A 576,716-nucleotide genomic window follows, 5' to 3' on the forward strand; every position below is an offset into this window, starting at 1 on the left:
GTTGCAAAATTCAGACTTAAATTGAAGAAAGTAGGGAAAACCACTAAACCATTCAGATATGACCTAAATCATATCCCTTATGATTATACAGTGGAAGTGACAAATAGATTCAAGGGATTAGATCTGATAGATAGACTGCCTGAAGAACTATGGGCAGAGGTTCATGACATTGTACAGGAGGCAGGGATCAAAACCATCCCCAAGAAGAAGAAAGGCAACAAGGCAAAATGGTTTTCTGAGGAGGTATTACAATAGCTGAGAAAAGAAAAGAAGCTAAAGGCAAAGGAGAAAAGGAAATATATATTCATTTGAATGCAGAGTTTTGGAGAATAGCCTTCCTCAGTGATCAGTGCAAACAAATAAAGGAAAACAATAGAATGGGAAAGACTAGAGATCTCTTCAAGAAAACTAGATATACCAAGAGAATATTTCATGCAAAGATGGGCACAATAAAGGACAGAAATGGTATGGACCTGACAGAAGCATAAGATAGTAAGAAGAGGTGGCAAGAATACACAGAAGAACTATACAAAAAAGATCTTAATGACCCAGATAATCACAATGGTGTAATCACTCACCTAGAGCCAGACATCCTGGAATGTAAAGTCAAATGAGCCTTAGAAAGCATCACTATGAACAAATCTAGTGGAGGTGATGGAATTCCAGCAAAGTTATTTCCAATCTTAAAAGATGATGCTGTGAAAATGCTGCACTCAATATGCCAGCAAATTTGGAAAACTCAGCAATGTCCATAGGACTGGAAAAGGTCAGTTTTCATTCCAATCCCAAAGAAAGGCAATACTAAAGAATGTTCAAATTACCGGACAATTGTGCTCATCTCACATGTTAGCAAAGTAATACTAAAAATTCTCCAAGCCAGGCTTCAACAGTATGTGAACATCTGGAAGATATTCAAGCTGGATTTAGAAAAGTCAGAGGAACCAGAGGTCAAATTGCCAACACCCATTGGATCACAGAAAAAACAAGAGAATTCTAAAAAAAATCTACTTCTGCCTCATTGACTACACTAAAGCCTTTGACTGTGTGGATCACAACAAACTGTGGAAAATTCTTCAAGAGATGAGAATACCAGACCACCTTTCCTGCCTCCTGAGAAATCTGTATGCAGGTCAAGAAGCTACAGTTAGAACGAGACATGGAACAATGGACTGGTTCCAAATGGGGAAAGTAGTACATCAAGGCTGTATATTGTCACTTTGCTTATTTAACTTATTTGCAGAGTACATCATGCGAAATGCCGGGCTGGATGAAGCACAAGCTGGAATCAAGATTGCCAGGAGAAATATCAATAACCTCAGATATGCAGATGACACCACCCTCATGGCAGAATGTGAAGGGAAACTAAAGAGCCTCTTGATGAAAGTGAAAGAGGAGAGTGAAAAAGCTGGCTTAAAACTCAAATTCATAAAGCTAAGATCATGGCATCCAGTCACATCAGTTCATGGCAAATAGATGGGGAAATAATGGAAATAGTGACAGACTTTATTTTCTTGGACTCTAAATCACTGTAGATGGTGACTGCAGCCATGAAATTAAAAAATTCTTGCTCCTTGAAAGAAAAGTTATGACCAACCTAGACAGCATATTAAAAAGCAGAGACATTACTTTGCTGACAAAGGTCTGTATAGTCAAATCTATGGTTTTTCCAGTAGTGATGTATGGATATAAAAGTTGGACCATAGAGAAGGCTGTATATTAAAGAATTGATGCTTTTGAACTGTGGTGCTGGAGAAGACTCTTGAGAGTTCCTTGGACTGCAAGGAGATCAAACCAGTCAATCCTAAAGGAAACCAGTCCTGAATATTCATTGGAAGGACTGATGCTGAAGCTGGAACTCCAATACTTTGGCCACCTCATGCGAAGAACTGACTCATTGGAAAAAGACCCTGACGCTGGGAAAGATTGAAGGCAGAAAGCGAAGGGGATGACAGAGGCTGAGATGGTTGGATGGCATCACCGACTCGATGGATGTGAGTTTGAGTAAGCTCTGGGAGTTGGTGACGGACAGGGAGGCCTGGCGTGCTGCTGTCCATTGGGTCACAGAGAGTCAGACACAACTGAGCAACTGAACTGAACTAAACTGAACTGACATTCCCATGCTAGGTTCCCATTTTGTGGAATCGAGGAGACATTATTCCCTTGAGTCATTTTGTGAGCTGTTTAAAATGATGCAAGAATTAAGTAACCACAAATCTGCATGTCCTGAGTGACCACTTCCCCACCCCAACCTCCATGCATGCCCTTCTCCTTCCTGAGGCCCTCCATCTCCTGGAGGTACAGGTACAGAGATTGGGTTCCCACTTGTCCACCACTGCTTACCTGATTGCTGGCCTTCCTTCTCCAGGGGCAAAGGAAAGGAACGGAAGAAGGAAGAGAGGATATGAGACACAGGGGGCTTCTCAATGAGGGGAAGTGAGACAGGCTCCCTCCCTCCCCAGAGCAAACCTTTTCCTGGGGCCCCAGATAAGGTACAGCTCCTGCTAAGATGCTACTGAAGACAGCAGCCAAGTTTCCTCTCATTTTCCAGTGTAAGCCCCTTCATCCAGGCTGGCTTAAGGAACGACATCCGGATGAGCTGAGCTGAGGGGCCCAGAGACCTCAAATTGCTGATTGTTTCAAGTCTGTTTGTTAATTCCCTAAAAAAATAAATAAATACATATTGAGGAACTACTGTGCACTGGAAATCATTGTAGGCATGAGTAGGAAGTGACAGACATAGTCCTCCCTGTCCTCGAGAAGCCCACATTATTTTGTTTTGTTTTTAATATTTATTTATTTATGTGACTGCCCGGGAAGCATGCAGGATCTGCAGTCTTCATTGAGGCATGTGGGATCTTTAGTTGTGACAAGCAGACTCTTAGCTGTGGCCTGTAGGATCTAGTTCCCTGACCGGGGATTGAACCCAAGCCCCCTCCCTCGGGAGCACGGAGTCTTAGCCACTGGACAACCAGGAAAGTCCCAAGAAGCCCACATTGTAATGAGGAAAGACCAATAAGAAAGGAATGCACAACTAAATTAACAAGATTCTGTAAGACTGTGTACAGAACTACACACAGAGCCCAACTCAGGGGGTGTGTCCACCATCACCGGGCAAGACTTACTGTAGGTCAGATGACTTGGGAAGCCCTCTCTGAAGAAATGACCATTGACCTGAATGACAAGAACGTGTCTCAAAGCTCAATGTCAACCAGACAACGCTTTCCTTGGAACCCTATCGACCAGGCACCCCCTCACCCCACGAGGAGACAAGTGCAAAATTAGATGCTGGGCTGAATCAGGAAGGGTGTGGGACCGTCACAGCCAGGAGGCCTTTCTGCCCTCCCGCACCCTTGCCACAGCGGGACTGACAGTTCTCGCTGCCTCCCCAGGAGCTGCCGTCGGTCTTCCGTCCTGCCTGGTGACTCTCTCTGTAGAGCAGATACTAAAACTGTAGTAAAGCACGCCGTGTCGTCCCATCGCTCCAGTCAGTGTCAGCCAGACCGTGCCCTGTGGACCCCACTTGCAGTGTTCTCGCCATCACATGATGAGTCTGGTGCTTGCACGAGAGCCCCGTGCCTTTCAGCATCACTAGAAAGGGAAGGTACTTCACAGGTGGTAAACCTCAGCTTAAAAAAAAATCTGACACGTAACCCAACACCAGAAAAAAATGGAAGATTCAGCATGAGCTTTAGCAACTCCACCCAAAGAGAGCTGGCCGAACCGTAGATGTCTTTGTGTCCCTCCAGATTCTCTCTTGGTCTCTGTTACTTTGGACGAACATAAATCCATAGGTCTGTAGCTTGTTTTTCCCACTTTACAGTTTTCATGTACATTTCCACTCATTAATGTTGTTCTTGCCTGTCGTTTAACAGCTTTATAGAGTCCAAGCATGGTGAAATTCATTATTTGTTTATTTTTGCTTCTTTTCCTCCCATTTTTGAGGGTTAAGGTTGGTTGAAATTTTTGACTTGTACCAGGCCCTGCTAAAAACATTTTGGTAGATTCAGACCTTTCTCCCCCTCTTTCGCCTTGTAGAAATATTCCACAGAGTGAAGTGACCACGTCATGGGTGTGAACAGTTTTATAATGCCTGTTAAATTTACTAGACAGCTCTCAGGAAAAATGCAGCCAGTTTATGGCCCCGGCCAGCTAGTGGGTGTGGGCCTCTTTTCTTAGATCTGGTTTTTAAACTGGGCTTCAGCAATATAAAGAGATAAAATTGCTGCAAACGATTTGAAGGAATTCTTGTTTTATTTTAAAAAATTCTCAAAGCCATTTTTAACCCCCTTTAGTAGGTATAGTTAACCCTGCTGCTGTAGTAACGGACTGCTGTTCACACCCGCCTCGGGACTTCATTCTTACCTCACCTTCCTACGAAATGCTCTTTCCTGAAATGTGCACGGCTTGCTTCTTTGCGTCAGCCAGGTCTCTGCTCAGGTAAAATCTTAACCGAGAGGACTTGCCACTTTACTCCCCCTAAAATGCCCCTCCGCCCCACCTTGTCACTCTCTCTCCTCTTAACTTGCGTGGCCCTCAGCACCATCTGACATAATAGATATCTTCTTTTTTATAGATATTATCTGTGTCTTTCAACTAGTATGTACATTTCATGGGAACAAAGACTTTGTCTCTTTTATTTGTTTCTATATTCCCAGTGCCTTAAAGGTGCCTTGTGCATCATAAATGTTCAGTAACTCTTGCTGAATGAATGAGGGGACCAAGGGTCTGATTACATTATCACAAACTGCTTGGCATTCTGAAAATAAGTGCTGGTAACATGGTAGGTCTTAAAAGTTTGCGAGTCATGGGTTCTTAACTTTGCCGAAACCTGTAAGTCCTCTTCCCGTAAAATGTATACTCACAAAACTTGGTGTGTAATTAACGGGGAATTTGACCTGCTGAAGCTCTTGGTGGGTCAGAAATCCTGACTTTAGAATTGCTGCTCCAGGGACCCAGAAACAGTAAGTGGGCCGCCCTACAAACCAAGCTTGCGGGGTTCAGCCTGTTCAGGATTCACTGGCATCAGGTTTTTGGGAAAGATTTGAATGCTGCTGCTGCTGCTGCTAAGTCGCTTCAGTCATGTCCGACTCTGTGCGACCCCATAGACGGCAGCCCACCAGGCTCCCTAGTCCCTGGGATTCTCCAGGCAAGAACACTGGAGTGGGTTGCCATTTCCTTCTCCAATGCATGAAAGTGAGGAGTCAAAGTGAAGTTGCTCAGTCGTGTCCGACTCTTAGCGACCCCATGGGCTGTAGCCTACCAGTTGCTTCCAAATCTGAAAATAGAAAATTTCACAAAAGGAAAACATCCATATTTCTCAACTGTGTTGAAAATGCAGAAGGCCTAGTGGCACTTGGCGCACATTCCTCCCTGAAGATGAGCAGTGGCAGCCCCACCTGGGAGAGGCCTGGCGTCTGCAGGCACCCCCAGTTCCCGCTGCTCCCTGGAGCTCCTCTGGTTTTGAAGCTGAGTGATGGTGACCGTTGATCATTAGGCTTACATTCTTGTTTTCCTTAAACCTGAGTTCAGAGAAAAGCAAAGCAGACCTCTGCTTCTGATTTTCTTAAGCCAAGGTCCACTTCACCTACTTGTGTTATGTGCCTAACCACTGCAGGAATTTGACCTAAGACCTACCATAAAGCATGCAGTTGAGGAAGCTGGGCTCCAGAATGACTGAGAGAGTTGCCCAAGAGTACATGGGGGCTGACTTGAACTCCAGCTTCCAAACTCAATGCTCTTTTTCAGCTAAATGAAAAACCAAGTAATCTGTAGAGTCCATAGGATCCATGGACACATGCAAATCTATCAGAATTGACCAGGCTTTTCAAGGTCATCACTGTAGACCTGCCAGTGTGCAGAGTCATCCAAGCAATGCTTGACCTAGTGAATCAACAAGCAAATGAATGAATCATTTTCAAATTACAGTTTAATTGGGGAAACGTAAGCTTCATTTAAAAGCCACTTTCCACTAGCAACCGAAGGCTTCGTTTTTTTTCCGACCACTCATCTTTATTTTCAATGGAATAAATTCTATGGTATGAAATAACAGCTCTGACCCACCATGTGAGGTGGGAGCCCAGCAAGATGAGGAAGGATTAGACGCTCAGTCTCTGGAGGACACTGTTTTATTACCTCAATGTGCTCATCTGATTTTAAACTGCAGGCTCCTTTAAATTTTCCATAGCCCAAATTTCAACTCATCAAACCATGATTTGTCCTGATTCCAAGAGATAAGAATCAGGCGACCTGAGCAGCTGGAGCTGGGAACTGCCGTAGAGCAGGCTGTGTCTCCTCTGTCTGCCCACTGACGCTAACCAGGCCAGACAGCGGCCCTGATTCTGTTCTGAAAGTTCATTCTCCCTGCCTCCAGCTAGCATTGCCTCTCTTTGGGCAGTTATTCTCCATTAAGGCTAGTGGCAATGTTATGCCCTGTAGTAGTAAATGAAAGTCACTTGACCTTTTTAGAGGAGTCAGAATCATTATTACGGTATAATTTTAAAATGCACTTCCTCCTGAATATTTATATCATCTAGCTCCTGAGGTCCCTAACTGCCACTCCTAATGGCCCCTATATCTGTTTTCTTCTTTTTTTAGCAATAGATGGCCTGCTCTTAGCTAGATACATAGTCACAGAATAAACAACAACTTCCCTTGTAGACAAAAGTAGCCATATGTCTAAGTTCTAGCCAAGGGGATGAAAGTGGAAATGTGTATAATATCCAAAAAGGTCAGGCTGCCTGGAACATTGACTTGATGACTGGATCTCAGCAGTCATTTCAGACCATGGGGTTGAGGCCCGTTCGAGGATGGCAAAGCAAGAGACTGACCAGAAGGTACTTGACTCCCTAATGGTGATAAAGTTTCCTGTCATTTTCAGCTGAGTATAAACCTAATGAAAGTGACTAAAAGTTGGTCAAAGAGATGGAAAGCCATTTTTGGTGAGTAGGCAGTTAATTATGTATAATTTTAAAAATTGGAGCATAAAACCATTTTTCATCATTTCCAATGTGATACTGTCACTTCTGTGTTTTGGATATGTGAAAAAATATCTTTCCATTTATATGTAAACAGACAAATGGTTAAAAATTTTTGAAGCAATTTTTATTTAATGGAAGTTTAATTGACATATAACATTATATTGGTTTGGGGTATACAATATAATGATTCAATATTTTTATTTATTGCGAAATGATCACACAACAGGTTTAATTAACATCTATCACCATACGTAGTTATAAAGTATTTTGTGTTGTGATGAGAAATTTTAAGATTTGTACCCTTAGCAACTTTCAAATATGCAATATGATATTGTTAACAGTTGTCACCACGCTGTACATTATGTCCTCCTGAGTTAGTTAGTTCATAACTGGAAGGCTGTACTTTTGACCCTCTTTGTCCATTTCACCAACCCCAAACTCTGACAACTACTACTCTCTTCTCTGTATTTACGAGTTTAGCTGTTTATTGTTTGTTTGGGGGTTCTGTTTTAGATTACAGATGTAAGTGACATCATATGGTATTTCTCTTTCTCTGTCTGGCTTATTTCACCTAAAGCATAATGCCCTCTAGGTCCAAGAATGTTGTTGCAAATGGCAAGATTTTCTTCTTTTTATGGCTGAATAATATTCCATTATACATACACATGGGGTCGCAAAGAGTCGGACACGACTGAGCGGCTGAACTGAAGACACACCCACACACACATAGACATATGTGTGTAATGCATGGTATAAGGTTGCGGTCCAGTTTTATTCTTTTACATGTGGCTATGGTTACATAGCTGGTTTCCCAGCCCCACTTTCTCCCACTGTATATTTGTGGCTCATTTGGTATAAAATAATGTGTCATATGTGTGTGGATTTATTTCTGGGCTCTATATTGTATTCCATTGACCTAGGTGTCTGTTTTTACCTACTGTTTTGATGAGTATATATTTGTAATACACTTTGAAACCAAGGAACGTGTTACCTCCAGCTTTGACCTTTCTTCTCAAAATTGCTTTCACTATTTGGGATCTTTTGTAGTTCTATACAAATTTGGGGATTGTTGTTCTATTTCTGTGAAAAATGCCTTTGGGATTTGGGATTGCACTGAAGCTAGAGATTGCTTTGGGTATATATAGCAATTTTTAATACATGGTTAAAATACACATTTTTCATACTCTTTAAATTAAAAAAAAAAGAACCCTGCCCTACTTAAATGATTGGGAGCTAAACCATGGCCCAGAAGGCCTTTGTTGACTTGTTATTTTCTGATTTTAACATGTTTGAGGAGTGATAGAGAACCACTATTTCTACACCTGTAAGCTTCAAGCTGCCATAGACTCACCGTCTCTTGTGCTCACTCTCATGTGCTAAGCTCTGATCTTGAAATTTTTCACTAATTCCAAAAGGGCAAGGGAGACCATTCTTTATCACAGCGGTCATGGCTGGGTAATGCTAATACAAAATAGTTATGAAATAGTTCAGCTAAATACATTGCTCTTCCTTCCAACCTGAAAAGTTTTTTTTCTTTAATAATTTTATTTATTTATTTCTGGCTGTGCTGGGTCTTTGTTGCTGTGAGGACTTTTCTCTAGTTGTGGTGAGCGGGGCTACTCTCTAATCACGGTAGCAGACTTCTTATTCCAGTGCCTTCTCTGGTTGCGGAGCACGGGCTCTGGGGTGCACTGGCTTCCGTAGCCACAGCCCATGGGCTCAGTAGTTGCGGCTCTGGGCTCTAGAGCACAGGCTCAGTAGCTGTGGGGCACGGGCTCAGTTGCTCCATGGTATATGGGATCTTCCCGGATCAGGGATCAAACCCATGTCTCTTGCACCCCTGTCTCCTGTATTGGCAGGTGGGTTCCTTACTACTGAGCTACCAGGGAAGCCTCCCTAGTGAAAAGTTTTGAAGTAAATTCCATCTCTCCTGCACTGTTTCTGGTGCTAAGTCGCTCGGTCATGTCTGACTCTGTGCAACCCTTTGGACTGTAGCCTGCCAGGCTCTCTGTCCATGGGATTTCCCAGGCAAGAATACTGGAGTGGGTTGCCATTTCCTCCTCCAGGGGATCTGCCTGTCCCAGGGATTGAACCCGCATCTCTTACATCTCCTGCAGTGGCAGGCAGGTTCTTTACCAGTAGCACCACCTTACCAGTTTCAGTTAAATTCATGAAGCTTTAAAGCTAATAGAACCTCACAATATGATTTAAAAATGTCAATAATTAAAATGTGGTGACGCAAAACTAAAATGTTAGCAGACTTAGAACTTTGAGAATTTATGAAATCTCAATGAAAATGTTTTCTTGAGTCTTCACACATGCTTTTTGTAAGAGTTAGGATACAAATAAAACTGCCAAAACAAAGAGATGCAAAACTGCAGAGATTCAAATAGGATAGAAGTGTATTCTCTCAGATGACAGTGCTGAGGAGGGAGGGTCCAGGTGGGCTTCCAAGGGTCACTTCTGTCTTCTTGCTTCATCATCCCTAGACCCTAGGACATGGACCCTATCCACTCGGTAAAACTGACTTCCCACACATCCGGGTTCTAGTTTAAGGGAGGGGATCCGATCGCAGATGCCCAATCATTTCAGTGGCAAAATTCAGAAGTAGCACATGGCCCTTCCCTTCAGGACTACTGAACACATGCGGCATGAAAGGAGACTGTGAAATCGGTCTTTAACTGGGACACCAGCGTCTTACTGGGAGAAGGCAGTGGCACCCCACTCCAGTACTCTTGCCTGGAAAATCCCATGGACGGAGGAGCCTGGTAGGCTGCAATCCATGGGGTCGCTAGGAGTCGGACACCACTGAGTGACTTCACTTTCACTTTTCACTTTCATGCATTGGAGGAGGAAATGGCAACCCACTCCAGTGTTCTTGCCTGGAGAATCCCAGGGACAGCGGGGCCTGGTGGACTGCTGTCTATGGGGTCGCACAGAGTCGGACACAACTGAAGTGACTTAACAGTAGCAGCAGCCAGGGTCTTACTAGGAAAGGGGAAATGTGTTTAAGGGCAAAAGTAGCAAGCTTCCACACATTCTAATTGGTTTTCTGCTTCCTACCCAGCCCTTTCCAATCTAGTCTCTGAACTTTTATAAAATGCGAGTCCGGTCAAAGCACTCCCATATATCATGTTCCTGGAGAGCACCGGATGGCCTTCAGGAAAAAGTTCGAGTGAGTCCTTGGCTGAAAGCACAAATTCCATGGCTGCCTTGTGCCTACAAGCTTGGCCTTATTTTCTGCTATTCCCTAACATTAGGGCTGCCAGAGTTAGCAAATAAAAACATAGATATCAGTTAAATCTGCATGGCACATACTTATGCTCAAAAAGGATTTATTGTTTCTCTGAAATTCAGATTAACTGGGTGAGCTGTATTTTTTATGTGGCAACCCTACACAACATTCAAAGTTACTTTAGTCATAATGAAAAATGCATGCTTGTGATTCCCCAAACCGGTCATGCCTTGTCAGCCCTATGTCATTCCCTTGACCTAAAAAGCCTTTCCCTGCTCCTTTATCTGCTGAATTGCAGCTTATCCTTTGAACTCTGGTCAAAGGTAACCTTTGCTAAGACATTGTTCTTGACTATCACTGGGCAGCCCTTGAAGTCTGATGTAGTGGCCCCTCCTCTGAGCTCTTAAGACACCAGGGCACACCTCTAGACTATCACTTGCCACTCAGTTTATCATCATTAATGCTCCTGTCTGATTCCTCACCTTGACCACAAACCTCTTGAGAACAATTTCGACTTAAATTATATACCTCCCCATAGTAGACACTGTCTGATATATATTTAATGAATAAAGAGGCAGCACAGTGTAGCAAAAATGCTGAAGGAAAAAGGGAAGAGACTGGGTTCGGGTGCTTAGTCTGTCTCCTGCACGCATGCATGTGTGCTAAGTCACTTCTTTTGTGTCCAGCTCTTGGGGACCCCCGGACCGTAGCCCACCAGGCTCCTCTGTCCACGGGATTCTCCAGGCAAGAATGCTGGAGTGGGTTGCCACTTTTGGAAAGTAAGGGCTAACATCCTTCACACACAGCTTTCTCTCTTCTCCGTATTGAGAAAATTAATTGTATTTGCTTAAACAGTGAGTTAATCTAATACTCAAAACATGAGTAAAAGAAAACTGGTAGAAAATGGAGAAAGCCCCAAAAACTTTGAATCTAAGGCTGTAACCCAAGCAATTGGTGTAAAAGTGAAAATTTAGCCAGATGTCAGATGTCAAAGCCCACTTTGTGGAGTCTAGCTCTCCAGTGGTAAGAAGCAGGACCTAGGAGGTGAGTGAGATTCATTGTAAGGGATCTGTGGAGAGACAGGAAGACAGGACCCTCGACAGCACAGCCAAGCCTCATGGAGGTGGAACTGTCTTTGGGGCCCAGAGGACACTGCAGCAAGCTTTGGGCTTCACACGCAAGGGTTTCAGCTTTGCGTTGTCTTGGCAACTCCCTGCCTCTGTTTCTCCCACTTCTGCTGCTATTGGCCAATTTTGTGTGATGCGTCTTGTTCAATAGCCCCTTTAAACAAGAATTCAGATTCTTACTGGTTCATGCATCACCATGTAGCACAGGCTGCCTCTGTTTCACAGAGCTTTTGAAACAGGCCATTGCATAGCCCCCTGACAAGACTAAACACTGGCCTCTCTGGGGTCAGGCACCCCTCCTTGGACAGGGGAACTGGCCTTCAGGACAGACGACATGGCCAACTTTTCTAGATGAACTGTGGACAGGGACAGACACTCAGAGTATGGTCAGCTGTCTGTCTATTTGCTCTGAACTGGTAAAACCATTTGTCATGCAGAGTTGGGGAAAGGGAAGCTCATGTGATTGTTGAATGCCACATTCTGGGGGGGTGTGAAGAGCAAAGCTTGTTCTGTTTTTCCTCAAAATGTATTTAACGTCTCTCACCGCTTCCATCTTCCTGTCTTCAGTTTAGCCACGCTGCTGCTAAGTCGCTTCAGTCGTGTCCGAGTCTGTGCGACCCCATAGACGGCAGCCCACCAGGCTCCCCTGTCCCTGGGATTCTCCAGGCAAGAACACTGGAGTGGGTTGCCATTTCCTCCTCCAGTGCATGAAAGTGAAAAGTGAAAGTGAAGTCGCTCAGTCATGTCTGACTCTCAGCAACCCCATGGACTGCAGCCTACCAGGCTCCTCCGTCCATGGTATTCTCCAGGCAAGAGTACTGGAGTGGGGTGCCATTGGACTTCTATATTTCTTTACACCTATCTCCTCTCTCTCTCTTTCTGTCTTTCCTGACCTACAAATACGTTCCTCTGTGTTTCCACACCCTCTTTCTACACCCTCTTTAGTAGGCTAAAATACCTGCTCATTCTTCCATAAAGTTTCTTCAGACTCCAGCCTAGTCCAGTCTCCACTGTGATAAGCTCCGGTAGACTCTTGTACTTCTCCTTTCATAATATCCCCCTGTTTATCATTACCTGTTCACTACTGCCTCTCCCGTTGACAGAGGCTCAGGGAGCGCAGGCGTTCCTGTCTCGTCCCTGCTGTTTCCTCCACTTCTGGTCCAGCGCCTGACACTTAGTGGAACTTCATAAATATTCACAGAACAAATGAGCTTTTGTTATCATGCCATCTGTTCAGAATGTTTTCCATTTAAGAAAAAGATAAGAGCCCCAACAATCTCAGTGTTAAGCAGAGCCAAAATAAAATGTTTTCAGAGTTGTGCTAGCAATTCTAGAAAAATTGGGCTTCCGTCGGGGTGGACGGGCAGATTTCCACAGATGTCCTTGGGAAATGACGCAGGAAGGTAACCGGCAGGCAGAGGGGAGGGCCCGGGCCCTGTGACAGATCAGGTAACAACCGAGTGGGGATGGGGGCAGGGGTGACGCTCCTTGCCCCACACCATCCACTGCTGGCACCCCGCGCCTCACCCCCCAGCCTGCCTCAGAGGAGCCGCTCCAAGGACACCCTGGAACAGCAAACATGGGATTTTGTTTGCAGACTTGGCTGAGCAACAAGGCCTCTCCCTGACCTTCTCCCTGCATAGTCATAAAGGGAAAGAGCCTGTTTAAAGTGCAATTGCCTGAGGTCCCCCTCCATATTGCCACCCTGAGGGAGCAGCTCAGCTGGGCCTCGCCTCCAGGGAGGGGCAAGGACACTCCCCAGAGCTCAGCCCTCGGCACTTTACCCCAGGGCAGGCGCCTTTCCCGGGAGGGAAGGCCAGGCCCTCTGGGTCACTAGGAATCCCTCCCCGGACAGGGGCTGGGCTGGGCTGGGCAGCAGCTGCCTTTGTGAAGGAGCCTGGGACCCGCCGGTTATCTTAGCTGATGGAAAGCTGTTTGGAGGATGTGCAGAGAACGAAGGGAAGCCACCTAGGACATCACCCAGGGTAGAAGAGTAGCTCTCCCCAACCCCGTCCCCACCCCATCTCACCCGGCGTTTCCCGAGTCCTTCTCTGGGATTATCAGACCCGATAATCGAGGTTTCTCCATCGTGACGGTGACGCAGCTCTTCCCTGTCTCCACTCCTGTTACTCCCCTGCCTTGAGCGTCTGCGGCCTTGTCTCTGTGGCTCTTTGCTTCGGTCTCACCCTACTGTAGTGTCCCTCCCCGTGTCTCACAGCGGAGTCTGATGGGGTCAGCCTGTCAGCATGACTCTCATGCCAGACCCCCTCCAAGGCCATTGGCCCAGCAGTGGGAAGCTGCCCCGGAACTAGGGACTCATTCCTGGCTCAATCAATTATAACTGGAGCCACACGTGCAGAACGGGTCAACCGTTCATTCACTGGACACGTGGAGCACATCTTCTATGGAGACTACAGCAACGAGATAAAAACCACACAAGCCTCTGTCTTCATGAACCTCATGTTTTACTGGAGGCTGGGAGGACTGGCAAGAAACGAAAAGGAAAACATAGGATAGATATTGATTCAGCTGGTGGAGAAAACAAAGCAAGACTGGGGTACAGGGAGTGAGGGAAACAGGGGCATGTGCCACTTTCAGATGAGGTGTTTGGGAAGGTCCATGTGGGAGAACGGCGTCTGAGTCATTAAGGACACAAAGAAAGTGAGACTTCCGAGAAGGAGCACTCACAGGGCCCTGGCAGACATGACAAGTCCCTGGAGACATGGCTGTGACGCTTATAGAGACACGGTCAGCACCTAGAATCACAGGGAGGCCGGGCCGTCTGGGGCCTCACAGATGACAGGGCAAAACCTCCAGAAAGTACACAGTGCGCTCTATGGTGCTTGCTTGAGTCTGAGAAGGGCCGGAGCACAAGGGGTGTTTCAGAAGGGAGCCTGAGGGCCGGCACCCACACTCTGTCTCTGCCCCAAAGCCCCACCTCGGGAGCAAGGATGCCCCGACTTCCAGTTAGGAATGCTCCAATTCAATGGGCCTTAACGTCTAGGGAACGTCAGAATCGCCTGCACTGCTTGTTAAGTCGTGCAGGTCGCAGGGCCCATCCCCAGTGGTTCCGATCCAGTAGGTTCAGGTGTGGGGCCGGATCATGGCATTTCCAACACTCCCCTCACGTGATCCTTGTACACCTTCCACACTCTGAGCAGCGCTGCTTGCATTTGCCCTCTCATGACTAACTCTCAGCCCCTCCAGCTTTGCTCTTCCCTCTGAAATGACCTGCCTCCTCTTCTGTTTCTCCTTCAAAGCCCAGCTGGGGCCACTTCCTGGAAGACGCCTTCCCTGACTTCCAAGGCAAGGCCCTTGGTGCCCTCCTCCGAGTATTAGCCCCTTAGATTTTTATCATGTCTAATTGCTGCACTCACATCTATCTGCCTTTTGGATTACAAGCCTCTGAGGACAACTTCTCCAGTTCCTACTTGCAGGTATGTGTTCAACAAAGCTTTCTGAAGTCCCGTCTTGTTTTTCCGTGATGTTTGTGAAAAGGAAGGTCGTCTGGGGAAAGAATTCCAACTCGCCCCACCCCTGGGCTGCCCTCACCATCGAAACCCCATTTCACCCGAAGTCCTGCTTTCCCCTGAACTTCCTGGTTCCAGCCAGTCCAGGCCCACTGATGTAATGACATCTGGCTACTAGGGAAGTTGAAATTCTTTATCTGACAAGTGCGGTTTGAAATTTTTAGAGAGCTGTTTTATTAAGACTCAAATACACACAGTCAAGGATCAGAATGGCAAAGCATGCACGGCTTGGCCGGAGGATCAGGAGCCTCAAAGAGTGACCTTGGGCAGAGCACTGGCCCCTTCATGTGTCAAAGGATGGACCTGGATAAAAGGATTTCTCAGGTCCTTTCCAGCTCTCAAATTCCGGGATTACAGAATCTTGAGTCCAGTTAGATGCTAAACAAAGATATCCAGATTCTTAGCATGACTGTGCCAAGTCTGGTGGGAAATTTGTCCTTCTTACAAGCTGTTGCCTAGTTTTATCTCTGCATGTGGAGTCATAAGAACTCCCTAAATATTCCACATGTGTTATAGAGTGAGGCAGCTGCAGGAGCAAGCTGTGGAACTAAATTGTAACATAGAGAAAGGCACATAGACTAGAGTTTGAATCTTAGCATCACTACCGTGTGACTTTCAGCCAATTCTTTAACTTCTCTGAGCCTTGGTTTCCTCATCTGTAAAATGAGAGCAAGAACAGTCTCTACCTTATAGGATCACTACAGAAATTAAGAGAAAATAATTAACAACAAGGCTTACAAAGAGGCTAGTTCAGCAGGTATTAGCTTTCAGGGGCTTCCTCTGGACCATTTCAGTCCATCTCTGCTGCCAACTTGGCCCCTAAATGAGGAAAACATTGTGTACTCTGAGCTCCAAAGTCCTTCTGATGAGCTTCTGGTTACCCCTCACGGCCTTGCTGGGTCACTTATTCATCCAACCCATATCTATGGTTATTGTTGTTGTTGTTCAGTCACTTGGGCGTGTCCGACTCTTTGCCACCCCATGGACTGCAGCACACTAGGCTTCCCGGTCCTTCACCAACTCCCAGAACTTGCTCAGATTCACGTCCATTGAGTCAGTGATGCCATCCAACCATCTCATCCTCTCATCCCCTTCTCCTTCCTGACTTCAGTCTTTCCCAGCATCAGGGTCTTTTCCAAAGAGTCAGTTCTTCGCATCAGGTGGCCAAAGTATTGGAGTTTCAGCTTCAACATCAGTCCTTCCAATATTCGGGACTGATTTCCTTTAGGATTAACTGGTTTGATCTCCTTGCTGTCCAAGGGACTCTCAAAAGTCTTCTCCAACACCACAGTTCAAAAGCATCAATTCTTTGGTGCTCAGCCTTCTTTATGGTCCAACTCTCACATCCATACATGACCACTGGTAAAACCATAGCCTTGACTGGACGGACCTTTGTCAGCAAAGTAATGTCTCTGCTTCTTAATACGCTGTCTCAGTTGGTCATAGCTTTTCTTCCAAGGAGCAAGTCTTTTAATTTCATGGCTGCAGTCGCCATCTGCAGTGATTTTGGAGCCCAAGTTTTATCCAAATGCCAGGTATGGGATGAAGAATAGATACTGATAGCTAAGACACTGTCTCTATCCTCAAAGACAAGGTACTTTCTGTAGTTCAGGATATTAAAAAAAAGTCGATAGTTATCATGTGGTGAGTAAATGCTATCAGGGTCCAAGCACATAGGAGAGTTCAGAGGAGAATTCCTGGGCCAGGTGACACTGCGCTGAAGGGTAAGGAGAACTGGCCCAGTTGGCTGGTGGGAGGGATGAGGATTCTGGGGGGAGAGGGACAGTAGTCCGGAGAAGTGAGCAGGACCGTATCACCAAAGTCTGTGTCCGTCCATGTAGACATTAGTCTTCGATTTAGGATTTAGCAGAGGCACTGCAGGGTTTAAGCAAGGGAATGGCAGGATCGGCTTTCTGTTTATAAAGATCTCTCTTGCTGTCGTGCAGAGAACCTGGGGGAGGTTGACAAAACTAGAAAAGGAGAAAACCACCCCAACAGCGCTGATCCAGCGTGAGGATGGCTGAAGGTGGTGGCAGAGGAGAGATGTGACGTTTGAGAGGCATTTACAGGGTGCCAGCTACAACGAGGCAATGAATTGCATGACAAAGTGACTGAGAGGGAGGGGCCAAAAACGATGCCGAAATTTCTGCCCTGGCCATCCAAATGAATGCTGTCAGTACTGAGATGGTGAACACAGGGGAGAAGATTTGGGGGTAGGGTGAGGGATGAAATCAGTTTTAGCAGATTTAGGGCATGTGAAGCTAGAGAATTGTTAGATAGGCCCACCTAACCCTATTCACTCCAGTGTTCTTGCCTGGAGAATCCCAGGGACTGGGGAGCCTGGTGGGCTGCCGTCTATGGGGTCGCACAGAGTCGGACACGACTGAAGCGACTTAGCAGCAGTAGCAGCAGCAACCCTATTCACAGATCACTGAGAAGGAACTGATAGATGAAAAAGTTGAAGATGGTGAAGAAAAGAAGACACTAAGCATTGCTTCCAGAAAGCTCTAGAAGAGACCAGAAAGCATGCAGCCTCAAGCACGGTGGGAGGATGAATCTTAGGCAGGAGTGTAGCCCACCCCAGCTCTTGGGATGGCAGGAGGGAGGCAGGCACAGGTGTGCTCCGGGTCCCGGGGAGCCCTGCCCTTCTCCTTGCCCAGAGGTCTCTGACCTGTTCAGTTGACCCTCGCTGCCTGCCTCAGCCAGGCGCTGAATTAGTTCTATGAGTAGAACCAACAGTACTTAACCAACCTCTTTGAGCACAGAGGTGGGCTTGCCTAAGTGAGTGCGCGTCCGGTTCCTCGCCTGTAAAATGGAGCTGGATGACATCAGAGGGTGGTCGTGAGCATGGCAGGAAACTGTGTGAATGTGCTCGGGGTCTCGGAGTAGTGCCCGGCCCAGGGATACTCCTCACGATAGAAGCCGGTACTCCCAGGCTCTGGATGCGTGCTGACGGCCCCGAGGCTTACCTGGGCTGCTTCAGGCCTCCTGCTCAGACTGGCCTCCTCTTTCCACCCCTCTCCTCTCTCCGTTAAATTCCTGTTTCCAATTTTTAGTTCACTTGAAAAATCAAAGATAACAAAGAAGCTGTGACTTGGAAATTCTCCAAGCTGCCTAGCACTTAGAAAAAAATTCCTGGCCAATAATCAGAATCTGTGGAATTTAGGGATTTAGGGCCATGGAATTTTTATTTTGAACACTGGTCTGATGAGAAGAGCACAGAATCTGTAGTGAGTGAAACTAAATTTGGGGCTTCCCTTGTAGCTCAGCTGGTGGAGAATCTGCCTGCAATGCAGGAGACCCCAGTGCAATTCCTGGATCAGAAAGATCCCCTGGAGAAGGGATAGGCTACCCACTCCAGTATTCTTGGGCTTCCCTGGTGGCTCAGCTGGTAAAGAATCTGCCTGAAACACGGGAGACCTTAGTCCTGGCTCTGTATTTAAGCGGGCAGACTTGGGGCACCTCTCTGAGTTTTCATTTCTTCTATAAAACCTCTTCACAGAGTTACCGTAAAGAGCAAATAAGCTCACATCGGGCAGTGCCCTCGGAGAGCAGTCCAGTGCTGTGTGGGCATGTAGGATGGTCTCCGTGTCTGAACATGGAGCGGCCAGCCCAGATACAATCTGACGACTGAGTCCTCAGAAGCCCCCAGGGAGATGGGTTTCCTAACTCTGCCATCATAACAGGTAGACTTGATGAACAATAATGTTATTTGTTTTTAAATGTATTTCTTTTTGGCTGCACTGAGTCTTCTTGGCTGTGCACAGGCTTTCTCTCACTGTGGTGAGCAGGGACTACTGTTTCTTGTGGTGTATGGGCTTTTCACTGTGGTGGCTTCTCTTGTAGAGCACACGCTAGGGTGTGTGGGCTTCAGTAGCTGCAGCTCACTGGTTTAGTTGCCCCGAGGCATGTGGAATCATCCCAGACCAGGGATCAAACTCACATCCCTTGCATTGGTGGGCAGATTCTGAACCACTGGACCACGAGGGAAGTCGAACAAGAATGTTCTAAACATGTATCATTATTTTTCTACCATACATTAGTAGTAGTGTTATTATTACTAATAATGGCTCCTGTTTGTTGAGCACTCATGGTGCACCACCCACCTTGCTAGGGTTTACCATACATTATCGCGTTTAATCCTTTCTAGGACCTCGTGAGCTGATACTGTTATTATCCCCTGTGAACAGTGAGAAAACAGATACTTAGGCTGAAATTACTCACAGTTAGTACAGGGTGGAACCACAGTTTGCATTTTAACCACCACCCTTGCTACCTCCCAACCGAGTGCCTGACGGATCTTCCCCTTGCCCAGCACGTGTTCCATCTTGCCCCTACCCCAAAATAACTAAACCATGTGCCTCCTTCCATACATTTGATTTTTAAACAGAAGTATTTTGGTTAGGGAGTGGGGATGGTTTGCTTTTTTGCATCATCTGATTCCCAGGAGCTTTCAGGGGAAGGAGTGGGGCAGGAGGGTCTCACTGCATTCTCCAGACCACCCCACACAGACTACCCCCTACCCAAGTCTGCCTGCCCAGCAAAGCCCCTTCACCTTCCGGCCTCCATCTACAGGGCCAGAGACAGCCCTGCTCCCCAGACTGAGAGAATATCCCTGGAAATCAAGCCTTCTGGGTTGAGTGAGCAACGTCATCTTTCGTGGCTGCAGAATTTCTTAACACCCACCCCGCCCCACACACACACACTTCATAAGAGAAGCAAACTAGCTTAACAGTGGAGCTCATGCAGGAGAAGAGATGGGGACGTGACCAATTACCTGGACTTTGTACTGCTCCATTTTGAACCTGTCCACTTAAATCTCTCTTTACTGATAAGCTCGTGCTCTTTACTTCACTTACTTCAATGGCCTGCTTCCAGCGAAGCAGAAGGAGGGGAGAGCCGGGCCACAGGGCACCAAGACAGTGGGGCAGCTGCCAGCAGAAGGCTGCCCGGCGTTGACCTCAAGGCTTAACCCACTCCGCCCTGATGCTGGGTGTGCTGGGAGCCACCGGGCCTGCTCTGGGGAGCAAGGGCCCCCCAGCCAGAGCCAGAGTCCTCAGGATGGTTCTCCTGACTTGCCATGCCAGTGGATGTTGCTCCAGAAAATTCCCTTTATCCCTGAACACACTTCTTTTAAAGTTGGAAAGAGAAAAACCGAATAAAGTTTTGAAAAAGTAGATATATTCAACATCTTGTAATAATCTATAATGGAAAAGAATCTGAAAAAGAATAGATATATCTATGTACAATTGAATCACTTTGGCATGCATCTGAAACATTGTAAATCAACTCTATTTCAGTTTAAAAAGAGATTATTTCATTACTAAGGATGACATTTATTTCATTTAGTTTATTTTTTGTAAAATTGTTTGTGTGTGCTCAGTCACACGCAACTCTTTTTGCCACCGAATGAACTATAGCCTACCAGGATCCTCTGTCCCTGGAATTTTCTGGGCAAGAATACTGGAGTGTGCTGCCATTTCTTCCTCCAGGGGATCTTCCCAACCCAGGGGCTAGACTCTAGTCTCCTGCTTAAAAATGTGGGCTGCATATAAAAAGAAATAAAAGTAATTAGAAAAGTCTCTTAGGGCAGGTAAATGTGTAATTTTCTTATGTGCAAATTAGGATGCGTTGTACAAAAGCAGGTTCATTTGTATATGTGTCGTCATAGCACCTGGGTAAGAAGTTGGTCTGCACTGTCTCCTATGAAGTGGATTTTCCTTGACAGATGATGGTGCAGGGACTTGCCCAGGGTCCAAGGCTGTAAGTCGCATAATTGCTATTCCAGGCTTGTGCTGTCTTGGCAAATATGGGGCAGGCTTGTGACTCTGACAAGCATCTGCTTCTCCTGGGAAGTATGCCCACAAGGAATGCCTAAAAACAGTGGAAACTGTCTGCTTTCTTTACCTGAATTCATTCATTCACTTGTTCATTCAGCAAGCATGAATTCAGGGCTTATTCTGTGTCAGCATGTTCCAGGTGTTAGAAATAAGATATAGCCCCTGTCCAGCCAAGCACTAAATTGACATTGTGTAGAAGGTAAAACATTGCAAATGACAAACTTAGCAAAACCTTTCTTGATGGATTTCATTTTCCCTTTGTCCTAAAAACTCGTAGCACTGATATTTGCTAAGAAATGCCATTCCTAAACCTTCTGACTCTGTTTAGCAAACATTTTTATCACACCTTTCCAAAATTCATGCCTTCTTAACCCAGTTAGACTGCAAACTCTTTGAGAGCAGAGGTATGACACTTATCAGCCTCTCGGAATATGTGCTCTGATGTCATGCAAATCATTTCTGACACCTAATAATTTTGCTATAGAATCAAAATGTTCATACTTAAGTAAATTATCAATTTTATTTTTAAGTATTGAGTTGCACACTCTCAATTTAACCTATCACTTTTTTCCCCCCTTGGATCTAAATCTGGACTGTGAATCCATGCGTGTAGAGTGATAATACATTATATAATTTGAAATTAAGCTCTTTAAGTCTCCTGTTCCTATGAATCTGGAGAAATTGCCAGGGATACATTTGCTTTAAGAACTCACTTCCAAACTTTTTTGTTCTCTCTCCCCCTTCCCTTGCAGTCTCCCACATGACAATATGATTTTTCCAAGTTCATGCCGTGCCTTCTGGGCTGTGAACAAAGGCTAGGGGAGTCTGAGGGAGGTCATTGCCCCCTGCCTATTGTTCCTGAGAGTTCTCAGGCCCCTGCCATGTTCTCGTTTAAACACAAGACCTGTTAAGTACTTCCTAAAGCTAGGAGTTTGGAGAAGGAGAAGGAAAAGCTGTCAGAACTAAACCAGCTGCCAGTCTGATGACCATAGTACAGAACCGATCCAGGGCCAGCTGTGGGGACAGGAGAAAGGCTGGGGCAAAACTGTAAGTTCAGGAGCCCTCCTTCTCCCTGGGCTGCGGGAGCCCTGCCCTTCCTCACCTCGGCCACCCTCCAGCCAGGTGCGACCTTGGCGCTGTACCTGCAGGAGAAGGCGGAGACGTTTGCTTCCCTAAGCAGTGCCTGACATTTTGCCAGGAGGCCCGGGGCCCCACAGGTGTCACAGGTGGCTCAGATGGGCTTGAGCGTCCTGTTCCTAGTCGAGGCTGGGCTGGAGGGAGGTTCCTTAGAGGGAACCTCTGGAGATGGATGTGGGGGTGGGAGGCCTTCTCTCTTTTCTTGGGAAGGATGTAAACTGCTCCATCACCCTACCATCTAATTACAGTGTTCCAACCTTGTGGTCCCACTCTCAAGAAAAGACAGCAAACCCCTAGGCTGGCATGACCAGGAGCTCACCTGTACCCAAATCCCTCCACTTCGCCTATCCTCTGGCCTAAAATTCGTACTACTCTCTCCAGTAGGTCCAGGAAAAAAGACCATGGGAAAACGAAAGAGTGCTGTTGGAGAGTGAAAAGTGTAAGCACTGCCGTAATGGGCCTGTAAGACCGACTTGTTAGCTGACGCCACCTGGGAGAAGAGGCTTTGAGACACAGAGCAGGATCAGCGGGGTGAGTCTGAAAGCAGAGGTGGGTCAGGAGGTCCCTTGGCACCAGCTGCTTGTGACAAAGGGGCAGGAAGAAGGAAGCCAAGGAGGGAAAAGGAGGTGAGGCCAGAACAGGCAGAGCAACATCTCTGGCTCAGCCAGGGGTGTGCGCCCCAAGGGAAGAGGCAGCGGCCTCGCACTACCCCCAGCCCTTGGCGGCTACAGGGGAATATGGGCCTCACTGGCCAGACTTTTTTATTTTTTATTTTTGGATAAACCAACCAGCTTTTTTGTATGTCAGCAACAAATTTAATAATTTTTAAACACTCGTGGGCCTGCACAGTACAAGCTAAATGAAATATCTATGGGCCCCCTTCAGCCACCAAGAAAAATGAAGGAAGAGACTGCCAAGGCCATATTTGCTTCCGGGGCAGCTAAAACCCTGGATTGCCAGCTCAACACAGAGTATTTAAACAGTGAGAGGGCTTAATCAAACCCTTTGAGTTCCACCCACAATAGTAATAGCCTCTTTGCAGCTCAGTTCCCTAGCTTGACCTTGAAAACAGTTTAAAGTTCAATCCATTCTTTTCTCTTTTCCCTCTTCTTCCAGCTCAAACAAAACTAAATCACAAGTCTTCCTAGGAAACTCTCTCTGCAGAGGCAGCACTTAATTCTAGAGAAGACCTTTGCCTCCATGTCATTAGTCAAGAAGGTTCCAGATGGGTTCCCGAGCCAGCAATGTTTTGAACTTGGACAAAAGCCCTGAATGACCGTGGGCAAAGTATCTAGCCTATCTGATTTCCTTCTTTTCCTAGTTAAGAAAAACTATTATACTGGATGGGGGAGGGGGCAGAGCACAAAACCAAGAGGGCCAGATCACTCATCTTCCAGATGCCATGCGCCTCCGTTTGCTCCTCCGTGATGTCAGGGGGTCAGGCTGCAGGCACTGGGTGCGAAGGGTCCCTGACACCACTCTCCTCTGCGGAACACAGGCAGACCCTCTGGCAACAATGTGAAATGGGTAACATTTGACTTCTTCAAGCTTCATCCCACCTCCCTTTACCTGTTGCCCTGGAGCTGAACTCTGGATGCCCCAGGACACTTGAGAAAGAATCCTGGTGTTTTACTAACTGATATAGCAAGGTATGCATGTGTGTGTGTGTGTGTGTGTGTGTGTGTGTGTATGTATACATATATAAAGCTGGAGAATATTATGGACATATGAACAACACTTATACCAAAAACTATATGAGACATTTTTGCCCTTTTGTCTGTTTGTAAAGGTTAAGAATGTACTAACCCCTGATTTTACAGATCACATCCAGGACTTCATGCTGAATGTCAGTAAGTGTTCAGTGTTTGGAACTGCCTGCTCATCCTGACTTGGAAGCAAGTTTATTTATTCAGCATAAAAGGAAGTATTTGAACTCACAGAGTGTGATTCTCTGCAACTTTTAAAAGCAGCAAGACTGGGCAGACAACTTTTAGGACAATAAGACATATTTCTCTGTTCTGAATATTTTTTGCTATCTTAACTAAATTCTATCTATGTAGGAGCTCAACAATAAAAATGACTTAGTTTTGGCTAATACAGGTAATAATTTAGATGACAAAAATGAGCCTGTTTTGTTTTTTTTTTTTGCCTAAAATTCCGTCTGTTGTCTTCTCCATTCAACTGTTTCATTTTTGAACCATTCTTTTGTGAAACGGAACATGTAAACAACATTTTCATGAATATCACCATATCACCTAGGTGAATAGAATAAACTCTACCCAACCCACTCTTAGTTCTTTGCCTTGGTGTATTAGATCTAGCTGGCCTTTTGGAATGAAAGATTTGCATAAAATCAGGCAAAAGCAAAATGGAACTGTCCTTTGCTGACTGGCAGGCACAGATCATGGTTTCTATTCCTTTCTTTCTCTCTTTCCTCAACGTTTAGCATGGTTTCCACCACAAAAGAGAAATTATGCTTGGGAATTGACTAAGAAGTCCAGCAACTGCTTTATGTTTAATCAAACAACAGGTAGCTGACAGGTTGTCCACAAGCTGAACCCCCACTGGTCCAGCTCTGGGCACGTCGTCCTGCCTCTGACCCAAGTTTCACTTGTTGAGATGGAGCTTCTTTCACAGACACTCTTTTCAGGGCATGGTTTTGTCATGGTTCCCAACTCATTTTCCCCTCCCCAAGTGAAAGCGGGGCTCTCCCAGTCGCATCCTAAGAAGCTGGATGATTCTCCTAAAGGTCCCATCCTGGCCTCTTTTCCCCCAAGCAGCTAACCATGTTGATCATTTCTCTTTGGCTTCTCCTCCGATACTTACAGCTTTGCCTGCTGTCATTTAGAAGCTGCTAACAGAGAAGGTCGCAAAGAGTCGCACACGACTGAGCGACTGAACTGAACTGAACTGAACTGAACAGAGAAGGACACAGGACAGTGAATTCCATCAAAGCTCTCTTCTTCCAAGCCACCAAGTGGAAACCAGTATCACACTCTGCCCGGAGAGAGTATTTTCTTGATGCTACACTCATCTCAACACCTGCCATGATCCCTATGGGCTTGGGAGTGTTTTCTCTTTTTCTGTTATGAGGTGTAACCTGTCATTCTTCTACCTTTATTTCTGTGGCTTGGGTTTTTCCTGACCCCTCTTCTCTTTCGCCCTGGTCCCTAGACAGCAGAGCGATTAGAACGGTAACGTTTGAGCCCTACTGCCATTCCTGGAGCCGCTGCACAATGACCTACTGTTACCACAGGGCTTTTTCCAGGGTCCTGTCCATGATGGGCAGCTCTCAGGAAGGACAAATGCATACTTTCATTTTGTTTCATGAGACTATTGCTGGCAGTTGAAATGGTTGGCTGGTTGGAATGAATGGCCTTGCATTGAAAGCCATTGCGTTTTTCCTTCTCAGAGACATCACAGTTGCCCACCTGCCCTCTGAATCTGTGCTAGTATTACGTATACTTTTGTGATGCTGCTGCTCTTAGGGGAGAGATTTCGCAATGCATGCACTTACTACTTTACATAGAGGTCTACTACCAAGGTTTCACTCTCTACCAAAGCCAGGTGCTGCTTAAAAGTGTGATCATTTGTCAGATATGGGGTTTTCCTTGAGTTTCCCTTCACTATAGGGTTTGTTGGCATCAAAGACTCAGAGACTGGCAAGAAATTGATTTCAGGACCCCAGTTTGAGAGAGGCAAGTGATGAGGATGCACTAAGACATTAATTTTGGATTAACTTTTGAAGTCAATCCATGGATATGACACATATTTATCAGGACTGCCCAGGTGGTGCTGTGGTAAAGTATCCACCTGCCAATGTAGGAGACTCAAGAAACATAGGTTCGATCCCTGTGCTGGGTAGATCCCTGGGTTGGGTAGATCCCCTGGAGAAGGAAATGGCAACCCACTTCAGTATTCTTATCTGGAAAATTCCATGGACAGAGAAGCCTGGTGGGCTATAGTCACAAGAGTCAGACACGACTGATCACAGCTCATCTATCTAGCCATCTCCTATATGCAAGTACCGTGTGTACAAGCAGTGGAAAAAATTGAAGAGCTGTTAAACTAGAACAACAGATGATTTTTTTTAGGAGCCACAAGTCATAGAGACCCAAAATCTCTTTGAAGAATAAATGAAAATTACCTGGAAATAGTACCTTTATATATCAGCTCTTCTCTTTCTTTTTTTAAAAAATGTTCTAAAATAGAACCGTCATCAGAGGCACCAATGAAGCCTGCTAGAGGCATCATAGGAGAAGAATTGGTGCCAGCGCCCTCCTGGTGTGAGGTTACAGAGGAGGAGGAGAGGGGAAGTGTGACCTCTTCCCTTTGTGGGCTCTTGGCCACCATATCCTGGGGATTTTTTTAAGGGACTGAACAACTCAATCAAGGGAAGTTAACAAGAGTCAAATTCCAAAACCCAATTTTTGAGGCCAAATACTATAAAACTGCTTAAGACCCTGCCACAGAGTGGATACCCAGGCTTAGCTGAATTAAATCTGTATTATCATAGAGAAGCACTAAAAAGAAGAACTAGAAAAAATTCCTACTAATGTTAAAATAGAATGAAAACTGAAAAAGTCATTTAGATTTAAAACAGGTATTTGTAAATTTGTTTACAAACTAATTAATGTAAAAGTTACAAAATTAAAATGAGCTCAGATCTTCTGGTCCATGAGAAGTTTACCATCCTAGGTACATGTTTGGTAATGTTGGAATGGATTTGCATGAGAATTGGGGCTAAATTTTGAAAAATTTTGTCATCAAAGGTTTTGTTGGTTATTTGAAAAGGGCTCTTCACCTACTGGACAGATCCTTCTCTCCAAAGCATTTCTAGCTAGAGGCAGCTAACTGCTTTCTTTCTTCTTTGCAAAGCACCTCACGTAATTTCAAGGAAACATTATTTTAGAACTCAAGTTTATACTAATTAACAGATATTCTGAGAAGATATAAACTCCAGACGTTCAGAAGAGCTTAATTCACCACATTTAAAAAAGACACTTGAAGTTAACGTTATAGTTTGCAGAAGATAAATTCCTAACTCTGTCTATTTTGTTTAATTTTGCTGCTAAGAATGTCCTTAATTCTTTCAAGTGTCTGTAGAATTCACTCTCAAAGTAAAAACAATTTAAATTCACCTTAAGATAATTTAAATAAACACCACTGGAGTGTGTGTAACACTTGGGGAGAAGGGCTGAGGGCTTTGTGAAACCTCATGCTGAACAGTCAGAGCTTAAAATGACAGAACATTAGGCAGTGTTTTTTGTCGTGACTGTCCTGCCTTCCCTCCCCTCCCCCACTGGACCTTGTGGCTGACCAGCGGGAGGTTCCTGCCTTAAGCTTCAACTCTGCCTACGTGGTCTTCCTTCATAGTAAATTCTCCCAAAACTATAGAAGATGAGATCTGGTAAAATAACTGTGACACTCCAACATACTTATAGACACTTTAGAAAAATGAAAAAAGGTACCATGAACTGAATGTGTCCTTCCCGTCCAATACCCCAAATTCGTTAGTTGGAGCCCAATGTGATGGAGTGGTGATATTTGGAGGTGGGACCTTTAAGGAGGAAATTCGTGCCCATGCTCAGTCCTGTCTGACTCAGTGAGCCCGCCAGACTCCACTGTCCATGGGATTTTCCAGCCAAGAATCCTGGAGTGAGTTGCCATTTCCTACTCCATGGGATCTTCCCAACACAGGGATCCAACCTGCTTTTCTTGGGTCTCCTGCATTGGCGGACAGATTCTTTACCACTGAGCAACCTGGAAGCAAGGAGGAAATTAGAGTTAAATTAGGTGGGCTCTCATGATGGGAACAGTGACAGACTTTATTTTCTTGGGCTCCAAAATCACTGCAGATGATGACTGCAGCCATGAAATTAAAAGACACTTGCTCCTTGGAAGAAAAGCTATGACCAACTGAGACAGCGTATTAAGAGACAGAGACATTACTTTGCTGACAAAGGTCCGTCTAGTCAAAGCTATGGTTTTTCCAGTGGTCATGTATGGATGTGAGAGTTGGACCATAAAGAAGGTTGAGCACCAAAGAATTGATGCTTTTGAACTGTGGTGTTGGAGAAGACTCTTGAGAGTCCCTTGGACTACAAGGAGATCCAACCATCAATCCTAAAGGAAATCAGTCCTGAATATTCATTGGAGGGACTGATGCTGAGGCTGAATTCCACTACTTTGGCCACCTAATGTGAAGAGCCAACTCACTGGAAAAGACCTTGATGCTGGGAAAGATTGAAGGCAGGAGGAGAAGGAGACAACAGAGGTTGAGATGGTTGGATGGCATCACCGACTCAATGGACATGAGTTTAAGCAAGCTTCGGGAGTTGGTGAAGGACAGGGAAGCCTGGTGTGTTGCAGTCCACGGGGTAGCAAAGAGTCAACATGACTGAGTGACTGAACAATAACAACTCATGATGGGATTAATGCCCTGCTGAAAAGGAAGCTGCAGGAAATCTCTCCCTCCTGTCTCTCCCTCTCCCCCGCCCCCTCCCTGCACTCATGTTCCAAAGGGCCACGTGAGGACCTAATGGGAAGATGGCCGTCTGTCAACCAGGAAGAAGCCTCTCGTCAGGAACCAAATCAGCTGGCACCTTGATCTTGAATTTCCCAGCCTCTAGAAGCGTGAGAAACAAGGTTTGTTGTTTAAACCTCCTGGTCTATGGTATTTTGTTATAGCAGCCAGAGCCAACTGATTTCAGAAGCCTTCCCCAGCTAGCTGGTTTTACTGACACGGCTTAGAAACTGTAGAGATCATATGATAATCTTTATGTGTAGTAGGCAGACCCTATTTGTTGATGTCAGCACTTGCCCAGAACCAAATAGATTTCTACTGTGATTGTCTACTGTGAACACCTACTGTGTTCAAAAGGTCAAAAGCTTCATGTTAGACAAAGGTCAAATTCCACCTCCATGAAAGCTCTCAATTTTTAGACTGTCAAAGTCTCTAGGAAAAAAAAAAAAAAAATCCCAGCTTGGAATTAAACACCTGGAAAATCAGCAGACTTTCAACAGCTATAACTTTCCACACTGCTATCTTCAGCCCTCCGGGGTTACTTCTTTCATTTACTATTTGGGAACTAAAGTTGAAATCTGGGTTTCCCAAGTGCTAACTTTTTTTTTTTTTAATCAAGACAACAATAAAAACATAAATAGTGACTAGAGTAGCATTTGCTAAAGGCTCAAAGGAGAGTACAAATAAAAATATTTGATATAGGAATTTAGAGGAAGGGGAAAAAATGAAGTTAAATTGCAAGAAGGAAAAAAACTGATGCAGGACTAGCCATCGATACAGCCCAGCTGAGAGATTGCACCAAAGTGGAGTGGTAGTGGTGACTATGTGAATAAAAAAAAAATGAAGATGCATTAATAAGCAAGAGAGATATTCACACACACAAAACATCACACCTTAGTGCCTAACTGGATACTGAGCTGTGATCCTGGAGGAATCCAAAATGATGGAGATCAAAACTTCAAAAATCTAAGTGACTGGAAATGTTTGTATTAACAGAGGAAGGTAGAAAGAGAAAAGACCCATTGGTAGATGGGGGGAGACACGGAATTGGGTGATTCTGATTTTTTACCTGCTGAGCTTGAGGTGACAGTTGTATTTATGACAAAAGGCAGGCGCTGGTCATGTCTGCCTCCCTTGCTATGGTATTCCTTGGTTCTCTGTTGGCTTTTGCACTCAGCCTCACACTGACTAGATCCAGATGTGAAGTTAACTCTTAACAAGCTGAGTAACTGAGCTTTAGCAGCTGGTTGACTAATCCCCCCCCAACCCTCCTCAAAAACTTTAAAGTGGAGGCCGCCCCACCAAAATATTTAAGCAGTGCTTTGTCAAAGTGTGGCAATTTCTGCTTACACAACAGACCAGACCTAGGGTCAACCCTCCCCCCATTCATGAAGGCAAGAGCTGTCCCTTGTTCTGTTTGAACCGGAAGACCAGGAGTCATTAACCAGTCCTCAAATGGAGAAGCTGGTCACCAGGAAGTGGGTCCCAGCAGCGCCTTAGGGGGCAGCTGAGTTTTGGGGTGGGAGCCACAATCCCTTACCCAGATAATAAGTACCTTTCTTGAAGGATATGTGTGTTTGTTTATTCAGATTGCCATCATCAAAAGGTTTATCTCAATGAGGCTTTATTTTGAAGTAGTATAGATTTGCCTTACTCAAGAAAATTAAGCTGAATTTCAAAAAGCAGTAAACCGACAAAGACATTAATTCTATTTGACTCTACTAACAAAATGCTTGTTTCTTTTTAAAAAAATATCTTGAAAAGCATTCCAAACACAGAGAGAGATTTTAATGTTTTAATTTAATACATTAAGAAGGTGCATACATACCACCTGGATACAACAAATGCCATTTTTGCTTCAGTGTTTTAAAAGGAAATTAAATGTAATATATATATTTGATGTTCCTTGTCTACCTTTTCAGCTTCCATCCCTTTCCCTAATTTCTCAGAAGTTATTGCTATTCTAAAATTGGCATATTTTGTGTGTACATTTGTTATACTTTTACCAAAGGCATATGTCTCTATGTCTATTATGTAATGTTATTTTGTATGTTTGTTAACTGCATATAATTGGCATCACATGTTTATCATTTGCTATTTTTATGTGTCACAATGTATTTATTCTGCCACTAGATGACCTTTAGGCTGTTTTTCCCTGGAATGACCATTTTGTATATGTTTCCCTGTATGTGGGAGTTTCTCTAAAGGATCTTAGTAGACATGGAATTGCTGGATTTCACAAAATGTACCTCTTTAACCAGAGAGGACCAGCTTATACCTAGAAATAATTACCCAAAGGACACTTCTCCCAACATCATATGAGAACTCCTAACTCTCCACATTTGTTATACTTTATCATTTTGTCACCTAATTGAGACAGGATGCGACCTGGGACCCTTTACTGGAGGGTCAAATGTCCTGGACAAACATCTCCTAGAGCAACAGAATGCAAAGAAATAATGAGGGGCTGGAAAAACCTGCATGCACGCATGGCCGGGACAGTTATGAACAATAAGAGGCAAAAAGGCCAAGTGCCATTTCCGAGGCGCCATGAGCAAAAGCAGGGTACCGTGCATGATCCCTGCACACAGCTCCACCAAGGCAGTAGGCAGACCACCCAAACCACCCTTTTCCGCCTGATCTACCAATCCGCCCCTGCCCTCATCGCATTTTAAGGAACCACCCCACCCTCCTCAGGTAGCGCTATGAACAAGGGCACCTGTTTTTGGTTTTCGTTCTCTCTTGCTGCAGCATGAGTCCCAACAAAGCCTTGCCTGAATTTCTCATATGGCCTCTTATCGGTCTCTATTGATTCAAGAATCCAAGAGTCCAGGTTAGTAACACAATGGGTATCTTCATGTTCATTCTCTGATAGTCAAGCTTCTTTCAAAATGGCCAAGCTCTCCTAGGTCAGCTAGAAGTTTACCTGCCTCTCATCTGCCAATTAAGACTGTGTTCCACAAAGGGATGTAAGAGTCAGGCAATGGACAGAGACTGTCAGAAGACTTGACTTGTCACTAAGCTTCTTTTCTTCTGTGGAAACCATGCAACTTTTCTATGCCTCTCTGTTTCCTTGGCCATAAAATGATGCGTAGAGGCCACCTGTTCTACAGTTATCCCCTACCCTGATACTACTACCAGGCTTTTGTTTTTGAGAACTGAAACACTGGCTGTTACACTTATTTCTGTTCATATTCTTCTTCTTCTTTTTTGAAATCTAATTTGGACTGTAACATTCCCTTTTTAGGTACAGAGGTCTCTTTTGCAATAAAACGCAGATCCTGCTCCTGCTAAGCATCTTTTTCTGGGACAGGGAATAAGTTAGAAAATTTTAACAACCCAAAGTCTTCTAGGACTTTGAGAAAGGCTGGAATGATTTCTTTCCTGTCATTTCTTCATGACTTACTTCTTTGGGTGATGCTTTTGAAAACACATTGGTCACTATTCGGTAAAAATGTTAAAATGATCCATAACATGATATTATTGGAAAATGACCAGATCATTTCAAAGGTGGCTGGAATGTTAAATGCCATGATCTTTATTCAAAAATACTTTTAAAATCCTGTTTGATGCTCTTGATGTGAATAGTCTGTTTTGTTATAAAAACAAAGTTGCATTTTTTTTTCCAGATAACTCATTTCAACTACTCCTGAGACAGATGGCCTCTGAAAACAATCATTTTTAAAATAATGTTGAGACTTCCCTGGTTGTCCAGTGACTAAGACGCTGGCTCCCAATACAAAGGGCCTGGGTTCGATCCCTGGACAGGGAACTAGATCCTGCATGCCTCAACAAAGACTGAAGATCCCATGTGCTGCAACTAAGACCCAGCACTGCCAAATGAGTAAATAAAAAATATTTCGAAAAATAAAATAATAGGCTTAAAAAATTGTTTTACCAGGTCTAGTAGTTTTCCAGTGTCATCTTTTGTTTTACATGAAAGAAAAAACTCTTCTTGGTTTATTAAAAAAACATTTTTCATTAGATGGCCTCAGTTTTGTTTTAATATTTGCGTAAGCATAGTCAGATGGCAAAGTAAGCCGGCACTTTGCCTTGTGTTTATTTGAATCACTCTCCTCCAGGGTCAAACCCTAAGAGAAAATAGCCCAGAATTCTGCAGACAAGGTTTCTTTCCTGAGATACTGCAGAGAAGCGATCTGTGAGATAGTACTGTTACCCAGTGAACGCAGACTGAAATCCAAAAGACTAATTTCAGCACTTGCAAAAAAAATCAAGAGCATTTGCTTTTACAATTTCTTCTTAGCATTAAGTTTTCCATAGAAACGTTAGCCATGACAGAGCTTTGAAACCTCCCCAGAGCCTTCAGAGAAGAGCTGACAGCTGGAATGTGAACTCAGAACCACTCTCCTGCACACCACATATTTTTGTTTTAATCTTCACCTTCTACCATTAACAGATATTTACTTATTACATTTGGTGATATTTATATATTGATGGCACCAACTGCTTTGTATTAAAACTCTCTTTTTCAGTCTTGCTGGCCTCAGATCAACCTCACTGAAACTCCTCGCTTCCTTCTTCCAGCTCTGCCACAGCCCCTTCCACCTGGTGTCAGTACCTCCAGCTGCCCCACTCCAATCCATCCTATTATCTGCTGCAAGATTCCTCTTCCCTAAATTCTGTTGCATCATGCTGCTCCCACGCCCTAAAACTTTGAGCTCTCAATTACTTCTCTGATAATATCCAGTCCTCTTATGCCCACCTTCAGTGACCTCTATGATCTGAAACCAGCTTCAAAGTTCCCACCCTCACTCAGCCTCATGTACCACCCCCATTTCCCTTGTTCTTGCCTGTCCTTCAGAAATAGACATTCTGCATCCAACTCTTACCCATTTTTTCAAGGTCCACCTCAAACCATATGTTCAAATGCTATCATCTTCCTTGACCATTCTGGTTTACAGTGATTTTCCTCCCACCTCTAAATACATTAAAAAAAGAAAAAAAAAAGTCCCTCAGTCATGCCTGACTCTTTGTAGCCTGCCAGGTTTGTCTATCCATGTTGATTCTCCAGGTGAGAATACTGGAGTGGGTTGCCATGCTCTCCTCCAGGGGATCTTCCTGATCTAGGGATCAAACCCAGGTCTCCTGCACTGCAGGTGCTGAGCCACCAGCTGCTGCTGCTGCTGCTAAGTCGTTTCAGTTGTGTCCGATCCTGTGCGACCCCATAGACGGAGCCACCAGGGAAACCCTTAAATACATAGACTACCCACTTATTTGGGTCCTAAATCATACACTCATCCTGAAAATTGATAATGTGTGAGTAAGGGCTTAATTGTTAGTACTTAATACATGGAATCATTGAGATGAAATGAACTTGAAATATCCAATTCAGCATGTCCAGAAACACAGGAAATTCCCCTTGAATATGCCCCTGTCTGGCTGAACGCTGACGGAGTGCTGTGCCTCAAAATGTGATTATTTCACCTGTGAACTGCTCTTATAAGAAGGGGCCTCTGCTTTTTAGGGAGAAAGCTCCCACTCAACCCATTCTAACCCGCTGAGAATCTCATGACTCCAGGGGAAAAAAAAGAGAGAAGAGTGGGATAGAATCCCCTTGCTCTTCCATCAGAACACATTCCCCTGAAGCCAACTGAGATCCCTCCTGCTTTTTTTCTACCATCACAGGGCAGCTTGTTAGAAATGCAGATTCATGAGCCCTGTTCCAGACCCAACTGAACTGGAAGCTCTGAGGATGGGGCCCTGGAATCTGAGTTTCCACACGTTTGAGAAGGAACCAGCTGGCCACCCTGATCTTCGCAGACTTAAAAACGCTTAGTGTCACTATGCCACCTTTTCTCCAACAAAATCATCTCTTGTATCTCCACTTAGGTTGTTTTATTTGACCAGCCATCTGGTCAACCCATACATTCCACGTTTGACAAGCACATGAGGTCACCAGTATAGAAGAGTTCCACATGCCTCCAAATCTTTTCACTCCGAGACACACAGAAAAACAGCTCCAGGTGACTGCATTTAAAAAAAAAAAAAAACAAACACTAAAAACCAAACTTTAAAAACTGCCACATGCAGTTTAATTTCCTTAAAAGCTTAGCCGGAAAAGGTTTTTGTGGTGTCGACCCCAGCTGGGCTGGGCCATAGTTCTGTACTTGGGGGAGGGGAGCGGGCCGAAGGTGAGCCCAGGATGGGCTTTTTTTGTGGTTTTGAGTGGTTGCTCGGGGAGTGTTTATCTTTTCCCTCCAACAGACACACACTCTCAGTTTCTGGTCATGAAAGGGGAACCCTGTATTTTATAGAAAAGGAGTCACAGAAACAACGTTTGCAGCGAAAAAAAAAAAAAAGTCAAGGCGCAATCTCCCCAGAGGAAAAGGAACCACGCTGTTTGTCCCTCTGTAACTGAGCAACACCCCGGACGGCTGGGGCTGGCTGTATCTTCTGCGGTTTTTCTTGCTCTTTTCCGCGGAGGTTCACTTCCACCCTCTTAACGCTCCACAAGTGAAAAAGCAGGCGGGGCGGCCGCGGGCCCCAGCTGCAGGGGATCCCGGCCCAGGAGCAGCGCAGCCCCCTCCTCCAAGCCCGGGGGCCGGACGGGGGCGGGTCCAGGCGCCCGGGCGCTGCGCCCCGCGGGCGGTAGAGGTCGCTGCGCGGCGGCGCGCGCTCTCAGCGCGGTGGATAACGGGGTCGGGCTGGAGGGAGAAAGGAAACCTGCCCGGGAGGCGGCGGCGGCGGCCCAGAGCGAGCGAGGGAAGAGAGTTCACTTTTGCCCGGGTGTCAGCGCGCGGCGGCGGCTGCGGGCGCTGACGAGGGCGCACCGAGCCAGCCGGGCGCCTATCTCGGGCGGCCAGGCGGGCACAGCGAGAAGCCGGATACGAGCGCGCCGGCGGGGCGCGGAGCGGCGAGCCTGGCCAGCGAGGGGAGCCGCGGGGGGCGCGCCCCGGGCGGGCCCCCAGAGCCTCGCAGGATGCCCCACGAGGACCAGCCGTCCCTGCAGAGACCTCGCTATGGCTGTAAGTCCTCTGGGCGCGCGGGGATCCGCTGACTTTGGGGGGCTTTCTCCCCGAAGGAAGGCTTAGAAGCCGGGGGAGCCGAGTGCGCGCCGCAGAGGAACAGGGGGGCAGCGGCTGGGTGGCTGGCAAAGTTGGGAGTTGGAGTTGCAAAGGCTGGTGAGCGGCGTCCTCCGGCTCTCCCCACAGTCATAATACCCAGCTGGCACCCCAGTCCCTCCCCCCTGCACACTCCACCGTGGCGCGAGGCAGAACTGGGTCTGCGCCCTGAAACACACCGAGTTGGGGGTTTAGGGGTATCAGGTGAGGATCCCGCGGAGCTCCCAGCCATTGCTGGCTCGGGCCAGGGGGTGGCGTTAGGGACCCGATTCTTCCAACTCAGAAGGGGAGGAAAGTTTGCTTGTTGTGGCTACAGGTGGGCTCCGTTAGTAGTGTGCCCGCGCATCCTGCTAGTGGCAGCGTCAGCGTTCCTGGAAGGCCTGGCATCTCCTTCTACGGCGGCTCCCTAGAGCTTCACCTGGGCCGCCGGAGCTGGGAGTCCTTTCCTGCTGCAGCTTAAAGCTGCACCTCCGGTCCATTCCTCCCACCCCGCCTTCCGTCCCCCGCCTCCCCTGGGCCCTGCGGGGACTGTGCGGCGCGCGGGAGGATTGCAGCGCCGACAGGACCAGGACGCGGCGCTGGGCTCCCTGGGATCCGGTTGGAGCCGCGTGACTTGAATGAGACCCTGTCGATTACCCCGCCAGGGGCTACCGTCAGAAGGACGTTGCTTTGGCTGATCGTTCAGTGGATAGAGCCAGATTAGATCCAACCACGTGGCTTCATGTGCAGAGTTCAGAGTCTTTACCAAACATGTGCCAGGAAGTATTTCCTTTAAAACAAACAGAAAGTTGGCGCGTTCCCTCTTTCTCAACAAGGTTGGTGAACCCATGGTCGCGGATCACAGGTTAATCTTTTGCCCGGGCTGGCCTTGGTGGCAGGGGTAGCAGGTTTGGGTTAAGGTGGTGATTCCTGCTGCAAGGTTACCTTTTGTGGTTCTGACTTGTCGTGAGGGCCACAGGCTTGCCTCATAAAAAGGGAGTAGTCGGCCTGCTTACCCTGGCTTCTCTCCTCTGGGGCCTTGGAAGGGAACATCAGAGATGAGTTTTCCCAGGTGACCTTTCCTGTGTCAGCCAGTGAGGAGTCAGCTGCGGCCTCTGGCCTCTAGGGAGATGCATTTAACACTTAACCCCAGGCCTGCCCTCTGCAGCCTGAGTTTGCACTTTGCTAAACCACTCAGAGGGCAGAGTTCCTTGAGCTGGGATGTGTTCATCCAGAGGATGTCAGCCATTCATCAGATTGGTGAAAGTCCTGGATACATCAAGCTCCCAGAGTGTCTGGCAGCTTCATTGTGTCAAATTATAAGATGATCACAATGTGTGGAAACTAGGCGAGTATGCATTGAAAAAGGGGTTTTGATGTCATATCTTAAACCATGATCTGTTCGGTGTTGTGCCTTGCTAGTTGAGTGTGCTGGGCAAACGTACAAGAACGCAGTGCGTTAATGCTGCATTTCCACCCATTTCCCTACATGAGCATCTGTGATGACACTTGGTTTTCATTCAACGCACCTGCGGTTTTAGAGTGCTCCTAGACTTGGCTGTCAAGTAGGTTGAGATCCTGTAAGTGTGAAGAGCATTCTGTGTAGCCACTTGCTTTGGAAATCCTCGTCTAACTTTACTTAGGAGCTTGATGTAATGAGTGGTGTACCATCTATTTGGAATCCCCCCCGGAAGGCATTCTTTGGTCACATGACATAGTAAAAAATGGAAAGTAGTTGCCAATTTCCAGACTTTATGACCGCCCTGAACTCTTAAGGCTTTAACACAATAGCCTATTATGTCCTTAAAATGAACACTTCTATGAGTTTGATACCAGATTCATAAATGGTGTATGTTCATGGATTCTTTTTATTGCATTAAATATCATTATTTTGTTTAAAAGGTACAACATCAGCTGAATGAAACCTCAGATCAACAGCTACACTTAGAGATCTCCTGAACTAAACGGCACTGTTTGAGTTGAGTGTCTTGTTAGAGGAGGTCACTTGCTGTTACCACCATTTTCCTGCAAGTAGGTCTAGAGCTGAAGGTGGTATGTGTATAATGTGTCTGCCTGCTCAGTCGTGCCCTACTCTTTGCGACCCCGTGGGCTGTAACCTGCCAGGCTCCTCTATCCATGGGATTCTCCAGGCAAGAATACTGGAGGGGGTTGCCATTTCCTCCTCCAGGGGATCTTCCTGACCCAGGGATCAAAGCCGAGTCTTTTGTGTCTCCAGCATTGGCAGGCAGATTCTTTACCACGGTGCCACTGGGGAAGATTTGTATCATACACATCGTATATTTCAGACGTTCTCTTTCATGGAGAAGTTAGAAAAGCAAACAGGCTTTTCTATTTTGTGTGAGGACAAATACCACTTAGAGACCACAGCCTGAATGCTTTTGACACGCAAGGTGTAACTCACAGGGAGCTTACTGTGTTGCTATGTTCCTTCATTCAGGATAGTCCGTGTACTTACTCCAACGATACTAGTGCTGGTCAGATACTATTTGGGGCTATACTTTTGGGTTTTCCCCTCATCAGATGCAGACTGAAGGAAGTAATTGTTCAAACTGGGGGATGGGCGATCACAAAGCAGTGAAATAGTTTTCCTAGTGGACAGATGGAAAAACGACTTCACAAATATATGTATGTATATATTTTTATTAAATACAGTTAATTTATAATACGTTAATTTCTGCTGTACAGCAAAGTGATTTAGTTATATATATACATTCTTTTACCCACTCCAGTGTTCTTGCCTGGAGAATCCCAGAGACGGGGAAGCCTGGTGGGCTGCTGTCTATGGGGTCGCACAGAGTCGGACACGACTGAAGCGACTTAGCAGCGGCATACATTCTTTTTTGTGTTCCTTTTCATCATGGCTTATCACAGGATATTGAATATAGTTCCCTGTGCTTTACAGCCTTGTTTATCCATATATATATAATAATTTGCATCTGCTAATCCTAAACTCTCACTCCATCCCTCCCCCACCCTCCCTTCCCCTTGGCAACCACAAGTCTGTTCTGTCTGTCCTCACAAATATTTTTAGTCATAGCATCATTTATATAAAATGATGCAAGATCTAAATTCTTATATGTGTGAGGATGTTCATAGTTTATTTTAAAAATGATGTCTAGTGGAATACACCTTAGTGTTAATAGATACTACCTAATCAACTATCCATGCAAAAGGGGACGGCATAATGTATTAGAATATACGGTTTCTGGCTTTCTGGGCCTTCTGTCAACACAGGACTGAAAATAGTGCTTTGGGCTTTTCACAGAAAGAACAGAGGAGAATACAGGATTGTATTTGCTGTGTTGTGTTATACGGCAGTGCTTTTTCTTGTTTGTGGGTTTGGTGAGTTATGGGTTCAATGAAACCTCGAACTATACCAAGCCGGGTTCATCCCCAACATTTAAAGATAAGCAGACTCCCTATTGGGATATATATATTCTCAATATATACATCCTATATATATTGTAGTAATTTAAATTCCAGTGCTGCATATTCCTAGTAAAACATATTTGAGACTGGTCTTTAAAAACAGCTCTTTGGTAGTTTGAATTAAGCTGTTATATTTGTTTTAGATCTGGGCTGATGTTCTGCCATTTCTCCTCCCCTTGAATTGACATTTATTTCAGTAATTCTTGTACAAAGTAAATTAACTCAGTTCAGGGCTGTTATGATGTCTCTCTTCTCTACCAGGCTGAGGGTCTGTGAAATACCACATCGTGTGTTGTTCTTGAGGGATTTCTCAATGAGTTCTTCTTCAAGGTTCCCTTCTCAGATTTCTGACATGAGAGATTGCTAAAGTGTTCCTGATTTGCACATTGGCGCACTGAATTAAAACTAAATAGGCTTCTATTTGATCCTTGCTTCTTCCACATTGGCCACTTCCTTTGGCAACCTATGAAGTTATTTTTTGAGATGTTGTTTAGTTGCTAAGTCATGTCCAGCTCTTTTGCAGCCCCTTGGATGTAGCCCACCAGGCTCCTCTGTCCATGGGATTTCCCAGGCAGGAATACTGAAGTGGGCTGCCATTTCCTTCTCCAGGGAATCTTCTTGACTCAGGGATAGAAGCTGAGTCTCCTACATTGGCAGGAGGATTCTTTACCACTGAACTACCAGGGAAGCCCTTTAAGACGTTACTACAGAACTAAACTGGAGTATTAGCTCCCTAACACAATTCTGTAGAGGTGATGTGGAAACGAGAAGGGCGAAGCCGCTATACTAATTCAGACGTGAGTAGAACATTACAACCAGAGAGTCTTTCTACAGTCAAAACTAAATTTAAGTGGAACTTATGCTTAGATAATGATTTGCAGATAACTTTCATGCTCTTGTAACAAACTATGATGTATTTGCTGGACACGCTGCCACCATGATCTGTCAAAAGTTTTCTTCCAGTTATTTGACAGTTTAAAAGACCAGCCATAGCAGAGAGGGGTCTTGTGACTAAGATGATTTTGCTCATCACTGATGATCCAGTCAAAGTTTAAGTGCCTCGTGTGGGTCAGTAATCAATGTATCTGTGCCAGGAACTGTGGTTTTCTACCCTCTGCAAAATCATGAGAAATGTTGTAAATGATCAGTGTTTCACTCTTTGCTTCTCTTAAAGAAGTGTAACATAAGCCCAGCATGGGTGTGTTTGTGTGTGTGTTGCAGGAGAAGGTTCTGGCTGGTACTTTTAGTGTCTGATGCTCTTGTCCGCATGATGAGATTTCCAAATCACCTGGTGACTGGTGTGTTTCGGTGGTCGGCACTACTAAGCTTCTTATTGCTTTCCCAGTACTAGAAAGTTAAGTTCTGAACTATTAATCTCAGGTGTATAAAACAGGATTGAATACACCTGTGTTTAAGGAGTTCCCTGGTGGCTCACATGGTAAAGCGTCTGTCTATAATGCGGGAGACCCAGCTTTGATCCCTGGGTCGAGAAGATCCCCTGGAGAAGGAAATGGCAATCCACTCCAGTACCATTGCCTGGAAAATCCCATGGACAGAGGGGCCTGGTAGGCTACAGTCCATGGGGTCTCAAAGAGTCGGACAGGATGGAGCGACTTCACTTTCACTTTTGGGCAGCTTGGTTCTAACAGTCTGTCTGTGTTTTTCTTCGAAGATGGAGGAGGGGTGTATGCACTGTTGCCCTGAGATGCAGTCTGTAATAGACAAAAAAATGAAGTTCCTCCTACATGCACTAATGTGGTTAAGCTTTTCAGAAGGTGCTTTCAGGTCACCAGCTAAAGTGTTCTTTTAGTATGCTTTTAACTTTAATCACATATGTCCTCAGCCCCAGTGACTTGTTTGGGAGCATTTAAGCTCGTAATACCCAGTTTGTTGGAGAACTTAGCATTGTTTCAGGCGTTAGCGAACCCCTTTTTTCTCAAAGGAACCATTAGTTTGCTTTTGCCCCTCACCTTCCCACGGTATAAGCTTTTCAACAGCTCATTTTCTTTACAAGGCTAGTGTACAAGCAAATCTGGTGCCTACCAAGTCTACATGGCAACCAAAGACAAACAAAGGCTATTCGACTTCTGATCTGAGTTGGGTAAGCCCTACAGGGTAGGCACGCCAGCACCTGGTGTGGAGTTGAAGTTGGTGGAGTTACCAAGTGCTTGTGTGCTTCGTGTGCCATTGTTAGCATTCCTTGTTATTACCTCCGAGAGGACCAGTGGTTTTCCCTAAGCCGAAGCCCATGACACTGTCTCAAAACCGCACAGCTACCCGTGACAGGGGGTAGGGGTGCGGGGGTTGGAAGCTGATGCTTCCAGACCCGTCCGTCTTTCTCACCAGCTGCTGCCAATTTGCCTTCTCTGACTCGTCCAAGGACGTGTCCTTCCTTCTTTCTGTCTGTTTCAGGTGTTTGTCCTGATTTTATCAAACTGCAGAAACCTGTGACCATTTGGATAGTGTGCTCTTTTAAAAGTACTCTTTTAAAAGGTGGGCAGGATTCTCTCAAGTTTATTTTACTCTTTAACTGCCCTCCCCCCACCCCCCCAAGGAAAAGCATCAAAGAATACATGGGCTTTTTATAGAGTATATCCTGGCTTCATCCAACCAATTTATGTATATGTAGAGACATGCCATCTCATCGTGAGGCACTGAAATGAAAGAAAGGCTTTTCCGTAATATAATGGTATGCTCCAGTGATTCCAAATAGGATAATTTGTAAAACACTTTATTACATGTTCTGTGTTAGTCGCTCAGTCGTGTCCGACTCTTTGCAACCCCATGGACTGTGGCCTGCCAGGCTACTGGCCATGCGTTAAAGTCTAGGGTTGATGAGAAATCAGACAGAGGTTTGTAGTGGGTTGACTAACCAGTGAGCTAGTGCTGTTTCACTTTACCATTCCATTCTGTTTTTCTCCCTTAAAAGGCAGAACAATGTCAGTGAAGTGGCACAAGGTTTGGTATTGAGTAGATGTGAGTTTAAATCCTGACTTGGCCCTTAACTGCCTGAATAGCCTTGGGGTTTTCTCCTATACCTTGAAGGATGATGTTTTGCATTCCTGTGACAGTGGCCAATGTTCCTGGCAGTACAGTTCAGTTCAGTCGCTCAGTCGTGTCTGACTCTTTGCAACCCCATGGACTGCAGCATGTCAGGCTTCCTTGCCCATCACCAACTCCCAAAGCTTGCTCAAACTCATGTCCATTGAGTCGGTGATGCCATCCAACCATCTCATCCCCTGTCGTCCCCTTCTCCTCCCGCCTTCAGTCTTTCCCAGCATCAGGGTCTTTTCCAGTGAGTCCGCTCTTCGCATCAGGTGGCCAAAGTACTGGAGTTTCAGCATCAGTCCTTCCAGTGAATATTCAGGACTGATCTCCTTTAGGATGGACTGGTTGGATCTCCTTGCAGTCCAAGGGACTCGCAAGAGTGTGCAGTCTGGCACATAGTGCTAAACACACAGTGGTGATTTCAATAATCGAGTATCTGACACGCACAACACCCTGGGGATGAAGGAAAATGGTTACAGCCTTACACTTTATAAGACAGTCTGGAAGTTCAAGAGTAATGCCTCTACTTTTATTGGTGTGCTTCCAAGTTCCGTGGAAGCGAAGACACAAGTGACGGATTTGGATGGGGAAATGGGGTGCCTCATGAAGGTTGTGACCACAGCCTTGAGGGAGGTCAGGAAGGAAAATGGAAAGGCATTCCAGTGGGCCTGTTGCGTGGCTGTTTGGTGGGGTTGATGTTTAGGTGGTGTGGGTAGGTCCTGTGGAGGGAGGGGTAGCCAGAGGGGAACTTATCATGGAAGCCTTTATTTGTAGGCAACAAAAGACAGTTAGTGCTGTCTTGAGGAGAGCAGCTTAATCTAGTCTCTCCCTGAAGAATCTTTTTGTTCTTTGAGAGTTTCCATTAGGTTTTATGGGCAGGTGACCTGGTGAAGTGGGGGATGGTGTGAATGTGGGTGTGGTTGGAACGCACAGGGCCTGGAGCAGCAAGAGGGTGGGTGAAGTTTGGGTGTGTGTGTGTTTGCGTATGTGTTGGGGGGGTGCCCTATCTCTCGTTGCTCAGAGGCCCCTTTATCGCGCTCCTGTTTATACCGGTCAGGTTTGTCTTATAGTTTCACTTAGGATACGATGGACGTAAATCCTGATGACGGCTCTGGAACGGGTGGCATCCAGCGAACCCAAAGAGAGGTAGATCTGGAGCCTCGCTGGTGCCCAGGAGATTCCAGCCAGGTAGACAGCTAACTCTAAGCCATTTCAGAAGGCAGATTCTCTAAATTCTCTGAAAACAGGTGTTGTTTTTTAAAGAGAATGTAGTTATAGCCAGGCAAGGACCTTGACAACCAGACTATCTAGGGGGTAGGGCTTCTTCCACCTCTCCCCAATTTATACAACTCATCCTCCCATGACTTAACGATAATTTTTCTTATCAAATTTCACTGGAGATTTAGGGCATCCACAAGATGAACATCTCAGTTTGAAAGTGGCAAATACCGTGTTTCCAGTTCATGAGCAGGCCCTCCCGTTTGACACCGCTCTCCCTGGACTCTCGCTTAGTTTTACAGTCATGGGTTGTGTGTGGCCCTTCTTTCCAAGGTGCCCAAAGGCACTGACAGCTATTTCTGCGGTCAGTGCAGTGGTTTTCCTGCCGTGGCTGCAGAGCATCCCCTGAGAACCTGAGGGAAAGGTGAAGTCCCTTCCCCACCCAGACCTTCTAAGTCGTTTTCCAGAAGCCCTCCAGGCACTCCTGATGTAACTCCTGACGCACTGGTGCTCCAGTGCAAGGGTGAAAAAGCATTCCTAATACACAGATTACCCTTTCCACAGGGCTGGCAGGTTTTTGTCAAGTAAGTAAAAACACATGAGCACGTTACTGAATGCTTTGTTTACAGTATTCCTTGAGTGTTTGATTTTGAGCACACACAAGCACCGCATACAAACCCTGGCATTGATTTCTGTCCAGGTTTGTGTTTACTGTATAGGATCTGTTTCAGTGTGGCTTTAAGGTTGCTTTTCTCCCTTCTGGGAAACAAATGTGATTTAGATGATAAAGTCCCAAATCTCCACTGACTAGGGATTAAGTGACGTCAACTCCCCAGAGATGCCTAAGGGTAGGTGGTGCTCTCTGGAGCCGTGGGGAAGGCTGAGTGAGCTGGATAACCTGTTTGTGTAATAAGGAAGGTCTCAGCCCTGGCCATTCTGGACTGCAGTCCTTGTAGGTGTGGGTGGGGCTGGACAGTAAGGGTTGGAAGATGTCTTCTTGTTCTGTTTTTTTTCCCCCCCTCCAGGACAACTTAAAAGTGTTTTTCATTCATTCCCAACTTTGAGATCAGTTGAGTATGTTAGCAGAGATACTGTTTGATAGGAATTAGTTCATTCAGACCATGCCCCCATTACAGGAAACTATTGGTCTGGGTTTTTTTTGCTCTTGATTAAACATAGGACAGTCCTCTGATTTTTTGCTTAGGATCCCCAAAGAGGACGACTTTTAATTGTTCGTCTTTTCCTGTTCCTCCTGAATCTCTAAAGAAAGACGTTTTTATGTCTTTTTTTTTTTTTGCAAATTAAGGTATATTTGTTGTTGCTCAGTCACTAAGTCGTGTCTGACTCTCTGTGACCTCATGGGCTGCAGCATGTCAGGCTCCTCTGCCCTCTGCTATCTCCCCAAGGTTGTTCAATTTCATGCCCATTGAGTCGGTGGTGCTGTCCCACCATCTCATCCTCTGCTGCCCCCTGCCCCTTTTGCCTTCAACCTTTTTAAGGTAGAATAGTTCCCAATAATTTCACTTCACTTCTCTTATTTTATTGCCTGATTGTGAACTCAGTCTTACGTAATGTTAAGGCAATTCCTTAGTCGTCTTCTTATAAATGGACTTGATTTGCATGTTATTGAAGCAGCAGATCTTTGAAATACTTAAGTAATGCTTAGGTTTAGTACCTAACTGGTAACCTGGAATCCTGGTACCTAGGAAGACACTCAGACTATATTTGCTGTTATTACAGGTTTTGCTTTAAAGTGTCAGCATTGCATTGCTGGTCTGAATGAGGAACTTGTTTCTATTATCTTTAGTTCAATTAAAGGTAATCTCAAGAATTTGACTGCCAGGCAAGTATTTAATGTTGAGTTTAGACTTGCCTTCACCCTCTGTGGAACCTAGGCAAGCTACTTTAATTTCTCTGTGCCTCCGTTTCCTGTCCTGTAAAGTGCCGATGGGAAAGTGTGTGCTCAGAGGGTTAAATGATTTAATGCTCTTTCAGAATGTGTCTCCATGGCATCAGCACTTGAATGTCAGGGGAGGGGTATCGCCCTCATCTCTGCTGCCTCTTGCCTGCCTTCCCACCTCATTGCCCTCATCTCAAGTTAACAGAAAATGGATTTAAAATCTTGGCTCCACACACATTTTTAAAAATTTACATATAATTAATGCTATAAACATCCTGTGCTTTCTTGAATGTATAAACTCACGGGAAATAATTATCTCTGTGGAGGCGGAGTTGGTCTGTCAATTTGGAGACCAAATTCTTCTTCGTGTATACTAAAGACAAGCAAAAGCAAACCTAACATGCTCTATTGTTGAATGTTACCAAATAAGGTTGGATGCTGGGTTGGATTTTTGCACTGCATTTTTTTGTCATCTTAAAAGTGGTTGTGGAATTGTCACTAGCATACCGGAGTGAGGGATTGTCGCTCTGCAGTTACTCGGCATCCTGCTATCCCCTTCAGGGTTATGTTGATCGTTGCTGTGGGTTGGAGAGCCCAAACGTTCGTGACAGTATTGAGATGGGAAGGAACTGCTTGAAATAGTGTTAATCTTTATGCCTAATTCACATCGTGGAATCTGACTTCAATGAGAGGGTCCTCCAACCTTCTGGTCTACCTAGTGCTGTGGGGATTTAGAAGAGGGGTTGAGGAAGAGGAGGAGGAAGTATGCTGGTTCATTAGACATCCCTTAGGCCTTACTGCCTCTAGAAGGGTAATGAAGCTTTAGATTCATGGGCCTAAAGTTGAGGTGAAGCTCAGCCTATGGGCATAACTGGGATGCTGGAGGCCTTGGATGTAGAAAATCTTGGCTGCTTCTTGTGTGGCCCCACAGTCAGATTACTCGTTCATTCTGCCTTCCCTGCTTTCTTCTACCAGTTTTTGTGTTTTTTCCCCCATACCAATGTTTCCTATTGACCCTTCTGTATTAGAATTAGCCAGACTTGACTGCTTCCTCCCTGGGTCCTTGGTATGTCCATCACTTCCACATTCTTTGCCTCGGCCCGGGGCTGGCCAGGCAGGCTTCACAAGGTTGGGGTAATAAGTCAGTCACATCATCAGTGTCATGGAATATGAATTCTCCTTTCACCCACTCCCTAAACTCTGCTCCCCTCCCCATATCAAATCCAAAGCCTTGCTCATACTGAACTCTTAGAAAGTTTTTCTGAGAAATGATCATTACACAGCCGATACCAGTAGGCTCTTGGTTTTGTTCTGTATCTACTAATGAGTTTTATTTTCCAAAGGAGAAAATATTTAAAGAGAATGTATAAAGAGACAGTCACCTGTTCACAAGAACCAGGGACATAAGAACCCTTTCCTTGCTTTGGCATTGCTTCTGGGGACAGTTTCAGAGTTCTCCTCCGTTCTGCAATAGAATATATGGTGTTGTCAGTCTGAATCAGCCTGCAGTTGGGAGGATTGTGCTTATGTGTTATCCTTCAAAGTAGGCTCCGATTGTGACTCTTCACATTTGACTAGTGACCTTTGAGAAAGAAATGGAGCTTATAGTGTGCTTCTCTGTAGTAGTTTTGAAATCTCTGCAAATGTGCACCTTTGATCTGTTGAGTAGGACAAACAAGACCCAGCAACCAAACAGGAAGACGGACTTAACCTGTGTACTCGTGAATACCTCTGGAAGGTTATGCAAACATGTTTTTAGAGGTTGCCTTTGGGGAGAGAAACTGAGGGCAAGGGTGAAAATGAGAATGGCAACCCACTCCAGTACTCTTGCCTGGAGAATTCCATATGGACAGAGGAGCCTGGTGGGCTACAGTCCATGGGGTCGCAAAGAGTCAGACACAACCGAGCAGCTAACACTACACTATGGGAAGAGTGGAAGGCAGGGCCGCTGGGATCATTTGGGACAGAAGAAATCTCCCAGGGCCGCTCAGTATCAACAGTGGGGCACCCTCTTAGGTTAATTGCACATCTTTTGATTGTTGTACATGCTGTATCACATCTCAGTTGAGAGCTCATCTAATTCCTAGTTGTCAACCTCACTGCCCATTATAATCTCTAGGGGAGCTTCACAAAGAAAACACTCTTTCTCTGAATCCTGTGCCCTAGATATTCTGTTTGTTTTGGGGTAGAGCAGTGGCATAGATATTTTTATTTAAAAAATCTTTGAACCCTCAAAACCACAAAGAACAATGTTTTGAAAGTCCATCTCTTTCCCGTGGCTTCACCAGCTATCCACGTCTTGCCGCACTATTGCATCTGCAGTCTGACAGCATAGCCCTAAATACCTCACCCCATCACAGGCCAACAACAAGAATATTCTCTTCCACAGCCCCCTCCTCAGTACCACCAGTACCATGCCTTCAAGTCCACCATCCACTTTTAAATTCTACATGAAGATTTTCCTCAACTGAACTTAATAGCCTTTTTTGGGGGGGTGGGTGGGGTGGGGAGGATCCAGGGTCTGGTCAAGTTTCTCATGTTTGTTTCCTTTGGCTGTGATCCCCGCACCCTGTCTGTCCCCCAGCCTTGCCCATGCTGGCACTGTGCTGTTCCCTATCACTTCAGTGACGTTGAATCCCCTAAGAAGCACAGGCGCATTTCCTGGCATGAATGCCTCCTGAGTATCAGTGTTGCCCCCCAGTACATCAGAGGCCCACTGTGTCCACCCTCTTACTCCTGGTGATGAACAGATATTTTGAAAGATCTCCACAGGAGGTTTCAGGGTGCAACCAAGATTTGAAATTCATTTAATTAATACCCCTTTCTGTGTCTGTGCATTTGCCATAAAATACACTAGTTAAAGTTTACTATTTTTAAGTGTAAATTCAGTGGTATTAAGTGTATTCACATTTTTGAGTAACCATCACCAAAACTTTGTCATCTTCTCAAGCCGACACTCTGTCCCCATTAAACAGTAACTCCCTCATCCCGCCTCCTCCCGCTGCCTGGAGCTCCTCTCTCTCTCTCTCTGGTTTTGACTACCCTGGATACTCCATATAAGTGGAATCATACAGTCTGTTTCCTTTTGCAGCTGGCTTGTTTCACTTTGCTCGGTGTCCTCAAGATTCATCCAAGTTGTACCATGTATTAGAATTTCCTTCCTTTTTAAGGCTGAACAATATTCCATTGTACATGGGCAACTGAGTGGTTTCCACCTTTTGGCTATTGTGAATGATGCTGCCATGAACATAGGTGTACAAGTATCTGTTTGAGTCCGGCTTTCATGTCTTTTGTGTGTATACCCAGAAATGGGATTGCTGGAACATGTGGTACTTCTATGTTTAAATTTTTTGGGAACTGCCCCACATCTCTCACTTTTCAGTTAAGTGAATTGAGGAAGCCTCAGCAGGGTCACGTATCTTCAAGTTCAAGGGAGAGCTCGGTGAGAATTCAGGCCTCTAGGCTCCTGTTCAGATCACCACCACAAGGGCATGATTGGGTCCTTGTATTCTTCATAGGGGATAAAGACCAGGTCTGGCTGGGGCAAGATTTATTTCTTTGCAAGCGCAAGTGGAATGCAGGACAACGGTTCACATGTAGTATTTCATTTACATTATGTCTAACTTTTAAGAGAGTATAGTTTTTGATTGATAATTTAAATAGTATTAGTCCATAGACACGGAGAAGGCAATGGCACCCCACTCCAGTACTCTTGCCTGGAAAATCCCATGGATGGAGGAGCCTGGTGGGCTGCAGTCCATGGGGTCACTAAGAATTGGACACGACCGAGCGACTTAACTTTCACTTTTCACTTTCATGCATTGGAGAAGGAAATGGCAACCCACTCCAGTGGTCTTGCCTGGAGAATCCCAGGGACGGGGGAGCCTGATGGGCTGCCGTATCTGGGGTCGCACAGAGTCGGACATGACTGAAGCGACTTAGCAGCAGCAGCAGCAGTCCATAGACAAGAGGCTGTCTTTGAGCTCTTAAGTAGTGTATAACTGGTTGCCTCTCTGGGATGTGTAGGATTTTTAAAATAGAATATTATTTTATTTTGTTAACCTGGCTCCTCCAAATACCGTTTACCCTTGAACAACACAAGTTGAACTGTCTGGCCCCCTTGTCCCTGGATGTTTTCAAATAGTAAATATTGCAGCAGTACATTGTCCTTGGTTAGTTGAATCCATGGATACAGAAGGGCTGACTGTGAGTTACATACGATTTTTCAGGTGCAGAGGGTTGATGCCCTGATACCCATGTTGTTCAAGGATCAACTGTATTAGCTGTGTGACCTGGGGCAAAGTCATAACTTCCCTGATTCATGGTGTTCAACTGTAAAATGGAGATAATAATAATAGTCAGACTTGAATGAATTAATCTACATAAAAATTCTGTGTCTGGTACTGCGAAGGGGCTCATTCAGTGCAAGCAATTAATGTAACATTTCTTATCAATTTCAATGATGCTATTTAGATAATTGCAATCATCCTTGCAAGTATTATCTGGAATGCTGACATTTTTTAAATGCATTATGACTATTGTACTAGACTTGGCGTCTCCATTTGGCTGTCTTGTGGCTAGCAGACAGCGGCTTCTAACTTGGTGATTTTTACCCAGAGCGGCAGGAACCTGGGAGTATGAGGGTTCTAGAACAAGTATGGGCTGAAAGTAAGGGAAGCCATTCCCTAAGGGCTAGTGTCAGTCATTTTTATACACTGCTAGGGCCATGGAATCCAGAGTAAGAAAGTCTTCCTGGAGGATCTGGCTTAGGTGGAGCCAGGACTAGACAGCCTGCTGTTTTGGGAGACTGGTCCTCTCTGCTCTCTGGTTGGAGATGAGCTGAGCATTACAAGTAGTCTACCTCTGTGTAACCAGGTTGCTGTGTTTCAGTGATTAGTTTGGAATGTGTGCTGAGTATCGTTTATGGAGTTCCTAGGATTATTTAACAAGAGAAAATGTTGGCTTTGCAGATTAGTGTGGAAAGATTGAAACTTGGACAGTCTTATTTCAGCGGACAGTCTTATTTCAGCGGAAGGTCCTAATTTTAACCCTGGTCTCTGGTTGCCGTGCATAACCCTGAGAGAGATATCTCCCATGGTTTTTTGTGCCTGCGATAAGGATACAGGACCATGAGAGGTGCGTGTTGTGTACAGCTCTAAGTGACCAATTTCTACCTTTTTTTGTCAGTTTAACCTCTAATGATGCTGAGAATAACAAATACATGGGGTGCTTGTATGTGTCAGTCATGACTTTTGAGCACTTTCTGTGAATCACCCAATTTAATCCTCATGACAACTCTCTGAAGTTGCTAATGTTATCCCCATATTACAGGTGGGAAAACTGAGGTTCAGAGAGGTTAAGTAACTTGCCCAAGCACCCCCAGATAGTAAGTGGCAGAATCAGGGCTTGAAACTAGGCGGTGTGCCTCCTGTACCTGTGGGTAGAAGTTAAAAGGTCAGTCTTGCACAGTTGGTACTATATCTTCTGGGTGAAGCATATTCATCATTGTACTAGTGTCCTTTTGTGACAAATTAACACCAACTGTGCGGCTTAGTACAACAGACATTTATTGTTATAATTCTCTAGGCTAGAAGTCTAAAATCAAGGTGGTAGCTGGGCTACACTCTCTCAAAAGGCTCTGCTGGAGGGTCCTTCCTTACCTCTTCCTAGCTGCTGCTTGCTGCCAACAGTCCTTAGAGTTCCTCGGCTTATAGGTGTATCAGCCCTGTCTCTGCTTCCATTGTCATATGGTGTTATCCCGGGGCATCTTTTCTTTTCAGTCATTGGATTAGGAGCCACTCTAATCTACTGTGACCTCATTTTAATTTATTGCATCTGCAAAGACCGCATTTCCAAAGAAGTTCACATTGTGAGATTCTGGGCAGAAATGAATTTTGGGGGGATACTGTTCAACTGCTCAACCCGATATAGCCATTACATTTGGGCAAAGGAAGAATTTCACACATACGAATTTTTTAGCACAGCTACTTAGGCTAGTTGTGAACCGTGATGGGTAGGAAATTCCCTGGGATTCAGGTGGTTAGGATTTGGAGCTTTCACTGCCGTGGTCCTGAATTCAATCCCTGGTCAGGGAACTAAAATCCCACAAGCCATAAGTCATGGCCAAAAAAACCCAGAACGAAAAACAGTGACTTATACAGCTAAGAGAGGCAGTGGGTTAGTGGGGTTGGCTGGCGCCTGTTATTAAGTCCATGCTTGGTCATCACCAAAACTGAGATGTCATCACGAAAACAGATGAAAGAAGGAAAAGTGAAGAAGAAGCAGAGATCTAGGAAAGGACTTGAAGCATCAGAAGGCAGTGGTGCTGGGATGGGCCCTCTCTAGTGAAAGACAGCAGTTTATCACCATGTGGTTTAGGAACAAGCACCTCATAATGGCAATTTAAACCCTCTCTCAGTGACTTAAAATCTATTCAGTGCGTTCTGAATAAGAGAACTGGGAAGCGTGTGGCTCTTCTTAGAGGTGTTTCTGTTGCGTTTACTTTGCCATGCCTGCAGGTTTAGCCAACAGGTAAGCAGAAAATAGGCTCATTTAGAAATCCGTTGATCAGGCTGGATGGCTGAAACATACATCGCTTCCAACATAATTTCTGTGGCAATGAGACTTTCTGACATAAATCCATAATAAGTTTACGGATATCCACTTCCTCTCTGCTTTGACCGATAAAAGGTCAACTTTGGAGCTTATCTGTAGACTTTGTGAAGGGCATGTACATTGCTTTTGGTATATTTATACCCTTCTGCCTTCATCATTCTTGTCTGCTTTTATTTTTCCCTTACCTGACTTCATTTCTTGGTATTTATAGATTCCCCACCCCCACCCCAACATAACTTTTTGTTAACCTGCTCAAATCCTTTTAGGAAGAAAGCAAGATGCAAGTGAAATGTTCATTTGATAAGTGAGCCCCTTGGGCTGGGCTCTGCCCTCAGAGAGGTGACCTTCTGATGGGGGACATGGCGCAGGGTCTCAGAGCCCTGGCGCTATCGCTCACCGCCAGTTAGCTCTGTAGAATGGGGTAGTGAAGCAGTGGTACCTATCTGATGGCATCATGAGAACAGAATGGGATGGCAAATATAAAGTACTTAGCATAGTAGCTGGTGTGTAAAGAGAGCTCAGTGGGTGGGAAAAGGAGCATTCCAGAAGAGGGGGTAGTGTGAACTGAGCCTTCCCCTACCCACCGGAGTAATATGCCTCATCGCATGTGGGACTGATTAGAGGGAGGAGACCAGAGCGATGGAGTGTCTTGACAGCGAGGAAGTCAAGGATTCTTAGATGCTGAAGAGGTACCAACAGTTGGACCGTTTCTGCTGCTTCCTCCTCAGCATTCCTTCTCATCTCCGGTGACTCCAAGCCTATGCCTGCCTTGCTGTTTCATCCCCTGTATTTGATCTGTCTGAAGTTTATACAGAGCAAGCTTGTTGACTGATTCCAGCAGAATTCCAGGAAAGGCTTGAAACTCATAACCCTGGTGACCAAGACAATTTTGGAAGATGGATTCTTCATTAGAATTTTACCGCTTCAGTTTCCTTTTTCTTCCCCATCCCCTTTATTTACTACCTTCTGTTACACATAAACTTTTGAAGTCTGAATAGCAGACAGCTATTAATGTTGTCATTGGAGAACCACAGACAACCTAAAATAAACCGATTTTGAGTGATGTGGAGGAATGCTTATAAAATCAAGTGAGTAGGCAGGATACACGATAGGGAAGTTAGAACTTAATGCCTGTGGGGGATAACATGGGAAGGAAACACATCACGTTGTTAACAGTTGTTTTAGCTGGCACTGGTTCCCACTCTGTGGTCTTCATTTTTTCCTAGAGAGATGCTGTAATCATTAAAAATGAGGGGGGGGAACCCCAGCATTATAGTTTTCATATGACCCCTGTTGACTGCGAGATAAGTAGTAGTTCTCCGTCTGGACTTCACTGACTTGGGATAATACCCTCTGGGGTGGGAGCTGTTGGTGTCAGAGAATGAATTGCCGGTGAAAGCACCTTGCTGGCCTGGCTTTTCTGCCCCTTTCCCCCGATCCTGTGGGGCTCCAGCCAAGCATCTAGGCCTCGTGGGGTCGGTGCCCGTGTCCCACACGGAAGTAGGACATCTTCGCGTGTGCTGGTGTCGGGAGCTGGAGGGTGGACTGAGTCTGAATTGGAAACTGTTGTGTAACTCCCTTTGCTGGTCAGATTGAGAGCAGGTTTTCCCATGGCCTGTGCCAATAACCTTGCTCTTAAGACCCCTGAGTCACAAGATGAGAGCGTGGATGCCCAGTTCTGGGTTTCCCTTCATTGGCGTCCAGTCGTGTCCAGTGGGCAGAGTTTTGGTCAGCTGGCGCGTCACCAGCGAGGGCCAAATTAGACATAATTGCTCCTGAGCTTCACTTTCAGGTCTGTGGCTTACTGTGCTCTGCAGAAGCATGCCAGGCCCGGAGCTTTGTTCTCCCTGGGAATAGCATGCCCCAGAAGAAAGGTTACAGTGTAATTCATCACCCCAACCTAGACACCTTTATTGGCGGCGGGGGGGTGGGGGGGGGTGGGGGGTGGGGGGGTGGGGGGGGTGGGGGGGTGTGGCTGGGGAGGGGGGTGTGGAGGGAGGGTTCTAGTCATTACACCAAAGCCTCCCATGTCAGCTGCTGGGCCATGTCTGGGCAAACCAGGATGGATGGTCCCCTGGCTAGTAGGATGGCTCTTGATCTGTTCTGTGAAATGAACTTCTCTTTCCTAGACAGAGTCTTCACAGCAACCCTTGGAGGAGACGGGAAGCCAAAACTGTTGGAGAGGATGCCGGGCATTCAAGAAAAGGGGAAGCAGGGAGCCTTTTCAGGAAAGTTGAGCTAAAAATAGAGCACTGCCATTCAGCAGTGGCTCGGGGCACTTCAAACGCTGGGGTCCGTGCCATTGTTTCTTTTCTTTGCATTCCTTGTGAGTCCCGGCTCCTTTTTCCTCTGTGTTATAAAAGAATCCGTCTGTGGGCCGACTCGTCTGGGACGCAGCCCCTTTAATACACGGAGGAGCTGGACCAGAGGCTCACTAAGCCCCTGCTCGCTCTCACAGCCTGTGATTTTATAATAGATGATCTCAGGCTGGGGCTGCATGGCTAATGAGCAGGGGACAAGCCGGGCCCTTCCTGCTGAAAGCCTGGGGCCCGGCTCCCTGTCCCCAGCTGTCACACACTCAATGGCAGGCTCCTCTCAGAGCCCAGGGTGGAAAACCTCTGAGCGAGGGGAGTGCAGGCCTTGACTGGAGAGTGGGTTTCTTGATGAAGCGAGGAGTAGATGATGGGGTAGCGAGAGGGGAGAGGAAGCAGCACTCCAGATCAGCATCCCCCAACCTTTTTGCCACCAGGGACGTGTTTCCTGGAAGACAGCTTTTCCACGGATGGTGGTGGGGGTGGGCACAGGGTGGGAGGGGAGGGTTTCGGGATGATTCAAGTGCTTTACCTGTCCTGTGCCCTTTATTATTGTGACATCGCCTCCACCTCAGGTCAGCAGGCGTTAGATCCCGGAGGTGGGGGACCCCTGCTGTGGACAATCCCATAGGTCAGCGTTTCTCACCTCAGTACTTCTGACCTGGACCAGTCTTGGATGGTCCAGGTGCATTGTAGGATGTTCAGTGGCATCTCTGACCCACCAGCTGCCAGGATTGTCCCCCGTCCCTGGTGACAGTCCCACGGATCTCCAGGCATTGCCAGATGTCCCCTGTTGAGAATCATTACCATAGGTAAAACAGCAGGACTGTTTTCTAGATGTTTCTTTTTTGCATTGCTGTGTTTTGTTCTGGCTGAAATCCCATCTTAAGCTCTTATAATACCATTTACTGGCCCAATTAGCATTTGTGGCGGTGGGTGGTGATTTAAAATGAAATAGCCTCACTTTCATGCTCCAGGATTTGGCTCTGAAATAAAGTGAGCTGAGCTCTCTTACCTCCCCTTTCAAGACTCTGTGAATAATGAGGTCTTTTTGCTGGAAATGAGATTATGCTTTTTCCCCCCACCATTTAAAACAATTTTCCCCCCTAAATTTCTACCATCTAGTGTGACAGGTTTTCATTACTGACAAGTACGTTTTTCACGAGGGCTCTCTGCCTCAGCCCTTCTCTCACTTTCCAGTTCGTCGTCTGAGGATGGAGTCAGGCTGGGATTCAGGTGGGCTGGGCGGGGCCTGAGATTCCGGACGTCTGACAAGCTCCCAGGTGACGCCAGAGTGACTGGTTTGTAGCCCACACATGGAGTAGTGAGACTCTAATGAGCACCGGCTCTTGACAGTTAAAGCAAAACCGGCAGATAGATCCAGGAGGATGCCAGAACACTCTGAGCGGGGGCAGCCTAAGATTTTGGCAATCTGCTGCCCACAGACCTTTCTGTTGAGGGATGGGATTGGCGGAGCCAGTCTGCAGCTTTTCAGGCTGTCAGGCAGCAGGAGGCCCCATGCTCCCAGCCTCTTACCTGATGCTGTGAGAAGCGATTTAACAGGACAGCCCAAGACAGATGGCTGCACCCCCTGAATCGGCACTGGAGGGGCAAGCCAGCTCCAGAAAGGCAGCAGGTGGGACCAGGGTAGACTCTCCGCTGTTGGCTGGCTCCCTGGGTGGGTCTGGACTGAGCAGAGAGAGTGGCACAAGAGAGCAGCCCCTAAGAAGGGCTTGGACACCACTTTCCAGGTGCTCAGCTCTGCAGGGAGGATGGGCAGCCAGGCACACGCTCTTCTGGCATGGGAGGCTCTCCCAGGGTAGGGGGTGATGTGACAAGCAGTTGGTGCTGCTCTGGTTACCTTGAAACCATTGTTTCTGCAGGTGTGGGAGTGGGAGGTGGTATTGAGTCCTGTAGGAAGTGAGTAAAGCATTTCAAAGTGGTGATGGATGCAAAGGACTGTTTGCACTCACTGTTCTGTGTCAGGAGTGGAATTTCGCTATCAGTCAGCAGGTATACAGCATTGTCTTTACATTGCTTATTAAACCAACTTACTCAAAGAATTATAGAAGTAATTATCCTAGCAAAAAAACCCGAAACAAACATAAAGGCAAAACAACTTTTAATCTCATTTCTCAAATATAACCATTGTGACAGCATTTACAATTTGTGTTTCTCGTTTTCTAGTTTGTGTTTCTAGTTTTTATTCCCTTCTGTATGTTTTTATTTTTTAAATAAAAAACGTTATTTGATGTGACGTTAAAACCAGTTAATATTTCTGATGAAGAATGTTAAAGTAAATTTGTGCTATTTATAATTTTTCAAAACTAGAATGACAGTCTGTTAAACTCTTTGTGGGAGAACTGAATTGAGTTCTTTCGGTCCCTGGAAGTCCAGAGATCCTGAGTAAATCTTAGACCCCAAGTTTATTGAGGATTTGCATCTGAATATCTTTGCTCCAGCTGAATGAATGCTCTTTCTCTCTGTCTCTCTCACACACATACACACACTATTTTGATTGTATAGGGTTTTAACACATTTTTTTAGTTCTTTCTAGCATTTCTCCAGGAATAGAGAGTAACTTTCTCTAGTTTATATATGGGGACAGGAGAGTTACAATGATTTAAAGAATAATTAGAGGTCTTAGTTCAGATCTCAGTGTCTTTAGACTTGTCTTTACAGCAAGCAGTAATAGAATAACAAGATTTGGGTTGCGAGAATGGTCACCCTACCTGAGTTAGGCAGGCAGACCTATGTTACACTGACTTATTTATATAGTTCTCAATAACAAATCACCCCAAAACTTTATAGAATAAAGCTACCACCGTCTTATCATGGTTATAGACTCTCCGAGTTGGGAATCGGGGCAGGGAACCGTGGGGATGTCTTGTCCCAGCTCCATTTGCTAGACCAATCAATAAGCCTCAGTGAAAGCCTCAGCCTTTTGGGGGCCACAACTGTCTGGAAGCTTCTTCCTTCACATCTATGGTAACTGGGTTGGGATGACTCCAGGACTGGACTCAGCACCTATGTGTAGACTCTCCATGTGGCTTGAGCTGCTCCGAGAATGATGGTTAGCTTCCACTAGAGAGGATTCCATGAGACAGGGAGGAAACTGCATGGACTTGTACCACCCAGCTTCAGAAGTTGGACAGCATCCCTTCTGCCCGCTTCTATTGGTCAGAGCCACTGTGAGCCTGCCCAGATTCAAGAGAATAGGACACAGACCCCACCTCTTAATAGAAGGAATCAGAATGTATGGCCAATTTAAAAAAAAAAACAAAAAACACATAAACTAATTTAGCCCATACTACATCATGGCACCAATTCAACAGAAAATTAACTTGAGTAGAAGTCAGCAAAACTATAAAACAATGAGCTCATTGTAAATGGGGTGGGGGGAGATGAGCTGTGTATATTGTGAATAACTAATGAAAATAAGTGAAGTCAGTAGAAAAATTGAAATTAACCTAAGTACCTAGCAACTGGGGAGTGGCTTAAATAAACTAAAAACCTATTTATACTAGGAATACTGTGCAGCTTTTAAAATAAATAAGGTAGCTCTGTATGGACTAACATGGGAGTATGTCCATTTATTAAGTGAAAATTATTTACAGAAAGCCATGTATTCAGTGACCCATTAGTATTTTAATGTAACATATATATGCTAAAATATAGGAAGCAGTCTTATAAATTGCACCAAACTGTTAATGGAGGTTTCTCATGGGGATGAGAATAGGACTTGGTTGATTGTTAGTATGAAGGAGAACTTACTTGTTACTCTCTCTAGTTCTATGCTGTTTAAATTTTTTAATGAGTTAATATTCCTATATTGCTCTTAGGAGTTGCTATGTTGAGATTTTAACTTTTGAACTATGTGAAAGTTAATTCGGTAAACATCTATAAGTGAGCAGAGGGAATTGCTTTCTTCCTGGGCCTGTTATTGCCTCGTACCTTCCTTGTATTTTATTATATGAACATCTACAGCAGGTATGGTATTTGCACAAGTGGGCATTAGTCTGCTTAGCGTGCACTGTCGTTACTGGAGAGGTTTGAGAAAGGCAGTCTTTTTGTTGTTGATTTGTTTTGTTTTGTTTCTCTTCTCTTGACTGAGAAGTCTCCTTGGTGACAGTACAATTCCTGAAATGCGTGGTAATTCCAAGTGACCTTTGTATAATGGCTTTAGTAGAAATGAAGAGTAGACATATTCATGTTGGGTTGAAATATTTAAGCTTCTATTATTTCCCAAATGGAATCAACTATGTTCATATAATCAAATTGGGGAAATTCATTAGCATTGGGAAAGATTTATGGCTTTAATGAGATTTAAACTGATCTAAATCTGAGCTGATATTCTGAGGTGGGTATTTTTGGAGCATCACATACCTCTCAGGCTCATAGAACAAGGATGGAGATCCATGTCTGTATTTTAAAGGGATGAGCCCTCTACTTATTTTCTGTGTTAAACAGTAACTGAGTGCTACGTCAACAATGATATTATTTCAACTAGTATCATAATGAGAGCTAGTAAGAGTGACTTACTGTGTGTTGGTGACTGAGCTGTGCCCTGGCCTGGCAGTAAATTCAGTGGATCCTTCCTGCCCTTATGTGGCAGTTACCACTGACGGAGACATCCAAGAAGTGATTGGCAGAGGACTGGCCCACAGTAACTTGGTGTTTACCCCTCTGATCCATCACGCTCAGTGCCCTGGGAGGTAGACCATTATGGCAGTCATGTGGGCTCCCTTGCACTCTGGCTTTGGGGAGATAAGTTAGGGCGTTTATTTGCCTTGTGCTCTCTCCTTCCGCAGGCTCTGGGTGGAGGCGGTGCTGGGTTCCTTTGCTGAAAGCCGTAGTTCCCGTTGGGGATACCTCTCCTGCTGCTGCTGTTGCAGCCCAATTCTTGCTACAACTACTCCCTCCTCTTGACCCTTCAGACCCAGGGAAGTGATGGCTCTCTGATGTTGCTAGATTCCAGGTGCCCCACAACCCTTAGCAGATAATACTTCTGTTAAAGTCTTCTCAGCTACCTGTTTGAGTCCCATGTCTTCCTTCCTGTACCCTGACTCATCAGATGACACCCCATCTTACAAATGAGGGTTGGAGGGTTAGAGATCCGTAAAGAACTGGGATTAGAATCCCTGCTGTTTTATGTTACAGCCTGATTCTTGGTGTTTTACTGTTTGCCTGTAGTGATTAGGAGATTCTCATCATTCTCCTCAAATTAAGGAGAAACCCGAGCGAGAAAAAAAGTCTGTTTGATAAAACTGTGGGGTTGTGAAGTTAACAATCTAGCTCTTACACATTTAAATAAATGGCATCTTTAGTTCACAGTCTTCCATTTCTTTCCTTTGGAATTTCCACCAGGATCATTTTATCACTCAGGAAGGAGAAATAATTAATGGAAGCAACAAAACATTCAATTCGCCACCTTATATTCCTGGTTTGACTCAAGTTGGTTGCTAGTTTTTGTGAACATCTTTGCGGACCAAATTTCTGGGTATTTCAAAGAAATACCTGATTGAGTTGAAGAACATTCCTAAAGAGGCAACTAAAAATGTGCTCAGTAATGACAGCCAAATTGGAATGAACATAGAGATTCTCAGGGGGCTATTTTGAAAGACAGAGGATTGATTCTGTGTGTGATCTCTTGACTTACAAATACCAGAACGTAATCATGTTACCCAAGCCTCATCCCAGAGCATCCTGACTCTGTATTAATTTCCTTGACCTGCAGAGGACCTCAAGGCTGACTAGAATGACCAGGCTTGAGGGCATCCCCCCCACCCCACCCCTTATTGCCTTAACTTGGCTGTCTTTGCGGCAACACAGCCTAATAGTTAAGAGCTAAGTCCTCGAGCCAGGCACGTTGGTGCCAATTCAAGCTCCACAGATGACCACTCTGTGGTTTAGTTTTCTCATCATAAGTGGGAATGGTAGTGCCTACCTCTCATAGCTCTTGTGAGGATTAAATTCTGTGAAGGGCTTAGAAGAATGTCTAGCACAATTTATATGAGCTCTGTCTTGGTGAGTGTGTTTTTTATTACTGTGATTATCATTGCATCATCTTCACAGTTTGGGACTCACATTGAGTTCTTCCTCTCTGTGATTACATTTATCCAGCACATTTCAGTAAACTTGTTTTTTACTGGGAAGAATACAGAGATTAATTCCCTGAAGTGCCTACTTTTGACAAGGTTGTGTCTAAGTCGTGGACTAATAGGAAACAACCCAAAGGAGGAAGAAGGAATTAAAAGCTTGGTGTGAAAGGGAGCATGCTGGGAAAAGAAGGTACCACTCCAATAATGCTGCTTCTTAAAAAAGCCAGTACCAGTGAGGCTCAGATGCATGTTTTGGCTGGTTTCTGTGGGTCAGGTGTTAACTAGCCAGGTACCCTTTGTCCTTCAGCCACTACCTTTTGTACCTCTGTGTCTTCACTTGCAAAGTGTTGTTAATGCTTGTTGCCTGTCTAGTTTCTGGTTCACTTGGTGGACCAAACTATTTCAGACAGACAGTCCTGTGTGCGCCACAAAGATGGAGGGTATTCAAAGCCTGTGTGTTGAGTAGGAGTTGCCTTAGAACAGTGTGTGTGTGGAGTGAAGCTCAGGCCTAGGGAGGGTAGGGAACTGCACCCAGCTCTCCCTGTATTAATTCCAGGAATTGAGCAGAGCTGTTCCACCCAGAAAACAGGGAGTGGCAAAACCCTACGCATTGGCTACAGAATGGCCAGTGGGGGAAGGGAAAGAACTGGTGAAAAATGGGGTTCCAAAACCTGCATTCCTCATAGATGAGGTTGTTGAATTCTTAGGTATGATCCGAGCCATGGACACCAAGTTGTCTAAAGCCAGTGGAGAAGATGAAGGGAGCTGTAGTAAGGGATTGGACTGTAAGGCCTTCCTTGATGATGTATTACTCTATTTGTCAAATTTTCTGTAGAGGCTATCATTTTTTTGTTTTTGATCATTTCATTTGTTTCTGTTTTTTTTCTTTGTGGGTTGGCTGTGTCTTTGTTGCTGCTTGCGGGCTTTCTCTAGTGGCAGCAGGTGGGAGCTACTCTTCTTGCGGTGCGTGGACTTCTCACTGCTGTGACTTCTCTTGTTGCGGAGCAGGGGCTCTCGAGCTCAGCCTCAGCAGTTGTGGCCCACCGGCCCAGCTGCCCCGCAGCATGTGGGATCTTCCCGGACCAGGGATTGAGCCCGGGCCCCCTGTGTTGGCAGGTGGATTCTTAACCACTGGATCACCAGGGAAGTCCCTGTAGGGGCTGTTGTTAATTTTCTTCTTCCCACCCTTCCAGTGAAAAGAAAATCCTATGGTATGACTTACTAGAAGAAGTCTTTCTTAACTTCCAACAGTCTGATTCTCTTGAATGAAAATAGTATAACAGTAAAACTGTTGTGACATTTATAGTCTTTGCCATAATATAGACCTATGGACTGACTTAACCCTCTGACTAGCTCTAAGGGAGAGGAAGCAAGCTGTGGGGGGGTGTAGGGGGGGAGGAGTGTGAATCCTTTCTCACACGAAGTAAACGGACTGCATGGTGTCATTTTTGAGTCACAGGGCAGGTCTGAGAACACACCTGGCCACTCGTGCTACCGTCACTTGGGGTGAAGAGTTTGCACCCTGTGTGCAAACACCTTCTCACATTTCCTCACCCAAGTCACTACTCAGCTATAGCCCCTCTTTCTTGTTTCTCTTACAATTGTCTAGCAATATGATTACAGGAATAAAGACTGAATTCATGCTACCTGAATCTAAAGACACATGCAGTGGAAGCTTAAGTAAACCGTGTCAGTCTTTTCTGCAGGGACTGTTCAGGGAGAATGTCACTATTTAGAGTGAGAAGACATACACAAGTTAATAATTTCTGGAGTTTTAAATCATCTGCTCCGTGTAGAACTTCATTTCAGTATAATAGTTATATGACTGGAAGCAAAGGTTTCTGTGATACATGAACTTTAAAGATCAACTGTGGTTCAACTTTGTCCTCTTGTATATATATAAGGGGACTGAACTGTTCATGAAGAGCATGTGGTTTAGAACCACAGCTGAATCTGAGCTGCCTGGCCCTAGAGCTTTGGGCAAGTCCCTAGCTCTCTGAACCTTGTTTTCGGTGCAGTTCAGTCGCTCAGTTGTCTCCAACTCTGCGAGCCCATGAGCCACAGCATGCCAGGCCTCCCTGTCCATCACCAACTCTCCAAACTCATGTCCATTGAGTTGGTGATGCTATCTAACCATCTCATCCTCTGTCGTCCCCTTCTCCTCCTGCCCTCAATTTTTCCCAGCATCAGGGTCTTTTCAAATGAGTCAGCTCTTTGCATCAGGTGGCCAAGTATTGGAGTTTCAGCTTCAGCATCAGTCCTTCCAATGAACACCCAGGACTGATCTCCTTTAGGATGGAGTGGTTGGATCTCCTTGTAGTCCAAGGGACTCTCAAGAGTCTTCTCCAACACCACAGTTCTAAAGCATCAATTCTTTGGTGCTCAGCTTTCTTTATGGTCCAACTGTCACATCCATATATGACCACTGGAAAAACCATAGCCTTGACTAGACGGACCTTTGTTGACAAAGTAGAACCTTATTTTACTCCTAGGTAAATTAGGTCGTCTGTCTAGCACAGTTGTTGGTGAAGTTTAGTAACTCCGTGTCAGACCACTAGCACAAAACCTAGTCAGTTAACATATAAATGCCAGCCGCTACACAACCCAGTATTCCATATCTGAAGTGCACGTAGGGCTTTGTCGTAGAGCAGGTGATCAGCTGTAGGCTTGATGGCTGAAGTTTTAACACATTGATTGGACAGACTCTAATTTTATGAGATATAATTTATGAGATACTTGTATAAAATTTTAATCTCTTCTTGACACTTAAGAAATTTTTTCAAAGTTCCTTTGGTATTTTTTCCTTATATGTCAAATTTTTAAATATAGATACCAAATTGAATATAAAATTCAAAACAGATATAAACAAATAAGAAAGGAAGCTCTTTCTTACTGTAGATGGCTTCAAGATAGAAGGAATAATGGAGTTAGAAAATCCTCAGCAGATGCTGACCTTGGTGGACAAAGTTTTTATGAGGAAAGGATATTTACATAGTCACAAAGTATCTCCCCTCAAGTCAATTACTTAACACAAAGGGAAAAAGAGTGAGTATTCAGTGGAGAAACCTGGCATACATCGTCTTCACCAGGTGATTAAAGGCAGCGCCACTCGTGCAAAGAGTCAAACGCAACCGAGCAACTTGGCATGCTCGCAGGCACACATATTGAGACAATCCAACGTCACATGCCTCCTGATCTGAGTCTCTTAAAAGCGTACAGTTTGAGTTTTGTTGTCTAAGTGCCAGAGGTTCACAACCTGAATCAGGAGGAAACATCAGACGAATCTGGTGGACGTTCTACCGAATTAATTGTCTGTAATCCCCTCAAATATAAGATCAACAGAGACAAGGACTGATAACAGTTCCAGATGCAAGAAGGCTAGAGAGACAGGGCAGTGAAACGCATGGGACAAAGAGAAATCTGTAAAGGACATTACTGGGACAGGGGTGAGACTTGAATATAGACTGTGGATTGGATGGTCGTGTCATATCAATTATTGAGTTTCGTGATTCAGATAATTATGCCAAGTTCATGTAACAGAATGCCCTTGTTCTTAAGAAATATACACATAATGAACTATAATGAGAGGGAAGGTAGAGAAACCGTAGCCCTGGGCTAGAGGGGTTCACGTTGGTCATGATGTGCTCAGCTCTTTAGTTGGCTTTACTCTTGCCCACTGTGATATTGGGAGAGGTGTGCAGAATGCTGACAGTAAGGGAAACGCATTTCCCTTGAAAAGAGGTGAAATACACTGAATGTCATACCTTTAGATGGATGAATCACATTGTGTGAAGAACTGGTGGGAACTCTAGGAACAGTGTTTGAGACCTGGATGTGATCTTTATTGACCTATTAAGTACTTTATTTCAATATTGTTTTTCTTTTGAGCAACCTCCAAGTGGATGGGATTAGGATAAGAGTATTTTAAATATTTGGAAGTGTTTTTATATAAATTAAACTAATATTAAGCCATTAATACTATTAAAGAGACGATAGATTTAAAAGCACTCCCATTGGGCAGACAGGAAGTAAAACCCAGAGATTAAGTGACTTGCCCCAGGTGGTTTCTCCCAGACTTTGAACTTTCATCTGTTTGACCTCCTACAGTTGGCTTCTTTTGTAGACCATAATTCTGTGTACTTTCTAGGAATAAAAGAAAGTATAAATATAAGAAATAGAAGAAAGAAAATGTCTCTGTTGTAGTTTAGCAGTAGTTTTTGTTTTGAAAAGAAAATTAGACCAGAGAGATGCCTTTGCTACTTTGAAATTTTGTGGTTCTGTGAAATTACCTCTTTAGGCCAAATTCAATTTAAGATCTGTTCCTGTTAATCAGTAGGGGTCTGCTGTCTTTAGGACTCTCCCAATGATCTGTGACCATAGGGTCTGCTCTTCTGTACCTGTGTGAGTTGATGGGTGAGTTCCCCAAACCCAGCTCTCTGTCTTGCTGAGAAGCAACTGAGCAGCAGTTTAAGGGTGAGGTGATGGAGCTGGAACGCCAGCTTAAGTCTCAGCTCTGCCTCTTGCCAACTGTGTATGCTGGGCCAGGATAATGACGATAACAATTATAATCCTCAGAAGACTGTGAATATTAAATGTGTTACCATTTGCAAAGAAATGAGAGCAGTACCTGGCATATAGAAAGTGCCATGTAAGCATTTGTTTTCAATCGTCATAAAATATACACAAATGTACCTTATGTACAAACCCTTTTTAAATATACAGTTATTTTATTACGTGCATTCATATTGTTGTGCACCCATTGCCACTGTCCATCTGCAGACCTTTTTCAGCTTCCCAAACCCACCCTGTGCCCATTCAACACTAGCTTTGCCTTCTCCCCTCTCTGCAGCCCCTGAAAACCACTGCTTCCGGTCTCTATGATTCTTGACTAAATACCTTGGCTCATGCCAAGTACTTATTTAGAATCAAAGAACTCTGGGGGTTTACATGCCAGAGTGTGTACATAACAGGTTTGCTCAGTGTTATCTAGCAAATTGGTATAAATTACCTTCTAAGGGCACTGGACAACTTGAATGTCAAACAGAGTTGGAGCATCCAGCTGAAAACCAGCCCACCCCTGAAAAAAAGATGTGGGAAACCAGATGGAATGAGAAAGTTCTGGTTTCTCTTTGCTCTGCATTTTTTTCCTCCTGACATGCTCCCCTGCTTCAGGAGCACAGTGGCAGTGGGTCTGCAGGCGCTGATGGGTTAAAGGGGTCAGGTTGTTGTGGGTCACGGCAAGGGGTGGTGATATGGGGCAGAGGCAGACTCCAGTGCTGCAGGAATAGTGGGTGGAGGGCCTCAGAGGTCGAGATGCTTCCCAGGCCTGACACCTCCTCTTCAACAGGCAGCCAAGCGTGAGCCAAGCTGGCATCAGTGTGGGTGCCAGGGAGCCTGCCCTGCTGCCCACGCTGCCCTCGCTGTGACACCCGGTGCCTGCAGGGTACACATCTGCCTGGAATACCAGTTTCACTAAGTTTAGAGGTGGGGACTCTTATATTTTAAATCCTGAACCACAGATCAGTTGGGGAGTAGAATGCAAAATAGATGGTTATCTTTAAGAGCGAGTCTGAAATGAGACTATTCATGCTTTTTGGGCTTCGAGCCATGCCCCTCTATACCTGTCTTTATCCCCAGTTCTTTCTGTGTGTTTTTTTCCCTTCTGCATCTAGGGTTATTTCTCTGCAGAATAGCTCATTAATATGCAGTGGAGAAGCCTAGGTTTGTGTGCAGGTCAAGAGAGGAGGGTTCAGACAGGCAGGTCTGCCTCTCCTGAGAGCAGTGTGCGGCAAGGAGCGCACGACGCAAGACTGTGCTCTCCACCCATCAGCTGTGATCCGGGACAGATGACTCAGCTGCCCCAGGTCTCCCTGTCTGCATCTGTAAAGTGGGAATCACACTAATATCACAGGATTGTTATGGGTTGGTACTGGGGAAAACTGTATCATGGAAATTTCTCTGGGGCCGTGGAAGTATGGATGTTTAGAAGCCAAAGCCTCCCCAGCTGCCTCTCCAGCCCCTCTGCTTATCCCTCTTCTAAGTCATTTGTGTAGCAGAGCTTCAACTACACAAGACTCTCGGGCTTCTTTCTTTTCTTTCTGGACCTCTTCTCTCTGCCTTTCCTTCTGGCATGCCACCCTTGTGAAATCATGAGAGAGGGAAGACTGGCGTAGAGAAGAGTTTGGAGCTGCCCAGGGCCATTCCAACGGAGCCCACCTCAGCGGGCAAGCAGCCATGTGAGCTGCTCAAGGCTCTGACGTGTGGAGCGTTCAGAACGGTAGTGGATGGATGGAGCCCTGGGGGAGGGAATGGCGAAGCAAGGACGCTGAAGAGCAGATCTAGGGCTGTCACTTGAAACTCCGTCCCTGCTTCCCATGGATGCAACTCTGCATGTTCCAAGAAAATGCCCTGTTGTTGGCTCAGAATACTGGTGAACTGGTAAAATGAGGACCTTGGTTTGAGGGTTGTTTTTTTTTTTAATTTTATGTATTTATTTATTTTTTGTGGCTGTGCTGGGTCTTTGTTGCACAGCACAGACTCTAGGGTGCGTGGGCTCAGTAGTTATGGGGCCCAGGCTTAGTTGCCCCTCAGCATGTGGGATCTTAGTTCCTGGACCAGAAACTGATCCTGTGTCCCCTGTATTGGCAGGTGGATGCTTAACCATTGGACCAAGTCCCTTATGTATTTAAATGAACAGTCATTACAGTGATTGAAGTCACAGATTTGACAACTGATGTCCAATGAGCTATATGTGGAATCACATATACAGTTATGTGTATGTGCCGCGTGGACCTTGTTGAAAGAGCTTTTATCAATAGAACGAAAGTCTGCCCAGCTCCTGGATGATGAGCTATCATCTGGTCTTACCACTGATAGCTGTACAACATCCTGGACCGTCTCCCTGTTCCTCTCCTTAAAAAGTTCGGATTGAGAAGGATGAGGGACTGGGCAGGAGTGGAGACTCGGAGGGCTGAGGAATGGGAGCAGAGACAAAGCACGATGGTGCCTCTTGAAAGTGCAACTTGTTAGCCTTCTTGTCTTCTCTCGTTGTGTTTCTGGTCCAGCTTTCTCTTCCCTCCTTCATCACCTGACTTCAGACTTGATCTGGGAAACTGGCTCTGAGCGGTCCTAACATTGAATACTCTCCTCCCCTTGGCTTTTCTTTTCTTTGTCCCGTCATTGGTTGGTCCTTTTTCCAAAGGTTTTCCCAACTTCTCTCCGATGTTACGTGTTCTCTGTTAGATGACCAGCCATCTGGGGCACAGAATTCTTTCTAACACGTCATCCAGTGCCTTCCCTGCACTCCTGACGTGCTCTGCGACTGTTGAACCACGTTAGAGACTTTGCCACTTACCAAAAGAAACACATTCTGTTCTTGTTGTATTTATTGGTTTTAATTATAAGCCGCTTGGAAGGCATTTGAAGACTGCATCTCTCTAATTATCTGCCAGCACTTTGTACCTAGTGGATCAATTGCAAGAGTAAATTTCCATCCTCACTTGGCTTCATAAATGTGGATGTGTCTGCTGCCCAAATGCTAGCAGGGTTTTCCTCTCTGGAGTGGAAACAATGACTTAATTCTGAAATTGTATTCAGGTCCTCTAAGGATCTAGTGCTGGTACACAATTCGGCTATCTCCTCTGATCCATGTTAGACCTGTGGTGCAAGGGCATTCACATGTAGAACAGCGATCCAGTCCCCAGGCAGAAAGGAAATGCCAGGGAAGCTCAGTTATTCTTTTAAATCTAAAGCAGAAGAACATGAATTATGTTTAAGGTGGTTACTGTCCTGGCTGCTGTATAAAGTTTTTGGAGTTTTGGGCTAAAGAATTGTAATTTCTAAAAGCCGTGGTGTCTTTCATGATGTTTATAAGTACATCCACTTTTCTAATCTTGGTCCTTGTACTTTTCTGTGAGCAGTAGTTCTGTGTGTTGGAACAAAAAGCACACAACAAGCCAAAACCAAAATGTTTTCAGCTTTGTTGCCCTAGTGGGGTAAATTCTTTCCCACAAGAGAGACGTTCCCAGGGTATTTCATCCACTTTCCAAGTGGTTTACAAAATCACGGTTTGTATACATTCTCTTCAGCCTGCAAGCTTGATATTGGCTTCACCCCCTCTTGCCAACTCAACTCCCTTCCCACATTGGCCATTCCATTTCCTCCTACTGCTCCCTGTATTGTTGACCTAAAAGAATAAAAATATGTTTGCTCTAATATAATAGGGTACCTCCAAAAGTTCAGTAAAAACTAAATAGAAGCCAAGAGTTTGTTTTAAATACAAACCAGCTCTGTAACCTACTAGCTCTGGGGTCTTGAGCAAATAGCTTAGCCCATTTAACACTTAGTCAAGTGGAGGAGATAATACTTGTCCATCTATCGGATAGGGCTGGGTCAGTCATTTGAGCTAAGTGATGTGCTGATTGTTTGCAGTCGCTCAGTCGTGTCAGACTCTTTGAGACCCCATGGACTGCGGCATGCCGTGCTCCTCTGTTCTCCACTATCTCCCCGAGTTTGTTGAAATTCATGTTCTTTGAGTTGGTGCTGTTATCTAACTCTCTCATCCTTTGCCTCTCGCTTCTCCTTCTGCCATCAATCTTTCCGAGTATCAGGGTCTTTTCCAATGAGTTGGCCCATCAGATGGCTAAAGTATTGGCGCTTCAGCATCAATCCTTCCAGTGAACATTCAGGGTTGATTTCCTTTAGGATGGACTGGTTTGATCTCTTTGCAGTCCAGAGGATTCTCAAGAGTCTTCTCAAGTGCCACAATTTGAAAGCATCAATTCTTTGACGCTCAGCCTTCATTATGGTCCAACTCTCACATCTGTAAATGACTACTGAAAAACCATAGCTTTGACTAGACTGACTAGTCAGTCTAGACTAGACTAGCTTTGTCAGCAAAGTGATGTCTCTGCTTTTTAATATGCTGTCTAGGTTTGTCGTAGCTTTCCTTCCAAGGAGCAAGCGTCCGCAGTGATTTTGGAGCCCAAGAAAATAAAATCTGTCACCATTTCCACTTTTTCCCCTTCCGTGATGTCTATGAAACCAAAGTGCCTGACTGAAGTCCTGCTCTTTGATGGTGGCTTCATCTGCAACGCTTGATGACGTCTCACAAATCCAGTATTCCCCAAGCCCTTAATGTGTGAGCTGATGCTGACTTTCATACCCCATTTAAATGCCATTAAGACCCTCTTGTTCATTAAAACTAGCCTAAACTGCTTTAGCCCAAAGTCAAGTTGAAATGTATTCTGCAGCCATGACTGTGTTGGCAACATACCTCCATTTGCATAGTATGATCCACTAGAGAGCTGAATTTTTGGCATGCTTTAAAAATCGACTATCCTGAATCATGTGTTAATTCACACTCACTAACAAACAGCATATGCTTGCATTAATAGTACCCTTCTGTTCTCCATCCTAGCCTTCTGATTGAGTCTGTTTTATTAAACTCCTCTGCCAAATACATGTGTAGATTTAACGTTCACTCCTCGTATATCCCACAACAGTGGGACGCCTCCATGATGTTTTCCTTGTTCGTTACACAAACTTGACTTTATGGAAGTTGGCGCAGGAAGGGGTGCCTTTCTGGTGCTGGGCCACGTGCAGTTTCCACCTCCACCGTCTGAAGTCACTGAGTGAGTTGGCTGCTCTTTGTTGGCTTCCTTGTCCTTCCCCCGTACCAGGCTCTTCTTCATCCTGTTCGTTCTGTTGCCACGCTGTGCTCTTGTAAAGCGTGGCCGAGGTTCTCTTCTATTCAGACTTACAGGGTTTCGAGTCCCAGAGGTTCAGCACTGCCTTCACTGTTCTCCAGCTTCAGTCCCCTCCTGTTCATTCCTCTCACTTACCTCTTTCCCCGCCTTCTCTCTCCTTAGCTCAGCATACCTTCCACCAGAGTGGTGAGGTGCATCATCTTCCTCTCTGCTGTCTTTGAACTTCTGTGTGTGTGTGTGTGTGTGTGTGTGTGTATGTGCTTCACACCTTAAAGCTAAGTATTCATCACAAATTTTAATCCCTGTGATCCCTTTCTTGAAGCTCAAATGAGTCAGCTAGGTGCATGAAAGTTATCTTTCTCAATGGAACTGGCATGAAGGCTTAGTTCTCATCATATTTTAAAAATCTTTGTGTAACTGAACATTGAAACAAATAGAATCCTTTCTTATTTTTTATATAATTAAAGTAATACACATCAGTGGGGTAGAGTATTTGGAATATGTAAGAATCAAAAAGTGAAGGAAGAAACTCAGAGCTCTCCTTTTGGAAACAAATGCTTTAGCATTTTGATGTTTCCTTTTAGGATTTTTTTCCCCTATTATAGTTTATATAATAACAAAATGTTATATAATTATTGTAGCAGTATATACACACATATATATATGTATACAGTATGTGTATATGTGTGTGTGAAATTAAAATGGTGCTTTTAAAAATTTATATAGCTTCAAATACATTCAGTTTGCAAGTTACATGGGAGACTAAGTGAGGGAAAAATTGAATATAATCAATTATCCTTGGAAAAACTATCCTATTATCTGTTGTCTTTACTATACTTATGTTTATAAGTTTTCTGTCTTATATAACATCACCAGCTCAATGGACATGAATTTGAACAATCTCCAGAAGAGAGTGAAGGATGGAGGAGCCTGGCATGCTGCAGTCCATGGGGTCGCAAAGAGTCAGACACAGCTTAGCAACTGAATGACAACAGACTCATTTAGTAATTGATTACACAAGAATTTAGCTATTAAATAGTTTGAAATATACATTATGATAAAATGTTTCTAAAAAACACTCATACAACAGCTTCGTGGGGTTAAGTGGCATTATTCCCATTTGACATATGAGGACACGGAGTATGACATTGTTACAGGCTCCCAGAGCACTGCTCTTCCCTCTCAGCCACACCCCTTTTAAACAATCAAGTCTTTGCAGACGGATAAATTAGGAGGTTGGGATTAACATATAATCATTGCTACTGGATAGCACAGGGAATTATAGTCAATATTTTATAATAACCTATAAGGAGAAAGAGCTGACTCATTTGAAAAGACCCTGATGCTGGGAAGGATTGAAGGCAGGTGGAGAAGGGGACAACAGAGGATGAGATGGTTGGATGGCATCACCAACTCAATGGAGATGAGTTTGGGTAAACTCCGGGAGTTGGTGATGGACAGAGAGGCCTGGCATGCTGTGGTCCATGGGGTTGCGAAGAGTCGGACATGACTGAGTGACTAAACTGAACTGATAAGGGGAAAGAATATGAAAGAGAATTTATATCTGTATAAGTGAATCACTGTGCTGTAACACCTGAAACTAACACAATATTGTAAATTAATGTTTGTCTTCTTGTTCCTGTTTAGTCACTAAGTCATATGGACTGTAGCCCACCATCTCCTCCTCTGTGCATGGGATTTTCCAGGCAAGAATACTGGAGTGGATTGCCATTTTCTACTCCAGGGGATCTTCCCAACCCAGGGACCCAACCTGTATCTCCTGCATGGCAGGTGGATTCTTTACTGCTGAGCCACCAGGGAAGCCCTGTAAATTGGCTGTACTTCAGTAAAATAAAAAGTTAATAAAATAAAAATAAAAATCTCATAAAAATCAGGCATGATTGACAAGTTAGATAGAAATTAACCTTTTGTGAGGAAAGAGGAGTAAAATGCAGATGGGTGCCTCAGAGAAAACATGGTAAATTTTCTCAAATGTGTTCTCAGCATTTATTGACCATATCATTTTGCTTATGACGTGACATAGTGGTGTCATTTAATTTTTTGTTGGTTTTCATTTTGGTCTTGTTACAACTCTTGCATTCCTAATGTAGTCTAACTTGGCAATACTGAATACTATCTTAATATTTTTTCCTTTGCTGGACTACATTTGAGGTTTCTACATCTCTGAGAAATAAGCCTGTAATTTTACTGTCTGTACTTTTTCAAGATAATAGCATTAATTTATATGGTTTCCAGCAGGGAAAATTGTGTTTTTTGTTGTTCAGTCCCTAAGTTGTGTCTGACTCTTTGCAATCCCATGAACTGCAGCACACCAGGCCTCCCTGTCCTTCACTATCTCCCTCAGTTTGCTCAAACTCAAGTCCATTAAATCAGTGATGCCATCCAATGATCTCATCCTCTGCAACCCCCTTCTTCTCTTGCCCTCAGTCTTTCCCAGAATCAGGATCTTTTCCAATTAGTTGGCTCTTCACATCAGGTAGTCAAAGATACTGGAGCTTCAGCTTTAGCATCAGTCCTTCCAATGGATATTCAGGGTTGATTTCCTTTAAGATTGACTGGTTTGATCTCCTTGCTGTCCAAGGGACTCTCAGGAGTCTTCTCCAACACCACAATTCCTAAGCATCAATTCTTTGGTGCTCAGCCTTCTTTCTGGTCCAGCTCTCACATCTGTACATGACTACTGGAAAAACCATAGCTTTGACTATACGGACCTTTTCCAACAGTGTTGTTTCTTTTTAATACACTGTCTAGGTTTGTCATAGCTTTCCTTCCAAGGAGCAAGTGTCTTTTACTTTTGTGGACTTAGTCACCATCTGCAGTGATTTTGGAGACCAAGAAAATAGAATCTATCACTGTTTCCACTTTTCCCCCATCTATTTAGCATGAAATGATGGGGACAGATGCCTTGATCTTAGTTTTTCGAATGTTTAGTTTTAAACTGGCTTTTTCACTCTCCTCTTTCACCCTCATCAAGAAGCTCTTTAGTTCCTCTTAGCTTTCTGCCATTAGAGTAGTATCATCTGCATATTTGAATTTGTTGATATTTCTCCCAGCAATCATGGTTCCAGCTTGTGAGTCTTCCAGCCCAGCATTTTGCATGATGTACTCTGCATAAAATAAAAGTCATGTAAATCTATCTGCTGATTAATGAGATATCAGTAATAACCATTAATAGCACCCTCAGAACAGTCTAATGGCCGCTGGGCCAGTTATCAAACATTTACATACAGGGAGGCAGTGGCACTTAGGTAAGGTAGAACTGGAATCCAGAGATTCCAGAACTTTGGAGTCAGGGTTGTTTCAGATCCCAGCTCTGCCACTGAACTGTCCTTGTGATCTTAGAATTGCCTAAGCCAGAATGACCCAACCTCTCTGCATTTCTTTCCCATCAGAAAAGTGGAGGTTCAAATTCCTGTCTTAAAGGGGGATAAGCGATAATATATGTAAAGTATCTGGCATGCGGTAAGTGATCATTAGGTGTTAATCCCTTCCGTATGCTACTTTCATGCGTGTATCACGAAGCGCTCACGTGAATGAGAGAAATATAGCATATGCGCCTGAAACAGAAAAACTCAACCAAGAAGCTCTTTTGTTTTCCTGCTCTTACCTTTGAACTGTTTGTGATTTATTTTTTCTTTTCTGCTAGTAGTCAAGGAGAAATGAGGCCACGCTTTCCTATTCTATTGTCTTCTAAGACTCCTAGCTTTGTGGCCGTATTCTCTGATATTCTAGGTCATTTGGAATAGTTTGAGAGGGCAAGGACAGAAAGTTACCAGGGACTGACTTCTCCTTGAGAACAGCCCAGGAGCCATCATTACGTAACCTGCTAAGTCTGTTTAACAGTTGTAAAATATCATTCCATGAAGTATCAAAGTGTAAGTAAATGTCTGTGTCCTTAAAATGTTCATTTTCTATGGAAAGCAGGGAGAATCATTTTAGGACTAGTTGTAAATTGGAGTGTTTTTGCACTGACCATCTTAAGGATAAAAAATTCATATCCAAGTGAGATAAGTTGAATTCCTTTCCCCTCCTTTAAAAATACTAGAAGCTCATCTAGGCTTAAGATTTTTATAATTCCTTCTGTAATTTTAACAATCAGGGTTAAAAAGTCTTATATTGGCTTTGGAAACTTGATACTCCATTCTTCCTTACTGAAATCTGTGTAGGAGCAGGTAGAGAGCAAATGGAACTTTCCCTGTGCCTATTTGGTAGCTAAAGAGGTGGTTTTGTCCCCAAATGCTTTTTTGCCATTATAATTGACTACAAAATACCAAATCTAGCAATAATTGCTTTTAATTTTTTTCCCAAATTGAGCAAAGTCCCAGACAGACCTGCTCGACTTCAGGTTGGCCACTTCTGTGTATGGATCTTAACATCTTCATGGTCTGCTTTGAGTTTCCATGTTATTTAAAATAGAAAAAAGACATTCTTGGTCAAATTTGCACAGTGGACCAAAATTAATTTTCTTCCCATGTGTGAGATGTAGAATGAGGTCCTGTTCTGAAAAGTTGTCCTGGGTTTTGAGATCTCGGGCTTGTTAGAAACAGATTGGCATCTTAGGTACTCAAGTATGATCACGTTCTTGGGAAAAGTTTGGCACCTTTTGCATCAAAGTGGGATCAAATAACTCTTTTTCATATGTTGATCTTAAAGCTATATATACTTAAACTGTGTTTGCAGAAAGGGATAAACGTTTCACAAAGCCTGAAATGTTTCTCATTTTTCTAAGAAATTATGATGAAAAATCTATCTCTTCTGAGCCTCAGTAACCTCACTAGAGGGCTTCCCTGGTGGATCAGTGCCAATGCAGGAGACCTGGGTTCAGTCCCTGGGTTGGGAAGATCCCCTGGAGAAGGAAATGGCAACCCACTCCATTCTTGCCTGGAGAATCCCATGGACAGAGGAGCTTGGTGGGCTATAGTCCATGGGGTCACAAAACAGTCGAACATGGCTCAGTGACTCCACAACAAACCTTACTGGAAAAAGCACACATGGGTAGCTCATCAGAGACCCTAACACTTGTAAGGAAACTGTAGTTTGTTGGTTACCCTTCTTTCCACTAGGAAATTCTCCTTGGAATGCTGAACTTGAAGATTTAGGGCTTTCTGGGAAGTGGCCACAGCCCCTTACTGCCACGTGTACTTTGAATATCCTCTGAAGTTGTGTGTGGATTTATAACTCTGGAGAGTCCTTAGAAATGGCTGATGCATGAGAAGTTCCAGGGTAGGCTTCAAATTCGTTCCCCCTCCCTTGGGATCTGAACAGTATGGCTGTATTAACATCAGGGCTTGGACTTAGTAGGACTAAGCTTGTGAAGGACGTAGCATCTCTGTCTATCAAGCACAAAACTGCATACATGTGTGCTGAGTCGCTTCAGTTGTGTCCAGCTCTTTGCGACCCTGTGGACTGTAGCCTGCCAGGCTGCTCTGTCCATGGGATTCTCCAGGCAAGAATACTGGAGTGGGTTAGCACAAAGCTGAGTGCACACCAATCAGCAGACTTTACTGAGCACCTACTATTTACCTGGCACTTGGTGGAGATGTGGAGATGGATGAACTGTCAGCCTGTGTACTCAGGGTCTCATAATTGTCATGGCTTGGTGAAACTCAATGTCTGTAACAGGTAGGATGGCAGTCTCTATTGTCGTTTCAATTTCTTTGGAGTGCCTGGGAATGTGTTTCAGGTTGCTAACAACTTCAACCCCAGGTTTGCCTGTTTTTCAAAAGAAACTTCAGTTTAGGGAAGTTTGATCATGTGGTCCTGTAAAACTTCAGATTAAGTAGCTGTGAAATGCTTCAGGAAGCTGGTAGGAAGCCAGAATATATCACGGGTCAGTTTACTGAGTATCAGCTTACTAGAAATCTCAGACTTGGGGTGCTCTCATTTTTGGTATCCCACCCCTTTTCCCAGTTTGAGGCTTTCAGAATCAGTTCTCTTCCTTGGGGTACACATTTCTGGTAGCCATTCTCTAAGTTCTGAGAGTGAGGATTTACCCATTTAAGTGAATCTCCCATGTCAAGGCTTTGGGTCTATCACCCAGGTGAGCTCAGTCTTAACTCTTACAAGATGGTTCAGTACACATTTGAGTCGAATGATATACCTGAGGATATTCAGAGTTCCTTACAGAAATATTGAGTCACGCAAAATAACAGTGTGTCCATCAAACACTAAATTGTGGCATGTTTCTATGAACTGATGATTCATATCATATTCTCAACCTGTTTTTCCTTAATACCATTTTGTAAAATGGGGGTTCCCATCCCTGGTTTTGTGACTCTTGCTAATGCTCCTTCCAGTATATCCCCACTTCTCTAAGCATCCTGTAGTTATGCCAGCAGTCGGGAAAGAATCTGCCTGCAATGCAGGAGACCCGGCTTTGATCCCTGGGTTGGGAAGATCCCCTGGAGAAGGGAATGGCTACCCACTCCAGTATTATTGTGGCCTGGAGAATTCCATGGACTGGGGAGCCTGGTGGGCTACAGTCCATGGAGTCAAAAAAGATTGGACTGAGCACTAACACTTTGACTTTCAGTTGTTTAATAAAAACTTCATGAGGGACTTGGTGTGTTGTTCCCTAGAACAGACTGGCACAGAGCAACCCCTCTAATATTTGTTGAACAAATGAATACATTTTAACGCAAAGGAGGTGGTGGCCTTGGTCTCCTGTGTGAAGGGGCAAGTAGAGTAGCTGAAGTGAACAAGTGACCGTGCCAACTCCTTCATGAGTCAAGACGGTCTGGGTCTCTTTTCACAGTGGATTTTGTGGGTGTTCTTAGGAAAATAAACTCTTTAGGGTTCCTTCTGTTTCTGACTTCATAGTTCTATTTCGAAAGCTTTTCTACCAACTCATTCTGTTCCTTAAACCTCTGAATAAACCCTATAATGTTTAGAAAAGGCAGAGGAACCAGAGAGCAAATTGCCAACATCCACTGGATCATCGAAAAATCAAGAGAGTTCCAGAAAAACATCTATTTCTGCTTTATTGACTATGCCAAAGCCTTTGACTGTGTGAATCAGCACAAAGTGGAAAATTCTGAAAGAGATGGGAATACCAGACCACCTGACCTGCTTCTTGAGAAACCTGTATGCAGATCAGGAAGCAACAGTTAGAACTGGACATGGAACAACAGACTGTTTCCAAATTGGAAAAGGACTATGTCAAGGCTGTATATTGTCACCCTGCTTATTTAACTTATATGCAGAGTACATCATGAGAAACGCTGGGCTGGAGGAAGCACAAGCTGGAATCAAGATTGCCGGGGAAATATCAATAACCTCAGACATGCTGGAATCAAGATTGCCGGGAGAAATATCAATAACCCCACATATGCAGATGACACCACCCTTATGGCAGAAAGTGAAGAGGAACTAAAAAGCCTCTTGATGAAAGTGAAAGAGGAGAGTGAAAAAGTTGATTTAAAGCTCAACATTCAGAAAACGAAGATCATGGTGTCCGGTCCCATCACTTCATGGGAAATAGATGGGGAAACAATGGCAACACTGAGAGACTTTATTTTTGGGGCCTCCAAAATCACTGCAGATGGTGACTGCAGCCATGAAATTAAAAGACACTTACTCCTTGGAAGGAAGGTTATGACCAACCTAGACAGCATATTAAAAAGCAGAGACATTACTTTGTCAACAAAGGTCCGTCTAGTCAAGACTATGGTTTTTCCAGTAGTCATGTATGGATGTGAGAGTTGGAGTATAAAGAAAGCTGAGCACCGAAGAATTGATGCTTTTGAAGTGTAGTGTTGGAGAAGACTCTTGAGAGTCCCTTGGACTGCAGGGAGATCCAACCAATCCATCCTAAAGGAGATCAGTCCTGGATGTTCATTGGAAGAACTGACGTTGAAGCTGAAACTCCAGTACTGTGGCCACCTGATGCAAAGAGCTGACTCATTTGAAAAGACCCTGATGCTGGGAAAGATTGAAGGCAGTAGGAGAAGGGGACGACAGAGGATGAGATGGTTGGATGGCATCACCGATTTGATGGACATGAGTTTGGGTAAACTCTGGAGCTGGTGATGGACAGGGAGGCCTGGAGAGCTGTGGTTCATGGGGTCGCAAAGAGTCGGACACAACTGAGTAACTGAACTGAACTGTGATTTCCATAGAATGTGCTTGCTTTACCATCTTTAGCCAATGTTGGCTAACATTACAGCAAGTGTTTTGTGAGTTGCTAATACTTCAGGAAGTAGTTTTTCACGATATCCTGTGTTTCTTAGTGTTCAAGGCAGCAAGTAAAGATGGACTTTAGAGGAAGTCTCAGTTAATCAATTTAAAAAGCAGTTTTGAAGGCACTTTAGTGATCTTCCCTTGGGCTTGACAGTGACAAGGCCCTTTCAACTTCGGCAGCAGCAGCGTGGCGCTGGGCAAAGAGCAGGGCCAGGGTACTGGGGGCCCTCAGCTGCAGCCCTGGCTCCGCCACTGACCCAGCAGTAACCATGGCAGTCCCTTCCCCTGGCTTGACCCTGTTCTCAATTGTAAGAAAGAGATAACGCCTGTCTTTCAGGGAGATGACGAAAACCACACAATAATATGGAAAAGTGCTTTATAGGTGGGAGTGTCATGCTGAGGTGTATTTTATCAGCTCTGTGAAGGCTCTTTAAATGGCAGGGTTAGTATCCACGCCTGTGTCCCTTATCAGAAGTTGCTACTTAGTAAATGTTGAGTAATGCAGAAATATTTGCAGGCAACCTCTGTGGCCCAGAGAGATCTGCTTTTGTTGTAATTAAGACGTTCTCACACTCGTAACCTTGGTGTTCACTTTGACACAATAGGTCATGAAGGAAGGAAGGTGAAGTTGAAGTGTGTGTGGTTGGAAGAGGAGTGGCCAGGGATGTGGGCCAGGTTAGGAGGGAAGGAAGGAATGTGTACAATGTGCCATGAGGACATGCAGTTTTTGCTTTGTTCACTGCCCCGTGTCTGGTGCTCTGACTCTTGCTTGGCTCATAGAATCTGTGAATTGAATGTTAGTCGAGTGAAGTCTACAGAACAGTGCTGTATTTCCTTCATCAGTGACCACATCCTTTATTCAACATAAATGGGCAAATAAGAGTACCCCAGGTAGATATTTTAAAGCCCGTCAGTACTTTCATGGAGTGTGCAGCGTCTGCAGGGAGGTGTGCTGACACCTGGAGGACACACGCCTGTCTCCTAGGATTTACTGTTAAAGCCGTGGAGGCGGCACGGGCGCAGAATGCAGGTTCATGCGCACAGGAAGACACACAGCGAGCCCAGACAAACCCAAACCTGAGGGTCTGGAGCAGCGAAAGGGCCACGCGCGGAGATTGGGTGGCTCATGCTCGGCACCCTGACATTCTCTCATGGTTTTCAGGGAGCAGTTTTTATGGGCAGAACATGGGGTGAGGGCTGAGGGGCATGTGGCTTTCTTCTGATTGGTTGTTGATGCGCTACTAGGGCGGTGCTTCGGGAATCTTGTTCTCTGCCTGAAGTTATCCTCTTGAGCGAGGGCCTTGGTTCTGCAGAAGAACTCAAATATATTGTTAAACATATTCCTTGAAGAGAAACCAGGATCCTGCCCTATAGATGCATTATTGGTTCTTGACTGCTCCTTTTTTTCCTGCTTCTCCTCCATTCCCTGATTAGTGACTGTTGGAATCTGTCCTTTGGTACTCAGGGAAGAAAGGTCTAGGAGGCTGAAACCTTTTCCCTGCAAACAAGAAACGAAAGACATGTAAAGAATTTGTCCCCAGGAGGCCCCCACTGGGTCCTGCTCAGTTTCGGTACCAGAAGAGAGGACATTGTGAATAGAATCCATCAGGGGAGACTTTGGGAAGGAAGTGGTCCTGGAGTTAAACCTTAAGGATGGGTAGAATTCCATCAGCTATAGCCAGTACATTGTAGTAGCAAGGTAAAGCTTTGTGGCGAGTGTGTGTTTTAATTCAAATATGAAGTCACATCTTCTCTTTGGGTGGTGACCTCAGTGTTTGAGAGCCCCCCGTAGCCCTGGGCTGGTGGGATCTTGCATGGCTTATGGAGGCAGTTGGGGGGCAGAGGTCTGAGCACAGTCCTGCTGGTGCTTCTCGCCTCCTCCTGGGTGGGCTGGTTGAGGCGGAAGGAAGGTGGCAGGCAGAGTGCCTCCTTTTGAAGGCGACCCCTCCCTTACCCCCTGAGGAGGGTAAAATGAGCAGGTGGACTCTGACTAGGAGTTTGCTATTGCTTTCAAGCTTTTAACATGTATGAAGGTACCAAAACATGAAAATATCCTGTGAGAAGTGGGAGGCATTCTTTAGACGGAAATTAAAATACGAAACTAGTAGTCATGGGGTGTCCTGGGAATGAACTGTTAGGAATAGTGAAGAGAGAGGACTAGGTGATGCTGTGTGGGCATGCGAGGTATCCTCTAAGGTGACCCCTAATGAGGAAACCATAATTTTGAAGTATATTCTTTTCGGGATGATGGTTAGCCCACTTTGTGAAGGTTCACTGCAAAGTGGTTGTTCACGTAGGGGAGGAGAGGAAACATGTTCTCTTCCAGAGCTGTGTTCTGTAGGAAATGAAGATCCATCGAAGGTTTGGAGACAGAGAATAACATCAGTAGGACTGTGTGTTACAAAGGGGCTTTTGGTAACAGTGAGGAGAATGGGCGGGGGAGGGACGTTGTTGTTGTTCAGTCGCTAAGTCATGTCTGACTCTTTGCAACCCCATGGACCGCAGGATGCCGGGCTCCCCTGTCCTTCACTGTCTCCTGGAGTTTGTTCAGATTCATGTCCATCGAGTGGGTGATGCCATCCAACCATCTTATCCTCTGCTATGCTCTTCTCCTTTGCCTTCAATCGTTCCCAGCATCAGGGTCTTTTCCAGTGAGTCGTCTCTTCACGTCAGGTGGCCAGAGTATTGGAGCTTTAACTTCAGCATCAGTCCTTCCAGGGAATATTCAGGAATGATTTCCTTTAAGATTGACTGGTTTGAGTTCCTTGATGTTCAAAGGACTCCCAAGAGTCTTCTCTAGCACTACAATTCAAAAGCATCAATTCTTAGGTGCTCAGCCTTCCTTATGGTCCAACTCTCACATTTATACCTGACTACTGGAAAAACTATAGCTTTGACTATACAAACCTTTGGTTCATCATAGCTTTCATTCCAAGGAGCAAGTGTCTTTTAATTTCATGCCTGCAGTTGCCATGACCAGTGATTTTGGAGCCCAAGAAAATGAAACCTGTCACTGCTTCCACTTTTTCCTTTTCTATTTGCCATGAAGTGTTGGGACTGGATGCCAAGCTCTTAGTTTGGGGAATGTTGAGTTTTAAGCCAGCTTTTTCACTCTATTCTTTTACCCTCATCAAGAGGCTCTTTAGTTGCCTCTTCTGCTGTTTCCTTTTCTTCCTCACCCATAAACAAAGACATTTCCTGAAGTTCTCTACTCGCTTTTTTCCCTCCCAGACTAATATTTCTAGCTCTAATATCTCTGCTCTTCATTTGGGCAAATGCCTTCTCAGGCTGTTTGCTCAGAGGTAAAGTGTGATAGATTACATACCTGCCTCAGAGAGAGTCCTGAGACTTAAATGAGACACTGCATACTAAATTCTGCCTAAGCCTTGAAGGAAATTAAGTGCTCAATAAGTAAGCATCTAGTACATATTCCCATGCTTATGGTATTCTGTCTTTTATATATTTGTGTGTGTATTTTATATATGTATATTATATATATATATGTTTATACATATCTATATCTATATCTGGGCTTCCCTGGTGGCTCAGAGGTTAAAGCGTCTGCCTGCAATGCAGGAGACCTAAGTTCGATTGCTGAGTCAGGAAGATCCCCTGGAGAAGGAAATGGCAACCCACTCCAGTATTCTTGCCTGGAGAATCCCATGGACGGAGGAGCCTGGTGGGTGACAGTCCACGGGGTCGCTGTATCTATATCTACATATTGATGAAAACATAATCTCCCCTTTCTTTTGAAGTCTTTGAGGATTTGGTTATTATTTTTAGATCTTAAGTGTTGAGCATTGTACTTGCCCAATAAGAGTTCAGATCTTGCTCCTAACTCCTTTTGCCTGCCAGATTGATGTTTCAGGTGCCTCATTAGTCGGATGTGTGCTTGGCCTTTCTTGGGGAATGAATGAGTGACCTTCATATCCTCTCTTCTGCTTGGGAGTGAAGTGAAGTAAAAGTCGCTCAGTTGTCCAACTCTTTGCGCCCCCATGGAGTATACAGTCCATGGACTTCTCCAGGCCAGAATACTGGAGTGGGTAGCCTTTTCCTTCTCCAGAGGATCTTCCCAATCCAGGGATCGAACCCAGGTCTCCCGCATTGCAGGAGGATTCTTTACCGTCTAAACCACAAGGGAAGCCCAGGGGTCCCGTTTAAACGGCTGATTGGAGCTGGCGACTGGGGAACAAAAGAGCAAACCCCGACGGTCCTGCCCCTTGTGCTGCTTACACACATTGTCTTCATTAGATGAGAAATCTAACCAGCGAGAAACCAAATTCATTTTACAGCCATCAGAATGGACACTCAGGACCGAAGAGGGGGAAAGGATTCTTTTTATGAGAGAGAAGTGTTGTCCTGTAAATAGGCAGCCAAAACTTGGCTGATGTGACTGTTGGCGGCTGCCGGGTACTGTTGAGGCCACAAGCAGAGGAAGTGCAGTCAGGAAGCAGGGAGGCTGAGTCCTCTACAGAAAAGCAGGGCTGAAGTGTGGCAGTTTATAAACTAGGCTCGTGTTGGAATAAAGGGTGTGGGCCTGAAGACTCTGCTCCCTGGCTGTCTCCATTGCATTTTTCTTTTGGGTACCTGTTGACCATGAAAGCCTCGTAAAGGCCAAGACATAAGCAAGGGAGGGATTTTAGTGACTTTGTCATCTGTAAAATAGGATTGGGATTGAATGAGATGCCTCAATCCCCTCTAGGAGTGGGAAAACACAAGTCCTTGCAGATTCTTTGTTCCACCCCAGAATTTCCAGGACAATCTGATTCTCTGAGCCACTGGACCAGTTCTAGAAGCCTGTTGAGGACAGTTGCTGGTAGACCATCCTCTAGTTGGTTTGAGGCTGTCTAAATCCTGTGGCATCACATCTGTGAGGTCTGATCGCTATTCTCTTTCTGTTGTGTAATGTCCATGTATACTTCAGAGGGCGGGAGGAGAAGGGGTGACAGAGGATGAGATGGTTGGATGGCATCACCGACTCCACGCACATGAGTTTGAGTAAGCTCCGGGAGTTGGTGATGGACAGGGAAGCCTGGCGTGCTGCAGTCCATGGGGTTGCAACGAGTCAGACATGACTGAGCAGCTGAACAGACTGATACTTCAGTATTGCAGTTTTTGCTAGAAATAATATAACATTGTAAAATCCAAAGGCAATTCTCTTTCTGTGGTTGATGTTTCAATACTCCCATCTCTCAGTGTTCAGTGTTGAGCTGCATGTGAGTTTTTTCTAGTTGGTCGTCTCATGATTTGAACACTGTTCTTCCAAGTGATGTGATGTTATCCTCTCTTTCCAGCTATTGTAGATGATGAAAGACTCTCTGCAGAGGAGATGGATGAGAGGAGGCGGCAGAATATCGCTTATGAATATTTGTGTCACCTGGAGGAAGCCAAAAGGTAAGAGTCAGACTTGGTCTATTTGTGCCCCTTCTCTTAGAGATGAGCTTTGGGTACTATATTTTTAATAACTCATTTGCAGCCTTGTTAGGACTAAGGTAATGGGAGAAGAATCAACCTGTGTGTTGTCAGTGGAAGAATTGAGAAAAAGTTGCTCCCACAGCCAGCATCAAGGCACTAGGGAGGCAGCTGTTCCTTTTTCTTCCTCAGAGCCTCCCAGGAAATCTCTTGGAAAATTACAGATTATTTTAAAATTTCTCGTCTCTCTGGTATGGATGTTGGGGGAGCTGCAGAGACTTAAACCAACTTCCTTTTCCTCAGAGTATCCTCAGATCTTTTTCCCAACCCTACACCAGTGATTATAATTATTACTATTATTATTAATTAATGTGTAATTATATATTCCTACATGCCCACAGCATGTTGGACTGAAGTCCATTGCTCACTAAGCTAGATGGCAGGTTTATGACAGCAGTCTCCTTTTTAACTCATGGGTGTGTGATCACTGAAGGTATGTTGTCTCTGAAAATTGCACTGACTCTTTTAGACTTTTTATGTTACAAGGAAATGTTGGCTTCTCCAAGGAGAAAGTGGAGATAAAGAAAGTATTTACACTTAGGCCTCTGTATCAGGGGAATCAGAACTTTGTCCTTTGCTGGATGCATACTGCAATGCCCGGATGCCTTGAGGTAGATTCTGACTTAATGCTTTGCACTGTGATCAAGCAACAGTATTGTTCCATGGACTGATATGTTTCAGCTCTCTTATCTCTGTAGAAAATAAACCTGGAGTTAATGGTCGTTGGTGTTAATTATCTCTGATCACTTATACATAACTACCTACAGAGCTCAAAGAATGAGGATTTTCATCAGTACTTTGTAGAAGAACATCCAGTGACACATGCACTAATTTGGCCTCAAAATTGCTTAAAAGGGGGTTTTCCAGGATTGTTTAATGTTTTCACAGTGCCTTTTAGCTCTAAGCTCTAAAGACTAAGTTTTAAAGGTTATTTAACATGTCTGGAAGTTGACAGGTTGCAAGTCACTGAAGACTCACTGTATGTCTAAGATTATTAAAAACATGCTTTTAGCCAAATTGTGGCTCCAGTTAGATAAGGATAGGGATTCACAGACATTCAAAATAAGCATACTTTCAATGAAAAAGTTTCAGGAGAGTTAGTGGAAACTTCTTCCTGATACACACTGTCCGTTCTAGGTTTTTGCCTCCAGGCTTCTAGAAGTGGGGAGCAGTGTCACACAGAGGAAAAGCTGTCTGACTGGGAGTCAGTAGACTGGATTTTCTGGTCTCAGCTTCACCATTTCTGAACTCTGTGACCTTGGACAGGTCAACCCTGTGGGAAGTTCAGTTTTGTCTCCTCTGTGCTGCTGCTGAGGCTAAGTCACTTCAGTTGTGTCTAAGTGTCCAACTCTGTGCGACCTCATAGACGGCAGCCCACCAGGCTCTGCCGTCCCTGGGATTCTCCAGGCAAGAACACTGGAGTGGGTTGCCATTTCCTTCTCCAGTGCATGAAAGTGAAAAGTGAAAGTGAAGTCGCTCAGTCATGGTCGACCCTCAACGACCCCATGGACTGCAGACTTCCAGGCTCCCCTGTCCATGGGATTTTCCAGGCAAGAGTACTGGAGTGGGGTGCCATTGCCTTCTCTGTGTCTCCTCTCTAATGGGATGATAAAGATGTTACCACTACCTGCCCTACTTACTTAATGGATTTTTTTTTCCCCTAAAAATCAACTAAGAAGGTTGTAAGTGTTCTTTAACCTGTAGTGCCAGTCAGGTGTATGGTGATAACAAGCATAGTTTTCTCCTGAATGTATCAAAGTGGTATCAGGATAGCTTGGAAGCTTGTCATCTTCTTTACTGTTTTCAGAATTGTGTACTTAAATTTTAGTTTCAAAAAGTCAGCGTAACAATTAGCCTAAGTTCTTTGAAACTGAAAGAATAGATGGTAAAATACACAGTTTTTCCTTTAAGATGGTTTTCCTAAACTTACCTTGCAAGTAGAGGTTTAGATGTAATATGTATTTATGAATCTTTTATTAATATCTGAACATTTCTTGTGACTTTCTGGGAAGTTGGTTTTTGGTTATGAAGTATGTAAAAATTATGTGCCTAGTAATACATGTGCTGTGATTTCAGAAAGCAGAGTATACAGAATTCTGATGGCCCTAAACTCAAAACATAAATGGAGTGAGTTAGTCTCTGTTCAAAAAGTTATTTATTTGAGATAGTTTATTGCCTGATTCTCTTACACTGTTAATGCATTAGGCATTTATTATATTGGATGTATTATAGTGCGTGCATGTGTGTGTTCCTGTGAGTGTAGTTGCTTTAGAATATTGAATTTCCATTGAATGGTGTACTTAGAATGTGAAAATTTAGCCAGGAACTGTTTCTTGTTTATTTCAGTTGAACTGACTTTGGTGTATTTTAACTAGAAAGGTGTTGGGTTCTGTATTTTTGCCTCTATTTTTCTTTCCAGAGGTGAGAACGGGTAGGATATTTAGCTTATATGTCCTGTAACTCAAAATTTTTTAAATTTCAGAATTGTTAGAGTCCAATAGATATATCTTCGATTTTAGTTTTAATAATTTCAAGATTCTATAATTGTTAATCTCAGACCATTTAAAAGTGCTTCATTCAGAGGGGATATCACTGCCAGTCTTATAGAAATAAAAAGGATGTTGACAGAATGTTATAAATGATTATATGCCAATGGATTGGTTAACCTAGATGAAATGTACTGTCTCCTAGAAAGACACAAACTACTAAAACGGACTCAAGAAGAAATTTTAAAAACTAAATCTTAGATGTAAAACAAGTAAAAAAAAAATTGAGTTAGTACTCAAAAAAAACTTCCTACTCTTTCAAAAAATGTGAGAGGAGGGAACACTTCCTAACTCTTTCTGTTGAGACCAGTATTACTCTGACACCAAAACCAGACAAAGATACCTCAATAAAACCTTAGACCAATATCCTTTATGAATACAAATACAAAAATTCTCAACAAACTCAAACTGAGTTCAGCAACATATGAAAAGGCTTATATACCACCAAGTGGGATTTATCCTAGGAATGCAAGCCTAGTTCAACCTAATAACCATTTGATCAAGACAATTCAGTGGGGGAAAAAAAGCAGTCTTTCAACAAACGATGCTGAGACAGCTGGATGTACACCTGCATAAAAATCAATGTAGATCCCTACCTCACACCATACAAAAATTATCTTAAAATGGTTTATTATGATAATTAAAATGTTATGATAATTATAATGGTTTGTTATGATAATTAAAATTTACCACAGCTGTAAATCTCTTAGAAGAAAACAGAAGTAAATCTTTGCAACCTTGAGTTTTTGAGTCAGTGGTTTTTGAGACAACACCAAAAGCCCAAGCCAAAAAAAAAAAAGAAAAAAGATTAATTAGACATCATGAAAATTAAACCTTTCTTGATTCAAAGGGATACCACCAAGAAACTAAAAAGACTACCCATGGAATGGGAAAAAATATTTGCAAATCATATACTTACTAAGTGACTTATATTCAGAATATATAAAGAATTCATAACTCAACATAAAAAGTAAATAGCCTAGTTTAAAAATGGCCCAAGTTTCTGAATAGACATTTTTTCCAAATCAGATACACAAATGAACCATAAGAACAGGACAAGATGCTTAACATCAGTCTTTAGGGAAATGCAATTTAAAACCACAATGAGATACCATTTCATGCTAGGATAGCCATAATCAAAAAGAATTGTTTGCAAGGATGTAGAGAGATTGGAACCCTTATACATTTCTGGTTGGATTGTAAAATGGTGGAGCTACTTTGTAAAATAGTCTGGCAGCTCCTCAAAAAATTAAATACAGAGTTACCATTTGGTCCAGCAATTCCACCACTAGGTATATCCCCAAGAAAATTGAAAACCTTTACATAAATGTTCACTGAAGTGTTATTCATTAGAGCAGAAAGTAGAAACAGCTCAAATGTCTATCTACTGATGAAGGAATAAACAGTCATCCATAGAATGAAGCATTCTTCAGCTATAAAATAAATATGAGCAAATCAGATTTAACAATGTATAAAGAGAACTATATGAATCACAACCAAGTGGGGTTTATCCAAGGTTTGCAAGGCTGGTTCAGCATTTGAAAATCAATTAAATGTGCTCTATCACATTAACAGTCTGCTGCTGCTGCTAAGTTGCTCCAGTCGTGTCCGACTCCGTGCGACCCCATAGATGGCAGCCCACCAGGCTCCGCCATCCCTGGGATTCTCCAGGCAAGAACACTGGAGTGGGTTGCCATTTCCTCCTCCAATGTGTGAAAGTGAAAAGTGAAAGTGAAGTCGCTCAGTTGTGTCCGACTCTTAGCGACCCCATGGACTGCAGCCTACCAGGCTCCTCCATCCATGGGATTTTCCAGGCAAGAGTACTGGAGTGGGGTGCCATTGCCTTCTCCGATTAACAGTCTAAATAAGAAAAATCATGTGATTATATCAATAGATGCAGAAAAAGCATTTGACAAAATCCAGCGCCTATTTATGATAAAAATTCTTAGGTAAGTTGGAATATAGAGAAACATCCTCAACTTGAGAAAGACTATTTACAAAAAACCCTACGGCTAACATCAGACTGCTTGGTGAGAAGCTTACAACTTTCTTACTAAGATTAGGGGAAAGGCAAAGATATTCCCTCTAACCACTCCTTTTCAGCTTTATAGTGGAAGTTTTAGCTAATGCAATAAAACAAGAAACGGAATAAAAGGTATAGGGTTTGAAAAGGAAGATTAAAAACTATCTTTGTTTGCAGATGACAAGATTGACAGTATAGAAAACCTGAAAGAATAATAAAAGAATCCTGGAACTAATAAGCAGTTAGAGAAAGCTTGCAGGATACAAGGTTAACATATAAGTCAGCTGTTTTCCTATGTACCAGCATTGAACAACTAAACACCATTTACATTAGCATCCCCCAAAATGAAATGTTTAGGTATCAGTTCAGTTGCTTAGTTGTGTCTGACTCTTTGTGATCCCATGAACTGCAGCAGCCCAGGCTTTCCTGTCCATCACCAGCTTCCGGAGCTTGCTCAAACCCATGTCCATCGAGTTGGTGATGCCATCCAACCATTTCATTCTCTGTTGTCCCCTTTTCCTCCTGCCTTCAGTCTTTCCCAGCATCAGAGTCTTTTCCAGTGACTCAGTTCTTCACATCACATGGCCAAAATATTGGAGTTTCAGCTTCAGCATCAGTTCTTCCAATGAATATTTAGGACTGATTTCTTTTAGGATGGACTGGTTGGATCTCCTTGTAGTCCAAGGGAGTCTCAAGAGTCTTCTCCAACACCACAGTTCAAAAGCATCAATTCTTTGGCACTCAGCTTTCTTTATAGTCCAACTCTCACATCCATACAGGACTACTGGAAAAACCATAGCTTTGACTAGACAGACCTTTGTCAGCAAAGTAACGTCTCTGCTTTTGAATATGATGTATAGGTTGGTCATAGCTTTATGTTTAGGTATAAATTTAGCAAAATATAGACAAGATCTATATGAGGAAAAGCACAAAACTCTGATGAATGAAATCAAAGAACCAAATAAACTGATAGTCCATATTCATGGATAGGAAGACTCAATATTGTCAAGGTAGTTCTTCCCAACTTGATCTATAGATACAATGCAGTCCTACTCAAAATCCCTGAAAGTTATTTTGTGGATATCAACAACCAGGTTCTAAAGTTTACAGGGAGAAGCAAAAGATCTAGAATAGCCAACACTATTGAAGGAGAACAAAGTTGGAGGACTGATGCTCCGTGACTTCAAACTTAATGTAAAGCTGCAGTAATCAAGACAGTGTGGCACTGGTGGAAAAAATGGGCAAATAGATCAGTGGGCTAGAACTGCGAGCACAGAAATGCCTGTAGATGCAGTCACTTGAACTTTGACAAAGGAGCAAAGCAGTACAGTGGAGCAAAGATGGTCTTTTCAACACATGGTGCTGGGACAACTGGACATCCACATACAGGCAGTGCGTCCAGACACAGACCTTGCATGCTTCACCGAAATGGGCTCAGGTGAATCAGATGTGCATGTAAAATGCGCAACTGTAAAACTCTGAGAGGATGATGGAGAAAACCTAGATGAACTTGAGTATGGCAAAGGCTTTTAAGACATAGCACTAATGTCATGATCCATGAAAGAAAGCATTGGTAAGCTGGTAAAAATGAATTTAATTTTAAATTCATTGAATTTAAAAGTTTCTGCTCAACAACAGACAATGTCAATAGAATAAGAAGATAAGTCACAGACTGGGAGAAAGTATTTGCAAAAGACATACCTGATAAAGGAATGTTATCAAAGATGCATAAAGAACTCTTCAAGCCCAACAATCAGAAAACAACCTGATTAATAAATGGCAAAAGACCTTAGATGACACCTCACCAGAGAAGATACACAGATGGCAAATACACATAGGAAAAGGTGCTCCACAGCATATGTCATCAGGGAAATGGAAAATAAAATGACAGAACACCCCTACACACCTACCAGAATGACCAGAATCTGAACAACGACAACACCAAATGCTGTCAAGGATGTGGAACACCAAGAACTCTCGTTTGTGGAAACGCAAAATGGTGCAGCCACTTTGGAAGACAGTTTCTTGCAAAACTAAACATTCTCACCATTTGTTGTTGTTCAGTTGCTAAGTCATGTCCAAGTGTGACCCCATGGACTGCAGCACGCCAGCTTCCCTGTCCTTCACCATCTTCTGGAGTTTGCTCAAACTCATGTCCGTTGAGTTGGTGATGCCATAGAAACCATCTCACCCTCTGTTGTCCCCTTCTCCTCCTGCCCTCAACCTTTCCCAGCATCAGGGTCTTTCCCAATGAGTCGGTTCTTCTCATCAGGTAGCCAAAGTATTAGAGTTTCAGCTTCAGCATCAGTCCTTCCAATAAATATTCAGGATTTCCTTTAGGATGACTGGTTTGATCTCCTTGCAGTCCAAGGGACCCTCAAGAGTCTTCTCCAGCACCACAGTTCAAAAGCATCAATTCTTTGGCTCTCAGCCTTCTTTATGGTCCAACTCTCACATCCATACATGACTCCTGGAAATGTATGTCTAGCTTTGACTATTACAGACCTGTGTTGGCAAAGTGATGTCTCTGCTTTTTAATATGCTGTCTAGGTTTGTCATAGCTTTTCTTCCAAGGAGCAAGCATCTTTTAATTTCATGGCTGCCGTTACCATCTGCAGTGATTTTTGAGCCCAATAAAATAAAATTAATTCTTACCATATCATCCAGAAATTGTGCTCCTTCTGTGTTTGCCCAGTGGAATGAAGGCTCTGTTCACACAGAACGCTACACAGGGATGTGTATAGAAGCTTTTTTCTTAATAGCCACAACTTGGAAGCAGCCACGATGTCCTTCAGTTGGTGAATGGATAAATGAACTTTGGTACATCCAAACAACAGAATATTATTCAGCACTTAAAGAAACTATCAAGCCATGAAAAGTCTCAGAGGAACTTTACATGCATATTATGATGTGAAAAGTGCTTATCTAAAAAATCTGCATACTATATGACTCCACGTATATGATATTCTGGAGAAGGCAGAACTGTGGAGACAGTAAAAATATCAGGAAAATGAGTATGGGAGCACAGAGGACTTTTTAGGACAGTATGAATATTCTGTGAGATACCACAATGGTAGATAAGTGTCATGATTTGTCCAAAGCCACAGAATGTATAGAAACAAGAGTGAACTTTAATGTTACTGTGAACTTTGGGTGGTTGTCAGTACAGGTTATTTTGTGGATATGAACTTGGGTGATTGTCATTATGAAAGTGAAAGTCGCTCAGTCGTGTCCAACTCTTTGCGACCCCATGGATATACAGTCCATGGAATTCTCCAGGCCAGAGTACTGGAGTGGGTAGCCTTTCCCTTCTCCAGAGGATCTTCCCAACCCAGAGATTGAACCCAGGTCTCCCACATTGCGGGCAGTTTCTTTACCAGCTGAGGCACCAGGGAAGCCCAAGAATACTGGAGTGGGTAGCCTATCCCTTCTGTGGTGGATCTTCCCGACCCAGGAATTGAAGCGGGATCTCCTGCATTGCAGGTGGATTCTTTACCAACTGAGCTATCAGGGAGGCCTGATTGTCAATATAGGTTCATCAATTCAAGTGAATGTTCCACGCAGGTGGAGGATGGTGATACTGTGAGGGGCCTGGGGCGTGTCTGGGGGCAGGGGATATGTGGGAAATCTGAGTACCTTCCCCTCAGTTTTGCTGTGAACCTAAAACAGTAGTCTTAAAAAACAAAGAAGGAAGTATTGCTACATATTTACAGCATGGGTGGATCTCAAGACTATGCTGAATGAAAGAAGCCAGACCCAAAGGGCCACATCCATTGTTATGATTCCGCTTATATGAAATGTCTAGAATCGGCACATCCTTAGAGACAGAACGTAGACTTGTGGTTGCCTAGGGCTGGCAGGATTGAGGGGTTTGGGGAGTGATGCTCATGGTGTGAGTGTTTTTGGCCAGGACTAAAATCTTCTAAGGTTGATTGCGGCGATAGTTGCACAATGCTGTGAGTGTACTAAAAACCACTGGATTGTTTTCAGTCAATTGAAAGAGTCAAATGTATGTAAATTATATCTCATTAAAGCTCTTGTTAAAGAAAAGTTCCCTTGCTCTGCCTGGCTTGGAGAGGTCCTTAGAAAACTGTGAAATACAATATTTAGCAGATAAAATGCACACAGAAGGTACTCCAAACACACATGAGATGTCTAAACGCTATTCATTTTTCAGGTTTTTTTTTTTGAGCATCCATTGTGTACAAACAGGCAGAATAGGGTCACTTCGAGAGATGGGAGCTCACACAAGCTAATAACACTTACTCGAAAAAAGCTCACTGCTGTGAGGTTAAAGCTTTTACTCATGGGTTTGAAATTCTGTCCTTCACTTATGTTCACTGTATTCATCTCTCTTTGTGTGTGCATAGGTGTCTCCCGATATTTAGCCCACTGTCTTCCTAAATCCCCCTCACGTATTCACGTCTCTGTTCCACCATCAGTCCACTGCCGGCTTCCAGAATCACTTGCTAGATTACTATGATGGTCTCTGACTGGTTTCCCCACTCCTCTGGTTGCTTCAGTCCTTTATCAGATGAATCTTTTCAAAATTCTGATTAGTTTAAAACCTTCTAGTGGTTTCTTAATACTCTGAGGATGAAACCCAAACTCCTGTGGGGACTCACAGGCTCTGCATAGTCCAGTCCTTACAGCGTCTCCTGTTTGATCGTGAGCCCATTCCCTATTGCTGTATCTTCCAGCTACATTCACCCCCCTTCATTTCAGTGTTCTCTCCTACACAGGATGTTTGCACTGTGTTAATCCTGTTTCCTCTTCTGTATCGAGTGAGACTCTGCTCTGTCTTCAGATGGTGGTGATTGTTGGTTTAGTCGCTAAGTCATGTCCGATTCTTGCGACGCCATGGACTGTGGCCCGCTAGGCTCCTCTGTCCATGGGATTTCCCAGGCAAGACTACTGGAGTGTGTTGCCATTTCTTTCTCCAGGGGATCTTCCCAACCCAGGGATTGAACCTGGGTCTCCTGCATTGCAGCCTGGTTCTTTACTGACTGAGTCACCATGGCAGCTCACTTTTTTCAGGAAATCCTTCTCTGACATCCCCATCTCTGACATCTGAATCAAATAACCCAGTTACAAGCTCTCAGTGACATTGTATCTCCTCCATATTTGAATGAATTACTTAGTGCCCAGCACTGAATTTTTGTTACTGATGAGGGTTGATTGTATTCTATTTCCTGTATGTTTTAGTTCTCCTAGAGGTAACAAGTAAGGTATGAATTAGATTCATGGTAGATAGGATTATAGATGATTGGCTAGACTGCCAACCTGGAGGTCAAATTTGGTATTTGTCTCAGTGGAAAATTCTCTGTTACAATCAGATGGTACAAATTCTTCCTGCCCTATACGTGACCTGCTGAATTACGTGTGCCTGAGTGCCAAGTTGCTCAGTCATGTCTGACTCTGTGTGACCCCATGGACTGTAGCCCGCCAGGCTTCTCTGTCCATGGGATTCCCCAGGCGAGAATACTGGAGTGGGTTGCCGTGCCCTCATCCAGAGGATCTTCCTAAAACAGGGATCAAACCCAAGTCTCTTAGACCTCCTGCATTGGCAGACAAGTCCTTTACCATTAGCACCACCTGGGAAGCTCCTACTGAGTTAAAAGACTAGCAATTCGAGTTAATTTAATGCCACCACAGTAAACTAGAAGGTATCCAGAAAAGAGTAGAGGGTATTTTTCAATGAATGAATGAATGAAGAGACGAAGAGTAGCTTGTGTATTAAAATGATTGTGTGTGGCTAAAATTTTTGCTCATAGTTTATAAAATTCTGAAGTCTGTACATATAGACTTCTTAAGTTTAAGAAGTTAAAAGTTTAAGAATTTATTAGTATTTTGAGACTTAAGTTTAAATGACTAATATTAATGGCAGTGAAGGGAAAATGAAAGATATTTTTAGAGCATATCTCAAAAAAGAGAGATGATTCCTTTATGAAGTGGCTCTTCCCTCCAGGAGCTATGTTTCTGTACAGGCTAAAGGATTTAGATGATGTCTTGGAGAGCTAACCCTAACTGTGTCAGGAGGCAGAGGATGTCTGGCATATGCATTAGTTATCCATGACTGTGTAACAGCTTACTCTCAAACCCAGTGACTTAGAACAGCAAATAGTTATCTGCATTTTGTGTGTATGTGGCTGCATTTGGTAGCATGTGGGATGTCAGTTCCCTCACCAGGGGATGGAACCTGTGCCCCCTGTAGTGCAAGCACCGACTTTTTACCACTGGACTGCCAGGAACAGCCTTATCTCACAACTTTTGGGAGTTAGGAATCTGCAGAGCTTCCTGGGTCCCCTGGCTCTGTGTCCCTGTGGTCCTCTTGGGATTCAAGCAGGGCAGACCCTCTTCCAAGCGCACAGGGTGTTTCGACGGCATTCACCTAGTCCTCCTGTGCTTTGCCAGAGGCTTCGCTTGCCCTCCGGGCCCTCCCTAGGGCAGCTCACAGCCTGGCACTAGCTTCCATCAGAGTGAACGAGCCAGAAAGGGCACGTACAGTGAAAACCAGTCTTGTAACCTGTTCTCAAAAATGATGGCCTGGAGTTTGCTGTATTTTATTCATTAGAATCAAGTTACTAAATCCATCTTGTGTTCAGCGGGGGAAGGATTACACAAAGGGATGAATTCAAGAGGGTGAAGATCACTGGGGGCCCCCTTAGACACTGCCTTCTCCAGGGTATGTACATAGCCTTTTGAAACTGACCCTGGAAAGGGTACTTTGGAGGGGGAGGATAGATTTTGTTACTGTCAGAAACCCAGTCGGGACTTAGATGATGATTTGGTCTAAATGATTACGGTACCAAGGTGATTTATGCTTTGATTTTTGGGAATTGTGAGCCATCTTAAACTAAATTGTACATTCCTCTACCATATTAAATAATACTATATGGATTTTTAGGTAAGCCCTAAAAGCTAACTTAATAGCTTCTTTGCTATGTGAATTTTGCTGGCATGGGGTTGTGCAGACATGCACAGGCTTTGAAAAATTCTCTCTGGTGCTGGAACATCTCACTGTTTAAAGGAGTTGCTTTTCCAAAAGAATACTGCTGAGTAGATTTCATATTAATCTCTGCAAAATACATTTGAATATTTTTGAAAATAAGTCTATTTTACAAACTTCAGTTCTTCAGTTTTTTAGGACAACTGTGCAAAAATTTAAGATGGTGGATTCTCTTTGGGGATTGAGGAAGGAAATTCAGCTGGAGCTGTTATGAAGGTCAGGAAACAGAGAGGGAATCTTGGCAAGAAATGGAAAGGGAGTTTGCAAATTGCAGTTGAGCAAGTAATTATGAATGGGGCTGCTATTCTGTTTCCCAAGAAAAGTTCCTGAAATATAATATTCCTTTTTTAGGGAAAAGAGAAAAATGCATACAAATCTTTTGCCGTGCTTACTTTTTCTGTCTTACCTCTGAAAATAAACAAAGCAAAAAAGCCTTGCCTCTGTGATGGGCTTGTTTAGAAATATTATCTTCAAAGAGCTCTTTCTGTGAGCTAAGCTGTTCTTTGTATTAGCGAGTCTGGGACAGTTTTGTGTGTGCCCTGGAAAGGAAACAAAACACGGGTGTGATTCCTTTTGTGTCAGTGCTTACAACTCAGATACCAAGAGGACACCTCATTGATTAGATCAAGCCTCTAGTGCTGGCCTTACCTAGTCCTGAGCTGGAGAATCAGCTCTGAAAGGAGAAATGTTGCAAATGTTGAAGCAAGAGAGAGCCTTGAGTTGGGGATTGTTTCACTCTGAGTATATATGATTACATATGGGAAATAGATGGGGAAACAGTGTCAGACTTTATTTTGGGGGGCTCCAAAATCACTGCAGATGGTGACTGCAGCCATGAAATTAAAAGACGCTTGCTCCTTGGAAGGAAAGTTATGACTAACCTAGACAGCATATTCAAAAGCAGAGACATTACTTTGCCAACAAAGGTCTGTCTAGTCAAGGCTATGGTTTTTCCAGTGGTCATGTATGGATGTGAGATTTGGACTGTGAAAAAAGCTGAATGCTGAAGAATTGATGCTTTTGAACTGTGGTGTTGGAGAAGACTCTTGAGAGTCCCTTGGACTGCAAGGAGATCCAACCAGTCCATTCTAAAGGATATCAGCCCTGGGTGTTCTTTGGAAGGACTGATGCTAAAGTTGAAACTCCAGTACTTTGGCTACCTCATGCGAAGAGTTGACTCACTGGAAAAAACTCTGATGCTGGGAGGGACTGGGGGCAGGAGGAAAAGGGGACGACAGAGGATGAGATGGCTGGATGGCATCACCGACTCGATGGACGTGAGTCTGAGTGAACTCCGGGAGTTGGTGATGGACAGGGAGGCCTGGCGTGCTGTGATTCATGGGGTCGCAAAGAGTCAGACACGACTGAGCGACTGAACTGAACTGAACTTTAAGAAAGCAAGCTCCGAGGGTTGGTGATGGGCAGGAGAGCCTGGCGTGCTGCAGCCCCTGGGGTCACAAAGAGTCAGACACGACCGAGTGACTGAACTGAACTGACTTTAAGAAAAAGAATCTTTGGACTAGAGATGCTTTAGAGAATCCCCTGGACTTTCTCCGCTCTTTTGGACCTTACTTTCTTTATTCCTAAGGGTGCTGCCCATGACTGTGTTCATAAGCAAAGCTAATAGGAACTTGGAATTGGGAGGGCAGGATCTTTCTTGGTAATCAGTTTATTAAGAGACATGTTGTTGCTCTATACAGAACATTAATGAAATTTTAAGGAATTCTTAATTGTATTTTCAAACCATAAATAGCTTTCATGTTTCTGTGGTAATTCATTCCTCCTTCATCCTCCTTATCCTCTCCCTGGCTCTACCCTCACCTCCACTGTCCAGGGGGTCAAGATGAAGTTGCTCCGTGCAGTGGTTGGCAGGCTAGGGGGCTGGGGGCTGGGGGCTAGGGGCAGGCACAGCTGAGTTGAGAGTAGGGGCCCTTTTCAGGGTCTGTCTTCTAGGAGGGGAGGGCCTGCCTCTGAGGACTGATCTGTTTGGAGCTGCTTTCTAACCAGCTGACCTCAGAAGTCAGGCTGGAGAGACTCAAGACCTTTCTGGTAGGCCAGGACTGGTCCCACCAAGGCACATCCTAGAGGTAGGGAGAGGGAGTAACCTGTGAGAAGAAGGGGGTCGTCAGGGGTAGCCTGGGAGACACTGAGACTCAGTAGGGTGTCTCCTTGGAAGCGCCCTCCCTAGAGAAGGAAATGGCCAACCACTCCAGTATCCTTGCCTGGAAAATCCCACGGACCAAGGAGCCATGGTCTTTGCGACCATAGAGTCACGGAGAGTCGGGCATGACTGAGCGACTAATACACACACGTGGAAGCTCCCTGGTGGCTCAGGTGGTAAAGAATCTGCTTGCAAGGCAGGAGACACGGGTTCTATCCCTGGGTGGGGAGGGTCCTCTGAAGAAGGAAATGGCAACCCACTCCAGTGTTCTTGTCTGGAGAAGTCCATGGACAGAGGATCCTGGTGGACTACAGTCCATGGGGTCACAAAGAGTCGGCCACAACAGAGCAACCAACACTGGAACGGAACCAGAGGAGTCAGGGTAAAGGCAGCCCTGCCTACCAGGGTGTGGAGCTTGCGCTGGAGCCTTGGGGACTGAGGTTCAGCTGGGCGGTGTCCAGGGAATGTGGAGCTGGAGTTGGAGGCACAGACTTTAAGGTTGTAAAGGGAGAAGCCGAAGGCTTTGACGTGTGACTGGATTTAGGGATCAGAGGAGCTCAGAGGTCAAATGCCTTGGGGCAGACATAGGCGTTGCTTATCTGACTCAGCAGGAAGCATTGTGTGGTTGCTATCAGCCAAGCCCAGGGTTGGGACCCAGAGCTGGGAGACTTTTTTGCTTTTAATTTCACATATTTTGTGCTCTAGCCTTGGGTATATCTTGGAAAGGTGCCAGACAGGTGTGATCTGACAAGTGAAAGGATACTTTCTCAGAGCACAGGTATTTTTTAAATACAAATAATCAATATGAATCTTCTCCAGCCAAGGAGAAGTTTAGCAACTGACATCTGATCCCAGAGTTCACATTTGGTTCTCAGGCTTTTGAAGTTGGAAAGCTGGGAGGTATTTGGAATTCTCCATGGTCTCAAACATTCCTTCCTGCAGGGGTTATCATCACACAGAGTGTCCAGTCACCAGGCGTGGTGCCCGGAGCACTCAGTTTACACGGGGTTATCCCCATTTTATAGGTGGAAAAACTGAGCCCTGGAAGAACTTAAGTAATTTTTCTAAGGTCATGATCAGCTGGCGACATAAACTATATTCCAATTCAGATCTGTCTGACTTCAAAACCTGTGTGCTTAAAAAAACAAACACTGTCTCATGTCTTTATTTCTTAATGTGTTTTGATCATGTCCTCACTGTAAGTTCAAAACTTTGGTTTGTGTGATCTTGGTTTCTAGGTTCTATGTGGACTAACTTTGTTCTCACTCTTGATCACTTCTCACTATCTGAGTTTAGGTAGAATTATCAAAATATAGCCATTGTCTTTATGTTTTCCTTTTTCTTTCTCTTCCCTTTTCTGTTGGCTGCTTGCTTGCTTTTGTTTTAACTGTGACTACTGCCAGTAGTTTGTTCTGGGGAGAATTTACCTTGTGGTCTCCACCCGTTCGTCCTTGTCTTTTCTCTGTCTCTCTTCTATCCATCTTCTTAACGTTTTAGTAGGAATTTACACTTTTCAGTGGTGTAGATTTTATTCTCACTCAAGACAGTTTGATGCATCTTTCCTCTTGGTTATGTCTGGATTCTACATTCAACTTATCATTCGTCTTCTTGGTTCTGCTACTGTTTTGACTGGTTTGAGAGAATGCTTTGCTTTTTTTTGAGACATCAAAAGGTATGAAGAGCCAACACCACTGAGGTCTCTTCCTTCCTGTATGAACCTCCCCACCCGAGGCTGCCTCAAGCTGTGATGCTCAAAAGTCAGAGAACAGTGTCATCATTCAAGAGATAGAGGGACTCCAAGCAAGGCCGGTGGGGGCCAAATAACAGCACACCCTTGTTATAGAATGATTTTTTTTCTTGCATTTTTAAGACAGTCTTCCATTGCCTTTTGGGTCTGAACACTTGTTTTCTTCTAAGAGTGCAAATCCTGATTTTGTATTCAGGGACCCTGAGGTGCAGAGAAGTTTGTCAACTCATTATTCTATGGTAGAATTAGTGGCAGATTTGAGATTAGTATAAAGATGTCCTGGCTGTTGACAACTCTTTTCTCCCATGATTCTAAGTCATATTGATCAGAAAAAGTATTCATTGCAAGTTCAGTGGTAAAATACATGGAAATAAAGTTGAATATTAAGCTTGTTGTTTGGTAAATTCAGTTTGTTTTTAGTGAAACATTGAATTCTTAGTATGGAGGAATTAGCTGTGTGTACATTTTTGTCATATATCTTTCATTTTTGCTAAGAAACTTGAACCTGTTTAGGTGCTAGAATATGAATTCAAGAATTCACAGTTCTTGTCATTTCCATACTCTCCTCTTTCAGTCTTGCTTGGCTTAAGTGTTGATTGATTGGTTTTTTTTTTTTTTTTCTTTCAAATAATTTGTAATATCTAGCTGTTCCTTCTTCCAGCATTTCACAGGGCAAAAGAAGAGGCAGCTCCATCATCTGAGTGAGAGAATGAGTTTGGACAGTGATTCTAAATTCAGTTACCACTTACATTGGGTTCACAGAGGTATGCGTGTAAATTCAGGCTTCCGAGGTTTGCTCCAGACCCTGTAAATCCATCTCTAGGGCCGTGGAGTCTACATTTTAACAAAGCACTCAGGTAACCTATAATGGAAAAGACTCTGAAAAAGAATATATATATATGTATGTGTATGTATATATGATGGAATCATTTTGCTGTACACCCGAAGCACTGTAAATCAACTATTCTTCACTAAATAAATAATTTACACAACAGATTAAGAAAACCAAATCACTCAAGTAAAGGTTGATGTGCATTGAGGTTCCAGGATTACGCTCTCATCTCTGGCCGAAGCAGCTCCAGCTTTCCCATCCCTGCCAGATGTAAAGAACATGGACATCCTTTCCTCTAATCAGATGGGACGAGGAAGTGTATTGGGGGTCGTCATCTGCTTATGTGAGAAAGTTGGGAGAATAGTGGAATAAAAACAGCTGCTGTAGAGAAAGTGATTGTGCATCAGCCAGGGTTGGAAAGCCTGGGCAGTTTTGAGGAGCCAACAGAAGTCCTCCATTTTCCCCAGAGAACCAATCAGCGTGTTACTGGGACGTTTTCCAAGATGAGAGAAAATGGATGGGGTAACTAGGCTCAGGGACTGGCATGTTGCTTCTGAGCAAGGCATAGAAAGAGGGACCTCAGGGTCCACGTGAGCATCACTGACATTGTGGCCTTGAGGTCCCAACTCATCAGGGAGGCTCACGAAGGCAGCATGCGTAAAACGGAGGGCAGTTAGCAAGAGTCACAGAACCATCTCTGATGAGAATAAAGAAAGTGAAAGTGTCAGTCCCTCCGTTCTGTCCAACTCTTTGCAACCCTGAGGACTGTAGCCCACCAGGCTCCTCTGTCCATAGGATTCTCCAGGCAGGAATACTGGAGTGGGCAGCCATTTCCATCTCCAGGGGATCTTCCCGACCCAGGGATCGAACCCACGTGTCTTGCATCTCCTGTATTGGCAGGTTTTTTTTTTTTTTTTTTTTACTACTAGCGCCACCCTTGGAAGAAAAGCTATGACCAACCTAGACAGCATATTAAAAAGCAGAGACATTACTCTGCCAACAAAGGTCCATCTAGTCAAAGCTATGGTTTTTCCAGTAGTCATGTATGGATGTGAGAGTTGGATCATAAAGAAAGCTGAGCACCTTAGAATTGATGCTTTTGAACTGTGGTGTTGGAGAAGACTTGAGTGTCTCTTGAACTGCAAGGAGATCAAACCAGTTAATCCTAAAGAAAATCAGTCGTGAAATATTCATTGGAAGGACTGAAGCTGAAACTCCAATACTTTGGCCACCTGATGCAAGGAACTGACTCATTAGAAGAGACCCTGATGCTGGGAAAGACTGAAGGCGGGAGGAGAAGGGGACAACAGAGGATGAGATGGTTTGAGGGCATCACTGACTTGATGGACATGAGTTTGCGCAAGCTCCAGGAGTTGGTGATGGACAGGAAAACTTGGCGTGCTGCAGTCCATGGGGTCGCAAAGAGTTGGACATGACTGAGCTACTGAACTGAACTGAGCACCCCCCAGGGAATGAAGGGCAGAACCTAAAAGAATCAGGAAGTGGAGAAGTAGGTAAATAGAAAGCCACAACCAGGGGTTTGGAAGTCCAACTCTGAAAGGTGGAGTGTTTCTGGGTAGTGATAAGCTCCAAGGTGTGGTGGGGCTTGTGTGCAGCGTAAGTAGAATGGAGGTGAAGTCCTTAGGTAGAGGAGGAAGTCTCTGAACTGTGGCTTTGGGTGTTCCCAAGATCATCCACCTTCTTAAAGCCTCCAAGCAGAGGACGGTGTGGGAGGTACACAGTGATGATATCAAGAAAGGAAAGTCCTGGATTAGGAGGGAGAGGAGTTGAGGAATGAGGTGGGGGAGAGGTCTTATAAACAGAGATGATGGACATGGCCTGGAAGAAGGTTCAGCAGGAATGGTGATGAACGACCCTCCCTTTCTCAGTCCTGCGAGTTAAGGAAATTTGGGGAACCGCCATCTGCTGTCCATGAGGTCGCAAAGAGTTGGACATGACTTAGTGACTGAACAGCAGCAACATCCCCGGTTATGAGAAGTGGCACTGTGAGGGAAAAGCCACATTGTCACTAAGACAAGTAGTGGCGAAAGTGTAAACAGAAAGTTGAGGCTATAGGAGAGTTAACATTTTTATAGCAGATTGAGAGTTCCAGAGACACATGTAAAGGAATATGTATAAATTAGATTAAAATAGATTGGGCCTGTGCATAAAGAGGACTGCTTAGTAGAACTCAGGCAAATGACTCACCTGGAGCCTTTCATGGGGGGAGTCCTTCCCTCCTGGGGTTTGCCTTGGGTCCTGGTCCAGCTCCAGTTGCACTCATTAGATTGATAGTTGATGGTGACTTTTAACGCCCATTGTCCTTTGCCAACTAGCCGGAAACTCCTCGAGGAAGATGTTCTTGCTCTCAGTAGCCCCCCAGGCACAGGGTGAGGTGAGGTTGGTTTACCTGCATGAATGATGCAATAATTTCAGGAGTCCCACCTTGGGTTTCTTCTCCAATGTGATTTGGCCTAGAGGAGCCTTGTGAGGGGCACCAGTTCTCTGTGTTAAATAGCTCTTGGTAATAATTGACTTGCACTTCTGAATTGTATGGGTCCCCTTGGGAAACACCAATCAGTTGACTGTGCCTGGGTATTTTTTTGTGAAAATGGTGGTCCCCCAGTGATGATACTCGTGTTTGATCTGTTACCCCCAGATGTTTAGTGGAGCATGTGCCACACCTCTCACAGTTCTGCATTCTCTGGGATGGGGTGCCGCTCACCTTTCTGTCTCCTGAGGTGGTTTGTCTAGCGGCTGCTGTGTTCATGAGGTGATGGGATGGGAGTTTTAAAGGGCCTCTGTGCAGATAGAGCTCCCCAGCCCTGATGATGCAGTCTGCACCGACATTGAAATAGACCTTTTGTGGATCAGCACTGCCTACAGTCTGAAAGACACCAGCAAGGCAGACTTGAGGATGAATTAGCAAAGGTTCAGCAAACATGAATGATAAATGGGCCCGCTTGGAAGTCCAGCGGCTACATCAGACAAAATAAATTCATTCGTGTCGTGTGGAGCTGTGTGTTGGTTTTGAGACTCAGATAGATGATAAATAAGGGGTCGATGGAGTGTTATTTTCTTGTTCGTGATGTGCCTCCCAGGCTGGATACAGACAGAACAAAGGGGACATGGGCTCAGAGGCTGGCGGGGGCAGGGTGGGTTGGGGAATGGCAGGGTTTCTAGTTCCCACATTAAAACATCAATGGAAACAGGTGAAAGTAGCTTTAACATATTTTATTTAACCCAACTATATCTAAAATATCATTTCAATATACAATCAGTGTACATAGTATTAATAACATATATCACTATCTTTCTTCTCCCCAACATCTCAGTTCAGACTAGCTGCATGGGATATGTTCCTTAGATACGTGGCCCAGGGGCCACCACATTAGACAGGACAGGCTCTGTACGCTTGCTGCTTCAGTCCTCGGAGGGAGGTCAGTGTGCAAGGGGGGATCCTGAAGGAACTTCTGACCATGACAAGTGAAGACAGGAAAGGGTGCAGAGGTGTGCTGTGTGTGCAATGGAAGCAAAGGAAAGCTTTAAGAGAGTAGGGATGGAGAATTCACCAATGAAGTGACCTTGACATTTTCTCCCTTGGTTTCCTTCCTGCCTTCACATTTTTTAAATTGAAGTATAGTTGGTGTACAATATTATCTAAGTTACAGGTGTACCATATAGTGATTCACACTTGTAAAAGGTTATATACTCTATGCTTATAAAATATTGCCTGTATTCCCTGTGGTGTACAATTATCCTTGTAACTTGTTTCATACACGATAGTTGGTGCTTCTTAATTGCCTTCCCCTATCTTGCCTCTCTCGCCTTAATCACTAGTGTGTCCTCTTTATCTGCAAGTCTTCTTTTTTTGTGTTAGGTTCACTATTTTGTTGTAATATTTTTTTTGAAGATTCCACGTATAAGTGATATTATGCAGTCTTGGTCTTTCTCTGTCTGGCTTATTTCCCCTCCACATCCCTCCATTTTGTTGCAAACCCACATTCACATTTAGAGCAGCAATGAAGTTGTCAGGATGCTTATAAGAATACGTAGTGGCATGCGACGAATTCTCCTTTTCTGGTGCTTTTCGCCCCGGTGCAGCTGCCTCACCGTTTCCCAGAGTGAGTGGATAATATCACAACAGCTGTGAGGGGGAGAGCTGGTGGAGGAAGAAGCGTGATGTACCAGCCCCTTGACTTCAGCCTCTGCTTCTTCCAGTCCCTGGCTTTGCCCATGATGTTAAGTAACCAAGATCGACACTGATAAGGTGGTGATTGGAAAGTCACCTGTTAGTCAACAGGCCTCTCTGTTGGCAGCAAATCCATGGCACTTTTGCCCTTGTCTCTTACTTAATGAAGAACTTAATGATGGACTGTAACAAAATTGGCCACCTTATTTTTAGGGTTAAATTAAGACCTGTCCACAATGGATAATATTACAAGGATGGTGATGGAGGGAGGAGGTAGAGGTTAAAAGAAGCATGGAGGAGAATAGGCCCAATATTGACATTTTAATACCTGGAGATAGAAACAAAGTCTGTACTGTTAAAAAGGCCAGGAAGGATGCTGTCTTTCTATCCAGGCCAACGTTTTCTAAAATTTTTTTTTTGTTTAACAGGACAAGTCATTGTGTATAGCTGCAGAAGCAACAGAAAATAGTCTCTTAGTTATCAGAGCAGCTAAATAAAATGAGCAGACTCAATGTTTAATTCGGCCTCAACTGAAAGTCAGTTGTGGAGGTGACATGCTGACTTTGTTCTTCTTAGTGTATGAATGAGAGTTGATGGCTTTTCATTAGTCCTGGTTCTCTTAGCACCTGAGTGACCTTGAGCAAAGCACACTCTCAATGTCTCAGGCTCCTTATTTGTGAAATGGGTCCCGGCCCCCAGTCACACCTACATCATAGTATTACGATGGGAAACGCAGGCTGAAAGTCAAGCACTGTATTGGTGTAAGTTATAAAGTGTTGAAACACAGAACAAAGTACCTCTTAAATGCCATTCTTTATTACAAAACATTTTCAAGAGTAGGAGCAGCTGTGAATCATGCATCCCAACTTAATTAGCCAAAGAATGTGTGCCTTCAGCTGCTTTTTATTGATGCTGTTTGCAGATTTACTTCCTATCTAGCATAAATAGAGGTGGGATAGGTTTGTGTGGGGATGGATGAGTATGTCTGGACAGCCTCACAGTGGAATCTACCTTCTGTAAACAATATTTTCAGTACCACATACAGGCCCCTCTTTGATAGCAGCGAGAGACTAGGAAAGTGCTTTTTAAACCTGGAAATATACATCTGGTGAATTATACCTTTTCATAGTAAAGCATCCATTGAGGAAATACTGATGTTGGCAGAGCAAATCCAGTTTTTAAATATCATTCTTATGAGACATGACAACCCACTCCAGGATTCTTGCCTGGAGAATCCCATGGACAGAGGAGCCTGGGAGGCCACAGTCCGTGGGGTCGAAAGACTCAGACAGGACTGAGCGAGTAACACTTTCACTTTCTGTAGGTAACTTGGGCAGCAGGGAAACCAGACTTCTTCAGGTCAGGTGCGTATAAAAGGCTGCATGTTTCCTCCTGGCCACCTGGAGCAGTGCAGCAGGGCGGTACCTTTTCTGAAATCAAGCTCATTTAGGCTCAGCTCCCCTACTGCCCTGAATCGGTATCAGTGCAGTAGCTCAGTCGTGTCTGACTCTTTGCAACCCCATGGACTGCAGCATGCCAGGCTTCCCTGTCCATCACTGACTCCCAGAGCTTACTCAAACTCAGGTCCATTGAGTCAGTGATGCCATCCAACCATCTCATCCTCTGTCGTCCCCTTCTCCTCCCACCTTCAATTTTTCCCAGCATCGGGGGCTTTTTCAGTGAGTCAGTTCTTTGCATCAGGTGGTCCAAGTATTGGAGCTTCAGCTTCAGGCCTGTAGATGATGATAGGTGTGCCCCTCTCTTCTCAGGCCCCTGTCGTAATATCCTCCTATGCTTGTCCCAATGCCTCTCCTTCACCTCAATCCCCACCCCCTACCTGCCAAGCGGAATTGAGAGGTTAGGCAGAAGACTCCAGATAGGTAACTCCTTAGCCCCTCAGAAGCCTGCCAGAAGGAGCCACAGGATAGGCAAGGATCAAGGGAATAATAATAATAAACGCTTTGGTGTTGTGGTTACTTAATAAGTACCTGGGAGCTGCAGTGTGAGGAGAGGGGAGACGCCTGCCTGACACTGGGATGTCAGGGTGCAAGTTCTTTGAGGGCAGAGGCCATCTCGTTGGTCATGGTTACTTATTTCATCATTCCATTGGACACCTGGTTTCCAGCAGATTCTTATCAAAGGTGTGGTGGTTAAGAGGACTTCCAGCTCCAATTCCAGATATTCCATTGGTTGGTTTCTTGCTTTAAAATGTAAATGTAAGCTTAGTTTAAAAGAAAGAAACCCCAGAGCGGAGCATGTAATTTCATGTGCTATGAAGGCTTCAGGGCGTTGCTTCAGCCAGGTGCCAACATGTCCTTGGTTGATAGGAATAATCTAGCCCAGCTGTCTTTACAGATGTGGGAGGGGCTGGTGTCAGCCTGGCTCTGGAAAGCCCCTCGGGTGGGGAGGGGTGGCTCCAGCACTAACTGGTCTCCCTCCCTCTGCTTGATGCTTTCCTTCCCAATTCTGAGCTCTGCACATTTGTTCCTTTCCAGAGTATTCTCCGTCTCCCCTGGTAGGCATCTCTTCTGCTCCACTCTGTGAAGCATTGGATCCAGGTATCAGGCGTATAGTGTTCTTAATTTTTGTTTTAATATCTGTTTAGCTGCACTGAGTCTTAGTTGCAGCACATGGAATCTTTAAGTGGTAGCATGTGGAATCTAATTCCCTGACCATGGGGTCGAACCTGGGCCCCCTACATTGGGAGCATGGAGTCTCAGCCATTGGGCCACAAGGGAAGTCCTATGCGCTTAAATTTTTAAAAATTGTTTGGATCCTGCCTTTCCTTTAGCACTGTAAGGTAGGATGCTGCTGGTGAAAGGGGCAAGAAAACTAATTTTCAGAGCCCAGTTCAGAACCAGTTCTCCAGATGATGGTGTTTCCTGTGTAAATATCTTTTTGTGGAGTATTTTGAGCCCTCTTGACGTGTAAAGATTTATTAAATAAATACACACAGAGACATGTGCAACAAAACCCTGTCTACAACAAAACCCTATCTGGAGTAGCTTTGAAATGCTTTTGCATTAGTGGTAGGTTCTGATTCCCCTTGGGTGGTAAGGAAAGAATACTTCTGCTACAGTTTAGTTGCATTAAGGAGTAAACAAATCTTAGAGTTTCCATGTAGTAAAGACTGCCTAGCATTAGTTGCATTTGGTTAGTTCTTAAAGCCCTGAGTGGTGTCCTAGTGTTTGGAGTTTTTACAGAAATCAGTTCTTGGTGTAATACAAGCGCCCACTGGGGGTTGAATGCTTCCTCTGCCTTTATGGTCAGAGGAGAAAGGGGCAGAGTTGGGTGTCAGAGCAGCCCTGGGCGGACCCCTTGCCCTGAGCACCTCCCTGTCCTCTCCGGCTTCTGCTCAACCCTGGTCTTGACTCCAGTGAGACAGCGATGTACACTATCAATCACCTTCTGTTCGCTGTACCTTCTGAACTGGGCCATGCGGGAGGCCGATCGTTTCCATTTGCGTTTTAGATAACTAGCACACTTAAAGTACATTTTAACCTTGAATCTGTAAAGTGTACTTTGAGTATGTTAAATATCATCTGGCTTCCCAGGTGGCTCAGTAGGTAAAGAATCCTCCTGCAATGCAGGAGACTGCCTATATTGCAGGAGACTCAGGTTCAATCCCTGGCTGGGGAAGATCCCCTGCAGAAGGATATGGCAACCCATTCCAGTATTCTTGCCTGGAAAATCCCATGGACAGAGGAGCCTGGCAGGCTACAATCCATGGGGTTGCAAAGAGTTGGACACGACTAAAGCACTGAGTTTCTCAAGCCTAAACGGGAAGATTTATCAATGATTCTTCCAGAATATACACTTTTTCTGCTTTTAATCTTTGGTGGTATGATATTTGTATGAAAATTTGGCCCTTAATATTTATCATTATTATTTTGGCCACACCTCGAGGCATACAGGATCTTAATTCCCAGACCAAGGATCAAACTTGTGCCACCTGCGCTGGGAACATGGAGTGTTAACCACTGGACGGCCAGGGAAGTCTGGTCCCTAATATTTAGGCTCATCATTTTCTCCTCTCAAAAATCTAGACAAGGCCAAAGTAGCAGTGGTTGCTATGGTAACTTTGGAGCAATTGAGAACGTGTACTATTGCAAAGACCAATGTACTTGAAGGGCAAATTGCTTTTAAACACGGAGGAAGAATTAGCTTTGGAATAAAGACATTCTGCTGAATCTTCATGGGATAAGTTGATAAGGACTAGAAATACAAAAAGTCTATAGTTTGAATAGTTTATCATGGGAGTTTTAAGCTATCTTTTAAATAAAATAAGTCTCATATGATTACAACATGTCTGTCCTGTACAGGAGTAGTTCAGTGTAGATTCTGCTCAGGTCTATGAAATGTAGATTTACATCTCAGCCCAATTTATCTTCCCCCATCCACAGGATTTTACCCATAAAAGATCAGCTTACCTTATATTTCACGCTTATATCCGTGTACTGTTTTACGTTGAGATAAACTCATATTTTCCCCCTGTGGCTCAGTTTTCAGAATGTTAGATGCTTCTGTTTATCTTTGGCTAAGTATTGCTGAACACCTATCAAATGATTAAGTGAAAATTTTCTAAATGAATATTTGCCAGTTATCTGAAATTTTGATGTATTACTGATCTTGATAGTACAGAAGAGTATTATAAGTCAGTTTGTTTGTTTTTAACAGGCATTCCCTTACTAAAATGAATATTATCACAGTCTTAGAAGTGACAAACACCCATCTAAAAGAAGCTGATGATATATATGAATATCATATAAAAGATGACTGAATTTAAACTTCCTCCAAAGTAATATGCTATTTTGCCACTGTAACCATTTACAAGCTCAGTTATAAGTGATAAGTGAGCTGTTCCCTTCTGTTCCTTGTTTTTCCTTCTCGTACAGGTCTCAAGCACATTTTCTCACTATCAGGCTAGTAATCATTTAACCTGAAAGCTCTCTGGAATACAAGATGTTTAATTTTTTAATTAGTCACAAGGTTTTATCTTATTGAGTGCTTACTCCATACCAAACACTGTTCTATGCACCATAAATACAGTGGTGCTGTTTTTATTCACCATGACTGGTGTGTGTGTGTGTGTGTGTGTGTGTGTGTGTTTATATTTAGTATTGTCAGTTGGAAGACAGAGCAGTTAGCTTCGCTCTAAGATAAAGGTTTAACTTTTTAATATTGATATCATGTATTAATTAGGGCTGTCTTTTATTTATGTACCATATGTAGATCTGAAAGGGAGGGTATTGTGCGTGGGCTGTTGTAGGGTTAGAATTGCTAGCCTCCAGCGCATGACAGCCTCCCACCTCCCACTTCTCCATGCCCGACTCCAGCCCTCCACCCAGCTTTGTGTGTGGCACTCAGGCAAGGCGGTGCACCTTCTCTGAAGGAATCTCACATTCTTAAACTGAACTCTGTGTAAAGACTGCAAGCTAATTGAAGGGAAATTAGGTGAAAATCCTGATTTCCTCTTCTTTCTGAGTTTGGTTGAGGTAAGCCAAGAGATAAGGAAGCAACTTAGAATAGAGGTAGGGCGGTGAATATATTTTTACAGTAATGAACATTATGTGTTTATATGTAGTATATATCTGTGATGGCTGGAAACCTAACAGTGATCTTGACTGGAAAATGTATCCTTGGTTCTCAGTAGCATTCAGTTCAGTCCAGTTGCTCAGTCGTGTCCGACTCTTTGTGACCCCATGAATCGCAGCACACCAGGCCTCCCTGTCCATCACCAACTCCCAGAGTTCACTCAGACTCACATCCATCGAGTCAGTGATGCCATCCAGCCATCTCATCCTCTGTCGTCCCCTTCTCCTCCTGCCCCCAATCCTCCCTGCATCAGAGTCTTTTCCAATGAGTCGGCTCTTTGCTTGAGGTGGCCAAAGTACTGGAGATTCAGCTTTAGCATCATTCCTTCCAAAGAAATCCCAGGACTGATCTCCTTTAGAATGGACTGGTTGGATCTCCTTGCAGTCCAAGGGACTCTCAAGAGTCTTCTCCAACAGTAGCATTGTGCTCATTTAAAAACTACAGTAAGTCCCTATACGCGGACCAGTACCATTCTGAGAGCATATTCATAAGTCCAACAAAGTTGGCCGAGGTACCCAACTAACGTAATCGACTGTATAGTACTGTACTGTAATGGGTTTATAATACTTTTCACATAAATAATACATTAAAAACACAACAAAGTAAGACTTTTTAAATTTTACAGTACTGAATCTTGAAAAGCACAGTAGGACAGTACAACAGCTGGCGCACAGGGGCTGGCATCAAGTGAACGGGCAAGAAGAGTTGCTGATTGGAGCGGGGAGAGGCTGGCGGAGCTGACGGATGCGCAGCGGTAGGAGACCGAAGGCCAGGGGCAGCTCTGCTTGCGCTTCTGTGCGCGGAAGGCGCATGCGTGTGTGTGGAGGTTCGAGGTTTTAAGGCTCGTATGTGGGGGACTTAAGTGCAGAGTGTGTTTATTGAGCAAGGGAGCAGATAGGTATTAGGTAGGCAGTTAGCTCTGCCTGGTCGCGCTCTGCGCCTCCAGGTGCCAGGGCTGAGGCCGGGTGTTCCGTGCACAGCATGCATGGCCCGCCCTCTCAGACCTCACTGTGAACAGTTGACCAGATGATTCAAACGAAGGGACGATTGAAGGGGCTAAGTTATTATGAAAATTAGTCTGAAGACTCGCAAGATTAGTGTGCTTCGATCAAAAAGCGTGTTTTTCAACTCTGACTCGTACTTGGACGTTTAAAAATTGATGGCTGGTAGGGGTAGGTTCGAGAGATGAGCCCCTGAGATGCTCGTTAACCCACTACCTCGCATGTTACAGTCACACCCACAGCTGGCTTCTATAGTGCAAAAACAGAGCAGGCCCGGGTCACTTGGATGTAATAACTGCAGTTTGTAAAGAGCTTTATGGTTCATTTAGTCCTCAGAGAACGCTGTGAGCTAAAACAAGCGATTCTTCAGTTAGCTTATGTTCTTAAAACAAAAGAGAGCTCATTTAGCTGCCCTGAATTGGTTTATATGCATGACCTTGTTTTCTCTTAAAGTATTACCAATCCAGCCTTCTCATATTTCAGTCAAATATGTCAGTTGGAACACTTTTCAGCTGGATGTACAGACATAAGAGTGTGCTATGCGGATCCCTGAGTCTTCAGGATTCACTTGGCTGCTGATGTGTGAAATAAGGATGAAATTTGCCCTCATTGAGATGTTGGGAAGATAGAGAATTTGGAGAAGCTGTGAGCTGGAGAAGGCAATGGCACCCCACTCCAGTACTCTTGCCTGGAAAATCCCATGGCCTGAGGAGCCTGGTAGGCTGCCGTCCATGGGGTCGCTGAGGGTCGGACTGGACTGAGCGACTTCACTTTCACTTTTTCACTTTCATGCATTGGAGAAGGAAATGGCAACCCACTCCAGTGTTCTTGTCTGGAGAATCCCAGGGACGGGGCATCCTGGTGGGCTGCTGTCTATGGGGTCACACAGAGTCAGACATGACTGAAGTGACTCAGCAGCAGCAGAGATGAGAATAGTTTGCAAGCATTTCTTAACTGGTACTGTGTTATCTTTAGGTGAATTTTACTTTTAACTGTTAAAAACATTTTTTTCTTTGAATAATATTTTAAATCATTGGTTAGTATGGGTGTACAGTGGACTGAATAATGGCTCTCAAAGATATCAGGTCCTAATTCCTGGAATCTATACATGTCATGTTATTCAGAAAAAGGGTCTTGTGAAAGTGAAAGCGTTAGTTGCTCAGCGGTATCTGACTCTTTGCAACCCCATGGGCTGTAGTTTGCCAGGCACTTCTGTCCCTGGAGAGTCCTATGAACAGAGGTACCTGGAAGGCTACAGTCCATTAACGGCTCTCACGGATAACAGGTCCTATAGGTTCCTGGAACCTATACATGTCATGCTATTCAGAAAAGGGGTCTTGGTTGTGAACTAAATGTGATTAGATTAAGGATGTTGAGAGGTTTTCCTGGCTCGTTTGGGTCAGCCGTAAATGCAATCACAAGTATCCCGTAAGCAGATGGCAGCTATGCACAGAGAAAGGGACTCGAGTGATGTGGTCACAAGAATCTTGGTTGTTCGTAATTCCCTCCTTTTCAGGAATTAAGTGTATGGACTTGCAGGTCTCAGAAAGTTCAGGATTGTCCCTTGTGTAAGAGGGCTGGGAATGGGGAAACTGGGCTGGGGTCGCTGGGAGCGGGGGGGAGGCGGGAGCGGCCATTTGCTGGATCCATCTGTTTTTCCCTCAGTCCTGGTGAGGAGACGTCATAATGTGACTTCCTCGGGAACAGAAAACCCGAAGCTGAACTGAAGCAGTGATTTAGAAAACACATTCAAACACTCAAGCACATGGAATGTGTTCAGTGCTTTCAAAAATCAGAATGATGGCGCCATACTGGGGGTCCTGAGTCTAGAAGGGAGGAAGCTGTATCAGGAACTAAGGGCAGGCTGAAGGAGCAAGGAGGTGAAGCTGCAAGGAGACAGGAGCCCGGCCTCACTTCTGGGAGTCACCCTTCTCTGGCCATGCCACCTTGAGGGGTGACCAACCCTCTTAACAGTTTCCTCACTGGAAGTGAAAGTTGCTCAGTCATGCCTGACTCTTTGTGACCCCATGGAATGTAGCCCGCTAGGCTCCTCTGTCCATGGAATTCTCCAGGCCAGAATACTGGGATCTCCTGCATTGCAGGCGGATTCTTTACCGTCTGAGCCACTGAAGTGGGGATTAAGAGCTATGTCACAGAACTGCTGTGAGGACCGGAAGTGACAGCAGATATAAAACAGCTCTGGCAGTTTGTACACAGTTTCCTCAGAGACTTTGTGTCCAATGCTTGTCAGTTCCTCACCCCATTTAAATTACTATAAATGTGAGGTGAAAGGAATGAGAAATTCTTGGTAGTGAGTAATGTGTTTACTCTTCAGTATCAAACTATCCATGACACTGGTTGCTTGTCTGTTAATCACAGCTAAAGTCAAGCCTTTACTCTTATAAACTGAGCATTCTTTTTTTTTTTTAATTAATTAATTTTTAAAAAAAAAAAACTTTTTTTTCTGGTTGTGCCATGAGGATCTTAGCTCCCTGACCAGAGATCGAACTTCACAGCCTGCACTGGGGGCACAGAGTCCCAACCACTGAACCACCAGGGAAGTCCAGCCTGAGTATTCTTTTTAGGAATCAATGACTGAGAATCTCAGAAGAAATCAAAAGGAGCACCTATGTCTTAAGACTGGCCTAAGGAGGTAGGGTAGGCTTTAACTTGATAATCGCGCTACAGAGGAGTCTCAGGTTCTGAATCACAATAAAGGGTCAACTTCCTGAAAGAAGCTGGTCTGAAAACATTCCAGTTTAGGGCAAGGAAAGAGAAACTGAGATTCAGTAATTCATCTTTCTGGAATCCATCTTATTTGTATAGAAGTCATTTAGGGGAACAGTTTGATGAGGTTTTTGCCTCCGCAAGGGAGGTGTGAAGGGATGAGGGACAGATTGCTTCAGAGGAAGAGGTTGCAGGTTTGCCCTGCCCTGCAATGCCAGACTAATCCATCAGCCTATATTAGTAAGATTAGCCATCTGTTAGCCTCAAAACCAGAGGCAGTCTTTGTTTCCAGTGGTGTGTGGGCTTGGGAAGAACAGCCAGGAACTAATAAATAGCACAGACCTTGAAATGCCAGGCACCCGGCTGGGCTTCTACAGCCACTGTGACGTTCAGTCCTGGCAATCCTGTGATGTGGGTGTCATTCCTCACTTCAGTTAGGAACTGATGCTGAGAGGTTCTGCTGTCATTCAAGGTCACATGACTGGACAAGAGTGACCCCGAGATGTGAGGCTGGGCTTCGTCTCCTAGCTCTTCCATGGTGTCCGAAGCTCCTTTTCAGCTTGGGCCTCATCCTTACAGCTTCATCTGCCCCTGTCTTTGCCTCTTAGTAGCAGACTTCAAGAAACCCACGTCTGAACAGTTTAACTCTGGATAAGCTGTTCTGGAAAAGAAAGACCCGTTCGATCCAACATCATACGGTCCTCTCTGGGAGTGACGCCTGCTTCTCTGCTGGTTTAAACTATACAGTTTGTCCATCAGCCTTCTGTGTTGTTTTCTCCCGCTTCCAGCTCAAGAAGTAACTTTTAGTAGGAAAGCATCTTTTGCCAGTGGAAATGTCCTTTCACATTTTTCTCCAGCCTCTTCCACATATAATTTCTGAAAATAACACCCTACCTTGAAAAAGTTTGGTTGAGCTGTTAGAGGTTAAATCAAGCTATTGTTTCCAGGAGAATTATTTCTGAGCCCTCCATCTCACAGCTCTTATCACCCCTGCTCCCATCCACAGGCATGCACCACGGACATGCCACATACACACCCAACACTCTGTCCCACCCACCTTCAAGATGAGTCGCTGTGAAAGGAGGTTGCAAGGACACTTCTTAGCTCTTCACATCCCTTTAGGAGGCAGCTTTTTTGGCAGTCTGCCTTAGTCTTTCTGCTCTGTGCCTTAAACTTTAGCGGACTGCTTGAAAAGTAACAGTTCACTCTAAGCTGCATTCTTCATTGAAATGTAAATTCCCTTATACTCATTCTGTTTCTTCTAGAATTCCCAGAAAGAAAACAAGTTTTATGTTGCAAACATTGAAGAGGAAAACTTTCTCCCCACATCTCTTTTTTTAAAATACACAGTACGATTGAAGATGATTGATTTAGGCAGCTCTGGTCCACTATAGAGTTTTGTATCTCTAACTAGATAAAATATTGTCAGAAATTTTACCATTGTAGGATTGTTGGTAATTTGAGGGAGAAAAGATGATTTTGCTGCCTTTAATTCCTCGGTTAATAAGCTGCTGTCACCGAGGAATACATTAAAACACTTATCAAGTAGTGATTTAAATCTAAAAATTAGTGCTGTGGAACTTAATGTCCTGCCTTTGGAGTGCTTTTAGGGAGCATTAGGATTTGTAAGCAATGAGGTGGACATGAAGGGAATGAAAGATTCAGTAATGGCCACATAAGACCTCAGCGTACCACTCAAGTGACCCAAAATCTGGCCTCAGGCATGAAAGAGGCTGTACAATAAAAGCTGTTTTGTTGTTATTGTTATAATAGCCAAAAGGTACTGTATATATTTTAGGTCCTTTTAAAACTTTGCTACTGAATACTACTTTATTCCTCTTCTGACTTTCAAGCAGGCCATTCTGTTTGAAAAATAGTATTGAATCTTTGTGGCAGAAAATATTTAAGATGCATGGATCACATTAAGAAGGCTCTGGGACCAAACAGTGTTACAACAGCCCTGAGCATTTTTCTTTACAGGAATAAGCTTAAAAGTAGATTCAGGGACTTCTCTGGTTGCCCAGTGGGTAAGACTCCACACTTCCACTGCAGGGAGCGGGGGTTCAATTCCTAGTTGGGGAACTAAGATCCCCAATTCTGCTTGGTGCAGCCAAAAAAATAAAGAAAAATTAATTATATTCCTTACCACCCTTGAAAGGAAAAAGCCCAGCGAAAGGAATATGACATTTAGGAAACGTAGCATCTGAGATTTTTCTCTTTTCAAGACCTTGGGTTTTTCAGTTGGAAACTTTTGGCAGCATTATCATGTATTTATACGGTAGTGAGTATGGTGTGACTAGTATGTGCTTTAACAATGATCTCATTTCTGTGCTTGCTCAGAGTTTGCTTTCTCTCTTGTGTGTTGTATGTCATGTTTGCGCAGACATGAGAAAACCACCCATGTTGTTTTCCTGCTTCCCCGAGAGGTCAGCACTGAATCTGTGTGTTTTTGTTGGCCAAACCTCAAAGTCTTGTTAGATGGAATATAATGGGAGAGACTGGGAAAATGAATTTTTTTCCCTCATATTTCCTTTGTGAAACAATTTGATATAACACAGTTTCTGTGAGTTGGATGAAGTAGTCAGTCAGTCAGTCAGTCAGTTAGTTCAGTCGCCCAGTCATATCTGACTCTTTGCAACCCCGTGAACCGCATCACGCCAGGCCTCCCTGTCCATCACCAACTCCCAGAGTTTACCCAAGCTCATGTCCATTGAGTCAGTGATGCCCTCCAGCCATCTCATCCTCTGTCGTCCCCTTCCCCTCCTGCCCTCAATCTTTCCCACCATCAGGGTCTTTTCAAATGAGTCAGCTTTTTGCATCAGGTGGCCAAAATCCTGGAGTTTCAGCTTCAACATCAGTCCTCCCAATGAATACCCATGAAGGAGAAGTAGATGAAGTAGAATTGGTCACAGTGTCACAGTTTCCTAGAGCTTTTCCTCTCTTTGAGAGGTTATGCATGATCCCAAGACTGTAAGAGTGTTGCTCCTCTTTCCTTACCTTGGCTCTGTCTCCTGAAAGGCCCTCGAGCCTTCAACTCCCGTCAGTAAATACCATTCCCTTGGATGGTTCACCCCTTTCCTACTCTGCCCCATGCCTCCTACCTCCAGGCAATGGGAGCTCCTGGTGTCCTCCGCCTATGTTGTCCGTCTCTAAACGCACTGTTCCCTCTGCCTGGAGTGTCCCTCCCCATCCTTCTTGCAACACGAATGCTGCTACCTCCCTTAGGACTTTTGAGTTGGGTCCCCGCCTTTACCCTGATTTGCCTTTCCTGCCTCCTCTGTGACTCCTGGAACACCTGCTGCCCTTTTCTCACCCTTCCTGCCCTGGACTGTCCCTGTGGGCTTGTTCCCGGCCATCCTTCCCCATTCCCGTGGGCCCTGCAACTCAACGCAGGGTGAAGTCTGCAGTCAAACCCAGCCCCATCCATCACCAGAGTAAGAACCTCACAAGAGCAGGTCGTGGAGATATACTCACCATGGGAATCGGTTGAGCTGTGATGAGGGATTCAAGGAAGTATGAAATGGCATTTGGGAATCAAGCCTTTCCTGGGGGAAGGCTGCCGTGCTGTGAAGTGAGTCAGGGCGGCCTGATCCTGGGGACTGCGTGCAGGCTTGCTCTCTCTTGTGTGTGTGCCCTGGGAGTGGCTCCTGCCTCCTGTCCTATCCCCGGAGGGCAAGGTAGGAGCGGTCACTTCAGTAGCAGAGGTCACCTCGGTAGCAGAGGTCTGAGCATGAAAGGGTGGTACTGGGGTCCTGCCTTGGTGAATGGGATATTTTTACACCGGAGGGGAGGAGAGGAAGGTGCACAAGGAAGAGATCAGTGTTGAGAAAGGGCAAGGTAATATGGGCAAAAGGTTGGAGCAGAGATTTCCTGTTCTAGAATTAGTAGTGGAGGGAAGGGACAAGGTCTGCAAGAAGCCCATCCTGGAGAGCCTTGACTGCTAGGCTGAGATGTTTCCGTGTTATCCTGTGCATAGAGGTGTGTGTGAAGGTTTTCTTGTTTTTTTTTTTTTTGTATTGGAGAAATTTGAGATTTAATTTTGGGATTCCCTGGTGGCTCAGATGGTAGAGTCTGTCTGCAATACAGGAGACCTGGATTCAATCCCTGGGTCAGGAAGATCCCCTGGAGAAGGAAATGGCAACCCACTCCAGTATCCTTGCCTGGAGAATCCTATGGATGGAGGAGGCCGGTGGGGTCCATGGGGTCTCAAAGAGTCAGACACGACTGAGTGACTTCACTTTCACCCTTTTTTCTCAAAATTTAATTTTAATTTTTACCTTAAAAATTTTTAATTTTTAATTGATTTGCAATGTTGTGTTGTTTTCTGCTGTACAACATCGTGAATCAGCCATAAGTGTACATGATTCCCTCCTTCTTGAATCTCCCTCCCGCCCACACCCCATTCTACCCCCACCGCCCCCCAGGTTGTCATGGAACACCAGCTTGAGCTCACTGGGTTGAACTCCCCATGTTATACAGCACCTTCCCACTAGCTATCTGTTTTACATATGGTAATGTATGTGTTTCAGTGTGAAGGTTTTGAAGCTGCAAGATGAAAGAAGCAGCTTTAGTGATGAGAGGGGAGGGAGACTTGGGGCAGGAAAGGAGACTGTTCATTTGAAATAGTCTTCGCAGCCCCAGAAAACCCAACACTGTCCACTCAGTTCACAAAAGCAAGTCCTGTGTGACAGGCAGTGGGGATTCAAAGGTAAGGAAAGTAGGGTCCCTTCACAGGCAGAGGGTCTGAGCTGTCACATGGTGGTGAGACATGGCAGCCTAAAGGAAGACGCACCAGTGGCAGTAGGTATTCCCGGCTGGTAGGAGCTGTAGCCAGGCTGCAGGGTGCTCAGATCACAGCGGTAGGGTTGGTCTCTGTTCACTATGAAATGAACAACGCCCTCTGTGTGCTGCCACAGTAGCTTCGGCCAGAAGCCTTTCTGATGCTATCAGCTGCAAGCCCTTTCAGCTGGTCTCTCTTTTAGCTGGCCTCTCTGCTTCATCTCTTGTCCCCACCATATTCCATCCTCAACCTGGCAGCCAGGGTGATCCTGTTCAATTACAAGTTGTGCTGCATGCTAAGTCATGTCCGACTCTTTGCGACTCTTATGGACTGTAGCCTGCCAGGCTCCTCTGTCCATGGGATTCTCCAGGCAAGAATACTGGCGTGGGTTACCATGCCCTCCTCCAGAGGATCTTCCCAACCCAGGGATCAAACTTGCATTTCTTATGTCTCCTGCATTGGCAGGTGGGTTCTTTACCAGTAGTGCTGGGAAGCCCAAATTACGAGTCAGATCATGTTATTCTCTTCACCAAAACCCACAGTGGCTCCCATCTCAGATAAAAAAGTCCTTAGAGTTGTCCAAAGGCATCCCACCTCTCTGGTCTGATCTCCTCCTGCACTGTCCGTTCCCCTCTGACCACACTGGCCTGCTGGCCGTTCCTCAGAACAGCCGAGATGCTCTCCTTGATGCCCTGACCCTGGCCCTATGACTTCTAGGCTAACTTCTCACCTCCTTGAAGTCTGCTCAGAGGTCACCTGACCATCCTTTGAACATCACAGCCTGTCCCCAAACCCTACCCTTGACTCTTTCCATCCCCCTGACCCTACTGTACCTTTTTCTATCTGTGAACGCTAATTGCCTTCCAACAGGATACATCAGGGACTTCCCTGGTGGTCCAGTGGTTGAGAATCCACCTTCTAATACAGGGGACCTGGATTTGATCCCTGCTCAAGGAACTACGATTCCACACGCCTCAGGGTAGCTAAGCCTGCACCACAGCTAAACTCAGTGCAACCCAAAATAAGTATTAAAAAAACTGGATACGTCACTTATTATTTCTTGTCAGACCCTTTCACACTGTTCTCCCTCTACCTCCAATTAAAAGCAGGAATCTTCATGTTTTGTTAACTGACACGTCACAAGTGCTTAGAACAGTGCCGAGTACAAAGTAGAAGGTAGTAAGTGTTTTTCCAGTGCATTCTGATATATCTGCTAGGACTCATAAGGCCTTGATTTCTTTTTCCTATTAAATGGGTTTTGGCCATGGGAGGACGAGTTGATGCTGTCACAGCCTAAATTCTCTACGTGTTTTACCCAGTTTTTGTTTTTCTTCAAATGACCCATTTTCTCTGAGATTTTTGGTGCAACGTTTGATGAAATATGTACGATAATTAGGAAAAAACATGAAGGCATCTTTTCAAATAAAAGAAATTTACTCAGCAATTGGGTCTAAGCATGTTGTACCATAGAGGATTGATTTTATTTTACTTTATTTTATTTATTTATTTTTGGCTCTCATGGGTCTCCATGCTGTGTGGGCTTTTCTATAGTTGTGGGGAGCGGGGGCTACTCTTTGTTGCGATGCTCGGGCTTCTCATCGCAGTGGCTTCTCTTGAGGAGCACAGGCTCTAGGCCGTGCGGGCTTCAGTAGTCTTGGCACTTGGGCTTAGTTGTTCTGTGATATGTGGGATCTTCCCGGACCAGGGATTGAACACGTGTTTCCTGCATTGGCAGGCAGACTCTTTACCACTGAGCCACCAGGGAAGCCCCACCATAGAGGATTTGTGATTGGCAAGGCTGAAATCAACTTCACTTGAAATCTAACAGTGCTAACAAGTGAGCACCTCCATTCCTCTGGCTTAGTTTCCTGGTTCAGTTCAGTTATTCCTGACAACAGTGATGAATTCTCCATCATGTCTTAGGGAATATTTCAGTTTCCCATCCAATTATATATGCCCCTTACCATTCATTTCATTACTTCCTTTTTTGAAAAATAAATACATGCTAGAATACAAGATGAGGAAACAATAATTGCATAAAAGGATCACGAGAGTTTTAGGGGTTTTTTTGTTTTTGTTTTGTCACTTAACCTGTTTTTCTCCTATGCATATACATATTAACATGCTAATACACACCCTCCTACTCCATCCAAAAAAAAAAGCTGTTGAAGGAAATATTAGAAAGTCTAACAGTTAACGTCCAGAGGGGAATTGGGACCTCTTTTAGATTCCCAACTGGAAGGGTTCCATGAAGATGATGGAAGTGGTTTGCTTTCTCTCCCCAGGGAATGTTCCTTTTTTTCTAAGTGCGATTTTTAGACGTTTTTATCATAGAACTCATTTCTCAATGGGATTTTATATATCCAGGGGATAAACATTGGTTCTTGGGAGGTCAACAATATCTTTTAATGCCCAAAGGACAGATATACGCATAGTACATAAATAAATAGGCAGAAGAGCTATACTTTTAAAATTTCATGGAAGGGCAATGAGGAGGAAACATCTAAGAAAACTCCTAGAGGCGGCTGCAGTAATGAAATTTTGGTTGTCTAACCTATCTTCAGCGGCACCAGCCTAGGGCATGAAGGGTGTTCTGAACTTTGTGCTTTCACGCAGAGAGAATAAAAGTTGTTTTGCTTGTCGAGTCCTAGTGAGCTGTGTAATAAGGAGCTCCAAGGGCATGAATCCGTTAGGTGGAGCACACACCATCTGATCCGTTTGTCAGGTTCTTTATTGAAGGGACAGAATTGCTCAGGGTACCTTGGATCCTGGAGGGTTAAGTAGAGAATTTCTTGGGGTCTGGTGGTTCAGAAGGTAACTAATCTGCCTGCAATGCAGGAGACCCAGGTTCGATCCCTGGATTGGGAAGATTCCCAGGAGAAGGGAGTGACTACCCACTCCAGTATTCTTCTCTGGAGCATTCCATTGACAGAGGAGCCTGGAGGGCTACGGTGCATGGGGTCACGAAGAGTCAGACACGACTGAGTGACTAACACTTTCACTTTTAAGGACAGTAGGCAGGAGCAGAGTTTGGGGATGTGAAAGGTATTGGAAATGTCCAGCTTAAGTTACCTTCCCTAAGGCAGTGTGTGTTTTTCGCTTTTTATTCTAGACCTCTGCCATTAATTCAGCCTCCGTTGATCTTTTATGATTCTTCCTGCTTTAGTTCCTTCTTCGAACTCACCAGTGTTCTCCCCATTTCCATTTCAAAGTCCTGGGAAAGACTCAAGTCCTGCATCCTCATTTAAGCAGAGCTGAAGGCAATGGCCAGAAGGCCTCTGGCCTCATAGACAAGCAGCCCTGGGTCAGCTGGGTCAGACCTCGTTAGGGACTGGAGGGTGTCACACATGATTTGGACACAGCTGCCTGTGCCTGAGGAGTTTCCCAGGGTCACTTCTCTGAGGGCTGTGGTCAGAATTCGCTCAGAAGATGGCTTCTTGAGGGTGAGGTTGGCGTCCTGAAGTTTCACCTGCCTGAAAGTACGAGGCTTACATAACTGGTGTGTTTGACCTAGTTGATCATCACTGAAGGTTTTCCACTGGGGCTTCTTTCATCATACTTGAATAAAGAATTTTAAAACTTGTCTTCTGATAGCTTGTCTAATGGCATAGCATCGGGAAAGGTAAAGTTGGCCCAGACTTTCAGTCTCAGAGATGGTCTCTCTCATGAGACTGATTGTTGTGCAAACCTTGTAAGAGGAAGCAATTGTCTTCATCTCTGTTTTCTCAGCACTTAGGACTTAGTGCGTCTGACACATGGGAATTTTCTAGTCAATTTTGTGACTTGACAGATGGTCTTCACATGGAAGAGATGATTGGTAAATCTGAAAATTCAAACATCATCAAAAGGCAAATGCCATGAACTTCTGTTTTATCTCAAGTCAGGAGAGTTGTTATCTTAAGCCTCAGTCCTGTACCTTGATATTTATGAGTTGTTTTTTTTTTTTAATCTGAGCATCAATTTTGAAAGAAAAGATAGAGTGGAGAGAAAATTGCAACATGTAAGTCAAGTATTAAGCTCCTTAATACATAAAGAGCCTTTTTCAAAGAAGTAAATAAGGAAAGAACCTTCACTTGTAACATTCTTTTTGGCCTACTTTAATAGATATTTCACATTCTAAGAAAACATGAGCAGCAAACATTTTTAAACTCATTAATCAAAGAAAGGCAGATTATATAATTTACCTTATCAGATTGACAAAAATGAAAACATTCATCACCACTTCTAGGCTTAAGGGAAACAGGCATTCATATCTTTTATGTGGGAGTATAAATAGTATTTAATGTTGGGAGGATGATTTAACAACAGGTATTTTTATGAGTTAGCAAATTCCTTCACAAGAATGTTTATTGCCACAGTGTTTGCAAAAGTGAGAAAGTTTAAGCAACCTGCATGACTTGGAATAAGTGACTGTTAAGTGTTGTAAACAGAAATGATGAATCTTGGGGTTTTGGGTCATTAAAAATTTGTGGAGTTTGATGATGTTGTGTAACTGAAATAGAATCATATCAAATAATATCTTCAGTATATGTATTGTATTCAGAAAAATGTCTATGAATTTTCTTAATTATATGTATTGCTGGATCAGAAGTTACAGTTCTTCTTGATACTTTCCAAAATTTCTTGAATTTTTATAATAAGCTAATAGCATTTCCATAATTGGAAAAAATATTTGGTACAAAGCGTAGTATATGGAAGTGAGAGGAAGTCTTAGTTACTTAATAGAATACCCATCACTGTAATGCCTTGCTGATAATTTTCTTTTGAAGGTCCTTCCCAGTGATTGAACAAGGGAAAGCAGTTCGATTAAATGCTTTAATGTTAACATATACTATTTTACAGGTTATTAAAACAGAAACAAACAGAGGCAGCATGGAGCGGTCGGAGCAAGAACATTTCAGTTAGATGGTCCTGGGTTGGGTTCATGGCTGCTGTTGTGGAACCTTGGGTGTTGAACCCGCAGTCTCCTCACCTGTGAAATGAGTATATTCACAGTCCCTCTCCTCACAGGCCCGCTGTGGGGAACACTGAGGGTCGTGTGTACACAGCACTTAGCACCACGTGTGACTAAGCGCACAGATGGCTCTTCTTAGGAGGAGAAACCTCTCAGGAGGGGCGTAGCGTTTCCTTCAAGAGAACCAAACTTGAAGACCATTAATTAGAAGTTGCTGCTCACTGTAGAAAGAATGACTGTTGTGGTGGTATATTCGTTTTTATTACCTAAACTTAGCAGCTTAAAATAACACTTGTTTAAGCTATGATTTTCCAGTAGTCATGTATGGATGTGAGAGTTGGACCATAAAGAAGGCTGAGTGCCAGAGAATTGATGCTTTTGAACTGTGGTGTTGGAGAAGACTCTTGAGACCCCCTTGGACTGCAAGGAGATCCAACCAGTCCACCCTAAAGGATCAGTCCTGAATATTCATTGGAGGGACTGATGCTAAAGCTGAAGCTCCAGTACTTTGGCCACCTGATGCGAAGAGCCTACTCATTGGAAAAGACCTGGATGCTGGGAAAGATTGAAGGCAAGGGAAGAATGGGATGAGGTGGTTAGATAATATCACTGCCTCAATGGACGTGAGTCTGAGTAAACTCTGGGAGATGGTGATGCACAGGGAAGCCTGGCCTGCTGCAGTCCATGCAGTTGCAAAGAGTCAGCCATGACTGAGCGATGGAACAACAACAGATCATCTAACACTTTCCGTGGGTCTGAAGTCCAGGCGTGGTTTACCTGTGTACTTAGGGATTCTGGAAGCTGCCATCATGGTGGTGACTGGGGCTGGTTCTCAGCTGGAGCCTGGCTCGGGAAGCATGTGCTTCCCTCCTCGCGTGGTGGTTGTCAGTGGTCAGTGTCCACGGGGTTCATGGCAGTTTGGTGCTTTAACGCCAACAGGTGGGGAGAGGAAAGAAGAGAGCACAAACCTGCTCGCGAGATGCAGTGTAATCTTCCATAACGCAGTGTGATCTCGAAGATGACAGTCTGTCCCCTTTGGCATATTCCAGGGGTTAGAAGCCAATCCCAGGTCCTACCTGTGCTCTTGGGGAGATTAAGCATCTAAAGTATGAACCCCATGAGTGGGGATCGCTTGGAGGGGGTCTGTTGGCCACAATGGTGTTCACATTCATGTGTGTTGTGTTTCAAACTCAGAGGCCAATTACTGTTAATATTTTAGGAGGTGATTTGGTTGAGAAAAGCGCTGGTTTATAGCTTAACAGCACAGATTGGAAAGCAAGATGAGGTGACACCGTGCTTCTTCAGTGTTAACTGGGAAAGGCCCACAGGCTGTCTTTGGCACTTTGGAGCTTGAGGACATAGCTCTCTTCCTGGTTAATCTGAGATCATCCAACTTGGGGAGCTTTTCAGGGACTCACGACTCACTTTTCTGTAAGTAATGGGTTATGGAAATATCCCTTCAACGGTGATTTTTCCCTCCATCTCTTCTAAAATGTAGTACTGCTTTCTTTTATTATTTGTGCTGTCTTCATGAGAAGTACTCATTTCAGTGAAAATAAATAGTTCTTTGTCTTGCCCAGATTCACTGCTGAGCTTTAAATTTTCATTTGTTCTCTAGACTGAAAAACGCCATTTGTTTTAACTTCTCAACTATTTCATATGAGAAGTGTGGCACTCCGTGTCCTCTGCCAAGCCCCCCGCCTTACACTCACCCAGAGTTATTGTGACTAGTCAGCTCTCCTCTGAATAGAAACATGATGATAAATATTGCTAAGAATTCTCTGGGTATCATAAAAGCCGTAAGGCTAATGTGATTGCTCTTTGAGATGATTATAGTCAAATGCAATGCTGTGATGTTTTGGAGGTACGCTTGTAATCCAGAAGATGGGGAGAAGTGATTGATTACGCCCTTGATCAGGGATAGAAAGCTCTGATGAACATCGGAACTGTTTTCATGCTGTGAGCTGACATACCGGCTCCCACTTTACAGTACTTCTAGCGGCTGCAGTTGGAGATTCTGGAATGTTCTATCTCTTCCACTTACTTAGCATATCCTGAGTGGCTGACTGACCAAACTTAGCAAGGCATTGTTAAGTCAAGGGCTGTCTCACAGTGTGGAACTCTTGTATGAAGAAAAACCAAACCTCCCAACTCTTAATAAAGAGACTGTGTAGTCCTCATGATACACATTCTGATTGTGCATGGTGTACAAATTCAAACAGAGACCGGAGAGATGCCTCAGTATTCTCCTAGACCAGCTGTTTGCCAGAACCCTGGATTGGGTAAATAAGTATCTACACATTCCCATCCCTCTTAATGCCACACATTTGTGTAGCACGTAATAACTTTTCGGAGTGTTTTTATATCTCTTTTTTTTTAAATTTTAAAAAATTTATTTACTTTTGGCTGTGATGCGTCTTCGCTGCTGTGCGGGCTTTTCTCTAGTCGTGGTGAGTGGGGGCTGCTCTCTCATTGTGGTGGCTTCTCTTGCGGTGGAGCACGCGCTTTAGGGTGCACGAGCCTTGGTAGTTGCGGTTCCCGGGCTGCAGAGCACAGGCTCGGGAGTCGTGGCGCACAGGCTTCGTTGCTCCATGGCATATGGGATCTTCCTGGACCAGGGAGAGAACCCAGGTCTCCTGCATTGGCAGGAGGATTCTTTACCACGGAGCCACCAGAGAAGCCCCATATCTTTTCTTAATTGAATGAATGCATCCAAGTTGTGAAGATGAAGTAAGTAGTACCATGTCCATTTGACAGAGAAGGAAACCAAGGCTCAAGGACTTGACTTGCCAGGATGGTGTTATGCACAGACCAAAGCAAGTCCTTCTTATTCCAAACATCAGGCACCTTTTATTAACCAACTGTGATGAGTAGCAGGGAGTCAGTTTGAATCCCAGATCTTCCACATTTTGACTTTGTAACCTTGGGCTATTGCCAAAATTCAAATCCTAAGTTTTCTCATGAAGGTAGAAACCTATCTTCTCATAGATTTGTTTAGGGTTAAATGACAATTTACACATAGTCCCTAAACCTGGTAAGCTCTCAGCACTTGGTAGTTATTGATATAGTTTATGCTGGATTTGATACATTGCTCTTCTTCTCACATCTCTGATGCTTGTTGGGCTCACCTGGTGTACCTTCTTCAAGCACTGGATCTGGTTGTTTGAAATCAGTGAAAGAGAGAATGTTGGTGAATTCTGAAGGTTAGTACTGGTTAGTACTTGATCTCTGGGCTCCTAGGTCATACCCTTACATCGGAGAGTTGCTGTGATATCAATGAGAAGCTCTGAAGGCAAGATGATGAGCAGAGAAGAGAAGAAAAAGAGGAAGGTGGCTATGTTTTTATTACATTGAAATATAGTTTATATAATAATTATTATTATTACAGGTATACAATGTAGTGGTTTAGTATTTTATAGATTATACTCCATTTAAAGTTACTGCAAAATAATAGCTATATTCCCTGTGCCGTACAGTATATCCTTATTGCTTATCTTTTATACATAATACTTATACATATCTAGTGGAGTGGGTTTGGGGCAAATGCTTGAATTTGCTGCTTAGATATATTAGCAAATTGTTTAAAGAAAAATGGAGTAGGGATAGGTTTTAGTGTGGCATCAGAAAGAGATGTGAGTTCTGACCACATGGGAGGGAACTTAGATTCTAATTTGCCATTAGAATGGATCATAGTCATTATTGTGCTAACACAAGAAGCCATCTCTTCTTAGCCACTCTCAGAATCGATCTCATGATGCCGGCAGATAGCCTGCTGTGATGAGGGTCAAAGCCTTTTCTATGTATGTAAAGGAACGTTTCTTTTGGAAATAAAACATCTGGGTGCTCATCCTGGCTCTCTGTGAGTCAGAAAGAAGCTTTACCCCGTGACTTTGAAGCAGATGTATTCTTAAACCACATGAAAAGCATAGTTGCCCTGTATCTGGATCTTCTTTTCCTCATTTAAAAACAAAACAACCCCTTTAAGGGGAAAGAACCCTCTCCCTTTTTTGCCTGAGATCTGAGACATGTTGCATAAAATAAAATTCTCTGTGCTCTTCTAAATTTTAATACTGGTATGTTATGTGTGCAGTTTATATTAAAGGCATGGCATCACACATGTACACACATGCCCACCAACATTTAATGAAAGGCTGTAATTTCAAGATAAGACTGTATCAAGATATACAAAGCAGTCTGCTTTCTCACCTAACTGAACTCACGGACAAGTTGCTTGCACTTTCTAAGTTACCTGTAAAATAAGAATAAGAAGAGCTGCCTCACAGAATTGTTGCTGAGACATTAAACTCACAGCAACTCAAATATTAATTTCCTTTAAAAAAAAAAAAATGGCTGCCCTTGCTTTACTTTCCTCGGTTGCACGCCCCGCTTCCTAACTGTGGACAGCTCCTGATTAATTGGAGGTGACTAGATGCTGGTTAGAGTGGCTGCATTGGCTCACTGGTGGAGGCAGTGGCTTGAGAAATGGGAGTGTGTCTTCTTCCCACAGCTAGACTGTGTCTCGAGCTAAGGACTTGTCGGTGTAGCGTTGTCATAACAAAACATTTTTTTCCTGTTATAGAAAATGTAGAAATGCTTGCAAAAGAAAATAAATTTCATTTACAACCTTACTTTATAGAAATAATACATTTTTATGTCTTCTTCCTCTCTTTTTTAACTAGCTGTTTTTGTGTAAACATGTCTTGCCCCCCAAAATACATAGAACATACATGCACAGTTTAAGGAATAGTAAATATGTGGGTGCCCATCACCCAGTTGAAGAGCTAGGACATTACCAGTATCTTTGAACCCCTGTGTGCCTGAATCTTGATTTATTTCTTTGTGTTCTAGTTCCTACTGTATCATGAGCATTTTCCTATGTTGTTGTCGTTTTAGGTTGCTTTCTTCTCTTTGGAGCTTAAAGTAATCAGAGATCATGGGCTAGCCTTACCCTAATTGCTACTGGCTAATATATGACAGGCACCCTGCCTTAAATATCCATCTTATTTAATTTCATAGCACCCTATGAGCTGCAGTATTTGCTCATTTTATTCATGGAAGAAATTGAGTTTCGGAATGTTTTAAGTAAGTCCCAAGGGAGTAGACTCACCAGAACTGAGCCCAAGTCTATTTCCAAGTTCCTTGCCGTGTCCACCCCTGCTGGGCTGCCTTCTGGCTGTGCATTGGAAGTGCAATGCACATTTAAGGAATTGGTCATTAAGTGTAGCGCCTGCATGCGTGCTAGTTGCTAAGTCGCGTCCAACTCTGTGTGAGCCCATGGGCTGTAGTCTGTCAGGCTCCTCCGTCCATGGGATTTTCCAGGCAAGGATACTGGAGTGGGTTGCCATTTCCTCCTCCAGGGGATCTTCCCGACCCAGGGACTGAAACCACATCTCCGGTAGTGGCAGGTGGGTTCTTTACCACTGAGCCACCAGGGAAGCAGTAAATGTAGTATTTCTGCCTAATTCTAAGCAAGAAGAACACAGGTGACTGGCTCTAGATTTTAGGAGTGCTGGTGCCAGAAAAATCCAAACCAGCGCAAACTTCAACAAGAATTGTGAATAAAAGAGGAGAATTTGATGATCTGAACGGTAGTGCCTATGAGAGGTCTGCCTTTCTCTGGAGGCGCCTGTGGTGTTGGGTTGTCTGGTCATTCCCGCTCCTTCCCCACCACCGCCACACTGCGGTGGTCAAGTCAGAGCTCTTGTGTTTGGAGTAGCCCTCCCGCTGTGTTTTCTCCAATTGTGTATCTCTAATTATGGCGCAACCTGGGAGACCTTGCCTGGTTGAGTCCCAAAGAATGAAATGGTTGCTATGGTTGCTGTGGCAGCGACAACGTGGAGCTCCAAGTTGACTCGAAAGTCGGGCTGCTCCTGAGTAGAAAGAGCAGAGGCTCAATTTGGCAGAGATCTGGTTGCTCCTTATGTTCTGCAGGTACAGTCGCCGTGGCATCTTGGTTACATGCTGTGAACTCTTAAGAGGTATAGAGCAGTAGAATGTGCATAAAGGGTTGTGTGTGTAGGTAAAAAGGCATTTTTCCTGTAAATAACTTAGTTCTTAAGTGTGGGGGTCTCGCTCTTGTTCCATTTAGTGTAGCAGCTGTGATTCAGCTTGATAAATTGCTCATCTATATAAACATAACCTTCAGGTTTGCCACAGTGTCTTTCTGAGGTGTGGAAATCCACTGCCTGGGACAAGTGAATTGCAAAACATGATTAGGATGTCCCTAAGTGGCCGTTCAATGCCATCAGCCACCACCACTTGCTGGGGACAATAAAAGAAGTGGAGGGATGCGTTCACCACTTGTATATATCTTTGAATTCTCACACTGTGGGTGTCCAACCTAAATGATGCTGTAACCAGTTTCGGTTTAGTAAACCATGCTTGAATTAAAATATTAATAGGTTTTTTTCAAAACTTTGTTTGTGAGACCAGTGCAACATAAAAATAATGTTGACTTCATATCTGAAGTAGGAAATAATTTGTCTTATTTTAGAAAGTTGGAGAATTTGCTTATTCTCTTTCTTGGGAAAGGTTACTCAAATAGGATATACCTAATGTGAAGTTCAGATTGGCTTCCATTTCTTGTTGTTAAATTTTTTATTTTCTAATTTAGATTTTTTTTTTCCCTTAATTTCAGTGTGGTACAGATTGACTTTTGATACCAGACCTTCCTTTGTTGGCATAGAGTCTTAGAAAGCCAGGAATTCTCAAGGGTTGCTTTTCTTTCCACTTGGACTGGTATTCTTTCACAGTGGGACAGGCATTCTTCTGTTGATTGAAGCTCTCTGGAAATGACTGCCTAAGATTCTTGCATCCCGTAAGATGCATTTCGATTGCCAGATTGTTTCCGAATGCCTTCCCGGCACTGCTGAACCCCTGAACCATTAGAGCTGGCCCTGACTTTGGCTGTGGCCTTGAAGCAGGGCAAAGACTAATAGAGTTTTGCCAAGAAAGTGCACTGGTCATAACAAACACCATCTTCCAACAACACAAGAGAAGACTCTACACATGGACATCACCAGATGGTCAACACCGAAACGAGATTGAATATATTCTTTGCAGCCAAAGATGGAGAAGCTCTATACAGTCAGCAAAAACAAGACCAGGAGCTGACTGTGGCTCAGACCATGAACTCCTTATTGCCAAATTCAGACTTAAATTGAAGAAAGTAGGAAAAACCACTAGACCATTCAGGTATGACCTACATCAAATCCCTTCTGATTATACAGTGGAAGTGAGAAATAGATTTAAGGGCCTAGATCTGATAGATAGAGTGCCTGATGAACTATGGAATGAGGTTCATAACATTGTACAGGAGACAGGGATCAAGACCATCCCCATGGAAAAGAAATGCAAAAAAGCAAAATGGCTGTCTGGGGAGGCCTTACAAATAGCTGTGAAAAGACGAGAAGTGAAAAGCAAAGGAGAAAAGGAAACATATAAACATCTGAATGCAGAGTTCCAAAGAATAGCAAGAAGAGATAAGAAAGCCTTTTTCAGCGATCAATGCAAAGAAATAGAGGAAAACAACAGAATGGGAAAGACTAGGGATCTCTTCAAGAAAATCAGAGATACCAAGGGAACTTTTCATGCAAAGATGGGCTCGATAAAGGACAGAAATGGTATGGACCTAACAGAAGCAGAAGATATTAAGAAGAGGTGGCAAGAATACACAGAAGAACTGTACAAAAAAGATCTTCACAACCCAGTTAATCACAATGGTGTGATCACTGACCTAGAGCCAGGCATCCTGGAATGTGAAGTCAAGTGGGCCTTAGAAAGCATCACTACGAACAAAGCTAGTGGAGGTGATGGAATCCCAGTTGAGCTATTTCAAATCCTGAAAGATGATGCTGTGAAAGTGCTGCACTCAAGATGCCAGCAAATTTGGAAAACTCAGCAGTGGCCACAGGACTGGAAAAGGTCAGTTTTCATTCCAGTCCCAAAGAAAGGCAATGCCAAAGAATGCTCAAACTACCTCACAATTGCACTCATCTCACATGCTAGTAAAGTAATGCTCAAAATTCTCTAAGCCAGGCTTCAGCAATATGTGAACCATGAACTTCCTGATGTTCAAGCTGGTTTTAGAAAAGGCAGAGGAACCAGAGATCAAATTGCCAACATCCACTGGATCATGGAAAAAGCAAGAGAGTTCCAGAAAAACATCTATTTCTGCTTTATTGACTATGCCAAAGCCTTTGACTGTGTGGATCACAATAAACTGTGGAAAATTCTGAAAGAGATGGGAATACCAGAACACCTGATCTGCCTCTTGAGAAATTTGTATGCAGGTCAGGAAGCAACAGTTAGAACTGGACATGGAACAACAGACTGGTTCCAAATAGGAAAAGGAGTATGTCAAGGCTGTATATTGTCACCCTGCTTATTTAACTTGTATGCAGAGTACATCATGAGAAACGCTGGGCTGGAAGAAGCACAAGCTGGAATCAAGATTTCCAGGAGAAATATCAGTAACCTCAGATATGCAGATGATGCCACCCTTATGGCAGAAAGTGAAGAGGAACTAAAAAGCCTCTTGATGAAAGTGAAAGTGGAGAGTGAAAAAGTTGGCTTAAAGCTCAACATTCAGAAAACGAAGATCATGGCATCTGGTCCCATCACTTCATGGGAAATAGATGGGGAAACAGTGTCAGACTTGATTTTTTGGGGCTCCAAAATCACTGCAGATGGTGATTACAGCCATGAAATTAAAAGACATTTACTCCTTGGAAGGAAAGTTATGACAAACCTAGATAGCATATTGAAAAGTAGAGACATTACTTTGCCAACAATGGTCCATCTAGTCAAGGCTATGGTTTTTCCAGTGGTCATGTATGGATGTGAGAGTTGGACTGTGAAGAAGGCTGAGCGCCGAAGAATTGATGCTTTTGAACTGTGGTGTTGGAGAAGACTCTTGAGAGTCCCTTGGACGGCAAGGAGATCCAACCAGTCCATTCTGAAGGAGATCAGCCCTGGGTGTTCTTTGGAAGGAATGATGCTAAAGCTGAAACTCCAGTACTTTGGCCACCTCATGCGAAGAGTTGACTCATTGGAAAAGACTGTGATGCTGGGAGGGATTGGGGGCAGGAGGAGAAGGGGACGACAGAGGATGAGATGGCTGGATGGCATCCCTGACTCGATGGACGTGAGTCTGGGTGAACTCCGGGAGTTGGTGATGGACAGGGAGGCCTGGCGTGCTGCGATTCACGGGGTCGCAAAGAGTCAGACATGACTGAGCGACTGAACTGAACTGAACTTAACTTGACTTTTAGAGCATGGAGTGCTGGCAGAGGAGTGGGCCTCGCCAAAATCACATCAGGATGATGTTCAGGCATCAGGCCCACTCCGTCCTGCCCACCCTTGCATCCCCCCAGCCTTCTGCTGCTGTCTTTCCTTTGACAAGCCTTATTCTCATAATGGAGGGCAGGCTCGGCTGAGTGACTTTGAAGTGAGCGAGGGCCGGGGAGCTATTACTGTCTGTCCCAGCTGCTTGGGTTGCCCGCCCCTGAAGTCCTTTGCCATCCTAATCTTTGTTACCACTACTGTTCTGCCACCACTCTCCCACCATTTGTGTGCTACTCTGGGTCATCAACATTTAAAGGCTGAAATTATCAAGACTCAGTGCGAAGCTTTCTTCTCTCCTCAGTCTGTACTTTCTCACTGTGGTATGAATGGATGTGGGTGCGATTTCCTGACGACACTTCAAATGTAAAATCTCTGGCCCAGGCTACTTCTCGGTCCTGGATCTGTCACTGGTCAGCATTCTGGATTTCTGTGTACTATTTCAAATGTTCAGATCTAAACACATGACTTTGTAACAACTCCCAACTAATACCTTTACTCCAACAGCAAAATCACAGGTTTGGTCTCCTCTGTGTTATCTTCGACTTCCCAGTGGCATTAGAGGTAAAGAACCTACGCCAGTGCAGGACATAGGAGACTTGTGTTCAATCCCCGGGTTGGGGAGGTCCCCTGGAGTAGGAAATGGCAGCCCACCCCGGGATTCTGGCACATGAATCGTGCGATCATCCACTCAACACACAGCGCAGGAGCTCCCACCGCTCTGCCTCCCTCCCGCTCTCTCTTCAGTAGCATCCACGTTTCATCAGTTCTGACTGTTAAATCTCTGTCCTTAAGATGGTTCTGAAAACGCATCGTGATCTGACTCTTGCCTCCCTCCCTCATCTCCAGCACCTCCCCTTTCCCCCAGCCATACTGGTCTTTTCTGTCCCTTGGGTGGACCCATCCCACCTTAGAGCCCTCACATAAACCCCTAGTTGCTAAAGTGCCCTCTTTCTGTCTACTGCCCACCATCCTTTCATGTTAAGGGCCATGTCCTTAGAGCAGCCTTCCCTTGATGCTCATATGAGGTCCTTCTCCGTCGTGTGAATTCTTAGGGTCTGCATGGCTCTCTCAGAAGAGCTGTACTTCATCAAAATAAGGACTGTGTCATTGCTCAAAGTACATGCTCAGTGGCTAGAGCAAGACCCAGCTCAACGGAATCACTTGACAAGTGTTTGGTTTGTGAATGAATGAATGCATGGTACGGTGTCAATCAGTTTACATATGTCACCTCATTTAGTCCTCAAAACAGTGCTCAAACAGCTTAAGGAGTTTACCAAGGCCACTCTGGACACAAGGCACAGTGGGGAGTCACCCCAGGGTTGGAGGGGTCACCCAAGTACAAGCTCTTTGTGCTCCCATCGTTGGCTTTCTTAAGGAGGAACCTGTAGGTGCTGCTGTTATATTTCATTAATAATACATTTGTGATGATAAAAGATGAAAGGAGCAGGGCTTTTTCTCATAAAAGAAACTGAATAGGGAGGGAGAGGTTTGAAGAGTTTGCATTTTATAGGTGCTGATTTCCTTAGGGTAATTTCGTTAAAAAAAAAAAAAAAACAACATATCCTATTAAATAATAAACTTGGGAAACTGTAGAATTATATCAGCATATTTTGTTGTCAAGCCTCTAACTGGCATTCTAGATTCATCTTCTTCACTTCCTCAGTGGTCTGTCCTCCAGAGTCAAACAGGTTTATTCCTGACCTCTGAGCTTGTAACTTTTGATCAAACTGCTTTGAATTCCTTTCCTCTGTGCTGTTTTAGTTTTTTAGAGTCTATTTGGGCACTCAGGAAATGTTCACAGACCAGCATTATATTCCGAGCACTGTACTGGACCCAACTTTGTTCCCATCCCTTGTAAGCACGTCCTTACCCTTGCTCCTCTGTCCAGCAACTCCACGCTTTGACCAGAACCTGCTATTAGTTATGTAGTGAGGTTCTGAGACGCACATGTGCAGATCCTTAGTATTAGTTAAACGTGAAGTAAGCGGAAGCCCAGGCGCTGTGCTAGGCTGACAAGTTTAAGAATAGACACACTCAGTGTCTTGCAGTCTGTTTATCCTGCCAGCAACCAGGCATAAGCGGCAGATAACTAGTGTGAAGTCAGAAAGTGTCCAAAGTTTTCTGTGATCCACCAAAACGCTGTAGGTTTTCAAGTTCCTAGACACCTCTGAGGTCTTCATTCATTCTTAGCCCTAAGAAAATAAACTAAGAGACGTCGTGTTCGGGGAGGAGGAAGGATTAGTTTATTTCCTCTTTCTCAATCTCTCTTTCACCCTCATCTTCACCCCTTGTCTAAGTACATCTAGTTCACTGTCAGTAAGTTCCTTGTTCCCAACACGTGAAAGCATTTAGCACTTGTGCTCAGTCGTCCAGTTGTATCCGACTCTTTGTGACCCCAGGGACTGTAGCCTGCCAGGCTCCTCTATCCATGGAAATCTCCAGGCAAGAATACGTGGGTAGCCATTCTCTTCTCCAGGGGGTCTTCCCAACTCAGGAATTGAACCCAAGTCTCCTGCACTGCAGGCAGATTCTTTACCATCTGAGCCACTAGGGAAGCCCTAGGCATGATCCAATAAAAAAAAAAATAATAATAAACTGGACTTGTCACAAAGAGTCGGAGACGACTGAGTGACTGAGCATGGAATTAACATTAAAAGCTTCTACTTTGCAACAGACAGTGGCAAGAGTGAGAAAACAAGCCATAGACCTGGAGAAACTGTGTGCAAAAGACATGTCTGATAACAGACTGTCATCCAAAATATGCAAAGAACTTTTAAAACCCAACGATAAGAAAAAAAAAAAAATTTAAAGGCCAAGGAGCTTAATAGACACCTCATCAAAGAAAATATGTAGATAGCAAATCAACATATAGACAGATATCCCACATTATGTGTTATTAGGGAATTACAAATTACAACAAGGAGATACCGCTGCATACCTATAAGAAAGGCCAGAATGTGGAACACTGACACCCCAAATGCTGGCAAGAAAGTGAAGCTTCGGAAACTCCATTCATTGCTCTTGGGAGTTAAAATGGTTCAGCCACTTCGAAAGACAGATTGACAGTTTCTTACAAAACTAAGCATACTTTTACCATACAACCCAGCAGTTCCACTCCTTGGTATTCCCTAAAGGAGTTAACAACTTATGTCTACACAAAAATCTGCACAGTGATATTTACAGAGCTTTTTTTATAATAACCAAAACTTGGAAGCCACCGAGATGTCCTGTAGTAGGTGAATGTAGAAAGTGTGGTATTTCCAGCTAAAAAGAAATTAGCTATCAAGTCATGAGAAGACATGGAAGAAACTTAAGTACATATTACTAAGTGAAAGAAACCAATCTGGAAAGTCTAGATGCTGTGTAATTCCAACTAGATGACATTCTGGTGAAATCAAAACTCTGGAGGCAGTAAAAAGATCAGTGGTTGCCAGGGAGTGGGGCAGGGGCAGAGAGATGGAGCACAGAGGATTTTTAGGGCAGTGAAAATATGTCCTATGATACTATAATGGTGGATATATGTCATTATACATTTATCCAAACCCATAGAATGTGCAATACAAAGAGTGAACCCTAAAGTTCAACTGTGGATTTTTGATGATAATGATGTGTCAACATAGGATTATTTTTCTTAAAAAACTTATTTGTGTTGTGGTATAGCCAGTTAACAATGTTGTGATGGTTTCAGGTGAACAGCAAAGGGACTCAGCCATGTATGTATATATATAAGTGCATCCATCGCCCCCAAATTCCCCTCCCATCCAGACTGCCATATAACACTGAGCCGAGTTCTCTGTGCTATACAGAAGATCCTTGCTGATTATCCATTTTAAATATAGCAGTGTGTACATGCAAACACAAGTTCTCAACACAGGGTTATTGATCGTAACAAGTGTACCGCTCTGGTGGGGGAATGTTGGTAACGGGGGAGACTGCATGTGTTGGGACAGGAGACCGATAGGAAATCTGTGCCTTCTGTGAAGCTAATACTGCTCCAAAATAAATAGTCTGTTCTTTAAAATGTAGACAATATGAGTATGCAGTAACAGCACTTAAGTTGCTCTATCAGGCACTGTTCTGAGCTCTTTATATATATATTAGTTAATTCTAATAAAAACCTAATGATCTCCATTTCACAGATAAGGAAACAGGAGGAGAGATGTTTGATAACTTGCTGATGTAACTGTTGAGCGGTAGGCTGTCAAACCCAGGGATTCTGGGGCCAGAGCTGTGCTATAAATCACCCTGATAAGCTGTATTGTACATATATAATTTGTAAATTAATGTACTAAGGATACTTTTACTAGTATTAGTATGTGATCCAGAAAATTTAGAGACCATTGTTTGAAGAGATCAGATGCAGAATAAATAGTCACCTTTCTTCATTGCTGCTGATAAGCATTGGTAAACAACGGAATTTGCCTGTGAACAGGATTTGGGGAGGAGATAGCTTCTTCTTTTGTAGAAGAAGGGTCTTAACCTTTATCGGATTATTATATAGAGAAGTGGGGAGGAGAATGGAAGGAAAAAACAGGTTCTATTATACATGTAAGATATTATCAAAATAAACCTTGGATGTGTCTGGTTTTTGAGAAACCGCACACAGGTCCAAACCAACCCAGAGAGGGGATGAAGGAAGAACGGCACAGCATACAAGGGCAGGGGCAGCCTTGGCACCAGTTTGTGTTAAGATGGAAACAGGTTGGGAATTGAAGAAAGGGAAACCTGCACAGTGCACTGATACAGGGGTGACTTCCGAGTTCCTCCAGCAATTTACAGACCGAGTCCTGGAACTGAAAAAGACCAAGTGGGATGCATACAATTCATAGGAGAAAAACTAAAAACTTAGTAGTTATATGGACAAAGAACAGGCCAGAAAATGGGCCAGTTCACTGAAAATTAATAAGCTTCCAACATGCTTAGACCTACAAAATGACATCAAACCAGCAAGATGCCTTTTGTACTATTAATTTATTAAAACGAACTGTAAACACAGAAGCAGAAAGCCTCCACCTGCCCCGCTGATCCCCCTGCGGTTGTGGGAAACTCTTGGTAAACAGTTTGTGTGTGTGTGTATAGATGTATATACACACGTGTATGTGTGTGTTAGTCGCTCAGTTGTGTCTGACTCTTCGCAACCCCATGGGCTGTAGCTCACCAGGCTCCTTTGTCCATGGGATTCTCCAGGCAAGAATACTGCCGTGGGTTGCCATTTCCTTCTCATATGTATTTTAAAATATTTATATTATATGTATAATGCCTTAATGTATCTTTTTAAATTCTCTTTACACTCTTTTACAGAAAGAATCTCAGATTCAATAAATGCCACATGCTTGTCTTAGCATAATATTGACCATATTTAATCTAGCCGGGCGGACATCACCAATGACTATATATTAACACCAGAAAATGTATAGGATTATAATGTTGAGTGAGAAGAGTGAAGTGAAGTCGCTCAGTCGTGTCCGACTCTTTGCGACCCCATGGACTGTAGCCTACCAGGCTCCTCCGTCCATGGGATTCTCCAGGCAAGAATACTGGAGTGGGGTGCCACTGCCTCCTCCAGGGGATCTTCCCGACCCAGGGATCGAACTCGGGTCTCCCGCATTCCAGGCAGACGCTTTAACCGCTGAACCACCAGGGAAAAACAGAATATGATTGCACTTTATCAACTACCTCTCTTGGCACCTGGTGTTGAAATTCCTTGTCCTTACTTGGCCGTCTTTCTGTTTAGACTTCAGAATGCCAAGGGCGGAGATGGGCGGATTCATACGACAGTACATGAGAATTGTATCCATAGTGCTTTGCCCATGGTAGATATGCAGAGGAGAATAAATAAACTTTCTCCCCACTAAGAGCTGCTAACAATCTTTTGTATCTTAAAATTATGGGAAATGGTTATTTGGAGAGCTCTGTTTTTTACATTGAAGAGATTTACATTATTAATTATGTAGCTCTACCTGATTGAATTTTTTTAATCTTTATTTTTATTTATTTGGCTACACTGGGTCTTGATAGCACCATATGGGATCTAGTTCCCTGACCAGGGATTGAATTTGGGTCTGCTGCATTGGGAGTGCAGATCTTAGCCACTGGACCAGCAGGGAAGTCCCTGATTGAATGAGAAATGAAATTTTAAAAAATTAAAAAAAAATGTTTTTCCCAATGTAGTGTAGGTAACTGCGATTAAGTGCCCACCTTGAATGAATGTATAGAGATGATTGGTTTGTTTTTCTTTTATAGAAATGCTTGGGGCAAAAGCATAATACATTTCAGACCCTCCCTAGGGTGCTTTGGAGATGCATTCTTCTGATTCTCATTCCCATTGTCTGTCCAAGTTAGAAAGACAAACTATTTACAGACAGAAACTTTAGTGGAACATGGCCATTAGTCAAAAAATTTGCTGTTAATGCATACAGTCTTGAATCCTACTCTGAGATACTTACTATGATATCCACAACACAGAGAATGTAAGACAGGTTCAAAGAATAGAACTCACTCTGTGCAAGGCTTTTGTATCATCAAAGGAAAACTTACAAATATCTAGGCACCCCTGGAGCTTCCTGTTCCCATCTCTTCTCCCTGCTGAGCAAGCACATGCTAACCTTTCTTTTCTAGAATCTAACTTTCCATTCTATGACATCAAACACTTTTAATTACTCTTGACTGGTGACCTTTAAGAGATAACTTGGGTGTCAGTCTCTAAAGAAACCAAACTCTAAGGTGTGTGATATCATCTATTAAATTAGGGAAAAGGTTCATTAAAGATACAATGAGTCTGGGATGCTTCTCTCCTATTATAACATGAACTGAGGATGTGGTGATTCACAGATTTTTAGACTCACCAAGAGTCTATAAATCATAATTTTCAGTGAAAAGTGTTTTTTGTAATGACTGTACTGTTTTGCCTTTAATAGCTATTTACTGTGTTTATAAAATATTACCTTTGAACTGTTATAGCCTTGTTGCTGTTCAGTCATGCCCAGTCGTGTCCAGCTCTTTGCGACCCTGTGGACTGCAGCGTGCCAGGCTTCCCTGGCGTCCTTCACCATTTCCTGGAGTTTGCCCAAGTTCATTTACTTTGCATCAGTGATGCCGTCCAGCCATCTCATAGCCTTAGTTAGTTCATAGCCTTGGCTAGTTTTAATGCTCCTTCATTGGTAGAAAATTTATACAGAGATCATGAAATATTTAAAGTTACTGCTTATTGAGTGCTTCCTCTGTATCAGGCACTGTTTAAACATATTTAGATATATTATCTCAGTCCTTATAGCAGTCATTTGAGGAGCATGGTATTGTTCCCAAAACACCAGGGTTTAAGAATCCCGGAGTTTCCAGAGATTAGCTTGCTCAAGATCAGAGCAGACAGGGAAGGCTCTGCTGCTCAGGTCTGCCATCGAAGCATCACTCTTAATAAGGTGATGGTCTGGAATAGAAGAAAACTCTAACTCCAGTACTTTGGCCACCTCAAGCAAAGAGTTGACTCATTGGAAAAGACTGATGCTGGGAGGGATTGGGGGCAAGAGGAGAAGGGGACGACAGAGGATGAGATGGCTGGATGGCATCACTGACTCGATGGATGTGAGTCTGAGTGAACTCGGGAGTTGGTGATGGACAGGGAGGCCTGGCGTGCTGCGATTCGTGGGGTTGCAAAGAGTTGGACACGACTGAGCAACTGATCTGATCTGATCTGATCTGATTAAAGCACTTGCATTAGTGAGCATATGTAATGTGGAGATTCTAGGAGTTACTTACACAGTAGATTTGTGATACTCAAGTTCATTAACTTTCCATCTTTCAAAGAAGCCACAGAGTTATTAACTGCATAGTGAAAGTTAGTGAAAGCTGTTGGGCAAGTTGGCCTTGAAAATAGCTAAGCCTGCAAAGGTTACATATTCTAGCTAGATGGCATTTTGGAAAAAGCAAAACTATGGAGACAGTGAGCTCAGTGTTGCCAAGGGCTCGGGGGAGGGAGGGCGGATTTTTAGGGCAGTGAAACTATTCTATATGGTGTTGTTAGTAGAGAATATATGGAGAAAAATTATACATTCTGTGGTTGGTGTTCAGTCACTAAGTCGCATCCGACTCTTTGTGACCTCATGGACCATAACACTCCACTCTCCTCTGTCCTTCACTATCTCCCAGAGTTTTCTCAGATCCGTGTCCATAGAGTAGGTGATGCTATCCCACCATCTCATCCTCTGTTGCTCCCTTCTCCTCTTGCCCTCAATCTTTCTCAGCATCAGAGTCTTCTCCAATGAGTCGGCTCTTCGCACCAGGTGGCCAAAGTATTGGAGCTTCAGCTTCAGCATCAGTCCTTCTGATGAATATTCAGGGTTGATTTCCTTTAGGTTGACTGGTTTAATCTCTTTGCGTTATACATTTATCAAAACTCATAAAATGTGCAACACCAAGAGTGACCCCTAATGTAAACTGTGGACTTGAGTTAATAATGATGTCTCAATGTTGGCTCATCAAATGTAGTCAACGTGCCACTGTAACTCAAAATGTTAATAATAGGGGGAACTAGGAGGTGGGGTGGGAAATCTCTGTACTGTTCCCTTAATTTTCCTGTGAACCTGAAACTGCTCTTAAAAATTGTCTTTTTTTTTTCTTTTAAAGGTAATCCTCAAGACTTTCCTTCCAATTTCAGGATTTTCTCCATTTTTAAAATTACTGACCCAAGTGCTAAAACATCAGTCATACTTCACATTCCAGTGTCTTTCACCCCACACCTGGTCTTTGACTAGCTCTGTGGATGAGCTTTTCCATGTATACTTTCTCTGTCTTCGTCCAACTGCTGCTATGCTAGCTGCTTACACTTGGTGCCCCCACTCTCAGCCTGTCCCACCTGCTGCCTGCTGCCATGAGATGAATCTTCCAGAAACACTGCCCTGATCGTATCCCTCCCCGGGCCCCACACCTTTTTCTGTGCACCTGCTCCATCTCATTTTCTCCATCATCTGCATGAGGAGCCTGTAGACCATGAAGTCTTGTTAGAAGCCGTTGTTTCTTGAAGTCAACAGGGAGCTCTGTCAGCACGCTGTAACGTTTTGTTGACACTTGTTCTCACAGTCCCGTATTCCACACTACGTTGTACTTGCCTTTCTCCCCGCACAATCGGACCACGTGATGTGATGGCAAAGACAATGTGTTCCCTCCACCAGTTTGCAAGTCACTGTCGAGCTTTGAATACAATAGGCCCTGGAAGAATGCATTCAGCTGAACTCGGTGTATCTGTTTCCAGTCTCTTTATCCAAAGCCCCACTGTTAAGTATAATGAAAGAGAAGCCCATTACCCATGCGATAGGCATGTGAATCACAGGAAAACAGCTGTTTCTGACATGAGAGTGTTGTACTGGTATTGGATCAGTGACAGATTTATTTGGGGTTTATACTCACTTTCTTGGCTGCCCTACTATGTCTTGAATAAAGAGTTTTGATTGGCATTAGCAATTTTTAATCAGTACATTTTGAACCAAAAGCCCACATGCTTTTCCAAAAGAAACCCTTGTTGCACAATAAATGAATACCTTTGCTATCTTTCCTCTTAGAATATTAAAAATGGTGTGTAAACAATGCTGTAATAACTATTTGCATTCTTTGAGAACTAAGGAATCTTGTGGGTTTGCCAAGTAATTCTTCTATCGATAAAACTTAATTTTTTTTTAACCTCTTGTGGCTTAATTCCAGTAAAAGATTTTCAACTGAGTGAAAATCAATAGTCTATACCTCTTAGGTCTTTTTCTTTATCACAAGTAAAAGGTTGTTGTTTTGCCCCTAAGTCATGTCCGATTCTTGCAACCCAATGGACTATAGCCTGCCAGGCTCCAATGTCCATGGGATTTCCCAGGCAACAATACTGGAGGGGGTTGTCATTTCCTTCCCCAGGGGATCTTCCCGATCCAGGGATTGAACCTGTGTCTCCTTCATTGCTGGCAGATTCTTTACCACTGAGCCACCAAGGAAGAGTGAGCTAGAAGAGCTTATTAGTAGCTCAGTTATTGCCTCAACATTTGAGTTCAGCTTGAAGAATCTTGGCTTGAGGGCAGAGGTGAGAGGGAGATAAAGAAGTAGGCATTTATAGGACCAGATTTGTGTCTTATTTGCTTTCCAGATTGTTTAAGCAAAGCACATTTCAGCAAGTTAAATTTCAACTTGAGAGTTGTCCAGATGTTAGATGGCAGGACTCCAAAGAATGAATGTGCTGTGCTTTTAGAAAAATGGTCTTATTTTGTTTTGTTTTGTTTTGTTTAAAAATAAAGGTCAAGAGAGATATCAGCAGGAAAGTCAGAACAAGAAGTGGATTTAGAGATAGAAATGTTCCCATTGAGGAACAAGAAGGGAAAATCTTCTCAAAAGGAGATACAGTTTAATAGTATGTAGGAAATGTACTTAAGATTTTAGTTGACTGTAAACTCAGTGTAAATCAATAATGAACTTTGGCTGTCAAAAAGTTACCAAAATATTAGGTTGTCTTATTATATGTTTTATTGTCTTGTGGAAATAAAGGGTTAGGTTGTTAGGGTTTCGGGTGCTACATATTTTTTAGGCTACTGTGTTTGTTTGACTCTCCAAAATCATAACTTTAACAAAAAAAGTAGCTTAAGATGTTTGTCTCTCATTAAATTTAAGGTCTACATTGGATTCTAGTTAATTAAAAGTTATTTTGTAATTCTCTAGGATGATAGAAATACAAATTGCAGAAACAGTATTGGGAAAGGGAGGACATGAGTGAGATGGGAAGCTGTCCATAGGATTCTCAGTGCTTTGAAATAGCGCAGAAAGTAGCCATGGAAGATGTTGAGTGTTTGACATCTGTAAACTAGATCTTAGAACATTTACAATTGGGCTTCCTTCACAAGTGACGTTTCTCTATAGAGAAGAAAATTATGCGATCACTTCTGTTTGTACACGTTGCCTTCCCGAGAAGAATTGCTCTCCTACCTTGAAAATATTGTTTTCAGTGCCAGAAAATACTATATTTTAAAAATAGACAAGAATGCTTCCATTTGTAAATCCTTTTTTTTTTTTTTTTTTCTTAAAAAAGGAGAAAAAATACAAGGACTTCTCTGGTGGTCCAGTGCTTAAGATTCTGCCCTTTGACTGCAGGAGGCAGGTTCCGTCCCTGGTCAGGTCCCACACAGGCCACTTGGGAAAGGGCATAGGCATGCCAAGTGGAGAGACAGGTGAGATAATGGCTCCTTTCTCTGTGAATGTGGGATTCCTGAGCAAAGAGGGAACAGTTGGTCAGACAGCTGGTCAAGAAAATGGCAGCCAGGGTGAGAGATGGGAGGGAGGTTCACGACAGAGTGACATGAATTTGCCCATGGCTGATTTGTGCTGATGTGTGGTAGAAACCAAACCAACGTGGTAAAGCACTTATCCTTTGGTTAAAAATAGTAAATTTTAAGGAGAGAAAATGGCACCCAAAGGCCAAGGAAAGATGGTGGTTTTGTCAGTCGTGTCTGACTCTTTGTGACCCCATGGACTGTAGCCCACCCGACTCCTCTGTCCATGGGATTCTCCAGGCAAGAATACTGGAGTGGGTTGCCATCCCCTTCTCCAGGAGATCTTCCCAACCCAGGAATCCAACCTGGGTCTCCCGCATGGCAGACAGATTCTTTACCATCTGAGCCACCAGGAAAGACTAAGTAATGGTTGTCAGTCATGATTTCAGTGGTCTGTTTAATCTATCAAGGACAATACAATAAGTTTTTCCCCTGAGGCAGGTTAATGCTTGAAGGATATAGGAAATACGTTAGAGATATCATATGCCTTTATTCCAGAATATTTCTTTATTTCACATATCACTGAATGCATGCACAGATATGCTGCAGTCATGAGATGTGATTTCAGGGAGGTGAGTACACACACTTACATATTCCTTCTGAATTTGCTTACTGCTACCCCAAATATAGTTCCTTCTAACTGGAGTCATCTTTTCATTTCATAATTACAAGGTTAAACTTGTAAACGGCAGTAATGGACTTACTTGGTTTTACACTCTAATAACTCTCTCAGTGATCAATGCAAAGAAATAGAGGAAAAAATAGAATGGGAAAGACTGGCGATCTCTTCAAAAAAAATTGGAGATACCATGGGAACATTTCATTGCAAAGATGGGCACAATAAAGGACAGAAATGGTATGGACCTAACAGAAGCAAAAGAGGTGGCAAGAATACACAGAAGAACTGTACAAAAAAGATCTTAATGACTCAGATAATCACGATGTTGTGATCACTCACCTAGAACCAGACATCCTAGAATGCGAGGTCAAGTGGGCCTTTGGAAGTGTCACTACAAACAAAGCTAGTGGAGGTGATGGAATTCCAGTTGAGCTATTTCAAATCCTAAAAGATGATGCCGTGAAAGTGCTGCACTCAATATGCCAGCAAATTTGGAAGACTCAGCAGTGGCTGCAGGACTGGAAAAGGTCAGTTTTCATTCCAATCCCTAAGAAAGGCAATGCCAAAGAATGTTCAAACTATCGTACAATTGTACTCATCTCACATGCTAGCAAAAATAATGCTCAAAATCCTCCAAGCCAGGCTTTAACATACATGAACCATGAACTTCCAGATGTTCAAGCTGGTTTTAGAAAAGGCAGAGGAACCAACACCCATTGGATCATCAAAAAAGTAAGAGTTCCAGAAAAGCATCTACTTCTGCTTTATTGACTACGCTGAACCCTTTGACTGTGTGGATCACAACAAACTGTGAAAAATTCTGAAAGAGATGGGAATACCAGACCACCTGACCTGCCTCCTGAGAAATCTGTATGCAGTTCAAGAAGCAACAGTTAGATCTTCTGGACATGGAACAACAGATTGGTTCCAGATTGGGAAAGGAGTACATCAAGGCTGTTTATTGTCACCCTGCTTATTTAACTTATATACAGAGTACATCATGAGAAATGCTGGGCTGGATGAAGCACAAGCTGGAATCAAGATTGCCAGGAGAAATATTAGTAACCTCAGATATGCAGATGATGCCACCCTTATGCAGATGATGCCACCCTTATGGTGAAGAAGAACTAAAGAACCTCTTGATGAAAGTGCAAGAGGAGAGTGAAAAAGTTGGCTTAAAACTCAACAAGTCTGAAAACTAAGATCATGGCATCAGGTCCCATCACTTCATGGCAAATGGATGGGGAAACAATGGAAACAGTGACAGACTTTATCATTTTGGGCTCCAAAATCACTGCAGATGGTGACTGCAGCCATGTAATTAAAAGATGCTTGCTCCTTGGAAGAAAAGTTTTGAACAACCTAAACAGCATATTAAAAAGCAGAGACATTACTTTGTCAACAAAAGTCCATCTAGTCAAAGCTATGGTTTTCCAGTAGTCATGTATGAATGTGAGAGATGGACTGTAAAGAAAGCTGAATGCCAAAGAATTGATGCTTTTGAACTGTGGTGTTGGAGAAGACTCTTGAGAGTCTCTTGGACTTCAGGGAGATCCAAACAGTCCATCCTAAAGGAAATCAGTCCTGAATATTCATTGGAAGGACTGATGCTGAAGCTGAAACTCCAATACTTTGGCCACATGATGCGAAGAACTGACTCATTGGAAAAGACCCTGATGCTGGGCATGATTGAAGGCAGGAGGATACAGGGACAACAGAGGATGAGATGATTGGATGGCATAACTGACTCAATGGACATGAATTTGAGTAAGCTCTGGGAATTGGTGATGGACATGCAAGCCTGGTGTGCTTGTAGTCCATGGGGTCGCAAAGAGTTGGAGTGACTGAGCAACTGAACTGACAGTCTAATCTGTTATAAGGAGATTAGATGCTTGCTCCATGGAAGGAAATGTTTCATTTCTTTTTACGTCACTGGAGATGTTCAGGATTGGGGAAGAGTTGGAACGTAGCGATAATCAGAAGTTATACCTATCGCTTACTGAATTGTGTGATTACACAATTGTTCCTCAACTGGAAAACAGACTGTTGTAAGGGTTAAATTGAAAGCTTCTAGTTTATTGTAGACATTAATCACTAAAATGTTAGTGCTGCACACGTGGGAGAAAGGACATAACTAAGGAGAGTTTTGCATTTTGACTTAAACATCCATTCACCTGCTGATTCTTAGTATTCTTTGGGCAGAGGTGATTTGCCCAAACTCATCTTGAATTTGTTAGCTACCTACCAAAAAATATTAGTGGAGTTGATGGAACCCCAGAAGAAATTCACTTAGAATATCTCCATCTGATTCTCAGTTTTTAGGAGAATAATAAAAGTTCTTTGGGAGAGTTTTAAAATTTTGCACTTGAATATAGTTAACCAGAATGACACTTGGATCCAATGTGAATTTAGTAAATTAAAATAATTGAGTTTCAAGTTTTTGATTTACACATGTCTAAACCTTTGTAAAGCAGGAAATTCCTATTAGGAATTTATTATTTTACTTAGGATCTACTCACATACCAGAGGACATAAGATATTGTCTATTAGCCCAATAAACCTGTTTATTATCTCTAATTTATATACATAAAAATTCACTTTTTTAGTGTAAAGTTCTATAAGTTTTAGCAGTTGTGTATATTTGTGTAATCACCACCACGATAAGGATACAGAACGGTTATATCACCCCCCAAAAGTCTCCCTTGTACTGCTCCTTTGTAATCAAGCCTTCTCCCTACTCCTAACTGTTGACAAGCACTGATCCATAGTTTTGCTTTTTCCAGGACACCATGTGAATGGAATCATAAAGTAGTAACTTTCAGAGACTGGCTTTTACTTTGAGATTCACTGATGTTGTTGTGTGTAATGATGGCTCATGCCTTTTGTTGCTGAGAAGTACTCCACCGTAGGGAGGTACCACAGCCTGGGGAACACGTGAGATATCTTTGGTTGTTGGCATTATGAATAGCGCTGTTATAAACACTCATGTACAGAGTTTTGTGTGAATGTAAGCTTTTTATTTCTCTATTATTATAATAGCATGTAAGAGTGAGATTGCTGGGTCATATGGGAAGCAGCTGCTACATAATTTTCCAGGGTGTACCATTTTGCATCCCTACCAGCAATGTATGACAATATTAGTTCTTCTGCCTCTTCCTTAGCACTTGATATTGTCATTTTCTTGTTGTTTTGTTGTGCTTTTGTTTTAGCCATTCAAATGGCTGAGTGGCAGTAAGTTGATGTGGTTTATTATTTTGTGTTTTCCTGACGGCTAATCTTATTCCATGCTCTTTGGTTCAGTATCTTTTGCCCATGTTAACCATTAGGCTTCTTCTTGTTGAGTTTTGTGACTTCTTTATACATTTTGATACAGTCCTTTTTTGCACATATGATCAACAAATTTTTTTGAGTCAGTAGCTTATCTTTCCACCCTGTTTAACAGAGTCATAAGGTTTTTAATTTTGATGAGGTCCAGTTTATTAACTTTTCTCGTGTTATGTTTGTGTTTCAGTGTCCTACCTAAAAACCCTTTGCCTAACCCAAGGTCACAGAGATGCTCTTTGTGGTTTTTTTTTCCTAATAGTTTTATACTTTGATGTTTTAAGTCTGTGAAACATTTTGAGTTAATCTTTGTATAAAATTAAAGTTCATGTTGAGGTTCGTTTGTTTGGTTGTGGATTTCCAGTTGTTCTACCACCATTTGTTGGAAAGGCTACCCTTTTCCCATTGAATTGCCTTTGTGCTTCTGTCAAAACTCAGTTGATCCTATTCTCCTGCCTTTGCTTCTGAATTATACTCAGTTCCATTGATCTGTGTGTCTGTCCTTCTGCTAATATTACAGAAAGTCTTGACACTGGGTAATCTGAGTCCCCTAGCTTTCTTTTTTTTTTCCAAAATTGTTTTACTACTTGAACCCCCTTTCCTTTCCATATAAAGTTTATTATTGACTTGTCTATACTTCTAAAAAATCCTGAAATTTTGATGGGGCTTATGTTAGATCAATAGATCAGTTTGATAATTGACATCTTGACTATATTAAGTCTTCCGGTCTCTGAACGTGAAAGGTCTCTATCCATTTATCTAGGTCATCTTTGGGTTCTTTCCTCAGTGTTTTGCAGTTCTTACCTATTTTTAAAGTAGAAGCATTCATTGATTCTGATGCCCCTTTTTCAGGCATTTTTAAATCTTTCTTACTAATAAATTTTGTAATCCAATTTTCCTTTGCTACAGTAGTAACACCAGGAGATTCAATCATTAGTCCAGATTTCCATCTTACTTAGTGCTGGACCTGAGCCCTTAATGATAGAATGTCCTCTTCAATAGCGCAGAGCCCGTGTGTAACCAATTGTATCAATCAAACCCACTTCTCCTAAGTCACAACACAGCAGACAGTGAGCTCATGGCACTATATCGTATTTCACTCCTCTTCATTTAATGTTGCAGTTTCTATCTTTGGGGAAAAGCAGGCGAAATCTAATTTGTAATGGTTAGGACTAGTTGTCCACTTAAACAATAGAAAACTGAGTCATAAATTCTGTCTTCATAAGACTCCTCCATACTTTTGGAAAATGACTCATTTTTAGGCAGCGTCTGCCATAGATAGTTGCCAGAAAATGATCTAACTTGGATAAGCTTGATGCTTTGCACAAGTTTCAGGGCCCCTGTAGAGAGAGCACTGAGAACTAGAGACCATCATATGCATGTCTGCGCGCCAGGGTCATCAGGCCGTCAGCACAAGTCAGTGGAGTGTTTGGGATGTTCTGATTCGGTTTTCTCGAACGTTGCTTCAGAATCACCTGGAGAGCTTATTGAAATACAGATTGTTGTGTCCCACCCCCAGAGTTTATGTTTCAGTAAGTCTGGGATGGGCTGGAGAATTTACATTTCTAACAAGTTCCAGGAATTACGAAAGCTGTTGGTTTGGGGAGCACTCTGAAAACCATTCTTCTGGATTATCTTGTCTGAGTCACTCAAAAGAATTGATGATTTTTAAAAACACAGCTGACTGAATCTCCCTGAGATGCTACATGTTTACAGTGACATCATTCTCCCATGTGATGGCATGGGTTTGTTGGGCTATTAATGGGAACGGAAACTTCTCCACTTAGGAGCTTCCTCTGTTGCCAACACAGAGGGAAGAGAGAAGGCTGTGGCCTGTCGTGTTCTACTGTCTCCTTTGGTCAACACAGGATGGGATAGAACCTTTGAAATTTAACAGATGGTTGGATGACTCAATGGATATGAGTTTGAGCAAACTCAGGGAGATAGTGAAGGACAGGGAAGCCTGGCTGCAGTTCATGGGGTTGCAAAGAGTCAGACATGACTTAGTGACTGAACAACAATACTTTAAGAGTCAGTCTCAGGTGCTTTTGCCAGTAGGAGGATGTTTGAATTTGTTCATTTGACTTAGTCAAAGAATGTTATGCTAAATTTTGTAGGTTGAAAGTTTGGATGTAGGGGAAAGAATTCATCAGTATTCAGAAGGAATTTGCAAGGTAAACCTGTGGTTCATTCTAAAATGTTTATCATTGACTGAAAGATTGACTCTTGTATCCCTTGATAGAGCATTGATAGTAGGGTAGAATTGAAAGATCAGTCATTAACCAAGGAAATCTGCATTCCTAGTGCCTTGGATATCAGTAAACTGGCCTTGAATAAGGCGTTTAACGTTTCTGAGTGTTTAGTCAGGAAACAGGAGTTTGGGGGATAAGTGACCTTTTAAGTTCCTTTCTGACCTTGAGGTTTTATGTTTTTTGGTTCCTATTTACATCCAACTTACATAAATGATGCTATTTTTTTCTTACTACTGTCCATCCCCATTATAAACTGCATACCTTTCTGAGAACTGTGTAATACCCTGGTATCAAAAGGAGAAGAAATGTAATTAGCAAACCCATGAATTTCCTTTCAGTATTAATTTTCAAAGGAAGGGATATTTGAACCATACTCTATGCTCTGCTCATTCGAGATCTTATATCAAATGTTTGCAACCTGTCTTGAAATAGAGAATTTGCACATCTTTCTAAAAAGCATACACTTTTGTCTGCAGATGTCAAATAGACTAGACACAGCTGAAAAGGGGATGAAACTGTAGCTGGTTGCAAGTATAATACATGGAAGGAGTTTCTAATCACTTACTGTCCAATCAGCTCTGCAATAATAGCTCAGCTTTCATCACCAAGCCCTGAATAGAGTGGGAGAGTCACCAGCAGTCTAGTCCAGAACCTACTTTTTCTAAAGTGCTTTGTTTTTATTTCCAATATTCTGGGAGGTGGGTCATAGAGGATCCTGCTGTGATGTATGTCGGAGAGTGTTTTGCCTATGTTCTCCTCTAGGAGTTTTATAGTTTCTGGTCTTACGTTTAGATCTTTAATCCATTTTGAGTTTATTTTTGTGTATGGTGTTAGAAAGTGGTCCAGTTTCATTCTTTTACAAGTGGTTGACCAGATTTCCCAGCACCACTTGTTAAAGAGATTGTCTTTAATCCATTGTATATTCTTGCCTCCTTTGTCGAAGATAAGGTGTCCATATGTGCGTGGATTTATCTCTGGGCTTTCTATTTTATTCCATTGATCAATATTTCTGTCTTTGTGCCAGTACCATACTGTCTTGATAACTGTGGCTTTGTAGTAGAGCCTGAAGTCAGGTAGGTTGATTCCTCCAGTTCCATTCTTCTTTCTCAAGATCGCTTTGGCTATTCGAGGTTTTTTGTATTTCCATACAAATTGTGAAATTATTTGTTCTAGCTCTGTGAAGAATACTGTTGGTAGCTTGATAGGGATTGCGTTGAATCTATAAATTGCTTTGGGTAGTATACTCATTTTCACTATATTGATTCTTCCAATCCATGAACATGGTATATTTCTCCATCTATTAGTGTCCTCTTTGATTTCTTTCACCAGTGTTTTATAGTTTTCTATATATAGGTCTTTAGTTTCTTTAGGTAGATATATTCCTAAGTATTTTATTCTTTCCGTTGCAATGGTGAATGGAATTGTTTCCTTAATTTCTCTTTCTGTTTTCTCATTATTAGTGTATAGGAATGCAAGGGATTTCTGTGTGTTGATTTTATATCCTGCAACTTTACTGTAGTCATTGATTATTTCTAGTAATTTTCTGGTGGACTCTTTAGGGTTTTCTATGTAGAGGATCATGTCATCTGCAAATAGTGAGAGTTTTACTTCTTCTTTTCCAATTTGGATTCCTTTGATTTCTTTTTCTGCTCTGATTGCTGTGGCCAAAACTTCCAAAACTATGTTGAATAGTAATGGTGAAAGTGGGCACCCTTGTCTTGTTCCTGACTTTAGAGGAAATGCTTTCAATCAAAAAATGGGCCAAAGAACTAAATAGACATTTCTCCAAAAAAGACATACAGATGGCTAACAAACACATGAAAAGATGCTCAACATCACTCATTATCAGAGAAATGCAAATCAAAACCACTATGAGGTACCATTTCACGCCAGTCAGAATGGCTGCGATCCAAAAGTCTACAAATAATAAATGCTGGAGAGGGTGTGGAGAAAAGGGAACCCTCTTACACTGTTGGTGGGAATGCAAACTAGTACAGCCACTATGGAGAACAGTGTGGAGATTCCTTAAAAAACTGGAAATAGAACTGCCTTATGATCCAGCAACCCCACTGCTGGGCATACACACTGAGGAAACCAGAAGGGAAAGAGACACGTGTACCCCAATGTTCATCGCAGCACTGTTTATAATAGCCAAGACATGGAAGCAACCTAGATGTCCATCAGCAGATGAATGGATAAGAAAGCTGTGGTACATATACACAATGGAGTATTACTCAGCCATTAAAAAGAATACATTTGAATCAGTTCTAATGAGGTGGATGAAACTGGAGCATATTATACAGAGTGAAGTAAGCCAGAAGGAAAAACATAAATACAGTATTCTAACGCATATATATGGAATTTAGAAAGATGGTAACAATAACCCTGTGTACGAGACAGCAAAAGAGACACTGATGTATAGAACAGTCTTATGGACTCTGTGGGAGAGGGAGAGGGTGGGAAGATTTGGGAGAATGACATTGTAACATGTAAAATATCATGTAAGAAACGAGTTGCCAGTCCAGGTTCGATCCACGATACTGGATGCTTGGGGCTAGTGCACTGGGACGACCCAGAGGGATGGTATGGGGAGGGAGGAGGGAGGAGGGTTCAGGATGGGGAACACATGTTTACCTGTGGTGGATTCATTTTGATATTTGTCAAAACTAATACAATTATGTAAAGTTTAAAAATAAAATAAAATTTAAAAAAAAAAAAAAAAAGAAAGCTGAATAAAGTGCTTTGAAGACAAAAAAAGTTCATCTAGTAAATAGTGAAGAGCTCCTGCTTAGTAACTGCATTTCTTTTAATTGGCTTAAATTGGGATAATTAGGAGCAAACAAAGTTGGGGCAAAGATTCAGAGTTTTAGAGACTTGTTACATACATCCTGATTTAGGTGATTATACCTCCAGTGCGCATATCTACCTGCTTTTTGAGGCAGACAAGATTAGATAGATCTGACTGCCCTTTGCTTAATGATTTTTTTATGTATAGTTTTAAGAAATCTTTAACTCAAGCAGGACCCTGCACACCATACTATCATTTTAGGAATCTATAAATCAGGGGGCACAGCTCTGAGGTAGGTGTGGGCCTTGTTGGGTCACTTACTGGACTGGAGGGTAAGGCACAGGACAGCCCACTCTCAGATTCACCTGGGTGTCCAGCAGAATTCTGGCCTTGATAATGTAGGGAATCAGTCCTTGGAATTGGATGAAATAAAAGCACCTTAGCTAAAAGCCTGCCTCCCAGTCTGTACCTGACTTCCTGGGACTTTACACTATGCGTCCTAAACGTTTTTTAAAAAATTCACAGAAGTTGGGCTAATTCGTAAGTCTTTTCATAATAATCCAGGGCTCCTGCGAGGGCTTCTTTTCTCCAATGGCACCCTGTTTGGGGGAATTGATTAATACCAATCCGATGACGTACAAAGTACAGCTCTGTGATTATGGAAAAGCAGAAATGAAGGCAGTGTCGACCAGTCAAGCCCACGTGTCTGGGCAGAAAAGAGGCCACAATTTCTCACTCTGCTTGTAATGCAGAACCACAAAGAATCTCTTTGTTAACAATCAGAAAATGCAGTTCAACTAGCTAGAGGAAGATATGATATCATGGCCCAGTTGAATCAGCTATGAAATACTTTTTATTAAAAAGATTCTTTACCCTTATAGCCGTAGCGCTCACATTCTTGTGGGTATTGAATGGAAAATTCACTTGAAAAGACAGTTAACAGAAATGGCCTCGTTCAAGAGGTAGGGACAGTTTTACAGTATAAAACTCACTATTAAAAGTGTGAGATACGTTAGTTATTCTTTCCACCTCATCTTCTCAGGTCTTGTGGTAACATCAGGACGATGCCGTCCTGTGATTGCACACCAGCCCATCACAAATGCATGCCCCGTGCCAGCATACTCAGTGAGGAAGCGCTCACTTCCTGTGCCTTATTTTCATCGAGGAAACCCATGCCTGTCCGTTATGCGTGTGAGTCTGGCATCTTGAGTGCATTCCCGTGAGACTGCCCCGAAGTCTGGATTTGGGGGAAAACTGTGTCTTTCTTTGCATTTTCAGTAATGAGAGAGATGTTACCTGATCCTCAGAGAATCTTGGCGGCAGTCTAACAGCCATCTCTGGATTCGTTTACTGTTGTTTTATAAGACTGCCTTTTTTTTTCTTTGTTTTAACCAATTGTTTCATTGTTTGCTAATGGAAATGGTTTCGTGCTAGCAGGCAATTGTTAGGCAGTTCTAGGATTTCTGATACATGTGTCATTCTTCATGGCAGACGAATGATACGTTGGTTTTTGGCCTATCATACTTAAAGTTGATTTGAGACTAAAACTTTGGAGCCATGAAAATTTATAAGTATACGTACTCCTTAATAGCAGACAGTGCCTTAGTTGATTTAGTGGTGGAATCTTCAATGAAAGATTTTTTAAAAGAATTCTATGTGTGATACGGGGTGGTGGTGAGCATTTTAAGATACTCTGGGAAAGGAGAGAATCAGAGAAGAAAAGCATGTGAGGCAGGCTGGGTAGGAAAATTAAGAGAGATATAGGCTCTGGGGTAAGAGAAGGGGTTCTTGGGGTTTCTGTCTGCCAGGAGCTCCTTTAGCAGTCAGAGAAGTCTATCAAAGTCTATGGAACTCCTATCATAATTGTTTTACATAAGACACATAGGACTGCAAAGGAAGCCAACTGTATTGAAAAGCAGTTATGAAAATATCTGAGAAAAGAAATGTGTGATAGGGTAGTATGTGCTTCTTTACTAATGTATAAAAAAACTCTAGGGTCTAATGACCACTGTAATTTTTAAGTTATGATGAGCATAAATAATATTTTTTAATTGATAGCAACTGTATGGAAAATATATTTATTGGTGACAAAGTCAGGTTCTGCCAGCAACTATTGTGGTGGGTTGCTTTTATTCATAATTGAAAAGTTTTACTCACTCAGTGGTGTCCAACTCTTTGCAACCCCATGGACTGGGGCCCGCCAGGCTTCTCTGTCTGTGGAATTTTCCAGGCAAGAATACTGGAGTGGGTAGCCATTCCCTTTTCCAGGGGGATCTTACCAACCAGGGATTGAACCCTGGTCTCCTGCATTGCAGGCAGATTCTTCACCATCTGAGCCAACAGAGTAGCCCATAATTCATAACTGAAGGAAAATATTAAATTTCAAGTGGAAGTGGACACAAAGTGAAATGTAATTATGTTCCTGTCCCAGTCTCTAGAGAGAAGCCTGTGGATCTCAGGTTAAGGTCCTCCTGGTGAGAGGGACTTGGCTCAGATAGTAATTTGGCCATTTACTGGCCATGTGACCTTGACCAAGTTCACCTTATACGGTCTGTTTCCTCATCTATAAAGGGTGGATGTACCTACTTTGAGTTACTGGAAGGTTTCAGAAGAGCCTGACTAGCCCAGTTCCTTGTGGAAACAGGGTGACTTGAAGCATGTTGCTTCCTCTAACTGGCTTTCTTTTAGCAGTTGTATTATGAACTTACTGCATCTGCTGACAGACTAAGACAGACTTTCCACTAGGGAAGAACGCTAGAGACCAGATTTTATAGAGAACAAAAGACTCCTTTTACCTTTAGTTTTCCTTAAGGGTTCTTGAACCTTAAGGGGTGGGTTATGGTATAATGTAAGGGAGAGAAAGCATTATAAAATATAAAATATGTGAGAAGGATCTGAATAGGAAAGATCCTCCTTGCTTTGTAATCTGAAGCCTTTCCTTGCAAAGAGATGGCTTTGGGCTGGTTGTAAAGATTTCATCTAGAAGTAGTCTTGCCTCCCAGGGCTTCCCTTCCTGTGGCTCAGCAGTAAAAGAATCCGCCTGCATTGCAGGAGATATAGGAGACTCGGATTCTATCCCTGGATTTAGAAGATCCCTGGGAGGAGGGAACACCAACCCACTCTGGTATTCTTGCCTGGGAAATCCCATGGACAGAAGAGCCTGGCAGGCTACAGTTCATGGGGTCGCAAAGAGTCAGACAAAGAGCAACCAAGCACGCACACACACACACACCCACACACACACACACCCTTGCCTCCCAGCCCATTTGGGCACCAGTAGGTCCCCTCATGATTAATCTCCTGAGGATATGAGCATGTCTTGGCTGCTTCTAGAAAGGGGAGTGTCTATCACATTCTTGGGTCACACACTCTACACCTACAGAGCCCCCCAATCTGGTCACACTATTATATTCTGGTTTTATGCATAAGGGCTTCTCTGATAGCTCAGTTGGTAAAGAATCCACCTGCAATGCAGGAGACTCTGGTTTGATTCTTGGGTTGGGAAGATCCGCTGGAGAAGGGATAGTCTACCCACCCCAGTATTCTTGGGCTTCCCTTGTGGCTCAGCTAGTAAAGAATCCATCTGCAATGCGGGAGACATGGGTTCGATCCCTGGGTTGGGAAGATCTGGAGAAGGGAGCAGCTACCCACTCTGGTATTCTGGCCTGGAGAATTCCATGGACTACATAGTCCATGGGGTCGCAAAGAGTCGGACACGACTGAGTGACTTAAACTTTTCATTCATAAGATATGGTCTAGCTTTATTACTTGACTTGAGGGGGAACTCAGAATGGTGGGAAGCCAGTTCTGAATGACTGTTTTCTTAAGCAAATGTGCTTCCAGGGCACACAGGTGAGTTCCTTTGCTGGCAGCCGCAAGCTGGCGTGTGCACCACACCACGTAAGTGTCCATTTTCTCTGATGGCTTTGAAGGCAGGAGACTGTAGCGTTTGATCCCTCCCTTCGAGTGAGGCGTGAGGTCTGTGGGGCAAGGCCGTTTGAGTTTTCCTGTCCCTTGGGTAATACTAACACCCCATTTAAATTCTCCTTTTCATCAAAACCAGATTCGTCGTCTCCCTTATTTCCCAGTGTCTGGCCAAGATAGTGATCTTTATGAAAACAAACTGGCAGTAACTCAAGCCAGATAAGAGGGGAGAGCTTCGCCCCAGCAGAAGGAAGCTGTTCCTGGGAACAGACAGAGACAGTGTCTCAACAGCTCTGAGAAGGTGGGCTCTTGCTTGTCTCACGGGCGCATCCTGCCTCCTGGGGGCGGCTGGGATCAGGAGAGCCAGGGGACCTGAAGCCCTCCCCACCCCGCCGCGGACCCTGCTCACCCTGGGCACCCACAGTCCACCTCTCTGGCTCGTCTGTGACCTTTCTGATGCAGAAGCAGGAGTGGGGTAGAAACAGCAAACGTTGTCAGCTTTACCTGGGGTGATGAGAAACACAAGGTGTGCAGTTTATGGGCAATTGGCAAATGCATTGTCCATAGGCTACTAATTTTCAGCATAGAGTAATTTATTAAGTCACCAAGCCAAACACCCTAATTTTCATGTTAGCCTCTGAAGGTATAAATAGAACCCCAGGAGGCTTCTGTGCATTGGCCATTGTGGTGGTCATTTATTGTTATTGACCGGTTTTCTGGCTGCCTATGGGTAGTTAGCATTATGGGCAAGGGGAGGAAGGAAGTAGCTTATCTGTATTCACCACAGGTCATATCTTGGCTGCTTGCAGTGTTTTACTCTTGTCTCGTGTTCAGGGTACCTAAGCTAAACTTCAGGGTACCTAAGCTCGTGCTTTATCATGTAGCAGCTTGCTAACTCACCTCCTCGTCTCATGGTTTTTCCTCCTCATCAGAAGGAAGATAGTGTATTCCTAAAGGCTGCTTCCATAATATCATTCTCTTGTTTAAAAACCTTCCCTTTGCTTCCCTATCAAGTCTCAGGTTCACTGGCCTCAGGAGAAGCCCTTTCATCTTAAGTCACCTTGTTCTCTGATCACCAGTGTGGATCACTGGCCTCAAAATGTGGTTTTTGTTTTTTTTTTTTAATTATCAGGTATCCCTTATTCCTTCCTATGCTTTCACTTGGGGGATTCTCTCTCAGCCAAATTCTGTCCATTCTCCCAGACTTGGTTCTGTTTTTCTTCTTCCTGCCTGGCCATGAGAACTTGGCCCACATCCTTCACCAGCATCCTTGTATCCTTCTCTCACTGCTTCTCCCACACGTTGGGATTATTTGGTAGATTTGGTGTTACGTTGGTCTTGAGTTTTTTCACTTACGGTTTGTTTTCCCTGCAAGTTAACACTCCTCAACAGAGTGGACTCTGCTTTACTTACTTTATGTATAACAATTCCTAGCAACTCACCAACATGCAGTAAGTGTTCACAAAGTATTTAGAAACAGACAAAAGATGCCGCAAGTTAGACATTCTGTAGGAGGCGACGGAGCCTTGATGTAGTCACCAGCATTAGGTGTATCTGTTTTGCAGAACCAGAAACTCAGTTTTTCCCTACTGTATTTCGCATTGATCCAGGCTCAGGGAACTGATTCATAAAAATCAAGCCCAAGTTAATGATCGCCCATTCATTCACAGTGAGACTCCTATCTTCTGGGCAGCTGGAGTGTCTGTCAGCTGCTCGGCACATTCTTCTCCTTGGGGCAAGGTTTCCAGAAGGTTGTTGTAGGGCTGTGGATGGCCAGGATAACGTGTCTGAAGCAACTCTGAGACCCTGGCTTACGCTCTCTAGACTCAAGGGATACTGTGCCGTGGTTTTGCTCTTCATTTTCCTGTCTTCTATAGAAGATTCTTTGCTTTTAAAAATTGAAGGCCTGATCTGCAGACTTGGGAGTGAAAACTGGACAGTGACATTCTCAAGGTCAGATTTGATTTGCTGGAGAAGCAAAGGGAAGGTAATTTAGACACAAGTAGAAGAACCTTCAAGAGTCTAGGGAACAGAATTGCCCAAGATGTAACTGGGGATGTGACTCAGTGATATGCAAGGACCAGATGAATGGTATCACTGAGCTGAAAGAAAGCGGGCTTCTCAGAGCAGGAAGAGGACAATTTCAAGATGGCAGGTGGGAGTATTGAGTGATACTAAGGGGAAATCAGAATCTTAAAAGCTAAGTATGACCGATGTCTGATTAGTTTCTTTATTTTGTTGTTCCCGAAGCTAATTTGGCTGACAGTTTACACATGAATAAGGGTTGCTGCAGATAACTAGTTTTCAAACTAAATTAACTGAATAATTTTTACATGGGACTGTACAGTATACAGAATAATAATACAGAGTAATATGTATAGGTGTAAAATGCTTATTTTTAAAGTATCATTTAATATGAAATTCATAATACTCTAAACCAGTAGATGCTGTGGGGGATTAATTCCTAAGGTAACTGCTGATTGTCCTTTTCACATTGATGAGTATTTTTATGAGCTGAGAGCTGTGTATTTATTAGGAGCGTCTTTGTCCCACGGACGATGTCAAAGGGTGTTTTGAAGTGGCGTGAGCTTGGGGAAATCTGGTTGAATGCACACTAATTAATGGGCTAGTATAGACGAGTTTGCCATGTCTGAGCAACTGATATTCACTCAGACATGAAAGGAGCTGGATGGTAGTCCTTTGCAACTGTCAGCCGTGACGTTTGCCTAGGGTACATGGGAGGATGGAGAGCTTACTTGGTCCGGGGCAGAGGCTGCACACCTTTTCAGTGAAGGGTCGGAGGATTTTGAGGCCACTGGGTCTCTGTTGAAATGACTCAACTCCGCCTGGTAGCATGAAAGCACTTACAGACAATACGAAAACCAGTGCATGCAGCAGGGTTCCAACCAAACTTTATTTATGGACACACATTTGATTTTCATATAAACTAAATATCATGAAATATTGCTCTTTGTTCGAAGTTTTCCACCCATTTGAAAATATAAAAAATATCCTTGCCCCACCGGCTGCGATCCACCCATTTCCAGCGTATAACATATAGTGTAGGTTTAGGAGAGAAACGGTGCAGAGTAAAGGCTGCTATAGGTTTGCAGTAGAGTGAATGGTTACTTCATTCACTGTTTTCTTGGCGACTGATCATTCATTCATTTTCAAAAGTTGTTGTCAAAGCTGGTGAGTTTCTCAGCTGGGTTCTTCAAAGTGATTATCAACTTTGCTAAGATATTTGGTCTATAACCAAAATACTGTTTTTGTCAGATTTCACAGGCTGTGGCTTAGTACTTGGTTTCTCCTATTTCAAAACAAATGGTGTATGTACACAAATATGTGTATTTGCACGCATACGCACACACACACACTCCCCACACTGGAGCACCCTTTATCTTAACAACTTCAAGTTTTCCTGGTTTTCTTTTTCATTCACCACTTTGGGGTTCTTCATTCTCCAGTGTTGGTTTATTTCTGAATGTACATCTTAGTTTTCTTAGTTTCTCTGATGAAGTCCTGTTTCTTCCTATTCTCACTGCCAGAGGAAACCACAAAAAAGGATTTCTTAAAATAAAATTAAGAAAACAAAGTAACAAGCTGTGGCCCTTGTCCGCTTTGAGAAGAATCAGAGTTTGAGGTCCACAGTTTTACGTGCAAACCCCAGGTGCAGAATTCACTCGAGTGGGAGCCTGTGGCAGAGAAAGCCAAGTGGCACTTGGACATTTACAAAGAGCCCAGAAGTGCACTTGTGTCCTGATGACTAGAACTAACCCAAGGTTAGTAGGTTAAGACTCACAGATGGACTTCATTACTGGGAACAGTGTCTTTTTTTAAAATGCATTTAATTATTCAAGAAATATATGAACTTGTTCTTGTCTTTTAAAATAATAGGAATAAATCAAACTTTCCATTTGCCCCCTGCCCAGTACTACTGTTTTTTCAAATACTTATTTATTTTATTTATTTGTTTGGCTGTGCCAGTTCTTAGTTCTGGCACGCAGGATCTTTACTGGTGGCATGCGGGATCTAGTTCCCCGACCCGGGATCGAACCCAGGCCTCTGGATTGGCAGCATGGACTCTTAACCACTGACCCCCAGGGAAGTCTCAATGTTATTAATTTTTTTTGTTTGTTTTCTAAACTATTTTGTATGTGTTTATATACATAATTGTTCCTAAAGCGTTTCTTTATGCACTAAATCCATGTAGATCATAATGAAAGTTGCTTTTTTTTCCTTTAAAGGTCTTGGAGAACACTGATGAGTAACTTCTTTTGCCACATCTCCTGGGAATGGGGGTGAGAAGATGGCCAAGGGGACAGGAGTGTCTCTGTGTAATGCGAGGGCCACCATTGTCTAGGCCCAGTGGGGAGTTAAAGCCGACTCTTGGGGGGTGCCCATCGGGGCCATCCCTTACTTCCTCCTGGCCCCTGGGAGCCAGTTCTGCCTCCTGAGGTCAGCTTGCCACTCTAGACAGACCTAGAGGTCTGAACTGAAGACAAGCTCCCAATGGGCTCATTCTTGCCTGTACTTTGGCCCATGAGAACGCCTACCCTTCTGCTCTGGCAGACTGAGAGGATGAGCCATCCTAATGCTGGCAGAACTTTTTTCCCTCACTGGCCACAAGGACCGTCAGCCCCACTCCTCTCGTGGCCCAGGTGCCCAGGGAAGGAGGCAGACAGCAGCTCACGTGCCCCCTCACTGTGGACAGATGACTTCTCTGAAACTCGCCAGCTGGTCTTGTTGAAAACCCCTCTGTGAGGCCAGAAGGTGAAAGTCTCATCCTTGCGCCAGTGCACAGAGGGGGCTGTGTGTGTGTATGTGTGTGTGTGTCTGTGTGTGTGTGTGTGAGACTGGGGTTGGAGCGGGGGTGGGGGTGCGGGTCTCAGAGCAGCTCTTTCCAAAGAAATCCTCTCAGACTTTCTCCAGGCCCTCGTTATGGGAGAGATACTCACGTCGGTTTTTCTGATATCTCGCTGTGGCGCATTTTCCAGGGGGGACTGGTGGATGCTGCACTGTGATGTCCGATACTGCTGGTGTCTGGTGTTAGAGTCAAAACTTGCGGTGCAGTGTCCTAGTCACACGGATTTGGCTCTTCCCTCGAGACAAGGGTAGTCATTGGATCGAACTGGTTGTGTGATGCGACACCGTCAAATTGCTCACCAGTGGGGTCTCGGGTACACATCACACACTTGGCAACACTTTATTAAGTTGACCTTTAAATTTTTTGACAATATTTTTTTAACTTTTTAAAAAATTGAAGTATAGTTGATTTACACTTGTTAGTTTCAGGTATACAGAAAAGTAGTTCAGATATATACACACACACACACACATATGTATGTACATATATTTTTCAGATTCTTTTCATTATAGGTTATTACAAGATATTGAATGTAGTTTCTGGTGCTATACAGTAGGTCTTTGTTATTTATTTTATATTTAGTAGTGTGTCTCTATTCCCAAACTCCTAATTCATTCCCCCACTTTCCACTTTGGTAGCTGTAAGTTTGCTTTCTATGTTTTTGACGATCTCATAAAGAAAAAAACTTAGCTCACTATTTAATCTTTTTCTTTACTAAGCAGCTCTTGGGCCTTTTTGTTATTCTTTTCTGTCCATGAGTTGCTTCTTAATATCCTTTGCTCAATTAAAAAGCATATCTTTAAAAAAAAAATTGGTTGGTTATTCTTTGTATTTTTGGAATACTAATCCTTTGTTATGTGGCAGACATTTTCTCTAAGCCTGGCCTTGTCTTTTAAGTTTGGGAAATTGGAGTACATTAAAGGCACCATAAATAATTTTCCTCCCTAAGACCTTTGCTGGTGTTGTTGTGTCTGGCTTAAGAAGGCCTTCCTTCTTCAAGGTTATAAACATAGTCCCCTATATATCCTTCTAATGCTTTCATAGTTGAAATTTTTTAATGTTAGAGCCTTAATCCATCTGGAATATTTTTGTGAACAGTAGGACTGTAACAATTTTTTTCCCCAAATGGAGAGCCAGTTCCCTCAGTACTCTTTCTGTGAAAAGCCCACAGCATGTTCCATGGCCATTGGGTTAAGAGCATTCAAAAAACTCGTTAAGGATGTTGGGCCTGAGCGAGAATGACAGATTCTTGCTAAACATCCTGCAGAGCACGATTAGGTGGCTTCTCTGTCCAGAAGATACTGCTGTTCTGGAAAAGTTCCTTGTAGCAGTGCACACCCAAGATCCCGTGACTAGTGTCCCGTCAGGGCATTTAACTAGAGATAGACTGAAATTTCACCGTCTCTGGATTCGTGAGAAAACCATTGCAGGGACCTTGTTCACCATTGTCCATTTCTTTCTAAGCAACGGCAATTTTTTACTTAAACATATTCTGTGTGAATCTTTTATCAAGTCTAAATAGTTAAGTTGCTTTGAAGAAGGTATATTAGATATTTTCTTCTAAGTGAGCCTCTCATTCATCTCCATTAATACCTTTTCTAAAAAACTATGACTTTGTTTTTTTGGAACAGTGTCGCGTTCATGGCAAAATTGAGCGAAAGGCAGAGATTTCCCGTGTTTTCCCTGCTCCCACAGACGCGCAGCTTCCTTTGTTATCAACAGCTACCCCCCAGCATGGAACACTTGTTACGGTTTGTGAACCTGTACTGACTCCATCATAACCACCCAAAGTCTGCAGTTTAGCTCCACTCCGTTCTTGGTGTTGCACCTTGTATGGACTTGGCCAAGTATATGATGACCTGTATCCATTATTTAAGTACAGGATGCTCCTATCAGAGCCTCATACAGAGTGCTGTCACTGCCTTTAACAATCCTCTGTGCTCGACCCATTCGTGCCTCCCTTCACTCCTACCCCCAGCCTCTGGCAACCACCACTCATTTTACTGTCTCCGTAGTTTTGCCTTTCCCAGAATATCATATGGTTAGAAACATGCAATATGTAGCCTTTTCAGGTTAGTTTCTTTTCACTTTGTACTATGAATTGAAGGTTTGTCTATGCCTTCTCATGGAAAAGGAAATGGCAAGCCACTCCAGTGGTCCTGCCTGGAGAATCCTATGGACAGAGGAGCCTGGTGGGCTACAGTCCATGGGGTCGCAAAGAGTCGGACACGACTGAGCAACTAAACAGCAACAGCAGGCCTTCTCATGGCTTGAGACTCACATCTTTTTAGCACTGAATAATATGCCATTTCACTCAATATGCCAGTAAATTTGGAAAACTCAGCAGTGGCCACGGGACTGGAAAAGGTCAGTTTTCATTCCAATCCCAGAGAAATGCAATGCCAAAGAATGCTCAAACCACCACACAATTGCGCTCATCTCACACACTAGCAAAGCAATGCTCAAAATTCTCCAAGCCAGACTTCAATAATATATGAACCATGAACTTCCAGATGTTTAAGCTGGTTTTAGAAAAGGCAGAGGAACCAGAGATCAAATTGCCAACATCCACTGGATCATCAAGAAAGCAAGAGAGTTCCACAAAAACATCTATTTCTGCTTTATTGACTATGCCAAAGCCGTTGACTGTGTGGATCACAATAAACTGTGGAGGATTCTTCAAGAGATGGAAATACCAGACCACCTGACCTGCCTCTTGAGAAACCTGTATGTAGGTCAGGAAGCAACAGTTAGAACTGGACATGGAACAACAGACTGGTTCCAAATAGGAAAAGGAGAACGCCAAGGCTGTACATTGTCACCCTGCTTATTTAACTTCTATGCAGAGTACATCATGAGAAACGCTGGGCTGAAAGAAGCACAAGCTGGAATCAAGATTGCCGGGAGAAATATCAATAACCTCAGATATGCAGATGATGCCACCCTTATGGCAGAAAGTGAAGAGGAACTAAAAAACCTCTTGTTGAAAGTGAAAGAGGAGAGTGAAAAAGTTGGCTTAAAGCTCAACATTCAGAAAATGAAGATCATGGCATCTGGTCCCATCACTTCATGGGAAATAGATGGGGAAACAGTGGAAACAGTGTCAAACTTTATTTTTGGGGGCTCCAAAATCACTGCAGATGGTGATTGCAGCCATGAAATTAAAAGACGCTTGCTTCTTGGAAGAAAAGTTATGACCAACCTAAAGTGAAGTGAAGTCGCTCAGTTGTGTCCAACTCTTTGTGACTCCATGGATTGTAGCCTACCAGGCTCCTCAGTCCATGGGATTTTCCAGGCAAGAATACTGGAGTGGGTTGCCATTTCCTTCTCCAACTTAGCATATCAAAAAGCAGAGACATTTGTCAACAAAGGTCCACGTAGACAAAGCTATGGTTTTTCCAGTAGTCATGTATGCATGTGAGAGATGGACTGTAAAGAAAGCTGAGTGTTGAAGAACTGATGCTTTTGAACTGTGGTGTTGGAGAAGACTCTTGAGAGTCACTTGGGCTGCAAGGAGATCCAACCAGTCCATCCTAAGGGAAATCAGTCCTGAATATTCATTGGAAGGACTGATGCTGAAGCTGAAACTCCAATTCTTTGGTCACCTGATGGGAAGAACTGACTCATTGGAAAAGACCCTGATGCTGGGAGGGATTGAGGGCAGGAGGAGAAGGGGACGACAGAGGATGAGATGGTTGGATGGCATCACCAACTTGATGGACATGAGTTTGGGTGGACTCTGGGAGTTGATGATGGCAGGGAGGCCTGGCATGCTGCAGTCCATGGGGTCGCAAAGAGTCGGACATGACTGAGCGACTGAACTCAACTGACCTGAATATTCCATTGTCTGGATGTACCACAGACTGTTTATCCATTGGCCTCCTGGAGGACATCTTGGTTGCTTCAGAGTTTTGGCAATGATGAATAAAGCTGCTATAAATATCTGTATGTAGGTTTTCATGTGGCCATAAGTTTTCAACTCCTCTGGTACATACCAGAGGGGGGCAATTGCTGATTGTATGGTAAAAGTATGTTTAGCTTTGTAAGAAATGACCAAATTGTCTACCAAAGAGGCGGTACCATTGTGCATTCCCAGGAAAGAATGAGAGACACTTTTGCTACCATTTGTTACTGTCAGCATTCTGAATCTTGGCCATTCTAATGTACGCGTATATTATATCAGCATATAGCCGATTCACTTTGTTGTACAACAAAAACTAACACAACATTATAAAACAATCATACTCCAATTTAAAAATTAATTATTTTAAAAAAGAAAAAAAGAACTGACCTTCCCTAGATCTCCCCATCATTGTTCCAGGTTTCATAGTTAGATTGAGGCTCATTATCCTCAGCACTGAGAAAGTGGTCCAAGGTACAGTGTGAGTAAAAAGCGTATTTACTTAGGTTTTGTGTTTTGTGTTTCTTTCCCAGTATCAAAGACAGTAACGGTCGTTGGTTAGAATCCAGAATTTTTCCCTGGTTTTATCTAAATCCTTGGACATAGAGAGATTGAAATATTTGACCTTAGAGTAGAGAGGATGGATGGCAGGTGCAAAGGTTAGGAGAGGGAATGGAGGATGGAACATGCTAGAAGTTGAAAAAAGGCCCCAGAGGCAAGGAGTAGGGTGAGGCCAAGCAGTAGTCAGAGGCTGGGGCTCAGGGCCTTGTGGCCACATGCAGGCTTTGGGCCTGGAACTCAAGGCAATGGATGTCACTGAAGGGTTTGTGGCAGAGTGACAAGATCAGGCTCGTATTAGACAAGAACTTTGACTGCACGGAGACAGAGTGGTGGTAGGCAAGAATGGATCCAGGAAGGAAAAAAAAAAGCAGTTTAGGAACCTTTTGCAGCGATCCAGGGCAAGGATACTTGAATACTTTACCTTAATTGGATTTGGGAGTAGAAAAATATTGACATCTTTGTTTTTGAAAGTAGAATAAAAGCCTATAAGCTACAAGTACACTATTTGAAAAAAGGCAAAAAAAAAAAAAAAATTTTTTTTTTTCTTCAAAGCTCAGTGCCATTAAAAAAAAAAAGAAAGAAAGAAATCAGATCTGTGCAGGATGAGTTCCTTGGTTGGCAGAATCCCCTGCAGAATGGCTGTATGGACCCCTCCTTCAAAAAGTAAGAATTTCAAAATGGTGACAACAGAGTGTTAAACCGAATGTAGGGCCTTGTCTTCTGACTGCCCTGGGTCTATGAGACAGTAAGGCTTCAGTCAGTGCCCAAGAAGCTTCTCTTGGCCTGTTCCAGTTACAGGCTGGTGATTCCTGTAGTACAAGCAGAGAGGCAGCTTGTGCAGCTCAAAGTCCTTGTTATCCTAAGCTGTGGTGACTGGTCAATTGCAGAGAGTGTTGGAAGACAAACGGGTAAGTATTATGACTAGATGAGATCAGTAGGAAAGATGGTGATATTATTTTTATTCACTGTGGTTGATAAAGACATAGCTAAGAATAAGAAGAGTGAAAAATGATAACTTTAAATCTGTCCCTTAGAACTATTCCTTACCAGTATGTACGCATTTAACTGGCTTTCTTTTGAATAGTTTTAGGGACCACTGGCTTGGGCAAAAAATTTTTCTGTCAAATCGTGGGATTGTTTTAATTTTTTCTCATGAGGAATTTGTGGGATACCGTTTCTAACATCCGTTTTAAATATTATGATCCTTCTTCATTTATTATGTACCTTTAGAAAATGGTTTGAAAAACTAGCTAAGCTTTTCATTAGAGGTATCAAATTTTCAAAGTTCTTGGACTATGAAAACTGAAAGCATAATGCATATATTTGTGTGTGTATATATATTTATATATGTATAATATATTTAATATATATTTTAACTTGCTGATGTCACAGCAGGAAGAATAGTGGCTGTGGAACGTGATAATTTGAGATATTCTGAAATCGGATCCTGTCATTTTCATTTGTATTACATTGACGTGCTGAGTCTGTACTGGAGATAACTTGAGGGCAAAGTAGTTTCTAGGAAAAAGAGCTTATACTGACTACACTTAAGCTGAGTCTCCTTCAGCAGTTTTCAATGACTCACAGCCCTGATATTTGCTTAGTGATTCAACCAGCAAGGAGATTGGCTGCTGAGATAATTTGGTTCCCGTAAATCCTCAGGTTAATGCTGTTAAAAGGTTAATAAAGGCCTTTTCTAAGTAATGTACAGTAGTGGTTTCCAGGGGCTTTGGGGCGATCTAAAATGCTACCTGTAGCGGTGGGTCTTAAGGGTAATATTAATACATTCTCTCAGCCCCGCAAGGCTAGTTCTGAACAGTTGACATTGAACACTGCAGAATTCCAAAGTGCAGACAGCTTGGCAAGTTTGAATTCTGGTGCATTCTGTTCAGAACTAGAATTTTTTTCTCTTTTTTCAATAGTGCTTTTGTCTTTCCGCTAAAGGTCAGACTGCACTTGTCCAGTCCTGGCGTTCCTTTGTGAGCACTAGTAGGGAGGGGGTGGACATATTGACTTAGTTTTTATGTTTATAATAACCTATCACAACATCAGGTTTTATAGATTCAAAAATGTAAATTAAAATGTTTGCCCTTTAAACTGCCAAGGAGCTGCTGCCAACGGGACATTCATAGCTCTCCGTTTGGTGGTTCATTTCATGCCTTTTAGTGCTTTGGTGCCTTGGGGAGAACCAGCATGAGTGTTTAGCGTCAGGCTTAGTTAGAATCCTGGTCCCATCGCTTGGACCACTGATGGAGCAACCTGTGTAATGCAGGGGTCACCCCGCACCTGGCAGAGCTCTTGGGTAAAGCCCCTGGCATGTTGCTGCCACACAGTGATGGGAGCATACACGTTCAGTCACCCGGGACAACACCTAGAAGGGGTAAGGCCGAGTGCCGTGCCCTTCTTTCCCTCGGGCTCTGGGGATGGGCAGAGGCCTTTAGCTGAAGCCCATTGCTCAGGCAGTGATGGCGAGGAGCCCGCGCTGGCTCCCACAGTAGGAGTACCGTCCAGCTATACAGGTTTTCAACTGCACACAGTGTGTTTAGGGGGAACTCCTCGTTTGTGTGTATTTTACCCTCCGTGAGTGTGGCTGGACTCTTCGGGAGCCTCACTGTGCTTGCACCCCGCTCGGTCAAATCCCCCATGCCCATCCCCAGCTGATATACTGGGCTCCTGCCAGCATTCCTTAGTCCTGGGAAACCGCCTCACCTCCTGTCTGCTCTCTTCTGATCTCCAGCTTCTCCCCATGTGACAGGACGCAGGGAGCAGGGGTCTGCTAGCTGTGAAGACGGTGTGTCCCTCTGGCTCATTCTGCTGCGGGGAGCCACTGCGTGGATTGAGTGGGGCTCTCTCGCCGCTGGGCTTAGCTTGCCCCTGCCTCCTCTGCACAGGCCTGTCCGGAGGGTGCAGGCTCTCCTGTTGCCATTGCCAGGTGCACCCCCGCCCCCCATCAGAAACTAGCTGCTTGGGGTCGAGTGTTCTGCTCCCTAGGGCTGCCACCCTGCTAACCTCAGCACTCCTGCAGAAGGGACTGTGCACACCATGAGGGTCCTCACCCACTAAGGACTAAAGAACTGGAATGGAAAGGGCATATTCCCACCTTCTTTCCTGGTGTACTGCACCTGGATCCCTTTAATCTCTCTTTGCACGGGGCTCCTGCAGCGGGCCTCCCATCTTCCAAAATCTCTGTGCCAGTCTGTGTTTCTAGGTATCCCCTCAATCCAGATTATGGATGGCAAGTTCTCCCAACTCCCTAACATACTGCATTCTGCTGCAGCTCCAGTCCCGGGTGAGTCTGTGGGCTCTTCTGCAGCTCAGCCAGATGAGGAGCAGGCTGCCCGGTTCCCCTTCTCGCAGGGACCTCGGTCTCTCCTGGAGATTCTCTTCGAACCCTCCCATCCTCTCAACTTGTTGAGGAAGCCAGTAGGAACTTGCACTAGGAACATGCACTCCCCTTCAATTACTCTCCCTTTCCTTGGGGGCTGGGTGGAGGGAAGGGCTGTGGTCAGCCAGTAGGACTGGCCTTGTGACCTCTTGCTAAGCAGTAGGGGACAGTGTCTGTATATACGTGGTCATGGCTTTCTACGTAGGGTACCCCTTTCATGGATCACAGCTTTGTCATGACGAAAGCTTGCATAACTCAGTGAAGCGATGCACCATGCAGGGCCACTAAGACGGACGGGTCATAGTAGAGAGTTCTGACAAGAGGTGGGCCAGTGGAAGAAGAAATGGCAGACCACTCTAGCATTCTTGCTGCGAGAGCCCCGTGAACAGTATGAAAAGGCAAAAAGATACGACACTGGGAGATAAGCCCCTAGATCAGAAGGCATCCAATATGCTACTGGGGGAAAGCAGAGGCAATTCCTAATAGCTCCAGACAGAATGAAGCAGCCATTCTTTCCTTCAGGGCCAAAGAGGAAATGGTGCTCAGTTGTGATCATGTTTGGTGGTGAAAGTAAGGTCCAATTCTGTAAAGAACAGTATTGCATAGGAACCCAGAATGCTGGGTCCATGAATCAAGGTAAATTGGATGTGGTCAAGCAGATGGCAAGCGTGAACACCAACATCTTAGGAATCAGTGAACAACAAAAGGAGAAGAGGGTGGCAGAGGATGAGATGTTCGATAGCATCACCAACTCGATGGATGTGAATCTGAGCAAACTCCAGGAGTTATTGAAGGACAGGGGAGCCTGGTGTGCTGCAGTCCGTGGGGTAGCAAAGAGTCAAGCATGACTTAGCGACTGAACAACAACAAAAAGTAGGCTACTTCACCCTTGTCCTCAGCTGTAGGCCTTGCCTGTAATTCTAAGAATAAAGGGGAAATCCCACTCAACTATATCTTTATACTGGAATGTTCCCTCTCTGTAAACGCCTGCCATTGAGTGCTGGGATGTTTTTCCCGTGCAAGTTTCTACAGAAGCAGGTTAATGCTCTCTCGTGCCTGGTGGAGGCTCTGAGATGTAGAGAAGGGTGTGGCCAGGGTCTCCATGGACATGGCTATGGTGTGAATGTTGCCACAATTCACATGTTGATGTCCAAAGGCTGAAGTGATGGTATTAGGAGATGGATTTGGGAGAATACTGATTTTTGAGAGCAGAGCCCTCTTGAACAGGGGATGAGTGTTGTTACAAAGAGACACGGGAAGAAGATCCGCACCGGCCATGCTGGCGCCCTGGTTTTGGACTTTCAAGCATCCAGAACCAAGCAACGCATCATTTTAATTAGCTCTAGGGACATGACTGAAGCGACTTAGCAGGGATAGGAAGTTCAGGGTTCTTCAAATTTGCTTCCGCTTCAGTCTCCTGACTGCTTGATAGCAACTGGGATATGTAAAGGTGTGTTCTGCTGGAGAGATGATTTGAACCGTTGCTGCTGTTACTTCACACTCATTTAACTAAGAGACAGTCACCATCAACTGACCGTCTCCCTTTAAATAGTAGAACTGACAGTAGGGGCTAGTAAGCTCCTTCCCTGATTATTCAGCACACAGGAGAAAGAGAGATGTGCGAGTGAGCGGTGAGCCCTATCTGGGGAAAATCAGCCTGGCAGCGTAGGACACTGGGTTGTCCAGCTGGGTGGGGGGCGGGGGCTGGAGGTATGGAGGTCAGAGGTCAAGGGGCCTGAATAGGCTAAGTGGGAGTGGAGAGATGGAAAGACAGAGCCCAGAGCTGGTGAAGCCCATAGCTTATCAGAAGGAGAACAGGAAGTGACGCTGCAGGCTCCATCTGGGGTCCATGAGAGGAGGGGGTGTCAGGCCCAGAAACAGGGAGTTAGAAGAGAAGGGCGATTCTAGGGTGGGGAAGAGCAGGGCCTCCTCTAGCCTGCAGTGCCTCTGTGCAGAGGGAAAGGCGTGCCCTCCCCCAGACAGAGGCCTGGCCAGGCTGGCCCCCGAGGCCAGGATCCTTTCCTTGGCGTGCCACCTGTACAGCCGGATGCAATGGCCCTGTCGAAGGTTTCCAAGGAGCAACGAGACTCTGATAGTCACGGCGCTTCCGTGGGGCCACGGCCGGGCTGTGAGAGCCAAGGGGTTGGTGGTCGAGGGAGGTGGGGAGATGCTTGTTTCTGTACCGGTTGCTTAGAAAGCCAGCAAGTAACAAAAGCCATTCTTTTGGACTGTCTTCTCTATGGATATTCCTATTATTCTTTCTTTTTTTTTTAATGTTTAATTTTTTTTAATTTTAATTTCCAACTTTTTAAATTTTCTAATGTTTTAAATTTTAATGTGGTAATATATATGACAGAAAAGTGACCATTTTAACCAAGCTTAAATGGACAGTTCAGGGGCATTAGTCCGCTTACAGTGTTGGACCACCTCGCTGCCTCCCGCCTCCAGCACTGTTCAATCTCGCAGTCCTGAACCCTCCCCCTTGAACGTGAACTCCCCAGTCCTGCTCTGCCCCACCCCGGAAGCCACCAATCCTCTTTCTGTGTGTGTTGTGAGGATTCCAGGTACCTCCTGTCAGTGGAAGGACACAGTATTTGCCCTTTTGTTCGGTCTGGTTTATTTCACTTTAGGAGAATGTCTTCAAGGTTCATCCAAGTTGTGGCTTATATCAGAATTGTATTTTTAAGGGTGCATAGTAATCCATTGTATGGATAAACCACATTTTATTTACACATTTGTTGATGGACACTTGAGTTGTTTCTATCTTTCAGCTGTTGTGAGGCTGCTGCTGTGAACATTGGTAGACAAGTATCTATCTGTTTGAGTCCCTGTTTTCCATTCCTCAGGGGTATACATCCAAAAGTGGAATTGTTGGATCATGTATAATTCTGTTTAACTTTTTGAGAACCCCCAGAACTGGTTTCCACAGTGGCTGCACCATTTTATATCCCCACCAGTAATAATTGAGGGTTTCAGTTTATCTACGTCTTCACCAATATTCGTTATTTTCTGTGTGTTTTTTTTTTTTTTTCAGTGGCTACCCTAAAGGGTGTGGTGGTATAGCATTGTGGTTTCAATTTGCATTTCCCTAATGTCCCGACTTCTAGTGTATTTTTACCATAAATTTAATCATTATATAAATATAATGCCTTGCCTTTTTCTTTACTTCTTTTTTTTTTTTAAGTTCTACTTTGCAAGACCATGCAGAGAAAGAGCAGTTATTAACCCTACAAATTCATGCCTAACCTTCACCCATCTGAAAACATACTCACGGGGCATATTTTCACTTCCCTTCGAGATGTTATAAAAGTTTAAGATGTGTTTCATTAGACATGCAGGATTTCTTTTTTAATTAGTTTTGAGCATTTAAAAATCAGGAGCTCATAAAAACCTGAATTTCCCACTTCTAAGGAAATCCTGCAGGTGGGGCGCCTGCGGTCCAAGTTCCCACAAAGAGCTGGACCAGCCCCAGCTCCCCGCAGCCCACCGCTCCCCCTTGGCAGGACCTGCCTCGTGCCTGCAGGCATCTGTTTGCCAGCCCTGCTAGAGTGGATTTTCTGAGGCTAAAGCTAGTCTGGATTTCTTCCAGTTTATGTTAATAATTTAGGTGATTAGAAGTGACTAACACTTCTGCTCTGCCTGGCTACTTAATACCTCCACTGATGCTTTCTCTCCGGGGAAGTTCAGCAATCTCCTTGTCATCTAGCCTTGCATGCCTCAAGCCCCGCGGGGATAGGTCCTGCCAACAGATCGGTCCCTATTGGTTCACTGTCACTTTCCATTTGAGTGCTTCCTCTTAGCTGCAGCCCTCCGAGATTGTGTTCCTGTGTGGGCAGAAGGCACGTACGCGCTCTTCTTCTGTGTGTTGACCCCTCATTCGGAGTTCCCGCCTGTTGTTCTTGGTGATCATACTTGGAAATCCACTTTTCACCTGTGCAGGGGCTCGATTTCTACGAGTGTGTGCCAGTATTCTGTGATGTGCTAGAATTATGGCTGAAGACATAAGCATAGTTCCTGCCCGTGGTCTGGAAACACAGCATTGTCCGCAGACATTAAATGGTGAAGATGCTAATAGCCAGCTTCAGGGCCTGTGTCTCCCAGATAATCAGGGCTGGAAGGTGCGGCCCTGAGGTGGAGGCCTCGCGAAACCCGAGCCAGCCCCAGAACACCCTCGCTGCACGGCTTGTGACTGCACAGAGCTGACTCTCTCCTGTCGGTCAAGCCACGTTTCCTGAAACCTAAGAACGCCAGGGTGTAATAGTGTTCTCTTATAACCAGCTCCCGTTCCCAGCCCTTCGCGTGACTCACCCTGTGGTTTTCAGCCTGTCTCTTTGTGTGGTCCCTAATGACTTCACTGAAGGTGAAACATCTCAGTGAACGTCGTGGTGGTAGAGAAGAATGTGTCTGGGGGCCTCAGGCTGACTTGCCTCCCAGCCTCCACTCTCTTGAGTTCCTCCTCTGAAACTCTCTTGGCCGCCTGTCCAGCCGACTGAGCTGGAAACGTTCTTGGTCCCGATGGTTTGTGCTTCCCATAGAGGGGAGACCATGGTGTGTGCTTCTCCTGCTTTTCTGCCAGTTTCTTTTTGTGTCCATCACTCTTCCCCTGTCTGTCTACTTTTTCCTACCTGGACATAATACTCAGCTGTAGAGTTTGCATTTTGATTTTCTTACTACATAGAAGTTCATTTTCTGGCTCCTTCTTGCCCTTTCCCCCTAAAAGCTCCACTTGTCTGTTTCTTTTTCCCCAAGGTGAGTGGGACAAGACTGCCTATTATTCCTGTGGACTTGCATTCCCCGAACCCCCGCAAAGGGGAACTTTGCCATAGAAAAAAAAAGTTGTCTCTATTTCGGATGTCAATTTCAATAGAGAACAATGATGAAATTGTTAGTTGAGCGAAACGGCACTTAATTACGTGTCTGGAAACTCTTACACATCTCAGGGATTTTCTTAGCAGAGAGTTCACTGCGGACGGCACTTAGGGTACTCAGCTCCAGAACATGCTGTAGAGATGGTTCCTGCAGGCTCTGCTTTCTAGCAGGTCCACAGTGGCGCTGGCCTGGCCGACACCCCACACACACACTTCCTGCTTCACAGGCCACTGCACCCCCGGTAGGTGCTGTTCTGACTCAGGAGCTAGCTAGTGGGCTGGAAAGACACTGGCTTCTAAGAAAAGAACCTTAGTTGAAACAACTTTATAACATGCCTTGTTTGTTGAGGAGTGGGGATTCTGGAGCCCCCAGCCATGTCTTTGGATCACAGAAGCATCAGTACTGGTCCGAGCCAAGAACTGTAAAGACTTAAGGGTGGGGACAATGTGAGAGACGGCGGTCCCCAGCTGCCTTCAGTCCTGGGAAGACATTCTAGGTGGCCGGACTCGAATCAATTATTAACATACATATAAAATCAAGGAAGTACAGTGAGCACCGCAGGCAAGGCTGCCCTCTGCCGAGCTGCTTCTGGTTTAGCTGGGTCACCAGGATTTGGGAGGCAAGGTATCCGGCGGTGGGAACCTGGGGTGGGAAGCTGGGATCAAGCTTAGAGAGCTGGGCTGGCTTCTTACTGGTTCTGGTATAATTGTGGCATTGTCTCCGCCAGCTGATTTTGTAATATTAGATGTACAGAATAAGTGCATGCTTAAGTAGGTGCTTTGAATTTTTTATTTGGTCAAATTAAAGACAAAATATAAATATTTTGCAATATTTATAGTGCAAATATAAAAGACAAAAATACTAGAAAATTTATATCACAGAGGACTAGCATCTCTAATATACTCCTAAAATCTAATGTAATCCTAAAATCTGACGGTCAGAAGGAACCACCTAATACATAAATGAAGAAAAGACATGAACAATGCAAAATTTTAAAGATCCAAAAAGAGAGTATGCAGTGAAAATTATATCCTTTTTCTACTTGGTTCTCCTTTTCAGATGTAGCCGCTTTTGCTGGTTTCTTTTGTAGTCTACACCGGGTCATTTCGAGTAGTTATAAATGGTTATATTACTACATTTATAATGATACACACATATGTCACTACACAATTGTTATCCAATTTGGCAACAAAATTACGTGCACAATTGGCAACATGATTAAATCGTCTTCAGTAATGATGTTTTCCTACAGTCTTTTCATCTTGTTTTAAGTGGAAGGAAAATTAGAACCTGGAGTGGAAAAGCAGGGCTTCCATATAAAGCAACTACCGTTTCAGAGCATGGGACTCGTCCTGGAGAGGAAATGTCTAGTGGCCTGAAATCATAGCATTTTGTCCCAAACTATGACTGGCTCTGCCTGAGGACCTCGGGTGCGCAGGTTGAGCCAGTCACATTCTGCAGGGTGATTGGTCACAGGGTGGCCCCTGGCTTGTGCTGGACGTCAGAGTTACTTCCTTTTTTACCCTGTCCCCTCCCTGCCATAGGCAACCATTCAAATATGTATCAAGTGCATCCTTTAGGCCTGTTTGTAGTCTTACAATGTATCGCATCTGGTACATACCTAGTTTTAATAAATGCAGATGCTGTGTCTGTGTACTTCCATTGTAGATTTTTCCCCCTGGGCTCTGAAAGTTCCATCCTTGTCCAGTAAATGTCCTTCCAGTTTGTTGCAGCGTAACTGAGGTTTGTGGTGACTTTTACCCTGATTTTTCTTTTGTCTTAATTTTTATTATAAGAATTTCAAGAAAAATTAAGGAACCTTAAAATTCCACCGACCTAGTGTATTGATTTTCTAAAGTTTTCCTATGTAGACACTCCTGACATCATTATAACAAAAAATACATTATGTTTGTATCATTGCGTGGTTCAGTTTATTGCAACAACATCTGTCCCTCTTGCTAGGTTGTCATAATAAATTTTACTTGCTATGTATTTCATCTGTATTATATACCAGAACTTCGTGGTCTTTTCTATGAAATGTTTTTTAGTTGTGTATTTTTTATTATCATTGCAAATCTTCATGTATACAGCTGGTCTTTTATTGTTGCTTCTGTTCTCTTATATTATTTAGCCATGATAGATGTGCTATAGGGGGTTATGGCATCAAAGAGAAAAATTGGCAACGTGATTGTCCTGCGACTTAGGACACAAGTTACCACGCTCTGCCTCTCACTCTATGCCCAGGAATGAATGCAAGTGTCTGCCCTTCATTTAAAACATCCTTTTATTTTCAGAGTATCTTACTTAGAGCTGTTGCCATAGGAATTGATTTCTTAAGTACCATCGTGGTCAGCAGAGAAATAAGGAACTCTGGGTTCCCTGACTTGAGAATGCGTTGAGGAGAGTGCCATCTGCTACCTGTATTGCACATTCTTTCTATCCCACCATCCCTCCTGGCACGGGGTGCAGTCTTGCTGCGACCGTCATTGGTTGTTCACCTCTCTGTGGTCGGGGTTGTCTGTAGCCAGTTGGTATGAAGCCCTGCTTCCGTCTCCCCGGGAGTGCATGAATACAGACACACACAGGAGAAACAGGGATGCCTCGGAAGCTTCTACCAACTGCTCCTTATCCATTTCCACTGGAGGCCTGTGAACAAGTGACTGGCTGCTCATTAAGATTGTCTCCCGGTGAGGAGGAGGAGCAGTGGGAGTAGAGAGAGGGAGCATTTGTGAAAACATATGTTGGATTCTTTTCATTTTCCTCTGGTGACAATGATTGATGGCATCTAGTGAGTCCCCATTCGTCGCTTCCTTGGTTCAGCTGGTAGTGGGGGGAGGGGGAAATCAATAAGGGCTGGGCCAGGGAAGGAAGAGGCTCTTGATGTGGTCATGAAATGTGGTTTCTTACAGTTAAACTTACCATGAGTGTCTTCTCATGCTGTACTGGGATACTAAGAGCCACTCTTTTAGACTCTACAAGAACCAGCCTTCATACCTGTATCGTATTCCCCATTGCCAGAAAAGGGTTCACTTTGATCACAAGATACTTATAGTTTAAAGGGAATCAGAGAATGAAGGAAATCCATACTGGATACCGTTTTGGCCAATTCTGTGTCTTATATTTTGAAATTGGGCTTGGCTTTAGCTATGCAATTCTCTTGGTGAGAACTGAATATTGAATATTTAGCTAGGAAGTAGAAAAACGCTGTAAAAAGCGTGGTAAATTAGCTAAGTTTACAATGATCTTATTAAGCTTGTTGCTTTCATTTTCCTGCCTACGTTGGGACAAAAAAATGTTTAAAAGTGCAAGAACAGTGATTATTTTGTGGTTAGATCATGTGCGCAATGCAGCCAAGCCCAGGAAGGAGAATCTGCTTCATCAAGTCTTTAGTCTGTTACTTTGGCCAAAATTTGTGCGGAAGCCTCCGATGAGGGTAGACTTGCCAAGAAACTGCTGCTGCGTCCTTCTGGTACTTTCTTCTTTACTTTTCCTCTGTTCCCAGCTCATGGTTATCTTGCAGAATGGAAGGTATTTTTTTTTTAATATACATAATTTTATTACAAGATTAAAAAAAAAAAAGCAAAATTGTAACGTTCTCATTCTAGAAAACCCAAAATTTGCTATCAATACTAATTTCTAAGAGTTTGCTTTGCTGCCATAGACAAGTCAAGAAATTAAAGAAACCATGACATATTTTGAAACAGAAGCTTTAAAATCTAACTGTATGTAGTAACCCCTCAAAAAGCTACAACCTGAATTTTAAAAAAGTATTTTCTCTAAAAGGATCATACCAGCTATACAAAAATCTGTACAGTTTTTATACTGAAGCTCATACTGAGCTGCACTTGAATCCGCGTTCTTAGCAAAACAATTGTCTGAGCACACAGGCAGACTCCACACACACATCATTACAGGATAGCCATTTATTTCTCATCTTCCTCCTCACATTCATCTTCCTCTTGCAGTTCATTCCTTTTCTTGGAGCCCACTGGCCTGCCAGGGCTCTTCTCTCCCAGTTTGCTCTTGCCCTTGACGCAGTACGCAGCAATATCCTTTTCCTTATTTCTTTAGCTTAGCCGCTTTTCTGTTCATGCAGCTGTTTATCTTTGGCTGACTGCTCAGACCACATTTCATCTGATTTATTTGCAGTATCCCCAATGGATAAGCCAGGGTGTTCGCTTTTGATCTTTGGGTGGCGTTGGGAGCAAATGACCACGCCAGCTTCGTCTCACCTGTAGCAAGTTCTGATGAAGCCAGGTGACAAAGTCCAGTTTTTGAGTTCGGTTCTCCACGGCACTTTGATCTCTGGTTTTGCTGCAGGCTGGTTGAGGGCCCCAGATGCCTCCATCCAGAGGACTCTGTGTCTTACATGTTCAGGTAGGTGTAGCCAGGCTGCTTAGGTGTTCAGGATGCAGCTTGGAGAACATGTGGTATCTGGGATCCTTTGGAACATTACACTAAACAGACGCTCACCTGCCTACCTCCTTTTTCTTCCTTTTGGCCAACATTTGTTTCTTGAACACCTATTTTCTACCAGGTGATGCCACAGATCTGGCTCTCCTGGTGGCTCAGATGGTAAAGAACCCACCTGCTGGATGCAGGAGGCATCAGAGACTTGGGTTCAATCCCTGGGTCGGGAAGATTCCCTGGAGGAGGAAATGGTAATCTACTCCAGTATTCGTGCCTGGAGAATTCCATGGACAGAGGAGCCGGGTGGGCTACAGTCCATGGAGTCGCAAAGAGTCGGACACGGCTGAAGGACTCACCACCACCACCACTCACTTCACAGATGGTATCTGTTTTCGTTCTCATGAGATCTCTGTGGGGCAGCTGGAGTTGTACTCAGTTTTTGAAAAGAAGAAACTGTGGCCCAGGGAGATGGTTGCACACAAAGGTGATCACAACGAATTGTAGAACCAGGTCTGAAGCCAGATTTTTGGGAGCCCACAGTCCAGGGCACAGCTGCACCCCATAGACATGTCTGAAAGGGCGAGCAGCCTCTTCAGCCAGCCCCAAAGAAGGTGTTCACCTTCATCTTGTATGATAGCAGCAGAGTCTATGAAGATCTGAACTGGCTTGTTTTAGAAAAGGCTTCACTGTGAGTTTCCCCTTAAGAAATGAACCTTCTGGGACTTCCCTGGTGGTCCAGTGGCTAAGACTCCACACTTCCCAATGCAGGGTGCCTGGGTTTGATCCCTGGCCAGAGAACTAGATCCTCCATGCTGCAACTGAGAGTTCATATGCTACAACTGTAGATCCAGCATGCCAATGAAGATGGAAGATCCTGTGCGCTACCACTGAGATCCAGTGCGGCCAAATAAATAAAAAATGAATAAGAAATATTTTAGAATGAACCTTCCTGGACAGTGAATGTAGGCCTTGTTCACCGTGTTCATCTCAGACAGTTTGTCAGAGCAGATAGGGTTGTGGTGGACATGTGTGATGGAGGTCACAATCTGGATGAGAATCTCAGCTGTGTAGCTGTGAGCACGTTCCTTAACTCTCTGAGCCTCTTTCCTTCCCTGATAGAGGGGAATCATCCTGATCAAATCAGGCTAGTGTGTGAATACATTCATGTAAAGGCTGAACATTGTGCTAATCCCATGGGATCTGCTGTTGTTTGTGATTGGCATTATTGGTATGCCTGAAGCCCTATTAGAGTGGAAACCTGGCTTGGGAACACGTATCAATATTTGTAGCTGCTGCTGCTAAGTCACCTCAGTCGTGTTTGACTCTGTGCGGCCCCATAGACGGCAGCCCACCAGGCTCCCCAGTCCCTGGGATTCTCCAGGCAAGAACACTGGAGTGGGTTGCCATTTCCTTCTCCAATGCATGAAAGTGAAAAGTGAAAGTGAAGTTGCTCAGTCGTGTCCAACTCTTCGAGACCCCATGGTCTGCAGCCTACCAGGCTCCTCTGCCCATGGGATTCTCCAGGCAAGAGTACTGGAGTGGGGTGCCATTGCCTTCTCAGCAATATTTGTAGAGCCCTCCTTAAATACCATGGAAGCCCTAACTTGTGTAAGGCAATAACAGAGTATGTGTGTTGACGGGCTGGCCTGGGAGGTGGATGGCTTGGATTCGTCACAGGAATGCTATAGACTGTCACAAGAGGAGAAGGCGTGTTTGACATGGCAAAGTGCTTGCTTAGCTGCAGCCCCGCTGAAGTGTGCTTGGTAGTCAAATAGTGCTGAAGGACAGATGCGAACAATGACTTGCGTTGGCAGTTGGGCAGAATAGTCTGGGATATAGCACTGAGTAATAAAAGCTGTACTAGCTACTTCTCAGGGTGTTTATTTTGTGCCAAGCACTGTTCTCAGGCTTTCTTCCAACAACTGACAACAGCCCTCTGAAACAGTACTACTACTATTCCCAACATTGTCGTTCAGTCACTAAGTCGTGTCCAACTCTGCAACCCCATGGACTGCAGCATGCCAGGCTTCTTTGTCCTTCACCATCTCCCAGAGTTTGCTCAAACTCATGTCCATTGAGTCAGTGATGCCCTCCAACCATCTCATCCTCTGTCATCCCCTTCTCCTCCTGCCTTCAATCTTTCCCAGCATCAGGGTCTTTTCCAGTGAGTCAGTTCTTTGCATCAGGTGGCCAAAGGATTGGAGCTTCAGCTTCAGCATCAATCCTTCCAATGAATATTCAGGGTTGATTTCCTTTAGGATGGACTGGTTTGATCTTCTTGTTGTCCAAGGGACTCTCACGTATCTTCTCTAGCACCCCAGTCTCCAACATATAGATTAGGCAACTTGAGATGCAGTCAAGTTTAATCAGTTCCTCAAGGGATACAGCTGGTAAGTGGCCGAGCTTGGGCTCTTTCTCAGGCACTGGTCTCCAGAGCTGGTACTTGGAACCACAGGACTATACGCAGGCAAGGTCCTTGCTTTTACAGCATTTACGGTCTAAGCAGGTGAATCTGTCAAACCAATAAATACGATATAATCTGCCAGGTAGTAAGAAATGCAATGAAGAGAAATAAAGTCGGGTAAGGAGTTTCAGAAGATGATGGGGCTTGATGGCTTGGCTAGTGTGTTATTTGCTTGGACTGCTGTAACACAATACCACAGGCTGGGTAACATATACAACAGGTCATTTTCTCATGGCTCTGGAGGCCTGTGGAATTGGCTTCTTCTGAGGCCTCTTTCCTGGACGTGCCAATGGCTGCCTGTTCACTGTGTCTTCGTTGCGTTTCCCTCTGTGCGTGCAGATCCCTGGTGTCCCTGTCCTAATCTCCCCTTCCTATAAGTATTCCAGTCATTGGATTAAAGCCTCTCCAAATGGTCTCATTTAAACTTAATCACCTCTTAAAGGCCCTTCTCTGGATACAGTCACATCCTTGTGTACTGGGGGTTAGGGCTTCAGTATATGAACTTGGAGGAAACACAATTCTGACCACAACATTCTTCTCCAAATGTCTGTCCTTCTCACAGTCAAAATACATTCATCCACATCCCAGAAGCCCCCAGATCTTAACCCATTCTAGCATCAACTCTAAGTCCCAAATCTCATCAGAGTATCCAAATCAGGTATGCCTGAAACTTGAGATATGATTCATCTTGGGGCAAAAATTCCTCTCCTGTGATCCTAGGAAGCCAGGGAAGTTTTGTGCTTCCAAAAGACGATGGAGGGACAGCCATGCAATATACAATAGACATTCCCATTCTAAAGTCAAGAAATTAGAAAGAAGAAAGGGAGTGATGGATCCCCAGCAATTCTAAAGTGTACCAGGACTCATTCTATCTGATTTTAAGGCTCTTGAATAATCTGCCTGGTGGCCTGTCCTTTGGGCTCACTAGGCTGGTAGCCCTGCCTTCCAGACCCTCAGAGGCAGCAGCCTGGCTCACCAAAACCCAGGAAGAGATAGTCTTTCCCTTTGCAACCAAGGAAGAGACGGCGTCTGGGCCTGTCGTCGGGGAGCCAGCTCTGTGGATCTCTGAATCACCATCAGGATCCTTCTTCCTTCTTGTGACGGGTAACACGGCCAGAAAGCCAGTTCCATCTTCTAGATCTCAAAGGTCTGAGAGCCTCCCCTCCTTGTCACCCTGTCTCTGTCCCCTTTAGTCTAAATGGTATAACCCCATCCCTAGTCCTGACTTTTGCAGAGAGGGCTGATTAAATCAATGAGTTGCATTCTTTATGCAGTAATTGTCCAGCCACACCCTCTGTGTTCGCTTCAGAACACCTTTTCTCATTTTTTGCAATATTTTTTTAAAATTTATTTTTTACTGAAGGATAATTACTTTACAGAATTTTGCTGTTTTCTGTCAAACCTCAACATGAATCAGCCTTTTGAAAATTTTTTGCAATATTGATAAGCTTGCAAATTTTCCAAATCTTCAGGTTCTACTTTTTGACTTTTTTTTTTTTTTTTTGGCTTAATTTTTTTCTCAGTTTTCTCTCTCTACTTTTATATTTTACTATCAGCAGCATGGATGATCCAGGCTGCACTCTTGATTTTTTTTTAAAAAAATTTTTTAGAGTCTAGTTGCCTTACAATGTTGTATTAGTTTCTACTGCATAGCAGTGAATCAGCTCTATATATACATATATATCCCCTCTCTTTTGGATTTTCTTTCCTTTTAGGTCACCACAGAGCATTGAGTCGAGTTCCCTGTGCTATACAACAGGTTCTTATTAGTTATCTATGCTAATACGTGGTAGTATGTAAATGCTAATCCCAGTCTCCCAATTTCATTCCACCCCCACCTTGGTATCCATATATTTGTTCTCTATGTCTGATTTATTAATGTTTCATTTATTTTGTGTATTCATTAATGAGGAGTCCACCTTTACTTTCTAAGCCTTAAAGCCAGGCTGTTACCATGGTTAGAGGTATGTGAAAAAGATAAACATACTTAACATTTTCCTTCCTTTCCTTAACATTTTCTTTTCCTAACATGCTTAACATTTTCCTTAACATTTTATTGGTTGCATGTCTCAACCCATAACCTTAAAAGAAAAAGTTTAGAGTGCCTTTTTGTCTTCTCCAGCTTCTACACCTCGTGATAAACTACCATTTCTCCATCTACACCCATACCCATGTCTTTATCAGTATCCTTTTAATGTTTGCTACTGTAAGACTCTATTTTGTTTGCTACCATAAGACTCTATTTTGTTTGCTACCATAAGACTCTATTTTGACTCAAGTGCTTGGTGTAATCAGCAAACAAGTTCTTGCTTTCTGTACACTGGAAAGAGACAAGAATTTTAGAATACACTGAGTTTCATCATTTTCTATTATTGAAAATACATGTTCATGATAACAAATTAAGATACAAGAAAAGATGAAGAATCTCAGCAACCCACAGGGAAAAACTACTGTTAATACTTTGCTATATGTTTCCAGTATGTGTATATTTATGTAAATATTGTTGTTCAGTCACTTTGGAGAAGGAAATGGCAACCCACTCCAGCGAAGAGTTGGACATGACTGAGCGACTTCACTTTTCACTTTCATGCATTGGAGAAGGAAATGGCAACCCACTCCAGTGTTCTTGCCTAGAGAATCCCAGAAATGGAGGAGCCTGGAGGGCTGCTGTCTGTGGGGTCGCACGGAGTCAGACACGACTGAAGTGACTTAGCAGCAGCAGCAGTTCAGTCACTAAGTCGTATCTGACTCTTTGTGACCCCAAGGACTGCAGCACACCAGGCTTCCCTGTCCTTCACTATCTCCCAGAATTTGCTCAGACTTATGTCCATTGAGTTAATGATGCCATCCAATCATCTCATCCTCTGTCATCCCCTTCTCTTCCTTCCTTTAATCTTTCCCAACATCAGGGTCTTGTCCAGTGAGTCAGCTCTTCATATCAGGTGGCCAGAGTATTGGAGCTTCAGCTTCAGCATCAATCCTTCCAATAAATATTTAGGGTTAATTCCCTTTAGGGTTGACTGATTTGATCTCCTTGCAGTCCAAGGGACTCTCAAGAGTCTTCTCCAGCACTGCAGTTCGAAAGCATCAATTTTTCTGCCCTCAGCCTTCTTTGTGGTCTAAGTCTCACATCCATACATGACTACAGGAAAAACCATTTAAATATATATAATTTTAGAAATAAAATCAGCTTACTATAAAATTTTGTATCCTCTCATTTTCTCTTAACTTACCCCTGCTATTTTTCCATTTTCTTAAATATTCTATGAAAATATCTCAAGTGGCTGTATAATAAATAGTCTGTGCAATGAATAAACATTCTTTTTAGATGCTTGCATTGAGCACGAAAGTCTTGGACCATAGCTGTGCTTAGTAAGTTATACTTACAATGTAAAATGTCTAGGTTGTATACTAAATTTCCTGATATACTCTTTCATGAAGCAGTATAATGAGTTGGTTAATGTGCAGATTCCAGAGTGATATTTGGGTTCAAATTTCGGAGAGGTCAAATTTTGCTTTTCCTATTTATATACGATCTTGGGCAAGATATTTCATCTTTCTTGATATCTGACTCAGTTTTTTAAAGATGATAAGTCACTGGGCTATGGGAAGAATAAATAAAAAAATTTTTTTAAACTCATGTCCTACACTTAATAGATGTACAGTAATTACTGACTACTATATGATCCAATTGGGGAGAAGACTGCAGAGAACCTACAGGTTGGATACTGGACACCAGGAGAGGGCATAAAAGATTAGAATATTCCAGAGGTGTGTGACTTACAGCTTCTCTCATGCTCACCCTGGGTCCCTGGATACCAAAGGCTTCAAGTCTCTACATTTTCCTGCTTAAACATTTCTTTTAAAACATATATATTTCGGTAATAGGTATTGGCTTTCCTGAGTATACTCCTTTTTCCCCCAAGTATATGAATATTATTCTTAAAAAAGTTTAAGTTGAAGTATTGTTAAAGTACTAATAAATATTTAACACTTGAACCACTTGAATTAAGGTATCAGCCAAAAACCATAATACTGAACATTAGTTGTTTATCTCTCTCTCTCCCCACCCAACCAATGAAGTTTATGACTAGTCTTTTGCCTAATGTGCACAGTAATGTTAAAAATAAGCACATGTTCTGGGTTTTTTCCATTTTTTATTTTATAGGCATTATGCAGTGTCTGTCTAGAAATTTTAGCACATGTACACATTTTTTGTCTGTATTTGTGTATCTGTATACATGAACATGTCTATCCAGGCATGTTCTAATATCAAGATGGCACATCACAGGTAGATGACTAATTGGGCCAAACCTAAATAATACAGTAAATATCTGATTTGTGCCTGGAGTTAGGAAGAATTATGAATTGAGCATATATTTTGAGCAACAGTGTAGTCTATGAAATAATGTATTTCAAAATAATTTGCAAAGTTAATCAGACTTATTGCAGATGGGACTACAAAATTTGAAGGCTTTCTTGTATCCATCAGTGCTTCACACCATTCTACTTATTTATATTTTCCTTTTCTCATGTCTAAGGAACATAAAGGAAGAAAGATTAAAATAATGCATTAAATATCTTTTTCTAAGAAGTAACTCACCAAAGATTAAATATCTCTTTCTAAGAAGTTACTCACCAGAGATTCTTTGAATATTTTGTTTAAAGAGAAGGGAACCATGTGAGTGACGTCTGGGTGCCAACTATCTGCTAGGTTCTGTACTAGTGATGTTTCATTTAATCCTCAAAACCTCTTTGAACTAGTGGTTTCCTAACAGTGATGAGAGTCTGAGACTTATTGCCCAAGAAACTGAGGGACTTTACCTGATTCATCACATGGAACCAGGTCTGGAAAGTACTTGATGCTCAAAAATATTAATTGGATTGATGTGAGTGTTGGACCATAAAGAAGGCTGGGTGCCAAAGAATTGATGCTTTTGAACTGTGGCTGAAGAAGACTCTTGAGAGTCCCTTGGACTGCAAGAAGATAAAACCAGTCAACCCTAAAAGAAATCAACCCTGAATATTCCTTGGAAGGACTAATGCCGAAGCTCCAATACCTTGACCACCTGATGTGAAGAGCCGACTCATTGGAAAAGACCCTTATGCTGGAAAAGGTTGAGGGCAGGAGGAGAAGGGGGCAACAGAGGAGGAGATGGTTGGATGGCATCACCAACTGAATGGACATGAGTTTGAGCAAACTCTGGGAGATGGTGATGGACAGGGAAGCCTGGTGTGCTGCAGTCCATGGGGTCACAAAGAGTTGGACATGACTGAGCGACTGAACAACAAAAAATCTGTTAAGGTTACACATCCAGTAAAGGAATAGAAAGAAAAGAAAGTGAAGTCGCTCAGTCATGTCCTAGTCTTTGCGACCCCATGGACTGTAGCCTACCAGGTTCCTCCGTCCATGGCATTTTCCAGGCAAGAATACTGGAGTGAGTTGCCATTTCCTTCTCCAGGAAATATTCCCAACCCAGGGATTGAACCCCAGTCTCCCGCATTATAGGCAGACGCTTTACCTTCTGAGCCACCAGGGAAGTCCAGAAGTCCATCTCTGAGCTTTCAGGACGCTAATGCAAGTTATGAATCCTCCAGAGAGTACGTAGAATGCAACATTTTCTAAGTTCACTTGTCCCTCCCCCTCCCCCACCACCACCCCTGGCCGCAGGACAATATTAGCATCTCACTAAGCCAGTGTTCTGTGCAGCACAGTTCATGAAGTCTGGTAAAGGAATAGCCAGATCCACATTTGGGGACATGCTCACAATACTTGGGGTTAATGTTTGCTGACTCTTATTATGAGCCAGGCACGGTGCTAAATATTTTACACAGATTCTCATTTACTCCTTACAAAGGCCCTCCAAGGGCAGATAGTTTAAATATCTTTACTTTACAGAGAAATCACTGGTATTATTCTGGAACTAGGATTTGAACTGACAAAGTGTCAGCCCAAATGCCATGGTTTTAGTCACCTAATTGTACTGCTTTTACCAGTTACCTGTCTATGCATCATATGAAATATTGCGAAGTGATTTGGGAAAAAGGAGTTCTATGGCCAAAAAATGTGGGAAACATTGAGTTAAAAAGTTAACTTGGTTCTTGGCTTCAGGAATTCTCTGAGCTTTCAGGATGCTAATGCAGTTTATGAATCCTCGAGAGAGGACGTAGAATGCGACATCGGCTAAGGTCACGTGGCCCTCCCCCTCCCCCCCCCCCCAGCGCCCCCGGCCCCAGGACAGTATTAGCATCTCACTGAGCCAGTATTCTGTGCAACACAGTTCACACAATGCTTGCCAAACTCAGTGGAGGGCTGCTGTTTCCTCTCCTTCCTAAAGAGCAGAATGAGAAAGAGGGCCTCAAAAGCCTGCTCCATTCCCATTAGGCCTTGGTGTTCTATACTGCTTCTTTTCATGGTATTGTAAGTCCGTATTTTAAAGAAAATAATTAGCATTATTTTAACATCTCACCTCTTTTTCTTATAATGAACCAACTAAGTTTTATATGAAAGAAGGATGGATACGTGCCTCAGTTTGTGCAATATATATTTCTCTGTATCCCTGTTCCCTTGAGCTAATGATGCTGATAGAATTATGGTGACAATTATTTTTGTTTTTATTTCTTAATTGAAATATAGCTGATTTACAGTGTTTCAGGTGTATATCAAAGCGATTCAGTTTTTTTCTGATATATATGTGTGTATATATATTCCTTTTTTCCTATACATTTTAACTTCTTTTTTATTGGAATATAACTGCTTTACAATGTTGTGTTAGTTTCTGCTGTACAACGTCAGGAGTCAGCTATGTGTTACACATATCTGCTGCTTCTTTGGATCCTGCCTCCCACACTCCCATGCCCCCTAAGTCATCGCAGGGCAGCGAGCTGAGCTTCCTGTGCTGCACAGCAGCTTCCTACTAGATGCTTTACACATGGTCATGTATATATATCCATGCTGCACGCTTAATTTGTCCCCCACTGTCCTGCCCCCACCTGTGTCCACAAGTCCGTTCCGTACGTCTGCATCTTTTTTCCAGCCCATCATAGGTATATAACAGCAAGATACCAAATACAGTTCCCAACAGTAAATCCTTGTTGTTTATTTAGTGTACAGTGGCGTGTCTTTGTTAATTCCAAATTCCTAATTTATTCCCTCCGCTCCTCGTGGTGACAGTTTGACCTCAGCCTCCAGTGAACAGAAAGGTTTACCGTGAGAACTTAATCTAGCACTGACTTCTAACGTTTTACCTCCTATCGGCATAAAAGGTGACCAGTTGCACTGTACACATAAAAAATATCTGGTCTTTGCCTTTATTCTTTTGTAAAATATTTCATAGGCTGATGTTCAAAACATTCAGGAAGAGAAATTGACTTCTAATGCTTGAAAGTTCATGGACCGGGGCACTCCATTAAAGCAGGGTTTGTAAGGAAAAAACACACTTTCTGTTTTTTGGCCAGCAGTTCTACTTTTGGGACATTTATTCCATACAGTGCGGTATGATAGAGACCAAGATTTATAGCTGGTGATTTCCTGAATAACAAGGCAAATAGCAAATGCCTCAGCGAAACAACTTTCATATGTTCTGCAAGGCGCAAAGTAGCACAGTGGAGTGGATGGTGTGTGTCCGGGTTTTTATGAGGTGGCATTTTGGGGAGTTGTGTGTGTGTGTGTGTGTGTGTGTATTTTTTGATCTCTTGCAAGACGAAATGATATTAATTGTTTTTCTTTCTGGATTTAACCTAAAATTGGAAAAATTTCACTGTTCATCCCCTTCATCCTTCTCCCAACATCCTCTCCTACCACCCTCTTCTTCTCATTATGTCACTTGAATCAGATCTTGTACTTTCATACACAGAGCTGCTTATGGAAGCTATCTCAACTCAACTCAAAAAAAAAAAAAAAATTGAGGAGAATATGTTTGAATGATAGAATAAAAATTCCTCTCACCTGTATTTTGTTTTCGATAAGAGATTCAGATTTTCCCTGCATAGTAAAGAGAAAGCAAGCAATACTAATAAGAGAGAGTCCTCCTCACTGGAAATGAAATTGTGGTTCTCCAACCACCTTGAAGATGCTCATCAGAAATTGCTTCACCTTTGGTTGAGGATGAGACGTTCACATATTGGTGTGGAGATTCGGTTATTGTTGTTCAGTCACCAAGTCATGTCTGACTCTTCACAACCCCATGGACTGCAGCACGCCAAGCTTCTCTGTCCCTCACCATCTCCCAGAGTTTGCCCAAGTTCATGTCCACTGAGTCGGTGATGCCATCCAACCATCTCATCCTCTGATACCCTCTTCTCCTGCCTTCGATCTTTCCCAGCATCAGGGTCTTTTCCAGTGAGTCAACTCTTCACATCATGTGGTCAAAGTACTGGACTTTCAGCTTCAGCATCAGTCCTTCCAGTGAATATTCAGGGTTGATCTCCTTTAGGATGGACTGGCTGGATCTCCTCGCAGTCCAAGGGACTCTCAAGTGTCTCCTCCAGCACCACAGTTTGAAAGCATCAGTTCTTCAGTGCTCAGCCTTTGGTGTGGTCTTCATGAGGTTCGGAAGGAGTAACCCATAGAAGGAACAAGGGAGGAGCGACTGCAAGGGCAGCAGGAGATGCTGGCTCGTTCCAGTTTTCATTTCTGTGGATTTTTAGGTCAAATTTGAAGGCAGTCTTTTGATAACATATGAGGTCTTTCTAGGTTTGTTTCATGTGTACATACTTGATATATTGTCTGTAAATAAATCTTGTAAATCAGTTCGTAAAGAATCCACCTGCAATGGAGGAAACCCTGGTTTGATTCCTGGGTTGGGAAGATCAGCTGCAGAAGGGATAGGCTACCCATTCCAGTGTTCTTGGGTTTCCCTTGTGGCTCAACTGGTAAAGAATGCACCTGCCATGCGGGAGACCTGGGTTCGATCCCTGGGTTGGGAAGATCCCCTGGAGAAGGGAGCGGCTACCCACTCCGGTATGCTGGCCTGGAGAATTCCATGGACTGTATAGGCCATGGGATCACAAAGAGTCGGACCCGACTGAGCAAATTTCACTTCACTTCACTTCATTTCATATGTAAACCTTGGGCTTCCCTGGTAACTCAGCTGGTAAAGAACACACCTGCAATGCAGGAGACCCCAGTTCAACTCCTGGGTTGGGAAGATCCCCTGGAGAAAGGAACGGCTACCCACTCCAGTATTCTGACCTGGAGAATTCCATGGAGAGAGGAGACTGACAGGCTACAATCCATGGGGTTGCAAAGAGTTGGACATGTCTGAGTGACTTTCACTTCACTTCATTAAATCTTAGATGTATAAATCATTGAGTATAATTGAGAGTTTAGATGTAATTTTTCACAGTTACAGTCACGTTGACTTTCAACAAGGGTACCAAGGAAAGTTAATTGGGTTCGATCCCTGGGCTGGGAAGATCCCCTGGAGGAGGGCATGGCAACCCACTCTAGTATACTTTCCTGGAGAATCCCGTGCACAGAGGGGCCTGGTGGGCTACAGCCCAAAGAGTCACAGAGAGTCAAACATGACTGAAGCAGCTTAGCATGCAGGCACAGAGTCTTTTCAGCACATGGTGCTGAGATAACTGGATATCCACATTCAAAAGAATGAATTTGGACTCTTACCACTCACCACATACAAAAAATAACTCAAGATGGATAAAAGATTTAAACGTAAGAGTTAAAACCATGAACGTCTTAGAAGAAAACATAGGTGAATATTTATGACACTCAGTTAAACAATGGTTTCTTAAATATGACATAAAAGTACAAGCAACTTGCTTCAAAAGACACTGTAAGAAAGCAAAAAGACAACCCATAGAATGAAGAAATATTTTCATCTTGTGTGCCTGATAAGGAATTGGTATAACAAATATATAGAGAGCTCTTATAACCCAATTTCTTTAAAAAAAAAAAAAAAGGGCTAAAACATGGGCAACAGACTTGAAAAGACATGTCTCTAAAGAAGATGTGTAAATAGGCAATAATAAAAAGATGCTCAGAACAAGACAAGGATGACTACTCTTCCCACTTTTTTCCAACATAATATTGGAAGTCCTAGCCACAGCAGTCAAAGAAGGAAAAGAAACTAAGTTGGAAAGGAACTAAAACTGTCACTATTTGCAGATGACGTGATATTATGCACAGAAAACCCTTAAGACCAAAAAACTATTGGAACTTAAAAATGAATTCATTAAAGTTGAAGGATAGAAAATTAATCACAGAAATCTGTTACATTTCTACACACCAATAATTAACCATTAGAAAGAGAAATAAATAAAACTATCCTATTCACAACTGTATCAAAAAGAAAAAAACAAAAAGATGCTCAACATCATCATGCTCAGATGCTCAGTCGTGTCTGACTCTTTGTGACCCCATGGACTGTAGACCACCAGGCTCCTCTGTCCATGGGACTCTCCAGGCAAGAATACTGGAGTGAGGTGCCATTTCCTCCTCCAGGGCATCTTCCCGACCCAGGAATCAAACCCGTGTCTCTTACATCTCCTGCATTGGTAGGTGGATTCTTTACCACTAGTGCCACCTGGGAAGCCCACTCAATATCATTAGCCATCACAGAGATGAAAATCAAAACCATATTGAGATGCCACTTTGAATCTACCTAGGATGGCTATACTCAAAAAGACAGCTGAGTGGTGGCAAGGAGGAGGGGAAGTTAGAATCCTCAGTGCTGCTTTGGGAAACCGTCTGGAAGTTCCAAAAAAGATCAAACATAGACCCAGCAATTCTTCTCCTACATATATACCCAGAGAAAGGAGAAAATATGTCCGTGCAAAAACCTAAACACTAATGTTTACAGCAGCATTATTCATAGGAGCCAAAAAGTGGGAAAAAACCCAGATGTTCATAAACTGATACATATGATATATATCTATACAGTAGAATATTATTCAGCATTGGAAATGAATGCAGTGCTAATTATATCCTACATAATAGATGAACCTTGAAAGCATGCAAAAGAAGCTAGTCACAGATGGCCGTGTGTTGTAGGGTTCCATTTAAATGAAATAAACAGATCTCTAAGCAAAGAGTAGATTAATAGGTTGGAAATTTGGGAGTAAATGGGGAGTACTGTTAACTAGTTATACGGCTTCTTTTTGGAGTGATGAAAATGTTTGCTGAAAATCACTGCATGGTACAGCTTCAAAGAGTGTATGATGTGTGAATTCTCTCAGTATAAAGCTGCTATTAAAAAAAAAAAAAGCGTATTGCATAATTAGTGTCGTACAGAATTCCATTTATAATTTTAGACTCCCGGACTAAAACTCAGCTTAGAGTTTTAAGTAACCTGCTCCAGGACACCAGCTAGTGATTGGAAAGCCAGACTTCCTGAACATCAGGCCCGTCATTTTCTGTACTGTGATTATGACAGGAAGTTTAACCCCAACAGACCATAAAAATCACACTTACTGAATTTTATTGGTTTGGCTGGGTAACACTAGCTTATGTAACCGGTAAGTCACTGAGGTTGAGGTTGACAGTAGAAGTTTAATTCCTTTTCATGTAAGATTCAGTAGCATAAGGCGAGGATGAGCAGATGCAGAAGGTTCCTTCTGTAACCTACAGAGGTTACTCAGGGACCCAGGGTGTTCTTACATCTTTTCTTTCAAGGTGGCCATGGGCTTTAGCATCCTGCTTGCAGATGGGGTTAGGGGGGTGGGGGTAGGGTGGTGTTTCCCTGGTGGCTCAACTGGTAAAGAATCTGCCTACAATACAGGAAACCCTGGTTCAATTCCTGGGTTGGGAAGATTCCCTGGAGAAGGGAAAGGCTACCCCCTCCAGTGTTCTGGCCTAGAGAATGCAGGGTCACAAAGAGTCGGACGCAATTTTCACTATGTCACATCTGTATGTCTTGGGCTTCCCTGGTGGCTCAGATGGTAAAACATCTGCCTGCAATGCAGGAGACCAGAGTTGGATCCCTGGGTTGGGAAGATTCCCTGGAGAAGGAAATGGCAACCCACTCCGGTACTCTTGCATGGAAAATCCCATGGACAGAGGAGCCTGGTAGACTACAGACCATGGGGTTGCAAACAGTCGGACACCACCGAGCCACTTCACTTTCAGCAGATGGGGGAGGGGAAGCTCCCTGCGGGGCTTTCCTGAGGCCGCTCTCCATGTGATGCATGCCATTTCCTGTCTCATTCTGTGCTCATGACCTGGCTACTTGGCCCCACACAGATAGTACGGGGCTGGGAAATGACCACCCTGGCCAGCAGCCACCCCAGCTGTCTCCTAGCCCTGCGGTGAACCATTTGGTATCTACACTCCAAGTTCTCTCCCCTTTGTTGTTGTTCAGTTGCTAAGTCATGTCCAAATCTTTGTGACCCCATTGCAGCATACCAGGCTTCCCTGTCCTTCGCTATCTCCCAGAGTTTGCTCAGACTCATGTCCATTGAGTTGATGATGTCATCCAAACATCTCATCCTCTGCCACCCCCTTCTCCTGCCCTCAATCTTTCCCAGCATCAGGGTCTTTTCCAGTGTGTCAGCTCTTCATCAGGTAGCCAAAATAGGGGAGCTTCAGCTTCAGCATCAGTCCTTCCAATGAATATTTAGAATTGATTTCCTTTAGCATTGACTGATTTGATCTCCTTGCTGTCCAAGAGACTCTCAAGAGTCTTCTCCAACAACACAGTTTGAAGGCATCAGTTCTTAGGCACTCAACCTACTTTATGGTCCAGCTCTCACAGCCATACATGACTACTAGAAAAACCATAGCTTTGGCTATACAAACCTTTGTCAGCAAAGTGATGTCTCTGCTTTTCAATATGCTGTCTAGGTTTGTCACAGCTTTTCTTCCAAGGAGCAAGCATTCTTTTAATTTTGCTTTAGATTAACATCTGCAAATGGTTATCCATAGCACCTTTCCTTATGAGATAGGCACAAGGATTAAATGATAATCCACATATAGTATTAAATCCAGATTCTAGAATAAAATGTGTTAAGTTGCTTCAGTCATGTCTGACTCTGTATGACGCTATGGACTGTAGCCCACCGGGCTCCTCTGTCTATGGGGTTCTCTAGGCAAGAATACTGGAGTGGATTGCCATGCCCTTCTCCAGGTGATCTTGCTGACCCAGGAAGCAAACTGGCATTTCTTACATCTAACCTGCATTCGCAGGCAGGTTCTTTACCACTAGCACCACCTGGGAAGCCCTCTAGAATGAAGTAGTGCTTAATAAACACTAGTTACCATTGATGGTAACAGCATCTTCTTCAGACTTTCAAGGTAGTGAAATATTAATGCCTAATGTTACAAAAAATGCTACATTTACAAGTCACTGGCAATATCCTAAAAGATTTTATGCTGTGATGCTTGGAAAACTCTTAAGCAGTCAGAATCTTTCACTTAATAACAATCTGTTGAATACACACTATCTATAAACTCATTTGACTGCGTGGATCACAATAAACTGTGAAAAATTCTGAAAGAGATGGGCATACCAGACTACCTGATCTGCCTCTTGAGAAACCTGTATGTAGGTCAGGAAGCAACAGTTAAAACTGGACATGGAACAACAGACTGGTTCCAAATAGGAAAAGGAGTACGTCAAGGCTGTATATTGTCACCCTGTTTATTTAACTTATATGCAGAGTACATCATGAGAAATGCTGGGCTGGAAGAAGAACAAGTTAGAATCAAGATTGTTGGGAGAAATATCAATAACCTCAGATATGCAGATGACACCACCCTTATGGCAGAAGGTGAAGAAGAACTAAAGAGCCTCTTGATGAAAGTGAAAGTGGAGAGTGAAAAAGTTGGCTTAAAACTCAACGTTCAGAAAACTAAGATCATGGCATCTGGTCCCATCACTTCATGGCAAATAGATGGGGAAACAGTGGAAACAGTGGCTGACTCTATTTTTGGGGGCTCCAAAATCACTGCAGATGGTGATTGCAGCCATGAAATTAAAAGACACTTTCTCCTTGGAAGGAAAGTTATGACCAACCTAGACAGCATATTAAAAAGCAGAGACATTACTTTGTCAACAAATGTCTGTCTAATCAAGGCTGTGGTTTTTCCTGTGGTCATGTATGGATGTGAGAGTTGGACTATAAAGAAAGCTGAGCACCGAAGAATTGATGCTTTTGAACTGTGGTGTTGGAGAAGACTTGAGAGTCCCTTGGACGGCAAAGAGATCCAACCAGTCCATCCTAAAGGAGATCAGTCCTGAGTGTTCATTGGAAGGACTGATGTTGAAGCTGAAATTCCAATACACTGGCCACCTGATGCAAAGAGCTGACTCATTGGAAAAGACCCTGATGCTCGGAAAGATTGAGGGCAGGAGGAGAAGGGGACGACAGAGGATGAGATGGTTGGATGGCATCATCAACTCAATGGACATGGGTTTGGGTGGACTCCGGGAGTTGGTGATGGACAGGGAGGCCTGGCATGCTGTGGTTCATGAGGTCGCAAAGAGTCGGACACAACTGAGTGACTGAACTGAACTGAACTGATAAACACATTTTCAGTATAGTGGGATCACAAAAAGAAAAGATGGCTTTTGCCTTTGAGCACTTCATGTTGTGGTAAGCATTAGCAATAGCTCCACTTTAAATAGGAAATAGTTAACCTAAGTTTTTGGAATAATTTGTTTTTTCAGCCATCTGCACATATATTCTAACACAGACAAATATTAATGTGATTATCTTTTTTAAAAAGTAAACCCAATTCTAAAATAGGTCAAAGTTGCTTTTATTTTAGCTTTCTACTTCTTGGTCTCAAATGTTGGTTTATCACCTCCCTCTCCTGCTATAAATTGTCAGTTTACCTCTCCCCGACCCTTCACAATCTACCCCTCAGTGATGAAATTATTATACAGCAGTTATATATTGCTGTGCAAAGAACCAATTTTGTAAGTTTTTTCAAGATAATTATTTGAAAACAGGTTTGTTTTCCTGTGAAAGAGCATGATGCTGTAGTTTGTAGTTTACTTAGATTAGAAACTTGGTCTAGGGCAGTGGCTTTTAATTTGCCCACTTTTTTTTTAATCAAAAAGACAACATTGTTATTGATTTCTCACAGTTTTAAAAATTCATCAAGCCTGTGGTACTCTTACATTCATTTGAAGCAAGACCCGTATAACCAAATCATCCTTATTCACCTTGTGTGTGTTATGTGAAAGTAAATTTCGCATCTCATGTTACTATGGAAAGTTCCTTGTTCTTCCACGTTTTCCCAGTCCCCCTAGGATGTTAGAGCTGCAGGAGGCTTAACATCCTGTCCTTCTCATCTGCCCCTTCAACAGAGGAGAACACGGAGGCCCAGGGAGGTCAGGGGACATGCCTGGGGCCGCAGTGGATGTGGGGCTGCCTCCTGGTACAGAGAGGTCCCTCCACATGAAGCCCCTCTCCCTGGCTGGGAATATCCCCTTTCCTTTGACCCCCCTCCCCACTTTCTAAGCTGTCACCACATCTTGTTACATTCCTTTGAAATGCCTCTTGCTTTCCACCCTTCCCGTTTCTTCCTGTCTCATCCAGTCCCTCACCTCCTTGCATTGGGAAAGGTGAGTGCTTTGTCTTTGGGGCCTCCATTATACAAGATTGAATTTTCTCTAAATACCACTGTCAGCCTGTCCCTCCTCTGCTGTGGGTCTGCCAAGAGCTTCCTGCTTCCTGTAGCAGCAAATGTCACCGCTTCTCTTACAGCAGCTCCTGCTTTCCCTGTGTATGCTCAGCTTGCTTCCTTTCTCCCCATGCACCCTAGGGACCCTGGGTCTTCTCTGGGTTTGTTCCATGCCTCAGCCATGTTTCCTTCGTGATTCTAGTATGTCCTGCCCCCCAGCTCCCAGTGTGCCCCTGCCTTGCCTTTCCATATCTTCCCTTTCCAGCTGAATCCAGATCCCACCACCTTGTCATTTTTTCCCTGCTTCTCCACTGAGCCCAGTGCCCCCTGCCCCCACACTATTCCCCAATTTTTTCTTGTTAGGTACTAATAGTTGTATTGGGCATCATAGCCTGTCTTACATGGCTCTCTGATTTTTTCTTACACTTGTGTTGCCTTCCCAGTTTTGTTAAATGCTCTTTGAAGGCAGGGCTTATATTTATGTTTTTTCTCATCAGTTTGGTTCAGTCTCTCAGTTGTGTCTGACTCTTTGTGACCCCATGGACTGCAGCACCCCAGGCTTCCCTGTCCATCACCAATTCCCGGAGCCTGCTCAAACTCACGTCCATCGAGTCGGTGATGCCATCCAACCATCTCATCCTCTGTCACCCCCTTCTCCTTCCTGACTTCAATCTTTCCCAGCATCAGGGTCTTTTCCAATGAGGCAGTTCTTCACATCAGGTGGCCAAAGTATTGGAGCTGAAGCTGAAGTCCTTACAATGAATATTCAAGACTGATTTCCTTTAAGATTGACTGGTTGGACCTCCTTGCAGTCCAAGGGACTCTCAAGAGTTTTCTCCAACACTACAGTTCAAAAGTATCAATTCTTTGGCACTCAGCTTTCTTTATAGTCCAACTCTCACATCCACACATGACTACTGGAAAAACCATAGCTTTGACTAGATGGACTTTGTTGGCAAAGTAATGTCTTTGGTTTTTAATATGCTGTCCATGTTTGTCATAGCTTTTCTCAGTTCTGTTCAGTCTCTTAGTCGTGTCCGACTCTTTGCGACCCCATGCAGTATAGCCCACCACGCTCCTCTGTCCGTGGGATTTCCCAGGCAAGGATATTAGAACGGGTTGCCATTTCCTTCTCTAACTCCATATTTCACATTGCCTAAACAAGTGGTCAATAAATACTCCTTGCTTATTAGGGACTCTTTGAGCTTCTAAAAAGTGTTGGCCAGAGCTACAGGCACTTGAGACATTTTACAGTGTTCACTGCCTGGATCCAGATCTGTTGTTATTAGTGCAGAGCAGCCCTCTCCTCCCTGCCAAGTGTGATGGAGTCAGTGCTGCTGTGTTACTGGTCTTCTGAGGGGCCTCACTGTATAGGTGTGGGGCTCACACTCAAGTTGCTGATGTGGTGGTGGGTTTGTGGCAGAGAGGTGAGGGCTTGCACCCCTGGTTCTTGGGTCTTACAGTAGGGAAGAGTTCCTCAAGCACGGGGAGGAAGCACAATATCCTGTGAGCTCTGGCAGACTCTCTGCACCCCGGTGTAAAATGTGAACTGGCCTGGCCTTCCTCCAACTGTGTGCCTTTGAGCCAGTAATGACCTTGGTGCTCTCTTTTCTACGATACTGGCAGAGTATCCTAAGATTGAATCTGATCTTTTCCTGAACAACTTCCTCAGTACCCAGAAAATAGCTTCCCCAAAAGGTAAGTGTGTTGTAGTAAGCTCCTGGCATTGGAAAAACGAATGTGTCTTATTTAAGGAAGACTGTGTCTGCTTTCTGGATTTCAATCTCCCTTTTCTGGGCCTTCCTGCCTCTCCTGGTAGTCATTTCCAGACTAAGCAACTGCAGATTTTACCGCACCTTAGACTACACTCTCCCCACGGCATAACCCCTACAAAAATGTCCTCCACTAAGGCTCGTAAACTGGGAACTGCTTTTTCTGTAATGTCAGCAAGACTCATTCCACCCATACAAGCACAGATTGGCCTTTCTCCTCTTTAAGAAACTTGGCAGAGACTCAGATAAAGGTGAAGTCAACAAACTCTGGCGCCGGAGTGAGTTCAGTGCCTCTGGGCTTATCAACCCCTTGTTCCTCTCCTGTTCTGAATCCTTGTTCCATCCAGAAGCTTCTCTCTTCCTGTCCATGACGATAAAGATGTTTCAGATCCCACCCCCTTGGTTAATGCCCCTGCCACTGATAGTAAGACACCACATCTCTTCATTTATAGAAAGATACCAAACTGGATTCACTTTAAGGTTTGTTTTTTTTTTCTCTCTCTTAATCTCTCTAGGTGGATGGAAGTCTGCTTAGTTGAAGAATTGCCACCAACCACTGAACTGGAAGAAGGACTCCGGAACGGAGTTTACCTTGCAAAGTTAGCCAAATTCTTTGCCCCCAAAATGGTATCGGAGAAAAAGATCTATGATGTGGAACAAACACGCTATAAGGTAACTGAAATCTAATTGGTTTGGGCCTCTGGCTCAAAGTGAAATTTGAGTCTTTGCCTTCCTTCCCTTTCTTTAGTGTTTCTATCAGGATTTTGTGGGAGGTAGGGGTATGGGGAAGGGGAATGTCCTTGGTCTTTGAAGCCTGTTAATAATCATTCTTGAGGTGGCAGCAGTTTTGAAAGCAAAGCCCTTTTCTGTTTCTAGGATGAGGCCAAGAGACCTCTGATTTGTGGGGCTTCCAACTCCCAATCCCCATTATTCCTTCATGGAGGTCATGTCACTAGTACCAGTAAATATAAAAGTGGGGGCTCTCTACCCCTCCTCTCTTCACCACCAACACGGTTTATTACTCCCCTTATTCTCATCAAGAAGTAAAGTACCCAGCAGAGACTTGAACTTGTAGCCCTAAAGAGTTAGAGCCAAGGTGATTAAAAAAGAAAAAAAGTACTAATATTGACGAGTCAGAAACTCCTTTCCATTTGATGTTTAAAACAAAAGAGACTAACCTTTTTGTATGCAGCTAGTTTTATGAATTATTTCATAGGTAATTTGAGAAGGAATATAGGGAGGAAAATCAAACCAATATAAACACCAATCTTAATCAAAATAAACAACCAATCAATATAAACACTGTATTCAAAAAATGTGTGTGTTTTATGGATATAATGTTTAAGTATTTTCAGGTAAGGTGATACATCTATGATTTGCTTCAAAATAACTGGGAAGAGGGTTAACAGATGATTCAAGACCAGCCATGAGTTTGTAATTGTTGAGATTAGATGATGGGTACAAATGAGTTCTTTATACTATTCTGTCTACTTTTTTATGTTTGAAAATTTCCATTAAAAAGTAAAGAAGGAAAAAGTAAGCACCAACCTAAAAGACACCTTGATTATATGTGTCTTCAAAAAGCAATTTTTAAATGTGTGCTGTTCTCTTCTAGAATGTGAGATCTCTTCTCCATTTTGGGTCAGGGTTTCTAAAGCTTCTTTGAAACTTGATTTTTTTTTTTTCCCCTCAGTATTTTGTGTTTGGTTTTGTTATATCAGTATTTTTTATCTGCAGATCTTCAAGTGTTTTTAAAAGTTATTTCTCTTAAAATTTCAAGGATAACATTAAGTACAATTGAAAATAGAATAATTTTCCATTTAATGTATGAGTCACACTACCCTTCAGTTGTAATTGAGACAAAATTTATCTTTAAAATATGTATATTGAATTCAGAGCAAATGTCTGAGTAATGATTTAGGCTAACAGACAAGATGAATTGACATCTTTTTTGACAAGTCTCTCTTCATCATCTAATCTAAAAGGGAATGGAGCAAAAGTCTCTGCCTTGAATAATGCTATGAAAAAATATGTTTGCATATGTTAAAATAAGTTTATTAAGTCATGTGTTTATTAACTCTAGATGTTTCTCCCTAGAGTGAGTTTCCAGCCTTTTAGAAGACTTAAGCAAAACAAATGATTTAGCCAGCCAAAATTAAAGTTTCTTTTTTTAATTTTAAGGAATATTTTCAAAGTTCAGAAAAAAATTATTTGTATCCACTGTGTCACAAAATAAATTAACATTTGTCCACATTTTAGAATATGATCTTTCTTTTATTTTCATTGCTTCTGTGATGGTTGTTATCAAGACCTAGACCTATTATAATGGCCATGTAGATTTGATGATACAGATTTGATGATAAAGTGTCATGGGCTCCAACCTCCCCTGGAAAGGGACTGTGGGTGTTTTGTTTTGTTTTGTTTTGATTGGGAGAATCAGGCCGCACAGACAGACCTTTAGTGAAAGTGAGCCTCAGAGCTGCAGGTGGGCTAATTCCCCTCCTGGCACATTTTACGCCTTGAATATAGGTGTCTCTTTCCAGTTCAGCTCTGGACCCCTCATGGCAACTTAAACAGGTACCATTGCCTTCTGACATCAGAGGTCCTATTATTTGAATCCATAGCAACTTCTCTTTGGGATGGGGATGGGGGAAATATTTGCAATCTCTTGTTACAAAATAAAATTCCTGGGGCACCTGGACACGTGCTGATGTCCCTGAGCAAACCATCGTGACAGAAGGAAGTGGTCTGTGTTACTGTCCCCCATGCCATCAGGCCCCAAGTGGGATGCACAGGAGAAAAGATGTTAGGAGAGGTGTGGAAAGATGGGCGGTGGCAGATGGAGGGGAGTTGATGCCAGCTGTGATGTGGGAGAATCATGGGACAAAGGGAAACTACCCCTCTGTTAATTCACTGGAGAAAAGAGGCTTTTCTTTTTTTTCCCTTGTATTAAATCCCTGAATATGACCTTGAATGGGAATTGTTAGTGATTTGCTGTGTCATCGTAAATTTTTATTTTAAGGCTATTTTGTTTCTTCTGCAAAAATGAAAGGAGACAGATATTAGTGGGCAGGAGACAGCTTCCTGTTCATGTGTTTTTCGGATCTAAAGCTTGTCACATGGTCCTCTTCAAGGAGCCTTAAATCACGGGACGGCGGCAAAGATGCTGAAACGCAGGGGAACACTCACTAACCTCGGCCTGTCTCTTGATGGGCCATCTGGAAACCATGAGTTCAGCGAGCCTGAATGCTCTGCAGGGTCTGCTGGGCTGTGGCCGTAAAATATGGCCCACCTGTTGGGCCGGGTGTCCCTGAGCAAAAGCTCTGCCCCGAATCTCAGGGCCTTTGGCCGGGGTGCTCTTGGCTTTGAGCAAAGCAGTGGGCTCTTCCATGTAGCCCTGTCCTCTTTGTCGCCAGCTTGTTGTCTACACCTCTACCCCTTCTTAATTTAGGGTTTGGAAGTCATTCTGGGTATTGAGTTGAACCTTCCAGGGAAGAGTGTCCTTTCCCTGAACATCTCCTCCTGCCCCTCCAGGCTGAGTTGCATGGTCCTGCCATGCACATGTGGACACACCATGCCGTGCTGTAGTAACTATTTTGTCCTGAAGGCAGGAGCGGTGTGTGTCTCACTGTGTCCTCGGTGAATAGTTCGGGTTCCGGCCCAAATAGCTGTTGGGTAAAGGAATGAATGAGAATTTTTTATTTTTTAGAGATTTTTTTTTTAACGTGGGCCATTTTAAAAGTCTTTTATTGAATTTGTTAAAATATTGCTTCTGTTTTATGTTTTGGTTTTTTGGCCATGACGTATGTGGGATCTTACCTCCCCAGCCAGGGGTTGAAACCTCACCCCCTGCATTGGAAAGCCAAGTCTTAACCACTGGAGTGCTGGGGAAGTCCCAACTAGTACTTTCTAGTAAGCCAAAGGGCTCCATTTCTTGTCTTCTGTGCTTTATTCAATCCTTTATTCAATACTTGCTGAAACTCCTCCTCCAAGTGTGACGCTCAGACTTCCTGTGGTCCCCCACGATGGGTGTGTGTAAAAATGTGAACTTTTGGGCCCTCCCCCAGAATCTTAGCCAGGGCCCCAGGAAGCTCCATTCTTAATTATCACCTCAGGTGATTCTTTTCTTATGTACTACTAAGGTTTGAGAATCACTGCTCTAACAGGCGGATACATTAATATAATAAGATTTAATAAAGTTATAGGGAAAGAAGATAAAGCTGTACTAAGATAGAAATACATAAAGGGTAGAACTCATTTATCCATGCAATCCTCATCCATACCTACCAGGTACCAGCCACTGATCTGGGCACCAAAGACAATGCAGAACCAAGAAGACATGATTTTCATGCTGCTCACAATTGGAGAGACAGTCTGTGAGGAAAAGAGACAGTCCTTAATTGTGATTAGTGTATTAAGGAAGAGATTAAAGCCAGAGTTGTTGACAGACAGCCATGCACTTTGCTGAGGAAATGTTCTTACATGGAGTCTGGAAGGAGGAGGGGAAACTCATCCATGAAAGCTAAGGGTAGGGAGTGGGGAGGGTGGTCCAGACGAGGGGCTCAAGGACGAAAAGCGCCTGGCCAGGTTGAGTGGCTGGAAGGCTAGGTGAGGGACAGAGGCGAGAAATGGGGCCAGGAGAGAAGCAGAGAAATCGCTCAGTCCCTCCTGGAGGACCTCGCATGGGGCGCCTCCATCCTAAGTACAGGGGAGCTGTTTCAGTGTTGACAGGGGCACCGGGGGACAGTCTGTGCTTCACAAAGACTGCTCTGCTGCTGTGTGGAGGGAAGAGGCACTCAAGCGCAGGGTGCGATGAGAGGATCCCTCAGCCCAGGTGACCGATGACCGTTGCCTGCAGAGACAGGAAGTAAGAGGATTCGAGACGGGAAATGAAGGGTGAATCCTGGAGAAGGACTGGAAATGGGCGGAGCGACTGAAGAGAAGACAGCTAGGTGGATGGTGGGCGGTAACTGAGTAGAGTGTGGTCAGTTCTAAAGGGGGTTGGACTGACACGGATGCCAGAAAGGTTTCCGTGGTGGGGCAGCCACCTAGGATGACCAAGAGAAAGGAGTGGAAGAAGAAGGGGGCGTTCCTTGGAGAGAATTCAGTCTGATAAGCCACACAGCAGTATCATTCTGGACAGTGCATTGACAGCTGTCCAGATTTGTAACAAATGCTCATTGAACGTTTAGGTGAGCCTTAGACAGGGAAAGCATACACAGTGGTCAGGAGTATGAGCTGCAGAACCAAAACACTTCAGAATCTGGCTTCACCACTGACTTTGACTCGGCGAGCTTCAGCTTCCTGAGATGAAAGTGGGAAAATACTAACAGCATCAACCTTGTAGAGAAATTGGGAGGAACAAATGTGATCATCTATGCCAGGCGCTCAGCCCAGTGCCCGCCTGATAGAGGTGAGCACCCTGTAACTGCTACAGACGGTGTTTGTTTGCTCTGAGGCTCCGTGAGCAGTAAATTGACCAGAATATTTGGACTAGGAGTCAGGGAATTCTGCAACCTGATCTTGACCCTGAGCTCGACAAGTTAGGTCAACTCGAATGTCTTAAATACTTGGGCCCTCAGTTTCTTCCTGTATAAAATGAGCAAATTAGAATAATTACTGGTTTCAAACTACTTCATAGTTCTGAATTGCCTTGATCCTAATATATAAGAAGTTACCATCCACAGAAGGCTTACATAATACCTCATCTATTCAATTTAAACTGCAGTAATCTTGTTTGCTGGTGCTATAGTAGCTCAGCAATAGAAAATCAGCATGTCCTTTCTAGTCTAATACCTGAAAGAAATTAGGTAGACCAACCATAACAACCCTTGACTAAGTATGACTATAGATGTAGCACCTAGTCTAACATATTAATGTTAGTGTGGGATTGCTGAAAAGACAAACTATAAATGTTTATAATGGACTAAGTTTATTTGGAGCCTCTTTAGAAGACCTTTTTTGGTTCTAACTGAAGTAAATCTATAGATTGAAGATGTTAATATAGTTCACTCACTGAAGCTTACTTCTAAAATTTGCAGATAGGGAGCATAGGGTTCTGAAGTCAGCATTCCTCAGGTGTTTAAAGTAGGTGAAGGATTTGAAACCTGTCATGTCATTTTCTATAGAAATATGACCAAGATAACCACCCTTTCCTTCAGTGCCTCTTACATGAAGCACTGAACTTTTTTTGACCTTAAAGGTGAATAAAGTTTAAAGCCCAGTCTCACAGCGTAATAATTACCATAACCAACATTTATTGCATTCTTAGGTGTACTTTGCAACCGAGTGTTCCATGTATAATCTCATGAAATTCCTCAACCCAAAGAAACATACCATTCCCATTTTGTGGCTGAGGAACCAAGGTTCAAAGACACTTGGAACTTTCCTGAGGTTACCTAACTAATGACACCACTAAATGGATGGGATGTTTTTATTGCATAATTTGGATTGTTCAAGGCTATCAACCAAAGATTCTCAGAAACCAACCTAGGGTCAAACAAAACTATATTTATTTAAACTCAGAAAAAAGGCCAAGAAAAAAGGCATACCCGTGGAGCTGTAAGAAAGAGGAAATAGGAGTTTAGTAGAGATTTGAACTTGTACTGAGCGATTCTAATAAGGATTTAGGAAGCAAGAACCAGTTATCTTTGGGGTGTTACCAGGAAAGTGAAAGTGAAGTCACTCAGTCTTGTCTGACTCTTTGCGACCACATGGACTGTAGCCTGCTAGACTCCTCTGTCCGTGGGATTCTCCAGGCAAGAATACTGGAGTGGGTTGCCATCTCCTTCTCCAGGGGATCTTCCCGACCCAGGGATCAAACTCCAGTCTCCCACATTGCAAGCAGACTCTTTACCATCTGAGCCACCAGGGAAGTCTAAAATGTGAAAGTCGCTCAGTCGTGTCTGACTCTTTGTGACCCCATGGACTATACAGTCCATGAAATTCTCCAGGCCAGAATACTGGAGTGGGTAGCCTTTCCCTTCTGCAAGAGATCTTCCCAATCCAGGGATTGAACCCAGGTCGCCCGCATTGCAAGCGGATTCTTTACCAGCTGAGCCACCAGGGAAGCCCAAGAATACTGGAGTGGGTAGCCCATCCCTTCTCCAGCGGATCTTCCCAACCCAGGAATCGAACCAGGGTCTCCCACATTGCAGGCGAATTCTTTACCAGCTGAGCCACCAGGGAAGCCCAAGAATACTAGAGTGGGTAGTTCATACCTTCTCCAGCAGATCTTCCCGACATAGGAATCGAACTGGTATCTCCTGCATTGCAGGTGGATTCTTTACCAACTGAGCCACCAGGGAAGCCCAATACTAATGGTGTTATCAGCAAGTAGGATCAATTTGGTGTCTTAATTTTTAGGAGGTGAGAATATTCACTGGGGGCCAGATTGCCATAGTCAAGAAATAAGTCACCCGTCTTATTTGGAAGAGGACTATGTTAGTCACTTTATGGTGTTGAGGGTCCTCAGCCCTGACATGATTGAGGATTGTCTCCATTTTGGCCTCCATGTTCACAGAGTGGCCGTGTCTGAGAACCGTTTGTGTTCCACAAACGTTGCTGATGCTGAGTTAGCCTCAGACACTACCTCATGGCTGTGAATTCTCTCCCTATGCTTTTCCTCTCTTCGCATGCCCTTCCCCCTCCCTCTCTTCCCCTCCCCGCCTTTTCCTTTCTTCTCTGCATGCCCTTCAGATCCTCTCGCCTCCCTCTAGTTATTTCACAGTGGTTAGCTAATTTCTTTCCTCTGAAGAGTAATCCCCTGGTCATCAGGTCCTGTGCTCTGCCCTTGGCGGGTTATGGCATGGGGAAGGTGTTCAGATCCACAGAGATTTCATCTTGAATCCCAGCTCAGCCCCTCAACAGATGTTTGACTTTAGGCAAATCACTTCATCTTTGTTGCCTAGGGTTCCTCATCTCTCAAAAAGGTGGGAATAATAACTACTCTGCAGAGTATTTGGAAAATTAGAGATAATTTATGTAAAGTGCTTGACACACACAGTCCAATCTCAGTAAATAATGGCCACTATCAAAAACGTATAAATATTTGCAAAATTTTAATTTTCTTATGCTTTATAATTTCTAACAGCAAGAAAAATAGTTTTTGTTAAATCAACCATTAGATTGTAGAAGCTCACAGAATATGGGAAGAGCTAGACTTTGTGAATGTGATAATACACCATTGGGAGTTAATTATGATGAAACTTGCTGTACTTACTTTTCCTTTTATTCAAAGTGAAAAATACGATATATAACATTATGGTATACATTTAACTAATGAAATATATGATTATTTTAAAGCTGTCAGCAGTATATACCTGATAAAACTTCATAAGATAGCAGCAAGAATATTTTATTTATAGACTGTGTAGACAATAATGGCTGGCTAATTAGAACTGTAGGAATGGAAAATGGAGCCTTTTATTATATGGGTAGAAAAAGGTCTTGTAAAATATTTCCACTGAAAGTTTGCTTATTGTACAAGGCCAAGGTTAGCATTAAATTATAGAAGGAATAAATACTAAAATTAGCTCTGAATCATGGAGTGTTTTTTTGTTTTCATCTTTGTATTTTTCTATATTTTCCAGTTTTGTTTTTTTTTTAAACAGAAATCATATTACAGTTGTGATCTGGCAGAACCAGAAACCACACACAAAAAAAGACATCTAGTCTTGTAAAAATCCTTTTTTTCCAGAAGTTACTATTGCCCTCAACCTTGGTTGCCACAGTCTTGACACTGAGTGTGTGTGTGTGTGGGCACACACATGTGCTCATGCATGTGCACACGTCTCATAAAACATCCTTAGGCGTGCTAGACAGTAAATGGTCTTTGGGAGTCTAGTTCAGAATTACCTCAAACGTGTGAATTCTGGAGACTGGACTGGTCCGTCCCAAATGGTTGGAGTGTTGCTGAGAAAGTCTCATCTCCTTTACGGGTTGCTTTATGTGAGCGTTCATGGCACTGTTCTAGGAGAAACAGAATTGAAAGCGTCCTGCTAATGGAAGCAGTGGCCACTTTCTTACCTCCTTTTTGTGTGCTCCCCTCTTCTCCGCCCCATCAGAAGTCGGGCCTTCACTTTCGGCACACAGATAACACCGTGCAGTGGTTAAGAGCCATGGAGTCCATCGGTCTACCCAAGGTAAGCTTGGACTGGGAAGACAGCAGGGCTGGCACGGACACCTCACTGTGGGAGGGGGCTCGCAGAATGGGGTATCTTAACGCTGCAGATGCCCTCATTGCCTCGGGAGCGAGAAATGTGAGAACTAAACAAATACATGGAAAAGCACGCGTAAAGTAACATATGGCAAGAGTTCAGGTTGGGAGCAGCTAGGTAAAGTTCAGCAAGGTCAGAACAGCTTTACCTGGTAGATAATTAATTTAGAAGCACCATCTCCCTCTTTTGTGTTGCTATTTATACCTAAGATTCCAAGTCTCTTTGCATTGTTATATATTGTATCATTATAAATTTAAGTAAATATTATTATAAATTATAGTATCACTTTAAAGTTTAATGGCTAGCGAGTCAGAGCTCTTACTCCTAAAATAGATCTCCCAAATAAAACTCATTCTGCAAATATTCAGAACTTGTTAAATTCAAAGAGCAGATGCCCTTATACCTGTGAGACAGATTAGACAAGTAGAGGAGATGAGAAAATAATTACATGCGATAGAAATTGTAGAGCTATTTCTTAAACTTCTGATTTTGAAATAATTTTACCATCACAGGAAGTTGCAAAAATAGTACATCTTTGTGTAAACTTCATTCAGGTTCCCCTCATGGTGACATCTCATAACTGTAGTACAGAATTAAATTGGCGTTGGCATATGAATGTTAACTAGACTCAGACTTTGTTCAGTGTTCACCAGTGAGCATTCGTGTGTGTGTGTGTGTGTGTGTGTGTGTGTGTGTGTGTGTGCGCGCGCGCGCGTGTGGGTGTAGTTCAATCCATGAACAGACTTCTGTGACCTCTACCAGAATCAAGATACAGATGCTGCAGAGAGGCTGGCCTCTACCTCACTTCCCTTCTCCAGCGCTGTCCCCTGGCAGGCCCCTAATCTGTTCTCATCTCTATAGTTTTGTCATTTTGAGAATGTTATAGAAATGGAATCATACGGTAGGTAACCTTTTGAGACTGACTTTTTCACTAAGCATAATGCCCTTGCCATCCGTAAGGTTTCCATGTGTATCAGTAGCTCCCCTTTTTGAACTGCTTACTTAGTAAGTCCAGCTATTTTAAAGAAATTATTTAAAAATGGTCCAGCAAGGGGATAGACTACTGACTTATTTAGGCCTGTGTTGTTTTTAGTATTAATCCAGGTTTGCAATTAAAAACACCCCCACAATAAAAACAAAGAATTCCTTATGAATGCCTATTTTTAATACATTTGTGCCAATACCTGTTTTAACTCAGTTCATTTTATCTTGCAATGGTCAATGTTGATCTATTTTATTTTGCCATTTTTAATTAAACTACTTTCCCCTCTCCTAAAATGTTGAAAATATTGAATGCTATACCTTTCTGGGAAGTGGTTATCATACAGAATTCATATTTCTAAATTGTGATTTAGTAAGTATTAGCAGAGTGTTGAGTGGTAACCAGATTAAAAAAGAAAGAAATTCAAATGCCGTTTTTCTGTATGAGGCTGTATATGTTAGTTAGGATAATTTTATTATGTTTGAAAGATTTGATTTAAACCTTCTCAAGTTGTGTGTGTTTTGGCCACATTTATTTTGATTTTAAGCCAAACAAGTGATCCATGCAACAGATTCTATTTTAATCCTGATGTTTATTATGAAATCAGTGATATATTACATTGCAGTAATGAGAAGCCAACAGTATACTGAATTGACTTAGATGTATTAATAAATTCCTTCATGCATCAATATGAGCTGCCCACTCTGTGCTCAGCTTCATGTTACACACTGGGGTTTCAATGCTGAAGAAAATGGTGAACTATAAGTTGATCCCATCTCCTTGATAAAGGAAGACATATTCATAATGGTTTTCCAAGAGAGATACCAGTATAAAAGTTTCTTCTTTAAAGAAGAGGGGAAGTTACAGTTGTCCTCTGCTTACCTGGTAGAACTTTTAAACCTGGTCATATTCTAAATGGGGAATCCTCTTCCCATTGATACTTTTACAGCAAATGTATTAAAGGAAACTTAGAAAGACCTTTGAAATTTCATAGACTATAGATATTTCTTGAAGCACTCAGTGACTATACATTTTATAGTTCAAGAAACTTTGCTTTTCTCTTGGCTTCTTTCAGTGTCCAATAGAAAGTGTGCTTGAGTGTCAAGTTCTACCATATGGTATGCAATTTTAGTTTTTATGTCAAATTTTATAAAATATTTACCAAAAGCAAGTAATGCCAATATGCTTCTCTTAGGAGCTTCAATCCTAATTATTCATTTTTGGTGCCATATTCTGAAATCTGTTTCTTATTAGGTTTTTAGTTTCAAGCTCAAAAAGCATATCAAGGTGCATTAAAAGTTTTAGTGTTCAGATTTTTCAATCTACTACCTCCATTCATAGGTGGTTATCCAAAAGAAGTAATCAGGTGCACAGAAAAAGCAGGGATGTTTATTGTAGTGACTATAATAGGGACAAATTTGGGGGAAAAAACGTTCAACCATGGAGAACTGGTTAAATTATGGTTCAAAAATATGAAGGAATCCTATGGATCTAGAAGTAATGTTCTTATAGACTAATGAAGGGAATGGAAAACAATCATGCTCTGTCAAGTGTTTTAAACAGGCTTATAATACTTGCAATTTGGTTTTCAAATACCCACATGCTGCTAAGTCGATTCAGTCGTTTCCGACTCTGTGCGACCCCATAGACGGCAGCCCACCGGGCTCCCCCGTCCCTGGGATTCTCCAGGCAAGAACACTGGAGTGGGTTGCCATGTCCTTCTCCAATGCATGAAAGTGAAAAGTGAAAGTGAAGTCGCTTAGTCGTGTCCGACTCTTAGCGACCCCATGGATTGCAGCCCACCAGGCTCCTCCGTTCATGGGATTTTCCAGGCAAGAGTACTGGAGTGGGATGCTATTGCCTTCTCCAAATACCCACATACATAAATGTAAAAAAAAAAAAAAAACAGAGACATACAGATAAAAGACTTGAAGAAAATATACCAAAATGCTAATAGTGACAGTCTGGAGGTAGGTTTATAAGTGTTTTTCTTTCATACTTTATCTACTGTCCAGATTTTAATCAGTAAAAATGGATGTTTTTTTCTCCTTAAAGTAGTAACATGGATATGTGTGTGTGTTGTATGTATATACATACATGTTTACAGAACTGTGTAGCCAAGTTCTTAACCGTGTAATAAAATGATTTCAAAAGGACACCCTTCTCAGGCCAGGGGACCCCTGGGCAGTCACAGGAGTGACTCTGGTACAGAAAGCAAAGCCTGCACGGGCTCATGCCTTGCGGAGTGAAGCTGCCACCCAGCCCTGTGGACAAAGCCTTCCTGAAGTGGCTGACTGTGAATCTCCGTTGAGCCACTAGGAGGCGCTGTCAGGCAGGGACCTGATGCAGTGATTGGTCCACATGGAAAACATGAGGCACAACTGAGATTCCCCTTCATTTAAATAAATACAGAGCAGCAAGGACAATCAAAAGAGGGTCATTTGGGGAGTTAAAATAATTGTAAAAAGCGGCGCCTAATAAATACATTTTTCCCTTTTGTTTTCCAGATATTCTACCCGGAAACAACAGATGTCTATGACCGGAAAAACATACCAAGAATGATATATTGCATTCATGCACTGAGGTGGGGAAAAAAATACAATTAAAAATCTAGAAAGTAAATTTAAATAAAACCACAGTTTCAATTTTAAAAGAGCTCTTTTTTCTCTTTTTAGAGAGTGCTCTTTAAAAAAATAATAATAATCTGAACTTTTATTTTTAAGACTGAGTTCTAAATTTGCTGGTAAAAAATTAAGATAATTGTCATATAACAATACTTGAACTTGAAAAACATTTTTCCTTTTTTTTAAAATCCCATTTAAAAATAGAAAACCAGAAAAATGAATGAAAGACCTGTGAGTATAATAAGGAGAAAAATTTAACAGAAATTTCTAGGAACCTAATAATAATGTGCTTTCATAGTCTTGAGTTATACTACTTTACAAATATAGCTACTTTACAAACTACTTACTACTACTTTACAAACACATCAAATGAGCAGCTTTAATGGTTATACATTTGATTGTGATACTCTTAAAATCATTAGTTTGGCTCAATTCTTAGCATAGATTAATAAAATGAACTATAAAAAAAAAATCTTTTGAACTTTGGTTCAGTAGAACTTGTACCATAAGGGTAAAGAAGAAACTAAAATTAGTCAAATCATGATACATTCATTTTTTAAAGCATTTGTTTGCTATCTTAACATTTTTGAGGGCTTCCCTGGTGGCTCAGATGGTAAAGAACTACCTGCGATATAGGAGACCCAGGTTTGATCCCTAGGTTGGGAATTTTTTTTTCATGTTAAGCTTCTACCAGTCACAGAGTATTTCTTACCTTACTGGAAGAAATGTGATTTTTAGATGGTTGCAAAAATGATTCTAAAAATCCAATTTGTGGCTGTTGTCTTGAGTGCACACAGGTAATGACTGAAAGACTTCGTGTCTGATTAAATTTTAAATTTCTTTTAGAACATCTGCCTTGTGTTTGTATCACTGAAAGTCATTTTCCTGGCAGAGTATTCAGCCTTGAGATTTATATTAACTTCTTTCTGGCTTCCTTCCTCTCCGAAGGAGAAGATTTTTATAATAATTCATTGCAATATTGGATTACTAAAGATTTTTGATTATGTCAAATAATTTGCCTCCCCCACCCCATCACTTATGAGATTTCTTTGGAAGATGACAGTTGCTTGAAATACAGACCAAATGTAGGTGCCTATCCTATGATTTCTTTTGACTCCAGTGATTTAGAACAACTGCAGGAAAGAATGCTTCTGTGCCTTCCCCCTCTCTTATGTGGCTAGGATATCATTGTTCCAGGTTTTCTAAAAGCTCTTGGTGCCCACGTGCTCGTTTTGATGAATATTATCAAATGCGTTGCCCAACATTCTTGGTCAGATGCTTTTCAGAGCCTAGAATCATTACTTAACACTTTGTGACCTGCTAAGCCAGCCATTAGTTAATCATTATCATATCCATGCATCTGAGGGAAAAGTGTTAGTTGCCCAGTCGTTTCCAACTCTTTGTGACCCCATAGAAGGTAGCCCGCCAGGCTCCTCTGTCCATAGATTCTCCAGGGAAGGATACTGGAGCAGGTTGCCATTCCCTTCTCCGGGGATCTTCCCAACCCAGGGATGAAACCCAAATCTCCTGCATTGCAGGCGGATTCTTTGCTGTCTGAGCCACCACGGAAGCCAATGCGTCAGGGTGCTAACCTCCCCATCTGTAGCCTGCTGTCTGTAAGGTAACACTGATTTCCTGAAATACACACCTGAGGTGTTAAGTAAGCAGCTTATAAAGAAACGGTGCGCTTGGTTCTTTTCTGGTGACGTCACTGTTGTACGGAAGTTACAGAGAACGGCACAGAGGCTTACAAAGTGTGCCTGCCATAGTTTGAACAATGGCTTGAGCAGCTTGGTAAACAAAGAAAAGGCAACTTCTTGCTACGTTGCCAATTGCATGCAAATGTTTTTCTCAAGTATTTAGACTGTCTTTCTCAGGTGTTCAGTTACTCATCATGGAAGACTCCATTAATGGATGTTCCTCACCAGATCTGACCTTAAGTAGGAATTTTTAAAGCAGGATCTTGAAAAGCAATATTCAGTTAATAAACAGCATTCCCTGGGAGACTCTCCTTCACTTTTCTCTGTTATAAACTTCTTGTAGAAAGTTAAAGTGTTAGTCCCAGTCGTGCCCAAGTCTGCAACCTCATAGACTGTAACCCACCAGGCTCCTCTGTACATAGAGTTCTCCAGGCAAGAATATTGGAGTGGGTTGCCATTTCCTTCTCCAGGGGATCTTCCCGATCCAGGGATCAAACCCAGGTCTCCTACATTGCAGGCAGATTCTTTACCCTCTGAGCTACCAGGGTGCTCCTTAATCGGGCATGGAGAAGTCTCAGGTGTATCTAGTAGTTTTCTATCAAAACCCCTTCCTGCCGTGGTTTAGAATGCGGTCAGTTCCTCAAATGAGGCTGATATTCTGTCGTGTTGGGCCAGCCTCTTTTGGAAGCTGGGCAGCAGCGCATTTTCATAAGGACAGTGGGTTTGCCCTCACTGCGTGATTAGAAGTGATGCTGAAAAAGAACCAAGATGTCCTCAGCAGTTATATCCTAGCTGCAGGTACAGCAGGTTGCTGGTGTAAAGGTTGTCATTACCTGCCAGGGAATTAGGCAGGTCAGAAGTTCTGTTATAGGTCGGGAGCCAGGCAGAAAGATTCCCCAGGCCTGGAGGCCTGACTGATCTGCAGAGTTCATCCCTGGCCCTGCCAACTTGTTTTCTCATCTCTGTCTTCTTGATTTGGGTTTAACAGCCTCATTAAAATGCCCTGGGTTCCTGCCCTTGCTTCCTGCTTGTGTCTACTTTTCCCTTTTCCTTCCTGCCTCGCCTTTCACTGAATTTCTGACCCCAGTCCCCAGGCCTCACTCTCTCAGTTCAGCTGGGTGTTCTCAAGCCCAGACTCCAGGCGGTGTTAGCTAGGCAGCCCCACAGGGAGTCCTGAACCTCTGGGTCATGCAGACCTACCTAAGTGATGCATGTCCTCATGTTCTTTTCAAAGAAATGTCTATTATCTTTTCCTTATTTGAAATAAAAAAGTGTTCACTGTGGAAAACATTGGAAAATTTGAAACTGAGTCCCCCTAAACCAAGTTCCTCTGGCAGGTTGATGGTTCACCTCTCTGTATAAAACTTTCTTTTCCTATATACCTGTTCCCCCTTAAGATTAAGCAGTCTCAAAGAAAGGGGAGGGGGCATTAAAGCTGAGCAGGGATTAAAGCCCTGAGGGGCCTTCCTAGACACAAAAGCCCCTCCGTGTCCCCTGTTTCTTGTTGGAAAAAAAAGGGCGGGGGTGGTTAGTTTCCTAGGCCTTCCCCCAGTTTCAAAGAGCAGACTCAAGTAGTAAGTGATTAGGGTAATGGTCCCAGGACTCTTCCTCCTGAAGGAATATAGATCATCTCTGGGTCGTTCTGTAGAAACCAAGACCCTCACCAGATGGAGGATTTGACTACATGCTGAGCACATGCGTTGTGTGTAGACCTCAGACCGACTGGAACTAGAAGGCTGAGCTTCCCAGAACATCACCCTGTTACCTCACCACCAACCAGTCAGTGGTGACCCTGCATCCTAGGTCCCTCTCCCCTAATATTGTCTTTACAGCTCTTGCCTGAAAGCCACTGCCAAGTTTGGGTCTTTTGAGCACAAGCTGCCGGTTTTCCTTGCTAGGCCCTGCAACAGGCTTCTCTGCTCCAGGTGCTGACGTTTCAGTACCAGATGACAAAGACTGTAACTATTTTGGTGTTTTGGACTTAAAAAGTATATGTGGCATGTGGCTTTATTTAGAATATTTTAAATCTATTCAATAAAAGGAGCCACCTCACGGAATGAGAACCTTGCTAACAAGAGCTGATAGTCCCCCCCCCCCCACCCCCCTCTGGTCTGGAGGCCTTCTAACCATGGAGAAGAACACTTTTTACCTGTTATTTATTGCTCAATGTATTGAGCAACTGTTAAATGCTTAAACATTAGCTATACAATTGAATTCCTTTAAGTAAATAAATTTAGTAGACTGCTTTTTTGAATATCTCAAATACCTTAAAACACAAGTAAAATGCCCAGATACATTATTACAAACTTAGTACACTTAAACTTATTCTAAAAGATCCACACTGCATGTTTCACTTGTAGTTTTGTTATTTAGCCTCTGATTTCGATGCATTCTAAGGCTATAGCAATGGCACCCCACTCCAGTACTCTTGCCTGGCAAATCCCATGGACGGAGGAGCCTGGTGGGCTGCAGTCCATGGGGTCGCTAAGAGTCAGACACGACTGAGCGACTTCACTTTCACTTTTCACTTTCATGCATTAGAGAAGGAAATGGCAACTCACTCCAGTGTTCTTGCCTGGAGAATCCCAGGGATGGGGGAGCCTGATGGGCTGCCATCTATGGGGTTGCACACAGTCAGACACGACCGAAGTGACTTAGCAGCAGCAGCAGCAGCCCCAGCAAGGCTATAAAACTTTGAAACCTACCCAGAGTTCACATAGTCACTAGAAACAGAGTACCTCTTCAGTGACCAGGTTACAGATCTGGTTTCTGACCAATCATTGCCGGTCAGAACATGGTATCGGTTTGGGTTCTTCTCCTAATGTGAGTCCAACCTTGGCCAGCAGGAATCAGGCTGAACTTGATTTGCAAAATCAACCAGACCTTGTAGTATTTGGCTTTCAGGTAGGTTTTTATTTCCCACTCAGTCCCCACCCTCTGTCACTCGAAATGGTTTGCTTTCATGTCTCGCTTGGCCAGTGCTCCATAGCCCATTGTCCTGTCTTCATGATGTATTGGCCTGGTCTGTTAACATTATTAAAGGTTAATGTACGCCCTTTGAATATTTTCTTGAAATCAGTTGGGCATTCTAGAGGTTTCTCCCCCAGGAGATGAGGGGTAGACTCTGCCTGATGCTCTTTGGGACCCTTTGGCTGATAGCATCTCGGATCCTGTTTCTGGACCCTCTCTCTGCTTGGCCATTGAGTGCAACCATCAGTACTGTGCCCTCTTTTCGCCTGGCTGTTTTTGTCACGTCCTGTGCCCCTCCGTCTGTTCTTATCTTGGGATATTCCCTTGGTTTTCTCGACTGTTTGTCTTACTCAGAGTTCCTGGTCTTTACTTTTTCCTGTTGTGTAAGAGGTACAAAAACAAGCACATATTTATACACTATAGACAGACATAAGAAAAAACAAAGCACCTGTATTTTAACAACACTTCCTAGCTTGTTAAAATCCATATAAATATTATGCGTGTCTTATTTTATCTCTGCATTACAAATTCCTTTTGGTACACTTTATACCAGGCTTGCCTGCTGGCTCAGGCAGTAAAGAATCTGCCTGCAATGCAGGAGGCCTGGGTTCGATCCCTGGGGCAGGAAGATCCCCTGGAGAAGGAAATGGCTACCAACTCCAGTATTCTTGCCTAGGAAATCCCATGGACTGAGGAGCCCTGAAGGCTACAGTCCTTTGAACATCATTTTGAACTCCAGGCCTTTCTCTGAGTAAACAAGATTTTTTGTTGCTGTTCATTTGCTCAGTCATGTCTGACTCTCTTCGACGCCACGAACTGCAGCACGCCAGGCTTTCCTCTCCTTCACTAACTCCCGTAGTTTGCTCAAACTCCAGTCTTCTCCAGCACCACAGTTCCAAAGCATCAGTTCTTCAGTGCTCAGCCTTCTTTATGGTCCACCTCTTACATTGCTACATGACTACTGGAAAAACCATAGCTTTGACTGTATGAACCTTTGTTGGCAAAGTGATGTCTCTGCTTTTTAGTATGCTGTCTAGGTTCATCATAGCTTTTCTTCCAAGGAACAAGCATCTTTTAACTAACCAAGACGTGTCTTTTTTGATGGACCAAATTGCTTCAGTTTGGTCCTGGGAGCTCTTTCTGGCCAACTTCTTTGTCCTTGTAGCACTGTCCCTGACATTTCTTTGAGATATCCTTGCTGTGTGGCCACAAGCAGATTTTCCAGTCTTTCCCTGATTGTGTGCTCCGTCGAGTCTGACTCTTTGCGACCCCACAGACTGTAGCCCGGCAGACTCCTCTGTCCATGGGATTCTCCAGGCAAGAATGCCAGAGTGCGTTGCCATGCCCTCCTGCAGGGGATCCTCCCAACCCAGGGATCAAACTTGGGTCTCCTACATCTCCTGCAGGTGGGTTCTTTACCACTGCACCACCCAGGAATCCCCTTTAAAGTTGTCACGTGTTTGTAACAATTTTCCTTGCTTAACACATGAGGCTTCTGGATTCAGATTTTCTTACTAAATAAAGTTTATTTGCTGGTTAAGATTCTACTACACTGAGCACAAGGTAAACACATGTCTGCCTCTCCTCTGTGTAAGGATGGCTGTTCCCACTGCAAAGTCTGTGGTTGCTGTCCAGCAGTCATGTCTTCAAATGCAGTGAAGACGCCAAAATAGCACCCATTCAGGGCTTGGATTTATGAAAATGGCTGCAGCAGCCCCACTTCTGGTTGACCAGCCGTTCCAAGTACCCTGCGCAGTTTGTGAAGAAGGGCTCCTGTAGTAGGTGAACTTGAGGAACTGGTTCAAAGGCAGGCTCGTTAGCAAAGCAGCTCAAGCGGTCCAGAATCTTCCTGCAATGCAGGAGATTCGGGTTCAATCCCTGAGTTGGGAGGATCCCATGAAGTAGTATACTCACTCTACTGTTCTTATCTGGAAAATCCCATGGACAGAGGAGCCTGGTGGGCTGCATCAATAGGGTTGAAAGGAGCTGGAGGCCACTGAGCACACAAGCACGCAACACACACACACAGTAGTGATGCTGAAAACAGACCGACACCTACTGAGCCTTCCATTACATGCCTGGTGCTGGTCCAGGTATCCTGTTACAGGTATAATCTCACTTAATCCTCATGACATACGTTTTCTGTACAGTTATTCGTCTCATTTTAAACTATGGCTGGCCAAGATCATACAGCTAGTGAGGGGCAGAGTTGGGATTCAGAACCAGGCGGGATGGCACCAGAACCTACAGTTACTTAGGCAGCCAGTCATTGTCCTCAGAAGGGAGGATATTTCCATCCAACTAGGAAAATTAAAAGAACAGTGGCATTAGACTTGAACTTCAGCACAGGTCTCTAAGCTGTTACATTTAGGGTAGTTTAAAAGGAAGCTTCCCCAAACTTCAGAACGGGAAGGACCTTGAGATGTTGAGTCCGGTTTATTTCACCGATGAGGAAATTGAAAGATTGGTTTATATGAGTCAGAGTCACACACTGCAATGTGGCCAGGCTGGGGCCAAGATCCAGAGCTTCTGACTCCAGTTCCCTCTTCTTCCTAATCAGCCATGAGGCTTTGATTTACAGACATTCATCTCCCTTTTTACAACATAAAATGAACTGTGCATGATGTGATCCAGAAAAGTTGAAATAAACTCAGCCTTTGCCTTTTAAGTTTGCATTTTATTACTGTAGCACCTCTTAACGCATATATTCAAAGTAGTAGGAAAAAAACTGATAGTTTTGTTTTTTTTTTTTTTTTTTTGCTTTTTTGCTTTCTTTATTGCTTCCTTTACTTGAACTGATATTATTAGTGCAAAATAGGAGCACATGGGCCAATGAGGCTTTTGCTACCGAAGGACAGCTCCTTGATTACTGGCCTTTTCTTAGCAACATACATGCACTGTAGCTTTTGATGTGATGAAATGCTAGCCGTTTCGTGCCAAGTGCTTTATTATACATGGAAAGTGACATCAGTCCCTCAGCTGCCTTGGGAATGCTCTTGGCTCTTTGTGTTGGTTGTTAGGCACTAAGGTGCTTAATAAATTCAGCCTTGAAGAGCTCTCAGAAATTGGTGATTAGACAGACTTTTGTTTTTTAAACATTAAGACTGGGTTTCCTATATACTTCAGGTCATGCCCTCGTTTGAATCAAAATGCTTAGAAAGGAGTGGGCCACTGTTGCTGATTCTTTTCAGCATGGGAATCCAGAATAAGTACTTTTCCTAGTAAACATTTGCCCCTTTGACTAATCTGCTAGGACATACCTCCCACATAGAGATTTAGTATATAAACTCCCGCACTGTGAAAAGTTATCTCTTCAAAAGTAATAGTTTAAACTTCAACCTCAAAGATAAAATAAACGCTGAAAATTGAAACCAAATAAAAATATACCTTAACATTAAAAAATACATACTTTTGGTGAAAGTATGTAAATGAAAATGAGATTTCTACCTGATCCTGACTAGCACACGAAAATCTGGTTTGAGATAAATCTGACTCAAAGATTTTTGTATCCAAAAGGTACCTGACTTCTCAGCACCATCTTGTGGTAACTTTTAAACTGGGATGTTTGCTTGTGAGATTTATGTTATACAGCATAAATGGAGAAGTAAAAAGTATAATCAGAAAGTCTTCCAGTCTCTTTAATACCGTAGGGAAACATGAACACTTTTGTTTAGCGTAACTAATTTAGCTCATATTACCAACAAACCTCTGTTTTGTGGAAGCCTGAGTACCTTATAGGGACAGACAGTTGAGAGTAATTAAATTAAAGACCAGATATCTCCAGAAAGGAGATACAGTGAAAACAGTCATGTCAGGCTCATCGGCCATGGGTGTCTTAGTCTCCTTACAAAACTGACATGACGTGACTAAAGTAGTAGGAGTTTCTTTGATATATAATGTTATTATTTATTTTGGGCTGTGCTGGGTCTTTGTTGCTGCATAGCTTTTTCTCTAGCTGCGGTGAGCTCCTCTCTGGTTGTGGTGCACAGGCTTCTCACTGCAGTGGCTTCTCTTGTTGCAGAGCACAGATTCTAGAGCCGGGGGGCTCCAGGAGCTGCAGCACGTGGGCTCGGTAGTTGTGCCTCCTGGGCTCTAGAGCACAGGCTCAGTAGGTGTGGTGCGTGGGCTCAGTTCCTCTACAGCACATGGGACCTTAATGGCTCAGGAATCGAACCTGAGTCTCCTGCACTGGCACGCTGATTCTTTACCACCAGGGGATACCACCAGGGGATCCTGTTGCTTGTTTGTTTGTTTTAATCATCTGTAGTAAGAAAGAGTGCTATCCATTGACCAGAAAATTGAGGTAACTCAGAAGGAAATGGCAACCCACTCCAGTGTTCTTGCCTGGAGAATCCCAGGGACAGGAGAGCCTGGTAGGCTGCTCTCTATGGGGTCGCACAGAGTTGGACATGACTGAAGCAACTTAGCAGCAGCAGCAGCAGCAGCATGACAGAAGGCAAACAGATAGGACAGGATTGACTGAGAAACAAAACAGAGGACCACAGCCCAGACACCGTTGAGTTGTGCAGCAAAGCTTGGAGCTGCTGTGGGGTTTGGGGGTTTTGATGGGAAGAGGCGAGCCCTAAGCCAGCATAATTTGGATTAGTTAGACCTGCTGAACCTACTCATCCTTCCCCAAGACAAGTGTAGATGCTGATGGCAGGGTAGCACACCAGTGCCCAAGAAGACACAGGGAACCCCAGTCTAAGAGGATAAGACAGTGAGCACCCTCTGGGCATCAGCCTCCTTGTTCCTCTCCCATCTCCCTAAGGCTGGCTTCTGTCACGGGATGCTTGTGGTTTAGTTGCTAAGTCCTGTCCGACTCTTGTGGCCTCGTGGACTGTAGCCCACCAGGCTCCTCTGACCATGGGATTCTCCAGGCAAGAATACTGGAGTGGGTTGTCATTTCTTCCTGCAGGGGATCTTCCCAACCCAGGAATCGAACTCAGGTCTCCTGCATTGCAGGCAGTTTCTTTACCAACAGGGCTACCAGGGAAGCCTCTGTCACGGGGACCTGCAGCCAACAGTGACAAACAGTTGCAAGTCTCAGACCTCAAGATGAGCCCCAAATCAGGAAATGCCAGACATTTGAAGGAAACGACAGCTCTGAAAGAGGAATTACATTGAACAAACAGAACCAACACCCAGGGAACAAATGAAAATAGTCAAATACGTGCACGTAGTGAGTAATTCATTTCGTCTACTTAGTAAATATGCTGATAAATAGCAAAACCAAAGATAAAACTAAGAAAGAAGAAAACTGGATACAGATTAAATTAGAAAGTAAACTAATAAAATGTATTTACCTAAACTTTTATTGCATAATCTGAAAATTTAAAAATGCATCTAAAATTCCAGATTATCTCAACATTACATAGGAGGGGAGATAGAAGTGGAAATATATTAAGGATAACTGATATTCATTAGCTTAGCCTTTGATGCAAGAATATAAATTTCAATTATGTTAAAACTAACAATATTATTATAATATACATAAATATACACATTAAATATGAAATTACTTTATGTATAAAATTTATTAGAAGAGATTTGATGGGAGACTCCTAGTTAAATTTTACTGTCACATTTTCAAAGTTTTTCCCATTCAATTACTTTTATACTTTTTTTTTTTTTGGTCAACTTGTTCAGGTGTATTTTTTAATTTAGTTGTAAAAGGGGATAAAACTACAAATCAGGAACCATGAAAGAATGCATACAGTGGTATTTTTTTTGATCATTTATGGATCTATTTTTATTTTTTCAAGTATGGCTTGATTTTACTTTCCTAGAATTCTTTTGTAACTACACCCCTGTCTGTTTAATTCTGTTGAATTTTGTTGTTTCTGTTACAGCCAGAAGTGTGTGACTAGGTTGATATTTTATTTGGTCCAAGTGACATGAGGTCCCTTTTACCTGGCATATTTTTTCTTGTGTAATAAATTGAGAATTGGTTCATAAAATATTATGGTTTGGGAAATGTCAGCATCCTAGTTTTAATTATAATGACTTGCTGCTGCTGCTGCTAAGTCGCTTCAGTCGTGTCCAACTCTGTGCGACCCCATAGACGGCAGCCCACCAGGCTCTGCCGTCCCTGGGGTTCTCCAGGCAAGAACACTGGAGTGGGTTGCCATTGCCTTCTCCATTGTGTGAAAGTGAAAAGTGAAAGTGAAGTTGTTCAGTTGAGTCTGACTCGTAGTGACGCCATGGACTTGTTATATCCCTGATAATCTCTAAAGACCTAGAATTTAAACTAAGAAATGCATCCTGTCTTTCTAGCTTTAAATTATGAATACATAATGTCTATTTTACATTGAACGATGTTCAGAGTCTAATATGTTTTTCCCTTGTGAATAAGATACAAATATATTGGAATTTAGTAGTAAAATTACCGTATGTTTAAAGTGTCATTTGTCCTTTGGTTGTTGTTTTGAGGGAAAAGAGGGGGGAAAAAAAAAACAGAGAAAGATAAATCCCCCCAGAACACAACCTTTAAAATTCAGAAGTTCATTAATATGCATTTCCTGGAAGAAATTGAAATGGCCAATATGTGTATGAAAAATGCTTACCCTCACAATGAACAAAAGGAAATGTGAACTTTAATGACATTTTTGGCTATCAGATTGGTGAGGTTTTCATGGATAGAATCCTCTGCTCTTAAAGGGACACAGAAAATGGCATTTTCACGGATTGATGGTGGAGTGGGGCCATGCCCATCACCTGGGTGTTAGTTCAGTTAAACACTCAGACTCAGGACTGTGTGCCGTAACCATGTCAATTAGCAGATGCTCAGAAGGAAATACAGCCTGCCAGCAGGACAGCATCAAGCGTTTGCTCTGCAGTGGGGGGCTTCTCAACACTCCACGTAGTTGTCCACACAGCCATTTAGAACCTGTTCTCTTTGGTGCCCTGGGTGATAACGTGGGTGTGAAGTTATGAATGAGACTAACAGTGGTGGTTACTGAAGGCTCCCTGGCTGAGCACCTCAGTCCCCAGGAGCCAGTATGTATTATAGCAGCTCCATAGCATGGCTTGGAGAAGGCGATGGCACCCACTCCAGTACTGTTGCCTGGAGAATCCCATGGACGGAGGAGCCTGGAGGGCTGCAGTCCATGGGGTCGCTGAGAGTCAGACACGACTGAGCGACTTCACTTTCGCTTTCCACTTTCATGCATTGGAGAAGGAAATGGCAACCCACTCCAGTGTTCTTGCCTGGAGAATCCCATGGACGGAGAAGCCTGATAGGCTGCAGTCCATGGGGTCGTACAGAGTTGGACACGACTGAAGCGACTTAGCAGCAGCATAGCATGGCTTCCCAGTTTCCTACAAGTGTGCCAGTTACAAGAGTCACTGAACTCAGGAACACCTAAGCTGTGTATAGCCTACTAGGTATTTATGATTCCTTCTAGTCAAGATGCAATTTGCCAATCAAGGGTTATTTTTCTCCTAAGCAATGATGCTTAGTAACATGGTTGTCAGTATACATTTATTGGGCACCTGGGGGAACAGAGCTTGAAACTGAACTGAAGGAGGGCATATTCTGTTGTAGAAGGGAGAGGAGTTTCATTAACTCTTTGCTCACAGAGAATAAATGTATAATCTCTTTTTAAGTAGACAATTTGATAATATATATTAAAAGTTTTGTGTATATATCCTTTCAATTTGATAATTTTCTTTGCAGGAATTTATGTGATGAATAAGATATATGCATAAGTTCAGTTCAGTTGCTCCGTAGTGTCTGACCCTTTGCGACCCCGTAGACTGATGTGCCTATATAAGTAGGTTCACTGCAACATTATTTATCATAGTGGATAATTAATGATCATCTAAATGCTCAGCAATTGGTTAAGCAAAATATGGTACATTCATATTATAGAATACTGTTTGGTGGCTCCGATGGTAAAGAATCTGCCTGCAGTGTGGGAGACCCCGGCTTGATTCCTGGGTGGGAGAGATCCTCTGGAGAAGGGAATGGCTCCCCACTCCAGTCTTCTCGCCTGGAGAATCCCATGGACAGAGGAACCTGGTGGGCCACAGTCTATGGGGTCACAAAGAGCCGGACGAGACTAAGTGATTAACGCTTTCACTTTTTTCATGTAAATTTATGAAATAGATATTTCCAGAAACAATATTAAAATGATTTATATCAAAGTATTTACTGTTTAACTCTGAATGATGGTTTTCTATATATTCTTTTGAAACCATGGATCAGTAATTTTTAGCTTTGATCACATATTACTTTTCTAAGTGATTATTTCTTACAAAGATCGAAAAATTTAATTTCAATGGATACTGCTTACACTGATGAATCATGCATTTTAAGAGTTTTCATTCCATTAAGAAGGCTTGATCTTGAACTCTTTTAATGAAATTTTGTGTTTATAAACTACTCAGATCTGTCTCATATCAACATTTGAAATAAGTCTTGAAATACTCCAAACTGTCAAAATCATTCTCAGTTCATTTTCCCGTATACTGTATTTGTAATTCTAACGTCTAATTAAAATTTCCTAAGTTATAAGTCTATCAGAACTGATATTAAGTGAATACAGAATTTTTAGTCGGGTTGTAGAGTTGATCTTGGGGGGCTGGGAAGGTTAAAACACATGTAGTTCAGAAACTATGGCTCAATGCTTTTGAGGTGAAAAGTCACATAACTAAATATTTTCATCCTCTTTGGTAGAATTTAGATGTCAGACTCTAGCTTCTTTTGTCAGATTACAGGCAGGTTAGTTGTGACCATCATTGCTTCCTATTGAACTTTTTAAAAATATGTACACATTTCTTTGCATTTTCTGCTTTTTTAAATATATCCACGTCATAGTAATATATCCAGTCATAGTAATATATCCACATCGTGGTTTGTCTTTAACATCTTTCCATCTACCAGTAGTCTTGCTGCTCTGTTTATTGGTTCAGAATGTATAAAACAAAAGTTCTCCAAGGGGGTATATGGTACTTGGAGGCATATATAGGTATGGAAAGGAACATATAATTTCAGCTCTACTTTAAGCAAAATGAAGTCATGTAATATCCAAAGAAATGTTTATTGCATTTGTTACTTGCTGTTTTGTGTTGTGTCCCTTAGCCTTCTTATAACTGGATGATTAGGTTAGTTCGCCTGTGGACGTGCTGTGTAGTTCAGAAGACCAGTTTTCCAGACAGTGACTGGGATTCTAGTCCTAGTCCCAGTAGGGGCTGTGTCACCCTGGGACTCAGTTTCCTCATCTGTAAGATGCATGGATTAGCTGAGATGGTCTCTTAGGTGTTTCTCAAATAAAAAGACCCTTAAGATGTATGTAATTTCTAGCTCTAAGATTTATGATGATGAAGTTTCTGATAGTTTTATGGTTTCTCTTTCAGTTTATATCTGTTCAAACTAGGAATTGCACCCCAGATCCAGGATTTGCTGGGCAAAGTAGACTTCACAGGTACTATTCTTTATCTTGATAATCTTTTACAGTGTGGTTATTAAGAACATGTATAAAATTAAAAAAAAAAGAAAATGCAGCGATATTTTTTTTTCATTTTGATATTGATTCTCTTTTTTTCCTTTCTATTGATCAGAGGAGAAAACTTGCTTATTGTCTTTAGGCTCTGCCAAGTGTCTGTTTCCTCACCTTTGTGAAATGAGAAAGGGAGGCTGGCTTCTTTCTAAGGCTCTTCTTTAGAATTGACCCCATGTTCTTGATGAACACATTTCTTGACACAAATACCCTCAGTCCTGCCTCCATCTCTATGGCTTTCATTGATTTTTTTGGCTGTTGTTCTTTTTCAGAGGAAGAAATCAGTAATATGAGAAAGGAGCTTGAGAAATATGGAATACAAATGCCATCTTTCAGCAAAATAGGTGGTATTCTGGCTAATGAACTGTCTGTGGATGAAGCTGCACGTGAGTTTACTTAAGATTCAGACTTGCCAATGGCATGAGACTGACCTCTTCTTGATTTTGGTTATAAGAAATAGGATATTTATCATGTGTGAAACGAGTTGCCAGTCCAGGTTCGATGCATGATGCTGGATGCTTGGGGCTGGTGCACTGGGACGGCCCAGAGGGATGGTATGGGGAGGGAGGAGGGAGGAGGGTTCGGGATGGGGAACACATGTATACCTGTGGCGGATTCATTTTGATATTTGGCAAAACTAATACAATTATGTAAAATTTAAAAATAAAATAAAATTGGAAGAATAAAAAAAAAAAAAAAAGAAATAGGATATTTAGAAGATATTATAAGCACTCTAAATTTTTTTATAATATGTATTATAGGTAATTGACTTGAGCACATCAGAATATAACCAAATAATTGACCTTGGACTCTAGACATCTGCTTGTACAATGCAATTTAAGAAGTTCCAGAAATATCTTTACTCTCCCAAACGTTTCTCTGCGTTCTTTGTCCTTAGATTTCAGCAGCAGGGTACTCACTGCTGGGAATCTTTCCATGTTTCGAGTTAAATTGCAGTCGTCTCTTGAAGACAACATGATACTTTCAAAGTGTCACCCTGCAAACTCCCAGTGGTTGCCATAGTGTTTGATTTACATTCAATGCAAGTTGAATAAATGAATGCTATGCTATGCTAATGCTATGCTAAGTCACTTCAGTCGTGTCCGACTCTGTGTGACCACATAGACGGCAGCCCACCAGGCTCCACCGTCCCTGGGATTCTCCAGGCAAGAACACTGGAGTGGGTTGCCATTTCCTTCTCCAATGCATGAAAGTGAAAAGAGAAAGTGAAGTCTCTCAGTCGTGTCCGAATAAATGAATAGGAATCATATAACAGATGCTGAGGACCTGAGATAAATGCGCAGGGCGGGAGGTTGTCACAGGGATGTGCTGTGATGTGTCTAAGGTTCTATTGTCTGAATTCTTGACTGGACCCCATGGAAGAAAGTAAAACTGCTGAAGTTGTGCCCAGTCAGTACACCTGTCCGTGTTGGCTTTTGCTGATAAAGTTCTTTTTTTCTTTTTACTTTGCAGTGCATGCTGCAGTCATAGCCATTAATGAAGCTATTGAAAAAGGAATCGCTGAGCAGACCATTGTAACGCTAAGAAACCCAAACGCAGTTTTGACTTTAGTGGATGACGATCTCGCACAGGAATATCAGAAGGAACTCTGGGAAGCCAAGAAAAGAAAAGAGGAAAATGCAAGGCTGAAGGTATTCAGTTAGATTCTGAGTGCTCAATACAGTAAGAAGCATGGTTATACATTGCTAGTTTGAAACAGCTTTAATGTTATGAGGGATATTTTTAAAGCCACTGGCTGTGGTCTCTCTAGCCACAGGCTATTGGTTTGGTGAAGTATAAAGGAAAAAGAAGACCATATCCTCTGTAAGGAAATTAGGTTTTCTTTTTTGATGAGTATTACAGGTAGCAAGGATGAAAGATCATGTTGAAAACTTATCAAGAAGGTGTAGAAGGAGCAGTTAAAGATTTTCCCTAGTTGAATAGCACCAGCAGACCTCGTATTACGTAGCTCACCTTCAGATTTATTACTAGAGGCTAATCATTGAGTGTGGTGAGGTTAGAGAAGATGCTTTTGAATTCGCTTTCCTTGTATTTTCTCCATAGTTTCCCCTCGTATTTGAAGAAGTGAGTTCCCTCCTTGGAAAGTCAGCTCCTGACCCTCACTTTATATTTCCTGCCTCCTGTCTTACGGAAAACTTTGCACTCAGATTCCACTTCCTCACCAGCTTTCCCCTCCTTAAAATCTTGCCATGTCAGCTTCAGCTCCGTTACCAAAGTAGCCCCTTTATCTTCGCTTTTTCTCAGGGGATGGCATTGGGCACACTTGCCCCACACTGCCCCTGGCCTTAAACTGCCTGCTTCGCCACCCCCCACCCATGTTTTCTGGGCCTCTCTGCTGCTCTGGACGTCCTCTGCATCTCTTCACATCTCTGCTTGTTCCTCCCCCTAAATGTGGAGAGCCTTCAACATCTGACATTAAATCACTCTTTTCTCTGCACTTCCTCCATTGAGCTCATCTACTTGTTGAAGAACTCAAGCTGTCAGCTTGATGCCCTCATCCCTTTGCCCCGCCCCATCAGGAAGATGCTCATCCCTACCCTACCCTTCTCAGAAAAGTGCCTTATACTGACTTCCCTTTGGAATGACCCCCACACTGTTTCAGAACTCTCTTTATGCCCTCTGTGTCCTGGGCGTCACTACCCTGTGCCGCCTTTTCTTGCTGGGCTGACCTCCATCCGCCCCCCTTCTCGTGTCACCACTCCTGCCTCAGCCCTGCCCCTCCTGACCTTGTCTCAGGGCTCTTCCCCTTGGGTTCCCTGGCTTCCTATCATTTTCCAAACCAAGCCCTCTCCCAAGTTCCAGGTTGCAAAATTGATCTTTAGCTACAGATCTGATGTCATCCCACCAGAAACCTCCCCTGATTCCCTGCTGCCTACTGAGTCAAGCACAGGTCCTTCTGTTGGCCTCAAAAGATTCCAGCATACCCAACCTACCTCCCCATCTTTCTGGCTAACCCAGGACACGCACTCTGACTGTAGCCCTGACACACCAAGCTTTCTCACCGTTGTGATCAAATCCTGTTGCCTACATCCTTCTCTCTCTTCTCTCCCTTGAACATTACTCTCTTCTTCCATAATGATGATGAAAGTCACTCAGTCATATCTGACCCCATGGACTGTAGCCCACCAGGCTCCTCTGTCCATGGGATTCTCCAGGCAATAATACCAGAGTGGGTAGCCATTCTCTTCTCCAGAGGATCTTCCTGACCCAGGCATCAAGCCCAGGTCTCTTGCACTGCAGGCAGATTCTTTACCATCTGAGCCACCAGGGAAGCCCTCTCTCCCAGGCCCTCCTCAGTTGTTGTCTCTTTTTAAAATCTTTCTTTCCACCCGTGTACTTCCCTAGAATATATTTTGTTCTGCTATATTTGTTATTTATGTTCTTGATTTTTCTGTTAGACTGAATCAAATGGCCAATATTCAGCTGGTTTTGATCTACAAAAAAATGGCAGTATCAAGTGGTCCAACCTAATGTTTTCCACATTAGACAATTAGGGCTTTACAGAGAGTCACTGGGTCTGTTGTTCATTTTTGTAACCCTTGCTGGCATAGCTAACCCTGGCTCTTCACAGAGCAGGCACTCTTAAATGCTTGTATCGAGTTCACATGAATATTAACAAATGGTTTTTAGCACTCTTTAAGATTTTGCTTTTGAATATCAAGCTTTGGAACCACTTAACCTCAAGAATCAATGAAGCCTTTGTTTTGCAGAGTAACTGTATCTCAGAAGAAGAAAGAGATGCATATGAAGAATTGCTGACACAAGCAGAAATCCAAGGCAATATCAATAAAGTCAACAGTGAGTAATGGAAATGGATACTTCTATAAGATGCAAATTTTTCTTATCTGAATCTCAGCAAAACTCTTAACATATATCCTTATAAAAGTGCCTTATATGATGACAGATGCACTAAAAGTGTTGCTCTTAATTCTGGTGCATCATCTGCTGGTTTTCTGTGGAGCTTTTCTGGCCATCTTGTCCCCAGTCCATGCAAAGTATCTCAAAACATCTTGAAGCTAGGTTGACTGTACCTTCCTGTTTCATACAGATACAGTGTATGTCATTTTTTGAACCTATCCCTTATTGGGCTATCCTTAAAGTTCTTTGAGTAAAGATTATGAGTTAACGATTGTCATTCCTTGCCCAGGATTATATGATAACATTTTATTGGAATTGTAAAGCTGTTATTGACACCTCTGCTTTTTCTTACTTCTGAATTATTAGTCTGCAGTGTGTAAGAATTGTTCTCTTACTGCTTGTGTAGCTTTGGTGCAAGTGAATATGTGGCAGACCTATAAATCACATCGTGGCAGGTTTGAATCCCATGGCCCTGAGACTCCATGGAGTCCTACAGGACAATTCTCCTTGGTACCTAGTTCAGTTATGTGACTATAAAGAACAAAAAACTGGGGTGATTAAAATAAGCATGTGCAACTTTAGATACACTAGTCTCTTTATTAGTCTTTTTTGGTTCTCTAATAAAATTTATTTTTACTTGAGGCAGTAAGGAATTCTCTTTGACATTTATGTCCCCAAGGTCAACCTAAATAACCCACATATACCCTGAAAATGAATACATCAAAGGCCAGTTAGTCCATTTAATAAGGCACGTGAACTTCTGCCAAGTTTAAACTTGGAGTGTCCACTAATTCCAGTAGTCCTAAACCCTCGGTGTAACCTGCTAGATGAGCCTTGAATGTTCTTTATGGCTCTTAGCGCCTTCAAGGAAATGCGCATCCATAGGTATTACTCAAGAGTGTTCCTCTAAGTTGCTGGTAGAGACATATACTAAAGGCTTCAAACAAGGAGGCCCAGAGAAAATTGATAGATATGTCTAGGAGTTAACCCAAGTGGGTTTGAGAATTTACCTCCATTTACAAGTACTGCGAGCACCGGGATTACTTTCTTTAAGGAACACCTTGACATTTTGAGATGTGTGCTCCTATTTTTATTCTTATTAAATTTTGAACATGTTGGTGATGATACATGAAGTACAATTTCAAGTTTCTCTTTCTGCTCTATTTGAAAGCTGAGAATTTCATTATGCTTGACAGAAATGGATTTTAGGAAGAAACTAATATTGCCAGCGAGACATCTGAGGTTCATAAGCTTAGTGGGGAAATGGTTCCCTAGCTGTATGCCATCCTTTATTTTTGAAATGTTTATAACCACTAGCATAGATTTCTTTTTCATGTTAAATATAATACCTTATATAAATGTTTCATCACTTGATTGAATGACAGAATTTCCTTACCACAAATTTGATGCCAGATTGACTATGTTTTTTTTCCACTTTTAAGTAAAAAGCATGAGATGGTTTGCACTAATGCATAACCAGCTAAAATTATGAAAGACATTGCAGTGTTTAATGGCTTTAAATGCATAGAACATGATTGTTCTGAAGGTTTTGATCTCTCCCTATTGGAAAATTTATAGTAATACTAGAAATATCTAGTATTAGTCTTGAAAAAATTCTCCAAAGCGTATTTTAGCCAGTGACATGACAATGAGACAATGGTATGCTTTAAAATATGTCAGTGTAACTACTTGACAAGCTTTCCCCCAGTCATTGAGCTTGTTGTATTAAAATGTTGAGGTGTCTACATTTGTAGCAGCCATGGTAATGGCAGAAGGTGACAGCTTTGATCATAGCAGTACCAGCTCTGTTTCAGAGGCTTCGGGTTTGTTTGGACTGCAGTCATTTAACTTAGAGTTTGGTACCTGCTTTCCATTCATTACATATATTCTGTTAAGATTAGGGCTTGAGACTTTGTTAAATGCAGAGTGTAAAAGAGTGGTTAAGCTTATTTTATATTTCTTTTTTTTTAGAAGAAGTGGTTCATTAAGAGTGTTCTAAAGGGTATATTTTTTCTTGTAATATTTTACCATCCAGTTTTCCAAACTTATATAATAGAGTTTTCAAAGGTGAAGTACAGTTCTATTCAGGATAATTAGAGACACAATCCAAAGGCCTTGGATAACCTTAACAGAGCATCAAACACGACAACCAAACACTGACCTTCTTTTCTGGAATTCTTTCATTTATCATACTAGTTCTAAAAATAGAAAAAAGTGTTTGGGTTCTTAGGGTATTATTCTAACTTATTCTAAAAGTGTAAGTTTTCTGGGGTGTGGCATGAAAGACTGCATTAGTTCTAAGTGTTTCCTGTTCTTAAATGAGGTATCTCAGTAGAAAAGCTATTGAGCTTGGCTCCGTGTGAATATAGGTAGAGAAGATAAATTCCCATCTGTTAAAAAGGGTTAGAATAATCTTAGCTATAGTCTTGTCATGTGTTAGGGAGACAGACTAATCCTTGAAAACTCTAGAAATGTCTGGGTCTGTGTTGTCTCTACTAACCTGAAACCTTCTCTGTAAGGCAAAACCCCATTGGTTCCGCCCAGTTTCTGTTGCCTGGTAGCAGAGTCCATCACTCATTCTTCCATTTAGTCACAATTCCATTTCTGTTTTCTTGAAACTATACTGAACTTACTGTTCCGAGTACCCTCCATGTGGTCACTAAAATTCAGGTCTTTATAATCTGAATGTTATAACTCGTAGAGACATCACAGAGCTTCTGACTGGATCCGGTAATGTAAACCAAGGCATCTCTGTGATGAGGGCGTTTTTTTATTTTTTAGGTTAAATGATACAGTAGCTCTCCCCCACCCCCACTCCCCACTTATCCACAGTTTTCTTGACGGAAATGTCAATTCCCTACTGTCAATTGCAGTCTGAAAATGTTAGATGGAAATTTCCAGGAATAACGCCTGTCTTTTCAGTTACCTGCTGTTCCAAGTAGCATGGTGAACTCTCACGCCACCCCCTTGGCACGTGGATCGTCACTTTGTCCGGGAGGCCCCACCCTTCAGTCACTTGGTAGCCGTCTCAGTCACCAGACTGTCTGGTGTCATAGTCCTCGTGTCCACGCCGTCCTTCCTTTGCTTAATAATGGCCCCAGAGCCCGAGAGTAGGGATGCTAGCAATTCAGAGATGCCAAAGAGAAGCTATTACATGCCTTCTTTAAGTGGAAAGCCAATGGGTCAATGAAGAAATCAAAAAAATAGCTTGAGATGAATGAAAATGGAAACCCAACTTGCCAAAACTTATGGGTCATAGCAAAAGCAGCTCCAAGAGAGAAGTATATAGCAATACTCAACTACTTCAAGAAACAAGAAAAATTGTAAAATAACAATAAATAAAACTGAAACAGAGTCATAGGCACAGAGAACAAGCTAATTTTTGCCAGAAGGGGAGATGGATGGGATGGGAGAAATAGTTAAGCTGTTAAGAGGGACACTCTACCAGTATAAAATAAGGAAGTCCTAAGAATGTTATTAGTTATTGTTGTTTATCTCTTACTATGCCTAACTTATAAATTAAACTTTATCACAGATGTGTATATATGGGGCGGGGGCGGGGGGGGAACAGTACCTGCAGGGTTCGGGTCTGTCGTGATTTCAGGCATCCACTGGAGTTCTTGGAACCATACTAACACATGGGGACCACCATTCCAACGTAGAATTATATACTCATATGACTTTGGTTGTAATAGTTTTAAAAACATATCTGAAATTATATTCCCCTAAAAAACCACACTTTACAAAACACAAGAGATGAGGGAGACTATTTGGAGACTTAAACACCATTCTAGATCAAACAGCAGTGTGCCCGAGCGCCTCCTGTGGGGTCCCGTGGTGCTCATTCAGAGGGAAGATGAAACAGTGGTAGGGCAAGCCTTGCTTCTGGTCTTCACACATCTTTAATCTCCTTGGGGAGGCAGAGCTAACACACAAAGAGTATTAAAGAGCAGTGCCTGTGGGATACACATGGCCCAGTCCTAAACACCAAAACAATGCCCAGGGTGTGAAATTCTCAGGAACTGAAGCCCTGTGAGGACTTGATGGGAGAAATGGTTCCAGTGCTGGTCCTGAAAGGAAGAATTTTGCAGGGAAGTCATGCTAGTCAGGAATGCCCTTGTAACTCCAGCTTTATCAATGCCGAGGTTCTTGTAGGGACTAGGTCCAAGGATTAGACTATTTTCCAATTACAAGCTACCAGTTCCAACACTTTGCTTACCATCCAAATGCAACTTTTCAGAGTTCATGGAAGATGACTGCTTAGGCTCTAATCCTTGGAAGTGTGGGCTGGTGGGGTCAGGCCGCAGTGGGAAAGGCACAGGTTCTGATGAAACGTTACTCCGACCCCAGGGCTGGCTGCAGTGGACCACATCAATGCTGTTATTCGGGAGGGTGACCCTGAGAACACCCTGCTTGCACTGCAGAGACCAGAGGCCCAGCTGCCCGTTGTCTATCCTTTTGCTGCTGCGATGTATCAGAATGAACTTTTCAACCTCCAGAAGCAGAACGCCATGGTAAGTCAGAAGAGACTTGGTTACAGAGATGTTCATTCTGAGTCCTAGCAACCAGGAGTGCTGCTGAAGACAGCTGAGTGGAGCGGAGTGTCTCCAGCTTGTGCCAGTCACTGGTCTCGTTGGCTTCCCTGTACCAATTCCACACCACCTTCCGCTTCAACTCCTGCCTTTCATCTCCTTAAAGAATCTGAGAGCATAGTTAGGAAATGCAGTCAGGGCTCTACACAAATACGCACTTCAAACTAGTTGTTCTTATTTTCTCTGTGATTTTTTAAAAACTTGGTATAATTTAATAACAGACTGAAAGTTTTTTTTAATATCTAACTCTCTTGATTTAGATTTCCAGAAATCTGCAACCAAGAGCATTAGCACCATGACTTTGATTTTTGTTAGTGTCTGTTCTTACTATGTTAATGGGATTAAGCAGTAAAATCATATAAGGTTACAGTAAATAAGAGCATATTTATTAGTACAGGATTAACCTAAACAGTGCAACAGAGTGAAAAATCCTAAAGGCAGTGCCAAGAACTTAATGTATGAAAGAGATAATATTTCAAAGACCTGGGAAAAGAAATGAAATCCTTAGAAGCATTTAACCATTTGGGAAAGAAAACATTACCTCACTACACACAATAGAATAAATTTCCAGTATGAAAGGTTATGTGTAAAAAATCATTTAAAAATTAAAGTTCTGAAAAAACATGGAAGGACATTGGATCTTAAAATCAACAACAGTAGTGCTCTACCAAAAAACAAGAGGAGGAAAGCATAAAGCATAAACAGGCAACTCACAAATATACAGGGACATTTTTATCTATAGTACTGAAAAAAGGAAACAAACCGTATGTTTAACCAGGAACAGACTGCACACCCTACTATTAAATGGAAAAAATGAGATTGAAATATATAGCATTATCTTGTTTTTTACAATTAGAAAAGGAAAATAGTTTAAAAAACCAAAGTCTCTGTAAATGTTTGCATGAATTAAAAAATAACGAAAAGTGTGTGTCACGAAAGGCCTTGGGTAGTAGGGTTTGTTTTCTTATCCTTGCTTATTAAGACTTACAGTGCTTTATAAATAGCTATTGCAGTATGAACTGTGCACACCACTTGTATGTGAATTTTTTTCAATAGTAAATACTATAGTATGATAGGATACACAGTTGGTTGGATCCGAGCATGCAGAAACTAGGATACAGAAGGATGACAATACGGAGGATACGGAAGGATGAGCATATGGAAGACCAACTTACATGGGGGCAGAGGAGCCCGGTGGGCTACGGTCCACGGGGTCACAAAGAGCCGGACATGACTTAGTGACTGAACAACAACAGCTCTGTGGAGATTTTGGACTGCGTGGAGGTTCAGCGCTCCTAACTCTGGTGTTGCTCAGTGGTCAACTCTATTTTGTAATAAAAGAAAAATAAGTTATTTCTTTAAACTGCCTATGGGTTCTCTTGTTCATATTGTCCCCGTTTCTCTAACTCTGAGGCCTAAAGCTACGTACACTCTGACACATTCATCCGTTTTTTCTTTATTTGTCCTCATCTTTTTGGCTGTATACCGCTTTAGGTATTTGTGGTGAATCTCAAATGATTCCATTCTGCTCTTTACTTGTAATTTGATACCTTCCTTCTATGTTAAACCCACAGTTAATGGAAGGTCTTTGGATAAAACTTACATGTTCCCTATAAAAACCCTTTTTCCCATTTGCTTTGGAACATAAAATTGTGCTTTGTTAATCTAAAATCAATTCCCTGTGAAATTTCCATGGAGAACCAGAAAGCTATAGTGCATTTTGGTATAAATATTATACATACGGAATATACAATATCCTAAATGTAAAGATAGATATCAGGGTTTTAAAAAATTTATTTTCATGCTTACTCTATGTTCCTTCAATAGGATGGAAGAAATAACCCTTTTGAAGCTGGGCCAAGTCAGTATAAAATGGTTAAAAGGAAAAGAATGGTGAAAGGGGCTTTCTGTAACCTGAGACTCATTTTTTAAATAAGCCTAATCCTTACCTGCTTTTCATTAAGATTTGCCTCACATTTCTTCAAATATCTAGACCCTAGAGTACGTTTAAAATTTCTACCCATTTATAAAAATGTGACTTAGACTAACTTTTTAAAAATTAAAATCTATATTGCTTAATGACTTTGATTTACTTTTCCAGGGTTATCATCTTTAGGTAAAATTCTCCCCTCTTTTCCTTACCCTTAATTCAAACTGAAAGGCATTATTTATACTAATGTCTTACTCTGCACTTAGAGACAGTAACGATGTTATCCAACCGGTGGCTTAATTGTTTGGTAAGACTAAGCCTGTTGGCAGCCAGTATAGCTGCAGATAGGAAGCGGCTGTGGCCATGCAGATGCTTATGGAGTCATAACTAAGGATTGTAATTAACTCAATTCCCCAGACGAGCATCTAAGGAAAATCCAGAAGCTACTGACCTGTTCTTGAAAGCCAATGAAAAATAGATGACCAGGCAGCCCTCTTTGTCCTGGGTTCTCACAATCTCTGACTTTTCTGTACTGTTTGAAGTGAACCTTCTGAACCCCCATCACATACATGGGGTGTGTAAATTTGGGCAGCTTATATTACCGTATGTTTCCTAACAGAACTACTTGGCCCACGAGGAGCTCTTGATTGCGGTGGAAATGCTATCTGCTGTAGCTTTACTCAACCAGGCCTTGGAGAGCAGCGATCTTGTGTCTGTGCAGAATCAACTTAGAAGTCCGACAATAGGCTTTAACAATCTGGACGAGACGTATGTGGAACGGTAAGGGAACGTTTTCCAAACTTCTTTTCAGTGCAGAGATGTGTGTTTGGCAGACCTCACAGATGAACGATTTATTCCTTCCTGAAGAAATCCGTATAACCATGCGTGCTTTTTTTTTTTTTTTTTTTTGCCATGCTCATTTTCTTAAAAGCTAGTCTACTTTGTTCTAAGAGTCCTTCAAATATTTGAATCCTTCTTCCCAGTTTTCCTTTTAGAGGAACAGAGTCTAAGACGGAGCATCCTATGGCAGTTTCTTACTGTATATATTATTAGCAAAAATTGATAGGCTTAAATAAAATAAATGTTGAATGCATACCTTCCCTTGGGCTTCTTTAGAAAATAACAGAATGTGGAACAGTTGGAAGCAGCCTTAATAATCGTCCAGACCGGTTTCTTAGTTTACTGGCGAGGAAACTGAATCTGGATTTGTGGACCCAAAGTTGGGCAGTTGAGCTTCAAACCTCATTCTTCTGATGGTTAAACCAAAGGACTCCAGAGACCCCAGTGGCTCGTGACAGTGGGTAACGATCTCAACTTAGTGTCTTTTATTTCTTGTTCCTGAAATAAGCTACTCGATAGTATAGTTGATAGAATCAAAAACACTATAGCAGATATAGAGAGAAAACTAAGGGCCAGAATCATCAGTCAGGTCAGTTGCTCAGTCGTCTCTGACTCTTTGCGACCCCATGGACTGCAGCACGCCAGGCTTCCCTGTCCATCACCAACTCCCAGAGCTTACTCAAACTCATGTCCATCGAGTCGGTGATGCCATCCAACCATCTCATCCTCTGTCATCCCCTTCTCCTCCCACCTTCAGTCTTTCCCAGCATCGGGGTCTTTTCCAATGAGTCAGTTCTTTGCATTGGGTCGCCAGAGGATTGGAGCTTCAGCTTCAGCATCAGTCCTTCCAGTGAATATCCAGAACAGATTTCCTTTACGACTGACCTCCCTATAGTCCAAGGGCCAGGATAAGGAGCCCAGTTAGAAAGAAAGAGAAGTCGCTCAGTTGTGTCCAACTCTTTGCAACCCCATGGACTGTAGCCTGCCAGGCTCCTTCATCCATGGGATTCTCTGGGCAAGAATACTGGAGTCGGTTGCCATTTCCTTCTCCGGTGGATCATTCTGACCCAGGGATCGAACCCAGGTCTCCCACACTGGAGGCAGATTCTTTACCAGCTGAGCTACCAGGAAAACCCTCATTTTACTTATAAGTGAGCAGTTATGGGTGATCAAGGGCTCAGACTCTCTTCGAGCAGCTTCCTTTGCTTAAGCAAAAGGGACAAAGGGAAAGGAACACTCTCATACAGAGGTAGATGTCACCAGAGTGAACCCTGCCATTCTGGATGTGAGGCCAATTAGAGGTTAAGACAAAGTGAAGTCACTCAGTTGTGTCCGACTCTTTGTGACCCCATAGACTGTAGCCTACCAGGCTCTTCTGTCCATGGGATTTTCCAGGCAATAGTACTGGAGTGGATTGCCATTTCCTTCTCCAGGTTAAGACAAAAGCCCAAGTTAAAACGAGTGAATTTCCATCTTGGATTCTTGTGACCACCAGGGGGAGATGTCTGCATAGATCTTGACAAAAGCACTTACTGGTTCTGGAATTGCTGAAGTAGGTAATTCTCTTGAGTGACGTACAGTCCAGTCGTACAGGAGACATAAAGACTTGCTAGATTTCTTTTAAATGGTATTTGACCACTTGTCTATGTAGAGAATGGCCCCAAAGTAGTAGAACAGCCACCAGGGAAGCCCTAGTAGGACAGTGGCCTTTGCTTGTTTTTGGTCATCTTGGAAAAACTGATGTTCTTATGCAACTTAATTTGATGACTTGGTTTCTATAACTTCTTAGAGTCTATTTCCAAGGTAATTTATTTCGACCTCTGCGGTTTATGTTAATGGCGCCATCCTCTCCTCCAAGCTTAGACACCTCCCGTTAACGTGAGTTTTTCTCTGCGTTTGTGAGACACCCTTGAGCTATGCATAGCCTGCTCACTTTTTCCCAGACAGTAGCCAGTATGTGTGCACCGCACCTCTGCATAACGTTTCCATTTCCCAGCGAGCACTTCATTTAGACATTTCACTTTTGCTTTTGAAATGACCTCCAAATTGGTCTTGCTCTGTCTCTGCCATCCTCATTCATTCTTTTCTAACTAGGCTTTTCTGCTTTCTCAGTTAGAGAAGGCAGAGTTGGTCTCTTCGTTATGAAGCCTAAAGGTCTAACGGGACTTGTTGATGAGATCATTTTCAAGACACAGAGCATCCCTGCGACCTCCCTCTAAATGACAGTACCCCCTCCCTCCAAATCACCCACTTTGAGGATTAAAAATCCTCTCTTCCTCTATCTCAATTTACAAATAACCCATTAAGGAAATGGACCCACACCCCATTTGAGAACCTGTGATTTTCAACTGGGGACATGAATAAGCTTTAGAGTGCAAATATTCTGTATGAAAGACTTCTAAAATTTTATTTTAAAATAAAATAACATATTTTAGCACTTTCCAGGTCACCTGGATGACCCAGTACCAACAGAAGTTTCCTGAGCCCCTTTGGTTCTTACACGGATTGTTGCTTTGGTCCCAAGTGGTCTCCTGCAGCCTCAACATCTCAGTTTACATGCTAGCTTTTAACCAGGTTCTTTGAAGCCCAAGAGGGCAGGTTTTCAACTTTAAGAAACACCTGGGGTAACAGGCAAATTTGGCCTTGGAATACGGAATGAAGCAGGGCAAAGACTGATAGAGTTTTGCCAAGAAAATGCACTGGTCATAACAAACACCCTCTTCCAACAGCACAAGAGAAGACTCTACACATGGACATCACCAGATGGTCAACACCAAAATCAGACTGATTATATTCTTTGCAGCCAAAGATGGAGAAGCTCTATAGAGTCAGCAAAAACAAGACCAGGAGCTGACTGTGGCTCAGACCATGAACTCCTTATTGCCAAATTCAGACTGAAATTGAAGAAAGTAGGGAAAACCACTAGACCATTCAGGTATGACCTAAATCAAATCCCTTCTGATTATACAGTGGAAGTGAGAAATAGATTTAAGGGCCTAGATCTGATAGATAGAGTGCCTGATGAACTATGGAATGAGGTTCGTGACATTGTACAGGAGACAGGGATCAAGACCATCCCCATGGAAAAGAAATGCAAAAAAGCAAAATGGCTGTCTGGGGAGGCCTTACAAATAGCTGTGAAAAGAAGAGAAGCAAAAAGCAAAGGAGAAAAGGAAAGATATAAACATCTGAATGCAGAGTTCCAAAGAATAGCAAGAAGAGATAAGAAAGCCTTCCTCAACAATCAATGCAAAGAAATAGAGGAAAACAACAGAATGGGAAAGACTAGGGATCTCTTCAAGAAAATCAGAGATACCAAAGGAACATTTCATGCAAAGATGGGCTCAATAAAGGACAGAAATGGTATGGACCTAACAGAAGCAGAAGATATTAAGAAGAGATGGCAAGAATACACAGAAGAACTGTACAAAAAAGATCTTCACGACCCAGTTAATCACAGTGGTGTGATCACTGACCTAGAGCCAGACATCCTGGAATGTGAAGTCAAGTGGGCCTTAGAAAGCATCACTACAAACAAAGCTAGTGGAGGTGATGGAATTCCAGTTGAGCTATTCCAAATCCTGAAAGATGATGCTGTGAAAGTGCTGCACTCAAGATGCCAGCAAATTTGGAAAACTCAGCAGTGGCCACAGGACTGGAAAAGGTCAGTTTTCATTCCAATCCCAAAGAAGGACAATGCCAAAGAATGCTCAAACTACCGCACAATTGCACTCATCTCACATGCTAGTAAAGTAACGCTCAAAATTCTCCAAGCCAGGCTTCAGCAATACATGAACCGTGAACTTCCAGATGTTCAAGCTGGTTTTAGAAAAGGCAGAGGAACCAGAGATCAAATTGCCAACATCTGCTGGATCATCAAGAAAGCAAGAGAGTTCCAGAAGAGCATCTATTTCTGCTTTATTGACTATGCCAAAGCCTTTGACTGTGTGGATCACAATAAACTGTGGAAAATTCTGAAAGAGATGGGAATACCAGACCACCTGATCTGCCTCTTGAGAAATTTGTATGCAGGTCAGGAAGCAACAATTAGAACTAGTCATGGAACAACAGACTAGTTCCAAATAGGAAAAGGAGTTCATCAAGTCTGTATATTGTCACCCTGTTTATTTAACTTATATGCAGAGTACATCATGAGAAACGCTGGACTGGAAGAAACACAAGCTAGAATCAAGATTGCCGGGAGAAATATCAATAACCTCAGGTATGCAGATGACACCACCCTTATGGCAGAAAGTGAAGAGAAGCTCAAAAGCCTCTTGATGAAAGTGAAAGTGGAGAGTGAAAAAGTTGGCTTAAAGCTCAACATTCAGAAAACGAAGATCATGGCATTGGGTACCATCACTTCATGGGAAATAGATGGGGAAACAGTGGAAACAGTGTCAGACTTTATTTTTCTGGGCTCCAAAATCACTACAGATGGTGACTGCAGCCATGAAATTAAAAGACGCTTACTCCTTGGAATGAAAGTTATGACCAACCTAGATAGCATATTCAAAAGCAGAGACATTACTTTGCCAACAAAGGTTCGTCTAGTCAAGGCTGTGGTTTTTCCTGTGGTCATGTATGGATGTGAGAGTTGGACTGTGAAGAAGGCTGAGCGCCGAAGAATTGATGCTTTTGAACTGTGGTGTTGGAGAAGACTCTTGAGAGTCCCTTGGACTGCAAGGAGATCCAACCAGTCCATTCTGAAGGAGATCAGCCCTGGGATTTCTTTGGAGGGAATGATGCTGAAGCTGAAACTCCAATACTTTGGCCACCTCATGCAAAGAGTTGACTCATTGGAAAAGACTCTGATGCTGGGAGGGATTGGGGACAGGAGAAGAAGGGGACGACAGAGGATGAGATGGCTGGATGACATCACTGACTCGATGGACGTGAGTCTGAGTGAACTCCGGGAGTTGGTGATGGACAGAGAGGCCTGGTGTGCTGTGATTCATGGGGTCGCAGAGTCGGACACGACTAAGCAACTGATCTGATCTGATCTGATAGCTCTCCCTTATGGTCTTAGAGCTTCTTCATAGTACACGGGTGCTGGGCAGGGCCACCTGGCTGTGAATTCTTACAAGGTCACTACCCATTTACCATGACTTCTGCCCTTGGGACTCTGTTTCCCAGAAAGATTCTTTTGCCCAATTCTCACAAGAGTGATACAGGGTTGGCATTGGCTCTGGGCATACAGTGTTCCCAGATTAATTATTCTAAAATGTACTTACGTTTATCATGCGCCTCCCTACGACTGTCCTCTGTTCTCATCTGAATTACCCTCAACGTGGTGTTCTGCTCTTAGCTCTAGCCCTAGTCCTTCTATTTTGTGCTTCAGCCAAGCTGGATCCAGACACACACTGTTCTTTCTGGCTTATCTGCTCATAAGCATACTTGTCTCACCACTAGGAACACAATGCCTGTCACCCATCTCCACCTAGCACAGCTCTGGAGCTCCCAAGCTATCCGTGCCAGAGATGATGCTTCTGTGAACTAGTCCCATGCTTCTCCCACCCCAGCTAACATCACCTCTTCTGAGAACTAACATGATGTGGTTAAAGGAACATAGCCTTGGAGCCAAACATAATCTATGTGACTCTTCCTAGCCAAGCCCCTTTCTCTTCATCTGTAAAGCACAGAAACACACACCCAACAGAAGCACCTGCTCTGCATTTGCAGAGCCTCTGTGAGCCTGTCCCAGGCCAGCTGCTCCATCGCTGAGGGTTTCTGTCTGCTTCTCCTTCCTTGGAACTCTGTTACTTCCACTCTTATGTACAACCTCTAATTTTATGACTTTTCCCATGCTCTGCTGTTATACCCTATTTGAGCTTCTTTTTCATCTTAATATGAGCTGAAAGGCTTCCCAGGTGGCGCAAGTCTTCTTGCCTGGAAAACTCCATGGACCGAGGAGCCTGGTGGGCTACAGTCCATGGGATCGCATAGAGTCAGACACAAATGAAGCGACTTAGCGCAATGGGCTGAAAGCTCCCCGACATAGCGGCTGCATCTTGTCCCTTCCGGTCTCCCGATAGTGCCTGCCACAGGTTTTGTACACAGTTTGTACTTCATAAGCATCTGCTGAATGAAGCTGACATTTTAGTCTTCTTCAAAGCTCCCCAAGTGTGTTAGAAAGGTAATCTTACTAGCCTAACCATAGCAGACCCCAAAGGGAACTCTCAGAAAGGTGGGGAAGGAAAAGACATAGGCCTGTTGGGTCTATATCAACTACAACAAGTTGATATCTTTCGTGCTGGAGACTAATACTCATATGGAACGCCTGTGGAGCTCTGCTGTGTTATTCATCGTATTTTTCCCTTTTACTAGTATTTGTTCATTTACAAGGAAATGGTGGGTGAGTGTGGATTTTATTTTTTTCCTTCTGTTCATCCTTAAGCTTTTCCATTTTGTTCCCACTGGGTCATCATTTAGATGTCAGATATATGAAATGCCTGAAAGGATTTTGCACTTTCTTATAGAATGGCTCCCATCTATAATGGATACTAGTGAGTGCAAGTTGCCGTTTATCCATTGTCATCGTGGTCAGTGTTATTTATTATACGTTGCTACTCATAAGTGGTTCCCTGGTGGCTCAGATGATAATCTGCCTGCAATGAAAGAGACCCAGATCAATCCCTGAATTGGAAAGATCCCCTGGAAAAGGAAATAGCAACCCATTGCAGTACTCTTGCCTGGAGAATCCCATGGACAGAGGAGCCTGGTAGGCTGCAGTCCGTGGGGTCGTTAGGAGTTGGACACGACTGAGCGACTTCACTTTCACTTTTCACTTTCATGCATTGGAGAAGGAAATGGAAACCCACTCCAGTGTTCTTGCCTGGAGAATCCCAGGGATGGGGGAGCCTGGCGGGCTGCCATCTATGGGGTCGCACAGAGTTGGACACGACTGAAGCAACTTAGCAGCAGCAGCATTAGCAATGAAAGAGATCCAGATCAATCCCTGGATTGGAAAGATCCCCTGGAAAAGGAAATGGGACAGAGGAGCCTGGTGGGCTACAGTCCATAGGGTCGCAAAGAGTCAAACATGACTGAAGTGACTTAGCATGCACGCAAATGTAGAAAAGTATTTTCTTAGGTTTATAACTCTTGATAAGGTGAGAATCTCACACAGGACCTTGAGACACTTTCAAGCCTGTGTTTGGTAATGCCTTGTTCAGACACAGAAAATGAGTCCTCCCCCCCACTTCCTATTCTGAATGATATTTTTCTCTTTCAAGCTACACACAATGGAAGACATCTCAGTGTCACCCTGGAGTGTGCAGAACTTTGAGAAAACCTGTCACAATGAGAAAACAGTTATAGATTCAATGCAGTGTTACTTCTTTGAACCTCTGCTGTAAATCTGTTGGTTCTATTCAGAAGTCAAATTGCAAAGTGAATCAGTATATATGTAGAGGATTGATCTTCACTTCTCTGGTATAAAGATGCACAAGCAAATTAAACTATTGGGTTTCTAAACTTTGGCCTGGAATAACTTACTCATGTTAGCTTATGGTTGTAACTTTGTTTCTATAATTTCAAATGGGAAAATTGATTACTAAGAAACCAAAGTCTCTTAGTAACATGTCAAGATGAAGTATCAGATTATCTTTTTCCTCAAAATTTCTCAAGACAAGAAAAATAATCAGCGCATCGACCAAGTTCTGTTCTCCAGAAGGTGAGGAGGAGGGTAAGGGGTCCGATTGAGGTGTAAGAGTGAGATGACAGGGAGCAGACACAGGAGCGAGGTAGTAGCTGTGTGAAGCCTGAGGAATGGACAGGTGAAGAGGAATTCCAGGACATTCTAGTTCAACTCACGCACCACCTCATCAAGAAAACAGGCAGTGAAGTCGCATAATCTTCACCAAGGTTTCTGGAACTGCAGTTGCATTTTATTTGATTTGTCGTTGGGTGTATGTATTAGGCTACAAGGTAACCCAGCTATGTTAGGGTTACAGTAAAAAAAAAAAAAAAGAAAGGTGGGGGGGCTCTCAAGGCTTGGATTTGGTGAAGGAAAGAGAAAAGAAAAAAAGGACCTTTGATGGAAAGATTAGAAGCCATGGTAATTCTGAATTTTACATCATAATAGTCATCTGGAGTCTGAGCAGAACCAAGACATACAAAGGAAAGGAAAAATAGTTACTAAAAAAAACTAGTAACTTCACAAAGTTAAGGAGGTTGAGGTTTCTTTGCTTGAGATAAATGCAAGATTGGAATTTGAGGGACTTTTTATTAAAAAAACATTTGTGCCTAGAAGTATTTGAAGGACAGAAACAACATTATTAGTCTAAGTGAGCTTGGTGTATGTTGACAGAGCTGCGCAAGACACTTTTACTTGCCTTTCTACTCTTTGTCTAACTTCCTAACATCACATTGGGCCACGTGTGTCAAACTTAAGATGTCTGCCAAATTTAAGACGCGTAACATGAGCGAAGAATGAATGTCTCTGATAGGCGCTATGCTTGTTTTCTCTCCTACAGTTATGCAAATGCTCTTCTCGCCATTAAACTGGAAGCCTTATCCCAAGAGCAAGATACCTTAAGCTGGAATGAAATTCAGAATTGTATCGATATGGTTAATATCGAAATTCAAGAAGAGAATGACCGTAAGTATGGAAGAGTTTCCTTCCCTAGTTATGGTGGGAGAATGAGGTAGCTGGACAGCACAGATCTCTAGATCAGGGCTGCCAATCTTTTGCTCATGGAGCCCTATGAGTAAACATTCTTCTTACAGGTATGTATGTATTTATATATAAATGTTATTTCTGTGCTACTATCCCAATGTGTTATAAACATTACAAAGCAAACATAGACATAAAAGAATAGAATAAAATACATGAATACAAGTCCTAACTTTTTAAAATTTCCTGGTACTTGAGCTTCCCTGATGGCTCAGCAGGTAAAGAATCTGCCTGCAACGCAGAAAAGCCGCAGGTTTGATCCCTGGCTCAGGAAAATCCCCTGAGGAAGGAAATGGCAGCCCACTCCAGTATTCTTGCCTGGAAAACCACAAGGAAAGAGGAACCTGGTGGGCTACAGTCCAAAGGGTCCCAAAGAGTTGGACATGACTGAGTGACTAAGCACATGCACACTTGAAAAATGACTAAAGAACTCAGTTTTTCTAAGCACTCAACTTTATTTTGACCTTTCATTTGTGTATTATTCTGAAATATGACACATATTTGGAGAAGGCAATGGCAACCCACTCCAGTGTTCTTGCCTGGAGAATCCCAGGGACGGGGGAGCCTGGTGGGCTGCCGTCTATGGAGTCGCACAGTCGGACACGACTGAAGCAACTTAGAAGCAGCAGCAGCATGACACATATTCCTGCTCTAAGAAGAAATTACAACACAGTCTAACTATTGTTTATGATCTCAAATCATGGTGATTTGCTGTGTTTCTAGAACTTAGGAGCTCTCAGAATGTTTTGTCCTAGTTTATTTTCGTAAGGTTTTACAACAGATGAATGCATGAAGATGTAGTGTGTGTGCGTGTGTGTGATGTAGTGTGTGTGCGTGTGTGTGTCTGTGTCTGTGTGATGCAATACTATTCAGCCATAAAAAAGAATAAAATTTTGCCATTTGCAACAATATGGATGGACTAGAAGAGCATTATGCTAACTGAAACGTCATACAGAGAAAGGCAAATACTGTATGAGATCACTAATATGCGGAATCTAAATAATACAACTACTGAATGTGACAAAAAAGAAGCAGAGTCACAGATCTCTCGTGGAACAAACTGGTGGTTACCAGTGGGGAGAGGGAAGGTGGGAGCGGCCAGTGGGAGTACAAACTATTGGGTATAAGATAGGCTTACGGATGGACTTACAACATGGGAAATAAAGCCAATATTTGTATAAAAAAGATAAAAATGCTTAAGCTCTATGCTTACTCTTTATAAACATAACCAAAGTTTACAATGTTTTGTTCTAGTTTGTTTTGGTTAAGCTCTTAGATCTGGCCTTCTAATACAGTATCTCATTTTGTTATACTACAGTCACTGGAGATAAAACATTTGACTTTGTTCATTGCATTCGCAGAGTCTTCTTCACTTTCTTTATGACTTTCTGTGAGCCCTGTGCCCAATATCAAGGCCAGGTTTACTTTTTGGCTAAACAACTTCTCACTCTAGACCTCTCGTAGAAAGCAGGGTCCGAGGGTGCTGCCTGGACGTGGCGTACCGTAGATGCCACTGTTAGACTGATTGCTGAACTTTTTTTCATTTTTTCCTTTTCAAGAGTTGTCTACAGATCTGTTTCCCTTTTTGTGACTGCAGGACTTTCTGCTGCCTCTCTGCATTTGGGGATCCCTGCCATCAGATAGCTGACTCTCTACCCACTTGGATCTTTTCTGGCCTGTTGGCTGGGGAGCTAGTGGTTCTTGCCAGATGTTAGTTGTGAGGAAAGCAGTAATTTAAGCAGATGCTCAGCATCATCAGTGGGGGCTCGGGGTGTGGGGCATGACACTGGTGTGTGTCCTATTGCAAAGCTCAGGCGCCCAGCCTCCTGCCTTCCTCCTTGGCCCCTTGGCTTCACACTTACAGAGTGCAGCCATGGTTTGGGTGCTTTGGCTAAGGCCACTCAAATGTTGGCAAAGCACAAAATTATGTTGCATTGTTGTTTTCTAACATTTTCCCTATTCTTTGTGACCATATGCGCAATCCAAGTTTGCATGTATGTATGTATGTATGTATGCTTGTATGTATGTATGTTTGTCTGTATGTCCTGCTAATACAGGTGAAGATGTATCAATTCTCAGTGCTGAATGAAGATAGTTTTATTCTCATTCTTGACACTGACAAGGGGGAGGAGGGACCTGCCACTTTTTGTCCCAGATTGTCAGATAGAGCCTTTGCTTTTACCAGGAAAAGAAAAACCGTAACATGTATATAACTTTGAAAGAAAGTGGTCTTTTGTAGGTAAATTGGGCGGGTGGCGGGGCGGGGCATACCACACAGCTTGGGGGATCTTAGTTCTTCAATCTAGGATTTAACCCGTGCCCTCAGCAATGAAAGCTTGGAGTCCTGACTCTGGACCGCCAGTGATTTCCTTGTAGGTGGATACTTTTTTGGTTTATTTATATTTTTTGGTTGCACTGGGTCTTTGTTGCTGCATGCAGGCTTTCTCTAGTTGCGGCGAGCGGGGGCTCTCTTCCTTGTGGTGCCCGGGTTTCTCATTGCGAAAGCTTCTCTTGTTGCGGAGCACAGATTCTAGGTGCCTGGGCTTGGTAGCTGGGGCATTCAGTTTACTTGCTCGCCACATGTAGAATCTTCCTGGACCAGGGATCAAACCTGTGTCCCCTGCATTTTCAGATGGATTCTTATCCACTGCACTAGCAGGGAAGTCCTAGATGAATACTTTTAAGCAAAATTTCTTTAGATTTGTGTGGCATTTATCTAAGTAGCTGTACTATTAAGTTATTCTCCATGAGACGTATCATACAGCAATTATCACATTTCTTTTAGCCATCTCAGTTCAGTTCAGTCACTCAGTTGTGTCCGACTCTTTGCGACCCCATGAACCGGCAGCATGCCAGGCCTCCCTGTCCATCACCAACTCCCGGAGTCCACCCAAACCCATGTCCATTGAGTCGGTGATGCCATCCAACCATCTCATCCTCATCGTCCCCTTCTCCTCCTGCCCTCAATCTTTCCCAGCATCAGGGTCTTTTCAAACAAGTCAGTTCTTCGCATCAGGTGGTCAAAGTATTGGAGTTTCAGCTTCAACATCAGTCCCTCCAATGAACACCCAGGACTGATCTCCTTTAGGATGGACTGGTTGGATCTCCTTGCAGTCCAAGGGATTCTCAAGTCTTCTCCAACACCACAGTTCAAAAGCATCAATTCTCTGGCGCTCAGCCTTCTTCACAGTCCAACTTTCACATCCATACATGACCACTGGAAAAACCATAGCCTTGACTAGATGGACCTTTGTTGGCAAAGTAATGTCTCTGCTTTTTAATATGCTGTCTAGATTGGTCATAACTTTCCTTCCAAGGAGCAAGCGTCTTTTGATTTCATGGGTGCAGTCACCATCCACAGTGATTTTGGAGCCCAGAAAAATAAAGTTAGCCAGTGTTTCCCCATCTATTTCCCATGAAGTGATGGCACCAGATGCCATGATCTTAGTTTAACCATCTAGAAACTAATATTTCCTTTCTAGGGGACTTAATATAAAAGATTTAACTTCTCTCTATTTTGGTTTGTCGTTTTGTCAAAATGGAGTATTTTTACTTAAAGTTCTTGAAGTATTGGGAGAAGGAAATGGCAACCCCCTCCAGTGTTCTTGCCTGGAGAGTCCCATGGACATGGGAGTCTGATGGGCTATGAGGTCCATGGGGTTGCAAAGAGTTAGACATGACTTAGCACGCTTTGAAGTATTGAGTTGGACATCATCTGTTTAGGTGGTTGCTTTAAAAACTAAATTAAATATACCGTTGCCAAGCCTGAATTGCATAATATAGAAATTAAATCATCTGAAAGAGCTGAGAACTTCTCATGGACATCTTGAAAGTGCATTGCTCTCCCACCTCACTCCTGCCACACACTCCAGGGTCTAATCCCGTGTCTAAATTATGGTGTGGATGAGGTGTGCTGCTGATGGGAAATGTGAAAGCTGAACTGAGTGGAGAAGCTGGTAAATGCATTTCCTCCGATTTGGATGCTCTGCTGATGTCTTAATGGAAAGTTTAATTTTCCCAGTTGAACCTTAGTGGATCATTAGTTTGACCAGAGAGTTTAGACAAGGTTTTCTTCCTGTAAATTTTTGCTTTTTAAATTTGGTAGGTACCATTCTTTGTCAGTTATCTCACTGAGACAGTAGTGTCTCAGATACTGACATCTTTAAGGAAATGCCCACCCTCTTGTTGGACTAGAATGTTATAGTATCATATGATGATTCAATTAAGTGGGCCATGAGTTAAGGCTCAACGATCTTTGCCCAAATGGGATTTTCTCTTTATGTATGAATAGAGGACGTGATGCAGATGTGCCCAGGGGACTTCTGGGAAGGTTTTTCAGCCCCTGTGAGGTCACTGACTATGACATCAGCAGCTTGTTTTCCTATAAACACACCAAAAGCTTGAGCAGGTGATTTCAATCAAGTCAGCTGGACGGCACTCATTCCCAGGTGATTGGCCGTTAGGTACATACATCATTCTCTTTCTGAGACGTAGCTCTGTAAAGATCATTCTTGAGTGGGATGTTTAAAAATATTTAGAACAGTAGACCCAAGAGGATGTTGAGAGAATGACATAAGTGTTCCATGCTCTCCAGTTTATAAATAGGGGTGAAGTTATAATACCTTGTATGTGGCTAGTACTTGGACTTTCCCAAGTTCTTCCAGTGTTTTGAGATAACCTAACTTGCACATTAGAGAAGTATTTTTGCTGCTTCTTCCAACATACTGGAGTATCATAATCTAGAATAATTTCTAGGTATTTTAGAAAGTCCCTTTCCTCCTATAGATTTTTTTCATTCTTAACAATGGTCTTTATGGGGTCTTTTATTCAGGAGATACTTAGCTAAACAATTTACCTTAATTTGAATCTCAAGATGAAGATGCTTCTTAAAAATTAAAAGGATATATTCTGTTTCATAGCATATCATACTTAATAGAGTGGCTTCTGACTGTTTTTGATGAAAAATAACTGACAGAATGAGATAATGTTTGACTTTAAGTATGTTTATTTTCTAAGCTTACTGCTTGTTAATGTTTAGTTTCTTTAGTAATTCTTGTCCATGAGCACTCACCTGGGAAGCAGGAGCCCCCTGTTAGTATGTGAAGGTATGTACATGTCCATGTGTACTTGTGTGTATGTATATTCATGAATAATATACCTATGCATACATACACTATAATGACTGATTTATAGTTTATTTTTAAGAATAATGTAGTGTTGAGAAGCGGCCTCCAAATAGGTCCTTTCTGCTAAACTTTCAAATACTTTTCCAACTGCATGACATGGCTTCTGTGCTTTTTGTTCCTGGACATTACAGTCTCTGTCCTAAGATCCTGTGTATAGTAGAGATAGTAGAAGTTTAAATTGGTAGGTATGCTTATTCATCCTTTGGTACATCCAAAGGGTTCCAGATGTTATTTTCCCAGATAGTATTAGAGAATTTGTGATGTTAATTAGCCATACTTGAACCTTAAAAATTTCCCCAAACATGCATGACTTTGGTAATTTCTATGGAACCTACCTACACTTGCCAGCTACATGTGGTTATTTTAACTAATTAACAGTAAATAAAATTTTAAATTTATTTCTTCAGTTATACTAGCCACACTTTAAGTGCTCATTAGCTACATGTGGCTAATGGCTACCATACTGGATGGCCCAGAACATTTTCATCATCACAGAACATTCATTGGACAGAACTGGACTATATTAACCTTGAAAGTCACCCTGCTAACACTATAGGGAATTGTTTGGTTTTGAACTGTCTCTTCAGTGTTCTTTACAAAGTGGTGGATTAGAGTAAACCAAATAATAGAATTCATATCCAAATCTCTTTGCAATTCTGTTTTCTTTTCTGTACATGTTTACAGTAAATTCTTCTAGCCCTGGTATTCTCTGATTCCATCAAGCAGCAGTACTTGGCATTATTATCTAAGTGAGGCTTACGCTAGAAATGAGCTGCTACGTGTATGTCAAGTTATCTCCTGTTTTATTTTTCATAGTACTTCCTTTCTCTTTTTATTCAAATTTAGAGAAACTGTGTTGATACTGAACTAACAAATTCCATGGGCCAACATTGTCTCCTGTTTTTACAACATCTTTATTGGGATATAATTCATATACCATAAGATTCCCCCCATTTTATTGTGTTTTTATGGTGGTTTTATATATTTAAAAAATTGTGCAACCATCACTAGTATCTAAATTCAAAACATTTTCATCACCCCAGAAAGAAACTTTGTACCCATTCGCAGTCACTCCCTTTTCCTTAGCCTGCCATCCCCTGGCAATGGCCAATTACTTTGTTTCTATGGATTTTCCTATTCTAGGTATTTCATAAAAAGAGAATCATGGAATATGGGGCCTTTTGTGTCTGGCTGCTTTCTTTTAGCATAAGGTTTCAGGTCCATCTGTGTTGTATCATTATACTTCATATTACTTTCTAGGTCAAGTAATATTCTATTCTATGGGTACGCATTTTGTTGATCCAGGTATCAGTTGATGGGTATCTGGGTTGTTTCTACTTTTTAGCTCTTGTAAATGCTGCTTCTGTGAACATTCATGTGTCAGCTTTTGTGTGGCTGTGAGGTTTCAGTTCCCTTGAGTTGCACCCAGCAGTGGGACTACTGGATCGTATGGAAGCTGTATGTTTAATATGTGAAAGAGCTGCCTGTTTACCGAGGTGACTGCCATTCTCCATTTCCACCACCAGTCTCATCCCGTCCTCAGAACGCTTGTTATTGTTTGCCTTTGTCAGTATAGCCATCCTAGTGGTTATAAAGTGGTATTTTGTTGTGATTTGCATTTGCATTTTCCTAATCACTGGTGATACTGAGCATCCTTTCGTGTGCTTATTTGCCATTTGTATATTTAAAGAAATATCTGATCAAGTCCTTTACCTGTTTTAAATTGGGTTTTCTTTTTTATTGTCGCGTTATAAAAATTCTTTATATATTTGATATTCTTGTGTATCAGGTACCTAAGGTTTCTTATCAGATACAGAACTTGTATTTACTCCTATTCTGTAGATTATTCACTTTCTTTGATGGTGTCCTTGGAAGCATAACAGGTTTAATTATTTTTTATTGAATTATAGTTGATGTACAAAGTATATTAGTTACAGATATTTATTGTTGACGTACGCATTACATGTAACAGGAATTTTGATAGGGGTTGCATTGAATCTGTAGATCAATTTGGAGATCTCTGCCATCTTAGTAGTATTAAGTCTTTTGATCCGTGAACATGGGATAATTTTCCCCTTTATTTTGGTCATCTTTTTTTCCAATTGTCTTTCATAATTTTCAGTACATATGTCTTATCCTTGTTCTGTTAAATTTATTCCTAAGTGTTTATTCTATTTGTCATCTATTTGTAGTTGGAATCTATTGTGGAATTTTTTTCCTTAATTTCATTTTCAGATTGCACATTGCAATTGTAGAAAGATATAATTGACTTCTGTACGCTGACCTACTATGTAACCTTGTGTGCTGTGCTTAGTTGCTCAGTCATATCTGACTCTTTGTGACCCTATGGAGCCTGTCAGGCTCCTCTGTCCTTGGGATTTTCCAGGCCAGAAGACTGTAGTGGGTTGCATGCCGTGCTCCAGGGGATCTTCTCAACCCAGGGATCAAACCCAGGTCTCCCACATTACAGGCGGATTCTTTTCCATCTGAGCCACCAGGGAAGCCCAAGAACACTGGAGTGGGTAGCCCATCCCTTCTCTAGGGGAATCTTCCCAACCTAGGAATCAAACTGGGGTCTCCTGCATTGCAGACAGATTCTTTACCTGCTGAGCTACCAGGAAGCCCACGTAAGCCTCAGCTGTAGCTGTTTATTAGCTCTTGCAGTCTGTGTGTGTGTGTGGTCTCCCCAGCCCCCCTTTCTAACTCAATCTTTGCTATAGGTGATTCAAGAAAACTTATGATGTACTGTGACTTAAAAGGAATTCTTTGTCTTCATTTTCTAGGAGTTGTAGCTGTGGGATACATCAATGAAGCCATTGATGAAGGGGATCCTCTGAGAACTTTAGATAGCCTGCTGTTACCCACTGCTAAGATTAAAGATGTGGATCCTGACTTTGCCCGGCACTATCAGGATGTTTTATACCAGGCTAAAACACAGAAATACATGGTAAGTCTTAGTAGGTGTGTTTTTTATTTATTTATTGTTGGTTGTCTATTTTTTATATAGTAGTGTGCACATATTTTAATCCCAAAGGACCTGCTATATAGCATGGGGAACTGTGCTCAATGTCTCGTAATAACCTATAATGGAAAATAATGCAAAAAAGAATATATATATATATATATATAATTTCAACTCTGTTTAGATAATAGGTGTGTTTCTTTTAAATTTACAGACCAGTTTGGGGAGAGAGGGGAAGGGGGGAATCCAAGGGACAGACGATACTGTTCAAATGGTCTGTACTTGTCCTCAAGAGGCTTAGAAACTTCCTGAGACAGAGGGCATTCCCACATAAAATCCACAGCAGTGGAGGTGAGTATGGTGGCCAAGTGTCACAAAGAGGAATGCTCAGAGTGACTCGGAGATGGCTGGGGTAGCTGTGGGCTGAAATCCTAAGATAGGCTGGTGTGGAGGTAGATCAGGAGCAGCTCGCGAAGGGTAAGGATGAGTTGGTTTGATGGGTGGGAGCAGGATGATGCAAGCAGGTAATGGCAGGGCTACGTGGGCACCAGCTTGGTGTGTTCTAGGCACAGGAGGAAACGGACCTGGCCAGGTCCCACTGCAGAACAGAGGGTTTCAGCTGACCGCAGAGCTCATACTGTGGTTGTGAGATGTCCCATAGATGCCGGCCAGCCTGGAAGACCCGGATGGATGGGAAGAACCGTCTCCTGATGCTCCCTGGGACTTGGCCGCTGTGGCTGCCGTGGCCCCAGGTGCAAATCCAGCCCCAGAGGAGGGAGCGTCTTGTTTGTACTGTTCTTTACAACCCAGGAACGGCCTCATCTGGAACAGGAAGAACATTTTTGGCTATGGCAAACATTTATTGATCACCTGCTGTTTGCCGGCCATGATAGTGGATACTTTATGTATGTTACCTAATACAGTCCTCGGAATAAGTCATAGCAGCCCTATGAATTAAGTGTCATTATCACCACCCCTAACAGTTGCTGTGAGGGTCAGATGAAGGTGAGTTACGTGAGGCATCCATAAAGCACGGAGGGTAAGGCTAGGCCATCCCGAGGAAGGCTCGGAGGACAGAAGGCCCTACCTTGAGGAATATTTTTCTTCAGCTCTAATGAGGCAGTTTAGTAGCATGGAGTGAATAGGATTTACATTGTTTTATTTTTTCACTTTTATTGAATTTCTATTTTTTTTATAGTATGTGTATGTATAAGTGTATAACATTTGACATGGAGCATGTCATCCAAAAAGCTTACCTATGCAAAAAAAAAAAAAAATAGGGAGAGGGAGACTCAAGCCAGGCCTTGTGTGCCCTCATCCCAGCAGAGGGAGCAGACCCTGTCAGCAGGGAGGACCAGGCTGCCCGCTGCTGTCCCTCCCGATGTAGCTGCGGCCGTAGCACATGACACAGCATTGGACACTAAAGTTCTTAGTTTTGGATACAGACAGGAACCATTTAGATCTTGGCCTTGCCACCGATTGGCTAGGGATTTTACTCAAGTCACTAAAATTCTTTACGCTTTGGTTTTCACATATGTAAAATTAAAATTATAGTACCTACCTTATAGGATTATGGTGAGGCTTAAATGATTACATAATGTAGTAAATGAATAATATACACTAACACATAATTCCCTATTAACACATAGTTACATTGACTATAATGTATGTATGTATAAGTGTATAGCCTTTGACATGGAGCATGCACCCCCAAAAAAGGGTTTATCAAATGTAGCTGGTGTTATTGTGGCACCTCTAGCTGCCATGCAGGTCAGCGGGTGGTGCGCTGATGTCTTTGTTGCAGGGTCTTCACGAGACACAAGGCCTGCTCCGGCCACAAATTGGGGTCTTCTGCATGCAAAACAGAGGTAGCCCTGGGTTTCTCTGCGGACAACCACATGGGGGGATTGTCTTTGAGGTGAGACTGACTCCATGAACCTTTATAGGCAAGCAGTGGATGTCCGCTCCTGAGCACCCCAAGCTCAGGACTTTAGGTCAAGGTGCAATTCCACAGCACCTCTTCAGAGCACTCAGAAGCCCCCCGGTGTCTGCGCGCCACCGCCCCTCTGTGGGGCCTCCCCCTAAGTGTGGAGTGAGAGTCGCTCAGCTGTGTCTGACTCTCTGCGACCCCATGGACTATACAGTCCATGGAATTCTCCAGGCCAGAATACTGAAGTGGGTAGCCTTTCCCTTCTCCAGGGGATCTACCCAACCCAGGGACCGAACCCAGGTCTCCCGCATCGTAGACAGATTCTTTACCAGCTGAGCCTCAAGGGAAGCCCAAGAATACTGGAGTCAGTAGCCTATCCCTTCTCCAGGGGACCTTCCTGACCCAGGAATCGAACTGGGGACTCCTGCATTGCAGGCGGATTCTTTACCAGCTGGGCTACTAGGGAAGCCCTCCTGGTAGTGTGAAAGCCGCGCTCTAATAGTGTAATTAGAGCCCTTAATATGAGCCTAGGAATCTGAGCTAGAGCCCAGGCATTAAAGCACTACTGACCTATAAAATTAGAAGCTTGAACTACAATATATTGCCATTAACTGAGAGATTAAAGGGCTTCGCTGGTGGCTCAGACAGTAAAGAATCTGTCTGCAATGCAGACACGTGGGAAGATCCCTGGAGGAGGAAATGGCAACCCACTTCAGTATTCTTGCCTAGAGAATCCCATGGACAATGGAGCCTCATGGGCTACAGTCCACAGGGTCACAAAGAGTCAGACTGAAGTGACTGAGCACAAGAGATGATGAAACACTACAGCCCCACATGATGAATCTGATTTGGTCAAGTTGCTATCTTTAAACGCATTTCTCTTTCTCTGCTCCTTCATTTTGACACTTTGTTTTCTCAGCACATTCTCTTTCCCTGTGGAAAAAAAACGACCTGATTCTGTTATGCAGTGGGGGTCTCTCTTTGTCTTTGAACCTCTGCTGTTTTGATACCTGTAAATTTTCAGTTGTGCTTATGGGGCTGTTTCTGTGCCTTACTTGCCAAAAGTCTAGCCTCGGAAAATAATAGAGGAAAATTACATTACTGGTATTGTCAGTGTGAAGTACAGCTTGTGTCAAAGTATATGGTCACTAAGAGTCCAAATGGATGACATCTTAGTAGAATGCTCAGTTTTATCAAAGACTGAGGACAGTGATGTAAGTTGATGAGAATTCTTGCTCCTCGATAATGGTATTTCAGGTATAACCTTGCATACGCACCAGAGTCCTTCCATTTCTTGAGGGAAAGGCTGGAAGTAGGCCTGGCATATGTTTGCAGAGAGCACACTTTTAGGTCTAGTCACTGGAGGCAGTGAATTGTCAGCTATTTTTAAGTTGAAGCCTTTTCTTGAGAATTTTGGGAAGCATATGAATTATACACCCCAAAAGTTCTCGTTTACTGCATAAAAGTTAAGTATGCTTTTAACAAGTGAATAGTGTTGAATTTTTTTTTCTGTAGGTAAAACTGTATTACAGTTCATTATTTTGCAGTTTGCAGAAAACAATTTGCAGAAAGCAGTTCCTTCCATTGGGGTTTTTGTCATCTAGAAACTTATTTTAGTTTAGTTTTTTTTTTTTTTTGCTTGCTTTAGTGTTCACCTTATTTTTACTCTTCATGTAACCACACAGATACTGTAAATGTTGTTTGTGTGCATTTTTGTAGTCTTAAGTCCAATGAAATAGGAAACTCTGCACACTCACAAATTGGCATTTAAAATGTCTTTTATTGTTTTGATGGGCACTACAAAGTGTACAGTCAATGCATGTTCCTACAAATTTGAAAATTCGTCTCACAATCCTTTATGCCCTTAACCACTAACTATCATCTTCTGTCTGATCGCTAAACTGAGGGAAAGATTATCACAAAATATAATTTTCCCATAAAAACTATGTTTAAGGACAAAAATAATGGAGCCATTATTTTAAACTTATAAATGACCTCTTGAATATATTCTTAGCCTTCTTTCTTTTTTTCTGTTTTGATGTGGCCAACCAGAAATAATATGCCCTGTCATATGGAATATCTTGCCTTCTCAGTATGAATTTAATTGACTTTCATGCTGCTTAGATGCCTTGAGATTTTATTATTTCATTCATTCAACCACAGGATGTGCAAAGCATGGAGCCTTGCCCCACAGACCCTGGGAAGACTTGGGCCTGGCATTATTACTAGAAACTTAGAGAAGGGAGAGGACAAGCCCCTTCTCTACTGCATATGGTACTTAGTAAGTGCTTATGGAATTAACATTTGTATACAAGTGAGCTCTCTAAAGTGCCATAATAAAAATACAAAAAAAGATTTTTGAAGGTTCAGATGAGGAAAATGAACTTCTGGATAGAGAGTCAGGGAAGAGTGGCCCTTTGAGGACTTCGAGAGATGGAAAGAATTAAGGCAAGCATGTTAGAAATAGCTTTCCAGTGAGGGGCAGGGGCAGAATGAGGAGAAGTGTAAATTATAGCACGGGGAAAGGCTCAGCCTGTGCTTACATCCCATGCATGTTTTTTGGTAGATAAAGTTAGTGTCAGTCCTGGATGCTAATCGAAATCTTTATAATTTATTCCAAAGCAGTGAATGGTCAATGGAGGTTTCTGAACTGGGAGATTTGAGTGATATATTCAAACTGGTATTTGGGGAAGATTAATCATGGCAACCCACTCCAGTATTCTTGCCTGGGAAATCCCGTGGACAGAGGAGTGTGGCAGGCTACAGTTCCTGAGATCACAAAAGAGTCAGACGTGACTTAGTGACTAAACAACAACAAATCTAGCAGTGGCCTGGAAGTGGAGGACAGGCTGGCAGTGATGAGATTGGTTAGAAGGCAGAGGTGGGCCTGGATAACAGATGTACTGAGAGATACTATGCACATAGAGTCAGCTGATGAGGCAGCCATCAGCCTGAGAGCTGAAGGAGGCAGAAGAATTAAAAATGACACCAGATACTAAAAACAGATCTTAGCTGCCCCCGCCCCTGCTGCACCCTTGCCCCCTGTTCCATCCTCAACCTTCAAGTCATCTAGAGTAGAAACCTCTTAGAAGTAGGGAAGACGGATATTTCAAGAGCTTGAAGTACCAGTCGGGCAGATGTATCAGTTACTACGAAGAGAGTAATCTTTTCTCCTGCAATGATGCTTTTTTTTAAAAAAGCTAGAGTGTATGTAATGCTTTATTTTGAAGCAGTGTTTTTTAGAAGCTCAAAAATGGAGCTGGAGAATAGAGCTCTATGCATATGTTACCTCAAGAATGTATCTTTTCACAAATAGCTTTCCTTGTTCTCTAAGATAATTTCACCATTGTAAGGTAAGCAGTAGAGTGATCTGTGATTTTTGACATGAGAAAATAAAGGAATGGATCTAGGCAACTATTCAAGCTACCGAGGCACAAAGCTATGAGATAGACAAAGTATAAGGCATCAGTGTTGCTGTAATAGTAGTTTGCATGGTGAATTATAAGGATAATATTGCTTGGAGCAAAGCAAATGGTAAAAATCATGAAAGTGAGGAGACTCGCCTTAATGTACCACAACCATCTACGATCTTTTGCATTAAGCGTCCAAATGATGGCTGTGTAGCAGTAGATAATGACCAGAAATGGGATTAAGAATCCAAAGAATGCCAAGGAGATGAAGTAGTAGAGCTGGAAGGGCGACGAGGACTCGCATGTGTTGTGGACATCGTGGCAGGTGGTAATGTCTTGCTGGACAAGATAGTACTCCTGCTTCAGAATGAAAAATGGTAGCATGTATAAGAAAACTGTTGTCCACACCAGTCCACATGTGAGCAAGGCGTAGGTGCGCTTGGGCAGTCCCCGGTAAGTGAAAGGATGAACAATGGCTAAGTAGCGATTGATACTGATGCAGGCGAGGAGCAGAATGGAGCAATACATGTTGCCATAGAAGATGACCGTGGTGGCCCGGCACATGACCTCGCCAAATACCCAGTTGTTCCCATTGAGATGGTAAGCTATTCTAAAGGGCAGTGTAACACAAAACAGAAAGTCTGCAATGGCCAGGTTGGTGTAGAAGATGGTCATACGGATGGTTCTGGTCCTGAAGAGCATCCACAGGGTCACCGCATTGGCCGGCATACCTACTGTAAACACCAGGATGTAGATGGTGGGTATCAATTTGGTACTTAAAGGGCTGCTCAGGTACCCCATGGTAGCATTATTCACATGGAGATTTGAATCAAGTTCTTCAGGGCATTTGATTTTTACAGTTTTGGTGGTTCCTGTCCAGCCTTCTATGGCAGAAAGGGGGAACTCTTCAAAAGAATTTTGGGGAGCTCCACGGAAGGTCTTAATAGACAAGGTTGGCTTTGCCGAGTTGTCTGCATCATATTCCATGCCTGTAATTGAAAAGAAGTATTAACATATGATTCATCACTGAGGGATAGCTATTGTTCAGGAGACAATAAAACTAGATTTCTTATGCTACATAATTTCTGTAATGGTAGAATTTAGGATCCTTTTTATTTTAAACAGTCATTATAGATCAGGTAATCAACAGGAAAGCATTTAATGTATATCATATGCCCCAGCAGCATGCTAACCCATGCAGGAACCCAAACTAGATGACAACTCTTTGTATGTAAGGAAATATAATACTATAAGAGGAAAAAAAATAGCACTTGAAACCATTATAGGCTAATGTCATATTGATTATAAACTGTATAGGCATTCAGACAGTATTTAATAGATTTAGGTGTTGGGGCAAAATGTCAAGGAAAAGATGAACATGAACAAAGATGAAGCAAGGTACATAAAGAGGTGGAATTTAATAGAATAAGAATCTGGTAGGTGATGAATGGCCACAGGCATTGTGTAGGCTGACATGGCATCTGGGAATATCAGATAAGTTGATTTAGCAAATGTTTATTGCATGTTTATATGCCAGTGAAGCACAGTTTTAAATCAATACCATTCCTGTCTTCAATTCTCACACGAATGGAGAAGATGCACAAAAGCACATTCTTATGCAAACAAGGTACATCTGGCAGGTGAAGTTGAAAGAGTAGGTTACAGCCAAATCTCTGAAGGGCCCCTAAACTGTCCTAAGAAATCACGTGCCCATTCACAGATGCTGAGGTTGTATGCAGACAAAACTGTGGACAGAGGGATGGCCACTGAGATAGACAGCATGATGGCTCCCCAAAGATTCCTGGAATGCCTGGAACCTGCAAATATGTTACCTTCTGTGGCAAAAGGGACTTTTGTGGATGTGCTTCAGGATTTTGAGATGGAATGAGTACCCTGCATTGGCCAATGGGCCAGGTGTAATCATAAGACTCCTTATAAAAGGGAGAGGCAAGAGGGCCAAAGTTGGAGATCCGGGAAAAGGCTCTGCTGCCAGCTTTGAAGGTCGGAGAAAGAGCCATGAGCCAAGGAATGCATGTGTTTCAAGAGAGCGACTACAGCAAGAAGACAGGCTCTCTGTTGGAGCCTCCCTGCTGACACCTTGTGACCCTTCAGAAATATAATAAATCCTGTGTTTTAATTTTGTGGCAATTCATTACAGTAGTAATAGAAAACTAATATAACCATGATTTGACTTGTGTTTAAGGTCACTTTGATGACAGTGTAGAGAAAAGGCTAAGAGGATAAGAAGTGAGAGGCAAAGGGATCTGATTTGGAGGTTTTGTTGTTGTTCAGTCGCTAAATCGTGTCCGACTCTCTGCGACACCATGGTCTGCAGCACACCAGGCTCTTCGGTCCTTCACTGTCTCCCCAAGTTTGCTCTGGTTCATGTCCATTGAGTGAGTGATTCTATCTAACCACCTCTCAATCCTCTGCCGCCCTCTTCTCCTCCTGCCCTCAGTCTAACCCAGCTTCCGGATCTTTTCCAGTGAGTCAGCTCTTCGTGTCAGGTGAGCAGAGTATTGGCGCTTCAGCTTCAGCATCAATTCCTCCAATGAATATTCAGGGTTGATTTCTTTTAAGATTGAATGGTTTGATCTCCTTGCAATCCAAGAGACTCTCGAGAGTCTTCTGCACACATGGATACTCAGTTGCTTCAGTTGTGTCTGACTCTCTGTGACGCTATGGACTGTAGCCCACCAGGCTTCTCTGTCCCTGGGATTCTCTAGGCAAGAATACTTGAGTGGGTTGGCATGCCCTCCTCCAGGGATCTTCCCAACCCAGGGATCGAACCCACGTCTCTTATGTCTCCTGTATAGCAGGTGGGTTCTTTACCACTAGCACCGCCTGGGAAGCCCCAAGAGTCTCCTCCAGCACCAGAGTTCAAAAGCATCAGTTTTTCAGTGCTAAGCCTTCTTCATGGTCCAACTCTTACATCTGTACATGACTGCTAGAAAAACCATAGCCTTGACTATGTGGACCTTTGTTGACAAAGTGATGTCTTTGCTTTTTAATATGCTGTCTAGATTTGGAGGCTACTGTAATCATTTCAACTCAAGTTGGTGGGTTACAGAGCTGGAGTAATGGCAGTGGAGAGGTGAAGATGAACACATGAGACTCGGTGATGGAGGCTCAAAGGCCCTTAGCATCCGGAGATGGTGCAAGGGAAGCAGGAAGCAAAAATGACTGGGAAGTTTGTCTTCTGGACAACATTGGAGAAGAGGCAGATGGAGCATGGCACAAGGCAGGGGGGCTGAGGGTGCAACACGGGGAGAAGCTAAGATCTCAGTTTTGAATATTCCTGAGTTCGAATTGCTGGTGCAATATTAGAATGAGAATGTGCCGTGACAGGTTAGACTTAAATGTGGAATCCAGAATTTCAGGAGCCCACATGAGACGTATGGGCCTTTTAGTCTGGGTAGAGACAGTACTTTGATTTTGTGTTGAGAAGAAATAATCCAAAGGCAGAATTGAGGGGGAATGCCAGATTTCAAGAGGGGAGGAGACAAAGGAAGAAAAATCAGAAGAGGAAATTGATGATTCAAGAAGTTGGAAATGAAGAAATGAAAAAGAGTATTAAAACAAATTACATACTACAAATATTTGTCACCTAGGTGGCACATTGATACTAATAATCTTAATTCTTGAGAGAGCAATTTTAAAAACAAAATAAACCTTAACACTCAAACCTGCTTTTCGTTATGTAATTTTCCGTAAATTAATCCTTGACGTGTAGAGACAGTAGATTCTCTCACATTTCTAACGTTACCTTAAAACGGGCTTTTATGCTGAATATAAACCTAATACTTATATCGATTTAAAATGCCTTACTCTGCCAGTTACCTCTTTTCACATGAGCTCTGAATTCCTACATGTTGAATCCTGGAGATTGGTTGGTGTTTAGCAACCTGGCTCTCCTTCAAAGCCAGTTTCTATTGCGGCTTTAATCTCTACCAGTTCACCCTCGGGTGAAGTTGAAGTCTCCCTCATAACCTTGAGATCACAAAAACTGAATTCGGGGCGTAAGCAGAGGGTGTCCTTGGAAGAAAGATTAAAGGAAAGAAAAATTGAGGAAGTGGCTCTCTTCGATGCCTGTGTGTAGAGGTGTGCCACTTGAGTACAGCCACTCAAATCCTTCTGCTCACTTGAGCATTTTGGAAAATTCTCGCATCTGACATCACCCGAAGAGAAGGGCCTTTTCAGGCAGGCACAGAGCTGGAAAATGGAGGCTGAAAACATGCTGTACGAGTTACATCCCTTCAAGATATAGTAAGAAAGCCGTTGAAACCCAGTGTGTGTTTGGTTTTGAGAATTCCTGTGATTGAGCAAGACATCATGCCTGAAAACCTGCTCAACAGTGACGCTGTCAACAAGCCTTGATTCCATTTCCATGAGAATTCTGGCTCTGATCCAGCTCAAAGCAGTCTTTTACTCCTTAGAGCCTGGTTTTCCTTAAGAACGAATGCTTGTTAAATTATGCGTGTATTTTTTTTTCATTTACTTGAGTGTTTTATACAGGTTCATCTGACGTGATGTCCCTGAAATGTGTTTCAACCTGAGAAAAGGCTTTGGAGAGGGACTGACCCACAGGGAAGAGACTTCAGCCACTAAACGGGCGGGGGGGGCTCTTCCTCTCCATTTCTCCCCAACCCCTATTGACGAAAGCAAATTCACTGCCTTTCACTTTGCCGCCTTTTATTTTTTTTATAAAACTTTTTAACTGAAGTATAGTTAATATACAGTGTTGTGTCAGTTTCAAGTGTATAGTAAAGTGATTCCATTTTATGCATATCAGTATGTAATATATATATATTCTCTTTCCGATTCTTTTCCCTTAAGGTTATTATAAGATACTGAGTATAGTTGCTTGTGCTATACAGTAGGTCCTTGTTGCTTGTTGTTTACCTGTTTTATATATAACGTATATATGTCAATCTCAAATCCTAATTTATCTCCCCTACCTCATGATCTCCTTACCTTGTCACCCTTTAAATTCCCCCCTTTTCACGTCCAGCAAACCCCACCAGCACCTTGAAGGAACCACCTCTGCAAACTTTTTTTCTTTTGCTCTTCTGCTTGATTTTGGTTCATCCGCTCCCAGAAAGAGCACTCACTTACTGTAAGTCCCACACGAGCAACTGCTCTCCACTGATTCTCTCAACACTGTCCTAAGACCACCTCAGCGATTCCAGCTGTCAGTGTAGGTCGCATTCCTTTATAGAGCCTTGGAGTTTTTTTGTATAATTTTTATTTTCCCTGTTCACTGTCATTTACTCCCATCAGCTCTCTGGCTCCTAAAATGTTCCCTGGAGGATGGAACCCCGACAGTAAGGAGGTTGTGGATACCCCTGTCCCAGATTGATCTAGAGCAAGCAGGAAGTTACAGGCTAACATTGTACTGAGTGAAACAGAAAACACATACTTCTTTTGGGAAATACTAATTGATTAGCATCAGTGAGTATTGAAAGCAGACCAACCACTCTGTCTTTCAGGGAGTATTCTTATTTTCCTCATTTCCTGGTATTTCCTCATACCAGGAGCTATTAACGTGGGATTTTTTTAATCTCTTTTTAAAAATGTTAATCTTTGCCATATCCTAGGAACTGCTTAGAAAAACAAAGAAGTTTTAAAGAAAATTGTTTCTTGATTTAATTGTAGAGCTCTCCTGTCTTGACTGTGCCACAAATTTTTAAATACGAGCAGAGAACAGTCTTGGACAAGATGGGAACAGTGAACAAATTACATCTCTTCACGTCCATGATTCCCCCTTTTAATAACTGAGATTCCACTCTGCCTTTGGGGGTGCAGTTTGTGTGAAATGTAAAAGAGATTAGATTCGGTTGACTCTTGGGACACAAAGTAGCAATCCCACCCGACACCATAAGAAAAGAGCTTACCGCTTTGACAGGAAGCAGGCGACAGAAGCAGTGCTCCAACGGCTGCAAAGATGACGGCTCTCATCTTGATCAGAGCCGCCTCTCAAATGTGCAAGATTGTGGGGGCGTGGGTTTCACCTCGGCTCCATGTGCCGGCGCCCTGGTTCTCTCTGTAGAACGGGGTTCTGCTGTGCTCTGTGGACAGGAAGCCCGCCCGGGTCCTCTGCAGGGAAAGGGTGTGACAGCATTCGTGCATGACTCAGGCTGAGCCTCTGAGTGTGCTCCTTATCCGTGGAGAAAGTTGTGTAACTCCTCCCACTGCTCACAGGCCCTTCTGGGCAGAAGCTGTAGTTCTTACTCCGAGTGTTTATGTGCATGGAATGAACGCAGATAAGGGCAGTCCTTAACAGAGGTGAGCTGGAAACAGATGCTTAGCAGCAGTTAAATTTAAATCTGTTCCTTATCTCATTTTTACCCACTTTAAAAATAAGATTCCAGGGTGCCATTTCTACCTAGTAACTGAGCTGTCAGAAGTTATCCTTTTCCTTTTCCTTTCAGCTATTTCAAATCTTGTTAGATTCATTATGTGATTGTAAACTAAATGAATCACGGAAAGCAAGGTGATTTTTTTTTTTAAGACATTAAAGTTGTTCTAAGCGCTTGATTACTTTGAAAATTCTCCTTCAGTGTCACATCGGTCTGAATTCGTCATCAGTGCTTGGCCAAAGCTTGGTTTCATTGTGTTTTGTTTTGCCATAGGTCATCATATTCTGAGCCATTCAATAATTCTATAGGGTCAGATAAGTAGGGATCCCCCCAAAAGAACACTATTTGTTTAAACTAAAATCATAGCACATTAAGATGCAGAGGGCTCCCTTTATCCAACGAGTATTGGTGAGGAGGTTTACAATAAGCTTTTTTTTCTCAACTGTTGTAAAATATACATAGCATAAAATTTGCCATCTTAACCACTGTTAAGTGAACAACTCAGTAATGTTAAGCACATTCATATTATTGTTTCACATATAAGCTTTTATGTGTAGTTATATTCTGGAGGATATAATTTAATATGTAGTTAAAGAAACTGCATTATAACAAAGTTTCGTACAGTTAACAGCACTTAAACACTACAGACAGCCCAATAGCTTGTTGCCTATAAAACTGCAGCAAGAATCAGAAAATGCAAATTTCATGAGACTTAAGGATAAAGAATAAGGTGGGAGGAAACTGATATGTGTGAACTTTTCACATCTTATCGCACCAAGAGCTTTACAATCAAAAGTCAGTGTTTAACAGTACTCTTGCCTGGAAAATCCCATGGACGGAGGAGCCTGGTAGGCTGCAGTCCCTGGGGTCGCTAAGAGTCGGACACGACTGAGCAACTTCACTTTCACTTTTCTCTTTCATGCATTGGAGAAGGAAATGGCAACCCATTCCAGTATTCTTGCCTGGAGAATCCCAGGGACAGGGGAGCCTGGTGGGCTGCCGTCTATGGGGTCACACAGAGTCGGACATGACTGAAGCGACTTAGCATGGCATAGCATAGCATACCATGTGTGAAATAGATCGCCACACCAGGTTCAACACATGAGGCAGGGTGCTCAGGGCTGGTGCACTGGGATGACCCTGAGGGATGGTATGGGGAGGGCTGTGGGAGGGGCGTTCAGGATGGGTGACACATGTACACCCACGGCTGATTCATGTCAGTGTATGGCAAAAACCACTACAATATTGTAAAGTAATTAGCCTCCAGTTAAAATAAATAAATTAATTTTTTTTTAAAGTCAGTTCTTAATACTTCAGCCAAATAATATACAATTACCTGGTAACACAGTACAAACTGAGGTAGATTTTAAATTATTTACAATTTTCTAGGAATCCTCTAAATTCAGGAATTTATTACTTGATTTTCAGATGGCCTACTTTCTCTTGACTTAATCCATCTGTAACTCGTATATTGAACCTGGCTTTTTAGCTGGAAGTAGAGACTTGAACAGGCTTCCCTGTTAGCTCATTTGGTAAAGAATCCACCTGCAATGCAGGAGACCCCAGTTCAATTCCCGAGTCAGGAAGATCCCCTGGAGAAGGGATAGGCTACCCGCTCAGTTTTCTTGGTTTCCCTGGTGGCTCAGATGGTAAAGAATCCGCCTGCAATGTGGGAGACCTGGGTTCGATCCCTGGGTTGGGAAGATCCCCTGGAGAAGGCATGGCAACCCACTCTAGTATCCTTGCCTGGAGAATCCCCATGGACAGAGGAGCCTGGCAGGCTACAGTCCATGGGGTCACAAAGAGTCGGACACGACTGAGCGACTAAGCACAGCACAGAGACTTGGCCATCCTATAAATGCCCTGTTTCCAGTCTTCCAGTGATCAATTGAAAGGAAGACCTTACACTGGTAGGTTTCATGTTTTTACTCTTGGCTTTGCCTTTAACTCTAGCAACCTTTGCTGCAGTGGGTCATGATTTAAACTGTTGACTTAAATTATTTTGATTTGCAAAGTCTCTCGGGTTTAGCTTATAAAACTAATACCTTCAGCTTCGAAATGGATTGTAACTTTCTTCTCATCTGAATAACAGTTTGTATGGTGCATCTTCTACAGAGGTTAAGTTATGAAGAAATTTGGTAAATACCCTTCAGAGAAAAAAAAAAATCTGAAAAAGACAGAAATGAACTTGTGTGGAGCTTAGTTTTTAGGCTGTACCTGGGGGAGTGGTTGGGTTCTCTTTGGCTTAGAAGCAGAGGAAAAATACTTTCTGTTCCCCTGTCCCTTCACCCTCTTCTAGGTCTCAACTTCCCGTCTTGCTTCCTGTTTGAACCTTCCACATCCTTTCTCCCAAAAGATGGAAAATCTTATTAGCTGGTGATTCCCACATGGCAGATCCAACTAGAGGTGATTGTAGAAGCAGGAACCAAGCCTTCATCCATGGTCTTCTTTAATCTGGTGGTTACAGGATGAAATAACAGATATTTTGTCTCATTTTCAGAGCCCTTTCCCCACGTACCATCTCTTATTAGGCTCTGAGGGAGATAGACCAAAGATGCTGGTGCATGTTATTTCTCTTTCCTGCCCCCCATCCTTCTTGAGTCCTAAATGATGGAGCTGCGTCTGCCTGGCTCCAATGAACCGCCCTCTGTTCATCACAGTCTTTAGGCTATCAAACAAGTAGGCAGATATTCCCAGGTTTTTAAAATGAAGTGTCTCATCTTCTCTAAAATACTTAATTTCTACCAATAACAAAATTGTAATCTTAGACAAGTTTATATGAAATGCAGTTGCTATCTGGAAGCCTTCTTTAATTACACTGTATGCTGGCACTGCCTTTGGAGTAAAATCAGAATCATCCCTTAAAGTAAAAATGAGTAAAGGTAACTCGATACCTTTCTACTGCTGCTTCCACTTCCTTTCTGAAGCTGTCCTTAACGACTTGGTCTTTTCTCCCCCTGCATCTCAACACTCCTAATACAAATTCATCTCTTCTTGGCTATTTCTAAACTTATCTATCGTTAATATTGCTCTGATCACATTGTATCATAGTTTTTTATTTTTCATTATGGCTGATTACAGGATATTAAATGCAGTTTCCTGTGCTATACAGTAGGGCCTTGCTGTTGATCCCATAATTATAATTTTTGATGCACCTGGCTCTTCTGCTAAACCATTAGCGCCTTGAGGGCCATCACCATGTTTCTATTTGAATACGTTTGTTCTTATTTTTGCCACTGTGTCTGATAAAATCCACACATCATTGTTTCCCACAAATTGAAAGTGTTCTGTGGCCCCCTGAGCCACCTTGGGAGCCGTAGTTGCTGAGTGATTGGGGGAGAGAATATTTGATTGACCAGGGTAGTCAGAGAAGGCTTTTTTGGAAGAGGTGGCATTTAAATTAAGGCCTGAATGATAGGAAAAAACCAACAGCCACACACCTGGGGTAGAGCGATGGGCTCTGAAGGAGGCTGGTGTGAAGGTCAGGAACAGTGAGTAGACAAGGGGGAGATAAAAACAGAGGGATGAGCAGGGCCAGACCCTTAGATGCCCACAGTCTGTGGGAAGGGAGTGTTGTTTCCTTCAAACTGCTGGAGAGAACCTCTGAAGGAGTTTCGCAGGGGAATGATGTGATGAGATGTCCTTTTGGGGAGGGGTCATCGGGTTCTCTGTAGGGGGCCACTGGGGTTGAAGCTGACATGGAAACAAGCAAATAGGAGATGGATGCAGCTGTCAAGGGAGCGATGATGGAGCGGGGTGGACTGGACTAACGGGGTGGTTGTGCAGAGGGGAAAAGTGGCCCCATTTGGAGTCTGTGTCATCCGTAGCGTGTACGGTGTGTGGCCATGCTGGGTTGTTGCTAAATAAGAGTTTGTGGAAATTTTAAGAAAGTGGCTCCTGAAAAAGCATTGTTGATTCTGTTTCATCATCATTCACTGTTTTTTTCTTTTATTCTGTGACCACATTCTCAGGACCCTCAAAGTGCTTCCAAAATTCTTTGGCTGGATGAGATACAGCATGCCGTCAACGAGGCCAACAAGGACATAAACAAAGCAAAGCAATGTAAGCCCCCGCCGCCTCCTGCTGCTGCAGCTTCGTGCTTGCGTCTGGCTATCCCCCGAACTTCTGTTTTAATTCCTAATTTTTTTAAAGTGTGCCATTTTTAATTTCTGAAAAGATATGAACTCTTACCTATTTTAATTCTTGAATTCATATTTATACAAAAATAAGGTTGGTCAGTTGCACTGGTTTTTGCAATTAAGTACTATTTCCAGCAAAATCTGAAGTTGTAGCTGAACCAAGTCCAGAAAGCAGAAAATAATTTCTCAACTCTTAAACTTATAGTATAATCAAGTCCTTTTTTATCTTAATCCTTAGGAAGCTAGACCATCCTGCTTTGCATTGTAATAGCATTTTTCAAAGAAACAGAACTACATATGTAGCCATGCAGTTTTCTCTGGAAAGCAAGTATCTAGTACTGTCTGACTATCTCTACATGTATTTATATGGAAAAATAAAGAGAGATTTCATTTTAGAAATAGGCTCATGTAATTGTGGAAAGGCTGGAAAGTCCAAAATTTGTCAGGCTGTCTGGCAGAGGCCAAGGGACAGCACTTAATCACCAAAGACAAGTGGCTGTGGTTAGTATAATGTTAATAGATAGCAGAATCAAAGCAATAATTAGGAAAATCTGACACAGAGACCTATGGAATTTGCTAATTGGTTGTGGTATTCCTAGAAGCGAAATAGACAGTCTATTGAATTCTTACTCGATTTGTACAAGTGGAAGAAGAGTTCTAGGTCACGTCAATGGAAGTATAACTTGAATCATAAACAGAAAGTCATGGTCCCTCCATCAATTCCCGGACTTGAGCCATTTATAGAACCCAGAAGCCCTTGAAAGAAGGAGGGACTGGGTTCCCTTGGGAAAGGAACCTGCTACGTTACCAACATGTTACACCCTGCTGTGGTGACTGTGCTGCAAGGAAGGACACAGTCAGACTTTGCAGAGATTACCGGACACTGGCTCTGAACTGACCCAAATTCAGGAGACCTGAGACTTCACTGTGGTCCGCCAATCGGGATGGGCTTATGGAGGTCAGATGATCAGTGGAGTGTTGCTTGGGTTCATCTCACAGTGGGTTTAGTGGGTGCTGAAACCCACCCGCTAGGGTTATTTCCCCAAGTCCAAAATGCATAATTGGAATAGACATACTTAGCAATTACCAGACCCCCACTTTGGCTCTCAAATAATTGTTTGTGTTTTTTTTAAGCATCTATTTTCTTAAAGGATAATAAGAAAACTCACATGGCGATCGGGGTGATAAGCTAACACTCTCCATGTATAAATAACCTATGTAAATTAAAATAAGATTCCTAAAATTGTAGTTCATTAACCTGTCCATTCATGACATAATTAGAATCTATCCTGTTGTATCAGGTCGTAGAAGGCTTTTGAGATGCCTAGTCTTGCTCCAGAAGATACGCTTTGAAACGTCGCAGGCATTTGTGAGGAACATCTGGATTTTATTTCCTTAGCCTGAAAAATATGTGTATTTCTCCAACCTGAACTCTTACATCCTTAGGATCTTTGAAGTCTCTCCGTTCAAACATTCTAATCCTTAAGAAAAAAATAAAATTAAGCTGTGTACACAAGAGATTTAAATTTATGTATTAAACTGAAGGCATCCGTAGTTTGAAAAATACACTTTTAAGAAATTATATTGTCATCAAGGCACTCAAATAGACTAAAAAGCTTATAGTTTTTCTCCTAGAGATCAAACCAGTTTAAAAGTTATTTTGTTCCTGTTTTTTATGTTGTTCTTAAACTTGGCTTACAAATGTTAAGTTGATCCTCTTGAGACTCACAGTTCTGTTTACTATGAATGTAAGAGATTTTCTCAAATGTGTGAGATTTGTGTGCTCCACACTTGCACATTTAAAATCCTTTCTTCTACTTCCATCCTGTTCCTTAAGAGTTGATATAGTGTCTTCTATGATTTATAACAACAAAAAGATGTTCTAAAGATAAAACTGCCTATATTCTTACACTGAGATGAGAATTTTCCAGTGTTTTCAACAAGGAATTTAATCTTACTTTTAAAAGCATTTTTCATCCTTTGTATGAAGACTTGAAAACAAATTCAGGTCACATGTTGCAATTATCAAACCCACTCCCAGATCATTTGTTGGCCCGTATGTTTGACCACAGGCAGATTTGAAAGGGCACGGTAACTCAAGACTCCTCGCTTTTGGCCTGATGTCCATTTTCACCGGAGCATCTTGCTTTCTTCAAGTAGATTTGTCTCTACTTTTGACTCCTTAAAGCAATGTCGTTCAGCCGTTATCCATGATTGTACCCTAAGGAGTCTTTCTAGACTTTCTTCCCCCATGGTGCTCCTTACCATGAAATTTCAGTACCACTAATATATACCTGCTTATGTGCCACATGTAGATATGTGCTTTTATATACAAACTTTTGTGGTTTTTATGTTTTACTTTCTCTTCCTAAGAACCAATTTTTACCCTCCTGGGGGTTATATCACCTGTTTTGAGAATGCATGCCTTAGAGAAGCCCTTCTGGCATATGGATTAAGACATAAATATATTTTTGGATCTTAGGAGGTCTGGAGGAGGTTTCTTCATTTGTTCCATAGCAGAAACATACCTGACTTTCTGGATATCGTTTATGTGTCATTCTCAGCTCTCTGGAACTTAATTGCAACCTGTAGCTTAAGAAAAAAAGCGGTCAAAATAGCTGTCTCAAAGCCTGAGCACAGAACTAATTTTTGTCAACTCAGTGGAGACCTCGTGGACAGCTTCTCTGAGTCTGTTTCTTCTTATCTTAGGCGTAAGGCTTACCTGTTGGTTATGTCTCTACCCAACTCAGAAGCTATGATTTACCAAGAAGTTAGGTGCTTTGGCTGCGCTATGGAGGCATTCAGACAGGAACAAGAAGTGATAATTGACAGTGGTGTTAGAGGAAAATTAAGAAGAGGAGGAGTTTGGGAGCATTTATTGCAGGAGCAAAGTAGCCCAACACCTCCATAGTCTTTGAAAATATCACATTATCACACAATATAATTTTGATGCCATAAAGAATTCTTCTGGCAGCTCTCAGCAAACATTAAGCACCAAAAATGTAGAAGGGACTGTGGGTAAAATGATGAGCAAGTCTGAGCAGGACTGTTTTATTAGATTTTTCCCCAGGGCTTTAGTTTTCATGGAGCAGGATTCTGTTAAGATGAAGCTTGGTACCTGAAGGAGTCAGCTTCAGTCATCTAGAAGATTAACCCATGGACCCACTGCTTGTACATCAGCACATGTACTTGAAATGTGAAAGAATATGAAAGAAATGTATGCCTTCGTAATACCCATCTTTTAAGGCAAATAGCGTTTCACTGGGTTTGATAAAACTTTTTGATGTAATTCATGTGAGGATCCTTTGTCATTTCCTTGTTCTTTCCTCTTCTCTGAGACCACAGACTTCTCAAACACCAGGACTGCCTTTTGCTCCTACTAAGCAGCTTCCCCATTCCCCTGAACTTCTGTATCTGAAAGGACCCACCACTGTAGCTTTTGTTCAGCAACAACTGGAGTTGGCCACTGGAAGTCTTTACCCTTTGAGTGCTGCTCCAGATTGCACGATTGGACTCGTAGGTGTCAAAAGTCAGACTGTTTTTCCTAGCACATCAGCCTTCACAGTTCTGTGCACATCTGAATGAAATTTGATGACAGTAGTATATATACCATTTAGCATTTGTATGGCAGAGTTTGACATGTCTGTTTAAAAAGAAAGGAAAAAAAATCTTTCTCCTCTCTCTTCATCACGATGTTGTTTCATCTATAAAGTATTTTAACCTGGTTTCTTCCATTTTTTTGTTCTGCCTTTCTAATCCAGTACATTTACAGGTTGTGAAGACAGTAGGTCCATTGGTGGGGACAGAATATTCTTGCCTAAACTAGATGGTAAAGAATTCACCACGTTATCTTTCTTTATCTTTCAACCAAGAGTCAAATGTGGTTTTGTTTGTGGAGAGAGGCAGACATTTGAAATGGGATCACGTGCTTTCTAGGTCTAAATTGGCTCCAGAATTAAGTTTCTGGGCTCCACTGCACATATCTACCAGCTGTGCCCGTTGCCTTTCTAAAACAGTCATTCAGGTTGCTAAGGACAATCTTGAAAGTATACTTGTGCTGTACAAGAGAATGTCAGGATTTCTGTGGCTTAGATACCGTTTCACTTATTCTAGTGAATAATACATGTTTTCGTAAAGCTTGTTCTCAAATACTGATTAATGACCCGCATAAGGGCTGCATATCTGTCAACATATGTCCACCCTGTTTCACAGATCACCACAGTGGGCAGAACCTAGTGCCTTGAGATCATGCAGGAGTAATGAGGAAATACTGCTCCTGTGGATTTTATTCCTCTTACAACCTGAACAGTTGATGACTATCTTGAGTGTGTGCAGTATATTCTCTCAAAGGGTAAACAGGTTTAATACCAATGCATTCCTAAAATGTTGACTTATATCTTTGCATGCCTCTAGGGTGAGTAGAAGATAATTATTAACAGAAACATTTCTTTTTCATTACCCAGGGGTTACACTGGTCGTTGATGTTAATCAGTTTTTGGAGAAGGAGAAGCAAAGTGATATTTTGTCTGTTTTGAAGCCCGCCGTTGGTAATGCAAATGACGTAATCCCTGAATGTGCTGACAGGTACCATGATGCCCTGGCAAAAGCAAAAGAGCAAAAATCTAGAAGTGGTAAGCTTCTTCATTGTTTAGCACAAATTAAATAGCACTTTGAATATGATGACTTCTGTGGTATTGTGTTATCTTAGTTTTGAGACAAATAATCACTTTCAAATGAATATTTCTGAATGTTTGTCATCTCTTGCAAGGAAATTTTTTAGTGTTTCTTTTCCTTTTTTGTCTTTTGGAAATCTGTGATTAACTTGGTGGCTGTGGTGGGTGCCATATACTTGAGAAAATACAGTATTAAAAGGAGATTTTGCTTCCTATCAGTTTTGCCATTGAGCCATCCTTCTAGTGGTACAAACTGATTTTTACACTAATATATCTCTCCATCCTTTTTGAAACAAATGATATTGTACATTTACTAATGTACATTAATACATTATTAAGTAGAAGTAAAGAGTAATCTTGAAAGTATAAAATGAAATGCAGCAAATTGGTCTCTATTAACCTTGGCATATACTTATGCCTATTCAATCCATGAAATGTTAGCTCTGGAAACTGTTTTAGATCATGAGTTTAGGACTCATTTTTCAGGTTCAGAAAATCACGTTGATGGCATTTTGGACAGAGGGAGAAAATGACAAGCCCAGTGAGACTAGTTTTTGGCAGAGAGAGCCCATCGTCTCTTCAGCGTGATAGATTTTTGCTGAGCACTTGCTGTGTCCCACTGTCGAGGATTAAGGTGTCTCCTGACTCAGGCTGATGTTTATTTGTACCACATGTACATAGTACTTCTCATCTTTAGAAAATTGCTTTGACAATATATAGCCTTATAAATGGAACTCGAGGGGAAAAAAAACAAAACTTTTTTTAATTCACTAGAAGTCTGTCCAGAACTACCCTATGGACTTATAATTAGCCTGATGTATTTCTAACTTGGGAATTCTACCCTCTGATTCTGAACATTTTCTGATAATGAAATGAGAATAGGGCTACTGGCCATCCACTCTTACTTGCTGTCTGATCACCCTTGAGCCTCTCTCTGCTCTCTTCACATCTCTTCATCAGTTTCTATAGTGCCCCTACCTCATCGTTTATGAGGAAAGACTTGCACAACTGTATTTATGCAAGGGGTGATTTTCTTAGAGATGACTCATCATAATTTCAAATCCTTGGCCCAAACTTAGCTTTATCTTCTCTTCCCTAAGCTTGCCTACTCCTTTTCCCAACTGCCATGTTCTGATCAGCAGAGAAAAAAAAATGGTCCCCAGATAGCCAATTTAGAAACCTAGGAAATACCTTAGATTCATTTTTTCTGGAAAAAAAGGAGTTGGGACTTTTTAGAGATTATACTGAAGCCATAGATGGATTTGAGGCATATGCCATCCTAACACTAAGTCTTCTGATCCATGTACCATGGTATGTCTTTGCTTTTAATTAGGTCTTTAATTCTTTCAACAATGTTTTGTAGTATTCAGTGTATAGGGCTTGCATCACTTTATTTGAATTTATTCCTACCATATTTTATTATTTTTGATGTCATTGTAAATATTAATTTCATTTTGGGGTTGTTTGTTGCTAACATATAGAAATACAATTAATTTTTTTATTGAGATATAATTCACATACCATAAAATTTACTCTTTTAAAGTGTGCAATTCAGAAGTTTTTATTATACTCCCAGACTTGTATAGCTAACACCACTAGTTAATTCCAGAATATTTTTCTTATAATAAATGGAGCCCATTACCCATTAGCCATTGCTCCCCACCCCCAACTTTCAGCCCCAGACAATCACTAATATACTTTCTGTCTCTCTAATTTTTCCTATTCTGGACATTTCATATAAACGAAAATCATACTGTGTCTGACTTCATGTAGCATAATGTCTTCAAAGTGCATTCATGTTGTAGCATGTATCAGCTCCTCATTTCTTTTATGGCTGATAATATTCTGTTGTATGAATATGCCACATTTGTTTATTCATTCATCAGTGGATAGAATTGGGATTTTTTCCTCCAGTTTTGGCTATCCTAAGTAATACTTATGTGAACATTTGTATGCAAGCTTTTATGTGGACATATTTTCATAAAATTTATTTTTGATGTTGATTTTGTATCCTGAAACCTTTATTCTAATAGCTTTTAAGATTCCTCAGGCTGCCACCTATTTTTATAAATAAAGTTTTATTGCAATCCAGCCACAGTCATCAATTTGTATGCTATTGTCTCTGGCTGCCTTCATGATACAGTAAGAGTCAAGAAGTTGTATGAGAGACCTGTAACACACAAGATGGAAATTACTCTCTGGCCCTTTATAGAAAAAGATTACCAACCTCTGTTCTCAGAGGAAGAGGACAAGCTTTCTAGGGAATTAAAGACTAACTTTCATTTTCAATAGAGCTGTGAACATTGTTTGAGTGTGTGAACAGGATGATTTATTCTTAACTCTTTCACCTCTGGTTCTAGGCTGTCTGTTTTTCCCCAGACTAAAGTGTTCACTCTTGCATAGATCACTTAGCCTTAGAGCTCAGTTTAGGTCTTATATAGGTATGATTTTGTCTGGAAGGCATCTAGAAAACATGTTTCCATATAGAATGCACATCACCTCTTAACTCACTGTAATCTTTCTCTGTTGTGCTTCCTTAAAGGCCTGTAATTAGTCTTTTCCCTCAGTTAACAAACCAACTATGTGCATGTATGCTAAGTCGCTTCAGTCATGTCTGACTCATTGCGACCCTGTGGACTATAGCCCACCAGGCTTCTCTGTCCATGGGATTCTCCAGGCAAGAACACTGGAGTGCGTTTCCATGCCCTCCTTCAGGGGATCTTCCCAACCCAGGGGTCAAACCCACTTCTCTTACATCTCCTGCATTGGCGGGCAAGTTCTTGACCACTCATGCCACCTGGGAAGCCCCAGCAAACCAGCTCTACTTCTTAGGAAAAATCCTTGAACCCTGTTCTGGTGATGTCCTCCTCAGCCTTTGACCTGACTCTAAACTCATACTTGATGTGAAAATGATAGAATTCTCCTTTTCTATTATTCACTGACATCCCAACCCAAATAAAGCTTTACAGTGCCAATGTGATTCACTTTTAACCAACTAAGAACTTTTTACTTCTCAGTTCTTATGAAAATAAAAGATATCTATTTCCCCCATTTTTATTTGATTTCCTTCCTTCCCACTGAGAGAGTTGCCTTAAAAAGTGTCCAATCTTCTGAAAACATTTGTGAATCTGGTACCTGTTGGTGATTGAAAATATATAATGATTACCTGTGATCATCCATATTTGACTGTACAATATATTTTCTAGTAAACCAGCATTTCTAAACAGATAATGGTTGTCTGATTGGCCATTTGAAGAGCTATGTATCTCTCTGTGGATCTGGGCATCCACAGAACAGTTGACAGGCATTAAAAAACCAATTGAAGAATCAACACACTTTAAAGGGCCTTAAAGTTATCTTTGCTTAGTTATTTGAATCCATTTAAATATTCTTTGAGGAAATTCACTAGGACTATGATTTACCTATAAAGGCAATTAGTCTAGTGCTCACTTGACAGCAGTTGGCTTAGCTTGCTCTGAAATTTTTATTTTTATTGTTTTTAGCTCTCTGTTCTGAGACAAGAATCATAACCATTCAACAAAATTAATAGATGGCTAAATCTATTTTGTTGATTGCAAATAGATTGCATTATTCTTGACCAGTTTAAGCCATGACTGCCATAGATGTTTTTTTTCCCCTAGTATTCTCTCCCTGAAAAAATTAAGTCCATTTAACATTTTTTGCCTCCTGGTTTTGTGTGGTTTTGTAGAACAAGATGAGTCAGAGGAATCAGGAATTTTCCTTTTCCCTTCTTAGTGACCTCAGTGGTTATGTATGCCGTTTTGTGTTTTGAATAAAGTTGTCTGCAAAGACGAGTCACTTCTGCTTTGGTTTAAGGCAAATCATTAAATAATGGGTCCTCCTTAAATAGTGGGTCACAGCCCTCGTAGGCCACCCCTTTTCAAAGAAGTTGCTGGAAGACATTCTAAACAAAGAGGATTCTTCCTCATTGGTCTCCCCGTCTACTTGTGGTGCAATTCACATCTACCTGGTGTTTCTCTCCTTGTTTACTTTTCCTTCTTGCTGGCCATGTGTGACTCCTTTAATCCTCATGAGAAATTTGACATGCAGAGCTAACATTAGACGTCACTCTCCTTTTACTTTGGCTTAGTAGGGAGCTGCCACTGAATATACAGAATTCATTCCATTTTAATGACTCATTGCTAATGATTTTAACTTAGATTATCTGAATGCCTGGTGGAAAACACCCTTGTTCAATTATTTTACTTACTGAAGAAACTACGTTAATCTTAAAAGTTTCCACGTTCCTCTCTAGAATTTAACAAACCTTTTTCTTTAGTGTCTACTGAAGGTTCATGGCTTAAACTCACCCTGCAGGAGAAATATGATTACTACTACAATATTGATTCAAAAGAGAGTTCCTGGGTCACACCTGAACCCTGCTTGCTTAAAGAATCATGGCTCATGGGAAAGGAAATTGAGGTAGGAGTCTGCTGTTTGATGGAAAACTGTACTATATAAAGATAAGTGTGATTGCCTTTCTATTTTAGAATCAAGGGATTGATGGGAAGAACTGATTTATTTGAAGGCTGGATATGGAGTAAAGTCTTCATGAACTGCAGCTAGGTGTGGCTGTATGGTTACTGATTTCTAGAATGTCTTCCGTATGTCAGAGCAGCACCACAGAGCAGCGGGCAGATAAAGCTCTTGCAGATTATATAGGATGGCAGATTACCCTAAGAAATCAATCTTCAGGTTTTCCTTGACACCAGAGCTCAATTAGTGGTAATTCCTTGGTTGTCAATATTCAAGATGTCTTATTTCTTTCCCCTTACCTCAGCCTATAACAGGAAGCAATATTCTTGAAGGAATGTTCACCAAGATTGCTTTGGACTTGAGACCAAAAGTTGGCCCCAGAAGATGTGAAACTTGCTCTGTGATCCAGGCATTTGTAGTGTGTTTAAAAGAAAATACTTCTAATAATTGAATTCCGTCTTGAAAAAATTAGAACTCACACATATAGATCTCATAGAACTGTTCAAATTCTCCAGCAAGAAAGATACTGCAAGATAACGATATTGTGGACAGAATCTCCAGTAGAGTAACTTACTAAAACTCAGAGAAAAAGCTGTAACTTGGGGTTGACAATGCCACAGAAATCCTGAATGACAAGAAGATAGTGAAAAATGTATTCATTTACTCATTTCAAATGTGTAATGTCCCACTTTTTACAGGAAAATGGCATGTGGCAGTGAACTATTAGTGCTCCTTTGTTGAAAAATGACATTATGGCCAATATTTAAAAACCATGTGCTATCATTGAAAGGATATGTCAAACTGTGAAGAAGCAACATTGAAAGGTTAAAACTCAAGAGACAAAAATTGCTCGTATGGCATCCAAAGATGCCCTAAGTATAACTTTGTGAAGTTATCCCTGATTCCAGCATCAAGATTAATAAAAAGTGGAGGATCTATGCTGTTAAAAAAAAAAATATTCTAGTCAGTCTGAAATTACTGAATTTACTCTAGGCTGTACATATGTCTCCTTGTGAAAGTATTTATGCATCTTTTATATGATTTCAGTCGTAGTTGTTTAAATTCACCATCCGTGAAGTCCATTCACATGGATGGTTAAGAGGCATCTGCCATAGAAATGAGTCCAGTCTTTGCGCGCATTTCTCAAAGAACGTGAAAGTAACCCAGTTCATCATCCTCATGAAGACTTCTCCCAGTCCCCCTTCTTCCTTGCTTTCTCATTCATTTAGGTTTCCCTGTCTGCCCAAAAGAGTGCTTATCTTTCCTCTCCCAGCCCCTTTTCTTCTGCTCCAAGTCCTTTATTTTCTCCCAAATTTATTTTGAGTTTTCCCCTACTCCTTGCAGGTATCTGCCTCCTCTGGCCTGGGCAAGAAAAGCCAGAGGACTTCATGGGCATTGCCGTCTTTCCCCCAGGAGAGGGAGGAGGTGATGCCAACACTTATGTAATCATTCTTGTCTTTTACGCTCTGGGGACCCCAGGCCTTAGGCCCGGTCCCTGCCAATATCCCTGCCAACATCTCCACCTCCAAATCCTGAGACCATTCAACCACATTCTCATCTCTACCCAGATTTCAGAGGATTCTAAAACCATGTCTCTAGAAAGAAGCTGAGCCAGCCCACCCCTTGACTCTGGTCAAATTTGTTTTTACACTGAGCCAGAAAGAGCTATCCAGATCCCTTTCTGAAAGATAGAATTTCCAGAATCTGTTCTCTGTGTTCTTCTCACTTGATGTGTGAAGTGTAACCATAAGAAATATCTCTTACCAGGACATTGTTGAGGATATCACTGCAGATTACATCCGTGAGAAGATATGGTCTGCTAGCAAAGACATGCTCCAGCGCTTCCAAGCCACAACCTCAGGACCCCTCATTAGGAAAGAGTATGAAGCTAGGAAAGCATTTTTGTATGAACAGGAAAAGCATGTGGTCAAAATACAGGTATGTGAGTCATCTCCCACTTGTAACAGACAGCTGTCATATCCCATGAAAATGTTTTATTTAATCATAGGACCATCAACTACCAGCATTCTAATAAACAAATCTGACTGAAGATCGTGTCCTTAATCAGCGCCCCTGGGTCTACACTGTTGAATGCTCCAAGATGGGAAGGATGTTGAATGACTTTTCACCTGTTGTCTTCTGGAACATATTCAGGATGCTGTGAATAGTCAATCAGGGGAATACCTGAGACCTGAGTTGAAATCCTGTTTCTCTAAAGAAACTAGATACCCTTCTGTCACCTACTATCTAACCTCATGTGCTTTCAAATTGGTTTTTTAGTGGTTAGTGGATATTGAGTGGTGTCTGAGTTTCTATGCTCTAAAAAACAGAAAAGTGAAGTGAAAGTGTTACTCGCTCAGTCGTATCCAACTCTTTGCAACCCCGTGGATTGGGGCCCACTAGGCTCTCTGTCCATGGAATTCTCCAAGCAAGAATACTGGAGTGGGTAGCCTTCTCCAGGGGGTCTTCGTGACCCAGGGATTGAACCTGGGTCTCCTGCATTTCAGGCAGATTCTTCACTGTCTGAGCCACCAGAGAAGCCCAAAGAATAGAAGAGCTCATGAAACAGATGTAGCATCTCTGAGAGTGTCTTCTGTCTCATCTAATCTCTCATTCTTCATTCTGCAAGAAGCATCCTCTTTCCGAAGCCCTGTGTTGTGAGCTCTTCTTAAGCTTGCGTGACTTATCCGAACATTCTGGTTGGCAGGAGGGGAGCTTGCCAGATTTAGATGTTTCTGTTCTGTGTTCCGCTAACATCCTCTTTCAACCGCCACACTGGTTTCTAAAAGATTGTGCATTTGTCCTTTTTTGTGTGTCCGAAGTGATACTGTTTTTGATGGGTGGGGTTTGGTGGGTTTTTGCTTTGGCCACTAACTTACATTTCCTAAATTGAAAGTTTTTAAAAGAGCTTCTCTTTTGTGATCATTGGCATGCTTATCTGCTTCCCCACCTAATTATAATATTGTGCAGGGAAGAAGATGAGTTTTTACAACTTTTGTATTCTTATGGCTTGCAATCAGTAGATGCTCAAGTGTCTGAGTTTGCAAGAGCTTAAGATGTTAGAGGGCAGGAAAGATGAATGTTTTAAGAAATTTCTTTTGTAAAGTTAAAATTCAAAGGATTTTTCTAGGTGAACTTGTTTTCAGTTTATTCTTCTTTTAATAAATGATAGATAAAACACACAGGAAGTGAACAAAATCTTAAATATAGCATCATCCACACTGATGGTAAGACTCTACTTCTGCCCAAAATTTGAAGAGTGTTAACTGGTGTGGCATGATTTGGACCAACCTCAAGCTCTCCAGTCTGCCCACAGCTGTGTTACAGTTAGAAGACAGTCTGAAGAGCCCGCTAGCGTAAAATCTGGCTGATACCAGGCCCCAGGGCTGAAGTCACGAGAGAGCTGGAGAAGAGCAGAAACACTAACTTGGAGGCTTTCCCCCTCACCTCAGTGGGAGCAGCAGTATTGAAGAAGAAGAAGCCATTGCCCTGTGAAGTCACTCCATGATGACTTGTCCCTGCCTCTTCTGACAGTTTTCTAACAAAGGAGGGCGTGAGGTTTAAAGGCAGACTGTAACCTAGAGAGGAAAATGGGCTGACCTAGAAAACCAAAAGACCATGAACCAAAAGGGATCACACTCGTCTCGTTTTTTTGCCAAAGTAACTGATTCACCCTGGATTAGGAGAACGCTGTGAAATCTGAAGGGTTCCCCTCTGTAGAACCGTCTGAACTTTGTTGACTGAGTCAGCCCCAGACACAGCAGTCTCAACTAACTCGGTAGCTCCACTGACTGCTACCCTCAGTCTCCTCCTCAAGAACTGGGTTTGGACAGAGAATCAGTAGCCAGTCCTCTGCCTTGGGTGCTTAGGGGGCAATTCAGATGGTGCTCAAGTAGACAGGGAGCAAGGTCAATGAGACTCTACATAGCCAGGTTATTTCTGAATGGTGAGTAAACAGAAGGCTCCGGTAAAGTGGCCTACATTTAAGAAGTGAGCCAGAAAAAAAAAAAAATCTGAAACAAAATGCTATATCAAAAAAAAGAAAAAGAAATATAAGGTAAAATATAAATGAAGTAAACATTTAAGGGAATTCTTATCCCAGGAGACACACAAAAAATTATACTGAAATTCCTTTTGCTTTTAAGAAACTTAATATGACACATGGATTTAATGAAACCAGACAGCATGATAAAATGAAAAGGTAGCCAATGGCTACAGAGAGGAAGAAAAATAATGACATCCCAGAACATGCATGAATTTATGACTGCAGAATGCAAGACAGCCACTGGAAAGTAAATGAAACATGTGGAGAACTTGAGGAAAAAAGACACAAAAAGCTGAGGGAAGGAATAGATAGCTTAAAATATGTTGTCTCATCTGAAATTTCCATTTTATCTCAGGGTTGTGGGCATTAAATGGGATTCCCATTAATGGGAATTAAAATGGGATAATTCATGACAGACTGTGACCAGTATGCCGCTATTAAGGGCTCAACAAGTATTTGAAATGACGAAGCGATCAAGATGGTGACTCAGAGGGCAGGGAATGGGGTACCAACATCCGGTAGGTCGGATGGCCCAGGAAGAGTTCAGAAAAACTGAGTCTGGGGAAAAAAGAGTTAGCTACAATTTTTTTTTCCCCTTGAACTGAAGAAATTTGAAATACCACCTTGTAGGAAAAACCATTAAGAATGACAAACCCCAAACTTAGCCCTGAGAATTACTAACTTACTGAACCTCAGGTCAGAGAGTGCCATGAACATCCCAGCAGAGAAAAAGAAACAAGCTTCTCTGGAGCGAGAGCAGGTTGTCGGGAGGCGTGTGGGGCTGGAGGGTGAGGTGACACGGTGGGGCAGTCCTCCGTCGCGTCGTTTGAGTGAAGTTGACTACCCTTAGGTTGTGGGATTGTACCTTCAAGCAGAGAGGGAAAAAAGATAAATGGCTACCAGGGAGGTCACAGAAGAATATCTGCTTCAGAAGTTGGTAATTTGAATATTACTATCCTGTGTGTCCAATTATGAAGCAAGGCAACCAATTTGGCAAGCCAGGTTTTCTGGAGATTGACAATTAGAATCTATAAAACAGCAGTAACTTCTGAGGTCTAGGTATCATGGGACACTCCTCTGTTACAGCTGTGTTGCACAGAAATTTTATTTATGGTAACAAAAACCAAAACCAGAAGATGGCTATTATAAATTTTTACGTAAGTTCTCCCACCTTTCAAGGGAGAGAGTGATGGTTTTGTAAATGCCTTCTGTCTCTGTCCATAAAAGGCTGCTTCTAAATGACCTTAGGGTTTAGAGTTTTGTCTCCGTTTGTATCATTATACCAATAGCTCCTTCCTCCCAACTTTATACCTATAATTGTTTTCAATAAAGAGCCTCTAATTAGAAGAGCCTGCAGGCTCTGGGCCTTGCACAATTCTGCTGTTAGCATGGAATAAGAGAAGCCAATCCTGATGAAAACTTACAAATAAAAAAGAATGTTAAATCTTGACAAATGAAATAGGAAGCATGTGTTATTCTGCTTCTATAGACCAGAACCTCTAAACCTAGCCAAGTTGCCTTGGTTTGGAAAGGTAATGTTGATATATCAATGTAGATCCCAGAAAAATCTACATAATCATTAAATAGATGAAATATGAAATGAAATCTTTAGGAAAGTACTGTTGGTGACCATTAACTCCTTAAGACATTTAAAACATCATACAAAACCTACAAGTGGGTTCATTCTACCAATGCAAACATGCTTTAATATCAGATCTGTTGCTACAACAGATTCCATATCCAAAAGCTTCGAGACTCTGAGCTAATAGAGATTAATAGTGTTTCTGGAGTTGAAATAATTCTTTAAAAAGCAGAATGAGCAATTGAGCTAATTCCAGTGTCTTGGTTGCCTTTCAGTTTGGATCAAGAAATGGCATGTATAATATTATTTGTATATTTGCACCTCTGCACTTTAAAAACAGTGCTAGGATCAAAAGCACCTGAGTCACACTGAGACCATCATGACAAATGAGTTACTAGTTAGATTGTCATCCCGATGAATGCAATCATAATTTATCACTGTTTTCCGATGTCAGCATTCTGACCTCTATACTTTTTCAGTATTACAAGCAATAATACAATAGAAATCCTTAAATGTCATCTTCCTACACAGGTGCTTGTATTTTTCTTAGGCTAGGTGTATGGAAAATTAGAAACACAAGGTGAAATACTAAATAGCTTTAAACTTGATGCTGCTAAATTCCCGCCAAAAAGACTATACTCTCGTAATTTTCCAGCCCATACTCCCCATCCATGTTTTTGCCCCACTGCTTGGCAAGTGGATGATGTGAAGACTTCCCCAGAATTTCTCTGACTGCTACCCAAGGCTCCTCAAGCTTAAAGCCAGCTCACATTTTTTTGTAGAGGTTCCCAATGTTTGTAGAATTGTGTTCTGAGGTTCCCTTTTTCAGCCAGTTCAAACTGTCCTCTCTCTCCCAGCGTCCCTCATAGTTTTTGGCACTTAAGCCTTCTTGTTTTCTGGCTCTATGATGGATTGCTTTATAAGCGTATCTGTAGAATGTTTCCATTGGAGGAAGCTGGGTGAAGGGTACGTGGAACTCAATGAATTATCTTTGCAGCATCCTATGAGTTGCTAATTATTTCAAAATTAAGGTGTTTTTAAAAGCACATTTGTCATTTCTAGGGGTTTAAATTGAGAGAGGGGATATTATGTGTAAACAGGATAGCTGATGAGAGGTTGCTGTACAGCAGGGGTTGGGGGGGAAGGGAGGCAGGCTCAAGAGGGAGGTGATACATGTATTATTATGGCTGATTCATATTGTTGTACAGCAGAAACCAACACAACATTGTAACAATTGCAAAACAAAAAATAAAAATACTAAGAGGGGACGTCCGGAGCAAGTACTCCATTGCGTGTATATTTCATCACGACTGTTTTGTTTTGAATCATTACCAGAAAGTATTTTCTTTTTTAAATGGCAATAAAAATCCCATACACCTTTTTAAAAAAGAAGGAATGGGGTGGGTTGACATGAAAATGTGAAAAAATTATAAAAAATAACTTGATTTTTGTATTTGTCCCTTTGAGATGGTTGGATGGCATCGCTGACTCAATAGACATCAGTTTGAATAAACTCCAGGAGTTGGTGATGGACCCCAGGGAGGCCTGGCGTGCTGCAGTTCATGGGGTCGCAAAGAGTCAGACACAACTGAACTGAACTAAACACAGAATTTGTGTTTATTTCAGTTCTAACTTGGAAAAGAAAATCAGAGCAGTGCAGTGAGTTACAAAGATATGTCTCAATAAACAGATTCTCAAAAATGAGTTGGACTAAACTTATAACAACTATGGATGTGATCATTCTAAAGACACCAGTTTGTAGTTCCCTGGCAGTCCAGCAGTTAGGAGTCTGCATTTCCATTGCAGGGGTCACAGGTTTGATCCCTGGTCAGGGAACCAAGATCCCGCATGCTGCACAGAGCAGCCCAGAAAAGAACAAAAAACAAATTAAGATAGCAGTTTGTGTCCACTTTTTGTAAATGTTTCCTATAAAAGCTCTCGTTAAGCTGATAACGTAGTAAAGGTATATTGATGAAGCCTCATTAAACCTTATGTAAAAAGAGATGAAATAATGAAAGATCATCACAGCACTCCTGCTCTCAGGAATCCAGGGTCATCTTCCTTTTCGATCTGGATCACAGTGGCTTGCTTGCTGGAGTAAAGATACTTACTAGTCATTATTTTGAGGTATCTCATGCATGCTCAGTCCCTTCAGTTGTGTCTAACTCTTTGCGACCCTGTGGACTATAGCCCACCAGGCTCCTCTGTCCATGGGATTATCTCAGGAAGAATACTGGAGTGAGTTGCCATGCCCTCCCCCAAGGGATCTTCCCAACCCCAGGATTGAACCCACGTCTCTTATGTCTCCTGCTTTGACAGGTGGGTTCTTTACCACTAGCGCCACCTGAGAAGCCCTGAGGCATCTTATAATGCTACCAAATAATACGAGCACCAAGTTGATCTGTTTGTATATTTCAGGACAATTCCATTTTATTATTACTTCTTATCACTCAGGGCCTTGTTAAAATTATGCTTTCAAAGCAGAACCTGGGCTTCCACCTGGTAATTCCTTTCACCAACTTGGGACAAGCCCCAGCTGTGAGCAGGTGTGCTCTGCCCAGTTCAGTGTCCACCTGGTGTCAGATGAGACGGTGTCCAGATGAGATCTGGAAGGGAGGATTCCTGACTTTGTCCCAACTCAGTGTCTCTTGTGATGTACTCTGTCCTTGCACTTTCTAAAATAAACTGTGACATGTAAGTAATTCTGTAACTCATTATTTTCTACAGGCTTTTTGGAAGGCATATAAGCAACGGGAAGCATATAAACGCAGGCGACAAATGTTCATTGATAATATTCGCTTTATTGTGAAGGTAAACACTCTTTCCTACCTTAGGAAGCATGTAAACTTTTTCCTTCATTCTCCTTTTGCTTCTGGAAGACAGACTGTGTCTGAGACTTGACATCAGAAGCAAGTCCTGAGTTTGAGTCCTGCCTCCCCCCTCACTTAGCTGATCATCTTCAAGAGGGCCCATCAAAACACTATGTTGTCTCTATAATATGAGGTTGGTGCAAATGTAATTGCGGTTTCACATCGTGAGTTTTAAATCAATATAACTAGGTTCAAACACATCTTTACTAATCAAAATAGGAACCATTACAATCAACACATTTCTGCCAATGAGAAATAACTTTATTTCTGTAGCATGAAAATCTGTGCTTCAGGATTCAACAAACTCTTGGAAAGCATTTTCTGCCTCCTGCCGGTTGTGGAAGCATTGTATCTGCTAAAAAGTTGTCGAGATGCTTGAAGAAGTGGTAGTTGGTTGGGAAGAGGTCAGGTGAATATGGCAGATGAGGCAAAACTGTAGCCCAGTTCGTTCAACTTTTGAAGCATTGGTTGTGTGACGTGCAGTCGGGCGTTGTCTTAGAGAAGAACTGAGCCCTTTTTGTTGACTGACGCCAGCTGCTGGCATTTCAGTTTTCGGTGCATCTCACTGAGTTGCTGAGCATACTTCTCAGATGTAATGGTTTCACTGGGATTCAGAAAGTTGGAGTGTATCAGACCAGCAGCAGACCATCAAGCAGTGACCATGACCTTTTTTGGGTGCAAGTTTGGCTTTGGAAAGTGCTTTGGAGCTTCTTCTAGGACCAACATTGAGCTGGTCATTGCCAGTTGTATAAAATCCAGTTTTCTTCACATGTACGTCACAATCCAATTGAGAAATGGTTCATTGTTGTGTATAGAATAAGAGGACACTACACTTCAAAATGACAGTTTTTTAAATTTTCAGTCAGATCACGAGGCACCGATATATCGAGCTTTTTGACCTTTCCAGTTTGCTTCAAATGCCAAACAACCATAGAAAGGTCAACACTGAGTTCTTTGTCAACTTCTTGTATCATTGTAAGAGGACAGCTTCAGTGATTCCTTTCAGTTGGTCATTGTCAACTTCCGATGGCCAGCCACTATGCTCCTCCCCTTCAAGGCTCTTGTCTCCTTTGCAAAACTTGAGCCACCACTGCACTGCACATTCATCAGCAGTTCCTGGGCCAAGTGCATTTGTTGATGTTGCGAGTTGTCTCTACCGCTTTGCAATCCATCTTGAAACCAGATAAGAAAATCGCTCGAATGTGCTTTTGTCTAACATCATCTCCATAGTCTAAAATAAACATAAAATACACAGCAAGTAATAAGTCATCAGCAAAAAAAAAAAAGAATATGATGGCTATGGATGGTTCATGTTAATGTTTGGCAAAAACAAACACAATACTGTAAAGCAATTATCCTTCAATTAAAAATAAATTTTTAAAAATAAAGAAATGGCCATGAAAATTATGTATAGCATAGCCACATTTATTTAAGAACGTATTCCAGTACCAAATGGCAAAGTTCAACAATGCAAAACCGCAGTTACTTTTGCACCTGCTTCTCCTCTAAAAAGTCCAAATTGATTTGGAAGAAATCCAGCTTTATTTCATGTTCTTTGTATGATCTTCTCTAATAATAATTAGAATGTTCAGGTTTAACAGTATAAACTTATTTGCTTTATTGTAAGGCAAATGCAAAACCAATGACAAGAAGAAGTACAACTGAGTTAGAGCCTGTATTGAGTAGATAAGCCAATCTAACCCAGCTTCCAATCCAGGCTGGTTGCTCCAAGCTTAGAGGAAGAGCAGCCATTGGGGTGCCCACTGTCAGAGCTGAAAACTAAAGAACTATCTGGCAGTGAGCTTGTAGAAACTTGGAAATCCAGGTAAGACTCAGAAGAGTAGGGCTGGAGAGAGGTGAAGTCAGAGGAGATTTGTTAAGACTTTTTAATATGAGGATAGAGAATGACATGGTCTAGACCTTTTGCATTATGAGTTCCTGAACATGTTACACTTGGAAATACCCTGTGCTCACCATGGAACACATGCTTATTCACCCAGAAAACCATGGGTCACAGGGCGTCCCTCATGAAACCTTTTGAAATGTTTTCCTGTAAAGACCCAAAAAGTATTGGCTGCATTTAAGGGGTGTTGGAAGCAACTCTGAACTTAGTTTTATTTGATCCCCTGACCCATTGCAACTCGAAGCAAAATGCCTTGCTTGCTTGGCTTTTATTTACTGAGATTAAAGCAAAATAGTACAAAGAGCTGCATTACCTTCTCCACCATAATGTGTAACATGTTCTGAACACCTCGGAGGAAAAGCAACGAAAGAAGTAGGAGATAAAAATGAGGCAGATTCATGTTGATATATGGCAAAACCAATACAATATTGTAAAGTTAAAAAATAAAATAAAAATAAATAAAATGATTTCTTCATAAAAAAAATGAGGCTGTAGATGTCTATTAGTTGGTGGATGGCTGATTTTTGCTTTTTTATCAAATTATCGATATTATTTTTAAAAGACTGCATAGAGACATATGAAAGGTGGTTTGGTAATTGCCTGGATTTCTCTTTTTCACTTATTTTTTTAGATTCAGTCCTGGTACCGGATGGTAACAGCACGAAGGAATTACCTCTCACGATTGCAGTTTTTCAGAGCTCATGTAAGAGACACACATGTGGAAATTTGTCCTCCCTGAGAATGAACTTAAATGAATAGTTTGTGAATGTTAGCATTGAATGATTCTTATCAAATGGTATAAACAAATGCTTGGAGGAAAAAAATGGATTTTAGAACTCACTGTGGTACTATTTAGAGGCTTCTTACATTTTTTTGTTCAGAATAAGACTTCATTCAGAACTGGAAAGGAAATGGGTGAGGAAAAATTTATGTGGGCTAGTTATGCCAGAGAGAAAAGATACTAATGAAGGACTTTCCAACTTTGCTTGCAACGTTTTTAATTATTGCTGACCAGTTAAATATAAGCCCACAGGAGGAATTTTTTCAGGATTTTTGAAGAATAGATATGTGAACATAGATTGGACCATCTAAGTTTAATGTAAAATCCTTTTCCCTCTTTAGATATCTTTATTTAGACAATCCCTTTGCAATCTTGTTTATATACTATTAGCTAACTTATCTGACCCTTTCTTCAAAGAGAATGCAAAAATAAACATTGACTACACCACATCTAAATACTGTCAGTTCTAAATAGTGTCCATTCTTCAAATGCCGTCAGTTTTTGAAGAGTGCTGAATTCTAAAACAGTGGAGTCGATGGAACTCTGGGAGGTTGTGACTGGTCATCTTCTTTTGCAGAACAATGAAATTGTGAAAATCCAGTCTCTATTGAGAGCGAGCAAAGCTAGAGATGACTACAAAACACTGGGTAAGTAGAGCATTCCAAAACAAAGCATTCCTTATAGACCAAGCAAGCACAAGTTATTTCCATCTGCTCACGTCAGTGGATACACGTTATCGCCAGTAGATTTTGACCATCTCAGACCCGAGCATGTCATTGACAGGAAACGGGCCTTTCAATCAAAGTGGAATGGTTAAGGGCAGTAGATGGGATTTCTTAAAAGAAAAAAAAAAGGACAATGTTGAGGGGAGGGGATAAATTAGGATACACACTAATATATATAAAATTGATAATCAGCAGGACCTACTATATATAGCCCAGGGACCTGTATTCAATATCTTATAATAACCTATAATAGAAAAGAATCTGAAAATTTATATATCTATATATATATGTTTTTCTGCTACAACTTATGGAAAAACCCAATTTTGGCCAAAATATATATATATTTACAGTGCTGTGTTAGTTTCAGGTGTTTTGTGAAGAATATATAGTGATATGTATATATATTAATGATAGACTTCAGTTATACTTCAATTTTTAAAAAAAGGAGTTGGCATTAATGCTGATATTTTTTATTAAATGTGAGCTAGCTATGGGCTCTATGGTAGGGTTAATGGCAACCTCATTTTGATATTTGGCAAAACTAATACAATTATGTAAAGTTTAAAAATAAAATAAAATTTTAAAAAAATAATAATAAAAAATAAAAAAGAGGGCTCACGCCAAGGGGCATCTTCCAGGACCACTGCCCGGGCTCCGTCCCTGTGACAAGCCGATGCCGACCCGCACCTCCACAAGAGGCCCCCCAGCGCTGGCAGGCTCATACCCACAGCACCAGCCTCAGGACGCGGTCCCCATGATCATTTCGTCAAGGGCTGTGGGAAGGACCTCGCAGGAGTGGGCTCAGTGGGGGCTTCTTGGCAGAGCTGTTTTGGTGTTTCCTGCAGCCTGTCAGTCATGGGGTCACTGGCAGGAGGTCAAGATAAAAACTGTACGCCTGTCTCACTATGTATTTCAAAAGAAAATCGTGAAAAACAGTCATGAAAGGACCTCTTACAGGTATTCAAAAAAAAAAAAATAATAAGCTAGAGACAGGAATTTAATGCAAAAGAGTTAGCCAGAAGATAAACTTACATCTGAATACCATTTAATTTATTACCTGGCCTGTGATTTTTTTTTTTCCTTCTCATTTTAAGAACAAAACATAGTCATATAAGAAATTTGGAAATATGAATAAGAAGGGGAAAAGCACATAGTTTCACTTCCCAAAGAAAATTACAAACATCTTCATGTAGTTTCATTTTAGACTTTTCACAGTCCCTGTGGTTTTTAAACTGTCTTCCTTATAACTAGAATGTCACTTGCAGAAAGTTGGAAAACAGAAAAATAAAATTAAAATCACCCAGAAAGAGCATTCACATTTTGTGCCATCTTTTTCGGTTTCAGCTCTGCTCCTGATTGTTATTCTATTGTTCATTTCTTTTACACAGTCAAGCATTCTTTATATGCTGAATTTTTAACATTCTAATTATCATAAGAACATGTGATAAATAGCATGTCCTAGATTAAGTCTAGAAGAGCTTGCTGATAAGTTTATTAGTACTGCCCAGATTCTTCAAATATTTAGGTCATTCAGGATTAGTTTTGAGAGGGCAAAACACATCATTGTGTATTTTAGTAGTGGCCATTATGCTGTCTGTAACTATCTTGTGTCTTATTAATTTTTTTGAAAGAAATAAAAATATTGCTCAGTAATGTTCCTAGCACAGTAGTAGTAAGTAGTTTCGCCAACACCTTTTATTGTTAAAAGTCTGTCTGACTTATGGAGCAAACTGTATGACCCAAAAAGACCCTCCCCGGTACTTGTTAAGGGAAAAGTCTCTAGCAGCCTCAAAGGCCAGGTTCTGCCTCGAGCTGTGGAATCTTCCGGATACTGCCTTGCTTGCTAGGTTCCAGAATCCAGCGTGCAGACTGAGGGAAGAACGTGTCTCTCTAATGTCACACTGCTCCACTTTGCAATTGATGAGATTCATGTCTCCATTGGTAGATATCTTTAATTTTTTATAAGAAAGCTGAAGAGGGGTTTTGTTTTCTGAGCCCTGACACACTAAAATAGGTAAATTAAGGATAGTTTTTCCAAACACACACAAGCTGCTTTTCCTCTCCTTCTAGGGAACAGGTTTTTGTGGGTAGTTTTGTGTGTTTTTTTTTTTTTTAATGTAAATTATGCTAGCATTTAGAATACTTTATTGACAAAAATCCATCCCTAAATTGTATATTCAGTAAAGTAGACAATTGTAGAAACAGTGCTAGATCTGGAAAGGAAGACTCAGCTGTGAGATTACAAACCAATTTCACATAATTTAGCGTCTGTCCATTTCCCTCAAGACCACCCCCCACCGATACCTTGTAAATAAGTAGAACATATATAACTTTGTGGTAGTTTTTGTCACTTGCTTACTTTTTTTTTTTAAGTTAAAAAGATAGAAGGAATTCCAGCTAAAAATCTAAGTGATTTCTTATTAAAGCGTAGAAGACAGAAACTGTGTTAGTGAATAAATCAGATAAAAGCTGCTTTGGCAAATAAGGTAGCTTTGTGGTAACTGAACTGTAAATTTTCATTTCTTTCTCAATTCAGCACCTTCATCAAACTAAGGCATTTTCTTAAGCTGAAAAACATCACTTTTATTAGTCTGGCATTATTCATTTTCACCCATTTCCTCCAGAAAGGCACTGAATGCATTCAGGTTTGGAACTTGCTAGAACTTTAACTGGCCCCTTGTAAGGGCTGACTGTGAAGTTGAGTGGTTTCCTGAAACGAAAGTTACCACAAAGTGATGTGAAGATATGAAGATGCCAGGAAGCCAACTGTTGACAGAGGAGCTGTTACATTTGAACCATAATAATTTGTAAAGCTAAATTATTAATTTGTTTCTACCTGCCCGGTTGGCACACAGAATGATACACAATTCTCTGGAGCACGCAGAGAGAACTTTAGACACACATGAGATGGCTTACGTTCTCTCAGCTATGTAACTGAGCTCTGGTGTGTGGTTCAGGCTGTTCCTGAAATGGTCATGTCACCAACAGCATCTTTGGTAAAATAGTAGAAAAATAAATTCACATATGCTTTGGTGATCAGGAAGTGAAGGGTCCATGATCCACAGTAACTTGCCATCTAGTGGAATATGAGGTATTATTATCCAGTAGATTCCGAGCCTGGAGACAGATGTGGACCTCTGATGCTTTTCCTTGATAGCTAGCGATAAATACATGAGAAGAGGCACAGTAGTAATACAGATGACTCTAGAGTTGGCTGTTTGTGCTGGGCTCATGCTGCTAATTGTTTGCGTTGTTGATTGAACTCTGTATTTCTTAAGTGACAGAACACCACACATCCTAACAGCACTGTTAACATAAGGAAGCTTGAATAGAGCCCTGATGTAGAGGACAGGATGTTGGCTGAGGCTGCCAAAACCGCACTGGGCTCTCTCCAGTCCTCTTTGCGTTGATGTGTCCTGTCATCAGCACTGAAGGTCCAGTTGTTTCCTCTTATAATTTACCCAGAGTCACTCTCACTAAACACCTTTAAAAAGTTGGCTTTTTTGCAAAGTCACAGTGCCGAGGAATCAAAGCATCAGTAAGGTTCAAGGCACTAAGGGAAAGCCCTTGGTAGAATTTACACAGATACCCTCACCATGACTAAGCCTGGTCTCCTAGGTGCTGAGGGCCCTCCCTGGTTCATGCTGAAACGACAGGGACCCAATTTCCATTTCTAAAATTATTTTGTTTCTGCCAAGCAGAACATGCGTTCCAGTTGTCCTCTTGGCTCCTATGGGACCTTACAGGTCTCCCTTGACTGACCTTTCCTAATTCCCCTTTCACCTAATTCCTGCTCCTTCCCCCAAAGTCTTTTGGACTGAAAAAGCAAACACTTTCTGCTTCCTGCAGCAAGAACAGAAATCTCTTATCTGGCTCAGCCACAAGCTCTCAGAGCCGGGACAGCTCAGTGTTAGCATTCTTTCCCAGATTCCTCATCAATAAGACACCAATAGCTAGAGCTATCTCCTCAGTGTGGGAGTCCTGGACACAGTGTGAGAGACGGCTGATAAACAAATGCTGGATAACAAGGAAACTGTGAGGCAGACGTTCTCAGTGGCCTGCATGTGTTTATATGATCAGTTTCCTTTGACACGTCATATTTGATGTGAGGCGGGATGATTCACTGTGGGGCCCAGCACCACCATTGCTGTCTTTTCTGATAATGCTTTCTTTAAAGACCTAGTTGCTTTCCTACTGATCATTTCAAGCATGCCCAGTTGAAGCACTCCTTTCCTTTCCTTTCAGTTGGCTCTGAAAACCCCCCATTGAGAGTAATCCGCAAATTTGTATACTTGTTGGACCAAAGCGACTTGGATTTCCAGGAAGAGCTGGAGGTAGCCCGACTGAGGGAGGAAGTGGTGACCAAGATCAGAGGCAATCAGCAGCTGGAGAAAGACTTGAACCTGATGGACATTAAGATCGGGCTCCTGGTGAAGAACAGGATCACACTGGAGGTCAGTGGGGTCTCTGGGACTCTTGGCTCCCAGCAGACAGAAGATGCTCGTATATGTGCCCAGATCACTCTTGGTCCAGCTAAGCTCCTTTGGAGTCCAGAACGAGTGACCCAAAGTTTGTTTACCATTTTTATTACCATTTAATGATGCCCAGACAGAACTGACCTGGAAAATTCTTTGCCTTCCCCTCTTTGATAACATTTAGTAAGGCTTCTTTATCATTCTCAAAGAAAGTTTATATGAAATAAAACCTACTTACATATGTCCCTTCATAGCAAGACTAAGGCCTTTCTATAACTATAAAAGAGAAATTGAAAGATACCAATTTATAGTTCATTTTGGTCACTCACTCGTTTCCGACTCTTTGCGACCCCATGGACTGCAGCATGCCAGGCTTCCCTGTCCATCACCAACTCCCAGAGCTTGCTCAAACTCATGTCCATTGAGTAGGTGATGCCATCCAACCATCTTATCCTCTGTCGTCCCCTTCTCTTCCTGCCTTCCATCTTTCCCAACATCATAGTCTTTTCCAGTGAATATTCAGGACTGATTTCCTTTAAGGTGGACTGGTTGGATCTCCTTGCAGTCCAAGGGACTCTCAAGAGTCTTCTCCAACACCATAGTTCAAAAGCATCAATTCTTCGTCACTCAGCTTTCTTTATAGTCCAACTCTCACATCCATACCTGACTACTAGTAAAACCATAGCTTTGACTAGACTGACCTTTGTCGGCAAAGTAACGTCTCTGCTTTTTAATATGATGTCTAGGTTGGTTATAGGTTTTCTTCCAAGGAGCAAACATCTTTTAATTTCATGGCTGCAGTCACCATCTGCAGTGATTTTGGAGCCCAAGAAAATAAAATCTGTCACAATTTATAGTTAAAAACAAATATTTCAATATGAAAATACATGGGCCTGATGCCATTAGATGTGATAAAGTTACCAGAGACTTGGCCCCCTTCACAGAATAACCACAGATGGAGAGAGCTACAGATGGAGAGAGCTACAGATGAGACTGGTCAGGAGAGTGGTAGGACTGTCCATGAATTCATTTTCCAAAATGGAGAACAGGGTAATAACTCATGGGTAATAACTCCTTGAATGAGCAAAGTGTGGTCTTCCCTCCGCCCCGACCACACGTCGGGGAATTGCTGTCCTAGAAAACTAAGTTTATATTAAAATTCTGAAGGATCTATGTTGTACTTATATGTAAAATGATTAGATTCTAGGCTCAAGCAGTTATACACTGAATTTTGACCTACATGAACGACCAGCAGGACATGAGAAAATCCAACCATGTGAGATATGACACAGGCCCAGCCTACCAACAGCTGGGCCTCAGAGCATCTGTCCTCCCAGCGCCCACGCGCTGGAAGCCAGCAGTGTCCTCCAGCCCGTCAGATGTGGACCCCACCCACGCCATTCCCAGATGACCCCTGCAGAGCGGCACTTCCCTGACGTGCCCAGGGGGTCTGTGCTCAGTTGCTCCCTAATAATGGCCTCTAAATAAATAACACTGTCGTCTTGTATCTGTGAGAAACCTGCTGGTGTCAGAGCTCCAAATAACATGTGAAAAGTGTTTTTACCCAAGGGAAGGATACTTCCAGGACAAGACCTCTCTCCATGTCGCCTATTCCCCTGCCATGTCAGTTTTCAGAAAGCCTGTAAGGTAAGGCAGGGAAGCCGACCCCCTGGATGCCCTGAGAAGCCTACAGAGGTCAGAGGTGCAGAGTCAGCTTCCCGTGCGGCTCTGGGAAACTGGGAGATGAGCGGTCACAGGAGGCTGCCAGCTCCGTGGCCGTGGGAGTGCCTCGCTCCTGTCTACCCACCTCACAGTGATCCCAGCAAAACACCGCAGAGAAAGTAAGGAAACGAGAACAATTCAAAAGGCAAGAAATGACCATCTTTCCTAAATATTAAGGAATAAAACTACACATTTAAATTTTCTGCATTTAACTCTATTTTCATTATTTTATCCAGAAAAACAATAGTACTTTGGTCTTTAGAAACAGTATATGTTTGTATTGTTCAACACACATGAAAACTTTTAAGTATAATATATTCCAGAAGGTCCCTCAGAGAATGCCTTTTATAGCCTTAAACTGCTATTTTATCCTATTCCCATAAAGTCGTAAACAGGAAATGTCTTGCCTTTTAAAATAAAGGCTTACTTGCAAAAGAATAAATAGTTGAAATATGTAGCTTGTGGAAATGCAAGCGTGGCAGATTTTCAGATCTTTATGAGTGTTTAAGATGTTTTTAAAGCATTACTAACTTTTTTTCCTTGGAAGTCAAGATTTTTATTTGCAAATAAAAAAAGCTGACCATGATTAGCTTAGAGAGGAAAAGAATTCACAAATACCAGAATCAATAAAGCATTACTACTTGATAGCATTGTGAAACAAACTTAGTTCTTCAACTTATATTCTTCAACACCAAATATTTATCAAGCACTGATTAAACTAGTGATAAGTACATACTCTTTCATCTTATCATTGATAGTAGGATTTTTCATGTGATAATAAGAATAGTACAGTTGAAACTTGATTTGCAGTGATAAAATAGTGGGAAACAACCCACACCCTGAAACAGCAAGTAATAGAATCAGTCCAACAGGTATGTTACAGAGCCACCGGGGGAAAAAATCACTTCTGAAGAATATTTCAGGGCAGATAGAAAGGGTTGGAATATAATGGAGAAGAAAATAAAACAGTGAAATTTCATTTATTGTAAAATATATGTATACAATTAAGCTAAAAACGAAGAGGAACTAAAGAGCCTCTTGATGAAAGTGAAAGAGGAGAGTGAGAAAGCTGGCTTAAAACTCAACATTCAAAAAACTAAGATCATGGAAGCTGGTCCCATCACTTCATGGCAAATAGATGGGGAAACAATGGAAACAGTGACAGACTTTATTTTCTTGGGCTCCAGAATCACTGCAGATGGTGACTACAGCCATGAAATTAAAAGATGCTTGGAAGAAAAGCTATGACAAACCTAGACCGTGTATTAACAACTTCTACTTCAGTTACCTGTTTCTTTTTCCTAACTTTTCCTTTTGCTTACAACCACTATTAGCTATTTCACTTGCCCACTGACTTTGTGAGGTTTCTAGCAGGAATGCCCATTGGGAAAGGCCCTGATGCTGGGAAAGATTGAAGGCAGGAGGAGAAGGGGACGACAGAGGATGAGATGGTTGGATGGCATCACTGACTCACTGGACATGAGTTTGAACAAGTTCTGGGAGTTGGTGATGAACAGGCAAGCCTGGCGTGCTGCAGTCCATGGGATCGCAAAGAGTTGGACACGACTGAGCAACTGAACTGATCTGAAGCTAAAAGAAAAAAACTAAGCAATTAAAAAGCAGAGACATAACCTTGCTGACAAACGTCCATCTAGTCAAAGCTATAGTTTTTCCTGTAGTCATGTATGGATGTGAGAGTTGGACTATAAAGAAGGCTGAGTGCCAAAGAATTGATGCTTTTGAACTGTGGTGTTGGAGAAGACTCTTGAGGGTCACTTGGACTGCAAGGAGGTCAAAACAGTCCATCCTAAAGGAAATCAGTCCTGAATATTCATTAGAAGGACTGATGCTGAAGCTGAAGCTCCAATACTTTGGCCACCTGATGTGAAGTTCCTGGGAGGTATAGGGAGGAAGAAATGTCTAGACTCTTAATTAGCTTGAAGGAAGACTGAAGTAGAAATGGAAGGGAACCTTGAATCACTGAAACTCCCATTGGTGGCTGTACTGTATCATGTGAGTGCAGACTTGCAGGCCAGGGCTACCTGAGACCCAGGATTGACATTTACTGCTTAATAAAGCTCCTTCATTGCTTATATGAACATGTTTCCATAACCTCTCTAGGCCTTTTCTTTACTGGAAAATGTGCTAAATGCCTTACATGGATTGTTTTTAACCTTCACATCAACTCAGTAAGATTGCTATTATTAAGCCCATTTTATAGATTTAAGGAAACTGGGCCTTAGAGAGGTTAACCTGAGCAAGGTCACAAAGCTTTGTGGATACCCATACTTTTATGACTCCAAAGCCCAAGCCCTTTGTCCTAGTTCACGCCTTCTACAAAAGTGTGTGTACACTATCATATTACCTGCATGCAGATAGTATGTTACCAGGGGGAGGGGAAAGATGGTGGCAATTAGGGCAACATTGAGAAGTACATTGAGTGCCATTGCTTCTTCAAACCAGCATTGCCCGAGATGTACAATATTTATTGATAAGAATTGTTCAGTCACTCAGTCATGTCCGACTCTTTTGCAACCCCATGGACTGCAGCACACCAGGCTTTCCTGTCCTTCACCATCTCCTGGAGCGTGCTCAGACTCATGTCCATTGAGTTGGTGATGCCATCCAACCATCTCATCCTCTGTCATCCCCTTCTCCTCCTGCCCTCAATCTTTCTCAGCATTAGGGTCTTTTCCAATGAGTCAGCTCTTCGCATCAGGTGGCCAAAGTATTGGAGTTTCACCTTCAACATCAGTCCTTCCAATGAACGAACATTCAGGACTGATTTCCTTTAGGATGGACTGGTTGGATCTCCTTGCAGTCCCAGGGACTCTCAAGAATCTTCCAGTTCCTGTCTTGACCAAATCTATTGATATTGGTAATACAGAGGAATTTAGTTCTGCCCTGGAGCTTGCCTACCACCCCCTGCTCTCTCCTCTTCTGTATATGTCCAAAAATATGACCCTAAAGATGAAGTCTGCAACAAAACAAAGGAAAAGTCTCCCGTTTCCAGCACTAACCCCATTGAAACTAGTTGGGAGACCACGGGCAGGGGGGACAGTGATGGAGAGGTTGCAAGTACCAAGATTGTTTTCTACTGTGTATTTAAAATCAAGATAATCAATTATCCCATGTATTTGGGAGACTGTGTGATCTACACATCATCAGTTATTTGAAGAGGAGAAGCCTGAGTTAGCTGTAAGCCAGTTAGTCTAGTGCTGTCTTAGGATGTCTTGGGCTTCCCTGATAGCTCAGGTTGGTAAAGAATCTGCCTGCAATGCAGGAGACCCTGGTTCAATTCCTGGGTTGTGAAGATCAGCTAGAGAAGGGACAGACTACCCACTCCAGTATTCTTAGGCTTCCCTTGTGGCTCAGCTGGTAAGGAATCCGCCTGCAATGCAGGAGACCTCGGTTCGATCCCTGGGTTGGGAAGATCCCCTGGAGAAGGGAAAGGCTGCCCACTCCAGTATTCTGGCCTGGACAATTCCATGGACTGTATATTGGGGTTGCAAAGAATCAGACGCGACTAAGTGACCTTCCCTTTCACTGTCATACATAGATAAGGATATCAGGCCACTGCCTGCCTAGACTGTTCCTGAGCACCCACCTGGAGATAATTATGCTTCCTTTCTTCATCTGGAATGTATTTTTACACATTTGTGAAATAAGGGGGGAAATGTTGCCTTTTGAAAATTTTTATAGAAATGCAATCCCCTCTTTCCCCATATAAACCTTTAGAAGAATATAAGTAAAGGATTACGTCAAGGTTGCCCCCACCTCCCGTCAAGCTGAGAATGAGAAAGAATAAAAACATAGATGTAGAAGGCAGTGGATGTAACTACATAGAACTATTAATCTCAAAGCTCCAAGGGTTTTCCTCCCTACCTATGAACTGACCCCAGCTATGGGCGAAGTTGTCCTCTTTCAGTCACTCAGTCATGTCCGACTCTTTGCGATCCCAGGGACTGCAGCACACCAGGCTTCCCTGTCCTTCACCATCTCCCGGAGAGGGTGCTGCAAGAGTCCTTTGGGGCTAAGAGCTCAAGGAGGCAGACAGACAAAGTTTTGGGAAGAACAACTTTCTCACCACCTACTCTCTGGGACAGTGACCCAATGTGGAGTGGCAGAGGCAGCATCCTAGAGCTGTGGCTTTCATGTAAGACATGTGCCATCAGCAGGTCATGAAATCAATTTAGTGTGTCACTTCAGTCTTTGAAAATGGAATAGAATAAAAGCAAATTGAAGTATCAGAGTGTGGCCCAATAGTAAGATGAGTATCACTTTGTATGGTATGTGGGGGTGTGTTTACTGATAAAAGATGTAAAATGTATTTCTTACTGGGAATCTCCATAAAAATGTTTGGTGGATCCTTATCTAAAGGACCTACGCTGGTTCATGACTCTTTAAGCCCCTTAAGGGGACACAATAGCCTGAGATGACCACTTGACAGTGTTTTCAGCCACACACTTTCCAGCCATCCCTATAAATAGTTAAAGAAGCCGGACTGAGTATCTGAGAACCTTAATTTTGTTAAATACTTGAGGCTTCCTTTCTCTTCCATCTCTAATTTCTACATTGCATATTTCTGCAAGAGCTTTTATAGATCGAAATGATAGAATTCATTCTTTTAAAGGTTACAGTTTAGCAGTGTTTAGTATAGTCCCAAAATTGTGCAACCCTTACTTCTATTTGATTCTAGAACATTTCATTACCCCAAAGAGAAGCCCCCCCAAAATGTTCTGGAATTAAAAATTGTGGTGATGGTTGCACAACCTCGTGTCTTCATGGAACACACTGAATTGTACTCTAAAAGGACAAATTTCATAATATGTGAATAATATTTCAATTTTTTTTTTAAGAAAAGGAAAAACATCCATGCTCATTAACATCATCACCTATCACTCCAACCCCCAGCCATAGCAACCTTTAATCTGCTTTCCGTCATGATAGATTTGCCTGTTCAGGATCATCACACATTTATGGTCTGCTGTGACCAGCTTCTTTCACTTAGCATAGTATTTATGATGTAGCATCAATCAGTACTCATTCCTCTTTATTGAAAATAGCATTCCATTGTGTGGATATGCCACATTTTTTTGCCCATTAATCGATTGATGGACACCTGAAATGTTTCTTCTTTTCAGCTGCTATGAGCATTCACGTACACATTTTTCTGTGGACATAAGTTTGCAGTTCCCTTTGGCATATATCTAACGGTGGAATTGCTGGGTCATATAGTAACTTGTGGGGGCTTCCCAGGTGGCGTAGTGGTGAAGAGCCTGCCTGCCAGTGCAGGAGACCCAAGAGACACAGATTCAGTCCCTGGGTCAGGAAGATCCCTGGAGAAGGAAATGGCAACCCACTCCAGTACTCTTCCCCGGGAAATCCCATGGACAGAGGAGCCTGGCAGGCTACAGTCCATGGGGTCGCAAAGAGTCAGACACGACTGAGCGCGTATGCATAGTAACTTGTGTTTAACTTCTGAGGAACGGCCAAATAGCTATTAATGTTGAACTTCTCTTCGTGTGCTTATGAGCCATTTATAGATGATCTTTGGGAAAATCCTTTGCCCATTTTTTAATTGAGTTGTCATTTTATTTTTAGATGTAGGAGCTCTTTATAGTGTATGGTGAATATAAGTCTCTTACCCAATTTGCAAACGTTTTCTCCCATTCTATGGGTTGTTTTCTTTGATAGCGTACTTTGAAGCACACAGGCTTTAATTTTTATGAAGTCCACTTTATTTTTTATTGTTGTTTCTAGTGCCTTTGGTGCTGTAGCTAGGAAACCGTTACCTACATGTACAAAGATGCATGTATGAGAAGGTTCACTGCACTCTCTGAAATACTAATAAAATGTAAAGAAACTGTTCATTGAAAGGAATATAATTAAATAAATTATGACACACACACCCCTAAAAGAAACCATTGCTTAATCCAGGGTAGCAAAAGCTTTTGTCTGGGTTTTCTTATAAGAGATTTATAGTCTTAGCTCCTCCATTTAGTTCTTTATGATCTCTTCTGAGTTAATTTTTGTTTATGGAGTGAGGTAGGGGTCTGATTTCTTAATTTTTGAACCTGGATATTTAGTTGTCCCAGCATCATTTTTTGAAAAGACTGTTCTCTCCCTATTTAAGTATCTTGGAGCTTACATTACATGTTCGAACAAATGCATACAGCTTAGGAGAACAAATATTACAAAAGCCAAATTTACCTACGATTTGGATTTTTCTTAATCTGTTTAACACTCTCTGTTCCTTTGTTTCTTCATGAGGGAATGTGAAAAATTGATCTTTCCAGCTATGTGTGTCTTAGAGTGTCGGTGAAGGGAAGGGGGGGAGAGAATACCAGAGTAAAACGTAGTAATTCCATAAAAAAATTTTTTCCAGGATGTAATTTCACACAGAACCAAACTGAATAAGAAAAAAGGTGGAGAGATGGAAATACTGAATAACATTGACAACCAAGGGATCAAAAGTTTGAGTAAGGAGAGGAGAAAAACACTGGAAACATATCAGCAGCTTTTTTATCTTTTACAGGTGAGAATAATTTCTTTCACTGTGAGTGGGTAAATGCTATGCTCCCTGTTGATGTTTTACAGCAGATCTTCTCCCATGCTAAGGCCATAATAGTTTACACATTCTGAGCGCTCCTAAGGACCAAGTATTATTCTAGGTGCTCCACATACGTTTTCTCATTTTAATTCCTACTACAGCCCTGGGCACCTTCAGAAAATGACTGATTGTTATTCTCATTACATGTGAGAAAACTGAGACCCAATAAATGGTGATGAAAGGGTATGGGGACCCTGGCTGTTGACTTAAAGCTTGTCCTGCTTTCCATGACTACGTTACACTCCAGTTATCAGCATAGACAGTATAAATCTACCAATAACATAAGCAGATGCTGTCAAACATGGGAAAACTAACTATGTGAAAACCGGATCAGTGCCAGAACTGGCCTGCCCTTCTTTTGAGGAAGGAGCTGGGGAGTTTGGATTAGGGAAATAGGATTCCTTTTTTTTCATTATTTCCATGACATCACTCTTCTCTAAATGAACAGTAATTTTCCATTGCTTCCTGAGTGTGGGTGAGAACTCAGCTGAACTGGTTACAGCTGGACTCTGGTGGACCAGTTTTGTTTGTTTGTTTGCTTGACCATTGATTAACCTCATCCACCCTCCGGCACATACAGTGAGTCCCTAAGGGAACAGTTAGAGATAGAAACAGGGCCTCCCCTAAGATGAAAACTTTCCCCAAAACGGTGGATCGGCAGTTCTTCCTTGAAAGTCCGGTGTCCCTGGGGCCACTGCTGGTGGCCCTGATCCCGTCAAGGCTTGGAGATGCTTGAAATCTTTGCTTGAGGATCTCACTGGCATCATGTACACCGAGAACACGTTGCCCAAACCCTAAGTGAGGGGTAGCTGCCCAGCTGAGAGAAGAGACTGATTTTGGTAGAGTTGAGCGTGCTCTGCTTAGAATAGACTGGAGCACAGGTACAGTACCCCAGATGTCCACGAGGTGGCGGCATTGAAGGAAAAATGTTAAAACAAAATTGTCCTTGGAATCCACTGCTGAATGACAGCTTGCTTTCCAGAAAGAAGAGGGTCTCACACTGGGTGGGGAAGATTTTTTGTCTGCTGAAATTAGGTTAATGTTCATCCACCAGCTAGAAATTTAATCTCAGGAATTTACCATTTTTGACATCTGTTAACTTACTGTGGTGTTGGAGAAGACTCTTGAGAGTCCCTTGGACTGCAAGGAGGAGATCAGCCCTGGGATTTCTTTGGAAGGAATGATGCTGAAGCTGAAACTCCAGTACTTTGGCCACCTCACGCGAAGAGTTGACTCATTGGAAAAGACTCTGATGCTGGGAGGGATTGGGGGCAGGAGGAGAAGGGGACGACAGAGGATGAGATGGCTGGATGGCATCACTGACTCGATGGACGTGAGTCTAAGTGAACTCTGGGAGTTGATGATGGACAGGGAGGCCTCGCGTGCTGTGATTCATGGGGTCGCAAAGAGTCGGACACGACTGAGCGACTGAAATGAACTGAACTGAACTTCCAAGTGTGTGAAGCTTCTTAAGGAATTAGTTTTCCGATGTTGAATTTTGACAGAATTTGTGACATTTAAGAAGGTGAAAATTTAGTCATTCGCCTAAAGATCCCCTGGAGGAGGGGATGGCAACCCACTCCAGTATTCTTGCCTGGAGAATCCCCATGGGCAGAGGAGCCTGGCGGGCTACAGTCCATGGGGTTGCAAAGAGTCAGACACGACTGAGCGACTTGGCACACACGCACACTAAGATTTGTATAATTTATGCTGCTGTGTAAATGGAGGCTCACTAATGGAAATGAGAAAAAGCACTGGAACATGTCTGGAATAATTCCACAAGTTTTATTCCCTAAACTATCCAAAACGGATAGAACCATAGCATGACCATTCAGTTGTATCGACTGAAGTGTCAAAACACCGTGATTTTTCTTCACCTTTTCTTCTCTCTGGAGACATTAACCCAATACTAACAAGGAAACTCGGAGAAGGCAATGGCACCCCACTGCAGTACTCTTGCCTGGAAAATCCCATGGACCGAAGAGCCTGGTGGGCTACAGTCCATGAGGTCTCGAAGAGTCGGACACGACTGAGCGACTTCACTTTCCCTTTTCACTTTCATGCATTGGAGAAGGAAATGGCAACCCACTCCAGTGTTCTTGCCTGGAGAATCCCAGGGATGGTGGAGCCTGGTGGGCTGCCATCTATGGGGTTGCACAGAGTCGGACACGACTGAGGCAACTTAGCAGCAGCAGCAACGAGGAAACTAGAGAGAAGCAAATGGTATGGACCTTTCATCTCTGGAAATTCTTAGGCAAAGCAGCCTGTCAACTAGTACAGGTTTTGCTGTGGGCTTGGGGGAGCCTAGTGGGCTGCCGCCTATGGGGTCGCACAGAGTCGGACACGACTGAAGTGACTTAGCCTTAGCAGTAGCAGTCTCCTTAATGTGAGCTTAAATTTAAAGTTTTTAGCTCATCTGAGAGGAGTCAGGAGTGGTCTTCTTCATCTGTAATTTTCCTTTCATAAAAGCCCATATCTTATATGGGAAAAGAATCACCCCAGAACTCTCAGAAAGTTCTCCTGAGCTCCTTATTCATAACATTTCAGCCAGTCATTACAAGCTTGAGAATAAATCTAAGTAGTAAACTGAACTAGAATTCGGGTTTTCTTAAAAATTTTAAAGCTGAACTTCTTGAGAATATTAAATACTGGTTTCCCATGTGTTTCTTTTATGTAAAATACAAAAGAAAAGGACAGTTTTCTTTTCTCACTGCAAGGAAGATGAAGAGTAAGACTTTTGCATTTCTCTGTCACTTTAATTTTTTTTTTTTTTTTCTTCTAACCTCTGATTAGTGTAATTCCTTCAGAAAAACCACACCAGCACAAAGTCTGGGGCTATATCTCTTGAACTCCATCCTCACCTGAGCTCCTTGTCAATTTTTTTTTTTTAATTCTTGTCAATCTTTAAAACTTGTCAATCTTTTTTTTTCTTATCAGTTTCTTCTGGCATTTTCCCCATGACCTACCCTGAACTTTACCGTTCAGCCTCCTTGTCTTGCTCTTCCTTTCTCATGCTTTGTAAAACATCATGGCCGGGCTTCCCCGGTGGCTCAGTGGTAAAGAATTTGCCTGCTAATGCAGGAGACACATCCCTAGTCCATGAAGATCCTACAAGCCACGGAGCAACTAAGCCCATATGCCACAACTACTGAGCCGTCACTCTGGAGCCCGTGCTCTGCAAGGAGAGAAGCCACCACACTCAGAAGCCCGTGCCCTGGATCTAACAGTCGCCCCCGCTGCTTACTGCAACTGGAGAAGGCCCACACACAGCCACAAATAGAATGATCCTTAAGATAAAGAAAAGTCATTTAGAAAACATAAAATATTTTTTAAACCATTACGGCCATCCCATTGTCTGTCTCATACCCTTTGCTTTTGCTTTCTAGTCTCAGAATATAGACTGTGTTGATTCATTCATCAGTCCTTCTAAGACAATCTCTATAGCTCAACCCTTGATCCATTCTTGCCAGTCTCTTCAGATAGCTCAGCCACCCCCCTCTCTTCTTTGTCTCTACGATAAATATTAATATGTGCCTTCAAATGGTGAACAGTATAAAATATTCATAATGTAATTATAGTCCATAAAATATGACATGATAGAGTATATAAAATTTAAATCCTACCATAACTTTCTATTATAACTTCCTATAGCATAGTAGTGTTGTTAGCTGCTACCTGTCTTAATATGAGCCAGATACTCTTCTGTGTGCCTCATACATAAGAATTCATTAAAGAATAAAGAACTGGGGGTCCTCTCTGCTTTAATAGTATATTAACATACAGTCTTGTGGGGGGCGTTTCGTCTTCTCTCTTTAGACCAATCCTTCATACCTGGCTAAGCTGATTTTCCAGATGCCACAGAACAAGTCAACTAAATTTATGGATACAGTTATTTTCACCCTGTACAATTATGCTTCCAATCAGCGAGAAGAATATCTACTCCTCAAGCTTTTTAAAACTGCTCTGGAGGAAGAAATAGCGTACGTATATATGTAAAAATACCAACACGTTTTGTTAGTGGTGGATTTCTCTGATTTACTAACATGAGAGCTCACTCATTGGAAAACACCCTGATGCTGGGAAAGATTGAAGGCAAAAGGAGAAGAGGGTGGCAGAGGATGAGATGGTTGGATGGTATCACCAACTCAATAGACATGAATTTGAGCAAACTCCCGGAGGTACTGAAGGACAGGGAAGCCTGGAGTCTGCAGTCTGTGGGGTCACAAAAAGTCGGACACAATTTGGTGACTGAACAACAGTTAGAAGTTATTTATACGTATTAAAATGTATCAAATTTCTTAAGAAACTTCTACATCATAGATATATTCAAGTACAACTTTCTCCTTTTCTAGTGCTGAATTAACTTTTGATTTTGCAAGCATACAAAGCTTATTAAAGTCAGTGAGAGGGAATTCCCTGGTGCTCCAGTGATTAGGACTTTGTGCTCCCACTGCTAAGGGCCTGGGTTCAATCCCTGGTCAAGGAACTAAAATCCCACAGGCCATGCTGTGTGGCCAAAAAAAATAGAAAAAGAGAAAAAAGTCCGTGAGGAAAAATGAACTTCATTAAAATCATGTGAGTAATAAAACCATAATCAGAGGAGGATAATGATCTCTGCTAAATAGTCTTTCCTTCTTATGGAGCTTAAGCTGCTTTTTACTCATTTATTTTCTGACTTAGTTTATGTTTAAAATGTGTAGTTAACTGTAAGGAATGGGGGGAAAAAACACCCCATAAGAAATACCTTTAGCCTTCCTTCCTTCTGGATACCTTAAGCAGTGCTAATCTCATGGGTCTCCAAAGCTCGTAGCCAGGCCCCTCTGCCCTCAGGGTGTCTATATGGCATCATGAGAAATAGCAATGCTATGCAGTAGAACAAGGTAAGGACTAAATGAATGACATGAACAGTGTCAGAGGGACGGAAAGAAAAGTTCCAATTAGGTCAATTGATAGAGATTTTATGAATGAGAAAGGAGTTGACCCAAAACCTTGAAGAATATAGTTTTTATAAAAAGAAATGGAAGAGAGAAGTAAGGCATCATGGTGAGAGAAACAGCATGGGCCGAGGGGCAAGAGAGAAAGTAGATGAGGGACATCCCTGGGGGTCCAATGGTTAAGACTCTGCGTTTTCACTGCCTAGGGCTCAGTTCGATTCCTGGTGAGGGAACTAAGATCCCGAAAGCCGCACAGCAAGGCCAAAAATAAAAAATAAAGGAAGTAGATTAGTTTCGCCAAGAGGTAACTTAATCAGTGACCACCAGGACGTGAGGGTTGGGCCAGATCATAGGAGATAGTTGAGCAGAGGCTCAAGTGCGGAAGCTCTTTTTACTTTTGTGCAAGGTTTTTGACATGACCACATGGAATTTTTAGATTGATCTCCCACCTGCATACGAACGGGATGAATTGGAGCTACACAGTTCAGGGAAATGGGGGAGTGAGAAGGAAAAAGGCACAGCTTAGATTTTCAGCACACTGAGTCTAAGTTTTAGGTATAGAACATGTGGACGAAACTATCCAGCAGAATATTAGAAATTCAAGACTAGCTCCCAGGAAAGAGATAGGGAGCATCACACCCGTACACCATCACCCAGTATTATTAATTATTATTATTAGTCTAGGTCTGCTTTTAGTTCACCCCTGCCTTCTAGATTGGAATTCAAGCTGAGAAATTACTTTTAGATTCTTAAATTTCTTGAATAAGAAACTCATCGTATACCTGAAACTTAACATTGTAAATCAACTCTACCCCAACAAAAATTTTAAAAACAAACACTCATCTTACAAATGATAGCTTTCTCTTATTTCTTTAATTGTGGGAGTGGTAGATTCTGGGAACCAGTTTATTTAATGGACACTCAGGCTTCCAATTACTCCTGACAAAGTAGAATTAGGATTTGCATTGTAGACCCTACTCTGCAGGTCCTGTTTACCCTGCAGACTTTGGCCGGATGGATCAGGCACGTGGTCTAGTGATGAAGGCAGATAGAGTGGTCATACTTAGAGTGAAAGCTTTGCCCTAACTTTCTGCAGATTTCAGACTTAGGTTGTAATACCCAAGACAGCACGTGGGGCTTGTCACCCAAAAGTCTCCTTAGACTCAGGAGTCCTCACCGAATAGAGACGGGAGATAGCTTCCTTTTAAATCACACTGCCTTTGATCGTCAACGGGCTAAAATACAGCCCCCTTCTTCCCCACCCCCATCCCCTGTCCAAAGCCCTTGTCTGTCAGAATATACACTGCTTAAAACTCAGTCCGTAGAAGCAAGCCATTTTTGTTTGGTTTGGGCTTTTTTTAGATCCAAGGTGGACCAGGTCCAGGACATAGTTACTGGGAACCCTACGGTCATCAAGATGGTCGTCAGCTTCAACAGAGGTGCCCGTGGGCAGAACATGCTGCGCCAGCTCCTGGCTCCAGTGGTAAAAGAGATCATTGATGACAAGTCCCTGATCATCAACACGAGCCCCGTCGAGGTGTACAAGGCCTGGGTGAACCAACTCGAAACGCAGACTGGAGAAGCCAGGTAGCAAAGCCAGGGCAATGCTGGTTTTCAGTGATGTTTTATTACTTCTATGTATATATTTATACATACTCTTAAACACGGTTAAAAAACAAAATTTGCTGTACAAAATTACTTTTCAATCCAAGATTTATTACCTCTCTTTAATATCTCCAGGCAGGCAACATTCCTGGACTCCTGCTCATCTTAGTGGTACATTTTATTTTCAGATTTCAGTACCAGTTGATGCCCAAAGCCACAATTTCTGTAGTTCTTTCTCTTGGTTTTTCCTTGTATATTCCTAAACCTGGACCTTGAAATGGTATACTATTTCTTTTCACTTGATAATACCTACTTTTCTACAGTTACCAAATAAGTAACTTGAACATGTAAGCATTAATTAGCCGGGTGGGGTTGGCTTATTTTAGGTAGTATGGTAGATCTAAGCAATCCCAGGCTTTTATTTCCTGCAAAAGGGCACCTTGTAAAATTTCATTAGGATGTGCACAGAGAATTATATAGGTGGTTGTCACAGCATTGTTTGTAATTGCCAAAGTTAGGGAGAGTCAAAATATTTAGCTTTGGGGAATCTGTTAAATAAATGTATAACACATAATGTAGTAACTAACCATTGGGAATGGTGGTATAGAAATATATTTGTTGGCCTGGGGAAAATGTTCACGATATAGGTTTTGGCTGTAGCTTGATACAGTAACTCATTTTCTGTGTAAAGAAAACACATGCATTTATAGACACACACACACAAAGAATCTATATGGGATGTGTATAAACATGAACTGCATTATACCCACATACACACGTGTGCAGAAAACCTAGAAAGTTAAAAGAGGGAAAGTAGCTGTCTCTGGGTCAATACTATTTCCTTGTTGGCTTATAGGCAACTTTTTCTGTAAAGAACATACTGTTCTTGGTTGGGATGGGATAACGGGAGGGGAGGACAGCTCATGAGGGAGGGGATATATATAATTATGACTGATTCATATTGCTGTGCAGCAGAAACCAAGGCAACATTGTCAAGCAATTTTCCACCACTTAAAAAGTTAGAAAGGAGCATACTGCTCATTATGATTAAAAAGAGAGAGAGAGAGTTAGCTGGGTCTACCTCTCCTGGGCCTGCCTGTTGTTTTGGAAAAGTGCAGATGGAGCTCCTGGAGTCACCCCCATGCACTAGCATCTGAGGGTTCCCTGCAGGCATGTGGGGTCTCCCCCACCCCTCTCCACGAGCGAGCATTTTGTCATTGGAGCCGGTGGGCAAACCCCAATTCACCATGCGAAGCTTGACTGGAGAGCCAACAGGGCAAGGATACAAATGCTTCTGCCTAGGCCCCCAATTAATGAGAAGCCCTTGTTGTGGTTTCAGCAACCTGCCCTACGATGTGACCACAGAGCAAGCGCTGACGTACCCGGAAGTGAGAACCAAACTGGAGGCCTCCATCGAGCACCTGAGAAGGGTCACCGACCAAGTCCTGAATTCCATCATCTCCTCCCTCGATCTGCTGCCGTAAGTCGTATACGTGGCAGCTTTATCTTTCATTGCTGGAAGTTCTTGAAATGCCATATAAAATAGACCCCAGTAGCAAATACGCGTTTCCCTCTTACCATCTTCACGACTTTGGAAGTTTGCCTACACGCGCGTTTTCAGTTCATAACTTCCGGGAAGAGGGAACGATAGAAAACGGTCCTCGTTACCATCGTCTGTGGCAGTCCTGTGATTCCGTCACCATCTCATTTTGTGTTTAATTTTTACAAAAGCTGCTCGGCTTTAGTTGACGGGAACAATTGCAGTGCATTTCTTCCTCACTTAGCCTTTTTCCATTATTTTCTTTTGTCATCTGTTTTCCATGTAGTTATGGATTGAGGTATATAGCGAAAGTACTGAAGAATTCGATCCATGAGAAATTTCCTGACGCAACAGAAGATGAGCTATTAAAGGTAGATTTTCAAGGGTGATCTCACCATAGCTTCTCTTGGGGGTAGGAGCCAAAATTACTAACACACCATTTTGTAAAGGTTTTCCCCTTGTATGGCTGTTTATAACAAGCTGCAAGTCTTCTATTTCTAATGACTCTCAAGATTATTAACTATTATGAGGTTAATTGGGAGCTCTCAAACATTATCAAGATTCTTTATATTAGAAAATTTGGGTGGCGATAGTATATTTTCACCAAAAATAAGTTTGTTAACTTCATTTGTAATGTGTGATTATAGTCACTACCTTTACTTAACTCCTTGTTAGGATTCAGATCAGAAAATGATTTACTATCTTGGGAAATGTCAATTAATATTAACTTTAAAAAAAAAAAAAACCCTCCAGGGACTTCCCTGGTGGTCCAGTGGTTAGGACTCCATGATCTCACTGCCAAGGGTCTGGGTTCAATCCCTGGTCAGGGAACTACAATATCCCGCAGCCATGAGACCAAAAAACAAAACAAAAACACTCCAAACTCGAGTTTTCTCTCCCAAAAATAGTCTCTTCTTCTGCCTCCCTCCAGATTGTTGGAAACCTCCTGTACTACCGGTACATGAACCCAGCCATCGTCGCCCCTGACGGCTTTGATATCATCGACATGACAGCCGGAGGTCAGATCAATTCGGACCAGAGGAGAAACTTAGGATCAGTGGCCAAGGTCCTGCAGCATGCAGCCTCCAACAAGCTCTTCGAAGGAGAAAACGAGCACCTCTCCTCTATGAACAGTTATTTATCAGAGACGTATCAGGAGTTCAGGTGAAAGGGGTCATTACCTTTGGAGAAGCTTGCAAGGTGGTAGACGAGAGTAAAGTGTATTCTGTGCCCAGAGCTGAAGCTGGGGGTGAGGGCAGGAACCCCAGGGGGCTGCTTGCATTTCTTTTTTTTCTTTTTTAATTATAAATTGTGTTAAATTATCACCTTAGCATAAACCTCTTCCCCCCCCCTTTTTTTTTATAAAGCCTTTTTAATTTTAATTTTATTTAGTCATTTATGCTTTTGACCACACTGCGCAGCATACAGGATCTTAGTTCCCCAACCAGGGGTTGAACCCGTACCCCTGCGCTGGAAGGGCAGAGTCTTACCCAGTGGACCACCAGCAAAGTCCCTGCTGGCATTTCTCGTGCTGGTTGCCACCGTGAGAAAGAGGAGGCAGGGATGATCAGGCCGAGTTCCCTCCGTCTGGTGTTCCCGATCCTGCCCCTATACCCAGTGCCCCTGTTACATTGAGTCATCCCCATATGAATGATTTGTGCTTTTGACAAAAAGAAATATTGAATCATCTTGGTATGTTTAGGCTTGTGTGTGCTCACTCAGTCTTGTCCAATTCTTTGTGACCCTTTGGACTATAGCCCGCCAGGCTCCTCTGTCCATGGGATTTTTCCAGGCAAGAATACCAGAGTGAGTTGCCATTTCCTCCTCCAGGGAATCTTCCCAACCCAGGGATCGAACCCCTGGCTTCTGCATTGCAGGAGGATTTTTTTTTTTAACTGCTGAGCCACTGGGGAAACCCCTAGGCTTGTAGTACTTAAAAAAAGAATCAAAATAGCTAACTTCTACTTTTTTGAACTTGGAAAAAGGATTATGTTTTGTCTATTCAGGAAAACTTGCCTTATCTGTACCAAACAATGGTAGGAAACAGCGCATTTGGTTTTGACAGGTGGGGAAAATCCAGCTGTTACACTTAGAGGATTGTGTGTGAATGTGTCCTGTGCTCGAACATCTCTTAAATACACATGTGAGACAATTCTATTGATCGTTTGCTCTCCAAGTTCTATCACTGATGATTCCATGGGACGTGGGAGGAGGCACGAGTCTCGGAGGCTTGTCTGCTCGCTCAGAAGCTCTCTAAGGAAGCACACTCCTCTTGGCCTTCGTTTTCTCTTTTCTGTCAGTCAGTCATACAAGTGGGACATCCATGGAGCCCCAACTTGGAAAATGATAATTTTCTATTCCTCAGTTTTCCTCTAGATTAGTGATTTATCTGCTGACAGAGATAGTTTATGAGCATTCATCTCTGTTTGGAATTTTTGGCCTCTCATGAAGAAATTACCCCAAATCCTCTTATTATGAGAAACCTTGATTTTTCTCACACTGCTAATTTTAGATATGCTCCCTGACTAAAAAAGTAACATCCATTTCTTGCGAATTTAGCTGTTCTTTTGTACTTGCTTTTTTGTCAGATTATTCCTACTAAACACCAATGTTTCCAATTCTTCTTCATTTTAAAGAAAAAACCAAAAGTCTCCCTTCATCTCCTAAATTCATCTGGTTTTTTTTTTTCTCTTCCACTTACATTCATCCTTTGCGTCCCTCAGCAACCATGAAAGACGATCGGCAAGGGAGCACAGGGAGGCCAGCTGTCCGTGGGAGCATGGCTGCCCGCCGGTTCCCCTCCCCCGGCCTTGGGGTGGGAAGGCAGGGCTCTTTCTGGTGGACAAGTCTTGGGTGCCCTTACGAGATACACCAAGGATACTTCAGGCATAGGAAACACTTAACACACTTACAGACTAAAATACCTGTTCTACCTGTGCTAAGAATCCCTCCTAAGTCATTATCGCAGCACACCTGGCTTTTCTGCATCTCTTGGTTGAAATTTACGGTAGCTTAAAATGGCAGCCTTTTGAAGAGTCTGAGCACTGGAGGGTGGAGCCGTTGCATGTAACTGTGTGTCTGGTCTTAACAGCCTTTCCAGCAGCAACTGTGGTCTAGATCAATTAGAGCAGAGTGGGCTTACCTTGCATTTTCGTCAGACTGGTAACAGAAACTCTGAAAGGCTGTTGAAGGCGCAGAAGGCAGAAGTTTGTGCCAATTAAAGTAGCAAATTTGATGTTACTAAAAAAAGTGGCATACATTTCTTGTAATTCCTTATCTTCTCTTAGAACCTCTTTTGACTTCCTTTTTGTCTTTTAATTAATTGCTTAACTGCTTTTGGGGTTATTTTCTCTGAAAAGACTTGATTCTTAGAGAACGTCAGTCTTGACACTTTTGTTTAGATTTCAGGGGGCATTTTTTAAATCATATTTTTTAAACAATATGCCCATAATTTAATTACACTGGCTCCATCACAAGGCCTGAGGCCTAACTGCTCTATCTGTCCCTGTTTGAGGAGCTGGGTGCGATACCCAGAAACATGGACTCGGCTTTGCCGTCTAGTCAACCCTGAAGGTGCTAGATTGGGTCCTCCAATAAGTGCGGGAAAACACAAAGCCCTCCCCATCACTGAAGATCTCACCATTTTGATAAAACTTACAAATTTGACTCTAAATTTTTTTTTTCCTTTTTTTAGGAAATATTTCAAAGAAGCATGTAATGTCCCTGAACCAGAAGAAAAGTTTAATATGGATAAATACACAGATGTGGTGACAGTCAGCAAGCCAGTCATTTATATTTCAATTGAAGAAATCATCAACACACATTCAGTAAGTGAGGCTGGAGGAGGGTCTTAGCAGTGGACCCAGGGTTCAGACATCAGTCTTGAGAATGTTTAGTTTCTTCAGAGAGTTACTGTGAGCTTGTGCTCCTGCTCATGTTCTTAATCCTAAAAAAAACACACTGTTTATTCCCGGCCCCTTATACACTGATGAACCTCCTTTTCCTGAAAAAGAAAAGTTCACTTTTGACATGATATGTTTATTCTCTGATTCTTAAGTGTTAGGAAGACTCCTTCTCCCAAAAAGGAGCGTTTACTTCTTCCATGATCCATCTACAGTCAGATGGTGAAGGGTTTAAGCCCCGAGCAGGGGCAGTCCTGGTATTTTCTCCACCCACCAAGGCCATACTGCCTGAACCCCATGGTCAGTCTCTCCCCATTTCGGGAATTCTCTTTGCTATTCCAGCAGTTTTCTGGGAAAATAAGAATGTTCCCTCTCTTCTAAGGTTTGGACATAAAGAGAGAGGGAATAAACAGGCTGCTCTAGGTTGGGGAAAAGAAGACTCCCATCCCCCGCCTCCAACAACAACCATCTACAAAGAATCTCTTGTGTTGTTCTAGAAAACCCCATTTCTTAGAAGCAAGCAATTTCAGTCAGTGCTGTGTCATAGTGCCTCCCTGTTGTTCACACGCAGACATCACCGTCAACCATTAGCCTGTATTAGGTGCGTTTTAGGGGCAGGGCAGTTTTCTCAGCATTGTGAGATTCTTTGTTTAAGACCAAGCAGAACTTATTCTGAAACAGCTAGGTTCTCAAAACATAATCTTTCCAAGAACAGTTCTGGACGTGGCTACGCTAAGCTAATACTAGAAATCCTTGCAAGACCTACAAAATCAGAACCTGTGTTCTAACCAGACCCCAGGTGATTCAGACCCAGACTAAAGGTCAGGAAGCCCCAGAAGGTGGTTAAGCATACACCCAGCTTCCTATTATACACACAACTGGGGAAAACAAAGACACGCCTCTCAAAGGTCTCGCCCCTGCCCCCGCCAAACCAAATATACTAACGAGCGGCAAAAATTGGCTGCCCCAAATTTCACTCTTTATTATAAAACTCTTCTAAGTAACCAAAGTTTAAATATAGGTTGGAAAAAAAGATTGGATCTACTTTTGATCTCCCCCTTTCAGGGCTGGGACAGGGAACCTTCCTTGAATTCTGCAACAAGCTCTCCATCAGCATTTTGAGTGACCCTAAACAAAAACAGTTCTGAAAGACCAGCTGAGGGACTGAGTGGGTTGATTAAATAAAGAGGCTATACTTGTTTACCCTATATATAAACACCCCAAGTCAGCCAGCAGACATGTCCGGTAATACCCCATTTGCGAAAATAATTTCCTAACAAATAGATCAACTCATTCATATTTGGACCTCGACCCATTTGTCTATTTCTGTGGTAAATTATTCATCTCAAAAAAAAAAAAAAAAAAGTCCACATGTTAACTACACGTGTGCTAAGGACAATAGCCATGTGGAAGGAAAGGGAGATTCTTTCCCAGAGATAGCACAGAGAGAACGTTACTGTAATTCATTTAGACTGTTACTCTTTCAAGAGAAATAATCTGTTCCTTTTGTTAACAAGAATTAAAAACAGAACCCAATCCCAGGAAACATGGCTTGTAACCAATTTGGAATTCCCGTCTGTGTGTGGTTGGAAGCAGATGTAATAATGTGGGAAAAATGTAACTGCAGGGGAAGACTGCCCCTGTCTATTGTGTCTCCAAGGGAAGAGGAGTCCACATGTGGACTCGGGCATGGCAGCCACACAACTGGCCAGACCTTTGGCCATGTGCTTGCCCCTCGTGCCCTAAGGAACATATAGAACCTCAAAATTAGCTCTTGAAGGAGACATTTCTAGATTTTTTTATGTTCTGTAATTATCAGAACAGAGAGTAGAAGGTGGCTGCTAAATCGTCCCTTCCAGAGACGCAGCCAAATCAGCTGTCCCCTCTCTTGAGAGAACAAGAATATAAATTGATTTGATCCACCTTGCTTAGTTTATTCTTGTCTTTGACTTACTTCCCCCCCAAACATCCACTGTACCACCCTTCCAGATTTCGCCATGTCTTTCTATCATCTCTATTATTCATATAGCATCTTTCTTTAAATCCAACCATAGTAGAAAAACTAGCATGCCTTGCAGTGGACAGAAACTTTAAAAGTAAATAAATGTAATGAAAACACAATAGTTGAACATGGTTGCTTCCTGGAAGCTATGCACCTGAGGCTTCCTCTCCCTTTCTTAAAAACCCAACTTGTAAGTATCAGGGAATGTTAGGGGAAATGCGACAATGAACAGATAACTCTCTCCTTTGCTTATCTTCACGATTGAAACAGAGTGAACGGACTTCCCTGGTGGCCCAGTGGTTAAGAATACAAGCTTCCACTGCAGGGAGCACAGGTTTGATCCCTGGTTGGGGAACTAAGATCCCACATAACCAAAAGCAAAGTATATATATAATTCTTTAAAAGAGAGAGAGTAGAAAGGGGAACTTCCCACGTGGTCCAGTGGCTGAGACTCTGCCTGCCAGTGCAGGGGACACGGGTTCGATCTCTGGTCCAGGAGGATTCTACGTGCTTCAGGGCAGCTAGGCCCGTACAGCACCCCTACTGAAGCCCGTGCGCCCTGGAGCCTGGACTCCGCAACAGAGAAGCCGCTGCAATGGGAAGTTCGCACCACAGCTAGAGAAAGCCTGTGTACAGCAAAGAAGACCGAGCACAGCCATCAATAAATAAATCTCTCAAAATACATACATATAAAACTCTTAGAAGAAAACATAGGAGTAAATCTTTGCAGCCTTGGATAAGCAGTGATTTCTTAGATATGACACCAAATGTATAAGCCACAAAAAGAAAAAAGACACACAGACAAAAAAGACATAAATTGGACCTCCTCAAAGTCAGAAACTTTTATGCTGTAAACATTGCCGTCAGGAAATTGAGAAGACAACCAAGAAGATGAGAGAAAATTGCAGATAGTATATCTGTCAAAGAACTTGTATCCAGAATGTACAAAGAAAACCTACAGCTCAATGAGATAAATAATCCGATTTAAAAATGGACAACTGAAAATAAAAATGGACAGCTGTGTCACAAATGACTCAATGAACATGGTCAAAAGGCAACCTACAGAATGGGAGAAAAACTTGCAAATCACATGTCTGACTTAAAGTTAATATCCAGAATATGTAAACCATTCCCACAATCGAACAGCAACAGAAAGCAACCCAATTCTAAAGTGAACTAGAGACTTGAATCAATGTTTTTCCGAAGACAGAAGACTGACAAGCACATGAAGATGTTCAGCATCACTCATGTCCTGGGAAACACAAATCAAGACTGCAGTGATTTTGCCTCATTGTATAACAGAGACAGCCAATGAGTCTGTCATTTGATTTGGGGGAAAAAACCAGCAACACCCAAGATACCACCTTACACCCGTTATGGTGGCTACTATTAATATAAAAATAAAAACTGGAAAATATGTTAGCAAAGATAGAGAAAAATTAGAACCCTGTTATACTATCAGTGGGAATGTTAAACGGTACAGCTTCTATAGAAAACAACGTGATCGTTTCTCAAAAAAGTTAAGAACATATCAGTTCTGGGTATATACTCAAAAAGCAAAGTCAAAGACACTTTACCCTCCCGTTCACTGCAGCATGGTACAGTAGCCGAAAGGTGGAACCAACCAAGTGTCCATTTATAAGCATGTGGTGTAGAAAAACTGTGATGCAGACATACAGTGGAATATTATCCAGCCTTGAGTAGGAAGGAAATTCTGGATAAACCTTGAGGATGTTACACCAAGTGAAGTAAACCAGATGGAAAACGGCAAATACTGTATCATTCCTCTTATACAAGATACCTAGAGTAGTCATTCAGAGACAGAAAACTGGAATGGTGGTCTGGGAAGTTGTTGAATGGATATAGTTTCAGTTTTGCAACATTAAAGAGTTGTATAGATTGGAGGCACAGTAATGTACTTAACACTACTGAACTGTACACTTAAAAATGGTTAAGATGGTAGATTTTTTGGTCTGTATTTTACTATAATTAAAAAAAGATAAAAATAATTTTTTAAACAGGCAAATCATCTGAATAGAGATTTCTTCAAGGAAGATATACAGTCGTCATAAACACATGAAAAGATGCTCAACATCATGCTTGCATACTTAGTCGCTCAGTCGTGTCCACTCTTTGTGACCCCATGGACTGCAGCCCGCCAGGCTCCTCTATCCATGGGATTTTCCGGGCAAGAATACTGGACAGGGTTGCCTTTTTTTACTCCAGGGGATCTTCCTGACCCAGGGATCGAACTCTTGTCTCCTGCATCTCCTGCACTGGCAAGCAGATCCTTTACCACTTGAGCCACCTGGGAGCCCAGGCATGTGTTAATCATATCTCAGTAAAGCTGTGGAAAAAGAGAGATTAAAAATGGCAAAGACTAATTTTATCATATGATTCAGATTTTTGTTTTGTAAGATAATTACTCAAAACAACTGAAATATTTCCTATCACCAGGGGTACCAGTCTCATATTTTGGAAACATTGTTTTAATTTAATTCTGAATGAAAACAAAAGCAGGTGTGTTGTCCTGGATGCTGCTGTTCCTCCAGAGTTATTATTTCCTCTAAGACCTGGCGAACACCCAGCAGTGTTACCATTGACCCCTTTTTTTTTTTTTTGAATTCTGAAAGGAAGAACCAGCTGGTACATCTGAGTCTCAGGTGTATGGGCATCTCTGCCATCCCCACCCATGAAAGACCATTAATGCCAGACAGATTAAAATAGCTAATAGTGCAGAAACTAGTCACAAAAGCCCACATATTATATGATTATATATATATATCTATATATATATAATGTATACATATAAAAGGTCCAGAAGAGAAGAATCTATGGAAACAAGGTTGTTTTCAGATGACTGTTGAGAGATACAGAGTTTCTTTGGACGCGGGGTAAATGCTATAAATGCTCTAAAGTTGGTGTGATAATGGTTGCACAACTCTATGAAATATACAATAAATGTTGAATTATACAGTTTAAATGGGTGGATTGTATGATATGTGAATTATATCTTAATAAGTTTATTACTAAACATCTCAAAAAAATAAAATAGCTAATAGTGCTGATTAAAAAAAATATAACTATAGTGTTTGATTACTGTGTAATTTTTCTCTGAAGAGATAAGGAAATGCCCTTGCAGTTTGCTACCATGTTAGTCAAGAGACTTCTGCATTATTTTACATTCTTTCCCCCCAGATTTGACTTTTTTTTCTCTTTTTTATTGGAGTGTAGTTGATTTACAATGTTATGTTAGTTTCAGGTATACAGCAAAGGTGATTCAGAATATATATGTATATATATTATGTATGTATGTGTGTGTGTGTAAATAGGAAAAGGAGTACGCCAAGGCTGTATATTGTCACCCTGCTTATTTAACTTATATGCAGAGTACATCATGAGAAACGCTGGGCTGGAAGAAGCACAAGCTGGAATCAAGATTGTCGGGAGAAATATCAATAACCTCAGATATGCAGATGACACCACCCTTATGGCACAAAGTGAAGAGGAACTAAAAAGCCTCTTGATCAAAGTGAAAGAGGAGAGTGAAAAAGTTGATTTAAAGCTCAACATTCAGAAAACTAAGATCATGGCATCTGGTCCCATCATTTCATGGCAAATTAGATGGGGAAACAGTGGCTGACTTTATTTTTGGGGCTCCAAAATCACTGCAGATGGTGGTTGCAGCCATGAAATTAAAAGACGTTTACTCCTTGGAAGGAAAGTTATGACCAACCTAAATAGCATATTCAAAAGCAGAGACATTACTTTGCCAACAAAGGTCCATCTAGTCAAGGCTATGGTTGTTCCAGTGGTCATGTATGGATGTGAGAGTTGGACTGTGAAGAAAGCTGAGCGCCGAAGAATTGATGCTTTTGAACTGTGGTGTTGGAGAAGACTCTTGAGAGTCCCTTGGACTGCAAGAAGATCCAACCAGTCCATCCTAAAGGAGATCAGTCCTGAGTGTTCATTGGAAGGAATGATGCTGAAGTTGAAACTCCAAGTACTTTGGCCACCTCATGCAAAGAGTTGACTCATTGGAAAAGACTCTGTTGCTGGGAGGGAATGGGGGCAGGAGGAGAAGGGGACGACAGAGGATGAGATGGTTGGATGGCATCACCGACTCAATGGACATGAGTTTGAGTGAACTCCAGGAGTTGGTGATGGACAGGGAGGCCTGGCATGCTGCGATTCATGGGGTTGCAAAGAGTTGGACACAACTGAGCGACTGAACTAACTAATATGTATGCACACATATATACACTCTTTCAGATTCTTTTCCCTTATAGGTTATTACAAAATATTGAGTATAGTTCCTTATGCTAATACAGTAGGTCCTTGTTGGTTATCTATTTTATATATAGTAGTGTGTGTATGTTAATCCCAGACTCCTAAAATTTATCCCTCAACTTTGACCTTTTATATAAATGTGGAAGAAGCACAGGGTTTAGATGGAAGGAGACTGCCTCTTGACAGATTTTGCAAGATTTTGCTGAAAGAGTGTTTATGAACACCTTTCATAAAAACTGCAGTTTCTTGATAAAGAGTATGCACTTGCCTCTAAGATAAAATACAAACTGTGTTTCTCAGTGGTCTCTAATTTTAATAAATGTCAGACTTGCATTTAAGATTCAGGCAATATCAGAAGAAAGTTACCATGAAAAATCAGGAAGAGAACCATGTAAATACGGTAGCCATTGGGAATTTACTTGTATCTTTGTATGTGTGTTGCTTTCTATGTAAAGCTCTTGCTGGAGCACCAAGATGCGATTGCACCTGAAAAAAACGACTTACTGAATGAACTGCTGGAGCTGCTGGAGGAGGTGCCTAATGTGGAATCTTTTCTTGGTAAGGGCGTCTTCCCTCTGGTTTGCATTTGGTTGGTTGGTTCGAAGGTTGGTTGGTTTTCCTATCCTAGATCAAAAAATCTTATTTATTTAATATGCAGGTTTGTTTAAAGGATTATCGCTACACTAGCCCCATTCTACATGAAGGATTCTGTACTTCTTAGTATGCTCAATTATAAAACAATTTAGTATTCTTGAAGCTGTATATATGTCAAAAAGGATTTGTCAATCATAAAGAAAAAGAGCAAATTTACTAAAAGTTCCTTGTTATTTTTCCCAATGATATCTTTTATTGACAGTTCTCTTTCAGTAATTTTTTCAAATTTTGAATATCAATGTCCCGTGCTATTTTAATGTTTAATTCAAAGATTTTTAAAAGCCACTGTAAGGATAGTGGAATGTGGTTTTCTCTGAGGACCACCGCCTGCTCTACCACCCAGCCCCATGTTTCCTACAGAACCTTTGTCTTACATTGTTGATGCCACTGTGACAATCATGAATTGGAAAATAACAGTGCTTTCTTCTGCAGGGGAAGGAGCTGTTGACCCTAATGACCCTGACAAGGTAAACACACTAAATCAACTCTCCAAGACTGAGATTTCCCTTTACCTGACCAGCAAGTACGACATAGGAGATGGTGAAGCTATAGATGGCCAAAGCCTCATGATCAAGTAAGTTTGGGGCTTAAAGAGCACACGTTTCCATTTTCTCATCTTTTTAAAAAAATTTCACTTATTTACATATCTCTGGCTGCACTGGGTCTTCACTGTTATACAGAGGTGTTCTCTGGTTGCAGTGCGCAGGCTTCTCACTGCGGTGGCTTCTCTTGTCGCAGAGCACAGGCTCTAGGCACGCAGGCTTCAGTAGCTGCAGATCGTGGGCTCTGGAGTCTGGGATCAGTAGCTGTGGCGCTTGGACTGAGTTGCCCTACGGCCTGTGAGATCTTCTGGACCAGGGATCAAACCAGTGTCCCCTGCATTGGCAGGCAGATTCTTAACCACTGGGCTTCTATGGTGGCTCAGATAGTAAAGAATCTGCTTACAATGCAGGAGACCAGGGTTCAATTCCTGGGTCGGGAAGATCCCCTAGAGAAGGGAGTGGCTCCCCACTTCAGTATTCTGGCCTGGAGAATCCCATGGACAGAGAAGCCCGGCACGCTACAGTCCATGGAGTCACAAAGAGTCAGACGCGACTGAGCGACTAACACTTTCACTTTTTCTAAACCACTGGGCCACCAAGGAAGTCCCAATTACGCATCTTAAACCTGCAAATTCAAATTAGACTAAATTTTCAAGTCATTTTTTAACATTGAAATGTTGTTGTTTGTTGTTTTAGTCGCTGAGTTGTATCCAATTCTTTTGCAACCCCAGGAACTGTAGCCCACCAGGCTTCTCCATCCATGGGATTTTCCAGGCAAAAATCCTGGAGTGGAGAGCCATTTCGTTCTCCAGGGAATCTCCACATCTCTTCACTGGAGGCGGATTCTTTGCCACTGAGCCACCAAGGAAGCCCAAATATTGAAAAACAGTGTGTTTATCCATCAAAAATCTAACCAGGAATAATAGATTCTTTATAATTTGAGAGACCTAAATATTATACTACTTTCTAAAGCTTATCTTGTTTTTTAGTTTTCCTGGTAGTAATTTGATTCCTTCCCTTTAAGAAATGAATAATTAAGCCTATGAAAGTCCTCAGGTAGCTGAAAGGAAATGACTGTTCCAGTGGTCAAAAGAACAAGGAAGTTCAGGGAAATACCTTCTACCTAATTTATTTTCTGGTAGAAAACAGTAACATAAAAGTCACACACAGTAAGACATAAGGCTGTTCTCTGACTTATTAGACATCTTTTCTATTAAACTAAGCCTAGGTAACTTGACCAACTTTGACTTTATAGTCAACTCCCTGTCCTTGAAGATTTCACATGAAGTTTTCATACCCTCAATACTGTACTTTCTCTGTCAAGGCCTCGAAGACATTGTACATCAGTCCTTTATATTCAGAGTAAGAGAGAATGGTCCATCACCATGAACTGAAATGTCATAAGCCAAAACCAGGGGCTCACCCAACGTACAGTTTTTAAGAACTAACAGAATCAAATGGATTCGTATTTGCACATTAGAACAGTTGTACATTGGGGTGAGGTAGAAAATGGAAGTGGGAAATGGGGGCAAAAGGAAATAAACATTTAAATAATACTTTACACGTGACTCCCGAGTTACATGTCCTGAGTTCTGAGGTTGTTTTCATTGGCAGCAGGAGCTTTCTCTTCTGCCACTGACATGCCTCAGACAGCACTCATTTCTAGTTGATTTTTTCCAGATATTCAATCCCATGAAAATGGCAAAAAAAAACAAAACAAAACAAAACACCAAATGCTTAACCCAGTGTGCTAAGTACCTGCATATGTGCTGCTTCTACTAGGCTTGCTTATTTTGTGCTCCAGTTATCTCTAAGGCTCTGGTCGTTTAGATAGCCAAATACTTGAGTTTCAGCCTGTGTCACTGGCACTGGGCTTGAAGTTGAGGACCCAGGGGTAAGCAGGTCCTTTAAGAGTACCTGCCTTCAGGGGTCTGCAGTGCGATGGATAGCACTGCTCTTCTGCAGGACCCAGGACAGATGCAGGACTCTTGCACAACCTTGGCCTCATTAGAGTTGAAGGCAGTTGCTTTCAACTACCGGCGACCAAGTCAGATTGCACTTGCAGGGAGGCAACTTACGACAGGGCAGCAGAGCAAAAAGGGAGAAAACTGTGGAGGCTGCTCCCTGGGCCCCTCAGAGCATGTGCCAATTGCAGAGGTAACTGGAGACACAGCTGCTGTGGTTCCACCATGTAAATTCAATCGGGCCCGTTATCCTATGATCTCATAAGCTTTGTCTTTTAGAAGTAAGAGGAAGAAATTTTTTCATAATTAGTTTTGTCTGGTATTAGAACTCCATTTTCTAAATGCAGTCAGCTCAAATGCCGGCATTAATGAACGGAAGATCATGACTGGGATGGTCTCAAATATCAGACAGCCTGAACATCAGGTATATTTACGAGTCTCCACATCTCTGCGAATTTGGGGAATTCACATTTTGAAAGCGAAACCATGGAAGTCAGCCCTGTTGGGAGCAGTACATCCTGGCCAGGAAGGCCTGGTGCGTTCTTCAGCCTTCTCAGCCCCTGTGTGGGTCCCCCTGGCCCGTCTCCCCCACGGTGGACGGACACAAGTACTGTCTACTCTTTAGTCCCCAGCCAGCGGTTTCATGTATTTACTTTTGCATTTCGTGGTAAAATACAACGTAAAAGTTACCATCCTAACCTTTTTTAAAATTAATTTTTATTGGAGTGAGGTTGCTTTACCCGTTCTAACATTTCTTTCCAAAAGTATTAGTTTTTATGTGGCTGCCCCAGGTCTTCGTTGCGGCGCGTGGCATCCTCTGTCTTCATGGTGGCGTGCGAGGTCTTTGGTTGTGGGACCTAGCTCCCTGGCCAGGGATGAACCTGTGCCCCGTGCCTTGGGAGCGTGGACTCTTAGCCACTGGACAACCAGGGAAGTCCCCATTCTAACCTTTTAAATGTACAATTTGGTGGCGCTTAATACATCCAGAATGTTGTGCAAGCTTCGCTACTATCTAGCTCCAGAATATTGTCATCACCCCCAAAGTAACCCCCTACTTTAAATAGTCATCTCCGGGGCACCTTTTCAGACCCTGCTCCCCAGTCCTGGAAATCACTAATCTGTTTTCTGTCTCCACAAACTTGCCTATTCTGGAAATTTCGTATAATTGGAATTATACAAGATGCGGCCTTTTGCGTCTGGCTTCCTTCATTGAACGTGGTTTTGGCTGAATACTATTCCATTGTATGGATATGCCATTGTTATCACGGACATTTGGGTGGGTGTTACATTTTGGCTATAGTGAATAGTACTACCGCAAACATTTATATACAACTTTGTATTCAAACTTATTTTCAGTTCTTTGGGGTGTATACTTAGCAGTGGAATTGCTAGGTCATATGGTAACTCTGTTTTGAGGAACTGCCAGACTTTTTTCTCACCAACAAGGTATGAAGGTTTCAGTTTTTCCATAATTCACCAAAATGTATTTTCTGTTTTGTTTTGTTGTTATAGCCATCCTAGTGGGCATGAAGTAGTATCTCATTGTGGTTTTGACTTGCATTTCCCTAATGATTAGTAATGTTTAGCATCTTGCCATGTGCTTATCAGTCATTTCTATGTCTTCTTTGTAGGAATGTCCGTTAAAGTCTTTTGCCCATTTTTAAGCTGAATTTTTACCTTTGTGTTGCAGAGTTGTGAGAGTTCTTAAATGTTCTGGATAGTAAATCCCTATCATATATATGATTTGAAAACATTTCCCCCCTTCTGGGAGTTGTCTTTTTTATTCTCTTAGTACGATCCTTTTCTGTAGAAGAAGTTGTTTAACTTAATGAAGTGCAGTTTATCTATTTTTTGCTGTTTATTGGGCTTTTGGTGTCATATATGAGAATTCATTGCCCAATCCAAGATCATGAAGATTTACTTCTATGTTTTTTTTCTAAGTGTTCCATGGTTTCAGCTTTTACAGCTATGATCCCTTTTGAGTGAATTTTTGTGTATGGTGGAAGGTAGGATCCCAAATATTCTTTTGCATGTGGATGTCCAGTTTTCCACCATTATTCCTTAAAAAGACTAGTCTTTCTCCATTAAATGGTCTAGACCCTTGTCAACAGCCGATCCACCATGCATGTACGGTTTTTCTAGACTCTGAATTCTATTCCATTGATCTATATGTCTGTCCTTATGCTAGTACCACACAACATTTATCACACTGTAGCTTTGTAGTAAGTTTTGAAATTGTAAAGTATGAATCCTGCAACTTGTTCTTTTTCAAGATTCTTTTGGCTGCCTGGGATTCCTTGGAACTGTCAGATCAACTTTTCCATTTATATAAAAAAGGCCATTGGGCCAGTGTTTTTAATAGATTCAATAATTTACTGCATTCACTGGCCTCTAGGGTCTTGAAAGCCTTCCTCCGGGCATACTTTGAGATCCTAGTCTTGGCGGAGCCCTTCACTAAACAGCCAGTGCTCGTTGTGGATAACAACTTCAAGACTGACCAAGTAGCCTTCTTCAGAAGTGGAATTTGGGTGTTGCTCAAAACAGTCGGTAGAGTTCACTCCATGATGTGAAGCAAGCCTTACTTCCAAATACATTATGCCTTAAGTATATATTTCAAAATCCTGTTACTAACAGATAATTATAAAAGGTGTCATTGATGGGGGCTTGGAGACTGTGTATCTCAGTCTTTATCTTTGAGGTGAGGAAATTAAATTCTAAAATAATGGGAAGCAAGTATCTAGTCACTGACATGCTTTATATCACAGGCCATTGATATTCCGTTAATGTACACTTTAAGATAGGCTTCTCTGGTAGCTCATAAAGAATCTGCCTGCAGTGTCAGTCTGGGATATTGCCATTTTGAAGATATTACCAAGCATGTGCTCAGTCACTCAGTTTTGTCCAACTCTTTGCAACCGGGCTCCTCTGTCCATGGGATTTTATTGGGCAAAAATATTGAAGTGAGTTGCCGTTTCCTCCTCCAGGGAATCATCCCGACCCAGGGATGGAACCCGAGTCTCTTGAGTCTCCTGAACTGGCAGGCAGATTCTTCACCACTGCACCACCTCACTACCAAGCATGGTGGTATTAAAAGAACAAACGAAAAAGCCTGGTTGGGGAGGCCTAGGAAGACCCGGGGTTACAGCCCCAATCTCACACATTAGCAGTTGGACTCTGATCAAATCACCTAAGTATTTGTTTCCTTTATCCATTAAATGGGGAAGAGGGGAGATGGGGACTGGAGAGCTCTGATGAGTGAGTGAGGTCACACAACGACACCTTATAAATTATATAGAACTATACAGTTGTAAATCCCTCTTATTATAACTTTTGGTTTAACTTAAAGCATGTGATCCTTTTGGCCTTTATTAAGCTCGTGTTGCTCTGGAAGTACACGTGTATAAGTAGAAAGCATTATTTGTGGCTTTTACTCATACTTAACTGCCTGAGTGCTTGTTATCGCTTGAGAATTTTTTTCCTATCACATAATTCACTTTAGGCATCTGTCATCCAGCTGAAAGGTTTCCCTGGTTTTGGTCCAAACTGGCACGAGCAGTTAAGTGGCTAAGGGGATATTCGAGGCCTGGTGATAAAAATGTGTAATCACATGATTTTTACCTTCCATCAACACCAATTCCTTCTCAGCCCTGGGCACATTGTAAGGCAGGCGGCAGACGGGGAGGCTCAGGAATGGTCCTGACCAGGGGTAATGACAGACGCCCTTCGAAGGCAGTGGTCCAACCTAAGGGACCACACCCATTTACAAGCACCGTGCACTCCCGTTTATTGACCGTGGGATTTGAGTGGAGCTATGACAAATAAACTCCCTGGTGTATTGCATTTTTTCTTAACTTTACTCATTCAGGGAAGATGGCAGAGTCCTTGATTTGATCGGCTTGTCTCACCTATTGTTTGAACATCCATGGGGCCAAAACGTTAACCAGTTGATTCATGCTGGTCAGACCATATCTAGCATATTGTGTTTGCATTAAGGTGGTGGTGGGGGAATGTGGCATAAATTCATTGTCTGACTGAAATGTGAGCAGGACTAGAAACTCTCTAACTCCTGTTGTGAAGAGGCTTAAGGAACTGAGGGGTTTCGCTTGGGAAAAAGAGAAGTGGTAGCAGAGGGGAAGAAGACAGTCCTGGCAGCCTCTGCAGGTTGGTGCGGGGCTGATGAGGAGGAAAGGGAGTTCAGCTTGTTCCCTGCAACTCTAGGAAATAGAATGTGAGCTTCTATAACAATGGAGCTGCTTAGGGCTTAGCTGACTCATTTGTAAAACCAGGGATTGGACTGTTGCCCAAAGGTCCCCCTCAGCGCTGACATCCTGTGACTCACTGGGTCCAATGAGTGGACCGCACTGGAAGGCAGACCTCTCTGAGTGGGCTTCGTGTCCAGGAATGGGCTGCTCCAGTGCTTTGCATCTCAGAGAGGTTTAATGTGAGCCACACGGGTACTTTTACATTTTCTGGAAGCCATATTTTAAAAAGGAATAGGTGAAGTTAATTCTAATATGCTAATTTACCCCAATATATCCAAAATATTGTTATTTCAATATGGAATCAGTATAAAAAGTTATTAGTGGTATATGACACATTCCTTTTTTTCATAATGAGCCTTCCAAACATGGACATGAGTTTTAGCAAATTCTGGGAGATAGTGAAGGACAGGGAAGCCTGGTATGCCACCAGACTGAGCGACTGAACGACAGCAACATGACACATGCCATTTTCATCCTGAGCCTTCCACATCTGGTGTGTGTTTTGCACTTACTGCATATCTCAGTTTGGACCAACCATGTCTCAAGTGCCCACTGGCCACCTATGACCAGTGGCTGTCATCGTGGGCAGCAGGTGGTGCTTTAGTGACCACGCAAATGCTGACTACACGTCAGACTCTAAGGAGGGGATGTACATGCATCTTTCTTTCAGTCCTGAGAGATTTCCATTATGTGAATAGGAAGGAAAAAAAAGAAAAACACCTCCAAGGACTTTATCATTTGCACAAATCCACACACTTGGTTCGACCTTAGATCTGTCTGACTCCAGTGTCTTTAACCATTATGCAAGGCAAGGTAGTGATTTCCCTGTCATGAAACTGGACAGTTATTTACATGTAAGAAGTCTGGGGTGAAACTTTGGGAATAGATTCCAGTGGAAGCCTGATGTAAAATAGAGTTTCAAGAGAAAGGCTGTGTGCAGTTTGTCCTCCGGGCACTCCCAAGCAGATAAACATTCTCTGTCCCGACGAGGGCACACTTGAGTGACCCTGGTCGTGCTGGTCCTCAGATAGCTTCTCCAAAGAGTTTCCTGGAATCATATATCATCAGTCGTTCCTAGAATATTATTTCAAATAAGTGTTAACATTTTTTAAAATCACCCAGAGCTTTTATTTCTAACCGGATGTTTCCACTTAAGATATTTATAATGATGACTGGAGGTGGGAGTTGAGTGGGGAGGGAGATGACAGATTCTTGGCTCTCAGGAGCAGAGTTGTCTCGCACATGGCTGGAATGAGCTGTATGTCCACCTCTGACTCTAGGGCAACATTTCTCTGTGCATTCCCAGACAGCTTGAAAATCCCCGGCGGTGAAAGCTCATGGGCCAGAGGAAATGGTTGTGATCATTCTTCTCATACAGACTTAAATAAGAAAGGAGAAGAATAATGGTTACAGATGGCTTGTTGGATTTTATCCTATTTGCAAGAATAATATATCTGCAGTTTCCTTTGAGAGTTTCCTCTTATCCTTTGGGAGCAGTCCCCCGCCTTGGGAACTCAAAACATGAATGATGTTTTCTTTTCCTTTTCCAATTTTCATGCCGTATGAATGTTTCCTGCTGTAGTTGAGGAAGAAATTCATCATCCTGTGATACCATGTATGCCTTGAGAGAGGAACTGAGGTTCAATGCAACAAGAATGAAACTTCAGATGTTGGTTAGACCTGTTTGTAATTTAAGGCGACTTCTGTTTATGTTCCGTTTTTTTTTTTTTTTGAAGGGACACTGTCCAATAATGTTCCTACTTATGTAAAAGGGAGCATACTTGACCATTTATCTTTTACATTAAAGCCTTAGTACATAGTTACATAACCTGATCTTTAATTAGGAAAGGATGGCTGATTGTCCTAAAGAACACATATGAAAAAATACATAGTTTTGGCACTGACAGAGTGGTTTTCCAGCTCTTGTTACGGAGCATCTCTCTTGTTCTCTCCCACCTGAGGCCAGGGACCCTCACCAATGGGTTAGTCCCACCACCAGATCCGAGTTCCCAACCACCCCTCCTCCAGGCTGCTGTGTCATCTGGCAGCCAGAACCTTCACAGCCCACACGGGACTTGCACTCCCACTGGCCTTCACAGTGTTTCGTAACATTCTTAGAGCATCAACAGTAACAGCTGGTCTAGCTCCCAGTAGCTTATCATGTTTTCAACAGGCTCAGAAGTTTAAATGTTATTAAAGTCAGGACATTAGATATTATTCTTGCTCCTTCCAGAGTGATGAGCCCAGTTGTTCCTCCTGGTCATCAGAAAGTAGTCTCAGTCTGAAAAGAAGAAAGGGGGCACTTCCCTGATGGTTCGGGTGGTTGAGACTCCGAGCTTACTCTGCTGGGGCCGCGGGCTCCATCCCTGGTTGGGGAGTTAAGATCCCACCGGCTGCCACAGCATGGCCCAAAAGCGCAGATGAAATTGAAAACGAGAGAGTAGTTATGACACCCTTGTGCCCAGGATGCTGACATTGTAATCTGACGTGTCCAACTCTGAGTGAGCCTGTGGGCCACAGCCCACCAGGCTCCTCTCTCCATGGGACTTCCGGGCAAAAATACTGTAGTGGGTTGCCATGCCCTCCTCCAGAGGATCTTCCCCACCCAGGGATCGAACCTGGGTCTCTTAATGTCTCCTGCATTGTCAGACAGGTTCCATACCACTAGCACCACCTGGGAAGCCCCTATAATCCGACGGCCTCAAGCGTGTAAAACCCAGACTTTGATTATCAAGCATTCATGAACTTTGGGGAGCCTTAAAGCAGACATCCTGAAGTTCTGCGAGACGCTTCCATTTTTAAGGATTCTCTTTGAAGCTTCATCTTTGCACTGCCTCAGGAGAAACAGATTTTTGTGCATCAGGACTGCTGTCTGAAAGCCTGTCTCTCCTTTCTCTATTTTGTAAGGACCAAAAAACTGATCATTGATGTGATCCGGAACCAACCAGGAAGCACACTGACAGAAATCTTAGAGACACCAGCAAGTGCAAAACAGGTAATTGGCCTTTAGAGTGTAAATAATAAGTACCTTAGGTACGTGTTGATTTTAGTAACAAATCTTTGTGCCAAATGTTTGCTGTTATCTCAGAGAAACTATCTGACACAGTTTGGAAGTAAAAATTTCAGTGAACTGACTTCAATTATATAGAAAATCCATGGAATATCAACGGAAATGAAATAGGAAAATACGGCACTGAATGTATACTAAATAATCTTATCCTAGACTAGAAGATTAGTTCTGGGTATTTCAGAGCCTCTGAATGTTCATGGTAAATTTTGAACAGTGAGTGTAGGGAACAAAGGGGAAAAAAATGGACTGCTTAAAAATGAAGACTACTCATTGCAGTGGATAGGCAGATAAGTCACTTAAGGAATTGTTCTGGTCAACAGGATATAGAAAAATACCTTTCATATTTTGTGTTTTTGCCGACTTGAAGAAATGAACAAGTGCCTTACCCATTAAAACTGTTTTTCAAATGCTTCAGAAGCCAACATCTTGAGTCCATTAGATCAGAGCACCATTATCCTGGTGTAAATAAGTTTCATAACAATCTTGCATTAAACTTTTATCAGCATCCTTCAAAATGTATCATTATTTAGTTTGTTCTGAATTAATTTCAGTTTTATTGCTTTCGTTTCAATAATTGCCACTCCCTAAACAAACACTAACAAGATTATCAATTAAATTACCTCTTTGTACTTTTGTACTTTTTGGAACTTTAGCTGGGTTACACATGATTTTCCTGAATCGTTCTTAATTGGTTGTGAAGAAATTATGTCATGGGTTTTAATAAAAGTATATATAACCAAAGTGGGTAAAATATAGTACTGAGTATGAGAATTTTAACTCTTAATATTTTATTAAGAATATTTTCTTTCCCCCCAAATGTAGCATAGTCACCAAGAGTGCCGACTTCCAAAATCAAAGGTAGCTCTATACCTCCCAGCTGTGTTAGGATAGGCACCTAGAAATATTTCTATGCTTCAGTTTCCTCACCTGTAAAATGGGAATGATAATAATAGTACCCAATTCAGGAGTAACTCAGTTAAAACATGTTAAATGAGTAGAAAAATATCTGTTACATACTAAGTGCTCAACAACATTGGTTGCTACTGTTGTTGTTAACTACTGACCTGGCTTACTATTACTGTGTCCTTAAGGTTGATCTGTCTTTCCTGTGTGTAATAACACTTATAGTCTTAGACTCTGTCTACTGTGTCAGTCAATTTTCTAGTACAGTGACATGTGAAGATCACTAGTCTCTTGTATAGTTTTTTTAAACAAACTATCCAAACTGTTTTGATTCATTCATTTACTCATCATTTATTTGGAAACATATTTTGTGCTAGCGTACTCTTAATTTCTTTGGTTCAAAGAAACCGTGCACATTTTTCAGAGTTCATGGTTTGAGAATGATTGCTTTACCAGGACAAAGGTCTCTCTGACTGCCTTCACGGCTTGTAAATGTCCATAAATATGGCTCGTGTGTGAGCGTTCAACTGGGTTCTGGATGTTCAGGGTTCTCGTGGCCACGTTTTAATGGATAATCTAGTTTTAATTTTCTCAACTGGACTATCCTATCCAATACTGAAATCCTTCCATCCAGGGAATTATAAAATGCTGGTTATCCCTTGTAATACATCTGTTACTAAGATAACTTATCACATTAACCATAAAATAATGATTTAGAATTTTGCTCAGGGTAGGCCTGCCACCACTGCTCTGTTTTTCGGGAAAACAAAGTAATTCCTTCCCAAAGACCCTGCCACAAAACCCCTGGGGAACATGTGATTCTGGTCTCCGGACCTTGGCTTGAGGACCTCGTTCATTTTGATACTGGTTTACCTTGTGCAGCTTCTGAACCTGTGAGGTCAGGACATCAGAGATAAATCAACATCTTGATGTTCCCTTTCCAGGAGACAGATCATGCCTCAGACATGGTGAACCGCGCGGTTTTAGATTCCAGAACTCCCGAAGACATGAAGCAGAGCCGGTCTATGGTTGAAGATGCACAGCTGCCCCTAGAGCAGAAAAAGAGGAAAATCCAGAGGAATCTTCGGACATTGGAACAGACTGGACACGTGTCATCCAAAAACAAATACCAAGACATTCTCAATAAGATCGCCAAGGTTGTGGGGAAGAGTATTCTTTCTGCTTTGCGTTAAGTTCAATTCAGTTCAGTCACTCAGTCGTGTCCGACTCTTTGCGACCCCATGAACCGCAGCACACCAGCCTCCCTGTCCATCACCAACTCCTGGAGTCTGCCCAAACCCATGTCCATTGAGTCGGTGATGCCATCCAACCATCTTATCCTCTGTCTGTGCTAATCATTGCTCATACGCTGGGACTCAGTAGGTGACATGAAAGATTCATAGTTATATACATATGGTTCCTGTCCTCCTCAATATTACAGATTTTTTAAGGTTTCAAAGCAGCTGATGACGTTTAACAGAGAATAACCACAACTCCCCCAATTAAGGGGCTTCCCAGGTGGCCCAGTGGTAAAGAATCTGCCTGCCAATGCAGGAAACGCAGGAGATGCAGATTCACTCCCTGGGTTGGGAAAATCCCCTGGAGGAGGACATGGCAACCCTCTCCAGTATTCTTACTTTGAAACCCCTGTGGACAGAGCAGCTTGGCAGGCTACAGTCTGTACAGCTGCAAAGAGTTGGACATTCTGAGGACACTGAGCTGAGCATTCAGGCGCAACTCCCCTAAATTGTCAGAAGAGCTGAAACATACCAGACATCAATGCTTAGGAAGCATAATAGATGAGTTTCATCTGTTGCTTTAAACAATACCTACTAAGTTTAAAAGTGACACTTCTAGGAGAGTTCTCTCTTGAGTAATAACTCAAGTTGTCATATAATCCTCTTGCCCATAGGACCTGCCACTGAGATGATACCTCCATGTCCCTGAGAATTTGTCTCTAGTTAGTTTAGCCTGAATGCAGTTCAGACTTCAAAGTTAGTTTCTGTTTTCTCATCCCATATTTTTACAGTTGAGAAACTTCCTGAGAAAAGGATATCAAATTAGTGCAAGGAAACATCACAGGAAAAGGCTAGATCTGTTTGCCAAGGATAAGGAAGTATATATTTTGGGTTAAAAAAAACTTTTTTCATTGTTTTCTTTTGTCCAAATATGCAAACTAAAATGGATCTGGAGGTTAAGGACAGTTACATGATCAGAAAAAAAAGAATTAACTTCTGAAAGGGAAGTGCACTCAGCTTTATTCTTCCATGGAAAGTTATGGCCATTACTGGCAATAGGGTTATTCCTTCCAGCCTGAGTGATTCAAGGGAAGTGGTGCCTTTTCTGTAATTCTGGGTTGGAAAATACTTCTCTTAGGGAATGTACATTAGAGAAATTGAGGCTTTTGTCTTAAAGAAAGAAAAAAACTATCATGAAGGCATCCCCTCAAAGATTCTACTTAATGAATTTTTAGTTAAAAGAAATGGTTTTTAATTTGTCCACAAAGGAAAAATAATAATAAACTGTTTTCTTAAACATTTCCTTAATTTACCAATTAGAATTTAAAAAAAAAAAAAAAAAGAATTATATGTTTGTAAGTTTAACCATACTATGTCTCTCTCAAGCCATAAGCAGCTTGATCAACTTCATGTTCTAGGAACTCTATTTAAATCCAACTAATAGTTATCCATGTTGAATTTGTTCAGTCAGTCTTGAGACCCCAGTTGTTGTTTGTGCAAATGTTGGAAACTATTTTTCAGATTAAAAAGTATATTTTTAAAAAATTTATTTCACAAATGGGGGCGTCCCTGGTGGTCCAGTGGTGAGGACTCTGAGCTTTCACTGCTGGGGGCCAGGGTTCAATCCCTGGTCGGGAAACTAAGATCCCACAATCCTGGCAGGATAGCTAAGAAAGGAAAGAAAAGAAAATGAATGTAATGATGAAATATAACACTTTTCAGGATAAAGCACTCTCCAAAGTATATATAATTCAAAACATTCTGAAGAAATTGTCTCCTGCTAAAGTCTTGCTTGTACACTTTTTAAAACACTAGTTCTCCTTAGATTAATTGCATACTTACTCTAAAATTGCTTCTTCGCTTTTCCATCAACCTTACATCTCAAAGTAAAACATGGACACTCCCAGTTCTAAAGTAAAAAGGGAACATCTGGGTGCTGAGAGTTTAAAATGAGGTGACTAAAATAAACTGTTATTGTTGTTTGGTCACTAAGTCAGATCCGACTCTTTGCAATCCCATGGACTGTAGCCCGCCAGACCCCTCTACCCATTGGACTGGTTGCCATTTCCTTCTCTAGGGGTGTTAACCTGACTCTCTTGCATTGGCAGGCAGATTCTTTACTGTTGTGACACCAGGGCAGCCCAAACTATTGTAACGGTCCCAGAGAGTGATTTTAGTACTAGATATGCTTCTTGTTCCAAAGGGGCAATATTATAAAGCAAACTCCTGCTTAAATCTCATACCATGGCCTTTCCTTTTTCCCTTAGGATATTCGAAATCAAAGAATCCATCGTAAGCTTCGAAAAGCTGAGCTGGAAAAACTTCAGCAGACGCTCAATGCACTTAACAAGAAGGCGGCATTTTTTGAAGAGCAAATCAATTATTATGACACTTACATCAAGACTTGTTTAGACAACTTAAAAAGAAAGTAAGTTGAAATCAAATACTCTTCTGTAATGTCATGATTTACACGAGGTATCAATTCATATACAATCCTGGGCTGTTCCGGTTGGGTCTGGTAGCAAACTTTGATTTATTACATAACCAGAAACTAGAATCTCAATTTTATGATTCGCCATTGTGAGCTAAGAAGTCAGGAATGAATTTAGAAACATGTTAATTCTCTATAAACATGGGCATTAAAGTTAGTTTTACCCTGTTGTGTTTCAAAGTAACTTTAAACACTTGGGGAAGCACTTTGATTATTCCTTCTTTTTTAGTCTTTTAAACACTATTACTTAAAAAAAAAAAAAAGAAAGCTACCCTTGGGGATATTTACAGTAAACAGTATTTATATGCTTGATAATGTTTAAAGCCAGATACTTGCTGTCGCACAGTGCAACTTAGTGATTTTAATTGCTTACTGGTTTTTAAACGTCATATTGACACAAAAGACAAAATTTGTCAGTTCTCTATTACCCATTAGCACACATATCATAGTTTTTTTTTCCACAATATAGCCAATTTTAATGAGTATTCTTTGCTCATAATTATTCTTATCACTAGATAAGGTCAATCTTAAATTTTAATTACCCATTTAAATATGTAATTCATTATTTTTATGTAATATTTGTAGTCAAATTGACATTAAAAAATGGTGCTGTACAAAAAAGTAAATTTCATTAATCATAGAAGATTTGATGGAGGAATATAACCAAATTTAAACCTCATTTACCTGGACCCCACTAGTTCTGATTCATTTGCAGCCTTTAAATTACTTTTATGCTATTCCTGCGAGGAAGAAAGTTGATCAAGCTAATATATAGTAGTAATAAAGTTGTGAGAGATTTTCTTTACGTATTTACTGCATCTACTGCAAGGCATTTTACAAGCTCTGCAGTCAAGTGAGATAGATTGGGATTCTCTCTTACATTGAGTGATCTTGAACCAATCCAGTGTTCTCTGAAGTCTCAATTTTCTCATCTTTAAGTGGAATTTGGGAGTACCAGCCTCACACGTGTTGTAATGAGAGCTAAATGGAATACTGTGGAACAGAGGAATTTATTTTGGAACACATGGAAAGGTTAATTCTGTAAATGTGAGGCAGTATTTAGAAAGCACTTGGAACAGGGATGGCCATCTAGTGTTTGTATAAATTTGTTAAACTAGACACTTTTAATGACCCCTTCCCTTAGGAGTGTGTACACAGTTCATTTCACAGCACCTCACTTGCAAAGTGACTTAAGGGAGCCATGTGGTCCAATACTCCTGAGACAACAGAATGCAAGTGTTATGAAGCATATTCATCTGTAATTCAAACTTGAGTCACATTGAAAATAGCTTTCCCTTAACCAGTTCAGTAGGAGATTTCACTGTGCAGGGATGGGGTTGTCACTGACAATCACATAATATAAAGTTGCCCAGGTTCCATACCTGGAGGCCAGGGGTGGACGGGGGTGTGCTCTCCTGGCCGCTGTACTGCCAGGAACATCTGAGTTTGCCACCTTCATGGCAGATGGTCTGTTCTTCTGTTGCCAGAAATACTCGGAGATCAATTAAACTTGATGGAAAAGGAGAACCCAGAGGGATGAAGCGGGCAAAGCCAGTGCGGTACACAGCTGCAAAGCTGCAGGAGAAGGGTGTCCTCCTGGACATAGACGATCTTCAGGCAAACCAGTGAGTGGCACCCAGAATCTGCACAGAACACATGCCCCCTCTCATCATGCACATCAGATCTGACTCACATTAATTCAGCTTCCTGTGGCCTTTGAAGAAAGCTTCACTGGGTCTATCAGGGCTTCCCCTTGATTTCAGATGACAGGAGAAAACACACATATTGTAATCTCTGGGCTTCCCACCAGGCCTGGCACTGATTGAGAGGTTGAGTTTCCCATGGCTTTGCCAGCCTCGCCTTTCCCTCCAAAAGTACTGAGTCATAGCGATGAGAATGCAAGGCTGCCTTTCCAAAGGCCTTTCAAAAGTAGATTATTTGCTTTGTCTTTTTAAGAAAGTGGGATTTAAAAAATTGACATTTTACTCAGTGTGCTATTTTCTGCTGCTTTCAAAGCAAATGGTTTACTATTTCTATCAATTTGTATTTCCTTAGGTTTGAAGACAAGATAGAAACCGTTGCTGCCTAGCTCCGAAAAAAAAATAGATTAATTTTGTTAAAGGCAAACAGGGAGCTGGAGTGATGTGGCTTTGAATGAGCCAGGGCCCTCATTCATTCAGCAGTAACGATCTGAGTGCTCTGGGACACTTTGCACTGTGCTGGGACCTGTAGGGACCCAGGCTTAGAGCCAAACACCCCCATCCCCAGCCTCAGAGGGTTTCAAGCCTAGGAACGACCACAGAATTCAGCTTTTGTTTCTATGAGTTCCTTTTGTAAAAGGCAAGGATATGTCTCCTGCCACATTGTCCAGCATCCCCCCTTCCATAATTGGGAGAAGACGAGTAGCTGGGCATAAACAAGTATGTTGAATTAAAAAAAAAAAAAAAAACCAGTCTGACCTTTGGTCTTGCTCAGTGAGAGTTATTTACAGTTGCAAAACAGGACCTTTCTGAGAATTCCCTGGGGATCCAGTGGCTAAGACTCTGCACTCCCGTTACAGGGGGCCTGGGTTCAATCCCTGATCAGGGAACTAGATCCCACATGCCACAACTAAGACCCTATGCAACCAAAGAAATAAAAATAAATATTAAAAAAAAAACACACACACACAGGACTTTTCTCATTTGAAAGCCACAGAGGGTGCCTTGCCTGGGTCAGAGCCACTCCAGCAGCAGTGTATTAGAAGTGTATTAGAAGTGGAGGAGAAACTCTCCTCCCAGGCGCCACATCAGGCACCCTTGGTTTCAAGAACCAGATTCTTATGCTCCATCACTCCCTTTCCCCTTGTGGGAGGCCACACTCACTGCGTACAGTCCTCTGTAACTCCTGCTGCCTCCAAGGCCTGGCTTCCCTTCCATTTATTCCATCCTGCCTTCTCTTTGACTCAGACCAACTCAGAGAAAATGCTTCTTCTTCTTTGAAGTTGCCATAAAAGTAACCATCTAAACAACTAACCTCCTGTCAGCCATACAGTCAACACTTACAGTTCTGTGAATCTCATACAATTTCCACTGTATCTTATGCTCTTTAAGACCTAGGGTCATCTTTTGCCTTTCTTTGGTAACAAAGCACCTACTCCAGTGCTCTACGGGCTACAGATTTCCTCAGGAGCCATCAAACCTAGTTCCCGTGAGCCAAATCAGGAAAAGATGATGGGGGACTTGGGGTAACTTACCTGGGGTTTTCCCAGCAGGCTGTTCACTGAGGGGGTTGACTGAGGATTCCATTCATTTCAGCTTTAACCATATATTTGCAGTTCCACATGTGTGAATGGTCCTTTCTTCACTAGGTTTAAAAATGTTACATTTGATATCTCATCTACTGAAGATGTGGGTATCTTCGATGTCAGATCAAAATTCCTGGGTGTTGAGATGGAGAAGGTTCAGCTCAATATTCAGGTAAGCTGGAATTCCTGCATATTGGGGGGAGTTTTTTAAAGGAGGGGGTCATTCTTGGCTTCCCTTGCTTGCATTCTTCGTGACAAACAATGGCATTTAGCTGTAGACCAATACCACCATTATTTGCCTGTCTAAGTATTGATTTTTTAAAAGCTATGGTTCTTCAAATTATTGGAACTTAAACTGCTTTTAAATGGTAAACCATAGCATTGAGTTTTTCTAAGCCATGTTTTCATTTTGAAACTTAGAGAAAAGAATAATATACACAACAGTATTCAGAGCTCTTGATTAAAGGCTGGAAACTTTTTCTTAGGCAATTGCATTTCTAAGATAACATATACCCAGGATTGAAACTTTCTGGATCTCATTTCTCCTTTTCTTTCTCCTTCCTAGAATTATTTTTATATCAGGTTCTTAAATTTCTTTGTTAATTCTTTGGGATCACAAGCAAGGAAAACATTGTGCAAAACAGATGGCTATAAATAGAAAAGTGAGGTTTGGGTCCTAATTATTGCTGTTTTTTAAAATAAGAATCACATTAAGCCAAATATGCTTGAATTGAAACTGAGAAAATAGTTTGTGCCACCAAAAGAAGAAGAAAAAGAAAGTGGAGGGTGTTTGCAGCAAACATTTGCCTACTCCAACTTCTTAATGCTTAGAACAGGATCAATTTAGATCCTTAGAGATCATCCTTACACTGATCAATCAATGTGACTGAGTTTTCTTTTTTGTATGAGGTTTTAAATGGAAATAACCCTTATGTACTTGGGCCCTTAGACTACTTGTAAAATGGTTCCCAGGTATTCTGCATGCGTCTACATGAGTCATCGTGACAAACCATGGGGAGTGGTGTAAGTTCTAGGCTCACTGCCTGCGTGACCTGTGGCCGAGGCCAAGGAAGTTATACCCCCACCCCTAAGCCATGGGGTAAAATACCAGGGCCCTTCTTTTCTGTCTGGCATTCCTTGTAAGCTCAAAGAACAAAAGAAAGAAAGAAAAAAAAAAAAGCTAACTGGTTTGATAAAGACACTGAGATAATGGAGTAAATTGGAGAAAATTGAAGATATTATGTAATTTTGCAAAGTATACTTAAGTAAATAGTTTTCTAATGTATTTTAAATGTCACTAAATGTATCTGTTTAAAAATTAAACTGAACGTCTTGACTCACTCCATGGAACACTTAAATTGAAGAAGAGAAAAGAATGCAGTGATGCGCTTTGGTTAGTGATTCTTCTCTAAAGCAAAGATATATCATGGATTGCCAAGAAGGAAATGCCCCAAGGCCAATCAACATCTACTGAACAGATGAATCACCAGTGACCAGGAGACACCTGTTTAGAGAGGCCTTGGGAATTCTACAGGACTTCCTTTTAACGTGGGTGCAGACATCCAGCTTCACTTGCTCCTTTGTTAAAGTTCCATAGTAGGGATTAGCTGTTCACGCCCTTCACTTAGACATACAGTTGTCAAATGTTACTCCTTAGCTGTCTGCAGATGGCTAATATGCTCCAGATTTTTTCAGTCATTCATGTATATCGTCAGGACCAGTTATATAATTTTCAGGGCTCAGTGCAAAATGAAAATGCAGAGCTCCTTACTCAAAATTGGTGAGAATTTCAAGATGGTAACAACAGAACATTAAGTGCAAGGCCCTTTGTCTAATCAGGGGACTGTGTGCAGATCGAATGCCCACAGAGCCCGCCCTGTATAAAATGATTGTCAGACATAAAGTCAGACATCTTGTCACATATGGCTTTTAGACAGTTCTAGTATGAAGTGAATTTTAAGAAAGAGAAATATGATGGCCAGGTCTTTAGTTTGAGTCAAGGACTTTGTTTCTATAAGGACAAAGGGAGATTCCTTCTAACTCTATGTGTCTAGATTTTCTTCAACCCACTGTTTCCTCGGTTCATAAAGATTATATCCTGTAGCCATGTACATAACAGGAAGCGTGACGTACGTGAAGGGGTTCTGCTTATACAGATAATGGCTGGTGTTTATGGAGGGCTACAGCCTTGGCGTTCTTCTTTTCCCAGATGAAGAACTGAGGTTCAGAAAGCATGCTATGGAAGGGGCCCCTGGAGTCCAAACCCTGCATCGCTCTGCTCCGCTGCCTGTCTCACAGGATTCCAGTTGATCCTGACCAGACAAGAGTGGCTTATAAAGGGTTTGCAGACTCCTTGATCTCATCTACCCAGTAACATACCTGTGGAGTTGGCAGTGTCAAGCCCCGATTTACGCACAAGAAAACACAACTTCAGCGAGGTTATATGTTGTTGCAATCTTATAGCAAATAGTGGAGCTGAGGCTAAAATCTGGTCTTCAACCATGAGTTCCATCAGAATTCCTCCGTTCCCCACATGGGGGGCCCAGCTAATTTCCCTCTGTACATGATTCCTTCTCAACCGAACCATGTTGGTTTCGTTCTTTTCCATGAGACTTTAACAGATGTTGCCTGTCCCAAATGAAAAGTGAACCTCCACCCCTGTTTAATAGTCAAAAGCATTCTTGATCAAAGAACTTCACTTCCCTGTGGCATTTCCATCTCAGAAGCATTTCTAAATAATGGAGGGGTTTTAGTTGAGTGCAGTTGGAGCTAATTGAGAAAGTGGAGCAGGAAGCTGGCAAGAGCCCACATTCTCTCAAAGATGATTCCAACTTCCGCAGGTGGCCATGCTCGTTGCAGACACAAGGTATTATCATTAAGAAGCAAGAAGTTTTCAGAACTAGAAGCAGGAAAACAAGACCTGGGTATGAGCCTAGGGCAGTTCAGGAATGATACCTTCTGTTTGGGAAGGGCCCCTGTCCTGGTTATTATAAAATGTTACTGCTTAGTCTCATGTGTGTGACTGGTGTGACCCAGTTATTAATTTATAAATGAAGGAAATTTTATTAATTTTTCTTTGTTTATACAGCAGTGATGAAACAGAGTGATAAACTTACTTGAGGTTGAGGAACAGAATACAGGAACACAAGTAGTCTGTCTAGATCAGGAGGACTTGCTTTGTCTGTTGGTCTCCAAATGTCAGTCTCACAATTTTCATCAATAAATAGATCATTTCTCCCCATTTCTACATATTTGTTTATAAAGTATACATGCACTTGGCACTTTACTCAAAATTAATTTTAAAAAATACACAGAAAATATGAATGCTTAAGGAATGAGGGGAAAAAAAGAGGAGTTTCTAATATTCTTTTTGCTCCTTAATGAATTGTCTGACTCTCACTTTAGAAAACACTGGCTCTTCTACAGGATATACCTCATCTTGCTGTCACCTCTGTGTCTTGTTTTTCAATTAAAATTAAACTTTTAATTATATATCTAATGTTAATGGTATTGGTTTTCTCTCATACAGTCCTTATCAATTCTAAAAATCTGTTTTCTTTCATTGAGATGAGTGATTCTCAGACTATGGCACCCAAACTAACAGTATCATCACCCCTTGGGAACTTGTTAAAATGCCAATTCTTGGGCCCTCCCGCAGAGCTCCAGAATCAGAGGTTCCTGGGGGTGGACCCCAGCAATCTGTGTTAACTGGCCTGTGTTTCATTAAGAAAGCAGCTGATTCCGATGCACACTGAAGTATAAGAGTCCCCACCGAGGTCCTTAGGTCAACTGAATCTTATTTTTGTCAACAAATTCTTCTAGAATGTGTTTTAAATGTGGGAAACGTCAAGTTGAAGCTGTGATTGGTGTTCCTTGCAATTGCAGGATTTACTTCAGATGCAGTATGAAGGCGTAGCTGTGATGAAAATGTTTGATAAAGTCAAAGTGAATGTAAACCTTCTCATATACCTGCTGAACAAGAAGTTCTACGGGAAGTGAAGTGCCTGCAGAAATCTCTTGGATTCTGTATGACCTGGATTAGGAAATGAATCTGTTTAGTATTTTTGTTTCTAAACATGATTGAAATCACTGCTTATAAACGTGTGATTTTTTTTTTTCAAGACCAAAACTGTTCTGAAGAATGTACCCACGTGCCTTTCTGGTAATCTGATACTGCAGTAGAATGAGACACGGAACGAATTCCTGTAAACGCTGCCACGCTGTACTGTGGTGCGCGTACTCTGATTTAAATCTTTGGACATTCTGGGATTTGTTTTAAAGTAGGGAGATAATTTTAGCTGACTAGGGACAAATGTGTAAACCTATTTTCCTATGAAAAAAATGTTAAATGTCCCATTTGAATAATGTACCTCTTCATAGGTTTTTGTTGTTGTTGTTTTGCTCTGTGGAGAAATGGAAACTGAATTATTTGTAATGAATTATTTAGACAGATAACTTGGTTCTAAGCCCTGCCTCCTGGGAGTTATCGATTTTAAAGAGAACTTTTGTGCAATTCAAAATGAGTTTTATAACTAATTGAAAGTGACAGTACAATAACACTTTCTGTACAAAGGTATATATTTTATGTGATTTATTCCTACTCAGTGAAGTGCACTACTGCCTCAGGGTAAAAACCCTCGGACCCAGAGCCTTTAAGTGACTAAGGAATACCGTGAACAGCGATCGAAGGCCCCCATTTCCAGCCCTCACAATCTATTTGAATATTTCCACTGTGCCTCTCAAGCTTTTGTAATGCAATACGATCAGTATCTGGATGGTTTTTAAATGTATTCTTTGAAAAATTGTTTTATGTAAAATAAATGTTACTGAATTACATTAATTTGCCTTTTGACTGCATAAATCCAGGTCATTTAGTGGGTAGGGGAAGCTTCTTGGTGGGGCCTCTGGGGAAAAGAAGTACCAGTGACCCTCAGACGACATGAGGTTTGATCTGTGGGGGCCACTTATATGTGAACTTTTTCAGTTGACAATTTAAACGAAACGTGAATTTCTCTTTGACATCTTTTTAGTTTTGATACCTAGTGTTAATAAGATGTGTAACATCTACAGTGTTTTATAACATATAGGACAATATTAATATAGGTACTGAGGAATTCTTTATTTTATAACAGATGACAGACTTTCAGTATTGATAAATGCAGTGCAGTACTGTAAATGTCTTTTCCTTAAGATTTTAATAACCTTTTCTCTAGCTACTTTATTGTAAGAATACAGTGTATAATACATATAACATAAACAATATGTGTTAATCAAGCGTTTATGTTCTTGGTAAGGGGCTTCCCAGGTGGCACAGTGGTAAAGAATCCATCTGCCAATGCAGGAGACCCAAGAGACACAGGTTCAATACCTGGGTCAGGAAGATCCCCTGGAGAAGGAAATGGCAAATGATTCCAGTATTCTTGCCTGGAAAATCCCATGAAATGAGGAGCCTGGGGGGCTACAGTCCATGGGGTCATAAAGAGTCAGACACGACTGAGCGCACACACATGTTATTGGTTAGACTTTAGGTCAACAGTAGGCTATTAGTAGTTGAGTTTTAGGGGAGTCACAAGTTATACTCAGATTTTTGACTGCGTGAAGGGTGGATGATTGAGGCTTTTAACCCCCACATTGGTTAAAGGGTCAACTGTAATATACCTATACCTGTACTATGTAGAACAGTTTACAGGGAGAAAAAAATAATTTTCCCTCTATCCTTCAGGGTCTTGGCTGAGGACCACACCCCCATAATAAAAGATTAACAGGAGAAAAAGAGTTTAATAACTCCTATACATCCTACATACATGCGAGACACACAGGAAAAACTGAGTAACTCCCCCAAATAGCCCAAGCCACCCCCTTAAATTTCCAGCTAAAGACAAAGACAATGGGGGAGGGAAGCAGTTACGGGAGGCAATCGGGAGATTTCCCTTAAAAATGTAAAAGTCTTTCACAAAAGGGTAATTCCTTGGCTTCCACAGCTTCTCCTATATCTGCTGCTTTTCAAAACTAGCCAGTTTGAAGTACTCCTTCTACCAGAAATACATATTCTGCTCCCTTTCAAGAGTGGCTGCTGTGACCCAAAATTCTAAACCCTGTGACTGAGACGAGGTGGAAGTGTTTTCTCGGTGGTAAGCGAGCAGTGCTCCAAGTTCCAGGGCCACAGTCTGGCACTGGGCTCTGCCCTTGTCACTGATTCAGGGAAAGAAGTCCAGGGCGGGTCCTTTTTTTCCAAGTGCCACGTGTTGTTTCTGCTTACTTCCACTGGCCAAGACTTGGACACATGGCCACAACTAGCTTCAGGAGAGGCTGGGCAGTAAGGTCTGTAACTGTAACTGTAACTCAGCAGCCATGTGCCCAGTGAAAACCCGCGGTTCTAGTTGTAAAGAAACGGAGCAGAGATACCTGGCGACGAACCAGCTGTCTCTACCACAACAGTAATGCAGACTCTCAGGCTAACCCTGACCAGAGTACCCCTGACACTTTGTATTCTGTTCGTTCATTCAACAGGCCTTATGTTCCATAGGGATTACCAAATACTGAGAAACTGGGTTAGCCTATGCTCATTTGGCATAAGCTTCCCAGATGGCACCAGTGGTAAAGAATCCACCCGCTGCTGCAGGAGACACAAGAGACAGTTTTGATCCCTGGATGGGGAAGAGCCCCTAGAGTAGGAAATGGCAACCCACTCCAGTATTCCTGCCTGGAAAATCCCACGGACAGAGGAAGAGTTAGACACGACCGAGCGCACGTGCACACGTTTGGCACAAATGAACTTGAAGGTAAGATAGAATTTGGAAAACTCAGATTTAAAAAAGTCAAATCTGCTACTTTAATAATGGTTTCAGGTTATACAGATTTTTGACAGAGGTAAATACCTTGAAACAATGTTGTCTCAACAGTTTGTAGGTGTGGGTTTTTTAATGCATGACCTTTGCTACAGACTTCTATCAGAGCAGTCATTAAACATACAGTTAACTTCACCTTGAGACTAAACCCTGTCTCCTCCAACTAACATTAGGTGAGGAACAGGAACCTGTAGGAAGTCGGTGGTAAGTTAAACTTCCTTCTTCATCCTCTAGGAAAGACTTTAAGTGGAAATGTACAAGAGGAGCCAAAATTAGGGGAAGATGTTTAGAGATAAAAGCCAACCTTTAGCAGGGTCTCAAAAAGGGGCTCGTCTTAACTTTTGAGTGACATGCCTGAGTATTATTTGTATGGATGAGATCTTTGTATCATGGCAGCACCCTCAAGGAAAGCTGTGAATGTTTTCTCTTGGCCCACAAGATGAGGTAATTGTTAAAGATGTTACCAATTGCTACTTGTTTGAGATCTTGAAGGGACATGAATGAATGAGTGACCCAGAGAAGGAAGCAGGTAAGGAGGACAAGGAGCCAGTGGAGGCATGGGTGCAAAGACTCCTGGAGCCAAGGCCTGCATCTTTCTCAGGAGGACTGAACCACCGCGACATCAGAGCACAGTTGCTCCCTACAACCCTGAGCCACTAAGATTCTTGGGCAGTGTAGGGAAGAGAAAATAATTTTCCCTATACCCTTTAAGTTCTTTACTGAGACTCCCTGTGCTAAATGATTAACAAGAGAAAATCAAATAGTTGATTAACATGGGAGATACTCAGGAAAAACCCCCCAAATGGCTCAAGCTACCACCTTAGATGGGCTTCCCTGGTAGCTCAAATGGTAAAGAATCTGCCTGCAATTTAGGAGACCAGTTTCGATCCCTGGGTCCGGAATATGCCCTGGAGAAGAGAATGGCAACCCACTCCAGTATTCTTGCCTGGAGAATTCCATGGAGAGAGGAGCCTGGCAGGCTACAGTCCATGAAGTCACAAAGAGTCAGACATGACTGAGCAACTAACACACACACACACACCACCTTAGACACTATCTTCAACTAAGATAAAGATGTGAGGAAGCTGGGAGTGGGGGCAATTCTCTGGAAGGTGAGAAGAGGAAACATAGGCGCTGCAGATAAGACTGGGAAAAGTTATCTCTGGAAATAGCAGTCTTCCTGGCAAGCCCCCTTTCTACTGTGAATTTCCCTTACAATTTCCTTTACACAGAGCTTCCACTCTGCTCTCAGAGCCTCTCCTGTGTCTGCGGTTTCTCAATATAAGATTATGTCAAAGAGGCCTGTTTAGGGTGGCCTGTTCTGCTACCCTTCCCCAGCTTCCTCCCCAGGGAGCAAAGCTTTCCTTACTCATAGGAAGAAGAAAGAAAACACTGGTTTTCCTTTAGAGACACATAGCAATTGAAACACTTAACTTCATTTTTACATAGCTGACTCCTGTATCTTGATGTATGTTTGATCACAGTTGTTCCACTGTTAACAAATCATTTTTGGTCTGAAACGCTGAGAGGGACCATGCATCCCCCGAACTCCTCTTTTAAAGAAAAAAAATTTTTTTAATTTATTTTTGGCTATGTTGGGTCTTCGTTGCTGCAGGGCTTTGTTTTTGTTTTTGTTTTCCTCTAGTTGCAGCGCAGTGCGCAGGCTTCTCTTGTTGCAGAGCATCACCTCTAGGGTGCTCAGGATTCAGAAGTTGCAGTTCCCTGGGCTACAGAGCACAGGCTCAATAGTTGTGGCCTTTGGGCTTATGCTCTGAGGCATGTGGGGTCTTCGTGGATCAGGGATTGAACCCATCTCCTGCATTGGCGGGCAGATTCTTTACCGCTGAGCCACCAGAGAAGCCCTGAACTCCACTCTTCAGCACCTAGAACTTAGAAAGAACATCACAGGATTCTAGCTACTCTCAAAGAATGTGCTCTAGTGAACTCCACAAGAGGGAAAGCCTTTGCATACTTTAATATTCTGGAGGTTTGTGATGAAGAAAGAGACCAAGTCAGTGAAAACATTGTCTGACATGACATATGTTTAAAAAAAAAATGACAAACCCCAAATGAATTGATTTTTTTCTCCCTACTCCCATCACAGCAAAGCAAGCCTTGACTGCAGTTTTAACCCTGCCCATAAATGTGACCCATAAAACAATCAACCTTAATTTTTGGATCAAGACTCTGGAGCTAATCTGCATGGTTAAGACCCCTGCAGTTCCCTTCCCCCAGAAGAACACAGCCTGGCTTGAAATCCTCTTTTCTTTTGCTAATACCTCCTTGTCCCACCCTCCTCCAGCCTATAAGAACCCTCTGGAGTTCCCCTCTAGTTGCTACAGGAGCTACTGTCTGATTCTTGAATCTCTGAATAAAGCCCATCAGATCTTCAAATTTACTCAATTTTGATTTTTAACACACATCTCCCTTATGTCACGAGATACATGTTGGTGTGTCTGTGTGTGGTCAGGCACCAACTGGAGGTGTTATTCATGATGTAGTTTTTACACCTCAGGCTGTGGTCAAGTAGGAGTTTGTGGTACTCCTCAACATTCCAAGAGGCAAACCACAAAACTCTGAATGATGAAAATTGTCTCTATTTTGAGAGATTCTGGTGTGTATCGGGTGGTCTAAGTGCGATCAACTTTGTAAAAACCCCATTTCCTCTGTTACTGAAACCAGGATTTAGTAACAGGTTAAGATAGAGCCTTCTAAGTCAACTCTCTAAGCTCCAGAGGACAGAGACTGTTCCAGGCCCCGCTTCTCAGAGCCTTGGCAGTGCCTTCTAAGTGGCAGGGACACCCAGCACTGAATCCTGCCATGGGGCTGAGAAGAAGACAGATCCCCACCACCTCTCAGGTGCCCCAGTATGCTCTCGGCACTTGTACTGTAGAATCCGGTGTCGCAAACACTCCTCGGAGGACACTCGAGACAGCGGAGTACGGTTTATTACGCTAACAGGTCCTAACAAGTGATTTCAGAGGACTCGGTTTTATATCCTCAGCTACATGACGGGTTACACGTTAGTAAGTAGTTTTACAACATGCAGGTGCGGAACAATTAACATTTAACAATTAACATTTAATTAATAACAATTAACAATTAACATAAATACAGCATGCAGGTGCAGGCACTACCCTTAATCTAAGACAACCTGACCTTTACCCCCAATCTTTGTTTGCCACCTGTAAGGAGGGGGTTTCCTGGTTTTGCTTTAAGGATGGTTAACAGGGTTCAAGCCCAGTTCCCATCCTGCCTTACCATGGCCGACAGTCTTCAAGGTAGAATCCCTCTTCCCTCCTCCCAGTGGCCCCAACAGTATGAATGATCACTGGTTATCTCAGTTTAACAGTGAATATGCACTCTCCAAATAAAATAGCTCATACAGATTCCCTAGGTTGCCTCACTGTCGTTTCCTAAGAGTGTAAAATCTCTTAGCTAAAATACATTCAAGGGTGTGATGGTTAATTTTGTATCAACTTGTCCTGGCAAAAGGATGCCCAGATAGCTAGTAGGATATTATTTCTGACTATTATCTGTAAGGGTATTTCCAAAGTAGATAAGCACTTGCATCTGCAGACTGAGTAAAGATCATACTTTCTGTGGGACTTCCTTGGTGGTCCAGTGGTTAAGACTCCGCATTCCCAATGAATGCAGAGAACCCAAGTTTGATTCCTGGTTGGGGCACTAGATCCCACATGCCACAACTAAGACTCAGCAAAGCCAGATAAATAAAGATCACCCTCACAAGTGTGGACAAGCATCATCCAATCTGTAAAGAGCCCAAAAGGAACAAAAAGGTGCAGGAAGTGGAAATTCTTGTTTTTTTTTTTTTTTCCTCTTTGTCTTCTTGAGCTGAAACATCTGTCTTCTGCCCTGAACACCAGAGCTCCTGGTTCTCGAGCCTTCAGACTCTGAGACTTAACCCCAGCAGCCCCCCAGTTCTCAGGCTGGGAACTACTCCATCACTGCCCCTGGTTCTCAGGCCTTTGGACTCATTGAATTATACCACTGCTTTCCTGGTTACCAGCTTACAGACTTCAGATCACGGTGGGACTTCTTGGTTTCCATAACCATATGAACCAGTTCCAATAAGAAATCTCCTGTTACATATTTATCTCTATATATCCTATTGACTCTGTTTCTCCAGAGAATCCTCACTAATTCAGAAGGGAAATGAACAGATATGAGAAGTGAAAGATACTGAGGTCACCTTATATTTGGAACAAGTTTCTGTTGTTTCTTTTGAATAGATACTGAATTTGACCTTTTCCTGGCACCCCCAACCACTAGGATAGGCTACCATTCTGTCCATGGTGTAATTAGTGGAAACGCCTTGTTGACCCGCTAGAAATGATTAACTTTACTTCTAAACCCAAAACACCAATGGAGGTTTGTGCAAACAAAAGGCGGAAATAGGATTCCTTGATTACAGATCGACTGTTTGCTTAAAAAACAAATGTAGAGATATCTGCACAACACCTGGAGAATCGAATATCTAATTTGAAGACAGTTTGATCTTACACCATAGAAGCCTGGATATCATTACCATTAGCTTCCAAAAGGAAATAACTAAGGCAAGTTCTCGGGATATAGTGCTGTCCTTAGAGGGCTTCAGACAGAGGAGGGGTAAGTGGAATAGCTGAAGCAGGTAGGTCATCTAATGGGTTTAAATAAAACTGCTTTCATGGGATCTTGGGCTTAAAACTTTCACCATTTGTATAACATGTTTGTTTTAAACACACTGCTAAGTCGCTTCAGTTGTGTCTGACTCTGTGCGACCCCAGAGACGGCAGCCCACCAGGCTCCCCCATCCCTGGGATTCTCCAGGCAAGAACACTGGAGTGGGTTGCCATTTCCTTCTCCAATGCATGAAAGTGAAAGTGAAGTCGCTCAGTCATGTCCGACCCTCAGCGACCCCATGGACTGCAGCCTTCCAGGCTCCTCCATCCACGGGATTCTCCAGGCAAGAGCACTGGAGTGGGGTGCCATTGCCTTCTCCTTTAAACACACTATTAAATACCAAAAACACTATGAGAGGATAGCTAGTGACTCATTTTAGTGCCAGACAAGTTCAAAGAAAATGAAACTGGGAACCACTATAAAGTGGTTGTGAGTGACGCATGTAATGCTGCAATGAGGAGATTTCATTTCTGGGGAATATTAACATGTTGGGGAGCCACCTCTGGTTAGGTTAATTTGATGCTCCGGGGAAGCTGCATGTATTTGCTCTAAAACTGGCAACAAAAACATTTTGGTATGGGTAACAGGGAACAGATGAAGTAGAGAGATTGATATGTTTTGCAAGAAGCTCTAAAGAGCACCCAAATACATGAATTTTTGTAGAGAAAACAGCATATCACCAACAGAGCATAATACAAAATTGGAAATTAATCAAAACTTCTAATCACTTACAGATTGAAGAAGATAAAATGAAGTTGACAAAATATTTGTACCTGAGATGCATATGTTTATACATATTTATACCTGAGATGCATATCAAAACTTACAAAATGCAGGGAGAAGTGAAAATTAAGCTAAACAGTTCAAAAAGTTAGGAGAATTAAGAGTAAATCCAAAGGAAGTCGAAAGAGGGAAATTTTTAAAACCTGTGTGAAAATTAAGGACACAAAAAATAAACAATAACCGCAACAAAAGAAGATGGGCATTTAAAAAAAAAACTGGTTATTTCCATTAAAGGGAAAAAAAGCAAAAATACATTATATAAGGAATGAAAGTGAGGTCAAAACTATAGATAAAATAGATGGCTTTAGAAGAATAAAATGTGGTATATAACATAAGAAAATGCTATAGGTTTAAAAAATTAAATATATATGTATCATATAGGTAAATTTCAAAAAATGCAAACTGCAAAAATATTCTTAAAGTATGTTACTCTGTGTAAATATTTAAAACATACAGAGCTATACTGAAAAAAAAATTGAGGGGAAACACAACTATACTAAAAGTACAATAACATGGATGAGAAAGTTACTCTTCTGAGCAGAGAAGAAGAATGGAATCAGAAAAGTGTAGACAAAAAATCTTAAACAATACTGTATATGTAAATGCCATGGGTATTAGGTTCTGTAGTTTTCTATGCTTGAAACATCGTATCATTTAAGAAAGTAATACAAAAGCTATTCCGAATCCTGTTCAATTCTTTTTCTCCCTCAAAGCAGTTGTTTTCAGGTATGTCCCCAGCAGCCTCAGCATCACCTGGGATCTGGTTAAAAATGTAAATTTTCAGTCCATTTCCCAGACCCGCTGAATCTAGAAATGGAACTTAACCATGGGCGGAGAGGGGGTTAACAAGCCTCCCAGGTGATTCTGGTCCAGGTGATTGAGATCCCTGTTTTAGAATGTGCCTGCAGGCATGCTTAGCTGCTTCAGCTGTGTCTGACTCTTTGCAACCCCATGGACTGTAGCCCACCAGGCTGCTCTGTCCATGGGATTCTCCATGTTAAGAATACTAGAGTGGATTGCCATGCCCTCCTTCAGGGGATCTCCCTGTCTTAGAATGCTGTTACTGAAAGCTTTGGTCTGAAACCCCTCAGATACTACCCATCACCTGAGGGTCCTTGTAAAAACGTAGAAGATGATTTCATAGGCCTTGGATGGGGTCCAGGAGCCTGCACTTGTGTGTGCTATAAGTCAAAACCACCATTTCTGAAGGCAAGTTTTTGAAGGCAAGTTCAAGTTTTGGTGGCTGCTCAATTAGCAATCCACAATCTTTAGAAAATACTCAAGTGAGGAGGAAACACCTCATTCTGTTGCATTCTCCTTTGCTCGGTGTATTTCAGTCCCACCCTAAAGAACTTAAGCGTTTCATTATTTCCGAAGCTCTTTTTTTTGTCACTAGAGGTACATTCTGCTCTAATGTGCTAAGTCATTTCAGCCATGTCTGACTGTGTGACCCTATGGACTATAGCCTACCAGGCTCTGTTCTAATAACTAAGGCAAAAAAAAAAAAAGAGAGAGAGAAAGTTATTTTAAACTTCAGTTTTAGAAAATGGTTAAAAACATTTTCCACCAATGAAACAGATAAAATTTAAAAGTGTACTTAGAGTGTTCTTTCATTTTCAAAGCTATACATACATACATGGGCTTCCCTGGTAGCTCAGCTGCTAAAGAATCCGCCTGCAGTGTGGGAGACCTGGGTTCGATCCCTGGGTTGGGAAGATCCCCTGGAGAAGGGAAAGGCTACCCACTCCAGTATTCTGGCCTGGAGAATTCCATGGACTGTATAGTCCATGTGGTCACAAAGAGTTGGACAGGACTGAACAGACTTTCACTTTCACATACATATATACTTGTATGTGATTACAATTTCTTGAATAATGGACAGAAACTTTGAACAGTGGTCATCAATGCAGATGTGGTTCTTAGAAGGGAAGGCTGAAGATACTTTTACTTTTCATTTTATATCCTTGAACTGTTATATTTGGCTGCACATATTAATATTATATTTAACACTGTATTTCATTGATTCTGGGGGCTTCCCTGGTGGCTCCGTCAGTAAAGAATCCTCCAGCAATGCAGGAGACTCAGGTGCGATCCCTGGGTCAGGAAGATCTCCTGAAGACGGAAATGACAACCCACACCAGCATGCTTGCCTGGGAAATCCCATAGACACAGGAGCCTGATGGGTTACCGTCCATGGGATTGCAAGGGTTGGGCTTAGTGACTAAACCACCACCATTGATTCTGAGATGTTCTTTCTTCGTGTTTAAACAGTCTTGAAATTGAGGTGTTTCTTACAAGCAAAGGAATGTGACAGTTTAACTGGCAGCATTTATTTTTTCTTGCTTGTGGTACTTAAAATGACTTTTTAAAACCAATGGCATCTTAGGGAAGGATGCTGAAAAATAGTATGTCGATAGAGTGGCTGCTGCTAAGTTGCTTCAGTCGTGTCCGACTCTGTGCGACTCCATAGACGGCAGCCCACTAGGCTCCTCTGTCCCTGGGATTCTCCAGGCAAGAATACTGGAGTGGGTTGCCATTTCCTTCTCCAATGCATGAAAGTGAAAAGTGAAAGTGAAGTCGCTCAGTCATGTCTGACTCTTAGCGACCCCATGGACTGCAGCCTACCAGGCTTCTCCGTCCATGGGATTTTCCAGGCAAGAGCACTGGAGTGGGGTGCCATTGCCTTCTCCCGATAGAGTGGAGAAGTATGTAATTTTTATGGTTTACATCTACTCTTGGATATATTTTCCTCGGAGAACTGAATAAGCATTTTTAATAGCATTATTTAGTTAGGTTATTCAGTAATTTACTGAGCAACGTGTACAACAGGGCGCTGTGCGCTGAGAACGATGAGGGCAAACAAGGAAGAACAAGGTGGTCTTGGCGGGTTTGGGCTTCAGGGCTCTCCTCGAGGAATCGCTTTTTAAAAAGCTTAGAAACCCAACAAGTGAGTCTCAACAGCAGTTTATCAGCCCCAGGGTGCAGAACACACCCCCACATCTGGGAGGAGAAGGAGCTGCGAGCAACCTTTCCAACAAAGGGCCCTTTGAGGGGACCCGTTTCCCTTTGCGGTCCGAAAGACGCGCTCAGCAAATACGCTCTCCAAATGAAATCGTTGGCCCGCTCCTGCCCGCGGGGCTTCGTCCTCCAGGGGGCCCCGGCCAGAGGCTCGAGGGTCTCCGCCCTGCGCCTTGAATTTGGCCAAACTCTATCAAACCCGGGAAAGTGTGAGCTTCGGCTCCCGGGCGGCCCTTCCTCCCGAGGCGCGGGGAAAGCCCAGCCCGCCCGCCTCCGGGCACCGCGGCGCAGGTGGAGCCGGCGCGCGCCTCCGCTGAGCTCGGGCTAGAGCCAAGAGCTGCAGCCGCGCCGAGCGCGAGGGCGAAGAAGCGGCTCCTGGGACCGGATGATTCTATACCCACTCGCAGCCCGTGTGTCAGAGAACTAAGTGCCCGACCTATGAAATATCTAAGGAGCGAAATCAAGGCAAGCGAGTAAGAAGCGTCAAAAATTCTGTTCAAAGCGAAGAGCTTCTTCTCACCCGCGGGCCACCCTGTGTCTACAGTATAAACTTTCAAATCCACTAACCCGGAGTTACGAAAGCACAAGTCGCTTTAACACTTGTGGCCAAGCTCCCATGTTTCCCAATGCGGCGCAGCGCACGGCCTGAGTCGGGCCCGGGGAGGGACGGGCTGGTGGGGGGCCACGACCCGAGGTTCTCCGCTCAAGTCTGTGCTCCCCGGGTGAGCGGCTGATAGCTCGCGGGCCCACGTCGACGGGCCGAGGAAACGACTTCTTACTCGGGTTCCCCCGCGGGGCGGGCGGCCCAAAGCGCGAGGAGGGGCGGCTAGATGGCCGAGCCCCGGCTGGCCCGGCGACAGCGGAGGGGGCGGCGGCCGCGCCGAGGCGCACACTGGCCGCCGGGGGGCGCCCTTCCAGGCCCGGCGCTCGCGAGCCCCGCCCCCGCCCGCGCCCGCGCCCCCGGGGACCTATTCCCCAACCGGCGCCGCCAGACGCGCCGAACCGCCTCATCCTGCCCAGAGGCGAGCGGTCTGTCTGCCCGTGCGGCCGCCCTCTAGACTCCCCGCGTGCTACCCGAGCGTCCGGGCGGCGGGCCAGCCTCCCCGAGCCGCGCCGCCCCGGCCCCGCCGAGCGCGCGGAGCCCCGGGACAATGGGGCCGCGGTGGCTGCTGCTCTGGGCCGCGGGGCTCGGTCTGTGCAGCCCCCTGGTGTCGGCCCGCACCCGAGGCCCCAGACCAGGTGAGCGTGGGCCCCGAACTCCCCTCCCGTCCGGTCCTGCAGCCCCGGGCCTCCGCGGGACCCCGGGGCTGCCCCCTGACCGCCCCTTCTCTGGGAGCCCGCTGCGGGCTCGGCCCGGACCTCTCTGCACCGACTTCTGGAGCATGCAGGGTGTGGGAGGTGGACGAGGAGGGCTCGGGCTGTCTTGGGGAAGCCGAGGGACCTCGTTGCATTTGTTGCCACTGCGGGGCCTGTTTCTCCCAGGACCACCCCGAAAAGAAAGGGGTTTCACGTTGCTCCACCAATAGCCGGTCCGGGTTTTTGTTTGTTTGTTTGTTTTCTCCCAAGAGGTGGTGGAGAACCGCTCCCGCTGAAGTTTTGTTTTGTTCAAACGGCTTTTCTTGCACATTTTGAAGGCGAGGAAAGGGGTGTAGAGAAAAGCTTGGTCCCGTGGCCCGTTCAGGGGAGAATCAGGACCTGCCGCCCCGCCGGGCACAGACAGGCCTTGTGTGGTGGTCTTGGTGCGGGATACCGAGTGATAGCTAGATCGCCACGAGGCGGTGGTCGGCGGGCTTTGTTTGCTTGTTTCCTAGGACCCAGTCTTCCAAGCGAGTTGAGGCAACAATCCAGCTCCTCACAAACGGCTCCCTCAGCCCCTGTGGGATGAAACCATTTCAGTTTCTGATCTGCTGGGAGACGGAGGTTTCTCACCTAGAATACATGTATTACTGTGCGCTGCGTGTATTTTAAAGGATCTGGCTGCCTGAGCAAATGAATGCATTTTCCAACTTCTCCCCCTTAAAAAAAAAAAAAACAAAACAGGGCAGAAAAGTTGTTGCCTGGAAAGAGCCTAGATAGAAAGGGATGGGGGAAATGCTGTTATTTCTTTATAGCGATACAACTTTGTAAGCTTTCTGACCGCTTCTTTTATTCCGAGTAGTAACAAATGCTAGCTGTTTTCCTTATCTGTGAAACACTGTGTAGTCTGTATTGTTTTCGCAACTTGGAAGGAATACAGGCAGTTGGAGATGGAGAGGTGACAGAAGCTCACAGAAACTGGTTTCTCTGCTCTCCATCTTTGCTCAGGGTGAGTTTGGAGGTGATGCTTTTGAGAACACTGAGAAGCCCACACAGGAGCCCAAAAGGTTTGCAGCAGCTTCGCACATTATCTCTTGCAGTGTCTGGGAAAGCAGAGAACTCCTGAAAAATTGTGTATGGTGACACTGATGTCAGATATCACTTTACAGATTTATTCTGGGATGTGCTCTTAACACAAATTTGTGTTTGAGGTTTGGGTGGTGAGGTGTTTATACAGATACCGTGTCCATGGTGTCACCTTTCTTCGCAGTGGGTTCCCTAGGAAGGTTTTGGCCTCTGGTTAGGGGAGTGAAGTTCAGACTGCTGTTCCCCACGCGTGTTACACACATCGACCTGAATGGTGCATGCTAAGACACTACTATAGATAGAGCTGAAGAACATTGGCCAATCATCTACCCCGGATTCTGGGACCACTTTATGAGGGAGAGAAGAAACGAGGATGAGAATGAAAAGGCACTCTTGTTAAGTGTTGTATTGTGTTTAACCCTGGGCCCAGAGGCGTTTCACTACACGTTGTCTCATTTCACCCCCTCACATGTTTATCCCCTTTTGCCAATTCTGAAACTAAGTCTCAGAGACAGTGTACCTAAATTCCAAAAGGAGGAGGGGGTCCTGGATGCAAGAAGTAGGTGGGACCTTGTCTTTGGAGAGTTTTAAGCCCCATAAAATCAACCAAAAATAGGTCTGCTTTTTATGATCACTGTGCGCCTGCAATTCTAAACAATGCCTGTCTTAACCACCTGTATCCGATGGAAGGAGTCAAGAGACCCCAGTCATAGGAAACCCTTCCAGGACAAGCCTTGCCCACCAGTTTGAGCTTTCTCAAAGCACTCTCAGACTTGTCCCTACTCGTTTTGGCTTTGCCTGCAAAGTGGCTTTTCCACTTTGTGGGTCCGTCATCCCCCAGCAAAGATTATAAACTTCCGTTTATCCCTTTGGCATCTAGAACAGATGTTCACTCAGCAGATACTTGAGAAATTCCTGAGTTCATTAACCAGTTTACCTTCCTTTGTCCAAGCAGTATAAGTGAGACTCTCTCATCAAAGCGTGTCAGTGTCCTAGAGGTGAGGTCCGTCGATTCTATAAAGGTCTGGAGAGTAAAAGGTGCCAGAAGCGCTGATGGTGACCGTGGCAGAGGGGGTCGGATGGGAGATTCCATGTACTGGCTTCCTGCCCACAAAGTCAAGCTCAGTTCCTTAGTATAGAGAAGGTGCCTGTTCCCGTGCAGGATGGGTCCCCAGCCTCCCTTATTACTGAGCCTCCCCTATTACATAATCTATTACGTTAACTGTACTTCGCCCAGCCCCCGCCCTGTAGTTCCACCTCCCGGGAGCTGTGCTTTCTCTGGCTCTGTCCCCAGGCCATTCCTCTGGCCAGAATGCCCTTCCCACACCCTACTTGTTCACCTTTAATGAAAAACAGCTACTTTATGTCAAGAACCTACTACAGCCAGCACCCTGCCTAGACGCATTACAGACACTATTTTACTTATCCTGTATCTACCGTTTGAGTAGATGGCATCCCCATTCTACAGGTAAAAACTGAGGCTCCCAAATGCTTAAGTCACAAGTGCAGTTACAAGTGAAACACATTTGACCACAGGCCTTTTCCGCCAAGTGCAGGCTTTCTCTACTGTCCACTATGAAGAGGAAGCCATCCAGAGCCCCCAGCCCCTCTGACAGCAGATAAATAATCCTGCAGTGCTTCCCAGGATCCCGGAAGGCAGAGTCTGTGCCCCTCTAGCTGGGGAGCCCAGGTCTAGCACACAGAGGTGCTTAGTAAGCGTAGATGCATCGATTGTGGTACCCTGCCTTTACTCTCTGAAGCGGATGATAAGGCAGTCTGTGACTAGACCTCCGTCATGAATGTGCAGGTTAATTGGCCGTTACTGAGAGGCTGTCATCTTCCGCCCAACAAATGACACGAAACGAGACAGTGAAGCTGCTTGTAGTCAAGCAGAAACCTCTGAAAGTCAAATTTCTTATGAATCAGCAAGTCGTTTTCTACCCCAGCATCTCAATCACTTAAAACTTCCTCCTTCCCGTCCTTTTTCCCGTTCATTCGCTCCTTAGTGACCGGGGCACTGTGTTCATAGGACACGTCCTGCGGTTGGCCCACGCTTCCTTCGTGTGAGGACAGGTACCGGGGCGTTCTGGCCCCTCCTCAGGAATCCTCTCACGTCATCTCTAATGGTTGCCCTTCCAGCCCTGCCTCCTTCTTTTCAGTTCAGCTTGTCTCTGCCCTCCCTTCTTTCCAGCTCAGCATTTCTCTACCTTTTATGTCTAAACAGACGAGCATGCTGTCAGCCCTGACTCGAAGCTCCTCATCAGCTCTGAGTTTGCTCCTTTGCCAGCCTGCTTCCGGCCATCGTTTCCCTGTGCCCTTGCTGCCCCTTCTCTCCTCTCTCGGGCAGCTCACTCCTGTCCTGTCACTGCAGCAGACGGACTCAGCTGAGCCTGAGTTGGAGTTCCGCTGAGACCCTGGAGTCCCCAGGACCCTGCGCTTCTCTCGTCTCACTCTCTCTGGACACACATCCTTCTTTTCCCTTGAAACTCACCCTTCCTCCCTTCTTTCCTTCTCTTCCTCCTTCCCCTTCTCCCTCCTCCCTTCCTTCTTGTCTTCCTCTGCTTCCAAAGTTGAGGTCAATATTGTTCAACACAGGGAATGTAGCCAATATTTTGTAATAATTTTAAATGGAAAGTAACCTTTCAAAACTGTATAAAAAGATTACCTTGAAATGAGTGAAAAGAATTTTTAAATAATTGCATTAAACAATATAAGATTGTGCGATTGAGCATATGACGCAGAAATGCAGCCTTTCTTTGACACACACAGTGCAGAGGAGGGGCACGGAATGAAGATATATTAGAGTTAGGGACTGGCGCTGCAAGGCCGTTGGAACCCACTGGAAGAAATGAAGAGGACCAAACTGGGGGATAACATTCATATCAAAATTAACTCTATGGATATAAAAATAATTAAACACAATTGAGGTAGAATCTACATAGCATAAAATTAACCATTTTTAAGTTTACAGTTAGTGGCATTTAGCTCATTTACAGTGTGGTACACCTACCGCCTCTGCTGCTGCTGCTTCTGCTAAGGCGCTCCAGTCATGTCCGACTCTGTGTGACTCCATAGACGGCAGCCCACTAGGCTCCTCTGTCCCTGGGATTCTCCAGGCAAGAACATTGGAGTGGGTTGCCATTTCCTCCTCCAATGCATGAAAGTGAAAAGTGAAAGTGAAGTCGCTCAGTCGTGCCCGACTCTTAGCGACCCCATGGACTGCAGCCTACCAGGCTTCTCCGTCCATGGGATTTTCCAGGCAAGAGTACTGGAGTGGGGTGCCATCGCCTTCTCCACCTACCACCTCTATCTAGTTCGAAAGGAAATCAGGTCACCATCACGCGCTCGGCCCCATCCCCTACCTCCAGCTCTTGGCAGGGCTGATTTGCTCTGGGTTCACCACTTCTGCGTATTTCCGCACATGAATGGAATCATATCATGCAGCCTTTTGTGTCTGGGGGACTGCATCCCCTTTACTGTGGGATACTCACAGAACCCCAGAAGGATCATCAGGAACCCCAGCCTGGGTTTATTTTTGACTAGGACGACAGTATCCAGGACTCACACTTTCGACATTGAGAATTTTCTGTTTGTTTCCCTACTTTGTGGTTTATTTCATTCTGCCATTCACCTCCTCATGCTTATGCCCAAAACTGTCAGAATACACAGTTCTCTGTCTAGACTGAGCTTCCCCCAGACAGCCTCTCCCACATTGACCTTGGGATGTGTGCGTACTTAGTCGCTCAGTTGTGTCCAACTCTTTGTGATCCCACGGACCGTGGCCCGCCAGCTCTGCTGTCCATGAGGATTCTCCAGGCAAGAAAACTGGAGTGGGTTGCCATTTCCTTCTCCAGGAGAACTTCCCAATCCAGGGATCGAACCCAGGTCTTTCTCATTGCAGGCAGATTCTTTACTGGCTGAGCCACCAGGGAAGCCCTTACCTTGGGATGGTGCTTGGAAAAACCCATGAAGTGATGCCTCCTTTTTCTCCATCCCAAGGCATCCAATGATGTTTTGCCACTTACCAGGCCATTACAGGCCTTTATTTGCTTTCAAAAGAGCCTGCTTTTGGAAATAACAGGAATAATCTGAAATTTGCACTTCAAAACAAATATTGAACTTCAGGAAAGGACCTAATCTAATCTCATCTATTTACACTTCAAGTCTGTAGTGGATTAAAAGTGTCAGGTATTATGTATTATAAAGGAGTGTTTTCTGGTATTTTCTTTTTTGCTAACCAGCAGTAAGGACTCTAAGGAATATGCTTTACATGGTGACAGGGTTGCTGCCTGTATGTTCAGTAAATGCCCGGGGACAGTCATGGTGTACAGTTAACAAAAGTTTTCCCAACCAGTACTCACCTTTACCACGTGCTATGCATTCATTTTCTACGTGATTTTAAAAGCTTGTTATAGTTCTGTGCATTGATTTCATAAGCAGCGTCAGGTCCCTACCATCATCTCAACACTGGCACAGCAGGCCAGTTCTGTCAGCAGAACTGAGGCTTATGTGGCCTTACAAGAAGAGTTCTGCTTTCCAGGAAGTGCTGTTTATGACCGTTTCTATCATCTCTAGAACGTAGCTTCTTTGAGTTCAGGTTTACAAGCTGCAGTAGGACTTGGGTGGGGTTGGGGGTGGGGGTGTGGAAACATTTGGTTCTGGGGAAATCGGCGATAGTAAACATCCTTTACTGTAAATTAGTTTTCCTGTCAGCTCGGCGTCTTGTAGACAGTGGTATCCCCACGCCTGTCCCTCTGGGTGGAGAACGGGCCTGGAGGAATGGGGAGAGCCAGGATCAGAGTCCTTCCCAGAGACCCTGCTAGTCTTCTGACCCCACGAGTTGAGTTGGGCCCTGGCCTTCGGGAGGGGCCCCCACACACATTTTAGTGCCTGCAGTGGTGTTGGGTACTCTGGTGTTTACATTTTCTGGTTGGCCTTGCTTCCTGTAACCCCTATGCCCCTGGCTTCCCCCAGGTTTGCTTTGGGATGCTCCCAGCCTGCTCCAGAGGGTGGGAGGGGCAGGGGCCACCGCAGGCAGGGGCCGTCTCATCTTCAGTCTGCAGTCAGGGCTTATCTTATTCTCTGATTCTTGTCCTCAGCAGAGATTTTTGTTCATTTACTTGCTCACTTGCTTCTGCCTCATCTGAAACAGTATTCTAAACATCTCTTTCTCTGTTTTGTCCTTGACCGACTCTTACTACATCTGTCCTGTCTGTGAAGGCTGGGTTGTTGGCATGTGGTTGGTGTGTCGCCAAAGTCAGCAGGACTTGTGATTCCCAAGCAGCAGCTGTGCCCATCATCAGCCGAACTCACACACTCACATGGCTGTGTCCCACCTGCTGTATATAGTTCCGAAGGGTGGGCAGATTGTTTGGTGAAATGCTAGAGAAGAAAAGCGTACTCTTTCAGGAGCAGGTCCTGAATTCACAGCTTCCTTGAAGAGACAGGGTAAGTGGTGTTCAAAGAGCAGGAGCTTCAGAACCAGGCAGATGTGGCTCAGTCCCCGGCTGCCCCACTTTCTATCTGTGGGGCGTTGGATCAGTCACTTAGCCTCTGCACATCCTTGTTGTCTGTAAAATAGGCTCTGTCACGCTTATCTCATAAAAATACTGGGGTTACATGAGGTAGGGAAGTGAAATATCGAGCACAAAGTAACTGCTCAACAAATGTCTTCTTCATACCCACACCCTCCATATTCCAGAAACGCCTTGGAAGGGCTGGTGTAGCATGAATTCTCTCAGTGTAAAGCTGTGTTCACACAAACATTCAAGCACCTTTTCCCCTTCAAAACTAAGACAAAACAGAAATGAAAGCAAAAACTGTTGTCTTTAGTTTTTGGTGGCTAGTAAATGTGCATAAAATGTTTTTCTTCTTTTATTTCTCACTTTTCATTATGGAAACTTTCAAAGATACCTAATGTGGGCAGTACAATTACCCCCATATGCTTTATTTGTATCCTCACTTTCCTCCTCTCCAAATGGACAATTTTAAAGCAAATCCCAGACACACGGTATCTTTTCATGTGTAAATATATCACTATATATACTTCATGTAACCACAGTGACGTTATAACACCTAAGAAGACTGAACAACAGTTTCTTAATATTGTGAACTATTCGAATGGTCAGTGTTCACATTTCGCTGATTGTCTCATAAATGCTTTTTCGGTTGGTTTATTTGAATTGGGATCAAATGAGGTCCGCTGTTGCATTAGGTTGACGTACCCTTAAGTCTCTCTTAATCTGTAATGGTTTTCCCTCTCCTCTTTTTTCAAGGCTCTGTGTCAGAGAAACTAGGTCATCTCTCTTCTAGACTTTCCTGTTACATACTGGGTCTATCCAGCAGGGCTGTTCGACATGCCCTTCTCTCCTGTGCATTTTCTGTAATGTGGTCCATTTGGAGATTTAGCCTGATTTATTTGGTTTTTCTCCAAGACTGCCTGACCTAGTGGTGGTGTGTACACACCTGTTACATCACCTGTTTGTTTTTAATTTGTTTGGCAACACCAGTCTTAGTTGTAGCATATGGGATCTAGTGCCTTGTCCAGAGATTGAACCCACGTCCCTGTGCTGAGAGCGCAGATCCTAGCCCCTGGGCCGCCAGGGAAGTCCTGTCTCTCTTTTTTGAGAACTTAAGGTTGCACAGTGGACTCGGGTGTGCTCAAGTGACCCAGTTATCAGAGTTCCTATCACCTATCCTTACACCTCAACCTTTTTTTTTTAAGAGACTAATGATCATTGGACTAAATCTTATTTCATTAAGCACTTCAAGATGCATTTCTAAATCTGTCATTGTTTCTGTGTTTATAAGCTGGGATTATTTTATAAACTAGAAGTTTCCTTCATTGACTATTTGGCTTCCCCAAAATATTTTCAATATAGAAAAGGCAAGATAAATGCTGAATCTGGCCTTTATTTACCAATTTTCATACTGGGTCCCCTCGTTTCCTCCAAAAGTGACCCAAAAAGGTTTTATTTTCCTTGAAGTATAATTATGAACTCATCAGTTCAGTCACTCAGTCATGCCTGACTCTTTGCGACCCCGTGGTCTGCAGCACACCAGGCCTCCCCGTCCATCACCAACTCCCAGAGCTTACTCAAACCCATGTCCATTGAGTCGGTGATGCCATCCAACCATCTCATTTTCTGTTGTCCCCTTATCCTCCCGCCCTCAATCTTTCCCAGCATCAGGGTCTTTCCATTGTTTCTCCATCTATTTGCCATGAAGTGATGGGACCAGTTGCCATGATCTTAGTTTTCTGAATGTTGAGCTTTAAGCCAACTTTTTGACTCTCCTCTTTCACTTTCAAGAGGCTCTTTAGTTCTTCTCTTTCTGCCATAAGGGTGGTGTCATCTGCATATCTGAGATTATTGCTATTTCTCCCGGCAATCTTGATTCCAGTTTCTGCTTCATTGAGTCCAGCATTTCTCATGATGTACTCTGCATATAAGTTAAATAAGCAGGGTGACAATATACAGCCTTGACATACACCTTTTCCTATTTGGAACCAGTCTGTTGTTCCATGTCCAGTTCTAACTGTTGCTTCCTGACCTGCAGATAGGTTTCTTAAGAGGCAAGTCAGGTGGTCTGGTATTCCCATCTCTTTCAGAATTTTCCACATTTTTTTGTGATCTACACAATCAAAGGCTTTGGCATAGTCAATAAAACAGAAGTAGACGTTTTTCTGGAACTGTTTTGCTTTTTCGATCATCCAACAGATGTTGGCAATTTGATCTCTGGTTCCTCTGCCTTTTCTAATAGATCTTAACAAATATGACGTTCTCCCACATTTCCATGCATTTCTGTCATTATTCTCTTAATGATCTTTGGCCACTGGGAAGGGCCCTTGGACTGACTTCAGAGTCTTTCTGACCTGACCCTAATGTTCTTTGAAGACATTCAGGGGTCGTCTTGTGCACTTCCTCCCCCAGATCTGGCACCAGCAGTTTCTTTAAGGAGCACTTCTTTTTATGATGCATGATTCCATCTTAGACCGTCGAGTATCCCACTCATGTTGTTTTCTGCTTGGAGTTAGTATGTTTCCATCATTCTTCCATCACCCCCTTCTTGATTGCCCTTTAGCCTGTAGTGTTGAGTCACTGGTGGGGAAGTGCAGGGGACAGCTGTCCTTCTCTCTGAATGTAGGCAAGGTCCTGGGATTTCTGGTTTCTTAACCCACCAAGGGTGAGCCCTCTGGGCCAAAGCTCTGAGTCAGAACTGAAGCTGGCATATTCTGGGAGGCTGACATGGTATAAATCCCAGGATCATGAGGGACCTTGAGAGAACATCTGGGCATCACTCTGCTTCTAGGCCAGATCTCGTCAAAGTCAGAAAAAGTGCCATGCCTGACTTATAATTTCTAAGTCTCCAGAGTTAGAGAGTCCACATTCAAACTCATTAGCAATAGTCTATGTTCAACAATCAAAATTACTCTAGAGCCATTTCAGGAAACCTGAATTAAGTGAAACTTTTGCAACAAATATGAGGATCAATTTTAGGACCTGACCTAGTTTTTTTTTTTTTTTTTTTAAGCTATAACTTACCAGTAAAAACACAGATGTTACAGGAGTTTTCGATCCACTGACAGGCACTTTCTCCTTGACCTAGGACTAAAGTAAAAGCAAGATTCCCAAACTCAAATTTCAGCCCAAGGCACAAGCTAGTTGGATTTATCTAGTCACCTGGAATTGGTTTTATTCTTTCTTTGATGCTGGTATACAGTTAAATAAACAAAATTTACTGACATCCTGTAATCCCATAAAGGCCAAAGTATCAAAACCTGTGGTGGCAAGAAAAGGTGACACCTTAGGCAATGATATCTATTCACGGGATTATGCATTCTTCCTGGGCTCCAGCCTATAAAAATGTCATGTTCGACATACTGCCCAAGAAGGCTGAGCCAGAGAAGAAATTTTTGAAAACAAATACTGATTCCCAAAGTGTTGGGTTGGCCATAAAGTTCATTCGGGTTTTTCCGTAAGCTACGAGAGAAAAAGCCGAACGAAATTTTTGGCCAACCAAGACTAGCTACAGCGCAAAGCCTAATGACAGTTTTATGTTCAGGCCAAGTGACAGCGTCTAAGAGTTGAGTTGTGAGTGTTCGTAGATTCCCAGGGTGTCACTCCTCTGGGTCACGGCCTGATGCTCACGTAGCTTGCACACAGGCATGCATGTGCTTGTCTCCCCTCGATACGTGACATGACGAGTCCTCAATCCGGCCAAGCCCCCCGAGGACTTTCTGCAGCAGAAAGTTATGTTATTTTAAGGTTCCTGTGGGTCAGCATTTTTAAAGACACATATCTTTGTGGTCCCGAAGTGCCAGAACTCATTCATTTCTTTTCTTCCACCTCCCACACATTCATGACTTCGAGGGTAGCCTCACTTCCCTCCCACGGGGCCCGTTGAACCAGGGTCTAGATCCCACGTGACCCGATCAATACACACAGAGTGAATTAGATGCATCACAAGAGGAGGGAAGTGATCCTTGAGGGAAAGGTTGTGAATTTGAAATTTGATTTACGGCTCTGAATGCTGGGGCTCTGTACCTTATAGCCTCTCCATGTCCCTCGTCACACAGAAAAACTAAACACAGTTATATGTTGAGGGAGGGAAGAGGAACACAGATTCCATCTTAATTTCTTTGCTTTTTTAATTTTTTGCTCTCAAAACAATTGAGAGCAAGAAACAAACTACATTGAAGTGATGGGGAAGGATAATAATTTCTCACACTGGTTAATTTTTGAAGTTTACAAAGTGAACATATATCCTCATTTCATGTGTGATGCTCCAAGCTGCCAGCAGGTATTGAATCTTCCCATTTCAGTGATCCTGAGACTGAGTTCAGAGGAGTTAAGTGACTCCTGGTAGAGGCAGCTGTTGTTTGTTGTTCGGACTCTTTTGCAGCCCCACGGACTGTAGCCCTCCAGGCTCCTCTGTCCATAGGATTTCCCAGGCAAGAATACTGGAGTTGGTTCTTGTTTCCTACTCCAGGGGATCTTTCTGACTCCGGTATCGAACCTGCGTCTTCTGTATTGCAGGTGAATTCTTTACCGCTGAGCCATCGGGTAGAGCCAGCATTAGAATGTAAATCTATAATTAAAAGCCAATTTAAGGACCACACCTCCTACCTGTGGGCCAGGGTACTAGAGAGACTTGGAGATTAAATAGGAACTATTTCCCACCCTTGGGGAACAACCTCGATATCTATGTACACTCAGGCTCATCACTGCAGATTTTTGTTCTTCCCGTGGGACAGATCGAGACTTTATCCTCAGGGGACCTGTTCGTGCTCTTGCTACGGTCATCTGACCTCAAGCTTTCGGTACCAGGCCCTGCTCTACTGTGGATCAGTTGGTACCACTCTAGGTTTGCTCTTCATTTTGGAAATAGATGCCAATTTATTGTGTTTTATTTTGTAGTTCTAGAAGTCCCGTTGGTTGGTTTCATTGCTATTTTCTATTTCTTCATTCATTTCAATGAAATCTTTCTCTTTCCTCATTAAAGCATCGTTGCAGCACACTCTTTAAAATCCTTATCTGCAAGTTGTAGCATCTGAGTCATCTTGGGATTGGTTTCCATTGACTATCCCTTTCTCTTGAGACTGGGTCACACTTTGCTGATTCTCTTTATAGCGAATGATTTTTAACTGTATGCTGAATATTATCCTACTGTAAACACTCAAGATTTTGTCTTATTTCTCTAAAGAGTGTTGCTGTTTTTGCTTTAGCAGGCAGTTAATTTGGTTGAACTCAAACTGCAAATGTTTCCTCTTGAGCAAAAAAGCTCAAACAGCACTTCCATTCTTTTAAGTCTAGCAGAGCAGCTTCATTTCTCCCCTGAGTGTGCCCCAAACCTGGGGCAGAATTTACACTGGACTCTGCGGCTCTCCATGCCTCTCTGACTTGCTCTTTTCTGGGATTCTTTCCTCAGTTTCCAGTGACTGTGGTTGCCCTGAACACTGTCTTCCAGTTCTTCGGGCCACAGAGACTATGAGGTTTCTATCTGAGTTTCAGCCATCTTTCGTGGCACTGACTTTGGCCTCCTCTCAAGCTAAAAGCCACTGAAAGCCAGAAACCCACTGGTTGCCATCTTCTTTCAAGACCCATCCCTCCCCTCCCCAACACGACTGTGAACCTACATAACTTCAGATCACTGATTCGGAGGAGGAAAGGAATCCAGAGTCTGTAATTTTTGTTTAGGGGATAGTTGGGTCTGGTAAGGACCTTCCAGAAGCAGCATTCTCTTTTACTATATCACGCTTTTCTGTGTAAGTTTTTGTTTGCAGGAACGTTCCAGTACTGAAAAATAAAACTGAAAGCTGGAAATTTCACTGTACTTATCTCATTTCCAGCCAGTTCTCAATCCCCTGACCTCAGTTCTGAGTGACATATGTGCAGCCTTTGTGGTAATCGCCCCCGGGGATGGAAGCCTCATCCTTTTCCCCTGGGGTTTCTGTCCCCACTCTTCAGCTCCTCAAAGCCCAACAGAAGCTCTCTGTCCAAGCCTCCTCAGTGACAGAATGACAGTGCGGCTCCCGGGAAGCCAACGCTGGTGGAGTTCAGCAGCTGAATGCTGCATTTCTGTGATGAACATTTCCACTGGAGGTTTTTGGTGGAGGAGGGTGATAAAGGAAGGATGTTTGCAGCAGAGCCTTTATGGTAATTTCTAGTTGACACTCAAAAGAGCCTGGCTGGCCTGGCATCTGCCTGGATGCATGTGGCATTTTGGAACCGAGCTGAGGGAGGCACTGACCTAGAACTGGTGCTGCTCCACTGACCCACTGAGGAGGGAGACAGGGAAGATGACTCAAGTGGTAGGTGCCTTGCGGTTTCATTAGACAGTAACCTGAGGGACTGCAGCTTGGACCCAAAGATGATGAGAGATTAGGGACATTCTACTGTGTAAACAAGCCGAAGCTAGTAAAGGAGAGCTTCTATCACCCGGATAATTGTCATGGAAACTGGGTCCCCTCAGTCTTGCTCAAGGAGAAGGCAATGGCAACCCACTCCAGTACTCTTGCCTGGAAAATGCCATGGACGGAGGAGCCTGGTGGGCTGCAGTCCATGAGGTGGCTAAGAGGCGGACACGACTAAGCGACTTCACTTTCACTTTTCACTTTCATGCACTGGAGAAGGAACTGGCAACCCACTCCAACGTTCTTGCCTGGAGAATCCCAGGGATGAGAGATCCTGGTGGGCTGCCGTCTATGGGGTCGCCCAGAGTTGGACACGACTGAAGCGACTTAGCAGCAGCAGCAGCAGCAGTCTTGTTCAAAGTCACCTCTAGCTCCATAAGCTTTAAGATGTTCCCTCAACTTTCTGTGTTGATTTTTCCATGAGGGAGAATGGATTTCAAGGGGTAGCCACAAACCAAATGGGGGGAAAAATGTATACCTGCAGGCCTATGGAGGAAAGAGAAGTCAGGTAGCCTGGGGTAATTTGTTTATATAGACAGTGGCTCACATAGAAAAGAAGTCATGGCTTTTTTCTTTTACATCAGCCTGTACTCAGCCTGTCCTGATATCTGCAGCAGAGATCTCTGAAAGTCTGTGGTTCACCTCATCTCTCTGAGGAGCAGAGCTTGAAAAGCGTTTGCTTGTGCCAGAACAAAATGTGGTACACTATCTTGAGTTAGCTAATTCCCTGATGAAGTCTGGGCTCCCTGGTGGCTCAGTGGTAATGAACCCACCTGCCAGTGCAGGAGACTCAGGTTCGATCCCTGGGTCCGGAAGATCCCCTAGAGAAGGAAATGGCAACCCACTCCATTATACTTGCCTGGGAAATCCCCAGGGACAGAGGAGCCTGGCGGGCTACAGCCCGTGGGGTCGCACAGAGTCAGATGCAATGGAGCGCACACACAGAGACACACACACAGATAAAGTCTGTCATCCATTGAGTGTCACATGCTCTTTACCACCAACTCTCCCAGGAAGAAAACAAAAAGCCAAAGTCAAGTGTACTCTCTCCTTGTCTCTTTTGCCTTCTTAATTCCTTTAAAAATTTTTTTACTTTTCAGGGACAGACCCAACAAACGGTACTCTGGGTCCTCGGTCTTTCTTTCTCAGGAATTCCAATGACGGATATGAACAATTCCCACTGCCAGAGGACGAGGACTCGAGTGAAGGTGAATTCACAGAAGACAGATTAAGCTCAGGCAACAGAAGCAGCCCTCCTCAAAAGTCACCCCCTGGGTTTATCTCCAAATCCGCCTCAGGATATCTGACCAGCGCCTGGCTGACTGTCTTTATCCCCTCAGTCTACACGGGCGTGTTCCTCGTCAGCCTTCCTCTGAACATCATGGCCGTCGTGGTGTTCGTCTTGAAGATGAAGGTCAAGAAGCCGGCCGTGGTGTACATGCTGCACCTGGCCGCGGCAGACGTACTCTTCGTGTGTGTGCTTCCGTTCAAGATCAGCTACTACTTCTCCGGAAGCGACTGGAGGTTCGGGTCTGCCATGTGCCGCTTCGTCACGGCGGCCTTCTACGGGAACATGTACGCCTCCATCATGCTCATGACGGCCATCAGCGTCGACCGCTTCCTGGCCGTGGTGTACCCCATCCAGTCCCTCTCCTGGCGGACCCTGGGGCGCGCTTCCTTCATCTGCCTGGCCATCTGGGCCATGGCCATCGCGGGGGTGGCGCCCCTGCTCCTGCAGGAGCAGGCCACCCAGGTGCCGGGGCTCAACATCACCGCCTGCCACGACGTGCTCAACCAGACGCTGCTGGAAGGCTACTACTCGTACTACTTCTCCGCCTTCTCCGCCGTCTTCTTCTTCGTGCCGCTTACCCTTTCCACCGTCTGTTACGTGTCCATCATCCGATGCCTCAGCTCTTCCACGGTTGCCAACCAGAACAAGAAGTCCCGGGCTTTGCTCCTGTCCGCGGCTGTCTTCTGCATCTTCATCCTTTGCTTTGGACCCACAAACATCCTTCTGCTTCTCCACTACGCGTTCCTTTCCTCTGATCCCATGACAGAGGCCGCCTACTTTGCCTACCTCCTGTGTGTCTGCGTCAGCAGCATAAGCTGTTGCATCGACCCCTTGATATACTACTATGCTTCCTCGGAGTGCCAGAGGCACCTCTTTGCTATCTTACACTGCAAAGAAAGTTCAGATCCCGGCAGCTGTAACAGCAGCGGTCAGCTGATGCCAAGTAAAATGGACACCTGCTCTAGTAACCTGAGTAGCAGTCTATACAAAAAGCTCTTAACTTAGGAAAAGGGACTGACAGTGAGTTAAAAAGAAAATGTTAAAAAAGCAAATCACCTGAGGAGTCAACTTCATCCCTGACAGAAGTGTTTCCTTTACCATCCAAAACAACAAACTTGTGATTTATGTGGCTCCCTAGGAGAGCTTGTATATTTGTTAGTTACAGACAAAAGTAACAGGAATAGAAAACATTCCAGGAGAGTATTGCCAGAGTTACCACAAGAACTAAGCATCTCTGTTTTTATATATTTACATGCTGATTATAGATATATGTGTGTGTGTGTGAATTTATACGCATGGACTTATATCATTTGCAGTACAGTACAGAATAGGCACTTGGAAACCCTCTCTTTTTTCACCAGAGACTATGGAAATAAACTCTGATTTTCTGATTTAACATGCAAAGTTTAGGTTGGAGTTTAACTCGGAACATCTGAAGAAGCCCATGAGGAGTGAGGGATTCTACACTTTGGACTCGCACAGCTTTTGCAAATAAATGTATTTTTAAATTGTTCAACAGCAATGTTTAAATTGTTGGGGGATGAGACTTAGTACTAGCTGTGTGTACAGAAAGTTCTTTTGTTTTTCTTGTTAAATATATCAATGTTTGAATTCTTAAAATTATTAAAGCGGATGAAAACAGATGATGTGGGTAGCATTTTTGCTGCTTTACATGCCACGTGTGTAAACTGAGAATGAGCAGAAGTCCCACCAGTGACCTGAGGCTGGCTTTCAAAGCGACTTGCCCCCCTCCCCCAGATGAAAGACTCCAGGCAGTAGATACAAGACAGAGCCACGTGTTTGCTATCCTCTGCTGGGATTCCCCCAAGGATTGGCCATGAGCTTATCATGTTTATTAGAAATTGGAGTAGGATGTGCCATCCCAAGAGATAATGAACATAGAAGACTTCTCTGCCTATTTTAAGAGTGGAGAAAGAAGGCATGTCTGCTTGCAGCAGTTAGGCTGCAAGGGTCACTGTCAGCTGGAACCAGCCACAGACAAGCATGGACAGTCATCGTGTGCTCTAGGCATGCATGGGTGCTGGGCAGACAGAGTTGAGTCAGTCTGAAACCTACTCTGGAGAATAACAAAGTGGACCAACATATGGTGTGGACAAGAAATGCATCAATATGTAAAGAAGTGGTTTAGCCAGATGCCACCAGGAAGTGCCACATAATCGAGCCTGGCGGGTGAAGAACTTTGAACATTTGGGTTACTGCTTCCTGTGGTTATAACTTGAGATGAAAACATCATATATTACAGGAAGCATGTTTTTAAAAATAAGTCCTTCAGTAACAGAATATGAAATGTTTTATTACAGTGTTATTCAAACAAGATAATTATAAATTCTGTATATAATATAATCATCAGTCTATATATCAACATGAAAGCAAAGTTATACATAAAAGATTGAAAAAATAAAACATCAACTAAGGAGAAAAAGTAAGTCCTTCAGTCTGACTTAATTGGACACTATTTACCAATGTTTTGTTCAGTACATACTCAAATCAGATTTTTTAAAAAGCATTAATTATGTCAGATTAGAAATGGCAGAAGAAATGGAATTGACTTTGAAATCTAGGAAAATATTCTCCATTTTTTCCATTCACTTTTATTAAGAGTTAATGAAATGACTTTAAAAGCATTTTTAACCCTATGATGAGTATCAAGTACAGAATATCCTCATGTATTTAGCAAAATAATTAAAAATAATGTTGATATATATCTTTTTCCTTATGAAAAAACATTGGCATTTTAAACAAACAGAAAGCTGTAAGACAAGTGCTTACAATTTAAAAGAGCAAACTGTTTCCAAATGCCATTGAATAATTTACATAAAAGTATGTATTGTAAGTAAAAGTTAACATTGTTTTTATTAATTTGGTTACTATATTCATTTTATCTAATTTAGTGAAGATATGCTGTCACTGTTTATTCATTGTTTATATTGAAATACTGACTTAAAATCTGACTTAATAAGACCCATTACTGTATTATCAGTATGTACTTATAAAATATTACATCACTGTTTTTATGTTCTTTTTTTTAAATGTATATAACCTCTATTAATAAACCTGAAGGTTTGCTTGATATCTGTTTGGAATAAAATTTTATTGTGTCTTTAGAGCCTGGCAGGAAGGCCAGTCTAAGGATTTAGCTGTTGTTTGTTGTTTAGTCAGGAAGTCACCTCAGACTCTTTGTGACCCCGAGGACTGTGGCCCACCAGACTCCACTGTCCATCAAACCCACGTCTCGTGCATTGGCAGGCAGATTCCTTACCACTCAGCCACCAGGGAAGCCATTAATGAAGAGACAATTTGCAGAGGTGTGGGCCAGGGTTAAGGGGCTTCCCAGGTGACAGCAGTGATAAAGAACCTGCCTGCCAGTGCAGGAGACGTAAGGGACGTGGGCTCAACCCCTGGGTTGGAAAAATCCCCTGGAGAAGTCCATGGACAGAAGAGCCTGGGGGGCTACAGTCCATAGGGTCACACAGAGGCAAACACCACTGAAGCGACTTAGCACGCACGCACAGCCAGGGTTAAGGGAACCAAGAGCTGGTGAAGAGCCCCAGGGACTAGCGGTTAAGGAAAGCTGTTACACCCCAGGCCCAAAGCAGGTTGGCAGGACAGATAAACAGACATTCTCTCCTCATACCTTGATGTCTGTTGGTGCCTCCCATTGCTCCTGATTTTAACCTGCACCCCAAGGTCAAGGGAACCTGGGTGATATAGCCCATAAAGGTGAGTTTTTTGGGGCACAGAGAATGGAACTGGAAGGGAAAAAGAAAAGTACAATTTCTACCAAAAGCTTTGGTAGTTAATTACAAAACTTTCTGTGTCTTTTTTTTTTTTTTTTTTTTAAGCCCTTCTTAGGAAAATTTAAGGTTATATCATTGAGAGTATGTTCGGATTCCTGGGTTATGAGCATTGTGGATAGTCTGCAGTTCTTTCCTAGTGAAGAAAGAAACCAATGTCAGAGGTTGAAACTTAAGGAAGAGTTGCTCTTGAGTGACACTCCTTTGCCGTCCAACACTTCCTGGGGCAGAGGGAGGAGGAGGAATTAAAAGCAAAATTATAAGTACCTATGAGAGCTGGATAGGTACAAATTCTGATAATGTATTTCTAGATGCATAGTCAACAGAAAAGTTATTTCAACTAAGAAGAATTATTCCGCACACAGCACTTGTAAGTTAACACATGAACTTAAGTTCCTGAGGCCTGGAGTCTGCATAATATTTCAGGAATGGATCTATTGAATGAGTCAGCTCAGGTCACGGTCGCCAGAAAATGGGATCCATCCTCAAACCAGAGAATGACCTTTAAGCTCTTCCATTGTCGTTTTTAAAAATATGCTTGAAACCAAAAACATTTGAATTTTCTTAACCCAAAAAAGTATGTTTTTTCCACAAAGTCAAAATAGGATTTTAAAGGAAGTGGAATACTTGACTGTTAAATATACACAAGGAAAATTTGAGGTTACAGTTCTTAATTTAAGAAATGAAGAGAAATGTCAGTATGTCCCTCAGGAAGTCTTAAGCTATGGGAGCAAAATGGAAAAACTGAAGCAATGTTTTTGAGGAAGTTTTTTCCCTGAGGCCTGGGCCTTTGCACTGGTAGCTTCTCACTTAGGTGCCATCATGAACTTAACTGGGAAAATAGTCACGAATAATAATTTCCTGGCAGAACTGGCATAGCTGTGTGTCAAAACTGCTAGAATAGATGTGCATGGAGAATAATTAACCACAGGATGCGCTGAGTGTGATTTATGAAGGAGTTGCAGTTCAGGAAGCTGTAACCTGAGCAGAGGGGAGAAATGCTCTAATTCTGTGATTCTCAGTCCCTGAGACCCTTTCAGAATGTGCACCCAGTCAGAACTGTCTTGAAACACTAAGATAACGTTTTGATCTGATTCTCTCACGAGTATCAGTTCAGTTCAGTTAAGTCGCTTAGTCATGTCCAACTCTTTGCGACCCCATGAATCGCAGCACACCAGGCCTTCCTGTCCATCACCAACTCCCGGAGTTCACCCAAACTCATGTGCATCGAGTCAGTGATGCCATCCAGCCATCTCATCCTCTGTCGTCCCCTTCTCCTCCTGCCCCCAATCCTTCCCAGCATCAGGATCTTTTCCAATGAGTCAACTCTTCACATGAGGTGGCCGAAGTATTTGAGTTTCAGACTCAATATCAGTCCATCCAAGAACACCCAGGACTAGTCTCCTTCAGAATGGACTGGTTGGATCTCTCTGCAGTCCAAGGGACCTGCAAGAGTCTTCTCCAGAACCACAGTTCAAAGGCATCAATTCTTCGGCACTCAGTTTTCTTCACAGTCCAACTCTCACAGCCATACATGACCACAGGAAAAACCATAGCCTTGACTAGACGGACCTTTGTTGGCAAAGTAATATCTCTACTTTTGAATATGCTATCTAGGTTGGTCATAACTTTCCTTCCAAGGAGTAAGCGTCTTTTAGTTTCATGGCTGCAACCACCATCTGCAGTGATTTTGGAGCCCCCCAAAATCAAGTCTGACACTGTTTCCACTGTTTCCCCATCTATTTCTCATGAAGTGATGGGACCAGATGCCATAATCTTAGTTTTCTGAATGTTGAGCTTTAAGCCAACTTTTTCACTCTCCTCTTTCACCTTCATCAAGAGGCTATTTAGTTCCTCTTCACTTTCTGCCATAAGGGTGGTGTCATCTGCATATCTGAGATTATTGATATTTCTCCCAGCAATCTTGATTCCAGCTTGTGCTTCTTCCAGCCCAGCGTTCCTCATGATGAACTCTGCATATAAGTTAAATAAGCAGGGTGACAATATACAGCCTTGACATACACCTTTTCCTATTTGGAACCAGTCTGTTGTTCCATGTCCAGTTCTAACTGTTGCTTCCTGAACCTGCATACAGGTTTCTCAAGAGGCAGGTCAGGTGGTCTGGTATTCCCATCTCTTTCAGAATTTTCCACAGTTTATTGTGATCCACACAGTCAAAGGCTTTGGCATAGTCAAGAAAGCAGAAATAGATGTTTTTCTGGAACTCTCTTGCTTTTTTGATGATCCAACGGATGTTGGCAATTTGATCTCTGGTTCCTCTGCCTTTTCTAAAACCAGCTTGAACATCTGGAAGTTCACAGTTCACATATTGCTGAAGCCTGGCTTGGAGAATTTTGAACATTACTAGCGTGTGAGATGAGTGCAATTGTGTGGTAGTTTGAGCATTCTTTGGCATTTCCTCTCTTTGGGATTGGAATGAAAACTGACCTTTTCCAGTCCTGTGACCACTGCTGAGTTTTCCAAATTTGCTGGCATATTGAGTGCAGCACTTTCACAGCATCATCTTTCAGGATTTGGAATAGCTCAACTGGGATTCCATCACCTCCACTAGCTTTGATCGTAGTGATGCTTCCTAAGGCCCACTTGACTTCACGTTCCAGGACGTCTGGCTCTAGGTGAATGATCACACCATCGTGATTATCTGGGTCGTGAAGCTCTTTTTTGTACAGTTCTTTTGTGTATTCTTTTTTTTTCTTTCCTTTGTGTATTCTTGCCACCTCTTCTTAATATCTTCTGCTTCTGTTAGGTCCATACCATTTCTGTCCTTTATCGAGCCCATCTTTGCATGAAATGTCCCCTTGGTATCTCTAATTTTCTTGAAGAGATCTCTAGTCTTTCCCATTCTGTTGTTTTCCTCTATTTCTTTGCATTGATTGCAAAGAAGGCTTTCTTATCTCTCCTTGCTATTCTTTGGAACTCTGCATTCAGATGCTTATATCTTTCCTTTTCTCCTTTGCTTTTCGCTTCTCTTCTTTTCACAGCTATTTGTAAGGCCTCCTCAGACAGCCATTTTGCTTTTTTGCATTTCTTTTCCATGGGAATGGTCTTGATCCCTGTCTCCTGTACAATGTCACGAACCTCCATCAAGTACTTTATCAAATCTAGTCCCTTAAATCCATTTTTCACGTCCACTGTATAATCATGAGGGATTTGATTTAGGTCATACCTGACTGGTCTAGTGGTTTTCCCTACTTTCTTCAATTTAAGTCTGAATTTGGCAATAAGGAGTTCATGATCTGAGCCACAGTCAGCTCCCGGTCTTGTTTTTGCTGACTGTATAGAGCTTCTCCATCTTTGGCTGCAAAGAATATAATCAATCTGATTTCGGCATGTGACCATCAGGTGATGTCCATGTGTAGAGTCTTCTTTTGTGTTGTTGGAAGAGGGTGTTTGCTATGACCAGTGTGTTCTCTTGGCAAAACTCTATTAGCCTTTGCCCTGCTTCATTCCGTACTCTAAGGCCAAATTTGCCTGTGACTCCAGGTGTTTCTTGACTTCCTACTTTTGCATTCCAGTCCCCTATAATGAAAAGGACATCTTTTTTGGGTGTTAGTTCTAAAAGGTTTTGTAGGTCTTCATAGAACCATTCAACTTCATCTTCTTCAGCATTACTGGTTGGGGCATAGACTTAGATTACCATGATAATGAAGGCTTTGCCTTGGAAATGAACAGAGATCATTCTGTCGTTTTTGAGATTGCATCAAGTACTACATTTCAGACTCTCTTGTTGACCATGATGGCTATTCCATTTCTTCTAAGGGATTCCTGCCCGCAGTAGTAGATATAATGGTCATCTGAGTTAAATTCACCCATTCCAGTCCATTTTAGTTCGCTGATTCCTAGAATGTTGACATTCACTCTTGCCATCTCCTGTTTGACCACTTCCAATTTGCCTTGATTCATGGACCTGACATTCCAGGTTCCTATGCAATATTGCTCTTTACAGCATCGGACCTTGCTTCTAGTCACATCCACCAGTCACGTCCACAGCTGGGTATTGTTTTTGCTTTGGCTCCATCCCTTCATTCTTTCTGGAGTTATTTCTCCACTGATCTCCAGTAGCATATTGGGCACCTACTGACCTGGGGAGTTCCTCTTTCAGTATCCTATCATTTTGCCTTTTCATACTGTTTATGGGGTTCTCAAGGCAAGAATACTGAAGTGGTTTGCCATTCCCTTCTCCAGTGGACCACATTCTGTCAGACCTCTCCACCATGACCTGCCCGTCTTGGGTAGCCCCACAGGCCTTAGTTTTATTGAGTTAGACAAGGCTGTGGTCCATGTGATCAGATTGGCTAGTTTTCTGTGAGTATGGTTTCAGTGTCTGTCCTCTGATGCCCTCTTGCAACACCTACTGTCTCACTTGGGTTTCTCTTACTTTGGACCTGGGGTATCTCTCCACGGCTGCTCCAGCAAAGCACAGCCACTGCTCCTTACCTTGGACAAGGTCACCCCTCCTGACCTTGAACGTGGAGTAGCTCCTCTCGGCCCTCCTGCACCTGTGTACCCACTGCTCCTTGGACGTGGGGTTGCTCCTCTCCAGAGGCCAGGTGACGTGTGATTACATGCCAGATTGAATGCAGAAGCAAGATATGAAAAATCTGACTCTTCTATCAATCCAGCTGTTAAAGAGATATGCCAAAATAAAAACCAAGGTAACTCCTCATTAAATCATTGGGGGAAATTTTTCCTTTGTAAAAAATATGGTATTGATGTTAACATGTAATGGATTTGTCATTATATTTAAAATTATTTTTTATTGACGTATAGTTGATTTATAATGTTAGTTTCTGGTGTACAGCAAAATGATTCAGTTATACATGTAATACATATTATTTTTCAGATTCCTTCCATTGTGGATTGTTACAAGATGTTGAATATAGTTCCCTATGCTATACATTAAGACCTTGTTATTTGTTTTATATTTGATAGTTTGTATTTGTTAATCCCAAACTCCTAATTTACCACCCCACAACTTCTTTCCACTTTGGTAACCATAAATTTTTGTTTTCTATGTAAGCCTGTTTCTGTTCATAAATAAGTTCATTTGTATAATTCTTTTTAGATTTCACATTAAAGTGATGTATTTGTCTTTAGTTGACTTAGTATGACCTCTAGGTCTATCCTGTTGCTGCAAATGGCATTATTTCATTCCTTTTTATGGCTGAGCAATGGGTTTGTTGTTATTTTTAACGGAAGCATTTTCAAAAAATCTCCATTTTAATGTCTAAAATGTAAACAGAATCTGTGGTTTGCTACTAAACCCAATCTCCCAAAAAAGAAAAAAGATTCTGATAGTTATTAATAGCATTTGCCAATTTCCATGGTATAAATATTCCCTTTGTGGCCAATCTTAAGTTTCTAATGTTTTAACATTTGGCTTGAAAAGTTCCTGAATGTTGTATTCTCATGAACTGGTACCAGCTGACTCCAGTACACTACTGGATATAACCTACATGAAAAAAAAAAAAAGCAAAAACCTCTTTAGGGGCCTCATAATTTTTAGGCATATTAAAGTCTCAAGAAAATTTGAAAACACTGCTATTATGCAAGAGTTACCAACTTTGTTACCTTCAAGAAGACATGGAAACCGGTCCTATTACAAAGCACAAAGAGGTGAACAGTTGGTGTATAGCTACAGGCCACCCCATTGGGTATCTGGCAGCCTCTCAGCTGGGAGATCAGTGTCTTGGAACAGTAGGAACTGACTTCAGGCAGCAGGGCCCGTGTGGCTAGTGAATGAAAAGCTTTATGAGGCCTTGTTTCCATCAGCCGCCCTGACCCACCCACTGTGGCACCTCTGTTAAGAGAAGAGACATGCACTCTTGGGCACTGCACACTGGTCTTCTGGACAGAAGAAGCCAGAATTAAAAAGCAGATGCCATATTCAGCAGCATCATGAATTCAGATAGCACAGGAGGTTTCTACCCCGTGGGCCGGTCATCACTTCGGGAAGTGACTCGTGAACACTGGAGAGTTAGCTTTGAAATTGCTTTTATGGTAGCCTGAAGACACGGGGTGGTGGCAGGGCCAGCCGGACTATTTTACCCTTTTTTTTTTTTTAATGTTTTAATTCTTTATTTGGCTGTGCCAGGTCTTCATTGCTACACAGGCTCTTCTCTAGTTGTGGCGAGTGGGGGCTACTTTCCAGTGCTATATGGGGGCTTCCTGTGGCTGTGGCTTGTTACAGAGTGTGGGCCCTAGGGCACCTGGGCTTCGGCGGTTGCAGCACGTGGGCTCAGTAGTTGTGGCTCCCGCGCCCTAGAGCGCAGGCTCAGTAGTTCTGGCTCCCGCGCCCTAGAGCGCAGGCTCAGTAGTTGTGGCTCCCGCGCCCTAGAGCGCAGGCTCAGTAGTTCCGGCTCCCGCGCCCTAGAGCGCAGGCTCAGTAGTTCCGGCTCCCGCGCCCTAGAGCGCAGGCTCAGTAGTTCCGGCTCCCGCGCCCTAGAGCGCAGGCTCAGTAGTTCTGGCTCCCGCGCCCTAGAGCGCAGGCTCAGTAGTTGTGGCGCACGGGTTTAGTTGCTCCAAGGCACGTGGGATCCTCCTAGCCAGGGATCAAACCCACATCTGCTATGCTGGCAGGCGGATTCTTTATTCCTGAGCCACCAGGGAAGCCTCACCCATCTTAATTACCACAAAAGTGGGTCATTTTAGTGTGCTGTGTCACCCATGCCAGGGAGTAAGAACATGACCGAGGCAGGGATTGTCATTACTAAGAAGCATTTAGCAGCAAGATTTCAGTTGTTTTGTGGGTGTGTGCTTTTTTTTTAGTTCTACCTGTTTTTTGCTACCAACCCATCTCCTTCTACCCCCTCATGCGTGCATGTTCAGTCGTGTGACCCTGTGAAGTGTAGCCCACCAGCGTCCTCTGTCCGTGGGATTTTCCAGGCAAGAATATTGGAGTGGGTTGCCGTTTCCTTCTCCAGTTTTGTGTGTTTGTGATATTTCATTTCTTATCTGAGATACCTAGTGCTCTTGAAACTGGCCAAAACAAAGTTAAAAAAAAAAATGTCTTTTTCAGTGTTTCCCTCTCCTCCAGGAGCTGATTTGGGGGTTTAATCATAAAGTGTAACAGTTAAGAAGCATGGAATTTGAAGACCTCACATTTCAGAGAGAGTGTTTTGTTTTTGTTTTTTTAATCAATGTTGCCTTGTTAGAAGGAATTTTTAGAAACTCTAGGTCAGTTCTCATCTCTGGATGCACAGGGCATGGCTAGAGAGCTTCTAAACAATTCTAAAGGCCAATCCCTGCTCTCTGGGGGCGAGGCCTGGACATTCATATTGCACTCAAGCGCCTTGTGGGATTCTAAATGTGTTATGCCAGAATTGACACCACTGCTTTACCAGTGCCTCTCAAATTTAACATGTGTTTGGATTATCAGTAGACTCCAGGCTGATGCACTAGGTCTGGGAGGGGACGGGGCTGTGAGTCTAACAAGTTCCCAGGCCACATTGACATCGCGGGTCCTTGGACCATACTTTGAGTAGCAGGGCCCTGAGATATGACCCTGAGGCAAAACTGGGCCAGCTCAGAGGTCCAGACACTCAGAAAATTCAATTCTCATATCCTTGTAATCACTTTCTGGGGCAGTTTTTAATGCAGCAGTCTCATGAGTGCTTAATCAAAATTTGTTTTAGGTGATATCTTTCTTGCTGAATTATTTCTCCCCTTGTGGGCCCCCCCCCCCCCCCCCCCGACAAGGGGAAAGATAGCTTAAAAGTTCTAATCTCATACATAAAACCATCCCACAAGAGGCTGGGGGTTTAGAGCGGCAACTCCCGACTCCCTTTTGTAAAGATAGTGCCCGGCAGATAGCAGCAGCTCCTGGCTACCAGAAAGAAGATGTGTATATGCTGCTTGTCTCTGGGTCTGGCTGGAAATGGTGACCTCACAGACATGCTGGGATCCTAGTCAGCCTCAGGAGCTTCCATCTTGATGGTGCTGGAATGAGCAGCTTTGGAAATCCTCAGGCAAATGAGTCAGCCCAAGGATCATCCTGACAGGAGTCACGATTCTGTCTGTGTCTGGGAGAAAACAAAGATCTAGGAAGTTGACCTGGGGTAAATCCTCCATTGTGTATGTATGCGTGCTCAGTCGTGTCTGACTCCATGTGACCCCGTGGATTTAGCCCTCCGGCTCCTCTGTCCATGGGATTTTCCAGGCAAGAATACTAACTGGAATGGTTGCCATTTCCTACCCCAGGGGATCTTCCTGACCCAGGAGTTGAACCCACATCTGCTGCATTAGCAGGTGGGTTCTTTAACACTAGTGCCACCCGGGAAGCTCTAATTCTCCATTATAGAAGCCCTGTTACAAGTGGATAGGAAAATAAAAAATAAAAAAATACTAGATAGTGAAAGAGGAACTATAAATTTTATGGGAAAAATATTGCATCTCAGTAATAATCAAATAGCTACAGTTTAAAAGAAGACAACTCTGAAAAAGTGTAAGTGTTAGTTGCTCAGTTATGTCTGACTCTATGACCCCATGGACTGCAGGCTGCCAGGCTCCTCTGTCCACAGAATTCTCCAGGCAAGAGTACTGGAGTGGGTTGCCATGCCCTCCTCCAGGGGATCTTCCTGACCCAGGGATCAAACCCAGGTCTCCTGCGTTGCAGGCGAATTCTTTATCATCTGAGCCACCAGGGACACAGCACTGACACCTATCTAATTAGCAGTGGTTTTTTTCCTGTGATAGCTGTAAACAGCCACCAAAGGAAGGATGGAAAGAAGGAAAATATAAATACCAGCAAGAGTAAGAGAATTCTGATGGGCATGCTTTAGGAGAGCAATTAGACAAATTGTCATCATCCTTATGATGTACACAACCTTGGACCCAGTTGCATGACTTTTGGGAAGCTAGCCTCAAGAAATAATTATGCTGCTGCTGCTGCTAAGTCACTTCAGTCGTGTCCGATTCTGTGCGACACCATAGACGGCAGCCCACCAGGCTTCCCCGTCCCTGGGATTCTCCAGGCAAGAACACTGGAGTGGGTTGCCATTTCCTTCTCCAATGCATGAAAGTGAAAAGTGAAAGTGAAGTCGCTCAGTCATGTCTGACTCTTTGCAACACCATGGACTGCAGCCTACCAGGCTCCTCTGTCCATGTTCATGTCCGTTTTCCAGGCAAGAGTACTGGAGTGGGGTGCCATTGCCTTCTCCGAGAAATAATTATAAGTAACAAAAAAATAGACTTCTAGTTTTTAAGAGCATTTGTATTTGCTTATTAGTTAAAAGACTGGAAACCTGCTAAATGCCAAACCCTGGAGGACTGCTTTTCCAAAACTATTATACCCATTCCAAATGATATATATTAAGTGTATGTAATGGTATTAAGTGCTTATAATACTTAATTTTTAAAAAAGCAAGATGCAGTATGTACATGCAATATGAAACCAGAAATATGGGAAGAAAAAACAAATTCATGTGGGATCTATTAGCAAAGGCTGATAGGGAATATACCAACACATTTAAATTTGTGTTTGGAGAGTTGGGTTACTTTTTTCCTTTCATGAATTTACCCTTTTTGAGTATGTGCTTGCTGCATGCTAAGTCGCTTCAGTCACGTCCGACTCTTTGCATCCCCATGCACTATAGCCCGCCAGGCTCCTCTGTCCACGGGATTCTCCAGGCAAGAATACTGGAGTGGGTTGCCATGCCCCCCTCCTGGGGATCTTCCTGACCCAGGGATCCAACCATGTCTCTTATGCCTCCTGCATTGGCAGGCGGGTTCTTTACCACTAGCGCCGCCTGGGAAGCCCAAGTATGTACTACCTCTCTAACAAAAACACAGTGCACATTAAAACAAAACAAAAACCAAATATACAAACAGAAAAACACACCCTGATACTACATTCTTTATTTTCTCCCCAAGGTACAAAGGTATTCAGAACTTCCTCTACTAGTTTTTTTCTTTGTTTTAATCTACAGTAATTTTGAAGCAGACACTCTGGAGCATTTCCTAGCCACCGATTAGTATTTCGTGCTTGGTATGTTATTCAAGCAGGAGATGAAAATGTTAGAAAATTCTATGAGTCTATACCTACATTTGACAGGTTCACACTTCTTGCATAATCATCTTGTGGAACCCTAGAATTCTACAAAACTTGAAAATGTCTTTAGCCAGACTCTGAAGCCAAGAGTGTCTTTATTTGTCCTCAACAGCTACCAGAACGTTCAGTACAGCATTTTGTTAACACACATAACCAGAGCTGTACTTTTTCCTCTGATAGACTTTATACTTGTATCAAAAGGGCTGGTCATTTATTTTCCTCTGGAATTTCTCCTTCCTTCTCAAGGAGCAAACATTATTTACTCATAACAAAACAGAAACCTTTATTCTGACTGATTTTGTTGCATAATTATGTCAGTCCTCTTATTCTTAAAAATGAATGTATGTATGTAACCCATATATTATCTAGTATTTGAAAAATCTGATTAATTCTTCCATAAGCTCCTTTTTTAAAAAACGGGCTTTAGCTGTTTATGGAGGTGCCCAGTGGCTGTGTGAGCTGAGAGGAGTTCGCCGAGTTCCAGAAATTACTCAAGGTGAGGACGATTGATGGCAGAATAGCGCATGAATTAAACACCACGGTTCCAACAGGGTCCTTCCCTGGGAAAATTAATGCCAGCCAAATCTGTAAGCAACTTTGAGTCATTGATGGTGGCCTATGTCAGTTGGGACAGAGTCATTTAAAACAGTATAGCTCAGACCTCATCAGTAGTAAAACAGCTCTGAGACGAGACAGAAAAGAATTTGGATGATTTAACATTATTAAAGGAAGTTAGAAAAGAACAGACAGAGTTGAAATGGATGCAGTCAGAACTGAATGTTGAAAAAGTGGTCAATGACAGGAGCCGGGAGGTGTTAATGAACACTGCCAAATTCACTTCAAGCCTGCAAAGAATTAATTAAAACATACCTTTCCTACACCGGCACCCGAGAGTTACAGGTTGAGTGTTGCCTCTGGAGTCAGGGGAGGAAGTGAAGTGAAAGTGTTGGTTGCTCAGTCCCACTTTTTGCGACCCAATGGACTATAGCCTGCCAAGCTCCCCTGTCCATGGAATTCTCCAGGCAAGAATACTGGAGTAGGTTGCCATTTCCTACTCCAGGGGATCTTCCCAACCCAGGGACTGAACCCAGGTCTCCTGCATTGTAGGCAGATTCTTAACCATCTGAGCCACCAGGGAAGCCCAGGTACTGCTACTGGAGTCAAGGCTGGGGGTGTTAATTCCCCATCACTTTTCGACTTCTGAGCAGGACCACATTCAGGAAAGTGAATGGTTTCAGAAAAAAAATCCTCAGTGCAGGTGTAGACAGCTGAAAGTCAGCCAGAGAAGGACGATGAATCAGTGAGCTTCAAGGAATGCAAGCAGGGCCCTGACAGCATCGGCTGCGTCATATTAATCCCCAAACTCACTAGCTCTCCTGAGATTTTTTTTTTATTGACATATTTGCAATGTTGTGTTAGTTTCAAGTGTATAGCCAAGTGATTCAGTTATACATCTATACATGTACATTGCAAATACTTCAATTAAAAATATACATATTCTTTCTCGGATTTCTTTCTTTCTTTCTTTCCTTTTTTTTTTGGCTGTGTTTCACGGCTTAGATCTCCCACCAGGGATTGAGTCCAGGCCCCAGCAGTTATAACACTGACTCCTAACCACTGAACCACCAGAGAAGTCCAAGATTCTTTTCCATTATAGATTATTCCAAGATAAATAGTAGGGTTCCCTGTGCTCCACAGTAGGTGCTTGCTGTTTACCTACTCTATATGTAGTAGTGTGTATGTTTTTAGAGTTAACTCTAAAGCAAGTGTGGGGCTGTGGGCTTCTGGGAGCAGACTCCACAGGGAGCCACCAGAATTCATTTAGAGACCTAGACGCTCGTACTCCTTATTTACATAAAAGAAATTTAGCAGAGTCATAGGTTTCTATTACCTCTATTCATGTAGAAGGAAAGGGCCATGCCAGTTAGAATACACTAATTTGGTAAATAAGTCTTACAGTTGTCTTTAGACTATTTGGGAAAGCAGAGACATCATTTATAACATCTTTGCCAGGGCAGCAAATTATCGAGTAAGACAACCTATTACTGACCTTTATTTAGAGATCAATGATTCCTCAAAGAGGCCATGGCAAAAATTTCTGACGTCAGAGTAGCACAAGACTCCCTTGTTCATATCATGCATCCCAACACAAGTTGGTAATCGTTACAAATAATCACTACATCACTACATGGAACAGGAGAGCAAGACTGATTCTCTGTGAATTTGACTTTTTTGGAGAATGTTCTCAGAATCAATATAAAGATATCAAATTGGTATCTGTTCTTCTGCATGAGTGGAGAAGAGGTAGAGGCCCTGGGTCAGATATCTTGGGTTCAAAGCTTGGACTCTGCACCCTTTCAGATGAATCTCCTCATCTGAAGAATAATCTAACCTCTCTGGGCCCATTGTCTTTCTCAGTAATATGGGAATTAACAGTAGTACCCAGATGGCTCAACCGGGAAAGAATCTGCCTGCAATGCAGGAGCTGAGGGAGACTCAGGTTCAATCTTTGGGTCAGGAAGATCCCTGGAGGAGGAAATGGCAACCCACTCCAGTATTCTTGCCTAAAAAATCCCATGGAAAGAGGAGCCTGGTGAGCTACAGTCCAAAGGGTTGCAAAGAGTCAGACACGACTGAAGCAACTGAGCACAGCACATACAGACCCTGTACTGAGTGCTGGAGCTATTGTGGAGTTAGATAAAGAAGTCAGTTCATACTGTGGCCAGGAACTTGCTCAGAAAATGTCAACAATTATTTTAATTACTTCTAAAAGTGGCAGTTCCATTTCAGTTAAAATCTTATTATCTGACATGTTCTATCAGTATTGTTAAATTGAATTTGGCTGTTTATTTTAGTTTTGTTTGTGTTGAATTTGTGCTTTTTATAGTTGGATAAACACAAGATATTTATACTTTCTTTGGAAAACATACCATTATAGTAAAAATAACTTCAGCCAACATTTGAGGCGCATGCCTTCCTCAAGATTTTCTAAAAACTCTGGTCTATGTCTATAATACATTTTGTAGAAGAGCCCTCGTTACTCTTTTTCTTTAGAGTGTTTTTAGCAAGGAATTAACCATCACTGGGTTGTTATTCAAGGGAGAGGACTGTGAGCCTGCTGCTGCTGCTGGTGCTGCTAAGTCGCTTCAGTCGTCCGACTCTGTGCAACCCTGTAGACCGGAGCCCACCACACTCCCCTGTCTCTGGGATTCTCCAGGCAAGAACACTGGAGTGGGTGTGAGCCTGCTTAGAGGATTGGAAAGCAGAGGGGCTTCTGGGCATGGTGGGGTGGGCAGCTGATGCTTGAAGGTTCTCTTACCCTGTCCCTGGGTACATACAGTGGGAGCAAGGAGAGCCGTGGGGGATGGGGCCCTTTGCACTGATCATGACAGAGGAATCCCCAGATTCCTCTCCTGAGTAGGTCCAGGAATCCCAGGGGTGCCCACTGCATCCCAAGGGGCCTCCTGGGATTCCTGGTTCTATCCAAGAGAGGGATCTGGAGAGGAAAGACAGATTCCTTGCTCCAAGTAGGATGGGGCCACCAAGTCACATTAATTTAAATACAATGAAGTTGGACATAATATATGCATCCTCTCTGACTTCTGTTGGTGACTTTTCATCTTTAGGAAGTTGCGTTGGGGAAAGGAAGTGCAGTTGTCTGGGAGGCTTAGCTGCGAAATCTCGGCAACAATGAGGACCCCTTCTGCACCTAATGCTGCCTCTCGGTGATGGAGGCAGCACTTGTCCCATCCGCGAGTTCAAAGGCAGCAACGCAGCCTCAGTCCTGCCCTGACCCAGCAGGGAATCCTGCCCTGTTATCTGTTAGTCAGCCCCTTGTTACCCTTTGCAATCTCACCATAAATTAATTGGGACTGGCATCTGTCAAGACATTAGGATCTATGCCCACGGAGGGTTCAGGTAAAATGGAAAAGCAAGCTGCTTCTTTAGAAATGTGAACACTGCATTGTCAAGAAAGGGGAAAACTGTGCTGAGTGATGAAGAAATTATTCGCATTGTCTTGGGGAAAGACTCCTCTGTATTAGTGGAAGAAGGTAAAAGCCCTGTCAGATACAAGTCAAGGAAGACAAGTAATTAATAATCAGCTCTGGGCTCGGTGTGAAAACCTGGAAAACTGAAAATGGGCTTCGGTGCCCAGGTTGTAATACCTCTGGGATCTGTGTGTGGAGTGAGTGGCAATGTTTAAAGCTCATTTGCACCATGGCTGTCCTCAATTAAGAATCAGCCCTCCATACGTATTGAGTGTGGTTCCAGACCAACTCTGGAAAGGTCCTTTGTATGAGGGGAAAAAACCAAGCAGGTGAATCTCAACCTCTGCCTCACCCTAGATCCACAAAACGGACAGACCCAGGCTCTGGCCACATGCCAACAACTGCAAATTCCACAGCTGGGAATCTTTTGCCAAGAATTTTGTCTCTGATCATTTCAACTGCAGGTGGAGGTCGGGAGGGGTGCAAGGTACTTACATGCTGGTAGCTTTCAACAGCAAGATATGTAGGGAGACAGATACCCAGGACTCTATGTACCCACGAGTCCCTGCCAGACCAGAGGCCAAGGTCAAACCACTGGCCCTCCAGGGAAGCCAGCTCATTCAAATTCTGAGTAAATGTTCCCTAAAAGAAACTGACCCCAGGCATGAGATTCTTTCCCAAGTTAGGTTATCTGCAAAATGGTTTACAGGAAGCCAAGTGGCCAAGGACTTGAACAGATGACCTTTCGAATAAATGGCAGCTCATGGGATAGAAGCTTGTTGCTTTAAAAATGAATCTTGGTGGAGCTTTCTGTGTTAGCTCTCTCTCCCCTTGGCCTGAGACCGTCAGATGTGCAATTTGAAATGTTGTCCTTATCCTGTCACAAATCAGGTGGAGAGTGGCTAAGAGCCCAGGCGATCCATTTCAAACAAAGGCTAATCCAACAAAAGCTACATCCCAACAAGAGTGGGATGTAGAGCTCTTCGGGGGTGTCACAGAGAAGATCTGATCTTGGGTTCTTTGAGGCTTTGTCATTTGTTTCCCAGGGGAACAGACACCTTGAGGGTTTACTAAGTGAAAAAGTGTGTGAAGTGTTATATAAAATGAAGCCACCAGACCCAGATCTCCACTGTCAGGAGCTTAGTCTCGTCTCACAGAGGTTGCTCTCTTACTGTCTCCCTCTCTCCCTTCCTTTCATCCATCCATTCCTTCTAGGTGCTTTTACTAAGTCTCAGTGGAAGCAGGAAGAAGGATGAAATAAGTCACATCCTCAGGTGGGTGGTTCTTGATCCGACCCTAAACCCTTTGCCTCTGACCTGGAGTGAGATGCAGCAGACTTCTAGGTCATTCTGCCCCCAGTCATTTCATGGCCTCAATCATGGGCCTGTACAGAGGTCCTCAGGCAGCTAGACAGCACTTTAATTCAGCATGTACACACATGCGCAGCCTGTACATACGTGGTCCTCTGGTTCTATAGGCAGAAGGCAGTCATCTAATTAATGGGGTCTCAAAACTCAAGTCACTCATCATTATCTGAAAACATGAAAACATGTAAGCCCAGCGTTATTCTACTTGCTCAAAGTTTTGTCTTACTGGTTTTTATGTTGAAAGTGTAGTTTTAAAGTCAAGTCGGGTATTAGTTGCTCAGTCCGTCCCCCACCCCCAGGCTGTAGCCTGCAGGGCTCCTCTGTCCTTGGACTTCTCCAGGCAAGAATACTGGAGTGGTTGTCATTTCCTTTTCTTGTTTGAGCTCAGCCCATCTGTACCGCATTGGCCATGTAGTGAGTCTGTTCTCTAACTCTTTCCCTCTGTTGGAACCATGTTGGAACCTTCATTCATGCAGCCTGCCCTGGCATCACTGACATAATCTCATCATCCACACATTCAGTTCAGTTCAGTCGCTCAGTCGTGTTCAGCTCTTTGCGACCCCATGGACTACAGCACACCAGGCTTCCCTGTCCATCACCAACTCCCAGAGTTTACTCAAACTCATGTCCATTGAGTCGGTGATGCCATCCAACCATCTCATCCTCTGTCATCCCCTTCTCCTCCCACCTTCAATCTTTCCCAGCATCGGGATCTTTTCCAATGAGTCAGTTCTTCGCATCATGTGGCCAAAGTATTGGTGTTTCAGCTTCAGCATGAGTCCTTCCAATGAGTATTCAGGACTGATTTCCTCTAGGATGGACTGGTTGGATCTACACATTAAGTTCCATAGACTGTTCTCTGTGTGTGCATGTGTGTGTGTGCTCAGCTGTGTCCGACTCTCTGGGACCACATGTACTGTAGCCCACCAGGCTCCTCTGTCCGAGATTCTCCAGGTAAGAACACTGGAGTGGGTTGCCATCTCCTTCTCCAGGGCATCTTTCCCGACCCAGGAATCAAACCCTCAATTCTTCTCTCATTTACTCCAAAAACAATTTACAGCCTCAAATCAAAAGAGGGAAATGTGGGTCCAGCAGCCTCTGGGCAGAACTCAATTATATTGCAGTCATTCTCACCATCTACAATATGCATACATTATATTATCTTAAAAAGAGTATTATCAATATGAAAACATGACATTCAGATATTCGTACAGAAAACTAATTCATCTGTGGACCCTGCTTAATATTAAAGAGATCAGAGTACTATTACTATGTTCCTTCTATATGTAGCTTATATATTATTATTTGTAGCTGTTACAAGATAGTCAAATATCGTTGATCTCAAATAAGATTCCATGCCTAAATAATATGAAAATTTGATCTTCGGTCCTTACAAAAAACATAGTCTCTGTAGAGACTAAATACGGCCATTCTTTTACAGTCATGATTACCTTATTAAGACAGATTTTTGTGAAAACAGCCTTCCCCAATAGCTCAGCAGTAAAGAATCTGCCTGCAAGGCAGGAGACAAGGGTTTGATCCCTGGGTCAGGAAAATCCCATGAAGGAGGAAACAGAATGGGAAAATACCCACTCCAGCGTTCTTGCCTGAAAAAAGTCCCATGGACAGAGGAGCCTGGCGGGCTAGAGTTGGGCACAACTGAGCAGCTAAGCACGCATGCCCTTGTTCAAATAAACAAATCTTCAGAATTGAAAATAAAGGGGTACTATGATTTATAAAGACTGCTAATTGGCTTTATTCCTCAGTTGCTTTGCACTTTAGTTGGTGGTAAATATAAACGCTTGTATCTCTTTTCCTCTTGGAAATTATGAACTTATCAGAATTGGGAACAATGGTTTTTCTATAAAGGGTACTGTTCCAGGAAGTTTGCGGATTAATGCGTACTTGTTCTGAGAAATAAACAAGGCTGTATCCTCTGACTTGTGGGAGGCACTCCCTCCTTCTATACTCTTTCACCCTTAATCATCAATTAATGCTTCAGTAATTCTGAAATATCCAGAATTGCAAAAAACAATTTTGCAAAATTTTACTGTATAAACATGGTGTCATTAAAGTCTGTGCATTTAGCAAAAGAGAGTTAAATACAGCTCTCATATTTATTTTTTTAATGAAAAGGGCAAGAAAAAATGAAATTTATATGCAATTCTGATTCAAGAAGGTGACCGAGCATATATGTTGGTTATCCTTCTTTCCTAAGATCCTATTTAAGTGATAAAGAACTTAAGAGTATAAGCCCATAATTGCAAGGATAATGAGAGATCTATTGGGCATCAGCAGTTGAGACATTTTCACAAATTTCTGGGAGCTGGGAAGAGGACATGAACATGGAAACAGAGATTGAAGTGCACAGGGTTATGTGCGGGGGGGGGGGGGGGGGGGGGGGGCGGGGGCGGGAGAGGACATGGAGGGTGGATCTTTTCTGCCTGACAGATGCCCAGAGGGGATTGAACTGGAGTCCGCGTGTTAGAAAGGGCAAACTGAGAAAAAGGCTGAGAACAGATTTGCAAAATGCTGTCGGAAAACTATTTAGGATCTAGAATTCTATTAATCCAAAACATATGCCAAAATTAAGGCAAATAAAGACATTTTCAGAAGTCAGATAAAGTTTACTTGGTACATATCCTTTCTTTTTTTTTTTTTCCCAGCCTTAACGCCTCCTTTTTTTTTTTAAACACCAAAAACATTTTGTATTGGGGTGTAGCTGATTAATAATGTTGTGATCGTTTCAAGTGAACATTGAAGGGACTCCAATACATATTACACGTATCCATTCTCCCCCAAGTCCCCCAGCCATCCAGGCTGGCACATAACATTGACCAGAGTTCCAGCTACATACCCTTTCTTAAGAAGTTACTTAAGGATGTACTCCAGTAAAAAGGGGAGAAACCCAAGGGGAAAGCAGAAAGGCAATTCAAGCAGTGGAGGAACTAAACCAGGATGAGCATTGCATAAATTGTTAAAGTCCTTGGGCTGCAAGAAGTGTATCATCAAGAAGAAAAGACTGGATTCCAGGCAACATATAAAGTCAGAAGCTGTAGGGAGGAGGGCAGGAAAAGCTGGTGGCAAAGTCATGTTTTTTCTTTCACTTAGAGATGTAGTTAGAAACCCCAAGAAAAAAATCTGTAAGGAATTAACAATCCTAATATGAAGCAAACTGAATTATAGCATGATCTTGAGCAGTTAATGGAGTATGACAAAAGAATCTTTATGCTAGGTACATTCTCTCATAGCGGCTTAGGGAATATGACATTCCATGGAGGGAGAAGGAAGCAAAATCATGGCTCAAAGCAAAAAAAAACCCTGAGCTTTTCAGTGAACAGTATTTACAAAGTTTTAATAAAATAATGAGCCCTGGCTTCCTGGCTTTCCTCTTTTGCTAAAAATAAAGAGCACCAGGACTTTCCTGTTGCCCCAGATGGTAAAGAATCTGCCTACAATGCAGGAGACCTGGGTGCTATGCCTGGGTCAGGAAGATCCCTTGGAGAAGGGAATGGCTACCCACTCCAGCATTCTTGCCTGGAGAATTCCATGGACAGAGGAGCCTGGGATTGCAAAGAGTCAGACACGACTGTGACTAACACTTCAACACTTCAATAAAATAATCAGTTTACTGATTCTCAGTTTTTAGAGGCTACCCAACAGGGAGAATTTGGTGATTATAGAACAATGAAAATGTTTTCAGCTTTGATCGTGTTAAGATGAAGGTAATCTGGCAGAGGTTGAGAGTGGAAGGATGGAGAGCAGATGAAAGAAAGAATGGAGGTGCTGATATTCCCAAGCTAGATTGTAGAGAGTCTGTAGTTTGTGTCTAAAATGAAGAAGAAATAGAAGTTGAAGTATAAATATTTACAATTATGAAAATAATCAGTTAAATAATTCAAAACTGTAATATAGCTATCAAGATTATGAGGCAAGGGAGAAGAAAGTTAAATTTAGTCTAAGTAAATAAAATTCTAATCTCTCATTGTTGGAAATCGATAGAAACTTTCTAAAATTAAGAATCAAGAAGTAGGTGTAGGTGAAATGATCAAATGACTTTTATTCTTCAGTTTGTTAATATGATGTGTCACATTGATTTATTTACAGATATTGAACCATTCTTGCATCCCTGGTATAAATTCCACTTGATGTTGGCATATGATTCTCTTAATGTATTTTTGAATTTGGTTTGCTAATGTTCTGTTGAGGGTTTTTGTGTCTATGTTTATCAGTGATATTGGCCTATAATTTTGTGTGTTTACGTGCTATCTTTGTCTGATTTTGGTACCAGGGTGATGCCAGCATCATAGAATGAGGTTTTTAAGTTAATTTTAAAAATATTTATTTTTATTTTTTTATTTGCAGCATGTGGGATCTAGTTCCCTGATCAAGGATTGAACCCAGGCCCCCTGCATTGGGAACATGGAGTCTTAGCCACTGAACCACCAGGGAGGTCCCTAGCATTAATTTAGAAGTGTTCCTTCCTCTGCACTTTTTAAAATAGTTTGAAAAGGATAGGTGTTAACTCCTCTCTAAACATTTGGTAGAATTTATCTTGAAGCCATCTCGTCCTGGACTTTTGTTGGGAAATTTTTCTGTTATTGATATAATTTCATTACTGGTAATTTTTTATTTCATATGTTCTATTTCTTTCCGATTCAGACTTGGAAGTTTATGTTTCTAGGAATTTATTCATTCCTAGTAAGTTGTCCATTGTATCACTATACAACTGTTCATAGTGATCGCTTGTGATCCTTTGTATTTCTGTGGTATCAGTTGTCACTTTTCTTGCATTTCTGATGTTCTTACTTTGGATCCTCTCTTTTTTATTCTTGATGAGCCTGGCTAAAGGTTTATCAATTTTGTTTATTTTTTCAAAGTACTTACTCTTAGATGAATTTTTATTTTTATAGTTTCTATTTCACTTATTTCTGCTCTGATCTTTATTATTTCTTTTCTTCTCCTAACCTTTTGTTGTTGTTGTTGTTTTTCTGGTTCCCTTAGTTGTAAGATTAGATTGTTTATTTGAGATTTTTGTTCTTTCGTGAAGTAGACTCAGAGTGCTAGAAACTTCCCTCTTAAAACTGCTTTTTCTGTGTCCCATCTGTTTTGGATCATTGTGTTTCCATTTTCACTTGTCTCCAGGTATTTTTAAATTTCTTCTCTGACTTCCTCAGTGACCCATTGGTTGTTTAGCAGCATATTGTTAGCCTTCTGGTCTTCCCTGGTGGCTCAGACGGTAAAGCGTCTGCAAGCAATGAGGGAGACCCAGGTTCGATCCCTGGGTCAGGAAGATCCCCTGGAGAAGGAAGTCGCAACCCATTCCAGTATTCTTGCCTGGAGAATCCCATGGAAGGAGGAGCCCGGTGGGCTACAATCCATGGGGTCGCAAAGCGTTGGACACGACTGAGCGAATTCACTTTCACGTGCTTGCTTGTTTAAAGCAATCTATGTATATACATCGGAGAAGGCAATGGCACCCTACTCCAGTACTCTTGCCTAGAAAATCCCATGGACGGATTCTGCCAGGCCTGCATTTTTATTTCCCCCTCAATATTTAATATTTTTACATGATATTTCACTGCTGTTTGTTTTATGTATCCCCTAGCTCCTTACTATGGATATAGATGATTTTATTGCTTTTGTATGTTAATCTTCGTACTCGCTTTATAAGCAGTCAATCAAGAGCTTTCGACCTTTACTGTGTGTTTGCCTTTCCTAATGAGACTTTTCCTTTCATAATTTTTATATTTTTAGCTTGAGTCTTTTCTTTTCCACTTGGAAAACTGCCTTTAACATTTCTTGTAAAGATGTTTCAGTGGTGCTGCACTCTTTTTTAGCTTTTGCTTATCTGTAAAAAGCCTCATGATGAAAGTGAAAGAGGAGAGTGAAAAAGTTGGCTTAAAGCTCAACATTCAGAAAATGAAGATCATGGCATCTGGTCCCATCACTTCATGGGAAATAGATGGGGAAACAGTGGAAACAGTGGCAGACTTTATTTTTCTGGGTTCCAAAATCACTGCAGATGGTGACTGCAGCCATGAAATCAAAAAATGCTTACTCCTTGGAAGGAAAGTTATGACCAACCTAGATAGCATATTCAAAAACAGAGATATTACTTTGCCAACAAAGGTCCGTCTAGTCAAGGCTATGGTTTTTCCTGTGGTCACGTATGAATGTGAGAGTTGGACTGTGAAGAAGGCTGAGCACAGAAGAATTGATGCTTTTGAACTGTGGTGTTAGAGAAGACTCTTGAGAGTCTCTTGGACTGCAAGGAGATCCAACCAGTCCATCCTAAAGGAGACTAGTCCTGGGTGTTCATTGGAAGGACTGATGCTGAGGCTGAAACTCCAATACTTTGGCCACCTCATGCGGAGAGTTGACTCACTGGAAAAGATCTTGATGCTGGGAAGGATTGAGGGCAGGAGGAGAAGTGGACGACAGAGGATGAGATGGCTAGATGGCATCACTGACTCAGTATGGACATGAATTTGGGTAAACTCCATGAGTTGGTGATGGACAGGGAGGTCTGGTGTGCTGTGATTCATGGAGTCGCAAAGCGTTGGACACGACTGAGCAACTGAACTGAACTGAAACTTCTTTCTTTCTCCTTCCAGTCTGAAGGCCAGCTTTGCCAGGTAGAATATTCTTGGTTGTAGGTTTTTTCTTTTCATCGCTCTGAGTATATGATACCATTCACTAAAAAGCCAACTAATAGCTTTATGGGAGCTCCATTGTATGTAACTTATTGCTTTTCTCTTGTTGCTTTTAATATTCTCTCTTTATCTTTAATTTTCAGCATTTTAATTATAATGCATCTTTATGTATGTCTCTTTGTATTTTTCTGGTTTGGGACTGTCTGTGATTCCTGATGTCTGTTTCCTTCCTCAGATTAGGGAAATTTTCAGCTATTGTACCTACAAGTAATTTCTCCATTCCTTTATTTGGAATGGAGAAATTCTCTATTCTCCTTCTGCAACACCTATAATGTGAATGTTAGTATGCTTGATGCTATCTTAAACTATCCTCATTTTATTTTAATCTTTTTGTCTTTTTTCTGCTCAGCTTCAGTGGTTTCCACTACTCTTTTTTTATGATCCATTTCTCTGTACCATCTGATCTACTATTGATTCCTTCTAGTGTATTTTTATTTCAGCTATTGTATTCTTCAGCCCTTTTTGGTTCTTCTTGTTATTAATATTTTCTAACTCATGGTTAAAATTCTCACTGTGCTCCATCCATTCTTCTCTTGAACTCATTGAGCATCTTTATGACCATTACCCTGAGCTCTTTTGTCAGTTAGATTCTGGCCATTACCCTGAGCTCTTTGTCAGTTAGATACCTTGTTTCCACTTCACTTAGATCTTCTTCTGGGACTTTGTCTTGGTCCTTCTTTGGACCATATGCCTCTATCTCCTCATTTTGCCAGGTCTCTGTGTTTATTTTTATGTATTAGGTAAGTTGGTTACCTCTCTTGGAGATGTAACCACTTGGGGAAGTGATCTTATAGAGACATCCTCTTGGGCCTAGCAACTCACTTCGTCTGATCACCAGAGTTAAATGCTCCAAAAGCGCCCGCTATGGGCTGTGTGGGCCCTTCTGTTCGGTGGGCCTGGCTGCAGTGGGGATGCTGGTAGCGGGGCTGGCCCTCAGCCAGTTGCATATGTAGTCCTGCCTCATGAGGGGGCTTCTGGCTCTCTAGTAGATGGGGCTGGGCCCCAGGATGGCTGACCGTGTGGCCCAGGGAGTCGTGAGACTGATACTAGCCCTCTAGTGGGTAGGTAATCTCCTGGCTCTGATAGGGTCGAGGAAAGACCCCAAAACAGTGCTGGTCAGCACCCGTGTCCTCGTGGTGGAATAAGCTCCCCCAAATTGATGCTACCAGCATCTGTGTTCTTAGGGCAAGTCCTGTTACTTCCTGCCTCTCTAGGAAGCTCTCTGAGATCAGTCAGGATATCGAACCCAGGCTTCTTTTGAATTACTCCCTTTACACTGGGACTTGGAGGGTATGAGTTGGCACATGACCTTTAAGAGCAAAGCTTCTGCTTACTACCCTCCTCCGGTTCTCCTTTACGTAAGTCCTGCTGGTGTTCAAAGCCAGATGTCCTAGGGGCTCATCTTTTCGGTGCAGGACTTCCAAGTGACGGAGCCCAACGTGGGGCTTGGACTCTTTACTCCTCGGAGAGAACGTTTGCAATTTCAATTTTCCTCTTGTTTCTTGGTCGCCTACCTGGAGGTGTGAGTCTTTACTATACTACATCTCTACCTCTCCTACTCATGCTGTGCTGCCTGCATTTTATCTTTAGTTGTGGAAAATCTTTTCTGTTGGTCTTCAGGGCGGCTCCCAGGCGGTGCTGGTGGTAAAGAAAGAGACGTGGGTTTGATCCCTGTGGTTGGGAAGATCCCCTGGAGGAGGGCATGGCAACCCACTCCAGTATTCTTGCCAGGAGAATCCTATGGACAGAGGAGTCTGGCAGGCTACAGTCCATGGGGTCACAAAGAGTTGGACATGACTGAAGCAATTTAGATAGTTTCTCAGTAAAATAGTTGTAATTTTGGTTGCTCCTGGGAGGAAGTCCGCTCAGGTTCTTCCTACTCCACCCCTCCCTAATTTGATATTTTAAAAATTTGTATGTAATGGTTGAATGATGGCTGCTGCTGCTAAGTCACTTCAGTCACATCTGACTCTGTGCGACCCCATAGATGGCAGCCCACCAGGCTCCCCCGTCCCTGGGATTCTCCAGGCAAGAACACTGGAGTGGGTTGCCATTTCCTTCTCCAATGCATGAAAGCGAAAAGGGAAAGTGAAGTCGCTCAGTCATGTCTGATTCTCAGCAACCCCATGCACTGCATCCCACCAGGCTCCTCTGTCCTTGGGATTTTCCAGGCAAGAGTACTAGAGTGGGGTGCCATTGCCTTCTCCAGAATGATGGCTAACTATTGGCAATTTGACTTGTAAATCCAACTTTGAAATTATTATGGTTATTGCCTTTAAATATTTAGCTCAATAAATCATAGCTTTCTGCTTATTTGATTTCACAGTACAGTTATAAAAATCACCCAGAAAAAGTGATACATAGTTTGTGCTGTTTCCCTAAATGGAATAAAAACTAATTTTGCTGTAAAGTCTTTATAACTTCCCATAAGGAAACTGGTGATCTTGTGGGGTCCTGAGTGTGCCCTGAAGTCTCTCATTCACATGCGACACAGCCCTGACTCCTGGGCATCCACTCCCACGTGGGGAAATCACCCAAGTTGACAAATAGCAGAAGGGCATGTGGGCCCCCTACTGTCCCGCTGGAAGACTGCACCCGCCTGCACAGCATTCCAAAGTGGAAAAAAAAGGCTTCATGTGAAGGTAGTGGCTGCAGAAAGGAGACTCCACCTGGATCCCCAACTGCATTTGTTTACATGTTTTCGTCAATAAATATGGTATCCTAAACTATCCTCTGCTGAGATTCCTTTTGTCGCTTCCCAGGCGGCACAGTGGTAAAGAATCTGCCTGCCAGTGCAAGAGGTGCAGGAGGCCTGGGTTTGATCCCTGGGTTGTGAAGATCCCCTGGAGAAGGAAAAGGCAACCCAGTCCAGCTCTTGCCTGAAAAATCCCATGGACAGAGGAGCCTGGCAGGCTACAGTCCATGGGGTCACAAAGAGTCAGACACAACTGAGCCCACACACACAAATTATTTACATAACGATTTGGAGAAATTTGAATGTGGACTACTTGCTAAATGATATTTGGATATTATTGCTAATGTTCTGATAATGATTCTGTGGTTATATAGAGTGCCCTTATTTTATGAGATGCTTGCTGAAGTATTTAGTGGTGAAATACGATGCCTGCAACAAATTCTCAAATGGCTTTTTCTCTCATCCACAGTTAAAGCCAAAGTCCTACAAGGCCATTTTCCCTTTGAAATCCATTCTCACCTTTCATAATAATTGATTTCTGGTTGAGAAATAGCTGCTCAGCCCAAGACTACGCTTCCCAGACTCCTTGCAGTTAAATGGCATACAGTCCCCACTTCATAGTTTCTGTGAGTGTTGGCTGGTTTGTTTTTCCAACGCAGCCATTGAAATTGTACCCCAGAGCCACTGTCGGTTGGTGCCAGGCTCTGATGTGGAGAGTGTCATTTGAAAAGTGTTATTTTATTTTTGTTACCTTTATCAGTTTTTCCCTGATTGTAAAAATTTAGAGAAATTCTAAAAGAAGAAAATTAAAATAGCCATAATTCCATCAACCTGATTAAAAATATTAACATTTATACCTTTCCAGAACTTTCCTATTCATGTATGCATTAAAATTGGGAGAAACCCTGATGCTAGGGAAGATTGAGGGCAAGAGGAGAAAAGGGGCAACAGAGGATGAGATGGTTGGATGGCATCACCGACTCAATGGACATGAGATTGAGCAAGCTCTGGGAGATAGTGAAGGACAGGGAAGCCTGGTGTGCTGCAGTCCATGGGGTCACAAAGAGTTGGAAACGACTGAGTGACTGAACGACAACAATGCAGGGAAATACATATTACAAAAGCAGAGCATATGAGGCAGTTCTGTAATCTACGTTTATTTTATTGATTTACTTTTGGCCACATCTCGCAGCATGTTGGATCTTAGTTCCCCAGCCAGGGATTGCACGACTGAAGCGACTTAGCAGCAGCAGCAGCAGCAATGAGAACATGGAGTCTTAGCCACTGGCCCAGCAGGGAAGTCCCTATAATTTTCATTTAGTATGTTGTGAGTATATTTACATATTCATAATCACATATCTTTAAGGAATATTCATTCTTTAATTGTTTGAATACTGAAAACTCCTTGTTCCTAAGGGATCCCAGCACATGGATTACACCTCCACTATCGATGCTATATTAACACTAATTGTATGCTGGAGGGTAAAACAGAAAATACAACAAAACCAAAATGACAAAGCATAGAGGAGGATAGTAACATTTTAACCAGAGAGAAACTGCCCCAAATGCAGGAATTCAGAAAAGTAAAGCAACCAGCAACACATTACAAACTATTATGCATGATGTAAATCCACCACGTGGCCGAATAAAACAAAACCCAGACAAATAAAAGCCCTGAAACTGAAAATGTTCCAAATCACCATCCAGTTCACTTCCTAACTCCGTGTATGGCCTCACGCACTGCAGGTGCTTTGGAAAAGAGACTTTGGAACTCAGTCTCTCATCTGTAAAGTGAGGAGTTGAACTAATGCACCCTTAGGTCCCTCTGGTTCAGACCTTCCCTGATCCTAAGGAAGCAGATTTTTTCTGACCCAAGGAGAAAAGATCAGAACACTGAATAGCACTTTTAGGGTTTTAACTGGACTGGCCGCTGACCCACCACTCCCTCGGTCTGTTGACCAGATAACAATGGGAGCCCCTAAATGGGTCAATCTGGATGCCCAGCAGGTGCTTTGAAATGCTATTGATTCAGGCTAAATGGGCAGGATGGGCACAGAGTTGCCATGGAGAAGCAAATAGTGGAGGCAGGTGGAACTGTAAATCATTCTCTCTAAACTTCTTTACTTTTTCTTTCTTCTTTCATGACTTTCAATCCTGGGAGCCGTTTTCAGGGTGAACAGAAGAATCTATGGAATGTTCCTTTGTTTCTATGACTTGCCACAAGCAGAATTCAAGTCTTTTGAACTTGAATATCTAACACTCTCTCTTAAAACCCTAACTCAGTATAAAAGCTATGCTTCCCACTATTTGCACTATTAGCCCCAAACTGGAAACTCAAATACCCACTAAGATAGGATGGATAAATAACTGATGGTATATCCGGAAAATGGAATGGTATACGGCAGCGAGAGGGAAGTCGCTGTAACCGCAAGTGACCACATGGGGGCGTCTCCCAACAAAACGAGGAGCAGAAGCCAGAGACTAGGCAGGATTCCACTTGGACAAAATTTGGAAGTTAAAAACGGACAGAATCTCTCTTCCTAGAAGTTAGAGTAGTTGTTTTACCCTTGTGGGGACCAATGACTGCAAGAGAGCCTGGGGAAGGTGCAGGTATTCCAAGGCTCCCTTGTGTTTTCTTGATTTGGATTCTGGTTATACATGTACTCTCACTTCATAAAAATTCATGATGCTGTATACGTGCATTTTTGTAGGTAAATAACACATCAACTTTTACATAATTTTTTTTACATTTTTGAATTTTTACATTAAAAAATAAGTAAATATAAAGGTGGGACTCAATGTGAGAAATAAAGATTATTATATCACGAAGAACCTTATGAAAGCTTTCCAAAGTTCAGAAACACACAGAGGCACATTCAGGTGGGTGGGGAAAGAGAAAGTGTGGTTATAAATAGATTTAAAAGTTCCCATTAAAAGGATCCCATACACTGTGGAAAGTGGAAGGAAGCAGGTTTGAGGAGGAAGAAGAATTAGTAAGCAATAATGACTCACCCAAGAACACTGACAATCGGGCAGTGTCCTTTTCACTTGGACTCTGAACAAAATTCAGTGAATTATTCTATCGCGCAGGTGAGTGGGAGGGTGTGCCCTGGAGCATTACTCACTCACACTGGTTTCTGCCCTGAGGTAAATCAACACTTATATCCCACATAAACTGCCCGTTTCCCACTTGAAAGTGGTCCACATACCACTTGTGACGATTAGGTTGGGTGCTAGGTCCGTACTGCCAAATCTTATCAGAACCTAAAGCAGAGGTAGTGTGACTATAATGTAAATCAGAAGCTTTGGGAAACTCCTTAAAAACACAGATTTCTTTGAGCAACGATTCTGATTCAATAGGTCACAGGCAGAAGCCCAAGAACCTTCACTGTTGGGCTTCAATCTTCAATCTGCCTGCGACGCGGGTTCAATCCCCGAATCAGGAGGAATCCCTGGAGGAGGGCATGGCAACCCACTCCAGTATTCTTGCCTGGATAATTCCATAGACAGAGGAGCCTGGAGGGCTACAGTCCATGGGGTTGCAAAGAGTCGGGCACGACTGAGCGACTAACACACACTTTGGGCGGGGGCGGGGGGGGGGATGTACATGGAGTGCCAAATAATATTTGGTTAAACGTTATCGAGGGTGTTTGTGAAAGAGTTTAACATTTGAATTGGTAGACTGAGTACAGGAGATTGCCCTCCCCGATGTAGGTGGCCCTCATCCAATTCACTGAAGGTGTAAATACGGCAAAAAGGTAGAATTCACTCCCTGATTGTCTTCGAGCTGAAACATCAGCCTTCTCCTCCTTTGGACTCTCAGCCTCAGACTCGAACTTACATCATCAGCTCTCCTGGCCATCTGCCCTTCAGACTTAGACTGGAACTACACCATCAGCTTTTTTTTTTCCCATTGTGGGATCTTGAATCTGGGCCAAAGCAGTGAAAGCGCTGAGTCCTAACTACAGGACTGGCAGGGAATTCCCAGGGAATCAGCTTTCTTGGGTCTCTAGCTTGTCAACTGCAGACCTTGGGACCTCTCAGCCTCCATATCTGTGTGAGCCATTTCCTTATGGGCTATCCTATTGGTTTATTTTTCTGGAGAACCTAGATCTATACAACTGTGAACTGTAAAGGTTCTGGATCTCTGTCATGTCCCTCTGAAGACTCCTAACATTTGATTTAGCAGGCAGTTAACTTGGCTGAATGCAAGCTCCAGGTTCTGTCTTTCCTCATGATGGCTGGCAGCTGAAATTCTTCAGGTTTTAAAAATCTGTGTTTGACATACACTATCTTTTTTGTTACTCCTAACAAACCTTATGAAGTGAATATATTATCCTCAAAGAATCCACCTGTAATGCGGGAGACCTGGGTTTGATCCCTGGGTTGGGAAAATCCCCTGGAGAAGGGAAAGGCTACCCACTTCAGTATTCTGGCCTGGAGCATTTCCATGGACTGTGTAGTCCATGGAGTCGCAAAGAACTTTTACTTCACTTTAATTCATCCTCATTTTACAGACAAGGAAAGGAAAGCTCAGAGAATATTTGTTAAGTTGTAGAGCAGGAATTTAAGCCCAATGCTGTTTCCAAAGCTTTTGGATTTTGGCAAACAAAGAAGTGTTCTGTTAGAATGGTGCAAATGTAATTGTGGTTTCGGACCCTGAATTTTAAATCATTATAACTAGGCTCAAGCACATCTTTATTCATCAAAATAGGAATCATTACAATCAACACATTTTTGCCAATGAGAAATAAGTCTGTTTATTCCTGTACCATAAAAATCTGTGCTTCGGGATTCGACAAACTCTTTGAAAACATTTTCTGTGTCCTGCTGGTTGTGGAAGTGTTTTCCCTGCAAAAAGCTGTCAAGATGCTCGAAGAAGTGGTAGTAAGTTGGCAAGAGGTCAGGTGAATATGGCAGACGAGGCAAAACTTTGTAACCCAATTTGTTGAACTTTTGAAGCATTGTTGTGCGACAAGCTGTCGGATGTTGTCATGGAGAAGAATTGGGCCCATTCTGTTGACCAATGCCAGCTGCAGGCATTGCAGTTTGGGTGCATCTCATTGATTTGCTGAGCATACACCTCAGAGGTAATGGTTTCACTGGGATTCAGAAAGCTGTAGTGGATCAGACCAGCAGCAGGCCACCAAACAGTGACCATGACCTTTTTGGTGCAAGTTTGGCTTTGGGAAGTGCTTTGGAGTTTCTTTTCTGTCCAACCACTGAGCTGGTTGTTGCTGGTTGTCATATAAAATCCATTTTTCATTGTATGTCACTATCCCATCGAGAAATGTTTTGTTATTATTGCGTAGAATAAGAGAAGCTGCTAAGTCACTTCAGTCGGGTCCGACTCTGTGCGACCCCATAGACGGCAGCCCACCAGACTCCTCTGTCCCTGGGATTCTCTAGGCAAGAATACTGGAGTGGGTTGCCATTTCCTTCTCCAAGAATAAGAGAAGAGAATAAGAGAAGACTACACTTCAAAGTGACAATTTTTTGCTTGCATTCAGCTCATGAGACACCCACTTATCAAACTTTCTCACCTTTCAAGTTTGCAGGACAACCATAGAATGGTTGACATTGAATTTTTTGGCAACTTCTTGTGTAAGAGGATCAGCTTCGATGATGGCTCTCAATTGGTCATTGACAACTTCCAATGGCCGGCCACTACATTTCTCATCTTCAAGGTTCTCGTCTGCTTTGCAAAACTTCTTGAACCACTACTGCCCTGTTCGTTGGTTAGCAGTTCCTGGGCCAAATGCGTTGTTGGTGTTTCGAGTTGTCTCTGCTTCTTTACGACCCATCATGAACTCGAATAAGAAAATCTCTCGAATTTGCTTTTTGTCTAACTTCATTTCCGTAGTCTAAAATAAATATAAACAGCAAGTAATTAAACATTAGCAAAATACTCAAAGCAAGAAATGTGCATGAAAATGATGTATAACATAACCACATTTATTTAAGAATGTATTCCAATATCAAAGACTAATTTCAACAACACAAAAACTGCAATTACTTTTGTACCAACCTAATATTTAGCTTTGCGCTAAGTGTCAGTTGACGAAACCAAAGAATAAAGGCCCTCCAAGTATTTGGCTTGAAATTGCCACAGTGCAAGCGAGTTACAGTCAGAGAACCCTGGGTGATGGGGGGCAGGACCGCCTGGACCCTTGGCTGTTTGGCATCAGTTCCCAGCTCCACAGGCAAGGCGTTTGGACCCAGGTGTGCAGTAATGGCAACACAAACAACACTGCGATGCTATAAATAAGGAAGTGCTGTGACCTCAGGATAGCACACCTGGAGGTGACCTTGCACAAGATCACGTGGCCACTAATCGCTAACCTTAATCTGATGACCACGACAGAAAACAAAGTGTTCTCCTCCCTGGAGCTGCAGAGTCTCCATCGCAAACTAGTCCAGCCCTTCTCTTCTCCACGTGATCTGGCATCTTTCCCACACTGCTTGGCGCACACAGTGCCACACTGATCACTTTCTTTCCTTTTCATGTTTCATTTTTTCTTAATGACAGAAGTAACACTAATGTGTTTTAATTAAAGATACGAAGAATACAAAAAGAGGGCCAAATGCTAAAGCCTCTCCTCCTCACTACTCCCCCAGCACTTTATTCTTGGTTTTCTCTCTGTACTTAGAGTGATACGGGTAGATATGCATCTGTAGCTTCTGTTCTTCGGAAGGCCTTTAATTGTGCTCTGTGTGTCTGGTTCTGCTCTCTGGTTTTCATTCAGTGGAATGTAGTTCTCCATGTTATAAACTTGCAGGGGCCTCTGATGTAGTCATGGGCTTCCGGGTGGCTCAGTGATAAAGAATCTGCCTGCAGGAGTCACAGGATATGCGGGTTCCATCCCTGGGTCAGGAAGATCCCCTGGAGGAGGGAATGGCAACCCACTCCAGTGTTCTTGCTTGGAGAATCCCATGGACAGAGGAGCCCGGTGGGCTACAGAGTCGTACACGACTGAAGTGACTAAGCACGCTTGCAGTGATGTGAGCGTTTTTACATGTTGAAGTCTACATTTATATATATGAAGTATTTCCTTTAATAATTTATAATATTTTATACACAGATAATTATTTACATATAATTTTTTCCTTTAGTTGTAGTGAGCTTTTAAAATTATATAAATAGGTTATTGATTAATTTTATTTCAAGATAGTAAAAAGGGCATTACAATGTTTTTTTTTAAAGGCTGCCTCCCACAGCTGACAGCTATACACTTTTCCTTCTTTTCATATTCTGCACAGGGGTTCATAACCTGAAGGCACTTTTTATATATCACACAGACATTTAGGTGTTTCCCACCAGTCCTGCCATGGGCACTGCAGACCCTGCTCCAGCCTCACCTGCATTGTCCTCTGTGCGGATCTTGCCCTGAGTGGAGGGACGGCCAGGCTTTATAGAAAAAGAGCGTTGGACCTGGCCATTTCTAAGTCTGGGAGGGTGCGTGATTACAAACAACAGAGACCAAGTCGGGCTAACTTCAACAGGCAAGGAATGCAGGACGTTCAGTAGAAGCTCACAGATGGACAGGAATGTGGGAGAACCGGGAAGGAGGGGAGAGCGGGAGCCCTGGGAGGGGGAGGTGAACAGCAGACAGAGAGCGCCGCCGCCAGACTCTGCAGGGCAGGAGGTCTTCGGGAGGCTGCCCGAAGCTGCGGGGCGGGGTGCCACTCCTGACCTTCGACTCTGACCTGGAAGCAGACGTCCGTGCCCCGCACCCTCCAGGTCAGAACCCCTCAGTAAGCACATCTGACTGGATGAGCCTGTGTCAGTGCCCTGGCTGCCTCGGAAGAAGAGAGGGGACAAGCCGCACACCCCACGCCACGCCCCAGCATCCCCACAGCTTGCAGAGTGAAATATCTCCCACTCTCCCATGTTTTCTTAGGAAGCAGGAACCCACCTCCATTCGGGAAGGAATTAACAGGCAAGGAAAGGCTGAACTATCTTCTCTCTCCTTTAGAGTTGCTCTTTCTTTCCTTTCCATCAACCTTTACAAGTAGATAGAAAAAACTCTGTGAGTTGTGGAGAGCAGAGAATGGAAAATGTGGTGGGCTGAATAATGATCCCTAAGATAGCAGATCCTAACTCTTGACACCTGTAAATTTTACCTTCTAAGGAATAGAGGTCTTTGCAGATGGGATTAAGTAAAGGCTATTGCCATGGAGAAGTTATCCTGGGATATCCAAGAGGGCCCTAAATGCCATCACAGGAGAGACGAAGACAAGAGGGACGAAGGGGGCGATGGTGTGACTGCAGAGACAGAGGCTGGAGTGATAAGGGCACAATTCAAGGAAGGCCATCAGCCCCAAGGGAAAGGCTACCCACTCCAGTATTCTGGCCTGGAGAATTCCATGGACTAAAGTCCATGGGGTAGCAAAGAGTCAGACACGACAGAGCAATTTTCACGTCACCGACCACCAGAGGCTGAAAGAGGCAAGATTCTCTCTAAGAACCCCCTGCTGTCACCTGCGGACACCTCCATTTCCAGCAGAAGGTACTGATTTCAGACTTCTGCTCTCCAGAAAGGAGAAAGTGTATTCCAGTTGATTTCAGCCTCCGAGTTTGTAGTAATTTGCTACAGCAGCTACAAGAAACTCATACAGAATTTCAAGAAGATATGAAAGTATTTGTTTCTCTGAAACACATACTCATATCTTTAAAAAAAAAATGGAAGGAAAGGAGAGATAAAAGAAAGGAAAAGAAAAGGAGAAGAAAGCAAAAACCAAGCCAGGCAGTTGATGAGCTAGTGAATACGGCATTAGTCATCTATCACACAAAGGCGTGAAAGGCAAAGGAATTAACCCTGAAAGGCATTTGTCTTTTGAAAATATTGATAAATTCAGGATTAGAATGGAACAGACCGAGTAATATGGGCAAACATAATACCTCTGTGAATCCATCTAAATAAGCTACATAATCTCCTGACAAAGGAGCAGCAGGTACTATAAGAAGTTTGAATGTCTTTCCTCCTGAGATAAGTTTTTGAAAAGAAAGCGAGGAATGCAGGCTAAATAAACTGGATGACTCAGGAAATGAATTTGTTTTCAGATAATTGCTTCCTAAAGCAGCAATGACGTGACTGTTAGTCATTTCAATAGCAGCTCCATATAGACAGCAAATAAGATAGAACACAAAGTCCACCCCACCCACAGCGATTACTCTGGTGGGAAAGCCCACAGAACTGACGTGGAGCGACCTTTTTGTCAGAGCGATGCCGTGAGAAACCCTGAGCCTGGCGCGGATGGACCGGCTCTAGACGTTTGCTTCCTGTTGTGTCTTGTTGCTATTGTGAAAGGGGCACTAAGATACATCTGCTTGTACATCTGGGGAGAAAGGGTGCCAGGAGTGTGACGTCACTGGCAGCCAATCAGAAGCCCTGCTGTCAGCCTCGCAGGGACTTGCAGGGCAACAGGTTTCAAGCCCTGCAAGGCCTTTGTCTCTAATCAAGGTTGGCCTGCCTTGAGCTTCTTCTGGGTGCTCAGGTGGTGCTGGCAGACCACTGCAGGGGGGAACAGAGTCAGAAAGGACTCTGAGCCTGCTTCTAATCAGATGTGTAGATAAAACATGCCCCATTAAAGAATAATGAGAATGAAACACAGGAAAATGTATTATACTGATTTGATACAGGGCTCAAGCACACGTACTTAAGAGTCTGTGGATAGGAGCAAATGTATTCTTTGCGTGAGTTAGCATGTGGTTCCCAGGCTTTGAGAAAGGTGGCTTTAGACATGGGCTTGTTCTGTTGTGGGAATGTGAATAAATCACCTATGTGCACAGCTTTGTGCTAAAGCCCAGAGGAATACACATGCATGGGGCTCCTGATCCTAAAGGATTTTTGCAGTCCAGCTGGGAAAATTAGACAGCCAAGCAACATCAGTAGGCAATGCAATGCAAGTGAATTGTGTCCTCCTGGCTGTTGCTACTATAGGAGTTCATTCATTTTTTTCAGTTAATTGTTTTTGTTATTCAGTCACTAAGTCGTGTCTTTGTGAGACCCTTTTTTTGAGTCGTGACTCTTTGCGACTCCATGGACTGTAGCACACCAGGCTCCTTTGTCCTTTACTATTTTCCGGACTTTGCTCAAATTCATATCCATTGAGTTGGTGAAGCTATCTCACCATCTCATCCTCTGCTACCCGCTTCTCCTTTGGCCTTCAATCTTTCCCAGCATCGGGGTCTTTTCCAATGAGTCAGCTCTCCTCATCAGGTGGCCAAAGTATCAGAGCTTCAGCTTCAGCATCAGTCCTTCCAATGAATATTCCTTTAGTATTGACTGGTTTGAAATGAATAGTTATGTTTACTCTTAAACATTTTTATATAATTTTTACAGGTTCCTTTCCATTTACAGTTATTGCAAAATATTGGCTATCTTCCCTGTGTTGTATGGTACATCCTTGAGCCCATCTTATACCCAGTAGTCTGTATCTGCCACTGCCCTGCCCCTATGTAGCCCCCTCCCCTCCCCTCGCAGCACTGGTAACCACTGATTTGCTCTCTATATCTGAGTCTGCTTCTTTTTTGTTAAATTCATTGGTTTGTTGTATTTTTGAGATTCCACATATAAGTGAAATCATACAGTATTTGTCTTTCTCTGACTTATTTCACTTAGTATAATGCCCTTTGAGTCCATCCATGCTATAAATGGCAAAATTTTGTTCTTTTTTATGGCTGAGTAGTAGTACTCCATTGTTCCTTATCTATTCATCTGTTGAGGGACACTTAGGATGCTTCCATATCTTGGCTGTTGTAAATAATGCTGCTGTGAACATTGGGATACATTCAACTAATAGCTATCGAGTGCCTGTTTGGTGCCAAGCACTCCTCTGGGCACTGGGACACAGCAGTGAACAAACCAAACCCTACCTCTGCCTCACTGAGCTTACATCCTAAGGTAGGGTTTGGAAGAGTCAGACACATTTGGGGATACTACTAGACACCATGATGAGATTTATGAGGCTGGAGCTCAGGGAGAGACCGGGGCCACAGTTCAGAGAGGGGTGAGCTGTGAACGCTTTAGGGAACAGGAGGCTTGCATGGGTCCTCAAAGGATGGCCAGGATTTGGAGGGACCACGAGGAGCTGGAGAGAATTTTGGAAGGAGAACAAAGTGACGGAGAACACAGGAAGGCAGACACGGAGTGAGGGAGCCAGGATGGGGGAGGCAGAGGTGAGTTAGTGGAGGAGAGAGGGGAGCGTTGAGCTGGGGAGGACTGTAAGGTTGCGGGGAGTTTGGCTTTGTGGCACTTAGAGCAAACATAGGTAGTAATGACAGGTGTAACAGTGAGGAGCCAAGTGACAGCACGTCTCTGAAGCCACTTGGACTAGTCCTTGTCCGGCGGCCCCGGCCTCTCCTGTTTCACCCGCTACCTCATTTCCCCACCTCTCCCCTTTCATCACTTCCCTCTTCCTGGTCCATTTTCTTCCTCCTCATCAATCTTCTTCCTTTTTCCCATCCATGCATTCTTTGAGGTTCCTTTCCTGCCCCTTCATTTATTTCTTTAAAAGCCACTTATAAAGCAGTGGCTTTTATGTATTTTTTAAATTTTTTGACCACACCGCTTGGCAAGCAGAATCTTAGTTGCCCGACCAGGGATTGAACCTGCTTCCCCTGCAGTCAAACCGCGGAGACTTAAACACTGGACCACCAAGGAAGTCTTCTTGCCCCTTTTATTCTCACCTCCCTACTCCCCACAATGAATGAGAAAAGTCAATAAAGCAAAGAGTTATCCTGACCCAAGAACAATGGAAGAGGAAAGGGTTAGTTCTAAGGCGTCAACGCTTGACAGAGAATTAGCTTTGTGTTAACTCTCTTAAACTGAATAAGATCTCGCAAGCTCCTGAGCTTGCCTTTGTGTGAGATATGAAAAAGTGAAAGTCACTCAGTCATGTCTGACTCTATGACCCCACAGACTGTAGCCCTCCAGACTCCTCTGTCCATGGAATTCTCCAGGCCAGAATACTGGAGTGGGTAGCCATTCCCTTCTCCAGGGGATCTTCCCAACCCAGGGACTGAACCCAGGTCTCCCACATTGCAGGTGGATTCTTTACTGTCTGAGGCATCAGGGAAACCCTTTGTATGATATAATCAGATCCTAAAATACAGCCTCAGAAATAACTGCTTTTTCAAAAATATATGCTAAGGCAATGGAAATAGGAACTTCGTTGTTAACTGTGCAGAGGAATGTGAGAGAAAACACATGTGAATTAGCATACTAACACTTTTAAAGTTGCCTTAACAGTCATTAATTATGTTCTTTGTGGGTACAGTTCAGATAAGTTTGATCTTGTATTATAATGATGCAGGATGTAGTAGGAAATGCATGTTTCTTTATGTATTTATTCTTTTCCTCTAAAAGTAAAGCAAGCTGACTCAAATATACTTGGAAAACATGGAAAAGCATAAGGAAGAAAATAGCCATCAACTATGCCATCATTTAGAGATGACCAGAATGAATCTGTCTTTGCCACACAAAACCAACTTCGCTCTCTCAACAGCTGACAACATTAGTGTTCTCGTTCCTGGGTCCATGGAGGCTCTGAGTGTTCAGCTGGGCTGAGTTGGGCTTGGGTTCAGGCTGAGTTGGTTTAAGTCTCATCACCTGCATGTTTCCTCATGGTCCTCAGACTAGCACCTACCAGGAGGAATTTTTTCCCCATGGAAGATCACAAGAATTCAAGAGGCTGAGCAGGAAAACCTGATGCCTCTGGAGGTCTTCAGTTCCTAGTGGAACTGCCACTCACACTCCATGGGCCAAAGCAAGTCATCCATGAGCTGACGTGGCGGGGGCATCATGCCCACCCTCCAGCACTGCATGTCACACAGCAGGTAAGCGTGGCGATCTACAGTTATCATACTGTGTGTTTCCTTCCAGGCCTTTTTATGTATACTGTACGTGGTTAAATAATTGTATAAAAATCATCTTACACATTTCACATTCATTGCCTTTTCCCTGCGTTCTCAACTTCCTCTTCTTCTTCATTCCCACCTGTCTTCTTCCTCTTTCCCATCTGCCTCTTCCTTCCCTTGCCCTGAAATTTCCCTTCTTAGCCCCCCTCCCCCCAGCATATTTTATTCTCCTCTGCCTGGATGCCCTAGTGAATGGGGGAAAAAAAAAAAAAAACTGAAAAAAATCAAGGAACTGCTTTATTTTTCATTTAGAAGGACAATGTAAGAAAATCAATAACTGCATTCAATAACACAGTGGCAAAATAGAGATCTCATAAATACCTGGTGTATAACAGGCGAGCAGAAGAGCCACACTTCAAGGTGGGGTGGGCAGTGGCTTGCCAGTATTAGCACTATTGGTTGTAGAGTTTTCCTTACTTTGTGGGTTAGTGGGTGAATTAATACTGTTCTACAGTATTAGGCCAAGGTAGTGTGTACATGGGAGAAGGCAATGGCACCTCACTCCAGTACTCTTGCCTGGAAAATCCCATGGACGGAGGAGCCTGGTAGGCTGGAGTCCATGGGGTCACTGAGGGTCGGACATGACTGAGTGACTTCACTCTCACTTTTCACTTTCATGCATTGGAGAAGGAAATGGCAATCCACTCCAGTGTTCTTGCCTGGAGAATCCCAGGGACGGGGGAGCCTGGTGGGCTGCCATCTATGGGGTCGCACAGAGTCGGACACGACTGAAGCAACTTAGCAGCAGCAGTGTGTGCATGGGTGTGTGTGCTTCCACTGTTGGGGGCCCAGGTTCAACCCCTGGTCAGGGAACTAAGATCCCAGAAGTGGTGCAGCCTGACCAAAAAAAGAGAAAGAAATAGTAAACAGTAATGATAGAAATATTGTTCCACTAGACAGGAAGATATACATATATGTCCAGAATAAATACATATAAAATAAATAAGTAGGCAGCACTAACAAAATCCCTCTCTTAGCCATGGAAAGCAACCTGTCTAGCAAGTGGACTAGTTCTAAATATGTTAGTTCTAACAAACGAAGAATTGATGCTTTTGAACTGTGGTGTTGGAGAAGACTCTTGAAAGTCCCTTGGACTGCAAGGAGATCCAACCAGTCCATCCTAAAGGAAATCAGTCCTGAATATTCATTGGAAGGACTGATGCTGAAGCTGGAACTCCAATACTTTGGCCACCTGATGCGAATATCTGACTCATTAGAAAAGACCCTGATGCTGGGAAAGATTGAAGGCGGGAGGAGAAGGGGACAACAGAGGATGAGATGGTTGGATGGCATCACTGACTTGACAGACATGAGTTTGAGTAGGCTCTGGGAGTTGGTGATGGACAAGGAAGCCTGGCGTGCTGCAGTCCATGGGGTCGCAAAGAGCTGGACACGACTGAGCAACTGAACTGAACTGAACAAAAGAAGGCAGTCATCTCCAAATGAGGATAGTCGTCTTGACCGCTGTCACATATGGGAGATGTTTAAAATAAAGATGTCCCAAAGAAGACTGTACTTGCTAGTGACCAGAGATGAATAATATACAGATGTGGGTGCCTTAGGCAAATTGCTTAACCAGCATCTGACAAGCTCAATTTCTCCATCTATAAAATGAGGAGGTTGGAATGGGTCACTGACTTGTTGTCATTGAGTGTACTGCGTAAAGCAATGTGCCCGACTTGGGGTGTGTCTCAGAGAATTGGCAGGAGACAGTCCTGGACTTTACTCATTCATTCATTCGGTCGGTCAATCAGTCACAAGGTGGCTCTTACTCCATGACAGGCATTGAGCATACAGCAGTGAACATAATAAATATAGTCCCTGCTTTAAAGTCCGCATTTTGATGAAGGAGACAGCTAGCCAGGCAATTATAAACCAGCAAGATGCGTGGTATAAAAGGGAAGGTGAGAGCTGTGGCAAAAAGCAAGATAGTTAGTACCTCAGACAGGCACTGTGCTAAGGTATTCATTTCTCATTTGACCATTCACCCAGTCTTACAGATGAGAAGAGTAAGGGGTTGGATCCTAGCTTTGCAAACCTTAAAGTTCTATGAACTGCCTGTGGATCTTGAATTCAGGTCCCGATTCAGCAGCTCTGAGCTTGTGTGTGTCTGACAAGCTCCCACTCTGAGCAGCTGGAGCCAGATAGCTTGGGTCACTGCCTCAGGTTACCCTGCTGGTAGGGGTCAGTGTTGTGTCCTCAACTTAGCACAGTCTGACCCCAACACCTGTGCCTTTACCGCCTCTCAGAGATCCTGCCCCAAGAGCTCTTGCTGCTCTAAAATTCTGATTCTCATGCCAGATTAGTTTGAGAAAGGCAAATAAAATAATAGGAATCAGAACTTTGGCTTTTCCTGGTGGCCCAGCTACTCGGCAACAGAGGAGTAGTCAGGATGTCTGGGCACTTGCTCGGGGCAGGGGAAGCTCCTGGCACCAGGCAGCTTCTGTCACCTTTGCAACACTCAACAGGGCCCTTCTTTGTCCTGGAGGTATTTAAAACACACCCACTGGTGGCCGACTCTAAGACCTGCCCCAGAACTGGAGCAAATGAACAAAGAAGTTGTCACAAAAATAATAACCACATATTGAGCCCTTAACTGCGTGTCTGGCATTCAACATTTAGTTCTTACCATAGCCCTATGTGGGCAAGGAGGTAGGGGTAGGGGGGAAGGAGAGAGTATCCTTGGCCACACAGACCCTCTGGGTCAATTTTTGGTGACCAAACTTTACTCTGCAAATAAGGAATGGAAGTGAAAGGGTTAGTTGCTCAGTTGTGTCTGACTCCGCAACCCCATGGGCTGTAGCCCACCGGGCTCCTCCGTCCACGGAATTCTCCAGGCAAGAATATTGGAGTGGGTTGCCATTTCCTTCTCCAAGAGATCTTCCCAACCCAGGGATCGAACCTGAGTCTCCTGCATTGCAGGCAGATTGTTTACTGTCTGAGCAAATAACTTACCTGAAGTAACACAGTCAGCAAAGGCAGAACCAACATGGAGAATCAGGGCCCAGCCTTTATGTAAGCCTGGGGCTTCCCTGGTAGCTCAGCTGGTAAAGAATTCTCCTGCAGTGCAATGCAATGGTTCAATTCCTGGGTCAGGAAGATCCTCTGCTAGAGGATCTTCTACCCACTACAGTATTCTTGGGCTTCTCTGGTGGCTCAGATGGTAAAGAATCTGCCCGCAACGCAGGAGACCTGGTTCGATCCCCAGGACTGGAAGATCCCCTGAAGAAGGGAACAGCTACCCATTCCAGTATTCTGGCCTGGAGAATTCCATGGACAGAGGAGCCTGGCAGACTACAGTCCGTGGGGTCACAAAGAGTTGGACATGACTGAGCGACTTTAACTTTCATGCCCTATGTAGCATTGCTTCCAATTAATCATTCCTGCTGATTAGGAAAAGAGCTGCAGCTCTGAGCCAAAAGTTTCCTCTCTACTCCCCCACACAACACACTCCCACCCGCCATGGTGACTTACAAATACTTTTTTAAAAGAATTATTTATGTGACCATATGTGAAATGTCTGCCCCTCTTCCTTAACCCAAGTCTGAGAAAATGATATGGCAACTAGTTAAAAAGATATAGTCCTGGGAGCCAGGAACTGATTCATGCTATTAAAACCAGTAGATTCCTCTCTGGTCATTTTAGGCCTCCTATTTGTTCATGATCCATGCCTTCCAGGAACTTGAACTGTCATTTAAGAGAGAATTTATATATATGACAGAATTAGAAATATATCCCAGGGATTTCCCTGGTGGTCCAGTGGTTAAGACCGCCTTCCAATGCAGGAGATGCAAGTTCAGTTTCTGGATAGGGAACACATGCCCTGCAGGGTGGCCAAAAAAAGATACAACACAGTATCACAAAACACAATATCATGTAAAGTAGTCAGTCATTTCAAAGGCTTAAATGGTGAGATAATAGTGATGATGATGGAAGACGCTTAGTCGTGTCTGACTCTTAGTGACCCCACGGACTATACAGTCCATGGAATTCTCCAGGCCACAATACTGGAGTGGGTCACCTTCCCCTTCTTCAGGGGATCTTCCCAATCATTCATTGATCATGACCTATGTGCTTTCATTGAATGTCCCCAACAGCCCTCTGTTGTCCCCAACAACCCCCCAACAGGAGGTTATTATTATCTCTGTTTTATAGATAAGGGAACAAATGCTCAGACAGAAAGTCACTGGGCCAAGGCCAGGCAGCTCGAAAGCAGGAAACCTGGATTTGAACCACAAAGCGTGACCCTAGCCCTTACACACCACCTCATGACAACATGCAGTGCTTGACAGCCTCTCCCTGAAACCAACCCTCCACGCAGCACATCGCTGGCAGGGGACGGATGCGCATTGCTTGGAATGTAGAGAAAGGCCTCGTGAAGAAAACGGTATTTGATGAAACTGATAAATCAACTACCAACTTTATCAACTGTTAAGTCTGTATTAGAATGTTGCAAATAAGCAAAACATGCTTTCAGAGCTGAAATATTCTATTTCACTAAGAGCTATCAAAGGATAGCTCTGTGTGTGTGTGTAGAAATGAGGGGTAGGGAATGCTGGTTGGAGAGAGTGGCATGAGGAAAGCTTTGCCCTGAGTAAGCCCAGCCTGTCTCCAGGAAATTGTGAAAAAGCCAGGCTGTCAACAATGGCGAGTTCATTCAGTCACTCAGTAAACATTTCTGGAGCACCTTCCATATGCCAGGCACTGTGATAGGTGTTAGGGCTACAAAGCTAAGTAAGACACAACTCCAAGGGACTTGCCTGGTGGTCCAGCGGTTAAGACGCCATGCTCCCAATGCAGGGGGCCCGGGTTCAATCCCTGGTCAGGGACCTGGCTCCCACGTGCCGCAACCAAGACCCAGTGCAGTCAAATTAAAACAAACACACAAACACACCCACATAACTTAAGCCTTCAAATACTTCAGTCTTGGTTACGGTAGGGGTTTTGTTAGGGAGGGGACAGACAGACAGATGGGGCACCAAAACCTGATAAATGGCCTAAGAAGGGTCAGGTAAAAAGCCAAGGGTACAGTACGCAGAGGGAGGCCTGGTGGGGAAATGGGAGAGAAGCTGAGCAAGGATGGTCAGGCCCCTGAAGGCAGTGAGACCCAGAGGGCAAGGAGGTGAGGGTGGGGAGGGAGGGTGGGAAAACCCGTGGCCACAGAGGTCCTCTGGGTCATTTCAGCGACTGCCCCCCGCAACCCCCGCCCAAGCCTGGCCAGACTGCTCTGTTGCACACACTCAGGCCCTCGAACAGACACTTTCAGACAAGATCCTTTGGTTACGATTAACGCGGCAGCTGTTTTCCGTGTTTTCAGGCAACTTCCAGGAAACACTTATGTGTTCACTTTTCTCTTAACTCCTAGTAACCAAGCTATAGAAAAAAGTAGGAAAAATAGTCATGCTCCTAACATTTCTGCATAAAGTGTTCTTCCACTTCAGGAGTCACCCCATAAGTCTTGGAGCATCTCCATGTGCCAGGCAGCCTCCGAGGTGCTGAGGATACAGTGGTGAACAAAATCCCTGACATCATGGAGCTTACATTCAAGTGGGGGCCACAGTCAGAGGCAAAAACAACACCTAGATGTATATGTGAGGCTGTGACACGGAAAGGAAAAGAAAGGGCGGGGTGGTGGTGTGGGGTGGGCCATTGTGTGGGGGACAGTCAAGGAGGCCACACTAACAACATGACCGTGGAGCCCAGACCTCGGGGGTGAGGCGGTGAGTATGTAACTCAGTCATGGTGTGGGAGGAAGAAACTGAAGTGTGAGAGTGGTTAGTGTATTCTCAAAATAGCAAGAAGGCCAGTACGGCTGGAACCAACTAAGAGAGGGAAGAGTGGAGAGAGGGGAGCCCCGAGGGGCCAGGAGCCAGAGTCTGCGGAGGAGTTTTCCTCTGCCTGAGATAGGAGAATTCGAGCAAGGACAGTTCAAGGTTTGGCGTCCTTCTAAAGGATCACTCTGGCTTTTGCGTGGGGGATGGAACGCAGGAGAAGGCGTGGACAGAGGGAAACCAATAGGCCACTCCTGTGACAGTCCAAGTGATAGAGCGTGGGGATGTGGGCTGGGGTAAGAGCAAGTGGAGACGGTGAGATGCGATCTTATTCTGGGGATTTTGAAATCCAAAAGAACTTATCCATGGATTGGATGAGTAAACCAAGGATGATTTGAAATTCTAAGGTGTTAGGCCAGAGTAACTGGAAAGAACTATTTATTAAGATGGGGAAGACTTCTTGAGGTTAGGATTCTGAAGTTTGGTTTTGGACATTATTAGTTTGAGACACCTATCAGGATATAGAATCCCTGAGTTCAGGAGAGGGGCCAGAGCTGCAGACCGTAGTTAGTAAAGTGAGGATGGTAATTAAAGCCACGGGACTGGGTGAGATCACCGGGGAGTGAGGTCAGATAGAGAAGAGGCGTGGTCCCCAGGGAGTGCCAGAGTATGGAGGAGGACAGGAAGCTGGGGGGAGAACAGGGAAAGGATGGTATCCTGGAAGCCAGTTACTGCTGAGAGGGGAGGGGTCTAAGGTCTGGTGTCAACCCTTGGGTTTGGCCATGGATGATCACTGAGGACCTGGCTAGAAACTTCAGATGGAGCAAGGGGGATGGAAGCCTGGTGTTCCCATCAGGGTTCAAAGAAACACGTGGGAGGAGAGGACAGGTAACAAGAGTGCCCATCTCTTCTAAGGAATTTTGTATAAAGTGCAGCCAAGAAAGGAATTGGAGAGAGATCCAGAAGGAAGACATGATTTCATGGCTTTGGGGCGTGGAAACGCACGAGTAGAGACGAAAAACCAACCATGCAGAGGAGAGGAGCAGGGGTTGCGGGGGTGTTGGGTCCTTACGCTGTTGAGAGGGGATGGCACCCAGGCATGGGTGCAGGGTTGATGTAGATGGGGGCACGGGCAGCGCGTTGCCAAAGGAGGAACACAGAGACATGGCGGGTAGACTCGCTGGTGGACCATGAGAATGTTCCCTTCCGGTGCTTCTCTTCTCTTCTTGCTGTTTGTACGTAGCAACAGTGCCCTATTTTCACCAATTCTAAGATGCAACTTTTTCACACTGAAGCCTCTATGAGCTTGGACTGTGTCTTAGAATCAATGGAGTGTTTCACTGTTGGTATTTGTTCTCTCTCGGTGCTACATACGACATAGGTGACTTGGAGTCTGTGGGACATCACTTTACTTTGGCCCCAACTAGAGGTCTCCATTAGAGAGTCCTGCAAAGATCGATTACCTTGTGAGCTGAGGGGGAAATGTTGACAATTTCAGGGAGAAAATAGACTGGAGCCAGCTCTCTGTTACATGTGCGTGCAGCCCACGTCTCCGCAGAAGGACCAGGTCCCTGGAGAGCAGGGGAAGGAGGCTGGCCCTCTGCCCACAGGCTGCAGAGCTGTCTGGGCCTGTTTTTCCTTGGGGGAGTGTGGCAGACCAAGGACACTCGGCCCACACCTGAACCTGGGCAGACGCTCCTGACTCAGAGACCAAGCACTTCCTCCAGGTAAAGAGGTTCTGGGCCCCACATCCTGTGCGGTAAAGATAAGGAGAAGTGCGGGGGTCTGAGAACACGGAACTGTGTCACGGCATAGCTCCTGGGGTCACTTTGGTTTCTTCAACTGCTAGCAGCTGTGCCTTTTATTACTTCTGTGGGCAGAGCCAGAGCTTCGGCCCTACTTCTTTGTAGTGGGGAGTCTAGGAAGGGTTTGAGAGGGTCCCTTTATCTAGAGGGGATTCCCTTGTAGCTCAGTTGGTAACGAATCTACCTCCAACGCAGGAGACCCAGGTTCGATTCCTGGGTGGGAAAGATCCCCTGGAGAAGGAAATGACAAACCCACTCCAGTATTGTTGCCTGGAGGATGCCATAGACGGGGAGCCTGGTGGGCTACAGTCCATGGGGCCGCAAGAGTCGGACGTGACTTAACAACTAAACCACTTTATCTAGAGTTGACAGTTTATTATAGGCTGTGCTAAGCCAGGTGGCTCAGCGGTAAAGAATCCACCTGCCAATTCAGGAGACGCAGGTTCGATCCATGGGTTGGGGAGGTCCTCTGGAGGAGGAAATGGCAATCTGCTCCAGTATACTCGCCTGGAGAATCCCATGGACAGAGGAGCCTGGTGAGCTATAGTCTACGGGGTTGCAAAGAGTTGGACATGACTGAGTGCACACACATGCTAAACACTGATGTACAATAAACAAATCAAGACAGGGCCCTTACTCTCATCTAGTGAGGGAGATGCATTCATAAAATATTATCTATTTTGGGAATTCCTTGGTGGTCCAGTGGTTAGGACCCCACTGCAGCAGGCAGGGGTTCGATCTCTGGTCGGAAAACTGAGATCCTGCAGGCAGCTCAGAGAGGCCAAAAAATAAAAAAATTTTAAATGTATCTATTTTTAAAACGTTAAGGACACTATGTGCCAGGACCTGTGCTAAGTATGTGACAAAGATTAACTCCCATGGTTTGTGCAAAACCCAGTGCTATTACTGTTAGTCCTACTTTACAGGCACAGAGAGGTTAATTATCCGCTCAAGGTCACACAGCTTACAAGAGGTGAAGTCAAGGTTCAAACCCAGGCAGTTTTGCCCAGAAGTCCTAGCTCTTAACCAGCGAGGACCTGCTGCCTCTCAGTTATTTTATCTAGCTCGGTTATTCAGAAATAAAACTGCTTCTGGAAATGCAAATGACTTATCTTGGAAGGAGGGATTTTAGCATCTGATAAACCAGCCTTGAGGGCTGTCTGGGGAGCCTGCTGGGCATGAAGCAGTCAGCAATTTGCATCGGGCTTCTACTGGGCTTTGGTTCTGCTCGCCTCTCCCAGCTTCCTCCCCGGTGGGCTCCTCCATCCCTCCCCTCGCATCGCCTCAGGGGCCTTCACAGGGCTTTACTGTTGCCTCAGGTGTGTTTTCTCTTTACCAGTACAGCTGCAGCGTGGTGGCTAACTCAGTCTGGCCCAGAATGGCCCCAGTCTGCGTGGTGCTGTAGGGGAGGAGGGGACAGGGAGAAATGGGAAATCCGATTTCAAGAACAGCAGCAGCTCTAGGCCAAGACTGGCATACTGCCCTGGGCCTTACACAGAATCCTTGCAAAACTTCATCTCTTACATTGGCTAGTTCAATGGGCTTCGAGGTATTCAGGACCCAGGACTCTCACTATAAAACTGAATGTTCCTTCACACTTTACCAAAAACCCTTCTACAGTCCCAGTCTCCTTTGGCTTCCAACAGCAACCCTGGGAGGTCTTCCCAGCTCCCCAAAGGTCTTCAAAGCCACAGTTAGCTTGTCAGATGCTAAAACCCCAACTCCAAAGGGTGAGTCATTTGCATTTGTAAAGTGAGTTTCGTTTCAAAATAACTGGGGTTGGTAGAGCAGTCTGGATGGACAGAGCTGGGATTCTTTGTGCTTTAAACTCCATGTTAGTCCACTCCACTTCGTCTCTCTCAGGGGACCAGGACAAGACAGCTACACATGCAGTGCCTGGCTTTGATTCTTTGAGAACCAAAACCTGAATCCACGGACACACCTATGTGCCATCCTTTGGGCTCCAGAGCCAAAAATTGGCCTGTTTCTTCCCCCTAAGAAATAAACACCTAATTTCTCATCAGAGTGCCAAAAACTCAGGAAAGCTTCTGGTAACACGTGTGTTTCTAGTGATGTGAGTTTGGCATCTGTTTCTGAAACTGCTTCTGAAGCATGCTATTTCTAACAAAAAGACAGTGCTAGTTCCTAATTCATAAGCTAGAGTGAGGATTAAGTGAGGTAATAATGCAATGTTTCCTATTACAATGATTTTTTTTTTCTTTCCGAAATTACTATGCTTTCTGTATTGGACCAATGACAACAGTAGCTAAGAATTTGGGGCGTTTTAGACGTAGGGCTTTAGCTGGGCTAGAAATGATTCAGCCCCTTCTTAGTGTCCAAGAGATAACTGGATTGTCGAAGTCAGGCTGACGTCAGAGCAGGGAGGCTCCCCGCCCCCATTCAGCCCAGCAGGCAGAGCACAGCTTTAAAGGCTCTGTGGGTGTTCTGCTGGCATTTCCTCCAAATGCTAATGAGAAGCTCACAAATGCTAAACAGCAGGACCAAACTGGTTTCTGCTGCCCAGAGCAGCTGAGAAATATGGCCATCCTCTTCCCCAGATTTCCCAGGCCCTCCTTCTCTAACATTCCCACCAGCTGTGTTTAAACTGCCAGGAAATAAACTCATCTCTTTAGGCTCGTGTCCCTCAGTTGTTTTCCATAAGAAGTTCAAACACCCTCTGCTCTCCAAACCCCTTTCCTCTCCCTTACCAGCTTCCCAGTTGGGCTTTCTGCAGTTTTGCCAAGGCTTCCAGGCAAAGAGAAGCCTCGTAGCAGCCTCTTCCAAGCATAGGGACCTCCAGCCTTGGCCTTGCTTGAAGGCTACAGCTGCTTCTTAACCTTTAGCCGGTGGTGGAGCTTGGCCTGTGGCGCTACCGTGAGCTTTCACCTCCCTGATCGAGCACGCACGATAGTCTCAGTTCCTCCTCCGACATCCCTGACTGGTTTTGTAGGGTCATCTGTCTCGGCACCTGGTTACTTTGGGAAGCTGTGAGACCCTGAGCTGTTAGGAAGTGGCTTTGAGGTCTCTTCCGCTCACCCACATAGTCTGTCACATCTCTAGGACAAAGATATGGGTTGCACTCGGCTGGCTTGCAGAGTGGTGGTGTAGTTGCAAAGACCCCACGGACTGCAGCCTGCCAGGCTCCTCTATCCATGGACTTCCCAGGCAAGACTACTGGAGTGAGTTGCCATTTCCTTGTTGCAGCAAGAAAACCTTTAGATGGCCAGGGCTTATGGGATGATGTCTGAAAACAACATGATTTATTTACGATCAGTGGCAATAACTATAGCAGCAGTAAGAATCCCCGGCATAGGGTTAGTGCTGCCATGGTTTCCAAAGGACTTTTACTCACATTTTCTTATTTCACTATCACAACCACCCTGTGCGTTGAACAGCTATTTCATATAAGAGAAACCTGAGTAAAGTTTAAAAATAAAATAAAGTTAAAAAAAAAAAAAATATATATATATATAAAAAGAGAGAAACCTGAGACAGAGACCTCACTATCTGCTTACTTTCTACTCTGTGGCCAGGAAGCACAAAGGACTTTGAGGCAAGTCTCCTACTCCAGCCAGTATACCCATTATGGTAAAGTAACTCTGCTAAAAAAAGATCTATTAATACATAGAATGTATGCAAATATTTACTGATCCTGTGCTTAGATTATGCTTCAGAATCGCAGTTCCCCATTTCTTAGATTCTTTTCAGCTCCATGGAAAATCTTTTCCCCTACATTGCTCCTTTTTCTGTTTTATAATTTTATTTGTTGGCTTATTGTTGGCTGTGCTGGGTCTTCCCGCGGTAAGGGCTTTTCTCTAGTTGCGGGGAGCGGGCGCTGCTTTCTAGCTCGGTGCACAGGCTTCTCATCGCAGCGGCTTCTCTTGCTCAGGAGCACGGGCTGCCGGGTGCTTGCGCTTCAGTAGTTGCGGTACTTGGGCTCCAGGGCACAGGCTCAGTAGTGGTGGTGCTCGGGCTTAGTTGCTCTGAGGCATGTGGCATCTTCCTGAACCACGGATCAAACCCGTGTCTTCTGTACTGGCAGGCAGATTCTTTACCACTGAGCTGCCAGGAAAGCCCTACTTTACTCCTTGAGTAAGTAAATATTAAAATCAGGGCAGGATAATCAAATTTAGTAGAGATTTTTAAAAACAATTATACCCTTTGCTGGTGAAAATGTGGATGGACATAGATACACCGCTAATGGGACTATATACATTGTTTCTGAAGGGTAATTTCATGATAATCATTAAAAGCTTTTAAAATAAACAAAAATTTTTTGATGTAGCAGATCTACCCATTTCTAAAAATATTTTTTCCTAAAGGAATAGTCTGAGACTGCAGAAAAAAAATGTACATATCAGAATATGTTTATCTGTTATTTAAAACACAGTAACAAAAACTTAAAGTAGTATGGATAGTCCATAACAGGCTAAAAAAGGAGTATACTGAGAAGATGAAACCATCTGTAGTAACCAAAAATGGTGCTAAGGAAGACTATTTAGACTTTGGGAAGATGTTCCTATGTTGATGAGTGGGGAAAACTAAGAAGAAAAAGAGTTAGGCAGTGTAATCTAATCTGGTTTTTGAAAAGATAGCTCTAACTAGAAAGACTGTAGATCCAATTGTTAAGAGCAGGTATCTGGATTCTTTCTTCCTCTTCCCCTTCCTTCCTCTCTCTCTCTCCCCTCCCTTCGTTTAATACAAAACGGCAATACCGTCTTTTTTTTTTTTTTTTTTTTACAGTAAACTTAGTAAGCATGCGTAATCAGTAAAGCAAAGCATTTCTTCTTTAGATGAGACTATAAGAATGAGTCCCTACAAGAGGTGGGTGGAGCTCGTGGTAGACTGGAAGCGAACAGGGAACAACTAGTCTACGAAATTGCATTGCGAAACAACTGTATTCTGGGACTGAATGTCTTTTTTTTTTTTTTTTTGCCAGTTTATCTAAAGAGGATATTGTAATAGATTCAAGGAAAGTCAGCAGTTAGTCTTCTTAAAATTGGGTTCTCAGTCCTGGTGATTAGACCTGATTCCTCCAGGCAGACACTAAAGCCCTCTCTGGAGTGGTCGTCTGTCCTTGGCACCGCCCTCTAGTCCCACAGACAGCCTGGAGCTGCCCCGCCCTGGACTCTTGCTCCCCACTCTTTCCGCCTTTTTTTTTTTTTTTTTTTTACTCTTTCCGCTTATCTCTGAGGAATTAGTCTTCTTCAACTCATCCACCAGAGCTGGGTGAGGCGGCGGGGGGGGGGGGGGGGGGGGTGCTTTAGAAGCCCTCTGGCATGAGGAAGGGAGACCCTGAGGGTTGCCTCACCCAATCACTCAGCTCATCATCAGTGAAACCGAGGGGTCTGGATGGGAGTCAAAGCTTGGAGCCTTAAAGGAGGTCTCTCAGCTTCCCACATGCTTGCTAGACCCAAAGAAGTAAATCCAAATGATAGTATTTTCAGGCATTAGCAACCAACTACTGTTTAGGCTTATGATCTTTGGGATTTGGGGTTTTTTTTCTTCTTTTTTTAACTTTTCAGATTTTTTTGTTTCTGTCAAACAATAAAATATTTTTTAAGGAAAAATGTTGCAAGGCTTTTAAGCAGGGCTTTGGTGTGGTTGGACCTCATATCACTGGGAGGAATGTTAACAGAAATGCAGCCCTATCTTACCTTTCTGAAAAGGGATTATGCTGGAGCAGAGCTGGCATCCACATGTCTTGAAGAGCCAGGTGAAGGCATCCATGCCAGTGATTCCCTAAGGAGACAGGCACACGACAGGGCTGAGGCGGGAGAGCCGTGGTCATACCGCTTGGTGATTAGACAGTGGGATGGGCTGTGAGGTGCGGTACGGTCCTCTGTGGGCAGCATTTGCAGGAGTGACTCCTCCTTCTCCCATTTCCCTCCTCCTACAACTCCTGCCCGATTTAGTCTTTTATTTTGGTGCCAGCGAGGCCACCCCGTCAATTTCAGTGATGTGAAGATAGGCCGAGAAAGGATGGTTTGACCTTCAATGCTCTTAGGATGAAATCCAAGGTCTTTTTCATGGTTTCCCTGATAGTTCAGTTGGTAAAGAATCTGCCTGTAAGTCAGGAGACCCCGGTTCAATTCCTGGGTCAGGAAGATCCCCTGGAGAAGGGAAAGGCAACCCATTCCAGTATTCTGGCCTGGAGAATTCCATGGACTGTTTAGTCCATGGGGTCACAAAGTCGGACACGACTGAGCGACTTTCACATTCACTTTTCTTGGTAAACAGATGCCTTTCATAGGTGAATCTTGCCTACTTTTCTAGTTCTATCACGGGCCCCTTTCCTTCACATTCTGCTGGTTTCTACTACAGTGTTCCTCAAACTTACCACACTTTGATACTGTGCTTTCCCTCGGGGGCCTGTCTCTACCCCGTCATGCCTGGGGTAACAGAGAGAGACTGGATAACTGTCCACTCAACTCCATTTTCCCCTTCCTTGTGGGCACACAGCCTGCCTCGCAGCGAGCTGTGACCATGTGCCTGAGCTCTGGCCAATGGAATATAGAAATGATTGTGGGCCATTTTCAGGCCAGAGCTGTGGAAACTGAACATGAAGAATCCTTCCGGCTCTTTCCTTCTGCAGAGCCCTTGGAAGCCATGAGTTGAAGATGGCAGAACCCCAAGCTGGGAGAAGCCTGGCTCACTTACCCACACTTGAAGGAGAATCTTCCACCAAACGCAGACTTGGCTTTGGCTGTATGTAAGAAAGGAACGTCTATTTCAGTGAAATGTTAAGATTTGGAGATTTACCTGTTACAGGAGTTACCCTCTCTGTAAATCATTTACCTAGGGAACTATTCATCCTTCAAAGCTCTTTTCAGATGACCCCGCCTTCAGGAAGCTTTTTCTGATGACCCCAGGAGAGAGTCATTCTTTCTCCAGTATCAAAGCCCTTCAACAATGCATCACTTCCCAGACCCCCCACCCTCAGACCTTGACTTGCAAGTCTCACTTCACATTTGAGCATCCACACAGTGGAGGTGGAGATAGGGATCTTGGCAATCCTAGCTTCTAGCGGAGCGAGTGAAAGATAGTAGGTGAACAATATATAAGAACTCATCTATTCACAAGTATTTGTTGAACTCATTCTATTGTTCCAGCACTGAGAACACAGGAGTGGACAAAACAGATTAAAAATCTCTGTCCTCTGCATTTTAAAGGTTGACTTTCATAGTGCTTTAGATATTTGCCTTTCTGCATTTTAAGAAAAGTGATTTAAACTGGGACTCAAATAATAACATTTGAGATGTTATAGAGATAAGTATATCAGAAGCAGTTGCCAGCACTGGATAATGTTACTCTATAAATACTTTTTAAAATGCCACAAAGGAAAACAAAACAACTCTGTACTCATGGAGTTTACATTGCAGTGGGGGAGCTAGGTAATAAGTAAATACACGCAGAACAGCAATGTCGGGGATCCATGCCATGGAGGAAAATAAAACACGGAGGAAGGAGGGGGAGTATAGGATGGGGCCTTCTTAGAAGGTGCCCCTGGGAAGAGGGCATGTTAGCAAATACCTGGAGGAAGTGGGGACTGGAGCTATGTGGGTGTCTGAGGGAAAAGCAATCCAGGCACTGATACGGCAAGCGGGTGTGTGTGGCTGGAGCAGAATGAGTGGGGGAACAGAGAAGGTGAAGTCAAGGGGGTTGTGTTTGGAGGGCGACGGGGGAGGGTGGATGTGTAAGGCTTGGACAGGCTTTGGTTTGTACTCAGAGGGAAGTGGGGAGCTACTTCAGTCTTTTACGTGAGGAAGTGATCTGAGCTGACACACAGCTTCACAGGTTCACTCTGGCCGCTGTGCTGAGAGAAGACTGTACAGAGGCATATGGGTAAAAGGCCAGAGATAAGTCACAAGGCCATTGCCATAATCCAGATAAAAGATAAAGGTCACCTTAACCAGGGTGGTATTTGGGGTATATTTTCAAGGTAGGGTTTGCTGATACAATGTGGGATATAAGAAGTCACAGATGATTCCAGGATTTCTTTCTTGCTCTATCTATTTACTTACAGCTGTGCTGAGTTTCACACACAGCAAGCATGGGGGCTACTCTTCTGGCAGTATTCAGGCTTCTCCTTGTGGTGGCTTCTCTCGCGTGGAGCACAGGCTCTATGTGCATGGACTCAGCGGTTGCTCGGGCACAGGCTTAGTTGCTCCGTGGCATGTGGGATCTTCCCGGACCAGGGATTGAACCCGTGTCCCCTGCATTGGCCAGTGGATTGTTAACCATTAGGCCACCAGGGAAGCGCACTCCAAGATTTTTGATCTGAGCAACTGGAGGGATGGCACTGCAATTTAAGGAGATGGGAAGACTATGAGAGAGTGAGGTGAGTTAGGAATTTAGTTTTGAACTTAGGTTTGACATGCCTACGGTCACGTCCAACTGGAAATAAGCAGTAGCTGAATGGATATGTGTCTAGAAAGGAGAAACCTGGGGTAGAGATACAAATTTGGGAGTTGTCAGCATAAAGATGGTATTTAAAACCATAGGATTAGATTAGATCACCCAAGGCAATAAGTGAATTTATTGAAATGAAGTCCAAGGACAAACTCAGGGGTCCTACTCCAGAATGCAGAATTGAGGAAGGTAAGTGAGAACCAGAAAAGAGTCAACCCCTTCTGAGTTGCCAGGGAGACAGGAGGAGAATCAAGGAGTGTTGCAGGAAGTCAAGGGAACATAGCATTTAAGGAAAGAAAGATCATTTATGCCAAACTCCTAGTCCAGTTGAGTAATATTAAGACTGAGAATTGACCAAAGGATTTACCATGTGAAGGTCATTCCTTATCTTGTCCTCAATGTTTCGTCAATGAACGAGTGAGTGAATGAATGTTAATGTTTCCTCCATCTATATTTGACCAGGACCCAAGAGTAGAGGGACTAAGTCTTTTTTTCTCCGGAAAGAGTTTGATCAGCTTGATAAATGACTGTAGAAATGATGGAATGAAATGGCTTTTCCCTCAGTGTCTTGCCTACCCCAGTTCCCACTTTATTTCCTTAGAACTGTAGGAGGTGGGAAGCTGCATGGAGTTCCCAGCCCCTGAAAGCCAGCCTCTCTGGAATTGCCTGTGGTCATTTCTCTGTACTATTGCACACAGCCAGGTCATTTGGGCAGAAGAGTCAACAAAAATCAGAAGACAAACACTCTAGTCTACGTCACAAGGAAACATCTGCAGACTGACTTGAAGGCATGTAGTCAGGCCTCTGGGAAAAACCACATTCTTGAGATCCTTAACCTGTGGTACTGTTCAGTAAAAATATTTTCTTGGAAATTTTGACAATTCAAGGCATAGTTCCATAAAATCCTAATGAAAATTTAAGCTGAGGACAGCTGGCCTTTGATGCATTGGAAAAAGGAAGATTTCCCCCCTAGGGCAGTCATTCTGCAGTGGCTCCCATTTCATGAGAATTTACTGTGTACCAGGAACTGTGCTAACTGGACACAGAGCAAACCCGAGTCTTCACGAACAGCCTATAAGAATAGTACTATTATTACCTTCAGATTATAGATGTCATATATCACAGATGATTCAATGGAGGCTTGAAGGGGTCTCGTGGGACTGAGTATCTTCGCCAGTGAAGGACCCTCGGGAGTGACCTGTTCGCCATCAAGAGATCTTACTCCTGGACAGATGAGGAAGGCCCTGGTGCTGCTTCTAGAAGTCAGCTTTTCCTGGGAGGAAAAGAGGGCACAGCGGTGTGGCCCTGGGAAGCAGCATCCTGAGAGCTGGGGTACAGGTGGGGGGTATAAAGAAGACTCCTGAAAGAAAGGAAGGAAACAAAACACGGTCACAATTTATTTTATCCTAAGGTACTTTTCAACTAAAAAAAAAAAAATTGACCCTATCATTTTTTCTTTCTTCCCCCCACAACATATGGCTTGTGGGTTCTTAGTTCTGTGACCAGGGATTGAACTGGGGCCATCAGCAGTGAGAGCACAGTCTTAACCACTGGACCACCAGAAAATTCCCTTGATTCCACTTTATAGGTAAGTGGAATGCCCTCTCCACTTAGAGAGGGTAAGTAGTAAAATTTATCCCAAGTCACATATACCTGGATGGTGAAAGACCAAATTTTGCCCTCAGGGTTATATGGTTTCAGAGGCTGAGCTCTTTCCACATTCCCAAAAGAACTCCAGACAATAACAATGAGAGGTTCCTAAGATGTGGGGCTACTGAAAGGCACCCATTAAAAAGAACTGTGTCACTCACTGGACAGCCTCTCCTAGCCCCTCTTGTCTGTGTGTGTGCTGGGAAGCAGTCCATTCCCGTTATTCAGGGAGCAATTACTCCATTCTGTGGTCCATTCAGGGCCATTTGCTTCTCCACCTTTTCAACCATTTATTTTCCTGCTCCTGGGAGCTCTGTCAGGGCAGAGGGCAGAGGCAGAATGCTAACCCTTTACTTAGGGAAATGTGGGGGAAATGTCTTCTTGGCCATATGGTTGAAACAACTGGCTAACGTGATATTTTAAAAAATAATTTTGTTTATGAGTTTATGGTTGTCCTAGGTCTTCGTTGCTGTTTGGCTTTTGTGGTTATTCTTTGTTGCAGCATGCAGGCTTCTCATCGTGGTGGCTTCTCTTGTTGCAGAGCACAGGCTCCAGGGCGCACCGGTTTCAGTAGCTGCGGCTCGTGGACTCCGTAGTCGCGGCTCCCAGGCTCTAAAGCACAGGCTCAATGGTTGTGGTGCATGGGCTTAGTTGCTCCGAGACACGTGGGATCTTCCTGGATCAGGGATCAAACCCGTGTCTTCTACATTGGCAGGCGGATTCCTTACCACTGAGCCACCGGGGAAGCCCCTAACATGACATTTTATACAATTTTGTCTGCCTGAATCATTTGGAACCCTATTAATTGGTCCCACGGTAGGTTCAGCAAGAGGCCATACTCAGAACACAGGGCCTTTATTAGACGTAAGCTCCATCCTAGAAACTCACAGGCCCACGATGGAGTGAGTTCAGTTTACATTTGTTCAGTTATGTTCAGGTGACATCACGGACAGCTGACTCACCAAACTGGTCTTCTAGAAAGAACCATGGACTCCCAGGGCTCAAGACGCTCAAGAGGCGTCCTGGACTCATCAGCCTGCCCCTGATCCTCGTAGGGAATTGCCTCTCCAACCTGCAGGACACACGCCCTGGTCCTTTGCTGCAAGTCCTACAGTGACGTGGCCTTAACCTCACCAGGCAGCCCTAGGGACTGGGGCTGTTTTTGTTTGTTTGTTTTGATTTGGCCTCACCTGACAGCTGGTGGGGATCTTAGCTCCCCGACCAGAGACTGAACCCCAGCCATGGCAGTGAAAGAGCCGAGTCTAACCGATGGACTGCCAGAGAATCACACCTGTTACAAAACCTCTTTCTACATTGAGCTGAAGTCAGTTCCCCACTGTGGCTCCTGTTTCTGCTCTCTGGACCTACTCAGAGCATGTCTAATCCTCTCCTACATGCTAACTCTTCAAGACAGCGCTCATGTTTCTTTTCTCTGCTCCTCCACTGCCCACGAGTTTAACTGAATTATAGTAAGCTTATTTTACCTTTTTAAAGCAAGTAAAAAGTAAGACATTAGCAATATAATGAAGGTGCTGTGCTCCATCCCAGTCTCTTACTCCGCCTCATGTCCTGTTAGGAATTCTGCACACAAACCTATAAATATGTGCTGAGTCGCTGTCTGACTTTATGTGACCTCATGGACGGCAGCCTGTCAGGCTCCTCTGTCCATGAGATTCTCCAGACAAGAATACTGGAATGGGTTACCACGCCCTTCTCCAGGGGATCTTCCCAACCCTGGGATCGAATTCCGCGTCTCTTACATCTCCTGCATTGGCAGGCAGGTTCTTTAACACTAGCGCCACTGGGAAGCCCTGCTTGTAAATATAAATGTTTATATAATTCTTTGGACTCTGGGCTCTCAATACAGAAAAGCCTCTGGCGGGAGCAGTGCCTAATAGAAGAAAGCAGAAGGCACAAACTCATGTTTCCATGTGATGGACATTTACAATCCATGACTACCGCTGCGTGACTGTGGGCAGTTTGTTCAACCTTAATTCAGTTTCCTCGTCTGTAAAATGGGAATAATAGTTATTGCATGTTTTTTTTTTTTTTTTTTTTTACATTCGGGGGATTAGACTGGGCTCCTGAATCATTTACACGTGGTACTTTAAGTAGCTGTTACAACTGTTTTCTCCCTCCCACTTCACAGACGGGGAAGAGCGCCTAGAAGGGGTGAGAGGTTTGTGAGGTTTATGAGGGGTCGCAGCTAGTTAACAGCAGAGCGGAAACTTAAACACAGATCCCTGATGACTCCGGCAGGCCCGGACCCCTGCCTGCTCCCCATCGTGTTGGCGGGGGCCCGCAGACGTCCATCCTGCCAGTGCAGACCTCATCCCACAGCGCTGACGACACTGGGAGGCCTCTACCAAGTACCCAACATAACTGCAGCGAGCCCGGGCCTTGGCTGTTTGCCCTTTAGGAAGGGCGGGGGATGGGGGTGGACAACGCCGGTTCCGCAGGAGTAATTCAAAGTTAAAGGCGGTTTTCGGCCTTGCGCAGGCGCGGCGATCCCACGACGAGAGTGTTCCCAACCTTTCGAAGATTACAGCACAGTTTCTACGCGGCGGGTGCACCTCGGGCGTCGGGCCGGGGCGGGGCCCCGGACTCCAGGTCTCGGAACCGCCGGGCGGAGCAGTGCGTTCCGGCCCCTGGGCGTGGCCCCGCGCAGGTGCGGCGAGAGGCTTGAGTTTCACTGAAACTTATCCGGTTCTCGGGAGGCGTGCGCGCAGGCTCCAATCAGGGGCAGGCGGGAGGGTGGCTTCCTACCCCTGCCGAGCGGCGAGGGGGACTCAGTTTCGGGGCTGTGGTGGCGCCGGGCTCCCCGTCCGCCCGGCGTCGGCGCTGCTGGAAGGATGCGAAGCCCGAGCGCGGCGTGGCTGCTCGGGGGCGTCCTCCTGCTGGCGGCCTCTGGCTCCTGCAACCGCACCGTCCCAGGTGAGAGGCTCGGACCGGAGGGGTCGTGCTGCTCGGGAGCGGGGGTCTCGGGCGCCGTGGGCGGGAGGCGGACGCCGGGTGGATGCGCGAAGGGTGAGTGCGACCGTCGCCTCCTCCTCCCCGCACTCGGCGGCTCAGCTCCCGGCTTCGGAGCGGGGGTCTCCGGGGCCCCAGCTGGGACCACCAGCAGGGGCTGAAGCCTGGGGAGGCGAGCGGAAGAGAGCGGGGTGCTCGCGTCTACAGAGGCCCCGGGGGGCTGAGTCCCTCGGGCCCCCCCGTTTAGGTTTCTTTGCAAACACTAGTCATTAAGGAGCTTTCGCACACTTTTCAGATTCTTTCCTGTCTAGTCCTGCGCGACCTGCGGAGTTAGCGGGTTGAGAGCGGGATGGAGCCCGCGGCCTGGGAACTTTCTGAGTCGCTTTCTGAGCCTCCTGCAACTTTTGGAGGCCCCTCTTTGGGGTCGGGCCTCGTCATTCAACCCGCCTCCCCTTCTCCGGGGCCGCCAGCTCCTCTGGGACGGTTCGTGGCCCGAGTGGGGAAGCCAGGGCCGGGCCCCGTTGGTTCTTCGGGTGCCAGGCGCTCGCCCCGGGTTGTAGGCCAGTCGAACAGGTGAACGAATGGAACTTCTTGAACCCTGCTTTACATTCGACCAGGTGACCTCTGGGCCCCGGGTTTCCCGGCCCTTCCGCGCCACACTGGCTGGCTGCCACAGGTCCGAAGGCCCGAGGCTGCCCGCCCCGGGCACGGAAGTACCCGGGAGCCGTCCCTGGGGGCGCGCAGGTACCAGCTTGTGCGCCGCAGCCGGTGCCCGGGGGGGTGCTCGGACTTGTCAGGAGGGAGGGGGAATCTCCAGGGCTGAGCTGCTCTCCCAGGGCGTGGGCGCTCTTAGGCCGGGTATTGCCTTCAGTTCAGTTCAGTCGCTCAGTCGTGTCCAACTCTTTGCGACTCCATGGACTGCAGCACGCCAGGCTTCCCTGTCCACCAACTCCCGGGGCCTACTCAAACTCATACTGTGATGCTAACAGATGGCGAGCCTTAAAAGGGAAGTTTTTGTTTCCCTGCGAAATTTGTAGACCTGTTGTTAAGACAGGTTCTCACTTTTATCCTCTTCATGAAGACAGTGTGAAAGAGCAAATCTCTGTGAATTTGAATCAGAAGAATGTGATTCTTTTCCTTCTGCAGTTACAGAAAAGGGTAGTATTATGGTGGATACTTCAAAAACTACACCCCTGGTACACATTTTATTGTCAGCGTTAGAATAAAGATATTTATTTCCTGGAAGTACCGAAACTGTGATGAATACATGTCCCTTTACCGTTCTGTTTTTAAACTTACAAACTTAAAATTTAGGAGCAAGGTTTAGTATGTATAGACATCTTCTGTAAAATGTGAGGATGTGGATTCCTCTATTTTATGATCCAGACAATTCCAATAGGAAGCTTGCCTGAGTGTTTGGCTTGCTCTTGTTTACAAAGTGAGGGGCAGGAGCTGGGAGGATTTCTGAAGTATAAGGCGGACTTCATTTAACAACACGACAGATAGCAAGTTACTTGTTAAACAGAACTATTCACTATTGCACTTTTTCCCCTTCCACATACTTTTATTCCTTTGCAGGGTAACTGCTAAAGGGTCAGTTCAGTAACAGTGAGACTTTAGGTGGATGGAGCTTTCTTCACAACTTGAAACTAAGCTGATTTTAATTAAGAAACATGGCATCACCAGTGTTTCTGACCTTCAGCACCTGTCTTTGCTCACCCCCTTCAGTCTGGCCCTCTTGTATCCCCCTCAGTTTGCAGCAAGACGCATCCTAGACTTTTCTTCCCAAAGGTTTTTCCCCCAAACACTGCCTTATGGAAGGGAACTCAGCCTAGAGAGTAACCTTATCATTTCACAGATGGGGGCCGCTGAATTGAGGGGGAGAGGCAAGGAAAACTGTCCATCATACCCCTGCTTTCTTTTCTATCACAAGAGTGTGTATGTTAGTGGCTCGGCTCTTTGTGACCCCAAGGACTGTAGCCCTCCAGGTTCCTCTGTCCATGGAATTCTCCAGGCAAGAATACTGGAGAGGGTAGCTGTTCCCTTTTCTGGAGGATCTTTCTGACCCAGGGGTAGAACCCCGGTCTCCTGCATTGCAGGTGGATTCTTTACCATCTGAGTGATGGATAGTTATTTCTGTAAATAGTTTTATCTCTCCCCCAACTGGATCACATACTCCAGGAGGCCAGGGACCCCTAATGGCACCTCCATCACCACGGTTCAACACATCTCTTTCCCTAAAGGACCTCAGTAAATAGTGAATGAAAAATGAAGTAAAGGGACTGGCCCAGAGTTACCTGGCAGTTGATGGCAGTTTGGCATTTAAGTTGGCTTTTTTCAGGTACTTAATTCTTTCCACTGTGTCACAAGTCTAAGAAGTCCCCTGTAAAGCAGTCATTCCATTTTTCTTTTGGACATTGAAACTTGTGTTCCCTTTGTAATTGGTCATTAATGACACAAGCCGTATGTGATTACTGTAAAGGAAAAATAAGTCCAAAAAGGAGGCGGCATTAATTAAATCACCCTCATTACCCAAAGCATTGCTAACATTTTGGTTTCTAGCCTTTCTAATGCTTTCATACATCCACGCACAAAATAATGTATTCATAAATAGAGAAACAATTTTGTACACCTATGTGTTTATATAAACATCAGTCAGTTGTCATTGCTCAGTCACTAGGCTAGGTCCGACTCTTTGCAGCTCCTCTGTCCTCTAATATCTCTTGGAGTTTGCCCAAATTCATGTCCACTGAGTTGGTAATGCTATCTAACCATCTCATCCTCTGCTGCCCCATTCTCATTTTGCCCTCAGTCTTTCCCAGCATCAGGGTCTTTTCCAATGAGTAAAAGTAAACATCAGTAGTGAGTAAACATCAATGACCAAACATTAGTAGCATGTTAGTAAATATAAAACATTTTTAATGAATCTAAAATGTTACCAGTGGATGTATAATAATTTTTAACTGGTCCTCTGTTGATAGGCTCATGGGCTATTTTCCATGTTTTGTAATAAGAGAGGACACTGCAATGAACGTGAAGATGGGACCTTAAATTTGTGTTTGGTCACCTGCCTGACCTTGTAGTTACTAATTAATTTTGATAGGTGATGTTTTAGTGAAGTGCGTGTTTGACTTTCTTACGGTTTTATTAGCTGGGCAAATGTTGAGAGGAAAACAGTTCATCCTGAAAGAATACAAGAAATTTGCCTAAAGTGTCCCTAGAGAGGGTACCAAGTAATGGAAGCTTTTCTTTTTTGATCTAGGCTCCCAAAGTTCAGAGCAAAAGGATATTTGAGGGTGAGGAGGATAATAGGGGAAAGAACACAAGAGGAGAGTTTAAACAAATAAAGTAGCTACTCTATACCTGCTTATGTTGGTGGGGGGTGGGCCACAGGAGGAAGCTTAATATAGCAAAGAGCAGGGAACGTTTTTAAAGTTAAAAGTGCAAATCAAAAAGGTTAAAAGTGCAACATCCCCGTTCTCTCCCTTCTTCACTCACAACAGACTTCTTTATGCAGAAATGCATGTGTTCCCTGCAGTAAGGAAGGCTCATACTCTACATGCTGTCCTACAGGTTGTTTTTTTGTTTTTCTGCAGGTTTTTTTAACCTATATGATCTAGTCATGGTCAATATAGGAAAATCTGCCCATACTTCTGTAGGGGGCACATTATTCATTGTGTAAATGCCATAAATTACTGAACTCGCCTTTTTTGTTTTTCGATGGACATTGAAACTATCATTTTTGTCTTACCATGGTAAATAACATTCTAGTAAATATTCTTGTACATAGACTATTTTTGTGTACTTTAGCTAGTATACATGCAGAACAAATTCCTAGCAGAAAGTCAGTGGGTCATAGGGCAAGCACACTTAAAATTTTTGATATTTTGCCAAATTGCCCTTCGAATAGATTACACCAGTTTACACGCCTCTGAAAAAGCAATCCAAATGACACAGAAGGGTGTAAAGGTAAAAAAAAGTAAAGTTCTCCCCTCCCCACCTATTTTACTCTAGAGATGGCCAGAGTCTATGGTGTAGTGGGTGTTTTCCTAGACTTCAGATTTGTTGACAAATTATAATTTTGTTATATAGATGGAAGCATATTATTCCACCAGGTGCTTTTTCAGTTGACACTATATTGTGACTGTCATTGCATTTCAGTGTTTATTAAGTAGCTCATCTTCACCCTGTAAAATAGAAAAGATGTTGTCTGGTTTACAGATGGGTTATAGAGTTAGAAGCTGGGATGGCACCATTCTAGACAAGTTCTGTGAGTTGAGGACCCTGTGTGAGGTAGAAGCCTGTGCCCTGTGCTTCAGGGCACTTTGAGCAGCAGCTCGACATTTACCAGTGTTAGTGCTGAGTAGTTCTAGCGCTGCTCAGTCACACCAACTGGCATGCTGGTTATGTGCTCTGCCACTGGGTCGATGGACACAGCTAATATGAATGGTGTTTTAGAGTGCAGTCATTCAGGGTTCTATGTGCGAATATTCTCAGGAAATCTTTCTTCCTCACTCTTTGAATCCTTCCCTTTTTGTAGTATTTCTGGTTAATTCCCCCCCCTCCCCCCGCTGCGCGCCCCTTTATTTTAGTATCCTTACATAAAATAGTTTTTTATTTCTTTGCATGAACTTTTGTGACCTGGTGTATGTTTTTTTTTTATGGAAAATTCTAGACACATGAAGATAGAATGTTGCAGTGAATCCCTGGTACCCCTCAGTCAGCTTTAGTAATCACACCTCAGCCTATTTCCTGCCTTCCATCATTCTTTAACAGGTTTATTAAGATGTAACCTGCAAACCATACAGTTCACCTGTTCAAAGTCTACAATTCAATGCCTTTTAGACTATTCACAGATAATCTACCCATCGTCACAATCAACTTTAGAATATTTTTTTACCCTATAAGAACACTCCACCCTATTCCTTAGCCATCATCCCCCCAGTTTGCCCCATTCCCCAGCTCCTGGCAACCACTCATCTGTTAAAGTCTGTGGATTTGCCTATTCAGAACATTTATTATAAATGGACTCCTACAACACATACTCCTGAGGCTTCTTTCAAAAGCATAATCTTTTCAAGCCTCACCTGTGTTGTAGCATGTATCGGTACTTCGTTTCCTTTTATTGCTAAATCATGTTCCATTGTAGGCATAGACCACATTTTGTTTATCCATTCATCAGGTGATGGACATCTGGGTTATTTCTCCTTTGGGGCTCTAATGAACATTCTGTTCTTTTTTTTTTTTTTCAAGCTCCTGATAATACTCCTTTATTCTTTTAAAATTTTTATTGGGGTATAGTTGATTTACAATGTTTCTTAGCTTCTGCTGAACAGGAAAGTGAATCGGTTATACATATGCATATATCTACTCGTTTTTTAGATTCTCTTCCCAAACAGGCCATTATAGAGTATTGAGTAGAGTTCCCTGTGCTATACAGTAGGTTCTTATTACTTTTCTATTTTATATATAGGAGTATTCTTTCTAAAATATGATTTTTAATGTTCATCTTTTTTCCTAATGCTGATCTCATTCTGGTTCCATAGTTTTGCCTTTCCTTCTCTAGGGGATCTTCCCAACTCTGAGATGGAACCCGGGTCTCCTGCATTGCAGGCAGATTCTTTACCATCTGAGCCCCCAGGGAAGCCTTTGATTGTGTAGCTAATTTACGTGGTGTGCTTCATGGTCAAGAAAACCATCACCTGAATTGATTACATGGAGCAAGCACTAGCATCAAGTTGGAGAGAGAGATTCTTTGTGAAGCTTAACTTTGCTTTATATATGAGATTACATGTCTATGTATGCTCTTTAGAGCTGCTTCTAAGTCACTTCAATTGTGTCCAACTCTGTGCACCCCATAGACGGTAGCCCACCAGGCTCCCCCGTCCCTGGGATTCTCCAGGCAAGAACACTGGAGTGGGTTGCCATTTCCTTCTCCAATGAACATTCTGTTCTTAACATTCCTGTACAGGTTTCTGTGTTTTCCTGTGTCCTGGGTGTATACTTAGGAGTAGGAATTGCTGGGTTATAGGGCAATTCTGTAGTGAACCGTTCGAGGAACTGCCAGATGGTTTTGCACAGTGACTGTCCCACTTTACCTTTCCACCAGCCATGTCTTAGGTAGAAGAGGAAAAAATGATGACAACACATACAAGTTATCAGATAAGCTTGTGAGTAGGTTGAACATCTTTCCTGGTATAAACGTGTCATGGTGAAGGGCTGCTCTTCCCCAGAAATAAAGTCGGGGCCTTCTGTGTCTTTACATTGCCCCTCACTTTGTTCCGCAGGTCGATGGACACTTGGTTGGGGCAGGATGTAGGCTGGCCATGCCATTCATTCGTGATTTCTAAAGTTTAATTCATAATTTGGGGATGAAAGTGGAAGTTGTTAAAGCTTAGCATATTACTTGCTTAAATGTCAGAATACAAATTTGTCTGAACAGAAATAATGTACCCAGCTGCCCAGTGACCTTGAGGTCAGAAGGCTTGCTGCCCGCTCTTCCCCATGGGCAGGTCTCCAGGAAGCCCTCAGAGAAGCGGGAGACCCGTGCCCTGTCTGAGGCTGTCCTTGTATCTAGAGAGACAGTGTGTCTGAGCTCCTGGGAACCTCGCTGTGTTGAACTTTGGGCTAAGGAGTGATGGGCCAGGCTGAGTTGTCTTGCAGCACAAATGAGACAGATGGCCATTATGAGAACAGTTGGAGACTAATGAGTGTGGACAGTTTGTAGAACTAAATGACATACTGTCAGTTTTTTCCAGGATTCATAGAAATCATTGTTATGTTGTACACATACTTCATAACCCTCCCATTAAAAAAAAAACACCCAGTGTAAACACACACACACACACACACACACACACACAGCAGGGGGACTTCCCTAGTGGTCCGAAAGTTTAGACTTCATCTTTGAACGCAGGTGGTGCAGGTTCGATCCCTGGTCAGGGCGCGAAGATCCCATGTGCCACATGGCCAAGAAACCGAAACATAAAATGAAGCAATATTGTAACAAATTCAGTAAAGACTTAAAAAATAGAAAATTAGGATTTAAAAAAATAACAACAGCAGGCACATAAATCCAGACCATAGAAATCCCAATAATCCCACCACCCATCAAAAGCCCCCGGAAGCATTCTGGGTGCCCCTCCTCCTGTCTTCTTTCTCTTCCTTCACACAGTGCGGGAAACTTTCTTCATCTACACTGCCCTGGAGAAAGGCAGGCCCGCCTAACACTGTCCTCTTGGGCTTCCGCCCGTTCTTGCTCAGTCGTTTCGCTTCTGCTGCTTTTTCTGCTCAGCTGCTGTCCTCCTTTTCTACTCTGCCCGAGCTTTCCGGTGGTAACTGAAGTGCTGGGCACCATCTTGCCCGTGACCTTCCCACCGGCCGTTCTTTCTCTGAAGCGCTTGTGTTTGGACAAGCCAGCATCTCTGTGGAAACACTGATTTCTGTAATGACCCTTGTCCGCCTTGCCTTTCTTGTGCAGGAAACAAGTCTAAAGGAAGAAGCTTCATTGGTAACGTGGATAAGTCACCTGTGGTCACTGGCAGAGGCGTGACAGTGAAACCAGGCTTTTCCGTGGATGAGTTTTCTACCTCCGTCCTCACTGGAAAGCTGACTACTGTCTTTCTTCCAGTTGTCTACACGATCGTATTCGTGGTTGGTTTGCCAAGCAATGGCATGGCCCTGTGGGTCTTTCTTTTCCGAACAAAGAAGAAGCACCCCGCTGTGATTTACATGGCCAACCTGGCCTTGGCCGACCTCCTCTCGGTTACCTGGTTCCCTTTGAAGATCGCGTATCACATCCATGGCAACAACTGGATTTACGGGGAGTCTCTTTGCAAGGTGCTCATTGGCTTTTTCTACGGCAACATGTACTGCTCCATCCTCTTCATGACCTGCCTCAGCGTGCAGAGATACTGGGTTATCGTGAACCCCATGGTGCACCCCAAGAAGCAGGCAAACATTGCCATCGGCGTCTCTCTGGGAATATGGCTGCTCATTCTGCTGCTTACCATCCCCTTGTACGTCGTGAAGCAGACCTCCTATATCCGGGCCCTTAATATCACGACCTGTCACGACGTTTTGCCGGAGGAGGTGCTGGTGGGAGACATGTTCAATTACTTCCTGTCTCTGGCCATCGGAGTCTTTCTGTTCCCAGCTTTCCTCACGGCTTCAGCCTATGTGCTCATGATCCGGACCCTCCAGTCTTCTGCCATGGATGAGAGCTCAGGAAAGAAGAGGCGGAGGGCCATCAAGCTCATTGTCACCGTCCTGGCCATGTACCTGATCTGCTTCACTCCCAGTAACCTTCTGCTCGTGGTGCACTACTTCCTGATTAAGACCCGGGGCCAGAGTCACGTCTACGCCCTGTACATCGTGGCCCTCTGCCTCTCCACCCTCAACAGCTGCATCGACCCCTTTGTCTATTACTTCATTTCACAGGACTTCAGGGATCACGCCAAGAACGCCCTTCTCTGCCGGAGCGTCCGTACTGTAAAGCGGATGCAGGTATCCCTCTCGTCAAAGAAATTCTCGGGGAAATCCAGCTCTTACTCTTCAAGTTCAACCAGTGTCAAAGGCTCCTACTGAGTGGCCCGGTTCCTCAGTGGAAGTTCTGCTGGAGGTTTTGGAGCCTGCTTACCATTCCGGAGATGCTTCTGTTGTTTCTTAACCAAGTAGGTTTCACCACATACCATGTATATGCAGCACCTCTCAGGGTTGCTGGAAGCTTCCCTGTTTGCATGAGGAAAGTCCCCCAAATTCATGAGGAATGTCAGTTTCAGAATTTCTCTACTCAGGGGCTCCCAGAAATGGAACTGATCAAAGCAGACTTTTCAGATGGTGCAGAAAAGACAGAAACCCCATGATATGCAGAGACTAGTCTTGGCGTGAAGGCTTAAGTTTTTAGCTGCAACTATGTCTCTTTTACATCTGGGGTGGGTCCAGCTGTATTAGGGCTTCAGGGCCCTCAGAGAAGATCAGTACAGTTGACTGGCTATACAGATGAGGAAACTAAAGAGGTCGGGGAGCTGCCCCAAGTCAGGTTTCCAACCAACGGCAACAAGTTTGAATGGTGGGGTTCTTGTACCACTTTGTCAAAATCATTGTGTATCTTGTTTGAAAATGTAGACTTATTGTACTCAGGAATCAGAGCTCAGAGTCTGGGGCAGGGCCCAGGAACCTGCATTTTAACAAGTCTTTCTTACACTCCAGTGTTTGGGAACCTTTGGTCTGGGTACTGCTTCCACTTGACAAGGAGCCATGGCAATTTTTGAAAAATAAAGCAAAACAGAACATTTTGTGTCTCTTTCCCATCCAGTTCAGAACAAAGTCTGTTCATTGCCTTATTGGGACTTCCAGTCATTTCTTTATTAATGCTTTGAGCTTTTGTATGTATCATTATCACTTCAAGGAAAATACGAGCATGTTAAATGTGCAAAAGCTAATTTTGTGTCTTTACTGACTTCAGTGAAATCTTCAGGTTGTCTGAATAGTAGATTTTTTTCACAATTAAGAGTTTACCACTTAGTATTTTTAAAAATTATTGTTGGACTATTTATTGCCAGTTTTGTTGACTTTTTGTCAAACATGAAATGATAAAGCCGTCTCTTGAGTTTGAACCACATCTGTTTGGAAAAGAACACTAAAATAGAGATGATTTGCAATGTATTTTAAGAGGTACTTGACTCCAAGCTGACTTTATGCAACTGTTGTATTTGTGACCTTTTAAAATAATTGTTTTACTGTATGATTGATTTATAAATAACACATGACTTTTATTTTTTATGACTTATCTCTGAATTGTGTGGTTTTTGCTTTCATTTTTGTTTTCGAGGAAGGGAGAGTAGGGAAACAAAGGTATCACACTTCTAAGAAGAAATGAAAGTGATTCTCACATCTTATTTTTATGTAAAGAGGATTATATTGTACACATTGCCCTGTAATAATTATTTTTCTTTTAACTACATTTTAGAATTCACATGTCTGCATCTATGGATTGACCTCCATTTTTAAAGAATACAAGCTACTTAATATTTGGGGTGTATTGTGAGGTTTTAGGCATCTGGTCATTTGCATACCTATGGCTCCTGGAGTTGTTTCTCTCTCCCTCTCTTTTTTCCTCTGTTAAGACAGTGCCACACAGAACATCTGTATGTAGACATCTTTGTGAGTATTTCTGTAGGACGAGGGCTTCCCTTGTGGGTCAGCAGATAAAGAGTCTGCCTGCATTGTGGGAGACTTGGGTTTGATCCCTGGGTTGGGAAGATCCCCTGGAGAAGGGAACAGCTACCCACTCCAGTATTCTGGCCTGGAGAATTCCATGGATTGTATAGTCCATGGGGTCACAAAGAGTCAGACACGACTGAGTGACTTTCACTTTCATTGTAGGATGAGTACCAGAAAGTAGAATGGCCAGGTCAAAAGTTGGGTGCTCATTTTAAATTTTGGTGACACTTGCCAAATGGCCTTCAGTAACGTATACTTCTCCCAGAAAGTGTGTTTGCACTTATCTCCTGAAGTGCTCATCCATCAGTCTTCAGAAATGTTGAAAACGTCCGTTGCGTGAGTTCGTGCTGAAGCAGCACAGCCTCCCGCCTGGCAGGGCTGAATTCTGACTCCATGATTTCTTTGTTTTGGTTTCCTGATTTGGTTTCCTGAGGAAGATGCTTCTCTGTGCCTCAGTTTCTTGTTTGTAAAATGTGGATTAGGATGAAACGTCTGGCACGTACTCATAAGTTTAATGTCGCATTATTACTGTTCATCTCTGACGACTGACGTGATCTCATTTCTGGTCTGCCGCCGTTTGTGGCCAGATACACCCTGCCTTCCTTGCCCGCTCAGCTTTCAGTCTCCTAGCAGGCTTCCTCATGGTGGGCTTGCTCCCATTTTACAGGTGGGAAAGCAAAAGATGGTCTACCCAGGGTAAAAGCGAGCAGAAACAAGGGGCTCACAGGCTCATCCAGTGGAAAGCATTTTTTTGGTCTTTGCTATTTCTTTATTAGTCATTTTTATAATAACCTGCGGATAGTAAAAAAAAAAATCAGTAAAAATATATAAAATGAAAAATGTACTTCTTTGCCACACATGTCCATTATTATCTCACAAAGGTAACCAATTTTTATAATTGTTTATAGAAAAAATATATATATTGTATGTAATACTTTTAAAATAAGAATGAATGTGTTTGTGTATGTAAGTACATATATGTATATGTATATGCCAACTTCTAAATCAATTCACATGGATCTTCCTCAGTTTTTTCAGTGACTAGGTAGTTTTCTGCCTAGTGATTGATCATACTGAGTGATCATAATTTAATCCCTACCCTATGGAAGTAGTGTTTTTCTTGGTTCATTTTCACCAGATCTGTGAATCTACGTGAAGAAGTGTACAAGAAATGATGTGGGAAATAGAATCATAAGAGTGTCTGCTGAATCAAATGCTCCTCTAACTGTGTTTGTTTCTCTTTCCTTTGAGGAGCGGCTCTCGAAGGCCCTGCCCTGCCTGGCTCAGGTCCCTGCCAGGGCGGGAGGGGCAGGCGGGCGGGGGAACTCTGGCCCTGGGCTCGGGAGTGCCCTGGGTGTGCCTGTCTTCCCTCTGTGTTCCCCATCTTGCTGGGCTCTGATTTTGCTAAACTGCCTGACAATTTGCCTGTTGCACTCCCCTGGCTCTGGTGACTGAAGGAGGCTCTCTCAGTCTGAAAGCGAATGTGGATTCGTGTCCCCTTGTGCAAGACACGTGCTAAACCGAGTTGTTTGGGCATTACTCTGTGTGCCATTTCGGTTGTTTGCAGCCGGAGTTTCAGAGGTAATTAAGTTCCCTGTTAGCAAGATTTCATCAATCCTGGGGCTATAATCTCATCAGTATGCATAGTTTAGTGATTGCAACTTTGTTCCTGCAACTTTTCCCCTTTGGAGACACTCACGAGGACTGGAATTTATCACTGAATCAAAGGTACAGTTTGCTACACTGTTCGCTGGTCTCATCAATTAAAACTGTGGGTCTGGGCTGCAGAGTTTGGTTGTTGTCTTAAAAAGTGAAGTTTCTGATGTTACACTAGTCAAAGGCACATGTTTAGTCCACCCCCACCGCTAATTCTGAAGAGGGAAAACCAAACTCAGGGCTCGGTCCTCCATTTTACCCCCAAGCCTTGGAAAGTCACTGAGATGGTTGTTCTGTTTAAATGTAAATCATTGGAGTCCCTCAGGTCACACTCTGGAAAATGTCTTTATTGAGGGAGAGCGTGACGAATTCTGTGGTTTGAGTGTGAGCTGCCTTTGCCTTTACCTGTTAGTCAGCTTGTGGAATATTCCCAGTGTCCATCTTTACTGATGTGAAACTAGGCCTGACCAGCTATGGCTCACCACCTCCTGCAGAAACCGCAGCCCTAGCCTGTGGGCTCCAGGAACTGTAGTTAAGTCATCAGCACAGCGAAAGTGTGAGTGGCTCATACATTCATCTTGCAGTTATTTTCATCTTTTTCTTTATTTGTTTTTATTTAGAGGATTATTACTTTACTGTGACAGCTTTTGCCATACATCAACATGAATCAGCCACAGGTATCCTTAGGTCCCCTCCCTCTTGAACCCCTCTCCCACCTCCCTCTCCTTCCCGCCCCTCTAGGTTGTCACAGAGCACCAGCTTTGCATCCCACAGTTACTGCAACTTTGTTGCCTTATTAAATGCAAATAATTAAATCAGGATCCCAATTTTAGCATCATTCTAATTGTAGGATTAATGTTCTCAGTGAAATTAATCTTAAAAACAAAAAAACCCCTCCAGTGTTTGGGTTACTGGATAAAGAAGAGACTGTTCTAAAGCCAAGTCCTGAGAGTGGGAGAAAGTCAAGGAAAACAGAAGGACAAGAAAGCTTAGGAAGTGCCATTACTGTGGCTTCTCTCTCAATATTGTGATAATAACCTTTAAAAAAATAAAAATTATAAGAGTAATAAGTAGTTGTTGTAAATAAATCTGAGAATATTGGAGCAGATACTGAAAAGTGGACATAATCCCTCCCTACCCATCCATCCCTTTGTGCCTCCTTTGAGGTATTTTCTATGCATGAATAAATGTAAGTGCCCATATGCTTTTTTTTTTAAACAGTAAAAGAGGAGTTATATTACCTATGTCTTTTATGCATAATCAATTTCCTCAAAACTTAATGGTTTAAAATAACAGTCAACATTTACTGACTTGCACAGTTTCTGTGAGTCATGAACTGGGGAGCCATTGAGGCAGGTGGTTCTGGCACGGGGGTCTCAGGAGGTTGCAGTCCTCTGAAGGCTTGACTGGAACTGGAGGACCCACTTCCCGTGTGGCTTCCTCACAGGGCTGGCGTGTTGGTGCTGGCTGTTGGCGGGAATCCTTGGTTCCTCTGTGCAAGGGCTTGTCCACAATCCTGCTCAGGTGACCTCATAATGTGAAGGTTGCTTTTCCCGGAAATGAGTGATACAGGAGAAAATGGAGGCACTGCACTGCCTTTCGAGCCTGGCCTCAGACGTCATCCACCGTCGTCTCCACCTTACTCTACGGGTCATGTATGTGGATAGCTTCAGTTCACTCTGGGAGGAGACTACATAAAAGTGCAAACACCAGGACTCAAGAATCACTGGGGGCCGTATTGGAGGCTGGGTACCACTGTACCAACACATCTCGGACATTGTTTCCTTATCAGCATTTCTAGATTGACCTCATTCATTATTACAAATGGCTGTACCCACTGTATGGATATACTAAAAGGAATCCTCCAGCTTTTAAGTCATTTCCTTTTTTTTTTTTGGCTATACTAGTATTGCTATTCAAGCAGTCTTTGGGTGAATATCTTTCTGCATCTTTACAGACTTGTTCACTCAGTATTCTCCCACCGGGTACTATGTGCCAAGTCATGCTCAAGACACTGAGGAAGACTGTGGAGGACAAAATAGACAAGATCCCTGTTCTCACTGAGTTTACTTTCTAACGGGGCGGAGACCAGAAATAAGAAAAACATCTAATAGTAGTAAATTCTAAGAGAGGGTAAATGCTAGGAGTCTTTTGTACTATGGTATCAGGGTAGGTTTCTAAGAAGGTGAAATTTAAGTTGCAATATATAAGGACAAGAAAGCTAGCTCTGGGAGGATCCCAAGCAAGGGCTTCATGGGAGTGGGTGAGGGGGAAAATGTATGAGCAAATCGATGGGTGAGATAGGGCAGGAGCTGGGTAGCTGAAGGGACTTACTTGTAAGGGAATAAGAAGCTTGACTTTCACTCTAGGTGGGATGCCATAGGACTGTTTTACTGGTAGTCACTGGCTGCTACAGGATATAGATTATAGAAGGGCAAGAGGGAAGCAAGAACAATTAGGGAATTTCAGCAATGCAGTCAAGAGATGATGCTGTCTTGAACTGGGATGATAGAGATGGAGAGAAGGGAACTAATTTGGACTGTTTTCAAGGTAAAGTCAACAGGTGTAAGGAATAGAGAAATCTAGGAATCGAAGATAATACTTAGATTTTTTTTCTCAGTGGATGATAGTTAAATAATTAGGAGTAAGTTTGGAGGTTGAAAGTCAAGAGTTCTATCTTGACCATGACATCTTTGCGATGCCTGTCAGACATCCATGGAGAACTGTTGAGTAGAACATTTGGATATCTGAGTCTGGAATTGTTTTAGAGTGGTTAGGGCCAGAGATCCAGACTTGAGTCATTGGCCACATCACTAAAACTTTTAAAGTAAAGGACTTAGATATTCTAGACAAGAGAAGAGATGAAGAGCGGGGCACCTGGGACAAAGGCCTTTGGCACTTAAAACTTTCTGAGCAGAAAAGGAGCCAGTGAAAGAGACTTAGAAGGACTGGCCACTAGAGCAGAAAGAAAGTCCAGAGAATCTGTTTTGGGCATGCCAAGGGCGTAAAGGAGAGGGGTCAATCATAGGAAATATTACTAGAGGTCAAGAGAGATAAGAATAGAGAACTAACTATTGGATCTTATCAATGGAGAACATTGGTGACCTTGACAAAACCTCTAGTCTTTTCAGAAGGGAAGGTGTTCAAGAGAGAATAAGGAAGTGAATTCAGAGGTGATAGACAATCCTGTCCAGCAGGTTTATTGTGAAAAGGAACAGAGGAATGTGGGGCAAAGAGAGGCGCTGAGAGTGACTGGTATCTTTAGAATGTGGTAATGGGGGTGACAAGAGATGGCAAGAGTGAATGTCGACATTCTAGGAATCAGCAAACTGAAATGGACTGGAATGGGTGAATTTAACTCAGATCAGATCAGTCACTCAGTCGTGTCCGAGTCTTTGTGACCCCATGAATTGCAGCACGCCAGGCCTCCCTGTCCATCACCAACTCCCGGAGTTCACTCAGAATCATGTCCATTGAGTCAGTGATGCCATCCAGCCATCTCATCCTCTGTCGTCCCCTTCTCCTGCCCCCAATGCCTCCCAGCATCAGAGTCTTTTCCAATGAGTCAACTCTTTGCATGAGATGGCCCAAGTACTGGAGTTTCAGCTTTAGCATCATTCCTTCCAAAGAAATCCCAGGGCTGATCTCCTTCAGAATGGACTGGTTGGATCTCCTTGCAGTCCAAGGGACTCTCAAGAGTCTTCTCCAGGACCACAGCTCAAAAGCATCAATTCTTCAGCACTCAGCCTTCTTCACAGTCCAACTCTCACATCCATACATGACCACAGGAAAAACCATAGCCTTGACTAGACGAACCTTTTTTGGCAAAGTAATGTCTCTGCTTTGGAATATGCTATCTAGGTTGGTCACAACTTTCCTTCCAAGGAGTAAGCGTCTTTTAATTTCATGGCTGCAGTCACCATCTGCAGTGATTTTGGAGCCAGAAAAATAAAGTCTGACACTGTTTCCACTGTTTCCCCATCTATTTGCCATGAAGTGATGGGACCAGATGCCATGATCTTCGTTTTCTGAATGTTGAGCTTTAAGCCAACTTTTTCACTCTCCACTTTCACTTTCATCAAGAGGCTCTTTAGTTCCTCTTCACTTTCTGCCATAAGGGTGGTGTCATCTGCATATCTGAGGTGATTGATATTTCTCCCGGCAATCTTGATTCCAGCTTGTGTTTCTTCCAGTCCAGCGTTTCTCATGATGTACTCTGCATACAAGTTAAATAAACAGGGTGACAATATACAGCCTTGACGAACTCCTTTTCCTATTTGGAACCAGTCTGTTGTTCCATGTCCAGTTCTAACTGTTGCTTCCTGACTTGCATACAGATTTCTCAAGAGGTAGATCAGGTGGTCTGGTATTCCCATGTCTTTCAGAATTTTCCACAGTTTATTGTGATCCACACAGTCAAAGGCTTTGGCATAGTCAATAAAGCAGAAATAGATGTTTTTCTGGAACTCTCTTGCTTTTTCCATGATCCAGCGGATGTTGGCAATTTGATCTCTGGTTCCTCTGCCTTTTCTAAAACCAGCTTGAACATCAGGAAGTTCATGGTTCACATATTGCTGAAGCCTGGCTTGGAGAATTTTGAGCATTACTTTACTAGCATGTGAGATGAGTGCAATTGTGCGGTAGTTTGAGCATTCTTTGGCGTTGCCTTTCAGATGACCATTATATCTACTACTGCGGGCAGGAATCCCTCAGAAGAAATGGAGTGGTCATCATGGTCAACAAAAGAGTCTGTAATGCAGTACTTGGATGCAATCTCAAAAACGACAGAATGATCTCTGTTCATTTCCAAGGCAAACCATTCAATATCACAGTAATCCAAGTCTATGCCCCAGCCAGTAACGCTGAAGAAGCTGAAGTTGAACGGTTCTATGAAGACCTACAAGACCTTTTAGAACTAACACCCAAAAAAGATGTCCTTTTCATTATAGGGGACTGGAATGCAAAAGTAGGAAGTCAAGAAACACCTGGAGTAACAGGCAAATTTGGCCTTGGAATACAGAATGAAGCAGGGCAAAGACTAATAGAGTTTTGCCAAGAAAATGCACTGGTCATAACAAACACCGTCTTCCAACAACACAAGAGAAGATTCTATACATGGACATCACCAGATGGTCAACACCAAAATCAGATTGATTATATTCTTTGCAGCCAGAGATGGAGAAGCTCTATACAGTCAGCAAAAACGACCAGGAGCTGACTGTGGCTCAGACCATGAACTCCTTATTGCCAAATTCAGACTTAAATTGAAAGAAAGTAGGGAAAACCACTAGACCATTCAGGTATGACCAAAATCAAATCCCTTCTGATTATACAGTGGAAGTGAGAAATAGATTTAAGGGCCTAGATCTGATAGATAGAGTGCCTGATGAACTATGGAATGAGGTTCATGACATTGTACAGGAGACAGGGATCAAGACCATTCCCATGAAAAAGAAATGCAAAAAAGCAAAATGGCTGTCTGGGGAGGCCTTACAAATAGCTGTGAAAAGAAGAGAAGCGAAAAGCAAAGGAGAAAAGGAAAGATATAAACATCTGAATGCAGAGTTCCAAAGAAGAGCAAGAAGAGATAAGAAAGCCTTCTTCAGCGATCAATGCAAAGAAATAGAGGAAAACAACAGAATGGGAAAGACTAGGGATCTCTTCAAGAAAATCAGAGATGCCAAAGGAACATTTCATGCAAAGATGGGCTTGATAAAGGACAGAAATGGTATGGACCTAAGAGAAGCAGAAGATATTAAGAAGAGGTGGCAAGAATACACAGAAGAACTGCACAAAAAAGATCTTCATGACCCAGATAATCACAATGGTGTGATCACTGACCTAGAGCCAGACATCCTGGAATGTGAAGTCAAGTGGGCCTTAGAAAGCATCACTATGAACAAAGCTAGTGGAGGTGATGGAATCCCAGTTGAGCTATTCCAAATCCTGAAAGATGATGCTGTGAAAGTGCTGCACTCAATATGCCAGCAAATTTGGAAAACTCAGCAGTGGCCACAGGACTGGAAAAGGTCAGTTTTCATTCCAATCCCAAAGAAAGGCAATGCCAAAGAATGCTCAAACTACCGCACAATTGCACTCATCTCACACACTAGTAAAGTAATGCTCAAAATTCTCCAAGCCAGGCTTCAGCAATATGTGAACCATGAACTTCCAGATGTTCAAGCTGGTTTTAGAAAAGGCAGAGGAACCAGAGATCAAATTGCCAACATCTGCTGGATCATGGAAAAAGCAAGAGAGTTCCAGAAAAGCATCTATTTCTGCTTTATTGACTATGCCAAAGCCTTTGACTGTGTGGATCACAATAAACTGGAAAATTCTGAAAGACATGGGAATACCAGACCACCTGATCTGCCTCTTGAGAAATCTGTATGCAAGTCAGGAAGCAACAGTTAGAACTGGACATGGAACAACAGACTGGTTCCAAATAGGAAAAGGAGTTCGTCAAGGCTGTATATTGTCACCCTGTTTATTTAACTTGTATGCAGAGTACATCATGAGAAACGCTGGACTGGAAGAAACACAAGCTGGAATCAAGATTGCCGGGAGAAATATCAATCACCTCAGATATGCAGATGACACCACCCTTATGGCAGAAAGTGAAGAGGAACTAAAGAGCCTCTTGATGAAAGTGAAAGTGGAGAGTGAAAAAGTTGGCTTAAAGCTCAACATTCAGAAAACGAAGATCATGGCATCTGGTCCCATCACTTCATGGCAAATAGATGGGGAAACAGTGGAAACAGTGTCAGACTTTATTTTTCTGGCTCCAAAATCACTGCAGATGGTGACTGCAGCCATGAAATTAAAAGACGCTTACTCCTTGGAAGGAAAGTTGTGACCAACCTAGATAGCATATTCCAAAGCAAAGACATTACTTTGCCAACAAAGGTTCATCTAGTCAAGGCTATGGTTTTTCCTGTGGTCATGTATGGATGTGAGAGTTGGACTATGAAGAAGGCTAAGCGCCGAAGAATTGATGCTTTTGAACTGTGGTGTTGGAGAAGACTCTTGAGAGTCCCTTGGACTGCAAGGAGATCCAACCAGTCCATTCTGAAGGAGATCAGCCCTGGGATTTCTTTGGAAGGAATGATGCTAAAGCTGAAACTCCAGTACTTGGGCCACCTCATGCTAAGAGTTGACTCATTGGAAAAGACTCTGATGCTGGGAGGCATTGGGGGCAGGAGGAGAAGGGGACGACAGAGGATGAGATGGCTGGATGGCATCACTGACTCGATGGACGTGAGTCTCTGAACTCCGGGAGTTGGTGATGGACAGGGAGGCCTGGTGTGCTGTGATTCATGGGGTCACAAAGAGTCGGACATGACTGAGCGACTGATCTGATCTGAATGGGTGTGATCCAGTAGACAGCAGGGAGATAGTATATTTCTAGAAGAAGAGTTTCTGGGTCAAAAGGTATATGTCATTTTGATCATGATTAATTGCCCTCTTGAGATGGTGCACCAGTGTCTATGACCCACACTGTTATAAACACAGTTTTCACAGTCTTCAATATTTACCAGTCCAAACGTCATGCATTTTGAATGTGTTGATCATGCAGAGCTATGGGAGAAATGTTGGGAGAAATGAAACTGTGTCTTACCTCCTTTATTTACTTCATTCTTGGGGCACATTCTTCTCCTGCCACTCTTCACTCCAGCAGGGCCACTTGAAAGGTGCTGGCCTTGGGGAGACTTGGTCTCATTTCTCTCTGTATTATCTCTGAAAGGAAACCTCAGTTATTCTTCTGGGTGAGTTGCAGAAATCTTGTGTTTCATTTGGAACTTCCTGTGTTCTAGAAAGTCCCCTGTAGAGAACAGGAGGGCGTGGCTGCAGCCCCTCCAGCGGGTACCTCATAGCTTGGAGTCTGAGCACTGGGCCCCAGCCAGCTCACCTGCAGATGAGAGATTAATTCTGTGTTGTTGCTTTTGGCTCTTGTCCGAGTGCCTTACTCCAGCTTCTTGGCGTAGCCTGGGGTGGATGACTTCAGCTGATACTCGAGTTTAATTAGAGCTTCTTTGTAGCATGGGCTACCTAGACTTAATTACCTAATCCTGAGAGAGCAGTTTTAGCCAAGTCTTGCATTCTGAGCTCAGGCACTTGGAGGGGACTGTATCTAGTTCTTATTGGTGACAGACAAATTTTCCCTCCAACTAAAGAGATTTTGTAGATGAGGGAGTTTGTTGAAAGTATAGCTGATTCATCAGAATTTATGGTTTAAAAAGAATTGTGGGGCAAGGAGGAAAATGATAATATATATTCCAATGATATATTTCAATTAATTAAAATGATTTTTTTTCCTTTTAAAAAATTTAATAATTATGGGGAATTGTGTACCCACCCAGAAGTTGAAAGAATTGTATAAGGAAGCTCCAGGTCCAGGTCCACTCAGCCCCAACAACCATCAGTCCTTCAATTCTACCCCATTCACTTCCCCATCCCATTCATTCTGAAGCAAACCTCAGAAATCATATTATCTCACTTGTAAATATTTCAGTGACTCTAAAAGAAAGACTACACCAGGTCTTAGTAGCAGCATGCAGATCTTTATTTGCAGCATGGGGGATCTAGTTCCCTGACGAGGGATCGAACCCAGGTCCCCTGCACTGGGAGCATCGAGTCTTAGCCACTGGACCATCAGGAAAGTCCTGAAAAGGAATTTCAAAGTCATACCTTAAAAATAAATAATTTTTAATATCAACTATCCTGTCGGTGTTCAAATTTTTATTCGTCTCAAATGTCATATTGGGGTTTTTAGTTAAAAAATAAAGACTCCAAATAAAGCTCACACATTGCGATTGATTCATGTCTTTTAAGCCTTTTAACTTATCTTTTTTTGTTTTCTTTTTGCAATTTGTTGAAGAAACAGGTTATTTGTTGGGAGATTTTCCCATAGTCTGGATTTTGCTAACTCTAGTCCACTGACTATTTTTTTTTTAAGCTAATTGTAAATTTTAAAAATTAATTTATTTTGCTTTTGGCTGTGCTGGGTCTTCCTTGCTGCATGCGAGCGTTCTCTTGTTGCAGCGGTAGGGGCTACCCTCCAGTTGCCATGCGTGGATTCCTCACTGCCCGGGCCTCTCCTGTCGCGGACAGGCTCTAGCGCCAGCAGGCTTGTAGCCTCACTGCATGTGGGATCAAATCAGTGTCCCTGCATTGCAAGGTGTATTCTTAACCACTGCACTGCCAGGGAAGTCCTTCCACAGGCAATTTAAAAACCCTTCAGCAGCAGAGAAAAGGCTCTGTTAACCCAAGAACTCTGATTATACATCTGTTCATTTTACACTTTATGGGAAGCAGCAGGAATTCGAAAACCCTTATCACTTTGCTCTTATCACTCTCTCTTTTGTGTGTGGGTCTGAATGTGCTCTTTTAAGGACGGGGAGAACGCCCCCGCCCCCGCCGCCTCTGGCTGGCTGTGCCTGGGAACTCCCCTCTGACAGCACCATCATTAACCGACTATGTGGGCATTTCACATGGACCTTCCACTCCCACGCGCTCATTCCGGCCTCCCCAGAATGTCCAACATTCTTTAAATCTACAGTTTGGAGCCTTTCATCTTTTTTCAGGTGGGCTGGAATAGTTATTTTAGAGAGAGCAATATTTCCGTCCTCAGAACCTATCCTGGAGTTTTTTCTTTCTGGATCCTCCTGTGTGTTGGACTCCTTCCGCCCCTCCGTCTGCCCCTCCCTTTGCTTTGAGTGGCGATTCTCCAGGCCAGGAGCAAGCTCAGGTCCACGTTGCCCTGGGCTGGCTGCTGTGAGGCAGAGCCTGAACGACTCCTATGTCTGCTTGAGAGTGGTCTTCCGCTGGCGTCTGGAGAGACGCGAGCAAAACTGAGTAAAATCTCCTGAGCAGATCTAGGGAGGCCAAGCCACACCTTGAAGGTCCTTCTGGATCTTTCAGCTTGGACAGGAATACGACACCTGAGTTTCTCCAGGTGAGATGGGAATGAAGCAGGAGGCCAGGGTGGTCCCAAGAGCCCGAAGGAAACCAGCTGTGCAGGACAGGGGGCCGGTCGGAAGCACAGGGCTCTGCCCCACTGTCAGCTCCTGCCTCTCTCTCCTCCGCTCTTTTTCTTCTCCTTGTGATCAAGGTAATGAGGATGCCTTTTACACAGGAAGCCCCATGGCAACCACCTGTGACCTTTGCTGTCGTCCCCAACCCCCACCCAAGGACTCTCCTTCCTCAGCAGTCTGGTTGCTAACTAGAGTTAGAAACCAGAATAATCTACTTTTTGTTTTTTTATCCGTTAAAGCTGCCTTCCAGGGGGATGAGGTAAGAAGAACACTCATCTTGATTTCAGGTGGGTGGAGAAGACAAGCTTCCTGGAGAAACCTAATTCTGGAGCCCTGGCTGGGAATCACCTAGGTCTGAGGAAGCCTTTGCGGCTATGGAATCCAGACTCAGGGCAGGGCAGATAGGGTGTTTGTTATCAGGGGAGTACGCAGACAGAGCTGCAATTCAAGACTTGGAGCCATAATCTCCGAGTAAACAGAATGGGCAGGACAAACAGGTTGAGACAGACCCTGGGACCACCAGCGCCTCCTGGTGGTGAAGAGCAAGTACTCTGGAGCCAAATGTACCGGGTTCACATTCACCAGCAATGACTTGAGGGAAGCTACTAATTTCTCTGTGCTTCAGCTTAATAAGCTATAAAACTGGTCTAGTCTCTTAGAGTAATTCAGGCTAGAAATGGCCAGGGTCTGAATCACCATGCTAGGGTCAGAGAGGAGGGGATGGGGCTTCAGGAGGTAAAGCCTGACCATGATTGAATGAGTGGAGGAGGAATCAAAAATAGTGTGACACTCAGGCTCCTGGCGGAGAAGGCAATGGCACCCCACTCCAGTACTCCTGCCTGGAAAATCCCATGGACAGGGGAGCCTGGTGGGCTGCAGTCCATGGGGTCGCAAAGAGTCAGACACGACTGAGCGACTTCACTTTCACTTCTCACTTTCGTGCATTGGAGAAGGAAATGGCAACACACTCCAGTGTTCTTGCCTGGAGAATCCCAGGGACGGGGGAGCCTGGTGGGCTGCCGTCTATGGGGTCGCACAGAGTCGGACGTGACTGAAGCGACTTAGCAGCAGCAGGCTACTGGCTTACGCAGTCGGATGAGCCAGGGCATTGCTGCTGGTTGAGACAGCACACAAAGGCGGGGGGGTGGGGGGGGCCCCCCGCTGTCTGGATCCTCCAGAGGATGAGTGATGGAGTCAGGAAGAAAAAGGGGCCAGTTCAGTCTGGTGTGACTGAGGGATTTGATAAGCCAGTAGGCTGTCTATGGGGAGACCCCGGTAGTCAGGGCATCTATCCTCTTCTCTGTCCCACGTAGGGGGCTTCCCTGGTGGCTCAGTGGAAAAGAATCTGCCCCAGTGGGTTGGTCCCTGGGTCAGAACAATCCCCTGGAGAAGGAAATGGCAACCCACTCCAGTATTCTTACCTGGGAAATCCCATGGAGAGAGGAGCCTGGCAGGACAACCGTCCAGGTAGAATTTAAAGTGATATGCAAGGATACATAAAGTAGAGGAAAATATTGAGTAGAAGCAAAAGAAAGAAAAATAAGAATGGAATGTAAAACTGAGGAAGTTGATACAAAATATGCAGCAGAAAGCGGAAGTCACGCCGACTAGAGTCATCTGAACTGCGCGGTTTGCACTTGCTGTACTTTAATGTTTGTTTATTTCTGGTTGGGCTTTTTGCTTGTTGCTTTGTTTCTTCAAATCCAGGAGTCCTCAAAAATTAGGGTTTCTGGCTTGGTCTTAAACATATTGGAAGTTGTGGGAGCCCTGAGCCATATTCTAATCTGGCAGCAATTATCGGGATCTGAGGAGCAGTCATTGTTGTTAAAAGGGCGTGGGTTCTCCAATTTACCACAGTCCCCACCACTCCCTATTGTCTCCCCAACACTGAGGGAGAGTGTCAGTCCCGTTTATCACCATGGACTATCTCTATCAAATGTGAAAATAAACAAAAATAGGTTGAGACTTCTTTTTGAATTCTCACTCTGGTTTGCTTGTTTCACTCTATAGCTGCCTGGCTGTCAATGAAGGCTGATGCTCATGGTTTACGACGGTTGCACGTTCTGATTGGTGCCTTTGTTGTACCTGCTGTTGAATAGTTTAGACATGGCTCCTGCTGTAGGAATTTGAGTTTATGACAGGTGGTAAATTCATGTATTTGGCCTAGGTGGCCCATAGACTTGGCCCTGGGTTTTCAAGCAGTCAAAGAAAAAGAGGACATCTTACCAGCCAGGCAATTCATCTTGTCCATAAGATGATTGCTTAAGCAAATCAGGGCTCTTTTCAGCACAAGACCACACAGAAATTTCTCCTGAGAGTCTTCATAGAGAAGGAATGATATGTTCCATCTCCAGAATGTATACAAATCTAAGGCTCATTCTAGAAGCTTCCCTCAACTTAGTCAAGTGGCATTTCCCCAGGCACAACTGCTTAGCAATTCTAGGGGAAGCCATTCTGATATAGTTCAGGAACTTAATTCTCTACCAAACTGACCTATTATAGGGATAATTTTAGAAAATATACAAAATCTGGAGAAATGGATGGACTCCAAGTAATCTTTCATAGATGATCCAAAGATGTGATGTCTGGACTTGCAGCAGCCACCTTGTAACCATGAGGGGTGAGAGCCAGCATACAGAAGATGATAAGGAGGAAAGACAAAAGGTTTCTGGTTTTGAATGACATTGTTAAAACACTGAAAGAACCAACCCTTGTTGTTTGAAATAAATGTCCTTATTAAACTACTTTTATTTGGTTACTTTAATTTGCTGACACACACCATATCTAGTAAAACCAATTACCAATTCAAGTCCAAAGAAAGAGCCATGAAATCCATAAACAATCTAATTTTTCTTCCAGGGAGTATAAGTATTGAAGAGGCAAGTAGGTGAGTTGTGAACAACATTGATAAGTCACAAGAAGTTGTAGATCTATATTCTAGATGAGTAGAAATAAAACCATACTGGTATGATTCTCAAGGGTTTCCCAGGTGGTGCTAGTGGTAAAGAACAGACCTGCCAATTCAGGAGAGTCAGGTTCGATCCCTGGGTCAGGAAGATCCCCTGGAGAAGGAAATGGCAACCCACTCCAGTACTCTTGCCTGGAGAATCCCATGGACAGAGGACATAGCTTTCCCTGTGGTAAGCTACAGTCCATAGGGTCACACAGGGCTGCACACGACTGAAGCGACGGAGCATGCACGCATGATCGTCAAGGGTTTCAGATGTCAGGTCGGAACTGGGGAAACAGACTTGGAAATTTGAATCATATAGTTTGTAGGTAAAACCATCACAGTAGATGGAAATGCCTTGGTTGACCACATAAAGCGATGCAGAACACCCTCATTCAAAGGGCAGGCATTAAAGGTTCCTGCGAGGAAAGAACACAGAGGAAGAAGAGAGAGGTTGTAAGAAAGTCAGCATGGCAAGAGGTGATGGAAACCAAGAGAAAAGAATCTTTAGCAAGGTAGGAATTGGAAACAATGTCAAGTACAGCCCAGTAATATAAGGACTTGCATATGAAATCTGGGTTTAATATAAGGACTTGTGGATGAAACTCTTAAGAAATCTGGACCTCTGCACACTCCTTCTGAGATGTCATTCTGCAGGGGAAAATTGCCCTGGTCTATCCCATTCTTGTTTTTCCTAAAGTCTTCCATAGAAACTTTCTAGTCTAAGATTTTGAGGGAATCATAAAAAAAATTCTGTAACACAAAATAACCCCATGAGCTCTTAGGAACTTATGTTCTTTGTTTAATTTCCCTGTGCTCAGTCGCTCAGTCATGTCTGACTCTTGCGACTTCATGAACTATAGCCCGCTAGGCCCCTCTTTGCATGGGATGTTCTAGGCAAGAGTACTGGAGTGGGTTGCCGTTTCCTTCTCCAGGGGGCGATTTCCCTAGCCAATTTTAAAGAATGGCTTTCTGGAAGTTGTTATCTACCCAGAAATTGAGGCAATAACATCTTTGCTTGCTAAAAGATGGACCTGTCGGGACCAGCTCCAGTTTGTCATTTATCTTTTGATAGGTCCAGTGGATGGAGCCTCTCTTGTTGCTGTTCAGTCCCTCAGTCATGTCTGACTCCTTACGACCCCATGGACTGCAGCACACCAGGCTTCCTTGTCCTTTGCCATCTCCCCGAGCTTACTCAAACTCGTGTTCATTGAGTCAGTCATGCCATCCAAACATCTCATTTTCTGTCGTCCGCTTCTCCTCCTGCCTTCTATGGTTCCCAGCATCAGAATCTTTTCCAATGAGTTGGCTCTTTGCATCAGGTGGCCAAGGTACTAGAGCTTCAGCTTCAGCATCAGTCCTTCCAATGAATATTCAGGTTTGATTTCCCTTAGGATTGATTGGTTTGATCTCCTTGCAGTCCAAGGGACTCTCAAGAGTCTTCTCCAGCACCACAATTCAAAAGCATCAATTCTTTGGCTCTCAGTCTTCTTTATGGTCTAACTCTCACATCCATACATGACTACTGAAAAAAACATAGCTTTGACTAGACAGACCTTTGTTAACAAAGTAATGTCTCTGCTTTTTAATATGCTGTCTAGGTTGGTCATAGCTTTTCTTCCAAGAAGCAAACCTTTTAATTTCATGGCTGCAGTCACCATCCCCAGTGATTTTGGAGTCCAAGAAAATAAAATTTTCACTGTTTCCATTGTTTCCCCACCTATTGGCCATGAAGTGAAGGGACCAAATGCCATGATCTTCATTTTTGAATGTTGAATTTTAAGCCCGCTTTTTCACTTTCCTCTTTCACCTTCATCAAGCGACTCTTTAGTTTCTCTTTGCTTTCTGCCATAAGGGTGGTGTCATCTGCATATCTGAGGTTATTGATATTTCTTCCAGCAATGTTTATTCCAGCTTGTGCTTCATCCAGCCCAGCATTTCGCATGATGCACTCTGCATTCAAGTTAAATAAGCAGGGTGACAATATACACCCTTGACCTACTCCTTTCCCAATTTGGAACCAGCCTATTATTCTGTGTCTGGTTCTAGTTGTTGCTTCTTGACTTACATATGGGTTTCTCAGGAGGCAGGTACGATGGTCTGGTATTCCCATCTCTTTAAGAATTTTCCACAGTTCATTGTGATCTGCACAGTCAAAGGCTTTAGTGTAGTCAATGAAGCAGAAGTAGATGTTTTTCTGGAATTCTCTAGATTTTTCTATGATCTAACAGATATTGGCAATTTGATCTCTGGTTCCTCTGCCTTTTCTAAATCCACCTTGTAAGTCTGGAAGTTCTTGGTTCATGTACTGTTGAAGCCTAGCTTGGAGCCTCTCTGGGGGCAGTCAAAACAGAGTTCTAGAAGTGAAACTCGAGGGATTTCTGACAACCACTCATTCCTTCTCAGTCTTCCGCCATCTACTCCCAGGCTTGGCACAAACTATGTTAGTTACCTGCTGTTGCATAAGTTAACCCCAATTTAGCTTAAAACAACATTTATTGTTTCTCCTAACTTTCCGATGGACGGTAATTCGGAAGCTGTGTAGCTGTTGTGTGGCTTGGGGTTTCCCAAGAAGTCATGCTGCAGACATCTGGAGGCTTGCCATGGCTGGAGGGCCTGCTTCTAAGGGGGCCCATCACACGTCTGACAGGCTGGTGCTGGCTCTTGGTCAGTTCTCTGCCACATGGGTCTCCAAACGGCTTCTTGAGTATCCTCCCAACATGGCGGCTGACTTTCCCCAGAGCCTGTGATCCAAGAGGAAGCAAAGCTGAAGCCATAGTGTCTTTGATGCCCTCGCCTTGTCAGTCACTCACAATATCCTGTTGCTAACACAGGTCTGCTGCATTCACTGTGGGCAGCGTCTACACAGAGGTGTGAGTACCAGGGGTAAGGATCCTTGGGGGCCATTCTGAGGGCGGGTCACCACTGAAACTTTGCAGAGAGGGGCTGTGGTTTTAGCTGACAGTTCAGTTCAGTTGCTCAGTCGTGTCCGACTCTTTAGCTGACAAGGGAAGTGTGATTGCTGGACTTGTTAATAGCTAGTCCTGACAATAGACACAGGAACGAGGTCCAGGCCTGTGGCATGGATACACGCCACTGTCCAAACACATTCTACCTGCTTGCCTTCCGTCTAGCCATCATGGCTGTCTAAGTTCAGACTGCCTTATTTGGCCCCAGAATAAATTTGGGCAACTAACAAGCATTCCTGTTTTCCTTCTTCACTATCAATATGAATAACTCAGTTTCATGTTCTATTTTCAGTGAAAGAATTTCCTTAGCTATCTTCTGTGATTTATCTCAGTGTTCAACAGCCTTCAGGATTAGGTTTTTAAAATATTCTTTTAATATTGGTTGAGTTGCTCTTCTTCGGTTGATTGCATCAGTGGCAGAAAGCAAGTGGCCGCCTCTCCTGTCAGAATCCCTCCATATACACAATGCCGTTAAGTTGCTTCTTTTCCTCTGAGAGATAATTCCAGTTTGGTTTACCTTTACCTCATGCTGACTGGGATAGGGACTGTGTGTATGTATGTGAATGTGTACTTCTTTAAGGAGGATTTCAAATGTATAGAAACTCGGAATGTAGAATTCTCTGAAGAGCTCTCATGTCCCCAGTACTCACCTTCAAGTTCTCTGACTCATGGCCAACCTGGTTTAATATCTTTTCTACCCACTTCCCACCATATCACCTACCTCTCCCCCACTGGATTATTTTGAAGCAAAGAGCAGAAATCTTCTCATTTTGGCCAAGAAAAATAGATGTTTGACTTGTGTTAAAGAAATTCTTGCCTTTAGGATTCCTCTTCTTTTTGATTCTCAGCCATCTGTGGGTAAAAGGCAAGATAAATGCCTTTAATTCAGCAGGGAACTCAGGGGCTTCGGGACATGACTGAAGGCAGAGAGAGGTGAAATCCCCTTTCTGCAATTGCTGGGGCAGAAACATATGACTTGTGTGGCAGGAATGTGTGGCTGGGCCTCTGAACCTGTTTTTCTGGACTGTGAGGGTAGAAATATCAATAACCTCAGATATGCAGATGACACCACCCTTATGGCAGAAAGTGAAGAGGAACTAAAGAACCTCTTGATTAAGGGGAATGAGGACAGTGAAAAAGTTGGCTTAAAATTCAACATTCAAGAAAACTAAGATCATGGCATCCGGTCCCATCATTGCATGGCAGATAGATGGGGAAACAATGCAAACAGTGACAGACTTTATTTTCTTCGGCCCCAAAATCACTGCAGATGGTGACTGCAGCCATGAAATTAAAAGATACTTGCTCCTTGGAAGAAAAGCTATGACCAACCTAGACATATTAAAAAGCAGAGACATTACTTTGCCAACAAAGGTCCATCTAGTCAAAGCTATGGTTTTTCCAGTAGTCGTGTATGGATGTGAGAGTTGGACTATAAAGAAAGCTGAGCACCAAAGAATTGATGCTTTTGAACTGTGGTGCTGGAGAAGACTCTTGAGAATCCCTTGGACTGCAAGGAGATCCAACCAGTCCATCCTAAAGGAGATCAGTCCTGGGTGTTCATTGGAAGGACTGATGCTGAAGCTGAAACTCTAATACATTGGCCACCTCATGCGAAGAGCTGACTCATTGGAAAAGACCCTGATGCTGGGAGGGATTGGGGGCAAGAGGAGAAGGGCACGACAGAGGATGAGATGGTTGGATAGCATCACTAACTCGATGGACATGAGTTTGAGTGAGCTCTGGGAGTTGGTAATGGACAGGGAAGCCTGGTGTGTCCGTGGGGTTGCAAAGATGTGGACACGACTGAGCGACTGAACTGAACTGAGAGTAGGGAGAGGAAGTGGGCCCTCCTGGGTCTCTAGGGACCTGTGCCCTCATAGTGACGTTTCCAGAAGGATGGAAATCTCCCACTGGCCTCCTCACATACAAATGTACACATTGATCCTCATACAAATTTTGAAATAAAACATGTTTTAAAAGGAAAAGGAGCTTCAAAGGCATTTAGCCTAAAGTTGTCATTTCCTTCAAATGCAGAAGGAGACCTAGTTAGGTCATGTCCCTTAGATTTAGTTTTAGTTCATTTCAGTTGCTCAGTCATGTCTGACTCTTTGCGACCCCATGGACTGCAGCACGCCAGGCCTCCCTGTCCATCACCAACTCCCAGAGTTTACCCAAACTCATGTCCATTGAGTTGGTAATGCCATCCAACCATCTCATCCTCTGTTGTCCCCTTCTCCTCTTGCCTCCAATCCCTCCCAGCATCAGGGTCTTTTCCAATGAGTCAGTTCTTCGCATCAGGTGGCCAAAGTATTGGAGTTTCAGCTTCAACACCAGTCCTTCCAATGAACACTCAGGACTGATGGACTGGGTAGATCTCCTTGCACTAATTAACAGTAATCTATAATGTATTAATATTTTGAATATTTGTCCTGAATTATATAGTTTCAACTAAATAACTATTGAAACTATTTGCATGTTCCTTTTCTGTATGTACACACATTTCCCATTGTAGCGTATATATGATTTTATTTTACTATTTCACTTGTCTTGCCCCACTTCCCAACAGCTCTGCTCTTTTTGCCTTAGGGTTTGCATTAGCTTTTTTCCTCTACAGTTGTCCTTGCTTCTAAATTCCCCCGAATCCGATATTTCCACTCATCTCGCTCTTCACACGCTATCTTAGATGTGAAGATGTAATTTTTAGCCCTAAGCATACTGAGGCACACCAGAAACTGAAAAGTAAAACTATAATCAGTGATTCATAGAGCAAGTAAGGTGCTACTGGAGGGCTCCTCGGGGCTATAACGAGGTGTGTCTCCCCTGCCCACTCTGGGGTTTCCTATCACCTGTAAATTTGTGTCTCTAGATTGGCAGGGTCTTGTTGAGCCTTTTCACATTATCTTTGTTTCTAAAAGTCTCCTGGAGGGCAGAGACTGTGGCTGGATGAAGCACAAGCTGGAATCAAGATTGCTGGGAGAAATATCAATAACCTCAGATATGCATATGACACCACCCTTATGGCAGAAATTGCAGAGGAACTAAAGAACCTCTTGATGAAGGTGAAAGAGGAGAGTGAAAAAGCTGGCTTAAAACTCAACATTCAAAAAACTAAGATAATGGCATCTGGTGCCATTGCTTCGTGGCAAATAGATGGGGAAACAATGCAAACAATGACAGAGTATAAGAAAATATAAAGTATAAGAAATATACTTTATAAATATATAAAAAAGAATATATATAATATATATATTATATATATAAATATAAATATATAAAAATATAAAGTATAAGAAAATAAAGTATATATAAATATATATTTTATATATATATAATATATATTATATATATATATAATATATATTTTATATATATATAAATATAAATATATAAAAATATAAAGTATAAGAAAATAAAGTGCTCCAAAGGCCCCTCCAAAAAAGAGCTCCAAATTCACTGCAGATAGTGACTGCAGCCATGAAATTAAAAGACGCTTGCTCCTTGGAAGAAAAGCTATGACCAACCTAGACAGCATATTAAAAAGCATATTAAAAAGCAGAGACATTTCACTGACAAAGGTCTGAATAGTCAAAGCTATGGTTTTTCCAGTAGTCATGTATGGATGGACCATAAAGAAGGCTGAGTGCTGAAGAACTGATGCTTTTGAACTGTAGTGTTGGAGAAGACTCTTGAGAATCCCTTGGACTGCAAGGAGATCAAACCAATCAATCCTAAAGGAAATCAACCTTGAATATTCATTGAAAGAACTGATGCTGAAGCTGAAACTCCAATACTTTGGCCACCTGATGTGAAGAGCTGACTCATTTGAAAAGACCCTGATGCTGGGAAAGATTGAAGGCAGGAGAAGAAGGGGACAACAGAGGATGAGATGGTTGGATGGCATCACCAATTCGATGGACGTGAGTTTGAGCAAGCTCCAGGAGATGGTGAAGGTCAGGGAAGCTTGGCGTGCTGCGGTCCATGGGATCGTGGAGAGTCAGACACAACTGAGTGGACTGAACATCACCACCACCACAGATCGGTCCCTGAAGAAGGGCCATGGTTTACAATCTCAAGCACACTCTGGGAATTAGGGGGCTTTCCATGTGGCGCTAGTGATAACGAATTTGCTTGACAATGCAGGAGATGCAAGAGATGTGGGTTAGATCCTTGAATTGGGAAGAGGAGGAAGTAGCATCTCACTCCAGTGTTCTTCCCGGGAAAATCTCATGAACAGAAGAGCCTGGTGGGCTACAGTCCATAGGGTCACAAAGAGCCGGACCCGATTGAGCATACAAGCAATGCCAACGCCGTCTGGGAATTAGAGAGCTTCGATGCAGTGCTGCAGTGTGACACTAGAGGACACCATATACCAAAGGAAACATCTAGCTCTGCTAAAGCCAAGCAGAAATCACCTTGCTTTTAAACCCTAAGAGCAAAGCACACCAAGGTCATGTGTATTTTGCATCTCTAGAATCAGATTATAATTACAACATTATAATTTTCAATATTAAAAATTTTCCCTGTCAATTGAATTTTCCAAGTAAATTATTTTTGGTTGAATATGATTTAGATATAATACTGCTGAGACCCACATATTCTGTAAGACTTACCCATTTTAGTACATTGAAAACTTCAGCAGCTTAACCTGAAAATAGTTCCAAATTCAAACTCTTCATATTCTCGGAAATAACTGTTGTCTGTCTCTTCGATGAAACAACTTTTGTATGTGGAATAAATACAAATCAAATAACTCTTTGGACAATTAAACCTGACAAGGCTCAACTCCTTGGGGAGCTTAGTTTCCCTCTCTGAGGCATTTGTTCATTAATCCATCCATCAGCAAAGATTTCTTTTTTTATCTATAATGAATAAATTTATTGTCTTACAAAATTCACTGTCTAGAAATATGGGAATACAAGGAAAGATATTTGCAGTCAGGTGTCTGGTGGTCAACAGCCAGATTTCAAAGCTTTTCCTTCATATGCTTGACGCTGTGCTAAACGCTGTGGAACGCAAGGATGAACCAACTACCAATTCTGCCCATTCAGGCTGGAGAGTGAGCAGTATGTGGGCAGACCAAAAAAAAAGTGATAAAAAAAGAAAAGGAGGTGCTCTAGGGGACAAGTGAGAGCAGAGGTGGGCACCTGTCAGAGGAAAAGGTGAGCAACTGGGAAGCTTGCAAGAAAACTTCTGCTGCTGCTGCTAAGTCATTTCAGTCATGTCCGACTCTGTGTGACCCCATAGAGGGCAGCCCACCAGGCTCCCCCGTCCCTGGGATTCTCCAGGCAAGAACACTGGAGTGGGTTGCCATTTGCTTCTCCAATGCATGACAGTGAAAAGTGAAAGTGAAGTCTCTCAGTTGTGTCTGACTTTTAGCGACCCCATGGACTGCAGCCCACCAGGCTCCTCCATCCATGGGATTCTCCAGGCAAGAGTACTGGAGTGGGGTGCCATTGCCTTCTCCGAAGAGGAGATATTTGAACGGAGCCTCGAGGAGTGACAGAATTAGCTTTCTAGGTGCTTGGCCCAGAACAGCTAAGGCAGGGAAGGAGAGAGCACAGCATTTTGGTCAGTTTGTAGGCAGGTCAGATGGATGACGGAGAAGGCATTCATTCAGATGGATGAATGCCCAGGAGTGTGGCTGTTGATTTGTGTTTTAGATTAACTACTCTTGACAGCAGGATGAAAGGGAATAGTGAGTAGAGAGAGCAGTAAGGAAGCTCTCACAGAAATGAGACTCCAAATCACCAAGTCCTGGAGGTGGTGAAAGATGGGGAGAAATGGATGAATTCAACTGATATTTACAAACAGTGCCAGATGTGGGGTGACAGGAGCAGGAGGAGCGGGTGGGTGGGGAGAGGGTGTGAGTTCGGCTTTGGTCCTCACAGAGTGTGAGAAGCTTGTGTGACATGCGTAGGAATGGGGTCCAGCAGGCGGTTGGATAGTGGTTTTGGAGATTAGTAGAGAATTCTGGGTCAAAAGATATGATTTGGGGAGTGACTGAAATTTTAAGTGTTAGTCACTAAGTCACATCCGACTCATTTTGACCCCATGGACTGCAGCCCGCCAGGCTCTGCTGTCCATGGAATTCTCCAGGCACAAATACCGGAATGGGTTACTATTCACTCCTCCAGGGCATCTTCCCAACCCAGGGATCAAACCCCGGTCTCCTACATTGCAGGCAGATTCTTTACTATCTGAGCCACCAGGGAAATGATAGGAGTGGCTAAAATTGCCAACGTTTAGGAGTCAAAGAAATTGCATTCAGAAATGAGCAGATCAGGAGAGTATAGTCACAAAGCCATTGGGGAGTTCTTGGTTAGTAGACCCAACATGAAAAAGGCACAGTGTTTCCTGCATTCTCTCTACTTAACACAGCCCCAGTACAAAAAGCAATGAGATTTTCTGGGCAAGGTTCTTCTCCTGTATTGACCCAGGGCCTAGCATAACATCAGTACCTGACAAATATTTCATGATTATATGTAGGGATATGCATCCAGTGGAATAACACACAATCTCAGTGAAGAATGGGGTAGATCTCTGTGTTGATATAGTAAGATTTATATTAATTAAAAAAACGAAGTGCACATGTGTTAATGCTATTGTATGTGTGCACGCTAAGTTGCTTCAGTGGTATCTGACTCTCTGTGACTCTTCAGATTGTAGCCCACAAAGTTCCTCTGTCTATGGGATTCTCCAGGAGTGAGTTGCCATGCCCTCCTCCAGGGGATCTTCCCCGCTCAGGAATCAAACCTGAGTCTCTTATGTCTCCTGCATTGGCAGGTGGGTTCTTTACTACTAGTGCCACCTGGGAAGCCCATAATATTACATATAATTATATAAATGATAAATGTATCTTTTTTTTCTATAAGGATAATAATAGCTGATACAAACAAAACACTCAGTACGTTCCAGGCACCTGTTTAATCCTTTCTTTTGGGTAGGCACTACCGTGATCCTGTCTAAACAGATTGGGAAGTGGGGACAGAGTGTAGATGACTAGCCCAGGATCCCATAGCTAATCGGGGACAGAGGTGAGAGCTGGAGACAGGCGATCCACGCTTTCCACCACCGCGATCCTGCTTCTCACGCAGGTAAGTGTACACCGGGAAGAACTCCGGTGGGACATGGTGGAGAGAAGTTTACTTTTATTTCATACTCTTGAGTATTCAGAACACTATTTTACCACATGCATTATTACTTTCATAATAAAAAAAGCTAATTTAAAATTATTTTTTTGAGAACTGAGCTTTAGGTACAAGGTGACAGCGTCTCTGGAGACCTCTCGGGAGGTCCCGTGGGCTGCCTGATGACGAGAAGGACGGGAGTGGGCCGGCTGAGGACACAGCCCAACTGGCTTGTGAAAGGAGATACAAAGGGGATAACTGGTTCGCTTTCCATATAATTCAGGTTGAGCACAGGCAGCGCTGAAAGCACAGTGGCCAGTCTCTGGCTTTGGTTTTTCCAGTGACTTTTTCTTTGGTAAGTTTCTCTCACTTGGAAATCCCCCACCGTGGATTCCTGCATACATGGCTTCAAGGGCTTCGTTCCATGGATTTCTTTCTTTCCTTTTTTAATTAGGCAATACAGTACTGTAACTGAAAAAGTTAAAATCAGTTTGAAAGGGGTAAATGAGAAATCCTACTCCCAACCTCTCTGCTTCCATCTCGACCCTTGTAGCTACTGCTTTTGTTTACTTTCTTTTGTAAACTTTCAAGTAATTGCTTAGGCATATTCAAGTATATATGCACAAACATACACTTTTTTGGGGGGAGGCTGTGCCTCTCCGCATGTGGGAGATCTTTGTTCCCTGACCAGGGAACACATATATATCCTTATTTTTATTTCTTTCCTACATACCCAGAGTCGCTGTTTTTTCCCTTTCTAAACTGGCACGCACAGAGCTTTCTCATCCACCACCCCCTCCTTTTTTTTTAAAGCTAAATAAGTCCCTGTCCATTGGATGAGTTTAACAGGTCTTCTCTGAGTGTGTTCCCTTGACCTCGCTGTTGGCCTTGCTGAGGAGTCTCCAGGTTTGAACCAGTGTTTCTTCTCTGCTTCTCTATATTTAGATTTCTTTCCAATCAGTGACTTCCTAGCAACTGACCGCGTTTGTACCCACATTCCCCTTAATGAGGGGTAACTGGAGGCTCTTTACCTCTTCGCCTTCTCCTCCAGGGCTCAGGGTGAAGGCCAGCCTTTCCTTGATGGCCCTTGGGGTAGCAGCTCACACCTGTTCCTTTTCCTGGTTAAAAACAGGCTCAGAGTTATTTCCACTTGAATCTCTTGTCACTGGCAATTTTCATCTTCTTGGAAGCAGATGTGCTGAGGCGGATGCCCCCCCCAACCCCGAGTATAAATGGTTAGAGTTTAATTGTATAAACACCTGTTGATGGAGCCCTGTGTTGGCTGAACAGGTATGAAGTTACGTGTTTCCTTTCCCTTTTTGTTTATTTTTTAGCCTGTGTTTTATCACAGCTCTGAATTTGTTGTCTGATTGCTAACTTCCAAACACTCTGAACCAGCTCCATCAGGGAGGAGAGGGGATTAGGGGAGGAGGAAAAAACTCACCCGCAGAGATCTCTGGAGCTTTCCCTAGAGAGTCAGAACACTTGGTTAACTGAGGATTATTCTGCTTTAACAACCATCCCTTGGGGTGTGAGCTGAGCAGGGGATGGCAATATTTCGTTTTAATGAAGGTGTTGGTGTTTCTCCACCGGCTTATCCTTCACAAGTGTTTTCTCCCCGGCTTTGGTGGCCCGCCCTGGAGTGCTCCCCTCTGCTGCCAGCATGCCCACCCAGCTGGAGATTGCCATGAACATCATGATTAGAACCTTCCACCGCTACTCCTGCAGGGAAGGAGACAGGTTCAAGCTCAACAAGGGGGAGCTGAAGATGCTCCTGCAGCGAGAGCTCACAGAATTCCTCTCGGTGAGTCTGGCTGTCCTCCCTGTTCAGGTGAGGGTGGAAGCTGTGCCCGTCCAGGGACAGCCTCTGTGAATACCGTCTCCTGGGCTCGGTCCACACCACGTAATTCCTATCAAGATTCTAAATACTGGGGAGCAAACACTAGGACCTTTGCTGTGTCTGTGGGCACGTACCCCTTTCCATGGTGTCTGGGGCGGGGTGTAGGGTTTCCAGGTGTTGGAAATTATACCTGAGGCTTTTGTCAATTATTCAATGCCCTAGTGCAGCAAAAGCACAGCTAGTTACACTTGGAGCTGTAGTTACACCAGTGACATGACCTGGGGCTCTATCCGGCTGTCTGCAAATGAGGAAATGTGATGTTTGGGGCCAGAAATGAAGTCAGGGGTACTGCATGCTGCGGTAGCGAATTTCCTAGTGAGTGATAAAGACCAGCAAGTTTGTCAGCCAAGAGCAAGTTGATTGGGACTGAGGCAAGAGATGTCTGGCCCGTGACCAGCTGAACAGCAAACAGATGTACATCTCAAAACAGCCAGGAGTGGACTAAATCCACAGGTGAAACCTTACAATGGAGTGTCTGGCGCCTACCCTGAGGAAAATGCTCACTCTGGTGTTTTTGGAGCTTTGGAGTTTTAGTACACATTGTAGCCTGCTGCTGCTGCTGCTGCTAAGTCAATTCAGTTGTGTCCGACTCTGTGCGACCCCATAGATGGCAGCCCACGAGGCTCCCCCGTCCCTGGGACTCTCCAGGCCAGAACACTGCAGTCGGTTGCCATTTCCTTCTCCAATGCATGAAAGTGAAAAGTGAAAGTGAAGTCGCTCAGTCATGTCTGACTCTTAGCAACCTCATGGACTGCAGCCCACCAGGCTCCTCCGTCCATGGGGTTTTCCAGGCAAGAGTACTGGAGCGGGGTGCCATTGCCTTCTACATTGTAGCCTGGCATGATGTTATTCTGTCCAAACGCTGTTTTAAGACAGTAGTAATTATGACAATCTTTTATCCCCACCCTCTATGGGAAAAATTTTTTAAAATTTAACATACAATACCTTTTTAGTAATTTTAGGAGTCCCCAAGAACATTTTTATTTTTCAAATTCAATTTGGCAACTGTCATGTAATATTTAGAATAAAAGACTCAGTAAGTGAAACTTGGCACATTGATTTATTCAAGTGAAATTTGTGATTGTTTTTGATTGAATTGATCAGTTCAATTTAAATGTCCAGCCGTTTAGTGGTTGGCAGCTAATAAGAGGACAATGGGGAATTCTTGGAGGAAATGAACTATACTTTGGGAAACATTTCTCATCAACCTCTAATTATAGGAAAAGTGGGTGCCGCATAGCCCCATCCTTTCTGAACCTGGCTTTCCTCAATGGGCTCCTTGCTTTCCTTTCCACCAATAAAATGGAGTCATTCTTATAAGATCTACCCTTTATTGGGTGCCTCTGTTTTGTTTTGGAGAAGGCAATGGCACCCCGCTCCAGTACTCTTGCCTGGCAAATCCCATGAACGGAGGAGCCTGGTAGGCTGCAGTCCATGGGGTCCCTAGGAGTAGGACATGACTGAGCGACTTCACTTTCCCTTTTCACTGTCATGCATTGGAGAAGGAAATGGCAACCCACTCCAGTGTTCTTGCCTGGAGAATCCCAGGGACGGAGGAGCCTGGTGGGCTGCCATCTCTGGGGTCCCACAGAGTCGGACACGACTGAAGCAACTTAGCAGCAGCAGCTGTTTTGTTTTGTGATACACAAAACAGGCTGTCGGATAATATATAATATGACATACTTATTGGGGACAATACTTGTACCAAAAAAGTATTCATTGTTCATCTGAATTCCACATTTGATTGGGTGTCCTGAATTTTTATTTGCTAAATCTAACCTGGTGCTAAGTGCTCATAAAAGTGTATTGAGATATTCCCTCAATTTGTAGGAGATATTATTCTCCTCATTTGATGAAAAAGGAACTATTAACATGTTAAGTGATTTGCTCCAAGTCTCATTGTTGGTAAATGGCAGTCACTCACGCTCCCTGGTTGGCTTCAAAGCTTCCTTCTTTTCATGTCCCCCCACACCCCCCGACAACTGTGCCTCCCCCGGTTCTGGCCCTCCACCTGTGCTATCTGGTAAATGCATTTTCAGCATCAGCAGCTCACTTTGACGTGTTGCTGTTTGCTCCTCTTGGTGTTTAGGTCTGAGGACTCTAGGGACTGGGGGCAGAGGCCCAGACTCACTTAGATATGTGCCCGAGTTCAAACACACCTGCAAATAGACTCTTGGAAATTGCTTTTGATGCTAAAAATGGAAATGAAGACTTTAACGTAGATAAAGGGAAGGGGTGATTTCAGTTGTCATGAACCTAAAAACCTGGGAGTTAGAAGTTTTCTTTTTCCTTTTAGTGCCAGAAGGATCCCGAGCTGGTTGATAAGATTATGCAGGACCTGGATGCCAACAAGGACAATGAAGTGGATTTTAATGAATTCGTAGTCATGGTGGCAGCTCTGACGGTCGCTTGTAATGACTACTTTGTAGAACAACTGAAGAAGAAAGGAAAGTAAAGACAAGTAGTAAGCTAATATAAAGGCAGAAATATATCCACAGTTACTTACTGTTCGTCTATTCCTTCCAGAGCCGTAGTCACAGTAATGCCATTTATAGGTATAATATACATGTATTATAATCAGTTGCTAGGATTATTAGGTGATGTATACGTTAATAAATTGATTTTGAATAAATATTCCAAATCTTGTATGCCCTACTTGGAATTTTCCTATGTGTATGGAATTTTCCTATTTTTATTGAAGTCTAGTTGGCTTTCAATGTTGTTAGTTTGAGGTCTATATCAAAGTGACTCAGCTATATATATATATATATATATGTGTGTGTGTGTGTGTGTGTATATATATATATTCAGATATATATATATATATATATATATATACACTTATATATCTTTTTCAGTTTTTTCCAATAAAGGTTTTACAAAATATTGAATATAGTTCCTGGTGCTATTCAGCAGGCCCTTTTTATTTACCTATTTTTTATATAGTAGTATGTATCTATTAATCTCAGTTAAAAATGTTATATGCTTTTTTTTGTCTGTTAAAGAGAGAGCATCACAAAAATTAGCTCTTTCAAATGAGACTAGAACTTAGCAGATTTCTCACAGATGTTCATCACCCTTCAGTTGTACTTTGAATTTATCCTATTAAAGAAATAAGGTGGTTCTTGCATCCTCTTGTGATTCTGCTTCAAGAGGAAGAAGCTGTGGGTCTGGAAGCAGAAAGACTGAGAAGTGGGAGGAAGTGCTGGCTTTCGCAGTGAGTTAACTCAGGGAAGGGCTAAGTCCAGGGCCAAGGTGTTCAGCCACCCTTGGGGGCTGGTGGAGAATTACTGACTTGCCCCTGGGGTCACATAATTCTGAGGCAAGCATCTTGCGTCATTTCCCTGGGTTTCCATGGCCCGTGGGGAGGAGGGCTTCCTGCACCTGCTCTGGGCTCCCGTCCCTTCCTGGTCTCTGCAAAGCCCCTCCCATCTGTCCTGCACCTCTCAAATAAACTACTGACTCAGGGTCTACTTGGAGGAGACTCCAACTGTGATGGCTCCTTTGGAGAATTTAAGAAAGGGAATGGTGTGATTATACTTTTAAGTGCTTGTCCCAGCTGTGGTGTGAAGAAAGAGCTAGAGAGAGGGCAAGTGTGGAAGAGGCTGTGGGCTGTGTTCTGAGGGAGAAACAATGGCATCTCAGGCTGGAATCTGAGCAGGGAAGATGAAAAGAAGCAGTTGAATTTGCTGTCTTTTGGAGGTAAGGGTGATAGGGTTTGCAGAGGGATTGGTAATGAGGTGTAGAAAAGAGACCAGTCGAGGACCATAGCGTGGGCACGGCCATTGCCTCTCTGACATCCACTCCACCTTTCTTCCACATACTAGAGCCCTGGTTTGTGCAGGATAGCAATATGCTGAGCTAAAAAGTCTTATTCCCCAGCCTCTCTTGCATCTGAAGTGGAGCTTGTAACACAGTTCTGGACAATGAGAAATAAGCCGATATCTACTAGGAATTTCTGGGAATTTTTGCTATTTCCATATAGGCTCTGTGCCTTACCTTGTTAATTCCTTCCTTTTCTTTCCATTGGCATGTAGCTGTGAGGCTGGTGGTGGGGCTGCCGTTTTGTGACCATGAGGACAGAGAAGAAAAAAGGAGGAGCCGGGACATTGTTGGCTGAGAGGAACCAATAGCTGCACAGCCCTAGTCTGTCTGCCTCTGGTCCTCTCATTATGTGAAAGCAAATAAAAACTGCTCCTTGGTTAAGTTGGATTCCGTTATACACAGATGAACGTGATCCCTAATATTTAGATTTTGGCTCAAGCAAATGATGCATTTTACTGAATGGGAAAGACTAGGGTAGGAGCAGCTCTGTGTGGGGACATATGGGAAATAGCTCTGTTTGAAATCCCTGTTGGACATCCAAGTGGAGGTATCACATGAGCGGTTGGATATAGGACCTAGTCCAGATCTCAGATTAAACAGGAGACTGGGAATACAGATTTGGGAGTCATTAGCATCCAGTACTCTTGCCTGGAAAATCCCATGGACAGAGAAGCCTGGTAAGCTGCAGTCAATGGGGTCACTAAGAGTCCGGCACGACTGAGCGACTTCACTTTGACTTTTCACTTTCATGCATTGGAGAAGGAAATGGCAACCCACTCCAGTGTTCTTGCCTGGAGAATCCCAGGGACAGGGGAGCCTGGTGGGCTGCCATCTATGGGGTCGCACAGTCAGACACAACTGAAGTGACTTAGCAGCAGCAGCAGTAGCATCTAGATGGTGTTTAGCTGCAAGACTAGAGGAGATCATTTAGGAGGAGAATGTGGACAGAGAAGAAAAAAGGTCCAACGGTTAGCTCTCAGGAAAAAGGGAAGCCAGCAAATGATACAGCAAAGTCATGGTCAGGGAGTAGAAGGAAAACCAGGTGAGTGTGGAGCTTCAGGAGCCTAGGGAAGAAAGTTTCTGGAGAAGGAAAGAGGGTGGAGTCCACTGAGAGGAGGAATAAGTTGAGAACAGAGACTTGCCCTTTCCATTTGCCAAGATAGGGGTCATCAGTGAAACAATGGCCCTGACCAGAGTGATTCTTTACAGAGACGCCTATCTCCCTATTTCAGGCTTCCCTGTTGGCTCAGACAAGAAAGGATCTGCCTGCAATGCAGGAGACCTGGGTTCAATCCCTGGGTCGGAAAGAGCCCCTGGAGGGCATGGCAGCCCACTCCAGTATCCTTTCTTGGAAAATCCCATGGACAGAAGAGCCTGGTGGGCTGTAGTCCATGGAGATGCAAAGAGTCGGACATGACTGAGCAACTAACACTTTTATCTCCCTATCTGGCTGATAGTAGGTGCTTAATAAATATTTAATAAGCAAATAAAAGAATCTGCCAATTGTTGATTTTCTAGTGCTAAGTATGGCCTGTCATTTTTTTCTTTAAATAGGATAGTATTTTTTTATTTCCCTTAAGCCAATTCTGAACAGATAGGACAGAGAGAATTTAGAGGTCAGAACATTCTAGAAAAGAAGTATTTATTTCTTCTATCCCTCAAAAGGTTGGAAGAAAAAGTGAGAAGAAAAAAATTGAACACTTATTTCAGGGATATTTAGGATTTTTTTCTTACAAGAAGGTATATTGCTTATGCAAGAGAAGGTCTGACTATTTCTCAGGGGTCTTTAAACTTTTCATTTAATTTGGTCCCCAGGTTTACATATTCTTAAATGGGCCACTAATTTATGAGAAGTAAATCCAAAAATTTCCCACATTTTATTCAAGGAAGGACATTCGCAACAGGGAGAAATAAATGGAAAAACAACGTTCATTTCATGGTGTTTTCTAAAAATCGATCAAAAGTGAGGAAAAGCAATTTATGTGTCAAATTAGATTTCAAATGAGTAAGAATTACATGATGTACCAAAAGCTCTTTTCTAGTAGAGACTTTGTTTTATATGTGTGTTAGGTATTTACAATAAGTTTGCAGGAGGCAAAATTGATTATTTCTTCTGCTCAGAGGCACTGACCTTGCATTTCTGGAGCTTAAATCAACTTTAAATAACATTCAAGGGTCATCTCTAAATTAGCACATTCTGATGTTCAACATTTTCTCAATGTGGTTACTGGAAGACAAGGCTTATGGAAGGCAACAGCCTATGTTTGCTTGGGGTCCTAGCCTGGATATGTGACTGACAATACAGACAGCTAGAAAGCATTAACAAAGCCCCCAAACCTTGAGTTTTGATTTTAAAAACAGATTTTGTATTTGCTTAAGAATCAGGGGCTGAAAGAAAGCTTTCTGGAAGCAAAGAAATGGGGAAAGGATGTTAGAACATGGGCCAAATCGTGCAGGTCTGAAGTCACAGGACATGCTGTTATTTGGGGTCTCCTGGAGTGTGGGAGAGCAGGGAATGGGGCTGGAGAGGTAGGGCTCGGAATCAGAAAGGGCCTTGAGTATTAATGTGAGAAATTTGAAATTTATCCTGAATGTAATGAGAAACAATTTTTTTCTTATTACTTAGAGCAGTTTTTATGTTTCTAAATGTCCCCCTAAAATATTTGAATCTTTAAAGCAGTGTTTGGTGTGTTTTAAAAATTAATTTTACTTTTTGGCTGTGCTGGGTCTTCGTCGCTGCGCAGGCCTCCTCTGGTTGTGGTGAGCAGGGGTACTCTTCCTGTGGTACTTGGGCTTCTCCTCACAGTGGCTTCTCTAGTGGAACACAGGCCCTAGGTGCATGAGCTCCCGTGGTGCCAGCTCTAGTGGAATGCAGGCCCCAGGTGCATGGGCTCCCGTGGTCCCAGCTCAGGTGGAACGCAGGCCCCAGGTGCATGGGCTCCCGTGGTCCCAGCTCAGGTGGAACACAGGCCCCAGGTGTGTGGGCTCCCGTGGTCCCAGCTCAGGTGGAACGCAGGCCCCAGGTGCATGAGCTCCCGTGGTGCCAGCTCTAGTGGAATGCAGGCCCCAGGTGCATGGGCTCCCATGGTCCCAGCTCAGGTGGAACGCAGGCCCCAGGTGCATGGGCTCCCGTGGTCCCAGCTCAGGTGGAACGCAGGCCCCAGGTGCATGGGCTCCCGTGGTCCCAGCTCAGGTGGACACAGGCCCCAGGTGCATGGGCTCCCGTGGTCCCAGCTCAGGTGGAACACAGGCCCCAGGTGCATGGGCTCCCGTGGTCCCAGCTCAGGTGGACACAGGCCCCAGGTGCATGGGCTCCCGTGGTCCCAGCTCAGGTGGAACGCAGGCCCCAGGTGCATGGGCTCCCGTGGTGCCAGCTCAGGTGGAACGCAGGCCCCAGGTGCGTGGGCTCCCATGGTCCCAGCTCAGGTGGAACGCAGGCCCCAGGTGCATGGGCTCCCGTGGTCCCAGCTCAGGTGGAACGCAGGCCCCAGGTGCGTGGGCTCCCGTGGTCCCAGCTCAGGTGGACACAGGCCCCAGATGCGTGGGCTCCCGTGGTCCCAGCTCAGGTGGAACGCAGGCCCCAGGTGCATGGGCTCCTGTGGTCCCAGCTCAGGTGGACACAGGCCCCAGGTGCGTGGGCTCCCGTGGCTCCACACAAGGGCCCAGTGGTTGTGGTGCACGAGCTTTAGTTGCTCCACAGAACATGGAATTTTCCTGGACCAGGGATCGAACCCGAGTCCTCTGCATTGGCAGGCAGATTCCTGTCCTCTGTACCACCTAAAGCAGTGGTTTTGAATTCCAACTTCACATTACTTTCACCCAAGGTGTTGCATAAAAATAGAGATGAATATGAGCCCCCTCCCACTGATTCAATTGTTCTGGGTGCAGGTGAAGATGGTGGTTATGGTGACAGCCTGAGCACCTCTGATCCAGCCTGGATTCTACAGCTCATGGGTTTTATCCAACCTACTCTCTCAGGTTGGTGCCACCAGCTGCCTGCCACCTGGAGAGGCTATTTTTCCTCTTGACTTCTCTACCTTTCTCAGTTTCTTATCAAGAAAGGGAATGCTATGAGGTCATTATGTACGTGTTTTCAAAGACTGTCGACTACAGTGAAAAGTGTCTACTGTATAATATTAACCTTAAACAAAGGAGGTTTGATATGGTCCCAATTTAGTTTTTAAAAAGTGCTATAACATGAGTTTTTAAGATACTATCTTGTTTCTACTTGCAGGTTTTCACTTTCTTTATCCCAGTCAAGAAAAGTAAGGCTTCCTTACAAAGTGAAGGCCTATGCAAGTTGCCTGAAAACCACTTGTCTTCCTAGCTTTTGTTCTCCAGAGCTAGAGTCACTAAGGTAATTACGTGAGAAGCGTCCAAGGAGTGTCAAGAGAAACGGAATTATTCCTGAAGAAAGGGTTTCCCCAGAGCTTTGGAGGAGAGAGGTTTCTGGTCCCCAGAGGAGTGCAGGCCTCAGTGTCTGAATGACTTCTCCCTGGAATCCTCTTCTACGAGTCCCATCTCCCCATCTTCTTTGATGTAGATCACCTGCTACGTGGAGGTTGGTGATCAGTTAAGGGTATACTCTGGGTTTCTACCATTGCCTTTTGCAAGTTTAATGTTGTTTTCTCCAACTTTCCTTTAGAATATAGTGTCTATTATCTTGAGGCTTCAGCCAAAATTCTATTTTAGAAAACAGCCTGGAAGGGAACCCCTCTAAATGTTCACCATGGATAGCAGCTTTGTAGGTGATTTTCATGTTTACTTTATACTTTTATCTGATTTCTGATGCTTCTGATGTTTCAGCAATGAACAATAATCAGAAGAAAGTATCATGTTATTTATTTTTATTGGAGAATTCCCATACTTTAGCTTTACATGTCTTTATTCCTTCCTTACCCGCCTCTTACCAACTAAAATGTCTTTTTGTCTGAAACCACTTTGTCACCACACTTGCCTTTCACCGTATTCATTTGTGTCATGTTATAGATTCCACATATAAGTCATATTACATGGTCTCATATGGGTGTTTGTCTTTTTGATTTGCTTCACTTATTATGATAACCTCTAGATCCATACATGTTGCTGCAAATGGCATGATTTCATTCCTTTTCGTGGCTGAATAGTATTCCATTGGGTTTATATGCTCTGTCTTCTTTATTCATCTGTTGATGGACATTTCGGTCGTTTCCATGTCTTGGCTATTGTAAATAGTGCTGTAAGAACATTAGGATGCATGTGTCGTTTCAAATTACAGTTTTCTCCAGGAGTGGGATTAGGTTTTTGAGGAACCTCCATACTGTTCTCCATTGTGGTTGCACCAACTTACATTCCCACAAACAGTGCAGGAGGTTCCCTTTTCCCCACACACTCGCCAGGGTTTGTTATTTGTTGACTTTTAAATCATGGCCATTCTGACTGTCATGAGTACCTCATTATAATTTTGACTTGCATTTCTCTAATATCAGCAACGTTGAATTTCTTTTCATGTGCCTATTGGCCATTTGTCTGTCATCTTTGGAGAAGTGTCTATTTAGGTCTTCTGCCCACTTTTCAGTTGGGTTGTTCATTTGTTTTGTTACTGAGTTGTACGAGCTGTTTATATATTTTGGTAATTAAGCTCTTGTCGGTTGCATCATTTGCAAGTATTTTCTCCCAGTCTGTAGGCTGTCTTTTCATTTTGCCTATGGTTTCCTTTGCTGTACAAAAGTTTGTAAATTTGATTAGGTCCCATTTATTTATTTTTGTCTTTATGTCTATTTCCTTGGGAGGCTGACCTAAGAAAACATTGGTCAGAGAGTTTATGTCAGAGAGTGTTTTGCCTGTTCTCTTGTAAGAGTTTTATGGTAGCGGGTCTTACATTTAAGTCTTTAAGCCATTTTGAGTTTATTTTTGTGTATTATGTGAAGGCGTATTCTAACTTCATTGATGTACATGCTTTCCCAGCACCATTTGCTGAAGAGACTGTCTATTCTCCATTATATATTCTTGCCTCCTTTGTTGAAGATTAATTGACTGTAGGTGTGTGGATTTATTTCTGAGCTATTTTGTTCCATTTATCCATATGTCTGCTTTTGTCCCCAAAGTATTTTTAAATTAACCTAGGTACATGGGTTTTTTTAAAGACATAATGCTATTGCACAGTAGCCTACAGTATAGTGTAAACATAATGCACTTTTATGTATATTGGGAAACCGAAACGTTTGTGTGACTTGCTTTATTGGACAGTCACTTTATTGCAGTGGCCTGGAACTGAACCTGTGGTATCTGAGGCATGCCTATATTTACGTAGAAAAAATAACTCCTGTTTCACCCATCTAATAGTGTTTTAGAACATAAGACACCTGAGATTCGTAGCTTGACTTTTATCCAGCATGGTCCCATATGCTCTTCATAGACAGTCCCAATAATTCTGACCGACAGGCTTTGGTATTATTGACATTGTCAGGCTGTCTAGGTTTGAGGTGGTGACAGCACAATCTCACAATCACACAAAATCAGGAATGTCAGGAATGAGATAAGTACTCATTTGGCTATTCTGTCTTCCAGAGGTCAAGGGGAATTTTAGGTCCAAAAAATCAGAAATTGACTGTATAGCAAGACTAGAATCGACACTCAGTGCACCTCAGCACCCAGTACTTCCGTTGTGATAAAATTCTAGTTTCCTGTTGGTAGGCATTTAGGTTGCTTCCCATTTTTTTGCTGTTACAAACAGAGCTGCAGTGACCATTCTTAAGCATGTATCTGTGCTAACCTTATGGAGTCTCTACCAGCCTGCTCTTGCTGTCATAACAAAATGCCACAGACTGGGTGGCTTGAACAGTAGGAGCTTATCTTCTCACAGTCCTGAGGGCTGAGAAGCCCGGGATCAAGGTCCAGTCAGTTCCATTTCCGGTGAGGGCTCGCTCCCCGTCTTGTCCACAGCTACCTGTGTCCTTACCCCTCTCTCTCTTCCTCTTCTTTTTTTCCTTCTTCCTTTTTTTAAAAGGCTGAAGTCCCATAAGATTAGGGCCCTACTTGAGACCTCACTGAACCTTAGTTACCTCCTAAAGCCCCTATCTCTGAAGATGGTCACAAAGGGACTAGGGCTTCTCCGTATGGATTTTGACGGGACACAAGGTCCACAGTAGAGTCGATCTGTAGGATTAACTCCTAAGACTAGAATTGACTTGTTGTGTCAAAGGTAAACACATTTTAAATGTTACTTTATGGTGTTGAATTTCCATCCAAAAGCCTTATACCAATTATAGTCCCAGATCTTTATGTGAGTTGTTTTTCCCCATTCTCACTAACACTTGATATTATCCAACTTTACTTTTTGCCAATATAATAGCCTTTTAAATTTGCATTTAAAGACTTATGGATGTTTTGGAGTGTCTTTCTGTATGCTTGCTGGCCATTTGTGGTTCTTTTTCTGAAACACATATTTGACTTCAGTTGGCATTGGGAGCTGAGTCCACTGCTGAGACTTCTTCCCATGCAGGTGTTCACACATGGTGTCATGATGCCCACAGGGCTCTCTTTCATTGGAATTTGCCTAACTTAGGAAGGACATGTCTCTCCAGCTCCCATGAAAGTTATGTTGTTGTTGTTTAGTCACTAAGTCATGTCTGATCCTTTTGCGACCCCATGGACTGTAGTCTGCCAGGCCCCTCTGTCCATGTTACTTTCCAGGAAAGAGTACTGGAGTAGGTTGCCATTTCCTTCTCCAGGGGAGCTTCCTGACCCAGGGATCAATTCTGAACATAATGTAATGCTATTTACTTCTTCAACATAGAGCACAGTTACCCAGAGTGATACATAAACTTACAGTAAATGCACCTGGTTTCAACATTATAATAACCAGCAAGACATATACTCCACAACCATCTGCTGGATTTCCAGCGACCATGGGGACACACGATGTCGGGAAGTTCCTGAGTGCTCATCTAGGGCTAAAGAAAGTGGAAAAGTGTCCTTGAAAAGTGTTACTCTCAGGAGGGGTCTGTCTGGAGTAGTGCTGACTGTCTTGAGCAGCGCCTAGCATTTAGGGCAAAGCACTCACTTGATACTTGGGCAGAGAGTACTGAGGATGAGTCCACAGCAGCGTCAGCCACCAGGGTGTGGCTTTACCCTAAAGCTTGCAACTTCCACAGTAAGGGAAAAATCTGTCACCTCTTCTTATTATAACAGTAACAAACGTTAACTGTTGGGTGAAAATATGGACATATTCTTTTAAAAATGCCATGACACACCTAGTAACAGTGATCACTTAGTGGTATCATCCAATACCAAGTTCACAATCTAGTTCTGTGGTTGTCTCCAAAAGTCTCTTCTTGCCCTTGGTTTGTCTGAATTAGAAACTAAACAAGATCCACACATTACATTTCATTGTTAAGTCTCTTGAATATCCTTTAACCCTCAACAAGCCCTCTCTCATTTTCCCGCTATGCCCATGCTGCGGAATTCAGGTAGGACTGTGGAAAGGCTTACAATAAGGAGAGACAAAAGAAGTTCAACTTCCCCCGACATTCAGGTAATAGATTTGGGGGAAAAGATGAAAGTAGTAGTTCAGTGATGGAGCTAGGAAGGGCTGAGGGAGTGAGTAGGACTGCAATTCAGCCCCGGCTACACTGTCTGCATGGCTTTTTCTTTTTGGCCGCACGGTGTGGGATCTCATTTCCTGACCAGGGACGAAACCTGCACCTCCTGCATTAGGAGGCAGAGTCCTAACCACTGGCCCACCAAGGAGGTCCCTGCTGCACGGATTTGAGGAAGAGGCTAAATGTCTGAGATGGGGAAAGGACAAAGTAGGCCCTAGGACAGGAGAAAGATGAGAAAGCAGAGAAAGATAGGATGAGGGGACTGGAGAGACAAGAGGCTGATGAAACCAGATTTACATTCTTGTTGCATCAAAGCAGTAGAGTCATCTTTTCAAAATAGAACAGATTCCCCCTGAAGAGTTACACATTTATCTGGTTTATGCTTTTCCTTATAAATTTTCATAGTATGTATGAAGGTTAGGTTTTGTCTCTCCCCACTTCCTGCCTTTAATTTCCTGTTGTGGCTCCTCTGAATGTTTTATTATCGATTTTGTTGTGTATGAGTTAAGACAGTGTCTTTACCACTTAGTGGCTGAGGCAGCTGCCCCATTCAGTCTATTTGTCGTTCTCTTAGGGGTGTATGGCTTTTAGACTTCTACTTCCTTCTTACACTGATAGTAAATGCAAGGCAATAGGACCCGAAGTAAAGATTCTGACCCACAAGAAATGAAATGTGCAAATACGTGTCCTTTTTCAGTGGTGTTTGAATCCTTCAGGTCTTTTCTGAAGTTCTGGGTGAGATGTATTCTAAAGCCCAAGTTCCTTGTCTTGGCCTGCAAAACACAGGTTTTTGCATCCCACCTCCCTCCCCAACCTGAACTCACACTGCGTTCTCCCAAGCTCCATCCCACTGGCCCCTTTCTGGGGTTCAGGTGTGCAATCAAGGCACCACATTGCGCTCTCTCTGCCCCAGATCCTCATGGAGTTGGCTCCTTCTCATCTTTCTTGTCTCTGTTCACATGTCCTCAGGATGGCTCCTCAGATCTTTTATCTAAAGGACGCCTCCCCCAATCGTTCTTGGTTCTTTTTTCTTGTTTTATCTTCATTGCACTTCTAGTGTTATCTGATCTGTGGGTTTGATCATTAAGTGTCTTCTATGGATTAAATGTTTGTGTCCTCTCAAAATTCATATTGTGAAGGTCTATGTATGGATGTGAGAGTTGGACTGTGAAGAAAGCTGAGCACTGAAGAATTGATGCTTTTGAACTGTGGTGTTGGAGAAGACTCTTGAGAGTCCCTTGGACTGCAAGGAGACCCAACCAGTCCATTCTGAAGGAGATCAGCCCTGGGATTTCTTTGGAAGGAATGATGCTAAAGCTGAAACTGCAGTACTTTGGCCACCTCATGCGAAGAGTTGACTCATTGGAAAAGACTCTGATGCTGGGAGGGATTGGGGGCAGGAGGAGAAGGGGACGACAGAGGATGAGATGGCTGGATGGCATCACTGACTCAATGGACGTGAGTTTAAGTGAACTCTGGGAGTTGGTGATGGACAGGGAGGCCTAGCGTGCTGTGATTCATGGGGTCATAAAGAGTCAGACACGACTGAGCGACTGAACTGAACTGAACTGTCATACCATGTGATGGTATTTGGAGATGGGCTGTTTGGGAGGTAATCTGGTCGTGAGGGTGGAGCCCTCATGAATGGGATTAGTGCCCTTGTTAGAAGAAACAGGAGTGAGCTCATCTCTCTTTCTCTCTGCTATCTGAGGACACAGCAAAAAGGCAGCTGTCTATAAACCAGAAGGAGGGCCCTCACTAGAACCCAACCATACTGGCACCATGACCTCAGATTTCCCAGCCTCCAGAGCTATAAGAAATAAATATTTGCTGTGTGGGCCCCCAAGTCTATGGAACTTCTTATAGCCCAAACTGACTACAAGGGCCTGTGCTCACCAGTTCATGAGATTCAGGAGAGCAGACCGGAGTAGGCCTTGTTTACTGCCATTTCTCCAGCCTCTAGAACAATGCCTGGCAGGCAGTAAATACTCAGGCATGACTTACTGAATGTATTGTGAGTGGAGAGAAGTTCCAGGTCTCAGAAGGTCAGACTGCCCCGTTGTCCCCTTTACATTTTGGTCCTTCCTGGTGATAAACTAGGCGCCCACAACTCCTCTCAGACACAGCCAGCTGCCTGCACAAGCATTCACCTCGAAGCCTTGGGAAGTTAATGACCCTCCCAACGGTGGCTTAGGTTCTTGAAGAAAACTGCTGGAAAACTGAAAGAAAATCCAAAGAGCATTTTGCAGATGTGAGACAAGGATTTGAATTTCGACATGTGAAATGACAGGCATAGAAAGGGGGGCTTGGGGGATGAGGACTGGCCTTCATTCAGGTCAGGCCTTGTCCCCATGTCTTAACCCGTGTCGTGACCCTGAAGCTTCTCAACAAGCTTATGAAGTAAGAATTAGTATTCCCGTTTTACATATGAGGAAACTGAGGCTAAAAATGGTAAACCAAAATTTTCAGGATCAAATAGCTAATACGTGGCAAAGCCAGGGTTCAAGCTAAGATCATGCTGACTCCAGCTTGTGTGTGTGTGTGTGTTTCTTATCCCCCACCTCTGCCATCTCTGCTCTGAAGACAAGGGCGGGGGTGGGGATGGAGCAAAGTGGGTGCTGACATTACACAGATATTAAAAGACCCATGAAAACTGGATTGAAGAACACTTCCCGTGTTCTAACCATCTATACTGATTTCAAATATGCTTTAGAAGCACCTGAGGCAGAACAGGCTCTGCTGTCTTGAAACAAAGGGTCTAATTCACTGTCATTTTTAAAATAATATAAACAGACATGTGGTTTAGTATCCATATGGTTTATTTCTCACCATTCTCCTGATAAATGAAAATTATTTAAGAACACACTGTATACACGGATAAGAAGAAACAAAATGTTTTAAATGACGCACAACAAAATCCAGCAGTATAGAAGAGTGCACATGAGCTCTTGCTCACTGCACAGACTAAATTCAATCACTTATTTAAATAGTAATAAAAATACAATCTTTTACGGGTCTTGTACAGACTACAAAAGAGGGAAATTATTACCATATGTGATTTTTTTATTAGACAGTTTTCTTCAGTGAGCTGCACTTACAACTCCAAATATAGAAGCAGAAGGCTGTGTATTTTAAAGGAATTAATGTTGTGAGTTAGAGACTACCCTGTATTATCACTGGCACTTTTCATCATGGTTTGTGCACACCACATGATCATCTTATATACCATTACATTTAAAAAATATATCTGAGTGACAATTTTATCACATTCACACACCATGAGCTGGTTAAGGAGGCAATGCTGCAGTTGCCTCCTGTAGTGCTTTGCTGTTGGTAATAAGGACAGTACATTGTGGTTAAAAGAAATCAGAGATTAATATGGTTAAGTTGTTCCAATTCACTAAAGGCCGTCGGTGGCCACCACTGGGACAGTGAGTTCTTTTGTAGTGTATATATATCCTAGAGGCAAACACCATCATTGGTTAAAATTTTGTCTAAAAAGTCAGTTTCTGTGCTGAAAACTATTTTCACAAAAATGAAAGCTACTAAGCGTTTTAATGTACTTTTCCTTCTCATTAGCATATTTATGACCAAGTTCTCTGAAACCTTTGAAATTTACTGTTTTAACATGTACTCTTCTTTAGATCTCACCCATTTAAGATTACCACCTAATAGGCTTTAAAGTAGTTGTGAGAATTTCATCAGGGAAACCCTTTGCTCGTTGGGAATGTTCAGCCGCTGAGCAGTGCTCTAAAGCCTCAGCAGCGCAGAGCTGGACTCGACAAGAACACTCAGAAAGCTGTTGTGCCGTGAGTGTCATTTCAGAGAATCTTTCCAAAGTGTGCACATAATTCACAGTTACGTGAATGGCACAGTGGTACTATTGCTATGTGTTGAAGAGGACTGTTATATGATATTCTCTTCCATGTTATCTGTTTGCTAGAAAGTACTTTGGGTCAAGGTGCCCTGGGACACCCTGTAGTCTCTAAGAATGTCTCTGGACTGTAAACAGATTCTAGTTGGTGATCTTCCATGTAAGTATCTGTTTCATGAAGGCAGTCTGAGCAAGAATCACAGAAATCCAAAGACATTTCTGGAGGACAATCCTGGCAGTGCCACCGAACACCCTGGATAGGTTCTGTTCCAGTTGTCACACTTGAAACCCGCATGTTGCACAAATCCAGTTTAAGCTTGCATTTGCTGACGTTTTTCTGTGTTGTTGTTTTTTAACTTTAATAACTCCAATATTCCTTATATTCAGGGAAATTTCCATGTTGTTGTTGTTTAGTGGTTAAGTCATGTCTGACTCTTTGCGACCCCAGGGACTGTAGCCCGCCAGGCTCCTCTGTTCATGGGATTTCCCAGGGAAGAATACTGGAGTGAGTCTGTTTCCTCCTCCAGGGGATCTTCTTGACCCACGGATCAAACCCACGTTTCCTGCACTGGCAGGTGGATTCTTTACTGCTGAGCCACCCTGGAAGCGCCCACTTCCTATATATAGTAGGAATGTTGTCTTCATCTGATGCCTCCTCAGTAGCAGTGTTCATGTGGCTGTGGAGATGGGGTCAGTCCTCGTCTTCTGCCACATACACTGGTGGCTCGTGGGAAGTCATGAGGTGGAAGGCTCAAAGAGGTGCTTTTCAAGGCGTGCTGTGGTCGGCTTGTGGAGGCCTCTTTGGAGAATGTGTGTACTTCGGTGTTCTGCCTGGGACTGGAAGGCCAGCTTTAGTTAGCTTTGTGAAATCCTTCTGCACTCAGCTGGCAAGCTGTCTTGCTGCCCTGTTACCCAGTTCATCTGATCTCTTCTGCTAGCGTCGAGACTCTACTTCTTCAGGAGGGTATTTCAGGAGTAGCCATTCAAGCTTCTTCTGGTCTTCATCAGTCCACAATTGGTTAAACACAGGTATCCTCTTATTATCCGAGGATGACTGTTTGAACCTTCTGGACCATCACTCAAAGGCAATGTAGAGTATGAGAGGGACTCCCCATCCTTCCTAGGATCTAAAGGACTTTTTGGTCTAGAGGTAAACCAACTTTATAAAAAACTAGTTTAAGTCTCCTCGTACGTCTTTTATGATTTTAAAATTCTCTTTCAAAGTTCCCAAGGCTATTGGTTAATTGGTTCCATACAATCTGAGGTACCTGAATAACTCTCTGTGGTCATGGAAGCCCTGTACCAGCCTTCCCCTGGCGTTTTCCCGCACATCCCATGGGATTTTTAAGTGATTCTCTCTGAAGTCTGCCCAAATTTTTAAGGTCCTGAACTGCTTGTGCACGCGGCACCTTGAGAACAGCAACTGTCTGTAACAATCTCTGATCATTTTCGCGTGGGGCCGAGCACCGGAGGCTGCTCTGGCCACTGTGACTGCCCTCCGGCCCCACCTGGCACCGGCTCGGGAAGCCACCTCAGGGAAGCTTGACAGAGGCGCCAGGGCACCTTCCCTGGTATTTTTACACAATAGGGACCTCTATAAATTATAGTGTTTTGGCCCTTCAACTGCAAAGGAACCAAAGACTGTCAATGGGCCATCAGGACTCTCCCCCGTGTAGAGGAGGTGGACATACATGCAGCAAAAAGATGCCTGAAATTTTAGAATTTGATTGTTTCTCTAGTAATCTTTTTACTTGACAGAAATAAATATAAGTGTTGTTGCACTTACATTGTCTCAGCCTATTTTAAAAATGAGATAATGCATCTTCAGGGTGGGAGAGAGAATCATCCCTCCTGACACATTTTGCACAGTGATAACAGAGCTCTGTGGGGAAAGGATGAACCAGGAGGGAGAAGCTACTTAGAGCCGCTGCTTTCTTTCCAAATTGCACTGCAGAGTAGTAAACTATCAAAGCCACACACAGCTTCCCCTTCCATCAACACGATAGAAGATGACTTGAAGGCCAAAGCAGCCCGCGCTCCGTCACAAAAGAGGGCTCCTTTCATATCCAGATGCAGCTCTGTAATCCTCTGCAGACTTACTTACTGGGTTGGAAGTAAGACATCACTTACTGGGTTGACTATTTGGCTGGCTCTTGTGTTTCCTTCACTATTAGAGTCCGAGCCGCAGCAGGAGGAACTTACCATTAACCTTGTTGATGGATGCTGCAGAGAGAAAATTAAAAGGGGTTGGCTGTGGAATGAAAGCTCCTGGTTGAACAATGTTCCCAACACATAGGAAAAGAGTTGGTCTTTGAGTGATAGATCCATCCTAGATTTTTACGTGGCAGAGAAAAGTTAGGTGCATACTGTACCGTTCTTTGCTGAAAAAAGTTCACAAGTGAGGCTTGGTGTGTGTGTGTGTGTGAGCTTATGGTGAACAGTGATCTCCGAAGAAGAAGATTTAGCAGGACCAGGGACCAGGCTTGATCAGTCAAGAGCTTTTGTGTAGCCGAGTTTTATTAAAGTGAAAAAGGGACAGAGAAAATTTCTGACATAGACGTCAGAAGGAGGCGGACACTTCATGCCATCCTATCTCAAAAACACATACTGTGGGAGAGGGGCCTGGTGAAACTCCTTCAGCCTCAGGTGTCTCTCTTATCTGATCAATAGCCTTCTAACAGACATAAAGCAGCTTGCCAAAACTAGGATGGCATGAAGTGTGTCATCCCCTAGACGTAAAACAATTGACATGAATACTGGTTTGAGCTATTATCAGCCCAAGGTTTGAGAAAAGAAAAAAAGTTAGTTTTAGGTGGAACCATTTTGAAGAAAGGCAGATTCCAAAGCAAATACAGTTTCATTAACACAGCTTAAGAAAACCATTTCCATGGAGAGTTTGTTTCTTCCTGCCACTCCAGTACTCTTGCTTAGAAAATCTCATGGACGGAGGAGCCTGGTAGGCTGCAGTCCATGGGGTCACTAGGAGTTGGACACAATTGAGTAACTTCACTTTCACTTTTCACTTTCACCCCCTTGGAGAAGGAAATGGCAACCCACTCCAGTGTTCTTGCCTGGAGAATCCCAGGGATGGGGGAGCCTGGTGGGCTGCCGTCTATGGGGTCGCACAGAGTCAGACACGACTGAAGCGACTTAGCAGCAGCAGCAGCCACTTAGGGGAGGGATAAAAAAATGTCTGACACTTGCAGCCTGTTTCTTCTGTTTGGAGACCCCTGGCCTTCCTGCCTGTTACCCTCTCCTGTGTGTGAGTCCAGCTCACCTGGAACCCTCATTACTAATTCAGGGAGAAGGATGCCAACCCCCACCCCCATGCCTCCCCACCGAAGGAAGGATGAGCATGGTGTTAATGACAGCTATCAGGACAGATGAAAGGAGACACTTGTGCACCTTCATGTGAAGAGGCAAACAGTAATAAAACCATCTTGGGCGTCAGCATCCTAAGATGCTCCTGGTACCCACTGCTGGCCTGCTCTTCCTATAACATGGTAAAGACATCTTAACATTGTTAAAGAAAAACTGCTCCTACCCAGAGTAGTTTTACATCTTTCAATCAGAAATCTGAGAACTAGGGAAGACGCAGTAAGCACCAAATCCAGTGTTTCCTAAACTCTGGGCAGAGCAAAGCCATCTGGACTCTGCCTTCACTGGCTGGGATTTCTCTGTTGAACAGTCTCTCTGCTGGGTCTTGAACTTGGGCAGATGTGGGGCCCTGACTAATGCAAAGCTGCATTTTACAGAAGAGGAAATTGAGGTCCACAGATGGGACCCGAGAGCCTCTGGGTACAGCAGAACCAGGACTGAACTCAGCTCCAAAGCACATCAAAACCCAATCAAGCTACATTTCCTTTGTCAGTAGGCATAGATCTTGCATTGTGGGCTTTAGGGCCACAGATCTGAAGATTCGGTTGTTCGGAGCAGAAGGCAATTTGGATCAATTGTCCTGTTCGATCTGTACCAGGAAGCTCTTTACTGAGCTCCTGACACCCTGGAAAAATACCACCACCCAGCTCTGAAAATGCCTGATTAGCATGTCAGCTGGGGCTGCTTAAACTTTACCTTTAGGTTATCTCTCTATTTAACACCTCTATTTAACCTCTCTATTTAACATCTCTATTTAACACCTCGGGGCTCTGTTCTATTGATCGCTGAGTCTGACTCACTGCTGATGTTTTTGAGCAATTGACCATTACTTCAGGTAAATGGGGAATCCAGAGGGAAGAAGGTGTTTGTGGTCCTGCAATTTCCTGGCATATTACCCATCTGGGAGATGGTTTAGGAGTCTACTGGAGAAGACATTTTTAAAAATACAGCTCAGCATCACACTTTTTGTGAAAATTGACACCTAAGTTAATTCAGGAGAAATCTGGAAGAGCTAGAATGTAGAGCTTCCTTGCCTGAAGTTGTGGAGCCAGCATGAGTGGGTTTGACCTTGGCGAAAAAGCAAAGAAAGTCTGATCTCGTCTTAAAGGGGCCCCTTTGGGTCAACTCAATGATTATTTGCAAGCTGTGTTGGAGAAACAGTTGTAGACTCAGTTCTATTAATGTTTTTCTGCCTCATATGTTAATTTAAGGTAAAGACACTCATTCCTTTTGGTTGTTGTTGTTTAAACCTATGGTTTTTGCATTTATCCTAAATAGAGTCATAAAAAAATCTCCAAACTACAAAACTCGGCTGATATTAATGTATTTTTGCACATAGATACATGCCATTTGTTTTGAGGTGGGGTTAAGAGGCTGTTCTGAAGTCGAAGTTTTAAAACATGTGGGTTTGAAACCTATGGACCTGCTAGTAGTGGATAGAGAGTAAAGTAATACAGCTGATCAAGCCTCCTGTTTACACGGTACTTTAGCTTCTCACAGGGACAACGGTATTTCTTAAAGAGTGATTTGCTGGGTGGGGTGGAAGGGTGGGCCTTAAAAAGTGCCCCCACACACTGACACTTCAAACTCAGACAAAATGATCTGTTCTCTTTACGGTTAAGTGCTGAGGCTCTCCTTGGCAGTTCAGTTAATTCCTGAGAGAGGGAACACACAGATTTTAACTACATTGGGTCTATTTCTCCAGGTGGAGAACACGTGGAGGAGGGAGGTAGTGTTTGTTCAGTTCTACTTTGTTCCTGGTAGAGACATAAAGCCTCTGGCATATGATCTCAGTTAATCCTCTATCAATCAAAAGTTCGGTAGGATTATCACTGCTTCACAGATTAACCCCAGGCATGGGACGTGAACAAACTGCTGAGTTGCACAGGTAGAATCTGGAGCTGTCTTAGCCCAGGTTGTATAACAAAACACGACAAGCTGGGTGGCTTAATCCACAGACATTTATTTCTCACAGACCTGGAGGCTGGGAACCCAAAATCAAGGTGGCCTTGGGTTCCTGACGTGGGCCTACTTCCTGGTTCCTAGACATCTGTCTTCCAACTGTGTCCTTACATGCCTGGGAAAGAGAGAGAGAGAGTTCTGGTCTCTCTTCTTCTTATAGACACACTAATCCCATCATGGGGGCCCCTCCTCATTACCTCATTAAACTTAATTATCTCCCTAATGCCCCACCTCCCAGTGCCAACCCATTGGGAATTACAGCTTCAATATATAAACTTAGAAGGGAGACAGTCAGTCCTCAGTAGGAGATGTCCTCACTCACTGCCCCCTTGTTGAGCCTTGGCAGGGATTGAAGAAGCACTGTAAAAAGGACCAGATGGGTAGGGATCTGAGAACACTGGTGTTGCAATTAAGAGGCCACTAATATTGGGGGACATTCCCAGGGGCAAGATGTAGCCTTGAGAATGAGAGGTCATCTATAGGGAAGAAAGAGCATTTCGTTTTTCCTTTTTCTTTTGTAACCCCAACTTGTAGCATATAAATTTGGTGCCAGTATGTACGTACTCACAGTACATACATTCACACCCATATATCTACAGAGAGCGATACAGAGGAGTAGAATAGGATTAGAGTCTATAACATTAGTTAATTCTGGGAGGTGAAATTCTAAGTTATTTGATCTTTTTTTTTCATTTATCTGTAGTGTTTACTTTTCTAAAATGACCTGTTTATTATTTGTGTAAGCGCAGGCGGCTGTGACGGGCACCATAGCGCGGCCCAGAGGAGCCACCCCACGTGCGAGGTCAGGGGCAGAAGTTGGGAGGACCCCATGCCCGAAGGGCGGCGGCCAAGAGGAGATACCCCGCGTCCGAGGTCAGGGGCGGCGGCCGGGAGGAGCAACCCACGCCTGAGGCCAGGGGTGACCACTAGAGGAGTTACCCCACATCTGAGGTCAGGGGTGGTGGCCGGGAGGAGATGCCCATGCCCCAAGCCCGAGGCCAGGGGCGGCGGGCCGGAGGAGATACCCCACGCCCCTAAGCCCGAGGCCAAGGGCGGCGACGGGGAGGAGCAACCGCACGACTGAGGCCAGGGGTGGTGGCTGGGAGGACCAACCCCACGTCCAAGGAGCCGTGGCTGCATGGGCACAGGAGGGCCTAGAGGACTATCCCACATTGAAGGTCAGGAAGGGCGGCAGTGAGGAGACACCCCTCATCCAAGGTAAGGAGCAATGGCTGCAGCTTGCTGGAGCAGCCGTGAAGAGATACCCCATGCCCAAGGTAAGAGAAACCCAAGTAAGACGGTAGGTGTTGCAAGAGGGCACCAGAGGGCAAACACACTGAAACCATACTCACAGAAAACTAGTCAGTCTAATTGCACTAGGACCACAGCCTTGTCTAAGGCAATGAAACTAAGCCATGCCTGTGGGGCAACCCAAGACGGGCGGGTCATGGTGGAGAGATTTGACAGAATGTTGCCCACTGGAGAAGGGAATGGCAAACCACTTCAGTATTCTTGCCTTGAGAACCCCATGAACAGTATGAAAAGGCAAAATGATAGAATACTGAAAGAGGAACTCCCCAGGTCAGTAGGTGCCCAATATGCTACTGGAGATCAGTGGAGAAATAACTCCAGAAAGAATGAAGGGATGGAGCCAAAGCAAAAACAATACCCAGCTGTGGACGTGACTGGTGGATGTGACTAGAAGCAAGGTCCGATGCTGTAAAGAGCAATATTGCATAGGAACCTGGAATGTCAGGTCCATGAATCAAGGCAAATTGGAAGTGGTCAAACAAGAGATGGCAAGAGTGAATGTCAACATTCTAGGAATCAGCGAACTGAAATGGACTGGAATGGGTGAATTTAACTCAGATGACCATTATATCTACTACTGCGGCAGGAATCCCTCAGAAGAAATAGAGTGGACATCATGGTCAACAAAAGAGTCCGAAATGCAGTACTTGGATGCAATCTCAAAAACGACAGAATGATCTCTGTTCGTTTCCAAGGCAAACCATTCAATATCACAGTAATCCAAGTCTATGCCCCAACCAGTAACACTGAAGAAGCTGAAGTTTAACGGTTCAATGAAGACCTACAAGACATTTTAGAACTAACACCCAAAAAAGATGTCCCTTTCATTATAGGGGACTGGAATGCAAAAGTAGGAAGTCAAGAAACACCTGGAGTAACAGGCAAATTTGGCCTTGGAATACGGAATGAAGCAGGGCAAAGACTGATAGAGTTTTGCCAAGAAAATGCACTGGTCATAACAAACACCCTTTTCCAACAACACAAGAGAAGACTCTATACATGGACATCACTAGATGGTCAACACCAAAATCAGACTGATTATATTCTTGGCAGCCAAAGATGGAGAAGCTCTATACAGTCAGCAAAAACAGGACCAGGAGCTGACTGTGGCTCAGACCATGAACTCCTTATTGCCAAATTCAGACTGAAATTGAAAGAAAGTAGGGAAAACCACTAGACCATTCAGGTATGACCTAAATCAAATCCTTTATGATTATACAGTGGAAGTGAGAAATAGATTTAAGGGTCTAGATCTGATAGATAGAGTGCCTGATGAACTATGGAATGAGGTTCGTGACATTGTACAGGAGACAGGGATCAAGACCATTCCCATAGAAAAGAAATGCAAAAAAGCAAAATGGCTGTCTGGGGAGGCCTTACACATAGCTGTGAAAAGAAGAGAAGCGAAAAGCAAAGGAGAAAAGGAAAGATATAAACATCTGAATGCAGAGTTCCAAAGAAGACCAAGAAGAGATAAGAAAGCCTTCTTCAGCGATCAATGCAAAGAAATCGAGGAAAACAACAGAATGGGAAAGACTAGGGATCTCTTCAAGAAAATCAGAGATACCAAAGGAACATTTCATGCAAAGATGAGCTCGATAAAGGACAGAAATGGTATGGACCTAACAGAAGCAGAAGATACCAAGAAGAGATGGCAAGAATACACAGAAGAACTATACAAAAAAGATCTTCACGACCCAGATAATCACAATGGTGTGATCACTGACCTAGAGCCAGACATCCTGGAATGTGAAGTCAAGTGGGCCTTAGAAAGCATCACTATGAACAAAGCTAGTGGAGGTGATGGAATTCCAGTTGAGCTATTCCAAATCCTGAAAGATGATGCTGTGAAAGTGCTGCACTCAATATGCCAGCAAATTTGGAAAACTCAGCAGTAGCCACAGGACTGGAAAAGGTCAGTTTTCATTCCAATCCCAAAGAAAGGCAATGCCAAAGAATGCTCAAACTACTGCACAATTGCACTCATCTCACACGCTAGTAAAGTAATGCTCAAAATTCTCCAAGCCAGGCTTCAGCAATACATGAACCGTGAACTTCCTGATGTTCAAGCTGGTTTTAGAAAAGGCAGAGGAACCAGAGATCAAATTGCCAATATCCGCTGGATCATAGAAAAAGCAAGGGAGTTCCAGAAAAACATCTATTTCTGCTTTATTGACTATGCCAAAGCCTTTGACTGTGTGGATCACAATGAACTGTGGAAAATTCTGAAAGAGATGGGAATACCAGACCACCTGATCTGCCTCTTGAGAAATTTGTATGCAGGTCAGGAAGCAACAATTAGAACTGGACATGGAACAACAGACTGGTTCCAAATAGGAAAAGGAGTTCGTCAAGGCTGTATATTGTCACCCTGCTTATTTAACTTCTATGCAGAGTACATCATGAGAAATGCTGGACTGGAAGAAACACAAGCTGGAATCAAGATTGCCGGGAGAAATATCAATCACCTCAGATATGCAGATGACACCACCCTCATGGCAGAAAGTGAAGAGGAACTAAAAAGCCTCTTGATGAAAGTGAAAGTGGAGAGTGAAAAAGTTGGCTTAAAGCTCAACATTCAGAAAACGAAGATCATGGCATCTGGTCCTATCACTTCATGGGAAATAGATGGGGAAACAGTGGAAACAGTGTCAGACTTTATTTTTCTGGGCTCCAAAATCACTGCAGATGGTGACTGCAGCCATGAAATTAAAAGACGCTTACTCCTTGGAGGGAAAGTTGTGACCAACCTAGATAGCATATTCAAAAGCAGAGACATTACTTTGCCAACAAAGGTTCGTCTAGTCAAGGCTGTGGTTTTTCCTGTGGTCATGTATGAATGTGACAGTTGGACTGTGAAGAAGGCTGAGCGCCGAAGAACTGATGCTTTTGAACTGTGGTGTTGGAGAAGACTCTTGAGAGTCCCTTGGACTGCAAGGAGACCCAACCAGTCCATTCTGAAGGAGATCAGCCCTGGGATTTCTTTGGAAGGAATGATGCTAAAGCTGAAACTCCAGTACTTTGGCCACCTCATGCAAAGAGTTGACTCATTGGAAAAGACTCTGATGCTGGGAGGGATTGAAGGCAGGAGGAGAAGGGGACGACAGAGGATGAGATGGCTGGATGGCATTGCTGAGTCGATGGACGTGAGTCTGAGTGAACTCCGGGAGTTGGTGATGGACAGGGAGGCCTGGCGTGCTGTGATTCATGGGGTTGCAGAGTTGGACACGACTGAGCGGCTAATCTCATCTGATCTGATATATAAAATTGATATTCCGAATCCTCCCAATATATCTTTTCACAATTTGAGTTCTTTTTCAAAGGTCACTTGTGTTGTGTCTGTGTATTTCAAAACAATAGGTTGTAAATTCAGGCATTTAGTGTTAATTCTTATTTTTCTTCCCACCATACTGATATATTTGCTGTGGTGGTGGTTTGCTTTTTGTGTAAGACTGACTAGTTGTTTTGATATCCTATAGCTGCAATCTAAGTGATTAAGTGTTTTTCTGAGCTCTCCTTGAAGCTTTCAACAGCATGAGATTTTTGTGCCCTTACAGTTATGAGACAGAAATGAAGACCATTTGCTGTTGTTCATTTGCCGAGTCGTGTCTGACTCTTCATGACTCCCTGGACTACAGCACCCCAGGTTTCCCTGTTCCTCACTATCTCCCAGAGCTTGCTCAAACTCATGTCCATCGAGTCGGTGATGCCATCCAACCATCTCATCCTCTGTTGTCCCCTTCTCCTCCTGCTGTCAATCTTTCCCAGCATCAGGATCTTTTCCAGTGAGTCAGTTCTTCACATCAGGTGGCCTAAGTATTGCAGCTTTAGCTTCAGCATCAGTCCTTCCAATAAGTATTCAGGATTGATTTCCTTTAAGATTAACTGGTTTGATCTCCTTGCTGTCCAAGGGATTCTCAAGAGTCTTATCCAGCACGACAGTTTAAAGACCTTTTATGAAATGGAAAAAGGTGAAGTTAGGAAAACTGAGCCCACTGGGCTGCCCAGCAGTCCACGTCCCACAGATGAATGACTTTGTTACCTTTTCAAAGAAGAGTCAATTTTTGATTCGTGAACATTTTAAAAATAAACATTAAATGAAACTAGTCTTTTTTTTTGCCAATACGGTTTGGGAACAAAGATTAAAATAAACAAATAGGAAAAGGAAAGCCTTTAGTTACTCTTTGTAACATTTAAAGCTTAAAGTGGCTTAGTGGGAGCTAAAAGTAATTAGAAATCAAAATTATATTTGCTTCATTAATATTAAAATAAATCCAAGGGAAAACAAAGAGGCTCTTTTGTCATTAAGTTTAATTTGATGTAACGGTCTTAGTTCTTACTGTTTGCAGCTGTGGGGGTTTTCTTCAAAAGAATGTCTGAGCATGTATTTTGTAAAATATCAACAATTTGCTGAGTTATCTATAGAAGGTAGATGATTCAAAGGGGAAGAAAGGAAGAGAAGGAAGGAAGGAAGGAAGGAAGAACAGGCAGGTGAGGTGAGGTCTTAATAGCAGCTCAAGACCTGCATGGTGGGTGGGATGACTGAGAAGCCAGGGAGGAGCCAGATGTCCGCAGGGGCCCCCAGGGCAAGGTTCCTCTCTCCTGTCCTCTGCTGTGTTGCTGGGTAGCATTCTCAACTCCCTCAGGGACAATGCTGTTGTGGAGCTGTGTTTCCTCTGGCAAGAGCAGGGAGCAGGGAGAATCCTAGAGTGTGAGACAACCTGTTCTAGAAGAACTGGGGCAAGTGGGGTGGCCACTGAACAGTTGGAAGGCACTCCATGAGAACTGAGACGATCGAGTCTGGGCCACACAAGTCTGAGCCTTGGCATATAATGCCTCCCCGGCTCAGCACGCCCTGTGACCTGCTGCTGTGTGCAGGAAGGAGCCCTCAGGTAGAACCACCCTCTGCTGACAGTTTGGTCCATGTCAGGCCCTGTATTAAGTCAGAGGTGTTCGTGCATTTTCTCATGTAAGAGTCACAACAACCTTCAGGAGAAGAAATGAGTCCCTCCATTTTTTAATAATACAACATCAATTTATTTATCTCATTCTCTGATGGCTGTACCTCTTTTTTCATTGTGCAAAAATACATATGAAGTTTTTCACTTTTAATCATTTTTAAGTATACAGTTTAATAAATCACATACATTCACATTGTTATGCCACCACCATCCTCCCAAACTGAACTGGTACCCATGAGAGAAAATCTTCCCCTCCCTCTCCCCCCAGCCCCTGGCAGCCACTGTTCAACTTTCTATCTCTATCATCTCCATATTCTAGGACTCTTATATAAGTGGAATGATACAATGCTTGTCTTTTTTGTGTCTGACTTATTTCACTTAGCATCATGTTTTCAAGTTTCACCCATATTGTGGTATTCTTTTTATTTTTAATTTTATTATTTTTTATTGCAATATCATTGATATAACATTGTATAAATCTAAAGTGTACAATGTGATAAACAGTACCCCCATTTTATAGACTGGATATCTGATATTTACATTGAATAACTTGCCCAGGGCCATAAGGGGAATAAGTGCAGAGTTCAGTTCAGTTCAGTCGCTTAATCATGTCCAACTCTTTGCGACCCCATGGACTGCAGCATGCAGGCTTCCCTGTCCATCACCAACTCCCCAAGCCTAATCAAACTCATGTCCATTGAGTCAGTGATGCTATCCAACCATCTCATCCTCTGTTGTCCCCTTTTCCTCCAGCCTTCAATCTTTCCCAGCTTCAGGATCTTTTCCAATGAGTCAGCTCTTTGCATCAAGTTATTGGAGTTTCAGCTTCAGCATCAGTCCTTCCAATGAATATTCAGGACTGATTTCCTTTAGGATGGACTGGTTGGATCTCCTTGCAGTCCAAGGGACTCTCAAGAGTCTTCAATACCACAGTTCAAAAGCATCAATTCTTCAGTCCTCAGCTTTCTTTATAGCCCAACTCTCACATCCATACATGACTACTGGAAAAGCCATAGCTTTGACTAGACGGACTAGACATTACATTGGCAAAGTAATGTCTCTGCTTTTTAGTATGCTGTCTAGGTTGGTCATAACTTTTCTTCCAAGGAGCAAGCATCTTTTAATTTCATGGCTGCAGAGGAAGAATTCAAATCTGATGTCGCATGCTGGGATTCCTGCTCTTAACCATCCTTGACACAAGTGTTCTTCCAAATGCAGACCATAGACTGCTACATCAGAGTCACCTTGCACACCTCAGAAGTGCAGCTTTCTGGGCGCCCCCCGGTCCTGTGCTGTGCTTAGTCGCTCAGTTGTGTCTCTTTGTAGCCCACCAGGCTCTTCTGTAAGTGGGATTCTCCAGGCAAGAATCCTGAAGTGGGTGCCATGCCCTCCTTCAGCAACCCAGTCCTACTAAATGATAATCTTTGTATTTTTAACTAGCTCCTGAGTTGCTTCTTATGTAAACCTAAAATTTGAGAATCCCTTCATTCCTTTTTATTGAAAACACAGCCTAGAAATGATGGTGGTGGAGAGAAAGAAGGCATAATAATGAACTCAATGCTAGGTGATTTCACTAGAAAGAACAAATGAGTGAGCAAGACTGCTAGAGCTCTGAAGCCTATATTTTCTGTGGGGTCTCCTGGAACGATTTCCAGTGTCCACTCCTATCTCCTTTGTGGCCTTATGACTTCTCCTTTCATGAAGCAAAAAGATAAATCTCTTGTACTTATGCTATATTTTTCATTCCCATTTTTATGGATCATGTCAACATGTATTATGTATGAAAAACCAGCCAGCTTATCATCAGTGCAGTGAAAATGTAGCATCCTGGTGAATGGCATAAGAAAGGAAAGATACTGATGACGAGCTGAGAGGCTGGCAAACCAATGCACAGTGTAGCCAGAAGAGACATCATGTTTAGTGTGGGCCTGAAAGCTCACCTTCAGAAAGACTTTCACCTTGAAATGTGGTGATGTGTGCAACAGATGTTTTAATTTACCTGATAATTTGCATAATCAATTTAACATGTGGCTTATCAAACCTGCCAAAGAGCAGGTGACAATATGGAATTAATATGATTACTAATTTGACACATCATTGAGATTAATTTGACCTTTCTTGCTCTCAGAATACCCAGAGGTCTTTACAGACAGGGATAATGTGCTGTGAGCTGCCATGTGTAGTAACTTGAAATCCACTATCCAGCCTCAGAAATAAAGCAACCACTTGGCTCAGTCTGGCCTCATGCTTCAGCTCCTTTTTTTCAGAGTCTCTTCTAAGTTGAAAAGAAGGTAATGAGTGAGTGTTTTAGGAGGCATCTGACTGTGAGTGCTCATGACTTTATGAAAAGAAATTGATTTATCTTCCCTCTAATACCATAAATGGTACTACCATCTCCCTGGTCTGTGGATTTATCCTTGGTCCCAGACTTAAAGAAATGTCATCTTTGAGAATCCATGCTGAGGATACATTTAAGTCTTTAAGTCTAGAGAATCAAAATGATTCATTGGTTTGGTTGCAATAGTAAATTATTGGAAACAATAGAAAAGTTTATCAATAGAGTATTGGTTAAATAAAATATGCCAATAGAATGTATACAACCATTCAAGTGATGTGGGAAAAGTATATTTAATAACACAAAAACATGTTAGTGATGTAAGATGTGAATGGATCATTTTGTCATTTTATTTTTGTAAGGACAATTTTATATATATATATCTGAAAATATAAATACCAATATGTTAATCCTGGTTATATCTGTCCATGGTTATATCAATACATGGCAGGATACAGTGTTAATATCTTAGGCTGTCTTCTTTTTTGTATTTCATCCTTTTTTCTATATTCTGTTCTGTGACAGTGATTTCCACCATTCTGTCTTCCAGGTCACTTATCTGTTCTTCTGCCTCAGTTACTCTGCTATTGATTCCTTCTAGTGTACGGTTCATCTGTGCTTATTTGTTCTTTAGGTCTTCTAGGTCTTCGGTAAACATTTCTTGCAACTTCATCCTGGATCATCATCACTATCATTATTCTGAATTCTGGAAGGTTGCCTATCTCCACTTCATTTAGTTGCTTTTCTGGGATTTTGTCTTGTCCCTTCCTCTGGGACATAATCTTTCATTAGGGGACATAGGCTTTTCATTTTGATTAACTTTCTGTGATGTGATTTTCGTTCTGGTGGCTGCAGGATTGTAGTTCTTCTTGCTTCTTCTGTCTGCCCTCTGGTGGAGGAGGCTAAGAGACTTGTATAAGCTTCCTGTTGGGAGGGACTGATGCTGGGTAGAACTGGGTCTTGCTCTGGTGGGCAGAGCCATGCTCCAGTAAAACTTTAATCTGATTGTCCACTAATGGATGAGGCTGTGCTCCCTCTCTGTTAGTTTTTTGGACTGAAGAGACCCAGCCCTGGAGTTTTCAGGCTCCATGGTAGGACTAATGGTGACCTCCAAGAGGGCTCACACCAAGGGGCACCTCCCAGGACTGCTGCTGCCAGTGCCCCCAGCCCCGCGGCTAGCCACTGCAGACCTCCCCCTCCACAGGAGAACCTCCAACACGAGCAGGTAGGTCTGTTTCGGTCTCCTGTGAGGTCACTGCTTCTTTCCTCTGGGTCCTGGTGCATGCAAGATTTTGTATGTGCCCTCTAAGAGTGCAGCCTCTATTTCCCCCAGGCCGGTGGAAGTCCTGTAATCAAAGCTTACTGGCCTTCAAGGTCAGATTCCCTGGAGATTCCTAGTCACTTTGTTGGATCTCTAGGCTGGGAAGCCTGATATGGGGCTCAGAACCTTCACAACAGTGGGAGAACGTCTTTGATATCATTGGTCTCCACTTTGTGGGTTGCCCATCCAGCATGTATGGGATTTGATTTTACCGTGATTGGGCTCCTCCTACTGTCTCATTGCAGTTTCTCCTTTGTCTTTGGATGTGGGGTCTCTTTTTGGTGGGCTCCAGTATCCTTCCTCCTGTCAATGACTGGTCAACAGCTAGTTGGGAGTTTGGTGCTCTCATAGGAGATGAGTACATTCCTTCTACTCCATCATCTTGAACCTGTTTCAAAATAGAATTGTATTTTCTTTGTATTATTGGTTTGTCAGATATCTTAGTTAATAACACTTATCACATTCTGTGGCTTGTCTTTGCATTTTCTTCATGGTATCTTTTGATGAGAAGAAATGTTTAATTTTAATGAAGTTCAACTTTATCAGTTTTTCTTTTATGGTTAGTTCTCTCTGTAACCTAAGAATTATTTGTCTATCTCAAGGTTTCATGTTTTCTTCTATATGCTTTAGAGTTTTAACCTTCATGTCTATGTCTGGGATTCATCTCAAATGAATTTTTGTGTATGTATGGTATGAAGTAGGAATCAAATTAGGTCTTTTTAAAATCCAGTTGTTTCAGCAACTCACATCTTCAAACTGATAGAATGTGCCTTTATCCCTTTCTTTGTTCATCATACAAAAAGCATTCTAATTCAAGCCTGAAATCTTGTGATATTTCTTCTTTACATACAAAGAAACTGTATGTGGGGTATATAGGAACAGTTTCTTTTTCTCCTACATCCTGCTGCCATGCAACTAATAACTTTAAGTGCAAAATATTATGTCCCCCAGACAATTTCAAATTATTTGCTTCTTTAGGATCATCTATTTCAGGTTTAGGGAGAAAAAAAGACTTTTTAAGGAAAAAAACTTTTAAGCTTTTCTTTGACTCTGCATTACTGATTAAGATACAAGGAAAATCAACTGTTGAGTTTGGTGCTGCAAATTTGTATCTATCATATAAAGGGTGCATGTATGTAGGCTCAGTTGCTTCAGTCACGTCCAACTCTTTGTGACCCTATGGACCATAGCCTGCCAGGCTCCTCTGTCCGTGGGATTCTCCAGTGAGTTGCCATGCCCTCCTCCAGGGGATCTTCCTGGCCCAGGGATGGAACCTGTGTCTCTTAGTCTTATTGGGAGGTGGGCTCTTTACCACTAGTGTTACCTGGGAAACCCATACAAAGGGTGAAGTACTATGAAACAACATTGGGGCTTAACTCATTTTTTTAATGTCTTCAAATTTGGTATATGTCTGACTCATAAAAATCAAGGTTATCTAAAAGCAAAAGAATAAGAATTCCAAAAAGAAAAAAGGGAGAAAGTGTCAAATAATGCAGAGATGTCAAAGATCAGTGGAAGTGACCCTTAGATATAAAAATTAGGAGTGACCTAAATAAGAGGATTGAAGGTGGGAGAAGGGGACGACAGAGGATGAGATGGCTGGATGGCATCACCGACTCAATGGACATGAGTTTGAGCAAGCTCTGGGAGATGGTAAAGGACCGGGAAGCCTGGTGTGCTGCAATCCATGGGGTCACAAAGAGTCATACACGACTCAGCGACTGAACAACAACAAAATGAGAGGAGGTTCTGCAGGATGCTGGAGGTGCAAGCAAGAGGAGCAAGGGAAGCTGAGGGACAAACAAGACTTCACAGGAATGAATAGAATTAAGAGACTATCTTTTTTAAGAGACAGAAGAGAAGAGCCAATAAATTGTGGAGACAAAATTTCTTTGGGTCTTGCCTGGCAAATATCAAATATATTCTGATGCTAGAAAGTCCATATAGGAATGCTTACTTTCTAAAAAGAAATTCTATTTTATTATAAATGTGCAATATTTTAAGAACATTTTTGGATTTACAGAAAAATTGAGCAGGTAATACAGAGTTCCCATATACCCCACATATAGTTTCTTATATTTATATTATACTGGTATGATACCTTTGTTAAAATCAATGAGCCAATTTTGATACATTGTTATTAACTGAAATCCATCATTTTTTTCAGATTTCCTTGGTTTTTTGCCTAATAACTTTTTTCTGTTCCTGGATCCCACCTAAGATACCATATTACACTTAACTGTCTTTTCTCCTTAGGCTCCTCTTGGCTGTGACAGTTTCTCAGACTTTCCTTATTTATAATGACTTTGACAGTTGTGAAGAATGCTGATCAGGTATATCAAAGGATGCTCTTCTATTGAAATTTGTCTGATATTTTACTCATGATTAGACTTGGTTATGGGTTTATGAGAGGCAGGTCACAGAGGTAAAGTGCCATTTTCATCACATCATATCAAGGGTATGTATTAGCAATGTGGTTTATGAAATGACTCTTGATATTGACCTTGAACTGGCTGAGATGGTGTTTATCGGGTGTCTATGCTTTAAAGTTACTTTCCATTCATCTTCTTCCTACACTGTGCTCTTTGGAAGGAAGTTACTGTGAACAGCCCACACCTGTGGAGTAGGGAGCTATGTTTCCTCTCCTGGATACTAAGATAAACTATCTGGAATTCTTCTGCATGGAAGATTTTTCTCTTCTTCCCATTTACTAATGTATTCAATCATTTATTTATATCATTGTGGACTCAAGGAACTTTATACACTGGGTTATAATCCAATAATACCTTGTTTTGCCACTGAGATTGTTCTAGTTCTGGCTACTGAAAGCTCTTCCAGTTAACTCTGCAGGTTTACTTTCTAACCTAAAGCTGTTTAGTATTCAGCTCCGTTTTTATACCATGAGATTTAAAAGCAGGAACGAGACCTAAAATGTAAGTATTATATATTGGCTAAAACCAATTTCTTCAATATTAGATGCTCTCCTAGGGCTTCCCTGGTGGCTCAAACAATAAAGAATCTGCCTGTAGTGCAGGAGACCCGAGTTCAATACTGGGTGGGGAAGATCCCCTGGAGAAGATAATGGCTACCCACTCCAATATTCTTGCCTGGAAAATTCCATGGACAGAGGAGCCTGGCAAGCTACACTGTATGGGGTCACAAAGAGTTGGACATAACTGAGTGACTAACACTTCCCTTTAAATGCCTTAGAGCAATCTTGTTCTGTTTGCACATTTGTAATGATTAAAAATGGAGAAGGTCAGCATTTTAAAGGGAGCAGTGTTTATTGATCTTTCACACGTCATTCCCTCAGCCAGCTGGTTGCAGGGCTGAGGCACAGGGTTCAGTTTCTCCAGGGCTGATTAACATCTACTGTCCAGCCACTAACTGTACCCCACAAACTAAGCTTGGCACCAGCCAGCTTGTTTATACAGATGTTGATGTAGCTGTCTGGGCCCAAAGGCGTGCCTTGAAGATGGTGATTCAGCTCAAGGGCTCCACAGACAAAGGCTGTGTCATCTGGGGCATCTAGGGATCCTAAGTTAAAACATCAAAGAATGTGCATTATATATGGAAAGGGCCTTGCTGTAAACTGAATGTTAGGGTCCCCACAAAATCAGTATGTTGAAACCTAATCCTCAGTGTGATGGTATTTGGAGGTGGGGCCTTTGGGAGGTGATTAGGTCATAGGAGTGAAACCCTTATAAGTGGGATTAGTGCCTTTACAAAAGAGACAGCAGAGAGCTCCCTTGCCCCTTCTGCTATGTGAGGACAGAGGAAGAAGACAGCTGTCTACAAACCAGAAAGTGGGTCCTCACCAGACACGGAGTCTTGCCAACACCTTCATCTTGGACTTCCAAACTATGAGGAGTAAACCTGTTGTTTACAAGCTTCCTGATCTATGGTATTCTACTATAGCAGTCAGAACAAACTAAGACAGGCCAGTATTGGTTATGTTTCCTTTATAATACATCACTCCCAAACTTAGTGACTTAACAGTTCTTTATGATCTCTCATGGGTTGGGTATTTGGGAAACACTCAGTGAGGATGGTTCTAGCTTAGAGTGTCTCATGATTTGCAGTCAGATGGTGGTTGAGAACTGGAGTTCTTCAGCCACATGTCTGGGACCTGGGCTGGGATGATCAAAACATCTGGGGACTGAAACTGCTGGGGCTCCCAGCTCTCTCCCACTCTGTGTGGTCTTTCCACATAACCCTCCAGCATGGCAGCTTCATGGGAGCTGGACTTCTTACATGGTAGCTCAGGCCACCAGAGGCACGAGTCCCAAGAGAGGGGGAAGACACCATGCTGAAGGTATGTTGCTTTTTTCTAACTTAGCCTCAGATTACAGGATCATGTTGTCAATTAGAAGCTTGTCATTAATATCATGCAGTATTCTAGGGGAAAGGACTTGGGCTCCCTCTTTTGGGGGGAAGAGTGTCAAAGAATTGCAGATGAGTTTTAAAGCCATCGCAGGTCCTCAGAGACCTGATAGCCCCTGAGGGCTGGATGGCTTCCACTAACCACTCTTGTTCCTCCTCACCCTCCTTCTCAGTCCTGTGGCCCAGGAAGCGGGTGACAGCTCCTCTCTGCTATTAGTCCTGGGACTCTGCACCCTCATGATTTCCCTGCACACTGCCCACACTTTTTACCATCCTTGTATTATATGTTCCATCAACTACCCCCTTGAGAGCGCCATCTGTTTCCTGCTCTGACATTGGCTATTATACCCATCTCCCTCTCAGAGATCAGGTGATGGCTTGCCCAAGCTCCCGGTCAGTGATCTGGGGCTTGGGACACCTAATCCAGAGCCCTTTTGTTTTCACCCTATAGCTGGTGTACATGGAAACCAGAATAAAACCCTGGAAATTCTTGATTGCTCCTACGGGGTGTTGCTTCAAAGAGCTGCTTCACAGGGCTAAGCCTGAGGCCAAAGGAAGTCACTGAGAGCACTGGTGTCTTTATTTAAAACTTTGGTATTTTGTTCATCCTGGATTTTTTGCACTAATTTGCCTTTGAGTTATATTGCATTATACTGTTCAGCACGATAAGTTTTTGCCCTAATTGCCCTGCCCGAGTCCTGGCCACGTCTCCCCATTCTCTCCAACTCTTCTCACTGCCACCCCATGCAGCTGGCCGTGGTCTTCAGAGTTGACTCCAGAACCACTTCAGCTCCTCCTTCCCGTTTCTCCAGGTTTCACATTTGATTCTCATTACCTGGCTGATGGCACATCTTTGGATGTTGTCAGCTAATATTTGAGTGGTGACAGTTCTTTAATTTGTAACTAGGTGGAAAAAAGCAGAAGGCCCTTTTACAATTTGTTTTCAGGTACCAGGCAGGAGTGCTAGGAGTGCCGTGTGTGTGTGTGTGTGTGTGTGTGTGTGTGTGTGTGTGCGCGCGTGCGTGTGTGTGTGTGTGTGTGCGTGTGTGTGTGTGTGTGTACTAGATGCAGAGGATAGTGATGAACGAGATGCAGGGGCAGACTTCTACAGGTCTACCTTTAGGGTTGAATACAGACATGTTAAAAGTCATGACAAAATATGGTAAAGGCTTTCAGGCATATATCTAAAACGCTATGAGTCTAGAGCAGCCAAGTCTGTTGCTCAGAGTGTGTGGAAGGAAGGACACAGGGGAAGGAGGAAAAGAAGAGAGAAGGGGAGGGAGGAGGGGGGATGAAAGAGTTGGCAGAAGAGAGGAGCAGGCTGGCCACTGGCAGGGGTCCCGCTGATGAAAGTCAGCTAAGAAGGCACCGCAGACAGCTCACCGCCGCTGTGCTTGCTTGCATTTTTCTGCGTTGCTTTCCTTATTTAGAACCTCTGGTGTCGCTCCACATAACTGGCAGACTTGTCTCCTTTAGATCTATTCTAAGGCACTAAGCAATGAGCCTCTGTACACTTGATTTGTCTGCCGTCAGAGAAGAAGCTGATGTTATGTGCCCATGCACGTCACCACGACCTAATGACAAGCACACCAGTTCTGGACCCGGCTGTACTTTTCCCTTTGATGTAGGCAGTGAGGGATTACTGAATGGCATCTCATTATGATCTATGGGCAAGATGTTAGTCACGGCATATTTTAGAGTAAGCCTGAAGGGAGTTGAGATAACAATGTCACACCAAAGTCAAGGAAGCTATTGCACAAACATAAACCACCCCCATCTCCTTTGTAGTTATCGATCTGCTGGTGTCTCGCTTTGGCCGGTGCCATCTCTCTTTTGCTGTTAGTAATTTTAAAACCTAAAATATAATTTGGGGGATGAATGTCCAGAGTTGTTGTCTTTGAAGCAGGATCGATTACCTGGCTGGATAGAGATCTTCTTAGCCTAGACTTTGTTTCTGACTCATTGTGATAATCTGGGCAGATCATTTAATCTCTCTTCTTTCCTCACATCATCACTGTTTGTTTGGAGCCGTGTTGCCAAATCATTGCTTTCTTGTTCCCACTATCCCCAAGGCTTAAAAGATGATGTCATTCGGTAATCTCTGATATGGAATCAAAGTATCATTCTGTTTGGGTAGTTCCTAGTTATCTTATTTTCTGTTTCTGCTTTATAACTTAGCTTTCCCCTTTCCTCAATCTTATTAATTTCTCTGTTCCCCACATTTCAGTTTTTCTCTCTGATACAGGTAAGCCACTATCCATTATAATGCATCATCTTTACTGGGACCCATTCCTAGCTAGTATTTAAAAAAATTTTTTTAATTGGAATATAGTTGTTTTACAATGGTTGTGTTAGTTTCCACTGTACAACAAAGTGAATCAGCTATATTTTTACATATATCCCCTTAGCTAGTCTTTTGAAATGCTGTTCTGTAATATGTTTCAGTTTAGTTCTCTTTTTCTAACTATGGCTTTTAATAACTGTTAATGTTCTAATAGGGCTTCCCTGATAGCTCAGCTGGTAAAGAATCTGCCTGCAGTGCAGGAGACCCCAGTTCCGTTCCTGGGTCGAGAAGGTCCCCTGGAGAAGGGATAGGCTACCCACTCCAGTATTCTTGGGCTTCCCTGGTGGCTCAACTCGTAAAGAATCCACCTGCAATGTGGGAGACCTGGGTTTGATATGCAGTCATTCATTCTAATGTAATAATAATATGAAAAACATATCTTACAATGTACTGTTATAAAATTGTCCTTAGAAGAAAAAACCTACTGACAAAGATATATAATATTATTGGTATAACTTTATTTATTTATTTGGCTACCTTAGGAATACCAGACCACCTGACCTGCCTCTTGAGAAATCTATATGCAGGTCAGGAAGCAACAGTTAGAACTGGACATGGAACAACAGACTGGCATCAAAAAGGGAAAGGAGTACGTCAAGGCTGTATATTGTCACCCTGCTCATTCAACTTCTGTGCAGAGTATATCATGAGAAACGCTGGGCTGGATGAAGCACAAGCTGGAATCAAGATTGCCAGGAGAAATATCAATAACCTCAGATATGCAGATGACACCACCCTTATGGTAGAAAGTGAAGAGGAACTAAAGAGCTTCTTGATGAAAGTGAAAGAGGAGAGTGAAAAAGCTGGCTTAAAATTCAACATTCAGAAAACTAAGATCATGGCATCTGGTCCCATCACTTCATGGAAAATCAATGGGAAAACAGTGAAAACAGTGACAGACTATTTTTTGGGCTCCAAAATCACTGCAGATGGTGACTGCAGCCATAAAATTAAAAGACGCTTATTCCTTGGAAGAAAAGTTATGACCAACCTAGATAGCGTATTAAAAAGCAGAGACATTATTTTGCCAACAAAGGTCCATCTAGTCAAAGCTATGGTTTTTCCAGTAGTCATGTAAGGATGTGAGAGTTGGACTATAAAGAAAGTTGAGCACCAAAGAATTGATGCTTTTGAACTGTGGTGTTGGAGAAGACTCTTGAGAGTCCCTTGGACTGCAAGGAGATCCAACCAGTCCATCCTAAAGGAAACTAGTCCTGAATATTCATTGGAAGGACTGATGCTGAACCTGAAAGTCCAATACTTTGGCCACTTGATGTGAAGAGCTGATTCATTGGAAAAGACCCTGATGCTGGGAAAGATTGAAGGCAGGAGGGGAAGGGGATGACAGAGGATGAGATGGTTGGATGGCATCACTGACTCAATGGACATGAGTTTGAGTAGGCTCTGGGAGTTGGTGATGGACAGGGAGGCCTAGCATGCTGCAGTCCATGGAGTCGCAAAGCGTTGGACACGACTGAGCGACTGAACTGAACTGAGGCCTTAGTTGCGGCACAAGGTATCCCTGTTGCGTCATGCGGGACCTTTCATTGCAGCACACGGGCGGTCTAGCTGTGGTGTGTGGACTCAGTAGTTTCAGCTAGCACGCTCCTGAGCTCTCGGACTTCAGTAGTGCTATAGGTGGTCTCAGTAGTTGGTCGCATGGGCTTAGTTGCTCCAGGGGATGTGTAATCTTAGTTCCCTGACCAGGGATTGAGCCCACATCCCCTGCATTGCTGGTGGATTCTTAACCACTGGACCACCAGGGAAATCCCTATTGGTATAATTTAATAATAGCTATCATTTCAGGCCATTCTCTCTGAAGGGTATATATTATATTAAAATTTAATTCCTATACAGGCGTACCTCGAAGATATTGTGGGTTTGGTTCCAGACCACTGTATTAAAGTGAATATTACAGTAAATCAAGTAAATTTTTTTGGCTTCCCAGTGCATATAACATGCACTGGGACCCCATGGACTGCAGCATGCTAGGCCTCCCTGTCTATCACCAACTCCCGGAGCCTACTCAAACTCATATAAATGTTTATACTATACTGTAGTCTATTAAGTATGCAATAGTACTGTATCTTAAAAATTTAATGTGTAGATCTTAGTTTAAAAATCCTTTATTGCTAAAGAAGGCCAATCACTGCCTATGTGGGGTTTTCACAAACCTTTGCTTTGTAAAAGATGCAGTATCTGTGAAGTGCAATAAAATGAGGTATGCCTGTAATGAGCCTAGTGTAGATCACCATTTTATAGGGGAGAAAGCTTATGATGAACGAAGTCACCGAAACGGGGTTTTTGTTTTTGTTTTGTCTCTCTCTTTTGGAGACATCTATTAGTTTGTGAGTCCTATAACTGCACCGCCCCCCGCCCCCCCCGCCCCATTTTCCCTGGAAACTGCCTCCCCTTCTCCATCCATACGGCTGTTGTGAGCCCAGTCATGTTTGGACCAGATCCTATCCCTTGGCCTCTGAGCCTTTTCTCACAAAGTTTGTGGGCTGGGAATTATGAGTACCCTGGTTCAGAGTATTTTACTTGTCCAATGGTAACATGTAAAGCTTAGGAATTGTTGGTGGCTGGCTTACCACAGATGTTGGGCGCAGGCAGTTTGAGACAGAGACTGGAAACAGCATTTGCCCCCCACTCCTGTTTTCTGCCCTTCCATTCTGCAAGCCAGTGTTCGCATAATAACTTCCCTTTCCCCTTCAGTTCCAGTTTGCTATCAGTCACTTGCAGCCTCCCAGAGCCCTAACCTCTATTAACAGCTGGTCATCATAACCGCAACAAAGGGAGATCAAGGATCTGAGTTGAAAATCACTGATGTATGATGGTTTCACTCAAAGGCCAATTTACATTAGTTCCCCCAAGGAACTAGTTTAGTTTCTTCCTTCCTGACTTCAAACACATCTGAAAAAGAAACCTTACCTATTAAAAATATCCATTAAAAAATAGTCAAATTCATTCAAACGGCAAATTATCTTGAAAGAAACTGAAAGCTAGTTTTCGTTGGTGGTGGTTAATCCGCCTGCAGTGTGGGAGACCTGTGCTTGATCCCTGGGTTGGGAAGATCCCCTGAGAAGGGAACGGCTACCCACTCCAGTATTCCTGGGCTTCCCTGGTGATTCTGCTGGTAAAGAATCCTCCTGCAATGCGGGAGACCTGGGTTTGATCCCTGTGTTGGAAGATCCCCCGGAGAAGGGAATGGCTACCGACTCCAGTATTCTGGCCTGGAGAAGTCTATGGACTGTATAGTCCGTGGGGTCACAAGGAGTCAGACACGACTGAATGACTTTCACTATACTATAACTACAATGAGCTTAATCCAGTCATCTTTATTTCTTAAGGAAGTCAATCATAGGGCTTCCCTGGTGGCTCGGTGGTAAAGAATCTGCCTGCCAATGTAAAAGACATGGGTTGGATCCCTCATCCAGGAAGATCCCGGGTGCCTTGGAGCAACTAAGCCCATGCACCACACCTACTGAGCCTGTGCTTTAGAGCCTGGGAGCCACAACGACTGAAGCCCGAGTTCCCTAGAGCCCGTGCTCTGCAATAGGAGAAGCCACTGCAATGAGAAACCCGCATACCGCAATGAAGAATAGCCCCTGCTCACGGCAACTAGAGAAAAGCCCGCGCAGCAACAAAGGCTCACCACAGCCAAAATAAATAAATAAAATTATTTTTAAAAAGAAGTCAATCATAGTTCCCAATCTCAATATTTCATGTCCCACTTAGGAAAGAGAAAAGGAAGATCTTTAGAGCGGATGTTCGTGATGTTGTCCAAGTGATCAACAAAAGAAAAAGGGTACTGTTACATGTGCATGCTAAGTCACTTCAGTCATGTCTGACTCTTTGCAACCCTATGAACCGTACCCTGCTAGGCTCCTCTGTCCATGAGATTCTCCAGGCAAAAAATACTGGAATGGGTTGCCATTCCCTTCTCCAGGGTATCTTCCTGACCCAGGGATTAAACCTGCATCTCCTGCATTGCAGGTGGATTCTTTACTGCTGAGCCACTGGGGAAGCACACTATTATGTATAGGGAATACTTAAGGGCGTCTTGGACCAATCCCAGAGCAGAGAGACTTGGGGTTACGTTGTTCCCTTTGCTACTTCTGACACCACAGGGCATAAGCCTTGGCAGTGTCCAGCAGCAAGCATTTGACTATCACAATCATGTCATAGGCCCCATGAGTGACAACAGAGTTCCTCTCTACGCTGCTTAGAAGGTGGCTATGTGCGCCTCTTCAGCCTCAGCACAATTTTAAAACCTCACCCCTGCCATGTTCATAGATTTGACTATGGTTCTGTATCATGTGGTCACCTGGACCTTCAGGCTTTACATGGTGACAGTCTGCTCTGGGGATTTGTAAAAGAAAATATCTCTTATCTAATGAAAAGAATGTCTTAACCCTGCCTAACAATAATTTAAGATCTAAAAAACACTGACCAGGGATTGTATTAACATCAGCATGGGATAGGTTGTCTAGGAAAACATGGAGAGAAACTAAAATGTGGGCAGAGAATGGAGGTGAACATGTCCATAATTTCCAACCAGGGTGCGTGGGGACTCTGAGTTTACTTAGAACATACAACAAAATAATCAAATTTGGTTAAACAAATATTAAGCTAGTTGAATGACTGAATCGGTCCACAAAAACAATTCCTCTTCACGGACCTAGTTACTGTCCAGAAACTTTTCTGTCTAACCCAGCTGACCCCCTCCGTCACTCTCACCCATTTTTAATGCTTTTGTTCATAGAGAATGGCCAACTGCTTCTCCTTGTCCTCCAACTCCATCTTCTTGACATTCCCCTGTAGGTTCTAGCTTCATCCTTTAGTTACTCTTATTTAAACAAAAACAAAATAGAACACGATCTCCATTGACTTAGCGGATATTTGGCAAACTGGTGAAAATTACGCTTGAACTTCTCCACACAGGCTTTGGCAGGAATGAAATCCATCTTCTATAATACTGCAGTTCGTAGATTCTTCTATAAGGTAGGATGTTGCCTGTCTGTCATCGGGTTTCACCTCATTCATCCCGGCTGCCCCTGGGTGTGCTTTCTGAGGAGCACCCACGAGTGCATGCTAGGACAATCACGGAGGTCCATCAGCTTGCATGTGTGTGTGTGGAGGACTGATTTGAAGAAGAATGTCTCTGTGACAATGCTAATAAAACCAGACCCACAGGGGTCTCCAAGCTGAGTGCTGGGCTGCACACTGGAGAATGAAAGTAATCCAGGTATTCGAAGGTGAGAAATGGAAGGACTCCATCTCTCAGTGGTTCAAGGCCATGGCTGGGTTGACTAGAAAGGAGGATGGGCCTGTGAGTGGCATAGCCTCCCTCCAGGCATAGCCAGGGTGGGAGACAGGCCTGGCATGTTGGGCCAGGCAAGTTGGGATTAAGCGGTGTGTTTTTCACTTTTTTTTTTTTTAATTCCTCTCAGATTTCTTTATACCCTCTCTAAAATTCAGACATCTAAACAACCCCGGGAAGGGGAGAGGGACATGATGGCCAGTGTTTATGACCTTTGGGTGCCCCTTCCTCCCAGGCTCTCTGTGGTCTGAGGTCTGTTTACAGAATTGGACAATGGTAGGAAGGCCTCCAGGTTAAACAACAAAGAGGTGGCTCCTTCAGAGCTCAGAATTGTCTTAAATAAGGACATATAAAAAGAAAAAAACAAGAAAATATCAAGTTCTGAACCACTGGGCAGATTACTGCTTCGGAGTATTTATACACTAAATATGCAACAATTTTCTTGAGTTAAAACACTATGACAGTCTATCTGTAATAATTTTAATAGCAAAGAAAGCTGTGGGTGGAAACCAAGTTTTCTGTCAGGCAGAGGTAAAAATGTGAAGTTTTTTTAGAATTTGTAGTTGCCCTGAATCACAGAGATTGGAGAGGGGTGGAAAGACCAGAAGTGGAGACATTCATATTTCCCACAATTTTGGACATAAGGAGAAGCAATTTTCTCATCTAATCAGTAAAGATAAGCTTAACTTATTCCTGCATCTCTAAGTCATTTGTTTAGCCCTGAAAATTTGCTAATGAGCAGTTTTAATAAAGCTTCTCAGCAGTTCTTTCTACTGGAGTATGAAAGTAATCCAGGTATTTGAAGGCATGAAATGGAAGGACTCCATCTCTCAGGGGTTCAGATGGATGTTAAGGTCCTAGCCATGATTGACTGGCCCAGGAGTGCATCCATCCTCTCTATACATTCAGGCCATATGACATAGTTTGGCTGAAATCCAGATGTCCACAGACTCCAGAGTTAGCTTTCTCTTAAGGAAATGCTTACATGAAACTGGACCAGGATACAGCAGAGACCAAGGGAAGAAAGAAAGCTTGAATTACATGACTGCAATATTCTGCAAAATCACACTTCAGCTTCTGTTCAGCTTCTCCTTGGAGCTGCAAATTCCTCAAGTTTCATCCTGAGAGGCAACTGCGTGAATACTATATTCTCTGACAATTTCCAACACGATTCCATTTAAGGTTATGGGACAAGGCTTGTATGATAAGGCTGTGTGTGGTGCTGGGCATTTTATGCCTGTGTGTAACCTTGTCACTTGGCTTTGCAAAGTCAGAAATTCCCTGCATGTGGCAGGTCAAGTAAATGCCATCCCTTACTCTCTATTCCTGCCTCATTCTTTCTCCCACACTTTAGTTCACTAAGTTGTAAGTGTCTGAAATCATTCTTGGTGAATAATGCTGGACCACTCTGAAAATTTGTGGCTGAGGGCTGGACCCTCGTCATCGCCACGCACTTTGTCGCCGAGACAGGTAACCCATGGTTACTGAGCTCAGATCAGTTAAGGGGCAGAGAGCCTCCGCTCCTCACTGCTCTATAAAAGGGACCCAGCAAAGGGACCCTACCAGCTTCTAGCTCTCAGCCTGGGTGAGCCTGGGAAGCAAAGCCTGAGACCTCCGGAGCAGGAAGCACCAGCTGCAGAGCCAGGGCCGGCATGGCCCCCACTTTCAAACTTCAGTGTCACTTCATTCTGATCTGCCTGCTGGCTCTAAGAGGAGAGAGCCGGTACCTGGAGGTGAGCGATTCCCTGGGGCTGACCCATCTCATCTTCCAGCCCTGAGTGTCCAGCCTTGGGGATGGGCAGGCTGCCTCTGCTCTCAGATTATGTTGGGGTTAGGTCTTTCTTCCTCATTCACTGTGCTCCTTCTTTCCCCGGGTATCCCATAGGTCTTCCTGCCTACTTCTTCCCCCTTTCCCTCTGGCCCCTCGGGATACCCAGATCTGATGGAAAAGGTCTAAACCTTCCCGTCTTCTCCGGATCCCCCTGGAGACATTGATCTGCTCACTTGCTTCTCTGTGTCGTGGGCAGGGAGGGTACCCGCTTCTGATCCCCTCTCCCCCTCCCTGAACTGTTCCGGACTGACCTGAACTTTTCCTGGCCAGCTGCGGGAAGCAGTGGACCACGATCCTTTTCCACACCTCGCCGGTGGCGCCAGCCCGAAGCGGGAGCTGGAGGGGGAGCCGCTGTACAGCCGCGCTCTGCGTGAGTGCGGGCTGCCGGGGAGGTGGGGAGGTGGGGGCTGGCCGGACCCCTGGGAGGGAGCTCGAGGCCCAGATTCCCATCGCTAAGGGTCGGTCTGAGGAGGTGCCCCTGGGCGAGATGGAGTGACGCTCCGGGAGCCAGGCGCTGAGGCTGGAACTCGCTGGGGGCGGAGAGAGGGCTGCCCCGGGCGGCGCAGCGGGGGCTGCAGCCCTGGACCGCCAACCCCACTGCCCTCCCCCAGGGTGCGTGGACATGCTGAGCCTCCAGGGCCAGTTCACCTTCACCGCCGACCGGCCGCAGCTACACTGCGCCACATTCTTCATCGCAGAGCCGGAGGAGTTCATCACCATCCGCTACGATCTGGTCTCCATCGACTGTCAGAGGGGGGACATCCTGCAGGTGAGGCACCCCCGGGCCAGGTGGGCAAGGGACGGGCAATGACCGGGTCCCAGCTACCCAGCAGGGAGAGCCGGTAATTAGGTGCTCAGCTGGTGCCGGAGTGGGACCCCCATGCAAAAGGAACCTCCTCTCACGCCCTGAAGGGCTGGTGCCTCCTGCAGTGGTTTAAGTTCCCTTCTGTGAGCTCTCGGTCCCCAGCGCTTGTTGCATCCTGGGGCAGATGAAAAGTGGTACAAGCCCATTTAGCAGGAGCGCTCAGGTCCGCGAGCCCATGGCCCTGGTTAGAAGGCGACCTCACCTCTGAGATCTGAGCCCACCTTGCTCCTGCAGGTCCCTTTTTCTGTGGAATCGTTCCAGGCTCCCAAAGGCTGTCTTCAACGCCTGGGTGACCCGATTTTGGAGCAGAAAGGCACGGGCCACTGGGAGAAATCCTGAGAAGGAATCTAGTTTGAGGCAGGGATGAGGTGTGGACAAGTCCTCCAGTCTCACAGCATCCCCACTCCAAGTTCCCTGTGAGCCTTAGGGGTCAGCTTGGGATGGTTGCTGGACTTCTCCAGTCCAGTTAAAGTGAACATGATTAAAACCCTAAAGTGGAAACTGTCAAATGCAGTGGAAGAGAACTGATCTGATGAAGGAATTTGTAGCTGGTAATGTTACTAACTCGAACTAGGTTGAATTCATTAAATTGGAGACCTGTGGTGATTTTAAGAATAAAGTCAATAGACTCTGACCTTTTGTCCAGCCAACTACAAACTTCAAGAAGTGAAGGAAAAAATTCCTAACTTGCATACCAGACATTATTGTCTAAGTGTTAAAGTAGTTCTTGATATTTTAATGTGTGATGAGTTTAAAGATGGGGGAAATGGGTATGTATAACCATCGGCAGGTAGGTAAAGTTCTTGCTCCAATTTGTCCCTTTGCTGTCTATTTTTGAGATATTTTGTTCATATTTTAATGAGGAAAGAGAAAAACTGAAGCCCAGATTATGCTCCTGTGGAATTCTTCTGAAGGTAGGATGTGTGAAAAAATAATGACCAATACAAAAGTGTACATCATCTGTAGTTTTATTTACCAAGGTGGCTGAAATGATGAAGTATAAGAAAGTATTTGCTTTAGATACATTGGAGTTTATAAAAGGGGGGAAAAAGCAATAATTAATTAATTAATCATATGACTTTCAAACAATCCAGTCAAAATATATACAAATAGAAAGCAAGTGTACAGGGGGGTATAGTCTGTCTATTCCCTACTTATAATTGGAGGTCCATTGCTGGGTAAGCTTTTCCCCCTTTTCAACACATTTATGATTTCAGGAGCTGATGGAAGTGATCATCTTTGTGTTTTTGTTGGAAGGTATTTGATGGTTGGATTCTCAAGGGGGAGAAATTCCCCAGTTCCCAGGATCACCCTCTCCCCACGACGGAGAGGTACATAGATTTCTGTGAGAGTGGTCTGAGCAGAAGGACCATTAGATCCTCCCAGAACGTGGCCATGATCTTCTTCCGGGTCCATGAGCCAGGAAATGGATTCACATTAACCATGAAGACAGAGCCTAACCTCTTCCGTAAGTGGACTTCCTGTCTTCTCAGTTAGAAGGCAGGAATTGGGGGGAGAGAGCATCCATTCTACTTTTCAAAAGTAGTATTATTGCACAGACTTAAGAAATTTGAAGTGAGGAAGGATTTGAATGGGAATTCTTTTGTAGTTAGAAATGACCTGAAGGATATTTGTGATTCATTATTATGAAAATCAAATCAGTTTTTAATTTATTTACCAGTCTAGATAAGATACTAACTTATGGTGGCTAGAATTCTATTTTTCCCCTGGTCTTATTTCTGATCTCCTGAGTTACTACAATGTATTCAGTGACAAACTTTAATCCCTGCAGTCATTCCATTGACCTGGATTCAGATATGAAGTCTTTAAGATACTTAGGTAAATGCCGAAAGACTGCGTATCTGGGATGCGTAGACAGATTTCATGCCTGAGCAGAGGGTTGGACCAGAGGACCTCAGTGTTGCCTTCTGAGTCTGAACCCATTGCTCTAATTTAGTTCGTTTCTGATGGATACACGAAAAGATGCTATAAAGCTAAATAGCCCAGGCCTAAAACACATTATCTTAATCAGAATGAGTTCATTCATCTATTTATTATTTTTGCCCATTAAGAGGAAAATGTTTGTAAAAAATCAGGTAAAGAAAACATAATCATTTTTGGTTGCATACAATAGTATTAATATTAACACTTCATGTGATTGAAGAATGGCGCCTACCTAATCTGCCAAAAAATAATGTACTGACTGATCTCCCAATTTTTATTTTTAAAAAACAAAGTAACTTTTTATGGTAGAAGCACCCAGAAGGGCTATTTCCGAGGACTGGAACAGAATAATACTAGAGGACAACTGTTTCTCCTCTATCTTGTTTGGCTAGAAATCAGAAATCTTCTAGAATCATCAAGGAATTTCAGTTCGTTTTGAAATTAAGTGTGATTAAAAATATAAGAAGGAGGCAAAAGGTAATTCTGACATAGTCTGGTCAGAAACTCTTGTCTGGTGTTGCAAAGAGTCGGACACGACTGAGCGACTGAACTGAACTGAACTGAACTGAATTGGCCGAAAACAGCACAAACTCTGATGCTTCTAGTTTCATAGCTAAGAGAACAAATTTATTGTAAGTCTAGACCTGAGATACAAAAAAAATTTTCAGAAAATTTTGGGAGTAAATAAACATTAAAGATTTACCTTTTAGTCAACTTACCACTTAACACCCAGTATTTATCAGACATAAGCCTGGTTTCTGATTTTCTCAGCCTATTTTCTAACGGGTTCAATATTTCTTTACTTTATTATCTAAAAAGTAACATATATCTCCAAGTTCAGTTAATAAAGGTTTCAGACCACCGGGGTTTGAATTCTGATCTCCTCTTTAAGCCTTGATTCTTTCAGACTTCCAGATTGAACTAAGACCCTAGTTAATGAAGTATTCCTAGAACTTACACCACCTAGTATTGTTTGGTTGGTTATTAATTTATGTCTTGTGAGTGTTATAAATAAGGTGACCCCCTGAGATTACAATTAGAAGCCCCTTACAGCCCAGGGCCTCCTAACAATGTGGATATATCCCTGGTGGTTTTTCTTCCCCAGGTCCTTCCCATCTCCAAAATCGCCTTTGTGATATGTATTCTCTTCTAGGCCCCAAGCCCCTAGACCATTAACAGAAGCTTAGAATAGGATAAGATAAATTTCCACAAAAGCCCAGCATACAAGATAGTGAAAATGTGATTTTGCTTTTCTATAAAGCCTGCAATATCATCTCCCAGACCCCAAATGGAAGGTTTACTCTGGTTGTGCCACATCAGCATCGCAACTGCAGCTTCTCCATCATTTATCCTGTAGCGATCAAAATATCCGATCTCACCCTGGGACACTTAAATGGTCTGCAGTTAAAGGTGAGTTGCTTATTGCTTCCCAGTCACTTCCTAAGGCCCCAGCAAACTTTTGAGAGCAAAAGTAATCATACAGGGCGAACGTGGATGAATGGGAGAGGCAGGTCCTTCTATCTGACCATTTCATCTCACACGAGCCTGCCGTCACTGCCTGAACACACTCCTCTTCTATTTCCATTATGCTGCAAGCTGCATACTCAGGTGCCCCTTCTGCCTACTTGAATACTTTTTTCGTGATGTAAGAAATGTTTCCAACTGGCAAAGTTGTGGCATATAATTACAATTGAACTCTCTTGTACTTGCCTCTTTTACAGAAATTCTCTCCTAGCAGAACCTAGTGTGAGTCATCTACACAGCTGTTTTTCTGATTATTGGAATTTTCTTTTGACATGAAGGAAGTGTCTTCATTGACAGAACTGTGTGATGAAGGAATGCTAAGTGTAGCAGAAAATATGAAATTGGATTTTTATATTGCAAAATACAGTAAAGTTTTGAAGCTTTTTTTTTTTTTGCATTACATTTCATGCCATACATTTTGCAACAGAACATTAGCTGAGACTCCCCATCTACTGTTCCCCCCATGAACTGCTGTATGGACTTTGCAGTTGTGCTGACCTTGACCACATTTACTTGCACTGGCAGCTCGTTTCCTCTGAGTCACCCTCACCTCCTTTTATGTTCTCATATAGGTTAAGGTTAAGATAACTGATAGGTTAAGATAACTGATATATTCATCGGCATCGAAGAAAGTCATCAAAGAAAATTCCTAATCAGACAGATTTATTTGGTTTCCGGGCTGAGAAAAGCAGTATGTACAACTTCCTTTAAGTCCTAAACTCATAGGCCAGTGCTTATATTTTTTTTAAATTGAACCTTTGTGGAAGAATAATCCTTTGATAAAGACCGGGATAAGTGGATGTCTCTGGCATAACCTTACTGGCTTGAGATTGTATGTCATTCTTGATGTTTAATATAGAAGATAGCATGTATGGTAGATTGAGAGATCTGCATTTTAGCTACTTTTGGCTGTGAGGAGTAATCTTGGTGCTTACCATTTAAAACAGTGTGAAGTCTGCAGTGTTCTAAGTACTTGTTGCTTTACAAAAAGAATTTTTTTAGGGTGCTTACTATGTGCAAGGCCTTATTCTAAATGCTGGAAATTAGCAATGAACAAAACAGGTCCTGCTCACATGGAACTTACATGCTAGGGGATGAGACAGGCAAAAGAATAATATGTTTCAAATAGTGATGAGTACCCTACAGAAAATGAAGCAGAGTGGTGGCTGGGGAAAACGTGGGAGAGAAGGCAGGCAACTACTTGAGGTAAGATGGTCAGGAAAGAAAGCTTTTGAAAAGGAGACATTTAAAGTGAGATTTCAGTGATAGGTAAGAAGGAGCCGGCAGCCCCAGGAGAGCCGGGAACAGGACGACAGTAGTGCAGAGGCTCGGAGGCAGGATGGGCTTCCTGAGTTCCAGAAACAGAAAGAAGCAAAGAAGGTAGGGGCCTGTGGTATGGTACGGCACCAGGGAGACAGGCAGGGCCGGGGTGGAGAGCCCAGCGGGTCATGGTAAAGAGTTAAGAGCCTGCTCTGAGTGCAGTGGCAAACCACTGAGGGGTTCGGGCATAATCCATCTGATCGTGATCTGGTGGGTGAGGGGGCTGGGATTGCTGGCTTCGTGACCAAATTAAATAACGGAGTCCATGATGGGAAGGAGAGGATTGCCCAAATGCCGTTCTGGCTTCCATGAATGATGATGAATGAGCTGTAGTGGCCCGAGTGGTGCAGGAGTGCACCTAAAAGGCCATCGTCATAGTCTAGGCAAGAGGTGAGAGTAACTTAGTCCAGGGAGGTGGAACCTCCACAAAGAAATGTAGAGGTCCCTACACAACCCAGCTCCTGCCGTTGTTTACTGAGGATAGCTGAGAGGTTCAGGAAGAGGACAGTGAAGTCACCGAATGCGAGGAGTGTGTGCTCCCCACCTCTTTGTTTCTGGGTTTTGTTCCCCTCATTTTTGTTTTTTGTTGTTGTTGGCTTCCCTGCACAGCATTTGGGGTCCTAGCTCCCTGACCAGGGATTGAATCCACGCCCCTTGCTTTGGAAGCATGGAGTCTTAACCACTGGGTCACCAGGGAAATCCCTATTGCCCTCATTTTAGTTTCTATTTCTCCCCAACTTCCTATTTCCCATTTCTCTCTCCTGAGTCTGCCTTTTGCCCTTCACCTCCTCCTGTGAAATTTGGAACCTATAGAACCAGCTGGAATGTTTAATCTTAAGTCATGTTCTCCCTGGACACCCTCTACTCAAGGGAAAGGCAATTACATTTTTTTCCCCTTTACTTCTAAATGGCTTATTCAACTCTTCGTACAAGAACATGAGCCCTGTACACAGTGGGGCTGACTAATCCTGTATTTTATGGTTTGATGAACTGTGTAAAATGCTTAGAACAGAGCACATAATAGGTGCTTTAAATATGCATACCGACCCCCCACCACTTGCTTCCTTTCACTGGACAAATGGATGCTGTAACAGTATTTTCTATCTGTTGCTTTGTTCCAGTTACATTTCAGTATCTTCCTAATGTTGGACTGTGTGTGTTTATGTACGTGTGTATTCAGCACTCTCTGTTTTAGACTTTGGTTCCTATGTCGTATGGTCTATCTGGTTAACTTCTACGCATCTTGCCACACTCAGCTAGGTCTCTTGAGTGTACCTCAATGAAGAAGAGGATCATAGGCAAAACTGGTGGTATAATTTGGAGGGGACAGCACAAAATGAAAACACGAGGACTTTATTTTAAAATTATTAAGAATTTCAAGATAGTGACAACAGAGCATTAAGCCAAGCTCTAGGCCTCATAAGTGTGAGCCCTGTGGATGTGGGCCATGGGATCACGAGGCCAGCCCTGATCACAGGAGAGGGCGGAGAGGGGTGGCTTTTTTTGCCTGGGAAACTGAAGCCCAGGAAGTTCTGTAGACGAGACATGTGGAAAGGATTGAAGGGAAGCAGAAAAAGTGGTTATGGTGGATCACATAGAGTTTTAGACTAGATAATTATTTTGAATAGTTTGAAATAAATTTACTTTCATTGGATGGAGAAAGTTGATGGTAACTCTAGCTAATTTGAGCCCAAATGAGGGTTTTGGTTTTTTCTTTAATATTCTTATAACTAATCTAAATCCTTATCAATAGAAAGGGTAAGAATTGTCTCCCTAGCAAAAAAAAAAAAAAAAGTCTTATAAAGAAGAGGAAAAGAGGTAAGTTAAAGGAAAAAACTGATATGGAAGTCCTATTTATAAAAACACTGATTGCATGCATTAAGAAATTCAAATAATTCAATATGTGTGTCCAAATAACTTAAAAATCAAACCACTTTTAGATGCAATTTTTATATACCGTATATGGAGTTTAAAGATTCTGATTTCATCATTGTAGTCCTTGCACTTATAAAAAAATGTTTTTTAAATGCACACACATTTTAAAAAATGATTACTTAACCAATTTAGAAAAGCAATTCCTTTTTTTTTTCTTTAAAAAGTCTTAATTTCTGGAGTCTTGGATGTTAAATTAAAGGGCACTTCCAGGATTTCTGGGCCTAAAGGAGTGAATTCACCAATTTGCCATGGGTTTGACTTTGCTAGGTGATTTAAATATGTCTTCCTCTCCTGCTTTGTTCTCTTAGAAGTCCTCTGCAGGCTGTGGGGGAATAGGGGACTTTGTGGAGCTGCTGGGAGGAACTGGTTTGGACCCTTCCAAGATGCTGCTTTTAGCTGATCTCTGCTACCCTTTACGTGGCCCAGGTAAGATGGTTCTTTGATTATTATTTATGTGCCTATTAAGATTGTTTTACCCTGATGCTGGGAAAGACAGTGAAGGACAGGGAAGCCTGGGGTATTGCAGTCCGGTGGGGTTGCAGAGAGTCAGACACGACTGAGTGACTGAACAACAAGACTGTGTCCTTAAATAAAACACTTCAAATTATTTATACGTGAAAGGGCAAGTTCCACCAAAAAAAGTGTGATTTTGCACATTGAACCAATGTGAGGATTTTGCATTTGAGCCTATACACAGTATCAAGAATGCATGACCACAATATCTGACATTGGGAGAGAAACTTATGAAGTAACAAACTTGCATGTTTAAGGTTGGCCCTAGGTAAAACTGTGAAAATGGCATAGAACTGTGCTTGTTCTACCTTTTTGAAAGTCCCTGCTTTCATCCTCTTGAGACTAAAGAGTTTGCCGACTGAAAACCATGGTTCATATAGTGTATGTATCATCAATTAGTAATAATGTAATGATAAAGTAATATCTAAGTCATTTTACCATATATATGTATATGTGTGTGTGTATTACTCGTAGTAAATACATTAAAAGGTGATTCACTTTATTAGAAATTCCCAGAACTGCTAGAATGTCCCCAAATTCTAACAGCAAAACCAGCCTCTGAAAGACTACTGCCAAAAGAGAAGTAAATTCTGAAATCTAAAAGTGGTCCCTGGTAATAAAAGACCAGGTTAGCTCATGGTGCAACACCAAATAGAATCAGGTCTTCTTTATTACGAATCAGTGAGGAGTTTCCATTTGGTCAGGCTCAGGTGGGGTGGGGCAAAGGTGGAGTTGCTGACTCATGACCACATTAATTAATGAAGTCCAAGTGGGGAGAGAGAGGGTTATGTGAAACCTTTCTATAAAGGTCTCCCATTTCTGTCCTTCTGATGCAGGAACCGGGGATTATTGATTAAGAGACAAAAGTCAAACAGAAGAGCAATCTTTCATCCCTTATCATAGCCCCCTTCCTCTCTCATAAGCACACATCACACACCAACTAAATAATGAAACTGCAAATCAGACCTCCTTTTGATCAGCTGTTACCTGTTTTAATTAAACCCAGATCTGCCCACCAGTACTTTCACTCTCTGAGCTAATGCTGGGATCTTAAGCAAAAACTCTGGAATAGAATTAATATACATAGATAAAGGGAAGTTCAGTTCAGTTCAGTCACTCAGTCGTGTCCGACTCTTTGCGACCCCATGAATCTCAACACGCCAGGCCTCCCTGTCCATCACCAACTCTCGAGTTCACTCAGACTCACATCCATCAACTCAGTGATGCCATTCAGCCATCTCATCCTCTGTTGTCCCCTACTCCTCCTGCCCCCAATCCCTCCCAGCATCAGAGTCTTTTCTAATGAGTCAACTCTTCACATGAGGTGGCCAAAGTACTGGAGTTTCAGCTTTAGCATCATTCCCTCCAAAGAAATCCCAGGGCTGATCTCCTTCAGAATGGACTGATTGGATCTCCTTGCAGTCCAAGGGACTCTCAAGAGTCTTCTCCAACACTACAGTTCAAAAGCATCAATTCTTCGGCGCTCAGCCTTCTTCACAGTCCAACTCTCACATCCGTACATGACCACAGGAAAAACCATAGCCTTGACTAGATGGACCTTTGTTGGCAAAGTAATGTCTCTGCTTTTGAATATGCTATCTAGGTTGGTCATAACTTTCCTTACAAAGAGTAAGCATCTTTTCATTTCATGGCTGCAGTCACCATCTGCAGTGATTTTGGAGCCCAAAAAAATGAAGTCTGACACTGTTTCCACTGTTTCCCCATCTATTTGCCATGAAGTGATGGGACCGGATGCCATGATCTTCATTTTCTGAATGTTGAGCTTTAAGCCAACTTTTTCACTCTCCCCTTTCATTTTCATCAAGACGCTTTTTAGTTCCTCTTCACTTTCTGCCATAAGGGTGGTGTCATCTGCATATCTGAGGTTATTGATATTTCTCCTGGCAATCTTGATTCCAGCTTGTGTTTCTTCCAGCCCAGTGTTTCTCATGATGTACTCTGCATAGAAGTTAAATAAGCAGGGTGACAATATACAGCCTTGACGTACTCCTTTTCCTGTTTGGAACCAGTCTGTTGTTCCATGTCCAGTTCTAACTGTTGCTTCCTGACCTGCATACAGGTTTCTCAAGAGACAGGTCAGGTGGTCTGGTATTCCCATCTCCTTCAGAATTTTCCACAGTTGATTGTGATCCACACAGTCAAAGGCTTTGGCATAGTCAATAAAGCAGAAATAGATGTTTTTCTGGAACTCTCTTGCTTTTTCAGTGATCCAGCAGATGTTGGCAATTTGATCTCTGGTTCCTCTGCCTTTTCTAAAACCAGCTTGAACATCAGGAAGTTCATCGTTCACATATTGCTGAAGCCTGGCTTGGAGAATTTTGAGCATTACTTTACTAGTGTGTGAGATGAGTGCAATTGTGCAGTAGTTTGAGCATTCTTTGGCATTGCTTTTCTTTGGGATTGGAATGAAAACTGACCTTTTCCAGTCCTGTGGCTACTGCTGAGTTTTCCAAATTTGCTGGCATATTGAGTGCAGCACTTTCACAGTCATCTTTCAGGATTTGAAATAGCTCAACTGGGATTCCATCACCTCTACTAGCTTTGTTCGTAGTGATGCTTTCTAAGGCCCACTTGACTTGACATTCCAGGATGTCCGGCTCTAGGTGAGTGATCACACCATCATAATTATCTTGGTCTTGAAGATCTTTTTTGTACAGTTCTTCTGTGTATTCTTGCCAATATTTCTAAAAACACACTTTGCTAAAAATTTGGGGCTAGTTTATGCTAATTTACACTTGAGCCCTGGTTTAAACCAGTGGCTTCTCTCCATTTGCGTTCTCAAAGGCACTGGATCCTTCCATGCTGATGGAGGGCACCCGTGAGGAGATGTGTTTGAGCTGGATAAAAAGATTGGATTAAGAACTGATCTAACACTCATCCCTTAAAATTTAGATAATTGAAGCTATAGTAATTTTGGTGCATGAATTATATAACTTGGTTTAGGTAAACGTGTGTGTGTGTGTTAGTCCAACTCTGTGCGACCCCATGAACTGTAGCCTGCCAAGCTCCTCTGTCCATGAAATTCTCCAGGCAAGAATACTGGAGTGGGTTGCCATTTCCTTCTCCAAAAGGATATGATCAAGGCCAAATATTTTGCCTGTTTTATGTAAATGATTGAAACCAGTCTTACAATAATTTGAAGGCTTGACTTATCTGACCCATTGGTTCATTTTAGACTTCACTTTTTTCTTTCATTCATCATGTTTCCATGAGCCCCTCCTAAATTGTTCATACAATGAACTCTTAGATATCCTGCCCTTTAGATTAGATCGAATTAGGAATATGTCAAATAATAAATAAATGGTATGCACATTAACTAAAGGAAATAAGGTGCATTATGTAGATTAAAGTTCAGAGTAAGATCAGAAAAGAATGACCTTCCCAATCATTTAAATAAAATTAACTTTGGACCTTGTCATAGAAGCTTAGCCTAGACTCCCTGGCGCTTATATTAAAATAATTACAGGATTTATATTTTATTATCTCTCCAAATTGACTTTTACCTAAATAAGTCTATCTGGCTGTTTCATTTCATTGAAACCCAGGTGCATGTTTTTGAAGTAGCTGTTATACAAGGATAATAATGTTTCTCAGAATTTAGTCCTTATAGAGACAAAGAGGGGGGAAAAGATTGAGAAAGTTAAAATAGCAGGAAGGATTATTGTAGGGTAGATAAATCTTGCCTCAGGAACCAGCTTGAGGTTGAAGAAATAAACTAAAAATAATTTTTAATAATTATTTAATAATTAGTGAGTTTCACAGAACAGAAACTCATGTAGGTACAAATAGTTGGTTGCCAGAAGGGAAGGGAGTGGGAAATGAAAAGAAAAAAAGGTAATTCTGTGAGGTAATGAATGTTAATTAGCTTGATTGTAATGATCATTTCACAATGTGTATTTATATAAAAGCATCATGTTGTACACCCCGAACACATACAATTTCCGTCAGCTATACCTCAACAAAGCTGAAAAAAAATTTAACCCCCTCCATTATTCTTGCCTGGAAAATCCCATGGACAGAGGAGCCAGGCAAGGATCGAAAAGTCATTCCATGTAAGAAATACAGGAAAACATTAGAAAAAGTACAGGTGAACAACAGAATGAAAATTAGTACATTCAGTGTATGTCTAAACCATGCAAATGCTATTTTTATTTATATGTAAAACAGAATCATTATCCAGGCTAGAAAACAATAAACAGGTGATTTTTTTGGTCTACATAACTGTCTGGCAGTACAGTCCATCCTTTAGCCCTACCCACTACATGCCACGTGCGCCCCCAAACAGAAGGGGAAAAAAAACAGGCCCTGCAAATTTCTAACCTGTCCCAAGGGGGCAGCACTACCCTCACTGAGAATCCAGCGAGAGGAAAGGCGTGGCAGGGACAGACGCTTGCCTTCGTCCGCCTTCACCACCAAGCCTTGGAGGCAGGAGAACATAAAAAGCACGAGGAGACATCTTCTTACTTCTTTATAGTTAGTTTTATTTGACAGTGTTCTTGCACACGAGGCAAAGGGCTGAGTTCAGTTTCACTACTCAACAACTAATGACACAGTTGGCTCTTGAACAGCACGGGTTCGAACTTCTCAGGTCCCTTACACAAGGGTTGTTTTCAGTAGTAGATACTACAGAGCTACACCACCCTGGGTTGATTGAACCCGAGGATGTGGAACCTCCGATCTGGAGGAACTGTGGATGTGGAGGAGAGATGATAAATTATATGCAGATTTTCATCTGTGGGGAGGGTCCTTGGCCCTAGCGTGCAGGTTGTTCATGGGTCAGCTGTATATTATAATGAAAATGAAAACAAAGCCGTTTCACCTGATGGTAGATGGCTTGGTTTGAGTTCGTGAGAGGAAGCTACAACTTGCTTTCGCCCTGTTTGAATGATCTTGTGGATAGAAATGGCTTGGCTCTGTGGTTTCTAACCTGCTGGGAAACTTACTTTTTCCGTGAATTATAGCCCAGATGAAAGTTGGCTGTGACCACACGGTGCTGCGCATGGTCTCCAGTGGAAAACATATAAATCGCGTGACTTTTGAGTATCGTCAGCTGGAACCATATGAGCTGGAAAACCCGAACGGAAACAGTATCCAGGAATTCTGTCTGTCTACTCTTTGAATAAACAAGTCAATGATTTCCATGCTGCTAGCTAAGGGAGTTTTTAATGGCTATTATATATGATTTTGATGAGCAGCTAGTTAAGAACCTTTCATACCAGTCAGTATTCCCAACGTTGAACACATATCACACACACTAATTTGCTTCTTTTTCATTTGTTATATAAATGACCACATGGCAGAAAATAAGCCCCTCTCTCTTTTATATGCTTTCAACCTAAACTGGTAAGACAAGTGCAAAGGAATGTGCAATAAAAAACTTGTATCACAAGGGAAGATACTACAAAGAAATAAAAATGATGGTGTTGTCAGTTTTATAACAGAAAATGCATGTCTGTGTATACCAAAGTAGTAGGATTTGTTTAGTTTCTGCTTATTCTGTTTATAGTAGAGAGTAGTTGTAGCTAGTATTATTTATCGATTTGTAACAGCTTGCTTGTAACAAACATTTGTAGTATGGAAAACATTTTGCAATCGTAAATACAAGCATGAATAAACATATTCAGAATGTTGGCACCTCAGCAACCTGCTTTGTTTACCTGAGTAGTTACTTACCTTACTACCATCAGAAAATAATGTTCTCAGGTGAGAACCAAATGCTGAACTAAATCATTTTAGACTTCTTGGAGCTCAGAGAACTCTGGGTTGGTAAGTAGAATTATTAGGTGCAAAAGGTAAACTTTCAGCGTTTGTACAAACAACACTAAGTGATTGGTCATGATAGGGAAGCAGGATGTGGGGACCACTTTCCCACTCTTCTCCAAGAAAACTGAGAGCACATGTCTTTGCCACAGTGAAGAGTGTACTTTTCAAGGTCAACAGAGGCCTTAAGCAGAAATCTGAGTACTTTTTTGGTACCAAAGATGGTTTATCGTTGACTGAACCTTGTCTACAATCAGCTTGAGATCAAGCGTGTGGGCCTGTAAAAAGACATCTTGAGGTCAGAAATAAAGACTTGAGAAACAAAGGAAATACTCCAGAGTGAACAAGTCTTCTTTGGATTAATGAATGAACATTGAAAACTGTGTCATAACTAATGGCTTGATTCTGGGTCCCCAAACATATTTAATATAAAGTTAATTTTATAATAGAGTGTACTGGAATCCCATATTCTGGGATTGTTAACGAAATCTGGCAACCCGGCAGAAAGAAAAATAGTGACTGAAAATACTAAAAATACCCAGGTTTGAGCCTAAATTTTATCTCAGTAGATATTCTGGAAATAGCAAATGGATGAATAAATGCCTAAATGGATAGATGGATAAATGCTGGGATGAATGAATAAATGTCTAAACAGATGGCTATATAATTCCTGATTAGTTATGTAAGATGCTGGGTTTCTTATTTTATAGAAAATAAATTCCATGAAGTTGAACCCGTTTATCTTTTTCACAGTCCCTCTAGCGGCCAAAGAATTAATGCAGTCACTTATATCACCATCAGAAGTTTCTGGCTGTTAACACTCAGGATGCCCTTAGACTCAGTAGGGAAAATGAATGGTCCGCTGTCAGGAGGCAAGTGTTTTTACATGGAAGTGGGACAGGTTGCTTTTGTCCCTGAGGGACATCTTGAAAACTACTTAGCCTCTCTGCACTTTAGTGGGTGGAACTGTGGTCCCTGAGGTCTCTTCGAATCTTGACACTCTGCAGTCATTTAGTTGTGACATGTGACTTCAGAGCTTGTCACTGCATATTACAGTACGCTCTTTGAGAGGGCAGTCACTTCAGTGAACTGTCTGTGACTTACTCTTTGGATAACCATGATTTAGTCTTCATTCCAAAAGGATGGGATGGCTTTCTAGAAACAAAATGGCAGATGAGCTCTCAGGGGAGGGGAAACGTGCAAATGTTCACCCGCATTGCCATTAAGAAAGTCATATGTTACGTGAGATTCTGGCCAAATCTGACTTTCTAAATAAAAAAGGCCGTATGCATAGTGGCTAAGGTTGTCAACTCGAGAGCCAGATCTCTTTGAATCCCAGCCCTGCCACTTACTTGAGCAAGTCATTCGTAAGTCTCTATTGCTCAATTTTAAATCTGTAAAATTGGGTAAGCGCTGTATCTTGTACATGTTAACTGTCATTTTTATTATTAATTTTCACTTGTAAGCAAATATGCTGTCCCAGGTCCTCCATATTCTCAGTGGGGCATTTGCTTTATGCTCTGAAGGGCATGTACTGATTCAGTTGTCTTGTTTCATCCCAGGACACTTGTCAGGAGGTTAGGATGAGTTAGGGCTGTTTTCCGGGACCAAGAAGCAGAGTAAGGTTACTGATACCATTTGAGGGTAGATGATGGAAGGTCTTATCAGTTCTCCTGTGCCTCCCCTCCCAGCTGACCCTGTCTGTAGGCCCTGCACGGCTGTAGCACCAATGCTGACCTCAAACAGAAGGACTCTGCATAGCTCTTGTCCACCACACTGGTTAAGAAGGAGTCAAGTCACATGTGGTCTGCCTTGACTCCCTACCATTGTGCCCGGGCCACATCTCTATAATCTTCCTAGCCCTCAGTTATTTCATCCTAGCTCTTGTCTGACTCTAATCTTATCCTCCACTCCAAACTGCACATCTAAATACTAAATGAGTCACTCTGGCTCTACTACTGACTAAGGAAATTCCCAATTCCTGCTGCCTCTGTGTCTGAAATTCTGAATGGTTTGCTCGTAGGTTTTGTGTCACTGTGCCCACCCGACCCTCTAGACCCTTCTCTGCCTCCTCTGCCTCCTCTGCTTCTGTCTTCCAGCTATTACGTGTGGGATACATTGGTCTGGCTATGACACTGGACTTGTTCCCAGTATCTGAAGGATTATGTCTTCTTCTTCTCCAAACTCTTCCTGGAACTGCTATTTTCACTTACGAGAGTAGGGCAGAAATGTGTTTTGTTCACCAAGTTATATTTCTACCTCCTGAGTATGCAGCTAGACTATATTTTCTAACCTCCCTTATAGTTAGGTTTGGTTCTGTGACTGAATTTTGACTGAAGACGTACGGGTCAAATGATGTCCAACCCTCATGTGATCCTCCATACCTTCTTTCTCTTCCCTTATCTATTGGCAAGATATTTAAGTTATAAGAGAGGACTCCAAGGCCATACAAGAAGACAGAGTCATAAGATGCAAGGAGCATGGATCCTTGAATGATCTCATGGAAGGCTGCCTGTTGACCAGGAATTGGATTTTACGTGGATCTTTGCAACTTCCCTGGACTTCCCTGGTGGCTCAGATGGTAAAGCGTCTGTCTACAAGGCGGGAGACCTGGGTTTGGTCCCTGGGTTGGGAAGATCCCTTGGAGAAGGAAATGGCAATCCACTCCAGTACTATTGCCTGGAAAATCCCATGGACAGAGGAGCCTGGTAGGCTACAGTCCATGGGGTCACAAAGAGTCGGACACAACTGAGCGACTTCACTTCACTTCACTTTGCAACAAAAATCTGTATAGTCAAAGCTGTGATTTTTCCAGTAGTCATGTATGGATGTGAGAGTTGGACCATAAAGAAGGCTGAGTGCCAAAGAATTGATGCTTTTGAATTGTGGTGTTGGAGAAGACTCTTAAGAGTCTCTTGGACTGCAGGGAGATCAAACCAGTCAATCCTAAAGGAAATAAATCCTGAATATTCATTGAAAGGACTGATGCTGAAGCTGAAGCTTCAATAGTTTGATCACCTGATGCGAAGAGCGGACTCATTAGAAAAGACCCTGATGCTGGGAAAGATTGAAGAGAGGAGGAGAAGGGGATGACAGAGGATAAGATGGTTGGATAGCATCACTGACTCAATGGACCTGAGTTTGAGCAAGCTCCCAGAGATGGCGATGGACAGGGAAGCCTGGCGTTCTGCAGTCCATGGGGTCTTGAAGAGTCTGACATGACTGAGCCACTGAACAACAACAAGAAGTAAAAAAATATTTTTCTGGTTCAGCTACTGAAATGGTGATAATGATGACTTTGGTATAGCATTGAATGTTACCGTGGGCCTGTCTAAATCGAGTTCTCAGCTGTTCTCTAATTTCTGTCTGGTTTTGCTGCAACTGTCCAGACAGTATTGATCTGATTGTCTTCCAAAGAAACATACCTCAAATGCAAGTCTTTGATCTCATGAACTCTGGACTTGAGCTGATATCATTGCATTCAACTTTCCCATCTGTCTTAAAAAATCTTCTAAGAACAGTGATTCTTGGATTAGACTCCTTTGAAAATTGGCCAGTAACTACAGATCATCTCCCAGAAAAAAAAAAAAAAAAAAAAGGAAAGCCTGTATACACAAGAACAGTTCCAAATTTCTAAGAATTCACAAATCCCTGAAGCCCATAAAAGTTTCAAAATAAAAATCCCTGCTCTAGGAGAAAATAATGGGTAAAAATAAATTCTATACCAGTCTTCTGAAACTGCACTGCCATCTCTTAAATATTAGTTTAAAACATTCTTTGCTTCATTTGGCAGCAAAGTAAGTCCATGATAGCAACTTCATGTTTCTGGTTTTATATTTAAATATTTAACTTTGCCTTTTACTCCATTGGTTTTTCTGCCCTGCTTTCTAGTTTTTTTCTCAGGGTGGAAATATATTTGACATGGGATAAATTTTTGTGACAAAGATTGTTCCAGATCTCTCCCAACTTCAAACTTTCCTTTCTTGCTGTTTTAATAGAGTGACAACATTATCAGGGCCTTCCCTCTTGGTTCAGTGGTAAAGAATCTGCCTGCCAATGCAGGGGACTTGGGTTCAATCCCTGGGTCAGAAATATCCTTGGAGAAGGAAATGGCAACCCATTCCAGTATTCTTGCCTGGAAAATCTCATGGACAGAGGAGCCTGACGGGCTACTGTTCATGGGATTGCAGAAGAGTTGGATATGATTTAGTGACTAAACAACAGCAATATTATAAAAGTTGGCTGGCAAAGTAGAATCTTCATGGAACAAAAATAAAAATTTGGTGCATAGGATTTACTTGAAGGTAGTTTGCATATGTGCTTACCAGACCTGATAGAGAGTTGTGGATAAGGGCTCTTATTATGGGGTAATCACATGAAATTATATCTGAAAACACTTATCTCAGTGCCGTGGGGGTATTTCAGAAGAAACACTTTTGTATTCTGAAATAAGTGAACTTAATGGCCTCAGTTCTAATAAGTCATTTGTAATGACCACCGTCCATTTTCCTCTTTGTATTTAAAAGTGCTTTCTTCATGTGTTAAGACAAATTATGTAGAGAAAGAAGCAGAGAAGCAAGGGGGAACATATGGGTAAGAGAAAGAAGGCTTGATTAGAGGATTTGAAAATATTATGAAAATCAAGGTCTCCAAATTGGACTCAAGGTTTTGCTCTTGGTTACAACAGTTGACTCAATCCCTCTGTATTGAAAAATTGAAAATGTGAAGTGTTTTGTGCTTGATGGAGAAGACATTATCAATACTAGGTCATACAGCTGTGTGAGTTGAACAGAACCATGATCTTTGTAACTAGATGAGTTATCAGACATTTGGGTTTCCTAGTAAGAAGAACGGAGAAGGCAATGGCACCTCACTCCAGTACTCTTGCCTGGCAAATCCCATGGACGGAGGAGCCTGGTAGGCTGCAGTCCATGGGGTCGCTAGGAGTCGGACACGACTGAGCAAATACACTTTCACTTTTCACTTTCATGCATTGGAGAAGGAAATGGCAACCCACTCCAGTGTTCTTGCCTGGAGAATCCCAGGGACAGGGGAGCCTGGTGGGCTGCTGTCTATGGGGTCGCACAGAATTGGACACGACTGAAGCGACTTAGCAGCAGCAGCAGCAGCAGTAAGAAGAAGGACTCCCTGCTCCCCAACTCCCCTCCTCTCTCCAGTTTTCTGAAGTATAAAAAATGGATCCTGTTCTATTAGTGATTCTGAGGGAATCAACCCAGTCAAGCTAAGCAAAGTAGGTGGCTACCCATGTGGTGTGATTTGAGGGACAGTGAAAGACCTACTTTATGGAAAACATCACCAAAATTCACACCTTCATAATCCTTGTTCTTTTTCTCCCCTTAAGATGTATTTTTATAATAATTATGCAAGTAGTTTGTGAGTACTTAATTGTATTAAAACACTCAAAACACAGAGGTAACTAGTTAGTGAAGTGATCTCATCAGTAATTAATTTAACTGTATTCAGTTCAGTTCAGTTGCTTAGTCATGTCCGACTCTTTGCAACCCCATGAATCGCAACACACCAGGCCTCCCTGTCCATCACCAACTCCCGGAGTTCACTCAGACTCACGTCCATCGAGTCGGTGATGCCATCCAGCCATCTCATCCTCTGTCGTCCCCTTCTCCTCTTGCCCCCAATCCCTCCCAGCATCAGAGTCTTTTCCAATGAGTCAACTCTTTGCATGAGGTGGCCAAAGTACCGAAGTTTCAGCTTTAGCATCATTCAAGGTTTTGCTAATCATTATTAGGGCTTCCCCTATGGCTCAATGGTTAAGAATCTGTCTATAATGCAGGAGACACAGGAGACTCAGGTTCAATCCCTGGGTGGGTAAGATCCCCTGGGAGAGGAAATGTCAACCTGATCCAGTATTGTTGCTTGAAAAATTCATGGACAGAGAAGCTTTTTGACAATTGGTGTGTGGATTTATTTCTGGGCTCTCTATTCAGTTCCATTGATCCATGTGTCTGTCTTTGTGCCAATACCATGCTGTTTTGATTACTGTAGCTTTGCAGTATTGTCTGGAGTCTGTGAAGGTTATGCCTCCTGCTTTGTTCTTTTCCTCCAGGATTGCTTTGGCAATTCTGGGTCTTTTATGGTTCTAAATGAATTTTAGGATTATTTGTTCTAGTTCTGTGAAAAATGTCATGGATAATTTGATAGGGATTAAATCTGTAGTCTCGGAGAAGGAAATGGCAACCCACTCCAGTGTTCTTGCCTGGAGAATCCCAGGGACGGGGAAGCCTGTGGGCTGCCATCTATGGGGTCGCACAGAATCGGACACGACTGAAGTGACTCGGCAGCAAATCTGTAGTCTGCTTTGGGTAGTATGACCGTTTGTTGTTGTTGTTCAGTCACTTACTTATGTCTGATTCTTTGAGACTCCATGGACTACAGCACACCATGCTTCCCTGTCCTTCACTCTCTCCTGGAGTTTGCTCAAACTCATGTCCATTGAGTTGGTGATGCCATCCAACCATCTCATCCTCTGTCATCCTCTTTTCCTCTTGCCCTCAATCTTTTCCAGCATCAGGGTCTTTTCCAACGAGTTGACTCTTCACATCAGGTGGCCAAAGTACTGGAGCTTCAGCTTCAGCTTCAGTCCTTCCAGTGAATATTCAGGATTGATTTCCTTTAGAACTGACTGGTTTGATCTCATTGCTGTCAAAGGGACTCTCAAGAGTCTTCTCCAGCACCATAATTCAAAAGCATCTATTCTTCGGTGCTCAGTCTTCTGTATGGTCCAACTCTCACATTCGTCCATGACTCCTGGATAAACCATAGCCTTAACTATGCAATCTTTGTCAGCAAAGCGATGTCATAGTTTAATACACTCTTAGGTTTGTCACAGTTTTCCTTCCAAGGAGCAAGCGTCTTTTAATTTCATGGCTGCAGTCACTGACTGCAGTGATATTGGAGCCCAAGAAAATAAAATCTGTCACTGTTTCTACTTTGTCCTCATCTATTTGTCATGAAGTGATGGGACTGGATGCTATGATCTTAGTTTTTTGAATGTTGAGTTTTAAACCATTTTTTTCACTCTCCTCTCTCACCCTCATCAAGATGCTCTTTAGTTCCTCTTTGCTTTCTGCCATTAGAGTGGTATCATCTGCATAACTGAGGTTGTTGATATTTCTCCTGGCAATCTTGATTTCAGTTTGTGATTCATCCAGCCCAGCATTTTGCATGGTGTACTCTGCAATGACCATTTAAATGATATTAATTTTTCCAATCCAAGAGCATGGGATATCTTTCCATTTCTTTGAATCATACTGAATTTCCTTTGTTCATGTCTCATAGTTCTCAGCATATAAATCTTTCACCTCCTTGGTCAAGTTTATTCCTAAGTATTTTATTTTAGGGGATACAATTTTAAAAGTTACTTTTTTAACTCCTTCCTCCTGCTATTTCATTGTTGGTATAAAGAAATGCCATCAATTTCTGTATGTTAATCTTGTATCTCTGATAGCTCAGATGGTAAAGAATCCCCCTGCAATGCAGGAGGCCCCGGTTCGATTCCTGGGTTGGGAAGATCCACTGGAAAAGGGAAAAACTACCCACTCCAATATTCTGGCCTGGAGAATTCCCTGGACTGTATAGTCCGTGGGGTCGCAGAGGGTCAGACACGACTGAGTGAATTTCACTTAATATTGTATCCTGCTACTTTGTTGAATTTGTTTATCAACCAATACCTTCTGTGAACCCTTGAGCAAGTCAGCACACCTCTTTGAGAATTATCTTCTTCACATGCAAAATGTAAACAGGAGCACGCATGCTCAGTTGTGTCCGACTCTTTGCGACACCATGGACTGTAGCCCACCGGCCTCCTCTGTCTACGGAATTTTTCCAGGCAAGAATACTGGAGTGGGTTGCCATTTCCTACTCCAAGGAATCTTCCTGATCTAGGGATAGAAACTGCATCTCTTGCATCTCCCCGCATTGGCAGGCAGGTTCTTTACCTCTGTGCCACCTGGGAAGCACCATAAACAGGAGCACCTACCTCTTCAATGTGATAGCCCATGAAATGCCAAGTAGCAATATCGGTACATGGAAGATGTTATAAATATGAGCATCCATTTCCTGGACAAGTTGTTTATTAGTCAAGGCTTTGGTAATAAAATTCCATCTTAAATGCTGTGAAGAAGAGCTATTTAAAGGAACTAAGAGATGGTTCTCTTAAGTGATGTGAATTTGCTGGTTGTTTTTGTAACATCAAATTCTTACATATTTTTTCCTTAGGCTAGTCTTACTGCTGTAGTATTTACTAATCAATTTATTGCAGTAGGTGGTCCACTTGCAAGTTTCATAGAATCATAGCACCTTCTTGCCATCTGCTCACTGAAGAACCAATCTTCTACCCATCGTGTCCAGGCTTATTAACAAGAGCCTCTACAGTTCTTCCCTGGCTTTCCTGGTGAAAAACAACATGCTCACATTGAGTGCTCCTTGTGGGACACTGAAATGCCAGCCCCAGGTAAAGGTAGGAAGGGGCGAAGCTGGTGTAACTTTCTGTAAGGCCCCAGGTTGAAAAACAAAACAAGTAAGCCAAAACCAAAAAAAAAAAGCCTGTCTCTAAGATGGGCAAATGTTAAGAAAATGTTTGAGTTTCTTTTTAATACAGGTCGTAATAAAAGCTAAGATTTATTGAAGAGTTAACACGTTCCTTGCACTGTTCTGCACATTTCCTGTGATTTAGTACGTTCAAACCCATCTCTGTTTCACTGATGAAGGGAGAAGCTGAAGGAGAGAGGAATAAAAGGGAGTGCTGTCAAACCGCACAGAAAGCAGTGGAGTCAGGATGCAGACTCCAGTGATCTGACACCAGAGCCTGCCCACTTGATTACGGCTCCACCCTGCGGGAGCCCGTACTGAAGTAAAGTATGAAGTGCTGCTTTCACAGTTTCCGCCAGCACAGCAGTGACATTGAAAGCTTCTTGGCCCTTATTCCTCTATCAAAACACATCATTCAAAGTGATTTGATGGCATTTGTCTGAGGATATGGTAACAAATCAATCCCAATTCCAAGTCTCAGAATAGCTAAATGTGATGGCTAATTTCATGTGTCAACTTGGCTAGGCCATTTGGTTAAATGCATGATATTTGGTTAAATGCATGTCAGGATGTAGCTGGTGGAGGTGTTTTTTAGATGAGATTAACTGTTAAATCAGTGAAGAAAGTAGATTATCTTCTGTAATACAGATGGACCTCATCCAATCAGCTGAAGTTGCTTCCCTGGTGGCTCAGATGTTAAAGAATCCTCCTGCAGTACGGGAGAACTGGGTTTCATCCCTAGGTTGAAAAGATCCCCTGGAGAAGAGAACAGCTACCCACTCCAGTATTCTGCCCTGGAGAATTCTATGGACAGAGGAGCCTGGCAGGCTATAGTCCATGGGGCTGCAAAGAGTCGGACATGACTGAGCAACTTTCACTTCACTATTTCTTAAGAGAAAACAGATGGGGGACCCCTGAGGGAGGTGGAACATCCTGTTGGTTCTATTTTTCTGGAGATCCCTGACTAACAAGTTAAATACTCTTTTTTTTCATTTATTTTATTTAAATTAAAAAAAATTAAAAAAAATTTTTATTGAGTATATTGATTTACAATGTTCTGTTAGTTTCAGGTATACAGAAAAGTGATTCAGTTATACATATACCTAGCCTTTTTTTTCAGATTCTTTTCCCATTTAGGTCATTACAGAATGTTGAGTAGAACTCCCTGTTCTATATAGTAGTTCTTCAGTGATTATTTTATGTGTAACAGTGTATATATGTTAATCCCAAGCTCCTAATTTATCCCTTCCCCTTTCTTTTCCCGTTTGGTAACCATAAGTTTGTCTTCTAAGTCTGTGAGTCTTGTTTCTGTGTTGTAAATAAGTTTATTTATTTATTTATTTATTTAGATTCCACACATAAGTGATGTCATATGATGTTTGTCTTTCTCTGGCCGACTTTACTTAGCTTGATAATCTCTAGGTTGTTCCATGTTGCTGCACACAACATTATTTCATTCTTTTTTATGGCTGAGTAGTATTCCAGTGTGTGTGTGTATACATGCGTGCATGTGTGCGGAGTTGCCAGGTTGTGTCTGAGTCTTTGTGACCCCATGGACTGTAGCCCACCAGGATCTTCTGTTCATGGGATTTTCCAGGCAAGAATACTGGAGTGGGTTGCCACTTCCTTCTCCAGGAATATTCCCAACCCAGGGATTGAACCTTTGTCTCCTGCATTGGCAGGCGGGTTCTTTACCACTGAGCCACCAGAGAAGCCCATATATGTACATACATACACATATACATACTATATCTTCTTTCTTTTAATGTTTATTTATATAATTATTTTTGGCTGTGCGGGGTCTTTGTTGCTGTGCACAGGCTTTCTCTCGTTGCTATGAGCAGGAGCTGCTTTCCTGTGTGAGAAAGTGTGAGAGCTTCTCACTGTGGCTTCTCTGTTTGCAGAGCAGGGCCCCGGGGCCTGCAGGCTTCAGTAGTTGCGTTGTGTGGGCTCTTCCCAGACCAGGGATCTGAACCCACGTCCCCTGCAGTGGCAGGCGGATTCTTAACTACTGGACCACCATACCACTACTGGAAGTCCATAGAACGTATCTTCTTTATCTGGATGGACACTTTGATCACTTCCATGTCTTCTCTATTGAGTACAGTGCTGCAGTGAACCCTGGGGTGCATGTATGTTTTCAAATTGTGCTTTCCTCTAAATACTACTTTTTTTTCCCTGAAAATCTTTTCCTTCTATCCAAACTTAATGTACTATAAACAAAGCTGTAGCTAAATCCCTATTTGCTAATGAAGGATCTGAGGTGCTTCTGTATTTTCTCTCTCTGCATAGTCCTCTGTGGCCTCGTGATCGCAAACACACTGACTTCATATACAGGAACACAAAGGCAGAGGAGTGGATGCTCGCAGATTCATCAGCTCCTTCTCCACTTCACCCTGGTCTATTTACCTGAGAACCAGGTGTTGAAGGTGGTAAGGGCCAAAATAAAACCCAGCTCTCGCCCAAATAAACTATCTCTGAAAGTCCAAAATAAGAAAGGCTGCTAGATGTCACTGTCCCATTTTTAGAAGGAACTGTAGAAAGAACAGTCAACAGAAACTTTAAGATTGTGCCTACGTAAATTCCAAGCTATATTCTGTTTATGTGTGTGTATGCTCAGTTGTGTCTGACTCTTTGCAACCCCATGGGCTTTAGCCCTCCAGGCTCCCCTGTCCACGGGATTTCCCAGGCAAGAACAACTGGAGTGGGTTGCCATTCCCTTCTGCAGGGGATCTTTCTGATGCAGTGACTGAATCTGTCTCCCCTGCATTGGCAGGCAGATTCTTTACCACTGAGCCCTGTGGGAAGCCCTATATTCTATTTATAACCAGTGCTAATTAAATGTTATCACCTAACCTTCATGATTAGCAAAGGTTTTCCAGATATTGTCAAATTGCGAGTGAAAGGCTTTTAGCCTCCTTTTTTTTTTTCCTCAATGAAACCAATTTGGAAGACTCTTTCAAAGCGATGTCTTTAATTGGAAAGTGCTCCATTGTGCAGGGCTGAATAATGTGTTTCCTCAGATCACTGATAACGTGTGCTCTACCCAAGGCTGCAGAAACATCTGGAATGCAACTGTGTGACGAGAGCAGAACATTATGGGGAAAACCTCAGAAGATTCCGTTTTTTTAAAATATAATAAATTTAAGGAATGAAGAAAAGTCAGTGAAATATAAAGCTCAATGGATGGGTTCAAAAGATGGGACAAGCTGAGAAAATCAGTTCTCAAAGAAGTTAGGAAGCATGAAGGGCAGAATGAGAGGCACTGATGAACACCTGATGGGATCACTGCATGATACGTAGGCCTTTTGCTTCTCCTCATTATAAATGATTCAGCTTCTCATAGACTTTGCAGATTTTGGGGGGTTTTTAAAAATCACTTTTAATTGACATATAGTTGATTTACAATGTTGTGTTAATTTCTGCTGTACAGCAAAGTGATTCAGTTATACGTGTGTACACATTCTTTTTTATATTTTCTTCCATCATGGTTTCTCATAAGATATTGGACACAGTTCTCTGTACTATAAAGTAGGACTTTGCTGTTTATCCATTCTATATACAAAAGCTTACATCTGCTGACCCCGCCCTCCCACTCCGCCCCTCCCCCAATCCCCCTCGGGGACCACAAGTCTGTTCTCTGTATCCATAAGGCTGTTTCTGCTTCATAGATAGGTTCATGTTTTAGATTCCACATATAAGTGATATCATATGATATTTATCTTTTTCTTCCTGACTCACCTTGCTTAGCATGATAATTTCTAGGTCCATCCATGTTGTTGCAAATGGCATTATTTCATTCTTTTATATGGCTAAGTAGTAGTCCTCTGTGTATATGTAAGAAGAGACATGTATCTTTTTTATCCATTCATCTGTAGATAGACATTTAGGTTATTTCCATGTTTGGGCTATTGTCAATAGTGCTGCTATGAAGATAGGGGGTGCATGTATCTTTTTGAATTGTAATTTTGTCAGATATATGCCGGCAAGTGGGATTGCTGGATTTTATGGTAATTCTACCTTTACTTTGCTGAGGAGCCTCCACAGTGTTTCCCATAGTGGCTGCTCCAAGTTCCTTTCCCACCAGTAGTTTAAGAGGGTTCCCTTTTCTCCACACCTTCTGCAGCATTTGCTATTTGGAGACTTTAATCATGGGCATTCTAACCAGTGTGATATGGTACTTCATTGTAGTTTTGATTTGCATTTCTCTAATGATTAGCAATGTCGAGCATCTTTTCTTGTGCCTATTAAATCTGTGTCTTCTTTGGAGAGATGTCTGTCTAGGTCTTTTGCCCACTTTTGATTGAGTCGTTTGTTTATTTTGCTGTTGAGTTGTATGAGCTATTTGTATATTTTGGAAGTTAAGCCACGTTGGTCACATCGTTTGCAAATATTTTCTCCCATTTCTCAGGTTGTCTTTTCTTTTGGCTTAATCTCCTCTGCTATGCAAAAAGCCTGTAGGTTTGGTTTGTTTCCATTTGTTTATTTTTGCTTTTATTTCTATTTCCTTGGGATATTGACTTAAGAAAACAGTGGTACAATTTATGTCAGAGAATGTTTTGTCTATGATTTCTTCTAAGAAGTTTATGGTATCTTGTCTTATATTTAAGTCTTTAAGCCATTTTGAGTTTATTTTTGTGTGTGGTGAGAAGATGTGTTCTGACTTCATTGATTTACATGTAGCTGTCCAACTTTTCCAGAACCACTTGCTAAAAAGACTATCTTTTCCCCATTGTATATTTTTGCTTCCTGTGTTGAAGATTAATTGACCATAGGTTTGTGGGTTTATTTCTGGGCTCTCTGTTTCATTGATTCATATGTCTGTTTTTGTGCCGATACCATGCTGTTTTTTTTTTTTTAATGGAGGATTGCTCCTTTATAAATATATTTATTTATTTATTTGGCTGTGTCAGGTGTTAGGGCTTCCCTGGTGGCTCAGACGGTAAAGAATCTGCCTACAGTGTAGGAGACCTGGATTCCATCCCGGGGTTGGAAAGATCCTCTGGAGAAGGAAATGACTACCCACTCCAGTATTCTTGCCTGGAGAATCCATGGACAGAGGACCTAGCAGGCTGCAGTCTGTGGGACTGCGGAGAGTCAGACACAGCTGAGCGACTAACACATGGCAGATGTTGGTTGTGGCCTGTGGGATCTTCCTTGCAGCCTGTGGACATCTCTGGTTGCAGTGCATGGGCGTCATCATCTCGCAGCATGTGGGATCTCAGTGTCCCCGCATGGTCTGGTGCAGATTCTTAAAAACTGGACCCCAGAGAAGTCCGCATCCTCCTTTGATTACCGTAGTTTTCTAGAATTGTCTGAAGTCTGGGAGGATTATGCCTCCTGCTTTGTTCTTTTTCCTTAAGATTGCTTTGGCAATTCTGGTGTTTTTTATAGTTTCATATAAATTTGAAGATTATTTGTTCTGCTTCTGTGAAAAATGCTGTGGGTAATTTGATCAGTTCAGTTCAGTTACTCAGTCATGTCTGACTCTTTGTGACCCCATGGACTGCAGCACACCAGGCCTCCCTGTCCATCACCAACTCCCAGAGCCTACTCAAATTCATGTCCATCAATGATGCCATCCAACCATCTCATCCTCTGTCGTCCCCTTCTCCTCCTGCCTTCAATCTTTCCCAGCATCAGGGTCTTTCAAATGAGGCAGTTCTTTGCATCAGGTGGCCAAAGTATTGGAGCTTCAGCTTCAGCATAAGTCCTTCCAATGAATATTCAGGACTGATTTCCTTTAGGATGGACTGGTTAGATCTTGCAGTCCAGGGGACTCGCAAGAGTCTTCTCCAACACCACAGTTCAACAGCATCAATTCTTCAGCACTCAGCTTTCTTCACAGTCCAACTCTCACATCCATACATGACTACTGGAAAAACCATAGCTTTGACTAGATGGACCTTTGTTGGCAAAGTAATGGCTTGGCTTTTTAATATGCTCTCTACGTTGGTCATAGCTTTTCTTCCAAGGAGCAGGTGTCTTTTAATTTCATGACTGCAGTCACCATCTGCAGTGATTTTGGAGCCCCCCCCCAAATAAAGTCTTGTCAGTTTCCATTGTTTCCCCATCTATTTGCCATGACCGGATGCCATGATCTTAGTTTTCTGAATGTTGAGCTTTAAGCCAACTTTTTCACTCTCCTCTTTCACTTTTATCAAGAGGCTCTTTAGTTCTTCTTTGCTTTCTGCCATAAGGGTGGTGTCATCTGTGTATCTGAGGTTATTCTCCTGGTAATCTTGATTCCCGCTTGTGCTTCATCCAGCCCAGCATTTCTCATGATGTATTCTGCATATAAGTTAAATAAGCAGGGTGACAATATATAGCTTTGACCTACCCATTTCCCAATTTAGAAACAGTCTATCGTTGCATGTCCAGTTCTAACTGTTCCTTCTTGACCTGCATACAGATTTCTCAGGAGGCAGGTCAGGTATTCCCATCTCTTTAAGAATTGCGTTAAATCTGTAGATTGGTTTGGGTATATTGCCATTTTAACAATATTAATTCTTCTAATCCAAGAGCGTGGGATATGTTTCCATTTCTTTGAATCATCTTTACTTTCCTTTATTCATGTTTATAGTTCTGTCTGCAATGCAGGAGACCCAGGTTTGATCCCTGGGTCAGGAAGATCCCCTGGAGAAGGGAATGGCTACCCACTCCAGTGTTCTTGCCTGGAGAACTGCATGGACAGAGGAGCCTGATGGGCTGTGGTCCATGGGGTTGCAAGGAGCAGGACACAACTGAGTCACAAAAGCTTTCACTTTCATATAAGTCTTTGATCACCTTGGTCAGATTTATTTCTAAGTAGCTTTTCTTTTTTTTTTGGTGAGATTTTTTTCACACTCCCTTCCTATTCATTAAGAGTGTAAAGAAATGCAACCAATTTCTATAAATCTTGTACCTTGCTAAATTCATTTATCAGTTCTAGTAGTTTTTTGTGTGGAATCTTTAGGGGTTTCTATATATAGTATCATGTCAACTTCACAGGTTTTTAAAATAATTCTCTCAAATATTACTGTTTCATAAAGATGCTATGAATAACTGATCACTTCTAGTAAATGAATGTTCATTGGAAGGACTGATGCTAAAGCTGAAACTCCAATACTTTGGCCACCTCATGCGAAGAGTTGACTCATTGGAAAAGACTGTGATGCTGGGTGGGATTGGGAGCAAGAGGAGAAGGGGACGACAGAGGATGAGATGGCTGGATGGCATCACTGACTTGATGGACATGAGTTTGAGTGAACTCCGGGAGTTGGTGATAGACAGGGAGGCCTGGCATGCTGAGATTCATGGGGTCACAAAGAATCGGACATGACTGAGTGACTGAACTGAACTGAACTGAATAAATGAATGTAGAAGAACAAAATTAGTGATTTACAGCAACTCATCTGCTATGGATTGAATGCTTGTGCTGCCCCCAAATTTGTATGTTGAAATATGAATCCCCTCTGTGATGGTCCTTTGAGGCCAGGCCTTTGGGTGATGACTGGAATTAGTGCCTTCATAGAAGAGAGCCAACCCCCCCGCCCCCGCCCTTTCTGCCATCTGAGGTTACAAAGAAAGGATGGCCATCTGGGAAGTGGCACCTCACCAAGCACCGAGTCCACTGGACTTCCCAGACTACAGAACAGTGAGAGATAAATGCTCGCTGTTTCTAAGCCACATCCTCTCTGATACTTCTGTTATGGTGACCCAAACAGACTGAGTCACTCTCCAGGTCCTGATTCATCTGCTAACTCCCGTTGTAGTCATTTTGTTTTGTTTTTTTCTTAAGTAATCTGGTGAAGTACCTCAATTCCTCATTTTACTTCTTTGTGTATATAGATATTAATTTAACTGATACTCCAATTTTTGTAATAATGCATTCTTTTAGTCCCAGAATTTACCTCAGACTAAATTCTCAGTCTCAGAATTTAGTCCCAGAATTGATCTCTCTACGATAGTAAATCTAACATTTATTCAGTGTTTATTACCTGCTACTAACGATTGTGAAATGGTTTACACTTATTACCTAATTTAACCTTACAACAATCTAAAGAGGTAGGTAGTATTATCTTTATTTCACAAATTAAGGAACTGAGGAGGCAAGAGGTTAAGACATTCACCCAAGGTCATACAGCTACTCATCCATAATGGAAAGCATTTCACATTCCTTGGTCAAGATTAATTCTTGGTTACAATGACTCATCTCGTTCTTAATTATTGATCATTTTTTAAGAGTACCATCTGTTTTACAGTCTCATCTCACTCTTCTATTACTACCCTTCCTCTTCTATCCCCTCCGCCCCTCCCAGATAGGAACGTCCAAAGTCTAGGGGACAATATATAGATAATTCAATGGATTTATTGTTTGCTTTTTGATGGAAGTACTGGGTCATTTCTTCATTTTCATTTCATTATGCATAAAATCTGACTTGTATTTCATATCTCAGGAATGAAGGAAAGCCCTTCACACCTGGTGTTCTAGCTATCCAAACATTTTCGTAATGATCCTTGGGTCAAGGTTTAGACAACGAATTCATTGCTGTGATGAATAGGAAACAACAGCACAGTCTTGTGTCCTGGTAAGAAGAGACAAAACTTGCTTTTGAGCTTTTCTTTGGCACTGTTTCTAGACCAGAAGCCTCCTGTATTTGCAGCTTCTGCAACATGGCTCCTGACCCACAGACTGCAGTCTCTGATCTGACTAGGTGAGCTCAGAGTCTGTGGGGCAGGTCTCCTAATTAAGACAGGGCACCAGAGAAGCCCAGCGACAAAATACACGGTTAAGCCTGCAATCATTTTCTTATGATCAACTTAGCCTAAATTGCCAAGCCTTATTCTTACTGAGAAAACAGTGAGTCTTTTCCACTTGTTTTTGTGAAATCTCATCAGACCAGCAAGGCTAATGAAAAAAACAAAAAACAAAAAAACATATTGCCTTAAAAGAGAAATGCCTTGCACACAGCTGCTGGCTGTGTTACTATTTAAAAGGAAGTTAAATTTGGCAGCGCTTCTCGAACCATAATATGAAACTTGTGGGGATCAAAGATCAAATTCTGATTCCAAGGTTGGATCTGAGAATCTGCATTTCCCACAGCCACCTGATGCAAAGAGCTGACTCATTGGAAAAGACCCTGATGCTGGGAAAGATTGAAGGTGGGAGGAGAATGGGACAACAGAGGATGAGATGGTTGGATGGCATCACTGACTCAACGGACCTGAGTTTGAGCAAGCTCCAGGAATTGGTGATGGACAGGGAAGCCTGGTGTGCTGCAGCCTGTGGGGCCGCAGAGAGTCGGATGTGACTGAGCGACTGAATTGAACTGAGAGATGCTGATGCTACTGGTCCATAAGTTATGAACGTATAGGGACCTGTATGGGGGAAGGAGATTACCTTTCAATATAGCTAGCCAGCAGTTGGTTTATCGTTTTTGCTTTTCTTGAAGGCTTGTTCTAAATAATAAAGTCTACCTCCCTTTTCTTCCAGCTTGTAAGTTGTGTTTAGAGAAACACAACAGAAAGGGCAAGCTGTAACTTGTGAAGAGCAGACACATTAATAAAAGAAAACCCCAGAGAGAGAATCCCTGGCTGGCTTGTTGCCATGACATCGGGTTAATAACACTGCACAGGAAAAGTGATGCTCCCTGGAGTCGGTATCAAGTGACACCATCTTAATTACTCATGGAAAAGACTACCCTGCTTCCAGCAAACAATTATTTTCTGATCAATACCCCTGTCTTGTTTAAGGATGCTTTCTGACCATTTATAACCAAACATCTGATATACTTTCCCTGAAAGGGAGAACCACCTTCTCAGTTATCTCAGGTCATCAGCAGCCCCAACCCAGATGGTACACCAAGGTGTCTACATTTAGTTCTTCCCAACTGTTTGAAACTCCTCATTATTCGTTATGCTTCTGTGAGTTTTGACTATTGAAGGAAAAATAAGAAGGGCCCATAACTTCCCTTTCAGCAGCTTGTCTTATGCTTGTGGGTACAGCCCCGCTGTGGGGGAAGGGAGGCGGGTTGTCTCAGGGCCTCTCTGAGGCATCTTCCTGACCTTGGCTGCCGCCTCTCCCCTCGTTGCATGCCTGCTCACTTCACTTTTGGCTGCGGCCCAGGGGACTAATGGCCTGCTGTCCCATCTGCCACCTGAGGGACTGTGGGTGAGGAGGGCCATGCAGCTCTCACTTCCCCTCTTGGTTCTCTCTTTTACTTCCCTCCATAACATCACCACACTGAGCCAAACATTTTCCTGAGTGTTGTTGTTAGTCACTCGGTCATGTCCGACTCTTTGTGACCCCATGGCCTGCAGGACGCCAGGCTTTCCTGTCCATCACCAACTCCTGGAGTTTGCCCAAACTCATGTACATTGAGTCAGTGACGCCATCCAACCATCTCATCCTCTGCCGCTCCCTTCTCCTCCTGCCCTCAATCTTCCCCAGCACCAAAGTCTTTTCCAATGAGTCGGCTCTCTGCATCAGGTGGCCAAAGCATTGGAGCTTCAGCCTCAGTGTAGTGTAGTGGGTAGTGTGGGTTGAATAGTGTCCCCCGTGGTCATGTCTACTAGGAACTGCAGAACGGGATCTTACTTGGGAATAGAGTCTTTGCAGATGTAATTAGTTAAGACAAGGTCGAACTGGGTTAGGCTGAACCCTAAATCCAGTCGTCAGTGTCCTTATAAGAGCCAAGGACACACAGATGCTAAGAGGAGGCACACACAGGAGAAGACCACATGACAAAGGAGGCAGAGACAGGAGTGATGCCGTCACAAGCCAAAGATTTCCAAAGATGGCCGGCGATCACCGGAAGCTGGGAAAAGATAAGGAAGGATTCCCCTCCTCAATGAGTTTAGTCGCTCAGTCTTGTCCAGCTCTTTGCAACCCCATGGGCTGCAGCATGCCAGGCTTCCCTGTCCATCACCAACTCCCCGAGCCTACTCAAACTCATGTCCATTGGTGATGCCATCCAACCATCTCATTCTCTGTCAGTCCCTTCTCCTCCTGCCTTCAATCCTTCCCAGAATCAGGGTCTTTTCCAATGAGTCAGTTCTTTGCATCAGGTGGCCAAATATTGGAGTTTCAGCTTCAGCATTAGCCCTTCAAATGACTGTTCAGGACTGATTTCCTTTAGGATGGACTGGTTGGATCTCCTGGTAGTACAAGAGACTCTCAAGAGTCTTCTCCAACACCACAGTTCAAAAGCATCAATTCTTCATCACTCAGCTTTCTTTATGGTCCAAGTCTCACATCTGTACTTGACTACTGGAAAAACCATAACTTTGACTAGATGGACCTTTGTTGGCAAAGTAATGTCTCTGCTTTCTAATATGCTGTCTAGGTTGGTCATAGCTTTTCTTCCAAGGAGCAAGTGTCTTTTAATTTCATGGCTGCAGTCACCATCTGCAGTGATTTTGGAGCCCCCAAAATAAAGTCTGTCACTGTTTCCACTGTTCTTCCATCTATTTGCCATGAAGTGATGGGACCGGATGCCATGACCTTTGTTTTCTGAATGTTGAGCTTTAAGCCAACTTTTTCACTCTTCTCTTTCTTTTTAAGGCAACATTTTCATTCCCCTCCTAGAGCCTTCCAAAAGAGTATGGCCTTGCCAATACCTCAATTTCAGAGTTCTGGCCTCCAGAACCCTGAGAAAATAAATGTCTATTGTTTGAAGCCGTCCAGTTTGTTGTCCTTCATTATGGCTGCCCTAGCCAACTAGCACAGTGAGTGAGGGAAATGAAAGGAATTTGAAAGTGTGCTGGAAAGAATTCAAAACTGTGGAAAGTATGACTTCTCTTATACTCTAAAGAAAACTCTCTGAGAAGTAAGCCCTTCATGGGGCTCCAGCACTTCCCCACCTTACTCAAATTCAGATCCCCACCCAGATCTTGGGAAATCTCATTCACTACATTAGGGATTGGTTTCCTTCTAGGACTGATTTCCCTTCCCCCACAGTTTAGGATAATAGCCCTAGCTATGTTTTTTCCTAACTCTGAATTATCCAGCCCAGAAGTATCCTCCAGATGAAGGGCTTCTAGCAGGGTCATCTAGAATGAGCCACAGTACATTAAATTTATTCAAGTGCTCCTTCATGGAAGCTGTGGACCTGCCCCTGCATTCTTTCGAGTGTTCATTGGGTAACTCGAGGATTGCAAATGTATGCAGGCACAAACACACACGCGCACGCGCGCACACACACACACACAAACACACCCATCTCAGGGACAAACGCCTATTCTCAGATCCAATCCAATCCAATGGAAGAGAGATTTATAAGGGCTTCCTGCTTAGCAAGACCACCCTTGTCTCTAGTGGGCTTAGACCTTTATGTGATGGAACCATTACCATTACTGTGTAGATGGAGATAATGGAGCAGGCAGAGGATGAAAATATGATCTCACTGGGCATTGTTGACACTGAAAAAGAGACAAAAAAATCCCTGTGGCCATTCTCTGTCTCAAAAAATCATAACATTTACATTTTCTTGTAATTGAAGCGACAACAGTAACAGAAGAGATTTCTGGCACCAAGAATGAAGCCAGCACCAATTTTGGCTGATCATAAAATAAGAGAAAAAGGAATTGAATGGAACAGAAAAGAATATAAAGGAAAGAAAAAGTCGATATCTGAGCTGTGAGCTGCAGAAATTGAATCTAAACTATAAAGAACGCCTACTTGCTCACTCTCTCTCCTCTCTCTCTTTGGAACTCTGACACTGTAGCTGGGTTTCCTTGCTTCCAGAAAAAATGAATGGTTTCTGACAAGAGCAGTTTTTGGAAGACAGACCGACTGTTGGTGTTGAGGAAGACTGATTCTCCTAATTTATAATCAGGATTTTTTGTGTGTGTTGTCTGAGCTCAAAATTCATTTAAATAGACTTTCAGGGTTTTCAGATGATTCAAGTGATTCAGAAAAACAATTTTGAGTGTGTCTTTTCACTGTGCTAATCTTAAGCCACTTAAAAAACTTTTTCTTTATTAGCATAAATAATGCAAGTTGATTATGGAGATAAGAAAAATCAGTGAGCAAAATAAAGGAAAATAAAAAGCATATAACAGCATCAATGCAGGAATAACTGAATATTTTTGCTGATATTGCTAATATTCTCCCAGACTTTTTCTCTATTTAAAAATATTATTAATATGTTAAAGATGAGATCATACCATATTTTTTGTTTTTTTCATCTGCTTTTGCTCCTGAACTGTATTTTGTAAATATCTTCCTTGTCAATAAGTGTGCTTCCATATTAATTCAGTCAAGTGAGCTGAAACTATATTTCCCAGAATTCCCTTCCCCATATGGCACTGGTTAGAGTTGGTCACAGGAGAAATGTATGTGAGTGGAGATGGATGGATGGTGGAGAAGCAGCTGTGGCCGTTGTTTTTCACTGGGACCCGGGACCAGGTGCTGCTGCAGCTTCCCACACCGTCACCTGGGTCTCTGGTTAGGGTGGAGCGACCACAGTCTCTAGCAACTTTGGCTCCATTATCGACCGAATCCCGAGGCAGTTGTACATGCAGTGCTGTGTTGAAGGGCAGAAACTTACCCTGCAGGTTCTCTGCATCTTTAAGGTTGAGACACAGATGTGGGGTTCAGTTTGTCATCTTTGAATCTGGGGTTATTTTCACAGGTTCTAGTTTGTCTATCCTCCTTTCTCAGGTGCTGGGTCTGCCAGTTTCAAGCCCAACACCAGAAGCGGAAGCTGCAGCCTTATGTAGACTGCCTAACCACCTGCCACAATTGCCTTGTGTCTAATCCCTATGGTGGTTCTGCTTCTCCTACTGAACAGCAGTCAGTCTAGAATTTGGTACCAGAAATGGGGTGTCTTTGTTACCTATTTCTGTGTAACAAAACACCCCAATGTTTACTAGCTTAAAATAGTAATAATAATCTCATTGTTAACTCTCTTGGCTGTGGGTTGGACATTTAGGAAGCACTCAGTGGAGTGGTTCTGGTTTGGTTCTCGCTTTCAGATCTCTGCTAATGGTTTCCTCAAGGCCCTTCTGGTTCCATACACCACCCTCTCCCAAAGCCGGTGACACTTGCTTTAGGGTTTTGTTATGGCAGCACTCAATTTCCAGGCACTGAATTCTCTATCACAGGCTTAAAAATCACCCCATGCAATACTAATAATCATTTATTACCATGGCTACCCACTCCAGCATTCTTGCCTGGAGAATTCCTTGGAGAGAGGAACCAGGAAGGCTACAATCCACGGGGTTGCAAAGAGTTGGACATGACCGAGTGACTAACACACATTATAATAATAATCAAAATAATAATCATTTTATTATTTCCCACAGCTTCTGTGTCTAAGAGATTTGGGGAGGACTCAACTCCCAGCTTGTAGCTCATTATCTTTCTGTGGTTGCAGATAATGGCTGGTGCTAGAACAGCAGAGGAAAGCAGTGGCTGGGGGCTGTCTGGGCATGTCTCTCTCCACTTGTCCCAGGGCCTCTAGCCGTGGTCTGTCTGTGTGGCCCCCTCACAGCATGGTGTCCTCAGGGCGGTGAGACCATTCTATTGTGGCTGAAGGCTTTAACAAGGAGCCTAGAGAATAAGGTGCAGCTTCAAGTCCCGAGTTTACTTGTAGTTCCCCACACCTTCCATAGTTTGTTTTCCTTCAGATTTTTTGTTTGTTCTCTTTCATAAGTCTCATTGTTTTAATTTGCTTCTATTTCATTATTAATAAGGTCAACCTTTAAAAGCTGCTTGTTGGTCACGTGCATTTTTTTTCCTTTTTAGCCTGTTCATTTCTTTTGCCCATTTTCTATGCAGAGATGGTATTTTTCTAAGGTTTTAAAGGAAGCTTTATATTCCAGTGACACTAAATGTTTGTCATCTACATTGCAAATATTATTCCTCCAAATAGTTGTCATATTTTCCAAACTAAAAACTAGGATAGATGCTATGTAAAACGATGTTCACCCGATTTACAAATGTATGTATATAAAAAGGTTTACTGAAATCTAGAAAAATAACTTACAATTACTTATAATAATGTGTCTTTAAAGAAAATAATTAAAATTCCTGAAGGAACTGGTCTGAAAACCCCTACCTGTGAGATGATGGTTCTCAATCCTGGATGCGCATTAGAATCATCTGGGAGAGCTTTCAAAAGTGCTGATATCTGGGTCCTGCCCCCACTTTGAAAGTTTGCTTTGGAGATGCTGCAACCAGGGTTGGAAACCTTTGATGTATATGATCCACCCTGTTGATCAAGGGAGACTTCCTGCGGGTACTGATTCCCTCCTAGAAAAATTGGAGCAGAGCAGTGCATGTGGGCCTTGCCCTTCCTGGGTTTTTTCTGAGCTAACCCTCTTATTGAAAGGTTATAAAAGGTCCATTTGTTTATACATGTCTTCTCCTCCTCTGCCACCATCAGCTGCCTTAAATTCTGAATATTACTGTAAGTCCTAAAGGGCTCTTCTCTTAAGAAGTAGAGCATTTTTATTGTCATGTGGCTTGGAAAGTTGGCTTCCTAATTCCTTTCTAGGACTAGCAGGCCTCCCCCCAGGCCCAGTGAATTAGAATTTGTATTTGTATCAAACTCTCAGATGACTCGTATGCACATTCAAGCCTGAGAAAGATGAGCAATTGTCCACTGGGGTGTAAGCTCCAGAAGGAGAAGGACTTTGTCTATTTTGTCACCAGAAAGACTTGTAGTAATATATGTTGAATTATGGGCTTGATTATTAAAGGAAGTTAAACATGTTATAGGAGTCATATAATATGGGTCAGCAGGGCTTTCTTTGGGTGCTATTATGACAAGTAGAATCATATTCTGGATATATTTTGTTTAATGTAGCACGATATTTACACATGTTGTATTAGTGTGATTTAGGTTGCTTGGCATGCATTCTGTGCTCTAATAGATATAGTAATTTATTACTACTATTTGTATTTTTCCTAACACTTCATCAAGGGCTCTCGTGTATCTTATTTCACTTAATCTCTGCAGTGTATGAGGACTCGGCTCTATGAATCAGGGGAATATGGATATCTCCACTTAGTATATGAGCAAACACAATATTGAGAGGTTTATAGAAGTGCTGATAGTGAGTGAATACCAAACTAGAATTTATACCCAAAACCCCCAGCTTTCTAGACTACTGGCTAACCACTGAAGGCTTGTATTTACAATTCAGTATCATGTAATACTAATACTGCAGGATGAAAATGAACAAAATGATAATGCTAGGTAATACAACTTTTTCATTTAAAGGCATTTCCCCTAGTTTTATACATCGCTACTTTTGGTTTTCAGTTAACTAATTCAGCTAATTTTCAGTTAACTAATACAGTAAAACTTCCAAGTGAATATTGACAATTCAGACCTTTAAAGATTTCTTGAGATAAAATTGAAAATAAAATCTTACTAGGTATTCATCAGAGAGCTAACGGGAAAATGCTCTTCCTTTTACAGTTCTATATCTTTGTGATCTTGGAAGGAGAAAGTATTCTATTTTATGGAGCTGTCACTTTACTCTTTTGCATCAGAAAATAAACCTTCATTTCTCTTAGGTGGCATTCAGAATAATCTCTGATCATGTAATTTACTTCTCAGTTCACCGGAGGATATTTGCAGCAAAGCAAACCACAGAGATGGATGTTTAGGATAATGTTATGACGTTAGAGGTGAAGTTGAAAAGAGGCGTTTGGAGGGAATTAAGGACAGTGCGATAAACTCTTATAAATGATCCCTTCCTCACCTGTTTTTAGACAGGAATGTCATTAGATGCATTCAGCTACTCTGTTCAACAGGAGTGAGAACTGTTTCATAGTTATCTTTACATCCTTCAGAACTCTGTACATGATGCTTTGCATTTGATATCGGTTCCAAAAATAGTTGTTGAATTGAATTACTCATGTGTATTGTGAGACCCCACGTTTACATTCTCGCGATGAAGACTTTCCCCAGAAAACCCAAAGCAATCACGTTAAACACTAAACTGAACCCAGATTCTTTAAATGATCCTCAAATAGATTAAAACGGGAGCATTATGGAACAGTAAATTTGATGTCTGCAAAGTCTGCCCTTGAAGTAAACAGCGTATGTAGCATCCCAGCCCCGTTTCCTCTCTGGAGTTTTCCTCATCTTTTCCCCTCTTGGCCCAAGTAGAAAGACAGTATATTTGTACATGGTGAGTAGGTCATGCACCACAGATCTGGATGTGTTTTATGCTAGAAATAAGTAGCAAATGTAAGCAAAGTTTTACCTGAAGAGACCTGGAGAGGAAAAAAACAATGGTTTCTATATCCTGAGAACTTGTAGCCATAAGGTGCTATCCTGAATTCTTTGTACTTAACTAGCTCTACTATTACTGCCTCCCATTTACAGATAAGGACAGATGGGGAGACTGACAAGGAACTACTGAGTAGCTCTCCGAAGCTAGGGAGCGGCAGGGCCGGGACATGAGCTCAGGCTAGCCGGCTCCAAAGTCATCACTCTCTATGCTGCGCTGCCTCTGAGAAATGGTGGTTCACCTTTCCTATTTTTATTCAGTGAATTAAGACCTTTTCCACCCCCCACTTCAAACCGATTTGTCCTGCATCCCAATAAGTTTATGAGTAAAGTTATTCATAAAACCTATCATGAAAACCCCACCATAAAGTTATCATGAAAATCAAAGAGCTTAAGGGATTCCAGTAGCAATTAGTTTTCCCAAATAGCACATTTTTGTTTTAGCTGGGACTCTGGAAGGCCAAAGGGTAATGCTAAATCGCCATGATATTGGTGGGCCAAGGTGTTTCTGAACAAGTGAGTGGCTGCCTAGCGCCCAGGCAGATGATTTTTCTTTTCTGGATCTCAGCGTCCCTTTTTGCATAACAAGGATTTTGGACTATGTGTTGGTCAGCGTTCCTTCAGACCTATACCACCTACCTCAGCGTATCACCGTCTCCTGGCATGTGAGTGGGGCACCTGACTCTCCAGCACTCCATGACACTCATCTGAAGTTCTGAGCAGCTTTTGCAGTGACTATGAAGAGTAAACATGCTAGTAAATAAAGCAGGTATATGTAGTGACAAAAGCATGACACAATCGAAAATAATGCAAAGAAATCTCATGAAACTCAAGCATATGGGTGAACGATGTGAGTGTTGGTCCTCCTTGGTGGGAAAAATGAAATGGGTATAAATATGGTAGGACAAATCCACTGTAGCCCTGTGTCAATGACCTTGAGGAGTGCTGGCTTCTACTCCTTACCAGGGTATCCTCCTTTTCTATATAATAAATGCCTATAGAGCACCTACTGTGTATCAGGAACTGTTCTAGGCACTGAGGATGGTGTGGGTGTGAGTTCATTTGGGCTCCTAGCACAAAAATATCATAAGCTTATATGCTTAGAAACAATAGCAATCTATTTCTCACAGTTGTGGAAGCTGGAAGTCCAAGATGTAACATTGGCAGATTCTGTGTCTGATGAGATAGATCCTCCTTCCTTGTTCACAGATAACCTTATTTGTCAGAAAAACCTGACATGGCAGAAAGGGTGAGCTAGCTCTCCTGTCTAAGGGCACTAATTCTGATTATGAGGAAGTCTGCCCTCTCAACCTACTTACCTCCCAAAGGCCCCACCTTCTATCACCTTAGTGGGTAGGATTTCCATATATGAATTTGTGGGGCACAAACATTCAGTCCACTGCAGTGTAAGAAACAAAACTAAGATCCTAGTCCTCAAGGAGCTTATGTTCATTTTAGAAGGAGCCACCCTTGGTTCTTTTTGTTCAGATGCTTTTTCATATTCTCAATCCTCTTGCGGGTAAAATGTGGGAAGCCTCATGGAATGAGGCAACAAAAGCATTACCAAAAAAAAGAAAAAAATGGCCCCAATTCCCTGACCATCTGACAGCGCTGGAGAAACCTGGGATGGAATGAGCCTGAGCTGAGGCCTTGAGGCATCTCACAAGTGAACCTCCACAATGGTGTGGCTCCATGTTCAGCTGGGGAGCTTTTTTCCTCCTACAGCAAACTGGCCTAGAAATAATGAATTAAAAACAAAACAAAACAAAACGATAGTCTAAGGTATCTGAAGTCCAAAACACCAGCTCATCGCAGCAGATGGAGGCTGAGATGCCCCTTGGTTTTTCTCCTCCTGAAGTGATCATACATCAGCTGCCTCCTCCCAACCAGGGATCCTCAGAGCCATTACATTCTTGCCCTGTCCTGCCTTCCACAGTATGTCTTTTTTCTCCCTTTCTGTTCTTAAATGGAGCTGACTGTACTAGAATGTGCAGAGAATAAATAGGCCTCCAGACTTTCAGCTACAGAGTGGTGGTCAGCGGTGCAAAAAAAAAAAAAAGCTGGTGACAATTGCTGTTCAGAAACATTGGCTGATTTTAACAACTGTGGATCTTTCTCCTGCTACAGCGATGCTCCTAAGTGCCTGTGTTTGTCAAGGACTATATTGTTGTTCTTGGACAGTCTCTCGTCACATACTCCAGACCAGCAAGCTGTGGTCTGATTTCTTCAGTGTAGTTGACCTTGGGACAAAACTGCTGTGGACTTTGATTGTTATAGAATGGATAGGAGGCATCAAAGTATTCTGTAAATGATTACTGTCTCCATTTTCCTGAATATGCTATTTTCTAACCATTCGGACTGGGTTGGTACTGGTTGAGCACTGCTTGTGCTCAGTCGTGTATGACTCTGTGTGACCCCGTGGACTGTAGCCCGCCAGGCTTCTCTGTCCATGGGATTCTCCAGGCAAGAGTACTGGAGTGGGTTGCTATTGCCTCCTCCAAGGGATCTTCCCAACCCAGAGGATTGAATCTCCATCTCCTGTGTCTCCTTCTCCTGCACTGCAGGCACACTCTTTACCCAGTGAGCCACTGGGGAGGTCTACCTCTGAGCTTGTGGCTGAGCCCACTCACTGCACCCACCCCTTGGATGAGTTTGACTCCCTGGGGGCTTCGTCATCCTCTCCCCGCTGCTTTCCTATGGAAGCGCCAGCCCTTAGAGCTTTGCCAGGGAAAGAACTCCAATGTATGGTGCTTACCCAGTTCTAGGGCTTCCCCAGTGGCTCAGATGGTAAAGAATCTGCCTGCGTTGCAGGAGACCTGGGTTAGATCCCTGGGTTGGGAAGAACCCCTGGAGAAGGAAATGGCACTCCAGTATTCTTGCCTGGGAAATCCAATGGACAGAGGAGTCTGGCAGGCTATAGTCCATGGGGTCGCAGAGTTGGACATGACTGAGCGACTAACACTTTACCCAGTTCTAAAATGTAGAAATGGAGAAGGCGATGCCACCCCACTCCAGTACTCTTGCCTGGAAAATCCCATGGATGGAGGAGCCTGGTAGGCTGGAGTCCATGGGGTCGCAAAGAGTCGGACACGACTGAGCGACTTCACTTTCACTTTTCACTTTCATGCATTGGAGAAGGAAATGGCAACCCACTCCAGTGTCCTTGCCTGGAGAATCCCAGGGACAGGGGAGCCTGGTGGGCTGTCGTCTATGGGGTCGCACAGAGTCGGACACGACCGAAGGGACTTAGCAGCAGCAAGATGTAGAAAATATGCACCCAGCAGCACCTCCCCTTGCCTGTCCCCCATCATAGAGCAGGGGATGAGGAGTTTGGGATGGAGGACTGGGCATGAGAAAGTTCTCTTCCTTTTAAAGCAGCTGAAGAGTGATGCAACCACTCAACCACCTGCAGGATATGACTCAATGCAGGAAATTGAGACTCTTGACATGCTTCTCTCCTCAGAGCTGTCTGCAGTTATCCAGGGCAACAGGCAACACCTTGTTCTTAAATCCTGCCTTTGTGTAAATTCATTGCCTCGGGTCTCATTTCTTAGGCCCCTCTCTGTGAGACGACAGTGGGGAACACACTGAGTTCACCTCTGAGTTTATTTATGGGAGTGGGTAAGAGCAAAATACAGGATCTGTGCTTCCTTATCCTGATTACTGGCGAATTAGAATTGGGAGATGTAGACCACTGTGCAGCTGGGGGTCAGAAATGCCAAATATGTTCCGGAAGAGGTTGCTATTTATTAGAGTTTGAAAGAATCTTGTTTGAGCTGTAGAGTCAGCCTGGATGTTTGCTCTTAAGAGAAAGAAACATCTAATATATTCAGGGAGGAAGGTGGATTTGTTTTGCTAACATCATGCAGCTGGTAAAGCAGCTTAAAGCCCTCCCTTTAAGTCAGGATCTCAGTTGTCCCTGGAAGTAGATTCCAAGGCTTCTCCATGGAATATTTGGATTCAGTGAGTCTGAAGTGGCACTGGGAGTATGCATTTTTCATGAGTTCCCCACCTCCTTGCCCCCTGACTCCAGAAAAGTGGAGAAAAAGTTCTTTTTTTTTTGTATATTTTTATTTTTGTATATTTATAATATGTATATTTATACATATTGTATATGTATAATATAAATAATGTATATTTATAATATATTTTATTCAAGTAGAGTTGACTTACAACATTGTGTTGATTTCTGCTGAACAGCTAAGTGATTCAGTTATCCATGTGTATATTCTTTTCATATTCTTTTCCATTATAGTTTACCATAAGATATTGAACATGGTTCCCTGTGCTGTAGGACAGGACATGCTGTTTATCCATCTGGACGTAATAGCTTGCATCTGGTAGTCCCCAACTCCCAACCCAATCTCCCTTTGTGTTGGCAATCATGAAGTCTGTTCTCTATGTCTGTGAGTCTGTTCCTGTTTTGTAGACAAGTTCATTTGTGTCTTATTTTAGATCCTACATATAAGTGACATCATATGGCATCTGTCTTTTTCTTTCTGACTTAGTTCGCTTAGTATGATCATCTCTAGGTCCAAGAGAAAATGGTGAGTTAAATGAGTGGTTCTCAAACTGTAGCCTGCACCAGAAGGACGCGAAGGGCTTGTTAGAAAACACTCCAACCCCCAAGGTTTCTGATTTGGGAGGTCTGGAGGGGCCTGAGAATCTGTACTTCCAACGAGTTCCCAGGTAATGTTGATGCTGCTGATCCAGGGACCCCACTTCGGAAGCACTGTTGTAAACAACCTGTTTTCTCTGTGCAGATCCTTTGCATTGGAAACCCTTTTAGACTGGGGTGGGAAGAGGCTGGAGTTGGGGTTGGTGGCCCAGGAGGTCAGGAGTTGTGTTGTAGTCCAAAGATGCCCTCGGCAACAATTTCTGGTCTTCATGGCCCCCTTGCCACAGCCCCCTCCCCTGAAGACCGTGAACCAAGCAAGGCCAAGTGGGCTGAGCATTTACTATTTCTGAGTATTTTCTTTACTCCACTGACATCCATGAGGGGCACTCTTTGCCACCTGTTACCAACGTCATTACATTTGTGTTGCCTGCAGTTGTCGGGCTCCAGTACTCTTGCCTGGAAAATCCCATGGATGGAGGAGCCTGGTAGGCTGCAGTCCCCAATGGGGTCATTAAGAGTTGGACACGACTGAGCGACTTCACTTTCACTTTTATGCATTGGAGAAGGAAATGGTAACCCACTGCAGTGTTCTCGCCTGGAGAATCCCAGGGACGGGGGAGCCTAGTGGGCTGCCGTCTATGGGGTCGCACAGAGTCGAACACGACTGAAGTGACTTAGCAGCAGCAGCAGCAGTTGTCAGGAGCTCGCAACAGCGTATCATTTGCAAAATAAGAAAAGATGGTTTAATGAAAGAGTTAGCTTTTCATAAGAGAGTCCTGACTTGCTAAAACCACAGTTGCATGATCCTGCTTGAAATCACATCAATAAATACATTTTAAAATTCTACATATCCAAAACCTCCCATTGTGTTCGAGAATCTTTTAAACATTGGTTGGCTGATTGAAGGGGAACTCTGTAGCTAAGGCGGGGAGGACATTTGTCATGATACACTCTTTTTTTACCATTTGAATTCTGACCTTGAGTGAACTCTTAAGAAAATAACATCTCACAAAAAACAACAGAAACAAAAACCTCCCTCCAACATTGCACCAGAGCCCTGACGGGCATAAATAACAGTAGCATAGCTCCTTGTTTTTCTTTAAAGTTTTCATTTATTTTTTGAATATGGAATCCATTCCCATGGTTCTACATTTTTAAAATAATATAAAAACAAATACAGTAAAAAAAAAAAAAAGTCCCTCCCACTACCCTTTGGACTGAATTCATATTCTCCATCTTCATGGATAACCACTTTTATTAGTTTCTAGTAGATTATTGTAGAATTTTTCAGTGGCAGTACAAGTATGTATATGTTTTTGTTTTTCTCCATTTTATATTTTAATAATACATCATAGGGCTCCTTTCATATAAGATTAGAAAACTTCCCCATTATTACTTCAGTTGCAGAGCATCCGTATTTATGGGTATTCTATACTTTGTTTAGCCATAACAGTTAACATTTGGGTTGTTCCCAGACTTTCGTAATTATCTGCTCCTTCTTGAAACATTTTTCATAATAGTTTTAGGTTGTATCAGTTGTCCAGTTCATTTGCTGCTGAATGAGGTCTTCCCATGGCAGGCACTGTCCGGGGTATTCCTGGGGAGCCAGATTAACAGGGTCCCTGAAAGACCCCATCAAATACACTTCATTCATTTATTTTCTTCTGTCCCTGCAACCACCTTAGGCAGTAGGTACTTCATATCTCTCCATTTTTCAGATGAGAAAACTGAGGCCTAGGAGAAGTCAAATAACTCATCCAGACTTCTCCATGCATCTGGAAGATAGAAGAATTCAAGTTTAAATCCTAGTTATCTGACTCCAGAGTAAGATCCTGTGATTTAATAAATGTTAGTTAAGATCTTACAGTACTTTTTCTCCACTGGTTTTTCCAGGAGAAAACAAGTGCTAATTCATTATGACTCTAATCTCTAAATGTTAGCTAGGTTGTAAATATAGCATTCTTCCCACGATCATTAAATTTGCTTAATTTCAAACATAAGCAGTGTGTAAATTCCGTGGGTTAGGGATTGACTTACTCTTTGCTTCTGCTTCGTCTCAGCCAGCACCTGGTAGGACAGGCACTTCAAGGGTGACATGGTCTCTTTCCTGTTGATTACCCAGAAGTATTCGTCTCCCTGCTGCCCCACAGTGGGACCTGTTTGTCCAGCACTTGGAGCACTTTAGAGGACAATGTCGTGGGGGCGTCTAGCCATCTTCACTTTCCCAAGATTTTTTGGAAGACTGGTGGTGTGACTTTTTTTTTTAAATAACATTTTACTCACTCTGAATAGTAGTTGTGTTTGGATGGAGAAAAATAGTAGTGATTTTCCCCTGCAAATCTAAAATTTCCTTCAAAAATATGTTTTCTTTTATTGTTGAATTTTTATCATTGGCACCATTTATTGTTAGTTGTTTTCAACCACATTGTACTTGAAAATAGAGATTATACAAAATAAAAGTACTGTAACTGGTTCATCAGTGACTTTTTCTCATTTTTTAAAAACATTTTATTTTGTATTAGAGTCCAGCTGACTAGTGGTGTTGTGATAGCTTCAGGTGAACGGCGATGGGACTCAGCCATACATAAACACGTATACATTCTCCCCTAATATCCCCTCCCATCCAGTCCTTTTAAATCAAAGTTATTATGCCAGTTTTTTTAATTTTAAAAGAATGCATTGATATGGTTAGAGCTCAATATTGAAAAGCATAAAATGTAAATAGTTAAGATTTCCTTTCCACCCCTTGACAGTTTCTTGGGCATCCTTTCAGAAATGTTTTACATGTATTCAGAATATATATTAATAGGTGCAAAAATTACAAGTTCTGCTCTCCCAGAAATGGAATGTTATCCGGTCAATCTGGAATTGTCCAATCGATACTAGTTAGGCCATCAGCTTGATAGACCTCTACCATCCCCTAAGATATTATCCTTGCAACAACCAGACTTGTTTTTTGCCTAGTATCACTTCCTTATTCCTGCTCCTGCCCGTCAGTCTTTCATTTTCTACAGCTCCTGGGAACTCCTTTCTAGCTGCTGAATTGGATGCTGCCCAATTCATGGATTATTGAATAAAGCCTGTAAGATCTTTAAAATGTACTCAGTTGAATTTTTCTTTTTAACAGTGTGTTAAGAGGATCTGTATGAAATTGAAGCATGGATGGATTGAAGTGAAGGAGAAACTCCTGCAAGGAGAGCAGTTAGCATGTTATGCTGCAAACCCAAGTCCAAGGATAAGAACGTAGACTAACACTATGGGGGTGGAAAGAAAGTGATTAGAGAAAAAAAACTGGTGCTTTATGTGACAAGAGAGACTTTGCAGATGTGATTAAGGTTAAGGACTTGGAGATGGGAGAATATCCTGGGTTGTCCTGGTGGGCCCGATGTAGTTAACAAGTTCTTAAAAAACAGAGATGCTTTCCTGGCTGTACAGTGAGGAAGACATAAATATGGCTGAATGGTCAGAGAGATGCAATCTTGCAATCTTACAGGCTTTGAAGATGGAGTAAGGGGGCTACAAGCCAAAGAATGAAGCTGAAAATGTCGAGGAAACAGGCTGCAGGGGTGGTACTCTTGAAAGGAACTACCCTGTCGACCCCTTGATTTTAATAAGACCTGCACTGGACTTCTACAGAACTGTAAGACAGTACAACTGTATGTTTTTTAAATTGAGGTATAATTGACATGCAACATTATATTCATTTCAGGTATATAACATAATGATTCCATATTTGTATATACTGTGAAATAATCCGGAGAAGGCAATGGCACCCCACTCCAATACTCTTGCCTGGAAAACCCCATGGATGGAGGAGCCTGGTAGGCTGCAGTCCATGGGGTCACTAAGAGTCGGACACGACTGAGCGACTTCACTTTCACTTTCATACACACACACACACACACACACACATTCTTTTTTGTATTCTTTTCCATTATGGTTTATCATAGGATATTGAATATATTAATTGTTTTCTGTGCTATACAGAATAATCTTGTTGTTTATCCATTCTGTATATAATAGTTACATTACAAGGTATTTCTATTTGTTAAACACTCCTACCATCTCAGTATAAGTCAGGTTCAATAGTGACACCAGATATTTTCCCAGGCTAGCTCACTGCCTAAAATGCCCTTCCTGGTCCATTTCATTTATTTAAATAGGTCCACTTGGAGACCTATTTCTTTCAGATCACCCAAATCTCTTCTTTTTAGAATACTGTCTGCCTTAATCATCACTTTATTAACTTGTCTATTAATTGTTTGAATTCTCTATGCCTTCCATGATTATATTTTAGGCTATTGAAGGACAGGGACTATACTTCACATTTTCTGTGTCCTTCCCAGTAATGGGAAAGCTCCATATACACACATCAGATCAGATCAGATCAGATCAGTCGCTCAGTCGTGTCCGACTCTTTGTGACCCCATGAATCGCAGCACACCAGGCCTCCCTGTCCATCACCAACTCCCGGAGTTCACTCAGACTCACGTCCATTGAGTCAGTGATGCCATCCAGCCATCTCATCCTCTTTCGTCCCCTTCTCCTCTTGCCCCCAATCCTTCCCAGCATCAGAGTCTTTTCCAATGAGTCAACTCTTCGCATGAGGTGGCCAAAGTACTGGAGTTTCAGCTTTAGCATCATTCCTTCCAAAGAAATCCCAGGGCTGATCTCCTTCAGAATGGACTGGTTGGATCTCCTTGCAGTCCAAGGGACTCTCAAGAGTCTTCTCCAACACCACAGTTCAAAAGCATCAATTCTTCGGCGCCCAGCCTTCTTCACAGTCCAACTCTCACATCCGTACATGACCACTGGAAAAACCATAGCCTTGACTAGATGAACCTTTGGTGGCAAAGTAATGTATCTGCTTTTGAATATGCTATCTATGTTGGTCATAACTTTCCTTCCAAGGAGTAAGCGTCTTTTAATTTCATGGCTGCAGTCACCATCTGCAGTGATTTAGCCCTTAATAAATAGTTGTTAGAAAAAATTCAAAGTTAAAATTCTAAAAACCAAGTTGTTTTCAATTGAAAAATAGTCATTAAACTCATTGATAATATTATAATTCAGTTCAGTGAGGAAACAATCCAATTGTCAAATAACTTTTCTCTAGAAAATACCCTATCTAAAGGAAGCCATGTCTGTGCATATCTTACAGCTTAGGTAGGTTAAGCTGTAACAGAAATGGATGAGCTAGCTCCAGTTTTAAGAGTTATATTAACTACAGGTGGATAGCAATATAGCACTTTCTCACCAACTTGGGAAAGAGATCAGCTTGCTTGCTAAGTTGAATGGACAGGTTTATTGTTAGTGACTGAAAAGGACTCGACACCATGGAATAATCCCTAGGTGTGCTGCATTCACAACTCTAAGCTGCTTTTTTGTTCACACCTTCATTCTATTGAGTTTCATTCCTTTGAACAGGAAAATTCAACCTTTAATAAATTGCCATCAATACAGTTGCCATCCTACTCAGGATTACATGTATCAGAAAATGATACCAATCCTGAGGTTTTGCCACAAAATACATACACCTTTAGCCCTGGCAAATGGAAAAGAGGGTTACTGAACCTCAGTCAAGGAGAGCAGGATGAGCAATGAAGCAAGCATGGGGTGAGACAAGCTTGCATTACCGGATGTTCTTATAGCACTGTGGCTGTTCTAACACACTCGTCTACTAATCCCTATAGCTGTTTATTTGTAAGAGAATATTATCACAATGCTTTGGACTCTGATGATTTTGGTAATTATCTATTCCATTTGCATCTTCTTTTTAACCGTACAGTTGAGCTCCAGGACAGAGGAAAGTTTGTAGCAGAGTGTGGAATTGAGTAGAAAAGGTTTATCTCCATATGAAACTCGGATAAGCAGGGGAAAGCAGGCACTGTGTATGTCACCCAGTCACAACTAGTCCACTAACGGGATGTCTGGGGTATGATTTGGTGGCTGGATCCACGTCTCACCGGCAGCCTCTGGTCCTTTATTGTCGCTGCCGCTTTCTCTCAGTCTACTGGGCACCTAAGCACTTCATCCCAGATGGAGTCCCCAGAATGAAAACATTTATCTCCCCTCCACCCTATCTCGTCCCTGAATTAGTCTTCCCTGCATCTATGTCGCTTGTTTACTAGCCATCGTCCCTCTGTTTGTGAAAAGTTGGGCATATTGGTTGAAGTGATGAGAAATATATTTCATCCCTCACATGAAAATACATCCATATATTTCCTGGTGAATGCATAATACCAGACATCTGCAATGCAAGAGCTCTTGCTTGAGTGATAAATTTACATCTAAAACTGTTAAGTTGGAGCATAAAGTGGTAGATTTAAGTAGAAGACAGGACTTAGCTCTGTTATTGGAGATCCTCAGCCTGGCTTGCAAGCAGTGCTGAAGCCCGGCTCCAAAGCATCTCCTAACAAGTAAGGCTCTCATTCTGGTGCTCTGGGTCGTGGCTGTGAGTGTCTCGTCAGCGCTCACTCCTCTTTCCTCTCTTCGCACAGCACTGTGTCTGTTCTTTTTCTGTATCTTCCATTCTGCCTCTATGTTAATTTTAGTTGCTTGTGTGTGCGCCTCTACCAATACTAAAATTGTCTTCAGTGGTGGAGAAGCAGTTGTACATATTTAAATTTCCCTCAGGACATAGCAATGATTTGAGCATATAGTAGAAAGATAATCAGTACCTGCTAAGTGTCTTTTGAGTTAGTAATGGTAACTGAATTAAATGTTAGTTTTCAGATTCCTATACTACAAGCTACTTGTTCTTCTCATTTATCTCCTGAAAGTTTTATTAACTAATATAAGCTAATTTAAAAACCTAGGAAATATACTCAAGTGAAAATAAAAAGGAAAATTATCCATCATCTCTCAACCATATAGAACACCTATATAAATGATGCTGTTTATCTATCCAGGCTATTTTCTATACATATGTAAACATATATAGAAATGGGATCATACTACATAGTTTTTTAACTAAAAAGCTATATTTCAAACTAAAAATATATAGTCTATACGCATTTAAATACAGTCACTCTACCCCCTGTTTTTCCATTTGACAACTGCTTACTCCTTGGAAGGAAAGTTATGACCAACCTAGATAGCATATTCAATAGCAGAGACATTACTTTGCCAACAAAGGTCCATCTAGTCAAGGCTATGGTTTTTCCAGTGGTCATGTATGGATGTGAGAGTTGGACTGTGAAGAAAGCTGGGCGCCGAGGAATTGATGCTTTTGAACTGTAGTGTTGGAGAAGACTCTTGAGAGTCCCTTAGACTGCAAGGAGATCCAATCAGTCCATTCTGAAGGAGATCATCCCTGGGATTTCTTTGGAAGGAATGATGCTAAAGCTGAAACTCCAGTACTTTGGCCACCTCATGTGAAGAGTTGACTCATTGGAAAAGACTCTGAGGCTGGGAGGGATTGAGGGCAAGAGAAGGAGACGACAGAGGATGAGATGGCTGGATGGCATCACTGACTCAATGGACATGAGTCTGAGTGAACTCCGGGAGTTGGTGATGGACAGGGAGGCCTGGCGTGTTGCAATTCATGGGGTCGCAAAGAGTCGGACACGACTGAGCGACTAAACTGAACTGAACTGAGCATTTCATGGTGTAGATGTACTTTGTAGTTTTACATCTGTATTACTTCCTGATTTTTGTCTTCACAAAGCCAGCTAAGATCGTGTTTCCTGGCTTCTGCTCACTGTCTTGTTAGATTGGGGTCCACGTATCAAAGGGACCCACAATGTCTTGTGTGTGTGCAGCAACCCTTAACTCCATCGTGAGCTGGGAGCATTGCCTGGTGGCTGGTTGCACGGGACCTTTTTTGTATTCTTAACAAAATGTGTGCGATACAATAAAGAAAACTCTACTTATTCAACCTGCTTCATTCTTTTGACATACAGATGGAAATGTGTCTGAGAAAATATTCGAAACTTTAAAATGAACAAGCACATTTGGTATTTGAGTAGAATTAAAGTCTAGGTTAATTGTAAAGAAACACTAAATGATGAACACCAGTAAAGAAACACTGATGAAACTGAAATCAGTCCCAATGAATAAGATAAAAAATGAAGATAATCCTGTTACCTGGGAGTTCTGTAGAATGCTCAAAGAATGTTAGTGGCTCCATACTAGCTTTTCTTTCCTTTTCCCCCTACTTTGAAAGTGATATTCAGTTAACCCATGTAGCACTTTACATAGAAAACCATACAGCAAAATTCTCAAAATCTTATTTGAAGCCATTGGTTGATGAAATAGAACTCTGGTTTTCCTCGCTGCAGGTAGGCGGCCAGGCCAGGGTGGAGCTGGCGATGGTCATCATCAACAAGCCCTCACTCACAGTGAGACCTCCCCCTCTGCCCCCCGCCTCCCTATTACAGACCATCTGCCCCCTAGAGACTGTTTAGGGTCAGGAATTGAGGGTTATGGCAATTCTTGTACTGAGCTGGGCACATCACCCTCTCCTCCTGTGTGTTTCAGCTCACAGCGTCGCATCACGCTGAAACATGGCTGGCCCCGGGCCTTCTGGATTTTGATATCCAATTATTGAGTCCCATAAGACCAGGTCACACTAAACCAAATACAAGAAATAGCCAAAGGTAAAACGTAATTGAAAACGTTTAGGAAATGACACAAAGCATTTAGTAAAACTGTGGAGGTCACTGACTTATACTTTATGAATTTAATTCTATAGGCACATAATATATTAAAGAAAAGCACTGGGTCTATGATTACCTTGTATTTCTGACATTTTCCAAACATTGAGATCAGATATGAGCACTCAATTGATCCTGTGCTCTATGCTGCCTCTGTAATTAAGACTAAATGAAGTGAAAAGGCGTCTAACAAGTGTGTCATGGAAAATGCTATGATTCATCTACCGACGATGGAATTAGAATTCTGGAAACATGTTGACAATTTCTTTGCCATTAGAGAGGACTGAGCTGTATAAAATAAATGTATTATCTGTTATTTGTGACTCAGGTCTAAAATTTCTCTCGGTAGATGAAGAAAATCTTTGTATAGCTGTTAGTTTAGTGTCTGGTGTTTTACAATACTAAAAAAAAAGAAAAATGAGTGTTGACATTTTACAGTTTCTTGCTGAAAGAAGCCCATAAAATATGTCATCACTTCATTGTTTCTTGGCATGGACCCATCCCAACGCCTGTACTTTTACATGTGTGAAGTTGAACTCTCAAGCACTGTAATGTAATTGAATTTATTTACATATTTTCAGACCCTATTGGAACCTAGAACATTCTGTGAGTAGCAGGAATTACTATTTTATATGAAGATTATCTCTATTGAAGGGGAGTTGATAATGCATCAGCTCCGGGTCAGAATTCCACACTCTGTCACTTACTAACTGAATGACCTTAGGCAGGTTACTTAGCCTTTCCAAGCCTCAGTTTCCTCATGTATAAAATAGGAGTAATAACAGTATTAGCCTCAAAGACTTTTAACTTTTTAATTGAAATAATTGTATATTGACAAGAAGTTATAGGAATAGTACTGTGAGGTCCTTTATATCTATCACTTAGCTTTTACCCTAGTGGTGGCATCTTAGATAAATACTGCATTATCAAAACCAGGAAATTGACTGCCGCAATACAATTAACTAGACATTCTTATTCAAATTTCACGAACTTTTGCATGCATTATTATTATTTGGTTAGGACTTTGTGTATAATTCTATGGTATTTTATCGCATGTACAGATCTGTGTATAATCACCACTATAATCAAGAGACAAATATGTGACTTAGATAGAATTACACATTTAAAATACTTAGCTCAAGGGGTAGCATATAGAAGAAACTAATTAAATATTATCTTATGGTAATTGTTAGTTAATGGAAATCAGATAATCTTGTCAATTCAGTGCTTTCTCATTTGATAAGGTGATTGGTTGGTTGACATAAATGGTATTTTATTTATTTATTTATTTTTTTTAATGTGGGTTACTTTTTTTATTTTTAAACTTTACATAATTGTATTAGTTTTGCCAAATATCAAAATGAATCCATCACAGGTATACATGTACTCCCCATCCTGAACCCTCCTCCCTCCTCCCTCCCCATACCATCCCTCTGGGTCGTCCCAGTGCACTAGCCCCAAGCATCCAGTATCGTGCATTGAACCTGGACTGGCATCTCGTTTCATACATGATATTTTACATGTTTTAATGCCATTCTCCCAAATCTTCCCACCCTCTCCCTCTCCCAGAGAGTCCATAAGACTGTTCCATACATCAGTGTCTCTTTTGCTGTCTCGTACACAGGGTTATTGTTATCATCTTTCTAAATTCCATATATATGTGTTAGTATACTGTACTGGTGTTTTTCCTTCTGGCTTACTTCTGGTGGATGAAACTGGAGCCTATTATACAGAGTGAAGTAAGCCATAAATGGTATTTTAAAAGCTCACAGACCTAGGAATGGGCTGGTTTTCCCAGGGTAAGGAAATTCCTAAAGATAACAAACAACTTGCCTGTGAGGTTGTTCTTGGTATGCAAGCCATGCACCCATCTGCCGCTTTTCATCAGACTCCTCAAATAATTTTCCATCCAGTCCCTCTACCCCCACCCCACCCCCACACCTATTCCTTGGCTATAAATCCCCACTTGTTTTTGTATTTGGAGTTGAGTCCAATCTCTTTCCCTGTTTGCAATAGTCTTGGCAGCTATACCTGTGGCAGTGGTCCTGCATAAAGTCTTCCTTACAAGTGACAGAATAATTAGAAAACAAATCCCAGGCTCTCTAGACTATTCTAGGCAATGCTAATGTGTACTTCCCAGAATAAAGGGAGCCTTGTCAGTGTCTTCATGATTGTTTGAACAATGAGGGGACCAAATTAAAGGGTATCCAATGTCTCCCAGTATATCATTGCCATTGCTTAAATGAAGAAGAAAAGAAAGTACATTCTTAGATGCAGTAAAATTGGTACATGGAAAACTTCATCAAAGAGTTAAAAATAATGACCACAATACCCCAATAATCATTTCACTAATATAATAAAATTAAATGAGAATTCTAAGATGGGTCATACCTTTTGATAAATGACCTTGCCCCGAGCCCTGTACTTTTCCAAGGCAACACTGAGAGCACTGTGCTCCCACCACGTCTTATCTGAGCCTGGGGGTCCTCCAGGGCAGGGACGAGTGAGGGTGAGGAGTAGCCCATAGAATCTGGATGATCAAAAGCTGTAGACAATATTCTGGTTCCTTGGATGTACAAGGATATACAAAACCCGCCAGTAGTCCTTACTCCAGGAACCTTTTGAAAGGATTGATGCTGTATTGCCACCTTCTGGTCAAAATGTGCTCGATGTTATTTCTGCAAGTCGTTAGGTTTCAGCAGAAAGGGTTTGACAGAAGTTAAGTCCCAATCAGCTCACTTTTCCAGTGGCAACCAACATGGACAGAATATCATGTAACTCTTGAGAAACTTTTCAAGAATGTCCATATATATTATATGTTTATTTATATCACGCACACAAATGAATACTCTTCTGTATATGTACAAATATAAAGGCAGATAATTATAGTGGTTGTTTTTTTTTTTAAGTTTCCCAGGTGCTCTCACATTTGGTCATTCTATTAACTTAAGAAGCAAGTAGGAATGGAGTTATTTTTATCCCATAAGAAGATAGGAAATTATTGATGAGTCCTTAAATTTCCTTACAAATGTTTGTCTTATAAATCTTTTTAACCTTTCTAGAATGATTCCATGTATATTTTTTTTATTACCAAGCTTCCTTTGGTACTTAAAATATAATTCTATTTATTAAAGTGACATATAAATTTTATGAAAACATAACATTTATGAAAATTTTATGAAAACATAACATTTATGAAAATTCTATGAAAACATAACATTTATGAAAATTTTATCAAAACAAAAATACAAAACAGAAAAAACTTTATTAATCAGCTACCAAACACATATACATTGATGTCTCATGTATCACCCTCAATTGATAATGATGCTAACACGTGGAGAACAGGTGGCACGTGGTTAAGAGCACTGCCTCTGGAAGCAGATGGTCTGAATTTGAATCCTGGCTCTGATTCTTACTGGCTATTATCTTTAAGCAAGTTGCTTAATTTCTGGCCTTCAGTGTCCTTATCCATCAAATGTAGGTAATGTACCTACCCCACAGATTGCGATGAGAACTTAACTGCTTAATATCCGTACAGTGCTTAAAAGAGTGCTTAGCACATAGATGAATAGTGTCTGGTACACTGTGTAAGTAGTCATTAAATAAAACAGTAATAGAAATGATTATTTTTCGCTCCAGACTTATCATATGCAAGGTTCTGAATTTGGCACTTTCCACCCCTTCTGGCTTTTCACCTTCCACCATCCTATGTGAATGATCCTATTCTTTAGCCTCCATTTTAGAGAAGAGGAAACTGAAAAAACGCAATGTGCTTAAGCAACCTGCTCCAAGTCACACGGCTAATATGTGGCAGAGCTGAGAGTCAGCTAACCTACCTCCATCTAAGCATTGTTATTTAACTATGCCACATATGTCCCCATTGCATTTAAACCATTTCACTGATTTATCTAATTAATTCTATACTATTTGTCTTCTGGAACCCTAATTATAGCTCATAAACAACCAATTTTGTCTTTCTCTTCCGAGTTTTTGGCATATATTCAGATGAGCCTTAATTTGTTTATAACTTTTATATCTAGATACATTTACTGTCAAACAGAATACCGTGGCTATGCTTAATAAACATTGATAATAATAACAACATCTTTAGGCTCACAAACATTCTATCTTTTGTATTCAGGAGACTGTTTCAACAAATTAAAGCCATTACTTTGGTGATTAAATATTCATTCCTTGTGGTCTCACATTAAATCCTCATGAACAAAGCAAGGTGAGAAGTAGATATATTTCAATTAACGATAGGATCATGGCTGAGCAAGAAGGCACATATGTATTTCTGGCATTCTAATGTTTCCTTTGGTTAACTTTAATTTCCTTCCCTTACTCATATATTTTTAATTATTACAAGAGAATTGTCAAAAACTATTACTCTATTTCAGAGAAAAAAGGCAGGGAGGGAAGGTGAAAGCTCCTCCAGCACCAAGATGGGTTCCTTCAGAGCCCCCACCCAAGCATGAGATGTTTCTCATATCTATTCTACAGGTTGGGTCCAGTCTAGACCCCAGCAGTCCTCTCCTCTTTCTATGGGTTCGTGAGTTCAAGGGTGTCTTGGGATTCTTGTATGCATTGGCAGCAAATAGGGGAGAGGGGGTTGTCAGCCAGTCTTCCTAGACAGTCGGAGGGGAGGATGCTAGAGAAATGAAGTCCTCATGGATCTCAAGGGAGGACAGTTATCAGAGTCCCCTAGTACAGGTGGTGGAGACATTCCCCTGGATGAAAACAGGGCAAATCAGAGATGATGGCTCAGTTTCTAACCGGGTCCTGGACCCTGAATCAACATCACACGGAAGACCTATCTCAGATGCATCTGCCCAGCTCTTCCAGGGCAGTGCCCTCTCTCTCCCTAAGCTGTGTTTCCTGGTTCCCCTCCCAGCCCCTGCCCCTTGCTTCCCCTTTCCTCCACCCTCTTGTTTCCTTCTGGTTAGGAAAAACTTGTCCTTCCATTAGCTTCTTGCCTTCTCTAACGATACTCCTTTCTTTCTTTCTCCTGGTTGTAGTCTTGTGTTCCTTTATGATAGATTGATGTGCATTAGCTCAGAACCCAGTCCTTTCCCTTAACCTTCACTGATCTTCAGACTTTTCTAAGAACCTTGGGGGAAATCATACTCTATTATTATATCATTTATAATTGTTCCAACATGTTAACAAATATTAAAATATAAATAGGATAAGCAATATGAGTATAAAATATTAACTTTATATATTGTTAGAGATAATGATATTAAAATGGTCTAAACATTCCTATCTTGTTACACTATCTTTCTTTAATTTAGTTTTTTTTAAACTGAAGTACAGTTGATATACAATGTTACATCGATCTTGAGTGAAATTAACTGTTCTAGGGAGAATGCCAGAATGTGGAAGAATTGGGAGAAAAGTTCTAAGTATGTTTTGGTTCCCTAACAAGGAAAAATGTTTATTCTGTCCCAGTGGTCTGGTTTGATTCTCTAGAAGATAATTTGCTTTGCTTATTTTTAAAAATCTAATTAGAGGAACTAAAGACCTTGCTGCAAGACTTTCCTTACTCTATTTTCTTTGACAATCTTTATCATTTTTTAAAAAAGATAACTTCCATTACATATTAAGACTTGTAGTTCTACAAAATAATTTGTATTCAATGGCTGTTATGGTTCTGTGCTGCCAATCTCATTTTATGAGAAACATGTTAAACTATGCCTTCTGAAAGTTTTCAAGTCCTTTTGTCTTAAGCACACTTCAGTTCAGTTCAGTTCAGTCACTCAGTCGTGTCTGACTCTTTGCAGCCCCATGAATCGCAACACGCCAGGCCTCCCTGTCTGTCACCAACTCCTGGAGTTCACTCAGACTCACGTCCATAGAGTCAGTGATGCCATCCAGCCATCTCATCCTCTGTCATCCCCTTCTCCTCCTGCCCCCAATCCCTCCCAGCATCAGAGTCTTTTCCAATGAGTCAACTCTTCGCATGAGGTGGCCAAAGTACTGGAGTTTCAGCTTTAGCATCATTCCTTCCAAAGAAATCCCAGGGCTGATCTCCTTTAGAATGGACTGGTTGGATCTCCTTGCAGTCCAAGGGACTCTCAAGAGTCTTCTCCAACTAAATATCCCATGAAAGAAAAAGTGAAAGTCGCTCAGTCCTACTCTCTGCAACCCCATGGACTATAGAGCCCATGGAGTTCTCCAGGCCAGAATACTGGAGTGGGTAGCCTTTTCCTTCTCCAGGGGATCTTCCAACCCAGGTATTGAACCCAGGTATCCCACACTGCAGGCAGATTCTTTACCAGCTGAGCCACAAGGGAAATATCACATAGGAATTCAGAAATACTAGAACTACAAGTGATTTTTTGAGTAGTGTCTGTCTCCTTAACTAGACTGTAAATGACAATGAACTGAATCTATTTTCACTTACCATTGATGCTGGGAAAGATTGAAGGTGGGAGGAGAAGGGGACGACAGAGGATGAGATGGTAGGATGGCATCAGCGACTCAATGGACATAGGTTTGAGTGAACTCCGGGAGTTGGCGATGGACAGGGAGGCCTGGCGTGCTGCAGTCCATGGGGTCGCAAAGAATCGGACACGACTGAGCGACTGGACTGAACTGAACTGATTGTATGAACAAAGTCCACTACCATGCTTGGCACATAACTTGTGTTCTTACATTTTGGTCAAACAAATAGATGGTACCCTATATTCCCTTGAAAGCCTTTCCCTTTAAAATTTATGCATATTTTAGAAATAAGGATGGAGAAGAATATTGGCAGAACCATATTAAGGACGTAGGCCTCCTGTGCCCCCAATTCACTGATGATTTAATTTTATTACACATGATGGTTTTATAAGTTGGTTGTGACCAACAGGAACAGTTGTGCTGAGGGTCATGAAGGATAGGGAGAGTAACAAGAAAGTGAAGAGTTGGGGATTACGGAGTCAAGCTTGGATTCAGTGGGAGGAACCAAGTGCAGAGTGGCTGCATCTTTGCCATGTATATGCTGGTCACATCTCATGCTGGGAGGCAGTGGGACCATGGAATAATCATATATCACCAATGTTTCAGAAAACTTTCCTCAGCTTGTACACTCTAAGTTCCACAGTTCTGCACAACTCCAGCCATCTGTCTGTAAATTACTAGGGTTTTCTCATGCCCCTAATGCTCTTACCATTCAATTCAGCAAGCATATACCGAACACTTGCTATCTTGGGTGTGTGTGCAAAGCCTCAGTACACAGGTGTTCTGCTTACTACTCATTTTAATAGATGTTATTGTTTTAGGGCATTTTAGGTTCACAACTCATTTGTAAAAGCCTGAATCAAAGTTATCTGCAAATGCAACAAATTTTAATTTCCAAATGAACCCAGGTAGCAAACATATGTGGCGTCCCTGGTGGCTCAGATAGTAAAGAATCTGCCTGCAATGTGGGAGACGTGGGTTCAATCCCTGGGTCAGGAAGATCACAGAAATGCAACCCACCCCAGTATTCTTGCCTGGAGAATTCCAGGGACAGAGAAGCCTGGTGGGCTACAGTCTCAAACAAACATGTACACACACACACACACACACATACACACACACAGAGTCAGTCTCCCCTTTCCACCATGGACACAACATCTTCTATACACCACTTCTTGGCCAATATTTGCCAAAGGGAAAGGAGAAAAGTCAAGAACTTCAACACACACCAGGAATATTTTCTGTCAAACTGATTAGAAAAGAATCCACAACAATTTCTTTGCCAAATCCTAGTAAGTTAAATATGTTAATCTCTGTACACTTGTCAATTAATTAATCCTTGGCTTCTAGAGAACAAGGGTATGTTCTCTAGAGGGTATAAAACTTTCATATCTGAGCCAATTGAAATGTTTCTTAACTGGAAGTTTTCCTAGGCCAGTCACAGAGAGGAAAAACAAAAGATGGTCAAGAAAAAAAATTATATATCTTCAAATCTTCCATTGCAAACCAAACCAAGAATTCAGAAGTTCTTAGCTTTAGTGTTATTTTATTAGCAATCATTTCATGAGATGAAACTCTTATAGAGTACTGTGTTGGCCAGAAAGTTTTTTTGAGTTTTTTGTAACATCATACAGAAAACCCAAACTTTTTGGCCAACCCAATATGTCTAGTGTAGGAAATGCTCTATTCATTTAAAAGTTAGGTTATTAAAACTTACTGAGACATCTAGCAAAATATATGAACTACATAAAAATACTGTCTATAAAAATAACTCTCATTTAGGAACTACATTTGGCTCAGTGAACTAGAAATCCAACAATGGTAACTTAATCGAAAGGGATTTATGTTTCTCTTCAAAGAAGAAGTCTAGAGACTGACAATTCACAGTGTCATTCACTAACATCCCAGGATCCTTCTTTCTGGTCTGTTTTCATTTGAATGTAGTGTTCATTTTCATAACTGCCTCATGGTCACACTAAGGCTGCTCCACCTCTAGCATAACATCCACTTCCCCGGTAGGGAGAATAAGAATAAAGAGAAAGACAAAGGCAAACGTTTGCATCTGTCCTTCTC

At 43.1% G+C, this 576,716-nt stretch overlaps 6 protein-coding genes, 1 long non-coding RNA gene and 2 pseudogenes across 11 annotated transcripts; 7 read left to right on the forward strand and 2 right to left on the reverse strand.

Moving 5' to 3' along the window:
• Positions 1–12,705: 12,705 nt before the first annotated feature.
• Positions 12,706–32,440, forward strand: LOC109564646 (uncharacterized). Of its 4 annotated transcripts, XR_002181519.2 has the most exons (7): positions 12,706–13,324; positions 14,600–14,776; positions 22,228–22,377; positions 23,345–23,495; positions 23,667–28,494; positions 31,124–31,205; positions 32,002–32,440. It is a non-coding gene; the product is annotated as an uncharacterized lncRNA (long non-coding RNA). The 4 variants fall into 4 exon arrangements; XR_011568716.1 differs by lacking the exons at positions 12,706–13,324; positions 14,600–14,776; positions 22,228–22,377 and having other exon boundaries at positions 22,388–23,495; XR_011568717.1 differs by lacking the exons at positions 12,706–13,324; positions 14,600–14,776; positions 22,228–22,377 and having other exon boundaries at positions 22,388–23,373.
• Positions 32,441–35,023: 2,583 nt separating this feature from the next.
• IQGAP2 (IQ motif containing GTPase activating protein 2) lies at positions 35,024–344,687 on the forward strand. Of its 2 annotated transcripts, XM_019968069.2 has the most exons (36): positions 35,024–35,358; positions 83,278–83,377; positions 198,893–199,049; positions 207,443–207,520; positions 211,085–211,161; positions 225,232–225,299; positions 225,647–225,760; positions 226,848–227,026; positions 229,106–229,193; positions 233,604–233,767; positions 236,395–236,555; positions 245,093–245,217; positions 253,262–253,425; positions 269,111–269,201; positions 273,742–273,909; positions 278,252–278,394; positions 280,216–280,386; positions 286,803–286,886; positions 289,480–289,551; positions 290,207–290,276; positions 294,600–294,808; positions 302,940–303,089; positions 306,981–307,144; positions 309,461–309,685; positions 311,043–311,183; positions 311,530–311,614; positions 312,175–312,407; positions 314,938–315,070; positions 321,893–321,995; positions 322,524–322,665; positions 331,767–331,854; positions 333,777–333,989; positions 336,338–336,498; positions 338,049–338,186; positions 339,911–340,019; positions 343,733–344,687. In XM_019968069.2, exons 1-36 carry the CDS (start codon positions 35,313–35,315, stop codon positions 343,844–343,846), a joined length of 4,728 nt encoding a protein of 1,575 aa, XP_019823628.1. In that variant the 5' UTR covers positions 35,024–35,312; the 3' UTR covers positions 343,847–344,687. The 2 variants fall into 2 exon arrangements, with proteins under 2 accessions (XP_019823628.1, XP_019823629.1); XM_019968070.2 differs by lacking the exons at positions 35,024–35,358; positions 83,278–83,377 and adding an exon at positions 125,574–128,953.
• On the reverse strand, positions 257,131–264,970 carry F2RL2 (coagulation factor II thrombin receptor like 2). Its single transcript, XM_019968072.2, has 2 exons — positions 264,675–264,970; positions 257,131–259,769 (listed from the first exon to the last, which is right to left on the reverse strand). Exons 1-2 carry the CDS (start codon positions 264,736–264,738, stop codon positions 258,700–258,702), a joined length of 1,134 nt encoding a protein of 377 aa, XP_019823631.1. The 5' UTR covers positions 264,739–264,970; the 3' UTR covers positions 257,131–258,699.
• Positions 344,688–356,148: 11,461 nt separating the features above from the next.
• Positions 356,149–373,857, forward strand: F2R (coagulation factor II thrombin receptor). The gene is made up of 2 exons (XM_019968073.2): positions 356,149–356,418; positions 370,576–373,857. The coding sequence occupies exons 1-2, from the start codon at positions 356,331–356,333 to the stop codon at positions 371,769–371,771; spliced, it is 1,284 nt and encodes a 427-aa protein (XP_019823632.2). The 5' UTR covers positions 356,149–356,330; the 3' UTR covers positions 371,772–373,857.
• Positions 373,858–381,804: 7,947 nt separating this feature from the next.
• On the forward strand, positions 381,805–389,725 carry LOC139185189 (protein MIX23-like; annotated as a pseudogene).
• A 42,838-nt stretch (positions 389,726–432,563) lies between these two features.
• F2RL1 (F2R like trypsin receptor 1) lies at positions 432,564–442,733 on the forward strand. Its single transcript, XM_019968074.2, has 2 exons — positions 432,564–432,911; positions 440,428–442,733. The coding sequence occupies exons 1-2, from the start codon at positions 432,830–432,832 to the stop codon at positions 441,531–441,533; spliced, it is 1,188 nt and encodes a 395-aa protein (XP_019823633.2). The 5' UTR covers positions 432,564–432,829; the 3' UTR covers positions 441,534–442,733.
• Positions 442,734–468,033: 25,300 nt separating this feature from the next.
• S100Z (S100 calcium binding protein Z) lies at positions 468,034–472,589 on the forward strand. Its single transcript, XM_019967979.2, has 2 exons — positions 468,034–469,714; positions 472,107–472,589. The coding sequence occupies exons 1-2, from the start codon at positions 469,574–469,576 to the stop codon at positions 472,263–472,265; spliced, it is 300 nt and encodes a 99-aa protein (XP_019823538.1). The 5' UTR covers positions 468,034–469,573; the 3' UTR covers positions 472,266–472,589.
• Positions 472,590–486,173: 13,584 nt separating this feature from the next.
• Positions 486,174–489,381, reverse strand: LOC109564171 (ZZ-type zinc finger-containing protein 3-like; annotated as a pseudogene).
• Positions 489,382–514,885: 25,504 nt separating this feature from the next.
• Positions 514,886–529,005, forward strand: CRHBP (corticotropin releasing hormone binding protein). The gene is made up of 7 exons (XM_019967900.2): positions 514,886–515,142; positions 515,511–515,610; positions 515,852–516,009; positions 517,363–517,573; positions 519,311–519,459; positions 523,137–523,254; positions 528,324–529,005. Exons 1-7 carry the CDS (start codon positions 515,062–515,064, stop codon positions 528,479–528,481), a joined length of 975 nt encoding a protein of 324 aa, XP_019823459.2. The 5' UTR covers positions 514,886–515,061; the 3' UTR covers positions 528,482–529,005.
• The last annotated feature ends 47,711 nt before the right edge of the window (positions 529,006–576,716 follow it).

This window comes from Bos indicus, chromosome 10 (genome assembly GCF_029378745.1).
Source record: "Bos indicus isolate NIAB-ARS_2022 breed Sahiwal x Tharparkar chromosome 10, NIAB-ARS_B.indTharparkar_mat_pri_1.0, whole genome shotgun sequence".
In the NCBI taxonomy this organism is placed as follows: domain Eukaryota; kingdom Metazoa; phylum Chordata; class Mammalia; order Artiodactyla; family Bovidae; genus Bos; species Bos indicus.

Coding starts and splice junctions, on each gene's coding strand:
- IQGAP2 (XM_019968069.2), top strand. CDS start 35,313: ATGCCCCACGAGGACCAGCCGTCCCTGCAGAGACCTCGCTATGGCT. Junction 269,202..273,741: donor CATAAACAAAGCAAAGCAAT/GTAAGCCCCCGC, acceptor TTCATTACCCAG/GGGTTACACTGGTCGTTGAT. Junction 290,277..294,599: donor AGATGACTACAAAACACTGG/GTAAGTAGAGCA, acceptor CTTTCCTTTCAG/TTGGCTCTGAAAACCCCCCA.
- F2R (XM_019968073.2), top strand. CDS start 356,331: ATGGGGCCGCGGTGGCTGCTGCTCTGGGCCGCGGGGCTCGGTCTGTGC. Junction 356,419..370,575: donor CACCCGAGGCCCCAGACCAG/GTGAGCGTGGGC, acceptor TTTACTTTTCAG/GGACAGACCCAACAAACGGT.
- CRHBP (XM_019967900.2), top strand. CDS start 515,062: ATGGCCCCCACTTTCAAACTTCAGTGTCACTTCATTCTGATCTGCCTG. Junction 515,143..515,510: donor GAGAGAGCCGGTACCTGGAG/GTGAGCGATTCC, acceptor TTTCCTGGCCAG/CTGCGGGAAGCAGTGGACCA. Junction 523,255..528,323: donor CTACCCTTTACGTGGCCCAG/GTAAGATGGTTC, acceptor CGTGAATTATAG/CCCAGATGAAAGTTGGCTGT.
- S100Z (XM_019967979.2), top strand. CDS start 469,574: ATGCCCACCCAGCTGGAGATTGCCATGAACATCATGATTAGAACCTTC. Junction 469,715..472,106: donor AGCTCACAGAATTCCTCTCG/GTGAGTCTGGCT, acceptor TTTTCCTTTTAG/TGCCAGAAGGATCCCGAGCT.
- F2RL2 (XM_019968072.2), bottom strand. CDS start 264,738: ATGAGAGCCGTCATCTTTGCAGCCGTTGGAGCACTGCTTCTGTCGCCT. Junction 259,770..264,674: donor GCCTGCTTCCTGTCAAAGCG/GTAAGCTCTTTT, acceptor TTTCAATTACAG/GCATGGAATATGATGCAGAC.
- F2RL1 (XM_019968074.2), top strand. CDS start 432,830: ATGCGAAGCCCGAGCGCGGCGTGGCTGCTCGGGGGCGTCCTCCTGCTG. Junction 432,912..440,427: donor CTGCAACCGCACCGTCCCAG/GTGAGAGGCTCG, acceptor TTTCTTGTGCAG/GAAACAAGTCTAAAGGAAGA.